Below are 517,424 nucleotides of genomic sequence, written 5' to 3' on the forward strand. Positions count from 1 at the left end.
ACCGCGGTGTGCGGCCGCACCGGGCTAAAATCTATTCGCCATGGGCGAGTAGATTGCTCTAATTGTTGAGCCCTGCTGATTTATGTCCACAGGTATCCATGTCACTGGATATAAATTTTGTATTTGTGCAGGGCCGTACATTTGTGTCAGAGTTATAGTCAAGTTTATAATTAGCTGTTCTAACATGTTATGATATGCAAGAGAAAAGAAGAGTAAAAGGGTGTGTCTAGACTACATGCCTCCGTCGACGGAGGCATGTAGATTAGACAGATCGGCAGAGGGAAATGAAGCCGCGATTAAAATAATCACGGCTTCATTTAAATTTAAATGGCTGCCCCGCTCTGCCGATCAGCTGTTTGTCGGCAGATCAGGGCAGTCTGGACGCGCTGCGTCGACAAAGAAGCCTTTCTTGATCGGCGCAGGTAAACCTGGTTTCACGAGGCATACCTGCACTGATCAAGAAAGGCTTCTTTGTCGACGCGGCGCATCCAGACTGCCCCAATCTGCCGACAAACAGCTGATCGGCAGAGCGGGGCAGCCATTTAAATTTAAATGAAGCCGTGATTATTTTAATCGCGGCTTCATTTCCCTCTGCCGATCTGTCTAATCTACATGCCTCCGTTGACGGAGGCATGTAGTTTAGACGTACCATAAATGTCTATTTAGGGAGATACAGACTATGTTTATATTTACTTGCATCCTTCTCCTTCACTCTACAGTGCAAAGTAAAAGCAGAGGGAGTTTGACTTGCCCTGAACGAGTATACACATGTAAGAACTTAAAGAAACCAACACAGAAACCTGATAGGCCCACCACTATGTGAAGCTACAAGACATGTTGTTTACTGTTGCTCAGCACACCCTGAAAACTCTAAAGCTATGTCTAGACGGCTGCTTTTTTTTGGAAAAAGGTTTGCAATTTGCATACCTTTTTTCGACTGTTTTTTCGGAAGAGGCTTTTCTGAGATTTGGCCCGTCTACATTGGGCCAAATTTTAGAAAAACCTCCTCTTTCGGAAGAGCCCTTCGGAGGGAGCACAGCTGTTCTTTCGCATAAAATGTCAGAAGAGCAGACACGTTCCCTGGCTGCCATGGGGTTTTTCCAGGATACCAGAGGTAGACATAGCCAAAGTGTGCGAACTCAGTTAGTAAAACTACCCTGTCCTGGGAGACCATCTTGGTTATGACAGTTTTGCAGCCCATTTACATGAGTGGCCTCCATCTCACTCACTCACTAGCCTAAGTTGCCCATTGCTGAACCGACACCTCTTCACATATCAGTTTATGTACTGAGGTGTTTTCTTCAGGTTCCTTTTTTTCTACCACATCTCTCCTCGAACCTGGAAAAGAAATATGGAGAAGGTGAAACTGCTGGCATGAGAAGCAGCAGCCAATAGTCTCTGTTTAGTTTGGGTGTACTTTGGAGAAAGGAGTCAGTTTGCTGTTGGAGTTCTGGGTTTGTCGCAAGTGAAACCGACAAAAATCCAATTAAAAATCATTACAAGATCAGGAAGAAAAAAAGCTATCCAACCACCACCTGCATTTTAGAATTTATCTTCAAACTTCTATCTGCTCTAACTTCCACAAACAATGACATTATTCTCATTGGCAGCACGTTATTTAACATCACAAAAAACACCCAGAGACCTGGTAGCAATAGGACAGTATCAGCAAGAAATATTAAGTTACTTTCATTGCTGCATCTATTATGCCTGTAACTCTGTAGCTCTGTAACATCTAGGCTGTGTCTAGACAGGCCAGTTTTTCCGCAAAATCACTTGATTTTGCAGAAAAACTTGCCAGCTGTCTACACTGGCTGCTTGAATTTCCGCAAGAACACTGATGATCTCATGTAAGATTGTCAGTGTTCTTGCAGAAATACTGCACTGCTCCCATTCGGGCAAAAGCCCTCTTGTGCAAATCATTTGCGCACGAGGGCCAGTGTAGACAGCATAGTATTGTTTTGCCCAAAAAAGCCCCGATAGTTAAAATGGCGATCGGAGCTTTTTTGCGCAAAAGCGCGTCTAGATCGGCACGGAAGCTTTTCCACAAAAAGTGCTTTTGCGGAAAAGCATCCGTGCCAATCTAGACACTCTTTTCCGCAAATGCTTTTAATGGAAAACTTTTCCGTTAAAAGCATTTCCGGAAAATCATGCCAGTCTAGACGTAGCCCTACAGAACCCATATTATTGGTGAAATCCTGTCTCCAATTAAGTCAATGGGAATTTGCCGTTGATTTCAATGGGGTCAGGTTTCCATCCTATGTAATTAAAAACTTATTTGTGAGAGATGAAGTGACTTAGAACTTCCAGTTTTTCACATCTCATCAGAACACAGATCTTCACTGGGCAGATATAACGGTGTCGCTGCCTTTCAATATCCTGAAAGCCCAATCCTGGAATTCTGATTTGAAATGCCTTTTGAAGTCCGTGGGAGTTGTGCATCAACAAGGACTTCAAGATTTGCCCTCCCCCCCCCCCCCCCGGTGTAATTGTAAGCCACAAAGCTCCTCTGTTCAACACTAGGCTAGTCTTGGAGGTGGCTGACATGGTAGATAGCGTAACTCTAGTCATAGGTCCATTGGAATTATTATTGAGGTTTAAGGGCAGTAAAAAGTTCTCCTACAGTTAAAAACAGGATCTCAGCCATTACCGTCTTTCTTTTCCTTTGCAAAGGGGTTCGGATCTTCCTTCCTGTTCTTTAGTGTGTTACTCCAGTAGGTTTTGTTCACTTCATTCACCCTGTTCATTTTAAGCAAACATATCAAGAGGAAGCTTACCAATCTGAAGTTTAGTTTCATTCATGTAAAAGTTGGGTTCACGGGGATGGCTTTCGCCTTAGTACCCAAGAGCTTTCCACAAAAAGTAAACACAAATCTCTCTGTGCTGGCCCTGATGGTGTGGATTGCTGCCCTTCTCTGTTTTCTTTGATAGAGGGATTAATTTCATCTCCACAGTCTCTGCAAGGCCCAGTGACCCCGGAAGGGTCTTCCGGCATGCATGTGTGATAAGCTCTATCAGGGAGCCACACAGAGCTCGGGCCCATCACATTTAAGCATAATAAAATAGTTTAAATCACACTTTTATTAAATGGTTAGTTCGATCTCTAGAGGTCTCACTGTACGTACCGTAAGCAAGTTCTTTGATCTTTCTTGCCATCAGGGGTATAGCCAACTAGCATATCGGGGTGAATTTTTTTTCTTTGGAGCCATTGTCTCCAGGACACTGGCAAACTTCTTTCCAGATCCAGTATTGTCATGGCTTTCTGTGTATAATCAACATGATGGCAAACAATGAATCATTCTGGGTATGTTCTTGCATATGGCTCTTACTGCATGCGACATGTTTCGCTGGTCTTTCTACCTGCCCAAGGTTTTCAAAGGATGCAGTTTTGAAAGTCTACAGAAGGTATGAGTGCTCTTGGAGTGGGATTTTCCTGTCCGTGCTCTTAACTCTGTGCACATTGAAGGTAATGGTAATATATCAGCTGAACGCTGTGTTCCTGGCCATATTACTTAATACCCTTGGATGGACCTATCCTCCATTAACTTATCTACAGTGTGGGCAGCATCAGGCCATTGTCTGAGAGCTTTTGAAAATCTCACATACAACTGTACAAATGCAACCAATGGTAAGTGTTTCCTGGTGTGACTTTCTACCATTTAAAAAAGCACTTCATGCTTGCACAGCTGCCTTCACATGGAGAAAGGTGACATCTAGTCACCACATAAGGACATTGCAGTTGAATGATTGCTATAGATACTCAGTGGGCACAGTAGTTTAGATTGTACATATTAAAGGGAAATACTCTGTATTCAGGTTGGATAATATGGACTCCAGGAATGTGTTGTGTCTCGCTAGTGTCATGCTGGAAAGCTTCCCTAGTGGAACAGTCCTGAGGCCTGACAACGATGCAGCCAATTCCAGGTATTGTTACCTGTAACTGCAGTGTGAAATAGATGTTTCATTTTTCTGATGTTCCTGGGAGGGTTAAGAAAAATGTAAGGGTATGTCTACACTACCCCGCTAGTTCAAACTAGCGGGGGTAAGGTAGTCATCCGCAATTGCAAATGAAGCCCGGGATTTGAATTTCCCGGGCTTCATTTGCATAAAGCCGGCCGGCGCCATTTTTAAATGCCGGCTAGTTCGAACCCCGTGCCGCGCGGCTACACGCGGCACAGAGTAGCTAGTTCGGATTAGGTTTCCTAATCTGAACTAGCTGTACTCCTCATTCCACGAGGAGTACAGCTAGTTCGGATTAGAAGCCTAATCCGAACTAGCTACTCCATGCTGCGTGTAGCCGCGCGGCACGGGGTTCGAACTAGCCGGCATTTAAAAATGGCGCCGGCCGGCTTTATGCAAATGAAGCCCGGGAAATTCAAATCCCGGGCTTCATTTGCAATTGCGGATGACTACCTTACCCCCGCTAGTTCGAACTAGCGGGGTAGTGTAGACATACCCTAAAAGAATTGACAGGTAGATGAGACACGTGTATGCCAACTATTGGGTATTTCTGATCACATTACAGTGTCTTGTCACTGGGTTTGAACTGCTAAAGGGATGAGCCTCACCTGGAGCTTCCAGATTTTCTCACTTTCTTGGGACACTGAATTGACCGTCTCCCCCATGAGTGCGATCAGCATGTTTAAGAGGAGCACAAAGGTGAGTATCACGTAGCAGATGAGCAGAAGCATGAAAACCTTCGGGTACTTGGAATCCTCATGCCCTGAGAGGTCCCCGAGCCCTAAGGTAAGCTTAAAGAGCTCAAACGCTGCAGAGTGAAAGCTGTGGAATCGGCTGCACTCTGTGTCCTGGGGGCAATCGTTCATCAGAGAAGCAAGACCTGCAGGGTAACAGAAAACCAGCATCAGACTTTAGGAAAAGGCCGGAACAATCACTGAACTGACAGAAGAAAATATTGAATTTCTATTGCCTGAGCTACTGGTACCAGGTACCATAGTCATTTCCTTGTACAAATTGAGATTTGATGTTGTCCAGATTGTTTTCTGATATTGCAAATGTAGTTACCACTTCGTTTGGCATGGGTTGGATATAACTGTGTAATGACTCTACTGTTCCAGGGCAAGGACCCCTATGAATGCCCAGGACTCGATCTGGCTAATCCTTTAATGTGACTTGTTGCCTTTTCCGCCACATATTTCCTGAGCTCTTACTGCATATTTAAAATGTAACGTCCCAACTGTTACTGCATAAGCTCACATTTATGTTTTCAGTGACATATGCTCCCCCCAAATTCACAGCCCATGAACAGAAAAGGTTTGAACAGTTCTAGATTTAGCTAAAATAGGGGCTGCCTAGGTAAGCAGCGGTAGTGATGCTGGATGCTTGCTGACTCCAAAAACATAGGATTGATTTAATTTCTTGTCCTTTTCATCTTTCCATATCATTAAAATCAAATTAATATTTACTCTAATTTAATATATTGATATGAAAAACTTCTTACCTGCTCCAAAACCTACCAGGAAAACCCCATAAACCAAAAGGAACCTGGAAACATTCACTAAAATCATCTGAAAAATCATGGAAAAAATAGAAATTTGTAGAAAATGACATGAAACCTCTTCAGTTTGCTAATATATCTATGTCTGGAGTTTGGCAATATATAATCTTACTGTGTACAGGTATAAAGACAATTTAAGGTCATAATCCAAATACTTTCAGATCTTTTAAATTTGCACACAATATAATACAGTAAATCTGTCACTTTGGGTACATCTAGACTACAGGCTTCTGTCGACAAAGAGTGTCTAGACTACAGTCAGTTCTGTCGACAAAGCAAGCTGCTTTGTCGACATGGTAGTGTAGACGCAAAGGACAGTTTACATGCAATAACACCTTCTGTCGACAGAACTCTGTCGACAGAAGGCGTTATGCCTCGTAAAATGAGGTTTACCAGCATCGACAAAACTGCTAAGTTCTGTCGACGTTATGTCGACAGACCTCAGCGGTAGTGTAGACGCAGGTATAGTTTTGTCGACAAAAGTCCACTTTTGTCAACACAACCCTGTAGTCTAGACACACCCATTGTGATAGCTCAGGGTTTGTATAAAGCATGGCTTAAGTAAAGCAAACCAACTTCAAGGCAAATTTAAGTGAACAGGAATAGTTTAGCATGTTTTTCTTCTGGTTGGTTGAAACATGCCTGAATGGAGCAAAGAGCGATGCTATGGTCAATATTTATATTCACAATCCAAACACAGGAACATATTTATGGGGAATACCTTAGCAATAGGTTCTTCCCAGCTTCTGGGGTTAAAATTCTCCACTCGCACATGAATTAGTTATGTTGTGTTTTCATACCTGTATTAACATGCTTTTAATATGTAAATATGTATCAGAGGTTTTGAACCTACCTTTTGAATCATTACAGTGTAAATGCCAGTGATTCTGAACCCTCTGAAATAGTACAAGATATTGAACCATCCCAAAACTAAGGCTGAGACCCTCATTATAACATAACTTTCCATTTGCATGAAGTACAACATATGTGCCCATATCACGAGCAGTGCTTGGATGAAACTGGGGGAAAAAAAAAACCATAGTCAAAACATAGAGATATTTCCCATCAGTTGTTACAGAAATATATATACAGGTTGAATGAACCCCTCTAGTCTGGCACCCTCAGGACCTGATCAATGCTGAAAATGAGAATTTGCTGAACCACGGGAGGTCAATATTGTCTAGCAGTGTTACCAATGCTTCCACTGCTTACTAGGCTCTTAAAAGACATTTTGGGGTAAATTTGAGCTAAATAGCAGCTCTGTACACAGAGAGCCAGGACTCTGAACAAACGTTACCACGGGGAAACTTGGCCATGTGCATTGTAAGTGGACATCTGGCTAACTAAAATTATGCCAGACCATGGATGTTGCCAGACCAGAGAGCACTGGACTAGAGACATTCAACCTGTATTTATTAAATACATGCAATGCACTTTCAAATAGCTAAAAAGTCTAGCCTGACTGGCTTACAGGAACACAAGACACTAGTTCCATTGGGACAGGGTGTAACACTATGTTGTATTCAGAAGCAACAAGAAGAGTAAAACTTACAAGAGAACGTAGAAATAGTTAATCTGAAGAACAGAGCGAAATGTGAAAGGCCACATCCGGAAGCTCTCTAAACCCTGAAACACAAACATGTGGATCAAATACAAGTCCTTCCACTTAACTTAGTTAACACTTAGAAGCTTAGTCAACACTTTTAAAAATGTGATTTTGAAATATGTTCCAGTTCATTAACTTTGCTACCTACAGTCGGTTGGACATAATCCCTCTATGACCCTCTGAAAGGACAGTAGTGTTTTGCACTGAAATTTCCTGGGAAACCATGCGCTTTGCTTAGCTCACTAGGGTTGAAATCCCCCTCTGTATAGAAGGTCAACACAAGGCCAATGTCTCCCCATATCTCACTAAATGTTAAGATCTAAGTGGTGCGTAAGTCTTGTGTTGGTTCTATGCAGGAAGTGAATGCTCCATAATGCCTGGCTGTGTCTAGACTGGCAAGATTTTGCACAAAAGCAGTTGCTTTTGCGCAAAATCTTGCCGCCTGTCTACACTGGCCGCGAGTATTTGCGCAAGAACACTGACTTTGTACTGTACAAAATCAAGTATCAGAGGGGTAGCCGTGTTAGTCTGAATCTGCAAAAGCGACGAGGAGTCCTGTGGCACCTTATAGACCAACCCATGCATCTGACGAAGTGGGTCTTTGCCCACAAAAGCTTATGCTCCCACACTTCAGTTGGTCTATAAGGTGCCACAGGACTCCTCGTCGCTTGTACAAAATCAGTGCTTCTTGCGCAAATACTCTGATGCTTCCGCTCAGGGATAAGCCCTCTTGCGCAAGTATTCTTGAGCAAGAGGCCAGTGTAGACAGGCAACGTTAATTTCTTGCCCAAGAAAGCCCGATGGCTAAAATGGCCATCGGAGCTTTCTTGTGCAAGAGAGTGTCTACACTGGGCACGGATGCTTTTGTGCAAAGGCACATGCCAGTATAGAGGCTCTCTTGCGCAAATACTTTTAATGGAAAAGTTTTTCCGTTAAAGGTATTTGCGCAAAATCATGCCAGTCTAGACGCAGCCCCAGTGTTTAACTTATCATAAGACATCACTATCAGGGTTACAGTTAAGGAGAAATATTGTGATGAGCTTTATTATTGTGGAGCAGTTAAGATTAAGAGTCTTTGATTGTGTGAAATCCATTAGTGTGAACACTTTTAACATAGCAAAAGAAAACATATATGTCTGTATTCTATTCTGTCTTTGTCAGCGAGCCCCCAGGGACTTCAATTGTATCATATTCCAGTGGCTAGACGTGTGGTTCTACTTACACTCTTAACCAAGAAGGAAATGGCTGCTATTAAAGTGTAAATTTGCGCCACAAGAAGCCATGGGTTTCTACCGTTTGCCTCATGGAGATCCTGCTGCAAAACATGTACAGTTGTGTTGGGTGCTGCCATCTGCTGAAAGGAACAGGGAAGAAAACAAGACAAAAATGTAGTCTGAGGCTATGCGTATACTTGCGGAAAGATCAGCGCTATGGCAATTGATCTTCCAGCATTCAATTTAGTGGGTCTAGTAAAGACCCACTAAATCGAATGCGGAAGGTGTTGACTGTGGTCCTCCTTGCTTCTCCCAAGCCCACAGTGCAATACCAGCCAAGACTCACGGCCAGGATTTTGCATTGCTGAGTATTATCTCTCGTACACATAAGAACAGCCACACTGGGTCAGATTAACAGTCCATCTAGTCCAGTATCCTGTCTTCTGACAGTGGCCAGCACCAGATTCTTCAAAGGGAATAAATAGAACAACCTCTGGGGGACAGAGACTGGCCAAAGGCTGCTCTTGAGTAATCCCCCTCACCTAGGGCAGGCGGATGGTCCAGGTCTCCCTGAGTTGCTCTTGCCACTGCCTGGCTCTGCCTTTCGGTCTGGCCACCAAGAGGGGCAGAGCCTCATGATCTTACCCCCAACTTCTACCAAGGTTCTCGCTCTCCTGCTCCCAGGATCTGGCAGCCGGAGGCTTAGGGACATCTTGGCGACTGATCCACGATCGACCTGTCCTCTATGAACTTCTCATTCTTTTAAACATCCGTTTCTACTTTTGGCCTTCACAACATCCCCTGCAGTGAGTTCCAAAGACTGACCATGCGATTTGTGAAGAAGTACTGCCTGGTGTTTGTTTTAAATCTGCAGACTGTTAATTTTATCGGGTGACCTCTGATTCATGTATTATACGAGGTGATCAATAACTTTTACTTACTCCACACCATTCATGATTCTGTAGACCTCTAGCATATTGGCTTTTTTCTAAACTAAGTTAACTCCAGCCTAGTTAATCTCTCATACGGAAACTGTTCCATACCTTTAATCATTTTTGTTGCCCTTCTCTGCACTGTTTCTAATACATCATTTTGGCAATGGGGAAACCAGAACTGCATGCGGCATTCAAGGTGTGAGCGTTCCATGGATTCATATGATTTTATGATTCTTACTATCGTATCTTTTCTTTCCCTAATGGTTCCTAATACCGTGCTAACTTTTTTGACTGCTGCTGTACAGTGAGCAGATGTTTTCAGAGAACTATCGACAATGACTCCAAGATCTGTCTCAAGTGGCTGAAGTTAATTGAGAGCCCACCATTTTGAATGTATTATTGTGTATATATCTACAGTTCATGGAGACGGAACAGCACACACATAACACTTCCTGATGCTGAAACGGTGGTGACCTGTGTGCATGAGGGACACCCACAGCAGGGCTTCTGGCAGAGTTCTAGTTCTGCTGTCCAGCTAGGGGTGGGATCTGGCAATGTACGTTAAATACTTTAAATAGCTCCATGCAGAAAGCTTGAATCTTTCCAGAAATCTTCACCTGGTTGATCTGGGGTTGGTATGCAGCCAACACAGTGAAAGTAGTTATGTACAGCAGATACAGGGCTGTGCTGATGCCAAACATCACTGCCGCAAAATGTCTCCATTTTATATCAATCAGCTCTTTCAGAGGCTCCACATCCAGCATGTCATAGTGTTTCTGCAAAGGGGAAGAACACTTGTTAACTTCTCTCATGGACAGAGAGAGAGAAAGAGAGAGAGAGAAAGTAAAGTGTTTAAAAGTGAGGACTGAATTCTTAAGATATTCATAACCTCCTCCCTCTCCCCCGGAATGGCACTCTGCATTAATTTCTTAGCTCCACAGTTTTCCTTTTTTGTTTAGCTCTGTTTGTAAAATGGAGAAAATCTCCTTTGGAAAGTGCTTTGAGACTCTTGGCTCTACTGATGAAAAGGCTTGTATAAGAGCTATGAACTATACTGCAAGAACATTATGGGACTTGAGTCTAAGGGAAAGGGGTTCCATATTGGAAAATAGGAAAATGGAGCCATGTGGCCACAGGGATCAACACTTAATGAGGCTGTTCTTAGCAAACTGTAGCTTTAAAAATTAAGTGACTGAGGTTATGATAAAGTAACTATTATTGCAAACACAGAAGAAGCAAACTAATCTTGGCACGTGTTGAGAAAATCCTTGCGGATTCTGAGGCTCCCATGCGGCATGGGGGACAGTAACAAATAAAGGGGAAAAGCAACCTTGATGGGTTGTACTGTGTATGGGCATCTGATTTTTTTATGGTGGGCTGGTCTTTATTAGCACTTCATAGCATTACAGGAGAGAGCGCCATTTCAGGAGAGCAGAGGGAGCAGTAGCTGGGTGTACCGGGACACGGCTCGTTTTGCTTCCCATTTCCCTGACGTATTGGGGAGCGAGAGAGGGGAAATTACAAAGCATGTATGCGTGCCTCTCGCTCCTGGCGGGTGAGGGGAGGGGCAGAGGAGTAATTCACAAAATCTGTGTGCTTTTCCCTCTCTTCCTGATCACCATGGCTGTGTCTAGACTGGCAAGTTTTTCCGCAAAATTATTTGATTTTGCGGAAAAACTTGCCAGCTGTCTACACTGGCCACTTGAATTTCCGGAAAAGCACTGACGATCTCCTGTAAAATCATCAGTGCTTTTCTGGAAATACTATGCTGCTCCCATTCGGGCAAAAGTCTTTTTCCGAAAGACTTTTGCACAAAAGGGCCAGTGTAGACAGCATAGTACTGTTTTCCGCAAAAAAGCCTGGATCGAGAAAATGGCGATCGGGGCTTTTTTGCGGAAAAGCACGTCTAGATTGGCCATGGACGCTTTTCTGCAAAAAGTGCTTTTGCGGAAAAGCATCCTGCCAATCTAGACGCGATTTTTCCGAAAATGCTTTTAACGGAAAACTTTTCCGTTAAAAACATTTCTGGAAAATCATGCCAGTGTAGACGTAGCCCTCAGGAACAGAAAGAAAAGCAAGCAGTGCTCTGGTACTCATGGCTGCTGCCTCCCCCTCCTCTTGAAATGGTGCCCTTGCTATGCATTCTATGGCTGTCAGCTGGTTGATGATCCAGGAATCATCCGTTGCAACGCACACACTTGAAGGAGAAACTCCATTAGCTGGCAACAGCAGGTCAGCTGCTGAAGGGACACGACTCACACTCCCTCCGTGTGTTCCCAAGGCAGTACAATCCTTTGTTTTTCATTGTTCCGGCTCTCCGGCACATACCTCATGGTTGGTGTTATACACCACAATCTTCAGGGCAGAATGGCTTTCTCCGGTATCTACTTCTGATAAATCATATAAGGAGCAGCAGACCGGGCCATACGCCCATTCCACAAACTTCCTCGAGAGATGAGCCATTGAGTGTTTGCCTTCACGTGGAAAGGATCTTCCTAAAATATGCTGGAAGATCTATTTAGGAGCAAAATAACCCAGAGGGAGAAAGAAAATCATTGCCGGGTTCTGGACTGTGACACTGCAGTTCTTATTTCTTCCCTGTTAGAACTTCTAAGACTGTTTGAGGGCCCTGAAAACTCCCCATTCACCACTTTTCTTGTCCTAACCTTTGACAAGGTTCTCCCCATGCCATGACACACTCCCCTTCACATGACAAACTCCCCTTCTTTTATTAGACAGCTGAGCCGACTGTACCTTGATCTTCCCATATGTCGCAGCTAACTGTAGGGGAGTGAGTCCTTCTTTGTTCAAGATCTTTTCCAGGTTCTTCTTTGACTCATTTCTAGTTTCAATGCATTTTTTTTCACTTGCCTTCAAAATCTGGTCATATATTTCTGTCACGAACGCTGTATTTTCCTCAGAGTCATCAGCTACCATTACCAGAGCGTGAAGGACTGTATTTCCCAGGGAATCTTGGGCATAAGGATTTGAAACTTTATCTAACAGGAACTCCACTAACTTTGGTTGGTTTGTGCAAGCAGCCTGCGAGAGTGGATATTCTCCTGTCAACAACATTAAAAGTTGCAAGTGAATCTCTATCGGAATGGCTGTAGCTTATTGCTCAACAGCACTTCCCTCTTGCCACAGTTTAAGTAGTATTTGAGTGAGAAAATATAGGTCACAACCCCGAAGTTATCCCTCATCCTCAACCACCAATCCACCTATTGCAGGCCTAGAAGGCGTTCAGGGAAGAGTGATGAGAATGATCAAGGGTCTGGAGAACCTCTAATATAGGAACAAACTACAAGATTTATCCAGGGTTGCTCTTTAACTCAGTTTTTGTTTTTCTTCATTTAAATCATGGCTCTGGGTTGGGGTGGGGTGGGGTTTAGGATGCAGGCAGCCCTGCGGAAAAGCGTCTTGCCAATCTAGACGTGCTTTTCTGAAAATGCTTTTAACGGAAAAGTTTTCCGTTAAAAGCATTTCCGGAAAATCATGCCAGTGTAGACGTAGCCAGGTTAATGTCACTCCAAATAAATCAACACTGTTTCAGGGCCAGATGTACCACAAGGATGAAATCTCGGCCCTACTGAAGTCAATGGGAGTTTTGCTGGGGACTTCATTAGGGCTTGAAAAGGACATTTTCACAATGTGCAGGAAGAAAATCAACCCCTCCCCTTCCACCATTGTGGAAAGGAACAAGCTCAGGACAAGTGGGTAATGGCTTTTGTTCAGTGGGAATGATCCATGAAGTAGAATTACCAAAATAGAAGCAGTCATCTCTGCATGTAAGTGGCTGGAAGAATGTTCCTTTTGCTTGGATATGAACGTCAGCTCCATTTTCAACTAGGAGCTTAACTATCCTGTCCAGCCTTTTCTCAATGGCAATGTGCAGTGCTGTCTGCCCTGCAGCGAAGAATGAGCAAAGACAGATGTTAACTTTGTGGGGGGAAGGGAAGATGAAAATGGTAAAAGAAAAAATAATTCTGAGCCCCAGAAACCGAAGTCTTGCTCTAAACCGGAATAATTTATTACCTTCATATTCTGTAGCAGTAAAAGATGCATCCAGCAGCTTCTTCAAACACCCAGAACCTTTTGCACAGTCTATGAGAGATGTAACGATCTCTTCAGTGGTCTCCGGGGAATTGTTCATTGGATTCAGCAAAGCTTTCATCAAACAGGTTTTTCCAGTTTCTTTTTCTGTAGAAATGAGCTTTCATTTTAATTCTCCCTCGAACAGGCCTGTCCCTAATATTATGGCACTTCTAAAATCAGAGCAAACAGATATGTGGAACTGGCTGCATTTCAAACAACTCAGACTACCATTAATAGTCTAGCACCGGGCTGGGGAACCTGAGGCCTGGATGCGGCTCCTGGGTTGCCAGGATCTGGACCCCGAAGCTTAGGGTCTTCCCTAACATTGGGGAGCCCACGGTGGAACTCCGGCCCCATATTTCAGAGTTCCTGCATTTACGACTTGTGAGCCTACCACCATCAAATTGATTGCAATGTTCGACACACTGCTGCATCAGGCAAATACCCAGGAAATCTAAGCAAACAGGAGCAAGCTATATTTACCGGCACACACCCAGAGTCTCATTCTTTAAACTGAGAGGCTGTCTCTACATTAGCGCGATCTTGTGCCAAAGCGGCCGCTTTTGCGCAAAAACTTGCTGCCTTTCTACACTGGCGGGGAGTTCTTGTGCAAGAACACTGACGTTCTAATGTGTGAAATCAGGGCTTCTTGCGCAAGAACTATGATGCTCCCGCTCAAGAATAAGCCCTCTTGCGCAACTGTTCTTGTGCAAGAGGCCAGTGTAGACAGGCAACATGAATTTCTTGTGCAAGAAACCCCGATGGTTAAAATGGCTATCGGAGCTTTCTTGCACAAGAGCGCGTCTACACTGGCACGGATACTCTTGCGCAAAAGCACATCTCTTGAGCAAAGGTACATGCCAGTGCAGACGCTCTCTTGCGCAAATACTTTAACGCAAGATCATAGCCAGTGTGTCTCCCTCTTTTGAGCCAGGTTAAGCACAATTTCAGCTGGTGGTAAATCTGCAGAGCTTCGCTGAAATCAGTGCGGTCAAGTTTTTAGCTAGTGTACGGAATTTTGCTGATTTACACCTCCTGGGGATCTCAGGCCTATAGTCCCTCCAAGGTGCACCCTGGGTGGCCACAAAGGAGGCTACCAAGAGCCATGCACTTATTTAGCAGAACCATGCAGCCATGCACATTGCACTCAGGGGCGTGGAAGTTGGCAGTGGAGTGACTGAGGAAGAGGAGGGAGGCAGTGGGGTGAGGTGGGGAATAGTGATGGAGGAACCTGGGGCATGCAGGGATGCAATGGGTCCCCCAGCCCTGTGGTTGTGGTAGAGAGGCACCTCTCTCTCACCCCAGCCCCAGCCTTGTTGCAGTGGGGAGAGGCACCTCTCCCCCAGTCTGGGTGCTGCTGCAGGAAAAGAGGTCTGGGGAGAGTTCTCTCTCTGCACTGTGGTCCCGGGCAGCCTGCACACAAAACTCCTTATCCTTAGTCCCACCCTAAAGCCTGCACCCCCAGCCACCTGCACCCCAACCTTCTGCTGTAGCCCTGAGTTCCCTCCCTTACTCTGGCCCCTCATCCCTGGCCCCATCCCAGAGCTGGCACCCCCAGCCACAGCCCTTAGCCCCCAGCACCACAACCCTCTGCCCCAGAACTGAGCCCGTCCCATTCTCCAAATCTTAAACCCCCAGAGGGAATTAGTGACTATACCTTTACCCTCCTGTATTTAATTAAGGCAATACCCTAGTAAAGTGCGTAAGTGTGTGAGTATCCCATTTACTTCAGTGGAACAACTCATGTACTTAGACTCCACTCTAGCAAAGCTCTTCAGTGCACCAGCAATAAGAGTTTGGCATCTCAGTCTTTCCTGAACTTTCCATCCCATTAGTTCCTTATTTCCTTCTAGATAGCTCCAATAATTACTAGTGTATTATTGGAGGAGTAATTTCAAGCTACTGCAGTGTAAAATAGATCAGAAGTCAGTGCAGTGGGATTCCTGTATGCTTGAATGGGAACTGACACACATTGTACCTCTGAGCTCATCCATTTGCCACTTATTCCGTTGGATTCTCGAGAGCCAGGATTTTATTTTTTTAAGATCTCCCTTAGCAACATCATCAAAAAAGTCTGATACGTCCCTGTTAAAGAGGAAACAAACAAACAGCCAGCATAATGAAACACTGATACAAAGATCCCCAGTGCACAGCTCATGGCCTAAGGCAGGGGTGGGTGGTAATTTTTGAAGGGGTGCACTTTTCCATGGAGAGTGTGCAAAGTCTGGGCGGAAGCTGTGTCCTGGGAGCAGGGGGTGCAGAGAGTTTGGTTGGTGACTTGGGGAAGGGAGTTGGAGTGTGGGAGGGGTGGGGTGACAGAGGTAGGCTCTGGCCAGGAGTTTATCTAGGCGGTTCCCAGCCAGCAGCCCTGCAGGATTCCAAGGCAGGTTCCATGTCTGCCGCAGACCCAGGCTGCTCAGAATGGCTGGCTGCTGCCTGTGGCTCTCTGCTCAGGAGGGTGGAGGTGAGGGGGAAGGGAAGGCTTTCCATGCAGCTCCCACTTCTAGCACAATTTCTCAGCTTCTATTTGCCAGTTTCCTTTTGGCTTAAAGTAGCGTGGGGCTGCTTTGTGTCTGACGGTCCCAGCAGCACGGCCCTCGGGATGGATCCAGAGGCTCAGCAGGTCAGACTTAGTCCAACGGCTGCATCTTGCCCACCCTGGCCTAAGGGGACTTATTAGGGTTAAGGATTGCAAGTTTTCATTTCTTCTTCTTGTGCTGTTTTAACCCTCCTGTGAAATCCTGGGTTTATTGCTGTTTCAGATCAATGAGTCAATGTATAATCACGCATCATGATATTTTCCCCTAAGATTAATGATTCTGAAGAAACAGGATTTGAACTCCTGTGGGTTTAATTATGAAGAAAAAAAGAACAAGCCAGATACAGAAATAACATTTATGGGAGAGAAATAAAATTTCTGGATTACTTAGGCCTGCAACACAGATGCATGCTCTCTAAACCTAGCAATTTTTCAGATTTGTGGCTGAATGAAGAAAATCCAATTTTTTTTCAAGTCAACTCAAAATTGATTTTTTTTTTGGTTTTCTCGGGGGAAAAAGCTGAAAAAATGGTCTCAAGGGTTTTTTTAAATTTCATTGCATTCCATTTTGTTTTTTAATGCTTTCTAGTCTTGTAAAAAGAGGAAGTTACTCCCCTTGGTGCAGTAACAACGGTTCTTCGAGATGTGTGTCCCTGTGTGTGCTCCACTGCAGGTGTCGGACTCATCCTGGCGCTACAGATTGGAAATGGGCTTGCGAACAGGAACAGCTAACAGGAGAGTTTGGAGAGGGAGTTCTCCAGGTAAAAGAGGAGTAAAACATCGGGACCCTTGTGGTAAGTGGCTGTCTGGAGTGTGTGTTTGTGTGGGGGGGAGTTATTTGCTGTGTGCTGAGCTTGTGTTTGGTTGGTTCGTTTGTTTGATTGTTTGTTTGTTTGAGGGAGCTTCTAAAAGGTTTGAAATCTAGAAGCCTCTGTTAATTGGCTGAGCCTCAGTCAGGGGGAGGGGCTACCAGAGATATATAAGCCTGTGACTCAGCGACCAGGAACAGCTAACAGGAGAGTTTGGAGAGGGAGTTTAGAGGGGGAGGTTAGAGGGCACTAGTGACTTCTGACCTTCTTTAAAACATAACTCTTACAATAATCTATATTACAGAGGTTTAAAAAGAATCCCAGTTTAGACTTAAACTTATTCATTAGAAAAATGGAGACAGAAGCCCAGCAGCAGAGTGGGGGCTATCCTGTTTATTGCGTCGAGTGTAACATGTATGATTACCTGCCCTGTGGGCGGGTGGCGTATGTGTGCACCTGTTGCAAGGAGCTCCTGACCCTCAGAGACCGAGTTCGGGCTTTGGAGGCCAGGGTGGCTGAACTGGAGGAGCTAAGGGAGGTAGAGAGCTATGTTGATGAGACTTTCCGGGACACTGTAGTACTGTCCCACCTCCAGGCTGAGAGCCCCAGTGCATTCAATGGGAGCAGAGGGAAATCATCCCGTAGTTGGGACCCTGCTCCCAGAGGATGTTGCGGTATCCTCTCGCACTGAGGATACCTCTGAGGGGGAGGGAATGCCAGTTGTTAGGAAGAGGCAGGTGTTAGTAGTGGGTGATTCGATCGTTAGAAACATAGATAGTTGGGTTTGTGATGACCAGGAGAACCGTATGGTCACTTGCCTGCCTGGTGCGAAGGTTGCGGATCTCTCGAGGCATCTAGATAGACTTATGTGTAGTGCTGGGGAGGAACTGGTGGTCGTGGTACATGTAGGTACCAATGACATAGGGAAGGGTAGGAGAGATGTCCTGGAGGCCAAATTTAGGCTGCTAGGAAAGAGACTGAAATCCAGGACCTCTATGGTGGCATTCTCAGAAATGCTTTCAGTTCCGCGCGCAGGGCCAGGTAGGCAGGCAGAGCTTCAGAGTCTCAATGCATGGATGAGACGATGGTGTAGGGAAGAGGGGTTTAGATTTATTAGGAACTGGGGACACTTTTGGGAGAGGGGGAGCCAGTACAGGAAGGATGGGCTCCACCTAAACCAGGGTGGAACCAGACTGCTGGCACTAAACATTAAAAAGGCCGTAGAGCAGTTTTTAAACTAAGAGATGAGGGAAAGCCGATTGGTGCGGAGATGCACGTAAATCGGATGGAGACTTCTCTTAGAGGAGAATCCATTGATAGAGATTCTTTAAGCTGTAGTCAGAAAGAGAGGAGGGGAGAGGGCAAACCATGGGCCAGAGCAGACAAACAACCGCATACAAAGGAATCCAATGCATCAAGGAAGGGCAGACAAATAAGCAGTGACAAATTTTTAAAGTGCTTGTACACAAATGCTAGGAGTCTGACTAATAAGATGGGTGAACTGGAGTACCTCGTATTAAATGAGGAGATTGACATAATAGGCATCACTGAAACCTGGCGGAATGAGGAAAATCTGTGGGACACAATCATACCGGGATATAAAATATATAGAAAGGATAGAGCAGGCCGGGTGGGTGGTGGAGTGGCACTGTATGTGAAAGATAATGTAGAATCAAATGAAATAAAAATATTAAGTGAATCAACATGTTCAATAGAATCGCTATGGATAGTAATTCCATGCACCAATAATAAGAAATTAGCAGTAGGGATATATTACCGACCACCTGACCAGGACAGCAATACTGACATTGAAATGCTGAGGGAGATTAGAGAGGCTACCAAAATAGAGAACTCTATAATAATGGGGGATTTTAATTACCCCTATATTGACTGGATACATGTCTCCTCAGGAAGAGAACCAGAGTTAAATTTCTCAATGGCTTAAATGACTGCTTCTTGGAGCAGCTGGTGCAGGAACCCACAAGGGGAGAGGCAATTCTCGATTTAGTCCTGAGTGGAGTGCAGGATCAGGTCCAGGATATAACCGTTACAGGACCGCTTGGGAATAGTGACCATAATATAACAACATTCAACATTCCTGTGGTGGGAAGAACACCTCAGCAGTCCAGCACCCTGGCATTTAATTTCAAAAAGGGGAATTACACAAAAACGAGGAGGTTAGTTAAACAAAAATTAAAAGGCACAGTGACTAGAGCCAAATCCCTGAAAGCTGCATGGAAACTTTTTAAAGACACCATAATAGAGGCCCAACTTAAATGTATACCCCAAATTAAAAAACATAGCAAGAGACCTAAAAAAGTGTCACCGTGGCTCAACCACCATGTAAAAGAAGCAGTGAGGGACAAAAAGGCATCTTTTAAGAAGTGGTAGTCCAATCCTAGTGAGATAAATAGAAAGGAACATAAACACTGTCAAATCAAGTGTAAAAATGTAATAAGAAAAGCAAAGAGAGATTTTGAGGAACAGCTAGCCAAAAACTCAAAAAGAAATAACAAAATGTTTTTTAAGTACATTAGAAGCAGGAAGCCTGCTAAAAAGCCTGTGGGTCCCCTAGATGATCGAGCTATAAAAGGAGCAATCAAGGATGATAAAGCCATTGCAGAGAAACTAAATGATTTCTTTGCTTCAGTCTTCACGGCTGAGGATGTTGGGGAGATTCCCGAATCTGCACCATCCTTTAAGGGAGATGAATCTGAGGAACTGTCCCGGATTGAAGTGTCATTGGAGGAGGTTTTGGAACAAATAGAGAAACTTAATGTTAACAAATCTCCGGGACCGGATGGCATTCATCCAAGGGTTCTAAAAGAACTCAAAAGGGAAATTGCTGAGCTATTATCTGTGGTTTGTAACCTATCCTTTAAATCGGCTTCCGTACCTAATGCCTGGAAGGTAGCCAACGTGACACCAATATTTAAAAAGGGCTCTAGAGGCGATCCTGGCAATTACAGACCGGTAAGTCTAACTTCAGTACCGGGCAAATTAGTCGAAACAATAGTAAAGAATAAAATTGTGAAGCATGTAGAAGAACATAATTTGTTGGACAAAAGTCAACATGGTTTCTGTAAAGGGAAATCCTGTCTTACTAATCTATTAGAGTTCTTTGAAGGTGTTAACAAACATGCGGACAAGGGGGAGCCAGTAGATATAGTATACTTGGATTTTCAGAAAGCCTTTGACAACGTCCCTCACCAAAGGCTCCTGTGTAAATTACATGGCCATGGGATAAGAGGGAAGGTCCTTCCTTGGATTGAGAACTGGTTAAAAGACAGGAAACAAAGGGTAGGAATAAATGGTAAATTTTCAGATTGGAGAGGGGTAACTAGTGGTGTCCCCCAAGAGTCAGTCCTGGGACCAATCCTCTTCAACTTATTCATAAATGATCTGGAGAAAGGGGTAAACAGTGAGGTGGTAAAGTTTGCAGATGATACCAAACTGTTTAGGATAGTCAAGACAGAAGCAGACTGTGAGGGACTCCAAGAAGATCTCACCAAACTGAGTGATTGGGCAACAAAATGGCAAATGAAATTTAATGTGGATAAGTGTAAAGTAATGCACATCGGGAAAAATAACCCCAACTATACGTACAGTATGATGGGGGCTAATTTGGCTACGACAGATCAGGAAAGAGATCTTGGAGTTATTGTGGACAGTTCTCTGAAAACTTGCACACAGTGTGCAGCGGCGGTCAAAAGGCAAATAGGATGCTAGGAATTATTAGGAAAGGGATAGAAAAGAAGACCCAGAATATCTTACTGCCCCTGTATAAAACTGGTATGCCCACATCTTGAATACTGTGTTCAGATGTGGTCTCCTCACCTCAAAACAGATATTTTGGCCTTGGAAAGGGTTCAGAAAAGGGCAACTAAAATGATGAGGGGTTTGGAACGGGTCCCATATGAGGAGAGGTCAAAGCGACTGGGACTTTTCAGTTTAGAAAAGAGGCGACTGAGGGGGGATATGATAGAGGTCTATAAAATCATGAGTGGTGTGGAGAGGGCCGATAAAAAAAGTTATTTATTAGGTCCCTAAATAGAAGAACTAGAGGACACCAAATGAAATTAATGGGGAGCAGGTTTAAAACTAATAAAAGAAAGTTCTTCTTCACACAGCGTGTAATCAACCTGTGGAACTCCTTGCCAGAGGAGGCTGTGAAGGCTAGGACTATAATAGAGTTTAAAGAGAAGCTAGATAATTTCATGGAGGTTAGGCCCATAAAAGGCGATTAGCCAGGGGATAAAAGGGTGTCCTTGGCCTCTGTTTATCAGAGGCTGGAGAGAGATGGCAGGAGACAAATCGCTTGATCATTGTCTTCGGTCCACCCTCTCTGGGGCACCTGGTGCTGGCCACTGTCAGCAGACAGAATACTGGGCTAGAAGGACCTTTGGTCTGACCCAGTATGGCCGTTCTTATGTTCTTATGAGATTTGTCAGCAGTCATCTACCGCACTGCGTGTGCACAATGGGTGCCTCATGCCGTTCACACCATTTCTTAGAACGTGCGGTCTGGCTCCTTCCAGTTCCTCATAAACAAGATGGCTGTGTCTACACTGGCAGGATTTTGCGCAAATACTTTTAATTGAAAAGTTTTTCCGTTAAAAGTATTTGCGCAAAAGAGCATCTACACTGGCACGGACGTCTTTTGCGCAAAAGCATCCGTGCCAGTGTAGATACTCTCTTGTGCAAGAAAGCTCCGATGGCCATTTTAGCCATCGGGCTTTCTTGCGCAAGAAATTAACATGGCTGTCTACACTGGCCCTCTTGCACAAGAGGGCTTATCCCTGAGCGGGAGTGTCACAGTATTTGCACAAGAACCACTGATTTTATACAGTACAAAGTCAGTGTTCTTGCGCAAATACTTGTGGCCAGTGTAGACAGGCGGCAAGTTTTTGCACAAAATCATGCCAGTCTAGATGCACCCAGTGTGTCCCTGTGGACAATCCGGCATTGTGCAGTCAGTGTGCGTCGCAGGGGTGTTAACTGACCTCCTGTGGTTTCTGTCGCCTTCTTTTGTTTCTCTGTTTGCTCTTACTGCTTTGTTATTTTCTCTTCCTCTTTTCTCTCTCTCTCTTTTTATAAACGAGGGAAGGAAGGTGGGGAGGGGGGGCGATATTCAATTGCTTGAGGAATCTGGCGCTGGAGCTGCCAGTGGCTCTGTTAGAAACTAACAAGAATTTTTTTTTTTAAGGAATGGAGAGACAAATCACAACCATAATAAATCTGAAGAAAAGGGATAAGGCTAACTAATTTTCTCCATGGGGAGAATGAAATGTTGAGGAGAATGAAGAGCTCCATGCACGACCGAGGGTGGTAGAAGAGGAACTAAAGGGGTGGATTGGGCCGTGCGCACAGGGCGCCAACGGGAGTGTGGTGCAAAGTGCTCTTCATGCACATGCAGCCCGCTGACTACTGTTCAAAAAGCTCCGCTCTGGACTGTGGGGCATCCCATCATGAGCAGTGGAGCATCCACAGGGACATCCCCCAAAGAAGAAAGACTAGAAGAAATTCTCATAAGTGAGTGCTGGGGAGAGTGGAAAAAGTAGATGTTTTAAGAGGTCCTTTCCAGTCCTCCCATCTACGGCTCTGTGATAACATAAATAATAAGTGATCCAACACTGTAAGCTGAAATTTTGGAAGACTAAAGCTGCTCAAATTTAGATGAAATTGAGCTGCCGGAAATGTAACAGAATTAGTCAAAACTGGAAAGTCGATCTTTTTACTAAAAGAAAAGTAATGTTTTCACTGAAGTGCTGCGAATGAAAAATCTTTACCTGCCATCCCATCCTGAAGCTTCTATGGCTGAACCTTCTTGGTCAGATCCTGTAGCCAATAGAAATTTTTTACGACGCTCTCTGGAAAAATCAACACAGATCATCAGAAAAATATTCTGTATCCAGTTGATAGTTTTTAAATATTGTAATGAATACCCTGGATGGTATTTACAGTCAGGGGTAGATTTGTTCTATGTATTTTTTTCTTTGCTGTTTCATCTGGCTGAATGCACGATTGTCTAGAAAAAACAAAAAAGGCGGAACTCCTTGATTTCAGAGGCCTGGACACATTTTGCTAATGCAATTGGTGCCTGCAAAAGTTGTCCCTACATTTTTGTGCCTGCAATTCATTCTGGTGCTAAAAGCAGCACTTAGACACATAAGCACGGGCAAGCCAACTTCTCAAGAGACTCCTTAAGGGAAGCAGTTTTTAAAGCAGGTGACGTTCTGTTCAGGAGTCTCTGTTTCGATGTTCACTGAGAACCCCATATGACCCTGAGCAAATCGTGAATTCAACTTCAACTTGACCCCCAGTCTGACAGTAAAAGGCAAATTAATCCTCGATCTTGCCAACGTTTATACATACGCTTAATTTTACAGAAATGAGTAATCCTATTGAAATCAATAGGCTGATTCATGTGTGCCAAATTATGCATTCACACAGTATTTGTAGAAGCTGGGCCTAAAAGAATGAACTATTCAGGCATTCTTATTTCAGTACAGAGAACACTGGGGAAAGAGAGTGGAGCTAGTTCACCACAGACTATTATCCTGCGGTATCTGTTAGATACCCCATCAAACCCCAAAGATCAATTTTCACATACATTTAGTGCCAAATTCTGTTTTCTGTGTCTCCCTAACTTGTGAAGATGCTGTAAAAGAATTACAACGGGAGCACATCCATGGAGATCACCAAAAGTCTTACATAGACTAAAATCACAATTCAGTGATTTTTTAAAAAATTTCATTCAAACCCTTAATTTCCTTGATATGTTAGTTGTAGGGATTCCTAGACTGTAAACTAAACATTACATCTTATTCATGGGTAACTTTTATGGCAAAATCACCATTTAGAACTAGATTAAAAAGAAAATTTCTTCCCTTGAGGTCTCTCACAAATTTGAATTCAGGTCTCCAGAGAGGAAAAGCTGTCCCCTAGAACAAAGCATTTTCCCTGCTCGGAGACTGGTATATATTAGATGTTCAATACATTCCACAACATGTATCATAGCAGTTATTCTTCTCTATCTCACTGATAAATGGTAAAGTTTAGTGGAAGATGTGAACCATTATTTTTAAGTTGCCACGATATAAAGCAATGCAATAGAAGATTTTCAACATACCACTCTCTCGATTGTAACAGTAGAACTCCAATAAATTATATCAGCTGTCTTCTCAGAACCAGAATTACTTATCTGGAAGCATCTTCTATTTTACTTGAGTGCTCGTTATTATCAGCTCAATTGGGGTGTGTCTAAACTACATGGCTCCATTGATGGAGCCATGTAGATTAGGCTAATCGGAAGAGGGAAATGAAGCCGCGATTTAAATAATCGCGGCTTCATTTAAATTTAAATGGCTGCCGCGCTGAGCCGACAAACAGCTGATCAGCTGTTTATCGGCTCAGTGTGCTAGTCTGGACGCTCCCGCGCCGACCTGAAAGCCCTTTATCGACCTCCCCGTTATGCCTCGTAGGATGAGGTTTACCAGGGAGGTCTATAAAGGGCTTTCATGTCGACAGGGGATCGTCCAGACTGCCCCGATCTGTCTCCAACCTTTTTACACCCAAGATCACTTTTTAAATGACAGACCAAGCCAAGATCTACCGCCCCGCCCCTTCCTTGAAGCCCCGCCCTCTCTATTCTCCTCCTTTCCATCACTTGCTATCCCCAATCCTTATACTACTACTTTAAAAAAAATCCCACCATTCCTCGCAGCTACTCACCTGGTGTTGTTGCTCGGCGAGTAGCTGCTCCTCAAATGAGGAAATCTAATGTAAATGTACTGCGCAGGCGCGCAGTTCAGAGAGGGCTCAAGAGCTACTCTTAGAGCCTCTGAGATCTACCGGTAGATCGCGATCTACTGGTTGGTGACCACGGGTCTAGACGTACCCTTTGTGTAGGATAGGGTAAAAGCACAAAAAATACCAGATTTCCAGGTTTGTGACATGTTTTTCAGGGCTGTGAATTTGGTAGGTCCCTACAAATAGTAATGCCCTTCTTTTGCTTGCCCCTTGTTCAGCATCTAGTTTTGAATTTGGAACAGGCCATTTCGGGTCTTTCACTTCAGCCTCCCTTATCGCAGGCATACCTTCCCAGTAAATACAACCACTCAGAATTTCTGTTTGGGGTCTGTTTTGAATTTAGCTGCATTTTTATCAGTTACTGGAATTCAGCATGGCTTTTTGTGCCAATGAATGCAAATACTGTTGACCCATCTTCCAACTCAGATCAAAACTTAGTACACTACATATTCCCTTTGAGTCTATTTTTAACTTGCTTTCTTGACATCATGACTTTGTACAGTAGTTGTGTTCTTATAAGACTTGGTTAAATGTTAACACTCTTTTAATTTAATACTGTTAGGCTGTGTCTAGACTGGCCAGTTTTTCTGGAAAATCAGCCGCTTTTCCGGAAAAACTTGCCAGCTGTCTACACTGGCCGCTTGAATTTCCGCAAAAGCACTGACTTCCTACTGTCTGAAATCAGTGCTTCTTGCGGAAATACTATGCTGCTCCCGTTCAGGCAAAAGTCCTTTTGCGCAAAAGGGCCAGTGTAGACAGCTCAGATTTGTTTTCTGCAAAAAAGCCCCGATCGTGAAAATGGCGATCGGGGCTTTTTTGCTGAAAAGCGCGTCTAGATTGGCACGGACGCTTTTCCGCAGAAAGTGCTTTTGCAGAAAAGCGTCCATGCCAATCTAGACGCTCTGTTCCGAAAATGCTTTTAACGGAAAACTTTTCCGTTAAAAGCATTTCTGGAAAATCATGCCAGTCTAGACGTAGTCTCAATGAATAGTTCACTGTGGGAGGCATGGGTGTCTGGTCAGTAAGGCAAAACAAGGCACAGCCTGCCCAAAGCTAAGCTGTGCTGGTCCAATCTCTCCCCTTTCCTCCCTCCCTCCAACTGCCAGGTGGGGTTACTGTCGAATATTTAGTGCTGTTCAGGCAGGTTCCAGAGCGACTGGGAAGGCAGAATAGCAGCCCGCCCCCGAACCTGCCTGGGGGCAAAATTGGCAAAGACTCCAGTTACATTCACCTGGTTCTCCCAGAGGTTTTGCAGCCTGTAATTCCATTCATCTCACTGGCTCCAGAAGGATTGCTAGCCCTGCTGTGCTGCTTTGTTCTCCTGCTCAGCCCCTCACCCATCCAGTCACTCCCTGCATCTGCAAAGTGGGGTTCCTCCTTGTTGCCCCCCTTCTCCTCCTTTCCACTCTCCATGCTGCATTGGCTCCCTCCGCTTGCTGCTGTGGAGCGTGGGGGTGGGTTTGGTTTCACTTTCCTAGCCTAGTTGCTACTGAACCTGCTGCTGGGAATTCTTCTCCCCTTCCCACTCCCCACACGCGTTCCCCATAGGCCCCTCCCCCGTGCTAGTGTGTGCAGTGGTGGGGGGTGTGGCCTAGCACAATGAGTACCACATAGATAGCTGCCTGGTTCCCGTCCCCTTATTGCCCTCTCTCCACAGGCTCCTTGTTTTCTGTGTTCTGCAGCGGAGTTGGGTGGGAGTGGGAATGAGGGAAATGGGGATTGAGGTGTGGGGGGAAGAGGCAGTGGGGAAGGAATAGGAGAATGAGGGAAGGGGGGTGAGCAGTTGGGAGAAGAGGAAGTGGGGAATTGTAGAATCATAGAACATTAGAACTGGAAGGAACCTCAAGAGGTCATCAGTTCCAGTCCACTGCCCTCACGGCAGGACCAAGCACCTTCTACCAGTGGTCCCCAACACGGTGCCTGTGGGCACCATGGAGCCTGCGGGGGCATTTGTGTGCGCCCAGCAAGTGCTCAGGGCTGGCCTGGCCCTGGGCACGTGGTGCATGCATGGTGCCGGAGCCAGCCCCGGATGCATGGCGCACAGTGAGCGCCGGCCCCGGGAGTGCTGCAGATTGGCCACCCATGCTCTGAGTGCATGGCGCTTGGAGGGGGGGGGAGTGCCGGCCCCGGGTGCGCGGCACTTGGGGGGGAGCTCCGGCCCCGGGTACGCAGCGCTTGGAGGGGGCGCTGGCGCCGGGCATGTGGCACTTGTGGAGGGGCGCTGGCCCCGGGCACGCAGCACTTGGGGGGGCGCCGGCGCGTGGCCCTTGGAGGAGGCCCCACCCCCAGGCACGTGACTATAGGGGGGCCCTGTCCCCGGGCGCGCAAGTGTCCCCGCCCTCTGGTGCCCGGCGGGCGAACAGCCATGCCCCCTGGCGCCTGGCAGCCTAACCTCCAAAGCACTTGCAACTCCTCCCAGCTTGGTATCTTCTGCAAACTTAATAAACACACTCTCTATGCCATCATCTAAATCATTGATGAAGATATTGAACAGAACCAGTCCCAAACGAGGCATAAAGGATCTGACGAGAAAGGAATCTGGGGTCGGCTGATCCCCGTCTAGACTACCACGCTGTGCTGATGATCAGCTGATCGGCACAGCGCGACGTCCATTTTGATGTAAATGAAGCGGCGATTATTTAAATTGCCGCTTCATTCCCCTTTGCCGATTACAGTCATCTACATGGCTCCTTTGATGGAGCCATGTAATGTAGACACACCCTGAGTGACTATGAAGCAGTGTGTCTGCTGGAGGTGGGTGCTTTGGTCTGCATCGTGTCTTTATGGACAGCTATCAGGGTGGAGGGGCTGAAAAGGGTTCCCCTCGAAGGGTATGTGTTGAGTGCATAGTGGATTGTGAAAATATAGATGGACGACCAGGTAGCTGACTTACAAATATCTGACAAGGGGATGCCCTGAATGTATGCGGTTGATGCAGCCGTGGCTCTTGTGGAGTGCGCACGAAGTTGTGGAGGCGGATCTTTGCCAAAGACTGAGTATGCCAGTCTTATACACTCCACTATCCATTTGGAAAGTCTCTGAGAGGAGATGGGAAGACCCAGAGATGGTTCTGTAGTCAAAACGAATAATCTGTTGGTTTGGCGGATTCGTGTGGTTCTATCTATGTAGAATACAATGGCCCTGCGGAGATCGAGGATATGAAGCATTGCCTGCATCACGTTGTCGTGAGGTTTGGGAAAGAAGACAAGTAAGTTGATAGGCTCATTGCAGGGGAACGCGGAGGAGAACTTTGGCAAGAATTTTAGGTGAGGTCTAAGTACCACCTTGTCTTTATGGAAGACCATAAAAGATGGGTCAGTCATGAGGGCTGCAATTTCTACCACCCGTCTAGTAGATGGTATAGCCACCAGGAAGGCCACCTTCATGGAGAGGTGGAGCAATGAGCATGTTGCTATTGGTTCGAAGGGCTTTCTCGTTAGGGTCCTAAGAATGAGATTGAGGTCCCAGGAGGGGACTGGTAGTTTGACGGGAGGGTAAGTGTTTCTCAGGCCTTTGAGAAACCTTTTAGTTGTGGGGTGTGTGAACACCAATGTATTGTCTATTGCAGGGCTACTCAACACGTGGCACATGGCCGGTTTGTTTGCAGTCCATGGTGCGGTTTGGGTTTACGCCGTGCTCAACATGCAGCCCACAGATGGGATCCTTTGAACATGGCCTCCACTGGGAACACGCTCCACGACGGCGAGGTGTCTCCCAGGCAGGGTGAGCACTGAAAGACGCAAGCAGATGGGCTGGCTGAAACAGATGGGTACAGGGTGTCGGCATTTCTAGTCGTCAGGGAGGAGGTGCTGGGAGTGCCAGGGCATTGTGGGAAGTGCTTTGTATTTATGCCCATCAGTGTGAAAGAAGCTGTTTGCATATATTTGCATGTATATGCAATCACACTTAAGTTGAGGCCCTCGGCATGTGCTGTATCATTGTGGCCCCTGGGGCTTTCTACGTTGAGAAGCCCTGAATTGGTTGGTGTAGAGCTGTGATTGCAACGAGATGGACTTTAAGGGAGCTCAGGGAGGGGCCCAAGTTCTTAAGTTCCATGATGTATTGCAGGATTGCAGGTAATAGAGCTGAGGCTGCATCGAGGTTGTTTCTTTGGGACCAAGCGGAGAAGCGTCACCATTTGTACAGGTAAGATTTTCGAATAGATGTTCGGTAGCTATTGAAAAGAATTTCTTTTCTATATTGTGTGCAATGCACCAAGTCCAGAGATGGACCGCTTCCTTGCAGAGGGGGTAAGATCTGGCCCCTCCCTGCCTGTTGATGTAAAACATTGCAGCTTGGTTGTCTGTACAGATCTGCACCGTGGAATTGTGAGACCACGTGGTCTCAGAAATGCCGGCAGGCGTAGAACACCACGCGGAGCTCGAGGATATTGACGTGCAGAGTGGTCTCTGCAGGTGACCACCAGGCTCGTGTAGTGCAGGTGCCAAGGTGGGCTCCCCAGCCTAAGTGGGACGCATCCGTGGTGATCGTGAAAGAGGGGGCTGGTTTGTGGAAGGGGACCCCAGCACACACATTTTGTGGATCCGACCACCATTGGCGTGATTCCTGATGGTGAGTGGCACTGAGACCAGCTTGAGGAGGCTGCTTCCTCGGTGTGCAGACTGTGCTGAGCCAGTGTTGTAGTGGACTCATGCAATCTGGCATGAGGGACCACAGTGGTGGCTGCTGCCATGTGGCCTAGGAGCTGGAGACATGCTCTGGCAGGTAGCTGGGGAGCTGTGCAGTGAAGTTCAATAAGTTCCCGCATAGCTAGGAACCTGTGGTGGGACAGAGATGCAGTGGCAGTGGTGCAATCTAATCAAGCCCCTATGAACTCCAGTGTGGGTGCGGGAATAAAGAGGGTCTCAGCGCTGGATCTGGCCTACAGGGAGCAGAAGGCAAGATCCAGGCATAAGATCCTGCCTTCATAATTCTCCACAGAAACTCAGCTCGGAAGCAAGACGACCCTTAGCTGCATGTGTAACAGGAAAGACAGCAATACAAGGATTGCCTCAGGAATAGCATCCTCTTGTAAATTAAGCCACAAAATTCCCTAATTTGGGGCCTTACCGTAAGTTAGGCCATCCAGTTACCCAATCTACTGCTAGTAAAATAAGGCTCCAAAAGGCACCATATAAGAAATCAGTAGGTAAGGTCCGGGCAAAGCTAGCCTCTCCATATTGGGAAGCAAAGAGGTCAGGTCCGGGAAGGGGCGATCCTCACCATATTAGGAAACAAAAGGATAATTCGGAAAAAAAGGGATAGGATGGGTACCAAGAGAAGGGTAGGGATAAAAGATGCTGTAACCATAATTCAGGGTTCACTTTGGTCGCAAGACGAGGGGAACGAGCAGTCTGGATGCTGTAACCGAATAAATCGCCTCTTACACTCCACCCGGATTCGTCCATCCTTCGGCCCTGCAACATCCAGCACCTGGACTGGTTGGAGCTGGCATTTGGAGAGGTGTATCTGGAGGTCTAGGGATCGAAAGAGATCCATGGTATGGACTGCATGAGGGCATCCTCCAGAGGAGAGGAGGACAGCTGAATCGGCGGGTGTAATGAATCATTTAAGTCGTCATCACCAAAGGGATGATCAGAGTCAGTTTGATCCCCAGATGCATCCAGGGAGGTCACGGAAGTGTGTCTTGCGTGAGTCTGACTAGCGTGCTGGTGTTGTTGCGCTGCTGGTGCAGTAGGGGTCCCAGTAGGGCCAAGCAGGAGGCATGGGCATGGAGGTGGTAGCCCCTGGCTGGGGTGCCACTGAGGCATCATTGGTTGTGGCAGAGGTGAGCTCCTCCTAGGGGAGCAGTGCCTGGGTGAGAGCATTTGAAAGAGGCACAGCTGCCTCCTCGCTATATGAAGGAGGCGCAGGAGCTGTTACATTTGCTGGAGAGAACCTGGCAAGTGTCGGAGAGGCATCAGTTCCGAAAGGTGGAGTTGTGGTTACTGAGGTAAACTTTAGCTGGTCCATAGATGCAGGAGTAGGTTTGAGGCATAGGCGGCAGGGGGTACTGTGGCTGTGAGCCTCTTGCCTTGCCAGGCTGCGGGATACGTGCGCACACTGATAAAGTTGAGCGTGGGGCTTTGGTAAACCCACAATTTTAATCAGTGGCAGAGTGTGAGGTCTGCGTAGGGGTTGCCATGGCTGGCTTGAGTTTTTGTGCCACAAGGGGCTCAGGCTTGCTAGGCTGTTTCAGCATTGTAGCCAGGTCCTGGGACCCTCGGGGTGCAATGGGTGATCGCAGCCCCAGAAAGCTCTTCTCCAGAGCCCCCACAGAGGACAGGACCGGCTTGGAATTGTGGGATTTCCCTTTCTTGGGTGAAGGGGATTCCCTGCTAGCCTCTGCGTTTATCCTCTTTGATTGATTAGAGGTTGCAGAGCTCGCAGCTGAGGCAGCTGCAGCCGCTTTGACTGACATCGCCGCTGAGAGATTGTAAGCAGGGATGCAGGAAAACCCCAGAGATTGCATCTGGGTCAGATCGCTGTCCAAGAAAAATAGCTCTCTCGCTGTAGTTGCTCTGGCAATCAGGGCTGTGTGAAGAAGGCCTTGAACTACTCCGTGTTCCCCCCTCAGGCAGCAGAGATAAGCGAACGCCCGTCTAGGCGGGAAATATACAAGCGGCAAATAGGTGGCATCTGATCACCGGCCGCTGCTGTGTATGCCTGTGGGGGGTGTGTGTGTGTCTGAGGAGGACGTTGTATTTGATCTCCTCAGGAGGATAAAAGATTTAAAGAATAAAAATGAGTAAAAACACGGAGGGGAGATCCCGCGCAGGGTGATCCCCATAAGGGGGAAGTGGTAGGCTGTGAGCCTCCGCTTATTTGTGGTTTCGCAGTTTGATGCAAAAAAAATCTTTTTTTTTCCTCTTCCGAGTGAAGGAGAATGGTTTGAGAAGGCTGAGTCTGACTAAATGCTATCTAGCTAATTGAGGAGCTCAGTGCACAGCACACTGCGGGTTCCAACCGGGACCGAAGGCGGCAGAGGGGATCAGGGCTCACGCGTGAGCATTAGCAGCCTGGCGCGTGAGGGTTACTGCCCATGTGCGAACAGGCTATCCACAAGCACTGCTATCGAAATCTTCCAGCCAGGTGCACTGAGGCGCCCAACACTAAGGTGGAGCACCCACAGGGACAGCCTCAGAGAAGAAGCTGGGGTTTCAGGCTGATCTCCCACTTCAATGCAGCCAGTGGCTTGTGCTTTCCTCTTCTAGGAATGTGAAGATGAGGGGTTTTCTTCATGGCCTTTCCGTCAGACTTCCAGTATGACATTGGACCCATCATTTAAGGTGTCAAAGAGAGCTTTTCCACTGATTTTTTTAAAAAACGAACAACAACAACAACAACAACAGAGGATAAGGAACTTAATTATCCCATGCCTCAGTTTCTTCATATGAAAAAAGGGATACTAGTAATACTCGCGTGCCTCACAGAAGTCTGTGTAAATTCATTGGTTTTAGTTCAGTGTTTGGGTGTCATCAGATGAAAAGTGCTGAGAAGTGCAATTCTGCAAAGTGTTTTTTGCAATGTCAAAATCTTTCTGCATTATTCATGCAGTAGCCACTGCTCCCGGATTATAGGAGAATTTCAGTTTGGGACTTTATGGGGTGACTCTTCCTCCCATTGTGTGATGCTGGAGCAATTTGCCCAAATTTAGTGCTGTTAATTAGGTACCTTCTGCATGTCTGGCACATCGTACAAAACATGTTCCATTTTGTTGAGAGAAATTGCAGAAAAGTGGAGGGTTTTTTCAAAAATAATTTGCTTGGGTTCAGGGATTTGCTGGAAGGGTACAAGCATGTAGTTAGCAGGGACACAGGATGTGCAGGGAAGAGAGGAGGGAGACAGGGAGAAGGAGGTGTGATCTGGGCAGGGAAAGGGGCAGAGCCTGGGCTGGGAAGCTACTGCCTCCCCAAGTTGAAACTTCACAAACCACCCACGATAGGAGACCTTGTCATTAAAGAGGGTCAAGAAAAGACTAGGTAAAATGCTGATGCATCAGAGGTGGGGAGACTAGAGTCCAGCTGTAGTGGAGGAAGTAGATATCTTAGGAAGTATCTCAATAAGGACAAATGCAAAGTGCTCCACTTAGGAAGGAACAATCAGTTTCACGCACACAGAATGGGAAGCGACGGTCTAGAAAGGAGTACGGCAGAAAGGGATCTAGGGGTCATAGTGGACGAGAAGCTGACTATGAGTCAGCAATGTGATGCTGTTGCAAAAAAAGCAAACCTAATTCTGGGATGCATTAACAGGTGTGTTGTGAGCAAGACACGAGAAGTCATTCTTCCGCTCTACTCTGGGCTTATTAGGCCTCAGTTGGAGTATTGGGTCCAGTTCTGGGCACCACATTTCAAGAAAGACGTGAAGAAATTGGAAAGGGTCCAGAAAAGAGCAACAAGAATGATGAAAGGTCTAGAGAACATGACCTATGAGGGGAAACTGAAAGAATTGGGCTTGCTTAGTTTGGAAAAGAGAAGATCGAGAGGGGACATATCTAAAAGGGTGTCACAAAGAGGAGGGAGAAAATTTGTTCTTCCTGGCCTCTGAGGATAGAACAAGAAGCAGTGGGCTTAAACTGCAGCAAGGAAGGTTTAGGTTGGACATTAGAAAAAAGTTCCTAACTGTCAGGGTGGTTAAACACTGGAATAAATTGCCCAGGGAGGTTGTGGAATCTCCATCTCCGGAGATATTTAAGAGTAGGTTAGATAAATGTCTATCAGGGATGGTCTAGACAGTACTGGGTCCTGCCATGAGGGTAGGGGACTGGACTCGATGACCTCTCGAGATCCCTTTGGGTATGTCTACACTTGCACCAACTTCGAGAGAGGGATGCAAATGCAGCTGAGCAAAATTGCAAATGAAGCACGGATTTGAATTTCCCGCACTTCATTTGCAAATTCGTGTTATGGTGCTATTTCGAAATACAGCTATTTTGAAAAAAGAAACGCTGTCAAGACGCAGTTATTTCGAAAGAAACCCCTTCTTCTGAAATAACCCTTATTCCTCTTACAACGAGGTTTACCAGTTATTTTGGAAGAAGGGTTTTCTTTTGAAATTACCGTGTCTAAACAATGTTTCTTTTTTCGAAATAGCGCTATTTCGAAATAGCGCCATAACGCGAATATGCAAATGAAGTGCAGGAAATTCAAATCTGCTCTTCAGTTGCAATTTTGCTCAGCTGCATTTGCATCCCTCTCTCGAAAGAGGGTGCACGTGTAGACATACCCTTCCAGTCCTTTCTAATTCTCCCGTTTCCGGTTCTGTGATAACACAAATAATAAGCAATATAACAGTGTAAACACAAATTTGGGGAAACTTAGCTGCTCAAATTGAGCTGCCAGAAATGTTACAGAATTGGCCAAAACTGGAAAGCAGATCTTTTTACTAAAAGAAAAGTAATGTTTTCACTGAAATGTTGCGAGTGAAAAATCTTTACCTCTCATCCCATCCTGGAGCTTCTATGGCTGAACCTTCTTGGTCAGATCCTGTAGCCAAAACAATCACTCTGGAAAAATCAACACAGATCATCAGAAAAATATTCTGTATCTAGTTGTTTGTTTTTAAATACTGTAATGAATACCCAGATAACTGCATTCCACTCCTGGATGGTATTTACAGTCAGGGGTAGATTTGTTCTATGTATTTTTTTTCTTTGCTCTTTCATCTGGCTGAATGTACATGATTGTCTAGGGAAAAAAAAGGCGAAACTCCTTGATTTCAGAGGCCTGGACACATTTTGCTAATGCAATTGGTGCCTGTAAAGGTTGTCCCTACATTGTTGTGCCTGCAATTCACTCTGGTGCTAAAAGCAGCAATTGGACACATAGGCACTGGCAAGCCAACTTCTCAAGAGACTCCTTAAGGGAAGCAGTGTTGGTATGTCTACACTACAGCATTATTTCAAATCATCTAATTTTGAAATAGTTATTTCAAAATATCTTTTTTCGAAATAACGCGTCTACACACAAAATGCATTTCGAAATACCTTTTGGCTATTTTGAAATAGCGGGTCCACATTGATAGGACGCTGAATCGCATTTAAGGCCAGCCGGAACTGGCTCTGGCAGGGCATCAGGTCAGAAGTTACTTTGTGGCCAGGGCAGCCAGCAGGGCACCCTGGGAAGGGCTGGAGGCCCCCTACTTCGAAATAAGTGTCCACAAAGTGCTTATTTTGAAATCGCAATTTCGAAATTGGCGCTATTCCTCATGGAATGAGGTTTTCCAATTTCGAAATAAGCCCCTCGTTATTTCGATTTAATTTCGAAATAGCAGTTGGCTTGTGTAGATGCTAGCAAAGTTATTTCAAAATAACGGCTGTTATTTCGAAATATCTTTGCTGTGTAGACATGCCCCAGAGACAGGAACCACAACAGGTAATCCTCATGCGATCCCTTTCCTATCAGGCATTTGCAGACAAACAGAGGCGGGGGCAGAGGATTCCTGCCCATACTGGCTAATAGCCATTGATGGACCTAACCTCCATGAATCTAACTAGGGTTTTTTTAACCCTATTAAAGTCCTAGTCTTCACCACATCCTCCAGAAAGAAGTTCCACAGGTTGGCTGTGCGCCGAGTGAAGAGAAACTTCATTTTGTTTGTTTTAAATCTGCTGCCTATTAATTTCACTTGGTAACCCCCTAGTTCTTATATTGCAGTAATAAGTAAAGAACTTTTCCTTATTCAGTTTTTCCACACCAGGATGATTCCTGTGTGCCAAATTATGCATACGTACAGTGTTTGTAGAAGCTGGGCCCAAAACAATGAAATATTAGTACATTCTTATTGCAGTACTAAGGACACTGGGGAAAGAGACTGGAGTTAGTTTACCAGAGACTCTTACCCTGAGGTATCTGTTAGATTTAAATGACAATTTCTATAGAAACACATCAAACTCCGAAGATGAATTTTCACAGAAATTTAGCGCCAAATTCTGCCCACAAGCTACATCTAATGGAATTATTTTGGGTTTATACTGTTGTCACTGAGAGCAGAGTTTGACCCTAAGCAGAGCTCCAGTTATGGAGCTTTTCACTCAACTAGTAAAAATTCTGTATGAAAATTACAATGGGACTACATCCATGGAGATCGCCAAAAGTCTTAGACAAACATAGACAAGAATTGCAATTCAGTGATTTTTTTTTCAAAAATTCATCCAAACTTTCAATTTCCTTGATATTTTTACCGTAGGTATTCCTTGCCCAGAAACGAGCCTTTGTGTCCAGTTTTACACTTTTATGGGTAACTTTTATGGATAAATCTCCATTTAGAACTAGATTAAAAGGAAAGCGACAGGAAGACTCCACGAAATTATATCAGCCATGGTCTAATAGCCACAGTTACTTCCCTGGAAGCATCTTCGCTTGCGTGAGTGCTAGCTGTTTTCATCTCAACCTCTAGGACAGCGGTCCTCAAGCTGTAGGTTGGGACCCCAAAGTGGGTCCTCAAGCTGTAGGTTGGGACCCCAAAGTGGGTTGTGGACCCATTTTAATGGAGTCACCGGGGCCAGCATTAGACTTGCTGGGACCTAGGGCTGTAGCTAAGCCTGAGCTCCACCTTCATGCAGTGCAGCAGGGTTTTGGCTGCAGCTCCTTCCTCCTCCTGTGTAGCAGGGCTCTGACCCCCATCCCCAAGTGTCCTGTATTCTCTTCATTGTCAGAAAGTGGGGTTGTGGTCAATGGGGACTGCTGGGGAGGGACCTGACTGCCCCCCAAGTGATGCTTCCCCGTGACACCCCTAGCTAGGGAGACGGCCTCACCTCTTCCTGCGCCCTTTGCACTTAGGCTCCATCTCTTCCTGCCTCATCCTCACTCCAACCCTTCATTCAAGCCCCTCCCATGAGTGACGGGGCCGAGGACTGGCAGGGAATCTAAGGCTGGCAGGGAGTCTAAGGGTTTGAGCCCCCTATGCTCACTGCCTATGGCAGGAAGCGGAGCAACCTGGTCCAAGCCTGTTTCACTCTCCCAGCTGGCTTGCCAAGTTTTTGAAAATCTATCAGTGACTAATTTCAGGATATATCAAAGAATTTGTGACTAATCTTTTTATTCCCAAAGTTAATGCGTTTAATTAGATCCCGTCTGCCTGACCCGTCCGCAGAATCTGACCTGCAGTGGGAAACATGCTCCGTTTTCTTTGGAGAGAAATCACAGAAGCGCCTTTTTTTTGTTTTCATGTCATTTGCTACATTTGGACTCAGGCATTTGGCTGGAAGGGGTGACCCGAGAGGGGGAGGGGCGAGACAAGGGAGATAGTGGGGCGCGAGAGCGGCATGGCACAGCAGGGGTGGAATATGGGCAGGCACACGGGCTAAGGAGCTGGCTCCCCAAGTAGCATCTTCACTCACTGTTCAATCCATATAAACACATCTCGGCAATTACAAGCTTTCCAATGATCAGTTCCATGCATTGGTTTGCATGAAGCGTCTTTGAGCTGTTCATATTCATAGGCACATTTATATAAAGTCTATGGGGCGCACTATCACACTGAAGTTTTAATTCAAAGAAAAAACCTGAAATTGGACCCATAGTTCATAAAGAAAGGAACATCAGTAAGTGGAAGGGCTGTAGTTGGGGACACATACTCAACAGGCAACTCTTCCATTTGAGTGTCATAGCTCAGGCTACTTGGTTCCGCTTTAGGTCTGCAAAGAAGAAAATATTTCATCCATCAAAATGACTTCCTCCATTGTCCAACAGTGCAGAATCACAGAGATAACGTTGCCAGTTGCAGGAGGAAAGCAGTACTCAGCGTTGTACGAAGAGGGCTTGAAACATAAGCCCACGCATCAGAGATCTGGGACCTGAGCTAATGCAGTCAAAGCTTTGCTGTTTTGAAGTAAAGTCAGGCTGTGAGCAAGAGACAGGCCCCGCTCAGTGAATTTGGCAAGCTCAGGGCTGATACTGCAGAAACACATATTCCTAAGAAAGGACAGGCCCAGAGCACTCGTGCAAGCACATTCCAGAAGGGTGGTACCAAAAAGCATATTCGAGTTAGATCATATTCATAGGCACATTTATGTAAAAGAATATGGGGTACATCACTCTAAAATAGTAAGGAAACACCTGAAATTTAATCCATAGTTCATAGGGAAGGGCAATAGCAATAAATGGAGGGGCTGTCTCTCGTGGTACATACCTATCATCAAAGAACATTTCCACTCCTGTATCACGGTTCAGGCTGGAGTCCACTAGGGGTTCATTCTCCAAACAAAAAGCTTCAAGTGATCTTAAAAGAAGAACATGGTCCATTCACAGTCCATTTTGGTCAATTTCATAGTCATAGGATTTAAAATACCATAGCTTTCATTATTTCAGCCATTTAAACTTCATGGTGACTAATTTTAGGGGTCCTGACCCATAGAGGAGTTGTGTGAGGATTGCAAAGTTATTCTAAGGTTCGGGTTAGGTTATCAGTTTGGAACAGGGCATTTAGGGTCTCTCACTTCAGCCTCCCTTTTTAGCAGCATAACTTCCATGTAAATACATCGACTCAGAATTTCTGTTTGGGGTTGTGTTTGACTTTATCTATATTGTTACCAATTACTGGATTTCAGCATGGCTTTCTGTACCACTGCGATGCAAGACTCATATTGTTGATCCATTTTCCAATTCAAATCAAAGCTTAATGCTAATATACCCTTTGGCTGTGTCTACATTGGCAAGATTTTGTGCAAAAGCAGTTGCTTTTGCACAAAATCTTGCCGCCTGTCCACACTGGCTGTGAATATTTGCGCAAGAACACTGACGTCGTAATGTACAAAATCAGTGCTTCTTGCGCAAATACTCTGACGCTCCCGCTCAGGGATAAGCCCTCTTGCGCAAGTATTCTTGCGCAAGAGGGCCAGTGTAGACACCAACGTTAATTTCTTGTGCAAGAAAGCCCGATGGCTAAAATGGCCATCGGAGCTTTCTTGTGCAAGAGAACGTCTACACTGGCACGAATGCTTTTGCGCTAAAGGTGTGGAATTGTACTTTTTTGTGTCTTGTTTCATCTAGTTGAATGCACATAATTGTCTAGAAAAAATAAAGATGGTGCTCCTTCAGGAAACTACAGACCGGTCAGTTTAACGTCTGTCCCAGGGAAGATAATGGAGCAGGTAATTAAGGAAATCATATGCAAACACTTGGAAGGTAATAAAGTGATAGGGAATAGCCAGCATGGGTTTGTGAAGAACAAGTCATGCCAAACTAATCTGATAGCTTTCTTTGATAAGATAACGAGCCTTGTGGATAAGGGAGAAGCGGTGGATGTCATATACCTAGACTTTAGTAAGGCATTTGATACGGTCTCGCATGATATTCTTATTGATAAACTAGGCAAATATAACTTAGATAGGGCCACGATAAGGTGGGTGCATAATTGGCTGGATAACCGTAGTCAGAGAGTTGTTGTTAACGGTTCTAAATCCTGCTGGAAATGGATAACAAGTGGAGTTCCTCAAGGGTCAGTTTTGGGACCCGTACTGTTCAATATCTTCATCAATGTCTTAGATATTGGGATAGAGAGTACACTTATTAAGTTTGCAGATGATACCAAACTGGGTGGGGTTGCAACTTCTTTGGAGGATAGGGACATAATTCAAAATGACCTTACCAAGTTAGAGAAATGGTCAGAGGTAAACAGGATGAGGTTTAATAAAGAGAAATGCAAAGTGCTCCACTTAGGAAGGAACAATCAGTTCCATACATACAAGATGGGAAGCGACTGTCTAGGAAGGAGCATGGCGGAAAGGGATCTAGGGGTCATTGTGGACCACAAGTTGAATATGAGTCAACAGTGTGATGCTGTTGCAAAAAAAGCAAATATGATTCTAGGTTGTATCAACAGGTGTGTTGTAAGCAAAACTCGTGAAGTCATTCTGCCGCTCTACTCTGCACTAGTTAGGCCTCAGCTGGAGTACTGTGTCCAGTTCTGGGCGCCACATTTCAAGAAAGATGTGGAGAAATTGGAAAGGGTACAGAGAAGAACGACAAGAATGATTAAAGGTCTAGAGAACATGACCTATGAAGCCAGGCTTCATGAACTGGGCTTGTTTAGTTTGGAAAAAAGAAGATTAAGGGGGGACATGATAGCGGTTTTCAAATATCTAAAAGGGTGTCACAAGGAGGAAGGAGAAAATTTGTTCCTCTTGGTTTCTGAGGACAGGACAAGGAGTAATGGGCTTAAAGTGCAGCAGGGGAGGTTTAGATTGGACATTAGGAAAAAATTCCTAACTGTCAGGGTGGTCAAATATTGTAATACATTGCCAAGGGAGGTGGTGGAATCTCCCTCTCTGGAGATATTTAAGAACAGGTTAGATAGACATCTGTCAGGGATGGTGTAGACGGAGCTTGGTCCTGCCTTGAGGGCGGGGGGCTGGACTCGATGACCTCTCGAGGTCCCTTGCAGTCCTATGAGTCTATGATTCCTTGATTTCAGAGAACTGGTCACCTTTTGCTAGTGCAATTCTCACGTGCAAAGGTTGTACCTACATTTTTGTGTCTGCAATTCATTCTGGTACTAAAAGCAGCATTTGGACACATAGTCATTGGCAAGCCAACTTCTCAAGAGACTCCTTAAGGGAACTTAATTATCCCATGCCTCAGTTTCTTCATATGAAAAAAGGGATACTAGTAATACTCGCGTGCCTCACAGAAGTCTGTGTAAATTCATTGGTTTTAGTTCAGTGTTTGGGTGTCATCAGATGGAAAGTGCTGAGAAGTGCAATTCTGCAAAGTGTTTTTTGCAATGTCAAAATCTTTCTGCATTATTCATGCAGTAGCCACTGCTCCCGGATTATAGGAGAATTTCAGTTTGGGACTTTATGGGGTGACTCTTCCTCCCATTGTGTGATGCTGGAGCAATTTGCCCAAATTTAGTGCTGTTAATTAGGTACCTTCTGCATGTCTGGCACATCGTACAAAACATGTTCCATTTTGTTGAGAGAAATTGCAGAAAAGTGGAGGGTTTTTTCAAAAATAATTTGCTTGGGTTCAGGGATTTGCTGGAAGGGTACAAGCATGTAGTTAGCAGGGACACAGGATGTGCAGGGAAGAGAGGAGGGAGACAGGGAGAAGGAGGTGTGATCTGGGCAGGGAAAGGGGCAGAGCCTGGGCTGGGAAGCTACTGCCTCCCCAAGTTGAAACTTCACAAACCACCCACGATAGGAGACCTTGTCATTAAAGAGGGTCAAGAAAAGACTAGGTAAAATGCTGATGCGTCAGAGGTGGGGAGACTAGAGTCCAGCTGTAGTGGAAGAAGTAGATATCTTAGGAAGTATCTCAATAAGGACAAATGCAAAGTGCTCCACTTAGGAAGGAACAATCAGTTTCACGCACACAGAATGGGAAGCGACGGTCTAGAAAGGAGTACGGCAGAAAGGGATCTAGGGGTCATAGTGGACCACAAGCTGACTATGAGTCAGCAATGTGATGCTGTTGCAAAAAAAGCAAACCTAATTCTGGGATGCATTAACAGGTGTGTTGTGAGCAAGACACGAGAAGTCATTCTTCCGCTCTACTCTGGGCTTATTAGGCCTCAGTTGGAGTGTTGGGTCCAGTTCTGGGCACCACATTTCAAGAAAGATGTGGAGAAATTGGAAAGGGTCCAGAAAAGAGCAACAAGAATGATGAAAGGTCTAGAGAACATGACCTATGAGGGGAAACTGAAAGAATTGGGCTTGCTTAGTTTGGAAAAGAGAAGATCGAGAGGGGACATATCTAAAAGGGTGTCACAAAGAGGAGGGAGAAAATTTGTTCTTCCTGGCCTCTGAGGATAGAACAAGAAGCAATGGGCTTAAACTGCAGCAAGGAAGGTTTAGGTTGGACATTAGGAAAAGGGATGGTGTAGACGGAGCTTGGGCCTGCCTTGAGGGCGGGGGGCTGGACTCGATGACCTCTCGAGGTCCCTTCCAGTCCTATGATTCTATGATTCCTTGATTTCAGAGAACTGGTCAGCTTTTGCTAGTGCAATTCTCACGTGCAAAGGTTGTACCTACATTTTTGTGCCTGCAATTCATTCTGGTGCTAAAAGCAGCAATTGGACACATAGGCACTGGCAAGCCAACTTCTCAAGAGACTCCTTAAGGGAAGCAGTGTTGGTATGTCTACACTACAGCATTATTTCAAATCGTCTAATTTCGAAATAGTTATTTCAAAATATCTTTTTTCGAAATAACGCGTCTACAAACAAAATGCATTTCGAAATACCTTTTGGCTATTTTGAAATAGCGGGTCCACATTGATAGGACGCTGAATCGCATTTAAGGCCAGCCGGAACTGGCTCTGGCAGGGCATCAGGTCAGAAGTTACTTTGTGGCCAGGGCGGCCAGCAGGGCACCCTGGGAAGGGCTGGAGGCCCCCTACTTCGAAATAAGTGTCCACACAGTGCTTATTTTGAAATAGCAATTTCGAAATTGGCGCTATTCCTCATGGAATGAGGTTTTCCAATTTCGAAATAAGCCCCTCGCTATTTCGATTTAATTTCGAAATAGCAGTTGGCTTGTGTAGATGCTAGCAAAGTTATTTCAAAATAACGGCTGTTATTTCGAAATAACTTTTCTGTGTAGACATGCCCTAGAGACAGGAACCACAACAGGTAATCCTCATGCGATCCCTTTCCTATCAGGCATTTGCAGACAAACAGAGGCGGGGGCAGAGGATTCCTGCCCATCCTGGCTAATAGCCATTGATGGACCTAACCTCCATGAATCTAACTAGGTTTTTTTTAACCCTATTAAAGTCCTAGTCTTCACCACATCCTCCGGAAAGAAATTCCACAGGTTGGCTGTGCGCCGAGTGAAGAGAAACTTCATTTTGTTTGTTTTAAATCTGCTGCCTATTAATTTCACTTGGTAACCCCCTAGTTCTTATATTGCAGTAATAAGTAAAGAACTTTTCCTTATTCACTTTTTCCACACCAGGATGATTCCTGTGTGCCAAATTATGCATACGTACAGTGTTTGTAGAAGCTGGGCCCAAAACAATGAAATATTAGTACATTCTTATTGCAGTACTAAGGACACTGGGGAAAGAGACTGGAGTTAGTTTACCAGAGACTCTTACCCTGAGGTATCTGTTAGATTTAAATGACAATTTCTATAGAAACACATCAAACTCCGAAGATGAATTTTCACAGAAATTTAGCGCCAAATTCTGCCCACAAGCTGCATCTAATGGAATTATTTTGGGTTTATACTGTTGTCACTGAGAGCAGAGTTTGACCCTAAGCAGAGCTCCAGTTATGGAGCTTTTCACTCAACTAGTAAAAATTCTGTATGAAAATTACAATGGGACTACATCCATGGAGATCGCCAAAAGTCTTAGACAAACATAGACAAGAATTGCAATTCAGTGATTTTTTTTTCAAAAATTCATCCAAACTTTCAATTTCCTTGATATTTTTACCGTAGGTATTCCTTGCCCAGAAACGAGCCTTTGTGTCCAGTTTTACACTTTTATGGGTAACTTTTATGGATAAATCTCCATTTAGAACTAGATTAAAAGGAAAGCAACAGGAAGACTCCAGGAAATTATATCAGCCATGGTCTAATAGCCACAGTTACTTCCCTGGAAGCATCTTCGCTTGCTAGCTGTTTTCATCTCAACCTCTAGGACAGCGGTCCTCAAGCTGTAGGTTGGGACCCCAAAGTGGGTCCTCAAGCTGTAGGTTGGGACCCCAAAGTGGGTTGTGGACCCATTTTAATGGAGTCACCGGGGCCAGCATTAGACTTGCTGGGACCTAGGGCTGTAGCTAAGCCTGAGCTCCACCTTCTTGCAGTGCAGTAGGGTTTTGGCTGCAGCTCCTTCCTCCTCCTGTGTAGCAGGGCTCTGACCCCCATCCCCAAGTGTCCTGTATTCTCTTCATTGTCAGAAAGTGGGGTTGTGGTCAATGGGGACTGCTGGGGAGGGACCTGACTGCCCCCCAAGTGATGCTTCCCCGTGACACCCCTAGCTAGGGAGACGGCCTCACCTCTTCCTGCGCCCTTTGCACTTAGGCTCCATCTCTTCCTGCCTCATCCTCACTCCAACCCTTCATTCAAGCCCCTCCCATGAGTGACGGGGCCGAGGACTGGCAGGGAATCTAAGGCTGGCAGGGAGTCTAAGGGTTTGAGCCCCCTATGCTCACTGCCTATGGCAGGAAGCGGAGCAACCTGGCCCAAGCCTGTTTCACTCTCCCAGCTGGCTTGCCAAGTTTTTGAAAATCTATCAGTGACTAATTTCAGGATATATCAAAAAATTTGTGACTAATCTTTTTATTCCCAAAGTTAATGCTTTTAATTAGATCCCGTCTGCCTGACCCGTCCGCAGAATCTGACCTGCAGTGGGAAACATGCTCCGTTTTCTTTGGAGAGAAATCACAGAAGCGCCTTTTTTTTGTTTTCATGTCATTTGCTACATTTGGATTCAGGCATTTGGCTGGAAGGGGTGACCCGAGAGGGGGAGGGGCGAGACAAGGGAGATAGTGGGGCGCGAGAGCGGCATGGCACAGCAGGGGTGGAATATGGGCAGGCACACGGGCTAAGGAGCTGGCTCCCCAAGTAGCATCTTCACTCACTGTTCAATCCATATAAACACATCTCGGCAATTACAAGCTGAAAAAACCTGAAATTGGACCCATAGTTCATAAAGAAAGGAACATCAGTAAGTGGAAGGGCTGTAGTTGGGGACACATACTCAACAGGCAACTTTTCCATTTGAGTGTCATAGCTCAGGCTACTTGGTTCCGCTTTAGGTCTGCAAAGAAGAAAATATTTCATCCATCAAAATGACTTCCTCCATTGTCCAACAGTGCAGAATCACAGAGATAACGTTGCCAGTTGCAGGAGGAAAGCAGTACTCAGCGTTGTACGAAGAGGGCTTGAAACATAAGCCCACGCATCAGAGATCTGGGACCTGAGCTAATGCAGTCAAAGCTTTGCTGTTTTGAAGTAAAGTCAGGCTGTGAGCAAGAGACAGGCCCCGCTCAGTGAATTTGGCAAGCTCAGGGCTGATACTGCAGAAACACATATTCCTAAGAAAGGACAGGCCCAGAGCACTCGTGCAAGCACATTCCAGAAGGGTGGTACCAAAAAGCATATTCGAGTTAGATCATATTCATAGGCACATTTATGTAAAAGAATATGGGGTACATCACTCTAAAATAGTAAGGAAACACCTGAAATTTAATCCATAGTTCATAGGGAAGGGCAATAGCAATAAATGGAGGGGCTGTCTCTCGTGGTACATACCTATCATCAAAGAACATTTCCACTCCTGTATCACGGTTCAGGCTGGAGTCCACTAGGGGTTCATTCTCCAAACAAAAAGCTTCAAGTGATCTTAAAAGAAGAACATGGTCCATTCACAGTCCATTTTGGTCAATTTCATAGTCATAGGATTTAAAATACCATAGCTTTCATTATTTCAGCCATTTAAACTTCATGGTGACTAATTTTAGGGGTCCTGACCCATAGAGGAGTTGTGTGAGGATTGCAAAGTTATTCTAAGGTTCGGGTTAGGTTATCAGTTTGGAACAGGGTATTTAGGGTCTCTCTCTTCAGCCTCCCTTTTTAGCAGCATAACTTCCGTGTAAATACATCGTCTCAGAATTTCTGTTTGGGGTTGTTTTTGACTTTATCTATATTGTTACCAATTACTGGATTTCAGCATGGCTTTCTGTACCACTGCGATGCAAGACACATATTGTTGATCCATTTTCCAATTCAAATCAAAGCTTAATGCTAATATACCCTTTGGCTGTGTCTACATTGGCAAGATTTTGTGCAAAAGCAGTTGCTTTTGCACAAAATCTTGCCGCCTGTCCACACTGGCTGTGAATATTTGCGCAAGAACACTGACGTCGTAATGTACAAAATCAGTGCTTCTTGCGCAAATACTCTGACGCTCCCGCTCAGGGATAAGCCCTCTTGCGCAAGTATTCTTGCGCAAGAGGGCCAGTGTAGACAGCCACGTTAATTTCTTGTGCAAGAAAACCCGATGGCTAAAATGGCCATCGGAGCTTTCTTGTGCAAGAGAGCGTCTACACTGGGCATGGATGCTTTTGTGTAAAAGGTGTGGAATTGTACTTTTTTGTGTCTTGTTTCATCTAGTTGAATGCACATAATTGTCTAGAAAAAATAAAGATGGTGCTCCTTGATTTCAGAGAACTGGTCACCTTTTGCTAGTGCAATTCTCACGTGCAAAGGTTGTACCTACATTTTTGTGTCTGCAATTCATTCTGGTGCTAAAAGCAGCATTTGGACACATAGTCATTGGCAAGCCAACTTCTCAAGAGACTCCTTAAGGGAAGCAGTTTTTAAAGCAGGTGTAGCTTTGTTCAGGAGTACCGGTAAGTTAGAGGCCCAAGTTAAATTATAGCCTTTATAAAAACATATAATAAAACCCAAAGATCGATTTAATGCCAAATTCTGATCTCTCTTTGTCTCTAAGGCTATGTCTAGACTACATGGCTCTGTCGACGGAACCATGGAAAATAGTTTATTCGGCATAGGCAAAGAAGCGGGGATTTAAATAATCCCCGCTTCATTAAAATAAAAATGGCCACCATGCTGTGCCAACGATCAGCTGATCCGGCACAGAGGGGCAGTCTAGATGTGCCGCGGTCGACAAGGGAAGCCTTTGTCGACCATTCCAGTATGCCTCGGTTTACTGGAGTGGTCAAAAAAGGTTTCCCTTGTTGACCGCGGTGCATCTAGACCGCCCCCTGTGCTGAATCAGCTGATCGTCAGCACAGCGCGGCAGCCATTTTTATTTTAATGAAGCAGGGATTATTTAAATCTCCGCTTCTTTGCCTCTGCCAAATAAACTATTTTACATGGCTCTGGTGACGGAGCCATGTAGTCTAGACAAAGCCTAAAGGAATTACTTTGGATTTATACTGTTGTCACTGAGGGCATAATCTGACCCTTACTTGGTATAGTCTTTCCTTCAACTTGTGAAGATGCTATAAGGAAATACAATGGGAGCACATCCATGGAGATCATCAAAAGTCTTACATGGACTAGAATTTCTGTTCAGTGATTTTTTTGAAAACTTCATCCAAATCCTTAATGTCCTTGACATTTTAGTTTTAGGTATTTCTTGTCTGGAAACTAACCATTGTGTCCAGTTTTGCACTTTTATGGCTAACTTTTTTTTTTATAAATCTTTATTTAGATCTAGACTAAAAGGAAAGTTCCTTCCTTTAAGGCCTTACCCAAATTTGAATTCTGGTCTCCAGAGATGAAACTGTTCCCTTTCCCTGCTTTGAGGCTGGTAAGATATGAGATGTTCAATACATTCCACGATGTGTATCATAACAGGCTTTTCTACTCTCGCTGCTAAATTATGACATTTAGTGAAGATCTAAATGCACAAATAGCACCATTATTTTTAAGATGCTATGATATCAAGCAATGCAATAGAAGATTTACACTACACCACTCTATTATAACTCTCAATAGGATTCCATGAAATGATATCAGTTGTTGTCTGAGAACCATAATTACTTACCTGGAAGAATCTTCTACTTGCATCCTGGTTATTATTAGCTCAATACATAGGACAGCGGTTCTCAAACTGTGGGGCTGTGTCTAGACTGGCACGTTTTTCCGCAAAATCAACTGATTTTGCGGAAAAACTTGCCAGCTGTCTACACTGGCTACTTGAATTTCTGCAAGAACACTGATGATCTCATGTAATATCATCAGTGTTCTTGCAGAAATACTGTGCTGCTCCTGTTTGGGCAAAAGCCCTGTTGCGCAAATCATTTGTGCAAGAGGGCTAGTGTAAACAGCACAGTACTGTTTTCCAAAAAAAAGCCCCGATCGTGAAAATGGCGATCGGGGCTTTTTTGTGGAAAACTGCGTCTAGATTGGCCACGGATGCTTTTCCGCAAAAAGTGCTTTTGCGGAAAAGCGTCCTGCCAATCTAGACGCTATTTTTCCGAAAATGCTTTTAACGGAAAAGTTTTCCGTTAAAAGCATTTTTGGAAAATCATGCCAGTGTAGACATAGCCTGGGGTTGTGGCTCCATTTAAATGGAGTCACCAGGCCAGCATTAGACTTAGGCTGTAGCTAAAGAAGTTACTCAGCAGGTGCAGTAATGATGATTCTTTGAGATGTGTGTTCCTGTGGGTGCTCCACTAAGGTCTCAGTGTGCCCTTGCACCAGGATTAACTGAGTCCACCACCAGAGAGTTTGGCTGGGGGTGAGCAAAGAGAAAGTCCATGTCCTTTGCAGTGACAAAATATTTTCTGTCTGCTCTGCGGTTTGTGGGCAGAACAGAGGCTGGATTTTTTCACAAAGCAGCTGAAGGTTCAAGGATAGTTTCACCAACAGGTAAAGCTCTCTATGAGGATGCTGTGGGTTGTAATATTATGAGTAATTTATATTGTTTATTCTGAACCTCTTGTAAAGTGATGTCTTGGGCTACCTGTTTAAATAATTCCTGAAATCGTTTCAGGTAATCTGCCAGTGGAGGAGGTGAGATCTGGAAAACTGCTTCATCCTGCCTGGACCTAAGTTTGTGTGAGGAACTCTCTGAATCTGAGTAAGGTAATTTGTTGTGCTCATTAGAACCTGCTTGAGAGATTACTGAGGGAGGGTGGGCAGGCGAGGAATGCGCAGAAATTGTGGGTGAGTGCATCAAAGTGTGCTGTTGTTGGGATGTAGAGGCTGTGTGCCACGAGTGGTAGGCATGGGAGGAATGTGGGCGGTACCTTGGCCAGGCATCCCAAGGGGCCCGTTGAGGCTGGAATTGATGTGGGGGATACATCCATGGTGGGTTAGACCGCATGGAATGCTGTTGATTTCTGTATGAATGCCAGGAAGACAGTGATAGAGAAGGAAAGGAGTGGCTCGACGAGAACCTGCTCCTATGCCCAGTGCCGTACTCGGATCTTGGGGATATTGGTGTAGGTGGCGGAGGGGCACTTTGTGGCATAATAGTGTATACCAGTGTTGTGGAGCGTGGCGAGCAAGCTACCGCTCTTGTCAGGCTGAGGAGATTTTTGTAAATGCCACATTTTGCGCCGTGCCTTATGCTGCAGTGCTGTGGGGTGATCAAAGTCACTCTGCCCCATTTGTTCAAGCACCAAGGGAGGACTCATAGGAGCTGATGGTAGAGGCATATGCGGTTTCCTGTCATAACGAGGAGAGCTGACCAGCACCTGGTGACTAAGGAATTAACTCTGTCCCTACCCAGGTATTTGGTCAGTCAATAGCAATGCAGGTAGGGACAAAGGCGAGAAAGGAATCTTTACCTTTCCCTCCTTTGACTCTCATACAAAGTGTTTTCTTCCAAGACTGAAGGAGATGGGAGGCCCGTTTCTCTCCAAGAAAAGACTTCTTATAATGTGTAAGTAGGGCAAGTGTCAGGATTATTGTTTTCCTGGTTTGGGAATCTGGAACTGATGTCTGAGCTGTTAAAGGTGTTTTTTAATCTTTTGTAACTAAAGTTCTGGCCCAGGGAGGGTCCCCCATAGTATCTAGATCAATTGGTGGCTCTTCCCACCTAGCCAATTTATTATGCTTGCAACTATAGTTTTATTTTGATAATAAAAGTTTGTTTCTTTTTCTAATTAACTGGTATTGGTTCATTTTTGTGTCCTGGAACGTCTGTCTGTCTGACTGACTGAGGGGTCAGCTATCACAGACTGCAGCTTGTTTTTCTCTTTTCTCAAGCTGTTTTGAGGAAAATGAGCTTGAGGTACCCCTGGGTTTTTAAGAAGGAAATTTCCCAAGTGATTTCTTCCCTGATTTTTCATGGAATTACTTTGGGGGGGTGCCAGCAGATTTTCTACAAAAACCGGGTAATAGGATTGGGGGTGGGAGGGAGTTTTTGTACCAAAGCCTGTAGAGACAAGGTTTGGGGGGCTCTTGCGGGCCCCCACTTCTGCATTTGTCATGCCAGAGTGAGGAACAACCTTGACAGGGTGATCAAGGTCACTCTGCCCTGTTTGTTCAGGCACCAAGGGAGAGCTCACAGGAGTTGATGGTGGAGGTATATGTGGCTTCCCTGGGGCTGCTGCCTCATTGCACCAGTTGGAGTGGCGAGTTTAGACTCTGTCTCAGCTCCCCTGCTGAGGCTGACTAACGTTTCTCCATGGTGCCAGAGACTGATGGCACCGGGCAACACTGATAAGGAGCATGCCGGGGAAGCCCTGGAAGCCCTTGCAGCTTGAGAGCCTTTATGGGGTGGCTGCCCTATCAGAGGGCTTTTGCTGTCCCCATGCCTCCTCTAGGAAAAGTTGAAGAGATTTTTCCTAGAGTAAAGTTTTAAGCTGCATTTAGCAGTCTTTTCTGACCCTAAGGCAGTGAGGACACTTATGTTCTGCATGAGACTCCTGGAGGCATTAGACGCAGGACACTGGACATCTGAGGTCAGTCGGCATCATGTCTCTGCAGGAATCACATTGTTTAAAGCCCAGGGAACCCAGAATACTGAAGAGAAAAAAAGCCGACACCACAGCAGCTGCCGCTTTTTTTTTTAAAGCATAGCAAACACTGAAACAAGCTGTAAGTGATTAAACTAATGTCATGCTAGGGGTCTACTACAGACCACCAACCAAGGCAGAAGAGGTGGATGAAGCTTTTTTTTAAAACAACTAACAAAATAATCCAAAGTGCAGGGTTTGGTGTTAATAGGGGACTTCAACTGTCCAGACATACTTTATGTTGGGAAACTAACACAGCAGGGCACAGATTATCCAACAACTTCTTGGACTGCGTTGGAGACAATTTTTTATTTCAGAAGGTTGAGAAAGCTATCGGGGGGAAGCTGTTCTAGATTTGATTTTAACAAATAAGGAGGAACTGGTTGAAAATTTGAAAGTGGAAGGCAGCTTGGGAGAAAGTAACCATGAAATCATAGAATTCATGATTCTAAGGAATGGTAAAAGGGAGAACAGTAAAATAGAAACAATGGATTTCAGGAAGGCAAATTTTAGTAAACTCAGAGAGCTGGTAGGTAAGGTCCCATGGGAAGCAAGACTAGGAGGAAAAACAACTGAAGAGAATTGGCAGTTTTTTAAAGGGACATTATTAAGGGTCCAAAAACAAACTATTCCACTGCATAGGAAAGATAAAAACTATGGCTGTGTCTAGACTCGCCAGTTTTTCCGGAAAATCAGCTGCTTTTCCGGAAAAACTTGCCAGCTGTCTACACTGTCCGCTTGAATTTCCGCAAAAGCACTGACTTCCTACTGTAAGAAATCAGTGCTTCTTGCGGAAATACTATGCTGCTCCCGTTTGGGCAAAAGCTGAGATTTGTTTTGCGCAAAAGCGCGTCTAGATTGGCCACGGTCGCTTTTCTGCAAAAAGTGTTTTTGCGGAAAAGCATCCGTGCCAATCTAGATGCTCTTTTCCGAAAATGCTTTTAACGGAAAACTTTTCCTTTAAAAGTATTTCCGGAAAATCATGCCAGTCTAGACGTAGCCTAAGGCAGGAGACCACCATGGATCAACCAGGAGATCTTACATGATCTAAAAATCAAAAAGGAGTCGTATAAAAAGTAGAAACTAGATCAAATTACGAAGGATGAATATAAACAAACAACACAGGTATGCACAGGCAAGATTAGTAAGGCACAGGCACAAAAAACCTAAATCTAGCTAGAGGCATATAGGGTTATAACTTATAACCCTTATAAGAAGATGATCTACAAGTATATTAGGAGCAAAAGGACCAAAGACAGGGTAGGCCCATTGCTCAAGGAGGAGGGAGAAACAATAACCGGAAACTAGGAAATGGCAGAGGTGCTTACTGACTTCTTGTGTAGCTTATTCCAAGTTTAAGTCGAAAGAGCTTATTTTGAAATTTGGCGCTGTGCAGACAGTGCCAAATTTCAAAATAAGGCACTATGCTGACAAATCCCTTAACCATCATTCCATGAGGGAATTGTGGGAGCATTTAAAGACCAAGTGTTGCTATTTTGGAATACTTTCGGTATCCCAAAATATCTCTGCAGTCTAGACGTACCCTAAGAGGCACGTTTTTGAGCCCTTAACAAAGGTTCTATGAAGCCTTTTGTGTCTAGGCACTTACCTGCTGGACTGCTCTGCATTGGTTGGGTTCTGGCTGCACATAATTTGCTTTCTAAGGAGAAAGAGAAAAAAACATAATAATTCCAAAATCATAGCTAGGGACCTGGAAATGAGATCAAAGGTTAGGAGGACCTCCTAGATTCAACTGAACATCTCCTTGGACAAAATAGGGGAGGGAACATAAATATTACATTCTATAAAATGACTCATTTGTCCAACAGTGCAGAATCACACCAATTGTGTTGCTAGGGGCATTCATCCCATCTTGAACCAGCAAGATCTGAACTGCTACCAGTTGAAGCTCAAGTTTCCTATGGTCCGCCGGGCTTTGGTCATCCCTGACCTGGATTGAGGGGACTGGCATGCTGCCCTCAAAGATGCATATGTTGTCATCATGATCGAGGAGTGTAGTTAGGAGGATTTACTGCCATGGTGTCCTCCCAGGTCTCTGGCTCCGTCGATGATGATAACCAGAAGGCTGCTTGCATGTGTGCTCAATGATGTGGGCCCAATGACCACAGCAGACCCTGTGAGGGCCCCCAAAGACCCCCAAACCAGGTACGGATCGAAAGTGCCAGGCCAGGTTTATTGTTAAGTGAAGTACAGTAGCAGTTGTCAGCAGACTCTACTCCCCCACTTGGTTTTTGGTATTAAAAATAATGAGAGTAGAAGCCGCAGTTTCTGAAATGGGGCAGTATCTCCTTCACCACTTTCATACAGAGTTTCTCCTCTACCTCCTGCTCAAGAAGTTTCTTGTAAAAGGGGACCCTGAAGATGGACAGGGGAGGGGGGGTAGATGATAGATGGAGGTATAGCCATGTTGTACCATGGCTAGGACCTTATGGTCCGTTGTGCTAGTTCTCCAGATTGGGAGGAAGGAGTGAAGGTGGGTCAAAATCAGACAGGGAGGGTCTAGTCCGGGCATTTGCTAGAGGACTTAGCATGGCTGGAGGGGGTTGAGAGACAGGGTTCATCCAGGGAAGAAGATGAGGAGAGGATTGGGGATTGGGTCAAATCATTGAACTCTGCACCGACAGGGTCTGGTGGCACTGGTAAAAGCTGTGCCACTGGAACCCCTGGTGCCACAACTAGTACTGGGGCTGAAAGGATCATCAGTGCTGGGGCTGAAAATGGCTTCGAAGTGGTCACTGGTGCCAGTGTAAAAATAAATGGTCAGTTTTCAGAGTGGAGACGGGTAACTAGTGGAGGCACCCAAGGGTCTGCCCTGGGACCCATCCTATTCAACTGGTTTATAAATGATCTAGAGAAAGGGGGAAACAGCGAGGTGACAAATCTGTCGAGGTGACCAGTGCCAGTGTTTGTACAGGCATTGAAGTTAGATCCTCAACTGGGTACCATGACCGATGCCTGGGCACAATGAAGGGCTGTGCCCATAGACATGGAGCGATCCCACAGCACCACAGAAGGTGCTGATATTGCCATCAGCATCCATAGTGACTGGGCAATTTGGAAAACCTCTGGTACGAAGCAATCAAGGCTGATCTGCTCAGAGACCTTGTGTTGGACGTTGGTCCTGGTGGAAAGCCCAAGGTGACCAGAAAGGACATTGCAGTGGGTTCCATGCGGGTGGCCACTGTCCTAAGGGGGATGGCAGTGGCACAGGGAACTTGACTTCCTACTGCTGGAGCTCCTTGATTATTTATTTATTTAAAATATTTTTTCCCCGTTTCTCTATTAAAAATACTCAACGCGGCTTACACAATGTTTAAAACACGATATATAAACAATTAAAATATGAGACCCCAGGGGGACATAAAACCTGCTAAGACATCTTGAGAGGAGGAACAAACACGCATACACACACACACACAGACTCAAACCCCAATAAAAGCATGAGTAAAAAGAGTGGCTTTAGCCTGACGCCGAAAAATGCCAGTATTGGTACCATGCAAATAGCCCAGGGGAGAGAATTCCACAGCCTGGGAGCGAAAGCTGAGAAGGCCCAGCTCTGCGTAGATGTTAATCTTATCTTCACAAGTGGAGGAACACGGAGCAGAGCCTCCCTAGCTGACCTAAATCCCTGGGCAGGTTCGTATAGGAGAAGACGATCCTTCAGATATCCCAGACGCAACCCATTTAGGGCTCTGTATAATGAGTATTAGTTAAAACTCAAGCGGCTGCATTCTGGACCAGTTGAAGTTTCTGAAGGCTCCTTGGAAACAGCCCCACATAAATGCATTACAGTACAGCCGATCCCCGACTTATGAACGCATCGACTTACAACCATCCGCACTTATGACCAACCTCCCATTAACCCCATTACAGCCAGTCCCCGACTTACGAAGGCACCATCCGCACTTACGAACAGCGCAGCTATATGTAAAAGCATGTATTGCTGACTTACAAACAAATTGAATTATGACCAGGCCTTTGGAACGTAACCCGTTTGTAAGTCGGGGACCGGCTGTAATCCATTTGGGATGTAACAAGAGCATGGATCACTGGGGCCAAGTTATGCTTGTTCAGGAAGGGTCACAGCTGGTGGATCAGCCAAAGCTGCCCAAAAGCGCTCCTGGCCACCGAAGAGATTTGGTTCTCAAATGTTAAAAAAGGGTCCAGGAGGACTCCCAAGCTGTGTACTTGTTCTTTTAGTACACAGAAACCCATCCAGAACAGGCACTATGCCACATTCCCAAACAGATGGCCTCCTGATTCACAGGACGTCAATCTTATCTAGATTCAGCTTGGCTACGTCTAGACGGGCATGATTTTCCGTAAATGCTTTTAACGGAAAAGTTTTCCGTTAAAAGCATTTGTGGAAAAGAGCATCTAGATTGGCATGGACATTTTTCCTCAAAAGCACTTTTTGCAGAAAAGCGTCCGTGCCAATCTAGACGCGCTTTTGCACAAAAAAGCCCCGATTGCCATTTTCGCAATCGGGGCTTTTTTGCGCAAAACAAATCTGAGCTGTCTACACTGTCCCTTTTTCCCGAACGGGAGCAACGTAGTATTTCCACAAGGAGCACTGATTTTTTACATGAGATCGTCAGTGTTCTTGCAGAAATTCAAGTGGCCAGTGTAGACAGCTGGCAAGTTTTTCCGCAAAAACAGCTGCTTTTGCAGAAAAACTTGCCAGTCTAGACACAGCCCTTCAGTTTATTTAATTTCATCCAGTTCATCACTGCCTCCAGACACTGGTTTAAATCAGTCGCTGCCACACTTGGTTCTGATGTCACAGGGAAACAGAGTTGGGTGTCATCTGCATATTGATGGCACCGTCCTCCAAAACTCCTTAGGACCTCTCCCAGAAGCTTTGTATAAATGTTAAACAGCAGAGGGAACAAGATGGAACCTTACGGGACCCCGTAGCACAATCGCCACAGCGTCGAGTAGCAGCCCCCTAGAGCTCCACCTTCTGAAAGCGTCCCGACAGGTAAGACCGGAACCACTGCAGAACAGCGCTTCCGGTACCCAGCTCCACCAGAGCACTCCAGAAGGATACCATTAGCAGGAGTCCAGAGCTGGCAGCATGTGTTTCTACTAATGGTGCACATAAAATGTATTCTGCCCATGGATGGAAACATTAGAAAGAACACTGCAGAGAACCCTGCGGTATTGAGTGGGGCCCAATGATTGGACACCAGCGATCTGTACAATGATGCACCTGCACTGAGGAAGTCTGCAATGGAGCTGGTAGGGGGAAGGGCTTGCCAAGAGATGGCACTGGCTGTCTAGCCAACACAGGTGCCTCTTCCCAGCTGTGGCGGCAAGGTCCATGCTGTGTAGCCACCACCTACAAAGTTGGCTGCAAAGACAGACAGATGCACAAACTCTCTCAAATATGTAGTGAGAGAAAATTAAGATCATTTGGCCTTGGAAAGGGTTCAGAAAAGGGCAACTAAAAAGTTTAGGAGTTTGGAACGGGTCCCATATGAAGAGAGGCAAAAGTGGCTGGGACTTTTCAGTTTAGAAAAGAGGAGACTGAGGGGGGATATGATAGAGGTCTATAAAATCATGAGTGGTGTGGAGAGGGCGAATAAAGAAAAGTTATTTATTAGTTCCCATAATAGAAGAACTAGAGGACACCAAATGAAATTAATGGGGAGCAGGTTTTAAACTAATAAAAGAAAGTTCTTCTTCACACAGTGCATAGTCAACCTGTGGAACTCCTTGCCAGAGAAGGCTGTGAAGACTAGGACTATAACAGAGTTTAAAGAGAAGCTAGATAATTTCACGGAAGTTAGGTCCATAAAAGACTATTAGCCAGGGGATAAAAGGGTGTCCTTGGCCTCTGTTTGTCAGAGGCTGGAGAGGGATGGCAGGAGACAAATCGCTTGATCGTTGTCTTTGGTCCACCCTCTCTGGGGCACCTGGTGCTGGCCACTGTCGGTAGACAGGATACTGGGCTACATGGACCTTTGGTCTGACCCAGGACGGCCGTTCTTATGTTCTTATGTTCACCTGCACCCTGGGGCTAGGAAGCGGGGCCATGCTGCCCAGCCATCAGCTGCTCTCCAGGGCTGAGGCGCTTGCCCTGTGATCATTCAGGAGCATACTGCCCCTGCTATCACAGTCCTCCCTTTCTGTTTGATGAGAAGCAATCACATTCCACACACATCCCATTGTCCTGGCACAACAAACCCTGCCCTTGCTTTAAATTATGATAAAAGGAAACAGCCTCCCAAATTTGGTGGTCTCACAGTTGGCTGCAAAGACAGAGAGATGCACAAACTCTCTCAAATATCTAGTGAGTGAAAAGTAAGATTTAAGTGACTGCAAGTGAAAAACAGACAAATCAAAGTAAGTTACTGTGCTAAACTAAACCAAACACGACAACTCGGCCTCCTACGCTAAGAGAGATTGTTACAAATGTATTTCTCACCCCTCTGCTTGTTCCAGATGAATTCCTTCTAGTCAGAGATGATCTTTTCTCTGGCTGGGTTCTAAGAGCTTCTTGAGTTTTCTCTTGGAGTGGACAGGCAGTTTTCAAAAACCAGCTGAAGACTATGTTGATTGCTTTTTATCCTGACTCTGAGACGTGAGTGGGGGTTGTTACCTTGTAAAACCTGATTTTGCCCTCCCACGTATGTGGCTGTTGTGTGCATGTCAAATTGATTGCAGGAGTTCCTTTTCCCCCCTTCCCCCCACAGTTTACTGTTTTTGGACATCATAGGTTATTGCATCAATTCTCGGTGTTAATCTGCTAAATTTCCATTTTTCACTTTGCCATTCTTTGCTCCTTGGTGATCAAGTTGTAGCTCCTGTTAATTGGTCCATTTTTTTCCTTCATCTGATTTCCCAATCCAGTGGAAGTATTGCTCACTACCTTTTCTTCTGTGATCTGACGTGTCCTGTTCTGACAGGCAGCAGTCTAGATCCTCGTTTACCTTTTACAGAGCCTGTCTTCTTTTGCAAGGAGGTGTTCATTCGGAAAGAACACTCATGTACGCATATAGTAGAAGGGTGGTACCAGCACCCTTCAATCACAGCACATCCCCTATAAATAACAGGAACACGCTGATCTATCCTAAAGATGGGGTCAGGATGACAACGTGAGGATTGGCAACGTTTTGATTGATCCAACAAGTATAAGGTAACAGATGGCCCTTTGGTACATCAACGGGTGATACCCTCATGTGTCTGAGGATGCCACCAGATACATCAGGAATGATGCATGTGTATACAGATGTATCTCAGAGGGGTTGTCTTTGTTTGACCCAAGAACAATGGAAAGTCCTGCCACTGACTCAGCTGGTCCATTTTCAAGTGGCCCATGTTCTTAGTGTTTCTGTAACCCTTGAGGCGAGACTATGCTTCCTTGGCAAAAACCTGATTGGGTGCTTTTGTCCCTTGTCTGATTTTGTGGTCATCGGGTGGTTTGCTCATGTTCTGCTTCTCTGGCTATCTGTGCAGAGCCAAGGAGGCACCTTGGCACACATGGACAGCAAAGTATCTATTGACATTTAACAGACCACATTGGCAATAATTATTGACACTACAATTGTCAACACCAAGCAATCACAGAAAAGTCACTTGCTGCCATACTGTTGCTGAACATGGCATCAAGCACTCATTCAAGTTAAAGGACATGCTGTGTGGGAGGAAAATGATATTTTCAAACTGGAAGCGAAAAGAAGCTCTGTCCAGAAATGGAAGTCCTTAAAGGACCATCATATATTAGTCTCACCAAGACTGGATTCACATGAGGGGATTGGATTTTTTTTTTAAGTGAATCCTTTTGCTTTCAACAATTAATATCCTTGTCATAAGCAGAGTGAAATCTAAAAGTTAATGTAATGTATAATAATAACATTTACAAAATATCACAATTAAAATAATCTAAAGAATTAGCTTTGCCCAACAAATAACATAGAATGGATTAATTTACTGTCTAGTTTTGAATATGAAGTAGACTGACAACAATTTTTTCAACGAATCATTGATTGTGAAAAAATACTTATTGCACAGAATCATAGAACTGGAAGGATGATGATAGAAATGTAGCTGCCCCTCTCATCCCCCTTCTGTTCTGAAATTTGATGTGTCCTTTTCATATGTGTTCATTTTTTTGATTGTATCCTTTGGTATATATGGTCATGCCAATTTTCTTCCACTATTTGATCTGAGGAAGTGGGTCTGGCCCATGAAAGCTCATTACCTAATAAACCATCTTGTTAGTCTTTAAAGTGCTACATAATACTGTTTTTTGTTAGAACTGGAAGGGTCCTCGAGTCCAGTCCCCTGCCCTCATGGAGGGACCAAGCACTGTCTAGACCATCCCTGACAGGAGTCTGTCCAACCTGCTCTTAAATATCTCCAGTGATGGAGATTCTACAACGCCCCCTCGGTAATTTACTCCAGTGTTTCACCACCCTGACAAGAAGTATTTCCTAATGTCCAACCTAAACCTCTCTTGCTACAATTTAAGCCCATTGCTTCTTATCCTATTATCAGAGGCCAAGGAGAACAATTTTTCTCTTTTCTCCTTATAACAGACTTTTAGATACTTGAAAACAGGGTTGGCCCTACCATGAGGTGAACTGAAGCGGCTGCCTCAGGTGCCAGACTGTGGGGGGGTGCCACTAGGACCCAGAGTGTAGAAAATTGTGTCTGTTGCTGGTGCATATGTAGGTAGCAGAGCAGTACCATGAAAGGAGTAGAACAGGAAGGAGGCAGAATTGAGACCTTTCAAAGTTTTGGCCCAAGCAAGAGGGCATTTGAGGTCCCTGTCTCAGGTGCCAAAATGTTATGGGCCGGCCCTGTTTGAAAACCGCTATCATGTCCCCTCTCAGTCCTTCAGGAATTCCAGAACTTTCCACTGATCACCGCCCGGCTTTGCATGTGTCTCCTACGCCGCATGGCTGCCTTCACTTATGTAGTGCAACACGCCAGGCTGCGCATGAGTCCGCTACAGATGTTGTTATCATGAGTCCACAACTCACTCGTCCATTCATGGGACAGGATGGTGACGGTCCCAAGCCCCATCCTTCTTGCACTGAACTGCTGGACCAACCAGGCAGAGGTCTCCACGGGGGAACCATTTTGTAGGCCGGTACCGTCCACCCGCCTTGTCACGGACACGTCGGACACCGGCTGGGGAGCCCACCTGGGAGACCTTCACACGCAAGGTATGTGGTCTGCAGACGAGCTCTCCCTGCATATCAACATCAGGGAGCTCCGGGCAGCCCGATTGGCTTGTGAGGTTTTCCTTCCCCAGCTCAGGGGCAAGTCTGTCCTCATCCTACCAGACAACACGATAGTGGTAGCGTATATAAACAAGCAGGGCGGGGCCCGTTCCCCTCGCCTGTGCTGGGAGGTGATTCACCTGTGGGAACTTTGCATCGGGGCGGATATCCACCTGATGGCCTCGTACCTCCCGGGCTCCCAAGTCGTCCTGGCGGATAAACTGAGCAGGTCCTTTGCAGGAAATGAATGGTCTCTGAGGCGGGATGTAGCCCAATCTATCTTCCGTGCATGGGGGTCTCCCCATCTGGACCTCTTCGCCACAGGGCAGAACAGGAAGTGCCCCCGATTCTGCTTCCTCATGAGACAGGGACAGGGCTCCCTGGGAGATGCTCTCCTTCTCCCCTGGCTGCAGGGCCTATGATATGCCTTCCTACCATTCCCGCTAATCCACAAAGTCTTACTCAGAGTGCGGGCGTTCAGGGCATCCCTGATTTAATCACCCCAGCTTGGCCCAGGCAGCGCAGGTTCTCAACTCTCCTCAACCTGTCATGCGAGAGACCCAGGACCTTCCCGCTGCTCCCGGACCTGATTACTCAGGACTCGGGCAGGCTCCGCCACCCGGACGTGCACTCGCTGCATTTGCCAGTGTGGAAGTTCTGTGGCTAATGGCCAAGAAATGGGTCCAGGAAGTCCTGCTGGGTAGCAGGAAGCCCTCCACTAGGACCACATACCTGGCTAAGTGGAAACGGTTCTGTACTTGGGTTGCCCAGAAGGGGATACACCCAAGGAAAGCTGCGATTCCCTTGATCCTGGATTACCTGTTAGACCTCAGGCTCCAGGACCTCTCTTCCTCCTCCATCAAGGTTCACTTGGCGGCCATTTTGGCCTTCCACTCGGGGGAAGGGGGGAAAGCTCTGTTTGCTAACCCAATGGTCAATAGGTTTCTGAAAGGGTTGGACAGGTTCTACCTACACGTCCGCCAGCCCGTCCCCCAGTGGAACCTAAATCTGGTCCTTTCCAAACTTATGGGACCCCCGTTCGAGCCTTTAGCAATGTGTTCCCTTCTATACCTGTCTTATAAGGTGTCTCTTCTAGTGGCACTCACATCTGCCAGGATTCCCCCTACACTGTGTTTTTCAAAGATAAGATTAGGCTCCACCCCCACCCAGCTTTTCTGCCCAAGATGGTATCTTCTTTCCACACCTCCCAGGATATTTTCATGCTGGTCTTTTACCCCAAGCCACACATGTCTGGGAAAGAACAGGCTTCACACATTCTAGATGTGCTCAGGGCGATAGCTTTTTACTTAGGACAAAACCATTCAGGAAGTCATCGCAACTTTTTGTGGCCATCGCCGAATGGGTGAGGGGTCAACCCGTATCCTCCCAGTGGCTCTCCTCCTGGATAACCGCTTGTATCAAGGAGTGCTATGCCCTAGTGGGGATACCAGCTCCTCTCCTTAGAGCGCACTCCCTGAGAGCTGTGGCAGACTCCACCACTTTCATGGCACAGGTTCCTACCCTGGACATCTGCAGAGCCGCAACATAGTCCTCTGCCCATACCTTCACCAATCACCATGCGCTAACACATGACACCAGGGAAGACGCCGCCCTGGGCAGGGTGGTCCTCCACGCCTCTGTAGCTTCAACATCCAGCCCTCTTCCATAGGTTCTGCTTTGGAGTCACCTAATTGGAATGCACATGAGCAAACACTCGAAGAAGAAAGAATGGTCCATTCCAAATCCCCACCTGCCGCCCTCTCTCCAGAGTATTCCAGTAAGAAGGAACTGAGTGGGTGAGGGGGCCAGCAGGGGTATATATGGGCTGATATACTGGCATCACTCCAGGGGGCTCCCCGCTGGCCCTACGGGTACTGCTGAGGGAAAAACTTCTGATGACACGTGCACGCTGTGTGCACACACCTAATTGGAATGGACGTGAGCAACACATCTCGAAGAATCACAGTTACTAGGTAAGTAACCGTTCTTTCCTTCCTAAGTGGATTACTTTGTATGTCCTTATTAAACTTCATATTAAACTTCATCCTGTTTGCCTCAGACCATTTCTCTAGTTTGTCCAGATCATTTTGAACTTTGACCCTATCCTCCAAAGCACTTGCAACCCCCTCCCAGTTTGATATCATCTGCAAACTTCATAAGCACACTCTCTATGTCAATATCTAAATCGTTGATGAAGATATTGAACAGAACTGGTCCCAAAACAGACCCCTGTGGAACCCCACTTGTTATGCCCTTCTAGCATGATTGTGAACCATTAATAACTTCTCTATGAGAATGGTTATCCAGCCAGTTATGCACCCACCTTATAGTAGCCCCATCTAGATTGTATTTCCCTACTTTATTGAGAAGGTCATGCAAGACTGTATCAAATGCCTTACTAAAGCCTAGGTATACCACGTCCACTGTTTCTCCCTTATCCACAAGACTTGTTATCCTACCAAAGAAAGCTATCAGATTGGTTTGAGATGATTTATTCTTTACAAATCCATACTGGCTGTTACCTATCACCTTATCTTTCAGATGGATTCCTTAATTACTTGCTCCATTATCTTTCCTGGCACAGAAGTTAAACCAAATGGTCTCTAGTTTCCTGGGTTGTTTTTATTTCCTTTTGTATAGAGGGGCACAATAGTTGCCTTTTCCAGTCTTCTGGAAACTCTCCCTACTTCCATGATTTTTCAAAGATCATAGCTAAAGGCTCATAGCCCTCCTCTGTCAGCTTCTTGAGGATTCTAGACATTCCATCAGGCCCTGGTGACTTGCAGACATCTGACTTTTCTAAGTAATTTTTAACTTGTTCTTTTATTTTAACTTCTAAGCCTATCCCATTTCCACTAGCATTCTCTGTTTTAAGCATCCCATCACCATCCATCTTCTTGACAAAAACCGAAACAAAGAAGTCATTAAGCACCTCTGCCATTTCCACGTTTCTTGTTATTGTTTCTCCCTCCTCATTGAGCAATGGGCCTACCCTGCCCTTGGTATAGAAATGGCGTCCCTGGCCTCTGTTTGTCAGAGACAGGAGAAGGATGGCAGGAGACAAATCGCTTGATCATTGACTTCCGTCCACCCTCTCTGGGACACCTGGTGCTGGCCACTGTCAACGGACAGGCTACTAGGCTAGATGGACCTTTGGTCTGAGCGAGTACAGCCATTCTTATGTTCTTATGTGCTTAAATAATATAATAACTCTAAGTCTTTCCTTGTGAGACATATTTTGACAGGTGCACTCTGCATTGTGATACTGCACCAATCAGAAGACCCTACTAGATAACTTCTTTTCATATTCCTCCCCTTTTTCTGTCCTATGAACTGTTCAATTGAATCTAAAAACTATCCTAATATTTCCTCCCATTTTAGGGACCCTAGCTATAATATAAATATGTTTTTTCTGTTTCCTTAGCAAGCAAATTATATTCAGCCAGAACTCAGTCACCCCTGTGCGGTAAGTAATCAGTATCTAGTCATGAAAAACTTCAAGCAACCGTTATCATGGGTTCAAAAACATGCCTCTAAAAGGATGATACTATTTAAAATCTAATCCAAGGCTCATGTAATTTCTTGTATGCTTTAGCTTCTTTTCCACTATTTGTACTAACTGATCATCTCCAAGCATGAAAAAAAAAAAAGAATTCACATGGGAAGGTATCAGGGTAATATGTGGTGCAAGCATGTCCATGGGTAAATTTTGCAGTGAGTTTCCGGATGGAGCTGTGTGGGAAATGGTTTCCCATCCCATTAATATTTTTGATTATTTGAGTTTTTCTTCCCGTCTCAAATCAGGATACAAAGTTGAAATCTCACAAACTAACAAAACTGAAAAGTTTTTCTTTTTGGATCAATTGAAGCTTTTTCTTTAGATAATTTCAGAACCTTTCATTTAGGTTTACATCCTTTTTAGATTAATTAGCTTAAATTTCGAAACAAAGTTGATTCACACTGGAAAAAATGCAATCAACATTTTTTAGGAAAATAACTAAAAAGTACAAAAGGAAATCAAGATTAAACTTGAGGATTTAAATTAAGAGTTTCTTCTTCCTATATTAAATTATGATTTCAGCAGATGATTTAAATGGCTGTCATTGAAAAATCAGCTTAGTTGTGCCCTCTGGCTTTCCACTGAATTTCATAATTTAGTAATGAGACAGAATAAAAGTTTTATTTTTTTGATATTATCCTGCATCGCTGAATGTAAAACAGGCAGCAATTATTGCATGAGTGGCAATAAAATAGTTTGATACATGCTGTAAAATATTGAAAACCTCATGTCTTACCAGTATGCATTGAGGGGAAGGTGTATTGAACTCAAAGGCAATTTTTCATCTCTGACACTGAGATACAAATTTTGGTGAGCTTAAAGGGGATGCCCCCTTCCTTTATGGCTAGTGCTAAGTAGAGTGTATTACCATAAAATGGGCACAATGTTTGTGCTAGTTTGGAATTAGAAATACCTACAACTAAACTAGCAGGGAAATAAAAGATCAGGATAATAACAAAAACTACCAGAATTATTCTTCCATAGTAGACATTCTAGGGACCACTGCGAAAGTTTCCATTGTAATTGTATGAAAATTTGGTCCTGAAATACTTTTCTGTACAGAATATTTCTTCCATACACAAGAAAGTAATTTCAATATTTTAAGCGTCACAGTAGTTGCCATCACCATTGACTTGTTCAACAAGTGAGTATCTGCGATGGCCATTAGGGGCTTGAGTCCCGGAAATAAACTGAGTGCTTTTGCCCACAAGAAGCTTTTCTTACCTCTCAGTGGAAAAACTACAAATGGCCTAGACCTTGAGGTTCTCAGTTGGATTTCACTGCTTGCTCCCCATCTGCTTGCTCCCCAGTTCCACATCGTAATAGACCCTTGGGAAACTTCTCAACTGCTGGAAGAAATGTCCTAGAGCAGCCTTCAGACCCTGGGGCTTGTGTGGGATAGACAGGGTCACCCCGACTAACACAGATACTCAGGCTGCAGTGAGCTTGATGTAAGTTTTCAGTCAACAGAATGTAGCTCTGATACAGAAATATGATTTTTATTGATAATGAGATTTTATCTTAATTGTTACCACACCCAGAATGGCAGCAATCGCCGTGTTGTTTTGGTTATTGGATAGAATCTATTATCAGTTCCCTGAGAACAGTTACCAAAAGTTAACATCCATTACGTCAGCACAGGTATAAAATATCAGAGGGAATGGTTAGGACAGCCCTGTGTGGATACAAAACGTATATCCGTGCATCTAAATCCATATCTGCATAGAACTCTGCACTGCTAGCTTCTCCAGTATGGCTACTGGGATGGCAACAGGCTCAGCGGCAGCTGTTCCTGTGGGAAGGCACTCCAAGGGGAGGGCCGGGGTCACCACAGCCCTACCAGAGGATTAGCTGGCTCCTGGGAGTGACCACCTGACAAGCAGCTGCTTTGGCCACTGTTGTTCCTGGTAGAGCCCTGCAGATCTGTGGATACTGATTTATGTCCACAGGTATCCACGTCACTGGATATAAATTTTGTATCTGTGCAGGGCTCTAAATTTGTGTAAGAGTGATAGTCAAGTTTATAATGAGCTGTTCTAACATGTTATATGATACGCAAGAGAAAAGAAGAGTATAAATGTCTATATCTATTGAGAGAGGAATAGACTATATTTAGTTACATCCTTCTGCTTCACTCAAAAGTAAAAGCAGAGGAACTCTGACTTGCCATGAAAGTATACGCACGCAAGAAGTTGAAGAAGCCAACACAGTGGAGGGCCACATGCGGATTCTACATGCAGCTGCAAGACATCTGGGCTACGCCTACATTGGAAAGTTTTTGCGCAAATACTCTTTAATGCAAGAGTTCTTGCGTTAGAGTATTTGCGCAAGAGAGCGTCTACACTGGCATGTGCCTTTGCGCAAAAGATGTGCTTTTGCACAAGAGCATCAATGCCAGTGTAGACCCTTTCTTGTGCAAGAAAGCTCCGATGGCCATTTTAACCATCGGGTTTTCTTGTGCAAGAAATTCATGTTCCCTGTCTACACTGGCCTCTTGCACAAGAACAGTTGTGCAAGAGGGCTTATTCCTGAACGAGAGCATCATAGTTCTTGTGCAAGAAGCCCTGATTTCACACGTTAGAACGTCAGTGTTCTTGTGCAAGAACTCCCCGCCAGTGTAGACAGGCAGCATGTTTTTGCGCAAAAGGGGGTGCTTTTGTGGAAAATCTTGCCAATGTAGACACAGCCCAAGATTCTATGTGCAGCCATAAGACATTGTGTTTACTGTTACACCCTGCAATTTCTAAGTATGCAAATGCCGATAGTAAAACTGCCCTATCCCAGGAGAACATTATGACAATCTTGCAGACCATTGACATGAAAGAGGCCACTCATGCAGCCTACCCACTAGCCTAGGTTACCCACTGCTGAACCAACACCTCTTCAGATATCAATTTTATGTACTGATGTGTTTCTTTCCTCAGGTTCCTTTTTTCATACCGCATCTCTCCTTGAACCTGGAAAAGAAATACGGAGAAGGTGAAACTGCTGGCATGAGAAGAACAAGCCAATCATCTCTGTTTAGTTTGGATGTACTTTGGAGAAAAGAGTCAGTTGCTGTTAGAAGTCTGGGTTTCTCTCAAGTGAAACTGACAGAAATCCAAACACTAGTAATTACAAGATCTGGAAGAAAAAAACCTATCCAACCACTACCTATGTTTGTAAATTAACTTATATTTTGGAATTTATCTTCAAAATTTTATCTGCTCTAACCATCACAAACAATGACATTATTCTCATTGGCAGCACTTTATTTAACATCACAAAAAACACCCAGAGACCTGGTAGCAATAGGTCAGTATCGGTAAGAAATGTTAAGTTACTTTCATTGCTGCATCTATTATATCTGTAGCTCTGTAACATCTACAGAACCCATAATATCAGTTAAATCCTGTCTCCATTTAAATCAATGGGAATTTGCTATTGACTTCAGTAGGGTCAGGTTTTCATCCAATGTAATTAAATGCTTTTTTGTAAGAAATGAAGTGACTTAGAACTATCAGTTTTCACATCTCATCAGAACACCGAGTTTCACTGGGCAGAAATAACTGTGTCGCTGCCGTTCAATAACAGTCCAGTCCTGAAATTCTGATTTGAAATTGCTTTTGAAGTTAGCGGGAGTCGTGCATCAACAAGGACTTCAAGGGGCCCCCGTGTAGTTCTAAGCTACAAAGCTCCTCTGTTCAACACTAGGCTAGTCTTGGAGGTGGCTGACATGGTAGATAGCGTAACTCTAGTGATAGTTCCATTGGAATGATTTTTGAGGTTTACGGGCAATAAAAAGTTCTCCTACAGTTAAAAACAGGATCTCAGCCATTACCGTCTTTCTTTTCCTTTGCAAGAGGGCCTGGATCTTCATTCATGTTCTTTAGTGTGTTACTCCAGTAGGTTTTGTTCACATCATTCACCCTGTTCATTATAAGCAAACATATCAAGAGGAAGCTTACCAATCTGAAGTATATTTATATTCGTATAAAAGCTGGGTTCAGCATGGCCAAGCCCCATATAACTTTAGGGATGGGGGGCATCAGAAGGTTCAGGCTTACGATGAGTAACTAAAGTATCTAACACCATGAATAATTCACCATCAATGTGACCTTCTGTTGTATGCAACCTCCCTCCAACTCTATGGCTGTGTCTAGACTGGCAAGTTTTTCCGCAAAAGCGGTTGCTTTTGTGGAAAATCTTGCCAGTTGTCTACACTGGCCGCTTGAATTTCTGCAAGAACACACTGACTTCCTACTGTCTGAAATCAGTGCTTCTTGCGGAAATGCTTTGCTGCTCCTGTTCAGGCAAAAGCCCTCTTGCGCAAATGCTTTTGCGCAAGAGGGCCAGTGTAGACAACGTGGTATTGTTTTGCGCAAAAAAAACCCAGATGGCAAAAATGGCGATCGGGGCTTTCTTGCGCAAAACCGCATCTAGATTGGCACGGACGCTTTTCCGTTAAAAGCATTTGTGGAAAATCATGCCAGTCTAGACGTAGCCTATCTGTTGTCACAGAGGGGCCTTTTTCCTCAGTATCCAAGAGCATTTCACAAAAAGTAAACACAAATTTTTCTCTCCTGGCCCTGATGGTGTGGATTGCTGCCCTTCTCTACTGTCTTTGGTAGAGGGATTACCTTCACCTCCACAGTCTCTGCAAGGCCCACAGACCCCTGAAAGGTCTTCTGGTGATAAGCTGTATCAGGGAGCCACACAGAGCTCGGGCCCATCACATTTAGACATAATAAAATAGTTTAAATCACACTTTTATTAAATGGTTAGTTCGATCTCTAGAGGTCTCACTGTACGTACCGTAAGCAAGTTCTCTGATCTTCCTTGCCATCAGGGGTGTAGCCAACTAGCATATCGGGGTGAATTTTTTTCCTTTGGAGCCATTTTCTCCAGGACACTGGCAAACTTCTTTCCAGATCCAGTATTGTCATGGCTTTCTGTGTATAATTAACACGATGGCAAACAATGAATCATTCTGGAGATGTTCTTGCATATGGCTCTTACTGCGTGTGGCATGTTTTCACTGTCTGCCGGTCTTTCTACCTGCCCTGAATTTTCAAAGGATGCACTTTTGAAAATCTGCAGAAGGTATGAGTGCTCTTGGAGTGGGATTTTCCTGTCTGTGCTCTTAACGCTGCACCCACTGACGTAGCAGCTGAACGTAAGGGCCATAGCATGAAAACCAATGGTCCATCTAGCCTAGTGTCCTTTCTTCCTGCCTTGGCCAGAGGCAGATGCTTTAGAGGAAATGAATAGGGCAGGGCGGTTTTGAGTGATCCATCTCCAATAATCCAATCCCAGGCTCTGAAAACTGGAGTTTAGGGACATCTGTCGAATGGGGCTGTATTTCTGACCAACTTACCCAATACGAGGAATGTTAAATATTAGTTAATTAAATGGTCAAGTATACTCATGAATTCTTATCAGTTAATAGACTAGTCTATAGTCCCCGGGGGCCGGCAGCCAGTGCACTCCAGCCTCACTCCTGAGGAGACCCCTGCCTCTATCTGAGGAAGCAGCGCTGGATGCCAAGCGGCAGCTGATCCATGAGGGGAGCCAATTTGAAAGCCACCTCTCTTGTGGTCCGGCTGCCTGGCGCAGTGTGTTGCAGCCTCTGATAAAGAGGTAGTAGCACGAGGTGGCAGCAGCCACTGTCTAAGGGGATCTGAGCTCCTGGACTTGGCATGAGCTGGAACTGAGCAGAGCTTCCTGCCCACCTGGTTCCTAATACACTTTAAGTGCAGAGCCTGGCATGAATTAGGACAGAGCCGGGCTGCCTGCCCACCCAGCTCCTAAAACACTTTTAATACAGAGCTGCAGCAGGGATGGGTCCTGGACATGTGGCAAGCCAGGACTGAGCCAGCCTGCTAAAAATTTATTGGCAGGCGGGGGAGAGGGAAATGTGTGTAGTCTATAGCATTAACCTATAAGCGTTTGCTTATTGGTTAATCGATTACACAATTACATCCCTACCCAATACCCATGGATGGACCTATCCTCTATGAACTTATCTACAGTGTGGGCAGCATCAGGCCATTGTCTGAGAGCTTTTGAAAATCTCACCTACAACTGTACAAATGCAACCAATGGTAAGTGTTTCCTGGTGTGACTTTCTACCATTTAAAAAAGCACTTCATGCTTGCACAGCCGCCTTCACATGGAGAAAGGTGACATCTAGTCACCACATAAGGACATTACAGTTGAATGATTGCTATAGATACTCAGTGGGCACAGTAGTTTAGATTTTGCCTATGAAAGGGAAATACTCTGTATTCAGGTTGGATAATATGGTCCCAATGAATGTGTTGTGTCTCGCTAGTGTCATGCTGGAAAGCTTCCCTAGTGGAACAGTCCTGAGGCCTGACAAGGATGCAGCCAATTCCAGGTATTGTTACCTGTAACTGCAGCGTGAAATACACGTTTCATTTTTCTGATGTTCCTGGGAGGGTTAAGAAAAATGTAAAAGAATTGACAGGTAGATGAGACATGTGTATGCCAACTATTGGGCATTTCTGATCACATTACAGTGTCTTGTCACTGGGTTTGAACTGCTAAAGGCAGGAGCCTCACCTGGAGCTTCCAGATTTTCTCACTTTCTTGGGACACTGAATTGACTGTCTCCCCCATGAGTGCGATCAGCATGTTTAAGAGGAGCACAAAGGTGAGTATCACGTAGCAGATGAGCAGAAGCATGAAAACCTTCGGGTACTTGGAATCCTCATGCCCTGAGAGGTCCCCGAGCCCTAAGGTAAGCTTAAAGAGCTCAAACACTGCAGAGTGAAAGCTGTGGAATCGGCTGCACTCTGTGTCCTGGGGGCAATCGTTCATCAGAGAAGCAAGACCTGCAGGGTAACAGAAAACCAGCATCAGACTTAGGAAAAGGACGGACCAATCACTGAACTGACAGAAGAAAATACTGAATTTCTATTGTCTGAGCTACTGGTAATAGGTACCATCGTCATTTCCTTGTACAAATTGAGATTTGATGTTGTCCAGATTGTTTTCTGATATTGCAAATGTAGTTACCACTTCGTTTGGCATGGGTTGGATATAACTGTGTAATGACTCTACTGTTCCTGGGCAAGGACCACTATGAATGCCCAGGACTCGATCTGGCTAATCCTTTATTGTTGCCCTTTCTGCTACATATTTCCTGAGCTCTTACTACATATTTGAAATGTAATGTCTCACCTTTTACTGCATAAGTTCACATTTATGTTCTCAGTGATGTATGGGAAATAAAAACAGGCTCACCCCAGAAGCACCACCCATGAATAGAAAAGGTTTGAACAGCTTTAGATTTAGCTAAAATGAGGGGCTGCCTAGGTGACCAGTGGTAGCGATGCTGGATGCCTGCAGAATCCCACAATCATATGACTGATTTAATTTCTTGCCTTCTTCATATTTCCATATAATTAAAATCAAATTAATATTTACTCTAATTTAATATATTGATATGAAAAACTTCTTACCTGCTCCAAAACCTACCAGGAAAACCCCATAAACCAAAAGGAACCTGGAAACATCCACTAAAATCATCTGAAAATGTATAGGAAACATAGAAAGAAGTGTATTACTGGAAATTTGCAGAAAATGACATGAAAGTGCTGTAATTCACTAATATATCTAGGTCTGGAGTCTGACAGTATATAATCTTAGGCTGAATCTAGACTGGCCAGTTTTTCCGGAAAATCAGCCGCTTTTCCAGAAAAACTTGCCAGCTGTCTACACTGGCCGCTTGAATTTCCACAAAAGTACTGACTTCCTACTGTAAGAAATCAGTGCTTCTTGTGGAAATACTATGCTGCTCCCGTTCGGGCAAAAGTCCCTTTTTCGCAAAGCTCTTGCGCAAAAGGGCTAGTGTAGACAGCTCAGATTTGTTTTCCGCAAAAAAGCCTCAATCGCGAAAATGGCGATTGGAGATTTTTTGCGGAAAAGCACGTCTAGATTGGCATGGACGCTTTTCCGCAAAAAGTGCTTTTGCGGAAAAGCATCTGTGCCAATCTAGACACTCTGTTCAAAAAATGCTTTTAACGGAAAAGTTTTTCGTTAAAAGCATTTCCGTAAAATCATGCCTATCTAGACGCAGCCTTATTATAGACATAAAGACTATTTAGGGGCATAGCAGCATATCCATATATTCCCAGATCTTTTAACGTTGCACTCAATATAATAAAGTAAATCTGTCACATTGTGATAGCTTAGGGTTTATATAAAACATGTCTTAAGTAAAGGAAACCAATTGCAAGGAAAATTTAAGCGAATAGGAATAATTTAGCTTTCGCATATTTTACTGCTGGTTGGTCAAAACATGCCTGAATGGAGCAAAGAGAAATGCTATGGTCAATATTTATATTCACAATCCAAACACAGGAAAATATTTATGTGGAATACCTTAGCAATAGGTTCTTTCCAACTTCTGGGAAAATTCTCCACTCTCTTATGAACCAGTTTTGTTGTGTTTTTATACCTATATTAACATGCTTTTAATATGTAAATACATGTTAAAGGTTTTGAACCTACCTTTTGAACCATTACAGTGTAAATGCCAGTGATTCGGAACCCTCTGAAATAGTACAAGATATTGAACCATCCCAAAACTAAGGCTGAGACCCTCACTATAACATAAACTTCCATCTGCATGAAGCACAACATATGTGCACATATCACGAGCAGTGCTTGAATGAAACTGGGAAAAAAAAGAAACTATAGTCACAACAGAGATATTTCCCATCAGTTGTTACTGAAATATATGTACGGGTTAAACCTCTCTAGTCTGGCACCCTCAGGATCTGATTGGTGCAGAACATAAGAATTTGCTGAACCACAGGTCAATATTGTCTAACAGCATTACCAACCCTTCCACTGCTTACAAGGCTCTTAAAAGACATTTGGGTGTAAATTTAAGCTAAATAGCAGCTGTGTACACAGACAGCCAGGACTCTGAACAAACGTTACCACGGGGAAACTTGGCCACATGCATAGTAAATGGACATCTGGCTAACTAAAATCATGCCAGACCATGGATGTTGCAGGACCAGAGATCCCTGGACTAGAAACATTCAACCTGTATTTATTAAATACATGCAATGCAATTTCAAATAGCTAAAAAAGTCTAGCCTGACTGGCTTACAGAAACACAAGACACTAGTTCCACTGGGACAAGGTTTAATACTATATTATATTCAGAGGGGACAAGAAGAGTAAAACTTACAAGAGAACGTAGAAATAGTTAATCTGAAGAATAGAGCGAAATGTGAAAGGCCACATCCAGAAGATCTCTAAACCCTGAAACACAAACATGTGGATCAAATACAAGTCCTTCCGCTTAAGTTAGTTAACACTTAGAAGCTTAGTCAACACTTTTAAAAATGTGATTTTGAAATATGTTCCAGTTCATTAACTTTGCTACCTACAGTCGGTTGGACATACGGTAATCCCTCTATGACCCTCTGAAAGGACATTAGTATTTAGCACTGAAGTTTCCTGGGAAACCATGTGCATTGCTTAGCTCACTAGGGGTGAAATTCTCCTCAGTATAGGTCAACACAAGGCCAATGCACCACATACATCTAACTTAATATGAAGACCTAAGTGGTGCATGTCTTGCGCTGCTCCTCTGTGGGAAGTGAACTGCTCCATAATGCCTGGCTGTGTCCAGACTGGCATGATTTTGTGCAAAAACTTGCTGCCTGTCTACGTTGGCCGAGAGTATTTGCGCAAGAACACTGACGTTGTAATGTACAAAATCAGTGGTTCTTGAGCAAATATTCCGACGCTCCTGCTCAGGGATAAGCCTTCTTGCCCAAGTATTCTTGCAATGTTAATTTCTTGCGCAAGAAAGCCCGATGGCTAAAATGGCCATCGGAGCTTTCTTGCTCAAGAGCGCGTTTACACTGGCACGGATGCTCTTGCGCAAAAGCAAATCTTTTGCGCAAAGGCACTGCCAATATAGAGGCTCTCTTGCACAAATACTTTTAACGGAAAAATGTTTCCGTTAAAAGTATTTGCCCAAAATCATGCCAGTCTAGATGCAGCTCATGTGTTTAACATATAATAGACATCACTAACAGGGCTATAGTTAAGCAGTAATATTGTGATGGTTTTATAATTGTGGAGTAGCAGCTCTGCTACAGTTAAGAGGCTTTGATTGTGCAAAATACATTAGTGTGTACACTTTTAACATAGCAAAAGAAAATGTGTATGTCTATATTCTATTCTGTCTCTGTCAGAGAAGCCTCATGGACGTCAATTGTATCATATTCCAGTGGCTAGACGTGTGGTTCTACTTACACTCTTAACCAAGAAGGAAATGGCTGCTATTAAAGTGTAAATTTGCGCCACAAGAAGCCATGGGTTTCCACCGTTTGCCTCATGGAGAACCTGCTGCAAAATATGTACAGTTGTGTTGGGAGCTGCCATCTGCTGAAAGGAACAGGGAAGGAAACAAGACAAAAAAAGTAGTCTGAGGCTATGCCTATACTTGTGGAAAGATCAACGCTATGTCGGTCAATCTTCCAGCATTCAATTTATTAGGTCGAGTAAAGACCCAGTAAATCGAACACTGAAGGTGTCAACCTTAGTACTACTCATGTCTCCCAAGCCCACAGTGTAATACCAGCCAAGACTCACGGCCAGGATTTTTAATTGCTGAATATTATCTGTCAAATGTAAGAACAGCCACACTGGGTCAGATTAATAGTCCATCTAGTCCAGTATCCTGTCTTCTGACAGTGGCCAGTACCAGATTCTTCAAAGGGAATAAATAGAACAACCTCTGGGGGATAGAGAATGGCCAAAGGCTGCTCTTGAGTAATCCCCCTCACCTAGGGCAGGTGGATGGTCCAGGTCTCCCTGAGTTGCTCTTGCCACTGCCTGGCTCTGCCTTCCGGTCTGGCCACCAAGAGGGGCAGAGCCTCATGATCCTCCCCCCAACTTCTACCAAGGTTCTCGCTCTCCTGCTCCTAGGATCTGGCAGCCAGAGGCTTAGGGACATCTTGGCGACTGATCCACGATCAACCTGTCCTCTATGAACTTCTCATTCTTTTTAAAATTCATTTCTACTTTTGACCTTCACAACATCCCCTGCAGTGAGTTCCAAAGGCTGACCATGCGATTTGTGAAGAAGTACTGCCTGGTGTTTGTTTTAAATCCACAGATTGTTAATTTTATCAGGTGACCCCAATTCATGGATCATGTGAGGTGATAAATAACTTTTACTTACACCACACCATTCATGATTCTGTAGACCTCTAGCATATCCTCCCTTGTCTCTTTTCTAAACTAAATAGTTTCAGCCTAGTTAAGCTCTCATATGCAAACTGTTCCATACCTTTAACCGTTTTTGTTGCCCTTCTCTGCACTGTTTCTAATACATCATTTTGGCAATGGGGAAACCAGAACTGCATGCAGCATTCAAGGTGTGAGCGTTCCATGGATTCATATGATTTATGACACTTACTATCTTGTCTTTCCTTTCCCTAATGGTTCCTAATACCGTACTAGCTTGTTTGACTGCTGCTGTACAGTGAGCAGATGTTTTCAGAGAACTATCGACAATGACTCCAAAAACTGTCTCGAGTGATTGCAGTTAATTTAGAGCCCATCATTTTGTATGCACTAGTGTGTATATTTCTACAGTTCATGGAGATGTAACTGCACACACACAAGACTTCCTGATGCTGAACGATGGTGACCTGCATGCATGAGGGACACCCACAGCAGGGCTTCTGGCAGAGTTCTAGTTCTGCTCTCTAGCCAGGTGTGGGATCTGCCAATATAAGTTAAATACATTAAATAGCTCCATGCAGCAAGCTTGAATCTCTCCAGAAATCTTCACCTGGTTGATCTGGGGCTGATATGCAGCCATCACAGTGAAAATGGTGATGTACAGCAGATACAGGGCTGTGCTGATGCCAAACATCACTGCCGCAAAATGTCTCCATTTTATACCAATCAGCTCTTTCAGAGGCTCCACATCCAGCATGTCATAGTGTTTCTGCAAAGGGGAAGAACACTTGTTAACTTCTCTCTCGTGGATAGAGAGAGAGAAAGTAAAGTGTCTAAAAGTGAGAACTGAATTCTTAAGATATTCATAGGCTATGTCTACACTACAAGAATCTATCGGAAAAATTTACGCAAAATGCGCTCCTCAATTTGTGCACCTTTTTCTGATATTTTTTCAGAAGAGGCTTTTCCAAAATTTGGCAAAATTTTGAAAAAAAAACCTTTTGGAAGATCCCTTCTTCCTCATGGGAGGAGGAAGACAGGGCTTCCAAAAGAGCAAGTCTGCTCTTCCGCAAAAAAAAGCGGAAGAGCAGACGGGTTCCCTGGATGCCGGTGGAGTTTTTCTGGAATATCTCTGGTGTCCCAGAAAAACCCTGTAGTGTAGACACAGCCATAACCTCAGCCATTTTTTGTACGGTGGGCTGCTGTTTATTAGCACCTCCCAGGACTCTAGGACAGGGCACCATTTCAGGAGGCAGAGGGAGCAGTAGCTATGTGTACCGGGACACTGCTCGCTTTTCTTCCCATTCCCCTATTGGGCAGTGAGCGGGGGGAAATTACAAAGTGTGTGTGCATGCGTCTCACTCCTGGCTGGTGAGGGGAGAGGGCAGAGGAGTAAATCACAAAACCTGTGTACTTTTTCCTCACTCCCTGGTCTTCAGGGGAACAGGAAGAAAAGCAAGAAGCATCCTGGTACTCATGGCTGCTGACCCTCCTTGCCCTTGCTATGACTGTCAGCTGGTTGATGATCCAGGAATCATCAGTTGCAACGCACACACTTTTACCACTTGAAGGAGAAACTCCATTAGCTGGCAACAGCAGGTCAGCTGCTGAAGGGACACGACTCACACTCCCTCCATGTGTTCCCAAGGCAGTACAATCCTTTGTTTTTCATTGTTCCGGTTCTCGGGCACATACCTCATGGTTGGTGTTATACACCACAATCTTCAGGGCAGAATGGCGCTCTCCAGTATCCACTTCTGATAAATCATATAAGGAGCAGCAGACCGGGCCATACGCCCATTCCACAAACTTCCTCGAGAGATGAGCCATTGAGTGTTTGCCTTCACATGGAAAGGATCTTCCTAAAATATGCTGGAAGATCTATTTAGGAGCAAAATAACCCAGAGGGAGAAAGAAAATCATTGCCGGGTTCTGGATCTGTGACACTGCAGTTCTTATTTCTTCCCTGTTAGAACTTCTAAGACTGTTTGAGGGCCCTGAAAACTCTCCATTCACCACTTTTCTTGTCCTAACCTTTGACAAGGTTCTCCCCATGCCATGACACACTCCCCTTCACATGACAAACTCCCCTTCTTTTATTAGACAGCTGAGGCGACTGTACCTTGATCTTCCCATATGTCGCAGCTAACTGTAGGGGAGTGAGTCCTTCTTTGTTCGAGATCTTTTCCAGGTTCTTCTTTGACTCATTTCTAGTTTCAATGCATTTTTTTTCACTCGCCTTCAAAATCTGGTCATATATTTCTGTCACAAACGCTGTATTTTCCTCAGAGTCATCAGCTACCATTACCAGCGCATGAAGGACTGTATTTCCCAGGGAATCTTGGGCATAAGGATTTGAAACTTTATCTAACAGGAACTCCACTAACTTTGGTTGGTTTGTGCAAGCAGCCTGCGAGAGTGGATATTCTCCTGTCAACAACATTAAAAGTTGCAAGTGAATCTCTATCGGAATGGCTGTAGCTTATTGCTCAACAGCACTTCCCTCTTGCCACAGTTTAAGTAGTATTTGAGTGAGAAAATATAGGTCACAACCCCGAAGTTATCCCTCATCCTCAACCACCAATCCACTTACTGGAAGGCGTTCAGGGAAGAGTGATGAGAATGATCAAGGGTCTGGAGAACCTCTAATATAGAAACAAACTACAAGATTTATCCAGCATTGCTCTTTAACTCAATTTTTGCTTTTCTTCATTTAAATCATGGCTCTGGGGTGGGGTGGGGGTGAAGGGTTCAGGATGCAGGCAGCCCTGGGGAAAGCGGTCTACCCCAGACCTCTCTCACCACAGCAGCTTGGGGCCAGGTGAGAAGCACCTCTCCATGGCCATTGTACCGCCAGCAGGCGCAGCCGGGGGAGGATACATGTTCCCCGGGTGGGGCAGGTCCAGGTTCAGCTGGCCCCTCTGCTCCCCTGCCAGGTTAAGGAATGCAGCAAACAGCGCACTTTCCCCTCACTCCCTGATGAAGGGGAACAGCCAGCAATGATCCCCTATGAATCAGGGGCAGAGGGGAGAGATTCAACTTCAGCCCACCTGTCCTCTCTAAAGGGCACCTGGATGACGGGAGGTAGACCTTTGGTCTGACCCAGTGTGGCCATTTTTATACAGATAACAAAATATCCCGAGTTCTCATAATTAGTATAATTTTGAAAGGACTATTAAACTGTCAGAGACTGGATATTTGGCCGGATGATACAATATGGTCATTCCCATGTTCTAAGGTTGAGTATCTTATCCACAGGACTACTGGTACCCTATAGAGCAGAAATGACAGAGAATAGATCTTATTGACATGAAATAGCCACTAGGTTACCAAGATGGCCTGTCCAGGTGTCATTTTCAAAGAGTGAAATTGACCCAGCTGTAGAGAGTCCACACAAGGCCCTGCCAAAACTCCTTTACTTCCCAAACATGGGTTAAGTTCACCTCCAAATAATTCAATATTGTTTCAGGGCCAGATGTACCACAAGGATGAAATCTGGGCCCTACTGGTCAATGGGAGTTTTGCTGGGGACTTCATTAGGGCTTGAAAAGGACATTTTCACAATGTGCAGGAAGAAAATCAACCCCTCCCCTTCCACCATTATGGAAAGGAACAAGCTCAGGACAAGTGGGTAATGGCTTTTGTTCAGTGGGAATGAGCCATGAAGTAGAATTACCAAAATAGAAGCAGTCATCTCTCCATGTAAGTGGCTGGAAGAATGTTCCTTTTGCTTGGATATGAACGTCAGCTCCATTTTCAACTAGGAGCTTAACTATCCTGTCCAGCCTTTTCTCAATGGCAATGTGCAGTGCTGTCTGCCCTGCAGCGAAGAATGAGCAAAGACAGATGTTAACTTTGTGGGGGGAAGGGAAGATGAAAATGGTAAAAGAAAAAATAATTCTGAGCCCCAGAAATCGAAGTCTTGCTCTAAACCAGAATAATTTATTACCTTCATATGCTTTAGCAGTAAAAGATGCATCCAGCAGCTTCTTCAAACACCCAGAACCTTTTGCACACTCTATCAGCGATGTAACGATCTCTTCAGTGGTCTCTGGGGAATTGTTCACTGGATTCAGCAAAGCTTTCATCAAACAGGTTTTTCCAGTTTCTTTTTCTGTAGAAATGAGCTTTCATTGTAATTCTCCCTCGAACAGGCCTGTCCCTAATATTATGGCACTTCTAAAATCAGAGCAAACAGATATGTGTAACTGGCTGCATTTCAAACAGCTCAGACTACAATTAATAGTCTAGCACTGGGGTGGGGAACCGAAGGCCTGGGGGGCAGATGCAGCTCCTGGGTTTCCTGGATCCGGCCCCCAAAGCTTAGGGCCTTCCCTAGCATTGGACAGCCCCATATTTCACAGATCCTGCGTTTAGTATTAAAATGACCAGGACGTTTTTTAAACTATATTTACCTGCACACACCCAGTGTTTCACTGAGAGTGTCTCCCTCTTTTGAGCCAGGTTAAGCACAATTTCAGCTGGTGGTAATTCTGCAGAGCTTTGCTGAAATCAGTGGGGTCACGTTTTTAGCTAGTGTACAGAATTTTGCTGATTTACACCTCCTGGGGATCTCAGGACTATAGTCCCTCCAAGGTGCACCCTGGGTGGCCACAAAGGAGGCTACCAAGAGTCATGCACTTATTTAGCAGAACCATGCAGCCATGCACATTGCACTCAGGGGCGTGGCTACAGGAGGACCTGGAAGTTGGCAGTGGAGTGATTCAGGAAGCGGAGGGAGGCAGTGGGGTGGGGTGGGGAATAGTGATGGGGGAGCCTGGGGCATGCAGGGATGCAATGGCTCCTCCAGCCCTGTGGTTGTGGTAGAGAAGCACCTCTCTCTCACCCCAGCCCCAGCCTTGTTGCAGTGGGGAGAGGCACCTCTCCCCCAGTCTGGGTGCTGCTGCAGGAAAAGAGGTCTGGGGAGAGTTCTCTCTCTGCGCTGTTGTCCCGGGCAGCCTGCACACAAAACTCCTTATCCTTAGTCCCACCCTAAAGCCTGCACCCCCAGCCACCTGCACCCCAACCCTCTGCTGTAGCCCTGAGTTCCCTCCCTTACTCTGGCCCCATCCCAGAGCTGGTACCCCCAGCCACAGCCCTTAGCCCCCAGCACCACAACCCTCTGCCCCAGAACTGAGCCCGTCCCATTCTCCAAATCTTAAACCCCCAGAGGGAATTAGTGACTATACCTTTACCCTCCTGTATTTAATTAAGGCAATACCCTAGTAAAGTGCGTAAGTGTGTGAGTATCCCATTTACTTCCGTGGAACAACTCATGTACTTAGACTCCACTCTAGCAAAGCTCTTCAGTGCACCAGCAATAAGAGTTTGGCATCTCAGTCTTTCCTAAACTCTCCATCCCATTAGTTCCTTATTTCCTTCTAAATAGCTCCAATATTTACTAGTGTATTATTGGAGTAGTAATTTCAAGCTACTGCAGTGTAAAATAGATCAGAAGTCGGTGCAGTGGGATTCCTGTATGCTTGAATGGGAACTGACACACATTGTACCTCTGAGCTCATCCATTTGCCACTTATTCCGTTGGATTCTCGAGAGCCAGGATTTTATTTTTTTAAGATCTCCCTTAGCAACATCATCAAAAAAGTCTGATACGTCCCTGTTAAAGAGGAAACAAACAAACAGCCAGCATAATGAAACACTGATACGAAGATCCCCAGTGTACAGCTCATGGCCTAAGGCAGGGGTGGGTGATAAGTTTTGATGGGGGCCATTTTGGTAAGTGGTCAAGGGGTGCACTTTTCCATGGAGAGTGTGCAAGGACTGGGAGGGAGTTATGACTTGGGATGGGGGAGGAAGGGTGCAGAGGGTTTGGTTGGTGACCTGAGGAAGGGAGTTGAGGTGTGTTTGTGTGTGTGTGTGGGGGGGGGGGGGGGTGTGACAGAGGCAGGCTCTGGCCAGGAGACATTTATCTAGGCGGTTCCCAGCCAGCAACCCTGCAGGATTCTGAGGCAAGTTCCATGTCTACCACAGACCCAGGCTGCTCAAAATGGCTAGCTGCTCCCTGTGGCTCTCTGCTCAGGGGGTGGAGGTGACGGGGAAGGGAAGGCTTTCCACACATGGCTCCTGCCCCCAACACAATTTCTAAGATGCTATTTGCCAGTTCCCTATTTGCTTAAAGGAGTGTGAAGCTGCTTTGTATCTGACAGTCCCAGCAGCACGGCCCTCGGGATGGATCCAGTAGCTCAGCAGGCCAGATTCAGTCCAAGACCTCATCTTGTCTGCCCCAGTCAAATGGGATATACTAGGGTTAAGGATTGCATTTTTTCATTTCTCCCTGTTGTGCTATTATGACCTTCCTGTGAAATCCTGGGTTTATTGCGGTTTCAGATCAATAAGTCAATGTATATCATGCATCATGATATTTCCCCCTAAGATTAGTGATTTTGAAGCAGGATTTGAACTCCTGTGGGTTGAATTATGAAGAAAAGAAAAAAAGAACAAGCCAGACACAGAAATAACATTTATAGGAGAGAAATATAACTTCTGGATTACTCAGGCCTGCAACATAGATGCTCCCTAAACTGAGCAATTTTTCAGATGTGTGTCTAAATGAAAAAATACAGCTGTTTTCAAGTTAATTCAAAATTGATTTCTTTTTGTTTTCTCAGGGAAAGCTGAAAAAATTGCCTTGAGGTTTTTAAAAATTTAATTTCTTTTAGTCTTTTAATGCTTTCTACCCTTCTAAAAAACTATGCCTAATTTATAAACAAAATGTTGTTTTGCAATTAAAATTCAAAGTTTTTTTAAAAATGTCAAAATGTAACTTTTCGATATTTTCCCCGTCTTTCCCTCCAGCCGAACAAGCTGAGTAGAATTCAACAAATGGTTTTTGTTCCTCCAAAATGGAATTTTTCACCCAATAAACTATTCATATGAAAAGTTTCACCCAGATCTACTCCCTGTCCCTTTAAATTTCTTTAAGCTTAGCCTGATCATGATCATGATACCAGGCTTCCACCATCTTCATGTTTTGTTAGTCTATCAAGTGCTACCAGACCATTGGTTGTTTTTTTCTACATGTTTTGTTCATCTCTAAGGTGCTGCAGGACTATTTGTTGATTTTTACATTTTTTTAGTTATAGACTAACACAGCTCCCCCTCTGAAACTTTTAAGTCTCAGGAAGACTTTACTGAGTTTTACTCAGAGGTGAAAGTAAAGGGGTGCGCCCCGGTGCACAGCTCCCACCATAGCTGGCTGAGCTGGGGCAAAAGATAGTAGGGGGGATATTTAAAGAATTAGCAGGAACCTATTTAAAGAGCTGACAGGGACTCTCTAGTTATTTAAAGAGGAGGGAGCTATTTAAAGAGCTGTTAATGGGCTATTTAAAGAGCAATTAAATATCTATTTACAGGGGAAAAAAACAACAAATGATCTGGTAGCACTTTATAAACTAACAAAACATGTAGATGGTATCATGAGCTTTCGTGGGCACAGCTGGCTTCTTGGTCATCTGAAGAAGTGGGCAGTGCCCACGAAAGCTCATGATCCCATCTACATGTTTTGTTAGTTTATAAAGTGCTACCAGATCATTTGTTTTTTTTCTGTAACAGACTAACTCGGCTACCCCCTGAAGCTCCTATTTACAGGGGGTGTCTCACACTGCTGCCAGTTTCCCTGCAGAAGTGCCCCCACACAGACATATCACAGCTCCCTTATGGACAGGTAAGGTTACCTGGCTCCAACTCCTTCCTCCTATGATTGCCCTGTCCCGCCCCCGCCAGGGGACACCAGATCAAGGGAGGATGTGAAGCTGACAAGTGCACCTGATTCAATTTTCCCCCCTTTCTGGCCCCATGTTTCCCTTCCCCAACCTGTGCCCACAACTATTCTCCCATCCCTTATCTCTCATCCCCATTTATCTCTCCCCTCCCTGCAGCCCCAATCCCTCCCCACATATTCCTCTGCTCCCTAATTCTCCCTTCCCCCCAGCAGGTTTCTGTATCTCTAATTAGTGTACTTTTAAAAAATCGTTTTAGGGCTTTCTGAATATTCTGCTCTACTCAGATTACATTTCCCCAAAATACAAAACCGTTTTAGCGGAGGCAGACTGTAAGAACATGCTTTTTCATTTCAGATTTCTACTTATAGTAAGATAGTGATAGAGATGCAGCCGTGTTAGTCATTATTGGATCTAACCATGCCAGTTACAAGATCAAGAATACATATTCCTGTTCATCCAGAAATATAATTTATGCCATCATGTGCCTAAAGTGACTGAATGCTATTATATCGGATGAACTTCTCAGACCTGAGGAAGTGGGTCTGGCCCACAAAAACTTATCACCTAATAAACCATCTTGTTAGTCTTTAAGGGTATGTCTACACTACCCCGCTAGTGCGAACTAGCGGGGTAATGTATGCATACCGAACGTGCAAATGAAGCCCGGGATTTGAATTTCCCGGGCTTTATTTGCATAAGCCGGCCGGCGCCATTTTTAAATGCCGGCTTGTTCGAACCCCGTTTCACGAGGCGTACAGATAGTTCGGAATAGCTTGCTAGTCCGAACTATCTAGCCCGTGCCGCGTGTAGCCAGAAGTAGATGTCTTAAGAGGTCCTTTCCAATCCTCTTATCTATGGTTCTGTGATAACACTAGTAATAAGCAATCCAACATTGTACATTCATATTTGGGAAGACGTCAGCTGCTCAAATGTAAAGGAAACCGACCTGCCAGAAATGTAACAAAATTGGTCAACACTGGAAATTAGATATTTGTAAAAAGAAAAGTAATGTTTTCACTGAACTGCTGCAAGCCAAACATCTCTACCTGTTATTCCATCCTGAAGTTTCTATTGATGAATCTACTTGGTCATAATGTCCGTTAGTCGATGGAAGGGAAGGCTCTCCGCAAGGTTCTGTTGTAAAATCAAAAGAGATCATTAGAAAAACATTTACTGTGTCTGGTTGATTGTTCTTTTTTTTTAAATATTGTCATTCAAACCCAGGTAACTGCATTCCACTCCCTGAGGGTATTTACAAGCAGAGGTAGAATTCTACTTTGTACTGTTGCTTTGTTGTTTCATCTGGCTGAAAACATATGATTGTCTAGGAAAAATAAAGGCAGCGTTCCTTGTTTAAAGAAGTCTGGCTACATTTTCCTAGTGCAATTGATATCCGCCAATGTTTTACCCACATTTTTGAGCCTGCAATTCTTTCTGGTGCAAAAAGCAGCACTTGGGCACACAGAAATTGGCAAGCCAACCTTCCAGAAGACTCCTTCAGAGAAACAGTTTTTAACAGCAGGTGTAGCTCTCCTCAGGAGAAGTCAGAGGCCCAGTTTTGACATTTACAGAGAACCCCATATGACCCCAAACAAATCCTGAATTGAACTTCTACCCGACACTAGTCTGACAGTAAAAGGTAATTTAAGAATCTCAGAACAACTCAGTATTAAATACGTAGTAGGTACTCTGTTGTGTTCTAAACTCCATAATTCTAATTTTTTAATTAAAAGAAAGTTCAGCATGCTACAGTGAATGTCAAAATTAATTGCTCTTAAATAGAATTTCTGCCCAAGCCCTTTAAATCCCCATTGGAACCCCAGGCAGAACACTCCAGGTGGTATTGAAGGTCTGGCTGGGGTCGGTGCCGCATGGTCTGAACGATGCCGAGGGCTGCCCCCAGCTCTGCCAACTCCACGCAGCATCATGGCCCCGCTAGGAGCGCATAGCCAGGCCCATGCCTCCCCCTGCCCCGCCCCCGCCCTGCCCAGGGTCAGTTGCAAATGACACTGTGGAGCCGAAGATGGCAAATGGAGGCAATATCCCCAGTTGTTCTGCAAAAGAATGGAACTATGCCCTTGTCGCTTCTCTATAGATGTCTTAGAAATGGACATTCCTGAGGGAGGAGACTGATCTTGTTGAGTACGTACAAACAGCACCTCGAGGGGTCACACTGAGAGCTTGGTAACATAGTCTGATCGTTTGGGAGCCACTGGAAAAGGCTTTGGGCTTTTATTGCCAAGCCTTCGGCTCTTTCTGCACTGGAGAGTTGACTTTGTCAGAAATTTTTCAGTGAATCATTCATTATTAAAAATCCCCATTTGTGGAAACCAGGAAATAGGGTCAGGTTCCATGATTTCTCCAGATCAAATTAAAGGGGAAAAAACCCTGAATTTGTCACACTTCTAGTGAACCTTTAAATCCTTCCTCCGCAATCAGCGCTGCTTCCAACACAAGCAGGTCCGATACCCCTTTCACTGACCGTGCAATCTAGGAGCAACTCCAGGGCTATAAGAGGGGAATCCAGCCCAGCGTTGCCATCTCCACGCAGCATAATTAAGTATCTCAGGACAGCTCAGTATTAAATTGCAGTTACAATATTTTGTACTAATCTAGATAGTTCTAATTTTTTAATCTGAATAAATATAAAAAGTAAAATACAATAGCAATACCTGAAAGAGCTACAGTAGGGCTACGTCTAGACTGGCATGATTTTCCGGAAATGCTTTTAACGGAAAACTTTTCCGTTAAAAGCATTTTCAGAACAGAGCGTCTAGATTGGCACGGACGCTTTTCTGCCAAAGCACCTTTTGCGGAAAAGCGTCCGTGGCCAATCTTGACGCGCTTTTGTGCAAAAAAGCCCCAATTGCCACTTTCGCGATCGAGGCTTTTTTGCACAAAACAAATCTGGGCTGTCTACACTGGCCCTTTTGTGCAAAAGTTTTGCGCAAAAGGGACTTTTGCCCAAACGGGAGCAGCATAGTATTTCCGCAAAAAGCACTGATTTCAGACAGTAGGAAGTCAGTGCTTTTGCGGAAATTCAAGCGGCCAGTGTAGACAGCTGGCAAGTTTTTCCGGAAAAGTGGCTGATTTTCTGGAAAAACTGGCCAGTCTAGACACAGCCACGATGACACGTACCTACCGCAAATAATGAAGTCGTCCATTTGAACTGGAAAGGATGAATCATCAGCCATTCTTGGTTGCTCTGAGGGCTCATCCCCTTCATGTCTGCAGAGGAGACGTTATTTCATTAAACAAAAGGACTCCATTGTGCAGAATCACACAGATTACACTGCTGGTTGCAGAAGAAAAGCAGCAAGAGGCGATCACAGAAAAGTAACCTACTGCCATTGTGTTGCTTTTCTATGGTTTAGTTATTTTCTAAATGAAAGTTGGATTCCCAATGGCTTGCACTAGTGAATAGGAAAGAAGAGCAAGGGGCCCTCCATTCTGTCTCATCAGAGGCTTTAGCACTGAGGGTTACAATTAAAGACCAATTCTTTGTTCTTTCTTTTCAATCTAATTTGTTCTGATATTTTAATTCTAAGGCAAAAAACTGAAATGTAACCCTTGGAGCAGGGGAGGGCAAAAGGTCCTCTGTGGGCTGGATCTGGCCCGCCAAGCGGGTTGATCTGGCCTGCAGAGGCCCTGTCACTCCCTTGCCCCCAGGCCAATTAGGGCCTTGGGGTGGGGGGAAATGCGCAAAGTTTCCTCTGCCTGCCAGGAGCATGCAGCACTTTGAAGGGTCATGTGCTCATGGCAGGGTGGGAGGAGGGACCTTGGCAAAAAATTATTTGCATGCCCCGCCCCCAAGCTCTGATTGGCCTAGGGGTGGGGGAGCATGGAAAATCTCCTCTTGTCTCCAAGGGCATGGGTGTTTAGGGTGAATTTGGGGGGCGTCAAAGGGGCACCTCCTCCCGTAAACCAATCCCCATCCCTTCTGTTTGAGGCTCCGTCACTTCTGGTGTGAAGTGGCCCCTGGCAAAAAGTTATTGCCCATAAATCCAACTGAATTTCAAAGAACATTCTTGGTTTTTCCTGTTCCCGTCTGCAGAAAAGAAGTTATTTCATCAAACAAAGGGACTCCATTGTCAGAATCACACAGATTACGTTGCTAGTTGTAGAAGGAAAGCAGCAACAGGCAATCATAGAAAGGCAACCTACTGCCACTGAGTTGCTAAATATTTTAGACTTCTCCTCAAGGACTCATTCAGGTCTATGGGCTTGCTGTGCTGGAAGAAAATGGTGTTTTCAGAATGGAAAAGAAAAGGAGATCTGTCGAAAAATAGTAATCTCTACATGATCGGTCTTATCTTATTTTCATCAGGACTGAATTTGCAGAAGCACGTGTGCAAAGTTTTTTAAGGGGACATCCTTTTGTTTTGAATAATTATTGTCCTAGTCATATGGAGAGCGAAATCTACTTCTTAATAGAAGTGGACATTTCTAGTCAGGTTCCACGATTTATCCAGTTCAAAATAAAGAAATTCCAGTTCAAAATAAAGACAATAATGTCGGCAACTTGAGAGATAAAAAATGTATACAAATATTAACGATTCATGTTAACTGCGAGGTAACATACACAAGAAAGATCATAGAATCATAGAATCATAGAATAATAGGACTGGAAGGGACCTCGAGAGGTCATCGAGTCCAGCCCCCCACCCTCAAGGCAGGACCAAGCTCCGTCTACACCATCCCTGACAGATGTCTATCTAACCTGTTCTTAAATATCTCCAGAGAGGGAGATTCCACCACCTCCATATCCTGACTGTACATGGAGAGTGGAATGCAACCGTGGGTACTGATGCATAGGCAGACTGATGAGTTTATTGTGGCCCTTTCTACAGCATGATACCCAATGAAAGAGGACTGAAACGTTTAGAGTTTGAAAGCTATGACACACTGGTTCTTGCAAACATACTGCAGAAGAGGGGCCTGCAGAAGAGGAGGGAGCATCTTTCTTGTTATTAGTATTTTGCTACAAGGGTCATCTTCCATTCTTCTTCTGCTCGTCATATTTAATGATAATCATCTAATCCCAATGTTCTGTAACTGGTGGTCTCTTTGCATTTCTTTTCTGAGTTAGTTTTTGGGAGACAGACTCACTGATGCAAAGAGATTTCTGGACACAGGGAAATTCTGCCACCCTTTGTTCTAGGAAGACAATAGCTTTGGGGCTGTTCCACATTTGCTATCAGAGGAGATATTCTTGCATAAAATATATATTTGTGCCTACTGGTTTTCTGAAGGTTGCAGAGCCTGAGATAATTTTGGCCTGTGACACAATGACGCCTGTGATATTAAAAAGCAGAAAGCCATTTAGAAATGCTATTTATGCAAAAAACATTTCAAAATTTGGTTTCTCAAGACATATAGAATGAGAGCTAAATTTAATCTCCTATAACTATCCCATCTTATATTTTATAACATTTATTGTACACAGCTGTGATAGGAGACATGTACAACAGAGTTGGGAGTGGTTTTTCAAAAAAATAATTTATTAAGATGTAGGCATATAAAAAATTAGAAGATTTAGACAAGCCACTATCCATATGGCAACTCGGAAGTATTCCAGCAAATAATATTAGCTGCCTTATCAGCACTATAATTATTTATGTGGCAGCATCTTCTACTTTATGTTACCTACTGCCAAAGTCTTACTAAACATTCTAGCCGTGAGCTTCAGGTTTCACTCAAGTCCGGACAGTCTGTGTTGTAGGAAAATGATATTTTCAAAATTGAATAGCAAAAGTGATCTGTCCACACATGGAAGCCTCTAAATGAACAACCATATTCCATTGTCACCCGGACTAGATTTGTATAAATAGACTTGGGAGGCTAGCGCACACATGCCGATTAGCCTTGTGCTGAGGCACGAATAGATACAGAACGGGGGCGAGCCAAATGGACACTGAAGTTCTCCCATCAGCAGTACAGTGGAGCATTCACAGGACACGACTCAAACAAGAAACCTTGTTTTAAATCATTGATTTTAATCTTGTTTTTCTTTTCCACGGTTTGCTACAGTGACTGGAAATAGACCCTTCAGTGGCCCTTTAGGACTCTCTCCTGTGGGGACTTAATAATAAAGGTTGCAATTGAAGACCAGTTCGCCTTGTTTTCAATCTACTTTTTCCTTTTCAAAGGAAAATTCTGAAATGGAACCAGTAGTTTATGGTAAAGGGCAACAGCAATAAATGTAAGGGCTGTAGTAAGGGACACGTACCTATGAACACAGAACGTCTCCATTTGAGTTTCATAGGAGTCTCTCAGATAGACTAGGGGTTCATCCTCTTCACGTCTGCAGAGGAGAAGTTATTTCATCAACCAAAAGGACTCCACCATCAGATTACATTGCTAGATGCAGTAGGAAAGTAGCAAGAAGCAACCACAGAAAGGTCACTCCGTGGTATAGTGTTGCTAAACATTCTAGCCATGAGCTTGGGAATTCATTCAGCTCTATGGATATTTTGTGCTGGAAGAAAATGATATACTCAAAGTGGAATTATAAAAGAGCTGTGTCCAGAAGCAAAAGTCTCTCAGTGGCCATGCAGGTTTATTGTCTCCAGGACTGGATTCGCATAAGCAGAAACGTGAAAGTGAAAAGGCACTAATACGGGGTAAGTGCAGCTATGCTGATTGGCCTTTGTGGAGTGACAGAAGTAGAGACAGCACAGTTGTGGGCCCAACAGACACTGCTCCCGAAGTTCTCCAATCAGCAGTAAAGGGATACCAGCACACCTACAGTGGATCACTCATAGGGACACTACTCAAACACGGAACCTTGTGTTAAATTATTGTTTTAATGTTTCTTTGCTTTTCTCTGGTTTGCAATAGTGAATGGGAATAAACCCTTCAGTGGCCCTTCAGTTCGGTCTCCTGAGGGGCCATAAAACTGAGGGTTGCAATTAAAGACCAGTTTCTTGTTCTTTGTTTTCAGTCTACTTTGTTTTACTTTGTGTTGCAAGGAAAAACCTGAAATCTAACCAATAGTTCATCGTGAAGGTCAATAGCAATAAGTGGAAGGGCTACAATAGGTGACACAGACCCATGAACAAGGAACATTTCCATTTGAGTTTCATAGGACCTTTGTTATCAGCACCATAATTACTTATGGGGAAGCATCTTCTACCTTAAGTCACCTACTCCCAAAGTCTTACTAAACGTTCTAGCTATGAGCTCAAGGAGTCATTCAAGTCTATGGGCATCCCCTGCTGGAGGAAACTGGTATTTTCAAAGTGGAAGAGAAAAAGAGATCTGTCCACAAAAGCAAGCATCTAAATGAACAAACATATTTCATTGTCACCAGGTCTAGGTTAGTATAAATGGGCTTGGGAGGCTAGCATGCATGTGCTGATTAGCCTTGTCCCAGTGCAGGGGTGGGCGAAATGGACACTGATCCTGAAGCTCTCTGATCAGCACTACACGCACGCCAGTATACCCAGAGTGGAGCATTCCTAGGGACACTCCTGGAATGAGGAACCTTGTTTTAAAGATTGGTTTAAACATGTTTCGCTTTTCTACGGTTGGCTACAGTAAATGGGAATAGACCCTTCAGCGGGCCTTCGGTCTTCTCATGGGCCTTAACACTTACAATTAGAGACCACTTCTCCTTTTGTTCTTTGTTTTCATTCTAACTTGTTCTAATTTTTTAAGTCAGGGGAAAAACCTGAAATGTAACCAATAGTTCAAAGGGAAAGGCAACAGCAATAAGTGGAAGGGAAGCAGTAGGTGGCACATGCCCACAACCAACGAATGTTTCCATTTGAGTTTCATAGGATGTTCTTGTTTGCATTAGGCATTCATCCTCTTCATGTCTGCAGAGAAGTTATTTCATGAAACAAAATGTCTCCATTGTCAGACAGTACAGAATCACACAGATTACGTTGCGAGTTGCAGAAGGAAAGCAGTAACAGGCAATGGGCATGCTGTGCTGAAGGAAAACAATATTTTCAAATGGAATAGAAAAAGACATCTCTTCTCAAGTGGAAGTCTCTAAGGGTATGTCTACACTAGCCCTCTAGTTCGAACTAGGGAGGCTAATGTAGGCATTCGAAGTTGCAAATGAAGCCCGGGATTTAAATATCCTGGGCTTTATTTGCATGTTCCCATCCAGTCGCCATTTTGAAATTCCACTAGCCTGAAGTAACTGCCTCTGGCTACACCCGGCAGAGAAACAGCAATTCAAACTACGTCCTCATTTCAGGTATACACATTCATAAGGTACCTGTAACCTTTGAGACAGGACTTAGGACTGTTTCAATAGGAAATAAATCTAGCCCAGTGCTGTCATCAATTATCTGATTTTGTGGCCACTGGTTAATTCACATGAGGTCTGCTTTGCAAGGAACTGAGGAGGTACAGAGAGGAAACACAAACAAACACACACAGAGCCAAACATCTATTAACGTCTAATAGAACACCACATTGCTAACAGACACTGTGCACTAAATAGCCAGGATGCTGTATGTGGGTTCCTGGTGCGGCATTGCTCCAGCGTAATGTCCAAAGTGCTCCATCTCCTCATTGTACTGTATAAACCTTTCAAGGAGCCCCAGAATGCATGGCCTTTGCCCTGCCTGAGAAACATCATTCTGATTCGACATAGGTCCAACACTCCAGGGCAGAATGAGCATGTGCAGTAAAAGATGAGTGATATGTTCCTAAATGATTCAGGGCTTGTCTACAGAAGGGCAACAGAGAGAGGCCCTGGGTTTGCAAAGGTTTGAGTGTCCATCCTGCCTATTGTCCGTACATTTAAAATGTCTGGATCTGACATTGTTGTGAGCAAAACACGAGACGTCATTCTTCCGTTCTACTCTGCGTTGATTAGGCCTCTCCTGCAGTATTGTGTCCAGTTCTGGGTACCACATTTCAAGAAACATGCAGAAATTGGAGAGGATCCAGAGAAGAGCAAAAACATGATTCAAGGTCTAGAAAACATGGCCTGTGAGGGAAGACTGAAAGAAATGGGTTTCTTTACTTTGGAAAAGAGAAGACTGAGAGGGGACATAATAGCAGTTTTCAATTACCTAAATGGATATTGCAAGGAGGAGAGAGAAAAATTGTTCCCTTTGTCCTCTGATGAAGAAGCAGTGATGAGCACATGCGGGGCGATACGGTGAGCCAGGAGTAGATGTAAACCTGGGGCAGAGCTGTGACAGTGAGGAGATGGGGCCAGCGTCATAGGGTTAATCACCGTGGGTCTTTTTCCTAAATTGTTCTCCTTGACCTCTCAGGATAGGACAAGAAGCAATGTGCTTAACCTGTAGCAAGGGAGGTTTAGGTTGGACATTAGGACACATTTCCTAAAGGTCCGGATGGTTAAACACTGGAATAAATTGCCTTGGGGGGTTGTGGAATCTCCATCACTGGAGATATTTAAGAGCAAGTTGGATAACCATCTATCAGGGATGACCTAGATGGTGCTTGGTCCTGCCGTGAGGGCAGGGAACTGGATTTGAGGACCTCTCGAGGGCCCTTCCAGTTCTAGTGTCCTATGACTCCATGAACTGTCGACACTGCAACAGTCAACAACAAGCAATTTCAGAAAAGTCACCTACTGCCATACTGTTGCTAAACACTCTGTCCATAATGTCAAGGACTCATTCAAGTCTATGGGTATGCCATGTGGGAGGAAAATAGTATTTTAAAAATGGAACAGATTTTAACAATTAAAATAGTCTAAAGGATTCGTTTTTTCCTTATAAATAGCATGGAATGGGATCATTTACTGTCTAGTCTGGAACATGAAATAAACCTGATCAGAAATTTTTCAATGAATTCTGAAAAAAAAATGCAGATTTGTTGAAACTAAAAGGGTCTGGGGAAAAGGATCAGGTTGCATGATGTAATAAAACGTTGTGTCAGTTTCAAAACTTTTCCCCCACGTTTTGTTCATGGATCCTCAGAAGAGAAAAATTGCCTTTGAGCGCAATATATCTTCCCCTCCATGCATACTGGTAAGACATGAATTTTTCAACATTTTACAACATGTATCAAGCTGTTTTATTGCCACCCATGCAATAATTGCTGCCTGTTTTACATTCAGCAGTGTTGGATAATATTAAAAAAATGAAACTTTTATTCTGTTTCATTACTAAATTATGAAATTCGGTGGAAGGCCAAAGGGCACAATTAGGCTGATTTGAAAATGACAGCCATTTAAATTACCAGCTGAAATCATAATTTAATTTAGGAAGAAGAAATTCTTAATTTAAATCTTCACATTTAGTTTTGATTTCCTTTTGTACTTTTTAGTTATTTACCTTAAAAAAAAGTCGGTTCCATTTTTTTCCAGTGTGAATCAACTTTTTGTTTTAAAATTCAAGCTAATTAAATCAGAAAAAAGGTATAACTCTAAATGAACGCTTCTGAAATTATTCAAACAAAAAGCTTCAATTGATCCAAAAAGAAAAACATTACAGTTTGTTAGTTTGTGAGATTTCCATGTTTTATCCTGATTTGAGATGGAGAGAAAACCTCAATCAATCAAAATTTTAGTGGGATGGGAAACCATTTCCCACACAGCTCTATCCAGAAACTCACTGCAAAGTTACCTCTGTATGTGCTTGAGTCACATATTACCCTGACACCATCCCAAGGCAAATTTTTTTTTCATGTTTGCAGATGATTAGTTAGTACAATTAATGGAAAAGATGCTAAAGCATACAAGAAATTACACGAGCCTTCAATCAGCTTTTAAATACTATCACCCTTTTAGACTTAGAGGCATGTTTCTGAGCCCATGACAAAGGTTACATGATGCCTTTCATGTCTAGGCACGGATTACTTACCCCACAGACTGCTCTGGGGTGGTTGGGTTCTGGCTGAACATAATTTGCCTTCTAAGGAGAAAGAGAGAAAACATTATACATTCCAAAATCATAGCGAGGGACCGTAAACTGGAAGGAAAGATTAGGAGAGTTGTCTAGGTTCAAATAGACACCTCATTTGGACAGAAGGAGGAGAGGAATAAGAGGAGAAGTTATCTACTAGGGTCTTCTGATTGGCACTATAGCACAATGCAGAGTGTGCCTACTTGTCAAAATATGTTTGACAATGAACGGCTTGGAATAATTATTACTCTTTCTGGTATGTATCAATAATGCCATGTACCCTTGCAATCTTTACACTAGTCTTAGATATTACTGTATGGGGGCAGGCAGATACTACATACATTCTTGGCATATAATACTCTAATTGCTTTTTATTAAATTGCAAAATGAACCTCATTCACTCCATATTTATACCCCAAATTATACTACGCCAGAGTCCATGGTCAGACGTTCCAACTGCCACTCGGGGTTCAGTCCAATCACAAGGCACAGAGAGTCCACAAACATCACACCATATCCAAAGAGGGCTTTGGATTACTGAAAGATGCTAAACTGCAAATGCATGAAGCTTAATTTATAGTTCACTTCATGACATCATTAGTCTTTTATCTCGGTTTCCTTTCACCCACACAATTCCACTTAAACAGTCCTGGGTGGAATGCTATGATCCAAGTTGTGCAATTTCCACCAATTCTTATATATGTTTATAGCTGTCCATTTGGTGTTCTTTCCCCATCTGCCGTTTCTTCTTATAGTTTCCTAGTCCATAACAAAGTTGTTTTGTACAAATACTTCTTGGCTGCTTGAAACTGAAAGTCCCTGCTTCAATTGCCAACACACCATGAACACGCTCATGTCCAAACACACTCTAGCTATACTAGATACTCATCTTACATAGCTATACGGATATCTATATATCCCAGCACAGAATGAATTTTCAAGTCAACCTCTTATTTCCTTTATGAGTTATCATCATTTTTAAATTCATCCCTACCAAACTTTGAAAAATGTATTTGAAGTTGAGAATGGTCTCCGAAGAGATGCCTCAACTGAACACTTCTGGCATGACGACAAGCTGAGAAATAAAACATTTTTTTCCAGTCTCAGAGGGGTAGCTGTGTTAGTCTGTAACTAAAAAAACAACAATGGAATTATAGCACTTTAGAGACAAAGAAAAATATAAATAGTATCATGAGTTTCATGGACACAACCCACTTCTTGTGCCCACGAAAGCTCACAATACTTTTTATCCAGTGTGGGCCATAGGCTAGCCAAGCAAGATGTTGAAAAATACTAACTTTTACAACTATTTTAAAGATTAATAAAACAGTTATGTATGCCGTATAAAATCAAAGTTTTATGATGATACAGTCCATGCTTAATCAAAGGGAGTTTGATCTAATTACTCATTTTTCACCCTCAGCCATGGATATCCAAAAGGCCTGACCTCTACCCACTGATGTGAGTGTGAGGTCTGTTTCCCTCAGAAGTACAGTAGCACTTGGAATGAAGGGTTGATATTTAGAGCCTGAACCAAGTTATAAGACTTGGGCTACCCCTATTCTGAGTAAATGAGCTTTTATTAATGGATTGGTAAATATGCCACCCTCAGTCTGTACACAATTGTGATGTGGAAATGTTTTTCAGGATCAGAGTTCGAGTAAAGGTGCTCCTTATCTTCATACATTATCGATTTTAAAATAAATTATTCAAAAAATCCTTTTCTAAAATACACATTTTAACAGTAATTACTATAGTACCAAAAAAAACTTGCTTCCAAAGTCTCTGTCCCTTCTGTCCATCCCTGCAGTAATCTCTCCCCCTTCCTTTCCCTGTTGAAGAGAGCCCTTAAAGGGACAATATCCCTTTTCTTTCAGATAGCTGGACAACTTAGTTTCCCTTTCTTTACTTCTGACTCTTTGTGAAGTAGTTTTAAGAAAGCCCTCCACCAAAATCAGTCACATAGTAAGATATAAAATCCTTTGTTATACCGAAAATCTTTGGAAACATTTTTAAACATAAATATCATAAACATGTCTATGTCAGCACACCAAGGGGTCCTCTGTGATCCAGCTTTATTGTCATTTCACAAAAAACGGAGCTTTGGGAAAAAATGGAAAAGTTTTCAGTGTAAATTAAGCAATGTTTGTGATAGGAAACCTCATGTTTATTTCCTGACAGCAGGGAAAGATCCCAGATGGTCACTGATGAGTGTTCATTCCTCTTGATCCCAACTGGGGAGGGGAGAGAGGAGTAAGCAATTCAAACTGCATGCATTCCTCTCACACCCTGCTAGTGAGGGAAAGGGGACAGGAGCAAGCAGCATCCTGGTACAAAACATAGGGGGGCTTTGGTGCCCTTGACCAAAATGTGTATCCTAGTGTTCAGAGATTAAAAGTTGCCCTCCAGCTCAGTATACATTTCCCTCAACGCAAATTTACAAGAGGCAAGATTTTCAACATTCTCTAGGGGATGCCATGCTGTTTTAATGTAACCCATTTGATAGCTGCTGCCTGTGTTATGTCAAGCACTTTTGGATAATATCAAAACACCAGATTACTATTTGTCTCACTGCTAAATTATAAAATTCAGTGGAAGGCCAAAGGGCACAACTAGGCTGATTTTAAACTGACAGCTCTTTAAATCATCAACTGTAATCATAATTTTAATTTAGGAAGAAGAAACTCTTGATTTAAATCCTCAAGTTTAATCGTGATTTCTTTTCCGCTTTTTCATTCTTTTCCTATAGAAAGTTTGAGTGCATTTTTTCCAGCATGAATCAACTTTTTTGTTTTGAAATGTAAGCTAATTAATCTGAGAAAAAGTATAAATCTAACTAAAAGGCTCTGCAATTATCTAGACAAATAGCTTCAATTGATCCTAAATGAAAAACATTTCATAGTGTGTGATTTGAACTTTTTCTCCTGATTTGTGGTGGGGAGAAAAAAATAAATGGAGCAAATATATTAATGGGACGGGAAAACCATTTCCCACACTGCTCCATCCAGAAGTTCACTGAGATCGATATGGACAAAATTACCCCTGTATGTGCGTGAGCCATATATTACCCTGGCAGCATCCCAAGTCAAAAAATTTTTTGTCATGCTTCCAGATTTCTTAGTGCAATTAATGGAAAAAAAGTAAAACACACAAGAAATTACAAGAAATTTAAACACCATCATCCTTTTGGAGGTATGTGATGTCAGTTTTCCACAGAAGTACAGTAGTGCTTGGAAATGAGCGGTTGATAATCAGAGCCTGAACCAGCTGATAATAGGGCTATGTCTAAACTACGAGCCTCTTCCGCAAGAGGAAATGCAAATGGAGCGCTCATTTGCATATGTCACGCTCATTTGCATTTTCTCCTCAGATCCCTTTTGCACAAGAGGTTTTTGTGTGAAAAAGCACTGTGTAGAAGAACGGCTCTTGCACAAAAAGGGTTTTTTGCGCAAAAAGGTGCCGTCTACACAGCTCTTTTTTGTGCAAAAACCTCTTGCGCAAAAGGGAGCCAAGAAGAAAATGCAAATGAGAACGTGGCATATGCAAATGAGAACTCCATTTGCATTTCCTCTTTCGGAAATGGCTCATAATTCTGACGTAGCCTAGCTGTGCAAACCCCATTTTGGAGTAAAAAGAGCTGTTTGTAAATAAATGGGTACATGTCCTGTCCCCGAGCTGTGAACAACAGTAATATGGAATTTTTCTTCAGAAATAAGAGTTCGGCAAGATCTTTCAGTCACGGAAAAATGTAGTTTGTGTCAACTGAAATTATTTGTGAATGTGGGTCAAATTCAGTTTATAGCGTCAGATGAACTATGGTTTTTTTGGTTTAATATTGATGTTTTGGAAACTAAATGTTGTTTTTACATTATGTTTCAATGTAATGGCCTTGAGCTTTGACCCCTTCCTCACCTGGGCTTCTGAGGCTCAGACTTTGACCCCTCCACTCATGGCACTCCCGTTTTCATCCCCACCCCCACTCCCGGGATTGTGCAGTATGTTTTGGTATCACAAGGGGATCATGGTGCAATGAATTTTGATTGCCCCTGCATTAAGCTAAAAAAACAGATATTCCTTTATGCCATATCAATTATGCTGCTAACCATACTGCACGGCTACGTCTACACTGGCATGATTTTCCGAAAATGCTTTTAATGGAAAAGTTTTCCGTTAAAAGCATTTTTAGAAAAGCGCGTCTAGATTGGCAGGGTGCTTTTCTAGAAAAGCACTTTTTGCGGAAAAGCGTCCGTGGCCAATCTAGACGCGGTTTTCGGCAAAAACGCCCCGATCGCCATTTTCGCGATCGGGGCTTTTTTGCGGAAAACAGTACTGTGCTGTCTACACTGGCCCTTTTGCACAAAAGTCTTTCAGAAAAAGACTTTTGCCCGAACGGGAGCAGCATAGTATTTCTGGAAAAGCACTGAAAATCTTACATGAGATCGTCAGTGCTTTTCCGGAAATTCAAGCGGCCAGTGTAGATAGCTGGCAAGTTTTTCCGGAAAAGCAGCTGATTTTCCAGAAAAACTTGCCAGTCTAGACACAGCCCACATGTACAGTCTAGATGGGTTAAAGTTATCTGAATGTTTGCATTTCCCAACTTTTGAATTTTTAGAACAGTAATCTCAATATCACATTAGTGAACGGTTTTGTATTTCAGTTTCTCTTTTGTGTAAAATGGCAGCAAAAATAGATTACCTGTTTGAAGTTCTGTTCGCAGAGCTTTCCTCTTTCTAAGTGCATAGCACGTCCAATTACTCGTATTACTTTCACAAGTGCCCAATCTGGTGTGGATCCATGGGGTGGAGCTTGTAGAGGCGAATGAACCTGAAATACAAAGGTTTTATTTACTGTAGATTTTGAGACTGTTTGCCTGTCTAGAGGAAGTTGCTGCAAAGAAAGGCACAAATGCACAGTTTTAAGCACATACCAGAAGTGAAAGTAAGTTGGTCCGGCAAAAGCTGGCTGAGCTATGGCAAAAGCCCAGAAAGGAGCTATTTAAAGAACTAGTAGAGACCTAGGCTATGTCTAGACTGCAAGCCTCTTTCGAAAGAGGCTCTTTCGAAAGATACTTTCGAAAGAGCCTCTTTCAAAAGAGAGCGTCTAGACTGCACATTGAACTTTCGAAAAAGCGGCTTGCTTTTTCGAAAGAAAGCATCCAGCGAGTCTGGATGCTCTCTTTCGAAGAAGCCCTATTTACATTGAAGAACGCCTTCTTTTGAAAGAGGAACTTTTGAAAGAAGGCGTTCTTCCTCGTGAAATGAGGTTTACCGCCATTGAAAGAAAAGCCGCGTTCTTTCGATTTAATTTCGAAAGAACGCGGCTTGAGTCTGGACGCAGGGGAAGTTTTTTCGGAAAAAGGCTACTTTTCCCGAAAAAACCCCTGAGTCTGGACACAGCCCTAGGTTGCAATAGGACAGGACCTATAAGAAATTTTAAGTTGGAGTAGGTGTGTGCTTAAGCTTTTTTCTGTGCTGGGGCCAGAGTGCTCAGAACCTTCCAGGACTGAGTTCAGACTCCTCAGCTAATGATCTATCAGAAGATTTTGATTAAGGAATAAAAATCATACACGTCATTGCACAGGTTGAAACTTTCTTAACTGGGAGTCTCTGATCCAGCAGATCACGGATGTTCCAGGACCAGAGAGTCCTGGTGGAGAGCTAGCACCAGGGAGCCTTGCAGGCTGGCAGGACAGTGAGAGCCCAACACACAGGAGCGGGGCTGTCCATTAGAACAACGGGCGCCCAGCATGTAGAGGCAGCAGGTCTACCCTGCGTGGCAGCACGAGGTGGGCGAGGCAGCGGGAGCCTGGTGCATGCAGAGGTGGTGGGGCTGCCAGCGAGAGGGGAAAGCTAGCCAAGAGGCCAGAGGTTGGGCCAGCGTTGGAGGGGAATGTTGGAAGGGGGGCCAGAAATGACTTCCCCTTGACGGCGTCCTCCCCCCCGTAACATCCATCTTGCTTGCCTGGAGCATACAGGGCACACACAGAGCAGTAAAATCAGCATAGTCTTTGAAGCCCTGACAGGAGGCCCAGATATGCTGGCTCACAGTGACCCTGGATAACTGTAAGCAGAGATATGAGGGTGATCGAGCTAATCGCTGACCAAGAGGCTGCAGAGGAGTGCCCTTGACTGAAACCCACATTGATATGAACACACAGTCATCCACAGGGGGAGGAATCTCCTGCCCAGTAAAGAATGTCCATTACTCCTAATTTAGTTCTCTCTCTCTTACAAGCGTAAATTACTTGAAACTCCCCTGTAAGAACTGGCATCACAAAGACGGACGAGCATAATTTGGCATCTTAGATAAGAAAGAGGGTACGGGCCCCTATGGGTATAAAGATGGGTCCAGCAGCACACTCACTCTGAATGTCAATCTACCATCTATCTGCTGGTCGGGTTAGGTGATTGGCCTCCCGAGATTCCACGGGGATGCCCACCTCATCTTCATCTTTCCTAGAAATTGAGGGACCAGCCCTGGCTTGACCCACTGGAGTCGAGAGGCACAGAAGGGGGTAAAAATTGTACCTGTATGTGTCTTTTGTTTAAGTATATATATACACACATAGAATTAGAGCTCTTTAAAGATTAAGCTGTCACTTGGTACCATTATTATTCTTATTTTCTATCTTTATTTTCTTTGTAACCACTTTTAAGATCTATATTTGCTAGCAGTTAAGAAATAGAGCAATAGCCATTGTAACCATATGATTCATAAGCTTCTTTAATAAACCTGTAATTGTTTAAGCTTTAACCTGACTCCTCCTGTTGCTGTAACAGAACCCAACACAATTAAAAACTCCAGCCAGTCATAGGGGCAGATGCAGTAAGAGCTGGGCGTTTGGATCGTGTCGCCTCCACAGGACAGATCCTTTGTGGCATCCGTCGGCCTTCCCTAGGCCGCCCGCTGCGAAGGGACCCCGGTCCTAGCAGTTGAAAACTCAGGTGTATAACACACACACGCGCTGCCCTGACCATCGACTGACAGGTAAACAGAACAAACAGAAAATTAAGCAGACTTTTGAAATACAATTTTCTGCAATAAGACCTACAATGTGGCTAAGTTTAGGAAGATGCTGTCATATTCCATTTTTAAAGGAAAGGAGTTTATATAGTTATTTTTATGTGTGTCTTTATTCTCTGCTGGAAAAAATATGTTCGATCCATTAAAGTACATATCTGGTTCCTCAGTTGGTGAAGATACAAATTCTCATCTCACATACTTCAGCATAATCCTCTCTCGCAACTTACAAAAGATATAATATCCACTTATTTCTGGTTATGAGACAAAGTATAAATGCCTAGAATTGTAGCATTAATTCATTATTGCTTATATCTTCCTACTCAACACTTAACAATCCTCTCTTTTAGTATTAATATTGAAAAATAAATTTTCTTATAGTTTATGGTTTTTTTTCTGCTAACTCATGTGGTCTCCACAAAGTCACATTGTGTTTAGATAGCTGCTATCAAATGCTCACCACCTAGAGGTTCCTGGTTTTCTTATGTCCTGTTCCTTCTTTCGATGTCTGAAACCCTGCAAGGTCCAGTGTCCCATCTATAGTTATTCTCCTCATGCTCTAGGAAACACACCTGCAATGCCATATTGGCTGTCCTCAACTTATGGGAATGGGTGGATGAAGCTGCTTAGCCTCATTGTCTAAAGGTCAGTCTACGTCTACACTGGCACGATCTTGCGCCAGAGCTATGCAAATGAGGCTAAGCTTGGAATATCGCCGAGCCTCATTTGCATACCTAATGAGCTGCCATTTTGCAGAAGAGGCTCTTGCGCAAGAAGGAGCTGTCTACAGTGCCCCTTCTTGCGCAAGAAAAACCCTCTTGCGCAATGCCGCTATGCTGATTATTTTCAGGAATAACGGCATTGCGCAAGAGGGTTTTTCTTGCGCAAGAAGGGGCCGTGTAGACAGCTCCTTCTTGTGCAATATCCTCTTCCACAAAATGGTGGCTCATTAGGTATGCAAATGAGGCTCAGCGATATTCCACGCTTAGCCTCATTTGCATCGCTCTAGCGCAAGATCGCGCCAGTGTAGACATAGACTGATTGCCTCAGTATACTTGGAAACATTCCGGGAAAACTAGACCAAAAATGGCCATCCCAGACCAATGTGGGTGCTCACTCTACAACATATTATATCCCAGAGAGAAAACTCCAGGTAATGATCTCCAATTTTTTTATTACGTCTGTTGTGACTCAGAAGCTGTAAGTCATCACCTCATCACCTGAAAATATTTTAGAGCCTTCTAAATAATTTGTTAGTTGAAAATTGTAACATTCACTAAACCTGAGCAAGCAAATATGAAGACAACTCTACACAAGTGTCCTTGTTTCTATTACCTGCTTTGCCTAGTCTATGATGCTGTAACAGTTCTTGATGTTGTCTGTGTAATGTGTTGTTCAATGCATATTGTGAGTTCTCCTCTTGTGTTTTATTCACAGCTCCCATCTGTAGGAATAAATCCTTTCACTTAAGTTGTAAGAGCTAAAGGATATCCATTCCCCGCCAAAGAAGGCACCGCAACCACAACCACCACAGTGACTAGGAAAAGTATGGCATCCATTCCTATGGCTTCCACCCATGCTTCTGCCATCTGCTTAGCTAGGCTGGGACATGGACCATGTCTAGAGCCCAATAAACTGTTCCTTCAATGCCATCCATCCATCTTCCATGTGAAGCCCCCAAGATGACATGGAGGACATAGTGGAGGTCACTGAGGGAAAGACCATGCCCCCCAACACACTTGTTGTCATCCTCTCCAGACAAGACAATCACGCCCCTATCCCCAATTACAAGGAACAATTTTAAATCTTTTCAAGATCTCTTCAACAGGGAGGCAGACTCACTGGATATTTCTCTACAGGTGTGTCTACACTGCAGGGTTTAACTTGAAAGAAGCTACACAAATTGAGCTACGTCAATTGCTCAGCTTATTTCAAAATAGCTTATTTCGAAATAGGGAGCATCTACACAGCACTTATTTCGAAACAGAGCACTCTTCCTCGAACTTCCCTTACTCCTTGTACAATGAGAGTTGGAGTAAGAAGTCCTCCAGATTGATGGTATTTTGACACTATTTCAAAATAACTGCCTGCTGCATAGATGTAGACTAAGGGTATGTCTACACTACCTAGTTCGAACTAGAGTGGTTAATGTAGTCATACGAACTTGCAAATGAAGCCCGGGATTTGAATTTCCCGGGCTTCATTTGCATGTTGCCGGGTGCTGCCATTTTTAAATGTCCGCTAGTTCGGACTCCGTTCCCGCGGCTACACGCGGCACGAACTAGGTAATTCGGAATAGGCCTCCTATTCCGAACTATCTGTACACCTCGTTCCACCACAAACATTCCCCGCAAGTACTAGTCCCCTTTGTGCTCCTCTTAAGCTTGTATTGATGTGAGAGACAGGACGGAGTCCCACGAAAAAAAGAAAATACAGAGGATAGAACTGAAGCTCTTTCCTTGATTAACTAGATTGTCCTAGTTAATATGAACACAGCAACACCAAGTTGCAACAATAGTAGCAAGGCCTACATCAGTGGCTGCAGGCCACATATGACCATCAGGTTAATCCACTTGCAAGCCACAAGACATTTCACTGACATTAACGATCTGCAGGATTTCCCCACCCCACAAGGTTCCACAGGATACATTTTGCTCTGCCCAGCCAATGAGAGCTATGGGAAGTGATGGCCAGCGCTGCAAACTGCTCCATTTCTCGCAGCTCCCATTGGCTGGGAACGGCAAATTGCAGCCAGTGGGAGCTGTAGGGAGCTATGCCTACAGACAGTTAACATCAGCAAAATGTCTCGTGCCCACCAGTGAATTACCTTGATGAGCCATGTGCTGGAGGAGCCCACCACTGACCTACACCCTAAAAAAGTATTTAGTTATCTAATGGTACGTCTGCACTACAAGGGTATCTCAAAATAAGTTATTTTGAATAATAACTCCCGAAATAACTATTTCGAAATAGCACATCCACAGGACAGGGAAGCCTCAAAATTAGTCTGAGGCAGGCTACCTTGATTTAGAGCCCCTGGAAGCACTGGGGAGCAATTACTTTGAATGGCGCCGGAGCGAGCTATTTTGAAATAGCAGAAGGGGAGCATCCACACTACCGCTATTTCAAAATACCAATTTCAAAATAAGCGTTATTCCTCACGAAATAAGGATTTATCATTTCAAAATAAGAAGCCCGTTATTTTGAAATAATTTTGAAATAACAGTTTTTCTGTCTGGACACTCACCTATTACAGTAAAACTCCAATAGTCCAGCATCCAATAGTCCGGCACTCCTGAAAGTCCGGCCTCAAAATGGCAAGAGCCTAGTGAGTGAGCTTCGGCAAAAAATGAGTCACAAGGTAACAGCAGCAGCAGCTGAACTGAGCAAAAAGGGTAAAAAAGGCTTAAAAAAACTAAAACATTACAGTACACTGTATACAGTATGTACACTAAAAAGGGTTGAGAACACTTTATATACAGTATATAATGTATACAGTATATATATAACCAGTTTATAGTATCTCCTGATAGTCCGGCATATCTGATAATCCGGCACCACCTAGGTCCCATAGGTTCCGGATTATCGGAAGTCTACTGAATATTGAAATAATGCTGTAGTGTAGACATGCTCTAGCTTCCAATGGTGTTTAGTTGAAATCTAGCCCATGTCACTAGGAAGAAGAAATTTTTACCACCCAGTACTGCCCATTAGCCTATAAAACACAGTTTGGGGATGGGGCAAATCTCTGTCCAGTTGCTAGGAGGCTGTTAAATCAGAAACCATCACTGCACCTAGTAATCTTATTCAGTGTCTCAGCAGAGTGCAAGCACCAAAACTATGATTCATAAAACTCTTCTGCACAATGAAGTGCCCTGCTGAGTTGAGATGGTCTTAAAAGACAAACTTTTGAATTCACCAAACTATTTGAAAAAATTCATTATTTGTTCCTTGCAGCTCTAAACAGATCTACTTGTGAATTGTTTTAAATTTGACGAAAGGCTTGAGTTTTACGAAATCATGTAGTTACTGTAAACAATGCACTTCTGGTAAATGGCCACTGGGTGATGCTACCTCACTGAAAAAAGCTAGTATAATGCTTTTATAGGACTGCTTCCAGATGCCAGATTTAGAGAGCATTTTCATCTGCATTTCCTTGCTTTTCTGTTGCATTTTTATAGGGGTACATCTAAACTACATGGCTCCGTCGACGGAGCCATGTAGATTTGTTTGTTTGGCAAAGGGAAATGAAGCTGCGATTTAAATAATTGTGGCTTCATTTAAATTTACATGGCTGCTGCGCTGAGCCGACAAACAGCTGCGCTAGTCTGGACGCTCCCCTGTCGACATGAAAGCCTTTTATCGACCTCCCTGGTAAACCTCATCCTACGAGGCATAACGGGGAGGTCGATAAAGGGCTTTCAGGTCGGTGTGGGAGCGTCCAGACTAGTGCACTGAGCCGACAAACAGCTGATCAGCTGTTTGTCGGCTCAGCGCAGCAGCCATGTAAATTTAAATGAAGCCGCAATTGTTAAATCGCGGCTTCATTTCCCTTTGCCGATCAGCCTAATCTACATGGCTCCATCGATGGAGCCATGTAGTTTAGACACACCCCTAGTATATTGACTTGTTTTTTCTCTCCGTGTGGCATTGTGGCAGTTATGTGAATATATGAGAGCAGTTTTTTTATTCCTAGAGAGCTGTGCTATATTGGATCTGGAAAGAAATCTGTCAAAGAATGGTTTCATAAAGGAAAGATTATACCCACTAGTTGCCTTTACATTGATGGGCAGAAAGAGTGAAGATGTTTAAGCTGGGCCTTTTGAGTTTCAGATCTTTACAAAGATTTATTACTACCTGGAAGTTACAACCAAGATAGGGACCTGATATGTTAGGAACTCATCACAGTACATATGAGTTTCAAGAAATACTTGAAAAAAAATGGCTGTGTGGCACCTTAGGCATGTCTACACAAAGGAGTTATTTTGAAATAACAAGCAGAGCACCCATGCTATCAAGCTCATTATTTCAAAATAAGGGTCTGGTTATTTCAAAATAATAACTCTTGCTTTCCTTGGGGAATAAACTTATTTCGAAATCGTTTTTTCAGGAGTTATTTCATCCCTACTCATGAGCACTCACACAAGCACACTCCAATATGTCATGCCAGGACATCCTAATATCAAACGTGGCACAAAAACATCCCCCAAGATAACAGGAATACACTGACCACTCCTAAAAATTAGATCAATATACCAGTTCATAGTACAAATGTTTTAATCAAATGAACATGTACAAGGTGATTAATAACTAGCCACGTCAGAAGACAGTAACTACAATAACTGTCAGAAAGACAGTACTAACTTGTTTGTATCAAGGTATAAAAATGTATTTCAAAGGGAGTATCTGTGTTTAATCTAAAATAACCTGAAAAAAGCAAAAAGCCTCACCATTCTCTGATCTGGCCCATTGTTATGGGCATCCATGTATTAGTAATCCAGTGGAGTCTGCAGGATAAACCTGGCCAAGTGTCTTTGTACCTTAATGGATCTGCTCGAGTTCTGCTATGCTAGCTGTCTGTGCAGGGCTGGGGAGGCATATGGCGGAACACACACACACAACCAAACATCTGTCAACATCTAAGAGCAAAAGGTGTGTCCCTCCTCTTTTAGTCTAGGGAAGGTAACTCGTCTGGAAGATGTACCAATCACCTACTTGTAGGGGAAAGGGCTGATCTACTATGCAGAAGGACACCTTACAGGAAAATGCATAGCAAGATAGTACATATCTACTATGAGAATAGGTATTCCCTCTGCATCCTGATGGTCACAACCAGCTAGTCTGAAATTCTAGCCAGCCTAGTCATAGGGAGAAGAATGAGAGAAGATTGGTTTGTTGCAAAATTTCTTCTCACTCTTTGGCTGTCCTTGGGAGGTACCATTAAACTTTGCTACAGTATTTTCTAAAGCCCATCACTGTTTTCTACTAACAGGATAATCACACACAGAATGCAGATGAATTCTGTTGTCTCGGGGAGCTTCTTTAATGTAAAATTGGATATTATCATCATTGAACAGGATCCTATGGCATTACCTTGTTATTGCTGAAACTACCATTATGAAATCTAGAACCCATTATCACCTGACAATTATATTTTTGTTATGTAGTTTCTTTACGAGGTGTTTCTCTCAGTGAAGGTGCACTTAATTGCACCTTATGTAGTCACCCCTTAAATATTTGGTTATCTGCACCCAGTTAAATCAATGCCAGCTAAAATAATCCCTTATTAAGTGGCTACAGGTAATATGACCTCACCACAACTTTCACCATGACTGGTGATAGCTGCCTACGAGTATTTGAAAAAAGAAACAAGGGGAAGAACTATTCTGAGATTAGATTAAGATATTGAAAATTAAGGCTGAAACATTATTAAAAACTTCCATTAGGTTGTAACAATCTCCCCAGGAGAAAGGTAGAAGCTCCATAAATCAAGACATTTTAAATTAGGCTGGAAAAAGCACAAGAAAATACCCTATGTTGCCTAAGGGATAGACTCAATGAATCAGTGGAACTTCTCTCGCTAATGTGTCTATGATTCAGGGAAAAACCACACCATTAGTAACACTCCCTAGCACTTATATAGCCCTTTACACCTACGCAGCCCTGTGAAAACATTAGCTAATTAATATCCAAGATGAGCTGAAAAATCCCAGGTTACACAATCATTGTGGAAGTGGGAGAGTACTCCCTCCATTGTGGCAACCCTTTCTGGGTTCTGCGCTTCTCCAGTGGAACGGGTCACGAAAGGATCTGAGTCCTTGTCCCCACGTCCTTTCCCCAGAGGCCTGCCTGACCTCAAGGAGTTCCTGCGTGACAGAGTCTCTGGAACCCTGACAAAGCCGGGCCCAGAATTCCTGAGGGGCTCACCCCTCCCCTTGTCATGGTCAGGACAAAGGCTGTCCCCAATTTCAGGATACTTTCTCTGCACCGGATGCGTCCCTGATCGTTTCCTAGCGTTCAAAGCAAATGCACGTGATTAAGCAGCACCCAGTTCAAAATAAGGAAGCAAGGGGAAATGTGAAAGGAAAACCCCAGCCTGGGGCACAAACAGCGACCTCTGGAGAGCAAGGGCAGTTCAGTCAGTTCCTCACACCTCTTGCCTAGGCCCAGGCTGTGCTGCAGGGATGCCACGGTCAGACACTCGCTCTAGTGACGGCCACCTGCCCTCAGGATCTAGGGGGGAGGGAGGCCCTTTTCCCCACGGTTGATCCTCCCATCAGGGCTGGTGGTATCCTCCTGCGCTAAGCCTTCTTCCCAGGGCTCCCCCCCCCCTTCCTTGGCTGCTCACTGCCCCTGCCTCCTGCCCCAGCTCCCCGGGCTGCCCCTCTGCCAGGCATGGCTCTGCCCCCTCAGCTCACACTCCAGCTCTTGCTTAACCTCAGCCCTACTCAGGCCCAGGCAGTGAGACTTCACACCGAGGACGGGACCTCCCCAACATTCTGACTCCTTCATTGGGCTGGCCTAGAACTCTGGCCTCTCCCCATTGGTGCTGAGGACTGTCCATCTCAGGGTTCTGGTTTCTCACCACCACCACCACCCTCCCTTTCTTCTGGCACTGGAGTGGCCAACTGACAAACCCCATTGACAGAGCCATGTAGATTAGGCAGGACGGCAAAGGGAAATGAAGCTGCAATTTAAATAATCGCCGTTTCATTTAAATCAAAATGGCCGCCACGCTGTGCCGATCAGCTGATTGTCGGCACAGCACAGCAGTCTAGATGGGGATCTGCCGACCCCAGAACCCTTCGTCGGCAGATCCTTTATGCCTCGTGAAACAATGGCTGATCGGCACAGCGCGACGGCCGTTTCCCTTTTTCGCATAAACTAACCTACATGGCTCTGTCGACAGAGCCATGTAGTTTAGACGTACCCTGAGAGTCAGTAAAGCTATGTCTAGGCTGCAGGCTTCTTTCGGAAGAAGCTTTTCCAGAAGAAATCTTCGGAAAAAAACTTCTTCTGAAAGAGAGCGTCCACACCGCCAAAGCACATCGAAAAAGCAATCTGCTTTTTTAAAAGATAATGTCCATTCAGTGTGGACGCTAGCTCGCATTTAAGCTGATTACTATGGCCGGAACGGCCATCGGGGCACCTGTGCTTTTTCCTCTTTCCTCTTCTTTCAAAAGAACGCCCTCTTCCCTGTCCACACACGTCTTTTCCAAAAGAGCTCTTTTGGAAAAAGATTTCTTCCTCGTAGAAAGAGGTTTACCAATGTTGGAAAAATCCCTCTGTTCTTTCAATTTTCTTTTGAAAGAACACAATTGCAGTGTGAAGTTTTTTTGGAAAAATGGCTGTTTTTCTGAAAAAAACTCTGTAGTGTAGACATACCCTCACAGACCAACAATCACCTTCCAATTGTATGTTTTAGAATGAAGATATAGCCCACCCTCACTATAAATTCAACACTCTGGGCATTTTTAGAATTACCAATACCCTAAAGCCGTGTTTCTCAAACTGTGGGTCCTGACCCCCGGGGTTCCATGAGCAACTTAGAGGGGGGTCGCAGTATCCTAAAGTTTGAGAATCCCTGCCCTAACGTGAACAGAAAACTCCTTTGCCACGCCATTCTCCTCACACGAAAATGCTTAAAACTGAAAACTTTTCCGTTATAAGCATTTTCGGACAAAGTGCATCTACATTGGCAGGATGCTTTTCCGGAAAAGCACTTTTTGCGGAAAAGCGTCCGTGCCAATGTAGACGCGCTTTTCCGCAAAAAAGCCACGATCGCCATTTTTGCGATCAGGGCTTTTTTGCGGAAAAGAAATCTGGGCTGCCTACACTGGCCCTTTTCCGGAACAGTTTTCCGGAAAAGGACTTTCGCCCGAACGGGAGCAGCATAGTTTTTCCAGAAAAACACTGACGATTTTACATTAGATCGTCAGTGCTTTTCTGGAAATTCAAGAGGCCAGAGTAGACAGCTGGCAAGTTATTCCGGAAAAGCGGCTGATTTTCCAGAATAAGTGGCCAGTGTAGACACAGCCATAAAGTAAAAGCATTATTCAACTGCCTGTCATTAGTAGGCAATTAGTCAGAGATGAAAAACCTGTAGGCTGTGTCTAGACTGGCCAGTTTTTCCAGAAAATCAGCCGCTTTTCCGGAAAAACTTGCCAGCTGTCCACACTGGCCACTTGAATTTCTGCAAAAGCACTGACTTCCTACTGGAAGAAATCAGTACTTCTTGCGGAAATACTATTCTGCTCCCATTCAGGCAAAAGTCCCTAAGATGCGCAAAGCTTTTGCGCAAAAGGGCCAGTGTAGACAGCTGAGATTTGTTTTCCGCAAAAAAGCCCCGATCACGAAAATGGCGATCGGGGCTTTTTTGCGGAAAAGCGCGTCTAGATTGACATGGACATTTTTCCACAAAAAGTGCTTTTGCGGAAAAGTGTCCGTGCCAATCTAGACGCTCTGTTCCAAAAAATGCTTTTAACGGAAAACTTTTCCGTTAAAAGCATTTCCGGAAAATCATGCCAATCTAAACACAGCCTTAGTGTATAAATGGGGTATAGGAAGGTCCTGAGAAGCCATATAATGATAAAGTAATTTTAGACTGTGCAGGACTAAAGGTAGAGGATCATTATATTTTTAGAGGGTGTTATTAGAATCTGGTCATTCTAGCAGAGTCAAGTGTGCAGTTTGTTATTAGAGACACAATGGGTGAGGCAATATCATCTATAGGAGAGAGACAAGTTTTCAAGCCACCCAGAGCTCTCAAAAGCTTGTCACTCTCATCAACAGAATTTGATCTAATACAAGATCTCATCTCACCCATCTTGTCTCTCTAATATCCTGGGTTGGACAATGCTACAACTACACCACATATAATTTTTGATCCTAACCAGAAGAATGACAGTCACTGCATTTAAGAATCTCAAAAATACTAATTAGGCAGGGATATCACCATTTTACATGTGAAATCAGATGAAACACCCCAAAATAAGTTAATGCCAGATTTTTAGCATGCATACAAGTTTTTCACCCCACCCTTCTCTATTTTTGTGGTTAAAAAAAAATGCCACATACTTCTGGATGTTTAACAGAGCCACAAATAGGAGGCTGATAAAGCTGAAACATTTGTGAGAAACTCAAGAGCAATTTAGAAGTCTTCTGTTCTCACAAATTTTGTTTATTTTCATTCCCCACATATTGTTTCTCTGTTCTCCCTAGTATGGCAGAATTGACAAAGTGTATGGACAGATTTACAAATTAACAAATCATTTCACACATCAAGCAACTGCAGACACTTCTCCACATGAAGGAACTCGCTATAAAGTTTAGGAAAGTTAAGCAAATTACATACTGATAACACAGTCTTTGCTCACTCTATGAAAAGGTGATCTCTTGGGCAGGAATATTACTTTTGTTTTAGAACAGTGTTACTGGTAATCCTGAAAAGGATTTAAGGGTGAGAGTGGAAAGCAAATTATACATACATTTGCAATATATTGTGGCATCGAAAAGGGCAATGTAATTTTGGGCTAGATATTCTGAGGTGTCATGTTGAAGAGCAAAGAGAGAATAGTCCCTTCTCACGACATCTCTGCTGGGATACTGTACTCAAAGGCAGGTTCCTCATTTCTAGAAAGATATTGAAAACTGAAGTGAGTTCAGGGAAAGGCAACAGAAATTTTGATGGGACTCTTGAGGGACCAATTTGTAAGGACAAAAAGAAAAGAGTTATTAATTATTTTGACCTACACCAAAAAGAAATAAGCCTTTAATTAGTAAGAAGGCGACATTTTAAATAAGCAAATGTAGCCTGTAACTATCATGTAATTCTGACGTGTATATTCAGAGAGCATGCTTCATTAGTATGTGGAATTAATTACCTTCAAAAATGGTGAAAACTCCATCTTTCAGCACATTTAATCAAATATTGTTACTATTGTCATCAAAGTTCCCTCCAATCTCTTCCATCCATGTGTGGATTTTTCCATCCACGTGCAGAATACATTTTGGCTACGTCTACACTGGCCCCTTTTCCGAAAGGGGCATGTTAATTTCACAGGTCGTAATAGGGAAATCCACGGGGGATTTAAATTTCCCCCGCGGCATTTAAATAAAAATGTCCGCCGCTTTTTTCCGGCTTTTAGAAAAGCCGGAAAAGAGCGTCTACACTGGCCCTGATCCTCCGGAAAAAGCGCCCTTTTCCGGAGGATCTTATTCCTACTTCAAAAGCACCCTTTTCCGGAGGATCTTATTCCTACTTCAAAGTAGGAATAAGATCCTCCGGAAAAGGGCGCTTTTTCCGGAGGATCGGGGCCAGTGTAGACGCTCTTTTCCGGCTTTTCTAAAAGCCAGAAAAAAGCGGCGGACATTTTTATTTAAATGCCGGGGGATATTTAAATCCCCCGCGGATTTCCCTATTACGACCTGTGAAATTAACATACCCCTTTCGGAAAAGGGGCCAGTGTAGACGTAGCCTTTGTGTGTCCCAAGACACAGGAATAAGCCCTCAGGAATAAGCCCTCTTGCGCAACTGTTCTTGCGCAAGAGGCCAGTGTAGACAGGCAACATGAATTTCTTGTGCAAGAAAGCCCGATGGCTAAAATGGCCATCAGAGCTTTCTTGCGCAAGAGAGCGTCTACACTGGCACGGATGCTTTTGCGCAAAAGCACATCTCTTGCACAAAAGCACATGCCAGTGCAGACGCTCTCTTGCACAAATACTTTAACACAAAAACTCTTGCGTTAAAAGTATTTGTGCAAAATCTTGCCAATGTAGCCATAGGGCGGCCTGACCCCTTTAGTCCTTAAAGCTCTCCACTCTTGGGAGCAGCCCGACCCCTTTTGTCCTGGGGTCCTTGTGGGGCAGTCCCTCACTCGGGGCTGGGTGACCCCTGGGGATCCTGTTTAGGGGTTCCACCCTCCCTGGGCCACTCCGGTCCTCACTAAGGGGGTCCCTTTGGGGCAAACCCCCGCTTGTGCCTAGGCATTCCCTAGGGACTTTGGGAGGCTCCTTCGTTACCTCCCTACAAAAATTACAGTGGCAGGGGCCTGGCCCATAAAATTCAGCCCTTGCCCACAGGTCCTCATACCAGTCACACCCCCATCAGGGCCTTCTGGTCCCTCCTTCACCCCCCCTTCCTTCAACCTGAATTGAGGGGTCAGAGATCTGCCCCCTTAGTGCAGTACCATTTGAGCTTCAGTTTCCCTCATCTCCCTGAGGTCAGCATCTCCTCCCCTGGGGGCTGCTCTGGGGAAAGATCCAGTTGTCCCCTCTCTCCTTGGGAGGGGCTAGGCCACCCATCTCCCCCAGACACACTTCCTATGTCTGTCCCCATGGGGTTAGGGCACTGCCCTGCTATGTGCCATAGTTCCCTACGCCCAGAGCATGAACAGCTACATTGACGGTTGGGGGGAACCTCTCACCTTTCCCTGAGACCTCTCTCTCTCTCTCTCTGTGGTAGGTCATGACTGGGATCGGCCCACCACCACCCGATACAGTAGCAGGTCAACTATCACAACCTGCTTCCATCAGAAGCTGCCCCTTACTTTCAGCAGCACCTGGGCTACCGGGCAGGACCTCTTGTCCCCAGGGATGCATTCTAGCATCACCTGTGCTCCGGGGACCATTCTGTGCAGCCTCACCAGCCCCTTCCACACTAGCGAGTGGGCTGACAAGCAGTCCATTATTTGGCAAGGGCATTTCTCCCCACCTGTGTCGGGACAGTGGGCAGACTCTGCCTCTTACCAGGTCCTCCCCTCCTGAGTCCACCCACATACCCACAGTCCATGCTGTCCGGGCAGTCCCGCTTCCTATGCCCTGCCCTTTCGCACTGCCAGCAGGATATTGTGCCAGCCTCACAAGTGCTCCTCAGGGTGCCTCCTTCCCCTCCAGGCCTTTCCCAGAAAGGGGCTCCTCCAGCTTCCTTCCTGGGTCCTTGTAGGGTTGGCCTTCTCTACGGGGAACCTTCACCTCGACGTACTCCTCCGCCAACCTGACTGCTGCATCCACTGTTGCAGTCTGGTGGCACCTGACTCACAAGCAAATAGTCTCCAGTAGGACTTGCAGCAACTGCTCGAGTACAAGCATGTCCTTTATTTCCTGCTGTCTGTGTCTCCGGCCTCAGCCAGCACGTTGCCCAGTTTGCTAACTTCAGAGCAAACGCCCGGGGCCTCACTGCTGCTGTCCATTGGGCTGACCGAAATTTCTGGAGATATTTTTCCAGAGACAGACCCACCTGGTCCAAAATGGCTGCCCTCACTACCTCATAGTTACAGGCTTGTTCATCCCCCAAGGCCATGTAGGCCGCTTGAGCCTCTCCTGCCAAATAAGGAGCCAGACATAGGGCCGAGGTAGCCCTCTCCCATCTAGCAGCCATGGCTACCTGCTCAAATGTCCCAAGAAATATCCAGGTCATCTGCTGGCCCCATTTTACAGAGTCCCAAGCATGGTGGCCGTGTACCATCCCCTTCCTTGGGACTCACCACCTGCTGCAGGAGTTACTGCTGTCTCTTGCTCTGCTCCTTGATAAAGTTCTGCAGGTTTTGCTGCTGCTCTGCCTGCCAGGTTAACGTGGTCTGCCTCTCCACCTGGTGGGACTACTAAAAACTTTGTAGGGCCTGCTGCACCTGCTCTTGCTGTTTGACCAGCCACTGCAGGGTCTCCTCCATCCCGGGGCCACCCACCATGTTTGCTAGCACTGAATCCCACCTCTATCACCTGGGCTATGTCTACACTGGCAGCTTCTTGTGCAAGAACTTGCCGGCTGTCTACACTGTATGTGTGTTCTTGCGCAAGCAAATTTACAGTATAGCGTTGTAAAACAGGGCTTTTTCCGAAAGTTAGTCCTCTCCCCATGAGGAATAAGCCCTCTTGTGCAAGAGCTCTTTCACAAGAGGGCAGTGTAGACAGGCAACATGAATTTCTTGTGCAAGAAGCCCCTATGGTTAAAACGCCCATCAGAGCTTTCTTGCACAAGAGAGCCTCCACACTGCCATGGATGCTCTTGTGAAAAGCACATCTCTTGCACACAAGCACATGGCAGTGTGGATGCACTCTTGTGGAAGATTTTTTTGCACAAGAACTCTTCCACAAAAGAGTTCTTGCGCAAAAAGCTGCCAGTGTAGACATACTAGGTGTGGCAAAGTCCTCGCCCAGGGACCCCTTCTTCAGCCACAAATCAACCCGAGACCCTCTGTTGCACAATCCCATGCCTTTTATTGTCTGTGCCAATTTTCCACCATCTTCTATTTACAGAGCTTTGGTTGTTCCTTCCTGCAGCTTTTGGTATCCGGGTTTGGTTCTTTAAAGGATTTGAAACCACAGAGAGGAATACTTCTTTTTAGGGTCAAACAAAGATTTTTTATTTTTTCTATTTACTTTATAATTAATTTTTCATTTAAATCAATTCACTATTTTTGATTCTTTTAAGACAATATAATATACAAAGAAAAAGTAGAAAAACAGTACAGTTAAAAAAACCCAAGAAATAACTTCTCCTACAGATATACCCTCTTGATTTACCTTTAAACAATTTATGGAGTTAACAAATATATAATACTCCTGTTAAGAAAGCTAGAAGCATTGCTTAGATTCAGGAGATATTCTTTTCATTATGTTTTTCCTTTTTTGAATTTTTCGTTGCAACTTACGACAGGTGTTGTTTCCCTGTCGGAGCTTGTGTGGGGCAGCGAGATTCAGCGCCGGGGAGGGAGCTCTGGTTGATCAGATTCGCAACCCATCCGCTCTTGGTCTGTTCCATCCAACCTTATATACCCTGTTTCAGTATTTTGGTACTTCTCCACTCGCCTGACAATTGCTGACGTTAGATTTTTGTTGTCTCATTCTGCCCTTACAAAAACTTTCGTCCGCTCCATTTGGGGTAATCAGCACTTTGTTGCATACTGCTGTCTGAGTTACTTACTTCCCTAAAAGCAAGGTTATTGTTGGTCATCCAATCAAATTTTGTTTTTATCTCCTGTATCTCACAATGTTGCCTTTCCTTTACACTTACAATTAAACTGGTGCTCATTTCACATATTCTGGGTAGGACTCAATACCTTCCTTTCACTCAGACAGCCTCTCCTACTGGCTGAGAGACACACTCAGCCACTCTCTGGCTCTTCCTCTTCAACTACCTCTCAGGCTGCCTTATCTAGCCCGTTGGCTAATGAGGCCCACAGCTGTTTCCCATTAGCCCTTCAGGCATGGGCTTGCTCAGCTGGCTTCAACTGCCCTTTTCAGCCAGGTTGTAGTGGCAGAGTTCTGTCTTAGCCAGAAGCCAGTCACAGTTTTGGTGAACCAAATTCAGTGGCATTTGTTTGAATTTGCTAATGTTCACCTGGAATTATTCATAGATTCCAAGGCCAGAAGGGACCATTTTGATCTTCTTCCTAACTCCTTCACCACAGGCCCAAGAACTTCTTCAAAATTATTTCTTAGATCAAATCTTTTAGACAAAAATCCAATCTTGATTTTAAAATTGTCTTGATCCACCATTGTAAGACTGTCTGTGGGAGAGATAGCTCAGTGGTTTGAGCATTGGCCTGCTAAACCCAGGGTTATGAGTTCAATTGTTGCGGAGGCCATTTGGGGCAAAAATGTGTCACGGATGGTACTTGGTCCTGTTGTGTAGGCAGGGGACTGGACTTGATGACCTTTCAAGGTCCCTTCCAATTCTAGGAGATAGGCAACCTCCATTAATTTATTTTATTTAGATAGCAGGGCCTTTTTTGGGAGGAGTTGGAAATGAGTGTACCAGGTATGACAAATTTGTGAAGATTTTTGCTTCCCGCTTGAAACCAGATACATTTTTCTTGGCTTCAGATTTCAACCAAAACGTTTTTTCAGCTCTAAACAACTTTTCACAATGGAAGGACCAAAGGTTGAGGGGGAAGATGTGTGTGTGCGTATGGGGGAGAGAAGGCAGCTACAAAAACAAGTTATTTTATTATCTCCAAAGCAACTGTGTTACCAGTTGAAACCCAGATTATCCTCATTTCTGATGCCTGCACCTATTTCTGGTAATCATCATCAAAAGGTGGCTTGAGTCAAATGGTAGTAGACACATTCTGGAGAAAAAAGCAGCAGTCAGCAAGGCGGGGCACATCCTGTTTGTGTGTGGCACAATCCCATGAGCAATGGATTATTGCTCAATTCTTGACTTTTGCCAAACGTACAAAAAAGTGAACCCCACAGTGAAGATTTACCAGGAGTATGGAGTCGTGTTGTCACAGCTGCGATTTGGTACATTGCATGTGAGATTTGGGATAGCCAAATATAGCGGATGCTTTGAAAGTCAGATTCTATTGCCTGTCTTAACCACAGCTGATAAACAGTTTTGGGGGAGTGGCTAAATATGTTTTCGGAAGCTAAGGAAAACAATGGGCTATATTAGTCAAAGTGATTTTTTAAAATTTTCCCCGAAACAAGCATCCAAAATCTTGAGGCCAAATTTTCAAAAGCATGCTTTCAGATTTAATGACATACCCTGGTGGGTTCTACCATAAACTATAGTTTCCATCTGCACAAGTTGGATGCATATAATAGTTTGTATGTTATTCGATGTGCATATGTTTAAATATTGGCCCTTGATGTCTGCAGAAGGGCACAACGTTTCTCCCAAAAATCAGGCAAAGGAAGCACACTATTTATTTACTCAGTAATGCCCCAAAAATGCTGTACAGACTTATTTGAAGACAGTCTCTGCTCTAAATACTATGAAATCTAAAAAAGAAGAAAAAAAACAAAGAAAAAAAACAAAGGAGAAAGAGAAACACCTGACAAGTAGCAGCTTTGTCAGGTACGAGTCTTGTTAATGCCATCGTTTATTATTTATTTATTATTATCCTTGGTTCATTCAGTTCCCAGGCAGTGCTTGATGGAGTAAAGGTTAAAAATAACTTCGAATCAAATTCTGGTGCCATAAATGTTAATGGAAATTTTTAGCATTGAATTCAATTGAGCACAGGATTGGTAATAGGCGCCTGGCCTCATTCCAGGGATGGCATTGGAGTTCAGCGATGGTGTGGGAATGGCTCTGGTCGCAGATTCGGATACTTGTTCCAACAGGAAGGAGAAACAATACAGGCTGAACCTCTCTAGTCTGGCACCCTCGGGACCTGACCGGTGCTGAACCAAAGAATTTGCTGAACCATGGGAGATCAATATTGTCTAGCAGCATTACCAACTTACCAACTTCCATTGCTTACTGGGCTTTTAAAAGAGAGTTAGGGGTAAATTAGAGCCAAATAACAGCACAGGCCACTGAGAGCCAGGATTGGTGGCTGTAAACAAACTTTATGGGACCGCGGGAAATTTGGCCATACCTATGACAAGGGGACATCCAGGTCACTAAAATCATGCTGGATCACGGAAGTTTCCAGATCAGAGAGTGCTGGACTAGAGGGCTGTGTCTAGACTGCATCCCTTTTTCGTAAAAGGGATGCAAATTAGACCTATCGCAATTGAAAATGAAGCGGGGATTTAAATCTCCCCTGCTTCATTAGCATAAAAATGGCTGCTGCTTTTTTCCGGCTCAGAGCTTTGCCGGAAAAAAGCGCCAGTCTAGATGCAGATCTTTCAGAAAATAAAGCCTTTTCTGAAAAAAACCCTTATCCTTTATTTTAAGAGGGATAAGAGATCTTTCGGAAAAGGCTTTATTTTCCAAAAGATCCGCTTCTAGACTGGCGCTTTTTTCCGGAAAAGCTCTGAGCCGGAAAAAAGCGGCAGCCATTTTTATGCTAATGAAGCAGGGGAGATTTAAATCCCCGCTTCATTTGCAATTGCGATAGGGATGCAGTCTAGACACAGCCATCAGGTTCAACCTGCATAAGAAGAGATAGAATGAAACACTTTTTTTTCTTTTAGAAACCCGGTTGATATAGGGAATGAATGGCACCTAAGATCCAGGACTAGATGTTTCCTTTTTTTCTCTTCTTTTTAGTATTTTGGCTGTGTGAACCCATTTTTTTTAGGCCAGGGGTGGGGAACCTTTTTTGGGTCAGGGGCCGCTGACCCACAGAAATATCAGTCCGGGGCTGCACACAAGTGAGAAGCAAAGAATGAGAAGTAGAAAGACACTCCCCACATTCCTCTTGCACACCAGAGCCTAGGGGGGCCCAGGCTAGTATATTTTGCCTGCACCAGCCCTGCCTGAAAGTAGGAATAAGAGATCCTCCGGAAAAGGGCTTTATTCCGGAGGATCGCGCCAGTCTAGACGCTTTTTTCCAGCTTTTCCCCAAGCCGGAAAAAAATCGGCGGACATGTTTATTTAAATCCCGCAGGGGATATTTAAATCCCCCACGGATTTCCCTATTCCAAAGTTTGAAATTAGCATGCCTCTTCCGGAGAAGGGGCCAGTGTAGACGTAGCCAAAAAGTGTAGCTGAGGGAAACACGGAGAGCAAGTAAGTGCTAGAAGCCTCGCTGAACATTCACCACTCCTTAGGGAATAGGGGTTTGTGGTTTTGTATCCATGGCAAAAAATTTTGAGAAACAAAACCTAAAGGTACAGGTGCTATAAGGCTGTGCGAACAATATTGGTAGGATTTCACAAAATAGCAGATATTATCCGACTTTAAGATTTCCCTAGAGTTTGTCTCTTACTCTATAAAACTTATACACACACAGTGTGAAAAGTAAAATGCTATTCTCTCTGCCCATCCACAGCAGAGAAACAGGGCCCTACGGAGGCGCCTTGTTACCTTAAACATTTTTCAGAATGGAACTTGTTCTCACAGCTCATATTCATAAACAGATTCCTCAGTATGTGCTAATATTATTCAGTTGGTAGGGGTGTAAAGCTTTTCAGATGTGTCTGGTGGTATCAAGATTTGATCGTATGAGAATGAAATTAATAATGTGGGGCTTATGAGAGTTTTGCAATAGGGAGAATGTTACTGAAGTTACATAGTTAATGCATAAGCAAGTCTAAGTTATTTTCATTCTTCTGGTTACAGTCACTGAATCTAAGAATGTATTAAGTGTTAGTTTGCTGGGGATTTCATGTAATATATATGTCAGAAAGTCTGAAGCACCCCAAAACAAGTTCAGTCCAGATTTTTAGTATTCCTCAAATTCCCTAGTTACTCTCCACCCTTTCAAACAAAAAGACACAAATAATTAGTGGGACTTTCAAAAGGGGGTAAACGGGGCAAAACTTGATGGAAATGAGTCAAGTACTACATAAATGTGTGAAATGAACTTTTCTTTTATTAGAGGATGTGTATATTATTGATGTGAGAAACTGACTGCCAAGTGTTTTGATAAGTCAAAAATATTATTTGCCAGGGAAAAGCGGAATGCATCTCAGCAGGTATCCAAAGGAATGCACACATTGCATGCTTGGAGTATTGAGAGACCGAACCACACACAGCAAAAATTCTTTACTCTGTTTCAAGCCAGATATATTCCTATTGGTTTGAATCATTCATTACACTGTTTTAAGGGGAAATGAGATGTTTAACAATGTTCATTTATATAATACCTCCTTTTCATTATATTTTTTTCCTTAAAAAGTGGGTGTAACATGCCATTTGAAGGAAAGTGTAGGGAGCAAGATAACTTTGACAGCATAGGATGGGATGACATATATCCTGCCACTACTGTATTTTCTGATGTCACAAAATAAAAGGTTCTTCTGTTATGGGAGACAGCTGGCTGCTTATACCACAGTTGTCTAGTGAAAAATCAACCACATGAATCCCCTCAGCATTACGGTGGGACGTGTCGCTAAGAAAATCTGAGTCCAAAGATCAAGAAAAGACTATTAACTTTTCTGTAGTAGCTGGTGTTCTTTGAGATGTGTTGTTCACGTCCATTCCAATCAGGTGTGCGTGCATCGCATGCACGAGCCTTGGAAACTTTTTCCACTAGCAGCTTCCTCCAGCTTAATTCCTTGGAAATTAATGGTTACTTAGTAATTAGGTAATTGTACTTTTAAAGTTACGATATGAAAGGAATTTTTTTCATAAGGGATGCCGGAATAATTATTATTCATGGCACTATGTCAGTTAGCTTATCATCACTTGTAAGTTGTAAAGAGAAAACAGATGGGCACAGGCAGGCAGATGGGAAAGAACAAAGAAAAAATGAGACAATATGGTCAGCAGGATAAGCTATGGTCTCTGCATATTACCAGTCTAAATGTTGTGAATTTTTCTGTGGGGACCTCAGCAGAGGAGAGTATTAATCATAGAATACTAGGACTGGAAGGGACCTCAAGCGGTCATCGAATCCAGTCCCCTGCCCTCATGGAAGGACCAAATACTGTCTAGACCATTTATCTAACCTACTCTTAAATTCTCCAGAGATGGAGATCCCACAACCTCCCTGGGCAATTTATTCCAGTGTTTAACTACCCTGACAGTTAGGAACTTTTTCCTAATGTCCAACCTAAACCTCCTTTGCTGCAGTTTAAACCCAATTCTCTCAGCCTTCCTTCATAGGTCATGTTCTGTAGACCTTTAATCATTCTTCTTGCTCTTCGCTGGACCCTCTCCAATTTCTCCACATCTTTCTTGAAATGCGGTACCCAGAACTGGACACAATACTCCAACTGAGGCCTAACCAGCGCAGGGTAGAGGGGAAGAATGACTTCTCGTGTCTTGCTCACAACACACTTTTAATGCATCCCAGAATCATGTTTGGTTTTTTTTGCAACAGCATCACACTGCTGACTCATATTCAGCTTATGGTCCACTGTAACCCTTAGTTCCCTTTCTGCCATACTCCTTCCTAAACAGTCGCTTTCCATTCTGTATGTATGAAACTGATTGTTCCTTCCTAAGTGGAGCACTTTGCATTTGTCTTTATTAAACTTCATCCTGTTTACGTCAGACCATTTCTCCAATTTGTCCAGATCATTTTGAATTATGACCCTATCCTCCAGAGCAGTTGCAACCCCTTCCAGTTTGGTATCATCCACAAACTTAATAAGAGTACTTTCTATGCCAATATCTAAATTGTTGATGAAGATATTGAAGAGAGCCGGTCCCAAAACAGACCCCTGCGGAGCCCCACTTGTTATACCTTTCCAGCAGGATTGTGAACCATTAATAACTAAGAAACGATTTGAAGGAGTATAATGAGTTGGTTTTGTAGAGGTTTATGGGGAGCTCCTTCCAAGCACAAGAGGAAGGATGAGAGAAAGGAGAAAGGTACTCTTTGAAAATGTAACAAGTGTGTGATAAAGGCTGGTACCATGGACCCATCTAGGTAGGAGCTGACATTTTGATAGGGAATGAAAGAGGGTGGGGATAGGCCAAGATAAAGAATCTTGAAAGTGAAGACAAGTATTTTATAAGAACATAAGAACATCCTGGGTCAGACCAAAGATCCATTTAGCTCAATACCTGTCTTCTGACAGGATACTTATGTCTGATGTGAAAGGGAAGGGGGAACCAGTGGAGGAATGTGAAATTTTTCTTCAGGCCACAAATGTCTAATTCCAGGAGTCAATTTCTTAAGCCATTCATAAGCTTCCATTTCCAAAACCTCTTCATATTTGCTTTTTGTTTGCTTTCCAAACTTCTTATGCCTTCCAGCTCCCTTTTATAACATGAGCTGTTGGTCCATTAGACTCACCTCGTTAAGTACATAACTCTCAAGATCCAATGGAGTTGTCACTTCAGTGAAGTTAATTGAGAGAATCTTAAGCATATCTTCGAGGCATGGTTACATATCTTATGCACACAAACTGTTCCCTGATAAAGGTAAAACCAAGGGAAGGAGAGGAAAACTTGAGGCTACACGGTGAGGCTTTGTCAATGCTGTGGGTGGGTTTTTTCGGAAAAAGATAAGCAAATTGCGAACCGCAACTTGCATATCATTTTATGCTTGTTTTAACAGAAGAGGCTTTTCCAACATTTGGCCTATCTACATGGAGCCAAATGTTGGAAAAACCTCTTCCTTCAGAACATCCCTTATTCCTCATAAAATGAGGAATACATGGATGCCGAAAGAATGCGCCCGTTTTTTCAGAAACTGTTCCAGAAAGGCGGATGCCTTCCCTGGACGCGGCAGAGTTTTTCTGGGATACCTCTGGTATCCCAGAACAACTCTGCAGTCTAGATATAGCTTTATAGGTGCCCGAAGGAAAGAAGTCCATTGTGTTAATTATTATTCCATTAGGAGATTTACCTGATGTTGCTCGGGTCCTTAACTCAATTAATTTTAATTTTTCTTCACTTGAAGCAGAGCTCTGGGGGAGCCTGGAAGTGAAGGGTTCAGGATGCAGACTGCCCTGAGGAGAGAGGAGAGAGGCAGAAATTTGGAGCCAGGTGAGAAGTGCCTCTCCATGGCTGCTGCAGCTCCAGCAGGCACAGCCAGGAGAGGGGTACCTGTCCCCCAGCTGGGAGAGGTCCAGGTTCCTCTCCCCCTGAGCTTCCTAGCCAAAGTGAGCAATGCAGCAAACTTTGCAATTTCCCTTTACTCCCTGATGAAGGGGAATAGCCAGCAATGTTCCCGTCTGAATCGAGAGAGCTTCAGCTTACCCCTCCTCCCAGCTCTCCCTAAATGGCACTTGGAAGCGAGAAATTTGAGGCTGGGGCAGTCCTGAACCGAGGAGGGCACACGCACAGCCAGCCCTTGTTACCCACCTGGTAATTCTGTATCTTTTCTGTATGGTTTGATGAGACACAATCCCATTCCAGGCACATCCTATTTTCCTGGCACAACCAGTTCCTTACCTTGATTTAAGTTACGATAAGACAAAGCCATATACCGAATTTGGTGGTCCTAGCTCTTACGGTTTAGGAGGAGTTCTTGAACAAACAGACAGACCCACAGACTCTCTCAACTATATAGCAAACTGTGAAAAACAAGCAAGGTTGCAAAATTCCATTCCCTTGGAATTGGCATTACACAATGCATTGAAATTAGTGTTGTTGATACAAAACATGCAAATTCATATCCTCATGAAGCCTAAAGATACATCTTTTGAATCCCTTTAAAGACAGGAAATGCTTTAAAACATCTGCTGTATCCTCACTATTTGGAAACGAATGGCTCTCTAAACTCTCTGGCTACATCTACACTGGCATGATTTTCCGGAAATGCTTTTAACGGAAAAGTTTTCCATTAAAAGCATTTTCGGAAAAGCGTGTCTAGATTGAAGCTTTTCCGGAAAAGCACTTTTTGCAGAAAAGCGTCCGTGGCCAATCTAGATGCGCTTTTCCGCAAAAAAGCCCTGATCGCCATTTTCGCGATCGGGGCTTTTTTGCCTAAAACAGTACTGTGCTCTTTACACTGGCCCTTTTGCGCAAAAGTCTTTCGGAAAAAGACTTTTGCCCGAACGGGAGCAGCATAGTATTTCTGGAAAATCACTGACGATCTTACATGAGATCGTCAGTGCTTTTCCGGAAATTCAAGTGGCCAGTGTAGACAGCTGGCAAGTTTTTCCGGAAAAGCGGCTGATTTTCCGGAAAAACTTGCCAGTCTAGACACAGCCCCAATGTGTTATGAAAGCAATTAACTATACATGTCTTTGCTTTCTTTGTCTCTTTTTGGAGTGCTCTCAATTGATCTTTTCACGTTTGTTTTGTGTTTTTTGAATAGGTAACATAGTTATATATTACACAGCTTGGACTAACTTGGTCCGGCACCCTCAGGACCTGATCAGTCCCGAACAAGGAGATTTGCCGCACCAGGGGTTTTCTCTTGCTAAAGACCTCCTAACCCTCTGCCCCTCCCTACCGCAGGCTGCTTCTGGCTATGCTTGGCCCTCAGGCCCCCGCCTCTCTGCCGCTGGCCCAGCTGGGGCTCTCTGGGGCTGGAGCTCCATGGCCCCTGGGTCAGGAGCTACCACTGGGGCTGGAGCTCCCCAGCCACCACCGGGCCCAGAGCTGCCCTGATGCTGCAAGAGCCAGAGCTCCCCATTGTGCCACGGGGCTCCCCAGCCAAGTCGCCTCCCTCCCCACCCACTGTACTCCTGCCCCGCTGCCAGACCTCTCTGTCCCTTGGCTCTGTGGTCTAGGAACTTCCACGGTCCTACTAGACCACAGATGTTGCTGGACCAGAGTGTCCCAGTTTAGGGAGGTACAACCTGTACAACAAATGAAGTATGACATAACACGATTTACAATATCAATGGATATATTCTTACTAATACGGAACACAGAAACTAAAAAGCTATGTATACCCTTGACTCAAATGTCATTGCCTCATCATTAAGTGACTCAGATTTATTAGCAACTATTTTAAATATATAATTATTGGCAGTGTTTTATCTCCCAATTTTGTGAGTAGTGCAGTGAAGGAATTGTTGTCTAGCAAGTCTGTCTGTCGCTTGCCCAATTTCAGGCGTAACCCTGAGGTGTTCCAGTTTTAAGTACTACAGTCAAATGGAAACTGCACCCAAACAAACTAGATGACACGGAAAGGGTGCCTCACATTTTTAGGATGCTTTTAACCTTTAAGAAACATTTTTTGTTTATTGTGCTCTTTCACCTTTTTGGATACAATAGCAGCATTGGTGACAACCGCTTTGGAGTTCCTTCTAACAACCATAAGCCACCTTTCCAATATACGAATGGGAGCTTCCTAACCAGGGTAAGTCATCTTAGAGCTCATCTGGATGCAGATTGCATTATGGTACGCATGTGGAGATTGAGGACTTTATGTGACTCTGCCATTCTTTAAAAGGCAAAGGATAAAAGAGTTCCTTATTTTTAAATGTAGTAAAGCTTTTTGTGATTTATTAAACCAGAGCTGTGTGACATGACAAATCTTAATTCCCTAAGTATGTAGAAGTGAAAACAGATAAAATGTTTTTATGTATACTTATCTGATCCATAGTGACCTTTTATCATTTATAATCTAGTAAATACAGCTGTTCACAATTCTGTTGGGGAAAAAACTAAATTTAAAAAACATTTCCATCTTTTTCTGAAGGACTCAGATGTTACATTCACTCCCAAAAGCAGAATGGTAGTCAGATCAGTTCCTTAGTGTTTCTATAATGCTAAGATCTATAAAGAAAAGAGTTCTGATCGATAAATCCTGTATTCCTTAGGGAAGAAATTATTTTTCACAGAGGATTCTGCCAATTTGTAAAAACAGTTTTTCATGGGAAAACTCATTTTTCTATTGGGAAAAATTAAGTTATAGTTTAGTGTCACATCCCCAAAATACACATTCCCCTCCCCCCAAAAGCATGAAAATATTAAGGGAAGAGGATAAACCAGATTCTTTGCTCTTTGGGGGTTGCTTTGCACATTTTTACAGTTTATGTCAGTCAGTCACATATTAGAGAGCTGCAACTTATTAAAGGAAGTGTGAATATTGTGCAACACCTAGCATACAGGACTTGTGGGTTTTATAGATACTCTGGTACGGGTTGAACTTCTCTAATCTGGCACTCTCTGGTTTGGCAACATCTGTGGTCTGGCATCATTTTAGCTAGCTGGATGTCCACTTATGAGGGGTGTAGTCAAGTTTCCTGCAGTACCATAACGTTTGTTTGACCTGGCAGTGAAAATGTTGGTAATGCTAGAAAATACTGACCTCCACGGTTTGGCAAATTCTCTAGTTCTTCCCTGGTCAGGTTCCAAGGGTGCTGGACTAGAGAGATTCAACCTGTAGTACAAATAATAAAAAGAGCTGAAGAACAGAAAGAACACCTTTATTGTAGAAGTGTTTTTTAAAAAAACATAGAATAGAAATCATTACAGGTAGTTATTTGGTTTTTGTTTGTTTGTTTGTTTTTGAGAATTAGGAAAAGAGAAGAGGATTCTACCATTCCATTCTGACCCACTTCACTGTTTTGGTTTTTTATTTGTTTGTTCTCTATGTCTTAACCAAGATGATTGCTGTTATATTATAATTGATGTATACATAAGGTTACTCAATAGGGGTATGTCTACACTACCCTCCTAGTTCGAACTAGGAGGGTAATGTAAGCATACCGCACTTGCAAATGAAGCCCAGGATTTGAATTTCCCGGGCTTCATTTGCATAAGCGGGGTGCCGCCATTTTTAAAACCCCGCTGGTTCGAACCCCGTGCAGCGCGGCTACACGGGGCATGAACTAGGTAGTTCGAACTAGGCTTCCTAGTTCGAACTACCGTTACTCCTCATTCCACGAGGAGTAACGGTAGTTCGAACTAGGAAGCCTAGTTCGAACTACCTAGTTCGTGCCCCTGCACGGGGTTCGAACCAGCGGGGTTTTAAAAATGGCGGCGCCCCGCTTATGCAAATGAAGCCCAGGAAATTCAAATCCCGGGCTTCATTTGCAAGTGCGGTATGCCTACATTACCCCGCTAGTTCGAACTAGTGGGGTAGTGTAGACATACCCTATGACTGCTTGCATCATGAAGTACTACTCACTGTAGGGATGGAATCATCTGATTTTGGTACAGTAAATTATGCCCTTACAGCATACCTAAAGTACAAGATATATCTACTATTCTCTAGATACATTCACTTTATACTTCATATTATTTCTTAATGCTAAGAACCAGCACAATATTTTATTGTCGCATTCAATTCTGCAAATAGGTAATGAAAAAACTGGCTGAAAAATAATGACAGAATAGCTGGTTGGAGTAAAAATAGAAATGTGCAGAGAATGCGGAGCACATCCCCTGTCAGATTATGACAATAAAGCAATCCAACTTTAGTTTGTATAGTGCTCATCATGTAAAATGTATCTCAAATCACTTTACAAGATCAGAATGATGTAAGATACTGGAGAGAGTCTGGTATAAATGACAGAAAACAGCAGAGCAGAAGAAGGGTATTGAATGATGAACAGATTATCATTCAGTCATTAGACCAATTACATAGAGAGGGAAAAATTAAGGATACACAGGCATCTCAGAATTAATGATACATACATTAAATGTCCACTGTCTTCAGTGAAAGTTGCATGGATATATCTAAGAAAAGAATTTAGTTCTATGGGGCATATTTTCAAAGTCCCAAACCTGGCCACTAATTTTTGTGCTTATTTTCAATTGATGCAATTAAATATGCACACTAATGATAAAATGTAAATCTTTCACAATCTACCGCTCGGGCAGTTAGATATTTCCATTCTACTATTTATGCTGCATTCAATTACTGGTGCAAAATTAGATCCGTCGTTTAAAAATGTGGCCTTATGGATGAGACTAACCATCCAGAACTCTCAAAGAGCTTTGACACTCCTCAGCTGAGATTTCTAGAAATTTTGTCTCCTCTTTCCTCCCAGATTCTTTCTTGTGTCTCTTTGCTTTAGCATCACTGAAAATGTCATTATCCTTCCCATCACCTAGATATACAACCTCAATATCATCTTTGAATCCTCACTGTCTTCTTCTCCATTTCCTTATATTTTGGCTCTTGCTAAAAACTAAAAATCACTTCTAAGGGTAAGTCTACACAGTCAACTGTCCTTTCCTCTCTAGGCCCCTGGCTGGTTAACTTCCACCTCACCAAGCGTACCTGCCTCCTTGTATCTTGCCTTTCATTTCTCCAATCCATACAGAAATCCATTAGTCATCTAGCTATTCTGACCTTTTAACATCATTCGCCCTCTGTTCCCACTCTTTCATGCCTCACGGGAACAAAACCAAAAACTTTCAGACATTTTTGTGAAACAAAATTGTGTTGAAATGGCTGGTTTTGGTTTGAAAACATAGCCTATTTTATTTTGGGTTTTTTGGGTTTCTCTCTCCTTTTGAAGTGATCTGAGAGTCTTTTCTGGACCTTGGAAACCTTCCTGGCTAAAACTTCATCCGAACGAATACATCTCGCTGAAACATTTTAGCTTTCAGAAATGTTTCAGCCAGCTATATGCTACAGCATTTTGCCTATACTCTTACTTCCTCCTTCTTAGCCTTGTTCCCAGGGCTGCTCTTTGAGTGCTTCTCCCACTATGTCTTTGTCGACAAGCAGTTCTCTTTTTACTTCCAGTTCCTCCTTAAAACTATTTCTTTTTTGAACCTTTCTAATGCTAATCTCCATGTTTGTCTTTTTACTAACTCGTGTTTGAGTTATTTATTCCATGTATCATATTAGTCTGCTCCTCTGGATAAGGATCACGTGTTTTATGCATTCATAAAGTACTCTGCATTCTTATGGCGCTCTGGAATAGATAAATATCAATATTATTTATGAACTAGACAAGACAGTAATCATTTGCTCTTGGCTGAGTTAAGATCAAAGTATCAGTTTAATAACTGATAAATAGTGTATCTGAGGTCTACAGAATATACTACATTTGCAAGGTGATGGACAATTTCCCCCCACAGCTACATTCTCTGAACACTCTGTTCTATTCCTATGCACCTTTAGTACAGGGAGGGAGACTGTGTTGTTTATATGATAGAAATACTAAATAAGTTGTTCGGCCATTGCTCTTTATGAATGAGTTCTATGCAGGTATGATTTGTATTTATGATACTTATCCAAATACTGGGGTTTTCTGAGCTGTGTTTGTTTGATTAAACATTTTTCCTATAAACATATATAACAGCAATATACAATACTATTTGATTTCTGTTTGAATGTTTTAAACCAACGCCAGCTGGGGCAGGGAGACTACTAAGCATTTCTGAGTTCTTTGACATGCCAGGTGAAGATAAAAGAAGCAGCAAAAAGAGTTCATTGACAGGCGTTAGCATTTGTTACTGCTCTGTTCCCTGCACATGCTGAATGATAATATTTCCACACACAAATGCAGCTCTACCACGTACACCTAGTCATGCATGCCGCATGCACACCCTTGTTTATCATTCCAGCCATCTTCAGTTATCATGCACTCTCTTCAATCTTATTTTACCATGTTGTTATTTCTATGTTAGAGGAATCACAACGCCGAAGGAATAGACTCAAAGGAATGTAAAATCCGTCTGTACTCCCATCTAGTCATGGAGGCTTTAAGTCAAAGGTTGTGTAGAAGAGATCTTCTATAGGTTCGTCAGCACCATGGAACTCTGAAATGAAACAAAGCCATTCTTTGTAACTCATGTTGTCCATCCCCTGCCAGTTTATTTTCCTTACAGTACATTCTTCTTGACTACCAAGGGTGCTTTCACCACTTTCCTGGAGAAGCTACTTGGTTACATCATTGAACTTTCTATTTCTATTTACAATAAAAGCATACCTTACAAGTTCCTAAAATTAACATCTTCATTAGAAATTATCCTTAATGATTGTAAAAGGTAACAATTTTTTAGGGCATTAACATTCTAAAAGTTGATGGGCAGATGCAAGTATCAAAGTCCTCATGCTATGTTGGGCGATGAACATTCTTCATATATAACAGGGTCATAACTTTTCTTCTTCTCTCTTGTACTAGTCTTATGGGAGTGGTACCAGATCTCAGGAGACCTTGGCTGTCCAGGTAAAAGACTTAATTTTTAGTTGAGTTCTGTCCATGATGTTAATATTGTCTACTCAGAGATTGCTTCTACTGATCCAGCACTTTGCAGAATTTCTGTTTTCATCTGCCTTCAGCACCTTTAGTGTCTGGCTCTAAGCTGTGTTTAATCTTTTGTAAGGAGGAACCTTGAAAAAATTAATTAAGATTTGTGTTTGTGTGTGTAAGGAGTAGAAATAGGCAATTTGATCATGTGGCATGTTCAAATAAAAAGGGGGTTAAACAACTCTGAATCTATCTATTACAGAAACAAGATTAAAGATAAAAAAGAAAATATTCCACTCATGGCCAAGAGAACAAATACATTAGGTCCTCCTCCTACCAACAACCAGGAGAAAAAGCCGGCTGAAAGCACCCCCACAAAGAAAAGGTAGAACATCATAGCTTCACAAGACCAGCCTTAGACAATTTATTAGAAATGGCAGATTTCTGCTATTTGTAAACCCTTTTATTATCTGTTATCCAGCAGATGCTAACATTGAAATAATTGATAACAGCACACATGCAATGTTTGAATAAGAAAGTGCTAATGAATGGAATGTATGTTGAAAAAGTAACTGATGAATCAATATGATATTGATTACAATACTAATATTGTGTTATTAATAACAAACATTTATATGCTTGTAGGCTTTATATGCTGTATAGATCTGAAAATGTATACCGTGCTTTAGGAAATATGCACAAAGACATATTGCTTGCTCTGAAGCGCTTGCACTCTCAGGCTCCCTACTAGGGATGTTAAATATCGGTTAACTGAATAGTCAATTAACCTCGTGAATTCTTATTGGTTACTTGTCTATTCTATAGTCCCAGAGCTGGGGCTCACAGCCAGTGCACTCCGGCCCCACTCCTGAGGAGTCTCTGCCACTCCTCGCTGCTGCCTCTATATCAGGTGACAGCTAGTCTGCAAGGGGAACCAGTTTAAAATCCAGCTACCCTCATGGACTAGTTGCCTGCCGCCTCACGCTTCTGCCTCTGATACAGAGGCAGCAGTGCAGGGTGGCAGCAGCTCCTGTCCAAGGGGAAGGCTGAGCTCCCAGACCTAGCATAAGCTAGAACTGAGCTAGGTTGCTGACAAGCCTTCTACAGATTTACTGGCAAAGGGGGAGGGAGAATGCATGTAATCTTTAGCATTAAGCTATAAGCTTTTGCTTATTGGTTAAATGATTACACTAATACATCCCTACCTGGGTAAGCCCATGCCTCATGTCAATGAGGGTCATTCTCTGTAGGCACTGGCGTCAGCAGGCTTGTATGAGCTTGCAGGATTGAGGCCCCACAAAGAACAACAGTTCAAATATGGGAAGGATTGTAATGAGACATTTAGGGAAAATATGAGGTTTAAAGAAGCATTTAAAGAAGAGTGCAAGGTTGGCAGAAAAGGAATGAGAGGTTCTCCCAAGAATAGGGTCATATGGATTGATACAAGACAGTGTGAAAAAAATGTGGAAGGACACAGGAAGAGTAGTAAGGGGTGTAGCATATGGGGTGAGAAGTATGTAGAAAAATGTTTGTACATAGAGATTTTTAGTAAAATGGTCAACTCACTATTTTTCATGCGTCCATCTCCCCATATATTTATGCATATTTTATATTAGTTCAATAATATTCTGATAAAGATTGTGTCTAGTATTAATGGAGAGAGATACTACAAGTGATAAGATTTGTCCTTGATGTAATGGCACTGAAATCACAGAATTTTAGAGATTAATTGGGCTTATAAACTTTAACTCTGCAACTGATTCTTTTTATTTTGTTAACTGCTGTGCAAACACAAAATATAGTCCAATCAGAAAGCCTTAGGCCTCAAGAGAATTTAATACTGGTTTAGTACCAAGGATAATTTTGTTAATTATTTGAGTGATCTCCTTACGCAGAAATGATGCAAGCAGGTGTCACAATCTGAAAACTCGGGGATTGACCTGACTACTCCCTCTGTCATTAAGTGCAGAAAGAAGTTGATGTTCTTGTTCCACTCCTCCTTCATTTGGCATTCTTGGTCCTCCAAAGTACAAGGGTGGTCCTATATACATCTAAATTGGAATCAAAGTGTTTGTAGTACAATGTGGGCAACAGGAAGGCTGTCTGAACTGGTCACAATATATACACCTAGGCTGCGTCTAGACTGGCAAGTTTCTCCGCAAAAGCAGCTGCTTTTACGGAAAAGCTTGCCAGCTGTCTACACTGGCTGCTTGAATTTCCGCAAGAACACTGACGATCTCTTGTAAGATTGTCAGTGTTCTTGCGGAAATGCTATGCTGCTCCCGTTTGGGCAAAAGCCCTCTTGCGCAAATGCTTTTGTGCAAGAGGGCCAGTGTAGACAACGCAGTATTGTTTTGCGCATAAAAGCCCCGATCACGAAAATGGCGATCGGGGCTTTCTTGTGCAAAACCGCGTCTAGATTGGCACGGGCGCTTTTCCGCAAAAAGTGCTTTTGCGGAAAAGCGTCCGTGCCAATCTAGACATTCTTTTCCGCAAATGCTTTTAATGGAAAACTTTTCCGTTAAAAGCATTTGCGGAAAATCATGCCAATCTAGACGTAGCCCTAGTGTTTCAAAATTGAAGCAAATTTGCAGAAGACTGACAAGTTACAGTATATACGTGTGGCCATTAATCATAAGTCACTTATGTTCATTTACCAGATTCAGGCTTTTTGCAGCTGTAGAAAAAAAGTACGATGGGAGGGCTGTACCATCTTACATTAGGAGCTAGGGTGCGTAAAAAACAAAAATCACATGCGTTTTAATTACAAACATTATCATATTCTATTTAATTACATGTTTCTGTATTGGTATACTTCTAATGCTTTTCAACATTTCATTCCCTGAATATATCATTATTGGCAAGCTGAGTGGTGATTTCATTCTGACCTAAAGAACATGTCTCATTCTCTTATACTTTATTTTGGCAACATATATTGTAAAAAGTACCATTTATTTCTACCTTCTTTAACTCAAGGGCATAGGCATTAACTAAAGGCACATAATTAAGTACAGGAAGAGTTAGAGGTGGCTTGGGAGGAGCGCAGCAATGAAGTTTGAGCATGACTAGGTTGTTTTCATGGTTAGTGTTCCCTGTAACGTGGTTTGAATATGTAAGCACATAAGTATTGGTTGGCAGTTACTCATTTTTTACTCATGGTACGTCCCAGAGAGGCCATTTCCCTGATAAAACAGAGAAAAGGCTTCGGGCATGCACGCTATGCCAACCTCCAAGATACGTGTGACCCAATTCATCACTGCCTTGTGGCTTGTTTGTGCTAGGCAGATTGCCATTGAGGATTTGTGAAGACAGCAGATCCTGTCCTGGGGAATGCCCCAAGCATAAGGCAGTTCTCTCCTGGTGTTGAGCTAACATAGTCTGCCCTAAAGGAACTCCAACTCCTCCCACCCAGTTCAGGGGCTGTGTCAAGGACAGGGCCAGAGCGCTATGTAGATTGGGCATTCCTGTCTGTCCTCCAGGTTCATTGGGGCCATACACAATTGGCTACCAGCCAGGGCAGTCCCAAGACATCCAAAGACAGGGGGCACAGAAGAGTGGCATAAAAGTCATCTTTCTTCCACCACCCCTTCTCAGCCTCTGTGCCAAGTTCAGACTTCCATGGAGTTACACTGATTCACACCAGCTGAGAATCCAGCTCATGGTGTGTACGTAATGGCAAAATAGGTTGGTACTTCCTGTGCTACCAACAACAGTTGTCCTCAATATGATTTCAGATACACATTCCTGTCAAATATAATGGATATTTTAATCTTTGTGTTAGTGGAATAACTCACATGCACATAGGAAATGTTAAAAGGTCATTTAAGTTTAAAATACCATGTGTAGCATATTAACACTTCCCTCCTTCAAAGATGGAAGCTATGTTAACCAGAGATGATATTACACCACACTATTTTTGGCATACGCCCCCAGGTTGCTAAGCAGCAGCATAGCAGCATGCTGTAAATTGATCCTAGGGTGCTTGTTTCAACTGCCCTGAACATTTTAAGAAGGGAAATTAGAAAAAAGAAAGGAGAAATAATTAGTACCCCACTGAGTATACCAGAATGTGAACCAGAATATTTTTCAAGGTGACTCTCAAAGCATTTTAGAGATTTAGAAAGCCAGTGTACAAACAAGAATAGAATGCCACATAGAATGTCATTTCATCCACCAATAAAACTGAGCCATCATGCGTGAAATGTGGCAGCTGTTTGAATGGTGCATAGTAACATCAACCATTCGCTTCTGCCTACCATCTCTCCTTGCTTTTAAAAACCTGGTCATCACAGTTCCTCATAAACCTGTATGCCAGGTTTTTCAGCGTTTCATTTATCTTTCTTACTCCTCTTTCTCTAAACAGCAATGCAGTAGCTGAACATAGAAAAGTTTCATTTTCGGAGGTGGGCACATTTCAGTCTTAGATGGTGGCAAGGCCCATGTTATTTAACTTGTGGTCTCTCAACTTTTGTGGTTCATTTAGGTGTTCATCAGTGTCAGTGGACTGAGGTGGGGTTCCTCCCCACTTCTTGGATGGAAGGATGACAGCTCCAATGCAAAGGCTGCAGAGAGCAGAGTAGAGTGTGGATGTGTAAATATTTTGTGTGTGTGTGTGTTCTTTGGAGTTACACTAACATTTTGTGGAGTGCACAAAATCTGGATACAAAGGTGTCTCCTGGTTGCAGTGGTGCCCCTGATAATGTCTGGATTTGATACCATATCTCCTAAAGACATCTCAGGATCTTTTCCCATGTCTGCCAACACAAAGAATTTAATGTTTGATTGGCAATGCATGTGAAGGTAGAGCTCTTCAGTGCCTAGAAAGGATACACCCTGTGTGACTCGGGGTGCCTGGGGCAGCTCTCACTGGAAATTCCAGACTGCAAAAGAGAGGAACTCCCAACCCTGGTGGTTAACACTGAAATTAGCTTCCGCAACCCGTCACAAACTGTGCGTCTCATGTCTCACACTGGTTATCAAGAAGCTGAAAAAGAAATCACACAGCCCCCTTTATTGCATTCCAGTCTCTGGCTCCCAGTCAGTACCTAGCTCCAGTACAGGAAGTTATTTTAAACCTCTGTTCACTTGTACAAAATGTTCTGATCCCACAGGGTCAGCCACATAGCCAGGTCAGTATAGGTTGGATCTTACCCAAAATACCAAGCCACCAGCCAGTCCCTTAGTATCTAAAACTAATGGTTTATTATACAGACAAAAAAGAAAGAACGAAAGGAAAGATGTTGAATGGTAAAGCAGTCAGATAGATACAAAGACTTCGAAGTTCGTATCCCAGCGGTACTGGTGAGTTTGCAGACTTGAAAGACCCTCTGGAATGCATCCACAGCTTGGATGGGTCATTCTGTCCTTTGTTCAGGGCTTTGTTTGTAGAAAGGTTACTCCAGAGGTAAGTAGCCAGGCTGAAGACAAAATGGAGAAGGTGCTCCTGCCTTTTATAGTCTTTTACAAAGTGTCTGGCATTTCCTTTATTCCAGACACAAGCTGTCCAGCCCCTACATGCCTTGCTGAGTCATGAGGCGTATCCCTGGCCTTTTCTCAGTGGGTCAGTTGAATAGCTGATAGGCTTTGGGTCATCAAGGAGGCTAGGCAGTGCATTACCAAACTGTCTGTGGGTGTCATCCAGAAGCAGAAACAAAATACAGGACTATATATAGTCCTGTATTTTGTTTCAGCTACACCAGACTAACACGGCTACATTTCTATCACTATCCAGAAGCAGAGCACACGTTCTGTAATACAGAGACATACATGCACATCCATAACCCGAAATACAAAGCTGATACAAACATCTCCATGAGGTTATAACATTTTTTGCAGATATCTTACATGGCATAATTCATTACCATTCTATAATATTTATATTCATAATATCCTAAAGTGTCCCCCCAAATTCCATACAACATCACATGCTGTTTTAGCCCCTCATCAGAAGTGATGCCATGCTGCATACCACCTCTACTAAAAGCTGGTCCTAGCTAGGCATCCACACAGTTTGTTTCTATTATGGTTATGTTATGTTTTTACTTCATTTCCCACTAACAAACCTTCAACATGATGTATTCAACAGTTCACAGTTTTTCTTAGAAATTGAAGGCTTTGAAAGCAATTCATCTCTGAGACAGACATCACCACCGGTGTTTTCAAAACCCATGGATTCAAATATTCGCCCATGGTATGTATAATATATGGTATATTCCTTAATCACATTGCACACATGGTTATGTTTGAACAAATGCTTGAAAGTTCTGCCTAGACGACAAGGAGGCTAAAATGTTAAAAGGGGCCTCTCATTTTGATTGCCTCAGGGTCAAACTCCTGTTGACTTCAGTCAGCCAGCCCTTCCCCTGCACTCATTGCCCTAAAGACAAACTTTCATACTTCTGTCATTATTTTAAAAGGATCACAGCTAAATAATTTAGGCCTATAAATTGACTGGTCTTAAAATTAATATAGTCCCCTGTAGCCTGAATGTTTTTTCCTTTTTAGTACCTTGTTTCTTATTAAGATTGGGAAAACCACACTATTTACTCGGCTGTGTTGGGCCTATGGTAACCTGAGATTTGCTGCAGAACCAGCAGAGGGAGCACAAATAAACAAAACTCCCTATTAGATCTATTCTGTCCTCATCGGTATTAAAGACAGCCCAAAAAATGTTTTAAACTCATGAGAGACATGACTGTTTGTGCTCAGGAAATTGAAAAAAACCACCATTTATGACAAATAGATAAGAAAAATAACAGGAGAAAGCCTCATTCTATTGTCAAGGTTTTCAATAGTTGTTTATACTAGCTGTAAATGGGACAAATTTAAAATTATGAAAAGGGAGGCTGGATGGCAACATATTAATCAAATCAAAGCAAGGTTAATAATGACCAATTGTTTTTCCAATGATTATTTGGTTGTTGATGTGGAATTAATTAGTTGAGAAGCTTGTTTTATTTCCTAAAGCCCAAATCACCAACAAAAAATAAATTAAAAAATCCATCATATATTCCTTGTATTTTTCAGCAGAGAGATCAGACTGAATGGGAATAGAATCTGAACAATCATCTTTATTTTAAGACTGTTCCTTCTAGATTAGGGCAGAAGAACATTGGTAGGGTAATGTGGGCCACTGTATTATTTATGTATCCATTTTGTAGATAAATAGCAGTTTTCAGTCTTCTGAGTTTTTAAGCTGAGATGTTCCATCAGCGTTCAATTTCTTACAAAAACAAGCTAAAAAGAAAATCCAATCTACTAAAAAGTAATTGACAGTGGTCCTTTATGTCAGACCAACACTAAGGAAAGCTGGAAAGTATATACAATAGCCATTGTTGCACACTATTGTGTGCATATGTAATATCTACACAATTTCACTTTCATATTTGTCACGTGGATGATATCACATTAATAATGAACACATGGAAAAGGAAGAGTGTAAGGCTACGACTAAACTGCAAGGCTTTTCCGCAAGAGGAAATGCAAATGGAGCACTCATTTTCATATATTGCCCTCACATTTGCATTTCCTCCTTGGATCCCTTTTGCGCAAGAGATTTTAGTGTAAAAAAGAGCTGTGTAGATGGCTCTTTTTTGCACAAAAGGGAGTTTTTGAGCAAAAAGGAGCTGCCTACACAGCTCTTTTTTGTGCAAAAACCTCTTGTGCAAAAGGGATCCAAAGAGGAAATGCAAGTGAGAGCACGACCTATGCAAATGAGCACTTCATTTGCATTTCCTCTGGCAGACGAGGATCATAATTTAGACTCAGCCTAAGTGTTACAATGTAGTATTAAGAGTGATGTGATTAAAACAGAGTGAAAAATGAAAAAATACAGTAGTAGGAGCCTGAGTGAAATAACATGGAAAAACACAAAGTAGGGTTTCAAATATGAAACTTGTTAACATGATAAAATCCCAAAAGTCTTTTTCAATTTTGGCCTATATTCTAAAACACAAAGTGAGTTAAATGATGGTATGAAAAATCACATTGTCAAATTAAATTAATTTCAGCCCTTTTGTTGATATTGCCCCCCATTAATCGAATGAGTCAGTGTAATTTGCAAAGATGTCCACCTACTTAAACACTCAACCTTTTCTGTATTTTCTACAGTGCCTCTAGAAATGGGGAAGATATGGATTCCCCACAATCTCTTCAAGATGATATTACTGAGTATGCCACAAATGTAGACAGTTATTGGTAAGTGGAGACATAATGTATTTCTGCAGTGTGTTGTCTATGGATTAAGTGTATGACAGAGTGGATTTACTGATTTTTCCTTGTCGTGGTTTAAAAATGAGCCCATAAGACTGCAGGAGATATTGATTTATACATTTGAGCCTCATCACCAATAAATAAATTCTTTAGAAAGTATATATCATGCATCCTCATATTAAATATCCAAGATCAGAGAAAGGCAAAGTCTATAAAATCACTAATTCCTAGTTCACTAAAGAAAACGTTGCACCTAAATTCTATATATATTGAGCAATAAGCAAGTCCAGTGCTCAAGCACCATTACTATTTGTTGGTAACTTAACCTTTTTCATTTTAGAGTCCATTTTTAAAAGAATGCTGCATTAAGATGTCACACACATAGAAAACTGATAGTTTGGGTGGAAGATATTGATGTGGACCCAGCAGTAAAAGGAGAGATATATGCATGGAGTTAAGCAGCAGGCTACAACTTTTATTAAACTTTTAATACGAGAGTCACTGCCCACCCATAACCATAGTCTCCTGTATCAGTCATTTAACTGGTCCCAGTTGGTCCAGGAGAGGGGAAAAAATTCCTTCCTGATCCCCTAAACAGGTGGGCTAGGCCCACAGCATCTTTCAGGCTAGATTCTCTTTTCTAATTCAGGTAGGGTGCCAAAATCCTGGAAGCTGGGGAATGCTGTCCAGTCAGCTCAGCTCCCCTTTCTCCCATGTGGCCAATGAGTGCCAGAGATTCCTATGAGAGAGAGGGAAGAGAGAAATGGACGGGAGGATGGAACAAACAAAACATATGATTTAAGTATTAAAGACTTTCTGCTTATAATTGCTGAGCTAATTTTGGAAAATGTCATTTGTAGGAATGGGCTTAGTCAGCAATGTAACAGGAAACCCAGTGGTGGGTGAAGTGATTCTTGTACATGTAGTTTGTAAAAAGCTTTGGGATCTTTCGGGATGAAAGACACTATATAAATGTAAGTTATTATTTTAAAACTAGCCAATTAGCCTGTCATAAGACAGGATTTTCAGGTCTCTCCTCCTCATCGGTCTTCTCTCCTGAGCCTCCAGAGTGTGTGTGTGTGTGTGTGTGTGTCTCTCTCTCTCTCTCTCTCTCTCCCCCTCCCTCCCTCCCTCCCGCCTCTTGCCTCTCTCCTTCTCTTCTCCTCCCCTTCCTGCCTCTCACTCGGGGGAGCGCGTTGGGTCGTTTGGGCCACTTGCTCCCCTGCGGCGGTCCGGCTGAGCGGTGCAGAAGTCAGCCAAGTACCACGGCGGGAGGCAAAGGGGGGCAGGGCGGTGACGTTCACAGCCGGGGGTGGGGCCTGAAGCCGCTGTCACGCCGCACATCACCGCCCCACCCTTCTTCCCCTCCCGCCGTGGTGCTCGGCTGACTTCTGTGCCGCTCAGCGGGGCCACCACGGTGGAGCAAGTGGCTGTTTGGGCCCCGCATTCCCCATGCAGCATGGGCCGCCCAGAGGGAACAACCAACATTTCAGCATTACAGACTCTCAGACATTGGGCTACTATATATATAGTTTAAAATGTGCACTAGATATTGAAAGAAATATTATGAGTTTCTTTTCACTTAAATTATGAAGTACAAGATTAATCAGTAAAAACAGGACTTCTGGGATTTTATGTACTGAATTTGGTACTATTTATTTATTTAAATATTTTTACCCCGCCTTTCTATTTAAAATATTCAACTATACTATATAATATATTCTTGAAGACAGCTTGGACAATCTTGGAACAGAGATCAGATAGATCTAATATTCTGCGAGGCCAAGTGGAAATGTATTTCTCATTGATATAAAATGTCATCCAACCATCCCAGTTTTGTAATAACATGTTCAGCAAACATTATGAAACCTGGTGAAATTTCCTTCCACCACCTCAATAGCAGAACAAATACTTGGTGTACAGTGGAGTGGCAGTGCGAGGAGGATTCTGCATTCACTTTACTGGAGATGTGTCAGAGAAGAGGCTATTGAATCTGTACTCATGTGGAGGCAGTAGGCCAACACTCCTGCATAGGGGTTGCAAAGAGGCAAGAGCCAATATATTCTACAGTTTACAGGGCAGTAGGATTTTAATTCCACTCTTTGTCTCTCCTGACTGCTCCCCAGAAAGCCAAATTACTTCAGCTTTGAGTGCAAAGGGCTGAATTCTTATTATACAAGAACAAAAGAAATCACTTGTGAAAGGTTAACGGTATCTTTCATTCAGTTAAAATTGCTTTAATACAAATAATTTATTTGGGGAGAAATGGCTAACTATTTTTGGAGGAACACACAAACACTCTTTTGTGATAATGACACATTACCCTGAGGTATGTAATAACATTTCTTTTTCTAAATAAACAAGAGGAGGTAGAAATGAAAATAAACACTTCGGTATGAGCTAAACTTAACCAAGAATTATGATTTTTGTTTGTTTGTTAATTCAGCACACACATGTTGCAAGGAGATCACCAGAACAATGCCCCAAAAAAGCTGAAGAAGTATATGTTCAGGGCAGTGTCTGAGGGGAACACAGAGGAATTACAACATCTGCTTATGGAAGTGAAAGAAAGGTCAAATAGGTGTAGAAATATGGCAGTGCAAGGTAAGCCATATAATGTATCAACATTCTAATTTTGTACCATCTAGGTGCTAGAGAATTGAGTAATGGTTTTATACATGAGCAGCTAAGCTCTGCACCCCAAACTGGTGTTAGGTGAAAATTGTGGATAGCATTAATATAGTAGCTTCAGGGGGTAGCCGAGTTAGTCTGTACAGGATAAACATTAAAAAACAACAAATAGTCTGGTAGCACTTTAAAGACTAATAAAACATGTAGATGGGATCATGAGCTTTCGAGGGCTATTTAGTGGAGATGTTTGTTCATGAATATATGTCCCTTCACTTAGTATGTATGGAATATAAAGATGAATTAATAGAGTGAATAGATGAAGTGTAGTTTGGAAAATAGTCTAGATGCATGTTTCCCAATAACATATGATTAGAATTTTTCCTATTCTCCTTTAGCCATAATAAAACCCACTGTAATTTAATTATAACATTCGCTTTTGTAGATTATCTGATGAAAAAATTAACAGATTCAGATACTGGTAAAACCTGTCTGATGAAAGCCCTTTTGAACATCAACCAGAACACGAATGAAATAGTGAAAATGCTACTCTCCTTTGGGGAAGAAAATAGTTTTTTGGAAAGGCTTATCAATGCAAAGTACACAGAAGAAGCATACAAAGGTATTTCCCTCTAGAAGTCATTTAGAGTATATGTTTGTATGTATTTTAATCCTCAACATACATTTAATGTTTTCTGGATACATTCTGAAGACAGTAACAATGGTTCTTTATTACTATTATTAATGCTGTTATATGCATCATAATTGAGTTTAGCACCGTACAAGATACAAAAATTGGACTTTAAACTCTAACATTTCATGTCTATTTTGTTCCAGGCCAGACAGCTCTAAATATTGCTATTGAAAGAAGACAATATGTTATTGCTCATACCCTCATAGAAAAAGGGGCAGATGTCAATGCCCATGCTCAGGGTGTGTTCTTTAACCCCAAACGCAAGCATGACGGATTTTATTTCGGTAAGTGAAATGTGATCACCATGGAAAAATTGAGTTGGGATGCTAGGGGTATGTCGAGGCTGCGGGGTTTTTCTGGGATACCAGCGATATTCCGGAAAAAAAAAAACAGCCGCATACAGGGAATGAGTTTGCTATTCCACCTTTTTTTGCGTAAGTGCAAATGCGCTTTTTTGGAAGCCCTGTCTTCCTCATTCCATGAGGAAGAAGGGATCTTCCAAAAGAGGGAGATTTTCCAAAATTTGGCCCAGTGTAGATGAGCCAAATTGTGGAAAAGCGTCTTTCAAAAAAAAGAAATTCAGAAAAAGCTGTAGTGTAGACCTAACCTAAGAAAATGAAACATTCAGTCAGTGCAGTAGCTTCAGAAATGCAGAAAATAGGTCTTTCAAACTCACACAAGACATAAAAATGTCCATGGGATTAATTATGTAGCTGGAGCTGAAGCATCTTAAATTGCATTTTGGTGCCATCCACATAGAGGAGCAGGACTACCAGCACCGATGGGAGTGCCTTCTCAGAATTAGCGGGACTTCATTAGACCTACTATTTCGAACCCTGGAAGGTCAACTACAGCAGCATCAATCTTATCTGTAGTTTAAACAAACTCCTACAGAATTATAGGAGGTCCCCCGAGATGCAACCACCCAAGTTCCGAACCTCACATTTACAACCACTTTTGTAAGTGAGGAAGGTGCTGGAAACCCCCAACTTACGACACTACCTACTGTACTTATGTGCCTACCGTAAACGCGGGTTCGAGTTATGATGCCCCCAACTTGTATCTTCTTTCGACCGTTCCCTATAGTCTAGATGAGCCCTCAGATTCCACAGTGATGCAGACAACATAAGCAGATAGGTTGATAGCAACCCAAACTACATCTGTTGTACATACAAAACTAGACCAAAAGCCCATTGAAGTCAATGAGAGTCTTCTCCATTAATTTCAATAGACTATGAAGCAGATGCACAGTTAATAGAAATATATGTCAAAGAGAAATTCCAGCAACCCTGCAATTCAGAATCCCGAAGACTAGTTACTCTTCATGCTTTCAGAATGAATATTTGCATGACAGGAGGGAATTTGATGAATTATTTACACAGAGTAGAGTTAGTGGGTATACATAGTGCAGGGCAGCTAAAATATTCTTCTCCATAATTCTATGCACATCACATAATGACATGAAAGTGTGTATGTTTATCTTGTTTAATTGAGCATTTAATGTAAGTGCTGAAATAACATATCAAATATTGGGAAATGTAACTTTCAGTAGCGACTATATTACAAATTACAACATAGTAAGTAGAAAGCAGTTTTCCACAATACATTAAATATACAGAAATAGTTGACAGACAATTGCTTGTAAAGACTGAAATTGTCAATAAAAATGTATTATTGTGCAACTGTAGCTATTCCAGTACATTTTGATACTCATAATAATTGTAAATTATTTTGAAAAGTGGAAGTAAGATCCTAGTGAGGAAAATAGAAAGGAGCATAAACACTGCCAAATTAAGTGTAAAAATGTAATAAGAAAAGCCAAAAAGGAGTTTGAAGAACAGCTAACCAAAAACTCAAAAGGTAATAAAATGTTTTTTAAGTACATCAGAAGCAGGAAGTCTGCTAAACAACCAGTGGGGCCCTGGACAATCGAGATACAAAAGGAGCACTTAAAGACGATAAAGTCATTGCGGAAAAACTAAATGAATTCTTTGCGTCAGTCTTCATGGCTGAGGATGTTAGGGAGATTCCCAAACCTGACCCGTCCTTTGTAGGTGACAAATCTGAGGACTTTTCACAGATTGAAGTGTCATTAAAGGAGGTTTTGGAATTAATTGATAAACTTAACAGTAACAAGTCACCAGTTCCAGATGGCATTCACCCAAGAGTTCTGAAAGAACTCAAATGTGAAATTGTGGAACTATTAACTATGGTTTGTAACCTATCCTTTAAATCAGCTTCTGTACCCAATGACTGGAAGATAGCTAATGTAATGCCAATATTTAAAAAGGGCTCTAGACGTGATCCCGGCAATTACAGCCCGGTAAGTCTAACGTCAGTACCGAGCAAATTAGTTGAAACAATAGTAAGGAATAAAATTGACAGACGCATAGAAGAACATAATTTGTTGGGCAAAAGTCAACATGGTTTCTGTAAAGGGAAATCATGTCTTACCAACTATTAGAGTTTTTGAAGGGATCAACAAACATGTGGACAAGGGGGATCCAGTAGATATAGTATACTTAGATTTCCAGAAAGCCTTTGACAAGGTCCCTCACCAAAGGCTCTTATGTAAATTAAATTGTAATGGGATAAGAGGAACTATCCTTTCATGGACTGACAATTGGTTAAAAGACTGGAAACAAAGGGAAGAAATAAACGGTAAATTTTCAGAATGGAGAGGGGTAATAAGTGGTGTTCCCCAAGGGTCAGTCCTAGGACCAATCCTATTAAACTTATTCATAAATGATCTGGAAAAAGGGGTAAACAGTGAGGTGGCAAAGTTTGCAGACAATACTAAACTTTTCAAGGTAGTTCAGACCAAAGCAGACTGTGAAGAACTTCAAAAAGATCTCACCAAACTAAGTGACTGGGCAACAAAATGGCAAAAGAAGTTTAATGTGGATAAATGCAAAGTAATGCACATTGGAAAAAAGAACTACCAACTATACATATAATATGATGGGGGCTAATTTAGCTACAACTGATCAGGAAAGAGATCTTGGAGTCATCGTGGATAATTCTCTGAAGACCTCCATGCAGTGTGCAGCAGCAGTCAAAAAAGCAAACAGGATGTTAGGAATCATTAAAAAAGATATAGAGAATAAGACGGAAAATATCTTATTACCCTTATATAAATCCATGGTACTCCCACATCTGGAATACTGAGTACAGATGTGGTCTCCTCATCTCAAAAAAGATATACTGGCATTAGAAATGATTCAGAGAAGGGCAACTAAAATGATTAGGGGTTTGGAACAGGTGCCACATGAGGAGAGGTTAAAATGACTGGGACTTTTCAGCTTGGAAAAGAGGAGACTAAGGGGGGACATGATAGAGGTATATAAAATAATGAGTGCTGTGGAGAGAGTGAATAAGGAAAAGCTATTTACTGGTTCCCATAATATAAGAATTAGGGGCACCAAATGAAACTAATGGGCAGCAGGTTTAAAACGAATAAAAGGAAGTTCTTCACACAGCGTATAGTCAATCTGTGGAAGTCCTTGCCAGAGGCAGTTCTGAAGGCTAGGACTATAACAGATTTTAAAAGAGAACTAGATAAATTCATGGAGGTTAAGTCCATTAATGGCTATTAGCCAGGATGGGTGAGGAATGGTGTCCCTAGCCTCTGTTTGTCAGAGGGTGGAGATGGATGGCAGAAGACAGATGGCTTGATCATTATCTGTTCAATTCAGTCCCTCTGCAACACCTGGCATTGGCCACTGTCGGCAGACAGGCTACTGGGCTGGATGGCCCTTTGGTCTGACCCACTATGGCCATTCTTATGTTCTTATGTTCTAAATTAATAGTTATTGTGCACTGTATTTTGTTAGGTGAAACTCCACTGGCATTAGCTGCATGTACCAATCAACCAGATATAGTTCAACTGCTGATGGACAATAGGAGGACGGACATTACCTCCCAAGATTCCCGAGGAAACAATATACTGCATGCATTGGTTACTGTAGCAGAGGATTTTAAAACACAAAATGACTTTGTAATCCGAATGTATGACATGATTCTATTGAAAAGTAAGAACAGAACTTTAGAGACAATGAAGAATAAAGATGGTTTAACTCCATTGCAACTAGCTGCAAAAAGTGGAAAATTAGAGGTAAGGCTCTATTCTAAAATCCAATGAAAGAAATTAAATAGAGAGACAGAGTCTAGGTCGCTATGTGTGCACTACAGGTGCACAAATTTGCAGTTCACCATGGTGATTGTCTTGTACTGTAAAAATAGAGTAATTTTTTTTCTGTAAACCACTCCTCCATTATTTCTATTGTTTCAGCTTCTCAGATTTTCACACCTTTTCCTCAATATCCCATTACTAAAAATACAAATGCTATTTAAAAACTCAATCTTACAAACCCTTGCTGATTGCATATCTTCTTAAGAAGCATAATTATCCAACAGGAGTCCAAGCTCATTTGGATCTGTTGAAGCATTCACAGGAAGACACAGATTCAATTTCTGGATGGTGGGATTGTGGAGTGGAGAGCCAGGGATTATTACAAATAAGGAACACTTGCAGAAAGATTGTGAATAGTTGGAAGTATAGCACACCTGATGATGTCATGACACTTCCAATAATAGAAATACTTTAATGATATAAAACCAAAACCGGTTTTGCTTGAATTTAAACTTTACCCTGCAGTATTTGCAATTCAAGCACTAGAGTTCTGCACATGATAGCCAAAAACTGGAACTAAAGAGTCTGTTGCTGCAATCTGAGCTGAAATACAAAAACTGAACCAATAACACAGCAGAAATAGTGATTGGAAATTTTTTAAATTTTGTAAATTCATTTCTTTTTAAAAATTTGATCTGTGTTATGAAGGGCTGAATTCTGTGATGTTCTCTCTTACACAGTTTTAACTCTAAGGAAATAAATGGAATCAGTCTGATTTATAGTAAAGAGTAGAATTTGGACCTCTGAAAGCAAAAGCTTGGAGTACCTGGTTAATGATTCACAATGGGTTAAATTAGAAAGTCATAGTTAAAGAAAAGTTATAGCAAAGTATGCAGTGGAATGCTTTCAATGGGAAAAAAAGTGCAGATCTAATAGAAAATTCAGGGCAATTAAAGAAAACTGTATTTGTTTTTCAGGGATGGGTTATCTGTAATGTCTTCCCTCAATTACCAAAAGGTTAATTGAATTACAAAGTAAATTTATTGTGACATTTTGGCATATGTCAGTAAAAAAAAAAAAGCACATTTTGGCAAGTGTGCACTCACCCTTGCTTCCATTTAGAAGACTTAATTAACTTACATATGATTCTGTTAATGTTTTAGATTCTGAAATACATTCTCAGTAGAGAAATAAGAGACAAACCAAACAGAAGCCTTTCCAGAAAATTCACAGATTGGGCGTATGGTCCCGTTCAATCTTCCCTTTATGACCTGACAGAACTAGATACGACTGCAGACAACTCATTACTGGAGATTATTGTTTATAACACAAATATTGGTGTAAGTTGCCTGTTATTAAAGTCAATATGTTTTCTAGCAATACATTGGCCTAGCTTTTTTAAACCTACAAATTATCTGGAGAACGTGATAAACTAGTAAAAATATAACTTTTAGATCTCAGTCTTTCAGCAGGTAACCACTAATATGAACCCCTGTGCTTATGCAAAGTCCCATTAGGATTATAGTGGGTCCAGATCCAAAAGAAGGATTGGAACTTTAGTTTGGCCAGCTTTGGGGACATTAGTTTGTTGTACTGGAGTAGTCTGGGACCTTTTCCTTTATTGGGCCTTCTTGGGACACCTAAAATAGTCTTAGACTAATGGTAGACACTTCATTTTAAGTCACACACACTTTAAGGGTATGTCTACACAGCAAAGTTATTTTGAAATACCAGCCGTTATTTATAAATAACTTTACTAGTGTCTACAGAGCCAAACCACTATTTCAAAATTAATTCGAAATAGAGGAGCGCTTATTTCAAAATTGGTAAACTTCATTCCATGAGGAATAATGCAAATTTCGAAACTGCCATTTCGAAATAAGTGATGTGTAGACACTTATTTCGAAATAGGGAGCCTCCAGCCTTCCCAGGGTGCCCTGGTGGCCACTCAGACCTCAACCAAGAACATTTGTCTCCCTCCCTCCATCCCCGGAGTCCTTAAAGGGGTAGACTCTGGTCACAGTGCCTGTGCCAGCTCCAAGCCTGCCAGCCCAGAGTCAGCAGTCACTGCCCCGGACCCAGTGGTCCCAAAACATGAGCCATCAAGCCACTGGCAGCCAGCCCTCCACTGCTCCCCAGATGCAGCCTGCTAGCTCCCAGGAGCCTGGCAGGGCCTGGAGAAGGTGGTCACCTTCCTGGTCCAGGGTGGAGATCATGGACCTTATTCAGGTTTGGGAGGGATACCCCCAATATCCATGATCTCCGCACTAGACGGAGGAACACGGTCGTCTATGGCAGGATACCTGCCAGCCTGGCCACCAAAGGCCACATGCAAACCCTGGAGCAGGTTCTCATGAAAATCAAGTTGGTCCAGTGAGACCCCCAACCCTGAGCTTCCCCTCCCCCTTTTTCCCTTTGCTTCCCCCTTCCAGCTCCCTCCTCCCAGGTTTCTCTGTCCCCTCTCTTCTCCCCTCTCCTGCCTCCTTTCCCCAGTCTCACCAGAGTTTCATTCCCCCCCTCTCAGTTTTGTTAAATAAAGAGAGTTTGTGTTCATGAAAATACATGTATTTATTTTACATCAGGAAGGGTGGTTAGGGTGGGGTAAGTGAAAGAACGTGAGGGAGGAATGAGGCACAAGCCCCCAATGGGGCAGACCAGGGAGGCTCTTCGTGCTCCTGAGGGTGGAAGCTCTCCTGCAGGGCCTCCTAGGTACTGACAGCCCCCCGATGGACCTCCCAGATGGCAGCCTGCAGAAAGTGCAGCCAGGCTCGCAGCAACGTGTCCAAGAGAAGCACCAGAGTGCTCAGGGGCAGCTCTGACTCCATGTTGCAGAGTGCTGTGGTGTCCCAAGTGAGGACAACCAGAGCACTCAGACAAAATGCTTTGCTGTCCCTCATCAAGGCAGGCAAGCAAGCAGGGAAACCTGAGAACTGGCTGTCCGGAGGGGGGGTGTCCCTTTAAGCACAGGCCTCAGACAGCAGCCACACAAAGTAACTCCTGACGTGATGACCTGGTTCCCGCCGGCCTTAAATGTGATTCAGCATCCACTCACTGTCGATGCGATATTTTGAAATAGCAAAAAGCTATTTCAAAATGCATTGTATATGTAGATGCGTTATTTCAAAATAAGCTATTTCAAAATAACTATTTCGAAATAACGCTGTAGTGTAGACATAGTTTATATCAAGTGTTTATCAAAGGGTATGTCTACACTACAGCGTTATTTCGAAATAAGCTATTTTGAAATAGCTTATTTCGAAATAACGCTGTAGTGTAGACATACCCTTTGATAAACACTTGATATAAACTATCTCCTTTATTAAAAGAAAATAGTATTAGGAAGCAAAGATACTATAATAAGCAGTAAACTTTAAATTTACTTTATACATAGGTGTTTTGTGCATAGAAGCAGTGTATTATCAAGGAATTTTCACTATTTAAAAGCAGAATTTGGCATATTGCTAACATTCAAATTATTGAAGTGACAATTCCTGAAAAAATAAAAGTTTGGTAGAAAATTGGTATAATATAATCATATTTTCAACAGAACAAGATACAATTAATTCGGCAGATAATCATCTCAGGCATTTTCTCATGCTGGGGACTGGTATATAACCATTGGATTCAGTAGAACTACGCCTACTGATACCAGCTAAAGAACTGGCCCAAGGGTCTTTGAGCAAAGTGGTATTTATAGACTGACAGCAAGAGAAATGAAATGTTTAAAATACGTAGTTGATATTTTTTATTTGCCCTACCTTCAGTTTTCTCACAAGTTACAAATTTGACTTTCTCTTTGTTTGTTTTTTTCCTATAGAACCGTCATGAAATGTTGGCTTTGGAGCCTCTTCATTCACTACTGCGAATGAAATGGAAAAAGTTTGCAAGACACATGTTCTTTATGTCATTTTGTTTTTATTTCATATATAACATACTGTTAACGTTGGTTTCCTATTACAGACCCTGGAGAGGTGAGGTATGTGCAGCAATTAAAAATCTCATCCAATTTTGTTTTCAAAATGCAGTAATATTCTCTAAATCAGATTTAACATGTTTAAATATAAATGGAGATTCTAGGATGAAGTATTGCCCCACTGAAGGAAATGAGAGTTTTATCGTTAACTTCAATAGGGCCAGAACTTCCCTCTATGGGTTTATCACGTGAAGGGATAGAGAACATTAAGGAAAGAAGAGAAATTCATTTGAGTTAGGAAACAAACAAAATACTGTTTATGCATACCAGTGTGTGGACCTGCCTGTGTTTTAAAAATTATATTTTTTAATAATAATTGGGAAAGAATAAGTATGTATTTTAATAGTAATAGAAATGTAGCCATGTTAGTCTGGTGTAGCTGAAGCAAAATACAGGACTATGTAGCACTTTAAAGACTAACAAGATGGTTTATTAGATGATGAGCTTTCGTGGGCCAGACCCACTTCCTCAGATCAAATAGTGGAAGAAAATAGTCACAACCATATATACCAAAGGATACAATTTAAAAAAATGAACATATGAAAAGGACAAATCAAATTTCAGAACAGAAGAGGGATGGGGGGGGGGGAAGTGAATGTCTGTGGGCTAATGATATTAGAGGTGATAATTGGGGAAGCTATCTTTGTAATGGGTAAGATAACTAGATCCTTTGTTTAGACTCAGATGTAGAGTGTCGAATTTTAGCATGAATGACAGTTCAGAGGATTCCCTTTCAAGTGCAGATTTAAAAGGTCTTTGTAGCAGGATGCAGGTAGTTAGGTTGTTGAGACAGTCTCCTTTCTGGCTGAAATGGCAAGAAACTGTTTTTTCTTTGTGATCATGTCTGATATCTGTTTTGTGGACACTGATCCTTTGGCGAAGTGTCTGAGATGTTTGTCCAATGTACATAGCAGACAGACACTTTCGGCGTATGATAGCATAAATTATATTTCTAGATGCGCAGGAATACCTGTTCTTGATCTTATAACTCACTTGGTTAGGTCCAATAATGGTATCAGCAGAGTGAATATGTGGACAAAGCTGGCTACGGGGTTTGTTGCAAGGGAAAGTTCCAGGGTTGGTATTAGTGTGGTATGTCCCGTGGCTGTTGGTAAGAATCATCTTGAGGTTAGGTGGTTGTCTATAGGAGACTATGGGTCTGTCTCCCAGAGCCTCTTGGGGTTTGGTATCCTGTTCCAGTATAGCCTGTAGTTTATTGATAATATGTGGGACAGGGTTAAGTTGGGGGTTGTAGATGATGACAAGTAGTGTTCTATTGTTGGTTTTCTTGGGTCTGTCTTGAAGTAGATGGTTTCTAGGTATTTGTTTGGCTCTTTCAATTTGCTTTTTTATTTCTCCGGATGGGTAGTTGAGGTTTATAAATGCTTGGTAGAGATCCTGAAGTTTCTGGTCTCTGTCAGTGGGATTAGAGCAGATGCGGTTGTATCGAAGGGCTTGGCTATAGATGATGGATCGTATGGTGTGTTCTGGATGGGAGCTGGAAGCACATAGGTAACTGTATGAGTTGGTGGGTTTTCTGTAGAGAGTGGTGTCTAATTTTCCATTGTTGATTTGTACTGTGGTGTCCAGGAAATGGACCTCCCGTGTAGAATGGTCCAGGCTGAGGTTGATGGTGGGCTGTAGGTTGTTGAAATCTCTGTGGAATGTCTCCAGTGTTTCTAGGCCATGATCACAAAGAAAAAACAGTTTCTTGCCATTTCAACCAGAAAGGACACTGTCTCAATGACCTAACTACCTGCATCTTGCTACAAAGACCTTTTAAATCTGCACTTGAAAGGGAATCCTCTGAACTGTCATTCATGCTAAAATTCGACACTCTATATCTGAGTCTAAACAAAGGATCTAGTTATCTTACCCATTACAAAGATAGCTTCCCCAATTATCACCTCTAATATCATTAGCCCACAAACATTCACCTCCCCCCCATCCCTCTTCTGTTCTGAAATTTGATTTGTCCTTTTCAAATGTTCATTTTTTTAAATTGTATCCTTTGGTATATATAGTTGTGACTATTTTCTTCCACAATTTGATCTGAAAAAGTGGGTCTGGCCCACGAAAGCTCATCATCTAATAAACCATCTTGTTAGTCTTTAAAGTGCTACATAGTCCTGTATATATTTTAAATAATCTTACTTTATTTTCAGTCTGATCCTGCAATTCCTCCACGTAGTGTGGAAAGTAAAATTAGAAGTGAAATATGAAGAAATAAGGAAGTTCTACATAACTGAATTCAATAGAATTTCTGTACACAGAGGGTTAGAAAGACTGGATTTTTTGTCTGGGACCTTTTCCTTTATTGTGCCATCAAATAGCTAGCTTTAAACTCCCACTATTCATTTCTAACCCTTTTTTCCAGGCTCCGCCCTATCCACTAGCTTTGACACACAACTTGGGATGGCTGCAATTGCTGGGACAAGTGCTTATTATAATAGAAGCAATATTTTTAGCCATAAAAGAGGTGAGACACTTTCATAATTCAAATAAAATAATTGTATGTATATAGGTGTTTTGTAGATTTGTAAACACTGACAATTTTGATAATAATTTTATAACTTTTAAGTAGTTATATGTTTTATAACTTATAACTTTCATAATGTCTCGCATTGTACAAATACAAGGAGAATGAATAATTGTGGATAAAGATGATAATCCTTCTTGATAGTCCTAAAGATATACTAAAATAATTGAAAGATATTATCTGAAATTGATGTTAGACCTTTCTCTTTGACAAACTGGGAATAAAATGTGATTTGAAGTATGGTGATCGTATTAAACTCTTACCCTTATCCAGCAACATACTTAAACAATGTACTTTAAAATCATGAAGTGAATAGGATTGTTCATGTGCTTAAAGTATTGTATTAAGTAAATTTTTAATAAGGATCTATATCATAAAGGACAAGCATAGATGACTTACTTTCCCTTAAGACATTTAAGGTTATTTATTAGTAACAGTAATTAGTAAAGTTAATAGTTATATTATTTTAAGTACAGCAAAAAATGCAGACATGTTTTAAAAAAAATCTGAAAAAGTGTTTGAGGCACAAAAAACTTAGAAAATTCTGAAATTTTAGATACTATAGCTGATTTTAGTGGACTACTTGATTTTGAATTTTCATTCACCTTTAATTTGATATTATTTTTAATCTGTTTACATATACCTGTCTACACAGAGTGTAGCCATCTTTCTGCTAAGACCTTCCGATCTTCAGTCAATTTTGTCAGATGCATGGTTCCACTTCGCATTGTAAGTCTGGTATATAAATTGTTGTTTCTGAAATAACATGCACTCTGTCAGTTATATTTCCTTGCTTCACAGAAAATGAATTTTTAAAAGTTATTCACTTGTTAATTTACACTGTCAGTTGTCTGAGGTAAGAACATAATTTTATATGTAGTTTTATATAGTAATAGTTTACTGGCCAGTAATTGTATTGTGGATTGGTACATATAAACTATTTTTATCTTCGCAAGTACTGCAAATTAGAGACTTTTATTTTGTTTATAAAAGAAACAAGTTAGCCAGATTTTGATAGCCATTACATCTTCTATGAGTTGCAATTTAATCAGCTGGTAGGGATGCCGCCAGCTGGTAGGGATGCCGCCAGTACCTCCTCCTGTTCCTAGCATAGAAGATATGACTGCAGAAAGAGGGTGTAGTCACAGTGATGCTATGTTTCTGTGATCCCTGACTCTGGAATGACCATTTGGGAGACATTGCACAAGAACAGTTCTAAAATTGCTCTACTTTACACTGGGGGCTAGCCTGGCCTTAGGCTGACCCCAAAACTGAGGAAAACAAAAGGTGACAGAGCAACCTTTATAGCTTTTCCAGCTACAACAAGCACAGTTTGGACGTAGTGTGGAAAGTAAAATTAGAAGTGAAATAGGAAGAAATAAGGAAGTTCTGCATAATATTTTCCACTATATTTTATACTCTTTGGGGGTTTTTTTTTCCCCAACAGTTTTATACAAGCAGTGCTTGTGATCTTCTCCGTCTTCCTGTATTTATTTTCCTACAAAGAACACCTGATGTGTCTTGTCTTAGCAATGGCACTAGGATGGGTAAATATGCTGTACTTTACCAGGGGTTTCCAATCCATGGGCATTTATAGTGTCATGATCCAAAAGGCATGTATACTTTTTTTTTCTCATATTATTCTATTTATCATTATCTAATTCATGTACATTCTAAAATTTAGATGTTGCTGATATTATAAGTAATCCACACTGAAATTTCCAGTTTCTTTTCTTTAAGATTTGTTTTATTGCAATAGAATGCAGTATGCATATGTAATTTTAAAAAGTAATAGTGAGCTTGATAATTTTAAATCTATAAATCATATTGTATTTTTCAGCTAATAGAGTTTTGATATTTAATTGAATCAAACAGTATAATGTTTACTAGCTTCAGAGTTATATTTGCCCCTCGATTAATGTATTTAGCACACATAAATGTATAAGACAAGGAGTCAAATCCTAGTGATTGACCAAATAATTTTTAAAAATGTCACACTTGCTAAAGTGTTCATTTTTTAAATGTAACCACTCTCATATAGACTGTGGTACATCTTCATCACTGCAAAATATGTAACTGTAAAGATAACTTTTTGCAACTCTACTAATCATAAATATTTTAACTTTTAGGTGATCTTACATGATGTGCTAAAATTTTTAGTTGTATACATTGTGTTTTTGCTGGGATTTAGCGTAGGTAAGTATAACGTATTGACTATTACTGCAGAAAAGCACTGATATATTGTCTGAGTAAAACTTTTTCACTCTTACAAATAAGAACAACATATTTGTAGTCAGAACATTACTTCTTCCAAGCTGATGTCATGTGCTAATAATGGATATAAAAAAAAATCCATAATTTTTGTAGGCAAGTTTACATCTAGTGTTCTGGCTACATACGGATGAATACTATTACATTCTGTCTGTCTGAACTGTCCATAAGTTTCAATTAAAAATGGTATTAACTTTTTCTGAAATTGTCATATTTTGTTGCTGTGTGTTGCTAGACAGTTGCTGCATTTACAGTTGCAGCATTTGATTCTTTGCTACAGAAGATGTTATATAACCGTGCAATATTATGATAACTAACATGGATTTTTCATTTGCTTCTTATATAGCTCTTGCTGCGTTGATTGAAGAATGTCCCAATGACAATAAATGTCATTCATACAGCAGTTTGGGTACTGTTCTTATGGAGCTTTTTAAACTCACCATTGGACTGGGAGATCTGGAGATGCAACAAAAATCAAAATATCCTGTCCTGTTTCTTCTTCTACTCATAACTTATGTATTATTGGCTTTTGTTCTCCTTCTGAACATGCTGATTGCATTAATGGGAGAAACAGTGGAAAATATTTCTAAAGAAAGTGAACACATTTGGAGACTCCAGGTTTGTTTGCAACATTAAACTATAGATGGGGGTAATCAACTACTTTTTTTCAGGGTCCAAATTTCTGAGTTAAGATATAGTGAAGATGCAGAGCCCAGAGAAAATATAATAATAATGATGATGTTCTGGTCCACTCAAAAGTATCTGGTGATTTGGATTTAGCCCATGGTCTGCCTATTGACTAATCTTACCATAGATCTTTGTACTCTTTGGCTTAGTCAAAACCCAGGCATTTTTACAAAGTTTCACTCTGAATTTAGAAACTATCATATCATGACGACTATATTTAAAGTTTAATTTGACAGGCATCTCACCAGCCACACAGTCTTGTTCTTACTTACAAAATAGATGCAGTAAGCCAGATTCGCCTCTAAGGTACACCAGCGTAAACTTGGAGTCCTGTCACTGAAGTCACGCCATTTAAGGTACATCTACACTACGCGGAAGATCAATGATCCAGAGGCTGATCTTCTAGCACTCGTTGTAGTGGTTCAAGTATGGAACTGTACATCGAACACTGAGGGCAGCTCTGGCTAGCATCCAGTATTCCTCCTTTTGTGAGGACCAAAGGAAGCTGACGGGAACATTTGCTTCCATCAGCCTCCCACTGTGGATGGCACAGAAACATAATTTAAGATATGTCAACTTCAGCTACGTAATTAACATAGCTGGAGTTGGGTATCTTATTTTGACCTTCTGCTGTAGTGTAGACCAGGCCTTAGAGACCACAGAGATAGATAACATATGGACAGGCTGGACAAAAATCATTGAAGTACTCAACATTTATGCTAGTTTAAATATTTAATAGTGTGAAATATTTAATTTGGCATAAGCAACTATGAACAAAAGTTTAATAGTAGTTTTATGGCACAGATTTTAATGCTGTAAATTCCCATTCAACTATTCATTTTAATTCTTGATATGCTAGCCATTAGGCTTTATCTGGTAACTATTATATAATGTATCCTCCCACCTTTATTTTAGAACATACATAATATACAGATTTACCTTGATTTCATGTATATTAGCTTAACCTCTAACTCAGAACCACCCATATCATTTTCAGTGTCCTAAAATACGTAAAAGGAGAATGACAGGGTTTGAATTTTTCTTCCCCAATACCAGTGTTGGGAGAGTTTAAAAGGGTCCAGTAGTACATTGCTTCCTCTCATTGTAGTCCTGCTACTAGCTAACATTCACACTGAAGGGATGTTGTACTGGTTCTTCAGTGCCTTATCTAGACTGCCGCTATTCTACGTACATCAATCCCCGATTGGGATGGCAGGACCTCCCTGAGAGTTGAAAAGATTAGTTATGAATGTGGTCAAGAACACTGCAATATTGTTACTATTTATTATTACTAGAGAGCCAAGACCATTTTGGAATTTGAAAAAATATTACCAAAATATCTGAAGAAAAAATTCCTATTGGGAGAAATGTGTAAAGTGGCTGAAAATGACACAAGAGTGTGTTTAAGGTAATACTACACGAGAACTATTTGGTGAGTCTTCTGTGAATGTACATTCAGGGTTGTCTGTTCATAACTGCCACTGCAAAATACTTTTCATTTAAATCTATAAAATCATTTTTTCTGCTTCTTGGATTTGGATTTTTGTAAGATAAAACAAAATTTGGCCAACTGTGGTAAACTGGTAACTGTGTAAAAATTCAGCTTGAGATATTCTGCAGTTCACAATTGCTAATAAGAGATAGTAATATATAGTTTTATAAAAACACAATTCAGCTTTTTGTAGGCAAAAAGGGGAATTTCCTCATATTCATATTTGATTTTAATACACAATAAGTATTTGCAGTAAATGTTAATTTGTTGTAATCTCTTATAAATGTTAATTTAAAATTAATATTTACAAATGGATTGTTCTTTAACATAATTAACATACTGCAAAATAGTATCAGAATATTTTGCTCAAAATGTATGTTTGTAATGAATGAAAATATAAAGTAGCTCAATAAGCAACATTCTTAGCTAAATACAATGAATAATACTGCAGAATACATAGATAATTTCCATACTGGTAAAATGTGTATTGATGGTGTATTATGACAATTCAAAAAAACTAATTAAGAAAAAAAAGAGGAAGTGTAGCTCCAAAATTGAAGATAATTCATGCTAATAATACAATTTATATACAATATAAACAGGATTAATGAAGTGAAATGGACTGAATGGAAAACACATGTTTCATTTATTAATGAAGATCCTGGGCCAACAGGTATTGTTCACTTAAACTATCTTATTTGGATTAATATGCTAGATGAATCAATAAAGTATTTTTGTTATTAGAACCTGAATATGTATTTTACGTCTTTAAACTTAAATGTTGCTAAAATGAAAATTCTATTAATACTGAGAGGAAAAATATATACGGTATAAGCAAACAAGACTTTAGTAAATAAGATGTATTGAAAACAGTATTTTGGACAGGTGAAATTCAAAGGAAAATTGCCTGTTCACAACAAAATACAGGATTAAGATCATAAATATGCAGGGGCCAAATTTTCAAAGGTATGTGGGTGCCTAAAAATGCAGATAGGTACCTAGAAGAATTTACAAAAACACCTTAAGTAAGTTAGGTGTCTTACTCCCATTGAAATGTAATTGCCTATGAAAATCTTCCTCTGGGCCTCTTGAAAACATTTGATGAACAGGACAGCTCATGCTTCAGAGGAAAAAGCCCACAATATCTTTAGTTACTTTAAATACATTTTCATAAAAGGTTAGAACATTTTGCAACAGGTAAAGACCAAAAGCAAATGAAGTATACAAGATTAGGTGGGCCTGTAGTCTGTTTCAGTATGGAAATTCCTAGCTGTGTTACTGTTGGCTCAACCTTCTAACCAGTTGGCCCCAGATTCAGTATGTGAGTACTTGAAAGTTAGAAATTAGGTCTGATGATTAATCATAGTTAACTCACATGATTATCTAAGTTACAGTTTTAAAAAATTAATCATTGATCAATGACACTGTTAAAATACTAGAACACCAAATGAAATGTATTAAAAATTTTGGATGCTTTCTTGCATTTTCACATATATTGATTTCTATTGCAACATAGAATACAAAGTGTACAGAGCTCACTTTATAATATTATTTTATTACAAATATTTGCACTGTAAAAACATAAATAGTATTTTTCAGTTCACCCCTGTAAGTCAGTTAGGCCTCTTAGGGCGATTCTTTTGCCTCTGGGTCAGTGGGCAGCCACTCCGCCCCACTGTACAGACACTTAAAATAAACACCCAAGTCAATAGTTCAATAACCCGGCCTTGTTCAGGTCAGGGCAAGAGGCACACTGTTCAGAGCCCGGCCCTGCTTCAGGGTGAGCAACAGGCAGTCAGTTCAGGAGCCCTAGCCCCGGTGCAGGGCGGGCAGCAAAAAAACCCCATCAGTATAGAAGCCTAGCCCTGGCTCAAGGCAGGCAGCAAGCACATTTATTCTATATACTCAGCCCTGGTTCAGGGTGGAGCAACAACCACATACAGTTAGTAGCGAGGCCCGGCCCTGGCTCAGGGCAGGCTGCAAACACAGTTACAAATAGGTCAAAGTGCCCTGGCCCTGGTTCAGGGCAGGCAACAGACAGTTGTTCATAAACCCAAGCCTTGGTTCAGGCAGGGTGACAGATAAACAAACACTGACAGTTTATTAGTTCAGGAGCCCAGGCCTTGTTTCAGGCAACACCAGTGAGTAAGGGGGCCCTAGCCCTGCTTCAGCGCGGGGCAAACAGGAGCAGTTTAAAGGCCTTAGCCATGGGTCAGGCAGGGCAGCCAACAAACAATCAGTTTTGTCTCCTGGTTCAGGAAGGGTAAAGGCAGCTCTGCTGCAGTGGTGGATAGGGTGACCTGCCACCCAGTTGGTGGATGGCTGGGGGGGCGCAGGCCCACCCACTCCACTGCACCCCAGGTCCAAGGCCCTAGAAGCAGTAGTGCAGGATCAACAGGGGCTCAAGCCTGATACATGCTGGCTTAAGGCCTTTAGCAGCTCTTGCTATTCCCCTGGGCCACTTCCCTTCTCCCCCTCAGCGGGTACCTAGATGTCCAGCAGGTCACTCGGAGAGTTAAGGGTGGTCACGTCCAGCTGGGGTCCAGGCCAGTCCTCAGCCACTTGAAGGTCCAGCGGCCCCAACCAGTGCTCTGGTAACAGCTGGAGGAGGTGTTCTGGCTGATCCTCTGGGTACAAGCTGGTGCAGGCATTCTAGCAGGTCTTACAAGTCAGATACAGTCGAAGGCCTCGGCCTCCCAGGCAGGGAGCACTGAGCAGGCCTCTGGTTCCTCCAGGAGCTGGGCCCAGACTGAGCTCTCAGGCTGGGTTCTTATAGTCCTGGCCACACCGCCTGGCTTCCAGTCAGGTGACTGGAAGAGGCAATGCTGTGCCCAAAATGGCTTCTGGGGCGGTTCCTCTGCCTCTGGGTCAGTGGGTGGCCACTCTGCCCAACTACAACCCCATACAAATAGTTTAGCACAATCTCTTTATTGTGAAAGTGTAACTTACAAATAAAGATTTTGAGTTACATAATTGCACTCAAAAATTAAAAATTAAAGTGTGCAAAACTTTAGAGCCTACAAGTCCACTCAGTCCCCTTTCTTGTTTAGCCAGTCGCTAAGACAAACAACTTTGATTATAATTGGCAGAAGATAATGTTGCCTGCTTCTTATTTACAATGTCACGATTTGCATGACACTTCCATAGCCAACATTGCAAGGAATTTATGTGCCAGATATGCTAAACATTTGTATGCCCCTTCTTGATCCAGTCACCATTCCAGAGGACATGCTTCCATGCTGATGATGCTTGTTGAAAAATAATGTGTTAATTAAATTTGGGACTGAATTCCTTGGAAGGGAATTGTATGCTTCCTGTTCTGTTTTACCTGCATTCTGACATATATTTCATGTTATAGCAGTCTCAGATGATGACCTAGCACATGTTCATTTTAAGAAGGTACCAATGTGAGATTTCTAAAAATGAGCACTGAGAGGGACAAAGTGTGAAGCATGCTTACAAAACACCTGTTTTCAGAATAAGAGTAACAGTCCGATATGGAAACTACTGAATCTGTATCACCCAAAAAGAAAATCAACCCTCTGCTGGTAGCATTTACCTCAGATGATGAAAATGAACATGCACCAGCCCACTCTGCTTTATATGGTTACCAAGCAGAAACCGTTATCAGCCTGGATGCATATCCTTTGGAATGGTGGTCGAAGCATGAAGGGACACATAAATCTTTAGTGCATCTGGCATGTAAATATTTTGCAATGCCAGTTAACACAGTGTCACGTGAATGCCTGCTTTCTCTTTCAGGTGAGATTGTAAACAAGAAGTTGGCAGCATTATCTCCTGCAAATTGTAACCAAACTTGTTTGCCCGAGTGATTGGAAGAACAAGAAGTAGAAATGAGCAGAGTTTAGGCTCTAAAGTTTTACATTGTTTTATTTTTGAATGCAGTTTTTTTGTATATAGTTCTACATTTGTAAGTTTAATTTTCATGATAAAGAGATTGCACTAGAGTACTTGTATTAGATGAACTGAAAAATACTAATTCTTTTGTTTTTCACAGTAATTTGTATTGAAAATAAATATAAAGTGTGGATTGTACACTATAGTCTGTGTTGTAATTGAAATAGAGATATTTAAAACATTAGAGAATATCGAAAAATATTTAGATAAATGGTATCCTATTATGTGTAACAGCAGGATTAGTCATGAGATTAATCATAATTAATTTTGTATTGCTTGAGAGCCCTATTAAAATATTTTTAATTACTAGGTGGGAAAAAAATCTCAATAATGGCCAAAGGGAGAAGCATAAAACAGTTTCATGAAATTATGTTATTAAACTATACTGTAATTATTAACAAATAAAATATTCAATTTTAAAATGTAAAAAGAATATATATAAAATTAGATTATTAAAAAAATTATGTAAATACAATTTCTGCTATAGAAAGTTTTTAAAATATTTTATTTTGTAGGTTACAACAGAATTCAAGATACCTCAAGAAGTAATAGCAAAAATACCCTGAATACATTTGATGAAATGGATTATTTGATAGAAACCACTGTTTAGTTGCACAGTACTCAATATTTATTTGATATTTATTGAAATCCTACCTTTATATATGGAACAGCTGCCAGAAGTCAGAGAACACACTTTGATTATATGACTTCAACCCACATATCAAGAGAGAGAAGCCAAAGGAAAAGAGAGTATTGCATTTAGCTCTGTTGTGAGCCTTTTGAACAAAACCCATGGGCTGTGTCTACATTGGCATGATTTTGTGCAAAAGTACCCACTTTTCTGTAAAAATATGCTGCCTGTCTATACTGGTGGGGAGTTCTTGCGCAAGAACACTGACGTTCTAATGTGTGAAATCAGTGCTTCTTGTGTAAGAACTATGATGCTCCCGCACAGGAATAAGCCCTCTTGCGCAACTATTCTTGCGCAAGAGGCCAGTGTAAACAGGCAACATGAATTTCTTGCGCAAGAAAGCCCGATGGCTAAAATGGCTATCGGAGCTTTCTTGCATAAGAGAGCGTCTACACTGGCACGGATGCTCTTGCACAAAAGCACATCTCTTGCGCAACGGCACACGCCAATGTAGACGTATTCTTGCACAAATACTTTAACTCAAGAACTCTTGCATTAAAGAGTATTTGCACAAGATCATGCCAATGTAGATGTAGCCATGGTGTCAACATTTATCTGGTGATGTTTAAATAAAGTTCTTTACTTTCTATTGGTTAAACAAGCAAAACCAAATGTAATATACAATATTTTCTCCTTTTGGAAAAATTATTCAGATCTCTTTGATGTCTGGTACTGTACTTTCTATACTGATCGCTCTAATGCATAAAAATCATTTTATGTACTTACAATAGTTAAGTTTTAAAAATATGAAAAAAGACATTTCAGGTTTGAATTAGAACCACAATGTAAAGTGTATAATTTAGAAAGTTCTGACTATAGTGGTGTTTTCATTTTGACTAAAAGTGTTATCATCATGGATCTCATTCTAAAAAGTGTAATCAACTTTCACTGAACCTGCAGGATCCGCTTTCTGATCTATAATGGCTAGGGTTTTTTTTTTTCATTTGTACATATGCATTCCCTTTTACAAGAACAATAGGTCACTAAAATTAATTCATTTAAGAAGGGTTGCTGTTTGGATTTCTTTAAATGACTGGGTCTCTGGCCTTTTGCTAGTACCATTTGAAAATCCACCTCTTGTCATGTTTTACTGCTTTAACAGAATAACTGTTACCTCCATGAGTGGTTTTGTTGTTGTCGTTGTTGTTGTTATTGTTTTAAATTAATGCCTAATACCTGCTACTTTGGGAAGATTAGCAGTAAATTTTTATCTGTGAAGAAATTATTTTTAAAAATCAGTTGAATGCAATGTAATTGTGAATTTTTAAACTCTTTCTCTCTATTGAGAGTATCACATGTTGCAGTTTCTGTAGCACTTCGTATTTAATCAGTCCTCAAGACATGTCATTTTGAATTATGTTTGGTTTTCTATTTTATGTACATGTGCATATATAAAAGAAATGTTTTTGCTTTACGTATGTTCAACATTTGTTATTGTATTCCTGCAGAATGTGCCTTAATCATCATGGATTCTGATCTAATATTTTCATAGTTACAGTCTATTTTAAGGAACCTATTCAAAAAAGTAGTAAGAGATGCATTAGATCCTAATAAATTGCATGAATTATCTTCACAGTGGATCAGCTGGTCTACAAGACTACTGTATTAAGGGAAAAGAACATAAAGAACCTATACAGCAAGGAGCAGGGTGCAGAGCTATTTGGGATGGTAAATGTTGTTAGTAATCAGATTTCTATAGATCCTGTATTGTCTGTCTCTTACTATGAACAGCCCCAGTACAGATGTCAAGTGAAACTGAAACAAACTCCTCAAAGTTGAAATCCTAAACAGCCAAGCTTACTTTTACTGGAGGACATTCCTGTGTGGTATCAATTTGATGACTGAATCATGTTTGATTATCCTAGTAGCACATGTGAGTAAGAGTATGTCTATACTAGTGTTATTTTGAAATAGCTTATTTTGAAATAACACGTCTACACAAAAAATACATTTTGAAATAGCATTTTGCTATTTCAAAATAGCACCTCCACGCTGAGTGGACTCTGAATTGCATTTAAGGCTGCCCAGAACCAATTCCAGCAGGGCTCTACGTCAAGACTTACTGCATGGAGCTGCTGCCTGAGGCTCGCCAGACCTACCTGATTTTCATTCGAACCTGCTCCTAGGTTCGCATGTGGCCTTTGGTGGCCAGGCAGGCAGCTATCCTGCCATAGACGACCGTGTTCCTCCGTCTAGTGCAGAGATCATGGACGTTGGGGGCATCTCCTCCTAACCTGAAAAAGGTCCATGAGCTCCATCCTGGACCAGAAAGGCACCCACATTCTCCAGGCACTGGCAGGTTCCTGGGAGCTGGCAGACTGCTCCTGGGGAGCGGTGGAGGGCTGGCTTGCTGGCTCATGTTTTGGGACCACTGGGTCAGGGGCAGTGACTGCTGGCTCTGTGCTGGCAGGCTTGGAGTTGGCACAGGCACTGTGACCAGAGTCTACCCCTTGAAGGGCTCCGGGGAGGGGGGAGGGAGAGAAGTGTTCTTGGTTGAGGCTGGAGTGGCCACCAGGGCACCCTAGGAAGGCTGTAGGCCCCCTATTTTTTAAATAAGTGTCTACACCGCACTTATTTCGAAATAGCTATTTCAAATTTGGTGTTATTCCTCGTAGAATGAGGTTTACCAAATTCAAAATAAGTGCTCCGCTATTTCGAATTAATTTTGAAATAGCGGTTTGGCTGTGTAGACGGTAGGAAAATTATTTTGAAATAAGGGCTGTTATTTCGAAATAGCTTTGCTGTGTAGACATACCCTAAGAGAGCAGAGTCTTGTGGGAATATTTCTTCAGTGCTAATAGTTTTTTTTTCTCTTTTTGAGGGTGGAAGTTATAAACTGTTAGCCAAGAATGTTGCAGTATGGCCATATGTTTGGCTTTTGGTTATTTCACCTATGCCTGTTAGGACATGTCTTAACTACATCCCTCTTTCAAAAGAGGGATGTAAATTAGGCAGATCAAAATTGCAAATTTGAATTTCCCGTGCTTCATTTGCATAATGACAGCTGCGTGTTCGTTCGAAAACAGGTATTTCAAAAGGGATACTGCCGTCTAGACGCAGTTCTTTCAAAATAACCTTTTTCTAAAGAATGCGCGGCTGCCATTATGCAAATGAAGCACGGGAAATTCAAATCTCAGCTTAACTTGCAATTTTTATCTGTCTAATTTACTTCCTTCTTTCGAAAGAGGGATGTAGTCTAGACATAGCCTTAGCTACCTGGGAGAACATTCCTCTTTATATAGAACTGAAAAGGCACAGCACATGCACAGAACCTTACTTTGGTCATCTTGCGTGATTGCTTCTAGTAGTTTTCCAGTCAGGATATACTTATGCCATTGTGGCCAAAGAGCCTAGCTAGAACATGCACTATCAGATGGTTTATATGCAGTAGGATTGCAAGGAATATGGCCACAATGATAATAGCTAGAGGAGGCCAAATTCTGTACTTTTCATATATTATTTATTTAAAATTAAAGAAATAAATCAGATAATTTAATAAACATATATTTCTCCTGCATTTATTATTGTCTTGACATTGCAATGGAAACACAAAGCAAGAATAAATAACATTGGCTGGGAGTGATGGAGAAAGAATATACCACTTGTCAAAGGAAAAGGATGGTGACATTTTGACTATGTCTACACTGCTGTTTTTTTCGGCAGAAGATGTGCAAATCATGCTCTCATTTGCATATCTTCTGCCAATCCTTTTTGCGGAAGAGATTTTGCCGCTAAAAAGCCCCGTGTAGACGGGGCCATTCGTTGGAAAAAACCCTTTTGTGAGATCTTGCTCAAAAGGTTTTTTCCCCCCCAACAAATGGCCCCTTCTACATGGGCTTTTTAGCGGCAAAACCTCTTCTGCAAAAAGGATTGGCAGAAGATATGCAAATGAGTGTGTGATTTGCATATCTTCTGCCGAAAAAAACAGCTGTGTAAACATAGCCTTTCTGGTCCATCATTCAAAATAATACCATGAAGTATAACTGTAGATGCATCAGGGTATTTTATAATGGCCTTATCATATAATTAATATTAATTTATGAGGGATAAAATCTAATTACAAATATAATATATTTTAAATTAAAACCTTCTAAGTAATCTGTCTCTTTACTGTATTATAGCTAGTACTCGAAATAGAAAAAAATTACAATATTCACCAATCCTCAGTTTTTTCAATATTCTCCTTCCTTTTTAAATTCAGCAGCTGTAATGTGTGAAAGAGAAAATATAATATCCAGCTATAATTTCTTTTTTCAGTTCAAACAGTGGTTGGACCTGTAAAAATGTAAGAAACTATTTTTGGCTAGCAAGTTATCAAGAATAAAATAAAAATCAAAGGAAAATTTAAATATGAGAATACTGAACAGCAAATTCCTTTTCCTTCTGCAGATTTTATTGTACAATGATATGTGCATCCTATTGATATCCTGTTGTGGTTTTTTTGTTCTTGCTATATTGATTTTTGAGGAAAGGCATTAATATCAGAACCTTTTGGTTTTTTGTAATTAACTGAATCTCCAACTTGTTACTGCACATGGTTTTTTTTCAGTAATACAGCTAATTACTTCAAATATAAAAAATAATGCATAAGGTTTTTAATGCTTTCTCTGCCCTGACTGGCATCAATATATCATAATAAATATTCAGAGAGTTAATTCGTGTCCCCCATTCTTTCCGTCCCTGTGATACTCAGACCTAGTTCCTAAAAATACAGAATAATTAAATTACATTTTCAGCATCCTGATAAACTCCACATGGAATCTTTTTTTTCATATATCTGATACAGAAGTTATGAATCATCCTCCATCAAAAAATTATGACAATTAGTTCACAATTAGGAAAAGGTTTGTGCAGTGAAAATTCTCTGACCTATATTTTTCAACAGGCTCCAGTGGAAGTTGGTTGATGATAGTTTAATTGACCTTATTAACAAATTACTTTACAACATGTTTCTAATTGTGAAGTTAATTATTTATCCAGATTGGATGTGGCAATTCTATAACATATTAACCTGATCTTGCATTCTTCGTATATATAAAACTCCTTTGAAATAACAGGAGTTCTGGAGTACAATAATTGCTTGATCGTACACTATGCCATGTAAATGTAATCCAAATTGCAAATGCAGAAAGTTTTATATTTTCCTTGATGCAGAAATTGTATCATATTTTCATCAAAATTCTTACACTTCCCACAAATGTTGACCATTAAGAGAAATATTGTACCAGTAAATATGCCACTAATTCAACAAAATCCATTTTTATTTGTCTTTAGAAATTTTACATTAATTAGAAAATCCTTTAAGTGTATTTTACTCAGAGTAACTTTCTTACTCAAATTTAAAGCATTTCCTAAAACAATGTGTATTTTTTCAGTAATGTAGACTTCAAGGTGCAAAATTCTGAAAAACATTTGGGAAAGACTTAACATTTGTGAAAAAAACTTTAGATAAGATTTTATAACATACTGATCAATAATTTGATATATTGTATAGACACAATTTTGCAGAATACATTCAATAATTAGTTATATAAAATAATAATATTTAATTTTAGTATCTGCAATAAACCATGAACATGGCTAAAAGTAATAATACTTGTAGTTCAAAAGTGCTTCTCATTTTCAAAGTCCTTAGCAAAATTAATTAATACGGAATTTTAAATTAAGGGTTAATTTCTGCATTGACTTATGTTCAATAAATCCCCACTGACTTCACCTAAATTACATGGAGCAGAAATCAGAAACTAATTTGGTCCTATATATAAAGTTTCACAATCTTTTACAAATGTCCTAGTTTTAAGGCAAAAGGGATCTAATACATTTTGCAGTAAGCTTTACTTTGACTGTTTTTACAAAAGCTTGTTTCTTTTCATAATATGCAGCCTCATTCACAAAAGTTGGGTATACTGTAGAATCCCCTTCATATGTAATAGTCTCACCATCCATAGTTAAAAATATAGGATCCCCATTATTCAGTGGCTGCCAATCTTGATCCTTATAGGAAATCAGATTATAGATTATGTTAGAAAATAGATATTTTCACTTTCATATGTTTTGAAAACTTTCATATAAGATTGTTAAGTTAATTATGTATAATTATACCACTTTGTATGGTTTATGGCCCAAACTTTCAAGGCATCATTGATTTGGTATGCGTGACTTTAAACATCCTGTGCCTGATTTTAGGAGTGCTAAACTTTTCTAGTTGAAATAAATAGGAACTATGAGTGTCCAGCAACTCTGAAAATCAGGAACAAGTTTTCTCAAAGGTCTGGCTCCCAAAATTGGAAGTACCTGTTGAGAATTAAAGTATACCATACCTTATTTACCTTGAGTTTTTGTTCAAAATTGAGTTTAGAACTTTCCAAATCAATTCCTGAAATACTGTAAACCATTAGTTATAAAACTTGTACGAGTGATCCTAAATCATTCAATCTCTCCATTTGTGGATTTGACATAATAATAATTATAAATATCTTATTCAATGTTATTCTACATACGATGCTATAAAGCAAACATCAAAGAAATACCTATAAAATGTTGCAAATAAATGCTCTGTACTTAAAATGGGGACAATTTTGACTGGGAAGGCAGCCGTGTTTTATAGCCATAAAGGGGAGAGGCAAATGAGGTCAGAGACCACTGCAAAAGGTGAATGATGGTAAGCTTTGCCTCACTGACTCACCCCCCAGAAATGTGATATCTGAAAGTCATAAAGGTGCAAGCTCTGTGTATGAGATTGGAAGGCATTTTTTCCGCACCACTCGATTGACTTTAGTGGAGTGAGGTTTTTTTCACCTTCCTTACAGCAGGTGTCAGAAAGGACCTTTAATAGTAAAATGAAAAGGGGCAGGCTGCATATCACAACTTATTCTATAAGTGTGGGATGGATGCTCAGTACAGGTGCTCCATAGGGAAGACATACAATGACCAGATAAATGGCCTGGTAAAGGACTTGAAAGGAGGTGGTGGATAAAGGAACAGAACAAAGGCTGGGGGCTGGAGACAGCCACATAGCTTCCTATTAAGCCCCACACAGGGGCTCAAGGCTGCAGGGGGAGAGATATCTCTCCCAAAGCCCTGAAGCTGCCATGGCCAGGGCAGAGGCACCTCTCCCCACAAGCACTAGCAAAGAACTGCTGCAGTGAGGGGAGAAAAGCTCTTCAATGGGCCCCAGAATGGTGCTGATCTGGCAGAGGAAGGAACCCATCCCACATCCCCAGCATGAACGCTGTGGTCAGAGAGGATGCACCCCTCCCCTGGTCTCAGCATGGAGCCCTTGTGGCAGGGCAGATGGCCCGCTCCTCTCCAGCCCCACCATGGAGACGCTGAAGATGAGATAGCTGTGTACGAGCCATTGGAGAAACAGCCAGCACAGCAGGAGGGTTTACAGGACTCTCAGTGCTAAGCACCTGTTCAGCACACCCATTGGCCAGTACCCCAGACAGGCAAGCACCAGGTAGCCTGCTTTAGCACCGCTGACCAGGAACCACCAAGGTAAGCCCGAGCCACAACCTCCTGCCCCACACTGAGCCCTCCCAAACATAGTCACTTACCACACCCCAAAGCCCATAACCCCAGTCCAGAGCCCATACCCCCTTTGTGCATCCGAAGTCCCAGCCCAGAGTCTGCACCTCCTCCTGCACCTAAATCCCCAGGCCTAAGCCTCTCCCCATACCTAGAGCCCCCTCTTGTACCCTAAACCCCTTATTTCAGAGCCCAAACCCCCAGCCAGAGCCCTCACCCCCTCCTGCATCCAAACTAGCTGAGCCTGGAACCAAACTAGCTCAGTCTCATTTAGAGCCAAACTCCCACTGAAAGCCCTTACCCCAATCCTTAGGCTCTACCTCCACCACACACTGTCCATATGCAGAATGACTTTTGTTATGTGATACATCATGTCCATATTGGTGCACATAATGAAAGTAATTCAGCATAGAGATATAACAATATAATGGGAACACTACTGGGTACTCCTACTATGGTACAGCAAGGAGCCAAACCCCACCCTCTCCTGTTTTCACAACCCACTTTAATCCATCTGCAAGGGGGGTGGATAATAAGGTACAAGCCATCATCTGGCTGAGGAGACCTGAATGGAAAATGAAGAGGTGTTGGTGCAAGCCCCAGGCAATGGTTTCAATAAACATGATTTTGCCTGCACTATATACTTTATCTGCTAGGAAATCTCAGACATCTATAATAAAGTTGTGGCCTGATTAAAATCCATATCAAGTGTTTCCTGTCCTTCTTTTGGTATACCCAGGCAACGAAGAAGAATGATAGACTTTTACCTGCAGGCAAGGATGAATAACAGCAGTAATTTCACCATTTTTATTCCTGGGATAATCTACTTTCTCAATTATTTTGTAAACTTCAATTGTACATGGTGGAAATTCCTTTCCTAAAAAGAATAAATATATTAGAGAATGATTTAAATATCCCCCGCGGCATTTGCATTTACATTCCTTTCAAGTAGGAATAAAAGATCCTCCGGAAAAGGGCTTATTTTCCGGAGAATCACGTCTAGACTGGCGCTTTTCTCCAGCTTATCCCCAAGCCAGAAAAAAGCAGCAGCCATGTAAATGCAAATGCCGTGGGGGATATTTAAATCCCCCGCGGATTTGCAATTGCGATGTGTCTCATTAGCATCCCTTTTCCGGAAAGGGATGCCAATGTAGACACAGCCTTAGTGTATACTTATTGTACAGTAAGTTGCGAACACAGTTGTGAACTACTTTCTATAAGTGACGTACCTTTTAAAATACATTTTTACTATAGTTCTAGATGCTCAAGATTCAATAAAAAGGGCAGAGGTCATTAGCAACAGAAATTCTTAAGGCTTACGTGCACTTCTCAATTCCAACATTCATATAAATTATTCATGCTGTAATTCAGAATAAGTAAAATAAATTGGAAATAAGATATTAAAGACTGTATGAATGAACTTACTATTAATGCTACAAAAATAATACAAAATATGAGCATCTTTTGTTGCATTGCAAAATGCTATAGCTTCATTTATTTTTTAAAAATCTACTCTTTTGCAATGAGTTAACTAGCAGAGAATAGTAGTGTTCATGCTTGCATAATTTACTATACCTTCATTAAAAATGTGCACAAAATCAAGGCCATGTTTGATAATTTTTCTCATTTTGTCCAGAATATCAGCTCTAACCACTCCTTGGGGCTGAGGCCCAACTTCCACACCTGTGTACAAATGAAGTAGATATTGACAAACATATTATATGTCACATGTTTAAAATGCACACTAAAAATATACATTCCTGTCTGTGTCTGTACTTAACATTTTAGAATGAAGTATTAATGTTTGAGTTAGTCTGTGTGACTCTTTCACTAACATAAGCAGGATTTGAACCTATGTAACTCACCAGTTAATATTATACGAACTGTTTTAAAGAAATCTCAGTAACATACTTTAATTAGAACTGTCATACTAAGCTAGGGTCTGTCTACATAGCATAGTTATTTTGAAATAACAGCCGTTATTTCGAAATAACTTTCCTAGCGTCCACACAACCAAATCGCTATTTCAAAATTAATTTGAAATAGTGGAGCGCTTATTTTGAATTTGGTAAACCTCATTCTACGAGGAATAACACCAAATTCGAAATAGCTATTTCGAAATAAGTGCGGTGTAGACACTTATTTCAAAAATAGGGGGCCTATAGCCTTCCCAGGGTGCCCTGGTGGCCACTCCAGCCTCAACCAAGAACACTTCTCTCCCTCCCCCCTTCCCCGGACCCTTTAAAGGGGTAGACTCTGGTCACAGTGCCTGTGTCAGCTCCAAGCCTGCCAGCCCAGAGCCAGCAGTTACTGCCCCTGACCCAGTGGCCCCAAAACATGAGCCAGCAAGCCACTGGCAGCCAGCCCTCCACCTCTCCCCAGGAGCAGTCTGCCAGCTCCCAGGACCTGCCAGGGCCCTGAAAACGTGGGTGCCTTCCTGGTCCAGGATGGAGATCATGGACCTTATTCAGGTTTTGGGGGGATGCCCCCAACATCCATGGTCTCCACACTAGACGGAGGAACACGGCAGTCTATGGCAGGATAGCTGCCAGCCTGGCCACCAAAAGCCACACGCGAACCCAGGAGCAGGTTCACATGAAAATCAAGTTGGTCTGGCGAGACCCCCCAACCCCGAGCCCTGAGCTTCCCCTCCCCCTTCTTACCCTTGCTTCCCCCTTCCAGCTCCCTCCTCTCAGGTTTCTCCGTCCCCTCTCTTCTCCTCTCTCCCGCCTCCTTTCCCCAGTCTCACCAGAGTTTCATTCTCCCCTCCCCCCCCAGTTTTGTTAAGTAAAGAGAGTTTGTGTTTATGAAAATACGTGTATTTTATTTTACGTCAGGAAGAGTGGTTAGAGAGGGGTAAGTGGAAGGATGTGAGGGAGGAATAAGGCACAAGCCCCCAGTGGGGCAGACCAGGGAGGCTTTTAGTGCTTCTCCGGGTGGAAGCTCTCCTGCAGGGCCTCCTGGATACTGACAGCCCTCCGATGGACTTCCCAGATGGCAGCCTGCAGAAAGTGCAGCCAGGCTCGCAGCAACACTTCCAAGAGAAGCACCAGAGTGCCTAGGGGCAGCTCTGGCTCCATGCTGCAGAGTGTTGTGGTGTCTCGAGTGAGGGCAACCAGAGGACGCAGAGACAAAATGCTTTTTTGTCCCTCATTGAGGTAGGCAAGCAAGCAGGGAAACCTGAGAACCGGCTGTCCGGGGGGGGGGGGGGCCTTTAAGCCCAGGCCTCAGATAGCCTCAGGTAGCAGCCACACAAAGTAACTCCTGACCTGATGCCCTGCCAGACCTGGTTCCAGCCGCCTTAAATGCAATTCAGCGTCCACTCAGTGTGGACGTGCTATTTTGAAATAGCAAAATGCTATTTGGAAATGCATTTTGTGTGTAGACGCATTATTTCGAAATAACTTATTTCGAATTAACTATTTCAAAATAAGATATTTCGAAATAACACTATAGTGTAGACATACCCCTAGAGTGAGGATCCAGAACTTATGTACATTCTTCTTAGTCTCTTCTCCTCATCTTTCGTTCTCTTTCAGAGAATTACCAGGTTAATTAACTTTGAAAGCAAAATAATGCAAAATTTCTCTTATGTTATACTGTTTATTGCAGTATAAATTAACAAGTTAGCCACTTCAGTTCAAACATTACTCTTCTTTCCTTTATCTCACCATACCTTTTCCCTTTTCTGGTTTATAACCAATACTGCATCCTAGTTTTATTTATGAAAAATAAATACCTCTTCTGAAGTAAACATCAGTATTGCTGATAATTAAACAACAGAATTTTCTTTGTATCCTAAAATGTTATAAATATCTCCCATAAAATAATATTCCTACAAAAAGTAGACTAATTATTAAAGAGGGGGAGGCACTTTATGAAGCAGGATGGATAATTTATTTACCAAATCAAGCCCATATGATTATGAAGCAGGTGGATGAAGCTCAGTATAGCAATTTAGAATCATAGAAACATAGAATACTAGAACTGGAAGGGACCTCGAGAGGTCATCGAGTCCAGTCCCCTGCCCTCATGGCAGGACCAAATACTGTCTAGACCATCCCTGATAGACATTTATCTAACCTACTCTTAAATATCTCCACAGATGGAGATTCCACAACCTCCCTGGGCAATTTATTCCAGTGTTTGACTACCCTGACAGGAACTTTTTCCTAATGTCCAACCTAAACCTCCCTTGCTGCAGTTTAAGCCCATTGCTTCTTGTCCTATCCTCAGAGGCCAAGATGAACAAGTTTTCTCCCTCCTTCTTAAGATACCTTTTAGGTACCTGAAAACTGCTATCATGTCCCCCCTCAAACTTCTCTTTTCTAAACTGAACAAACCCAATTTTTTCAGCCTTCCTTCATAGGTCATGTTCTCTAGACCTTTAATCATTCTTCTTGCTCTTCTCTGGATCCTCTCCAATTTCTCCACATCCTTCTTGAAATGCGGTGCCTGGAACTGGACACAATACTCCAACTAAGGCCTAACTAGCGCAGAGTAGAGCGGAAGAATGACTTCTCGTGTCTTGCTCACAACACACCTTTAATGCATCCCAGAATCATATTTGCTTTTTTTGCAACAGCATCACATTGCTGACTCATATTTAGCTTGCGGTCCACTATAACCCCTAGATTCCTGTCTGCCGTACACCTTCCAAGACAGTCGCTTCCCATTCTGTATGTGTGAAACTGATTGTTCCTTCCTAAGTGGAGCACTTTGCATTTGTCTTTATTAAACTTCATCCTGTTTACCTCAGATCATTTCTCCAATTTGTCCAGATCATTTTGAATTATGACCCTATCCTCCAGATTAGTTGCAACCCTTCCCAGCTTGGTATCATCTTCAAACTTAATAAGTGTACTTTCTATGCCAATATCTAAATCGTTGATGAAGATATTGAAGAGAGCCAGTCCCAAAACAGACCCCTGCTGAACCCCATTTGTTATACCTTTCCAGCAGGATTGTGAACCATTAATAACTACTCTCTGAGTACAGTTATCCAGCCAGTTATGCACTCACCTTACAGTAGCCCCATCTAAGTTGTATTTGCCTAGTTTATTGATAAGAATATCATGCGAGACTGTATCAAATGCCTTACTAAAGTCTAGGTATACCACATCCACCACTTCTCTCTTATCCACAAGACTCGTTATCCTACCAAAGAAAGCTATCAGATTGGTTTGACATGATTTATTCTTTACAAATGCATGCTGGTTGTTCCCTGTCACCTTGCCACCTTTCAAGTGTTTACAGATGATTTCCTTAATTACTTGCTCCATTATCTTCCCTGGCACAGAAGTTAAACTAACTGGTCTGTAGTTTCCTGGGTTGTTCTTATTTCCCTTTTTCATAAATGGGCACTATATTTGCCCTTTTCCAGTTTTCTGGAATCTCTCATGTCTCCCATCATTTTCCAAAGATGATAGCTAGAGGCTCAGATACCTCCTCTATCAGCTCCTTGAGTATTCTAGGATGCATTTCATCGTGCCTTGGTGACTTGCAGGCATCTAACTTTTCTAGGTGATTTTTAACTTGTTCTTTTTTTTATTTTATCTTCTAAACCTACCCCCTTCCCACTAGCATTCACTATGTTAGGCATTCCTTCAGACTTCTCAGTGAAGACCGAAACAAAGAAGTCATTAAGCATCTCTGCCATTTCCAAGTTTCCTGTTACTGTTTCTCCCTCCTCACTGACCATTGGGCCTACCCTGTCTTTGGTCTTCCTCTTGCTTCTAATGTAATTATAAAAAGTCTTCTTGTTTCCCTTTATTCCCGTAGCTAGTTTGAACTCATTTTGTGCCTTTGCCTTTCTAATCTTTCCCCTACATTCCTGTGCTGTTTGCCTATATTCATCCTTTGTAATTTGTCCTACTTTCCATTTTTTATATGACTCCTTTTTTATTTTTAGATCATGCAAGATCTCGTGGTTAAGCCAAGGCGGTCTTTTGCCATATTTTCTATCTTTCCGACACAGCAGAATAGCTTACTTTTGGGCCCTTAATAATGTCCCTTTGAAAAACTGCCAACTCTCCTCAGTTGTTTTTCCCCTCAGTCTGGATTCCCATGGGACCTTACCTATCAGCTTTCTGAGCTTACCAAAATCTGCCTTCCTGAAATCCATTGTCCCTATTTTGCTGTTTTCCCTTCTACTCTTCCTTAGAATTGTGAGGAATTTGTTTATCTTAAAGAAACACCTTAGAAACAAAAATGTCTGGAGACAAGCATCTATTTTAATAATGTCTGGAGACTGGAAAGTATTCTCAATATTCATATTTACCAACAGGGTGTTTTGCTATAGATCGAGTTGTTGCATATTTCAAGTTAGGATGTTCAATCAGGAAAACAGGACAGCATTCTGGGGCCAAAGCATTCTGTGAAGATTAGTAAAAAAAAAAGTCTTTGTTATGCAAATACTTTAAAAATGTGCTACAAAAGACTACTGATGCGGAAGTGATTTACACAAAATCTTTAATATGTTGCTTTTATTTCCTGGCCCTAAAATAAGTAGGACATCTTTAGAAAACATACAAAGCTGTATTTGTTGGTCTGCTTTCCCTTAGCTCATGTCAGGCATGCTCCACTGAACTTAGCTGAACAATAATATACATGAACACAGTTCCAGTCTTAATTTACCGAGAATCAAATTGCTTTAGGAGAGATTTCAAATATTTTTCTTCTTGCTAGGGTTAGAGTCTCTTATGAGACACATGCAGTGAGTTAGCCCAGTTTTTTTATATGTCTTGGCAGAACGCTTTTCTAGCCATTCCTTTCTAGATTACTGCCTCTCATTTCTATATTTTGATTAGCTATATGATAATCTTTATATACTCTTACTCATAAACTGACCACATCTTTGTGGGGGGACACGTGCGGGGACCAGAACTTGGTATCTGTCAGCAGAGTTATCAAGCCCTTGCTGAACCTGGCCGCCCACCTGACTGGTTTTCTCAGAAGCACTGTGCATCTCAAATGGATGGGACACGTGAAAGATTAAATATCATATGTCAAAGTATATGGAATATCTTATCTTGAAGTATATGAATTAAGGGAGGGAGATTTTCAAAATGTACCATATTAACCTTACTTTTGTCCCATTAAATACAATAGGATGATCACCATTAACTTCTTGAGATAACAGGCCAACATGGGTCACTCATGAAAACCCCACACAAAATACCAACAAAATTAAACATTTTCAACACTCATTAAAACTGTGGCGAATGTATATCAGGGCCTCCTTTGTCATAATCTTATTTCATTCATTTTTCTAGACTGCATTGTAAATAACTCGTGTCTTACAATATTTTGCATTCAGACGCTATTTTTTTCTTGCTTTATAGCAGACTAGATTAAAAGTAAATGCAATGATCTTTAAGGTTTTACTAATTTTGTTTTCTTTCTTATTTTTTGCTACTGGCCCCACATTTGTCTTAATAACAGATTAATTTTATTTACTAGTGCTGTCTATATGAAAGGTTGTAATCTGTACTAACCAGTATTAAACTGAATTTCATAATTATTTGTGATAATAAAAATACCATTTTGTAATTAATTTTAATATCTTTACCAAATATTTTAGAAAATTAAACAAAACAGCATACATGTATTGAAATAAAGGCACAAAGCTGATAAACAGTAATATGTTTCAAATACAAATCTGAATTTATTCTCATAGTTTATTAAAATTAATTTTACCTTAATATAATGAAACATCTGGATTGTAAAGTTATTCCTGGAGTTTTCAAGAATAAGAGTGCCACCCATGTTAGAAGTTGTGTTGTGAAGGTCAAAAATAAGGTCATAGGCATCATCACTATCTTTTGGACCAAATACATGATTGATTTCCTGAGCTCTTCTCACTTCATATGGAATATCTTCTGTCGTTTGCCTACTGTTAATATTATCACAAAGAAATTAATTAATTAATTCTATCACTTTGCTGTAAAAAATGAGAGTACCTTTTCATTTGATTTTTCCATAATTAACTAGAATTGATACATCATATACAACTACCTTATTAAACTGTTTGACCTGTAAGAGGTTGTGATAGAACTCAGCAAGTATTCATGCTAGTAGACAATATGTTTTCTTGCTGTCTCATTCAGTATTTTGCAAGACTTCTCACCTAATCTAAAATTGTGTTTTACATTATTTTTGCTGTACTTCTTTGCATTTACTTTCAGTTCACAAGGGCTGAAACTAAAGTTCTCCCTCTGTACATAAAGGCAGCACAAGATTTATTCCCCGTGTAAAGTCATTTCTAGGGCCCAATCCAACATTTGCTGAACACAGAAGTCTTTCAGTTAGTTCATGTCCTTAAACCTTGGTCCTCATCTATAATGTCTTTCATTGCTTGTTTCCTTTTTGATCTACTTCTTGTCATATTCTGAAGAGATTCTAAAATATTTGATTTAAGTGCTCTTGCTCCATAAAGTAAATGATACTTATGAATTCCATCTGGAATCCTTTTCCTCAATATATTAGTACGTTCCATCTCAATGTCTTTAAAACTAAATCAAACTGTTATTTTTAATATAGTTTATGGTTGTGAGATTTTACAGTTGAATGTACTGAACTTTATTAATTTAATTGTAAAATGGCATCTGATATGATGTCATATAAAATTATAGACTTCCTTTGTGCATTACTGTAATTGAAATGGAGAACTTCGTGGAATAAGGGAATGATCTAAGTACTCTGGGTAAAATCATGTCCTATTGTAGTCATTGAGAACTATACCATTGCCTTCAATGGGGCTGGGATTTCATACTTATTTTTGTAAAGCTATAGGTAATAGTATGTCTCCCACTTTGGGGGTGAGACTAGGGGGAATGATAATAATCTTCTAATGGTACTTTCTAATACTCAAGGGTTGGATTATCTGACGGGTTTTACTGAAAAAATATTAATAAAACTTGTTCAAAAAGTAGTTCAGAAGAAATACTTTAAATTAGATAACCAGAGAGTGCATTTAAGAAACCATTTCAATTTCAAAGCAGGTGAAATAATAAACAGAAAGACAAAGAAGTTATTCTAAATGCTTAAAATATCTATGCATAAACAGTTAAAAAGTTGATGCAGACCTCAGTCTCTTGCAAAGTCATATTTATCTTATAAGTGACACTACCAATAAAACAATTCTCTCTTAGATAAAATGCCAAATGAAAATGAATAGATGCATTGTAAAGACAATTACTTTTACACAATATGTATAATTCAAATAGTCTTTGCTCTTATCCACCTTTCTCATTAGGACCTTTGTGTTGTATAATTATCAAAGATATATCATAGCTAAAAATGCTTGGTTCACCTACCAAAGTCCACTTAAGCAGCTAACATCTCAAACATAGAGCTTACATAAAGTTTCACTTAAAATGTCATTTATCATTGTAAAATAGCTTCTTAAATCTGAATAGTTGCACTTTGTTTTAGATTCTTTCAATCAAGAAATAATCACAGTGTAATCACTTTACTGACAATTTTGGCTGTATAATTTTGCCATACTATTCACATTTCAAACTTGACTATTTTCACATTTCAGTCTACACTTTATGTGACTGAAATTTAAAATACTCTCACAATTTATAGAACATTTGTGTTCATTCTCAGAGACACTTAACATCACGTTTATCAATATTTAAGCTCTGTGTTTTAACAACTGATTATGTGGCTGCTAGTAAAGTGGCATTAGCAAAAGTCTCAAAATTAAATTGCTCATGGTGTTTATTTCAGGACATGTGAGAAATGACACACTCAGAGTAATAGCATTAGTTTAGCTTCACAAGAATACAGCAAATTCTATATTGATTTTAAATATAGTATAACTTCCTGTGGCAACCTGTCTCTTGTTGCACTAGCACTATATAAACAATGAATCAACTAAGTACAATCTCTTTGGTCTTTCTAGGTTAAGGGTCACTGAATCATGTGATTGTGGTGTTTATTCAAAAAAATTACCAAAAAAAATAATAAAAGAAGCTCCTGATAACATTTAAGGTAGAAAACTGAAAATACACAAGCACACAGTTATTCTTACCCAAGATTAGCAGTGTCAAAAACACGGTTCAGGTCACAGTCAATATATCTAGTACATTTCTTCACAGCTCTTGGATTGGTAATAAATGGTCTCACTTCCAGCCCTGTTCTTTGAATCTCAGCTCCATTCTCCTGCCAATGCTTGACCAAAAATACCCCTGATAATTCATTGCCATGAGTCCCTCCAAAGATAGCTACTCTTCGTACAGGAGCCTCATGAATGACAAAACAGGAAGTCATTCTAATAAGCTGCTTTAATGTTTGCTGCAATCAAAACAGAAAATAGCAAAGTAAAACATTTGTTCCTAAGAAAGGACAGAAAATGTTAAATTTTTTAAAATCTGTCTGGACTAGATTTTATCTGAAGCGTATTAACATTTCTCCTAACAAGTTTAAAGAGTTGTCTGTTGCAATACACCGGTGTTGGTAAACTGACACTCCTCCCTTCCAAGACCTGCCCTTTTTTTACCATATTTGGATAATAATATGTATAAATCAGCTAAAGATACAGTCACATAGCTCAATAACTAACTCCTGTACTCAGTCTGTAATGTGTGTAATCAAAAACTATGCTAATGAAAAACAGTATCATTTTTAAATTGTACTTTAAAGTAATGTTCACATTCTACACTGAAAATCCACAGAATGCTAGCACTTCAAATTTGATAGATCAAATTATTATTTTACATGTGTTTTATATCATTTAGGCAGCACAATATGCAATAAAAATGGCTTATAGTGAGCAAAAATACACAACAAAATATGAAGTTATGATTTCACATCTTAGGTACTGTAAGAGACAAAATGCTGAAAGCTCATTACTGACTACCAAAGAAGTCTGTATGCGAGTACAGATGGATTTTTTTTAATATATTTATTGTTCATGTGAGTTTGTAGGTGTGTGTGTATGACAGTTTTATCATAATTAGTGAACAGTGACTACAGGGGACTTAATTAAAAATAAAATTTAATATTCACAACTGAATGTAATATTCTTGATCTCAGTGTTGCAATAGGGTCTGCTAGCATGGACCTCTGTGGAAGTGCCTCTCAATATCTTCAGAGATCAAGAACTTGTTCTTTTCCAAATTCAGAATTTTCCCATGATTCCAATACATATGCCATACCTATTATATACAAAGGATATTCTCAAAAGCAAATTAAACTATGCAGCTGTCACATATGTTCAATGGCATCCTGGCAATATTTCATGAGCAGAATTATATCTGCAATCCCAATCCATTATATGGGGTATTCTAAAGTCTAGGCTAACCTATGTGTAAAAATTTCACTCATCCTTTCCTAAGGGCTTTTATCACATAATAATACTAGAAGACCTACCTCCATTACCCGGGTCCTTCAGCTCAGAGGGCAGATAGTTTGGCGGGGAGGAGAGGGGGTGCAGGATTTAGGGCAGGGCCTTGAAGATGGGGGACAGAGCAGGAAGCTGGGAGTGTGATTGGTGCAGGAATCAGTGGGGGCTGAGAAGGGACTTAGGCCAGGAGGCTGGGGATGTGAGGGGATGCAAAAGTGAGGATTGGAGGGTGAGGAGGGGCTCAGGAAGGGGGCTCCCATCCAGTGGGACTGTCTCTCCGACCCCACCCCCAGCTGGTAGGGAATTTCTCTACTCCCCCAGTGCCTCAGCCATTAGGGTCCTTTTCACTCCCCTTCCCCCCCAGTGCTCCTGGCCGGCAGGGTTTTTTTCTCTCCTTAAGCTTCATTGGTTACCAGGGGCCTTCCCCCACTTACAGCAGGGCTTTCTCCCTCTCCCCCTCCAGCGCTGCAGCCAAAGGTCGGGAGAGAAGGGTTTGGGGCACAGGGGCTATTTACTTGGTCTGGTGGCAGGCAAGATAGTCCCAGCCCCAGATGGCCACTCTCTTGGTGGTGTGGCTCCATTGAATGGTGACTACAGTATAGCTAAGCCTTGCACTTGCTGTCTCCCATGGTCACTCTCAGTATCGCATCCCTCCTCTCAACCTCCTCCCTTTCTATGTTATGAAAAACAGACTCATTTCAGAGACTTGCCATTTTCCTTGCACAACCAACCCTGACCTTGCTTTAAGTTAAGATAAGAGGAAGTTGCATACCAAATTTGGTGGTCCTACTTCTTATCATGTAGGAGGAGTTCTTGAACAAACAGACTCACAAACGGACAGACAAGATGCACACCCTGGAGAATAAAAGTTCCAACAAGAAAAGCCAGCTTTTTTTATAGGCAACAGTAATCTGTACTAATTGTATTTACAACTCTGTAATGACTCACAGTGCACCACAGAGATACAAGTAAATCTACATTTCAAAGGCATAAAATATAATTTTTTGTCAAAATTTACTTTATGTTAGGATTTGTATAAAATTTATATTTCAATCATACAGAAAAATATGTCACTACTATATGAAAAAGGTTTTAGAAGCAAGATTTGATATGTTAAAGGTATAAGATGAGAAAGCCGAACACAGGATTCAGACATCTTAACCAAATCGTCTGGCACTGAATTCACATAATAAAACTTACACTTTAAATTTCAGCCTATTCATGCTGATTTACCGAGTCTTGTAGTGAACTAATCTGGAGAGACTATGTTTATTCAGCCACCCAATGGTATTATTTCTTCACTTTAGTAACTTGTCACATAAAAGAAAATAAGTGTAGTAAATAATTGATTAAATAACCCAGGGTAGTTATATTTTACACCAAAAGACTGTTTTGTACCAACTTTTGACCCCATTGCTTTTGGTCATGGATACAAAGCAAAGTGACTGAACAACTGATTCACATTTTGAATCTCGTTTATAGAATTTAAACACTAAAACCCTTTCGAAAGTAAATTGTAAAATGTAATTACACAATGCTAGTAAATACAGTTTATATTTTATTGTTGAATGTGTGATAATGTTTATAATTCCTTACAAGAAGCTGAGTGAACCACGGTATTTGTTTATACACTTACCTTATTTAACATGCAAGAAGTTTGTCTCCTAAGAAGAACTTTAATAGAAAAGAAACAATGCATTTCCAAACATGAGTTTAGGACTAAAGCCACGGAAGCTTCTTTTATTCCCTTAAAGCAAATTAACTTCCAAAGAATCTTTAACTCCTGGTTTCCCAGTACTAACTCTAGTGGCTTTATGGCAATAAATGAAAAAAGAAACATTCAAAGAGTTTTCATTCTTCTGAGTTAAGATGCTGACAACAATATAATGCCTTATTACTGAAATATGTGCCAACATCTATATTTTGTATCCCTGGAAAATTAATCGGGAACATATTTTGGTTTCTTTAATATAATTTTAGAAATGTTTTGGTTTTACATTCCATAACTATTGCTCTGTGTGTGTGTGTGAGAGAGAGAGAGAGAGAGAGAGAGTCACTATTGCTCTGTGTGTGTGTGTGTGTGTGTGTGTGTGTGTGTGAGAGAGAGAGAGAGAGAGAGAGAGAGAGCGAGTGAGTCACAATACTAAAAGCCTTTAGAGCAGGGTTGAGAAGACTTGTACAATTATTACTAATGATAATAGAAACTGTTTAGGCTAAATCATTTTATAGAGGTTCCTCTGTGCATTCTTCCCCTCAGTGCTCTCTATTAGAGTGACTGGCTGTCCTAAAGATTGGGGAGAGCTGAACTTGGCTGCCTCCATCCCTCCTAATAAATAGTTATCCCTGAAAGCAAAATGCTAGGGCCAGTAAAATGTTCATTGTAACGCTACGTCTAGACAGCAGCGCTATTTTGGGATACCGGAAGTATCCTGAAATAGCTATTCCACGTCTTTAAACACACCCGTTATTTCAAAATAGATTTCGAAATAATGGGCATGCTATTCCAGCGTCCCTGTAACCCTCGTTCCACAAGGGTTAAGGGACTTGTCAGAAAGCGCTTTATTCTGAAATTATATCAAAATAAGATATGAAATTTGCGTAGCTCAAATTGTGTATCTTATTTCAACCTACGGGTGCAGTGGAGATCCACCCTAACTGTATAGGTCAGTGCAGTCTGGATGGAATGATATTTGCCAACTTGCTTATAGCATCATAATGCTAAGAGTGACCCTTGCAGCACTACTTTAAAAACAAGAAGCCAGTGGTGATGCACTAAAACAATAAGGGCTCCTTCCCTAGGGTAGGAGAGTGCACACAACTCGATTCAGACCAGGAGGAAGGGACAACCTCCAGTTTTTTAGCTAGTATATCCCATGTGTGAACAAGTAACTACTGCAGTAGTCTGCTGAATTGAACGTCTACACTGACATCAATTGATTACAATGAAGAAGATGACTAATAATATCTGATAGAAATGTAGCCGTGTTAGTCTGGGGTAGCTGAAGCAAAATGCAGGATAATGTAGCACTTTAAAGACTAACAAGATGGTTTATTAGATGATGAGCTTTCGTGGGCCAGACCCACTTCCTCAGATCAAATAGTGGAAGAAAGTAGTCACAACCATATATACCAAAGGATACAATTAAAAAAAAATGAACGAATATGAAAAGGACAAATCACATTGCAGAACAGGAGGGGGATGCGGGGGGGGGGGGGAGGAAGGAAGGTAAGTGTCTGTGAATTGATGATATTAGAGGTAGGGAGAGTGGGATGTTTGTGAGTTAATGGTATTAGAGGTGATAATTGGGGAAACTATCTTGGTAATGGGTGAGATAGTTCAAGTGTTTGTTGAGTCCTTTTTGGAAAGTGTCGAATTTTAACATGAATGACAGTTCAGAGGATTCCCTTTCAAGTGCAGATGTAAAGACCGTTTACATCTGCACTTGAAAGGGAATCCTCTGAACTGTCATTCATGTTAAAATTCGACACTTTCCCCAATTATCACCTCTAATATCATTAACTCACAAACATCCCACTCTCCCTACCTCTAATATCATCAATTCACAGACACTTACCTTCCTTCCTCTCCCCCCCCCCCCCCCCGCATCCCCCTCCTGTTCTGCAATGTTCTGCATCTTGTTAGTCTTTAAAGTGCTACATTGTCCTGCATTTTGTAACTGCAAAGACTAGGTAGGTTTTATTCTATCCTGACAACTGGAGCTTTTCACCCCAAAGATATGAAGCCTTTATTTATTATACTCACTTGATAGCCCTGTTAAGCATACTATTAATTTTAAAGTTTTTTTCATGAAATACCATTTGTGTATCTTGTAAAGGCACCAGAGCTTAGGGTAGGGGCGAGTCTAAAAACCAAACAGATCTCCATTCTTTTAGCTGGGAGTGCTTATTTTCATTGTGAGATTCCCAGGCGTTGTATTTTCATAATTTTTTTTCCTTGCAGAGGCAAAAGCTCGCCCAGAACTGAAGGAAAAAGCCACCCAGAGGATGAGCGAAAAGAAGCTCAGGCGAACCCCAGCACAGAGCTAAGAGCGGAGGGGAAAGCCTGCCACAGGCGGAGGAACGGGGATACGTGTAGGTAATTAGTGTTCAGGAGGATTGAGTGCAGGTTTCTGGCTGAGTTCTGGCGCCCCCTGGGCACTGTCCTGTGCAAGCAGAGAGGCAATAAAACACAAGAGTTTATTCGTTTCGTGCAATCTCCTTGTTTATGCTCCCCCCCCCCCCCCCCCACAGCCTCCGCGCGCACACGTTCAGGGAGGCTCCCTTATCTGTTGAGAGAAGGCGCGAGAACTATGGAACCGCGCGCCAGTCGGCGCTTTCCCGCCTCCGCCCCTCCCGCGCTGGAGTAACGGTTTTTTCCAGCCGTTGATTTTTGGCGGGCTCAATCCGCCTTCCCTCAGCTCCAGGCAGAGTTTGACCCCCCGGGCGCTTGAGTTTTCTTGCGTTTCCCCTCAGCCCCTTGTCCTGTCCCTGGCTTGGCCCTCCGTCCTCAGCAGTGGACACGTTTTAACATCAACGTCAAAAAGCAAAAGTCATTGTAAAAAAAATCACACCCCGCACAACAAGCTCTTCAAGGCATAACATTTAGTTGGAGGATTGCCTGTGCGTTTTATTTTGTTTCGTTTTGCAAATCTCACACATTCATTTTCATTGATGAGTTGGGGTACCACCAAAAAGTGTTTGACATATGAATGATTACAAACCTCAGGGCCACATTCTGCCCTAATGTATGCATGCACATTTATCCCTGATGTCCATGGCATAAATCAGCTAGACTCAGCAGCAGTTTTCAACCTTTTCCAGATGGGGACCCATTTTGACAATTCAGGAAGACTTGGTGACCCAGGGCAATTCAAAATATGTGAAAATGGCTTTTTAAGAGCCATCCTGGGAGACACCTGGTGACCCTTTTGAAATGTAATGGCACCCATATTTGGGTCCCGACCAATAGGTTGGGAAACCCTGAGCTAGAGAGTCTATCTTTTGTATTAGGTATTTGGGCTCTGATCCTACAAACATGAAAGGCAGAGATAGATAAACATGTACATAAGTATTTACATGCTAAGAATAGGGGCAACTAATTTATGTTTGTGACTTTTTATTTTTATTGTTAATTTTAGTAAATCATTTAGAGCTTCATTCTGCAAACAGATGATAATATTTTGCAAGATCAGTCTTATACAATACGGCCAATTCCAATTCTGCTATCTGTTCCGATTTTCCCTGTATCATCACTTTTTTGAGATAGCAGTCCTGGATAATCTCTGAGGGTACTTAGTAAACACTGCCAGTTGTCCAGATTTATGGGCTCAGTAAATGCTGCCAGCTATCCAGTTTGGTGGGTTGTCCAGTTTTAGGAAGTCCTATTTTTTCAGGTGTTTTGGGTTTTTGTTCCTCAGAAATGGCAACCAGAAAGTCAAACATTTAAAATAAATGTCAACCTCCTCCCCTCTCCCCATGAAAAGATTAGTTAAGAATCACAAGATTAAAACCAATACATTGGGAGTTCTTTTTATTTTCTTTACATTTCTGAGGCTCTACGGTATCATAGAATCATAGAATAATAGGACTGGAAGGGACCTCAAGAGGTCATCAAGTCCAGCCCCCCGCCCTCAAGGCAGGACCAAGCTCCACCTACACCATCCCTGACAGATGTCTATCTAACCTGTTCTTAAATATCTCCAGAGAGGGAGATTCCACCACCTCCCTTGGCAATTTATTCCAATATTTGACCACCCTGACAGTTAGGAATTTTTTCCTAATGTCCAATCTAAACCTCCCCTGCTGCACTTTAAGCCCATTACTCCTTGCCCTGTCCTCAGAAACCAAGAGGAACAAATTTTCTCCTTCCTCCTTGTGACACCCTTTTAGATATTTGAAAACCGCTATCATGTCCCCCCTTAATCTTCTTTTTTCCAAACTAAACAAGCCCAGTTCATGAAGCCTGGCTTCATAGGTCATGTTCTCTAAACCTTTAATCATTCTTGTCGCTCTTCTCTGTACCCTTTCCAATACATTACTTGTTTCATGTTTTCAAACTTTTCTCTGCAGCCGGGGTTAAAATCTATCTATTTAGCGATCAAGCTATCTATCTATCTAATGAATGCTATGATTATCATGTATTCTTTTGATTTCAGCAGGTGAGGCATCATAAAAACACCCAGTATCTCAAGACTCATAATAAATTGAAAAAAGTTGGCATCACTGCTCTAATACCACAATTACGTATCACTTTACAAAAGTTTCACAAAACTCATGTAAATACCACATCTAGAAATGCACAAAATTTAATCGCTCTGATTCTTCACTGCACCATAGGTCAAAATAAGATACTCAATTTGAGCTACACAACTTGTGTATGTTATTTCTATGTTATTTCAAAATAGCTTATGTCTACACCAGGGGCGTAGTGAGGGAGGGGGGGGCAGGTGTCCCTGAGTGCTAAGGCAAGCGTAGGGAGAACATCACGGGTGTGTCTGATGTGGCCATGGCTGCTGCGGTGGGGCCAGGCTGTCATAGACCTGCCCGCACCTTTTTCCCTGCTCTAGCCTTAGTATGGCGCCTGGGGGTAACTGCCCTCCTCGCTCTCCTCCTCCTCCCCACTATGTCCCTGGTCTACACAGCACTCATTTTGAAATAAATCTCTTCCAAAATATCCCTTACTTCTCATGGAATGAGGTTTACAGGGATATTGGAATAGCGAGCCCGTTATATTTCAAAATAATGGGCGTACTCAAAAGACATCAAATAGCGTGGCAGTGTAGATATAGCCTAATAGTGATTTTATGTGAATAAATACGTGACATGAGGTCAATGAGATGAAAGCCATTTAAACATTTAAAGTGAAATGAACTCACTGTTTCTGCTTATAATAATGTAATGGATTAATCAGAAAGGAAACGTGGCAAACAAAAATTCATGTATGTCAAATGTGAATGTATTTTAAAAGCTAACTTTTGTTAATTCTACCTACAGAATCTCCAGTTTATAATTATTCACTGATGGATTCTGGCCACATCTAATGTCTCCTGCAAAAGGGAAGTTTTTACAGGTTTTGGGCCTAAGCAAATTTATCTCTTTCATTATTTTCATATCCTATACAGTGACACTATTTTTCATGAAATGGTTAACTTTAGTTCTTATGCATAATCATAAGGCATTCCATTTTTATAATTAACTTTTTAGGATTTATTATAGCGCCACACTTATAACAAAGTTATGGTTAAGTCATCACTTTCTTTTTAATTTCCTATTCTCAGGGATTTAGATAAAATTACCCTTTGAATTGAAAGTTTTAATGATTTGTTTTCAGTTCAAAGGATTTTTAGGTTTAAGTTTATTAAAAATAAACTAGGACAGATATAAATGTAATTATGCAAATATATCCTTTTACTTAAAAAATGGGGGCCTGATCCTAGAAAGTCACACTCATGTGATGTAATTTTATGCACATTCATGGTACTCACAGGAAGTCATTGAGGGTACATCTACACAGCAGAGCTAAAACTGAAATAAACTACGCAACGTGAGCTACATCAAATGCACAGCTTAAGTTGAAATAGCTTATTTCAGCTTTTGGTGCTGTCTACACAGCAGGAAGACCAAGAAAGCGCACTCTTCATCTGACTTACCTTACTCCTCGTAAAATGAGGGTTACAGGAGTCAGAGTAAGAAGTCCTCCAGCTCAACAGTATTTTGGAATACTTGTAGTATTTTGGAATACCATCAGTTATTCTGAAATAACACTGCAGTGTAGATATATCCTGAGACTATTCACAAAATAAAGTTAAGAATATGCCTAAATTGGTACACACAACTGTTACACAAATAATGAAGTGAAGTTAATGAAAAGCTGCATGTACTTTAGCTATATTTAAAATGTGAATTAGAGGTTTTTCCCTACAGGTAGATTTAATTGAAATATAACTTTCATATGGTGAATTTGGAATAGTGAATAAATTATCACATATTTGGATATTGTGAAAGAAATGAAGAGAAATTTAAGTGACAGTTCAACTCGTAGCACAGCAGGTATCAATAACTTTTTATTACTGTACAATTTGAAAATCATTTTATCAATGTATTTACCCAATTTCTGCAAATATTTCCTGCTAAGCCAGATCCTAATGTTCAAACCGAGCTCCACTTAAATGTGTATGTTATTGAAACGTTGAGATCATAGTGGTAATGTTGCATGCAGTGGAACCTCCACAGAGTAAGGAGCTTAGCACATGTGCAAGTGTTTGCAGCCCAGGGATTTTACATTGTAAACGTTTCAGGGTAAGGGCTTTATCTTCTGTGTGATATATTACACTTTTAGGTGATATAAAATCTTTCTATATAAAAAAGCTTTTCCTGCCGGCTGACAGAATGATGTCATCACACTCATGCTCTCTGGCCACGAAAACAGCCAGAAACGAGAGTTGGCAAGCATAGACAGCACATGGCTTAGCCCTCTAGTAAACAATAAAGATAATAATCATGGATGGAAATGTTAATTAAATAATTATAATTTACCCATTTTCCAAATGCAAAATGTAGATTGTTTATCCCTTAGCCAGAAAGATTTGATGGCTTTCCAATGATATACAATACAGTTATTTTAATTTATATTTAGGTTGTCTACCTGTACCACTGTTCAATCAGAAAAAAAGAACCAGACAGCCACTCACATCAAATCCACTTAAAAATGAAGCAAGTACCAATTCTGTGACTCATAGTTATGACTTTTCTGCTAGAACAACAGGTAAATAAGCTTTTAAAAAAAACCAACAGTTTTAATGGAATTTTTATTTTTAACTTTATCATAACATTTTAAAAAGTAATCTTTATCTAGAGTTCATAAACATGCTCTAGGTTTTCTATAGAAAAATTCATTTTGTGAGAGAAAAATATTTCACTCTTTTCTGTCCTACAATAAGTTTCTTTCTACTCTGTATAATTAAGCCATTTTAATGTGTGCCTTCAGGGAAGTTGACTTTTTTCTGTTTTTACAGAATGAAGTAGCATGCTGGCATTTAAATGGACTCTCTTGAAATTGTGACCTTTTGTTTTTGGGTGGTTTCAATAGAAATTCAAGGTCCATGTTACAAGATGGAAAATGTATAGTGTGCTATTGTAGTCTTGTAAAAGAGAAATAATCTGTCCCCAATACTGAGGTTTTAAAAGGTTATGACCCAGCATTCTGTCATGATTATTTATTGTTAATAGTGTTATCCCTATTATTACTGCTTAAAATAAAAGTTTCTTTGTGCTAAATGCAGACAGTTCTAAAACTAATAGCTTAAGCATTAGTTAGAAAAAAAGTTAATTAAAATTCACTTTGAAAAAAGTTGTGTGATTATAAACATCAGTCAACCAGATTCCCCATTGATCTGGGCACAGAAATGAAATTAAGACAGACACATGGATGGATTTTAAAGTGGCAGGCTAAAACTTTTTATTCAACTTAAACATGGGAGGAATGCCACACACTCATCACCCATATTCTCATAAACCATGCATTTTAAGTGGTTTCAACATGGTGATTACAGGTGCCTACGAAATAACCCATCACTGGAGGTAAACTTTCCTCTGCCTTCCTCTCCCTCCCCTCAGATTCTTATCTTGCTCAGAATCCTACCAATCCCACTCCTTCACTAAAGGGACAGAGAATGCCGAAGGGTGGGAACCTCCATCCGTAGGTGCCACAAGGTTACAAGGAAGGTAAAAAAGCTCCCTATGCCTCTGGTAATTGAATCTCATGAGACAAAATCCTTCCTGACCTCAAATAGGGAATCAGTGACATTTGCCAGGCTGGATTCCTCCTTCTTAGTTGCCCAGTTGGAGGGGAGGGGGCACTGATTGCTCACATCCCCTAGCTCCAGGGATATAACAGGTAGGAAGGGGCCATTTGGAGTCTCTTTTGGTTCCATCCGTGAAGCTAGGGGATGTGAGCCAATCAGTGCCCCTCCCCTCCATCTGGACAACAGGTGCCAAAGTCTCCAGTAAAGTGTGGGAGGAGGTACTTGGTGTCCTTCAGCAAGTGTCTCTCCATCACTGCTGTAACTGTCCCTTTGCCCACCAGCTCTATCAAGTTCTCCCACTTGTTGTGGCAGGTGAATGGCATTTGATTACTTATGGCATATAAAGCACACACAATTATTTGCAGAAGAGGGCCTAAGCATATTTAATATATTTACATTCTGTATTTTCAATTTTTATCCATCTTTGTCTTTTAAGAATTAGGGTGGGAAGTTTCAAAGCCAGAGCTGGCTCAACTACAGAAAACAACAAACAGTGGGTATGTAAAAATAAACTTTTTTGCCTTCTGTGTTTATTTTAATGCCTTATACATTTAAATATTTCACAAAACACAATTCACGTGTTTAACCTATAAATCAGGCTGCTACTCTGTCATTCTAACATTTAAAATGTTACTTTGAAAGTCAAATAGAAACTTCTGTGGCTCCTTCCCTGTTGAAACAACAAAATGCATCAAAGCCTAATATATCACATACTGGAAAGAACCTGAATATTATGAGGTTGGTAAAATTTGGAATTTCTTCTTATCATTAAACAGAATAACACTTATTCTCAAGTGAAAGTACATCTGATATTTGTTATGTTTCCATATTCTTGAAACAGTCAAAAGAATCTTAGTTGGCAATGTTGCATATCTATTTTTTAACTAATAATTTCTTTCGAATGATATATTAACCTTTTTGGGAATAATTACCAGATATGTACACTGCAAAGTGTATTCTGTACACTTTCAAACCAAATTTGTCTTTTTATGTAAACAATTCCAATTCAGCAAAATATTGTCCATTTGTTGAATCAGCAATGCTTTCAGAATGAAAGGTGATAAATAGCAAGATGTTGGAATTTCTGGAATAATTAGGAAAAATTCCAGAGTCCATTTCTCCAATTTGTTACTTTTAATTTCAGATGTTATTTCAAAAAATAATTTTCAATTGCAAAATCTTTAAGCCACTACCCATGTACATTGATAAATGGTACAAACCCCTCACCCCCACAATTTATTGTTAAAATTCCAAAACATATATATTGCACACATGGAAGGGTCTGTTCTGCCTCCATGTCATAGATCATATTACGCTATGAATTTTCAAGCAGAATTATGTAGCTATGCTGAATTTTTCTTAAAATTTGGTGGCCTAATTTAGCCCCAGGTGCCATACACCTATTGACTAACTTGGGAGTCCTAGGGAATCCTAAATTGGTAGTTGAATCTTAACTGGAAAGTCACTATCAAGCCATATTACAATCCAGGTATGTGATTGCTTGGGGTTGTGATTTTTTGGAGGCTCCAATACCATGGAAACACTCCCAGTCACAGGATAGTTCTCGCTCTATAACCACTGTAAGACCAATGGGAGCGTAGATATCTTTCTGACAAGACCTTCCTAAACTCACCTCTATTGGCAAGACTGGAGATGAAAGCAGTTCATTGGCTTTCTTTATGAAGTGTACAGTTCTGAAATCATAAAGCCAAATTTACAACCTATTGTAGGAGGTATTTTTTGAGTGGTGACCATGGGGTATAGTTCACAAAGGTATTCTTTTCTATCAGTTGGAGAACTTACTTTTACTGTGCATTTAATTTGAGAAAATGATTTTAAGGCTCTGATTCTGGAAAGCATCCCTGTTGAAGGTATCAGTTGAAACGTTTAAAATCCATTGACGTTAATGAAAGTTAAGCACATGTGTAAAATTAACCACATGCTTAATCATGATGCTGAATAAGGATAAATTTAAGTACATATTTAAATGATTTATCTGGGCTTAAAGAATTACAGTGTATTTTTAAAAGGCCACAGAATAATCTATGGAATGCATTTATATACATTTTGAATATGCAGGTCAATATTTCAATAGGTATTGTGATACTGAACCATGTATAATGTTACACTACAGAGAAGAAGAAAAGAATAACAGTGCTCAAGTTTGGAACAGAAATGAGCATATGCCGCCAAGTAGCAGAACCAATTTAATATCTGATAGTGGAATCATTCAAAAGTTTGAGAATACCTCAAATAACCTGAGAACTGTTCTGCAGCCCAAACTACCTGACCATTATACGACATCACAGCATATTGAGACAACTGTAACAGGACAAAAATGTTCATCCAAAGGACAATGGCCAATTATACCCAGCACCATATCAAAAAGTCTACAGGATCATAGTCCAGCATATACATTTAAACATTATATTCAAGAAAATAAAGTTAATGGAAAACAATTTGATCATGTTCCAGAAGACAAAACAATTCAGGTAAAAATTTGGGGAGTAGGAAGGGGAAGAAATTACAGGCCTCAGGACATCTCCCAAGAAAACAATAAGGGAACAAATGCTTGTTGTGGGAGGAAACTATTTGGGTGAAGATGAATCTACCATGAATTATAGTTTTGGGAGGCCTTCATGAATTCAACTTTGGGAGGGCTCGGAATTACGAATTTCACTTTAAAATTACTTAATATTTCCAAACATTTGAAGACAATTATCCCTAGGTCCTGTGACCACACACTCACTCTGGTCAGCCTTCTGCTCAGAGTCCTGGGTTTTTCTTAGAACTATCACAGGAAATTTTGTGGAAATGTTGGAAGTTACATTTTGGATTTGTGTTAAAGAAGACATGCTCTTAATGTAATTTATTTAAATAATTTTTACTAGTGAAATAAAATTACGCTTCTTCAAGTCACATATTGTGATGGATACAATATAGAGGTAATTAATAGATCTTATTCTTCAACTGTTTGTTGAATGGTGAAGAGTTGCCCCGCTTGAAGAAATGCTGGCTTTGTCTCCTAGTTTCTGTAGTTGTCGTTATTTTCTGTATGGAGAACAAATATATCTCTTTATTAATTTACTCATGTATTTACAAAACCTTTTTCATATCTCTTTGCACGACATATCTCTTGTTAATGCAGGGAAATAGAAATTATGACTGATTTTAAAAGTTTAGTCTCTCCTTCAATTCGTTAAATCTCTACTTACTTTTGCTTCAGCCCTCAGTCTTACATTTTTCTTTTCTCTTTTGCTACATGCAATTTCTGTCAAAAATAGCACAAATTTAGACTAAACAATGTTTTCATTACTTATTTTTAAATAAAAATCCCATCCTACTTAAAGATACAATTTTCTTTTTCTTTGTTTGTACCCCCATGGTATGCTGTACATTCACAATTAATGATAATTATCTATTTGGTCAATGCTGATTTACATGGTAGTACAGTTAAAATAAAAAACAGAATAACTTTTCATTATTGATTAGATTTATGTGTATATGTGTAATGGGGGTAGAACTGCCTGCTGGTTGTCCTGGAAATTACCTCCTTAGGTGGTACCTCTGTACCATCACTCCTTCTCTTGGACCCATGTTTCTCCAAGGATTGCAGTGTCCTCTTCAGCAATGCAGCTCTCCTGCTATGCAACACACCATGCTTTCCCCCTTCCAAGGGATCTGCAGTCCACTGTTCAGCTGCTTCCCTTCAGTGGCCAACTGCTGTCCAGCGTCTAGCTACTTTCCTGAGTGGCCAACTGCAGTCCATTATTCTGGGGCTCCCATATAGCTCCAGCACCCTCTTTGCCCTTGTGTCAGGGTCTTAGCCTACAAACACCAGAGCCATCCAGGAGCTGTCTCCCACGTGGCCGGTTCCTGCTCACAGGACTGCTCTGCCCAGTGCGATGGAAGTTCTCTCAGCTCTCCAGAGACACAGTCCTTCCTCCCTGGGTTCTCTACCCAAAACTCCCTTCCGCTGCCCTGATGCTTCCTTTTCATATGGACCGGCTTGGCCCTCATTGGCTGCTCCCTTCAGCCTTTTTCTCATTGGCTGCTCTAGCACAGCCTCCCTAAGACTTTTTAAACCCCTTTTCTGCCAGTAAATGGGAGTCACTTTATCACGGTATTTTAGCCAACTGCTAATCATGAATTTGTCTCTATCTGCTACTTAGCATGAAATAGATGGTGCAAATTTGTGTGTTTCTGGCATGTTTACATTGTTTCTTTCATTGCCAGAAATTGTTTTTCACTTAGCTGGACTCATATCAGTTGTCTAGTGCCTATCTATGGGATCTTATCCTACTTAGTCTCTCCAACTAATGCAGATTTTGGGACTTGGGTTCTTAAGCCATTTAGAAATATTAGAAAGTCTAGTCCCTAAATAAAATCTTCATTTTTACCATCTGTATGGGTGTGAGTAGGAAAGGAGGGTTGCGTGACTATTGTTTTGAACAGGGGTACTTATTTGAACAGAAAGAGAATTCTGTGACTTTTGTGATATCATAAAACAAGTTATATTGAACACTTAATATATTGGTGCTTTTTAACCTAAATAAATTAAATAAAGTGTTTATTTTAAATACTGGATAATTAACATAAGAACAATGTCCAACTGCCTATCTGACTTTAAAGACTTTAAAGATCTCTATTTAACTTGAGGTTCTCATCTTCCCTTGAAAGAAAATTCCAGCATATCAATTAAAACTCAAAGAAAAAGACAATTCTCTGAGAATTATATGTGCAGTCATTGAAAGTATGAAACATTGGAGCCAGTATACTTATAAAATTGCACTCTTATTTGAAGTATTAGGTATGTATAGTAATGTATGCTGTAATTAAGAATACTGATACTTAAGTACCACAAGCACAATGTAGTTTTTACGGTTGTGTGACAACAGTATCAATATTTAAAGAACCAGTTCTCAGATTTTGATTAATCTTTGACTCATATCCCTTTTAATATTGACATGGGAATCCAATTAATTTCATATCCAAACATTTGTCCATACATCAAGGAGACCAAAATATGAGCGTAACACAATGAAATGTATCACTCTACAATACTTAAACTCTCCTATCATAATATTTCTACTGTTGTCTTGATTTCTGTAATAATAGTTCCTAGCATAAGTTCCAGGGCAATATAAAATTAACTGTGCTAATTTAATCAGTGGCTTAGGCTGATATAAAGAAGTGTGAATTTCCAGGGAATGAGAATGCTACTGGGGATTTGGTAGCACTGTGCAAAGCAGCCACAACTCCACATACAGTTGGGTGCAAAGGTAAAGGCATAGAGGATAGCACATCATCAAAAGTGGGCTGTCTGAAAAGGGTATGGACGTAGTAGCTAGAGCAGTGTTTCTCAACCATTTTTATAAAGTACCCCTTTTTAAAAAAAATTATAAGTACCCCCTTTTAAAAAAAGTATCCCCAGTACCTACAGTTTTCAGACACACAATTTTTTTGTCTACCATTGCAACACATTTGTTTAAAAAACTTAATCATAGCTGGGCAGGAGGTGAAATGTTTGGGTGTAAAAATTACAAAAATAATAAAGCACTGTAAAATGTAAAAGAAAAATTCAGTTTTCTTCATATTTCAGTTGTGTTGATGTATCCCCCAGACGTCTCTCCAGTACCCGAGGGTCCTCGTGCCACTAGTTGAGAAACACTGAGCTAGAGAGTCCGCTGAGACAGTTCTATGAAGAAGTTCTTTTTGGTAGAGTTCTCATTGGGATATGATACAAATTAAAACTGCCTCCTTAATGTCAGTTAATCTTTGTAGATCATGGGCTTTAATAGTGTTCTAATGGTTACATCCTGGTTTACTTATTGACATTGTTTAGGCACACTTGATTCTGCAGTAACGCCTGGGGCATATGGAGCAAAAAGTTTTGTCTTGAAAGATGGAAAGGAGAGTTTGCCATGTGTATTTTATGAAATTGTAAGTATTTTCTATATTTATTACAGAATGCACTATATGTGGTGCAGTTAGGAGATTAATAACATGTATTCTGTTAAAACTAATTTCTAATGTAGAAAAGAAAGCTAAAAGCTGGACTGTTCACTTTCCATACAAAGTGAACAAACTGCTTATTGGGTCTGTGGCAGTAAATACAGTTGCAGTTCAGGCAAGCCCAAGCCCGTTTTGCTAAAACATGTTGAGGAATGTTTGTACAAGTGTCTGGGGGCTACCTCAGAACAAATTAATTTTAATCAGAGTTTGTTTAGGTTGTGGAAAAAAGGGTTGGGATTTTGAAAGGAAACAACCATAAAGCAGAGGTTATGGGGTAATGTTCTTTCTTTTTCAAGGTGTGCACTGCATATTTTTATTCATACTTTACACACCACAACTCCATAGTGCTGCTGAGCTTTTGGAGCCCTATAGAAAATGAGTTCTTGTCTGGATTGTAAGAGCGTGCTTTCATAGCACTGACCATTCAGAAATGAGGCTATAAAAGGGCCATGCAGTTCTGGCAGATATTTGCTTTCTGTCTATGGTTAGATGCAGATGTAGGAAAACACTCCTTGTACCCAGAGGAGTTTTATGTATGTAATTGTGATAAAACTCAATTCTTCTCATAAAACATATATAGCAATAAGTTTTCTTTTACCTCAGTTTGTTGTTGGTTTTTGTTTGTTGTTGTTGTTTTTGTTAAGGTAATATGTGCATACCTCAAGATAGCCCTGGACAAAAGTTATTGTGGGTTTTTTGTCCGTGAGAACCCAGTATCTCCTCTTTCTGTTCACTAAGACATTTTTTATGTTGCTTCCTGATACTTAGAGCAACTTCCCTCAGAACATATATTCTGTAGCTCCCTTCTTCCAATAGAACTATTTTTCCTAAGCTCTAGAGGTACAGAGATAGACAAAGTCTTTCTGACAGCTCCTCTGAGACATGCTGCCAGAGAGTGGTCAAGAACTGCAACAGACAGTAGTGCTGATTGTAGTGCTGCACCCATTATTTAGCTTTGAGGAATCCCCTAATAACATTATTATTCTTCAGATATTTTGAAGAATGTAGTTCATGTCAGAAAAAGGAATTAATATTCAATTTGCAGATGATACTAAACTACTCAAGATAGTCAAGTCCAAACCAGACCGTTAAGAGCTTCAAAAGGATCTTTCAATACTAGGTGACTGCAAAAAATGGCTAATGAATTTTAATGTTGATCGATGCAAACTAATGCATATTGGAAAACATAATCCCTACTATACATATAAAATTATGGGGACAAAATTAGCTATTACTACTCGAGACAGTCATTGTGGATAGTTCTCTGAAACATGCACTCAATGTTCAGCAGCAGTCAAAGCAAACACAATGTTAGGAATCATAAAAGGGGTAGAGAATAAGATAGAGAATTTCTTAGTGCCGCTATATAAATACATGGTATGCCCACATCTTGAATACTGAAGACATTGGAAAAAGTTCAGAAAAGATCAACAAAAATCATTAGAGGTGTTGGAATGGCCTCCATGGGTATGTCTACACTACCCCCCTAGTTTGAACTGGGGGGGTAATGTAGTCATACGGAGTTGCAAATGAAGCCCGGGATTTGAATTTCCCGGGCTTCATTTGCATAAAGCCGGCCGGCACCATTTTTAAATGCCGGCTAGGTCGGACCCCTTGCCGTGCGGCTACACGCGGCACGGACTAGCTAGTTTGGATTAGCTTCCTAATCCGAACTAGCCAGTCCGTGCCACGTGTAGCCGCGCGGCACGGGGTCTGACCTAGCCGGCATTTAAAAATGGCGCCGGCTGGCTTTATGCAAATGAAGCCCGGGAAATTCAAATCCCGGGCTTCATTTGCAACTCCGTATGACTACATTACCCCCCCTAGTTCGAACTAGGGGGGTAGTGTAGACATACCCCATGTGAGGAGAGATTAATAAGACTGGGACTTTCATCTTAGAAAAGAGTAGTCTAAGGGGGAATATGATCGAGGACTATAAAATCATGAAGTGTTGAGAAAATAAATAAGGAAAAGTTGTTTACTTGTTCCCATAAAATAAGAACTCGAGATCACCAAATGAACCTAATAAGTAGCTTTAAAACCAACAAAAGGAAGCATTTCTTCATGCAACCCACAATCAACCTGTGAAACTCCTTGCCAGAGGACATTGTGAAGGCCAAGATTTAACAGAGTTTGAAAAAGAACTAGATAAATATATGGCACATAGGTCCATCAGTGGCTATTAGCCAGGATATGTAGGAATGGTGTCCTAAGTCTCTATTTGTCAGAAGCTGGGAATGGGCAACAGGGGATGGATCTCTTGGTGATTAGCTGTTCTGTTCATTCCCTCTGGGGCACCTATTGTTAGCCACTGTCAGAAGACAGGATACTGGGCTAGAGGGACCTTTGGTCTGACCCAGTATGGCCATTGTTATGTTCTTAATTTTTTTATTATTATCTCTTGAAATAGGATCGGGACCTTCCAAGATTAATTAGAGGTCATGTCCATAGGTGCATGGGAAACTATGACAAAAAAAGGAATGTCTTCAAGTGTGTGTCTGTAAGACCCACAACTGTTGTAGAACAAAGAACTTTCCAAGAATTTGTTAAAATTTCAGATATTGAGATGAGAGAATATGTGAAAACAATGAATGAGATTTAAAAGTAATGTTTATTTAAGCAGTAATTTAAAATTGAGGTCATGCTCCTATTGATCAGTAAGCATAAAGGCTCCACATCTTGAGAATTTGCAACGCTCATATTAAAATGTTCTTGTATTAAATGCTTGAAAACACAATGAAAGTATGTGTTATGTAAAAATTAAAATAAAATTGTTCCAATTTGTTATTACCACTATATTTGTTTGTTTACTGTGCTACATTTTTTTGTTGTGTGGTTTGTTAGATTTTATTGAAGGGATATGAATGAAAATATAGAATTTTGGTTATGCATACATGAATTCAAACAGAATTTCAACTTTTAGTTAAACTCATATACTCTGAATGTAAACAATCAGTGGATTTCACAGTGCTATCATGGAAAGGAGAGAACACCCCAGTCACAGCATAGTTTCCAATCCCTTTTATCTAACCTTATGATACAGCTATATGGCCCATAGAAGACTGAAATGGGAGATGTACATCCTCATAGGCAATCCACTGAAGTGTTCAGTAAGGAGGCCCCATGTTAGGAGGGCAGTGCAGCGGGGAGTTTTGGACCCAGTGGCCAGGTAGAAGCAGGGACGGCAGTGGCCCCAGCAGCAGCCAGGGAGCTTCAGCCCCAGCTGTGGAGCTCCGGCCCTGGTGGGGCCAGGGAGCTCTGGTCACAGGTGTGAAGCTCCTGATTTGGTGCTCCAGTGGCAGCCAGGGAGCTCCAGCCCCAGCAGCAGCAGAGCCAGTGGCAGCTATAGAGTTCTAGCCCAAGGATACCCAGCTGGGTAGGTGACAGGGTGCTAGGGCTGCAGCCAGGCAGAAGTGGGGCTAGAGCTCTATCCCAGGAACAAGGAAAGCAGCACAGTCCATGAGGGACGGGGCCTCCCCGGTCATTCGGGACTGGTCAGAACCCAAGGGTTTCAGACTAGGTTAGCTCCAGCTTGTAATGTAGTATCACTTAAATTTGCAAAAAAGGCATCTGCAGAAAAGTTGCAGCCAGCATTGAAACTGGACTACAAAAGTTTCCTTCCTTTTTGTAGAAGCCCATGTAGAAGTTTTTCTACAGAGTAGAGTAACAGGCACTGTCAAGATATTCTGGGATGGCACCTCTCTTTGGTATTTATCTGGTCCCCATTACTGACGTATCCAATTGCCCCAATCTTTAATATATCATCAACATCAATGTGAACTAGGAAAAAAATGGTTACTTACCTGTAATTGTTGTTCATCGAGATGTGTTGCTCATGTCCATTTGAAGTAGGTGCGCATGCGCCATTTGCATGGATTCCGGAGCTTTTCCCCCAGCGGTATCCATCGGGCCAGCAGGGAGCCCCCTAGAGTGGCGTCAACATAATGGTGAATAAATACCCCTGCTGGCCCCTCCCCTTCCTCAGTTCCGAATGGACATGAGCAACTCATCTCGAAAAACAACAGTTACAGGTAAGTAACCATTTTTTCTTCTTCGAGTGATTGCTCGTGTGCATTCAAATTAGGTGACTCCCTAGCCAACACCCTATGGAGATGGGGTCGGAGAACAACAGAAATTACTGTAATGCAGACTACAGCACTGCAGCCCACAGGGCTGCATCTGCGCTAGCTTGCTGAGTGATTGCATAATGTGCTGCAAATGTGTGCACCGACAATCATGTGGCTTCCCTACAGATGTCCACTATGGGGACCCTTGCTAGGTATGCTGTCGAAGAGGCCTGAGACCGTGTAGAATGCGCTGTGATTCTTGGTGGTATTCTGCCTCCTCATAGGTCATCTGCTCCAGTCCCCTAATAATTTTGGTTGCCCTCTACTGGACCCTCTCCAATGTGTCCCCATCCTTTCTATAGTGGGGGGGCCCAGAACTGGACACAGTATTCCAGATGTGGCCTCACCAGAGCCGAATAAAGGGGAATAATCACTTCTCTGGATCTGCTGGCAATGCTCCTCCTAATGCACCCTAATATGCCATTAGCCTTCTTGGCTACATGGGCACACTGTTGACTCATATCCAGCTTCTCATCCACTGTAATCCCCAGGTCCTTTTCTGCAGAACTGCTACTTAACCATTCAGTCCCCAGGCTGTAACAATGCTTGGGATTCTTCCGTCCCAAGTGCAGGACTCTAAACTTGTCCTTGCTGAACCTCATCAGATTTCTTTTGCCCCAATCCTCTAATCTGTCCAGGTCACTCTGGACCCTATCCCTGCCCTCCAACGTATCTACCTCTCCCCCTAGCTTAGTGTCATCTGCAAACTTGCTGAGGGTGCAATCCATCCCCTCATCCAGGTCATTAATAAAGATGTTGAACAAAACCAGTCCAAGAACCGATCCTTGGGGCACTCTGCTAGAAACCGACCGCCAACTTGACATCAAGTCGTTGATCACTACGCGTTGGGCCCGACAGTCTAGTCAGCTTTCTATCCATCTTACAATCCATGTATCCAATATATACTCCCTTAACTTGCTGGCAAGAATATTGTGGGAGACCATATCAAAAGCTTTGCTAAAGTCAAGGTATATCACATCCACCGACTTTCCCATATCCACAGAGTCAGTTACCTCATCATAGAAGCTAATCAGATTGGCCAGGCACAACTTCCCTTTGTGAATCCATGTTGACTATTCCTCATCACTTTCCCCTCTGCCAAGTTCTTCAAAATTGATTCCTTGAGGATCCCCTCCATGATTTTTCCAGGCACTGAGGTAAGGCTGACTGGTCTGTAGTTCCCTGGATTGTCCTTCTTCCCTTTTTAAAAGATGGGCACTACATTTGCCTTTTTCCAATCATCCAGGATCTCCATGAGTTTTCAAAGATAATGGCCAAAGGCTCCGCAATGACATTTGCCAACTCCCTCAGAACCCTCGGATGCATTAAATCTGGGCCCATGGATTTGTGTATGTCTAGCTTTTCTAAATAGTTCCTAACTTGTTCTTTCTCCACCAAGGGCTGTCCACCTCCTTCCCATAAATGCACTAGACAATGCAGTGTCTGGGAGCTGACCTTGTCCATGAAGACAGAGGCAAAGAAAGCATTGAGTACTTCAGCTTTTCCCACATCATCTGTCACTAGGTTACGTCCCTCATCCAATAAGGGCCCCACACCCTCTCTGATCACCCTCTTATTGCTAACATGCCTGTAGAAACATTTCTTGTTACCCTTCACACCCCTTGCCAGCTGCAATTCCAATTGTGCTTTTGCCTTCCTGATAACTCCCCTGCATTCTCAAGCAATATATTTATACTTATCCCTAATCATCTGTCCAAGTTTCCACTTCTTGTAAGCTCCTTTTTTGTGTTTAAGTTCATCATGGATGTCCCTGGTAAACCAATCTGGTAGCCTACCATATTTGCTTTTCTTGCTGCACATCGGGATGGTTTCTTCCTGCGCCTTTAATAAGGCTTCTTTAAAATACTGCCAGCTCTTCTGGACTCCTTTCCCTTTCATGTAAGCAACCCAGGGAATCCTGCCCATCAGTTCTCTGAAGGAGTCAAAGTCTGCTCTTCTGAAGTCCAGGGAGTGTATTTTGCTACTCTCCTTTTGGTCAGGATCCTGAAATTGACCATCTCATGATCACTGCTTCCCAGGTTGTCACCCACCTCTATTTCCCCTACTAGTTCCTCCCTGTTTGTGAGCAGCAGGTAAGGCTGTGCATGGCCCCAGGTCAGTTCCTTCAGCACTTGTACCAAAAAGTTATCCCCAATATTCTCCAAAAACTTCCTGGATTGTCTGTGTACTGGAGAACTCCCTCTCCAAACTCCCTGTTAACATCTTATTGTACAACCTCTGCCTAAAATCCCAGGTTCGCCGCCAAGCACCTTAATAGATCTTGGTGGGCTCTGGCATCCATTGGTGGCATAGGAGAAGCTGGGTCGGCCAAGGCCTCATCATACGACGACGAGTATTCCCTCACTGCTGGCTGCTCCTGGGATGGCCCTCACACTTGCACTGGGACCTGTGGCTTTGCTTACTTCTGAACCTCGGATGCCTCCCCTTGTGTTACTAGGCAAGGCAAATCCCTCTGAGGGCTGACCCTGTCCTTTAAGGCAGGTGCCCTAGACATGGGAGTCGCTGAGGGAGTGCCCCTGGACCTAGAACCTCCCAACCCCTGGGACGGTGGCAGTGGACCCTGGAACTGGTGATAGGCCCATGGTGGCCAGAAGGGCCATTGAGCTTGCCCCTGCAGTGGCCATGTTTGCTGCGGCTGGTACTCCCAGTGCCGGGATTGGTACAGCGAATGAGAGCGGTAATGGGAGGACCTCTGTGAGGAGGCTTCTGACCTCACAGACTCTGCCTCTGATTTGGATGAATCGTCTGACGCCGACCAAGGGGGGAAGGGGACTGTAGACAGCGCCTGAGAGTGGTGCCTAGTTCGGTGCCTGGCCATGGATTCTGGCTTCCCAAGATGCACAAGTGGGGGAGGGGGTCTCATCACTCCCGGGCGAGGTGGCGTCTCACTCTGTGCCTGCGCCGATAACAACATAGGTACCTGCAGTGCCACGAGCAGCAGCGCGGAGGTGCTCGCCAGTGCAGGCAACCCCACTGCGACCTGCATGGTCCCTGGTGCCGGCATGATTATAGGTGCTGATGCCATCACAGACACCAGTGCCGATGTGACCACTGGTGTCGGCATTACCATCAACGCCGACATGGCCACCAGTGCTGGCAGTGACATCGGTGTCAACATGGCCACCGGTGCCGGCATATAACCGGGTGCCACCGAGGATCCCGAGGCTGTTCCGGACCCTGGTACCGGGGTGGGCGCAGAAGCAAGCCACACACTGTGTGCTGGTGCAGTACTTTGTGCTATTGCTGAGTCTGGTGCTGCTGACATGTACGACCGGTCCATCGTGTCTGGTATCAGAGACGGGCTCAGCGAGGTGGTCATCTCTATCAAATCCCTCGCTGCGCTGAACACATCAGGGATCGATGGCCTGTGTACCTGCATTAGTCCTTGCTCGCAGTGGTGTGGGGAGACTCCAGCGGGTGTTTGGGGTCTGTGGTCCTGGGATCTTCCTCATGCCTGTTTCTTCCAATTCGTTGCAGGTGATTGGAACCTGTGCCTCAGTTCTGCCATCTACTTCTGCCCTGAGGTACGCCCCGGTGCAGGATTGCATATAGATGCTGGTGCGCTCTGCACTGCCAGAGCCCACTCTGGTACCAGCTGAAGTGCAGACTCCATGAGTAGCAGCTTCAGGCAGGAATCTCTTTCCCTCTTTGTGCGGGGTTTGAAAGCTTTACAAATTCTGCATGAATCAGTCAAGTGGCCCTCCCCCAGACACTTTAGGCAAGAGTCATGGGGGTCCCCGCAGGGCATAGACTTTGAACAAGCCACGCACGGTTGAAACCCTAGCAGGCCTGGCATCACCCTCCCCCGCAGGGAGGAGAGCGTTCTACAACTAAAACATACTTACCATCTAAAATTTACAATGCAAAACACTATCAAGAACTGGGTTTGTCAATAGACCAAGACAAAGACTGTTCCGGGCTACCGTCATGGGCAGTAAGAAAGAACTGAGGGAGGGAAGAGCCAGCAAGAGTATTTATTCACCATTATGACAGCGCCACTCTAGGGGGCTCCCAGCTGGCCCGATGTATACCGCTAGGGAAAAAGGCTCCAGAATCCGTGCACGCGGCACACATGCACCTAATTTGAATGCACATGAGCAATCTCTCGAAGAAGTATTAATATCCTTATTTTGTAGAGGGAGCTAAGGCAGAGCGACAGTGAGTGAGTTGTCCAAAGCCACACAAGAGGTGGGAGATAGAGTAGTTAAATGAACCTGGTTTTCCTAAGTCCCAGGAGAGCAGCCTACAAACTGGATCATTATTTGTCCAGGTCCAGGATCACAAACTATATATTTATGCCTATGCTCCTATATGCAGACAATTATATATGGATTATTCATATTATTGCCATTTCCTTATTCCCTAAGGATATGTCTACATTGCATTCGTCTTTCGAGAGAGGAATGCAAATGCAGACAAATGAAATGGCAAATTAAGCACAGATTTCAATTTCCTATGCTTCATTTGCATAATCACGTCCGGGTGCTATTTCAAAATACCCTATTTCGAAAAAAGAAGCGCTGTCTAGACACGGTTATTTCGAAAGAAAACCCTTCTTTTGAAATAACCCTTACTCCTTATAAAATGAGGTTTAAGGGTTATTTTGAAAGAAGGGTTTTCTTTCGAAATAACCGCGTCTGCACAGCATTTCTTTTTTCGAAATAGGGTATTTCGAAATAGCACCAGGACGCGATTATGCAAATGAAATGTGGGAAATTCAAATCTGCGCTTCATTTGCAATTTTGTTTGTCTGCTTTTGCATTCCTCTCTCGAAAGAGGAATGCAATGTAGACATACCCTAAGTCTCTTCTCTTAGGCTTCGCACTTCTACACTGCGAGTTTAGGAGGATCCGGAAGAGGCATAAGGATCTTGCACAACATGGGGTTTTTACGCAGAACGGAAGCAGCTACACTGCTTCTTTTTGTTCAAACCCCCTTGGGCAAAAAGAAAGGGCAGAAAATATGCTAATGATGTTGCAACTTACACTAATGATACCCTCATTAGCATATTTTCTGCCACAAAAACTTGCAATGTAGACAAGCCTTAAAGTAATTGCTCTGTATAATATGATTGCAACTGTAAAACAAAGCAAAGTCAAGAAAATTGTGAACAATGTGAATTATTTTATTATACAGTGTTGGCAATTGTAAATTTCACATTTAAAACAATTGAAATACTTTATTCAACAAGTCAAATACAGAAAACAGTTAATATTCTAAAAAGGAGGCAGCTAGTCAACGCAGAAACACAGTAATGGAAAATACAGCTTTTAGTTACACTTAAAAAATTATATATTTAGAATAAAACTTGAACCTGATCCAGTAATTTTTCTGTTTTTAACAAGAAAATTATTATACACAATATAACTCACAGACAATCCTTATTTAAAAAGTGATCTATTAGTGTTAGCAAATGTATTGGTAGTAATTCCCCATATTTGAGTTCCAGAGGACGTTCTGCAGTATATGCTTTGCTTATTCTGGTTTAAGTCAGTTACAGTATGATCTGTACCTGCAGTTATAAACTAGTTCTGAATGTACATCTTTTACATAGCAATTCTGTCTATCCCATTTTAGATGTTACTAGTCTCCATTAAATTTATTTCGTCAAATTTATTTCCTTTCAACATTTAAAATTATATAAAGGAAATTCAATATGGAAACATTAATTTCATGCTTTCTTAGAAAATGAAGAATATATAGAAAAAAATTGAATTTTTAATTTATTTGTTCAAAACACTAAAAATAAGTTTTCAAAATGTAGTTTGGTATAGTGATATTGTAAATTTTAAGATCCCTACTGAGAAAATAAGTGAAAGGTAAAAAGAAATTTCAAACTAGGGGTTCAATTTGGCAAACACTTAGGGTGTGTCTAGACTACTGAGTTTTGTCGACAAAAGTGGACTTTTGTCGACAAAACTATACCAGCGTCTACACTACCGCTGAGTTCTGTCGACATAACGTCGACAGAACTCAGCAGTTTTGTCAACGCTGGTATACCTCATTTTACGAGGCATAACACCTTCTGTCGACAGAGTTCTGTCGACAGAAGGTGTTATTGCCTGTAGGGTTGCGTCTAGACTACAGGGTTCTGTCGACAAAGCAGCTTGCTTTGTCGACAGAACTCAATGTGTCTGGACGCTCTTTGTCGACAGATACTGTCGACAAAACTTCTGTCGACAAAACCCGGTAGTCTAGACGTACCCTTACACATGTAAATATCTTTACTCATGTGGAATCCTATGGATTTCAGTGGGATTACTGATGAGCACAATTCTGCACATGGGTAAAACTATGTTTATAAGTGTACTGGATCTGGCCCTCTGTATCTACTATATTATGGGTATTAATAGAAATCTAAAATTTTTTAACTTTTGGTAAGCTATCAAATCTTTGCAAAAATGTTTTCTAATTTACACTAACAAATCACTTTTTCTAGTGAAACATTAAGTGAACAATGGTAAGCATTACACAAAACAGAGGAAAACCCACACAATACATTTTTACACATTGTATAACATTTTGAGTGGTTGATGAGAATTTTTTATATATTGATCCTGTCTTGTATAATTGTTCTGTTGTAAAGGCACAGGTTGGTTAGGAAAGAAAAGCCTGCATTTCTCTCTCTACTTTGTGATTATGGATTTATCATCTATTTATTGTCTCACTTTTTACCTTCTGAATTTTATAGGAAACTTTCCAATCTATTCCACAAATTTATGAAAACAAGAGATAAGACACTTCTAAAAATGCAATAAGCTACATACAGAGGAGACTGAAACCTATTCTGCCTACTTTAAAAGAGCAGAAGAAATTCCTTTAGCCTCATTTTTGTTAAATAGTTGGAAGATTTCACTCCTTACTTACCCTATGATCAAACTCTATGATCTCTATTTACTTTATTCAGCTTTGAAATATGCATTTTAAAACATTAATTATGTAACTCATTATATTAAAATGTGTGTGCATAATTTACCCTTTGGAGCTCATGATGATGTAACTGACTTTAGAAAATGAATGTTTAATTAATATGAATTTAGAAGGCTTCACTATGTAAACAAGACTGTATAATATTTTGATACATATTGGAATAAAGTAAAGTGATTGTTCTATCAGTTCTCATTTTCTTATACTTCCTCAACATTTCTCTGTCTCTTCATGCATATGTTTCACAAAAGAAGTAATTCAGAAATAACCATTAGTCAGGCTTCGATAAATAACCAAGAAAGAGAGAGCTATATGGGAGGTGAGGTAATATCTTTTGTTGGACCAGTTTCTGTTGGTGAGAGAGACAAGCTTTTGAACTTACATAGAGCTCTTCTTCAGTTCTTTTTCTAAAGCTCTGTGTAATCTTGAAAGCCTATTTTTCTTCCCAACAGAAGTTGGTTTAATTTAGACATTACCTCATCCACCTTTTCTCTCTAATATCCTGGGACCAAATGGCTACAACAACACTTCATACAACTCACAAAGATGATAGCTGCAATCAGTTGGTTCACAGGACAAAATTAAAAAACAGAAACTTAAGTTTCAGTATTAATATATCATTTAAGAGGTTCAGTTCTTTACTAGCAAATATTTAAAATAAATAACACCCTCATGCCCCTAAATATTGGATAGGAATTTTACTGTAATATTAAAAGAGAAATGTGGCAATGTAGTAATATTAGAACCTAATCATTCTTTTATTTAAGGCAAGTGGTGCATTTGTTTGAATCCTTAGTGGTAATGAAACAAACAAAAAAGCCATATTGCTGGAACTAAACTTCATACATTTTACACAAAAAATACCCATCAGATGTGACATTTTCTAAACATTACATTGGTTGATATGAAGGCAAAGTCTGCAATACATACTCACACTTAGGGTACGTCTAGACTACCGGGTTTTGTCGACAGAAGTTTTGTCAACAGTATCTGTCGACAAAACTTCCATCAACAAAGAGCGTCCAGACACATTGAGTTCTGTCGACAAAGCAAGCTGCTTTGTCGACAGAACCCCGTAGTCTAGACGCAACCCTACAGGCAATAACACCTTCTGTCAACAGAACTCTGTCGACAGAAGGTGTTATGCCTCGTAAAATGAGGTATACCAGCGTCGACAAAACTGCTGAGTTCTGTTGACGTTATGTCGACAGAACTCAGCGGTAGTGTAGACGCTGGTATAGTTTTGTCGACAAAAGTCCACTTTTGTCGACAAAACTCAGTAGTCTAGACACACCCACAGTAGAATTTTATTCCATAACAAATCACTTTCTCATGGAGCACGATACTATTCAGCATGAGAAAGGCCATCATACTCTGGCCTTCTCCACCTTGCATCACGATGAAATGTGCATAGGTAGCTTTGCCATCAGACATGTATGTTTTGTAAATGAAGCATTTACCTTACACAATTATAAACCCCTCTAAAGTAAAAATAATTGTATATAATTACATGAAAAACTATAATCTAAAAACTATGGTAAAACAAATGCACTTCTCCTCTTAACATATTTTCTCCTTTTTAAATGATTTTAATATTGGGCTTTTTGAAAAGGTTAGATCTCTTTAGAAAAGAGTTACGGTAGCTAAAATTTATAGCAATCACTATGAAGGCTGTTCTTCCCACATGTTAGGATAGCACTAAAAAGTGTGCCTATAAATTACAATATTCAGGCACACTTCTCACATGCATCGATAAAAAACAAACAAAAGCATTTGTTCTTGCATACAACTTTTTTCATAGATAAGTTTCATTTTAGGCCATGGTTACTAGCAGGCTTTTCCTCACTCATAAGAACTATAACAAAATAGCAAATTTTAAATTACAGGGTTCATAAAAGTTTTGACATTTAATAACATATAAAAGAGAATTGAGGCTTTTAACAGATTTACTGTTTTGAGACATAAAAGAAACTGTTTGGGAGGTAGACAGATGTTTTGAGGATAAACAGATATTTTAAATAAGGCATTACGCCATTATAAGTTTAGAGCAGCATAAAGGCTACTTATTAATCTTATTTCAATTCCAGAGTGTTAGAGTCTCATGCTTATGGAAGACTGTCAATGCACTTTTGGTCTTTGTGATTCTGACCCTCTCTTTCCCTCCTCTCTCTCTTTTTTTTTTAGCCATACAGCTAAAAGGAAGTGCTATATTACTTTCTGCCCATTGATTGACAGGAGTGTTCTGCTGTTAAATATTAATAAAATACTATAAAATAGCAGGTATTGGAGTTGGAGATATGTGCTCTTTTGGTGCATATTTTGCAAAAAATGGTAAAAAGACAGATAACATGACTCCAACAATTGCCAACATATACCCCCAACCAATCTGGCAGTCTCCTGCATAGTATATGCTTGAATTCTCACAGAATTTCTTCACTGTAGCAGAGCTCAGACCGAAAGGATAAACCAAAAGTCCAGAAGCCATGATGAATACTAGAAAAAAGAGAGAGAACAATTTTTAATAAATATTGGTTTCCCTTGAAAAAAATATTTCTTATGTTCAATGGGGAAATCTTGTTCAATTCAGGTCAATGGCAAAATTTCCACTGACTTCAAAGAGACTGATTTGTCTCAGATATTTTTTCTTTTTTCATCATCAATCTTTTTGGGATGCCTGGGGTTCTTAAGTTGAATCTGTATGTAAGTCAGAACTGGCGTCCAGATTCAGCCGCTGTTGAAACTGATCAGTTTCAGCAGCGGCTGAATCTGGACGCCAGTTCCGACTTACATACAGATTCAACTTAAGAACAAACCTACAGTCCCTATCTTGTACGTAACCTGGGGACTGCCTGTAGTCTCAATTAATGGCAGAAGCTTTTTACGGGGGGGAGGGAGGGGCAAGGGGAATCACTGGAATGTTAGATTTGAATCTGTTCTAACATCAAATAGGCTAAAGTTGTGCAGGGGTCTGTATCTCAGGCTTGTCTTAGAATGACCTCATTATACTCAGTTATATGAACCACACTCTGCCCTCCTTCTTAGAAAGGCTTAAAATACTGAATGGACTGTTATTATCTGCAGAAGCCAAGCTTTCAGACATGGTGCTAATGACTACTTAATAGCGCTGTCTATCAGCAGTGCAGTTAGCTGGAGGAATACACAAAGAAACAGTGGGGGTCCAGTTAGCTTCTTCATAGAACACTTATCCCGCTGCATGGTTTTAAAACAACAAACATCAATTTAAAATGTGCCAGAATTCAACAGTCAATATGTTATTATCTCATGTTTATCCACCCCCCCTCAAGTGTATCACATACAAAATCATCCGGAACTTAGAAAATATGCTTTAAGTCCTATTCCATAAGATGAAGCACACAGACTTTCTGAGAGTCTCGGTATGAAAAGAAACTATTTGACTTTACTTAGTATAGTTTTGACTGATCATTAGGGTTGCCAGATGGTTTCAACAAAAATACCGGACACGCTTGACATTGCATCACAATCTACATTACATCTTATTTAGAAAACACCGGACAGTTATATTTTCTCAATTTGTTTCCCAAACAGAAAGCTCAAATACTGGACTGTCTGGTTCAAAACTGGACACCTGGCAACCCTACTGATCATTTGCTTTATATTAGTAATTGAATTGATCTCTCATCAGATATAGAGTCCTTATTAAAACATTTGTTATTTTCTTGTAATATCCTTTTAATATATAATCTTTGTTACTTTTAAGAATTCCTCGCTTGGATTCTTACTTGTAACTTGGTCAATGTTGACTGCAAGATTATTTATAGTTGTGTGTCTGTACACCAATTCAACAAGAAAGGGTCACATTTTATTTCTCCTTTCTAACCTTCCACCTTCCCAAACACTTACAGTTTCTCCCCAATTCTCTCTGCTGCCCTCTCCTTAGATTATTGGTATCATTCATATACCTCATCCATATTGATAGTCTCCACTCTACAACCTTTTCTTAAAGGATTTATAACTTAGCCATAAACATTGTGGACATTTGGCATACAAGAAATCAGAAAAGGATTTTTTCTTAAATTAAAGCAACTTTCTGGGGTTTGAAGTTTCAAATTGAAGCACTAACATCACTTCAATATATTATTGTAATAATATAATGCCAGAAAGGAAGGCACGTCTACGTATGGAATTCAGTACATATTTGTGCAAAAAGTGAAAAGACTGTTACTGATTACAATCAGCATAAGGTAAATTACGAAAAATAGCACAATTTTCTGTCATTTCAAAATATATAATAAATAAAGGGAATAAAGTATAGTGCTCATCAGTATACTGGCTTTTCTATTGCATTAAACTCCTTAGTTAAGAAGTTCTGGAAATCCTGTTAACTAAGTTTGTTTCAGAAAACATGATATAGAATGTAACTTCTGTATTTATAGTCAGTGCTTTTTTTGTGACGGTACCGGCACCTCCAGACACAGTACCAGCACTTCCTGTCAGAGCTCAGCAACTTTTCCCCTGGAGTACCGGCACCTTTTTTTCTTTTCTTTTTTTTAAACAAAAAAGCACTGGTTATAGTCATCCAAAACAATTGAAGTGAAATATGTAATACTGGAAATCATAAAGAAATAATGAATTATGTAATTTCACAATTTTTATTTCATGTAAAAGAGATGTAAAGCTGCTGACTGAGCTGCAATGCTCTATACAGTACCTAGAGGGCACTCGTCTACAATTCTCCTAAGGCACTATACCCAACAAAGCCGTCTTTTATTTAATTGTATCCTTTGGTATATATGGTTGTAACAATTTTCTTTCAGTATTTGATCTGAGGAACTGGGTCTGGCCCACGAAAGCTCATCACCTAATAAACCATCTTGTTAGTCTTTAAAGTGCTACATAGTCCTGTTTTTTGTTTCAACAAAGCCATGGTTAGCCAGTCCAATTCTCCATTTCTTTCTATAAGGCTATCTGAGCCTCCTAAGGTCTGGGTCTATACTAGGAGTTTAGGTTAAACTTAACTGCATTAGGTCAATTTTCTAAAAAATTAGTCCATACCACCAAGCCCATTCCGTCGACTTTAAGGGCAGTTAAAGTTGATTTCGATACTCCTGCTTTTCACAAGAAGTAATGATAAATTCAACCTTGCATAATGGACCTTAAGGCAGTGCAGAGGCAGTGCTGTGAAAGTCGACATTCTTGGCCTCCAGAAAGTGTCCCACATGCTCAGATGTGACCACTCTGGCCAGGACTTTCAACTCTACTGCTCTCCAGGTGCACAGGAAAAACTTCAGGAAAATTTGAATTTCATTTCCTGTGTGGCCAGTGTGGTGAGCAGACCTCAAAGTAGACAGCACACCCTCAGCATCACATCTGACCATGAATGCCCAGGGACACAAACGAGCACCAGCACGAAGCATGCAGGAGATCCTGGAACTCGCTGCTATGTGAATAAGGACAAGAGAGGTAAATGGATGGTCTGGATCAGTGCTGCAAACATACCGCTTCTATGAGCTTGTGGGTGGAACCTGATCAGTTTCCAAAGCCAGTCCAGGGATTCCTCCCAATGCACTCCTCTGGCAGCCTGAAGCACCAGCATGGAAGGACCATGTGTATGAGGAAGAGGAGGAGGAAGAGAATGGTCAGCAGGAGAGCAGAGCATCCCATCTTACTGACAGCCAGGACCTTTCAGTAGCTTTGGAGACAATCTCCTCCTCTCAAGACATCTCGCTGCCAGGCCCTAATGGCGTGGAGGGCACTTCTGGTGAGTTCACATTTTTAATCATGCTACAAGTGGGCTAAGGTAATTGAGTGTGATCTGTGGTGGCCACCCTGCCTACACAGTGGGGGCTCCTTGGACCGGAACACTTTGTAAACGTGTCTGGAGATGAAGCAGGAATCCTCCCTGCATTTCTCCATACGGCTCTCAGAGGAACTCTTTCATCCTTCTCACAAGGTTTCTGGGGAGACCTGCCCTATTCCGTCCTCCATACTTTGCAGTAAGTGGCCTGGCAAAAGGTATTATAGTAAAAAAATGACCCTGGATAACCACATTCAATTCCACTCCATTTCACATATGAATATGCAAATGAAACAAAATAAATGTGAACTCAACTTCAGTAGGCTGCAAACATCACTTTGTGGTGTTATCAGTCTTTTATTGATTTCAAATTAAAACAACGTGCTTATTACAGTCAAAACACTGAAAACTAAGAATAAAATATAATGAATTCTTTAATCATTTTCCTGAAAGTTCCTACTGTAAAGAGCTTAGTTTGTTCTTGAATTTTTATTTGTCTACTGTAGAAGTATATTACACTCTTGATTCTTGTAACTAAGTTGGATTAGTTGGAAGACTGTAGGGAGACTCAATCATTAAAATTGGTGCTAGAAGGGATTCTTACAGCAGGCCCAGAAATCTGTTCTCCTACTGCTATTACAGATTGTCACTTACACCAGTGGTTCCCAAACTTTTTTATACTGGGGACCGGCAAACCCATTCACAAACTTTTGGTGGAGCGGTGACATTTTATTGGCATATCTGCATATATGTTACTGGGCCACCAAAAGTTTGTGAATGGGCCAGTGCCAGCTTTAATCCCTAGAGCCCCTTACACCTCCACTACCCCCCCAGCGCTAGCCACACTGACCCTAGAGTGCCCTGCACCCAACCCCCCTAGGCCAGCCCCCACCCTTTAGGGCCCCCCCCACCAGACTCCCCAGTGCCAATCTCCTGTTTCCAGAGCCCCACTGCACCCAACCCTCTCCCCCGAGTCCTCCCAGTGCCATCTCCCAGTCCCCAATATTAGACCTGTCCCGACGCATTATTTCGAGAGAAAACCCTTCTCTCGAAATAACATGTCTACACAGTGCGTTTTATTTCAAAATAGCGCTATTTCAAAATAGCGCCATAATGCAATTATGCAAATGAAGCGTGGGATATTTAAATTCCAGCTTCATTTGCAATTTCAAATGTCTTCATTTGCATCCCTATTTCAAAATAGGGTGCAAGTGCAGACATACCCTTAGTCTACTTCAAATAAAATTTTTGTTCTCAAATTTCTACACAGCTCTTGGGTCACTATTATTGAGTCACTTCCCTTTTCATTTTTTATTTAGTTAGAGGTAAATAATAAAGACACCTATATAATGCACTAAGCAACCTAACATCTAATTAGTAATACTACAAAAATCCCAGCAGCATTAAAATAATCATTAAAGCAGGAATTTAGCTAGCCCCACAAATCTTGTTCCTATCCCTTTAACTCTTCATTGTTATGGGAAGCACATCGTTTGCAGTGTCCAAAAACCCTATCAAGCAGATGTCTTTTGTAACACACGAGTAAGATTCAAGGATTTTCTGACTGAGAGGGGAAAACAAATGCCAGAGTCTCAATCCCAGCAACTTCAGCAAGAATGCTGTATCAGAATTCCCTTACTTTATTCGTAAGGGGAATCCGGTTGAGGCACATCTGTTGACCATACATGTCCATTCTTCAAACCCTCAGCATTATCCTTGCTTTCCTTGTTTATTTGATATCTTGTCTCAATACAAGTCCTTTTAAACATATCCAGAGGATTCTTATGAAGGACCACATCTAAAGCTTTGCTGCCATGTAAATAACTGACTTCATGCGTTCCCTCTCCTCTCCCTTTTCATAAATGCAGCAAAGACATTAAAGACAAGAATGAGTTGAGTTGTGACATGCCTGTTTTCTTTGTGTTTGTTCCCTGTACAGCACGAACTAAGTAGCAGAAGTCTTATTACAGGGTTTGGCTTTCTCCTGTGTAAGGTTGAAAAGGCCTGTGTTTCACATGTATGATATGAGCAAAAATTCAGGTGATTAACAAACCAGTGGATTTGATCAGAGTAGATTTCCTTTGGACTTACACTTTTCTTTGTCTGATTTTTTTAAAAGGCTAATATATAAAATAGAAAAAAAAACCCTGTCTTGTAGCCTCACAAGCAAATCGATATTTCTAAACCACCTGTTATAACATCTTTATTTTATGTGTGCCATTAAAAGCATGCAAAATTTAGACATTTGAAAACAAATTTTTGTTCAGAACTAAATAGCAAGTTTTAATAACATGACAGAGTATACAAGTTTAAACACACACACACACACACACACACACACACACACAAAGAAGAAACCGCTTTTAAAAATGGACATCTGAGGGGGTGTGTGTGTGTGTGTGTGTGTGTGTGTGTAAACAAAAGATATCCTTTTTTTGGAGTCCTCTCTCACAGACTACGTACACAATATCTATTTTTCAGTGTAAACCCTAAACATTACTATTTTGTAAGAAACTGGTTTTCTAAATAAATTAATAAATAAAGCAAACAGTTCACATTCTCTTTTACAGTTACAAAAGTCCCATTACTTAAAATTTACTATTTCTTCAGTTGTCATGCTGACAAAAATAATTTATACCCACAATTATGGGCTCACTCATCAGTGACACAAAGCCAAGGGCCAGGAGATGTCACCAGGAACGCAAGAGCCAGGGCAGATGCATTGCTTCTCTTTGTACGTGACATTGGCTGTCCACTAATCCCTTGGTTTGTAAGGGGCCTCATAGCTGGTTCCATGGGAAGACCCATTCTCTCCATTTCTAGAAGAATTAAATTCCACAAAGAGACCCTTAAGGAAATGTCCTCTCCCTCTATCTTCTCCTACAGCAGAATGGCCCAGTGAAAAGGACATGGGATTGTGTGTCAGTAAATGGATTCTGTTCCTGGCTCTTTCAATGACCTGCTGTGTGGCCTTTGAAAAATCACCTATTTGTGTGACTCAGTTTTCCCTTGTGTATAATGGAGATAATAATACTCAACCTCCAGTGCTTTGAGATCTACAGATGAAAAGTGCTAAATAAGAACTAAATAGAATTATGATTAGAAGAAGAAATGCTGTTGGCACCTTAGCATAACAACAGAAACAAGACTGAACTTCTGTGCTCAGTACAGCTATAATCAAATTATCTTCTGGCTCCTACAGAAAGGAATAAGTACTTTTCTCTTGATAGAAGCAGTCTGAAAACTACCACACAACACTTCAAACATCAATTAAATTTAAATGAACAAACCTAAAAAGTGACATAAATAAAACAAAATCCCATGATAGCATGAAAAATAAACTTTTGAGGACTGTGAAATCAAGGACCAATTATTCGAGGCACTTGTTCTACATGGAGCTACAAGCAGGGGCAAGTCACATACCCATAACACAAGCTCTGGTAAGTCACTCTACCAATTATTTCATCAAAGGGACATTGACTGAGATCAGGGAATGGAGACAATAATGCTTACATACGTGGTATCAAAACATAGCTAACTTATGTGGCTGAATAAAGAGCTAGCACTAGGAATAATGATATAGCCACTTTTACTGTGTTGCAATTTATCTAGTCTCCTTTTTTGTAAAGAATTATTTCATAGTTTTAATTTCAGTCATGCATGTGAAAATACTTAGAGTTTGTGCCAGTCTTGGCTTGTTGCCAAATACATTGAAGATTATGCCAATTTCTTATACAGCTCAACTAGATGGTGTTACTCACAAAGTAGCATTTAGCAGCTATAATACAAAAAAATGTGGTTACAAAGAAAGCTATTTAGCTTGTCAACACTCTTTGTTAGCACATTTTCTTTGCTAGCTTTATGTCTCCCAAATCTCTGTTAAACTAAATATTGAGGATCTGACTAAAGCTCACAAGCTTAGTTACTGCAGCAGATATAGTAATTGATACTGTATAGTTTTTATCTCAATGGTAATTTTATCTCAGTAACAAGTGCATGAAATAACCCAAAATATTTAATGTTTTCCTGTTTGCAGTCTCTTGCAATGGAGAAACTACCATCTTCATCCATCAAATCACTTGAGCATGTGCTTAACTTTAAGCACCTAAGCACAGGCGTGCGCACAGGGTGTGCTGGGTGTGGAAAGGCACACCTTAATGTCTCGGGCCGCCTAGCCCGAGCCATTTTTGTGCCCTGGGCCCCATTCGGCCCGGCAGCACCGCGCGGCCCAGCAGCACGACGTGGCACCCCTGAGGCGCCCGAGAGCGCCCCCGCCCGGCCCAGCAGCACAGTGTGGTACCCTGGGGGGCGCCCCCGCCCGGTCTGGTAGCACCGCATGGCGCCCGGCCCCGCGGCACTGCGCCGTGCCCCAGGGGCACCCCCGCCTGTCCCGGCAGCACCATACGGTGCCCTGGGGGTGCCCCTCCCCCGCCCTGAAGCTTGGGCTGGCTCTGACTCCAGCCCTGCAAGCTGTAAGGCAGAAGCTGAAGGTAAGGAGGAGGAATAAGAGGAAGGGGTAGGAGAGGAAGGAGCTTGTACAGAGGGAGAGGAGAGAGGGGGAAGAAAGGGGAAGGCACCAGAGGGACAGGGTAGAGGAGACACAAATGCTAGGGGGGAAGTGGCGACAATGAGAAAAAGGGCAGGAGGGGAGGTGTCAGTGGGAGGGGGGACAGGGTGATGCTGGAAGAGGAGAGGGTAAGGGCACTGGGGATTGGAGGGGGAGGTGCTGGGAAAAGGCTTGACAGAATGGGTAGGCATGAGGAAGGTGGGGTTGGAGCAAGTCATGTGTGAGGGCACAGGGGCATGAGGGAAATGGGGGCAGAGGGTGGTGAGGGGATGGGCATCAGGGAAAAAAGGGCAAAGGGGGCAGGGGCAGTGAGGGAAGGGCTAGACACCAGGAGGGTGCAGGTGCCAGGGGATTCTGGGGGTGAAGCAGAAGGGCAGACACCTGCAGGGGAGGGACCAGCACCAGAGGAGAGAGGCGAGGGAGGTGTTAGAAGAGGGGATGAGGAGGGGTAGCTCACATGATCAGAGTGGGGCTACTGGAGGAGTGGGCACAGGGGGGAGAGAAGGACTGATGGAGGGGGGCAGGTCTCAGGAGGGCTGAGGACAGTGAGAAGAGCAGGAGTCAGGACAGCAGAGGAGGGTGAGGAGTGGGGGGCAGCAGGCACCAGGGGAGTTGATGGAGCAAGGGGAGGAGACATGGCAGCAGAGGGGAAAGGTAGATATTTATTAATAACTTGAGTGCCACAATGGCACATCCAAACAAGCCATATGAAGTCAGTACTGGTGCACAACACAAAATTCATTCTGCTCATGGGAGGAAACTCTTAGAGGGAACACTTCCCCTCCAGCCTCTCCACCCCCGCATTAATGTCACACTCATTGGATTAATGCAATTGCAGGATAGTTGCATAGGGGGCGGTTGGGGTGGGGAGCAAACTAATCCCTATTGGTAGGAGGATGGTGGGAAAAGTCCTTGGGTCGGGGGTCACATAACACTTTTTATTTATGGTCATGTGCCCATCTTGCCCGGAGAGGGTACCTCCAGGGGCGTGGCTAATGGGGATCAGGGGAGTGGCTAACAGGGGTCAGAGGTGTGGCTAATGGGGGGGTCAAAGTGCATTTTAAAAAAATTCTTTGGGTGCACACCCTAATGAAATGTGCTGCGCACGCCTATGCACCTAAGTAATGATATTGAGGTCCATGGAATTTCTCATGTGCTTAAATACTTTGTTGAATCGCATCTTCAATGCATGAACAGAGTCATAGAAATGTCCCTTAATGCTGCTTTAACACTTATGTTTGTGCTTCCTTTTTACATGCGGAACCATCCCAATGTAATTGGGGCAGCTGCCTGAGGTCTTGTGCTTTTGAGGGCCCCACGGCAGCTACCCGAACCATCCTATGGATGGGAGGGACCAGGAGGTTATGGGGGCCTGGTGTGATGGTGGCAGCAGGTGTTGCCTCCCTCCCCCAACACTCACCGAAGTGGGTGGTAGAAGCCACAGAAACCCACCAGCCTGTTCCACTCCGCCATGCCATCCTCCCAGCTTGCAGTGTGTGGCTTCTCAGCGGCAGCAGGAAGCAGAGCCCCCCACCAGCTAGAATACGTAGCTGGAGTTGGCTTACCTTAAGCCAACTTGCCACGTCTAGCGCAGACCTGGTTTGGACTCTTCGAAAGCCTTGGCCCATCCTTTTCCCAGACTCATTCTAGGACTTGGTAGATTCAACAGGAGGACAGTCCTTGTGAGACAAGGGACTACCCCAATTCCTCCCACATACACAAAGGCTGCGTCTAGACTAGCAAGTTTTTCAAAACTTGCCAGCTGTCTACACTGGCCGCTTGAATTTCCACAAGAACACTGACGATCTCATGTAAGATTGTCAGTGTTCTTGCAGAAATACTATGCTGCTCCCATTCGAGCAAAATGCTTTTGTGCAAGAGGGCCAGTGTAGACAATGTGGTATTGTTTTGCGCAAAGAAGCCCCGATCGTGAAAATGGCGATCGGGGCTTTCTTGCACAAAACCGCATCTAGATTGGCACAGATGCTTTTCCGCAAAAAGTGCTTTTGTGGAAAAGCGTCCATGCCAATCTAGATGCTCTTTTCCGCAAAGGCTTTTAACAGAAAAATTTTTCCGTTAAAAGCATTTGCAGAAAATCATGCCAGTCTAGACGTAGCCAAGAAGAAGATGTTTGAGGAATCATCTACACCCATACTCCTGGCCAAACAATCTGCCCATATTTAGAAGCAGATCGTTTTAACTTATAGATTCAAGAAACACAACGCTGCACCGCTCTATTTTAACAAATGTATAACAGAAAACGTTGAAGATGTTGATTCTCTTCCTTTTTGCTTTAATACATTGGCTGCCTTAAATCTGAATATTAAACTCTTGATCCAATGTTAAATGTAATTCTGTAAATTCAAGCCATATGGAATTAAATAAACTTCTGCTGGTACCAGGGACTTTTAGTGCTAAAAGCATGAATTGGGAGCTGTAATACACTCACATACTCTATGGTCTGGGCACAGAGAGCTTATGTAACATGCACATTCTAGTGAGTTACTTTCCTTTCCTCCAAACCAATTTAAAGCAAATTTGCTAAAAGGTAAAAGCAGGCCGAGACATTATATTAAGTTGCATGTGAGGTTTAGTTTAATTCATTTATTTTCATTTATAATACACAAATAAATGTATTTGCCCTTTAAAAACAAAACCACTCAAAACTGATACTTTATAATAGAAATGCTGACAGAATATTAACTAAAGAAAAGCAAGTGCTATCATTATCCATCACTTCTAGAATCCCTGAATTTGTCAAACTAAAATTTCCAACAAAGATTTTGCTTGAAAGTTGAATATTAAGCAAACATTTATTATTTGCTGAAACCTTTTCAGGCCCTAAGAGCCAGATTCTGTGTTATTTATGTTGAGCTGTACAGTGCTTGCCGACATGAGAAATTTGCACCAGTATTTTTAAGGCATGAATTGAAGCTAATACTGCACAAAAGGCTGTGCAGGCAATCTTATTCATGCAATTAACTGGGCTAAGCAGCAGTTTAGCTACAACTTTAAAGGCTACAAAAAGCCAGTAACCTCTAAGGTTACAGTTCACTACATGAAAGCAAATGATGAAACTACACTATTTTACCGAACAAGCGGGTAACAATAGAAATTTATAAATATAATCTGGTTATCTATAGATCTAATCATATAGTTATAGAATTGCATGTCATATGCTCAAAAGGGTGAAATGATCTAGCATTGTGTGGTCTACTCTGAATCAGTGCATTTTATCATCAACAAGGTTACAAGGCAGACAGACTATTTAGCAGACTATAAAGGGATGAACAAAAGCCAGTTTGTCTCAAAATATCAAACTGAATCACCATATTGAATCTCTTGAAAATTCAGAGAGTTACAAAAGTCTAGTAAATTGGAGGCACTCTAATTTGTTTTAACCTTTACAACTTCATTTTTTAAATTATTTTCTTCAAATTATTATACATTTTCTATTTGACCTTTAAAACATATTATATTAACAGTATATGGTACATTGGCTTCCAAATAGTAAATTGATAGATTAATACGTTCCATTATAATAACGGGATATTTTGGTTTATGTTTCCTTTAAGTAGTATGTAACAGAGTATATACAGATTGTCTGTGGGTGTTTGTATTCTCAAATTTGTTGTTTTGTCTTTTTGGTTAAAATTAGAATGTGGCCTTAAGAAATATACATTCTACTGGTAATATTTTAATTACCTATAAATAAGGTACATTTTCACACCAGTGCATATGGGTTAACTGCTCAGTTCCCATTTATGCAAATGAAAATAAAGATTATAAATTCTTATGTATCTCTTTTGAAATGTATCCCAATCTTAATTTAATTAACTCCAGCTAGTTAAGAGTTTCTAATATACATCATGTTTTCCCAACTCACAATGTGGGAGAGAGTCAATTCCTCAAAATGAATTTTATATTTCTTCTTCTTAGGCTTTTTGGATAAGATCAAATGTGGTTCCAGTTTATTATCAGAAAACTATATAGTCATGATGCTAAAAAAGTAAATAGATCTCTCCCATTGTTTAGTATTATGACCCTAATTTAGTCCCTTTTCTTTGTTGACACTGCATAATACATTACAAGTTACAGGAAGATCTGGATTGCATTTTTGGAGGGTTTTTTTGGAGAGGAAGGGGTTTCTAAACTGATGGCACTATAGAACCATACAAATTCTAACCATTTAAGTTAAAAGATATAAATATTGATCAGTTGTAAGTTAACTAATTGCTACATATGAAAAGTTTCAGTATGGGACAACTAGGCTATGTCTCTAGACTGCAAGCTTCTTTTGGAAGAAGCTTTTCCAAAAGAGATCTTCCAGAAAAGCTTTTTCCAAAAGAGTGTCTACACAGCAAAAGCTCAATGAAAAACCGATGTACTTTTTCGAAAGATAGCGTCCACACTGACTGGATGCTATCTCGCATTTACATTGTGATTGGTATGGACAGAGTGTCCGCCAGGGCACCTGTGTTATTGCCTGGAGGCCTCTTCTTTCGAAAGAACTCCCTCTTCTGCGTCCACACACGTGCCTTTTTCAAAAAAACTTTTTTGGAAAAAGGCTTCTTCCTCATAGAAAGAGGTTTACCACTGTGGGAAACCCCCTCCGTTCTTTTGACTTTCTCTCAAAAGAACGCAATAGCAGTATGGACGTAAGTATAGTTTTTCCGGAAAAATGCTGCAGTGTAGACAAACCCCTAGATAAAATACCCTGTAAAACAAAACATGTGTACAGACCCAATTTTAGAGTGCAGCAGCCTCAGTTTTCAATCTGATATTGGGTAATAATTTGCTTTTTCACTGGAAAACAGTACCATCTTACTGTAAGTAAATATAATTAAAGGCAAATATCCTGATATAAAATTACTATAAGGAGGTTTGAAATGGGTTTATCATTTATAAGTGGGATTTTCCAATTAGTTTAAATTATTTTAAGAGTAGGTAATTTTGAAAATTCCACCTCATTTGTTGATTTTCAAGAACATTGGATATGACAAAATCTGACTATATTTCTTTTAGAGTCCAAGCTCCAATCCAATTGGCTGTAGATAAAATCATACTGAACTTACAGTAGTATGCTCATTTAGATGTATATACTCCAGCAATTTCCACAAAAAGAGATGATCCTTTTGGTCTGAATTTTTAAAAAGTACTGCTTTATGAAGAGGGATCTGAGTGAAGCAGTAGACCAGGGCTACTCAACTTTGGAAGTCCCAGGGGACACAATGATACTCACAGTACATGCAGAGGGCCGCAACTTAAATGTGGTTGCATATACATGCAAATACATATGCAAATATATGCAAATAGCTTCTTTCACACTGCCAGGCATTAATACAAAGATTAAGGCAAGACTAGACAACACGCAGGCCCCATTTAAGTCAGTTCTGCTGATATTAATAAAATGCAATATTTACCCAATTTCCACCAATATGACAGCACTTTTAATGAGCAATAACAGTCCAGGAATTTAACTACTAAAACGCATCTCAACAGAACACCATTATATTGACTACTCTTTTGTTTAGGCTCCCACCTGCAGGCCGTGTGTTGAGCCCCACATAAACCCAAAAAGCACCGCTGGCCATAAACAAACAGGCTGCAAATCACATGTGGCCCATGGGCCACGTGTTGAGTAGCCCTGCAGAAAACTAAACTGTAGTACAGTATTACTCCAAAGCAACAAATTAACATAGCATATGCACATTTTGCTCAACTTACAGTATTTCATGCCTTTTCCAAAAATTCTGATATCTGGATCCTACTCTAGTTGTCACATTAAGGTTTCTAAATAGCTATCTGGGGCAGAGCTTGGGGTTCAAAGGTCATTGAACATGGATGAAAGCTCTGTTATGCTTTTATATCACATGCACTTGATCCCCCACAAGGTCTGTTTAAATCAAGATATTTACTGTCTCCTGAGACTCACAAACCAAACAGACATCCATGCTAATAGAGTTATAATTAAGCTGGAGGCAATAAATTACTACCCTTACATGAGGGGTGATCTTAATGTAAAGGAATAGTACAGTAGATTTACACTGACTTTGAATATTCCATATTTTTTGTCTCTTACATCCCTGAAACACACATAATCTGGCAGCGAGTCAACAGTATAAAGGGAGGCTTAGTAACTAAGATGCCTATGTCACAGTTTGTTACAAGAGCGCTTCACATCCCAACAATCTCCAAGCCTCAGGGATCCTGTATCCATTATGTCTTTCTGAGGCATGGATTTTACAGAAATGGCTGAAGGTGATTAGACTCCCTGACAGAATACATTTTACTTGGAATGCTATCAGAAAAAATATATATATATGCCTAAAACAAAAAGGTATCACACAATCTATTCCTAACTAAAGTTAGGTCTAAAAACTGTTCATTTTTCCCAGAGCACAGGAATTACTAGCGAGAAACAAACTGTATGTTTTCATATTTGCTAATATAAACTCTTTGACAGGTTCAAAGTCAGAGGTATCTATTTATCAAATAGCCTACTCCTCTAAATGTCAACATTCAGGAGAAGTACACATAATGCCACCTGATCATAAAAAACAGTTCTGTAACAGCCCTCATTTCACGCTTCTGATTCTGACACATCATAAATCAGCAACTCTGGAAGTAATGTTGGAAATAATTGTCTGTTCCTTCTTTTTATGGCCCAGGTGGTATAAAGCCTAACCCATATAGCAGACTTCATGCTATCGAAGACAGTTACAGATGTAAGGAGAATGTTCCTCTAAAACTCTAACAATATTATCTGAATAAATGAAAGACTTCTAACACTGCTATTCTGCAAATTAAGAAAACCTGACTCCCTTTCTCTGTGTGTGTAGGTTTAGTTAGTGCTCAGCTCTGGTTTAAACCATGCACATTGCAAAAAGGAACTGTGCAGGCTTCTGGCAATGTACTTGAATCTTGACTGGTAACAATAGTCCTGTAGCTTTCACAAGTTTTTCACTGCATTTGAACACTGACCTGCACCACAGATTGTTAGTCCAGTCCAGGGACCATAGTTCAGTCATTGCATTTGATTCCTACTTGCTATTCCAGACATGTTTCTTTTTTTGACCAAGGGTTCGCAATCAACTGAATTATTCTGATTTATGTGATTATTTTCTTAAGTGTACAAATGAGGATGAAATCACAAAACACACTTTTGACAGAAACCAAGAATTTGAACCCATGTCTCCAAGAAAACTTTCACCCTTCATTCTCCATGTTACTCTTCTTAATCTTATATAGTGTTTTTTAGACTAAGAACTCATCTTTATTTAAACATATGGTCAGATTCTATTGGAATAAGATGAGACCAATGCCTAGCTAGATAGTTCACTCTTCATAATTGTCCTTTCCATTTATTCAATTTAACATATTATTTGAATTTTAAAAGATTTTATTCTTCCCATCTTCCTGATCTAGCTGCTGGTGTTCTGCCATAAAGTCCCAATGGTTTTATTTGAGTCACAACTTACCAAGTTATAACACAGGATCATGACTTCAATGCATAGTAAAAAGAGAATAAAAAGATGGGTTCTAAGACAAAACTGCCTAGTTCAGATATACATACTGGAAATACATAATGGCAACAGAAACTAGGATGTAAGTGACTAGCGAACTACCTGATAAGCATAGGCTTATCGAGTAGTCGAGTCGACTAGTCACTTCTCTCCCATCCTCACTTCCTCTGTAAGTGGGGGAATGGGAGCCAGCTTAAAAGCTGGTTCCCCCCAGCACTATCTCCACAGGGGCGGGTGGCAAGGGAGGCAGAGACACAGCAGGAAATGGTGCATACAGGGACTGAAGCAGTCCACACTCGCAGTGGTCTGACTGCTGTGCCTCTGCCTTTTAAATGTAGCAAGAGCCCCAAGGTGCATCTGGGATAGCTAGCGCCCTTCCCCCATTCCATGTTGATTAGTCAAGTAGTCAATGGAAATTCCATCGACTACTTAATTAGCTAATTAATCAAAATTTAACATCCCTAACAGAAATACCACAATTTACTGGCTAAATAAAACTGATTGACGGTATGTTCACTTTTTAATCAAGTTTTCCCCATTGTTCAAGTTCCTCTTTTCAGTCATTCTAAAAGGGTCATCCCTTTTCTCTTCGTTCATACATTTCAAGGATTTAATGAGTTACTTCACCAGGTTAATAGATCCCCACAATACTTCCATTACACTATGATACAGTTCTTCAAGTGGTGGAGTTAACAAATGAGCCTCATTTATATTTCTTCATGGACTAACTTCGCTAATATATTTTTACTGTAAAACACAGAACTCATAATTAAACTTCCAGGATAAGAGCATATCTTTGTGTGTTTTAGAGACATCTGCGTTACAAGTACAAACAAATTTGAAAACCATCTCTTCCATTAAGCTAACTCCATGCAGATATTAAACAAAAAAGCTACCCAGAGGTTTCATTTCAACTCATTTTTAAAGTGGACTAAGTGCCGAGGAAGGATGTAGATTAACTGTTTTGGAGACTAAAGTTCTCTATCAACAGGACAGATTCAAGCACCGGGAGCAATGGAGTAATTTGCCTCTACCTTACCTCTCCATTGTGCTTCAACTCTGACCAACAGAACCTACCTGTAGAGGGATATTTTAGTTTCCACCATTCATTCAGCTTTTAGCAGCTATGTTGGAAAAACTAGCCAGGCTGTCAATTAGTTCCAATTGTGATAGATTTTGGTGATATGGTGATACATCCCTAGAAATTAAACTGGAAGCACCAATACATTTTGCATAATGTAAAGTCACCCAACAGCTATCAAAAAGTAATGACAGAACGCTCTTTTTGAGCTGATCTGTTTCCCATTATTTTCTCAACACAAAAAAGGTTGCAAATGAAATCACCGGGTGCAAGCTATCTACAACATTCATAATTACTGTTACAGCTTTGCTTAATTACAGTCTATTTTCCTCAAGTACTAGAAAATGAGTTTTTAAGGAGATTTAAATATATGGAAGGTTTATAACAGTAATAGGAAACCTTTCTTGAGCTATCAGGAGAAAAAGAAACAGGCAAAAATAAAAAAAATACTATTTTTACTGATTTGTAAGCCAAAAATAATTTAACTTAAAGTATCCTTTGCTTTCAGAGGACATCTGCCAACTTTCAAGTCCAGTTACATGGGGTATGGCAGGAGAGCTAATATAAGGTGATGTTTTCACTAATGATATGAAATGAAAGATCGACACTATCATGATCCCTCTTCCAGAGTTCAATTAAGCAAGTCTAATTAAGACTCGCTAAACTGAACTCAGAGGGCATCCCCATTGGTGTCCAGTATTCCTATTTCTCCGAGGAGGAAAGGAAGCAGACAGGAGCATTTTCTCCCAACAGCTTCCTGCTGTGTGGAAAACAGGGAAACTCAAAACAAGGTATGTTGACTCAAGCTGTGTAATTAACACAGCAGGAGTCGATGTTTCCTTTTAGTGTAGACCTGTCTTAAGTCTTTACAATGAAAGGTATTTGTGACTACCTATTGGTAGGCAATTACCCTTCCAGAACATTGGGAATATTTCCCCCATCACTTAAATGGTGTACACAGCACTGGAATTAAATACTGCAGTTATTTAACAGCACATAGTAGTATCACTCAAAAGTTTAGAATGGGATATGAAGAAAAAATAGTCTCCTGCTGAAATAACAAGGATAATTTTAGGTAGGGAGAACATTAATTCCCAAGCTAGAATTTACCCAGAAAATTGGATTTAACTCTATTTTCTCCTAAAACTGTAAAAACCAAAGCAAATTGGACATTGGTTTTGTTTCATCCAAAGAACAGCACTCTCCAGCAGGACCCGAAGCCTCATGCATTATGTTGGGGGCACTGGTGCAGTATTGACTCATAGGAAAACGGGCCACCTCCTGAAATGGAAATTCCATTTCCTGCAGATAGACAGATATCCTCACATCCTTTACTAACTCGTTTCATTGTGAGACGCACAAGACTCCATCAGTTTAAAAATCCAGCTTCAGAAAAACGCTTCCATTTCTTGAGATTTGGCTTTCCTGCTAATTCTGACATGGTGCAGTAGCTCTCTAACAAAAGAATGTTCTGTTTTACAAACGGTTCTGGAATCAAATTAAATGAGTTGCCAGGATACTTATTTTTCATGGCAAATGACATCAACAGAATAGCCTTAAGGGCAGAGATGTTTTTGGCATCTTAACCTTCAAATGGCCAATATTATACTGTTTCCTATTACCAGAATAGTAATATTTATTGCAGGTAGACTACAAGAGTGGAGCCATACCATTTATTTATTTTCACTTGATAGCCACCTCTGGCAAGAACAAATTTTCAATTAATCACCACCTTATCTCTGCAAGAAGCAGTTGTTCTCAAGGACATCTGTATTATTTCCTTTGTTTTATTAATACAGGGAATAGTGCTGCTATGGATCTTCTGACATTGAAATTTATTTGTTTTCTATAGATTTTCTTTCTTGAAGGTGAACTGAAATGCTTATTTAAAATATAAATGGATTTTTTTAAAAAACACTTAAGGCTCCAAATCATGGAGCAAATGTATGCAGGCTTAAATTTCCAATACACACATTTTTAAATATAGCATTTGAAAATCTGTCCCATCTTTTTCTGCTGGTTCCGGAGTTTTGAGTTTCTCCTGGGAGGGACATTGCTAGCATATGAAGCAGTGCAAGTGCAAAGCCCTATAATATTTAGAGGTCGGACCAATTTCTAAGATCATGTCTTGGAATCGTAAAAAAAAAAGTGCCCTTTAAACTGTGTGTACTTATCATTTTGAATTCTATACATTATGTTGAAATCCAAGCAGATTTGTTTTATTTATTTTTAAAGTCTTGCATTATAACTGATCTTTAAACAAAGACGTAAAATATGCCCATAATGAGACCATATCAAAGGTCCAGCTTCTATTTTATGTGAGAAAAGTGCCAGGAGCAGAAAAATGCAGGAATGAAATTTGGGGCAGTTCCTTCTTAATGGGGTGCAGATTTGCTTCCTGTGTATTGGCAGGTGTTTCAGGTCCTCGCACCTGTAGATATACATAGATCTCTCAACATCTATGAAGGCCCAGGGCTTCCACACATCTTCCTAAGTTTTTCTGGCCCTCAGTAGCATGCCTACTGCAGCCCTATTACTAAAGGGCATGCTGTTACATTACCTACCTTAATGTTGCTGTTTCCTGAGTTTTCCACTCCCCTGACCAAGCAGCAAAGTAAACGGTGAGGTATGGACACATATCTAGAGGCATTCCACCACAGAACAGGGAATTAACAGTCATTATCTACACGACTTTGGCACAGCTGTACTAAGAGGAGTGTATTTAGTTCTGGGACCCTCATTGCCAGAAAACTATTGAAAATGTGAAGGGATTTAGAAAAGAGCAACCAAAGTTGCTAGGAGGCTACATGGATTGAATTACAAAGACAGACTGGAATAGCTTAATATATATAACTGGCCTAAACAAGGAAAGGAGAATTGGGAAAATGACAGTATAGCAGTGTACATCAATTTTAAGGACGCTAGCATCTTGTAATAAATAATCAAATTTACAAGAACATACAAATGTCTAATGCTTTCTCTTTGTTTGCAATAACATATATAAATCTTAGCAATAAGGAGAGGGATAAGTCCATGTTATTTATTTTTTATTGGCATGTTCGTTGCTATTTCCCATTTCCTTTCCATTTGGCCCAGACTCCACTATTTCTTGCACCCTGCACTAACAAAGCTCCAGAACATTGCAACGTTCACACATTTTGACTCTGGAATTTTGCTTTCTCATCTGATTCATGATAGGGTATAGCTCTTGGCTTAGGGAACCGGTTTCACACTCATCCACGTTAGCAAACATTAAATGAGGAAAAGCCAAAAGGTGCTTCCAGGAATAAGATACAGGTTGAACCTCTCTAGTCTGGGACTCTTCGGATCTGACCAGTGCTGGACCAGAGAATTTGCCAGACCACAGGAGGTCAATATTGTCTAGCAGCATTACCAACTCTTCCACGGCTTCCTGGGCTTTTAGAAGATATTTAGGGGTAAATTAGAGCTAAATAACAGCACAGAACACAGAGTCAGGACTGGTGGCTGTTCACAAACTTCGTGGGACTGTGGGAAACTTGGCCAAGTGGACATCCATCTAACAAACAACATGCCGGACCACTGATATTGCCAGATTAGAGAGCTTCAACCCGGAGTTGAATTTTTCATGATGTCCTCTGGCCTCGGATCAGAAGGCAGAACTCAGAAGAATTCATGGTCAGATGCGTGACTCGAAGGAGGAAGAGATTTTTTACCATTGACTAAGAGAGCAAATAATGGATCGCATTTTGAATCAAGAGATCCCGAGTGTGTCAGAATTATATAATTAAGTTAACAAAATGAGGAAGGATCCTATCAGATATTGCTGGCCATTTTAATTACATGAAAAGTATCTTGTAATATCCAGATATTTAGTTATATGGAAAATGCCATATAATCACTGGGTAAATGCATGGTTACTTCTGCCTCCTACATACAGTGTGGTTCAGACAACACTTACTTTTGGTTCTATTAAGTGTTATTCACTAGTAATCTGCTGGCACATGTAATTTCTCCATGAAGTTACTGTGTAACTGAAGAGCTTTTATGGGATATTTCAGAACTATATTGCAGATCATTACTTAATACTCTGCTTGAGTGTCCAAGTTCTTTTTTTTTAAACTTCCTTCTGGATAGAATTTTGCATCACTGCGCATGCATAGAATTCATGGCTCCCACAGATTTCTTCACTTGCCTGTGGAAAAATTACTTCTGATGTGGAAGTAAAGGGAAGCCACAGGGGTAGTCAAATGAGTCCCTCTTTAGCAGCGCAGACAGGTTGGTTTGAGTACTCAGAATAGCTAGCAGAAAAACAAAATCACTGCCTGAGTGGGAGGACTGGGCAGTCATGCTTGTGAGAGAGAGAGAGACATTCTGTGCTTATGCTCAGCATGGAGGGGTAGGGCTTTGAGGTATTTTGGAGGAGGTAGGTGTGGGGGAGGTTCTGCCCTTCAGGCACAGCAAAGGCAGCAGCCTGCTTGCTTAGTGAACTGTTCCCATTGTTCTTAGTGAATTCCATCAGGAGTATAAAACAGGTATAACAGTTGTAAGGCTCTTTTTCATTGCCAGAGTGTCATAAAGAAGCCTTATAGTAAAGCTTCAGAGGGGTAGCGGAGTTAGTCTGTAACAGGAAAAACTTAAAAAACCACAAATAGTCTTTAAATTGCTACCAGACTAACCAAACATGTATATGGTATCATGAGCTTTCGTGGGTACAACCCACTTCTTCAGATGACTGGAAGAAGTGGGTTGTACTCATGAAAGCTCATGATACCATCTACATGTTTTGTTAGTCTTTAAAGTGCTACCAGACTATTTGTTGTTTAAGTTTTTTCTTATGGTAAAGGACAGTCTGGCCTTATAATGCTTATGGTACTTCAGTGATTAGGACTAGTCTAATTTTTTGATTGAAAAAGTTTCCCATCAAAATGTGGTCCATGAACTGTTTGCTATTGATGTTTCCGGAGATAGTCAGCTGTCAATATACATAGTGAGTCTGAGTCCCCAGACCTTATTTGCTCTTCAGTTGCCGACAATGTAACACTGAGCACATGGCTATCTCTATTTGTTGACTACTACCTCAAAAGAAAGGGTCAATATACTACCTACATTACTGTTGGAGGAAATCCCCAAATCCCCTCTAATGCCCCTCAATCCCATTCCCCATTGACTGTACTGTAGTTTAAATAAATTATTAAAATAATTGAAACCAGCATGATGAAAATGTGCTATTTTAAGAAAAAAATATGCAGAATTTTAAAATATTATGAGCAGAATTTTTATTTTTTTGGTGTAGAATTCCCCCAGGAGTAGGTCATGCTGTAGAATATAGCTTTAAAAGTACTAAGACTTGATATTGTTTCATCTTGGTAGGGGCACTGAGTGTGGTCAGGAAAAAGGCACAGCGAGCCCCTTCTACCACGCACCTGCTCAGGAGGCAGGCAGAATGGTGATCGAATGCGCCACTAATTGCTAGATGAGGGGGATGAAGTGACATGTCCCCTACAAATGTGCTGTTCCCTACCCCCACATGCTTGCTGTTCCAAAGCCCTGGTCTATAATAGGAAGTAATTTCCAAATAAGCCCCCTTATTTCGAAATAAGCAGTGTGTCCACACTCTCAAGCCCATTATTTTGAAATAGCAGGTTCGAAATCTCTACTGCTGCTTTCCTCCGAGAATAAAGCTTATTTCAAAATAGTTATTTCTAAATAGCGTTAGTGTGGCCGCTCTGCTGCTGCTCTTTTGAAATAACTACTCCCCAAAGTAATTCAAAGTAATTACTCCCCAATGCTTCCTGGGGCTCTAAGTTGAGGTAATCCACAATAACAAAGTCTGCCTCGGACTAATTTTGAGGATTCCCCCTAGAGGGCACCTGCTATTTTGATTTTGTTATTTCAGGAGTTATTATTTCAAATGTAATTATTTCAAAATAATTTCCTAGTGTAGACATGCCCTTAGAAGCAAGTGAAGTGGATAGAATATACCTCTCCTGTTTTGGACCAGCTGTAAGGAACAACACCAAATCTGTTGCCCTAGAATGTGCTTTGTGTGCTTCTATTTGGCTACTGTAGCCCAGCACTCCCCATCATCCAGCACACCATCACCAATAAAAGCCTAGTCTTTTGAGGTAGTCTTTTACCTCAAAACAACAACTGAAAGATTTCCTGAGCCTCAGTCAACACCAAAAGATGCCCCAGTAAATAGTGTTTATTTGGTGTTAATGAGCAAGACATGCAGTGGTTTAATACTCCTTCAGTGATGACAAAAGAAGAACATCCTTCAGAATTTAGAAGACATCTGAGTTCATACCGAATTATTGGGCAGCACAGAAGAATTAACTTAATTACATCATTCATCACCTGAAGATATTGGATTACATTGTTAGTGGAAGAGATACAGAGAAATTTGTCAGATAAACACAGTACATTTTGCACAACTTACTTACCATTTGTCAATACACTGAAACCAGTTCAGTGTGTTGAGCCTATTAATGAAGGTAAAATGTTTGCAGAAAGAGCAATTCCCTAGTGAGAACTGATGAATCAAACAACACTAATTTGTCATTATTGTGAAGCAGTGTGCCTCCTGGCAGGAACCTCAGCTTGCATGCAAAGCCCTGCTGCAGTCAAGAGTTTCAACCTGTTTAGAGAACTCCCCTCTTTAAAATACATAATCAAATCTATGACTGGGATAGAAAGTCCCAACATAGAAGACAGGACATATGGCACTTGCTTTTCTTTGTTTCTGAAATAAAAAATCCAAAAAAGGCATATTTCACATCTGTCACTTAAGGAGGAGGTTAAAAAGTAAAATGATCATTGTTAATGAATGCTTTAATGTTTTAACAGCAATGGTCTCTCAGGGCCCTATCTAAGGAGAGTTACGTCTTAGAAGAGTGGTAGAACGTGACTGTCATATATCAGTAAAATGAAATAAGTTCATGAAGGAGACGTTCATAAATGGCTATTAGCCAAAATAGTCAGGTATATAAACCCATGTTCTGGGTATCCCTAAACCTCTGATTGCTAGAAGCTGGGACTGCATGACAGGAAACAGAGCCCTCAGTATATTTCCCTGTTCTGTTCACGTGGATGCAACTGGCAATAGCTATTGTAAGAAGATGGGATACTGGTCTAAATGGACCACTGGTCTGACCCAGTATGGTTGTTCTTATGTTCTATAGAGAATAAATTCAATTTGATAGCAAAATGAATAGCACAAGGGATACTATGACAGTGGAACTGCCTTGCACGGAGGAGAATGCAGTAAGAGGTTGAAGGTTTATTAGGGGAAGTGCCACGATTTTGAATGTCCTGCCCAATAGTTCAAGATTCCTTGTTTTTATGCTTTATATTATGGCAGTGCCTAAAAGCCCTAACACAGGTCAGGGCTCCAGTGTGCTAAGCTGCTGTGTAAATACAAATCCCAGCTGCATATTTTGATCTACCACATAAAATAGGAAATAAAGCCTTAGGGTATCTCAAAGTGGTTTCACGGAACACTTTCACGGAACACTTTCAGAAACACTGATCTAGACCAATCCCCCTGAGCTTTGTCAATCCTCGCCTTAAAAACCTCTAAGAATAGAGATTTCACCAACTCCCTGGGCAATCCACTCTGGTGCTTCAGCACATTCCTAGGGAAATAGATTTCCTAACGTCTAACCTAGATAGAGGAGCTATCTGAGCATTTACCTATCATCTTTGAAAAATCATGGAAGTTGGGAGAGATTCCAGAAGTCTGGAAAAGGACAAATCTACAAAGGGAAATAAGAACAACCCAGAAAACTACAGACCAGTCAGTTTAACTTCTGTTCTAGAGAAGATGGAGCAAGTAATTAAGGACTCCATCTGTAAACATCTGGAAGATAATAAGGTGATAGGTAACATCCAGTGTGGATTTGTAAAGAACAAATCGTGTCAAACCAATCTGATAGCTTTCTTTGATAAGATAACAAGTCTTGTGAATAAGAGAGAAGCAACGGACATGGTATACCTAGACTTTAGTAAGGCATTTGATATGCTCTCGCACGACATTCTTAACAATAAATTAGGGAAATACAACCTAGATGGGGCTTCTGTAAGGTAGGTGCATAACTGGCTGAATAACCACTCTCAGAGAGCAGTTATTAATGTTCAGGGTCATACTGGATGGGCATAACAAGTGGGGTTCTGCAGGGGTCTGTTTTGGGACTGGTTCTGTTCAATAACTTCATCAACGATTTAGATATTGGCATAAAGAGTATGCTTATTACATTTTTGGATGATACCAAGGGGGGAGGGGTTGCGAGTGCTTTGGAGGATAGGATCATAATTCAAAATGATCTGGACAAACTGGAGAAATGATCTGAGGTAAATAGGATGAAGTGTAATAAGGACAAATGCAAAGTGCTCAACTTAGGAAGGAACAATCGTTTTCACATATACAGAATGGGAAGCGAGTGTCTAGGGAGGAGCAGGGGCGGCCCATCCATATAGGCGAACTAGGCGGTTGCCTAGGGTGTTGAAGGGGGAAATCTCGCTCCCCTGGGGTACAGAGCCCCCAGAAGGGTTCGAGGCCGGAGGTCAAATCAGTGAGGCAGGAAAGAAACTTAGAAGAGAAAACTTTATGATGCATGCATGCAGGCTGTCACTTCCAAGAGTGAAGCAGCAGCCCTGACAGACAGATTCAGGTATCCTATATACAGAATGCTTAGACAGTTCAGTTGTGGATTGTTCTTCTTTAACATATCAAAGTCTCAGCAGAAGTACTCTGAGACTTCTGTTCACCCCAGGAGTGCTAGAAGTAAGTTTTTACAGTACACAAAGCCACATGAGAACTTGAGTGGAGGAGTCTACAAGGCAAACTGTGACAAAGATAAGGGTTTACATGACAAATTGTGACAGACTAGGAGTATCCATGAATTTGAGATAGTCATTTGTAAGGGTCTTTGATTAGAGCTAATTTGATTTCTCTCTGTTACAGGGAGAAAGGCCTGGAAAATTTTTTAACCCTTACAGCAGTTTTCTTTCAGAGAGTTTTGATTTCTGCACAGTCCCCCTTAGACACAATTGGAGTTATTTGATTTTCCCCACAATTCCCCCCTTTAATACTCCTATTGGAGTATTACTCAAAGTTTATTTTGGACATTCTTAGGTATTTTTTCTTTGCTAGGATGAAGTTTTATCTTAGAGGGAGGTTTTCTTTATCTGCTGGGTAAATGACCCACTGCCCATTCAACCCCAGATCTTTACCAGTGCCAATTTTGCTTTCAAAACACAATGGAAACCTAGTTCCTGATGGATGTAATGCTTGAGTAAGGGGAATCCCTGAGGCAATCAGCTTTTTATGCCAAATCTGCCGGTTCCCCCCCATGACTATGTACTTCTGGCACAGTGTTACCATTCTGGGCATCTACCCACTTCCGCTCTCCTGTAGAGTACTGACTACCAGTAGATCTGAATTTTAGGGGTCTGGTCCACAGGGAGGCAGGAGTTGGGATAAACTGTAATGGTAAAAGGCCTTCAGAGCCTATTATAAGCTGTTCACATATCCAACAGTCACTTGTATTGGTGAGCGACAAACCTTTTGCAGGGCTTCCCAATAAGGGTGAGGAAAGTTATATACTAAGGCTATTCTGACTACTAAAAGAAGGAAAACAATCCCCATCTTATAGTATCTTAAGTCTCTAAAGTAGAAGGATAATAATAATATAGTAATTATCTAGCACCTAGCAAAGCAGTCTCTTTAACTAAGCTTAATCAGTTAGTATTGTTTGGCTTGCCTCTGCAGGCACTTTTCGAGATTTCGTAGTCTCTTAGTTCACTCAGTACTGGAATGGATTCCCCTTTGAGAGCTACGGGGCGCCAGGCTCACCTGTAGGTCTTTGCTGGTACAGTCCTACCTCTCAGGTTGTACCTCGAAGCTCCTGGTGGAGGCCGGTTTGGTAACAGTCTGGTTTGAGAGTCTGCCGCCTCGGTCCGCTGAACCTCGTCCTCAGGTGATTCCTCCAGGGAGGGGTCCTGGGTGACGGGGTCAATCAGCTCTGTTGGATCTGCAGTTCGGCGTACATGACTTGCGTGGATCCACGAGGGGCCCTCCTTCACTTTTACTGCTGTGTGGGTGATGAACAGCACTTGGAACGGTTCTTTCCACCGGGCTGTCAGGGAATTTTTTCTGCGATGTTCCTTCACGAACACGTAGTCGCCTGGTTGGATGTTGTGGCATGGCACATCCGTAGGTGCTGGGAGGGCTTCCTTTACCTGCAGGTGCAAGCTCTCCTAACCGTTATTTTATGTCTAGGTTTCTTCTTTCTGTGTGGCTGCTAGCCTGCAGTCTCCGTATGGAGGCGTGGGTTCGAATCCCACTTCTGACACCAAATTGAAGGGGGAAATCTCGCTCCCCTGGGGTACAGAGCCCCCAGAAGGGTTCGAGGCCGGAGGTCAAATCAGTGAGGCAGGAAAGAAACTTAGAAGAGAAAACTTTATGATGCATGCATGCAGGCTGTCACTTCCAAGAGTGAAGCAGCAGCCCTGACAGACAGATTCAGGTATCCTATATACAGAATGCTTAGACAGTTCAGTTGTGGATTGTTCTTCTTTAACATATCAAAGTCTCAGCAGAAGTACTCTGAGACTTCTGTTCACCCCAGGAGTGCTAGAAGTAAGTTTTTACAGTACACAAAGCCACATGAGAACTTGAGTGGAGGAGTCTACAAGGCAAACTGTGACAAAGATAAGGGTTTACATGACAAATTGTGACAGACTAGGAGTATCCATGAATTTGAGATAGTCATTTGTAAGGGTCTTTGATTAGAGCTAATTTGATTTCTCTCTGTTACAGGGAGAAAGGCCTGGAAAATTTTTTAACCCTTACAGCAGTTTTCTTTCAGAGAGTTTTGATTTCTGCACAGTCCCCCTTAGACACAATTGGAGTTATTTGATTTTCCCCACAGTGTCAAGTTAAATGGGGCACCAAATGGTGGCGCAATATCATTGAGGGGTTTGGAGGTGAGGGCGCCGATTGCATGGTTCGAGTAGGGTGCCAGCTGCTGGTAGCTAGTCTAGGGCCGCCCCTGGGAAGGCATACTGCCGAAAGAGACCTAGAAGTCATAGTGGACCACAAGTTAAATATGAGTCAGCAGTGTGACACTGTTGCAAAAAAAGCAAACACGATTCTGGATGCATTAACAGGAATGTTGTGAGCAAGACGCAAGAAGCAATTCTTCCACTCTACTGTAGGCTGATTAGGCCTCAGTTGGAGTATTGTGTCCAGTTTTGGGCACCACATTTCAAGCAAGATGTGGAGAAATTGGAGAAGGTCCAGAGAAGAGCAACAGAAATTATTTAAGGTCTAGAAAACGAGCTATGAGGGAAGACTGAAAGAATTGGTCTTGTTTAGTTTAGAAAAGAGAAGTCGGAGAGGGGACATGGTAGTGGTTGTCAAGTATCTAGAAAGGTGTTACAAGGAGGAGAGGGAAAAATTGTTCTTCTTGGCCTCTGAGGACAGGACAAGAAGCAATGGGCTTAAATTGCAGCAAGGGAGCTTTAGGATGGACATTAGGAAAAACTTCCTAACTATCAGGTTGGTTAAACACTGGAATAAATTGCCTAGGGAGGTTGTGGAATCTCCATCACTGGAGATATTGAAGAGCAGGTTAAACAGACACCTGTCAGGGATGATCTAGTAGGTGCTTGGTCCTGCCGTGAGGGCAGAGGACTTGACTCGATGACCTCTCGAGCTCCCTTCCAGTTCTAGTGTTCTGTGATTCTAGATCTCCCGACTCCAACTTGAGACGATTGCTCCTTATTCTCTCATCTGCTATCATTGAGAATAGCCTCCACTCCCTTTGGAACATCCCCCCACCCCCTTCAGGTAAATGAAGGCTGTTATCAAATCCCCCACTCCAACTCTTCTCTTCTGAAGACTAAATAAGCCCAAATACCTCAGCCTCGGCAAAGGGTTATAAAGTAGGGTAAAAAGAGGGATCATCTGAGCACTCTGTTAGCACAAAACTGAGACACTGAGGACACAATGAAGCAAAGAACCAAAGGAAACGAAGAGAAGACATTCCTGAATTACCTATATACCAATGCTAGGAGCTAAAGTAACAAATAAGAGGAATTGTACTTGCTCATTTATAAGCATAAATTTGATCTAGTTGGCATTACAGAAACCTGATGAGACAATTTGCATGACTGGAATTTTAAAATCAATGGTTATAACCTATTTAGGAAGGACTGAATAGGCAAAAGAGGAAGGGGAGTGGCACTATTATCTATTTCCATGTCACTCAGAAGAAAATGGCCTCGTGTGCTTATTGATCAATGTCCTAATAGAGAAAACACAAAATGGGATATTAGTGGGTGCCTTTTACAGACCACTAAATTAGGCTTAGGAACAGGATGATTGCCTTGCTGTACACCTGTGTAAAAGAAAAGCTGCATAATCACAAGCAACTTCAATTTGAGTGTCACATTTCTAGCTCCAACAGTGTTGCAGTCAACATGTGAGAATTCTTTATTAGACCTTGTTCTAACAGACACAGAGGAATAGTCTGCCATGAAGCCAGTTACCCTGAGATGAAGGAAAACGCATGCTGTACAAAAGCAGTAGCTCTGTCCTGATACCTATCACATCCACAGCAGCAGGCATAGGAAATGACTGAGATAAGACAGAATGTCACATCTTAGACTTAACGTGGCCCAGGATAAAAATGCAGCACCTGAGAAGTCAGGCAGGGGGGCTGTTAGAACTGCATGCAAACATGGCATATTTTACCTTACAGGATGGGAGACTGCATCCTGGGAAGTAGTGACTAAAAAAAGATTTGGGGGCATGATGGATATGAGATCCCAGGGCAACGTGGTGGCCAAGGGTGCTAATGCGATCCTGGGATGCATAAATGAAAAAATCTCAAGCAGAGAGGTACCTCTGTATTTGGCACTGGTGTGACTGCTGCAGGAATGCTGCATCTAGTTCTGGTGCCCACAGTTTATGAAAGACGTTGATAAATTGGAAAGGCTTCAGAGAAGAGCCATGAGAATGATTAAAGGATTAACAAACATGTCTTCTAGAGAGTCCCAGGGCATGTTTACACTGCAATAAAGAACCCGTGGCTGGCCTGTGTCAGCTGACTCTGGCTCAAGCTGTGGGGCTATAAATCAGAGTCTCAACTTTTTTTTTATAAAGTACCCCTTCCCTTTTAAAAAAAAAAATTAGAAGTACCCCCACTACCTACAGTTTTCACACACACAGGTTTTTTTTCTACCATTGCAACACATTTGTTTAAACAATCGTAGCGGGGCGATTTTTGAGTGTAAAAAGTACAAAAATAATAAAGCGCTGTCAAACTTAAAACAAAAATTCAGTTTTCTCCAAATGTCAGTTGTGTTGATGTACCCGCCAGGCTTCTCTCGAGTACCCCTAAGGAGACTTGAAAGAAACACTGTTATACATTTCAACGGAGTCTTTCAGGCACTGGGGCCCAGTGCAGGGAAGAGTCCCAGAGCCCAGTCTATGTCATTGTTGCACATGCAGATATGCAGATAAGTGGCAGAACGGCTCCTGCACAAGAGGGGTTTTTTGCAAGAAGGAGCAGTGCAGACAACTCCTTCTTGTGCAAAAGCCCCTTCCGCAAAATGGTGGCTCATTAGATATGCAAATGAGGTGCAGCGATATTCATTGCTGCACCTCATTTGCATATCTTCTTGCACAACAATGCGCAGTGTAGATGTAGCCCTAGGCTCTATCCAGAACCCTACACTGCAATTTTATAACCCTGCAGCCCAAGCCACAGGATCATGAGTCACCTGACGTGGACCAGCCACAAGTGTTCTACTGCAGTGTAGACATTCCCAAAACGCTCAAGGTTAACTTAACAAAGGGTATGTCTACACTACCCTCCTAATTCGAACTAGGAGGGTAATGTAGGCATACCGCACTTGCAAATGAAGCCCGGGATTTGAATTTCCCGGGCTTCATTTGCATAAAGCCGGCTGGCGCCATTTTTAAATGCCGGCAGTTCGAACCCCGTGCCGCACGGCTATACGCGGCACAGAGTAGCTAGTCCGGATTAGACTTCCTAATCTGAACTAGCTGTACTCCTTGTGGAATGAGGAGTACAGCTAGTTCGGATTAGGAAGCCTAATCCGAACTAGCTACTCCGTGCCGCGTGTAGCAAATGAAGATACCTTTATGCAAATGAAGCCCGGGAAATTCAAATCCCGGGCTTCATTTGCAAGTGCGGTATGCCTACATTACCCTCCTAGTTCGAATTAGGAGGGTAGTGTAGACATACCCAAAGAGGTTAAGGGGTGACTTAATTTCAATCTATAGGTATCTACATGGAGAAAAAACTACTACGTATTTGAGAGAGTCTGTCTTTCTGTCTGTCTGTTTGTTCAAGAACTCCTCCTAAACTTTAAGAACTAGGACCATCAAGTTAGGTGTACAGCTTCCTCTTATTGTAACTTGCAGCAAGGTCAGTTTGGTTGTGCCAGAAAAATGGGATGTGCCTGGAATGGGATTGTTTCTCATAAAAACAAACAGAAACGGACAAAACGGACATCACATTTTTAGAGGAAGCTCTTATTTCTGAGCACATTTTCTACAATACACTAATTAAGTTGATAGCTGCAATAACTATACACAAAGTACAGACTCCTAACATTAAACCCCTGCATATCTCACAGACATCCCAAAATTCCCAGATGGAATTGGGGGACTAGGGAAAGAGAAAAAAAGAAAAATGTAAGCCAATGGTTTAATGTTAGGAGATTGTACTTTGTATTTCGTTTGATTCCACCCATTAGAAACATTAGAAAACATCCCTTGCAGAAAAAAAAATGAAATTGAAGAATTATGATGAAATCTTTCCTCTAATAAATCATCCACTGGGGCCAGAATTCACCTCCAATATCTATACAGAACTGCTTCAGAATACCATTGAAATCTGATGAATGTTACAATTTCAAAAATAGCATATATTTTTGGAATTGCAGAGGCAAACTGGATATTTTATTTTTCCCTGAATAATTCTTTTTTTGTTTTGTTGGTTGGAAAAACTTGGTTTAACAAGCTTGATTTTTAATGTATGTATGTTGATCTATATTCATTCTTTAGAAATCTCCACCTAATGTTGGCTGTTCCTAAGTAACATAGGCACCTTTAACAATCTGACACTATATTCCTACTTCACTTAACATGTTCTAATTTCCACCGAAGTATTTGCTTACCTATTAGTAACTTGATGGCCTGATATATAATTAACATTGCGCTTACATACAATTCCATGAAGGAATGTGTTTCTTTAACCCTGTCCTTCAAAAAAACCATAAGCATTTGCTGTACATCTCTGGCTTGCCATATGCTTTCATAAGAAACATTTTACCTCTGCCACAATTATACAGGATAAATGCTTCAGAAGAAAAAATAATTAATTTACACATAGTCTTAGGTGGTCTATTACCTTTGCATAAAAACAAGAATATGTAGTTACCAAATCCAGAGAGTGAATTAAATCTGATTAACTGCACAAAGTGAATGAGAGTGAACAAGAAAAAACTAATGTTTTTAAAGTTACAGACTATCATGGCTATCCCGCCCAAAAAAACCCCTAGTAAGCATAAGCAACAAAACCTAGAGCATCGCACATGTCTGCAATCTAGGGACATGTCCACACAATAGCTGTAACCAAGTGTCTGAATGATTGGCTCTAAACATGTTCATGCCCGTATACAACATGGTCAAAACTCTATTAGTAATTGTGCTTGTTCACCAATGTTTTGCTCCTGCCAAAGGTCTAGCGTGACAAATGGATTTTTTTCCTGTAACTAGTTCATACTGGGCTGCGTTTTTCTTCAGTGTCAAGAGGGCATCCTTAATTATATTTGAGTTATTGGCTTGGCCAGTCATCCTTTCTTCTAAGTCTTGGGACATTGCAGGGTACATTGGTGCCACTGTCTGTGTATCCTTAGGGCACCCTATCCTCTACTGATAGCTTCCCAAATTTTCCCAATACATGAGGTATGTCTAGACTACATGGCTCTGTCGACAGAGACATGTAAACTAGCTTACCCAACATAGTCAATGAAGCGGGGATTTAAATAATCCCCGCTTCATTAAAATAAAAATGGCCACTGTTCTGTGCCGACAATCAGCTGATCCTCCACATGTACAGCGCGGGAGTCTACATGCGGATCGGTCAACAAGGGAAGCCTTTGTTGACCAGTCCTGTAAACCTCATTTCATGAGGCATAAGGGAGCAGTCAACAAAGGCTTCCCTTGTCGACCGATCCGCATCTAGACTCCTGTTGCTGTGCCAGATCAGCTGATTGTCGGCACAGCGCAGTGGCCATTTTTATTTTAAGGAAGTGGGGATTATTTAAATCCCTGCTTCATTAACTATGTCGGGTAGGCTAGTTTACATGGCTCTGTCGACAGAGCCATGTAGTCTAGACATACCCATGCTGACACAAATGTGGTGAGACAATATGATAGCTGTGGTCACATAAATGTGCCTGTGATGGTAGAGAAGCTGCTATGTGGACCCAAATTGGTTAAGATGACCATGGTTAAGGTTAAGGTGACCATGCCTCTAACTAGTTATAAAATCATGGCTCGAAGTTATTGTATGGTCAAAGTCTAACCGAAATAAATAAATTTCCTTTTTTGGGTACGAGGCCACATAGGTTAATGGCAAATATTTTGCCAATGCCCCTGACAACCTGGAAAGCTTGGATGTATCTGTCCCAGCTTCTCTCTACTGTTTGATTTATTAGTCTGTTTGAGCAACTGCATCGCAGTGCTTTTAATAAGAAAATGTCATAAAGGTACATGGCTGTCTGGTTCAACAGCTTTGGCTTTGACAGTTCAAATTTACAGGTTTAATTCAGTGGACTGGGAGTCTGGTATTTCTGTATATACTTAGTAAAATGCTAAAGGTACACTATTTCACAAAGTGACATAACCGTAACCAATGATCCATTGAGGATCAAAATCTTAGCCAATGTGAAATGGTTCACCAACAAATTCATAACTTAGGTTTTCTATAGGCAAATTAGCTCTCAGTTAAAATCCTGACTGTCATGCCATTCAAAGAATAACCTGTATCATTTTTTTTTTAAATTTCTGTGTACTAAATAGTTTGAACTTTCAGCAGCATTACTGGGAGCTAAACTTGTTTGAGTCACCACATTTGGTTTTGTTTTATAGCTACTAGGGATGTAAAAGTATAACCTGGGCTTATCAGTTACTGTTAACAGTTACACACAAGCTCCCAACCCACTCCAGGGGAGCCGGCTGCCACCCTACACTGCTGCCTCTCACCACCCATGGTGTGCACCAGCTCCCAGGGAGCTGGCTGATGCCCCTTGCTGCTGCCTCTGATACAGAGGCAGCAGCCCAGTGCAGAAGCCAGCTCCCTGGGAGCGGGGCCAGCAGGTGGGAGCTGGTATGTGCTGATAGCCAGCTTAAAAGGCTCTCACAATGTGGAGATAAACAACACAGGAATTACCACCTGGGAAGGCTCAGAATGAAACCTTTGCTCAAGGCCCCTGATTGGCTCAGGTGCCCTGTTTAAGCGCATGAGGACTTCCAGAGAGATCTGTGCAAAAAGTTTCACTTCCCTCCTAAATTATAGTGAAGCACCTGCCGCTTGGCTTGTTCTTGAACTCCTGACCTTGGGCTGTGACTCCTGTTCCTGACAGCAGCCCTGACTATCAGTGTTGTTCTTGGTTGGAAATTGCCACTGCTCCAACGGTTAGGCCTGATCACCCAAGACCTGGTCCTGAAATGGACAAAGTAAACATCTGATAATATTCACAGTAGGATCTAGGGATGTGAAAGGTTAATAGGTTAACCGGTTGCAGTTAATAAGTGGGGGCTGGAACAGTCCCCCCCACCTGCCTCCATTTAATTGGTTAACCAGTTAAACATAAATATAGGGCTGTATCCTAAGGCACTGAGATATCACAATTCTAAAGAGAACAGAGGCAACAAGGCTATTTGAGTTGTTTTTAAGTATAACAAGAGGGCATGAACTGAAGCTAAGAAAAGGCCGTTCACACTGGAATTGAGTTCAATCTCTTTTGACTGAAAGTAGTTAAAAGGGGCAGTGCTCCAAGGGCAATTGCAAGAGGAGTTGATGTATATTATTTGCAAAAAGGCGCTGGACACGCATGGGGAAGTAAAGAATTATTTATGGTGAAACTGCGAAGTCAAAAGAAGGATGTGCCTCGTGTCCTTGCTGACTCCTCCTTTCCGTAATAGTTTCTTTGTATATTTGCAATTTTCTTGAGGGTGGAGGTGTGCACGCGCAAATGTGTGTTTGCATGTCATCCACATTTCCTTTGAAAACAGTTTTGCAGCCAATAGCCCTTTATCTATGTTCCTTATATACAAGCTTGATGCGAATAACACCCCAACAATGAGAGCTGTAGTCGGGAGCAAATCCTTAATATTCACCTGGCATTCAGTCTCCTAAAAACTAAAGGCCTTTTCTACCAACCCTGTACTGTCCCATCCATACTAACAAAAGAATAATTTTGTAAAAGCCTTGTATTAATAAGCACTTCCCACACTGCCACGGGACCCTTGCCCATGGTGAGAACGGCTTCATGTGTATAACTGCCACACACGACAACATCATCATGCCCAACACAACAGAACCTTGTGAGCTGAATGTCAATGAACTGAGCTGCAATGAACTGAGACAGCACCCTAGTCAGCTCCCAGACTGCACCTAAGTGCAAGGTAGGGGGGAGAACAGAGGAGAGAGGCTCTGAACATATTTCCACCTCCTTTGCTACCTCAGGATAAGGCCTGCATCTTTACGTCACCTGGATTCTCCCAGGAGTCACATTCAGAGCGGTTATAAAATGCAGGCATGCGAGTATTTCAGTACTGTACCAGTCTGTGCAGTATATACAGCTGTTTAATGAGGCTTACTGACATTAGAGCAAAACATATCAAGGACTTTCTATAGAGAGCCTCTTGTTTATATCCTAGAACACCGTAATGCATTTTTACTGTAAATTGCTTTGAAATACTATGCAAGCACCCAAGAGAGTGCTGAAATCGTGTGAATGTAAACAATTCTAACAAGGGCAGGGCAAACACGGGAGACACCAAAAGGACACTTTTCAAATGCACTTTCAGCAAAGGAGAAATATATTTCTAAAAAGCACATGCTACTGGTGTGGAGTTTAGCAGCAGACAATAAAGTCTTGCTAACGGTTAAATATGGGCAGGAATTTTACTCCACTACTAAAAACCTGTTTCATAGGGATAGATAATTATTTAGCACTAACCATCTGGAGGACAAAACTAATTTTTCCAAACAGCGTCCCTGCTGGAAATCTATGAAACAACCTTCAACCTGAATGTCAAAAAGCCTTTGTTAATATCCAGTCACCTTCAGACTGCCCATACCCTGTCCCCACCTGCTAACGTAATTTTTGTCTCTCCCCCTTCTTGCTGCCATCCACGTTTCACACCTTATTGCCTCGTATGCCTGTTTTGTACACTCTCAGCACAGCGCCTTTTTCTACACCGCTGCTTGTCTCTGAAATAGCCTTTTTATATTAACCTCCTGATTTATCAAATTCCCTCCATCTTCTCCATCATGAACCTATTACATTCTCCCCTCTTTTGTAAAGTAATCAAGGTCCAACTGCCGCATCTTGCTCTGTTTCATCTTATGAGCATTTATTTTGGCTTGGGCCTCAGACTGGAAGCTATTCAGGGTAGGGATTTATAACCTGTTTGGCATTGCCCTCCTATGATACATCACTATCCTATAAATATTAACAACAACACCTGCCCCTTCACAAAGAGCTATAACTAGATGTCCCTGTTTGAACAAGAAAAATATTTGCATTACAGATCTCTGCTGACAAGAAGATGAAGTAAAGGAGAGTAATCCAGCCTGATGCACAAGTTAAACCTGGCCATGTCTGCCTTTTCATACAAAGAGTAATTATAGGGTGGAATCTTCAACAGGATCTTATTAATCAAAAGAGGATTTGCTGCCACTGACCTTCCCAGCAAAGTGCAAATCACAGCAAAGAAAACAAATAGCATATTAGACATAGTCTAGTTCCCCTCAATCTTTTTCTTGAGGTATTAGTATCTAATTGCCTTATATATTATTATTTTAAATATATTTTTATTATCATACACTGAGGATGTTAATAAGAAAACAAATATTTGCCTACTTAGAGTGCAGAGACTGAAGGTTTTATATCTTCCGAACAAAATTCTATCCTACCTCACCAAAGATGTACAGGGGAAGCCAACATAAAATTTGATTAGAGGGTTTAGAAGACTCTCACAGAGGTGAGCAAGACAAATCCTAAAGCCAGGTTTACACTTAGGGAGCCAGTCGACTTAAAATACACAACTCCCAGATACAAGAATAGCGTAGTTTGAGTCAATGTACCATAAGTCGAATTTCTGCAGAGTCCCCATTGTGGAAGGTTTCTGGAAGGAACTCTCCCATTGACTTCCCTTATGTCTTGCAAGCCCGTGGAGTACTCGGGTTGACAGGGGTGTCATCAATGTTCGATTTAGCAGGTCTTCACTAGACCTGCTAAATCAAACCCCAGAAGATCGATCTCCAGAGCATCAATGTCCGGATAAGTATAGACAAGGCCTAAGTCGTGCACTTCACAAAGCTGCTTACGGAAAGGAGCAATGTATCCTTCCCATTACTAAAGGCAGCATCAAAGCTGGGTGCCTAAGCAAGTCCCCAGACAGACTACCCACAGTCCCTTTGGTCCATGGAGCATGGGTGGCCAGGTCATTCGCTCCTCAAAGAGCATACTAGACAGGAGTCCTGTTCAGCAGTTTCATAGGTACACTGGGAAGCCAAGAAAATAGTGTTCCCTCTGCCTTTTTCAGTCTTCCGCCACCACACTGCCACAACTCAAAACAGGATTGTACCCTCATTCTAGTCTACTGTAGTTGCTAGATTCTTACACCACAGTCACACCATAGCATCAGAACACCTACCTGTTCAGCATCTCTAATGCAGAGAATTTCAGGTGTGTCACAAGGGAGTGTACTACCATCTACAGGTCATGCGTGTATGTGAATAAGTACAGAAACGTTCACATTTTCCTCGCTGCTACCGCACTTTGGGCCTGACTCTGATTTTTCTTACACCTGTGTAAATTGGGAGTAACTGAAGTCAATTGGCATTCTGCAAGTGCAAATCTACTCTGAGCTCAGAATCAGACCCTTTATCAACAGCACCTAATTCCTCGACCACAACATCCATGGGACTGTAGTCTCGGTATTTTCACTCCGGTACCTCTGGACAGCTCTCAGAACGCTTTCCTGGGCAGCATGATGAGGTGGGTGCATTGTTTGAACTGAAGAACTTGCCACCATGACACAGCTCTGGGGAGAGCCTTTTTCCAATTACATCTCATGAAAACTTGTTGAGATTTTTCCACAATAAACAAAGTTGCGTTGTTAAGTTGGAAACTCCATGTTTTTATTGGCTATCAATGTCTAGCTCCCCTCTCTGCTTTAGTCCTTTGATGAGGGTCCCAGTGGGAAGGTGGAATTTTCAAGCAAGAGGTTTATTTTAATTGGAAAAGATGCAAAAGACACAAATGCACTTTTAATGCATCTTTACTCTCAACTGGCTAAGTATGACATCGCATCCTAGCAAGTTATGTGTAAATAATCTTTTAAATTAACTTCTCTATTGTCTAGCTTCTGTCTTGTAAAGAGACCCACATACAGCTGTGGAGTATTACATAAATGATTTCCTCCTCTCTGTTTTCTTTCTACTGCAAAAGAATATTACTTACACTGAATGCTGATGAATTGTTTCCCTATGAAATTATCTAAATGGAGCAGGAAGAGTGGGGGTTTATTTTTGAATCCCATAATGAACTGACACACGGAAAAGAGATTCTTGCAGGAATTCCAAACCCTCCTGCATCCCGGGGCTCAAGGCACCAGCATCTAAAATCTCACGTCAGCCCATTTGATCACAAAGATTCTAATTTAGCACAGGTTAATTGAGAAGTCAGATTTCACACTGTTGCTTATGAAGAGGTGGGTGAGGAGGGTACCCACTGACACTCTGTCAAAGATCTGGGGCCGTCATTTAACGAGAGAGCATTAGGTTCCAGTGGGGAGGATTAGTAGAAATCACACTTCTGCCAGAAAAGAATATGCAGTGGGTAATAAAGATAGAAGGCACAGAGCTGGATGAACAGACACGAGATTTGATGCCAAATATTACAGGTCAAGTCAAAGCTATCTGTCAAGCTGGGGCTCCTTATTAACAATGCATGATCATTGTTATGCACCTGCAGTCAGGTCATTTGCCATTATCAAGTCAACAGCTCCTTCCACCCGGTCGCATTTTAATTAAAATCTGTACATTTATTATCTCTTTAAAGCACTAATCATTGCATTACACCAAGAAGTAGCTTTTCTTTTCCCCCAGGCATCCACCAAGAGATCTCAGCTACAGTTCTGCTTCTTGGATATAATTCACAAAGTCCATTTTCACTTTGCGGTGAAAGTCTTATTTATCCCTTTTCTTTTCTGTAGCATGCCTCACGTGCACCCCAAAGCGCCCGTTTTGCTGAAAAAGACAAGACAAGAACTCAAAAGGATGCCGGGGAGGTTCATCAGTATACGCCCCAATATCCACTCCTAACCAGGCATTTACTTTTTGATTCTGCGGACTGAAGAGTGAGAAACTATTAATACTGCCGGTGTAGACAGGTAAGGAAAAGACTTGCTGTATATAGTCACCCAGCCTAATTCACAGGGAGAGGAAATACTGCAAAACTTGGTAAAATGTGTCTGTTTAGCTTGTCTGATTTCTAAATCCCCTTGTTTTTAACCAATACATACAAATATCAGAACAGTGCTCTTCCTTGTCTGGGGAGAGACTTGCAGCACATAGTGAACTCTTTGATAATTCATATAATTAATACATGTTGAACCTCTGTAGTCCAGGGCGCTTTGGTCCAGCAACATCCGTGGTCCAGAAGGACAACAGATGTTGTGAGACTAGAGAATCCCAGAGGCAGAGGTTGCTGGTGGCTTGGAGCCTGCAGCTGGCAGGGCAGAGGAGCGGGAGCGGGGAGCCAGAGCCCTCAGCCATCTGGGCCACCAGGAGCTGCAGGGGGCCGGTGGGGTTGCCGTGAGGCTGGCGGGAGCGCCGGTGGGTTGGTGGGGATGCCGCAAAGCCAGCAGGGTGGCAGGGCTGACGGGGCTGACGGGAGCTCCAGGGGTGGCAGGGCTGTCATGAAGTTGGCAGGGCCACCAGGAGCTCTAGCGAGGCTGCTGCAGCTTGCGGAAACAAGAGGCTGGGGAGCAGAGGTTGCGAGAGGAGCCCAGCAGGGAGACTGGTGCCGCCCTTCCCAGACTTCCTCTGGTCCGGCAAACTCCCTTGTCCAGGACTGGTCAGGTCCCAAGGGTGCCGGACCAGGGAGGTCCAACCTGTACACACATTATCCCTTGCAAAAGATAATTTTGGAGGGAACTTTGTTAGTACATCCGTTTCATGATCATATTAATTACTCTGCCATGGGATGACTGCCCTTGCTTATTGAATGTCCCCTGAATAGTGTCCAACGTTGGTGGCTCCGTTCAAAGTTGGAGGCAACTCAGTATAGGGCCAGGTGATAAACAGGAAGGAAGGGGCTTTCCTACCAAGGTAGGATGACTGAACTGGGATGATTTAGACTTCACAGAAGATGAATAAGGGATGTGATCCTGAGAAGACACTAGACTCGTGTGCCCTTAGCATAAGACACATCACAGGCGTTCGGCACCATCCCTTACAAGACGACCTGCATGAACTACTTACAAAGGGGCTATTGAAAGGTCATAATTAATCGAGATTATTGGCGAGATCAGAACAAGTGGACATTGGTTAAAGCAAAAAAGGACCTTATGTTACAATAATTTAAGGAGGTATTATTTTGCAGACACACACACACACACACACACACACACACACACACACACACACACACACACACACACACACACACACACACACACACACACACACACACACACACACACACAGCATTTCACCTGGGGCTGTTTCTGTTATTCTAGCAAAGAATAAACTTTATATAGTGTTAGTGTGTGGCAATTACAGCAAAGCTTGCACTGGAAAGATTGCTAAGGAGCCAGGTTGCAGATGGAGACAGTGAAAAGAGTAATACCTTGTTTTTAACCTTCCTGTAATAAGCTAACAGCAGGACTGGTCAAAATCCTCTGCATTTAAGATAAAAAATTAGATCCCAAACAATAAATGTGAGTCAGAAGTAAAGCGTTCTAGTCTGTGTCACTGGCAGACGTGGACATATCTTGACTACAACGTTTTACTAAATCTTGTTGATTAATGTTTGCAAAAGTCTTCAGAGACTAAAGCACTGGGTTAGTGCTAAGTATTATTGTTAGCTAAAAGGTCAACCCCCTAGAAAGGTGGCTGGTTTATTCCTTCCTTTGCTTGTGCATAGATAGCATGATGACTAAACCTTACTATGGATATAAGTGAATTTCAGATTCTCATGGATGAACTATTCTTTCAGGGGAGCTGATGAACTTTAAACTGCAGCACTCACCATATGGCCGCTTCCAGTCGTGTGACTCTCTATTTATGTCTCACATCTCCAGGCGCTGAGCCTCTGAATCTTTAAATAAAGCTCCTATGCGTGATAAAAGAGGCACTATGTTTTCCTCAGTGGGAATAAACTAGCAGAGAAAATACACATAATTCTAGACAGCCGCGAGTCCATAGATAGGATTGCAGTGTTACACTGGGTTGCATTCATGTTTCCATTGCTGGTTTCGCCGCAAGAATGGGGATGGGAGTGGTTAAAAATGGAGTGTTTTGAGCTGGTTCTTGCATTTATAATATTCCTCCTACCCAGCTGGGAAAAAAAATCATTGCAGAGGAAAGTCTGGAAAGCTGCTGATCGCTTTTTCTTTTCTGTGCCTTTTCATTTTCATCGTTCAAATTAGTCTAAAAACAAAATTTCCTGCAAAAGTCTAGAAATGAGTCCTTTTACTAAAGCAGCCTCGTAAGCTTTTCACAGCAAAGGCCTGGCCCACTATGGTTGTTCCTTTGTGGTTGCTATGGCATTACCACACATTTTTCCCTGTGGGAAAGGAAAGCCCAGGGAGACCCGCTAATAACGAGTGGCATTTCCAGGGCTCTGTGTCCATCTCGTCTCTTGACCTATTTGACACGCGCATTCACCAAACCTACATTCACTGCATCCAAATAAACATCCAGCCATCAAGGGAAACATTAGAAAAGGATTTGCTAGTTGTCAGGATTGATGAAACAGACACTGTGAAGCCTGCATTTTAATTAAGTTTGGAGTCATGCCTTTAAAGGTGGTGTTGTTTAAATGTATCTGGGCTGTCAGGTGATGAAGTTTCTTTCCCCAGCAAGTACATTTAAAAGTCAAGTTAACCAAACCAAAATGGTTTTTATATTACGGCCAGTAACAATTCAGTCAAGTCTCTCACACTCTGTGTGACCTCCACAATGTAATAAGCAGACTCGTCAGTTAACTAATGAGGTAGCCTGGAATTTCTGTAAGTCGATGGATCATCATTCTATCATGACCATATGTCATGATGTAATAATGCTGCATCAAGACATCATAATTTAATGGTACCGCTCTGCTTTGAGTAAGGATCTCAGCTTAGATTTTCTCACCTTCTTCTCGACAGCCTTAGGAAAATGATTGCCCATTACACTAAGCATATTTCTGGTGCTGCAATAAATCTGAGAACTTGAGAAATTTGAAATTTTTTGACTGAAAAAAAATGGGGCACTCATTCAGTGTGTCAGTCAAAAATATAACATATAGCCATCAGCTCTGCTCACATGCACAAAATATATGCCATTTTACTTAATTGTTAGGTAAAAATTAAAGAATAGAGCTATATCTCTTGCATTATATAGGGTCCTGAAATTAGACACAGAATTTTGACAGACCAAGGCATTATAATTTAATGAAAGAATTTAATACACTATTCCCTGAAAACATGATAGCCAATAGAAGAACTAGAAAATACCATCATTAAAAGAGAAACAAAGGAAGGTTACAAGTGAAGAATTTAAGAATAACCTTCAGTAATGACGGATGTCTTGTTGCAGTGGACCAGTGTGTAAAATATTCTTAAAATATTAAATACACAGTGGGTGCCTCTCTTCCCTGTGACTTAGTTCTGAACAAATGGCCCAGGATGGAGCTTTAGTGCAAGAGGTGTCATCTTGGGAATGAGATGTCAAGCCAAGATCTGGAAATTTGTGGTATTCAAAGATGTGACAGCACTTCCTGCAAGACTGTCCATAAGATCCAGGCCCAAGCTGAGGAAAATATGCCTACTAAGGTGTTTTACAGAATTATGATTCTAGTTTGCAAGATCAGCCTTGATGTCCCAGCTTAATTCCATTCTGGATTATGATGTTCCCTTTACCCCCAAAAATTCCCCTCAAGCCTCCAGTAAATTGTCATAAAGCATTGTGAGGTATTGTTGTGCTTGTGTTTCACCCTAGAAAAGGGTGCTTTTCAGTGCTAGGTGAAGGGATCCATATTATATCTGGAAAGCATAGTTTACATATCAATTTAAATAGGTAAAATACTTTGGGATCTTAATGATTAATTCAGCCTAATAAGTTTGGCAGTGTATGGTTTATGGCAATCTAAATTATTTAAAAATATTGAATATTTCCACCCGCTAGATTGGAATGATATTTGTAAAGTTGGATTTTTTTTTTTTTTTTTTTTTTGCTTTTCAATATGAGGTTACTTTTGTCATTTTACCATTAAATATATCCAGTTGTAATGCACACAGTGTTGACGGAGCCAGTTATTAGAGAGGAATTTATAGTTCCCAAGCAGACAAACAGCAAATGTTCCAGATGGAAAAGGGTTCTCTTGTAAAATGGCAAATTACCTATTGGGTCAATCTACTTGACCTTCACTTGAAAATTCTTTAACTTTTGTGCAACCTATTTGAAAGATACCAACCAATAAACTAGGCATATTCAATGTGGTTTTTATTTGCTCTCCCCTTTCAAATCAGTACATGCTATACAAAGCAGGAAAGTAAACCACAGCTCTATAGTTTTAATAGACTTTAATGGATTTAAGGGACTTCTACAACAACAGTCAAAATGGGGAATCCAAAAAAAGAAGAAACACCCATCATGCAAAGATTCCTTGGCTAAAGAAGATCTGCAGAGCATGCCCTTCCATCTGAAAGGTTTCATGCCATCAAAGGGAGAATTCAAGCTCCTGGGACAAAGTCTGCTGTTCTCAGTCAGTGACATTGCACTTTCATTAGTTAAAACCTAAGGCCATGTCTACACTAAACGGAAGATCACCGCTCCCATGATCAATATTCCGGAGTTTGATTTAGTGAGACTAGTTAAGATCTGCTAAATCAAACTCAGAGAGTGCCCTCACTAGCTGGCAGTACTTCTGCTTGTGAGAGAAGCCGGCGGGAATATTTGTTCCCATCGGCCTCCCACTGTGGGGCTAGTGGGGAAACATGAAAAAAGATACATTGACTCCAGTTATGTTAATTACATAGCTGGAGATTCCAGCTATGTAATTAACATAACTGGAGTCGATGTATCTTTATTCAGTGTTGCCAATGAGTGTAGACCTGGCCTAACTCAATGGCTGCAAAAGTGATGGCAAGAAGCAGAGGCTGAGGTTGGAAGTCTCTTGAAATACAATTGGCTACCTGGCTAACTGCCAGGCCTGGAGTGGGACGTTGCTCTGAATTTTGGCAGGTTCCGCTTTGTAATATAACTGGAGTGAAGATCAGATATTACTTGCCTGTTATCAATGGCAAGGCAAAGTCTAAAATTCTCTTTGTTTAAAACCAGAAAGGCAACAGCAACAGGCTGTGTTCATTCTATATTCATTTAGCCTTGACTCTGTCATTTGTATTGTCTTTTAATGAAGTGAGACATATGCTGGTTTACAAATTGAATCTTACACCATAATTGTTCCCTGCTAAGCTATTGCTAAAACTGTCACTTTCAATATCAGCCTTTCAAGCTTGTTTGTAATCAGTTTTTCTTGGCATTTTGTTTTATTTAGTAGATGGATTTTGAGGCTGGATTTTTATATGTCCTACAAATAACTGGAGTGCAACTATGTTTCTTAGATGTAATCAACACAAAAGCTTTCTTTGAGTAAAACACACAGGCTAAGTCTAGACTGGCCACAAATTCCGGAAAAGGGATGCAAATCAGGTAAGTCAGCAAAGGGAAATCCACGGGGGATTTAAATATCCCCCGCGGATTTAAATAAACATGTCCGCTGCTTTTTTTCCGGCTTGGGGAAAAGCCGGAAAAAAAGCGTCTAGACTGGCACGATCCTCCGGAATAAAGCCCTTTTCCGGAGGATCTCTTATTCCTTCTTTCAAGGAAGCGTGAAAAAAAGCGGCGGACATGTTTATTTAAATCCGCGGGGGATATTTAAATCCCCCGCGGATTTCCCTATGCTGACTTACCTGATTTGCATCCCTTTTCCGGAATTTGTGGCCAGTCTAGACGTAGCCACAGGGTCTGGATTCTGGTCTCAGTATAAACTGAAATTCATCTACTGAAGTCAAAAGCAGTTTCACCATATATACAGCAGTGTGACAAGCTGTGCCAGCTTGTAATCTACTCGCCACGGATGAGTAGATTACATTAACTGTCGAGCCCTATTCATAGGTGTAGTCAGGCTGGTGAACCCAGATTTCTTCCAGTCAGATAATGAGCCGGGTACTACTTGCTGCAAATAAAAATTGGTTGGCTTAAGGCTGCTTGGGAAGAAGACCAGGAGTCAGCACGCAGTTTGTACAGCTTGTTTTTAACTCCAATTTACTTTGAGACTTTCGGACACATGTGGACATTTGCAACCAACCATCTTTTAGCTGGACCTACGTTCTTTGTGGCCAGTTAAATCTAATGGAGACTCAGTGGGCCCACCCATGAAGAAGAATGTTAATGCTCTGCTTTGGGAAGCTCACTACCAACCACACACACAAGCAGCAGTTAAACCATCTTTAGATGCCAACAGCCTTACTAATTACTCCTGGAGTCTGCAGTTCTCCTCAATCCCTCGCTGTCCGAGTTCATGCCTGGGTATAATACAGAGAATGTATAAAACCAAGACATCTGCTCAAAAGGATACAATATCCTCTCTCACCACAGGTTGAACCTCTCCAGCTCGGCTCTCTCTGATCCCTACTTACCATAGGGGTGGCCATGTTTCCCATGGTCCCATCAAGTTTGTTTCCAGCCACCTGTCCTGGCTCTCAGTGCTCTATGCTGATATTTAGCCCTAATTTACCCCTAAATGTCTTCTCAAAGCCCAGTAAGCAGTGGAAGTGTTGGAAATGCTGCTAGACTACACTGACCTCCCATGGTTCAGCAAATTCTCTGATTTGGCACCTGAAGGTGCTGGATTAGAGAGGTTAGACTTGTACATAACATAAGAACAGCTGTACTGGATCAGACCAAAGGTCCATCTAGCCCAGTGTCCTGTCTGCCGACAGTGGCCAGCACCAGGTGCCCCAGAGGGGGTGGACGAAAGACAACGATCAAGCGATTTGTCTCCTGCCATCCCTCTCCAGCCTCTGACAAACAGAGGCCAAGGACACCATTTTATCCCCTGGCTAATTGCCTTTTATGGACCTAACCTCCATGAAATTATCTAGCTTCTCTTTAAACTCTATTATAGTCCTAGCTTTCACAGCCTCCTCTGGCAAGGAGTTCCACAGGTTGACTACACGCTGTGTGAAGAACTTTCTTTTATTAGTTTTAAACCTGCTACCCATTAATTTCACTGTTTCCACATTTGAAATAATAATTCATTGTTTGCAGTGATATATTTACTGATAAACCAGATGTACCAGAGAATGAGGCAGCTATAGGAGTGAATTCAAGCAGTCAAAAGAGAGAGAAATTAGTTTTAATTAAAAACATTTCTGATTCAATTTGATGTGCTCTGATGCTATGCTGGGCGTCACCGGATGCTTTGCTAAGTACTTGAACCCCATGTTCAATGCATTCCTGTCTGTACTTTGGTGGTTGTTTTTTTTTTTTTTCCTGTTGGCTGAACGTGATGCCAGGACACTAGCCAGCTTGCGGGAAATGAAGGCAAGGTTGTTATTTTCTGCTTTTAAGCACAGCAGGACACATTTTTCTTCCCAGCCAAGAGAAACAGGTACCGTTAATTCATCACTGATTGTCTGCGACAGTTGGGGGCCGTGAAGATGACTGAGGTCACTTCTAAAAAATGCATGCATGCTGTGCCTGCCAAATACACACCATTGTGTGCATGTGAGTCATGCAATTACAGGTATAGGTTAATTTTCAGATGTGCAGTTGTTTCAGTGATATGCAGAATGCATGTTCAGAAAGTTCTGGCTCCCTTCTTTGGTCAATCATGTCCCTCCTCAGTTATATGTAACTTTACATGCTTGTGTTATCGCACACTAGTCACAATAGCACTGTTCACACACACTATAAGACCTCACAGGACACCCCTCCTCCCAATTTCATGAGCCTGCCCTCTTTTAAAGCACTTCCTTACAGTTTGCATTGCAGAGAACAATATTACTTCGGCGTCAGGGACGGAAGGAGGGGAGAGAGCAGAATATACCCTGTATAAAGCTTTCAAGAATGATTTATTCTAATTTCTAAAATGATATAACGCTAATGGTCCACAGACTAGGCATGCTACAGTTTAAATATTCTTCACGGGTTAAAAAAATGTGACCTTAATTAACTTGCCTTTGTAGGCCTCGTTCGACAGGAACAGCTCATTGCATTTTCAATTTAATTTAATTTGAATGATAATTTAAAAATTGTTTGATGCAAATGTGACCATCTGCATCCTAACAGCTGATACTTTTTTTTTTAAATGAGTTTGTTAGGGGGATTAGCTTGACTGGGAAAACAACTGCAAGGTCCCAAGAAACTGCCAAAAGGCATGATGCTACATCTACTATATATCTGATTCAGTCTGTCTGTCTGTCCAAGAACTTCTCCTGAATGGTAAGAACTAGGAACACCAAATTTGCTATACAGCTTCCTCGTATCATCACTTGAAGCAACAGAAGGATTTGGTTGTGTCAGAGCAATGGGAATGCTTCTCATAAAACAAAACAAAAAAAGAGCAGGCAGGTGAAAGGGTCTGACTGGGGCAACTCTCCCTCCCCCATCCAGGACTGCCCTAGCCTCAAGCCTTCCACCCCCTGGTATCCCTTTCAGGTAGAAGGGGTTGAAGTCTCTACCCCAATTTGTACAGAAACGCAGCTGGCTGCCCCGGCTGGCAGACACACACCCCTCCCCTGGCTGTGCCAGCTGCAGCAGCCAGGGAGACGTGCTTCTCACCTGGCCCCAAGCTGTTACGGTGACAGAGAGCTCCGAGCGGCAGCCTGCATGCTGAATCTTCCTCCAAATGCAGCAGGGACATTTTCATTTTACTTTCCAAAAAACAAAAATTAATTGAGTTAAGGATCTGAGCAACGCCAGGGAAATCTTCTAGCATTACCTATTTAGAGGGTACCTAGATGTAGATCAATATCAATGTTTTACCTGGAAATATGTTCATTTTAACAGTGTTTTTTTAATCAGCACACGGCTGGGACCTGGCCTTCGGAAAAAGGAGAGGGAGTGCAGAACCCTTTGGCGATCTAGCCAGGCCTCAGTGCAGTTCTGTTGGACGGGGCATAGAAGTTCTTCTCAAACTGCAGCCCTCAGAACTCTTCCTGCTGATCCACAGCATGAAACATTTTGAGAGGCGAATAGAGAGTTGCTGAGAAACTAAGGAGGGAAGGGCGGAAAAAAGAAAAGGTGGAGAAATAAAACATTCCAGTCTGGAGAAAGTTTGTTAGTAATTCTGGGTGTGATTCTCCACTGCTTTGACTTCTGCCTGCTCATTTTTCCTTGTAAAGAGGACATAGGACTCTGCCGCGCTGCCCTGGGGGGCCCCTCACTCCATTGTACAAAAGGAGTCCATGTCTCTTCCGTGGGGGATCTCCAAGACCAAGGAAAAGAGTGGGGTAGGCATGATTCACCCATCATTGTCCCACACACAAGGGGAGAACACCATCTACAGGGGCTACTGAGCACCTCTGCTGCCGTTCACCAGCCCAGGGAGGGTGGGTCTCCCACCGCCCTCCCAGACATCACCACACTGTTCACATTCATGGGCTGGGCAGATCTTTTTAAATGGAGGATGTCACATAAAACGGACAGGCTGAGTTGTGGCCTCTTTAAAATATTGTTGGTTCCTGGCAGCTCTGAAATACACCGCGCTACTCTGACCAAATATGCTTAGGCCAGGTCTACACGAGAAGGTTGGGTTAAGGTACGCAACTCCAGCTGGAGTTGGTTTACCTTTAGCCGAGCTTGGCGCCATCTTCACAGCAGGAGGCTGTTGGGAGTAAATGCTCCTATCGGCTTCCCTTATACCTCATGACTGCAAGGAATATCGGCACTGATCGGCGCCACTCTCAGTGTTCGATTTTGCAGGTCTTAACTAGACCCACTAAATCGAACATCAGAAGAATGATTAACAGCGTGCCAAGTGGAGACATGGCCTTTGTTACCAAGCAGTGCCGAAGATAGAAAGATTTTATGCTTAAGACGACATCACCTTAGAAATACTTCAACTCTCCAGAGAAACCTGCTTTGCTCTTTCAAGAAACACAATTTCTTTGCTCATGATTGGAAGCTGTTGTAACAAATCTGTTCTCAGAATTATTTTAGGGCAGCTCTCTGGCCTTTTGTTATACAGCAGGTCAGGCTAGTTGATCACATGGTTCCTTCTGGCCTTAAAATTTATGATGCATCTAATTCAGACACACATGGGCTCAATGAAGGAAACAGATGCCATTCAGACAAGTGTAGTGTGGAGTAAAGTGATAAAAAGAAAAAGCACTCAGCTCGTAATTTCTGGTAGCAGACAGCTAGTCCACGGTTGCTAAGCATTTTACCCAATGGCACATTTTAACTGTGGGAATAATCTTATCCAAATGCAAGTGGAGTAAAAGATTACTAGTAAGTTATAAAGTAGTGTCAAACACAATCAATCCATTAGGTTTTTGATCCATGCTAATGCCCACTTTAGTTTCCCCACATACCAAATGCTTCCTAAAATTGAGAGATCACATTTTTATGGCCAAGTTTGCGATGAATTTGAAAAGAGAGGGAGGTACAAAAATTGTTTTGTCCTTGTCATGTCTCAATCTAGCCTGCAAGCTCTCTGGGACAGGCATTGTGTCTGTACTTTTTCTTGGGAGGCACCCAGCACGTTCTTGAGCATTCAGAAATAATAAATAACAACAATGCTAATAATAACCTTTTGTCAGAGTCATCAGTCAGCTGTCAGACTCTGGATAAGTTGATAAAATTAAAACATTGAACGCTGCATTCGCTTTCCTAGCACCTGGGGTTGAACTGATTACCAAGCTATTTTGGAAGTAATATGATCAAATGGGCTCCTGCCTCTGAAACAAGCTCTTGAAATGATGCCAGGAGAACCATTTTGCCAATAACATTTCATTGTTGAGTGATAAATTTTCCTTAGCAGGGGATGCACGTTTCTCTGTACTCTGGATATTCAAGAGACAGAACGGCCCACCCCTTGCCCTGCAGCTAAGCCCCCTTCCCCACTCCACGCAGGGGAACTGTTTGAACACTGCAAATATGGCTGCCACAAAACCAGGTATGAACACTGACAGGGCCAACGAAAAGGAGGGAAATGGCATTAATTTAAAAAAAAAAAACCTGCTTGCCATCTCCGGCTTCTGGAATTTAGAAAACGTGCAGTGGGGTTTTCTGTGTGTGTTTGCTTTATGGTTCTGAAAGAGGGTTTTTCCTTTCCACGCAGAATCTATAATGTACCCTCACAGCTGAGTTAGTTGGAATGTAGGAGACACCTTATACTTACTAGTGATCGAAATGTAGCCGTGTTAGTCTGGTGTAGCTGAAACAAAAAACAGGACTATGTAGCACTTTAAAGACTAACAAGATGGTTTATTAGGTGATGAGCTTAGGAAGTGGGTCTGGCCCACGAAAGCTCATCACCTAATAAACCATCTTATTAGTCTTTAAAGTGCTGCATAGTCCTGTTTTTTGTTTCACCTTATACTTAAATTTGCCAACACTTCCCCCTTGCAAGTACAGCTCGTGTGTAAACAAATGGAAGAGGGGTGAGAGTCGAATGGTCCATGATGTGCTCACATGGAGAAGCAACCTGGCTTGACTGGAACCCAAGAGAGCTGGGATCAATTCCCAGCACAACCGCTGATTTCCTGGGTGACTCTACTTGTTTACCACAGGGCAGGTCGTGAGATTAAAATTCATGAATGGCAATGAGGTGCTCAGATACTAACGGGCTGATGGCCCTTTAACCACCTGGATAGACTGACGCCAGGAGCCAGGATTTCCCCCCTCAGAGTGTTTTAACACCGGGGTTTTCAAATGACGGGTCGTGAGCTGGAACTGGGTGGTGGAATGTCGGGCACTGGGACTCGGTGCAGCAGGGGGATCAGGTGATCAGCGCTAAGGCAGCTCCCTGACTGGCCTGGCACCGCAGCCAGCAGCAGGTCTGGCTCCTAGGGGTGAGGGGAGAGCGCACAGGGCTCGGTACAGTGCCACTGCCCCCAGCACTAGCTCCGCATCCCCATTGGCTAGGAACCTGCTGCTGGCTGCTTCTGAGGTCCAGAATGGTCTACGGGGCCAGGAGAGGCGGGAAGCTGCCTTTGCAACCACCCTGCACTGCTGACAGAGTCACTCAAGGTCAGCCCCTCCTGCTCCAGCCCTGAACCCCCCCCCCACACCCCAAAGCTCCCAACCTCAGCCCCTCTTCCCCCCCAGAACCCACACACTAGTCAAATGTTGGGTCACGGCATCAACTATTTTCTTCAACTAGGTCATGAGAAAAAAAAGTTTGAAAACCTTTTTTGGTGGGGAAGCCCTGGGCTGGGTTCCCTAGGGAGGGGGTGGAATCTCCATCCCGAGAGGTTTTTAAGCCCTGGGCTGATTGAGTTGGGTTGGTCCTGCTTCGGGCAGGGGGCTGGACTCGATGACTCCTGAGGTCTCTTCCAGCCCTGGGATTCTAGGATTCTAACCACAGTTCTGCCATAGGCCCATGGACCCGGCCTGCACACAACAGCCCCAGGACTGGGTACCACCCAGATGAGCCTTGTCCCACACTTGCACACATGACCAGGGATCTGGCCCTACATCTTCAGCCTTTCAGACTTGAAGTACGTTATCTTTATACAGAAACAATTCCCAAGAGCAAACAACTGGGAAACGTGTGCAGCTGGTGGTCTCAACAATGTGCAGTTTAGAAGTCTCTGTCCCAATCTGTGTCAGTAGCTGTAATCCCAACACAGAGAGAAACCTTCTCCTCACCTCCCAGTTGGTCTGTGCATGCACAAGTCCAGCTTCACGTCCTCAGGGAACAACCAACCAGACAGGTTTGTTTTCATTTTATGGCGAAATTATTTTGAAATTAAGTGCGAGGGGAAATCACACACAGGCGCATTTTCTAGCGAAAGCCATGCCAGTGAGACAGGGTTTGAACTACTCTTATTGCCATTGGGAGACTAACTGTAGCCATCCCTGCTCTATTTTTGGAAAGGCACTGTGTGCAGATGGGTAATTTCATAAAGCTGGGCACCCAATATGGGCTGCTAATTGTTTGCCATTTAATCCTGACTTATTTACCGAGAATACTTGTCCACTGAATGAAAGACTGGAGTGTAATTAGGCAAAGCACAATACGGCTGTGTATATACAACAGAGTAAGGGCCAGTCCAAATCTGAAAATCAGTTTATTTGACTCTGATACAATGAGCAAGCCTGATGGGTTATATTACCTACTTAGCACCTGGATACTGCCTTTCATTCAAGGATCTCTAAAGCTCCTTACTAAAGAGGGAACAAGGAAGCTTTATAAGGGGGCAAGAGACTGGCTTTTTGAGCACCCTTGAACCTTAGGATATCTGTCTGTCTGAGCTCCCAGAGCCGACAGTCAGCATAGAACTCTGAGTCCACAGAACAAATTCTACTCAAATTTACACTCGCCTTTTTTGAGCCAAGACAGTCATGCCACTGTACACGTGTGGGATATTAAGGAAAACTGGCTGGTTTCCCGGCACAAGCTGGATCTGAGTTGTTGGATCTTAATTTTCAGGTAATAAATTGCTACCACCCTTCACTTTGCCAGATTCACCCATCCAGACAAAGCATGTGCTAATTCAGTCCATCAAGGGTTCCCAAAGCATTATTATGGAAGCCACAAGCCCCTTGTTAAAGAGTGTGTGTAAGTTCTGGAATTTTAGTATCTCAGACAGAGGTGGGAAAGACATTACAGAAGATTTGTACCACAGATATTTAACCGCAAACGCATTTATGTCCCATATTTCATGCCTCTCGTCAACAATGTGTTTTCCATAGATTCCAGGGTGCATCTTAAATGGGGACATGAAAAAAAAATCACTGTAGCTTTGAGAGACAGTACCACTGCCTACAACTCACCATAATGTACAGTTGTCTTGCTATCTCCTGCTTCAAATGCCAATGCTAATTAAAGACGTTAACTCTCCTTTGAGAACACCAGAGCCCGGCAATATTTTGCATTTTCCTCTTTTAGATAAGGAAAGCTAAAAGTGAAGTTATCAAATGAAAACTTACCAAACAAGCACAAACCAAACAAGCACAAACCTGTCCTTACTCCTTACTGTCTACCAGGCAGTTGAAAACTAAATGTACCATTTATAAGTGTCTTACCTGCAGGCCTTGCACCACAAACTGTACTGATATTGGCATTTTACACATGATACTTTAAAAGAAAGAGATATCTTCCTATAATGAAGTCCTAGGGAAGACTTGAAGGAGTCTCTTGCGTTTCAGAAGAGAACTCACTGTGTTAACTCAGGGACAGCAGTGGGGGGGCTGAGAAGCTGGATGTGGCATGGAGTCTTAAGGTTGTGACTCTCATTTCTGATCTTATGTACACTAGTGGGCTATTGGTGTAAATCCCTTACACCAATGTAAGATCTAATTCAGGCTAGGGATGCAAAATCCTATTTAATTGGCAAATCTACTATTAACATACTGTTAAAGCAGTTAACTGATTAAGGGGGGGCTGAGCAGGGGCCCACTGGGAACAGAGGGTGCACCGACCAGGTCACCAGATCAGCCCCCACCTACACCAGGGGGGGAACTACGCCAGCCCATACCAGTTAATCTTAACTGGTAAACCTCACCCGTTAAGATTAAACCTTCACATTAGGGATGTGAATGAGCAGTCAACTAGTCGACTAACGGATTAACCACCAGCCTAGGCTTATCTAGTCTACTTAAAAGCCAGTTCTCCCCAGCACAAGCTCTTCCGTGCTGCCTCCCCCTCCCCTAAGCTGCTGCTTCTATCGTAGGCAGCAGCACAGGCGCAGGGGCGGCTCTTCCACATCCCAGCACTGCCGTGGAGAAAGGCTGCTTTGTGGCAGCAACCCCATCCGCAGGGGCTCCCTCTCTCTCCCCCTCCCCCTCAGCAGCCTCTGTCTGCGGGGAGCTCAGACCCACTGCAGCCGAAGACTGCTGCCATCCGCACGCTGCTGCTTCTGTATCAGAGGCAGCAGCGCGAGGCAGTAGGCAGCAGGTCTGCACAGGGAGCTGGTTTTTAAACCGGCTCCCCTCATGGCCTGGCTCCTTGCTAGAGAAGCAATAGGGAGATCCTTAGCCCTCCAGCAGCGATGTGGAGAGAGACCATCCATCAGAAAAAAAAAGCCCTTATAAGTTATTAGATTCAAGTTGTGGCTCAAAACTCTCATTTCTCAATAATGGAATTTGGCTGGAACACGGGGAGTGAATTACTAAATCGGACGCCACTCTTACAGGAATACATTTGTTTTAACTCTTCAGAGGGGTAGCTGAGTTAGTCTAACAGGAAAAACTCAAAAAACCACAAATAGTCTTTAAAGTGCTACTAGACTAACAAAACATGTAGCTTTCATGGCCACAACCCACTTCTTCAGATGACAGGAGTGTTGGAAGTCCAGATCCAAGAATAAATGGGGGGGGGGGGGGGAGAGGAGAAGGAAAAAAAATTGAGGAGGAGGAAGAAAAAAAAGACAGTGAGTAGATAAGCTTCAGAGGGATGGCAGAGTGAGTCTGTAACAGGGAAAACTTAAACAACAAATAGTCTAGTTAGCATTTAAAGACTAAATAGTTACAAAAGGCTGATAAGAAGCATTAGTTTGCACTAGGAAAGGAAGATGATCAACACCAGATTCTAAACAGACATCAAGAACCATTAGCACCTTCATTGTGCAACTAGTTAGTGTTGCTATCTCTCCAAACCACCCCTCTCTAACCACTACCAAGTAACCAGTTACCACTACCAGACTGAAGACTACCAGTTTGAGCTATAATCAGATCATCAAGCATTTGGATCTTCTCTCTCCAAGAGTGCCCAAAGCTGCATATTTTATGTATATTGGCCACATGTACACAACTCATTATTTGCAATTGTGTTTTCTTGACATTTTACACCAGCCTATTCTCACACTAGAAAATGGCATCTGGCATTTTGGTGTCTGACCATTGCACATCACTCTGAAAGATAAGCACCGCGGCTATTTTCCCTGGACGCTGAGGGTATGTCTAGACTGCACCCCTCTGCTAGCTGAGGGATGCAGATTAGGCTGGGCAAAATTGCTAATGAAGTGGGGACTTAACTATCCCGCGCTTCATCAGCATAAAAATGGCTGCCACTTTTTTCCGACACAGAGCTTTGTCGGAGAAAAGCAGCAGTCTAGAGGCTGATCTATCGCGAATGAAAGCCTTTTCCGATAGATCTCTTAGGCCTCGTACACCTGCTCTGTAGTCTCCCAATCCTGCCCACTTTTGCTGCTATCAACCGTGTCTTTGTGAAGAACAATGCAATGTAGCTCCTAAGGGGGCAAGTCTTCTTGAACTGGCCTGATAGAAGGGCTGCGTAGATTAGATTTAGTCTGTCATTGAAAATCCTTCCTCACTTCCATCATAAAAGTACAAACACCAAACGGTGGTATCAGCCAGGAGTCTTCTGCTGGCTTGCAAAATGCTTTAAATGGGACATTTCGGACACATTATTCTCTCATCTTTATAGCAGATTCAGCCTTGCTGATTCATCCTTGCTTCAAAACCTCCGAACTACACACATTGCTGTCAGCCGCTGCACAGTAATTCCTCATTGAACACGGCAGCTACGTTTCAGAAAATGATCGTGCTAAGTGAAAACGTGTTACACGGGGTCAATTTTCCCATTGAAAATAATGGAAAAGGCGGGGGTTGCGTTTCAAGCCCACATGCGCTCGCGGCTCCAGCCTGCACTTGTTAGCAGCTGGGACCGGGACATACGGTTGGGGGAGAAAGGGGACGGGGTTATAGCAGAGAGGGGAGGGGTTTGGCTCTGGAGAAGAGAAGGGAAGGACAGGGGAGGGGGCTTCCAGCTGGCAGCTGGGTTTCCCCAGCTGGCCGGTCACCGGCAGCTGCGTAGGGCTTCCTCTGCCTCCTTACAAAGCGGCAAACCTCTGCCGCTTTGCAGGGAGGCAGGGGAAGCCTCGCGCAGCTGCTGGGCCACCGGCCGGCCCTAGGGGAAATCATGTTATTGCGGGGACAGGATTGTGTTGTTTGAAAAATGTTCCCTAAACAAAAATATCGTGCTATCGCGAAAACGTGTTAAGTGGGCACGTGTTAAGTGAGGAATTACTGTATACCCAAAAAGACTGAGGAATGCATCTTATTTCCCCCCGGAAGGCTAAGCGCCCGCAGTTCCCTCTGAATGAACCTGAGGCCATGCAGTGTAAATGAATGGCATTTCCTATCAGCTGTTTTGCCACATCCAGTGGGCATGCTGTGTCTGGCATGCCACTGAGTTCTGCCAACAGCTAGATCTGCTAGTGGTCTGGGGCTTTTAATAGCTCTGCTCTAGGGAGAACCACTTTTGCGCTGTACCGGGGAAATCAAAAAATCGCCAATAGCTTGATATCTGAGCCTTTTCCCCATTGTGTCCTAATAAATTAAACATAAGTCCCACCACCCGCTCTTGTAGTCAGCCATCTTCTAATAAATCATGTAAATAGAGTCTTGGAGACTCGCTGCCCTTTGTTTCACTAGCCTAGTGTAACTCGGCTGTTAATTGGATCGGAGATAAAAATCTATTTTACCGCATGTTGCTTCAACAAGGTTCTGCAAAGTCTTTCCCGCTCTAATAAACTGTGTCATGGGCACAGACGCAGACACACAATCTGAAACGCAGAGACCCTCTCCAGCAAAGCAGGCAGCCAAAGTCTTCCTCTTAATGGCTCTTCAGGGCCATTTTTATTTGTCTCTCTTCTTCAAGCCTTTGGCATTTAGATGAAGATTCACGCTGAGCCTATTTCATTGGAAGAGGCAGTGTGGCTTATCCTGGCTCAGGGTTTAGGCAGGGCCAATTCCCCAATGAGTTGCTTCAAAAAGGCTTGACAAAACATAGACACTTCTGAGCAATTACACCAATCTGTTGGGGGGATTTAACCAGGCTGAGGATATTTATATCCCGTTGGATATGCCTTCTTTTATGGAAAGGGACTGGAAAATTCTGGTGTTTTCATTTGTTCGCTACTCGGGGATTGCACGAGTTTTCAATTTGCAATTACTCTCCTCCCACCCAGATCCTCAGATTATAGGTGCTACATATGAACTAATGCAGAATGCACTTATAATTATGAGAGCAGCACTCGACAGAGTGAATATGGATTTATTATGTAGATGTAACTTCAGAACTTCCTCTCTGAAATTCTAAAACCAGCATTTTTGGCTTTCGGAACAAGGAGCCACATAGGGGCACAAGTTACATAAGGCACTCAGAGGTAAATTTTCTGTCTCATTAAAATGTAGCTGTCCTCGTTAATGCCCTCTGGCTAGCTGCCTATGATGTAAAAGCCACACCAAAGCAGAATTTCAGGCCTCCGGCTTCCTTCCTATGCATGCATTTTAGAGATGTTAATCAAGTCTTTAGAGAAGAGAAATTTCTGTTCGCATCTTCTCTCAGAAGTGAAATCCTAAAATTGCAACTTAGCTAGGAAGAAGACATACATTGTGGTGTTTCATCTCTTACTCTATGCTGGATTCTACCATCATGGTCTTTGACAGGTAAGCCAATCCCTTCCATATATAACAATTTACCTGCCAAATACCATGCACACACAGTATATTACTGGAAAACTTGGATTAGAATGAGTTGAAACATCCAGGGCTCGATATTATAGTCAGTTACATAGCTATACCCCTAGAGACCTTAACTGGATAACATAAGTGTTAAACCATGTCTCCACTTGCTGGAGTATTGATGCTCTGGTGATCAATCCTCCAGGGTTCCATTTAGTGGGTCTAGTAAAGACCTGCTAAATCAAATGCTGAGGGCACCCCTGTCAGCACTGGTACTCCTCGCTCCCGCAAGGAGTAAGGGAAGTCAATGGGAGCATTTCTCCCATCGAACCCCCGATGTAGGACATGTTTACATGTAGAGTCTTTTTTTTTTTTTTTTTTTTTAAAGAGGACCATGTGTTTATTGAAAGATCTAACTTGATTACTTTACCTTCATAGTCCTATTTAATGTTCAAGCATCATGGGGAAACTGCAAGAAAATTAGCGTGGTGGCTTATTTGGACTTGCTACAGACCAAAGTAGCTTTGCTTTCACAACATGCAAAATCAGCAATTAGCCTCTTGTTAAAAGGCAAGCCGAGGGAGCTTTAATCTAATTGCCTCCTGAAACTGCAGCAGTATTGCCGGTCTCTTGATTTCATTTTAAATTCAGTGCCATATTCCAGAGACGTAAAAATAAGTGATGGAGTCTCCAACCTCAGAACTGCCCAGTTGAGAGCAGAGAGAAAGTTGTTAACATATATTGATTATTTGGTGCTCTTGGCCTGTGTAATATACGTGGGTGGGGATCTCGGCCTAATGGACAGGTGACACTAGCAGAAAAACAACCTAGCCCATTGGTAGTCTCAGTAGAGTGATCAGATTGGCCGTTAAATAAAGTTCTCATTCCCAGAGGTCCCTCCAGGTTAGCACGGGGGGGAGCAGGAGCATTGGATCCACGGAGTCGCCTGCCCCCCAACGCCTGCTCTGCTGCTTCTCATAGAGAGGCAGCAGCGCAGCGGATGAGAGGGGCAGGAGGGAGCTGACACAGGCGGGAAGCCGGCTCTCTGCACGTATCACAAGACGCTTGCCCCTGCCCCATGCTGCTGACTCTCTATTAGAGGCAGTAGCGGGGGGAGGCTGCCCGCAGACAGAGGCTGCTGCCACGCTGCGCTGCTGCCTCTGTATCAGAGGTTTTTTAATTGGCTCCCCTCGCAGACCGGCTCCCACCTGTTTACAGAGGCGGCGGCACAGAGTGGCAGGGGACTGCCAGGGGCCGGGAACACACTGGATGCCGGCTCCACCCCCAGCGATTATCGAAGTCGTGTAACGGAGAATATTTTGTGCGGTTACATGACTATTAATTAATCGCTATCTATGATGTACTACCCATCTAGTGGCACCGAGCCCACTTACAGAGAGAAGGATGAGTGCTCTACAGCCTTAGCTGAGCACCAGCTACCTTTTGGCTCATGCACTAAGCTCCAGAGGTCCCAGGTTCAAATCCATCTGCCAGCGTTACATATGCACAGAATATGAAAAGTGAACTGTGTAAAAATCTGCTTTGATTTTTAAAGCCTTCTTTGCAACCCCAAACTGGGAAGTTTCCTTAAATACAAAGTTCTCCCCTACTAAGATTAACAGAAGCAGGAGGTGAGGTTTACTATATCCAGTGGGTAGCGCTCAAGATTAAATGTAATGTATTTTAGTTGCTCAAGAGCATTGGCCATGAGTCACAGAGAGTTGTAAAAGTGCATTCCATCCAGTAAGGCATCTCTCAAGCACCTACACTCTCAAGCAGCAGTTTCCACTAGCTCTTCTCTAGAAAACAATTCTTACAAAATTATGTTTGGATTCCTTTTGTTATTTTCCGTCCCTGAGAAGAGTTAATGGTCTTGCACGAGATTCCAATTTGCTAAATGTACTCCACATCTTCTGGAAAAGTCAGACTCATTTTCTTAATTGACTGCTCCTTCGAGTTAGCTTTCTAGCTTACAATACCGAAAGCATAATCAACATGAAAGGAGTTATTTCCTGAAGTAGTTTTAATTTTTAAAAGTGTAACATGGGGATGGGTAGAGCCCCGCAAATCCCCACCCGTGGATATCCCCACACCCGTGGATATGGCTGCGGATATCCACAGCTTGTTTTTGTGGATACAGATGCGGATACAAATTTTGTATCTGCACAGGGCTCTAGAGAAAGGGGGAAGGGAGCATTCCTATAAGTAAGTCCTTTACGGACTCACATTTCTTACCAATTTAATAAAGGCTGTGTGTCTAATAGGATGGACTCAACACTGAAAGATACTTTTTTCCCTCCTTTCACCACAACCCAAAATAGTGCCAACTCTGGTGGGTAAAGAAACTTCACGGGGTCAATTCCGGATGTTACTTATTAATGAATTCTTTTTTAAATCTGTAGCGTTGAATGCTCTTGAAAGGAGACTTTTCACCGGAATGAAAGGTGATTTCACCGCCTTTGTGTTTCTGCTGCAAATCCATGTCCTCAGTACAGGCAAAGAAGCAGAAGCCCCATCGCTTGAGGCTGGACTGGACAAATGAAAAGTACGGTGAAGGATGCTATACTGCATTGGCCGGGGATGGGACAGAAAGCTTCCCAGTATTTTCCATCTTTAACTTCTATGATGTGACAACTTATACTAAGCCACCCTTGAGGCACATTTTTAAAATGCCTCCCGAGCAGGGAAGGAGGGAGAAAAAGACTTGAGAAACAGAAATCTCCATTTGTACACTTTGATAAATGTATGAGACACTTGGCTACCTCCACAGTGATGGTTTAAGAGCCAAGGCAAGATAAATAGACAGCCAGTCTCCTGGAAGCACTTTTCCTGCCTCCAGCGACAAGTATGATGAATCTGCTCTCTCTCTTTTTTCCCCTCCTCTTACAGATGACCATCGAAGGCAGAGAGGAGAGAAACCAGACCGTTAGTCATGAAGTTCCTCTCCGTGATGAACTCGGCTGATTCCACTGGGAAAAGAAAGTAAAATTGTCTCCCAGAAGAATTTCACTGCTATGTTAAAGCATTTATTTTCCCTTCCCACTTCCACTCACTGCTGCCCCATGCGGATGCCGAATAAAAGCAGAAGTTAATTTCACTTGGAGACATGCTACAGAATAACCAAGGGGCCAGAGAGCAATGACCTGTTTGGAGGTTGCAGATGGAGGTCAGTTGAGGGGTGTCCAGGGTTCTCCACAAAAACCAAGAGGTCTGTGAAATGTGTCAGACTTACCGTACAGGCCTGTATGCAGGCTCACCACAAGCCCTGCCGTAAACGATACCCTTGCCCCAGAGTCTGATATGGCAACTACACTTTGGAGCCGTTTCAAACGGACAGATATGAGTTTGCTTTGCTGTGTGCCCAATGAATTTCCGACACGTGTATCGAGATCATCTATGGCACAGATGGGCAATCAGTGGCCTGCAGGCCGGATGCGGCTTGCCAGGGTTAGCTCCTGGTGGGCCACAGGCAATTTATTTACCTGCGCGTCTGCTGGCAACTCCCCTTGGCCATGGATCCTCATTCCCAGCCAATGGGAGCTCTGGGAAGTTCTCTCTCAGTCCACACCACTTCCCACAGCTTTCATGGGCCGGGAATAACAATCCACAGCCAACAGGATCACCGTACCTGTGATCATGCAGGTAAATTAAATACCAATTGCCCACCAAGGGCTAAGCTTGGCAAGTGGCTTCCGGCTTATTGTGCACCTCTGATCTATCTAGGGATGGTCTAGGCGGTACTGGGTCCTGCCACGAGGGCAGGGGACTGGACTCGATGACCTCTCGAGGTCCCTTTCAGTCCTAGTGTTCTATGATTCTATATACCATTTAGACATATATAGTTATCTATATGGCTCTTAGGTTACCAAAGCACTGGAAGGCATCACAATCTTTTATTCCCATTACAACTCTAGGAAGTAGGGAGGTGAGGCACAGAGAGAATAAGTGAGTTGCCCACTGTCACACAGGATGTTAGTGGCGGAGAAGAGAAATAACTCTGGGTCTCGCTCCCAATCCAAGCCTGGTTCCCGAATTCCTAGACAATCCTCTTACGATCTAAAGTGTTACCAAGAAATTCTGCCTGCCTGCTCAGCATTCCAACACTGGAAAAAGCAATGGCATGCTGAAAGGGCCACAGAATTCAGTGTATAAAATGATTCTGGTGTCTTAAAACAAGCCAGACGTTGGTTAAAGCTCTGGTGAGAAAGGAATAGTCACCAAAACATGCCTCCCATATCTACTCAAAGCCTTTTTGTAAGGGCTGATTTTGAGAGGGGCTGTGTTGTGTGTACTTCCAAAAAACCAAATGTGCTCGCATCCGCCAGATTGTGGATATAGTTGCACTGTTGTGTGAAACTGAGCTACAAAGCTGTTAAAAATTTCTGGAAGGAAGTAACGCAGGGAAGACAGCATTGGAAAAAACACTTTGAAACTCCCAGAAGAGGGGAAAAAGCATTGGCTGGCGGAATCATCCATTCCGATGCCAACAAACATTTTAGCCGCTGGCCCATAGGGCTGTGTGCGCGCACGCACGTACGTGTACAAAATACGAAGGCTTTTTAATTACAGAATGTCTTGTATTGACGTTGTCATAAATATGTATAAAAAGAAAGGCAGGGAGCAAGTCAGGGGTCTGCCTCATGTCTAAATGGATTAGGAGGAGTTAATTTGGATTTATTCAAGACAGGATGATGCCTCTTGCATACTAATAGCGAATTGACTCGACAGTGGGGTGAGTTTTGGCTGGGCTCTCAAACAGATTTGGAACAAATGCTTGTTGTCTGCTTTGATTGGACTAGGATAATAATTTCCAGTACCCCAGGACCTGACCAATGCCAAACCAAACTGAATCACGGGAGGTCAATATGGTCAGCATTACTGACACTACCACTGCTTGTTGGGCTTTTAGAAGACATTTTGGGGTAAATTAGAGCCGAGTAACAGCACAGAACACCAAGCGCCAGGACTGGTGGCTGGAAACAAACTTTATGGGACCACGGGAAACTTGGCCACGCCCATGAGACGTGGACATCCGGCTAACTCAAATCATGCCAGATCACAGATGTTGCTGGACCAGCGAGTACAAGACTAGAGAGGATCAGCACGTACTACAGCCCTGCTGTATCACTATATCCAACGGTATTTTATACTTTTTTTATGAAATATTGCAGGATCTGCAGAGCATCCCACTTTTCCGACGGCTTTTCGGAACAACGCAGCCTATCACCAAGCTGTTATAGCTCTCCAGCAGTGTTTCTCAAACTGTGCTCCGTGGAACCCCAGGGCTCCATGAAACATCTCCAGGGGCTCCGCGAGGTTGACAAACTGGAAACATCGAGAGGTTAAACACATACAATCAGTGGACCGCTGGGGCGTCGCATAAATTTTTACGCATGTAAAGGGCTCCAGAGCCCAAAAAGCTTGAGAACCGCTGCTCTACAGAGCCATCAGCATGCCCACCCTGCCTGGCCTGTGCATACGTCCTCCTCTCTCCTTTGGCTGCCTGCTAATCATCTGCTTTCTGCTTTGCAGTCAGCTGTGAGTTTATTGAGCAAACAGGCGCAGAGGTGTATTACAAATGGCCTTCCATTAAGGAGATGAATTCAATAACAGCTTTACCCTCAATGTGATTTTGTTGAGAAAGCATCCAAGCATCCTTTCTTTCTTCTGAAAGCCTGGTACTCGAAGCTGGAGGGTCGGGATCTTTACTGCGTATTTCGGTAAGGATTTGCTCAAGCCAGCACCTTCCAGAGACACAGGGAAACAACAATGATTTTCTGCTAGAATCTGTTTTCTGGAATTAAAATGCAGGCTGGACTCCTCTGGCCCGGTATCCTCGGGACCTGACCAGTCCCATACGAAGATTTTGCCGAACCACAGGAGGTCATTTCTGCCCTACCCCCCAACCCTGGCCTGGCCACAGGCCTCCAGGATGGCTCCCCATCTGCCACCAGCCCCACTGCCCTGCTGGCCCTACCAGGCAGCCCGGCTGCCATGCGCCAAGTTCCTGGCCCCTCTACCCTGCCGGCCCTCAGGCCTCCCAGACATCAGCCTGCCACTGGGACATTGTGGGCTTGGCACATCCATGGTCCTGCTGGACCAGTGATGTTGCCGGACCAGAGAGTCCTGGTTCAGAGAAGGGCAACCTGTAGTTAAGAATAACAAATTATGCCGCATCGTTCAGCTGCCTCCCTTAACTATGTGAACACACGGTCGTATATGATTTATATCCCCATTTGTAGTTTTTAAGAGGGAGAACTAGGAAAACAAAGAGCCTCAGAGTCGGGGGCTGCTGACCCACAGAAAGATCAGTCGGGGGAAGGGGTGCACAAAAGTGAGACACTAAAACTGTACACACACATTCTCCTTGCACACCAGAGCTTGGGGGGCCCAGACTAGTTGATTTTGTGGGGGGCCCCTAGTCTCTGGCAAAAAAGAAGGGGTTTGGTGTGTGGGAGGGAACTGCTGGGAAGCAGGTTTGGCGTGTGGGGTCAGGGCAGGAGGACAAGAGAAGTGACAGAGTGGGGGTGCGGGGTCTGAGTGGGAGGGGGGCCACAGGGCTGGAGCACCAGCTCGCCAGTGTTGGAGGGGGGCTCCTCAAGCCTCAGGGACCAGATCTAGGCAAGCCGGGGGGCAGATCTGGCCCCTGGGCCGTAGAGTCCCCACCCCTGCTCTAGGCCTGTGTGTGACATTTCCAAATGTAAAGAAATCAGGAGAAACTTTCACACGAGGGACTTTCTTCGGTAGCCACCCAAGCTCTCGGTGCGCGAGTGCAGCGTAATTGGTCTTCTCCGCCTGAATGTGGCCTGAATTTAACATTCTGGCGGTTCCCGGAGTCTCAGCTCTGCTTGCTTTCCCCTCCTTTCATTTTAACTTTCGGTTTCATTTCTGCGGATTTCTCTAGTCTCCAGGGACAAACGGATTAATTCTTTTTTCCACCTCATGGTCCCATACGCCCCTTGTTCAATCTTTCCTGCCTCAGTGAGATCTTAATAAATGCTGCTTCTGGGAGAACCAGGATTGGATAGCCGAACTGTAATTAATTCTTTTACTTCCTCTGTTGCTTCAAAACGCTATTTACAGTCTTCAGGCCTTGGAGGACCAGAAGTTTGCAGGCTGACTTAAGATTTCTGTTTTTGATTAATACTTTGCCTCCACCTCTGTTTCTCCTTCCTTCTTGGTCTGTGTTTTTTTAAATCCGTTCCACTCTTAACACATGAAAACACGGACTGATTTTCAATGCAAAATTGAAGCCTGGAGGAAACAATAAGGCAGTATTTGGTCTTTCCTCGCACTGTGTTATTTGAAAGCTTCTTAGTCTAAGCCAGCTCCTTCTGACAATATGTCCATTTCCATACCGAGTAACAACGACCTACTGTGTCTGTAATCTTCTCAATTGCCTTCTATTCTCTCTCTCATATCAGCTCTCGAGAGTTTAACACCAGAGCACTGATTGCGAGCCAAATGGATGCAGAGGACACTCAGACAAGAGCAGAAAGATGCTGGCAGTTTGGAGGGGGCTCGGAGAGGAGGGACAGAAATGATGAGAGGGCTGAGAAGGAGAAACCGCAAAAGAAAGATGTCAAGCATTTGCAGCTGCTAAGAGATTTTCAAAGGGGGCCACGACGAGGAATTGAAAGATGCGATTGCTGAATAGCAATCATGTAGGGAGAGACAACAGGATACAAACAGGAACTTGACAAAATTAATCAAATGAAAATACAGGCAGAAGATCAGGAAAAGCCTCCTGAGAAAAAGAGACTTCCCCCTCCTTCCCCTTCCATCAAGCTGGCCCTTTCAGATTACACTCAAAAGCTTCTGCCTCGTTACTGGGGCGATTAGTGCACCAGTAATAGGCTAGACGGCTGGATTCCATATGCCAGGAAGCTGAACGTGGCCTGTGAAGAAGTGTCCATTCCCCGCCTTGCCTCTGTTCTGGATGAGACTCATCCCACCTCTGTGCACACAGACTCGTCACGGCCATCACAGCGGGGGAGGAAGCTACAGGTTGAACCTCTCTAGTTCAGCACTCTTGGGACCTGACCTATTCCGAAGGAGAGAAGCTTCCAGACCACAGACGCTCAATATTGTCTAGCAGTATTCTGGGCTTGTAGAATGACATGTAGGGCCAATTAGAGCTAAGTAACAGCACAGAACACGAAGAGCAGGACTGGGGGCTGGAAACAAACTTTATGGGACTGCAGGAAACTTGGCCACGTTCATGAAAAGTGGACACCCAGCTCGCTAAAATCATTCTGGACAACGGGTATTTCTGGACCAGAGAATTCTGGACTAGAGCGATTCAACCTGTATAACTAGGAAACAGGCAACATAGATCCATCTCCCTCCCTCCTCTGCCACGTTCCTTGGTACACATCCATCCGTTATCCGTGACTGGCATTAATTCTCCCAAGGAAGGGCAGGAGGACAGGGCAAATACAACCCCATCTCTGGAATAAAGCAAACCCTGTACCACTGTATAAGGCAACCCTAATGCTCCCCAAAAGACACCCAAAGCCCCGCACAGACATTCATGATCCAGGTGTGGCACAAATGACAGAGTTTCACTTTCAACAAGAACTCTGTTTGTCGATCTGATTTCCTCCTCTCCTCCTTCGGCTTGGATTTTTCATTTTCACGCCCCACCCCCCAATCCAATGAGTTTGAGCGGAGCTGTCAAGCCTGCCTGGCCAGATGGGTTTATTACAGAGGAAATCACTGAGCCATGCCGTTCCAGCTCACTAGGCTGCTAGGAGAATCAGCACAACAAAATTTGCTCAGTGGGATTCTTCAAATGCACATGAAGCACACGCCGGAGGAGAGCAGGTTGGCAGCGCTGCGAATTCTACATTGCAGGAGGTGCCGTTCCTCCAGAGCCACCCCTCGTCCCCTCTCCAATAGTTGGGAGGGGGGAGGAATCCGTCATGGAAGCTTTTGGGCTTATGTAAAAGGTGATAGGGCTCAACAAGGACAAGTGGAGACGGAAGAATCCCAAGTCCTGCTACAGGCTGGGGACCGACTGGCAAAGCAGCAGTTTGGCAGAAAAGGACCCAGGGATTACAGTGGATGAGAAGCAAGATATGAGTCCCTTGTAGCCAAAAGGCTAATGGCATATTGGGCTGCATTAGTAGGAGCTTTGCCGGCAGATCTAGAAAAGCGATTATTCCCCTTCATTCGGCGCTGGGGAGGCCACATTTGGCATATTGTGTCCAGTTCTGGACCCCCCGTTACAGAAAGGATGTGGACTGTAAGGCTGTGTCTACATTGCACGCTTCTTCTGCAAGAACAGCCATTCTTGCGCAAAAACTTGCCGGCTATCTACACTGCACGCATGTTCTTGTGCAAGTAAATGTACAGTACAGCGTTGGAAAACAGGGCTTCTTCCGGAAGAGTTATTCCTCTCCCCACGAGGAATAAGCCCTCTTGCGCAAGAGCTCTTCCACAAGAAGGCAGTGTAGACAGGCAACATGAATTTCTTGCGTAAGAAGCCCCTATGGTTAAAATGGCCATCAGAGCTGTCTTGCAGAAGAGAGCGTCCACACTGCCACAGATGCTCTTGCACAAAAACACACGGCAGTGTGGACACGCTCTTGTGGAAGATTTTTTGCACAAGAACTCTTCCGCAAAATAGTTATTGTGCAAGAAGCCTGCAGTGTAGCCACAGCCTAAGAGTTCCCACTCAGGCCTGAGCCCCTGCCCAGAGCTCAGGCCTGTACTACCTAGCCTGGAGGCCCCTTTAAGACCAGGGGCCTGAAAGCAGGCCAGCAAACAAACAGCTTTCACAGCACAAGTGGGGAGGGGGAGACTGCCACCCAGTATCGGGGTAACAGGGGGGACGCAGGCCCTCCCTACTCCAGTGTGTCCCGGCCCAGGGCCCTAGCAGTGGCCACCATGGCGGCCACTGGGGTCAGCAGGAATCCGTGCCGAAGCACGCTGACCCACCGTAAAGGGTGATCAGGTCCGTCTGACCATCCCCCACATCCCCTGGCCCGCTTCCAGACCCACCCCCCTCAATTTTTACCTGGCTCCCAGGCAGGGACGGGTTGACAGGGTCTGTCTGGTCCAAGTTTAGGTGTCGGGAGAAAAGGGTCTTCTCCTCAAGGCCTAGGCCAGTTGTCTGCCTCGGCCAGCTCCTGAGCACAGGCCTCTGCCCCCTCCGCCAGCTGTCCCCCTACTGAGCTTCTGGGCCTAGCTTTTATAGTCCTGCCCCTCCCCCAGGCCTCCGTGGACTTAAAGGGGCAGGTCCGTCTCATCCCACCCAGGCTCAGGGCGGGTTCTTCCTCCTCGGGGTCAGTGAGCGGCCAGTCCTGCTCACTACATGGACGCACTGGAGAGAGTCCAGCAGAAGGCAACGAAAATTCTTAGGGGGCTGCATCACGGGACTTATGAAGAGCAGCTCATGGATTTGGGCGTGTTTACTCAACCGAAGAGAAGAGGGAGGGGGGATTTGCTAGCAGCCTCCAGCTACCTGAAGGGGGGTTCCCCAAAGAGGATGGAGCGAGGCTGGAGTGGTGGCAGGTGGCAAGTTGCAGTGGGGGAGGTCCAGGTTGGATATTAGGAAAAACGATTTCCCTGGGGCGGGGAGCACTGGGATGGATTCCCTAGGGAGGGGGTGGAATCTCCGTCCCTAGAGGTGTTTCTGTCCTGGCTTGACCAAGCCCTGGCTGGGCTGATTGAGTTGGGGTTGGGCCTGCTGGGGGCAGGGGGTTGGATTCGATGACTCCGGAGGCTCACCCGGCCCTAGGATTGCAGGATTGTCAGTGAAAGAGGAGCCAGGAAGGAGCACCCGGGAACATAGCCCAGGGCAGCACGGCGGCCTTCGCCCGTGAACTCACAGTGGGGCCAGCCAGGGAAGTGCCGAGTGCCTAATGTGACTCATTGCACAGTCTGATGGAAACCGTAAGAGCAGCAGCTCATGCAGTATTTACAGGGCCCCAGGAAAGCAGCTCGAGGCATGTGCCCCTGGCAGCCATTATCTTTGCTCTGGTAACGTGCTTTTTCCATGCACCCCCACCGCGCACACCCCCCACGTCGAGGCAGCCACCCGCCAGCGTCACCTCCTCCTGCTCTCACAGCACCAGCGTGGGATGGGCTTCAGCCTCTTCCCTGAGCTGCCGTTTCTCGCGTGGCTTCCTACCCCTCTCCTCTCCCCCACCAGGACCACACACCTCAGGCCTGGGCCCAACAGGGCTGGGCACACGCGCCGTGATGCGGCCATGAACGGACAAAAGCTGCCCACAATCCAGAGGAACGTACTGAGCTAAGCCACTTCCTCCTCTCCAAGATCTGTTTGTCACCGGAGCAGCCAGCTCCTCGCCTGCCAGTGGAACCCAGCACTCGGCCTGGTCCACGGAACGGCCACAAGGTGCACGGCAAGGGCTCGCCCAGCCCCGAGCGGAGGAGACCGTGCGAGTGAACGCCATGGGACCCACAGCAGGGATCTCCGGCCCTCTGTGAAAAAGGCCTGAACACTCAGCAGGGGAAGCGCCAACCCTGCCGAGCAGTTAACACACTGAAGAAACCCAGCAAACCGGTGCAATGGCTTCATGGGCTCCACTCCAACCTCCTGGAGGACTTCTCTATGGTCCTTTTGGCTTGGGGCCTGGCCCCGTTACAGCTCCTTACTACTCTAATTCAACATGCTGTGTGCCTTGCTTAGAACAAGACACTTAAGGCATCGCTGTGCCTCAGTTTCCCTTCTATGAAGTGGGGATAATAACCCAAACCGGCTTATAATCAAACTCGATTAACAGGATGCTTGCAAGGTGCTTTGCCATCCTCAATCATTTTATAATGCTTTACTCTATGCCCTAGGCACCTCCTTGCTGTTTACAGCAAATCCTTCCTCATAGGCACCCGCTGGGCAGGTTTGCAGAAACAGAAAACCCGTTAACATGGGGGAAGAAATACAGCACAGAGCTGCGATATGAGGGATGCCGGACAGGTGTCTCCATTTCCAGATGATGAACTGGAGCTTTCTCCGCCCCATGCTCCCATCATCTGAGGTCAGCAAGGCCTCTTGCCAGTCCCTGATGTTCTCGGATCTCTAGGGCTGTAAGGGCGGTCGTGAGGTTTGCGCACAGCCTTGCGAGGAGGCCGGAGCAAAGCTGCTCATCCCAGGCTGAGCTCCTGGGCGGGTTTTCACTCCGAAAGGCAGAAGCCCCCTTCCCAGATAGCTCATTGCACAAGGGACTGGCCGTCTCACCGTGGGCTGGTGTGGACTGGGATAAACCCACGGCCCTGCCTTCTCCCCTCCCCCATGTGTCACATGAGCACAGGAAGTGCAAATGCAACAGGCCCTAAAGAGCCGAGGCTCCGTACACTCCCCTCCCCTGCACACCTGGTTGACAGCCCATCTCTCACCAGTCCTAGGTGGTTGGGTTTTTTGTCTGCCCTGGTGTTCCTAGAGTAGGGTTGCCAGGTGTCCGGGATTGACCCGGACAGTCCAGTACTTTTGCCTCCTGTCTGGTAAAAAAAATTCAAAAAATACCGGACACCTGGCAACACTATAACACACTCAGCAACCAGGCTCAGCCCCCAGTCCCCACGCCAAGCTCCCCCGGATGCTCCCCCCACACCCTCGCTTACCTGGTTCCGCAGGGGCTTGTCTTGTGGCTGTAACAGAAAAAATAAAATGGCCACCAGCAAAAAAGCCTCTTCTTAAAGGGGCCATGCTGATTTTTTTTTTATTTTTTTTTTGCTTAACTGCTGTCCAGGTCTCCCCCCCCCCCGCTCTCCCCCCCCCCAAACAACTTTGGTCTCTTCCTTTATTTTCTCAACAGAATTTTTTTCCCGTTTTTTTGTGGGGGAGCTTGATGTTCAGTATTTTTGGTTAAACCATCTGGCAACCCTATTCTAGAGAAATCACCATGTGCTTATAGACAGAGCATATACACGATATGTTCCGCCGAGCACTGCTCTGCAGAGAGTAATCAGAGCCTGCCGAGAGAGTCTTCCCCAGGCTTTTCTGACCAGAGCCGTGTTGCTGGGTTGCCCACACACTTGGGCTTCCTTTGCCTCAGAAGAACAGATGGCAAAATCTCAGCCTGCCAGACCCGCTTTTCATTGTCACGTGGCTGCTCTGGGAGACCCCAGGAAGCGGCGGTGAAGTGGGCTCACGTTCTGCTGGCTGCCAGGTGGGGAACCACATAGGAAGAAACCAGCCAATTAGGGGCCAGGAGAAACTATATAAGAAGTTGCAGGAGTAGCAGCAGCTCGGTTGCAGCCTAGAGACATAATAGTAGTCGATAAACCGATCAGCAAAAGCTGATTGGTTAATGCTATCGACTAAAAGCATTTCCCCCTTCAGCTGACGGTGCAGTCAGAAGAGAATTGTCCAGCCCCCTGCACTCTTAAGCACATGTGGTCTGAACGCTCTAGAATGCAGTGATCTAGAATAGACAAAAGCCAAACCCGCTCCATTTCAACTCTCTCACATCCTCCCATTTCTGTCCCGCTCAGGATTTACACTCTAGGAAAGTCTTTACCTTCACTGTCCATTTACATGCTGCCAATTATTAAATTATGCAACGTGCAGCAGAAACGTAGTTAGATGTGATCCAAGTGGTATCGCTATAATTATGGTAATTATCTGAACACTAGCCAATTACTTTCTTAATCTTCATGCCAGTTGGTGCCGAGAGAGCAGCTGTTTCGAAGCAAATTTGTTACCGCGTTATTGTACATTTGTTAAAGGTCGCGGTTGTAGAGTCTAGTCTTGTTTTAAATATTAAAAATGCCACGAAGCCGTGTTGTTTGTAACTTATTTGATTTTTTTTTTAAATTTGGGGAGGGAAAAGTTCTTTTTGATGCCAAGAGAATGTTTGGAAAGGGATTCACTAACGAGGCTGGGCCAGGAATTTGTATCTCATACCTAAGCATTTCTCAGAGCTACCAAGTCACTCTTGTTTGCTCGTTTCGTTTCATCCACATTCGTGCAATGGGAACCTCCCAGAGGTGTTCTGGTTTGTTGCTTGTTTGCAGTTCCACTGTAGTGTAATCGTTCAGATGCATACATTTACACTGGAATGACTGTTAATTCAGCCTTCCCACAATCCACCTCTTCGTCACCTCCTCTCCTGAATCAATACACAAAATCCATTTCTCTCCCTCCTCAGAAACATGTAAAATCTCTCCCCATTAGTCCATTCCTGTTCCCACTTGAGCCAGTGGGAGTTTAGCCATTAACTTATATGGACCCAGGGTCGAGGCATTCCTTTGCAATGTCTTTTGTGCATTTGCCTCTCCTCTGAACACCTCGTCTCTCTTGCATTTCTGACACTGTTCGAGGACCCGAGGACTTTATATCCTTGTTTCCAGAGAGTAGACAGTAAATATTTCTCCCACTCTTCCCCCGCCATCTGGAACAACCTCTCTGCCACTCGACACCAGTATTCCCCGTAAGCTGCGCACTTGTGCAGCTGGTCAGAGATTCAAATGCTACCTAGCGGATTAACAGAGTGCCCACAGCCGGCAGTATGTGTTTCCGCTAAGGATGTAAAAATGCAGGTAATTGGGTAACTGTGTCACTGCTGTTACACGCACCTACAGTGTGTACTAGTTCCTGCCTGCTGGCCCCGCTCCTTGCAAGCCACCCTGCCACCCTCTTGGTACATACCAGCTCCCAGCTCCCGCCTTGCTCCCAGGGAGCCAGCTGCCTCCCCATACTGCAAGCTCTGATACAGCACCAGCAGCACAGGGTGGCAGTTGGCATCAGTTCACGGTAACTGATAAGCCCAGACTTACAGTTCATTGTAAAAAACGTTATCTTATTACATCCCTACTTTCTACTTGCAATGCACTTCTGCACATGCTTCGGTGCACATAACAAAACTTATTCCGCACATGGACGGAAACGATTAGCAGGAGCATTGCTCTCCATCCAATTACATCTCATAAAATCCAGTCTCTAAATTCCTTGACCTAACCGACATGCCAATAGAACGATTACGTCACATTCCATACGCCTCCCAGTTCCCAAAGCTCAGCCATTTGCTTCCAGACCTGGTTTCCATAACCTTCTGGGCCTTCCACCTCTCATACGGACAGGTGCTACCTGTGCGTTGTGTTGTACCCGTCGCAGGCATGGACTGGCACTGGGCTCGTACCTCAGACGGCTCCGGAATGAAGAACCGAAGCCCGGAAGAGGTAGCGGAAGTGGATTCTGAGCCGGTTTCAGGACTGGAGTGCAAGCGGGAGCGCTGGGACAATTTGTGCAGTGGGAGGGTGGCCAGAGCTGAGAGTCACTGAACCACACTGCAAATCCCGGACACGATGGAAACCGCTTCGAGCCAAGGCGGAGGAGGTGAACTGCCACATTCGGCATGAGCTGGGCCCGTGCTCGGCTTTCCCTTCAGCCTTCTAGTTCAGAGCATCCTGCACATCACAGGAGAATCCCCCCCCCCCCCCAGCCTCTCACAGGATTGGGGCCTCACGTTAATTTCATTTCCCGCTCTGCATGCAAAGGATCAGCTCGTTTGTCTCCCATCATCCCAGGGCGAGAGTCCCGTGGCCTGGGGCTGAGCGGTCAGTGCCGGCAGATGCAAACTGGCCAGGCACGCTGCACGGGGGTCTGAGGAGAGGCGGTTTGCACGCCTGGTGGGACGCGGTAGCGAGGCAGGAACAGACACAAGGAAACAGCCTCCCAGGGACAGGACAGGGAGGGGGCAGACAAGGACCCGTGGGCAGCTCTGGACAGGCCTGACGGCGAGGTGAGAGTGGCTGGGGGCAGACAACGGGACACAAGTGGCAAGTGGGGGGAGGCTGGTGATGGGGTGGCCCCCTCTGAACAGGGGAGATGGGGGGGGGTAAGATCTGTGTGTGCTGCTGCCTTTAGTTGCTTGTGTCTGAACACAGGCCCTGAGACTCCTGACCATGCGTGCTCTCTTAAAGAGACAGCGCACTCCTATGCTCAGACACGCACACTCCCTCTCCCCCCCCCCCGCAAAGCACAGCACCAGGGCGCCCTACACTCAGGTCACGTCCTCACCTGGGCTGGGCTGCCCTCCCGGTCCTTGTGCAGCTTGGGGCGAAGGACCAGCAGTCGGGTGGGGAGCGAGCAGCAAGGACGGCTGCTTTGTGCATCCCGGCAGGCCAGTTTCCCCACATGGGCACAGGAGGGGGGCAGAGGGGTAGGAGCGAGGGGGGCCTAGTGCAGGGTTAGGGGCACAGGGAGGAGGTGCAGGCAGTAGTGGCAAGGGAGGCATGGGGAAGGGATGGGGCACCGAAGAGAGCTTCAGGGGGGAGACAAGAAGGGGGCTGGGCACAGGAGAATTCAGCAGCGGTGGCCAGAGCCCCGGGCCCCTTAGAATCACCGGGACCTGGGGCAATTGCCCCCTTTTGCCCCTCCTCCCCCACTAGTGGGCCTCTGGTAGCCTGTGGAGGGAGTCTCTTTGGCAGGCAGCAGTGACCTCAAGCAGTATCATTCTGAGGCAGAGCTCCCTGCCCTGCCTAGCTCTCGCCTTACGAGCGCTGCCAGCGCTTCTGAGGGGTACGGGCTTCTCCCAGGCATAGGACCCAGGAAAAGCGTCCATTAGAGACCGGCCTGGCATCTCGACACGTGTCGTGTTTCTCGACACCAGGAGAGCTGGCGTGAGGACGGTTGTTTGAACAGGGTCATAACGTGGGGTGCGGGCAGGTCGGATAAGAAGAGATCTAAGGGAAAAAAAATTAAGTTCGGGGTTATGGGTAGGTGCAGGGAATAACTGGTTTTAAAGTTGTGTTTTCATTTTCAGGATGAAGGATTCCGTTTGCGGCCCAGGACGGGCAAACAGAACAGAGGGGACTGCGTCGTGCAGGAAAAATTGCCCAGCGCCGGCACAAGGATGCACCAACACCTAGAGCGGAGCAGCTACGGGAACAGCCCTCGAGCGAAAGGGTACGGACGCTACCCCATTACCAGCCTCCATCTGCAGCTGAACACCCGAGTTGCTGCTCTGGTGAGTTTGCTTTCCACAAAGCACGTTTCACATGTTACACATTAAAGCAGGCGCCTTCTGGGCTCTCCCTGGTAAGTGGCCACAACAGATTCTTCCACAGGGATGAGGCAACAGAGCCGGAGAAACCATTTGAAAAGCCAGGCCCCACCCTGGCCGCCTGCGCAACGCTACCGTTCGTCGTGGACAGGTCCGTAAACAAGTGTTTATCATTCCGTACTGCTCTCTGCGGCACACAAATCCCTCGCCGCTCAGCAAAATCCAATTTCCGCTCTGTTCCAGGAGGAAACTGTTTTCAGAAATACAGCAATAAAAACCTCCAAGGCCTCCGTCCTTATTACGCTGACATTCATGTGAGAAATGGCATTTGGGTCTGGGGCCAAGAGTGACATTTACTTTTGTTGTTTTCATTAGATTTAGTTCGGTTTTGTCACGGAATCATTTCTCATCGTTTTCTCTCCACTTCTGTGAATGGACCCATAAAGCTGTTGATACCCCGCATCCCACAGCACACGCTGGGGAACTGCATGATTGCATGTGCCAGTTATGTAAGATGTATGTTCCCATATGCTCCCCTGCAAAAAGGAATGATCTGACATACAGGGAGGTGTCACACAGGAAAGCCGGTCACTGTTTGGCAGGGTATGCTAACACACCCCAGTCGTTAGGAACCATTTCTAAACCTACCAACATGGGGGGTTGAGTTAGGGGCTTGAACCATATGAATATTTGTTTCTCTACAGAGGATTGGAGTCTTACGGGGTTTGGAACAGCTGCCATATGAAGAGATATTAAAAAGACTGGGACTTTCAGCTTAGAAAAGAGGACACTAAGAAGGGACATGATAGAGGTCGATAAAATCATGACTGGTGTGGAGAAAGTGAATAAAGAAGAGTTATTTAGTCCTTCCCATAACACGAGAACAAAGGGCCACCAAATTAATAGGTAGCAGGTTTAAAACAAACAATAGCAAGTATTTCTTTAGGCAGCACATAGTCAACCTGTGGAACTCCTCGCCAGAGGATGTTGTAAAGACCAGAACTTTAACAGGGTTCAAAAAAGAACTAGATAAATACATGGAGGGTAGATCCATCGATGGCTATTAGCCAGGACTCTGTTTGTCTGAGTCTGGAAATGGATGACAGAAGAGGGATCACGTGAGGATTCTCTGTTCTGTTCACTTCCTCTCAGGCACCTGGCATTGGCCCCTGTTGGAAAACAAGATACTGGACTAGATGGACCTTTCATCTGACCCAGTGGGGCTGTTCTTATGATCCCCAGGAGAAACCAGGCACTCAATCCTTACTGACCCCAGTGGGAACTAGAGGACACCAAATGAAATTAATGGGGAGCAGGTTTAAAACTAATAAAAGAAAGTTCTTCTTCACACAGCGTGTTGTCAACCTGTGGAACTCCTTGCCAGAGGAGGCTGTGAAGGCTAGGACTATAATAGAGTTTAAAGAGAAGCTGGATAAATTCATGGAGGTTAGGTCCATAAAAGGCAATTAGCCAGGGGATAAAATGGTGTCCTTGGCCTCTGTTTGTCAGAGGCTGGAGAGGGATGGCAGGAGACAAATCGCTTGATCATTGTCTTCGGTCCACTCTCTCTGGGGTACCTGGTGCTGGCCACTGTCGGCAGACAGGATACTGGGCTAGATGGACCTTTGGTCTGACCCAGTACGGCCGTTCTTCTGTTCTTATGATACTTAGCCCCTAGAATGGCCACCAGGGCGCTGTGCAGCCTTGTTGTGAAAGCAAAGCTCTGCAAAGCTTGGCCTCTGTGCTCTGGGCTGGGGGAGGATTCCTGCCTCAGGTGGAAGCCAGACACACCCAGCCTGAGCGACGCATTCTCACCGCGGTGACCTGCGAAAAATCAAACTGCAAAGGGAAATCATGCCTCACCCCACTACACTCGCCTGCATTATTTATTTCCAGACTGAGAAGTCCCCCCCCGCCTCCGCTCTTGACTGACCACCCGAAATGACTGTGCCCCGAAGCTCCCTGCTTCAGGAAAAACACAAACCGCGTGCGGTTGACACAGTCACACAGGCAGTTTCTTGATCATCTCCTGCTTCGTATTTCACTCTCAGAACAGGATTCGCGCTGCCTGGTGACTCTCCTCCTTCCTGCTTAATTAATTTCCACCATCAGCAAAGACGGTCTCCAGTGGAGAGCAGAAATTAAAGTCGGCGGCTCCGTGACTTTGCTTGCTGTAAACAGTTATTTGCAATTCCCGTTCATATATACACACACACACACACACTATGACAAAAAGACCACAGCAGCAGAAAATGAATCCCCGTCACGAAAGACTCCAGAAGAACACTGGCTTCCGAGACACAAAGCAGCAGCAAGAGTTGCATTTCATGGAACACGCAGAATCATCGCTAAGTTAGGATGCAGTTAAAACACCAGAACCGCTCCTCTCCCAAAGTCAAATACAAAACATTAAACATGAAAAAGAGCCTTTGATTTAGAGCAGATCATAAAAGCCGCTGATAACAATCTCCCCATCCCCTAATGATGAGTGTCTGATTCAATAATCACCATAAACCCAGTGCTGCTGTGAGTTGCTGGCTTCATAAAATGCAGGGTGGATGGACTGTTTAACGTATTGAACCCACATCCACGGCTGATACCATGACACAATGCCAATCGTCTGCTTGATTTCATTGACACATTCAAGATGTACATATCCATTGGGTCAAGTATCAGAGGGGTAGCCGTGTTAATCTGAATCTGCAAAAGCGACGAGGAGTCCTGTGGCACCTTATAGACTAACTGAAGTGTAGGAGCATAAGCTTTCGTGGGCAAAGACCCACTTCGTCAGATGCATGTAGTGGAAATTTCCAGAGGCAGGAATAAATATGCAGGCCAGGATCAGGCTGGAGATGACCAGGTGGATCCAATCAAGGAGGATGAGGCCCACTTCTAGCAGCTGATCTGGAGGTGTGAATTCCAAGAGAGCAGAAGCTGCTTTTGTAGTTAGCAAACCATTCACAGTCTTTGTTTAATCCAGAGTTTGACACAATCAACTCTGGATTAAACAAAGACTGTGAATGGTTTGCTAACTACAAAAGCAGCTTCTGCTCTCTTGGAATTCACACCTCCAGATCAGCTGCTAGAAGTGGGCCTCATCCTCCTTGATTGGATCCACCTGGTCATCTCCAGCCTGATCCTGGCCTGCATATTTATTCCTGCCTCTGGAAATTTCCACTACATGCATCTGACGAAGTGGGTCTTTGCCCACGAAAGCTTATGCTCCTACACTTCAGTTAGTCTATAAGGTGCCACAGGACTCCTCGTCGCTTTTGCATATCCATTGGGGAGGCGGAAGGGAAGAGCAGGCAGCCAGGGAGAAATGGCATGGATGCTCTTCATTCAAGACAATGTCATGGAAACATCTGTCTTCGTTTGTTCTCTTGTCACTGCTCTGTCCCCTGTTCTCCAGATTGCTGGATTTGGGAGAAGTGGAGGCTTTGATGCTATGGCCTTGTCTTCACTCCGCTGAAGATCGCTGCTGCTGTGATCGAGCTTCCAGAGTTCGATTTAGCAAGTCTAGCTAAGACTCACTAAATCAAACTCAGAGAACTTTTAAACTGCCCCCAGCAGGCCTTAATAGGCTGCAGGAGCCCTGATTAGCCTGCTGCTTCAGGCAAGCTCTTAATTGGCCCCAGGTGCCTGCCTGTCTTATGTGGCAGCAGTGAACAGAAAACTATTTACCTGCACATTGTTTAGTATTTACCTGAAACGACTGTATACTAGTTTCCTGTATATTTGCCCTCCACCAAACTACTGTAGCCAGCTGCCCTGGGTCTGTTACAGGGTGTTGCTGATGCATTTATATTGTCTTTTTTGCAGGTGAGTTCCACGGTGTGCTGTGTTCTTTCCGCATCACGGAATTCTTTCTTTGCCCCGTTTTCCTCCCTAGTTCTGCAGAAAGTGCCCCCTCCCGCATGAAGCACTTGGGTGTCTACCCTGGTTTTCCAGCCTTCCCTCCCGAACAGCACTTTGCTTCACACTCAGCATTCAGCCGTGCGGCCCGGCTGCAAAAGCCCCTTCGCCGAACAATCGCCCTCTGTACCACAGCCAGTCTCCATAGCAGACATGCCTCATGAATTCGTTTCTGCAAAACATCTTGCTGCATCCCCCAACTCTTCATTCCACATGAATGTGCCGTTGTGTCATGGCACAAGCAAGCAGAAGGGCAGGAGTAATATGTTCCAGTCGGGCTCATTTCAAACGCATCCACCTTCCTCTCTCCACAGCCATAATTCAGGCTGTTAAATGCCTGACCAGCGCTAGCCATCTGCTTCCAGTCTTCTAGGAATACCACTGCATCATTTAATCAAACAAGAGAAGGTCCCTGTTTCATTGAATCATAAGTCACTGTTGAAGTAATTATAGTTTTATGCCCCCTACCAGAAGGCAACAGGGACGCTTCATTTTATTGGCTTCCACATTCCGCGCAATGGCGTTGCCAAGGTCACCCATGTGAGAAAAACGCACGTTAACGTTGCCTCAGCCACAAACAGGAGTGGATTCCTCTCTCTTCCCGTACTCAGCCTCCCTGAGCCACTGGAACTCAGCGAGGGACCAGTCTGGCCATGAGTTATCAGCTTGCTTCACGTTAATGCACATGTGCAAAATTAAGTGCAGGCATAAATCTTGGCAGGCTTATACAACAGCAAATTGGAAACTGAAATGGCGCTCATGGTGGTCCGTGGTCCAGCATGTTTTTAGCGAGCCGGGTGTCCACTTATCATGGGTATGGCCAAGTTTCCCGCTGTCCCATAAAGATTGTTTACAGCCACCAGCCCTGGCTCTGGGATCTGCACTGTTATTTAGCTCTAATTTACCCCAAATGTCTTCCAAGAGCCCAGTGAGCAGTGGAAGTGTTGATAATGCTGCTAGACAATAATGACCTCTACGGTCTGGCAAATTCTCTGGTTCAGCACCAGGGAGGTCCTGAGCGCTGGACTAGAGAGGTTCAACCTTTAGTGACTTGCCAGAAGACTCCACAGAGATCTTGCGCCTTCCCCTTCTCTCAAGGTACCATTTGGGGCTCACTGTGTCACCCTGCTCTGAAATGTGCAGTAGTGGCCAGTGGGCAGTTTGCTGTCGTTGGCAGGTTGGAAGGGACAGCTTTTGTCACTGTGCCACAACACACCCAGCTTAATAAACTGACTTTTCCTAATTATGCTGCCTGCAGATACCCATCGTAAGAGCATCAGAGATCACACCGGGCCCATAAATAGACTCACAGACTTTAAGGTCAGAAGGGACCATTATGATCATCTAGTCTGACCCCCTGCACAGTGCAGGCCACAGAATCTCACCCACCCCTCCTAGAATAATCCTCTCACCTATAGCTCAGCTATTGAAGCCTTCAAATACTTTGAAGACCCCAAGATGCAGAGAATCCTCCAGCTGTGATCTGTGCCCCACGCTACAGAGGAAGGCGAAAAACCTCCAGGGCCTCTGCCAATCTACCCTGGAGGAAAATTCCTTCCCGACCCCAAATACTTACATCTGACATCAAGGCAGGACACCATTCCCCATCTGAAAATCTCCCACTGACACACGGGCAGGCAAAATATGGCCCATGGCTGAATGTGCCCTGCCAAACATTCGGATCCAGCCTGCCATGATACTCTGGGCTGCCAATGTCCTGCCACCCACAGGGACTCTTGCTATCTGGCCAAGAGGAGATGCCTGGGCTATGCTCGCGGACACGTGCAGCAAGCAGAGACACCCCTTCGAGGGGCATGCAGTGCAGACACACACACGCTGGGCCCAGCCGCTGGCTGCTTCGAGGGTCCCACTGGGCTGCTGGCCGGGAACCGCCTAGTGTAAGTGCCTCCCAGCCAGAGCCTGTACCTGGCCCTTCCCGACCCTAACTCCCTGCTCCAAACCTCTGGTCACAACTCCCTCCCACACCCTGCACCTCCTCCTACACCCTTCTCCCTGGTCAGAATCCTCTCCCGCACCCAAACCCCCTCCCAGACCCTGCACCCCAAACCCTTAGCCAGAGTTCCCTCTTGTTCCCAGTCTCCGTCCCAGACCCCACACCTCCACATTAATATCATAGAAAAGTGTGGCCCTCGCTCACTTCCCAAATTCTTGGAGTGCCCCCTGTCATGTTATTGGATTTTAAAGATTATTGCTGCACCCATGGGGAGGGAGTTTGCCCCCAAAGTATGTACAAAGGGGGCCATGTGAGGTGTCAAAGGAAAGCTTGTGTTTTCCTGATTCTGTAGATGCTATTCATGTACTTGTATGATATCTGTATGTGGAGGTATAAATATGTAATCTGTCTGAGACAGAGCAAGGGGCAAAGAATGTTCAGCCAGTGACTATGCTAATTAGCAAGGCTCCAGGGACAATGCTAATTCAGCCAGTGACTATGCTAATTAGCAAGGCTCTTTAGGTGCCTGAGGAATGTGTGTGGAAATCTGGATACCTGCAAACCAGCCAGTATCTGATGGCCGCTGACATGGGACACAGGGATAGGTCACTGGGCCATGTGAGCTGCTCTGGCCAGGAAGATGCCAGGAGAGGTATATAAATGCCATGTGGCAATCTCCATCTGGTCTGCAATTCTGCTGCTGATCCCAGATGCAGCCTTGTGAGGGACAGAGAGCCAAGAAGAATTGTGGGCCCATCCTGACATAAGATGTACACCAGAGACTTTTAAGGTAGCAGTTTGTAACATCTCTGCTAAGAGCCTGTATTGAGAACTTGGTGATTCGGTGCATGTAATGTATTCTCCTTAACAAGCTTACTCTCGTGCTTTTCTTTCTTTTATTAATAAACCTTTAGATTTTAGATTCTAAAGGATTGGCCCAGTGTGATCTTGTGGGTAAGATCCAGAGTGTAAATTGACCGGGGATTTGTGGCTGGTTCTTTGGGACTGGGAAGACCCGTTCGGGGTAGGTGAGATTGGGTTCTAGAATCCCTCACCTGTGTGTTAGGCCTGGCGCTGATTGTGGCACAGGGATAGCTGGGGTATCTGCGGGGTTTTGCTCCATGTAATCAGTTTGTGACCTGTTTGGGAAGGTCTCCGGTCTGGGGCTGTAAAGAGCCCCTGTTTTGAGCAATTCACCCTGAGCGGATGCCCTCAGCGGTGCCCAGACCCGGCCTGGTCCGTCACCCCCTCCCCCAACAAAAACGATTGCCCACCCCGAGCTAACATCTGATGGGCAACAGACTTCCTGACCCGCCGAAGGATCACACCCCTTCCTGCCAAACAGCCATCCCAGAGAGAGAGCAACAGCGTCAGGAAGGGCAGTAACAAAAGCCAGTGACCACGAACGCCCCTCTCTTGGGCAGACACAGCTCATCACTAGCCTTGCAACACTGAGCTCTCTGCTAGCGGCAGCCAGAGCTGGGGGGTTTCCTCCTGGAGCCAGGATGAGCTCAGCCCTGAGAAATGAGCCAATCCCCATGATACAAACTCTACCCAAGTGCTCCAGGAGGCATGAAATGCAGCTTCAGCGCCACACTCCGCTTAGCTTCAGAAGACACTCCGATGCCCCAAGGGATTTACAACAGGGGGAGCAGATCCAGCTTCATGGGCACAGCAAATATAATGGTGAATGAAACCATGGGAAAGATGGGAGAAAAACAAAGCCAGCAGCTCAGGCAGACATCCACGTGAACAGGCAGTACGATACCAGCAGAAGGGGAGACGTGCGCCCTATGTCTTTACAAAGGTGTGGGGTACAGGGCTGGGGGGCTTAACAACAAACAGCAGTATCGTGGGGAGGAGTATGGTTTGATCCACCCACCTGCTCTGGGATTTACACAGCACAGAGCCACGCGATGAGAGGTTGGAGACAGGTTAGCATCCGGAGGTGAAATGTACCTGATTAAAAATACATGCCACCTGGTGCCTCCTTCTGCGCTCTGAATCTCATTTATAAGACATGCTTTGTGCTAGAGGTACCGGGAAAACTGTACTGAGTTTAGACTTCAAAACTATCTTGATGCTGTAATAAGACACATGAATAATACTTGTCTACCACTTTAATGAAGCAGCAAGGGGTCATGGCCACTGTTCTCTCTATTTTTTCCCCACCCATATGCAGAATAAATTTTGTTCTGTGCACCAATGCATGTGTGGGTGTGCACCACCAGTAAAAACACATGCTGCCAGCTGTGGGTGCTCTGCTAATCAGCTGGGCAGGATCTGAATCTCTCCTGGGTGGCTGCCCAAGTGCTCAGCTTACAGGGAACACTGGTCATGGCCATTTCAACCTGCTCTGGGGTGTAGGAGCATGGCTGACGACTAACCTCATCCTGTCGGGTGATGTCACAGCACCACAGTGACCGGCAGACCCACCTGCTGCTTTCATTGGCTGCTTCCAGTGTCAGGATTGGCTAGAAGACAGTAATGGGTGGAAACAGCCTTTTCCTTGTGCCATGAACCTGTGCCTGTAGCATGGCCCACGTGCACTTTGCAGCTCTGGTCAGCCACTACTGCACCAGGTAGCTCTCCGGCCTCTCTCCAGCCACCTGCAGCCCTCGCTCAGCATCACACAAAGCAGGAGGGACCCTTAAGTGCAAGGGGTTCCCCAGCTACACAATTAGCAAGGCAGGTGCATGGCAAAGCCCAGCAAGCCTGAACGGTAACCCACACCGATCATTCCCAATGAAACCCAACGAGAGGCAGCAGACTGGAAAGGGAACGGGGCACAGCGACACCCCAGGCAGCCAACACATGGACCCTGGGTCTGTTACAAACCCCTGGAGAAGAAGAGGCTTGCAGCAGTAGAAGGAAACAAATCACGTGGAAGCCAAATAAAGGGCTTAAGGCAAACCCAGCCTGGTTCCTTCTAACCTGGACCGGCCTTTCCCCCGGAGTCCTACAGACCCATGTTCCTGCAGTACCTCCTCCCTCTCCCAGGGGGTTTCCGACCACGCCCAGTCCGTAAAGTGCAGCAGGTGCAAAGGAACCTACCCCGCCACCCTCCCACCAGCCCAGAATCAAGTGCCAGGTCTGTCGGCATCTGGGCACACTGAGATTTACCTCCCCGTTCGGAACAAAAAGGGTGTGGCTGCCAGGCTGGGTGTCCAGGGAGGTTTGCATCCAACACAGAGCCCGGTTTGCCCACAGCATTAACCAGGAGAGCCCCGCTGCTGGTTAGAATAAGCGCTTTATATATTCAGATCTCAAATGCGTCTACACAGCACCCTAAACTCGAAAGACGCTTATTTCAATTCGATTTCAAAATAGCTTATTTTGAAAGGTGGCGCGTCTACACTGCACCAGGTTTCAAAATAAGACACTATTTCAAGACATCCCTTAATCCTCGTGGAACGAGAGTTACAGGGATGCCGAAATAGCACGCCCATTGTTTTGAAAAATATTTAGAAATAATGGGTGGCTTGTTAAGACCTGGGGTAGCTATTTCGGGATACCTCTGGAATCTCGAAATAGCCGCACTCTGTAGACGTACCCTAAGAGAGTGAAATAGAAGTGCGTCTGCCTTGTAATAATAAGAAAAGAGTTCAAGGGAATAGAACTCAGATTGTTACAAATGAAACAATTCCTCCCTCTGCTAGAAAACCTCTTTCTTTCCATGGTCTCAAGGGCCGGGTATTTCATTTCCATCCCTTTCCCTCTCATGGAAACCAATGAAAGAACCTGCCTGGCTCAGAAGCTAAGTGAGATTACTGAGAAATATCGAAGGATATTGGCCCACGCAATGTGTCACTGGCTGTGCCCGTCTGATTATGCAGAAAGGATGTAAAATCCCAGTTCATTAGTTAACTGGTTAAAGCGGGATCCAGGCTGGGGACCGCTCTACTCCAGCTGGAGAAGCCCCCAACCTCCTTCCCTCGGCCCAGTGCTGGGACCACCACCAACTCCTGTCTCCTAGCCCACACCGGAGCAGCCCTTTTTCCCAGCATGTCCTCTGCCCATGGCAGGCAGGGAGCTACTCCAGCACCCGGGATTACCGATTAACCAGAACCAGTAGGTATCCCTGTTTAGTACCATGCTAACCGGTTCACCAGTTAACCTTCCATATCCCTATTGTGCAGAGAGGCAAAATGTCCCCCAGCAATTAATCTTGCTTCTCAGATTTACTCCTCTCAGGCGTTTTAGCTACATTTTCCCAACCTCTCCATCTGTTCTTTTCAAGTCAGAGCGTGAACCATTTCTCCTCCGCAGAGCAAGCACGAACCTTTCATGCTGATGCCAAGAGAAGGCAGCCTCCAGTCAGAGGGCATCACAGCAAGGCAGCGTGCGCCACGCTCTCTACAAACGACCGTTTGATCACTCGTTGCCTTACACGTTCTGCCCTCTGACGCCACTGCTCACCTGAGAGATGCCTAGGGCCAGATGCTTAGCTGGTGTCAATCGGTGCAACTCCGCCGACGGGCCAGATGCTTAGCTGGTGTCAATCGGTGCAACTCCACCGACGGGCCAGATGCTTAGCTGGTGTCAATCGGTGCAACTCCGCCGACGGGCCAGATGCTTAGCTGGTGTCAATCGGTGCAACTCCATTGACGGGCCAGATGGTTAGCTGGTGTCAATCGGTACAACTCCGCCGACGGGCCAGATGGTTAGCTGGTGTCAATCGGTACAACTCCATTGACGGGCCAGATGGTTAGCTGGTGTCAATCGGTACAACTCCGCCGACGGGCCAGATGCTTAGCTGGTGTCAATCGGTGCAACTCCGCTGACGGGCCAGATGATTAGCTGGTGTCAATCAGTGTAACTCTGCCGACGGGCCAGATGCTTAGCTGGTGTCAATCGGTGTAACTCCGCCGACGAGCCAGATGCTTAGCTGGTGTCAATCGGTGTAACTCCGCTGATGGGCCAGATGGTTAGCTGGTGTCAATCGGTACAACTCCGCCGACGGGCCAGATGCTTAGCTGGTGCCAATAGGTGCAACTCCGCTGACGGGCCAGATGCTTGGCTGGCGTCAATCGGTGTAACTTCACTTAAGCCCATGGAACTTGGCCAACTCACAGCTGCCAAAGATTTGGCGCCTAATCCTTTGGCGTCTTTTTCACTCCTGAGTGCACCTTGTGCAAGAGGAGCACAAATGCTACCGAAGGCTAATTTCCACTTAACCTATGGCAAGCAGCCTGGCCATTAGCCCCTCTTCCTTTTCCTGTTAACGTTAATGGGCTGGCTGCTTGCCGATGATTTTCAGTTGCACAAATACAGCTGCAGACTGGCACTCACACAAATACGATCTGTCACTCTAATGGATCCGCCAAAGTGAACTTTGAGGAATTACTGTTTCAGCAGAAGTCAAACTTCCCCCGAGTGAAAGGCTAACGTCCAGCAAACGTTTAGAGAGTCACTTCCACAAGGCTCCAGTTCATGGCTCTTACAAGCCGCTTTTGTCCTTCCAGGCCAGTAGTTTTCAAACTTTTTTCTCATGGCCCAGTTGAAGAAAATGGTTGATGCCACGACCCAACATAATGTGTCTTGAGTGCAGGCTAGGGCCGAGGATGGGAGCTTTGGATCTAGGAGGAGGCTCCGGCTTTGAAGGGTCAGGGCTGGGGCAGAAGGGGCTTATCTTGAGCGGCTCCCAGTCACCGGAGCAGTGGGGGTGCTAAGGCAGCTCCCTGCTTCTCCTGGCACCGTAGACCATGCTGGGCTCGGAAGCAGTTGGTTCCCAGCCACTGGGCGTGCGGAGCTACTGCTCAGGGCAGGGGCAGTGCATGGAACCATGGGTGTGCTCTGCCCCACACCTTGGAGCTGGGCCTGCTGCCGGCTGCTTCTGGGGCATAGCACAGTCTGTGGGACCAGGACAGCTAGGGTGTGTCTACACTTCATTCCTCTTGAGAGAGAGGAATGTAAATGCAGACACCCGAAATTGCAAAGGAAGTGGGGATTTAAATATCCTGCGCTTCATTTGCAAAATCGCATGATGGTGCTATTTCACAATAGCGCTATTTCAAGAAAAAAACGGGGTTATTTCAAGATGAAACCCTTCCCTTGAAATAACCCTTAAACCTCATTTTTTGAGGAGTAAGGGTTATTTCGAGGGAAAGGCTTTATCTTGAAATAACCCCATTTTTTCTCTCAAAATAGCGCCGGATCCGGCCCACCAAGCCATCAGATCCAGCCCACAGACACAGCGGGGAGCTCAAGACAGGCTCCCCTGCTTGCCCCACAGCCCCGCATGCCGCTCAGAAATGGCCATTTCTCTTTTCAAAACTGTGATCCCGGATGGATGGGGGGAAGGCTTCAGACACTGCCCCCACCCCCAGAACAATCCCATTGGCCAGTTTCTGGCCAATGAGAGCTTCCTGTTTGAACAACGGGCAGCCAAGAAGCACCACGCCCCCGCCCCTCCGCTCAGTTACTCACACAAGCACACGGCCCAGCAGGCAAGTTGGCTGGCTGGGAAATGTTCTAAGCTTGGCAGGCAGGCAGGCTGGCTTAGCTGCTGGCTGGTAAGCCTCCTGGCCAGAGCCTGCCTCTGGCACCTCAGCCCCTTCCTTCCCCAACCCTCTGCCCCCGCCCCACATACCCACACCTCTGCAAGCCTTCGGGGCATAAGCAGCACCGAAATGGAGCACAGACCCTTGCGGGCCTTGGCCCGGGGGTGAATTTCCCCCACAGGAACACAAAGCTGCTCTTAGGAAGCTCGCCAGAGCTCCAGCACCTTTAAGCAAGCAGAAAGTCCATCACCCAGACCCAACCACAGAGGAAGCTGAGGCGTCTCTATTCAGTGAAGGAGGATTTTGTTTCCAGACTGCCTGAGGCACACGCACACACACCGAAGAGACAGGAGCGCAGGGCCGGACAGAGGCATGGGCGAGCCGGGCAGCTGCCCAGGGCGCCAACCCACGGCTGCCATCAGGAGCCGCGCACCGGACACGGCCCGGCACGTACACTAGCAGCGCTGGCCAGGCCGGGCAGCGCATGTGCATGTGCCCCATGGGCAGGCCTGCACATGCGCCCTGCGCCCAGGGGTGGCACCGCGTGCCCGGACCCAGGGCGCCAAAAGGGCTCGGGCCAGGCCTGCAGGAGCATATTCCCAGCTTGTGACAGGAAACAACCGGGAGAGAGCAGGACAATGCCCCAAATCGCAGAGAAACCCCACAAGGCTACAGCGAGATGTGGGTGTTGCTTGTGTTGGACACGCGGCAGCGCCTGCTTCAGGAAGGAGAGGAGCTGCCGGAGCCTCAGTGACAAACACAAGGCTTTATTTCTAAATCCAGTTACTTTAATCAAACAAACTCCTGGAAGGAAGCCCAGCGCCGCCACCCACCCCACCCCCAGGAGAAACTGCTTTTCCAAAGTCCAGGGCTGCTTCCTGACCTACAATCTCTGTGTCAACAGGATGAGAGCTCGTAATCTCTGGTGTCTGAAGGCGGGAGGAGGTGGCAGGTGAGCCCGAAGCCAGCACAGGTGCAGCCTGCTGGTGTCTGCGGTTGCCAAGTGACTCTGGCCTAGTGGCAGGAGCCAGGCCTGGAACGGGCTCAGCTCAGCAGAACTCCGCTTTGACCATCAGACCCCAAATCCTTCCTAGGGTTGCCAGGTGTCCGGTATTTTCACCTCCTGTCCGGTAAAAAAATTCTGAAAATACTGGACACCTAAAATAGCCAGTGTTTTCTGATTTTTTCCCGGCCAGGAGGCAAAAATATCGGATGTTTACCTGGTTCTGCGGGGAACATGTCTTGCCTGGAGCAGGAAGACAAGATGGCAGCTTGTTAGGGCCAAAAGCATTTTTTAAAGGGGCCATGATTTTTTTTTTTTTTGGCTCAACAACTTTGGTCTCCCCTTTTTCCTCAACAGAATTTTTCCCCCAGTGGCTTTTGTTGTTGGTTTTTTTTTTTTGGCAGGGGGTGTGTTCGGTATTTTTAGTTAAACCATTTGGCAAACCTAACCCTTCCTCCCCAGCTTTGTCCAGCTACATGATCCACTGAGAGCTGACCCACCCAGGTGTGTCTCACAGGGCCGGACTTCTTTCCTCATAGCCTGTCAACGTGCAGCGACTATCTCCCCCCACGGCTGATGGGGTAGGCTGCAGGAAATTATTTACTGTCTCCAATGAGAACCCGTCCCACGATCCTTCTGGATGCAACAGAAGTGCCCAGCCTATTAGAGATCTCAGGTAGCAGCTTTCGCCACCAGCCTGTTAAGACAGTTAGAGTTTGCAGTGTCAGCTTCCCCTCCATCCCAATCAACTCTTTCTTTCTTTCTTTCTTTCTTTCTTTCTTTCTTTCTTTCTTTCTTTCTTTCTTTCTTTCTTTCTTTCTTTCTTTCTTTCTTTCTTTCTTTCTTTCTTTCTTTCTTTCTTTCTTTCTTTCTTTCTTTCTTTCTTTCCCGGGAGGTGATGAAGGGGAATTGTGACTTTAAAGACAAGCTTCTCAGCCAGGCCCAGTTAACAGAGTTCTACTGACTTCCATAAAGCTTCAGCGGGCTTGCCAGGTTAGTCGAGATCTGCAAAAACAAGGAGTCCTGTGGCACCTTAGAGACTAAACCCTGGTCTATACTAGGGAGTTGCTTTGAAATAACCCCCCTTACTTTGAAATAATAAAGCAGAGCGTCCACACTCCCAAGCCCGTTCTTTTGAAATCTGTACACCCGCTTTCCTCGGGGAATAACGCTTATTTCGAAATCGCGGTAACGTGGCCGCTCCACAGCTGCTATTTCAAACGAATTACTCCCCAGTCCTTCCTGGGGCGCTAAGTCAAGATAGCACATCCACAATAACGGAGCCTGCCTTGGAGTCGTTTCGAGGCTCCCTTATAGAGGAGAACCGCTATTTAGATTATTTTGGGAGTTATTTCGAATGGAGTTATTTCAAAATAATTTCCTAGTGTAGACCTATCCTAACTGATCATTTAGGGCAGGGGTCTCCAAACTTTTCAGCCCGAGGGCCGCATTAACTATCAAACAGCAGTTTGGGGGCCGACTACACACTTGAGGTCCAAATAAAAAACAATCAAAACATGGATGTTGTTTTTAATTATTTATTTAATATTATTTTATTCAGTTATTATTTAATAACACATTGATACACTACACATGAACACCTGTATTAGTGTGAATGGTGAAATTGTTTCCTGGATGCCAAAATAGCAGACATTTCTGGCTTTAGATTTGTTGTCCCTAACATCAACAGTGACCTGAGATTATCATCGGACAAGTTTGTTCTCAAATTGTTCTTCACGTATTTCATTCTTGAAAATGTTTGTTCACACAGGTATGTTGTTCCAAAGATTGAAGGTACCTTGATGCAAAAGTTTTGACATTAGGAAAGTCTTCCTTGGGCAAAAACTGGTAAAAACCCACCAGTCCTGTTTTGAACTTGTCCCTAAGGAGGTCATTTGCTTGCAACTCAATGACTTCCAGCTGCAGTTCATCTGGGCAACTGGCCACATCTGCTTCAAATGGGTTTTGAAACAATCTCACTTCTTCTGCCTTTGAATCCAAAAAGGTCTCCACGGGCCGGATGAGAGGGCCTCGCGGGCCGCATCCGGCCCCCGGGCCGTAGTTTGGAGACCCCTGATTTAGGGCATGAGCTTGCGGGGGTAAAACCCATTTCCATACAGCTGCACTAATTTACACCAGCACTGAGTGTGGCCCTGAAAGAGCAGCCTCAAAGAAACTGATGCTTTCCTTTTCTGGAGCCACAGCAAAGGGCGACTTCCCCTCCGCTTTGTCGGTGAAAGAGACTGTGAGGCCGGGGCCCACGAATTACCTCTCTCTCTGCCGGATCTTGCCACTCTCCCGTCCTTCGGCGCAGCGAGCACTGCACTTTGTCGCCCGTTTCACAAGGCGAGCTTGGTGAAGTTCAGCAAAAGCCAGAGCTGGCTTAGCCTGCAAGGGCTGCTGGGCCCTTTCTAATGTGTTTGTACAGCGCCTAGCGCAGATGGGCATCTGTCAAAGAGCAATAAAGCCGCAGGTGACACGCCTACATATACAGCTCTCTATGGCCCCTGGGTGGAGTGTTTTATAGGCATGTATTTCATGTCCATATGGATGTACATTCTTATACACAGGCATTTTTCCCTGGTCCATCATTTTAAGCATCAGTTCCATGTGCTGCTCCATCGCATGCCAGATCCCGGTGGCCTGGTCCATAGATTCAAACACTATTAAGTGACTCCCTCTGCTCCTCTTCCCTCTGCAGCACATGGATTCGCTCCATAATTCCTTAAATGCTGCTGCTTGTGAGCGATGTTCCCTCTACTCTTTTTCATCCCTGTGTGGAATTTTTCCATCCCAGTGTAGAATCAATTTTATGTGCACCAAGGCAGGTGCAAATGTGCACCACGCGCAGAAACGCAAACCCAGCTGTGGGCACTCTGCTGATCAGCTGGAATCTCTCCTGAGCGGCCACACAAGCGACCAGCTGACAGGGAACACTATTCACAAGATCAGCACCCCGAGAGGAGCATTCCCCGGGGTTACTTACTATCTCCAACAGCGTGTCAGACAATTACCAAGCCAGTTCCTTCTATGCCCAGGGCAGCTGCCCCTCCTTTATGTATTTAACTAGCTGGAGCTGACAAGAGCTTAGACTCCGGTCACTTCTTGGATTCCAGCCCTAGGACTCTCCCGTTGCTTTCCCCCCCAGTAACTAATTACACGTTGCCTATATGTCACTGAGCTGATCAATAGGAGTCAGAGGGATCGATAGGCGCACTGGAGAACTTACTGCTTGCCATGCAGGGGCTGTGCTCGCTGGAGACAAGAGGACTCTACTGACAGACTGGCGACAAAGGGGGGCCGGGGGGGCGAATAGTCTGGGAGAGGTGAACACTCTTTCTACTACAGGTTGGACATCCCGGGTCCGGCACCCTCAGGACCTGACCGGTCCTGGATGGAGGATTTTGCTGGACCAGGGGAGGTCATTTCTGCTGCTCCCCTCCCGCCCCCACCAGCACCCACAGCCTCCTGGCCTGCTCCCTACCCTGCCACCAGCCCCACTGCCCTGCCAGCCCCGCCGGGCTCCTGCAGCCCACTGCTCTGCCGGCCTGCGGTGCTCGTGGCCACCAGCCCTCCACCAGCCAGGCTGTTCCAGGACCAGAGAGTCCCGTTTCAGAGAGGTTCAACCTGTAGTCTCTTCGCCCCTCCTTGGCCCTTTGCGGATGGCTGGATTTCCCCCCAAGGCAACTGCAAAGGCCCCTGCAGAAAGACACACAAGCCACGAGGAAGAGCTTGTAGAGAACACTTCAGCCCTGCGCCAGGTGCCCTGCAGCTGCCTCAGGAGAGGGGTGAATGGTGAGGGGTCAGGAACACACTGGTCACGCTGTACGAGCTAACCCTCGGGTTCTTCAGGAGCCGACGGTCGAGGGAAGACGGGCTCGTTCACCAGGGCTGCTCGCCTGAGCGGCAGGACGAGCCGTGCAGCGCGTGCGAGGTGGCGGACAATGCTTGTGTTTAGATTGAGCTGGGTGAAACCCCAGAGGCTTCCTCTATACCTGCACGCCTGGTTCCCACCGTCCTGCTGAGTCCGTCTCCCCGGGGGCAGAGCCAGCTATGGAAAGAGGTGAAAGTCCGTGCCCTCCACAAAGATCAGGCACGGCCCTAGCCCCAGCCGGACCCTCCAAGCCAGGTGGACACGTATCCAGAACCTAGTACTAACCTTACAAACCTTCCCACTCCAGCTTTGCACCTCCCTAGGCGCTCACTGGCGAATGCCACGGGCTATTTTTAATCTGGGCTTTTTAAGGCTGTGGGCCGCCGAGAGATTTAAGAGAAAAATTCCAGTCGAAAAAGGCGAGATTCTCTCTGTGCTGCCCATGCTGATAAATAATCACAGAGCGGCAGGCTGCGTGAGAGAGCAGACTGTCGCCTTTCTCTCGCTAAACTACTCTCCTGGCCTTGCAGAATGCAACCCGAGCCGACCTCCGTAATGCCCACAGAGACGCCCTTACTGTCCCGTGACCCTTGGCCCTGAAATGCAATCAGGCTGTAGGGAAAGCTGGCCCTGTGAGTACTGAACAAGCCCTGCCAAGCCTTAATCAAGTTTCCAAACCAGGGATTTCAGTGAGGCAATATAAGGAGTCTGCATCGCTCTCTCCTTTTTTTTCCCCCCCTCTGCAGCAGCGCTTGGCAATATTCTGTGTCTCTGCCGGAGCTGCTGGAAAGCGACATGTTTGAGGTTGCAGTGGGGAGGGGTCTAGGTTGGATATTGGGAAAAACTCAGGTGATGAAGCACTGGGACAGGTTCCCGACTTGACAAAGCCCAGGCTGGGATGAATGACTTGGGGTTGCTTCTGCTTAGGGTTGCCAGATGGTTTAACCAAAAATACCAAACCCCCCCTACCAAAAAAAAAAACAGAGGGGAAAAAATTCTGTTGAGAAAAAAAAGGGGGGGAGGCCCAAGTTGTTGAGGGAAAAAAAAGACCCCGAGAGTTGTTAAGCTAAAAAAACGAGTGTGGCCCCTTTAAGAAACACCTTTGAGAGACAAGGTTCATGAAGATAGTAGAGGCTTTTTTACCCTAACATGCTGCTGGCGGCTGTCCGCCATCGTGTCTCCCTGCTCCGGGCCGGACAGCTCCCCTGTGGAACCAGGTAAACACCCGGGATTTTCGCCTCTTGGCTGGGGAAAAAAAATCAGAAAATACCTGACATTTTAGGTGTCCGGTATTTTCTGAATTTTTTTTACCGGACAGGAGGCAAAAATACTGGACTGTCTGGGTCAATACCGGACCTCTGGTAACCCTAGTTCTGCTTTGAGCAGGGGGTTGGACTCTATGGGTGTGTCTAAACTACATGGCTCCATCGATGGAGCCATGTAGATTAGGCTGATCAGCAAAGGGAAATGAAGCCGCGATTTAAATAATCATGGCTTCATTTAAATTTACATGGCTGCTGCACTGAGCCAACAAACAGCTGATCAGCTGTTTGTTGGCTAAGCGTGCTAGTCTGGACGCTCCTGCGCCGACCTGAAAGCCCTTTATTGACCTCCCCGTTATGCCTCGTAGGATGAGGTTTACCGGGGAGGTCGATAAAGGGCTTTCATGTCGGCAGGGGAGCGTCCAGACTAGCGCGCTGAGCTGACAAACAGCCGATCAGCTGTTTATCAGCTCAGCACGGCAGCCATGTAAATTTAAATGAAGCCGCGATTATTTAAATTGTGGCTTCATTTCCCTTTGCCAAACAAACAAATCTACATGGTTCCGTCAACGGAGCCATGTAGTTTAGACGTACCCTATGACTCCTGAGGTCTCTGCTAGCACTTGGATTCTAGGATACATTTTATCAGCTGTCTCTCGGGACGCAGACAGTTCTGGGACAGCCCCAACGCTTTATCCAGCTGTCTCAAGAGGCATTAGCTCTTTTAGCTCCTTGGCCTGGTTTCTAGCGTTAGCAGGGCCTCTCTCTTCCACGCCTTCCCCCTTCCCGAAGCTGTTTCTTTCTTCCAGTCCAGCCTGCACACCCATGAGCCTTGTTCAGGAAAGCAAGGCCCTTTCAGCGGCAAGGGCTGAGGCTTTGCAGAGAACTGTTTACACAGACCTGCCCGCTGCCTTTACAGAAGAATTCAGAGCGCTCATCTCCTTTGTGAGGGGGCTTGCAAGAGAGCCAGGGCAAAGCCACGCCTGGCTCGTGTGCCAAGTCATCTCCAGCCACAAACAAAAGATGATAAAATGAGAGTTTTTTAAAAAAGAAGCTTTGTGCAGATCTTTTATCCCTGCCAAGAACTGCAGAGCCGTTCCCCCCAGCAGCCTAAGGGCGACGGGAAGAATGTGTGGAGGATTCTCCCATGATTTAAATGAAAAATCAAACTCCAAATTGACAAACTTTCTCTGGCGCCAGTGCTCTAGGCGGCTGCGGATAGGAAATGGGCAAAATCAATTTAGGAACGTTTCACAGCCAGAGAAACTGTAAGGGGAACAAAAGGGAACAAACTCTGCTCTGCTTCAGAATGCCAGTGCCTGGCCAGCTGGCGGATACTGAATAGATGTATTCAGAAACTCAGTGTTGGGCTAGGGAAGCAGGGTCACACTCCCGTTAGCCTTGTCACGGCTGCGTTTGCACAGGCACCACCTGGCTCTGTTTCGCCTGCTGCTGGCGACACAGAATAGCTTTATCTTGTGGCGCATTCCGGACCCTCTTGTCCACCTACAGAGCTTCGTGCAATTTCTTAGGCAATTGCTTAGTCCTGAGCGTCCTAGCAAGTGGCCTTTCTTCGCTGGCTTTATTCAGCCTCTGCTCCGGTCTCCGATTCCACCCGCTAGCTGAGTTCTCCTGCCGCTCAAGCCACTAGGGTTCACGGAAAACGTCCCACTTGCAAGCCCGTGGGCACAGGGGGTGCGATGAACACAAACCCGCTTAGCTCTGCAGCCATCGGTCATGCCGATGAAAAAAGGCATCGCTGGCTTTTTCCATCTGGGCCCATCGGCAAGATTTACAAACGCAAGCGTGGGGCCCGCCGAACGTTCCAATGCGTCACACCGTCCAATCAAAGGCGTTTGTGATGCTAATCGGCCCTCCCCTCAGAATCCGACTGAGTGATTCTTTTCTGCCTAGCATGCAGTATCCAGACAGGGGAGCAAGACGGTGAGTTGAGGTTTCTGGCATCTATGTTGAGACTGGCTGTACGAGCTGATCCATCAACAAGAGGATAACAACACGCCCCTACTTCCCAGGGGGGCTGGGAGGTTTCATTCACCAGATTTACAGAGTCTATAAAGTTTGCAACGATCCCTGGATGAAGGGCACCTCAGCTGTGCAAAGCATTACACCATTGCCCCGACTGCATGTCGCACAACAGGGTGTGTATGTTCCTTACGGGGGCATGGCCAGTCCTGTTCTGATCCCAGAACCCCACCGTCAGCTAGATCAGGATGGGCAATCATTTTCACAGGGGGGATACTTAATGAATTTTGGTATGCGGTAATAGGCCGGCTCCACCCCCTGAAAGGGTGGGGCCTGGGCAGAAGGGGTGGGGCCTATCTCCCTCCAGAGTTGTCTGGGGTCGGAGGCTTTGAATTAAAAATACCACAAAGAGCTCGCGGCTCCGGGCCCTGCCCCTATCGCGTTGCCTGGCAACCGCCCCGGTTGCTGCAGCTATTTAAAGGGCTCGCAGCTCCAGCCCCTGCCAGGTAGCGCCGCGACCATGAGCGGTGAACCATTTAAACAGGAACTGGCTGCCTGAGCCACCGCCTGGAAATTGGGTGGCTGGGCAGCAGGATATAAATAGAAAGTGGCCAGATGTGGTCTGTGGGCTGTTTGAAAGTGGTAGGTGGCCCGGATCTGTCCCCCGGGCTGCATCTTGCCCAGCCATAAACTAGATGAAGGCCAGTTACGATGACCCCAGATGGAGGAGATTTCAGTTTGGGCTACCGTGAATCAGCAAAAACAATAAGGAGTCTGATGGCACTTGAAAGACTAACACATTGATGAGGGCATGGCCCACCCAGGCTCTGGGGGGGAGGGGACTGCCCCCCACCGGGTCGAAGGCGGCCACTCCACCCGACTACCATAGGGTATCAGGGCTTAAGCTTTCCTGAGCGGCAACTCGGGAAATGAATCAGCCAGAACACTCAGTAAAATGACATGCCGAGGCACGTGAGAGAGAAACAATGCAGAGGGGAGCGCCGCTTCGTACCCGACCTGGAGGTATAAAGTGTGTCTGCTCTAGGCACAGTCAGGCGAGTGCCTTTGCCCGGCGCTGTATGTGTCTGAAATGAATAGAAAAAATCTGTGAAAAAAAGGAACTAGACATGGCTTTGGATGGCAGCCGCTGGATGCTCGTTCGGTCGTGAGGTTCAGGCCCAGGGTCGTGACTTAGGGTGAACGCTCGGCCGTGTTCTCAAGACAGAGCGGTCCCATTTGCTCCTGTTGGCTGCCTTCCCTGCTGCACCAGCCGTCCAACGGCTCCTCAAAGACTCATCGCCACATCGGCCTAGAAACACGATGCCCGTGTGCTCCAGCCCAGTGCCTGAGAGACGGAATCTGAACATCAGCTGTTCTTCGAAAGAGAGAAACACAGAGCTGAGCGTGGCTGTAAGACTCCATGGCCGTTAGCCAATGTCCTTCCTTTGGAATGGACTAGCGCCCGGCCACAAAGGACTTCTCCCTCATCCATTTTCTTTATTACGTACTAAGGTTTACCCGGGTCCTTAACTCAATTAACGTTGGGGTTTTGGAAAATAAAATGAAAGTGTCCCTGCTGCTGGGGATGAGGATTCAAGATGCAGGCTGCCCCATGCAGAGACGGCCACCCCAGCTCTCTCACTGCAGCAGCTTGGGCCCGGTGATAAGCACCTCTCCATAGCTGTTACAGCTCCCGCAGGTACAGCCGGGAGAGGGGTGCGTGTCCACCAGCTGGAGTAGACCCAGGTCCGACTGCCATCTGCGCTCCCCAGCCAGAGTGCGGAATGCCGCACACGGTGCACTTTCCCCTTGCTCCCTGATGAAGGCGAACAGCCGGCACCATTCCTGTGTCAATCGGGGGGGGGCTTCATTCCACAGCCCCCCCGAATGGGTGCTGAGGGGTGAGAGGCTTGGAGCTGGGGCAGCCCTGGAGAGGGAGCCCCTCAGCCAGCCCCTTTCACCTGCCTGATGATTCTGTCTCTTTTCTGGTCAGTTTTATGAGAAACAAAACCCATTCCAGGCACATCCCATTGTCCTGGCACAACCACCCCCTGACCTTGCTGTAAGTTGGGATAAGAGGAAGCTGCACACTGAGTTCGGGGGTCCTAGCTCTTACCGTTTAGGAGGAGTTCTAGAGCCAACAGACTCACAGGGACAGACAGGCAGACAGACATTTCTAAAATATCTAGATCACGGATAAGGATAAGGATGAACAAATTCTAAATAAAGGAAGCTTGAACTATACAGGACTCATCTCCACCTGAGGAAAGAAGATCAAAGCCAGGGGAAGAACTCTGGGTCTCGGCAGGCCGAAAGCCGTTTCCTGTCTCCATGAAGAGGAGTGCATTTTGTTGCCACGGATGCAATTTGTCATTGATGGAAGGCTTAGAGATATTATCTGTCCGTGGTACTACTGGGCTCGGGGATTTGCACCTGCTTACGCCAGAGTGGAATTTGCCCCTTTATCGCCAGGGTATGCCAACCTGATGGCCTCGTTTTTCAAAAGTGACTAGCAATTTTGAGGGACCCCCAACCCAAAGCATCTCCACCTGGCCACCCAGAATCATTGTTTAGAAAAGGCAGACTGGTGCCTCTCACTCTGGCCCCACTAGGTTCCTGGGGCTCAGGGAAACGTCTCTCTTTTATTCCTGCATCAACAGCTACCCAGGCAAGCGTGCTTTCCCTTCAGGTGCGGTGCCTGCCTGAACAGGCTTGGTGATCCCTCTGTCCTTCTCGGTTCCTGGGGGCCATGTGACAGGACATGTCGCATCACACCCATATGCATCAGCCCAGGCGACAGCATGTCAAAAAATCCAGCCTCATTGGCATTCCAGACGCCCTTCAATAGAGACCAGCCTGTCTGGTGTGGGTGTGTGAGGGCAGGCATGCGCCACCCACCCTGCCCCTTTGCAGGGTCTGACATGGCAAGATCTGGAATGTAAATAGTGAATCCCTCCCCGTTTCCGCTCCCTGCTCGGGGAGGTCCGTGCCAAAGTGGCTGCCTACGGGGGCATTGGGCAAGCGCTGGGGAACTCAAGAAAGGGTGAAATCAGAAGCAAGGACACACAGCTGTATGAAAGGTCCGTTCTCTCCCCTCCCAGCCGGTTCTGTCCGGTGGAGTTGTTCTGAACAGGTCTGCTACAGTGATCAGACCCGTGAGCCGCCGTAAGGGAACAGAAACACCGCAGAGATAGGGCCACGGTTCTGTTCCCCCCGACGCCGACCATGTGCCGAAACCTCATTTTACTCAACAGATCAGCACCTAGGCTGCATTCACAGTCCAGACTGCGGCAGACTCTAGGGGCAGAAATATTTCCACACTTCTTTGTGCTGCCGTCAGCCATGCAGAGCCTCCCCCCCCCACCGCACCCCCCCGCGGGCTATGACTTGCCTTCTCTCCTGGCTCACGGAGCGTGAACTAGGGCCGGATGACAGGGCTGATTTCTGCCCTCGGTTCCACCTGTGTAACCCCCTTGACGACAAGTAGAAATGAGGGCAGTATCTGGCCTGCAGAACCTTTCCGGCTGGCACGATGCGGCACGAGCCAGAAGGAGCCCAGCTTGGTTGTCGGATCCCAGAGCAAACAGGGATTGGGAGCAGGGCCGGCCCACAACAGTTTGGCACCTGAGGCGGGGAGCTCAAATGGCCCCCATTCCCCCTCGCTTGGGCCAAAACTTTGATTTTTCTACACTCTGGGTCCTATTGGCGCCCCCCCAGCCTGGCACCAGAGGCGGCCGCCTCAGTTCACCTCATGGCAAGGCCAGCCCTGGTTAGGAGGGAGTGGAAACTTCGTAGCCTGGGAAAACTGAGAAAATTCAAGATGGCGTCTGAGGCAACACACACCTCAGGCGTTGACTCTGCTTGCAAGGGGCAGTCATTCTGTAGATGCCCCCCCACCATTCCCCTCCCTCCCACGTTCTCTTTTATAACAAGGACGCTTTTATCATGGATGAATCTGTGGGTGTGCTGCCAAGGGTCAGGAGCCAGGTATTCGCTCCCGGAAGCACTCGCCAGAGCACCCAAACGTTGCCAGACCCACCCACCTTGTCAGGGGCGGCCCATCCCTGTAGGCGAACTAGGCGGTCACCTAGGGTGCCGAGTTAAATGGGGCCCCAAATGGTGGCTCAATATCATTGAGGGGTTTGGAGGTGGGGATGCCAATTGCATGGTTCACCTAGGGCGCCAGTTGCTGGCAGCTAGTCTAGGGCGCCCCTGCGTGACCTTGTCATTCGCATTCTGCTTGATCTGCCCAAAGCTTTCCTTGTGGCATCTGGAGGCAGGACTGCAGGATTCAGCTGCTTAAAAATAGCAGCTAAGAGCCAATCGCAGCAGCCCGGGCTGAGCACACCCCCACCCCCTTCCGCTCTGCTCTCTAGGGTGCTGCCCTGGAAAACAGGGCCCCCAACCTGCCTCACCTGGTTGAGTTTAGATTCCGCATCTGAATTTAGGGGAATGAAAGTCAAAGCCCCATGTGCCCATTTGATCAGCGACAGAGCTGAAAGGACGGATCATCAGATACGGTCTCACGACTTTTGCTGGCTGTCCTGCTCGGATCCGTTACAGGAGCTTCCATTGCCCATGGCTGATGATGCCCGGCCCTTTATCTTGAAGCTGGAGATCTGGATCCACCTTTTTATGACACCGAACTCATTGTGTTCGTGTCAGCAGAGTTCTGCTAAGTTCCGCCAGTGCCACTAGTGGGGCGGGAGGACCGGGCTGAAGAGAAATAGGAAACACGTTTTAATTCCAAGAGATGAAGTTCAGGGTAGGCAGGGGGCAGCACAAATCAAGAGAAGAAAAACGAATTGATTGCTGGAGCCACCTTTGTGACAACATCCCTGCGTGTCCCAGTCACCCCTCAAGGAGCCATTTGCAAAGTTTCCTGAGCTCTGATACCAAAGGAGGAAAAGAGGCAGCCCAGAAAGCCGTCCAACGAGCAAGGATACGTGTCAAATCTGCATTTAGAACAGAGCCGGCAGGCACGGCCAAAGGCTGATTCAATATTTGCTCTTGTTTATATTCTGACAAGAGGAACAAATGGGTTTGGTGATCCGCTCCCTTCCCCCGGGGAACCTCGGAGAGGCGGTAACCACAACCACAAGGAAGATGAATCTGAAATGCTAACCTAGGGTTACTGTATTTATTATTCAGCAACATAGGTGTGCACAACACCACAGCTGCCTATTACCTTAAGCAAAATGCAGGACAATGTAGCACTTTAAAGACTAACAAGATGGTTTATTAGATGATGAGCTTTCGTGGGCCAGACCCACTTCCTCAGATCAAATAGTGGAAGAAAATAGTCACACCCATATATACCAAAGGATACAATTAAAAAAATGAACACATATGAAAAGGACAAATCACATTTCAGAACAGGAGAGGGATGCGGGGGGGGGGGGGAAGGAAGGAAGGTAAGTGTCTGTGAATTGATGATATTAGAGGAGGGGAGAGTGGGATGTTTGTGAGCTAATGGTATTAGAGGTGATAATTGGGGAAGCTATCTTGGTAATGGGTAAGATAGTTTGAGTGTTTGTTCATTCCTTCTCGGAGAATGTCGAATTTTAACATGAATGACAGTTCAGAGGATTCCCTTTCAAGTGCAGATGTGAAAGGTCTTTGTTGCAGAATGCAGGTGGTTAAGTCGTTGAGACAGTGTCCTTTCTGGTTAAAATGGCAAGAAACTGTGTTTTCTTTGTGATCTTGTCTGATATCTGTTTTGTGGGCATTAATCCTTTGGCGAAGTGTCTGAGACGTTTGTCCAATGTACATAGCAGACGGACACTTTCGGCACATGATAGCATAAATTACATTTCTGGATGCGCAGGAATATGTGTTCTTGATCTTATAACTCACTTGGTTAGGTCCAATAATGGTATCAGCAGAATGAATATGTGGACATTACCTTGGCCACCTAGAAGTGCACAGAATTAACACACAGCTCTATTCGACACAACACAACAGAGAAAGGCAGGGAGGAAACAATCTATTAATTCCCCTCCTCACCCTTCGCTAGCCCTCGACCCTGCCATGTGTTGCTCCGCCACTGTCTTGGGAACAGCTGGCATGAGGTATTTAAAGCGAAAATTTAAACTTCGCAGACAAGTTCAAATGTGGTTTTAACAACGTGTTACTCTTGTGGATTTACAAGGCCTGAGCTCTCACTAATGTATCATACCCCAAGTAAAGAGAAGTAACTGTATTTGGTGTGTGATACATGAGATAATACATGCCTGCCTTTTTACAGATGCATACAAGCGTGTCTATAACTATACATGCACGTAGAGTGTATAGTTTTTTTTTTAACCAATGTCATTCATTTGTTAGGAGAAACCATATAGGGTGAAATTTTGGGCCTCTTAAACTCATGGAGAATTTTGCTACCAACTTCAATTCACTCAGCTTCCATTTGTGACTAGCTAATAAACTGAAAGCTTGGGAACAGGTAGCTGTTGCCAAGCTATCATGGTGGCATTTTTATTTCTTTATATTATGGCTCCAAGCCAGATTAGGACCGCATGGTGCTAGATACTGTGTGTACACAGAGTAAAATATTGTTCCTACCCCCACAAAGAGCTTACAATCAAAACAGAGAAAGGAAGGATTAAGTATCTCCACTTTACAGATGTGGAAGTAAGGAGTGACGAAGGAAGTTAAGTGATGTGACTCAAGTTACACAGTGAATCTGTGGCAGAGACAGATTTATACTCTGCATCACTTGACTCTCAGCCCAGCACCCTAACCACAAGCCATTCTTCCTCTGTATGCACTGTATTTCCTAGGATCTCAAATGAAGTTTTATATCAAGTACTCCCAGCTTTGCCAGTGACGGAATCAGTCTTATGTTGGTCCATAGCAAGGCCAGAATTTTCCCGTGCAATTGTCATGGCCTTCACACACTGTATCTACACAGTACAGCCACAATCCATCCACCTGAAATACACACCCTGGTGCCACACAGTAATTATCTTCGGAGCGAGGTTCTCTCCTTGCTGCTCAGATTTCCACTTGGGAGCCAGAGAAAGCAACGGTGAAGGAAAGGACAAAACACAGCAGTGCCTCGTGTCCGTGCGACTTAATTCTGGTGATTCAGGGTCACCTCATTGTGAATAAGAATTAAGCCACCGGGAAACGATAGTAAAATGCACAATATAAAGTGCTTCCTGAAGCACAGTGAGGGCTTATGCAGCCCATTAGCTTGACCAAATGTGCCTAGTAAATTTTAATTTGTCAATGCTGCTCAGAGGCTACGGTTTACATCCCGCCAGGTCAGGATCAGTAGAACACTCAGAAATCCTCATTTTTATTTCACTGTCCCCGGGCACTTGGCCTCCCTCCCACCTTTTTTTGTCTGTCTCTAGCACCTGGGCTCAACACAAACTCTACTGGAATCAAATGCACAATCCCAAGCACAAGGGCTGTGTCTCCATTGGCGCGATCTTGTGCCAAAGCGGCTGCTTTTGCGCAAAAACATGCTGCCTGTCTACACTGGCGGGGAGTTCTTGCGCAAGAACAGTGACGTTCTAATGTGTGAAATCAGTGCTTCTTGCACAAGAACTATGATGCTCCCGCTCAGGAATAAGCCCTCTTGTGGCTGTGTGCAGGGGGTGGGCTCTGTGTGTGCGAGAGAGACAGAGAAAAATTGTCACTTAGTATTTTCTCTGTTGTATGAGTATTAACTTTATATGTTGTATTAAATGTATATGTTGTATAAGTATTAACCCAGACTGCTGGAAAATCCTCAGCATGTGAATACTGCTGGGTAATAATGAACCAGCCGGCCCAGCTATTCCAGCAACCATAGATCCGTTTCTCTTGCTGAACGGAGGCTTACAGAACTCCTTCATTAACAGCCCTAATGTTCTTTTTTATCTTCCCCATTTCGTGGGGGGGGGGAATTCAATGGACTATCTCCTCCTGACCTGTAACTAACCACGTTCTATGGATTAATGATTGAACATCCCAGAAGGGTGTGAATTTCATTGGCTGCCCTAGCAACCTAGCCTGAGAAAGTCATGCTTTATTAGCAAATCCATTACCTGCCGTGTTCAAATGAGTCCATAAAGCAGTTTCACTGGCGTAGCCCTGATCACAAGCAAGAGAGAATTCCGGGGGGAAGGGACATCTGTTTCTAGACTCTGTGCTACACTGTGCACTCTTTGCTCAACAAATAAATAAATAATAATAAATAAGATCATATATCACACTTTCCACCCACAGATCTCCAAGTGCTTTATAAAGAAGGGGAAGTATCTCCATCCTCTTTTTGGAGAGTTAAGTCAGGTCTACACTGAGGGAGAAATTCAATTTAAGATACTCAACCCCAACTACAAGAATTGCATAGCTGAGTCGATGTACCCGGAACTGAATTTCTGGTGTGGCCCTACTGCAGGCGGCCTATGGGAGAAACTCCCCCCATCGACATCCCTTTCTCCTCATGACCCCGTGGAGTGGGGCTGATAGGGGCACCTTCAGCGTTTGATTTAGCAGGTCTGTTCTAGACCCACTAAATCAGAACCCCGAAAGATCAATTTCCAGAGTGTCGATCTCCATGTAAGTCTAGACAAGGCCTTAGTTACCTTTAGAACTTAGCAGACTCCATTACTGTAATGTCAGAATATCTCACATCTCTCACCTGTTTATCTGTGCAGAGCTGACCAAATGGTTCCCCAGGTGACAAGCCTCTATGGCACCCCACCCTCCATTTGTTACACTTTTGAATATCTTATTTTTTCATTGTATTTGTGGCCCATTCACAACTGTGGTGCACAATTTATCCCTGTCACAAGTACACTTTCACAATGACACAATAAAATGAGGTTCACAATGTCACAGCTGGGCTCTCACCAACTGACTGGTGACAACGCGACTCTATGCATATGGCAGAGTGACAATATTCTAGGAGGTTCCAGGAAAATGTAGGTTCTGGAAGGTTCCACAAGATTCTACAAAGATCCAGAACATTCTAGGAGGCTAGTAAAAAAATGAAACCGCCTGGGGAATACCTGAAGCTTTTGACGTCAAACTTCTATTTTCCCTTTTGTTGCTAACAGTAAATACAGCAGACCAAACTCAGAGCCCGCCCCAAACCTGCCACCCAAGGAGTCCCTATACGTACAACATCCCTGTGAATATGGGAAGTACTAGGGTGTAGGTAAGAAAATGGATCACACACAGAACTAGGAGTCAGGATTCGCCCTTCTAGGAAAAGGCAATAAAGCTTTGTCCCAGTTTACTGGGTGTCTTTGTTCGGTTGGCACAACTGGTTATGACTGGGACTGCTAGTTGTTATAGCAATTACAAGTAATAATAATATTGGTCCCCTCTTTCTCTTCCACCCAATGGGCGATGTTTTATTTTAATTAATTTTTAATTCCTATTACAAGAATCAATACGGTAATTCCCATAAAAGATACAGTAGCTGAAGTGAAGCGTCGTCTACCAGCTAATATTTACTTACCTCACAGGGCTGTGGTGGGAATTAGTGTTTGCAAACTGTGGGTAGCTGCTGAGAAGAAAGTGCCAATTATCCTCACTTATTAGAGAAGCCACAGACATTCCCTAACGAGAAACAAGGGCTAGCTCCTGCCATGTCCAGGGGAAATTCAATTGTGGTACACCTGGCTCAGCGGGCATCTCAACCAGAAAGGTGGCCGTTCTGCCCTCTGGTACAGAGACAGAACTGGCAGATGGCAGAGTCTCACCCAGTGGTATATTCACACACAATCTACACCCAGCTCAAACTCGAAAGCTGCTTCCAGGTCACAGGCCAGTAGATCTAAAGAAACGAGGCATGTCTGAGCTCACGGGATAATCTAACTCCATCTCATCATTGGAGTATGGAGCACAGCTTGCTGGACCTCCCCTCCCCCCAGAAGATCTGAACATTTCTCACAGCGGTCAGGCATGAACCAAGCTTTGTGTAGGGCTGCCTTTATCAAATGGATCTCACCTAGCTTACCAGACTGTCCCCAGACATAGCATTGTCTTCTCTGCTAGAGGAAAGCTACAGCTGGGTAGAGAATGAACAATCAGAATAATAATAAAAGGAAGCCAGTGAGTGGAGACATTCCTAACCAGCTGGGTGGAATAAACGCAATTAACAACGGGAGCAGCGAGTTTCCTGGTGATGTAAGTCACTTCCACGTCATCACACAAGGGTCTGGTTAAGACTCGCGACACACGCTGTTGTAGGAAAGACCCTGTCATCCTGAAGATCTTCTGCATTTCACTTGGGCCTTAGTTTTATATTCACATGGATAAGCATTTCCGTGGATGGGAGGTGACTGGTTTCCTGCCTCCCTTTGAAACACTGGCCACCACGAGGTGGAGGAAGGCCGAGCTGATGGTCCGATTTGGTGTTGCAAGACACCTAGCCAAAATCTACAGATTGGAGTGCCCAATGGAAGACCCCAAAAATCTGTAGTCAGGCACCTAACCAAGTGGCCTCATTTTCGGAGGCACAGTGCTGCCACGGACCCATTGGCTTCCGCTTTGGCCAGAGCTCCCGAGCGGTGGATAGTCCTGTGAAATAACAACGCCACGTTAACCACTGCGGGCACGAGAGGACACTTACCCGCTGCCGTCTGCATGTAGCCAGCCAGGGTGCACACTCGTCTCTCGCAGAGCCCAGCGGGCAGGAAGAGGGCGGTGATCGCCAGCAGGCAGCTGATGGCCAGCAGGGCACAGCCTCCAGAGCACAGCACGGCACTCGTCTGAAAGGACACGCGCGCACGAGAGGCGTTAACGGGACAATGCGCACGAAACCGGGCGGCCCCGCAGACCCGCGCTGCTCACCCACCAGCCCGCTTGCCTCACTCAGAAATCCAGCTGATTTTGGGGAGCGGTGGCATCGCTTATCACTGCCTGGCTGTTCCACAGGCATACGCTGCCCTGGGTCACAAGCACGTTCTAGACAATTACAGAAGCCCTGACTTACCACAGCCTTTCCCGGGAGGGGACTGACGGCTCTGGGGGACTCTATCATGTAAGACTCAGCCCGCCCCGCTGTACCTTTGCAGGCCTCTACCCGGGAATTTCTGGGGGGGGGCTGTGGGAGGGGCTTGTGGCTGCCCTTCCCCCCACAGCCCAGCCCCACCCCCAGCCTCACTCCTGGGTGAGGAAGTGGGGAAATCAACCCCAGCCTGCCGGAGAACAGGAGAAGGAGGCTGGGGCAATGTGCCGGCCCCTGCCTTCCCTAGGTTGGCCGGAATCAGCCCCATGGCAGACCATGAAGGACTGCGGGAGAGGGGGGCGTTCACACCCTTTGCACTCCCCCTGCGTACAGGCCTCCTTTGGAATCTTAGCTGCCCTCCAAATATTTTTGCATGGAATTAGGAGCCCCGGTGATCACTAATAAAATGCGTTTTCTGTTCATCCAACAGCCTGTCTCTGCTCGCCCCACTGAGCCTGGAACATTTTTTCTGCTCCGAACATTAGGAACAGAACAGTGTCACACTCGACTGCCCCCAGCCTTCCCCTCCCTGCCACAGTGCTTAAGCTCATGGTTAAATCTTCAACCCATGGTTCCCCTGTCACTGCGTCCCTGGGGTTATCGGTATCCAGGCTAGAGTGACAATAGCAAACGTATTACATGCACGACAGGATTATGTAACAGATACACGAGCCAGCCGATGCCCCTGATGCATTTCAGCACCTCTGCGGATAGGGCACATACAGCCAGCTACCACGGCCCTGCCGGAAAGTTCTCTCGTTAATCCCGGCTTCTCCGCAGCCGCTCTGCCTTGTGAAGGGGGACCTGCTCCTACGCTAATTCCATTGCCGCATTCACCTAGCGACATGCCAGTCTTCGTATTCTGGAACTTTTCCATTAAGCCCATGGTTTCTTGTGCACCTTTTGTCTGTAATAGCCAGTATCAGCTTTCATGAGTCTCGCTCTTGCCGGGCTGCAGCGGAACTGGTAATTTATTACGACCAAATCTGAGCTCACGCTGCGCATTATTGCTAAACATTTACATTAGGGCAGCCGCCCCAGGCCAGCCAGGCGAGGGTCCCCTTTTACTAGGGCCTGCACAAGCATAGGGTAAGTGACAGTCCCCCTGTGTGTTCATGGCAGACAAACAAGCAGAGAAGTTAGAGTATCAGAGGGGTCGCCGTGTTCATCTGAATCGGCAAAAGCGGCGAGGAGTCCTGTGGCACCTTATAGACTAACCGAAGTGTAGGAGCATAAGCTTTCGTGGGCAAAGACCCACTTTGTCAGATGCACGTAGTGGAAATTTCCAGAGGCAGGTATAAATATGCAGGCCAGGATCAGGCTGGAGATGACGAGGTGGATCCAATCAGGGAGGATGAGGCCCACTTCTAGTAGCTGATCTGGAGGTGTGAATTCCAAGAGAGGAGAAGCTGCTTTTGTAGTTAGCGAGCCATTCACAGTCTTTGTTTAATCCAGAGTTGATTGTGTCAAACTTGGAGATGAACTGTAGCTCAGCAGTTTCTCTAAGTACAAAAATCTAAGATCAGCTACTAGAAGTGGGCCTCATCCTCCCTGATTGGATCCACCTCGTCATCTCCAGCCTGACTCTGGCCTGCATATTTATACCTGCCTCCGGAAATTCCTACTACATGCATCTGACGAAGTGGGTCTTTGCCCACAAAAGCTTATGCTCCCACACGTCGGTTAATCTATAAGGTGCCACAGGACTCCTCGCCGCTTTTAGAGAAGTTAGAGAAACCATAAGATACTTTTGCTGGAAGAATGCAAAGTAACAACTCGATTCCTTAAAATCCAGAACTTTAACACATGAGAACGCACCGGAGAGACAATAGGCTGCCCTGTACCGCAGAGAGATCCCTCCCACCTTGCTCCAGGCTGGCTCATTGCCGACTGACAGCTGAAAGACCAAGATTGCACCCTTCCCTACAATGCGCCTCCCACAGCCAGCCTCTCACTGTAACTCCCATACTGTGCCCCGGGGTAGTCAATGGACAGAGTGCAGGCCAAAGCCAGAGCATCACAGGGCTCTGAATGCACTCAGGACCTGCATATTTATTAGCATTCTTCTTGTATTTTTTCTGGCATCTGGACCTTGTGACGTAGTGGGGGTACCTGGCTGGTTTCTATGCTGCTGGCTCTGGGGTAACCCCCACTGGCTGCCGTGGGTACCACGACCCAGCAAAACAGGATGAGTCACTCACTATGCAAAGGGATCTCTCAACCAGTATGGCCAGACACCCCCCCATGGAGAGGAACAAAGGAAGGGGGATGCTGCCCTGGCTGGGGGGCAGGGCTGGAAGAGTGTTGGTTAGTTGCTAGCTGGGAGCATGGAGGAGACAGCCTAGGGAAAGGGGCTGGAGTTTAGGGGCCCAGTCTCCCCCATCTCAAGGGGGCCTGAGGCATCCTAGCCCAGCTCTGTGACCAGATTACATCTATGCTGTGCTGTATCCTGGAGAGGCAATAAACTTCCTCTATTCCACCGGCTGGTGCAGTCTGTTTGTGCCATTTCGGGGTGCAGGAGGCGGGGGACCCCAACATGCCGTCACAGACCTTGACTGTACATAGGCCAGGAAATTTGGACCTTTCCAGAAGAATTGACTATCCCTGCTGTACCCAGCTGTAGAGGGGCTCACGCTCTTGTGAGCGAGGGTGTGTCCACAAGCTCCTCCACTCAGACTGGCTCTGGGAGTAGAAGTGTCCCAAATGTCTTTTCTGCTCAGACACCTGGAACCAGGCATCTTCTCTCCTTTTCGTAGCTGCTAGGGGGACCCAAGTCTGCCCTCAACTCTGGGTCCCGGCCCATGGACCCTGTAAGTCCCTGCTACCTCACTCCCTGTGCCGCTTCCCCAAGAAGCTGCTCCGTCCTTGCCCCCTCTCTCAGGGCTTTAAGGTCAAGTTTTCACAGTCCCCTGTCCAGGGTTCTGCAATTTACCATAGTCCACCACCGCCCGGCTTCAGCCAGACCTGCAATCCAGCTCTCACACGGAGCTGTCCAAGGTGCCACTTTCTTCCTGCTCAGCCCCTGGGCGTGACTGGGTGGAGCTCCAGCAAGGAACCGCCAGGCCCTGGTCAAGCAGCGTCTTTATACCGTCATGCTGGGCCCTGATTGGCTGCAGCAGAAGCAGCCACTCTAGCTTGCCTGGAGGACCTCTCTTCTGCTCTTTTCCCAGGGATGGGATGTGGCAAGGCCACCAGTTTCCAGCAGGGGGCTTCGGGCCTAGTCCACCCCGTCACACCAACACACCCTAAAAAGCATGGGCACAGGAAGTAGGGGTACGGGAGGATGCTCTTGCCAATGGCTTCCTTATCCTAGAGCCAAACAGCTTACAGCCCTGCTCTCTGCTGCCTCTCACGCAGGGCTGGGAAAGACAGGGCCCGGAAGCCGGATTTGGCCCACCTAACGCTTTGCTCCGGCCTGTGGATGGCATCTGGCCGCGTTCTATTTATATCCTGCTGCCTGTGCCACTGAACTTCCAGGTGGTAGCTCAGGCAGCAGCTTCCTGTTTAAATGGCTCCCGTCTCCCGGTCACGGTGCTGCCCTGGCAGGGGCTGGAGCCGCGAGCCCTTTAAATAGCTGCAGCCACCCCAGGCGGCTGCCAGGCAACACCGCAAGCCCTTAGCTGTGTTTTTCATTCAAAGCCTCCAGCGCCAGACAACTCCGGGGGGCGGCTAGTCTCCGACCCCACCCCTTTCGCCCGAGGCTCTGCCCCTTTCCCCCAGGCCCCGCCCCTTCTGCAGGGGAGCCAGCCCATGACCACGTACCAAAATTCATGAAGTTGTTCCCCTGCAAAAATTATTCCCGCTGGTCTAACACCACAGAACCCCCTGACATCGTTGCCGGGTGTTTCACTTGTCCTCTGGTTCATTAGACTGTGAACAAATTTCACAGCCAGCAGCTGGCACATGTCAGAGGCACAGGCAGCCTCTCGGGAAGTTGGAAGGAAGGAGCTTCGTCACCCACCTTCCTAGACACGGAACCTTTCAGGGGAGACATCAACTCCGGAGCTTCTTAAAGGTTTCCCAGGCTTTCCCTGCAGGTGGGCGTTAACCCCCTTGGCCTGTCCAAACTTCCCTTTGGGTAGAGACATCCTGCCCGCCTGTCAGCCCCATGTGGTGTGTCCGCGCTCTGAGGCAGGGATGGTAACTGACCACCAGCGTGTTTGCCCAGCCCCAGGCATGCTGGGGCTCTCGTGGCTTCATGTTACATGACCACCATGCAGTGCTCATGTTATGTGTCATTTAGCAGCCAGTGCCCTGTGGAACAGAGACACAAGGGCCTGCTCCTTTGAGTCCAGAGGGCAGCCCTGGCTAGCACATCAGCTCTGCCATTGGTCACTGAGGTGGTGTCAGGTGACACACAGGCACAGGAGGTACAGGAGCAAAGCACGGGCCGGGATCAGGAACGACTCTGGAAGAGCGCTGGACTGGGCCCGCGGATCTCTCCTTTGTTCCGAGCCAGGCTGTGAGACTCGGCACCGCTGGTCTTTCATTGCTGTGAGGACATACCCTAACTAACAATGCCCCAGGAGTGGAGCCACCTGGAGCCCTGGGTTCTAAGCCTGGCTCTTGGGGCAAGGCACTTCTCCCCACCCCCTCGGTGCCTCTGTTTCCCTGTCTGTACAACAGCGATAGTGGCTGGGGCTTCCAGGAGCCTAGGGGAGGGTGCCTAACTCTCTTAGGCCCCCAGTGACAATCCCAGCCAGTGATGCTCTCTGTCCTCTGTACAGTGCTTTGAGATCCACAGATGAAAAGCTGCTGGGTCAGAGCCAGGTGTGGTTATTAAAGTGGAGACCGGTGCCGCTGGAAGCAGCAGGCAGAAATCAGGGGACTGCAGCTCTCACCTGGCCAGAACACAGTCAGGCCAACGGAGAAGAGGAAACCTCAATGCATCACATGGCCACCCCAGGAAAGCGGGGTGGGAATAAATCAAGCTGACAGGCTGTTGCCTGTGACTGGCCAGCACCTCGATCAGAAGCCAAGGCATGCGTCTGCATTCCAGACAAGCTCCTGAAATCCACCCCGGGCAGCACAGGGTAAGAACAGAGCAACGATTTTCACTCAGGAGTGTGAACCCAGCATGCGACAAAAAACCAACAGGTGATGGGCTCCCTCCAGACAAGCAGCAGCTGCATGGCAGACAAGAGAACTGACGTGCCCATTTTATGCCCCTAAGGGGCTGGAAGCTGCAACGCAAAGGCCACGGAAGAGGGAAAGCAAGAGCTGATTTTGCACAGATCCTGAGACCGCTGGCACCGAGTGACAGGCGGTGGCACAACAGGCGCAGAGCAGGGTTATGCTGGGAAAGCTGACACACCTTGGCAAAGGCAGCGACTGCCACAGCTCTCAGCCTACGGCGAGCACTGACCTAACAAGAACCAAGACCCACAACAGCGGAGAGAGAGAGACGGAGAGAACAGTTCAGTACTTGCGAAATGTGGGTTCGCTTCTGTACAGTGCACACAGCTCTCACTAGCCAAAAGGGACCAGCCTCAATGCTTGTGTGTCCCTAGATGGGGCTTGGTCCTGCCATGAGGGCAGGGGACTAGACTCGATCACCTCTCGAGGTCCCTTCCAGCTCTAGTATCTGATGATTCTAAGATTCCAGTAATGAACACTGACTGCAAACAGCTCCAATAATCCAGCGGCATTGCAGCTCTACCTTTGGTAGAGACATAGAAATATAAGAACATCAGAACGGCCAGACGGGGTCAGACCAAAGGTCCATCTAGCCCAGTGTCCTGTCTGCCGACAGTGGCCAGCGCCAGGTGCCCCAGAGGGAGTGAACAGAGCAGGTAACCATCAAGTGATCCCTGTCGCTCATTTCCATTCTGACAAACAGAGTAGAGACACCGTTCCTACCCAGCCTGGCTAATAGCCATTGATGGACCTAACCTCCATGAATCTATCTAGTTCTTTTTTGAACCCTGCTGAAGTTCTGGTCTTCACAACATCCTCTGGCGAGGAGTTCCCCAGGTTGACCATGCATTGCGTGAAAAAATAAAAAGAAACGTGGCCTTTTCCCCCACCGTGTCTCTTCACTTCCACACTGGGCTGTGTTGAAAGCATCCAAGTCTCGGCTACTGGTGCTCTCTCCTTGTGAGAACCAGTGACAGGGCCATCCCGGTGATGAATTCCACATCCGGAATTCACCAGCCTCAGTGCAACCTGGGAGATAGCAGCAAATCTATGGGGAGTGCCGGTCTTTGTGATGAGAAGTGGCTCCGAAATAATGATGGCACAAGATGGGGTTGCTGGTGCATAGAGTATAAAACATCAGCTCTGAGCCATCCCGTCCTGATGACACTGCTAGTTAAAAATGCACCGTTTTCTTTTCACGTCCCAACTTCTGAGCAACCATGGTTCCCATAGAAACAAAACCAATAAAACCCTGCCTTTCCTCCCCCTCTCCCCAGGTTATAAATCAGGATCCAGAACTAAATAGTCTGTTAAGTGCCTGTTAAGATGCAGGCCTCACAATCAAGCCGCTGCCGGGAAAACAGCTGGGGGGTTTGTTCGAGAAATTTTGGGGGGCTGCCCAACGAGCCCCATAAAAATTCCCTTCCCCTCCAGGAACAGATTTGACTGAAAAACCGTGTTGCTGCCTTAGCGCTATCACGACATTTGCAACTGTGATGGCGCACTCCCTTGCTTCTTACGCCATCTGTGCCACCGCCAAGAACAGGTCGCCTCCGCCCTGCTGGTAGAACAACCCGTGGCTGCCACGTGGTGTTAACTAACTGCAGGAGAGCAGACGTGGATCTTCTCCTCTCCCAAAGGATACACGTGAGGGTCAGCTTCAGCTGAGCGGAGGGATGGGGGAATAGTCAAAAAACTACCCACAGCTCTTCTTGTCCCTTTGCGATCCACACAAGACAGTGATCTGATTCCCCCTCTGAGGTTCAAGTGTATGACGTAACACCTTCCTCCGCCCGATCATTTCTATTTGCCTCTCTGCAATCCACTTCGGACTCTTTTCTCCCCCCTCCACCTTCTGAAAGTTCCTGACGCTGGCTGCCTGGCATCCCCCCCGGCCGGGGTTCCCCTGTTCGCGGGCACAGCGCCACCTTGGTAATAAGGCTAGGTCCTGAAGGGTTAACAAAACAGCATAACCCCGCTTTGTTCACACGTGCCACGGCGCACAATGATTCCCACACGAGACTAGGGCTGTGCGGCTGGCGTGGCTGGTGTGCTCATTTCACTGCATGTTGGCTTCCAAGAGCAAACTGGTTTTCATAGACATGGAACCGGACCAAACAAGACTGTAGCTCTGCCATTTTTCCGCTCAGCTTCTCCCCTTCTATTTTGGTATTTTAAGAAACAGTCACCGAAAAAGCGTTTCACATTTGGGGCGCAGTGACGGGGTGGGTTAGGCCCGAAACCCCCGGCTAGAGGCTGGAGGCCTTGCCATGCCCCGGGCAGAAGAGCAGAAGAGAGGTCCTCCAAGCAGACTAGAGTGGCTGCTTCTGCTGCAGCCAATCAGGGCCCAGCAAGCGGATATAAAAGAAGCTGCTGGGCCAGGACCTAGTAGTTGCTCAATGGAGCGAGACCCAGGCCCACCTAGAGATTGATTGGGAGGACAGCGGCACCTTTGACAGCTCCGAATGTGAGCTGGACTTGCGGCCTGGTGGAAACCCAGGTCCAGTGGCAGAAGACTAGCCATAAGAGACTACAACAATCTGCAGAACCCTGGACAGGGTGCAGTGAAAACTGGACCTCAAAGTCCTGGGAGAGAGGGCTGGATGGAGCCGCTTCTTGGGAAGTGGCTCACGGAGAAAGATACCAGCAGACTGCAGTGATACGTAGCAAGCAACTGCTACTTACAGGGTCCCTGGGCCGGGACCTAGAGGTGTGGGTGGGCCTGTGTCTCCTCCAGCTGCTACAGAAAGGGGGTTAAGAAGAAGCCTGGTCCCAGGCGACTGACCAGGAAAGCCAGCTGGGACACCTCTACTCCTGGAACCAGTCAGGCGGAGAACTCGCAGACATGCCCTCGGCCACAGCGGGGCGCTCGTGAGGGGGTGAGCCCCTTCGTGGGCAGGCAATGACCTTTCCCGGCAGCGAGCGGGCGTGTGCGACGAACACGTGGTGAACCGGTCCCAAAACACTGGCAACCCAGAACGGGGAGTGGGCTGCATGAGGGGTCTCCTGCACCTCAGTGGGCCGCAGCAGCCTGCACCCACAGGGATTCCACTTGTGCCCCCGGGTCTACCCCCCTCCCCACACCTCTCACGCCCTGTGCGTCCTACTCCTCCCCCTCCCTCCCAGCACTTCCAGGGTGCTGCCAATCTGCTGATTCATGCACTGACCCTATTCCCCTCCCTCCCAGAGCTTGAGCAACGGTGACCAGCTGATTTGCCGCGCTCCAGCTGTGGGAGGGGGAGGGAGGAGCAGGGATGGAGCGCAAATCAGAGGAGTCATGGCCTGACGGTGCTGGCAGGGAGGGGGAGCAGAAGGAAGTGCGGGGCTCCGGTGCCCAGTGCGCGAGAGGCATGTAGGGGAGGGAAGCCGCCGGGGGGCTACAGGTGGAGCCCCCGTGGGCCACATGCAGCCCGTGGGCCGTAGGTTGCCCACTTCCGACGTATGCCCCGGATTCCCAGATGCTAGTTCCACACCCATTATGAATAATAAATATAACCTCCCTGAATGCGATGCTCACGTACACGCAGCCAGCCTCCCCAGGCTGCAATTGCTGATGCCTCCTGCTGTTTGCTTAGCTCCATGCAATTCTACCCCAAGCTGTGTATAAATGGGAACCTGAACTGGCTCGACGGCCTATTTCAAGTGTTCCATTATCATGGAATTCTTTTCCTAGTCACAGTCAGGCCACCAGCCGGCCATAACGAATTCATTTGCTATTCTTGCCCGTGTCACCCACGCGTGGTTTCCCATTGGTATCCAGGCCATGACAATTTAACACTAGATAAGCTCCCGTTATTGGACACTGGAAATGTTGCCGACGGGGTGCCCTCGTTTTCCTGGGGCCAGCTGTAAAACACGCACTTGTCCCGGTATCCTCCAGCAATCATACAAGGGTTTTCTTCCCCCCCTGCGCTTTCAGCATGTCAGCCTGTGGCAGCTCGAACGTGGGATGTTTCCTGCCGGAGGACGGGTCCTTTGATCATGCACGCACACGACTTTGCTATTGTTTTGTTGCTGTCAGTTTGCTTCCAGTCCCGGGGCTGAGATGGCTGGCTACAAATGTCGCTTCTCCCACACCTTGAGCGGCAGGCGGTGGGTTAGTAGCATAAATTCCTGAGCGCAGAACTGCACTTACTGGTTTGTTATTGTAGGGTTGCGTTGGAACAGTGGTGTGTTGCTGTAGGGACGATCATGGGCGCTACGCATTGGGGTCATTTTCAGGGAGGAAGGCCTCACAAAGAAACTGATAATGGCACGAACTCTACAACCTCTCCTGAATTGAACCATGTGTTGGTGCCCCCGCTCTGCTTTGGCTTTGGAGCATCAACCCAGAATAGCTCTACACCCCACCTCACCAGGGGCCCCTCCACAGCCAGGCTGGCTCGGGCAGAATGGAGGCTGAACGAGTCCAGAGGCAGGGCACATGGAGGAATTTCCTCCAGATGCCCGAAACACTGCTCTGAGGGGGAGTTTTAGAGCACAAGGGAAGAACCAGGCAGCACCCACGTTCCCTTAGGACACTGTGGGTGTGTCTAGACTACAGGGTTTTGTCAACAAAAGTGGACTTTTGTCAACAAAACTATACCTGTTCTGCCGGGGAGGGGAGGCTGGTTTTAGCCTCGGCAGCTCAGTCAGCATCACTCGCCTGGGGGAGCAATGGAACGGGAGCAGCACTGGCTCCCCAAGGCTCTCTTCTCCCCTGGCTGCTGCCCTCCCTCCTTGCCTCCACCCCACCCACAAGGGCCTGCCCCAGAACCCCAGTCGGGCATTTTCGCGTGTCTGGCTGGGAGTTCCCAGGAGCCACCGCTAAGTCCGGGCCGCCAGTGCACTGCCCGGAGCGAGCTGCCCGGCCTAACCCTGCCCTGCCGGCGGGTGTTTCTAGCTCAGTGGCTCCCAAGCTTCTCAGCATCACGCCCCCTTTTTGATTTCTGAGAAACCCTCGCGCCCCCCCCCCGCAAAACAAATAGTAGCAAAACTTATTGAGAAAAAACAAACAAACCGAGATTGCCCTTTTAAGAGCCGAGCAAGCATTGCCCTTTTAAGATGGTCATTTTGCAGTCTGCCCAGCCAGTCGGAGAGGCTGCAGGGCAGCTCCCTGGCCAGGGCTGGTTACCAGCCCTGCATCGCACGAGGGGAGGGGGGTCGGTTACCAGCCCTGCATCGCACGAGGGGAGGGGGGTCGGTTACCAGCCCTGCATCGCACGAGGGGAGGGGGTTGGTTACCAGCCCTGCATCGCACGAGGGGAGGGGGGTCGGTTACCAGCCCTGCATCGCACGAGGGGAGGGGGGTCGGTTACCAGCCCTGCATCGCACGAGGGGAGGGGGTTGGTTACCAGCCCTGCATCGCACGAGGGGAGGGGGGTCGGTTACCAGCCCTGCATCGCACGGGGGGAGGGGGGTCGGTTACCAGCCCTGCATCGCACGAGGGGAGGGGGGTCGGTTACCAGCCCTGCATCGCACGAGGGGAGGGGGGTTGGTTACCAGCCCCTGTATTGCACGGGGGGAGGGGGGTTGGTTACCAGCCCTGCATCGCACGAGGGGAGGGGGGTTGGTTACCAGCCCTGTATTGCACGGGGGAAGGGGGGTTGGTTACCAGCCCTGCATTGCACGGGGGGAGGGGAGTTGGTTACCAGCCCTGTATTGCACGGGGGGAGGGGGGTTGGTTACCAGCCCTGTATTGCACGGGGGGAGGGGGGTTGGTTACCAGCCCTGCATTGCACGGGGGGAGGGGAGTTGGTTACCAGCCCTGCATTGCACGGGGGGAGGGGAGTTGGTTACCAGCCCTGCATTGCACGGGGGGAGGGGGGTTGGTTACCAGCCCTGCATTGCACGGGGGGAGGGGAGTTGGTTACCAGCCCTGCATTGCACGGGGGGAGGGGGGTCGGTTACCAGCCCTGCATCGCACGAGGGGAGGGGGGTCGGTTACCAGCCCTGCATTGCACGAGGGGAGGGGGGTCGGTTACCAGCCCTGCATCGCACGAGGGGAGGGGGTTGGTTACCAGCCCTGCATCGCACGAGGGGAGGGGGGTCGGTTACCAGCCCTGCATCGCACGAGGGGAGGGGGGTCGGTTACCAGCCCTGCATCGCACGAGGGGAGGGGGGTCGGTTACCAGCCCTGCATCGCACGAGGGGAGGGGGGTCGGTTACCAGCCCTGCATCGCACGAGGGGAGGGGGGTCGGTTACCAGCCCTGCATCGCACGAGGGGAGGGGGGTTGGTTACCAGCCCCTGTATTGCACGGGGGGAGGGGGGTTGGTTACCAGCCCTGCATCGCACGAGGGGAGGGGGGTTGGTTACCAGCCCTGCATTGCACGGGGGGAGGGGGGTTGGTTACCAGCCCTGCATCGCACGAGGGGAGGGGGGTTGGTTACCAGCCCTGCATTGCACGGGGGGAGGGGAGTTGGTTACCAGCCCTGCATTGCACGGGGGGAGGGGAGTTGGTTACCAGCCCTGCATTGCACGGGGGGAGGGGAGTTGGTTACCAGCCCTGCATCGCACGGGGGGAGGGGGGTTGGTTACCAGCCCTGCATCGCACGAGGGGAGGGGGGTCGGTTACCAGCCCTGCATCGCACGAGGGGAGGGGGGTCGGTTACCAGCCCTGCATCGCACGAGGGGAGGGGGGTCGGTTACCAGCCCTGCATCGCACGAGGGGAGGGGGGTCGGTTACCAGCCCTGCATCGCACGAGGGGAGGGGGGTCGGTTACCAGCCCTGCATCGCACGAGGGGAGGGGGGTCGGTTACCAGCCCTGCATCGCACGAGGGGAGGGGGTTGGTTACCAGCCCTGCATCGCACGAGGGGAGGGGGGTCGGTTACCAGCCCTGCATCGCACGAGGGGAGGGGGGTCGGTTACCAGCCCTGCATCGCACGAGGGGAGGGGGGTTGGTTACCAGCCCTGCATTGCACGGGGGGAGGGGAGTTGGTTACCAGCCCTGCATTGCACGGGGGGAGGGGAGTTGGTTACCAGCCCTGCATTGCACGGGGGGAGGGGGGTCGGTTACCAGCCCTGTATTGCACGGGGGGAGGGGGGTTGGTTACCAGCCCTGCATTGCACGGGGGGAGGGGGGTTGGTTACCAGCCCTGCATTGGACGGGGGGAGGGGGGTTGGTTACCAGCCCTGCATTGCACGGGGGGAGGGGGGTTGGTTACCAGCCCTGCATTGCACGGGGGGAGGGGGGTTGGTTACCAGCCCTGCATTGCACGGGGGGAGGGGGGTTGGTTACCAGCCCTGCATTGCACGGGGGGAGGGGGGTCGGTTACCAGCCCCTGCATTGCACGGGGGGAGGAGGGTCGGTTACCAGCCCCTGCATTGCACGGGGGGAGGAGGGTTGGTTACCAGCCCTGCATTGCACGGGGAGAGGGGGGTTGGTTACCAGCCCCTGTATTGCACGGGGGGAGGGGGGTTGGTTACCAACCCTGCATTGCACGGGGGGAGGGGGGTTGGTTACCAGCCCCTGTATTGCACGGGGGGAGGGGGGTTGGTTACCAACCCTGCATTGCACGGGGGGAGGGGGGTTGGTTACCAGCCCTGCATTGCACGGGGGGAGGGGGGTTGGTTACCAGCCCTGCATTGCACGAGGGGAGGGGGGTTGGTTACCAGCCCTGTATTGCACGAGGGGAGGGGGGTTGGTTACCAGCCCTGCATTGCACGGGGGGAGGGGGGTTGGTTACCAGCCCTGCATTGCACGGGGGGAGGGGGGTTGGTTACCAGCCCTGCATTGCACGAGGGGAGGGGGGTTGGTTACCAGCCCTGCATTGCACGAGGGGAGGGGGGTTGGTTACCAGCCCTGCATTGCACGGGGGGAGGGGGGTTGGTTACCAGCCCTGCATTGCACGGGGGGAGGGGGGTTGGTTACCAGCCCTGCATTGCACGGGGGGAGGGGGGTTGGTTACCAGCCCTGCATTGCACGGGGGGAGGGGGGTTGGTTACCAGCCCTGCATTGCACGAGGGGAGGGGGGTTGGTTACCAGCCCTGCATTGCACGAGGGGAGGGGGGTTGGTTACCAGCCCTGCATTGCACGGGGGGAGGGGGGTTGGTTACCAGCCCTGCATTGCACGGGGGGAGGGGGGTTGGTTACCAGCCCTGCATCGCACGAGAGGAGGGGGGTTGGTTACCAGCCCTGCATTGCACGGGGGGAGGGGGGTTGGTTACCAGCCCCTGCATTGCACGGGGGGAGGGGGGTTGGTTACCAGCCCTGCATTGGACGGGGGGAGGGGGGTTGGTTACCAGCCCTGCATTGCACGGGGGGAGGGGGGTTGGTTACCAGCCCTGCATTGCACGGGGGGAGGGGGGTTGGTTACCAGCCCTGCATTGCACGGGGGGAGGGGGGTTGTTACCAGCCCTGCATTGCACGGGGGGAGGGGGGTTGGTTACCAGCCCTGCATTGCACGGGGGGAGGAGGGTTGGTTACCAGCCCTGCATTGCACGGGGGGAGGGGGGTTGGTTACCAGCCCTGTATTGCACGGGGGGAGGGGGGTTGGTTACCAGCCCTGCATTGCACGCTGCACCCACACGATGACTCAGCCCCCACTGACGATGGGCTGGCTGGGACCCCGGGAGTTCAGACCGTGCTTTGGGCAGCCTCGTGTCTCTCTGAGCCCCGGGGAACAGCGCACACGACCCACGGCCCCTCGACAAACACGAGCCAGTCGAGCGGCGATCGCTGCTGCACTCCCATGTCTCTGACGCTGCTCCGATCCGAAGAGACTCGCGCTGCTCCAGGCAGAGCAGAATCCGGGTCAGGACGCATCCACGCAGCAGGAGGCATTAGCTGCTCCCGCCCGCTGCCCGCCCTCCACTGGGCTGACAGGGGCTGCAAATGCAGACAGCCTGGCGTGCCTCCGGTGCGGGTGTGCATCCCACAGGCTCTCAGCCACACGCGGGACGGGGGGTGCACCACAATCCACAGGGAGCCGTCCGACAGCTGCTCTCTGAGCCTGTGCTGGGAGCTTCCTGTTCAGGAGATGCTCCTCTCTGATCTTCCACCTCTCCAGCCAATGCTCCCCCACTCCAAGTCTCTAGCGACTCCCCGGCACGGACGCCACCCACATGCGCAACCTCGTACCACGTCCACCGGGCTTCATCCGGCTGCTCATTGCATCCATCTGCCGGTTGGTGCACAGAGCCGGTGGATTTGGTGAAAAGCCGCCTCTCAGCACAGATGGAGACGGGGCCGCATTGTGGTCACCTTCCTGACCAGAGGAATCGCAAGAGCCCAGGTCTGCCCCGACCTGTTGTATGAAGCTGAACAAGACCCTTCCCTGCTCTGTGCCTCAGTCTCCCCCTACCCTTTGTCCGCCTGGTGCACAGATGATCTCCATGAGTTTGTACAGCACTGGGCCTTGATTCTCAGCTGCAGCCTTGATTCTAGGCTGGGGGTGGGCAATCATTTGGGGGGGGGGCACAATGAATTTTGGTCTGTGGTCGTGAGCCGGCTCCACCCCTAGAAAGGGTGGGGCCTAAGTGGAAGGGGCGGGGCTGGGGAGTTGTCTGGGGCTGGAGGCTTTGAATTAAAAACACAGCCAAGGGCGCGCAGCTCCTAGTCCCGCTGCTACCACGTTACCTGGCAGCCTCCTGGAGTGGCGATGGCTAGTTAAAGGGCTTGTAGCTCCAAACCCTGCCAGGGTAGCACCGTGACTGGGAGCCAGGAGCCATTTAAATAGGATTCTGCTGCCTGAGCCATCCCCTGGGAATTCTGCGGCAGAGGCAGCAGGATATAAATAGAAAGAGGCCAGATGCTGTCCACAGGCCGGATCGAAGTGATAGATGGGCCGGATCTGGCTCCCAGCCACATCTGGCCCAGCTCCGGTCTCAGCAGTGTGGCAAGGCAAATAATAGCCAAGGCAGGTGGCTTGAAGCCAAGGAGGCAGAGAGGTTGCTTTAGAAATAGCATCTTTCCTTTTTTCTCCCCCTCGGCCCCCTGGTAAGCAGGCTCTGCTGGGCATTTTGCTTTGTACGTTTCATCCACTGATGTAAAAAAAAACCTTCCTCCCCCATTCACCCTCTTTCCTCAGAACTGGCACCAAGATTCGTGAGCATCCTGCCGAGCCCAGGCTGCCACGCCCTCCCCCAGGAAACATGTAGGAGGATGAATATTTCCTACCACCACGAGGTCTCCGGAAAGCACGTCCCTCCTCGCTTCGGCCAGGCACATTCGTCTGAATGACCTGGGCTTCCCCTTCACTCTCACAGCTGCTCCTGGGAATGATCCAGCAGCCCCTCCGGGCTTCCACCCCAAAGGCCGAGGTGTGAGCCGTGGGGCTGGGGGCGGAGGGTTTGGCCGGGTGCAAACAGGGCCAGTTTATCAGTGAGCCAGTCGAGATCATGACATAAGGGCCTCGGATCCAAGTGCTTCGTGAGTGCGAGGTGGGGTGGGCGTTACAGGAGGTAAGAAGAGCCCGTGAACATGAGATGACACGTGTCTTCAGACGTGCCTGTTGTTTGCAGCTGGACAGCGCCTAGCGGTGGGCAACCCGCGGCCCATCAGGGTTGCATGTGCAGCCCAGACAGGGATTTCCCTACACCCCACCATGGGGGTGTATACCCCCTCTGAATTTCCCCAACACTCCCCCAGTTTTGTGAACTGTGGTGCCATACAACCCACCTTCACCCTCACGGTTTCAGCCCTCATCGGCCCTGACACCCCCCCGTAAATTCAAACACCCCCCCCAATTTCAATTCCTGGGGAGGCTACTGCAGCCCACGCACCCCCTCTGCACCCCTTCCCCCCACACCTCTCGCCCCTCACTTACCTACTCCTGCCCCACCCGCCCAGCACTTCCGAAGCGGCTGAGTTGCGGCGTGCAAGCTCCGAGAGGGAAGGGGAGGTGCAGGGCCGGGACACGCTGGGGCGCGGAGGCGGGGAAGAGGCCGGGCAGGGAGCTGACGCTGTAAAGTAAGGGCAAGTGTGTCTGGATTCGACGCTGCTGCCTGTTCTGTTCGTGCACGAATGAATAAAGGGTCTCGACGCGGGTGGAAACGGTCGGCATGGCGCCTCCGGCTGTCTTTGATGGTCTTCTTGAGGTCATGGTTCAGGCACATGCCCGATTTCAACCTTGCGGCCCCCTGAGACGAAGGGGGGCCTCTCATGCGGCTCGCTCGCTGCCGGGAGCAGCCACCGCCAGCTTCCCCAGGGCTGGAGCTGGCATCGGCTGAAGGTAGGGAGGCGGGCTGGGTCCCAGTGGCCTAATGGATGAGGCCTTTGGAGCCTAGCGCATCGCTGGCCTAGCACAACAGCGTCCCGTCCGTGACTCTGAGGCGCGATCACGTACTAACCACGCACAACGTCCTTACGCGGCGTGACTCTGGCCTGCACGCTAGGCGGTGTGGGGGGAATGGCAGCCGCTCGTTCCTGGGCCAACAGACCCTCCCCTGGACACGGGCCTAGAACCTCCTGGATCTCTCCCCAGGGCCACGGGCAGCGCAGGCCGGAGGGTGCCCCAGAAAGACTCTCCGGTCCTCACGCCCGCCACGGCCCAGGCCCACGTCAGGACCCTGGTGAGGCGGGAAAGCTGCGCTGTTGCTTCCCAGGAGGATGAAGAGCATCCGTTTGCCGTCGGCTCCCTGTTCAGTGGGGGATCCCTCCCAGAGGAAGTCAGGGGGGCGTTCAGGCCTAGCCCGCACACACGCAGCTGCTCTCCCTCCAAAACACTCAGAACACCCGAGGGAGGAGGGGACTGTAGGAACAGAGAGAGACGGGCCTTGTCCAATGTCCCCTAGCAAGGGAGCGGCAGGGCAGGACTAGAGAACCCAAGCGTCCTGCCTCTTTCTTCTGTACTCTGGCCCATTCCCGCCCAACACCGCACTGTCTGTCCCTCTTAGCAGACGCAGTGTCCAGCAGGAGTGTGCAGCCTCTCAGCCATACAGCTCAAGTGACTGGAAACGCAGAGATTTGCTGCTCCTGGATCCTGGGGGTCGGGAGTCGTAAGTGTCGGGGGGAAGGACAAGTCCCCGTTTCCCAGAACGCTGCGTCACTCCTAGAAGAGGATTTCGGGGTGTTCTTCCCATCCAGCTTTGGAGTTAGAAAAGAACAAGTGACCCCGAGGTGGATGGAGTAAACGGGCTTCTTTACCGCAGACACTCGTTCCGCCTCGGCCCCCAAAACCCTTGTCCGAGCGAGCAACAAATTAATCCCTGGCGTACGCTCTTTTATCTTAGTTAGTATGGAGACACACATCTCTATTACGACTCCCCTTACGCCCTTGTTTAGTAATGTGAACACCCACATCATGAATAGCAAGAATCATGTGATGAATAGCATAAGAACTAGGGGTCGCCAAATGAAATGAATAGGTAGCGGGTTTAAAACAAACAAAAAGGAGTATTTCTCCACACAACGCACGGTCAACCTGTGGAACTCCTCGCAGGGATGTTGCGAAGACCAGGACTTCAATGGAGTTCAAAAAAGAACTAGATACATTCATGGAGGTTGGGTCCATCAATGGCTATTAGCCAGACTGGCAGGAATGGTCCCTAGCCTCTGTTTGTCAGAGGCTGGGAATGGATAACGGGAGGGATCACGTGATGATTCCCTGTTCTTTTCATTCCCTTTGGGGCATCTGGCATTGGCCACTGTGGGCAGACAGGACACTGAGCTAGATAGACCTTTGGTCTGACCCAGCACTGCTGTTCTTAATCATACCCACCCTTGCTTACAGCACTTTTTGCTGAAGCATGCAGTTCTCACGGCATAAAGTCCCTTAATCAGCAATTTACGGGGGGGTCGGGAGGGAGAAGGAGCCATGACCCTACTTTTACACACAGAGCATTCGTTAAAAAGTTACACCCCTAGTACAACTGCCCACAGGCAGGGAAAGGGGAGCAAACTTTTATCTATCAAGCAGAAGAAATAGCACTGCCTTTACCCTCTTCCCGTTATTCAGGGTGGTACGTAACCCTCACATCCCCCAACATTTGGGCAGCTCCTTGTCTGAAAGCGCCGCAGTATTCCACCGCAGCGCTCCCGCCACGGGCCGGATTACCAACCCCGCGAGGCATTGCCGTTTGCTCGGCACGCCAGAGTCTATTCCAGGGGGGCTGGTGCCTTCGGAATAAAGGAAACAACAGAGAAGGGAGAAGGCCCCCGAGCAAGCTGCCTGCAGAGTTCTAGAGACAGAGTCCATCAATAATTAATGCCCAGGCAACGACATGAGAAGATGGACGCGTCCCAACTTCGCGGTCAGCTGGAGGCTGCCTGCCTTTCATGCTTGCGCCTGCGAGGAGCTGCATCTCGCTGAGGACGTGAGTTTTTAGCACGTGAGTTTTTGAGTTTCCAACATTCTCCATGTGCTGACAATCTAGCTTTAAACAAGTGTGCTGGAAATCAGCAGTCCCTTAAACAATATCGTGTTTGGGAGAATCATAAGGACACAGAACTTGGAGTATCTTTCACATTAAGCCAGACATCCTCCCCGGTCTCTGCTGTGATAGAAAGGCAAAGTTCTATTACCCATATCAAGTAGATTTTATAATATACAGCGGTGTTCCCAGTAAGCTATACACCTGTAAAAAGATTCAAATGCCACCCAGCTGATTAGCCACCCACCCAAAGCTAGATTTTTTTTTATTTCTACTGGTGGTGCACATTTGCACATAATGTGGTGCACATAAAATTATTCCGCACATGGATAAATAAGATTAGTGGAATCGCTGACACACAGTTTCCACTTTTGGGATCAAAACACAGATAATAAAAGGATAACCAAACCAAAATGAGTCATTCAAATCATACCAAATACAGGTTATGAATAAGATTTGTTAATACTTGCCTGGAAAGGTTATGTACATTCATGACAAAAAAAAAACACAATAGATCTACAAAACACCCTACATGGCAGGCATTACCCATACAATCTATTGAGGAAGAGCACAAAACATTGCAGTACATCTCCCCTCTTCTCCCCGCCCCCCCCCCCCCCCCCCACACACACACACACACATGCACTCTCTATGAAGGCTATTAAAGAAAGTTCGTTACATGCAGGATAAAGAGATTTCAAGACGACCTTGCTGCAGCCAAACAATTAAGCTGTTAAATCAGAGAGGAAAGGTGGGTATGAGCAGCATTACATGGAAATTGGCTCATTTCACCCACAGCCTTTTAGTTAAAAGACTAAGCAACAGCTGGCTGCAAGCAGCAGCCCCTGGAACGCTTGAGAAGTCAGCCAGGCAGGGCCCCGATTAAATGGAACTACAGCTCCCTTGGGGAGCACTGAAGCAGAGTAGTTGTGCTTTGGGGGGAAAAAAGAATAATTTTCTCCCTTCTTGCCAGTAAATAATACATCAATGTGGCAGATCAGAGATGAAATTATCATTGGAAATGCCGGGACACGTGCGGGGCCAGCTATTAATCACATGTCTGCCCGGCACCTCTGTCCACTTGATTAATTATGTATCGAGGAGAAGGTGAACCACCGCCTGGCTTCGGGGTTTATTTGGTGCAAATTAGTGTGTAATTGGGCGCGGAAATTCGCTCTGATCTGTGCGGGACGCGGTATAATTAAATAGCTGGAAAGGCACCTTCCCCGGTGTCGGAAGGAACGGGGATTCAAGATGGCTCTCCACAATGCACGGGACTGCAAGGTCACATGGCAGGGTGGTGCAGACGACCCTTGTCCGTGGCGGGACGAGAGGGTTCCCGGTGGCTGAGCTGCAATTGGCCTCCCTTGCTTGAATCGCAGCATCATAGAGCTGGAAGAGAGCTCAGGAGGTCATCCGGGAAGGAGCCAAATCAGGGGCCTTGCTGAAGTGGTCTCACCTGGAAGTCGCCTCCATCTAGTTCAGGAGTGGGGAACCTAAGGTCCAGGGGACGGATCCAGCCCCCAGCTTGCCTGGTCCGACCCCTGAGGCTTGGGACTCCCCCTGCAGCCAGTGCTGGTGCTCTAGCCCTGAAGCCTCCTTGCCCCCCGACCCCAGCCAGCTCCAGCACCCCCCAAATCCACCAACCCACCCTCTCTCCTGCCCAGACCCCACACCCTAACCCTGCTTCCCGGCAGCCCCCTCCCATACACTGAACCCCTTATTTTTGACCCCAACCCAGAGCCGGGGGGGGGGGGAACAAAATCTACTAGCCTGGGGAATGTAGGAAGCGTCTTTTTGCTTCTCACTTTTGTGTGGCCCCTGAGTAATTTTTCTGTGGGTCAGTGGCCCCTGACCCGATAAAGGTTGCCCACCCCTGGTCTTGTTAACAGCAGGGAGCAATCCACAGAGGAGTAACCTGGAGCATCATTGCTCGAGGGCCAGAATCTGCCTGTTTCAACATGAGTCTCTTCCGGGCCATCTTTGGGCGCACACAAATCAGAAGCGGGTTTGGGAGCAAGGACAAAAGGCTGAGAACAAGGGATGGCCGCGGAGGGAGGATGTAGGCCGGGGGTAGGAAAGGCAGCTCTTGGGTGTGCAGTAGGCATCTGTGATTTGCTTCTGACCTGATTTCTTTCCAATCAGAGACTGCACAGCCAAATGCCTTCACTCCCTAAAATGCATTCCGATCGTTAAACTGGCCAATCGCTTCCCAGGTACTAACGTCGGGAGTTTTACATAAAATCATTTCCATTTGATAAATTAATAGAGATTGCCTATCTCCTAGAACTGGAAGGGACCTTGAAAGGTCATTGAGTCCAGTCTGCTGCCTTCACTGTAGGACCAAGTACCATCCCTGACGCATTTTTTCCCCAACTCCCTAAATGGCCTCCACAAGGATTGAACTCATAACCCTGGGATTAGCAGGCCAATGCTCAAACCACTGAGCTATCCCTCCCCCTGTGGGGAGCTGAGCCGTGCCATAATCTCCTGCTCTGACGCACCGATAAACAGCTCTCCCTGAGGTGATCAGACTCCAGTCGGCCTCATCAACTCCGCAACACACCCGCCCTCTGCGTTGTGGCCTTCTGCTTCAACACCGTGCGATGGCGGGGAGGCCAGCTAGGAAGCCAGGGCAGCACCATAGGGTGGCAAAACTTTGTGGGTGCTTATATTTGCCCTTCAACCTTTTTTTGCGCCAATGATGGCACCCAAAGGTGGGATCTGGAGATCTGTCCACTGGGAGGTTGTTTCAAAAACCGGACGCTGGTCGTATTGGATGGTTCTCGGTGACAGAACAACAGGCCCACCTCCCTACTCCGGTGTCCTCCACAATCTCACAGTTACGCATGCAGCAACCTAAAGACCAAGCAGAGGGTCACACTTTCTGCCTCAGGAAAACACCTGTGACTGAGGCAAATGATCAACGCCTAGAGGCCAGCGTCGGTTGACGTAGCTCTCCACAGGCCGCCCGAAGAGTCACATGAAGAAGGCCAGTAGGATCAGCCCCCGTAAGCATCCAGCACCTTACAACAAGAAACCTTTGACACACACGTTGGGCCAAAGCCATTCCTGCGCAGGGACATTGAGAAGGAAGGGAGTTTTGTTTCCATGAACACCTCCCCTCCCCCATGCAGTTACACTTGAGGTAGGTTTACTCCGCCATGATGAAACAAGGGTCTCTGACAAGTATTCATCCCCTGTGTTCCTCGCCCTTCGTGGCTAAGGATTTGGCATGCAAGCGGGATCTCGCTCAGAATCCGTCTGCTCCTGCTGCCCATTCCCCCACCAGAAGGCCTCCTAATCTTGTGGCCTCAGGTGCTGAGGAAGCAATAGGAGCAGAGCGCCGTAACCATGCAGCTCCTGTTAGTGTAACGCCGACAGGTGCAACCAAGCCTGCGACCTCTGGAGCCTCTACAGCTTGAGCTAAAAGCCAGCTGGCTCTCAGTTAAGGCCGCAGAGCAAACTCATTCTCTCTCTGTAAGTGGTGACAGGCCACGTCTACACTAAATGGGAAGGTCAAATTAAGATACGCAACTCCAGCTATGATAATTATGTAGCTGGAGTCGACATACCTTGATTCGAGTTTTACCACTGTCCCCACAGAGGGAGGCTGATGGGAGCAAATGCTCTTGTTGGCTTCTCTTACTCCTCACAGGAGCAGGAGTACTGGCCGATGGGGCGCCCTCTGAGTTTGATGTAGCTGTTCTTAACTAGACCCACTAAATCAAACTCTGGAAGATTGATTGTGGCAGCTTCCATCTTCCGCTGAGTGAACACATGGTCCACGTGCCATTCCATGGGACACTACTCCACACCCAGCAGGTGTGTGCGTTACATTAGCATGCCAAAGCCTGGAAAGAGAAGACGAAAAGACCCAGCAGGAAAGGAGCTGAATTGCTTCTAGACGCACAGCTTCTCCCAAGCTGCTCTTCAAGAGCAGGATCCTATCACTAAAGCTATAACTGAAATCAATGGGCATCCCACAGACCACCGTGGGCATGGCACTGCCCCATACACACCTGACCTATGCGTCAGAACACTGAGAAGAAACCCTTGTGGCTTGCACAGGTCACATTTCTTGCAGCTACACAACCCCTGGAGATCCCTGGCATCCAAAGACAGCCTGAACTGTGACAGTCTGTCTTCAAGTTCTCAACCAATGCTTAATAATAGTTAGCCCTTGAAAAGGGATATATTCATCACACGGTAGTTATTAAATGCTGAGTGGAGATGACAGGCGGGGGCAGCAAGATGTATCGGCTTTAGACACAGTTATTGTATTAGCCTGATGATAGATATCGACTTTCCCGCAATGGGGGGGGGGGGATATTGCTTCATCACGGAAAGATGAATAGGCCACAGCCCGATGAAGCCAGAGGTAGTAGAACCAGCATAAATGTGCAATTGAGCCTTCTCGGCACCCAGGGAGAGTAATGGGGCGTGTAGTCGGCCCAACGCACTGCGGCCCCATATCAGCCGTGCAAAGCAGAAGCCATGGGAGTCTTCCCCGCCCCTCCCCCCCCCCCCGGTGCTTTTATTTCGGCATCACCCCACAGCAGAACTTCGGCACCCCATAGGGGAGGAAGCTCCCGTGGCATGGAAATCTAGTTCTGGCAGCTGAATTCCATCCTGGCCCAAGTGACCTCTCAGAGCAAAGCCCATGACAGAAGCAAGCAACTGGACCTTTCTCATGAAGCAGTCTGAGTAAGAAAATCAAGGGTTTGTGCCACAAGGCACCGGCTTCCCGTTAAGGATACTCGGGTTGTGTCTGCACTGGAGAGGAACTGAAAACGACTCAAACCGGTTTTTCGGCTCTTCGTTGTGGACGTTTCATGGCCACATTGCTAACTCCCCTGTCAACAGATAAAGCACAGCATTGTGGGTAAGCATCCCACAGGGCAGTGTGGTGGGAAGTGCAGTGTTGTGTGCTTCTTGGGATTCTCTGGTAACTCTGGGAGTTCTCTGTGCTGAGGAATGTCAAAGCAGCACAGCAGCCTCTCCAGCCTTCCCCCTGAAGCAGCAGCCTGCCCATCGCTGTGTCCCTAGCAGGGCAGAATAGAAGCACCATGATGATTTGTTCTTTGTTCCCCCAAAGGGAGCAGCTCGCTCAGCTGTCAGATACTTCCTGGAGCTTTGAAAGTGGAGGGGGCACATGGCTGCAGGGCAGCAGAGATCACAAGAGACGGAGTACAGCCAGCAGGGCAGGCACGGTGGGACACTGGCAGAAGCCAGTTCTCTTGACAAACAAACATTCCACACTGGCTGTTTGGTGCACAATAAAGGGATGGGAAAATACAAACGTCTCTTGAGGGAAGTAGAAGTTTTTTGTCACCAAAATTGGGTGCTTTTCCTGACAAAAGCTGCATTGCAGTGTAAACGCTCTCAGTTGGGTCACCAAAAGGCAGGCTTAGCAACAAAACCTGCCAGTTTAGACAAGGCCTTAGTGTTATGCACCTTTCTGCAGTCCTCTCTGCTTTGGGACCTGAGGAGACACCTGGAAACGTTCTGGCGTGGCGCGTCACAATGCAGCCAGTCACGTGACAGCAAAACCACCCACAGGCCCAGCACCCTGCCCCTTTGCTAAGTGGAACCTGCGAGGGACTGAAAGAACAAGCTACCCTGAGACGCTTTACCTTGCCTTCTGCATTCAGCCCAGACCTGCGATGAACAAGGGGGGCTCAGCCCCTTGGCCTAAGGAGGAAGGAAAGCAAAGGCTCTTTCCAGAGCCTTGGGTCAGAGCTGCTTTAAGCACCTGTTACTCACCTAAGGACGATGCTAAAACTTCCCTCAGCATCTCAAGCAAAGAAATCCCACCCTCTACAGAGAGGAACCCATAAAACTCTGCATGCATGTACACCCACACGCCGGGGCTGCACGGATGCTCCGCTTTGCTATACACTTTTACACCTACGTGAACAAAAGTGAAAAAATCATCGTGCTACTGGACGGGACAAACTGGAGAAATGGTCCGAGGTCAATAGGATGAAGTTCAATAAGGACAAAGGCAAAGTCCTCCACTTTGGAAGGAACAATCGGTTTCACACGTACAGGATGGGAAGTGACTAGCTAGGAAGGAGTCCTGCAGAGAGGGATCTAGGGGTCACAGCGGACCACAAGCTAAATGAGAGTCAGCAGTGCGGCACTATTGCAAAATTAGCAAACACCATTGTGGATGTATAACCGGAGTGTGGTGAGCAAGACACGAGAAGCAATTCTTCCATCCTACTCCATACTGATTGGGCCACAACTGGCGTGTCCACTTCTGGGCCCCACATTTCAGGAAAGATGTGAAGAAACTGGAGAAGGTCCAGAGAAGAGCAACAAAAATGATGAAAGGTCTAGAGAACATGAGCTTTGAGGGAAGACTGAAAGAATTAGGTTTGTTTAGTCTGGAGAAGAGAAGACTGAGAGGGGACACGAGAGCAGCTTTCAAGTACCTAAAAGGGTGTTACAAGGAGGAGGGAGACAAATTATTCTCCTTAACCTCTGAGGATAGGACAAGAAGCAATGGGCTTAAATTGCAGCAAGGGAGGCTTAGGTCAGATATTAGGAAAAAATTCCTGTCAGGGTGGCTAAACACGGGAATAAATTGCCTAAGGGATGTTGTAGAATCTCCATCGTTGGAGATTTTTAAGAGCAGGCTAGATAAACATCAATCAGGGATGACCTAGATGGTGCTTGGTGCTGACATGAGGGCAGGGGACTGGACTTGATGACCTCTCGAGGTCCCTTCCAGTTCTAGTGTTCTGTGTTGTGAGAAGTAGCTACTACTATGAAAATAACTAGTAACAAGACTACAAGGGAGAGACTCCAAAAGGCAGCTTTCTGTCCTGGATCCCCAGTGGAGATCCTCTCTTCTGATTTGTTTCCATGTTTTCAAACTTCCACTGATTAGCTTGGTCGGGATTTAGATTCAGTTGGGCATGAAACAAATGAATCAATTACTACCCTGTGTATTGTACAACAGACCCGATGAGGAGAACAAGAAGTTAACTCACTGCACAGGTTCACCAAAGGCTTAGATTTGAAGGGGGAGCGCAGGAACATAGCATCTGCTGCTCTCATTCAGATCCATCCAGTCCAATATCCTGTATCTAACAGTGGCCATGCAGGAAAAGAACCCTGTATCAATCAGCACTTGTCGGATCATCTGACCCACTTGCTAGATCTCATCCTGGGCTCCTCTCGCTAGCAATTGGCTTATGCCTGAAGCATAAGGCTTAATATCCCTTCTCAACTGCATTAGTGTTAACTATCACAATGCTGACATGCTTGCTGGGAAGATAAAGGTTCCATTATATTCCTGGCCTTTGCGTAGGCCAGTCCAGCATTTCAACCCGAGACATCACACGGCCTATCCCAGAACTGCACCACTTGCCCAACAAACCACACACACACACAAAAAAATCAGAAAGCAGAGGGGGAAAAACCAAAAAGGAAAGAGATTAAATACTATCAGCGAGAAAGCACTTCCTTCCTTCAGGGGAGATCTGGCCTCTCTTTCCGTTTGCGGCTGTATCGTCCTCGGTCGGCGCCCAAGGAAACAATTCAGGAAACAGTCCAAGGGCTGGTACAAAAATAGACCACGGGAAAACAAACGTGATCCATCAGGGCTGTTTGTGAAAACCCAGCTCGGTGAATTTCAGGAAAAGGGCCATTAATCACATGATAAAGTGCAGCCACCATCGGAAAAATGACTAGGTAGAAATGGCGCCCGGCTACGCCCCAGATCTGCTCCCAGCACGTATTCCAGTCACATCGGCTCATTTTACTGACACATGCAGATTTTTCTTTTGGCTTGCGATAGCCCTGCAGGAGCACAGGCAGCTGGCTTCTGTTCTGCCTTCCACATCATGCTGAGAGTCAGCCCCGCTCCAGCTGGACGACAGGGGCAGACAGGCAGTTTGAAAAGTAAGACATTAGCCTTCTATCAATGGCACCCGTTTGATATGGGCTCGACAGGACAGAAAAAACAGGGGACCACCCAAATCACAGGCAGAGTCGCCTTTCTAACTCTCGGTGGCTCTTTGGAGCAAAGGGGCCCCCGTTTTCAATGCCCAGTGTCCTAAAGATAAACAACTAAATTTTAAAAAGTTCTGTGCAGCCCCGATCACATTGATGGGTCCTGCCTGGAATCCTTCAGGTGCTTTCAACACCCCCTCGGTCAATTTTTCCTTTTTTTAAAAAAAGATGCGTTAGTTTTTCAAAGCAGACGTGGCAGTGCTCTGCCCCTGCATGGAACGGATCGGTAATGAGCGAGAGACCCTGCCCCAAATAGCTGACAGCCTACATGGACAAAGGAGACAAAGGATAGACAGCAAAACAGATGCACACAGAGAAGTGACTTGACCAAGGTCACAAAGCATGTCAGTGGCAGAGCTAGGAACAGACGGGAAGTGAACCAATTCCCAGTCCAGTGCCCTCTTTGCTGGGCCATGCTGGCCTTTAATCCTACAGTTTAATTCTGCCTTCCCCAGCTGCACCGTTCAGCCATTACAAGGATTAAAATGGATCCCAGGCTGCTTTAGATTAAGGCCCAACACTATGTTGTGTTCATACAGCTACTCTCCAAAGCAGAGCCATCTAATCCCTCAAGGTCCTGAAGCAACAGGCTTTTTCCCCACCATGCTCTGGGACAAGGCTGTGCCCGGTTCTTTATCTCCTGCTCGTTTATTACGCAGAGGGTGAGATCTGCAGCTACGGAGCCGGGCCAGGGAGCAGCCCTTCCTCCCTGCTACCCAATATTGATCTCTCAGATCCTGCACCCAGCAGCTTTTTGAGTTATTTGTCTGCCACCATTAAAAGACATAAAAACAAGTCGTATTTTCTGTGTCCGCTCCTAGAGAGATTAATTGTTTATCCCCAAACAAATTAATAGCCCCTCTGTGGAGCTGTAAATATGCTTTTATGTAGCAAAATAGATTCTGATTAACAACGATCCTCTCTCAATTATTTGATTACCTTTGGGGTCTGACCTGCGGGCTGCAGCCACTTTGGTCATTAAACCATAAATCTGCTGCAGGCTCCAGTTCAGCTAGACTACGCCCCCCCAAAGTTTTTAAATCATTTACGGAACATTCATCCCCGGGGGAAAAGACTTAATATTCCTACATTTCAAAAAGAAAATCCATTAACCTGTCCACAGACTTACAGCACCCAGGGCTGGGTCATCGAAGGGCAAAAGAGGAAGAGAGGAAGGAAAGAAAACGGATACATTAGGCTCCAGCAATTGCGCAATGCCGTTATCCTGAAGAGAATCGGCGTAGCGGCATTGCGCAAGAGGGGTTTTTCTTGCGCAGGAAGGGGCAGTGTAGACAGCTCCTTCTGGTGCAAGAGCCTCTTCTGCAAAAATGGCGGGTCATTAGGTATGCAAATGAGGCTCAGCGATATGCCACACTCAGCCTCATTTGCATATTTCTCGCGCAAGAAGCCGCAAATGTAGACATAGCCAAGGAGTTCCCCTGGCCCAGCTGGTAGAGCAGGCCCCACCCCCAAGACCCTCCTGGGCATGCTCAAGAGGGAGGTTGGGGATAAAAGCCCAGGCCGTCAGTCAGAGCTGACCATGGGAGGGGAAGGAGCTCAGGCAGGAGCCGTAGCAGCCCCAGCCCAGGTCAGGGAGGCCGTCGGCCTGGGCCCGAGCTCCGGAGCAGCACGCAGAGGACGGCGCGGTGCATCGGTGGGGGTGGGAAGCAGCCTAGGGCGGAGAATTGTCCCGCGGGAGCTCGGTGTGTTCCGGCCGCATCCCCGCCGAGCAGGCAGCGGAAGCATTCACTGCCAACAGGGCCCCGGGCTGGGACCAGTGGAGCGGGAGGGCCCGGGTCCCCCTACCTCCCCGCCCCACCATAACCCAGCTCCCTAGATTTGGGGGAAGCTCCCTTGTGAACTAGGCCGGAAGGCTGCCTACACCCTGGGAGAGGGGAGTGTGTTGGTGACGAGCCCAGAGGGCCGTATATAACCCTGCAGAGGGACCTGCACTCTGGGATTGGGCCGATAAGGCCGTATATATCCCTGTAGGGGGAACAACACTCTGGGGACTAGGTCTATAAGACCGTATACACCCTAAAAGAGGGACATTGGTGAGAAACTGAGGGCGACCCTGCCCAAAGGGAGCCCTTGCCCAGCGGTTGGGGATGTCTGGACCGTCGAGGTGTGGGCGACCGCTCGACATGCTGTCTTCGTGTCCCTCTCCTAGTAGTACAGTGCTGAGCAGGCCTGCGGACAGGCGGGGGCAAAAAGGCGGGGAGCTTCCGCAGCAGCAACAGTGGTTGGAGCCCTGGGCTCTTTAAATTGCTGCCGGAGCACTGCACCACGTGCTCCCGGCAGCTGTAAGACTGGGGAGTGGTGTGGCCTGCGCCGAGAGGCACAGAGGGCTGGCTGCCCTGGTCCCGCCCTCTCTGCTGAGGCCCCGCCCCTTCCAGGAGCATAGCACTGCCCTCTCCTCCCCACCGCCTTGCCCAGGGGCCCATAGTGGCTGTTGGCGCCCCGGTGCTGAGTACCGTACAACAGTGCACAAAGTGGACAACAGGACCGGAGGATGATGGGACAAAAAATGGACAGCACTGAGCAGAAAGTTGTGGCTTCTCCCTTGCCTAATCACAGCCCAGTGCATGTGGCTGGCACTGCAGAAGGCTTGAAGGAGGGCTGGGAAAGATGGCAGCTCTCCCAGTGCTGTTGGAGAATTATTTCCCCGTGTCTAGGGATACAGGGGAGGGTGCTTGAGGGAGAAGTGGATGCACTAGGCCGGGGCGGGGAATCTTTTTTGGGTCAGGGTCCGCTGTCCTACAGAAAAATCAGTTGTGATGTACACAAATGAGAAGCAAACCCCCCGCCCCAAAAACCTAAACCTCACTGACGTGGCCCCTGGCTCAGAAGGAGAAAGACACTCTCCATGTTCCCCTCACACACCAGAGATTAGGGGAGCCCAGGCTAGTAGATTCTGTGTGCTCCTGCTCTGTGGGGGGGGGGAACCCCTGAGCCTCGGGCCAGATCCAGGCAAGCCAGGGGCCACACCGGGCCCCCAGGCCTCAAATTCCCCACCCCTGCTCTAAGCTGATGTCACTGGCTGAGTGAATACAGGAGTCAACGGTTTCATTAACTAGTCTATATAGCAGATAGGGTGGGGCTGGCAGTGAAGGGCTACGGAAGGTTAAATGCTGAATTTAAGTCGACACACACATGTGCCTCCTTTAATTTTTGCCATCAACTCCAGCGAGTGGACGCACCAGCTAGGGACTTCCAACCTAGACTTTCCTATTGGAGAAGGGGGGTTTCATCCTGCCCCAATTGAATGGCAGATTCCCAGCTGTCTGTTCTATTGTTAACGAGAGGAAACGAGAGATGGACACAAACCCAGCCCTTCCCTTCTAGGAGAGCTTTGGCTCATGGCTTCGCCTGTTGCTTTGTCAGGGTCTGACTGAAGCAGATGTGATAGGATATTCCCCAGGCCCTGTACTGTAGCCTGAGAATGAACTTCGTTCTCTCAGTGGCCTGAAACGAAAAGACACGGGAGAAAGTGAGAACTACAGACTAGGGATGTTAAATATCAGTTAATTGAATAGTCGAGTATCCTCAAGAATTCCTATTGGTTAGTCGACTATTCTATAGTCCCCGGGGGTGGGGCCAGCAGCCAGTGCACTCCAGCCTCACTTCTGAGAAGCCCCTGACACTCCGCGCTGCTGCCTCTGTATCAGAGGCAGCAGCGCAGGGTGCCAGGCGGGAGCTGGTCCATGAGGGGAGCCAGTTTAAAAACCAGCTCCCCTCATGGATCGGCTGCCTGTCACCCTGTGCTGCTGCCTCTGATAAAGAGGCAGCAGCGCAGGATGGCAGCAGCCCGTCCACGGTGGGTCTGAGCTCCCGGACCCAGTGTGACCCAGAACTGAGCTGGGCTGCCTGCCTGCCTGACTCCTAATACACTTCAAATGCAGAGCCGCAGCAGGGGTAGGTCCTGGACCTGTTTCAAGTCAGAACTGAGCCGGACTGCTAGCCAGCCTGTTAAAAAATGTACTGGCAAGTAGGAGAGAGAAGGCATGTAGTCTGTAGCGTTAATCTATAAGCTTTTGCTTATCGGTTAATCGACTGCACTATTACATCCCTACTACAGGCCAACCGGCCAGCTCTACGTCCCACCACCTTACAGCCCCTGGAGAGACGCACACACACTTCAGGGTCCGGGTGTCACAAAACTGCCTAACAGAATTCTTTCCAGGGAGGGGAGCATGGAGGGTCTCCCAAAGGCTGTGGAGGTGCAGCACCCAAATATTATTCAGCCTTGGTCCCAGCTGCAGAAGTAGACCGATGAAGCAGGACGCCGCTTTGGAATGTGCAGAGGGGAATGTCGGGGCAGAAACTGCAAGGCAGCGAAGAACGGTTCTGAAAACTACCCTGTGCTTTTCAGCCCTGGAAATGGGGATGAAGGTACTTCTTGTGGAACCTCCCTCGGGTCTCCCATCCCTCAGCCAAGCCCCTGCGTGGTCAAAAACAAATGTGCAGGAGAAAAAATCAACCTAAAAAAAACCTTCACCCAGTGCAGGCAGAACACCTAGCAGGCAAAGAGGCCAGGCCAAGAACTGATGCCAGGGAAAGAATCCAGATGTCAACATCTGGGTGCTGCCGAGCCCAATCTCGTTAGTGTGACTTCGTTTAGAGCTGGGCTCACTGCCAGACACCTGACAGAGAAAGAATAATCCTCACTCCCAGCAGCCGGGGTGGAGGGGTGTTAATTGAATGTTGAAAGTAAAGGGTTTATAGCAGGATGGATAAAAATAGATGATTTTTTTGGCCAGAATTTAAAAAAGTGGATTTTTTTTATTTTGTTGTTAAAATGGGGACACGTTTTTCTTTTTTTAAAAAGCAGCTTAAATAAAACTGTTTAAAATAAAATCTCAGTTTTTAAATGCAATACAGGCAGTCCCCGGGTTACATGGATCCGACTTACATCGGATCCCTACTTACAAACAGGGTGAGGCAACCCCGCACTAGCTGCTTCCCCCCAGCAGACCAGGGAGACGCGGAGCTAGCGCCCCCCGCAGCAGACCAGGGAGACGCGGAGCGGCTTTTCTCAGCAGTACACCTCAGCTTGAGAATAAAGGACTGAGGAGAGTGAGGTGTGGGAGAATAAAACTGAGCTCTGGAGAAATGTTTGGCTAGAGTTTCCCCTACAATATGTACCAGTTCCGACTTACATACAAATTCAACTTAAGAACAAACCTACAGTCCCTATCTTGTACGTAACCCGGGGACTGCCTGTATATGTTCAGACCTACGCTTCTCATACATCTCGTAAACCATTTAAAAACTGGAGTCATGAGCCTCTATCGAAAACTTTGCGTTAAAGGCTGTTTTCCTACATAAATAAAAATGTGGGGTGGAAACATCTCATGATTGAAGCCAAGCTTTATAATATGGCACAAGAGGGAGTGTACTTTACTAAGGGCTTGACCCTGAGAGTGACCAAGGGGCTGGGTTACTGAGGGCAAGAGACTGGCAAAGTCGATAAAGGCATTCGGACCCGCTCTCTGCTTCCAGGAGACACCATCATATGACTGATTGGAATCATCCATGGAACCCACCTGTGCGGGGGGGGGGGAGGTGTCTCCTATTTTATATCTTCCTCCCTGAGCTGTGATTGGCTCAGTTCTCAAATTTCAAACAGTTTGGATGTCACCCACCATGCAAACAATGGTTGTATCAACCAATAAGGATGCCCCTTCTATTAGAAAATCACTGAAGGACAAATGGAAGAGCTGATTAGAATGGACGACTTACAGCAGAGCTTTCTAGTTGCTGATTTAAAATCACCTTGATTAGACATTGGCCCAGGAAAAGATCTGACCTCACCCTCCTTGTCTGTCTAATATCCTGGATATGACACAGTTACAACATGGCTGCATGGAACAGAAATTGGTCCAGGAAAGGTCTGACCTCACCCACCTTATGGGCCTTGAGTTAAATCAGTCCCCTCCAAAAGCTTCCACACACTTGTAGGCAAAGAGGGTGGGAAACGATCAGCTCTGTGCATCTAGGTAGGACGACAAAGGGATCAAAATCCCAGGGCCACGTGCTACAGGATTTTCACTGCCCCGGAATTGGACAGCCCCACTCCAGCTGCATGGCTATGCTGTAAATAGAGTAGTAACAAGAACCTGTCTTCTGGCCAGGTGCAGAAGGTATCATCATGTCTCCACCTCCCATCCTGAGCAGAGAGTCGTTACCAGGTAATGGGACACTGGTGTCAAAATGTGCAAACTCCACCCCCAGCCTCCTCAGCACAGAAGTCTGGCAGAGCCCCACGCTTTATGAAAATCGGCTTATGAATATGTACAATTCAGAGATGCTTTATGCAAAGAACATCATGTGACATCATTGTAAAAGTCGTCATCTGGTGAATTGATACGTCCTATTTTTGTGCATGTAGCATTCTTGTATGGGAAGTTTTAAATATTAAGCGTGAGCCTTTATCATTCTAACTGTGCTAATGAGGGCCATGAGTAATACTCCGGAAACATAATGGCCCAGTGCTCAAGACAATGATCTGTAACTAGGATTGTTTTTCCTGTAAGCCCAAACTGTGATTGGTCCTACAAAGACACATGGCTGGATCACCTGATGCTGGAACCCATTTTGAATATTGAACTTTTCCACGCAAGGTGAGGAAAGTCTGAACTGAGCACAAAGAATTTGCATCTTGGGCAAAAGGGATAGAAGGGAAACCAAACAATAGGGAGCAGTGGCCAGATGCCAAGCAACCCCCACTTACCACCAAAGATGCCTGCTGGAAACAAGACTGACTAGAGGGAAGGCTTAGGCCCAAGGTAGGAGGCTGCCTTGTGAAAGAGATAATTAGAACAAGTGTTAGAGTAAGAATTGGCATGTAACAAGTTTCAGTGGATTAGCTGATGTGTTTTATTTATTTTCACTTGCAGTCACTTAAATCTTACTTTCTATATTTGCTAAAAAACACTTGTGTTTCTTATCAAGCCCAGTGTAAATAATTGTTACCTGGGGGGAGCAACCACTGTGCATCTCTCTCTTTCATTCATAAAGGCGGCAGACCCGCTGGGCTTTTTCTGTGTAAAACTTTTGCACAGGGTGAGACGGATTTCTTTGGGGTTTTGGTTCTCTTGGGGTCTGTGCTCCTGGGTGCTGTCAACAGCCTTATTGCTGAGCCCTCCCAGAGCTGAGCTGGTTCAGCATCTATGTTGATCTGCAGGGGGAGCGAAGCTGTTACCCCATCTCTGGCCTTGGCTAGGGGAGAGCAGAGCTTCCAACCCAGCTGGCCAGGTTAGTGGGGTGCCCCGGAAGGCAGGTGTGTGGGCTCACTGGTATGATCAGCCCAGCGGGTAACTGTCCCAAGGAGACCCCTGTGCTCCAACCCATCATACCTCTTGTGAGTTTTGGGGTGGGGACAGTTTGGGGGAGGAGCAATATGCAGGGACTGGGCAGTCAGATTAAGAGGCAACACCCTACAGCCTGTTGGCTGGCAGCATGGTTTGCATAGCAGGGAAACAGTCACAGCATCACACTAAAACAACTGTGACCAGTTTCAAAAGTCGCTCTTTCTGTACCCTAGTGCTACGGACATCACCTCCTGTGTATCTGCCAGGGTCCTGTGGCAGCAGAATCCCAGCCACCCAGGTAACAAGGGGCAGTGACCTTGTGGCAGGGTGGCCTTGTGGTTAAAGCTCTTGCAGAAGATTCAGGACACCACGTTCAGCTCCAAGCTAATCACCAGGCTTTCTGCATAATCCTGAGCCAGTCACTTACATTCTTGGGGCTTCTAAACAGGGAGGAAGGGGCAGTGCAGACAACAATCGGGAGGAGCCTATTGTGGATCACAGACTAAATGAGTCAAAAATGTATCACCGTTTGGGGAAAAAAATAGCAGGCGCATTCTGGGGTGCATTTGCAGAATGCTGTCGACAAGACAAGAGCGGTAATTCTTCCACACACTCCTCTGCATGGATAAGGCTTCCGCTGGTGTATTGTGTCCAGGCTTGGGCACCCCACTTTGGGAAAAATGTGGCAAACTGGAGCCCATCTAAAGGAGAGCAACAAAACCGGAACAGGTCCTGCCAAGAAAGTCTGTAACAACTGGGTTTTGTTTAGTCTGGAGAAGACTCAGCCTTCCCGTACTTTTGGGATTATGACAGGGAGGAGAGTGATGAATTGTTCTCCTTAACCGCGGAGGGTAGGACAAGCGGCAATGGGCTGAAATTCCAGCCAGGGAGACTTGGGTTAGACACGAGGAAAAGCTTCTGTCAGGGTAGATAAGCACTGGAACAAACAACTCTCGGTTGCCAGTGACGGGGAGAGAGATGCATTGCAGGGGGGGGAGGGATACGCGAGAGAACACCGAGTCCTGCCTCCGTACAGAGGACTGGACTAGATGAGCGATCAAGGTCCCTTCCAGTCAAGGCATGGGAGGACTCACGGCCTGCGAACGGCCCGCTCTTGAAACAGTCGCTTGCATGTACAAGATTAAACACTCAAAATCCATCTCTCTCAGCTTGGCCAGCCCTGACACCTCTGCATGCCCCTCCGCCCACGGCAGGCCACCCGCTACACCTGTAACTACCTCCCCCCGCCCAACACACCCAAGTCCTGCACCCGCCCTTCCCCTACCTGTCACACTCTGCTCCCTCCTCCCAAAGCAGTGTGTCCCTCCCCCCACCCCGGCCTGCCGTGGCTTGTCTCTGTCATCCTCATTTACCTCACGTGTCTCGTCTCAGCTGCCCCTACCACGACGCGCAAGCCCATCCCGTTGCCAGACCGGCTGCCCTCGTTCTCCTTAATCGCGGAACAGATTCCTTCTGGTAACGGGGAAAGCGCCTGTTCATTATTCAACAGCAGCTCAGCTGATGGCCTCTGGGTGAATTTATCGAGGGTGTTGTTGGATAATGAGGCCGGGTCGGCTTTGAAAAGCCGTGGACGGCATCCGGTATTGTCTCCATCGCTGCCATAGCGCCCTGCTCCTCCCCGCCCCAAGCAAACTCTCCCTTCCCCCCGCTGCTCACCTGGGGGACGTAATGGGACTCAGGCCTGTTGCAACCACCTCAGTGGTGCTCACGGCTGCTTCACAGAGAAGAGGGAAGGGGCCAGAAGCTGGGGGAGGAGGAGAAAAAGGCCAGTCACCTTCTCCTCCTCCCATCGCTGTGGGAAGTACAGCCCAGAGATAAGTGCCTGAGAGACAGGAGTGGATTTGGAAATCTAATCAGTGGATGAATTTCCACGGTGCACTGAAGTGCTGGACCATGGATGTTGCTAGGCCAGTGTCTGAGAGTGGCTGGGAGCGGAGACAGTCTGGTCGGCGGCAGCCTGCAGGGCCAGTGACCTGGGGGCCCCCAAGAGCTGCTGCCACCCCGCACGGGGCTGGTGGAAGGGAGCAGAGCCCCGGGAGTGGGCTGGGGGCAGCAGAGCCAGGCAGGTGGGCCGGAGGACGTGATGCCTCTGGGTTCTCCCAGGGCAGCAGCCAGGAGGGGAGCCATGGGAGAACCCGGACACCTGACCTCCCCTGGTCAGGCAAATTCCTTTGTTCGGGACCACTGCGGTGCCGGACCAGGGAGGTTGACCCTGTACATGGACCCAAGGGCTCGGGAGCTAGGTCAGAGGAGCTACAGAGCCCTTTCCCTCTAGTCGCCTCGTCCGGTCCACTTGAGGACGCTGAAGTCCCTACAGCCCAGCCCGCTGCTTGGTGGATCACTAACACCGCCGCTGTCATTGGCATGCGCCAGTCACCCCCACAGGCTGGCAGCTCCAACACAGAGGCCAGGAACACGAAGGGCAGGGCTGAGCGAGTCATCTCACCCCAAGCCGCAGGTCCTCCTGGAGACGAGGCAAAGCCATTGCGGCTTGCGTGGCTGGATCGGCCTTGCCCCACTGTTACTGCTCCAACAAACGCGGAGGGACAGTCTGGGAGGACAAGTGGCACATGGAAAGGGGGCGCTACCCCTGCCAGCGGAACCGAGCGCAGCGCTCTGGAAGGGGGGGGGCATGCAGCCGACGGGAGAACAGCTCGGCTGTGACAGCCAGATTCAGGATCTGGACTGGGATTGCTGCCAAACCAGGCGCAAAGGGGGATGCTGTGCATAGGGGGGTGGGCGGATAAACCCAACAGCTTATTTATATCCCCCCCATATGTCCCAGCGCCTGCTTCAGGAGCAAGCCCCCACCATCTGGCCAGCATTCGCGGCACTCGGAGGAAGAGGCGCTCATCCTGTCTTGGATCCTGAAGGCAATTTCCTTCCCTTTGGAGTCATCTGGGAGGATTCCTCTCCCTGCTTTACCTTCCCCCTCCCAAACAGCTGAAAGGAAAAGCAACTGTCTGCTGGTCGCTTTCCATCAGTGCTCCGGGAGCGAGCAATGTTATCCCCACCTCATGGCACCTGGCAAGAGCCGCTCTAGACGGGGCCAATCATTCCCCAAGCGGAATCCGGCACATCCCCATGTAGGGACACAGCTGGTTCATAGTTAAATGCTGCAACCGCAGGAGTTCGGGGTGCAGAGGGGAGTGTGATAAGACTGTGGGGGGGAAGCCTCAGCTTGACTCGAGAGCAAAACTCGGGCCATGAGGTGACAGCTTAAGCAAAGCCATTTCTCTCCAGGAGATAGTGCTGGGGACGGACGCCATTTCCTTCTGTGCCTGATTCAGGCACTACGCTCGAGATGCTGCCCGCCCTGGGGTGTGTCTAGATTACACGGCTCCATCGACAGAGCCATGTAAACTAGTTTACCTGACACAGTCAATGAAGCGGGGATTTAAATAATCCCCGTTTCATTAAAATAAAAATGGCCGCCGCGCTGTGCCGACAATCAGCTGATCCAGCACAGCACGGCAGTCTAGACACAGATGGGTGGACAAACGCTCCCTTATGCCTCATGAAACGAGGTTGACCGGAGCGGTCAACTAAGGCTTCCCTTGTCGACCGATCCGTGTCTAGATTGCCGCGTTGTGCCGAATCAGCTGATTGTCAGCACAGCACGGCGGCCATTTTTATTTTAATGAAGCAGGGATTATTTAAATCCCCGCTTCATTGACTATGTTGGGTAAACTACTTTACATGGCTCCGTTGATGGAGCCATGTGGTCTAGACACACCCCAGTAGCGAGCAATGGCAGGGGGCAGAAGGATGCACCGTTCCGGATTTCTTTTATGATGCAGGCTTTTGTCTGGGGCCCAATCAGGAGAGATACCAACCTCCCACAGCTCCCAACGGAGTCGTTAGCTCCCAGGATCAGGCCCTGCCGGTGTGCTCTGAGGGCGCCATATTCAAGGTGAGGTTTGCTCCAGGAGCACATGGCAAGAGACGAGTGGAGGACTTGAACATGGCTGATCCATACTGTTGTGCGCACCAGGTAGGGTGGCTCTGAGGGCACGTCTACGCAGCCGAGCTAAACTTGAAATAAGCTACGCAACTCGAGCTACACTAATTGCGTAGCTTAACTCGACTTTTGGCGCTGACTACACGGCCGCTGCTTCGAGACAGAGCTCTCTTCCCCCGACTTCCCTTACTCCTCATACAACCAGGTTTACAGCAGTCGGAATCAGAAGCCCGTTATTTCGAAATAACGGGCGTGTTGTGTAGACACGTGCTGACGATATTCCGAAATAACGCTGCTGTGCAGACCTAGCCTTAGAGACTCTCCAAGCTTTCTCCTAAATCTTCACTCCCTGTTAGCTCTTAGTCCATATTTCAAGATTTTCAAAACTGACTAAATGACTTTTGGATGCCCCCACGTCAGACGCCTCTGAGGCCTGGTTTTTCCAAAAATGCCCAGCACCAGCCCTCATGCTCGAAACCCAAAATCGCCGGCACTTTTGAAAGACTTTGCTTTAAAAAAAAAAAATCTGGCTCTGTTTGATCGAGCCAAGAGACCCTGTTGCTCTTGGGGGAGTAGAAGTCTCTGAGGAAAGCACGCTCTATTCTTCCCGAGATCGTGCTTTCTAAACCCCACGGCTATGTCTACACTCGCAGCTTCTTGCGCGAGTAATATGCAAATGAGGCTAATTGCCAAGCCTCATTTGCATACCAAATGAGCCACCATTTTTTTAGAAGAGGCTCTTGCACAAGAAGGAGAGTCTACACTGCCCCTTCTTGCACCAGAAAAACCTTCTTGCGCAATGCTGTTACACCTATCACTTTTCAAGAAGAACGGCATTGCACAAGAGGGTGTTTCTGGTGCAAGAAGGGGCAGTGTAGACACTCCTTCTTGCACAAGAGCCTCTTCTGAAAAAAAAATGGTGGCTCATTAGGTATGCAGATGAGGCTCGGCGATATTCTACGCTTAGCCTCATTTGCATATTACTCATGCAAGAAGCCGCGAGTGTAGACATAGCCCACGTCTTACCCCCCTGCTGTTCCCGGGGATGTTCCACTCAGCCATGCATTTTCAAGTCTTCGGGCACCGTTGGCGCATCAAGACATGGATTTCCCTCCGACAGCGACATTTCCCATGTAACCCCAGAGCACCAAATTCAACAACTAGCTGCTTACACCGGCAGTTAAGCTTTTCCCTTTAAACAAAGTTACACCGCGTACAACCTCCGCATTGGAACAACTCCCCCGCTCTCAAGCGCAAACGAGAGAGAGGTTAAAGCCAAACCCGATCTGAGCCACGGCAAAACAAAACGCATTTTTATTAGGGAATAAGCAAGAGACAGATAAGACATCTCATCAGTTCTGGCTGCTTTTTTCCCAGGCCCATAGTGTCTGGGGACAGGGGACAGCAGATAAAACAGCACCATTTGTAACTAACAGGATGATGGATGATGGTGGAAGAGAAAGGAAGGGGCATTAGCACATCAATGGTGGGCCTGTGACCCTCCCTCAAGAGATGCAAACCGACTTAATGAAATTTTAATTAGACAGCATGCAGCGCACTGTCACTGGGCCCCCGCTCAGACCTTTCCACCAGCAGGCTGCCACTGGGATGAGGCCTCTCCTCCCTCATGGGAGTGGCAGAGCGGAGCTAATCATTCCAGGCCGGGAGAACTCACTGCCGCTCACAAACACGCCGGTCTGCTTCTTCGGGCAAAGGCTCTTCGGCGAGGGCCCTGACTGGAAGGGGACAGCAGCCAACTGTCTTCTTCGTGTCCTGTAAGCAGCTCCGTCCTGTCTGGGAGCCTGGGGGAATACACGGTGGCCCTGAAGAGTCACCCCTGTGGTTTAGCAAAACTCACACTGGGCTCTCCTAGGAGTGGCCACAGAACATGGGAGAGACACTGACGCAGCAGAAACTTGAGTCCTTAGAAAGGTGACACCGGAGGAGGTAGGTCACGTCCCACTGTTTATTTTACTCCGGCCATTCCTGTCATGAGCGTCCAACAGGCGCCATTTTCTGTGGACCTTTTCGAAAGTAAAAGCATCGCCCTCTGAGGGCTGTAGCCAGCGCTCGACCTCTCATTGAAACAAAGGGTTCCATTCCACGTTTACCTGAACTTATCAAAAATAATCCTGACGTGAGCCAATCGGGAGTTCCGATGCTCACCTCCCATCAACATCCAACCCGCTTACAAACAATGCAGCCACCATGCCCCTGGGAGATGCTGTTTGCCCCATTTTAAGCAAAAGCTTATCAGTTAATGCTTTCGACTACATACATTTCCAGCCCCACCTCCCCGCAAATACATTTTTAGCAGGCTGGCCAGCAGGCCTGGCTCCCGCTGGGCCTGGGACCTACTCCTGCTGCAGCTCTGCATTTAAAGTGTATTAGTAGCTGAGTTCTGGCTTGCACCGGGTCTCGGAGCTCAGCTCTCCCTCATTCCATCCCTCCCTCCCCAGGACAGGGGCTGCTGCCTCTGTAGCAGAGGCAGCAGCGCAAGACAACAGACAACTGGTCCACGAAGGGATCTGGTTTTTAAACTGGCTCCCCTCACAGACCAGCTCCCACCTGGCACTCTACTAGCTGCCAGCCCCACCACCGGGGACTACAGAACAGGAGAATAACCGATAAGAATTCATGAGATTAATCAACTATTCAATTAACCTACTCAAAACTGAAGCTGCTTTTTGGACTTCTGATCCCTTGTCCTAGCTGCAAGCCCTCGCTTCCTCTCTGAAGCTCATTTTCTCTGTTCCATAGCATGCCATAGTGTCCAGTCCAAGCACAAGGCTCAATTCTCCAACATGAAGGTTTCATGAATAAAACAAAAAGCAGGTAATAGAAGCCTAATACAATTTTGCTCCTTGTGAGAGAAATAAGGAAGGAACCATGCACAATGCAGAAGAGTCACATCATGTGATGCACCCTGAGAGCAGCCCCAATACCATGGTGATGGGTGTAGTCCAAGAACCTGAAGAGCATAATCTGATTCCTGATAGAGTCACTTCTGCAGTCTGTTTCAATGAGAAGTAATGGCAAATGAATATTTTCAACTTTTCTTCACAACCTTTGACACAAGATGGACCCTAGTTATTGTTTGCTGATTAATGAAACGACTAAAAGGGGTAAACCAGATGAACATCGTGCTCTTGACTGAAACCTTCCATGATGCTCAAGCTCTAAGCACGCAGATGGATGGAAATAAGCCATCTGTGGAACTCACTGCCACAAGGTATTACTGAGGCAAAGAGTTCTTAATACAATTAACTAGAGGTAGGATGAACAATAAAAGTATCAACGACAGTTGCATTAGGTAGGAAAGAAGTTAAAAAAGGGCAAGCCAACCACTCAGTACCTAGATGAAAAAAAAAAGTTTCCCACAGTGCTGTTGTAGAATGGTCCATGATGGCGGTTTTACATCATCCGGGTCTGGCTGCTATTGGAGACAGGGCTAAGTGAGCCCCTGAGGACTTCACAGCAGGGATGGCTCACATGTTCCAAGCTCAGCACAGGTTTAAGCACTTTGCTGAGGGGAAACCTGGTCCAATTCAGAAATTCTGCATTCCCATGGTCAGGGATCTGTTCCATTCAGTGGCGATAGGTCACAGAACTCAGGATGCCTATTGAAACACCATAAACATCCTCAGCTAAGCAATACACCGGGTTCAGAAATGCCACCATGCCCCTCCAGCCAATGCTGTCTGAGCATAATTGGGAATCCAAGTCACTGACAGCAGCTGCTCCAGTGTGAGGGTTCTCGTACTGGGGACTCAACCCATTTGTTTGTTAATTAATGGAGATTGCCTGTCTCCTAGAACTGGAAGGAACCTTGAAAGGTCATTGAGTCCAGTCTGCTGCCTTCACTGTAGGACCAAGTATACATTTTTGCCCCAAATCCCTAAATGGCCTCCACAAGGATTGAACTCACAACCCTAGGTTTAGCAGGCCAATGCTCAAACAACTGAGCTATCCCTCCCCCAAATGTTGACCATTCCTGCCAAATCAAAGTCCTGATCCGGCAAGCTGCCGTTCACGAGTTCCCCCTGCATCAATGTACGGGAGTCAGAGTCTTATTATTTTTGTGCCAGGCGCTGTATAAATGCAGGACAAGACAACCCCAGCCCCAAAGAACTTGCAAGCTAAATAGGAACATCTATTGGGATTTTTCAGTGGGAGTCAGACAGATGGGCGCTTTGACAATAACATGGGGCACTTACCTGCAACATCAGAACCTACACACCTTTAAACCCCTGGCCCAGGGTCACCAGCTAAGATCACAAAGGGAATCAGCCAAAGTATTACAAGAGAAGCTACACAACAAGAGTGGATTAGTTCCAGGCCAGGGCTGGCCCTACCATGAGGCAAACTGAGGCAGCTGCCTCATGTGCCAGACTGGGGGGAAGGGAGATGAGCGCCACTAGGAACCAGAGTGTAGAAAATTGTGTCTGCTGCTGGTGCATATGTAGGTAGCAGAGCAGGACCCTGAGAGAGGTAGAACAGGGAGAAGGCAGAACTGAGACCTTTCAAAGTTTTGGCCCAAGCGAGGGGACATGGGGGCGTCATTTGAGCTCCCCGCCTCAGGTGCCAAAATGTTCTGGGCTGGCCCTATTCCAGGCCAACCCCAAAAGGGTCCAAGAAAGAATCCCCCCTCCCACCCACACACACACACACACACACCTTCCCTAGCATGGCTGTTTTCATGCCATGCCCATCCTCTTGGTATCTGATCCACTGGCTAGGCACATTATGAGGTTTGCTTGGACTTCTGCTGCAGCCTGAGCATTGAATCCTGCTCAAGACAAGACCCCAGACTTCATCAGACCAGGGCTCTCCCTGGGGTAGGCAAATCCCCCATTCTCCGCCTGAATTCCCGTACTTTGTACTCACAGAGTGTTCAGCCTCGTCTAGATTCTTCAGAGGCAAACAGCCTCTGATTATTTTCAGGCTTTGGAACGCCCCTGATGGCCAATGTATTTCCAGGTGAACTATCTACCTGGGAGGTGGGGGAAACAGCCATTTGAAAGCAGTAAGGATTCGCTTCCAAACTGCAGCGCCTGACATGAGACATACCAACCTCATCTCTCCATATGTAAAGTAGAAGATTTACCCAGTGTTGCCCGGGTCCTTGACTCAATTAACTTTTGGCGTTTGGAAGATAAAATGAAAGTGTCCCGGCTGCATGTGAATCTCTGCTCTGAGGTGGGGGGGGGGGGGCGGAGGGGTTCAGGATGCAGGCTGCCCTGTGGAGACAGGACTGTCCCAGCCCTCTCTCACCACAGCAGCTTAGAGCCAAGGGAGAAGGGCCTCTCCATGGCAGCTGCAGCTCCACCAGGCACAGCCTGGGGAAGGGTGCATGTCCCCCGGCTGGAGCAGGTGCAGGTCTGTCTGCCCCCTGCGCTCCCCAGCCAGAGTGAGAATGCAGCAAATTGGGCATTTTCCCCTCACCCCCAGATGAAGGAGAACAGCCAGCGATGCTCCTATATAAATTGGGGGGGGGCTTCAGCTTCACCCTCCCTAAAGGACACCTGGGGGGTGATAATCTAGGGGCTGGCGTAGTCTTTGACGGGTGGGAACACCCCCAGCCAGCTGCTTTTACCTGCCTGCTGAGTCTGTCTCTTTTCTGCATGGTTCTATGAGAAGGAACATGCACCGCTCTAAGGCTGGATACGTAAACCTGAACAGGTGGGGAAGGCCGCACTTCCTAGGGGGCTGATGGAGTTAAATTAAAAGGTACCCTAGATATTGCAGAGCTGCAAAAGTAATTATAGAGAAGGCAAAAAAAGCGAGCAATTCCACGCAGACCAAAAGGCCCTCTTAAGAGAAGAAAGGCATGGTAATTAACCTCTAGGCATGATTCAAAGCAGCATTTGTAGGATGATTAACATAATCCCCCAAGTGCAAACACCCGCATTAACGATCATTTGCCGCGCTGAATGCTCCCCCTGCTCCCTTGCAAAATCAGCACATTTGAACAGGGAAATGTTTGAAATGCAGTATCTGCTTTGTTTGGGCTTACATCTCGGCAAGCGGGAGGAGAGGGCACGGGCCACATTAGCAGTGGATTTTTCACAGGCCACATACGCAGCAGAGGGTAGGAAGTATTATTATCCCCCATGTGCACATAAGGCACAGAAATATTAAGTGACTTGCCCAGGGTCACAAGCCTGTGGCAGAGAGGAACATGGAACACAGATCTCACAGCCTACACAGTGCTTTGACCACTGAATCATCCTTCCTCTATTGGCCAGGCAGCCAACGCTGGCGATTTAAACCAGAGATTCTCAAGATTATTTTTTTCTTTAAAGATCCAGTTCTCAGAGTCAAGTGGAAATGAGAATCTCAGCCTTCATGCAAAAAATTTTTTTAAAAAAAATCTAGCTCTCCAGATTCAGGGAAAAGTTTAAGCACATGACCTGAGTGAATTCTGAAGGTTCAAAAAGCAGAAAGAAAAGAAAAAACCCACAGTGGCTTGAGATCAGGATACATTTTTTTTAAATAACCAATCTCATAGCTAGTTAAACCCTGACTCATGTTTGGGTTTTGGACCAGTTCTTGTGGGTTTATACAGCCCAGACTGCTCCCTACAGTGGATTGCACAGGAAAGTCAAAGCAACCCTGTTTTTGTGCAGAAGCTGCAGGGGGTAGCCCAGTTAGTCTGTTACAGAAAAAAAACAGCAAGCAAATGGTCTGGTAGCACTTTATAGACTAACAAAACATGGAGATGGGAACAAAAGCTTTCGTGGGCACAGCCCACTTCTTCAGATGACCGGAGTTATGACTAGGGGATAAGAAAACTCGAAATAAATAGGAGAAGGGAAGGGGGGGGGACAAAGATACTCTGTCTGCTCTGTCTTTCTCTTCCCCCCGCTTTCCCTCTCCTATTTATTTCAAGTTTTCTTATCCCCTACTCATAACTCCGGGCATCTGAAGAAGTGGGCTGTGCCCACGAAAGCTCATGCTCCCATCTCCATGTTTTGTTAGTCTATGAAGTGCTACCAGACCATTTGCTTGCTGTGTTTGTCTGTTTCTTGTGAAGATCGCAGTGCTTCCCTTCTACCTGCTCGTACAAACCAGTACAAAAGGCATCTGTGTCATGACTCCAAGCCATCCGGAGGAAGTTCCTTTCCATTCCACCGAAGCAAACCGCATTGTGTGCGCGCTGTTCTTTATTAACCCCTCCGAAATATTGAATTGAGGGGACGGAAATGTAACCAAGACCTTGTGCACGCTGTGTCTCACCCTACCGTATCCAAAAATGTGTTCCAAGCACAGATCCATTCAGGAAGCTCTGCGCCTTTGTAGTCTGTATTTCTTAAAAGGATATTACAGCCCAAAGCTCATAGCGGCATCGTGTTGGAACGAATCACTATTGTGCTTCATTCTGCTCTTTAAAGATACCGTATGGCCTGGAAGTGTCCGTCTGAATAAACGTCCCTTTTAAAAACAGAATGACTTTTAAAGAACTACTTTACTGCACAACCACGAAGCATTACCGGTAGCCTGCTCTACCCTGCAGCAGGCAAATTGTGTACGTGTTATTAATGACACTAGCGACCGCTGACTGGTCAAACACACAATAGCCTGTGCAACTTGCTTCCTTAAAGTGAGAACTGTTTGCTTCCATGACAGCCTGAGAAATTCAGCCACTAAATGCCCCATTGTGTCAAGCCCAAGGCGTGACCTTCCCTCGATTCATCCCTGGTGTGGGATTCCAGCGACCGAGCAATGCTGGGCAGGATTGGAAACGTAGCAAAATGATAACCAGAGCCTCCACCATTACAAGCCAGGAATAAGCGGAAAGGAAGCAAGACTGGGAATTAAGGAGGGGAATAAGCCACCAGTTTGGCGCTTAAACCCTTATTCTGGAAGCATTTCAAAGGGTGCATCTAGCGTACAAAGGCAGCAGAATAATCCCAGCTCCGCCAGCCAGACAGGCCTGTCCTGAATTCTAAGCAGAACTAGCCAAAGAACCCCCAGGCCAGGTAACTTTTTGTTTGGCAACAGCAAGAGACCGCCAAAAAGGGCAGAAGGAGCAAAGAGGCACGAACATCCCAGGACAGGGATAGATTTTCAGAGTCACAAGGGACAGATTTTCAGTGGCACATGGATTGACCGCTCCCACCCAAATCAACGCTTGCAAAAGACAAGTTTACCCTGCCACAGTTGGCCAAACCCTTGGGTGCTGGGGCTGGTAAGACACAAAAGATGCTGGTACCACCTGCCGTCTCCCCTGCGCAGGTACCGTGGGAAGAACAACAGTTTCAAGTGCACAAAACCTGTTCCGTTTCTTTCCCCCGTTTTCTCTCCCATTCGTAGGGCTACATTCGCCTGCAGCGTCTATATCTTATCCCCACTGATATCCGGGTACCAGTGAGGTTCCCACCCGGGGATGTAGGACTCAGAAGTTGAATCCTAAAGTTCTTGCAAAGAGATGGGCACCTCCGTTCGCTCCGTGCGGGGCAGCGGGCCGAGCAGCACAACCCAGATCATCGCCTGAGGCTTGGGGGGAAAGCAGATTCGTGCGTCCTGGTGACCTGGCAGTAACCTGCCTCATCCCCCCTGCTCACGGGAGCCATCACCGGGGAGAAGGCAACTGCCTTCAGGCTGGAGAGATACCCTGTGTAGGTACGTCCAGTGCCCCCGGGCCGGCCCCACCAGGATCTGCTCCTGAAATAGACACGTGTGGGGAAGCTAATGCGAATACTCGCACCGCCAGCCGGCCTAATTGGATTGAGATGTTCAGTGCAGCCCGGCTAATGGGCGCCGCGCTCTGCTGGGCTGGATCCTGACATCGGACTGACACTCTCAGCACCGGCTAACCCTGCTCTGGGGACGTGCCCTGGGCTCGGAGCCAGTCCGGTCCTCGCTGACACCCGTCCTGGCTCCCCCGGGGACATTCCCGATTGCCACGGGGGAGCAGGGAGGAGGGCGAAATCAGAGTCTGGACCAGCCCGGCTCACCCTTGGCAGACTTCAGCTCCTCTGTCCCTTGTGTGCATGTGCTGGGCTAGGTATCCCCTGGGTGCAGCAGGACTGCTCCTAAACCCCCTCCACGGCCCAGCCCAGCCAGGCTATACCTCCAGGGTGTAGGGCTGTGCCTAAATCCTCTCCACGGCACAGCCCAGCCAGACTATATCTCCAGGGTGTAGGGCTGTGCCTAAATCCTCTCCACGGCACAGCCCAGCCAGACTATATCTCCAGGGTGTAGGGCTATGCCTAAACCCTCTCTCCTGCACAGCCCTGCCTCCAAGATGCTGCAGGGCTGCTCCTAAACCCCCTCTGCAGCACAACACAGCCCCAAGGTGCAGCAGGGCTGCTCCTAAACCCCCTCTGCAGCACAACACAGCCCCACGGTGCAGCAGGGCTGCTCCTAAACCCCCTCTGCCGCACAGCCCAGCCCCAAGATGCTGCAGGGCTGCTCCTAACCCCCCTCTGCCGCACAGCCCAGCCCCAAGGTGCAGCGGGGCTGCTCCTAAACCCCCTCTGCCGCACAGCCCAGCCCCACGGTGCAGCGGGGCTGCTCCTAACCCCCTCTGCCGCACAGCCCAGCCCCACGGTGCAGCGGGGCTGCTCCTAACCCCCTCTGCCGCACAGCCCAGCCCCACGGTGCAGCGGGGCTGCTCCTAAACCCCCTCTGCCGCACAGCCCAGCCCCACGGTGCAGCGGGGCTGCTCCTAACCCCCTCTGCCGCACAGCCCAGCCCCACGGTGCAGCGGGGCTGCTCCTAAACCCCCTCTGCCGCACAGCCCAGCCCCACGGTGCAGCGGGGCTGCTCCTAACCCCCCTCTGCCGCACAGCCCAGCCCCAAGGTGCAGCAGGGCTGCTCCTAAACCCCCTCTGCCGCACAGCCCAGCCCCACGGCGCAGCGGGGCTGCTCCTAAACCCCCTCTGCCGCACAGCCCAGCCCCAAGGTGCAGCAGGGCTGCTCCTAAACCCCCTCTGCCGCACAGCCCAGCCCCACGGTGCAGCGGGGCTGCTCCTGAACCCCCTCTGCCGCTCAGCCCAGCCCCACGGCGCAGCGGGGCTGCTCCTAACCCCCCTCTGCCGCTCAGCCCAGCCCCACGGCGCAGCGGGGCTGCTCCTAACCCCCCTCTGCCGCTCAGCCCAGCCCCACGGTGCAGCGGGGCTGCTCCTGTCAGACCCCCAGCACGTGGGGGGAGGGCGCACTCCGAACCGGCCCCAAAGCCCCGGTGAGGAGGGGGCGAAGCCCAGGCAGCAGCCGCCCCCCCGCGCCGCTCACCTGCCAGGCGCCGGAGGGGATCTGGCGGAACTCGCCCAGGCCCCCGAGGGCGGCGCAGCGGGCCCGGCGCCCCGGCGCCTCGGGGCAGGGCCACAGCAAGCCGAAGCTGAGCTCGTCGTGGGCCGGGTGCAGGCGCGGCCCCTTGACGATCCAGGCCGGCGAGAGGAAGCCGAAGCCGCAGGCGGCCACCAGGCAGGCGGCCAGCAGGGCCCAGAAGCCGCCCACGCAGCTGAACATCCTCCGAGGCCGGGGCCGGGCCCCCGCCGGCCGCTTTCTCCCGCCGCTCCGGCAGCGCCTGCACGGGGCGGGGCGCGGCTCCGGGCCCCCCCGGGGCAGCCTCAGGGCCGCATCCGAGCGGCGCGCGCGGGCCCCCGGGATCCGGCCGCCCACGTGGAGCCGCGCGGGGCAGGGAGCGAGCGCGGTGCCGGCTGCGGGCAGGTGTCCCGCTCCCCGGCCGCCTCCCCCGCGGTGGGCGGCTCCTCGCGCCCGGCCCCGTCACGTGGCGGCGGTGGGAGAAGGGGCTGGGGGCGCGGAGCCTCCCCCCCCAGCGCAGGGAGCTGCCCGGGGTCCCTCCCGGGGCGGGGCGGGCTGGCCCGGCTCCCTGTCCCCCGCGGGGCCCGGGCTCCCAGCAAGGGGGGAGCCGCCTCGCCCGACGGGAGGGGAGCCCCCCGTTGCGAACTGCGCCCCTGGATGCAGACGAGGGGGCGCGGGCGGGGAAGGCGGTTCTGCGCCCGGGCTGCGCTTCGCCTTGTAAGCCCCAGCCGCCGGCTGCGGTAGCGCCCGGAGCCCTAGGCGTGCCGGGCTTGGAAGGGGGGGATGTACCGGGGCCTTTTCCCTGCCCGCCCTTATGCAGAGCCCCACCACCCCAGAGCCCCCCAGGGCTGCGGGATCCGTCTGAACCGGGGGCGCACTGTGCCCCCCACTTCCCTGCGCCCCCCAGCACTTTCAAAGCGAGCTAATCGCCCGGTTCTGCTCCATCCCCTCCCCGCACCCGTGGGCCAAACCCTAACCCCTCTATATAAAGGGAACCACTTCTAGCCGGCTGTGTGCACCCAACTCCTCATCACCATCAACCTGTAGGTTCAAACCTGAGAGATAAATTGGCCTCCCCCCAGCTGGGGTGCTGGACGTCAGCCCACCCCATGCTAGGTAGGACAGGTGACATTCTAGCTAAGGACAGCCAGGAGAAGCCCTTCTCTAATTGACATGGGCCAGGGGGTCTTTAGTGGCTTCTCAGAATCTCAGTCTCCTCCAAAAGATGGTCCCATGAGCCACATAACAGTCCCCTCCGCCCAGTCAATGGTGCTGTGATTTACCCTTGTGATTCCCGGCTTTTCCTGCCTGATGCTCAGGCCAATGGCATCCCCTGCTCCATAGGAAAGGCTTGTTGGCTCCTGCTGCTTTGCCCTGTTCTTCCTTAGTGATAATTGCAGAGTGTTTAATTAATGAAGCACCTTGCATGCTCTATGGCACCGTGCTGTGTTCTTAGTTAGCCTGGAATTTCTGGAAAACAGCTGATCTGAAACGTTACCCTCAGGTTTGCCAGACCTCCGGGAATCACTTGACCGGCTGTCCATGTGTTTTCTAAAGTAAAGAAAAATCCCTTTGTTGTGTTGCCCAGGGGAATTGAGGGCTACCCGAGGCTGCAGGGTGTTTTGCCCTTGCCCATCAACGCGGGATGACCGGCTTCTCAAGTGGGCTCCCCGTCTGAGTGACCTGGACTAAGCAAAGCTATAGGCAGATCTTTAACAACGCCTGATGTTAAATTTGCCTTGTGCAGCTTTGTCACAGAGTTAGTACATTCACCCTCGCCTAGGGGCAGGCCAGACTTCAACAGGGGTGAGCAGCTCTCAGGTTCTATTTGCAGTTCCCCTGCTGACTTCTGGGGCACGAGAGCCCCACAATTATATGCCCCCAGCACTTTTGGAACAAGTAAATCACCTGAGTCACATTCCAGCTCCACTCCTACCCCTGCAAACAGCTGATTCCCGCTGCAAACAGCTGATTCCCAGCATTCCAGCTCTGGGAGGAAGGGGCAGGAATGGGAACAGCACAGATCAGGGGACTTCCTCCCAGCACTTTCAGACTGAGCGAGTGGGGAGGAGCAGGTAAGTGCAGAGCTTCCCAGGGCTCAAGAGGCACATGGAAGAAGGGGGCAGAATGGGGGGAGGAGGCACAAGTGGAACCCCAGCAGACTACAGACTGCTGCAGCCCACTGAGATGAAGGGTCACTCACACAACCCTCCCACTATTCGCGGTTGCCCATCCCTCTCTATAATTCCACACTTGGGGTCATCACCCAAGTCCCCAGGCTGTCAGCATCAGTAGCAACACCCCCATTCTCCCAGAGGGCAGTGCAGCTAGCAGCCAGAGTCAGTGACAGCGGGGGTACAGGTCCACCACCTCGGAAGGTGATGGTGGTCAGAATAAAGGGACCCGGCCCCACCCTCTTCATCAGGTCCCAACCCAGCGGCAGGGAGCCCCCCAAACCAAACCGTTCCAATAAAGGCTGCCATTCCCCACAACATTCCTCTGGGTTCCTACCCAGCTCTCTCTGTTTCCCTTCCCAGCAGCATCCCGGACTGGGGCATCCCCACCACTGTCCTGCTGCCTGACATCAGTCTGACAGCTCCTTCTCCACCAGCAGTCCACCCAGACTGAGCTGCCCTACAGACCTTTATACCTGGCCTCTAGCTGCAGCATGCCCAGAAGAGCTAAGGGGGCAGAGCCTCTCAGCTAAGAGAACAGGATTAACTCTTGCAGTCCCAGTGCGGGGCTGGTACATGCCATCACAGGGTTCCACATATCACTCATGGTAATGAACATGGGGGCCTTGCCCATTCAGTGTCAATGTAATATTTAGGGCCCTGTCCTATAAACCTAACTTCAGTGGGACGACACCCAGGAGTCAAGGGAACCATGCTGAGTAAGGCTTTGTCGGACTGGGTCCTTGCATTTGGGGCAGCGACCTTCAAACATCAGTTGCACAGCTGGGGCATTATAGCTACAAGTGCATAATCGTTATAATTGATGGCTTTGCCCAAGTAGTGCTTTGTATGTGGCGGATAACTGAATTTCTAAACACATGGGCTTTCTTAAAAGTAATATTAACACTATGTGGACAATCTGAAGCGTCTGCTCCTATTACCCCACAGGTAATTTCACTCGTGTGAGTACTTCCATTATCTTACATGGCGCTACTCCTGTAAGTAAAGTTACACGTGCATGTAAAGTGCTGGCAGGGTCAGGCCCCAGGGAACTGTCAGGCTTTATATACTTTGGGAGATGAAGTGCCTTGTCCCTGACATTAGGGGGAAGATTTTCTGTGAAGAGAAAACCCCACAAGTGAATGAGTTTTCCTGACAACTGTCATAGAATCATAGAACACTAGGACTGGAAGGGACCTCGAGAGTCATCGAGTCCAGTCCCCTGCCCTCATGGCAGGACCAAATACTGCCTAGACCATCCCTGATAGACATTTATCTAACCTACTCTTCAATATCTCCAGAGATGGAGATTCCACAACCTCCCTGGGCAATTTATTCCAGTGTCTGACTACCCTGACAGTTAGGAACTTTTCCCTAAACCTCCCTTGCTGCAGTTTAAGCCCATTGCTTCTTGTTCTATCCTCAGAGGCCAAAATGAACAAGTTTTCTCCCTCCTCCTTATGACACCCTTTTAGATACCTGAAAACTGCTATCATGTCCCCCCTCAATCTTCTCTTTTCTAAACTAAACAAACCCAATTCTTTCAGCCTTCCTTCATAGGTCATACCCTTTAAATCGGCTTCCGTACCTAATGACTGGAAGGTAGCTAACATGACACCAATATTTAAAAAGGGCTCTAGAGGTGATCCTGGCAAGTACAGACCGGTAAGTCTAACTTCAGTACCAGGCAAATGAGTCGAAACAATAGTAAAGAATAAAATTGTCAGGCATGTAGAAGAACATAATTTGTTGGACAAAAGTCAACATGGTTTCTGTAAAGGGAAATCCTGTCTTACTAATCTATTAGAGTTCTTTGAAGGGGTTAACAAACATGCGGACAAGGGGGAGCCAGTAGATATAGTATACTTAGATTTTCAGAAAGCCTTTGACAAGGTCCCTCACCAAAGGCTCTTGTGTAAATTACATTGTCATGGGATAAGAGGGAAGGTCCTTTCATGGATTGAGAACTGGTTAAAAGACAGGAAACAAAGGGTAGCAATAAATGGTACATTTTCAAAATGGAGAGGGGTAACTAGTGGTGTCCCCTAAGGGTCAGTCCTGGGACCAATCCTGTTCAACTTATTCATAAATGATCTGGAGAAAGGGGTAAGCAGTGAGGTGGTAAAGTTTGCCAGCTGTCTACACTGGCCGCTTGAATTTGCACAAGAACACTGACGATCTAATGTAAGATTGTCAGTGTTCTTGCACAAATACTATGATGCTCCCACTCAGGGATAAGCCCTCTTGTGCAAATGTATTTGCGCAAGAGAGCCAGTGTAGACAAGGGAGGACTGTTTTGTGCAAAAAAGCCCCAATAGTGAAAATGGTGATCGGGGCTTTCTTGCGCAAAACCACATCTAGATTGGCACGGATGCTTTTCCACAAAAAGTGCTTTTGCGCAAAAGCATCCGTGCCAATCTAGATGCTCTTTTCCGCAAATGCTTTTAACGGAAAAACTTTCCTGTTAAAAGCATTTGCAGAAAATCATGCCAGTCTAGACGCAGCCTGTGACTTGCTATCCAGATGTACACACATATCTGGATATCAGTTCCATACTGGGCCTGTCTTTCTCCTATGTCCCACCGCCCCTTAGCAGTCCACACCCGTCCCTACTTTTGGTAATAGATATTACACTCCCTTGTTTAGCAAAAAGTTCTGACCATAGTTGACTCTGGATCATTCTGACTTAAATATAAAGGATTTCTTCACCTGCCTTTAGATGATTTTTTAACAACACAACAAACTAAACTGATATGTGTTTAAAAAGAGTGATAAATAAACACTGATCTTTCTTGCCATGTTCGACCTGAGAGAAAAGCTGCAAAGCTGTGCCGCCTGGTCTCAGAATTAATGGGAAACATCAAACATCACATCAGTGTACTTGTAGTGTCATTTAAAGCCGCAACGCTGCAGTTGGAGTCAAGCAGGCATCCTCTTTTTCCCATGATGAATCCCGTTGAAATCGAGAGCACACGGGCCCAGCTGCACAGATTCAGTTGTAGAAAGGGGGCCTTAGACAGGGTGTCTACCCCACACCAGCCCTACAAGAGTTCAAACCAAGCTAGAGAGGTTGAAGGGTAGGCCACCCTAGGTGTGGGCACAGATAACTAGGGTACAGCTGACCCTGATAAAAGGGGAGCAGGGAGGAAGTCCGCTGTAAGGCGCCTGAGGGGGAAGACTGGTTTCTGAGAGGGCTAGCACTAGGAATGGCCTTGCTATGTCTCGTAGGCTTGAGGCCCTGGGCAGAGGGAGCCAAAGTTGCGAGAGCTGTGGCCCAGGGAAGCAGGTGGTGGTAAAGTTAGAGGTGTAGCAGGAAGAGACTGATGCTAACGGGTCCCTGGGTTGGGGCTTAGGGTAGGGGGTGGGCCTGCCCCCTCTTTACCCCCTACACTTGCCAGTGATGAAGATCAGGGCTGCCCTGACCCATATGCAGTTGCATGAGGCACCTGAAAATTTGGGGCACCACTGGGTCTTAATGTCCACCCATCCACTTCTTCCTATCCCTGTTCTGGGGCTCTGCTTCCTCTGGAGAGGACCTAGTTAACCATGACAAAGCCTGCCAGAGCTGTTTGCACACAGTGAACCCGTGATGAGCCATTCAGGTGGTAATGAAGCCATTTAACAGACGTGCCAACCCCACGTCTATCCCGTCAGTTTCTTAATTGACTCTATTAGTCGACAGGACCCCTCTATTAAAATTTGCGTTAAAAATATTTTATCGGCGTGTTGCTGAAGATTGTAAAATCGCAGCTCTAAACAATCACACACCCCGGCTGGAATGGGGCAGAGGGGTGCCACTTTAACAGGACTGCATAGGGACCCCATAAATCCAAAACACTTTGCTTCTGGAGCGAGAGGTGAGACTGAGAACAGCTGTGGGCCCCAAGGGGTGTGGCAAGATGTGGGTTGCTGCTCCCCCCACGGGGCAATAGCGCTGGGGCTCAAAGCAGACGCCGTGGATCGAGACCGACACAGGCCCGGCCAGGAAGCAGAACAAAAGTGATGGTGGTGAGGCATCGCTAGCAGAGGGAGTCCTGGGGGGTTGAGAGAGCTAATTCCCAGAACAACCAGCAGGAGGTGGTGTGGAGACCCCTGTGATAGGGCCACAGAGACTTACGGACGGTTACCAACATAAAGAGATTTTTAAAAGCCTAAATGATTTAGAGGCAGACATGCTACTGCATTTCATTTGGCTTCATGCCCCTAAATCACGTGAGCATTTGTGAAAATTGCCACCTCGCAGTTTCTATTGGATGTTACTGGGAGATGGTCATTTACCTTCCCTCTGTGCCTGTGAAAACTGCCTGCTTCCCACATGATAACTTCCTACATGAACATGCAAGCAGGGTAGAACTCAAAGTGATTGGGTTGGGGGGGAGAGAGTTGATTTTTCAGAAAATAAAAGCTGGCCACCTCTGCATTTTTCCTCTGCAGAGTCATTCCGCACGTACCATTTTGTGAAGAACATTCAAACTCCTAATGAAGTTTCCGAAGTCCAAGATAGACTGAGCTTGGCCTAAACTTTCAGGCCACTCCTGCCTGGTCCCTTCATTTCAGTAACACGTAGCATTGCTTTCCATGAACTACAGGAGACACTTGACCTTCCCCTTTGGAATCATGCCAGGCAAAAGCCCAGCTGAGTGGCATGGGTTGTTTAAAATGAATGGTTATCTCAGGCTGCTCCACTCAGGGCACAGGAAGCAGGGTCAGCCAGCGAGTAGGGCTGGAAACAACAAATGAACCAGATCATGGCAAGAAACAGATGTCTTGTTATGCCACAGTGCCCCTGGAGCGGATTTCAGGTCAGAGCTGCCTTAGGAAATTATAATCACTTGCCCAGGGAGAAATACTTCCCAAAGGCTTCAGTTTGCAGGGATGCCTTGTCCGATGACCTTTGCTCCCAGGATGTGGCTCTAATTATATGGGTTTACAGGTTAGCATCTTCTTAATTTAAGCCCTTGGAGAATGAGGAAGGATTGCTCAGAAGGTCCTGGTGCAGGTTTTCTCCAGACACATGCACAATCGCTACCCAGCCCTGCTGCAGAAGGCTGGCCCAGACTGCAAAGATAGTTTAGCAGCTCTCAGATAAGGTGAGTAGCCCCCTCTGGTGGTCTGTAGTGAGGTTTCCTGGGCAGCTGAAAACCAGCCCCCTAGGTGTTCAGAAAGGGTGAGTTCCCCAGACGTGGAGAGTTGCCCCCCACCCTCAGAGCTGAGGTCACTAACCGCATCTGGGTCACAAGCCAGCAATATGCACGAGTCCCGTGTTGGAGTTTAGAATATCTGTGATTTTCTTGCATAATTTTCACTTTGCTTTTTTACTGACTGAAGAATTAGTTGAGGAGCCAAAATAACACAAGGCCACCTGCCTTCCTGCTGGATTGGGGAAATACCCCAGTGTGAAGGGGCTCACCCTCTCCTGGGTGACCCTTGTGTCCAAGGGCACATCTACAACATCTCTGGCTCTGCGAGTGGAGGTGTCCCAGATGGCTTTTCTGGTCAGTCACTTGGGACAGGCCTCTTCTTATCCCCCTTTTTGTAGCTGTCAAAGGTTTGGGGGATCCAGCCCCATTCATTCCTCTGGGTCCTGGCCCAGGGACCCTGTAAGGAGCAGCTGCCCACTAACTATGTCTGCTACCTCATTCCATGGGCCATTTCCCTAAGAAGCTGCTCCATCCAGCCCTCTTTCTCAGGGCTTTAAGGTCAAGTTCTCACGGCACCCTGTCCAGGGTTCTGCAATTTGTTGTCGTCTATTACAGCTAGTCCCTGGGTTTCCACCAGGTCTGAAGTCCTGCTCACACTCAGAGCTGTCCAAGGTGCTGCTGTCCTCCTAGTCAATCTCTAGGTCTGACTGCCTCAAGCTTCAGTAAGGAACTGCCAGGAGCCAGCCCAACAGCATCTTTTATATCAGCTTGCTGGGCCCTGACTGGCTGCAGCAGAAGCAGCCATTCTAGTTTGCCTGGAGGACCTATTTTCTGCTCTTCTCCCTGGGGCGGGGTGCGGCAAGGCCTCCAGCCTCTAGCAGGGGGCTTTGGACGTAATCCATTCCATCACACCTGGGAATGCCACATCTTGCGTTATTTCTAACAGTCTCCCTGTTGCATTAAAAAAAAAAGATCTTTGAAAGAAACAGAAACACAAGGTGCCAGGATATTGGCTTTAAACTGAACGTCCCTGTGTAGGGATTGAATTAGCTATTGATGGCATCAAAATGCACAGTCCTGAGAGTAGCATTATGGTTCTGACAAAAGGATCCACACAAGATGGGAGGAATACAGAACATGGATGATATCTTGGAAACATAGATTTCAAGGGCAAGTGGTGTCTCATTTGTTATGAGGAGCAATCTTCACTGAAGGGTAGGGGGCTGGGGAAAACATGTAAGCAGATCTAATAGACCCTTCCTATCTTTTATTTCAGGTATTCTCACTTCATCACTGTTGGAGATGAGCCACATCCACTCTGATTTGATTAGCAGTGATGTCACACTCCCATCTCTGTATCCCTGCCTCTTCTGGTTTCTTTTCAGCATCCGAGGAAGTGAGCTGTGTCTTACAAATGCTTATGCCCTAACACTCTAATAAATGTGTTTGTTTTTTTGTTGTACTTAAAAGAAGTACTCGGGATCTTTTTCAGAGGGATAAGGCAACATGCCACATTTATTGATCACTCATAGAATAATCAATACTTATCATATGCATATGATATATCACACTCATGCACTCTCACACACACACAAGCACACTCCATCTTGTTGTTACCAAAAGTTGCTCCCCCTAACTGCACTGGCCAGGTGAGTTAGATGGGGGAGGGGGTAGAGCCGGGCTTCTGCCAATCCGGATGGATGCTCCCATGTTGACAAGACAAAAACCCGGGGTCCCTCTGCAAGATGCCTTCTATTTATCCCTCTCATGCAGCCAATTAGTCATCAACTGGCCTTTCTTAATGCTGCTTCAAAGAGAGTTCTTCCAAGGGCAGGCACTTGCTGCTTGACTCCTAAGGTGTCTGTATGTCCAGTCTTCTTAACGAGCTCACTTTGCAGGTGTTGTCTTGGGTCTGGCTCCCAGACCTTCTCCACCCTTGCAACTGCTGCTGGAGGTGCTCCCCTTTCATTCTCCATTCACACCTCATTCATTTCAACAGGGCAATCAAGGAAAGGGGAGAGCTCAAAAGACATTTTTTCTTACAAGATTTATATATCTTAATACAAAGTTCTAGGAGAAATGTTACAGAGATTCTATAAGAACACAACAAAAATATATCTAAAAGGACAAGATCTTAATACAAAGCATAATATCACAGGGATTTCTCCACATTTTAAAGTGCCACCTTGTTGTTTTTGCTGAAACAGAGTAACATGGGCTACCCCTCTGAAACCTCACAGGGGGAGCCGTGTTAGTCCGTAATTTTAAAAGCAACAAGTAGTCCTGTGGCACCTTAGAGACTAACAAAAAATATATCTAGTATCATGAGCTTTTGTGGGTAAGACCCACTTCATCAGATGAATTGCAATGGAAATATCAGAATCCAATGTATAGATATGACAGCAAAAGAAGTACCTGTCAGTTGTAGGACTTGTGTTAATGAATCTAATTAAATAAGCTGGATACATCTCATTCATAGCTTTTGATATGAAAATGCAGATTTCAATGGCAGGGGAAATTGGCCTTGTAGTGAGTTATCTGGTTAATGTCTTTATTAAAGCCCAGGGTAACAGTGTCAAACTTGTAGATGAATTCCAGTTCTGCAGTCTCTCTCTGTCATTGGCTGGTGAAATGCCTTTGTAGAAGAATGGCTACTTTTAAATCCATGATTGGGTGACCAGGTAGGTTCAAATGTTCCCCTATAGGAAACCTGAAACCCTCATCTTAGTCCTGTGCTTCTGTTCTTTCTAAGGCCTCTGGTTTCTCAGAATTCAGAGGCTCAGATTCCTGCGTCCCTCTTTATTGCTGTGAATGGTGAGTGTGTTTCACCATTTCACTCTATATTTCACATTTCCGCTGCAATGTTTCACGCACCCAGACATTGCAAACCAACTGGAAAACCCAGCACCTTCTAGCATCACTCACCACCTAGCGGCAGAAGCAAAGCTTGCACTCAATAGAACAAGACACTGAGACTTCCTGGGCTACGGCTACATTGCGCTCTCTAGTAAAAGAACATATGCAAATGAGGTGTGGCGATGAATATCGCCGTGCCTCATTTGCATACTTACTGAGCTGCCATTTTTGTGCAAGGGGCTTTTGCGCAAGAAGGAGCAGTCTACACTGCTCTTTCTTGCACAAAAACCCCCTCTTGCGCAAGAGCCGTTCTGCCTGAAAATAAGCAGCAGAATGGCTCTTGCACAAGAGGGAATTTTTGCGCAAGAAGGAGCAGTGTAAACTGCTCCTTCTTGCGCAAAAGCCCCTTGTGCAAAATGGTGGCTCATTATGTATGTAAATGAGGCATGGCAATATTCATCGCCACACCTCATTTGCATATGTTCTTGCACAAGAGAGCACAATGTAGCCGTAGCACTAATGTTTTAACTGAGGCTCAGCATCATCCTTTATTAAGTCAACTCATTTTTGCCTGGCTGGAATATGGAATAATTCCCTTCTTTGAAAGCCTCCATCCAACATAGCAAGCAGCATAAACTCTCTCACTCCCATTAATACTAATGGACTGAGGTCATCCACATGTGACATTTTAAATTAATTTTGTATGTGGGTAGCCACCTGTTTTCCTGTAAATAACAATTCTAATCGAAGCCATTTTGATTTCACCCTGAAAACACCGCATACGCCAATGGCATCAGTCACCTCTTGTTAATCATTCAGCTTCCCGGGCATCCTGCTGTACAGAATGAGGTATATTCTATTTTTTTCTGACATATTCTCTTTCAGCGGTATCCTGGATTCTCCGTTGTTCACGTTGTCATGGCCTTATTTTTCTCAACTCAGTTTGTTTTAAAAATCGTTTCTCTTCCAAGTTGGAAACACAACTACAAGGCATTCTGCTAGCGCTGGGACATGAAATTGACTATACATGGAAAATGCACTGCTCAGTCCAGTGTCAGTGTCCCAAGCTGAGTGAAATGAAAAAAAATAAAGCCAGCAACGTGCCTGACCAAACACATGTAAGGTGTTTAAAAATGCTTGCTGATTTCATGAATAGTCAACAATATTATTAACACGGGTAAAGAAAATATTTGGAATCTATGATTTTTAAACTGATTAAAAAACCCTTTATCAATACCTCCCCTCTTGAGCCTTATATATTTTGAGCTACTACAGCTCTGATATTGCAAGCTGATCTATTCTGTTAGATCTTTATGAAGTCCCAGTTGAAATAATGGGGTGCCACAGGCTTGGTGGTCATCAGGTCACAGAATAGGGGCTCATAGACCAAAACGGTGGCTATGTCTAGACTGTCCCTTCTTGCACAAAAAAATGCAAATGAGGCGAAGCATGGAAAATTGCCACACCTTATTTGCATAATTAATGAGGCTCCGTTTTTGTGCAAAAACTTCCTCTTGCACAAGAGACGTTCTTCCTGAAAAAAAAAGGAAAAACGCCTCTTGCGCAAAAATGGAGCCTCATTAATTATGCAAATGAGGCATGGCGATATTCCACGCTGCGCCTCGTTTGCATATTTTTTGTGCAAGAGGTGGCAGTCTAGACATAGCCCATTTTTATAAAACCTCGTGATTTTGTGCGAGCTGATTTTAGGCCCAAGTGTCTGCATCTTCACTCCTGTGAATAACTCATAAGAACAGAAGAAAGGCCATACTAGGTCAGACTAAAGGTCCATCTAGCCCAGTATCCTGTCTGCCAACAGTGGCCAATGCCAAATGCCCCAAAGGGAGTGAACAGAGCAGGTAACCATCAAGTGATCCCTCTCCTGTCACCCATTTCCAGCCCCTGACAAACAGATTCTAGGGACACCATTCCTACCCATCCTGGCTGATAAGTATTGAAAACTCTATTGAAATCAGCAACATTACTCTCATGAGTAAGATCCACAGGAGCTAGCCAATAGCATGCAGTGTTTCAGTGTAACAGAATTTACCTGGTTCATTGTCTGACTTATGCTACACACTGGAAATGAAAGCTGATACTAGAAAAAATCTATAACCAGTATTCATTCTTTTTTTCTCATCACAGTAATTCGACAGAGCAGCTCAGCTTGGTTAATTTTCTGAGTATGAGCTATTTAGTGATCAACAATTTCTAGTTCCACATGATTAACTATGTCCAACCAGTACACCCCATTTAGATCCTATTAAAAATTAAAATTTATTTATCTCAATATGGAGAGGAGGCAAATTCACCACTCAGCTAGGAGTGAAAGAGAGTTTATTTTCCTTTGAATACTAAGCAGACATGTTCCCCGCACGCCAGCCTCTCTGACATTGGCTGAAGTCAACTTGCTGAAGTCAACTTTCAGCTGATTGTTCAATGAAGTTAACTGTCACATTTTCTGAAAGCACCAAAACCTTTTATGCTTCCAGGTTAGAGCTCCAGGGCCAAAGGCTGATGGCTTTCCTGTGGAGCAGAGCTTTTACTCTTCTGCAGCTTCACAAGAAGGGTGGGGGGGATTTCAATCATAGAAATGCCATAGAATTGCCATTATACAGGCCAAATACACTCAGGATCTCATTAGTCCTCTACAACCTCATCCAATCTCCCTCAGAGCCAATGAGAGACGTCCTATTGGATCCGTCCCTTAGACTACAGTGGCTACTATTGCCGCTGGCATATGACTTGAAGTTTTTACATTCAATATGATGTAAATATTGCAATACGCATAAAGTTTGCAGGCCCAAATGTCCATTTTGGACATGGGAAAATCCTTAAGTAGAGGCTTGGAGGGTGGACCTTAGAAAAACACAAACATCTGTTCAACCCGTTTTGAGAGTTTTATAATTATTTATAATTAGCTCGAAAGTCCTTATAGAAAAAAGTATATTATAGTGTAGATGACAAGCACAATTAATGGGAAGTAGAATAATAATAAAATAGTGATACTTTGTATTCCAAGAGTGCTTAGAAGAGTTTACGGCTCTTTACCAAACATTAACAAATGCAACCCCATGTGAGAGGTTGGTGTTCTTATTGCAAGTTCTACAGATGGAGAAACTGAGGCACAGAGCAAGAAACTGTCTTACTCAAAATCCTGCAAGGTTAAAGAGTTCCCTGAATCAAACCTTATATAAAAACCACACTTCAGACCAGTTCAGTGCTATGCATTTCAGTAACCCAGAACAAGGAATAAACCACATGCATTAATGGCAGAAATCATCTCTAGAAACAAGTGAGGACAAGTATTAGCTGTGAGTTTTCCAGTATACAGATCTCAAGGCTGATTTTTTTGTAAGACTCTTTATGCTACAGTGCAACTGTCAGATTTTTCCAGGATCACACCGGGGAGAATCGGCACTTTGGCAGCTCAGCTTATAGGACGTTAAAAGCATCCTGATCTGTAAAACCATTATCGTGTTGTAAAGATGCATCACAGTGGGAGGAACCTATGATATTTGGTGATGTCACTGCATCATGATGTGCCAACATCATGAGCAAGAAACTACTCCACAATGTAACTATCCTGGAATGCTGACACTGCAGAAGTTATATCTCCATCTCTGGAGATATTTCAGAGCAGGTTAGATAGACTATCAGGGATGGTCTAGATCAGGAGTGGGCAATAATTTTTGGTGGAGGGGGCCACTCCAAGATTTTGGTAAGTGGTCAAGGGCCACACTTTTCTGTGGAGGGGGTGCAGGGTCTAGGGTGGAATTTGGGTGCAGAAGGATGCACGGAGTAAGGGACTGGGGTGCAGGAGATGGCGTGAGGTCTCATAGGGTGTTTGGGTGGAGGAGGGGGTTGTGACCTCAGCCAGGGGATTGGGGTATAGGATCAGGGAGGGAGTGTGGGTGCAGGAGAGGATTCTGGCCTTGGGGAGGAGTGTAGGAAGAGGTATAGGGTCTGGAAGGGTGGTGTCATCTGGGGCAGGGGGTGCAGAGGGTTTGGATGCTGATCTGGGGGAGGAAGTTGGGGTGCAGGAGGGGTTGGGGTGCCAGAGGCAGGCACTGGCTGGGAGGAGTTTACCTAAGTGTCTCTTGGCTGGCAGCACCAGCCCACTTGAAAATGCTCTTTGGTCCAGCACCATCCATGGTCTGACATGATTTTAGTTAGCCAGATGTCCTTAGCCCAGTTATGGTGCGTGTGGCCAAATTTCCTTCAATCTCATAAAGTTTGTTTACAGGCTCTCAGTGTTCTGTGCTGTTATTTAGCTCTAATTTACCCCTACATGTCTTCTAAGAGCCCAGGAAGCAGTGGAAGTGTTGATGATGCTGCTAGACAATATTGACTTCCTATGGTCTAGTAAATTCTCTGGTTTGATTAATTTCTGTGGTCAGGCCCTGAGGGTGCTGGATTAGAGAGGTTTAACTTGTACCATGAATACTGCCACACTGTGCCTAGTTAAAAGCCAGGTACGTTTATGAGAAAGTGCATTCATTTCTTTGGATGCCTTTGATTTTATCTATGTGATTAAAGCATGGTGCTGAGAGTCAAGGTTTCTTGGTTGAAATCTCCTCCTGCCTCACGTCAATGGCAAAACTCCCATTGACTTCAGTGGCGCGAGGACGTCACTCGAGTTCTATGGCTGATCAAACTCTCTGATTTTCACTGCATTCATTAAATGGGCCCATAATTCACCACAGGCGCAGCTCCATGGAAGGTAGTGTAGCCCACATACTTAGTGGGTACGGTGCGCTGTCCCACCTAGTGGCCCCTATACCACATACAGAGGGAATAATGAGTCCGCTTTACAGGCTTAGCTGAGAGCCAGCTGGCTTATGACTCGTGGTGGAGGCTCACGCACTGAACTCCAGAGGTCCCAGCTTTGGTGCCACCTGTTGGCATTATAATAGCTATGATGGAAGCTTTTCCACCATGTTGTTCAACAGGTGTAGCTATGGCTGTCTACTTGGATCAAGGGGTCCATTCCATGAAAAACAGGGGTGGCTGAAATAAACATGGTATCACACTCAGATACCTGCCAGGCTGCTAATGTGGTCTCTTGAGTGGATAAAGTTTGGGCATCATCTTGTGTCAGCAGGAAAGCAACCATCAGGGTTTGTAACAATGTAAGACTTTAGGCCCCATGTGACGGCTCGCATGGGTGCGAACACCCCCTCCCGGCGGGGCAGGGGGGTTTGGCGGACCCACCGTCTAGGGTTCCCCGTGTGAGGACCCGCGGTTCGAGTGCGATCACCCGGTCAAGAGTCCGGCCCGGGGATTAGCGGACTCGTTGTCCCGACTCCCCTCTGGCAGCCCCGGGGTCCTAGTCTGCCTGGGCACTATGGGCGAGGAGATGGGGTCGCACCCGGCGGCCTGTCCGGAGGCAAGGTCCTCGCCAGGGCGGAAGAAAGGGGGGGGGCTTTGGCTGCTTAGGGTCTTATGGCCCAGTTTCTGTCGTCTACTGTCCCTTGGGTTGCTCACCCCTCTGACGGGGGATACGTAGGTTGGGGTTTTGTGGTAGGGAGTGGGGCGTGGGGGACCCGGGCCCACCCTCTCCACCGGGTCCCAGCCCGGGGCCCTAAGTGGGGGAACAACGGGGACGTTCCCCCCACGACAGGTGGGGTCTATCCCCGTAACGCACCTGTCCACAGGCGCCAGAAGGACCCCGCCCCGGGCTCCTACCACTCCCCGCTCCCCTCAGCCCTGTCGGTGTGTCCGCCGAGGTCGCTTACCCCGCCCGAAGCGTCGGCCCCATCCAGCTGCCGTCGTGCGGGTTTGGGGGTGGTCCTTCCTCTCCTCCAATGGGGAGGGGAGTCTCCCTCTGGTAGCTGGGTCGGCGGCGGCTCTTTCGAGTGCCGCCTTTGGCTGTTCTGCCCGGCCGCTTTTCAAGCGGCCCAGGCGAGGACGCCGGGGACGTCAGCTCCGCCCCCCGGGCGTCCCGACGCACCCTGCCATCAAGGCCGGGACGTGCTGCCCTGCCGCTGGCCCTGCGTGGCTCAGTTTGAGCGGCGCGCCGTTCGGGCTCCCCGCCCACCTGCTGCGGCCGCTCCCGGCCCCTCCTTCCCCGGCGCGGGGCCGGCCGCTCCTTCCCGGGTTGGGTCACCCCCCGGGTCAGGTCTCCCCCGTCCCCTGGGCTGCCTGCCGGCCCACCCGGCGTCCTTGGGGGGGCTCCCTGCCCCGGGGCAAGTGCGGACCCGCCTGGGTCCGTCACACCCCAATCCTACAAACACATAAACAGCGCTTAACTCTATGCACTGCAAATAGTCTCATAGTCTACTCATAGGGTACATCTACACTAGCCCCCTAGTTCGAACTAGGGAGGCTAATGAGGGCGACCGAAATTGCAAATGAAGCGCGGGATTCAAATATCCTGTGCTTCATTAGCATGTTCCCGGGTGGTCGCCATTTTGGAAACTGACTAGCCCGGAATAACTGCCCGTGTCTACACGCAGCAGTGAAACGGGAGTTCGAAGTAAACCCCTTAACTCGAATTAGCTGTTAAACCTAATTCCACGAGGAGTAACAGCTAATTCGAGTTAAGGGGTTTACTTCGAACTCCCGTTTCACTGCCGCGTGTAGACGCGGGCAGTTATTCCGGGCTAGTCAGTTTCCAAAATGGCGACCGCCCAGGAACATGCTAATGAAGCGCGGGATATTTAAATCCCGCAGTTCATTTGCAATTTCGGTCACCTTCATTAGCCTCCCTAGTTCGAACTAGGGGGCTAGTGTAGACATACCGATAGTGTGTTAATCATATCACATATGTCTTTGCATTATGGGTGTTTTGCAAGGTTAGAATAGCAATCTTGGTGACAGATATTAGCTATGACTGAATTCAGAAACTACTTTTTACACCTATAGTTGGGGTTTGGCAGAATCTTACCCCAGAGGCAGGCTGTTTTAGTTTGTATTATTGGGCTTTACACTTTCCTCTGAAGTAACTGATCCAAGCCACTGTTGGAAAGAGTTTATTGGGCTAAATGGGCAATGGATTTGATAGAGAATGGCAGTTTTTATGTTCCCGTGTTGTCAGAATTAGATTCTATTCTTCTCAGGGCAGAGAATTTCATTTTGTTTTCCCAACTGTTTGTAAAGGACTTGGTACATGTACAGCTCTTTAGAAGTAATCATGGCAATGTTGTGTTCTTTGTGGTAGAGAAATAATAATAGAATCATAGAATCATAGGACTGGAAGGGACCTCAAGAGGTCATCGAGTCCAGCCCCCCGCCCTCAAGGCAGGACCAAGCTCCACCTACACCATCCCTGACAGATGTCTAAATGTTTGATTGTCTGAAAGCAAAGAGGATTTTCTATTGAGGGTCCAGGAGACAGACCAACCCTTACAGTCGCCGTCTGTGCAGCCCCACCATCACAAGTCAAAGTATCGCTAAGTCCCGGCTATGTCTAGGTAGGGTGGGATCTTTGATATTACTTCAGTGTGATGGTATCATGTGGCGAGAATAAGGATTTGCTCTGTTGTGATGTCACATGACAGTAGAATTGTCAACCCCAGGCAGAAGTGACCTATACGGGGGGAGGGGGCATGATGGGTCATGTGACCCTCCCCTAGATTTTTTTCCTTGTACTAACATGCTGTGTAACATTGCTGAAGCTAGCTGCCCTCACTATGCCCCACCCGCGGCAGAGTTCACTCCTCCCTGTAGGATTGTCCTGGAGTCTTAGGCTATACAGATTATGTCATGTGATAGGAATAAGTCCAACCACAACTGGCAACCCTACATGGCTGTGAAGGTGTGTTGACATGGTGCCATGTGAGTCATGTTTCAGTACCCTATGATGCAACTGTAACCACCACCTGGTGGATTTGAAGTGGGACCTCTGGAGCTTAATGTAGGAGTCTCTACAGCGTGAGCTAAAAGCCAGCTGATTCTTAGCTTAGGCTGTAGGGCTCCTGGTTCTGATCTCTGGCTGTCAGTGGTCTAAGTGCACAGTGGGCTACACAGTGATAAGCCACCATGATGACATCACATCTCAGCATTATGACGTTTGGGCATGACATCATGGGGTCCTGATGCAGCCTGTTGGTACATTGATGACGCCACAGCACAGCCAATACTGCATCATAAGGGCTGAGTTTGCCCCATTGGCCAAACTGACATTTTCCTTCCCGCCCCCAGCCTTTAACATGGGGATTAAACCCCCCTTCCTCATGTCTGCGGCTTCTTGCCCTTATCCAACATGGCTGACCGGGCCTCACTCTCTCAGGAGTTTTCCGCCCTTACCCAAAATGGCTGCTAGGTTCCCCCTTTGCCGGGGCATTTTGCCATTATCCAAGATGGCTACTGGCTCTGGGTCCCTTTGTCTCTCCCGTACTTAGCATGGCGGCCCGACGCCCGGGTAGCCATCTTGGGAGAGGGCACGAGGCCTCGGGCATGGCCGTCCCGCGGTTTCCCGTGATGCTTCACGAGCTCCGCCTCCCTCCCGCTCCTCTCCTCCGTTCCCCCGGAAGAGGGAGCCTGGCGGTGGCGGTTGTTGACAATATGGCGGCCGCTGGCGGCACCGCGGGAGGGAGAGGCGGCGGGAGAGGCGGCGGCAGGAGGAGGAAGGAGTCTCATTCATAGGAGCCCGGCCCGCTGCCCCCTCCCCCGGCACCATGTCCTTCTTCAGGCGGAAAGGTGAGGGCAGGGCCCGGCCGGCAGCCTGGCGGGGCCGGGGGGCGGGAGGCCTGAGGAGGAAGAACATGGGGGTAAAGCTGGCGGGAGGGAACATTGCCTGGAGGCTGGGGGAAGGGACGAGACTGGCGTGGGGGTGGGAAGGGAATATTCGGGCGGGAGACCTGAGGAGGGGGGAAGAGGGAGGGATATTGGGGGGGCAGGAGGCCTGAAGAGGGAGGGATATTGGGGGCCAGGAGGCCTGAAGAGGGAGGGACATGGGGGGGGCAGGAGGCCTGAAGAGGGGGGGAAGAGGGAGGGACATTGGGGGGGCAGGAGGCCTGAAGAGGGGGGGAAGAGGGAGGGACATGGGGGGGGCAGGAGGCCTGAAGAGGGGGGGAAGAGGGAGGGACATTGGGGGGGGCAGGAGGCCTGAAGAGGGGGGGAAGAGGGAGGGACATTGGGGGGGCAGGAGGCCTGAAGAGGGGGGGAAGAGGGAGGGACATTGGGGGGGGCAGGAGGCCTGAAGAGGGGGGGAAGAGGGAGGGACATTGGGGGGGGCAGGAGGCCTGAAGAGGGGGGGAAGAGGGAGGGACATTGGGGGGGGCAGGAGGCCTGAAGAGGGGGGGAAGAGGGAGGGACATTGGGGGGGGCAGGAGGCCTGAAGAGGGGGGGAAGAGGGAGGGACATTGGGGGGGGCAGGAGGCCTGAAGAGGGGGGGAAGAGGGAGGGACATTGGGGGGGCAGGAGGCCTGAAGAGGGGGGGAAGAGGGAGGGACATTGGGGGGGGGCAGGAGGCCTGAAGAGGGGGGGAAGAGGGAGGGACATGGGGGGGGCAGGAGGCCTGAAGAGGGGGGGAAGAGGGAGGGACATTGGGGGGGGGCAGGAGGCCTGAAGAGGGGGGGAAGAGGGAGGGACATGGGGGGGCAGGAGGCCTGAAGAGGGGGGGAAGAGGGAGGGACATGGGGGGGGCAGGAGGCCTGGGGAGGGAGGAAGAGGAAGGGGCATTGTGGGGGGCAGGAGGCCTGAAGGGGGGGAAGAGGGAGGGATATGGAGGCAGGAGGCCTGAAGAGGGAGGGACATTTGGGGCCAGGAGGCCTGAGGAGGGGGAATAAAGGTGTGGACACTGCGGGGGACAGGAGGCCTGAGGATATGGGTGGCTTAGGTACCAGGGAAGAAGCTGCTCTTTCTTGGGGGCATGTAGATATGTGGACCCAAGCCTTTTTGCCCTTTGGGGTGGAAAGGAGGAAGCAGGACCTTGGACAGGGGCTTGTGGAGTTGGGCCCCATTTCTTCCATACAGCCAGGTTGCCAGTGGTCTGCACATTCTGTCCTCTCTGGACACCCATTTCTTCTCCAAATTCATGTAACCAGGGCCAGTATATGATATAGTCTTTTAAGAAGACTTCAAAACTATTAAGCTTCTTATTAAGTATTTTTTGAAGCTTGTAATGCAAACAACCATCAAATAAGAGAATAAAAAACACCACCACCTGCCTGACATCACTGATTCTAGCTCCAAATGAGGAGGACCTGTCAGCTCTGCTTTCAGTAAATACCCCTAAAACCCCAAGCACAATGAGCGTCCATTGTGTTAAATGTACACAAAAGCACAAATGGTCAGTCTTTGTCCCAAAGAGCTTATTTGTTGTTATAAAGAAGTTACATAGCATAACTCAGATATTAATATTTTAAAAATCCTAGTTTCCTAATTCCTCACTTAGTGCAATGAGTACAAGTAATCATTGAGTTAATGGTTGAGATTTTGTTGGTGAATTGGTTTTAAGTCACTTGAAACATGAAGGGTGAGGTTTGTGTTTTTTTAAACATGGATGCTAAATTCCTCAGTTCATAATCACTCTAGAGAAGTTACATCACCCAGGAAATGTCACTAACCCTTGCTGTGTTAAGAAAAATGAGGTAAAGAAACTAAGTATTATTTTTCAGTACTTGAACTAAATGTCATTCTGAGTTTTACAATATGAGCCATTCTATATAATTTCATTTACAAAAGATGAATCACTTTAAGACAAAGGATAAAACCTTACTTTTACCTGGACTAACTATGTTGCATTTTTCAGTTCAAAATATACAATCAGAGATGCTTATATTTTGACTGGGTAAAAATATTTTCATCATGCTATTAGTATTTGGGGACTAATGTCTGATGCTGAATGGTGCCAAGAACTCAGCTCCTATGGGAGCTCATTATGTACTTCCTAGAATTCCTTGAGTTCAGTAGCTTTCTATAACAGGCTATTTTTCAATCTGCAGTGTCTTCAATGTTTAACTGTTTTTCCAATTAGTCAGTAAATGTGTCCAGTACCTGACCCAAAAATGCAGGTATAAGAATGATGATTGAAAATGGCTAATAGACAAAATAGGTTGGCCAGCTCTCCCAATCTGACAGACCAGATGCCCTTTATGGCAATGGCATTTAGTCAAGGATAGTTGGCAACACTAAACCAGAAGTTAACAAAGACAATTAGAAATTACATGATTTAAAATACAGGATTTTAAAAGCAGAATATGTTTTACTTTTTACAAGTCAATTTTATAGTATTACCATTTCCTTGTTCTTTGAAAATAAAATAATCCTGTTGCCATTAGTGGTCTGAATCATTATAAAATGAATGTTATTTAACACTACTAATTTTCACAGGCTAGATTTTTTTTTAATGGAAATAACTTTCAAATGTGGAAGTGAATGCAGATGTTTTAGTTTGTGTTAGACAGTCTATGTGAAAATAAGTCTTGCCAGCCTTGTGATAATACTGTAGTTCAAGTAGCAATACTATCATTCCTTCAAGAGCTTCTACAACAGTTCAGGGGCTGATATGAGTCTCTTGTAAAGTGTCTTATTATGGAAAAATGGAGACACACTGCATTTTTTTGTTTTGTTTTGGGAGAGTGAGAAGATAGCAGCATTAATTGGCCGGATTCATATTTTTCACCTAAAACTGAAAGTACTTGACACTTTTTATAAGATTTCAAGGCTAAAATAGCAGCACTAATTCCCTCATTGAGGATTAATGTGGCATTCCTGGAAAAATAGTTTTAACCCCTACTTTTCATGGGAGAAGTTCCAGAGATGCTATGCAGTCAGTCCACTGTGGACTTTGCTGTGGCATCAGTTATTACAGAGAAGGTGCTCAAATACCATAGTTATGGACAACAGCATGAAATCCTAATATAGATCAGCTATGAGCTACTGGTCAGATACAAAATGTTCTCAACTCTGCACATTGAAATATTTTTGTATGCAGTTATTTTTATTTAGGTTCTTGTATGAAATAACAATAAAGGGAATTGTGAACAGGTACTCTGACTTGATAAATGGCTATGGAAACAAGTTAAATCCAGCAAAGATATTCTTACAGGAAGAATACTCAAATGTAAAATAGAGGGATACTAGTTTTGATAGTTCTATGACTCAAGGGATCTGAGATTATTGATTATACTTAGGGATGTAAACAGTTAACTGGTTACCTGGTAAGCATCACCGTTACTAGGTAATGCTTATCAGGTACAGTACCTGGTAACTGCTACCCCAGCAATAGCCCCCTGCCAGTTCTCATTGGTTAACCATGTACATGGTTACACTTTCACATCCCTAATGTCCACTTAACATGGGTGTGGCTATGTTTCCAGTGGTCCCACAAAGTTTGTTTACAGCCACAGGCCTGGCTCTGTTTTGTTCTGTTAGTTAGCTCTAATTTATCCCAAAGGTTTTCTAAGAGCCCAGTAAGCAGTGGAAATGCTGCGGTAATGCTGCTACACAATATTACCTCCTGTGGTTAGGCAAATTCCCTGATTTGACACGGGTCGGTCCCGAGGGTGCTGGAGTAGAGAGGTTCAATATCTACTAGAATACTTAGGCATCCCGAGTCACCACTTAAAAGTTGACAATTTGAACTACAAGTTGTATTACAGAATAGTTAGGTAAGAACACACAGTACACATGATCTTAGCCTTCAAGAGGATTAAAGAATAACAGCTTACCTTTACAGAGAAGTTGGCATGGAAGAACAATGACCAGTTTTTAGTTAAAGCAATTAGACAACAGAAGACAAGGGAAACTGTTGCTAGAAATAGCTGAGACTGGACTTGGTGGAGCAAGTATTGGGAATGTTTTAGGGAGAATGAGAATTATGGTACTTTGATGCAGTGTAACAAATTACAAGTTAAATATTACTGAGGTAGAAGAGATATGTATTGATTTGCCAGACAATTTTTATCTGGATAATAATGTTCAATAATCTATGTAAAATTTAGTTATTTTAAATATTTTAATATCTGCAACCATGTATAAATAGAGGGTCTACATAAAAAGTGGAAAACAAAAATTTAAAGTTGTTTAATCAAGGTTTGAATTACTCTGTTCCAAAATGAAAGTGCCGAACACTTTCATAAATATAAAATGCTGAGTTGCCAATTCATGGGTCTGTTATTTATACTTTCCATTCTAATGGCTGTCAGACTTATAATGCTGCATTGACTGTTGTGCAAAACAATTATATAACTGGAGTTTGAAATGCCCGTTTAAAGTATTTCAATATGGAGAAAGAGCTGTTTAAAAATGTGTTCATATTTTCAATCTAAATACTTGATTCTGGTAGTTATAATTTTTATAGATTGTACTTGGAAGATTTTCAAGGCCAGTGTTCCATGAGTGAACTATTTGTGTGTATTTTTTTCAGCCTGTAAAGGCCAAATAAGATTTCACTGTAAATTTTATCTTGTGAATAATTATTTAAATATTTAATTGGACAGAACTAGAAGTTATAAGCATGTTTTCAAAATCCTGACTCCTTTTTAATTTTGAGTCTTAATTATTTTGGTTACAGGAAGCCCTCCACATTTGTGGGGGATATGTTCTAGAGATAATTGCAAATGCCAAAATCCGTGAATACGGAGTGGGATGGGGTGGGGGTTTTCGCAACAAAAAACAAACTTATTGTCCAAAATGAGTGTTTTATTGCCTGCTGTTTCACAGTCAACAAACAATTTTAACTTCACAGCAGTAGGTTTCCAGCCAAACTCAAACACAAAGATAATATTGTATGGTCATCAAACAACTTCAGCTTCAAAGGTAATCACTCACAACAGTTCTTTGAACTCGCTTCCTGCAAATTTTACTGTTCCTCTAGGATGGGAAGATTAATGGAGTGGGTTTGCAAAGGAACATTGTGATGGGAAACTGCAAGGGATAATCCTGTGTTGCTTTATGGTCTGCTAACACAGATTCCCCTGTTAACTTCACATTATGTAAACTTTACCTCTTTAAATTTGTCAAACCACCCCTTGCTTGTGGTGAATGACACTGCACTATCACGATGTTCCCTCCTCACCATCTGATGCTTGTGCAAAATGCTTCCAGAAGCAAAAAAACCTTTTCTCAAATTACAGCACCATTCACAGGTGCTCATTTCTGTGTCATGTCTTTAATCCATATGCTTATTGCCTTTTCCATTTTTTTTTCAATTTTGGGGTCACAACTCACATATGACACCTTCGCATAAGCTGGTGCACTTGCAGAAACACTGTCCCTTATATTTTTGTCCTTTTAAAAAATATAACACACATTAGAGTCGTTAATGCCGTACATTCTCACTAGTGATGCCGCGCTACAGCCTCTTGCAAGCTTATCCAATAATTCAACTTTCTGCCTAAAAGTAATCAACTTTTTTCCTCCTTTTAGCTTCTTGATCACTGTCTGCATCACTTGCTTTCCTTTTTGGTGCCATAATTAAGGTTAGGTGTTACTTGAGGTGTTTGTGATCCCAAAGAGCATATAACCTAAATGTTCACCATAAATGCCAAAGGATGTTTTAAATTATATGAAACATAAGTTAAATGAGATTTAAACCATTTTTTTTTCTTGCTAACCACACCAGTTACATCTGAACTTGGTGTAAATGATTCCTAACTTGACAGAAAGAAGCTGTGAAATCTTACATCCACGACAATCAAAGTCAAATCTCCTAACTATTTTAGTAAGTCAGCGCTGTAATAAGGCTGCAGATGATGGACGTGCAAATATCCAAATATTAAATTTAGATAATACCATCTGTGAATTGTTAGAATATGGGGTGAAGGAGAAATGATTGAGGTACTCTTTGAGATCTCTGAATTCCCACAAATTTGCCATATACTTTAACTAAGAGTACGATGTTGGAAGAAACTTAATATTCTTTTGGGCAGTAATGCAAACTGCAGGAAAGAAATCGGTGAAGAAATTACTTGACTAGATGAGGAAGCTTTTCTTGCATGTGCTCTACGTGAAACAGCATGCAGGTTCCTTTTCTTCTTCTACGGTTTTTGTATTCTGTAGAATAGGGATCACCAATCCTAGGATAATCAGCTTGTCCCATGCATGAATGCAGGGGTCAAATTAAAGTTGGTGATGGTACCTTAAATGAAGATGCACTAAGTTTCTAGTATTTGGGGTTTTTTTAAATCACCATTTTGGGGAGGGTGGTAAATTATTAATTCCCTCTAAATAAAATCCCTCTAAATAAACTCAAACCAGTGCTTACTATATCTCGGTTAAGCTTAAAAAATGAAAAGGCAGTGGTGAACTCTGTCTGTACATCAGTGGCAGGATATGGCCCCCCAAATAAATGGATGTTTAAATATAATCAAAGAGCTCCAACAGTACCTTAGCAAATGCACAGGTCCTTACAGTAGTATAAAAGGCAGGTTTTTCTGTCTTTGTCAATGAGAGACTTTCATTTCCGTTAAGACTGGCTCAACGTCTGCAAGCAGATTGACTTCTTTTGCTTTGCCACAGAGATCAAATAAGCCTTAGTCACCAAATAATTTTGTTATTAAGTTTATTAGATTTTTGAACAGAAGTCATATTCCTGGGATTGTCCCTCAGTGGAATGTTTCTTGTTCCTCAGCAGCGAGAAGGGAGATTGAGGTTTGCCATTCTTAATTGGTGGCATTCCTGTTTGAATAGAGCCACAAGAACTGAAGAATGGAAATCTTCCATGCACTTGTTGTACACCATAACTAACTTTGAGATAACTTTTATGTAAGAGCTTGTGACTTATACTATGCTGTGTGAAATGTGCACCATGCAGTGTTTATGCATGGAATGCACACACAAAGCATCATTGATTACTAGTGTTTTTTGCAGTGGTGCAAAGTGCATGATCTTGTGAATGCTGGAAGTCTGGATGGCACCCTTAGCTTAGTAAAGAAGGTGCTACCTTCTGATCAGAGACTGTTTTGAGGACAGGCATAAAAGCTTCTGTGCAGTGAATGCAATTAGTCTAAAGTTCCCAAACTGGTCCACAAAGTGGTGGTTGCTCCTGGAAAGCTGGTTTGTCACAAGGTGCTGACTTCTATTCATTTCCTCTGCAACACTGACAATATTTAATGTGTATTAATGCCATATAAGCAACTGATGTAGCTACTGTGAGGTAAGATTGGATGATTGAAAAATGAGTTCACTATGGGCATGTGTCTACATGAAGACATTCAGGAAAACTAATGTGAATCAGCTAGAGAAGTATGAAATTAAACCATGTTTAAATCCCCATGTAGATGCTCTGAGGAGGAAGATTCAGTTAGTGAACTATAGCAGCTCTACTCCCGATTGAGTGTATTCACATGAGGGCATAACATGCTTTAATTTGCATGCATAATTTCACATTGTTGGTTCACCTTAAGTTTCCTGAGTGAAGAGCTCTGTGTAGCTCAAAACTTATCAGTCTCACTAGCAGAAGTTGATCCAATAATGAATGTTTTATAGTTCCTGATTTAACAGCCTTCATGGTTACATGCAAGCTCCCATTAAGCCAATGTGCCAGCTCCCAGGAAGCCGTCCTCCTCCCTCCAGCCACACTTCTTTCTCTGTATCAGAGGCAGCAGCACAGAGGGACAGGTGAGAGTTTAAAAGCTGGGTCCTTGTGTGCACCGGCTTCTGGGGAACCGCCTGCGCACCCCGTCCCCTCCCACTGGTTACTTGGTTATTTAAACACATCTTAACATCCGTAGAATCCATACTGTGTATTAGAGGGCTAAAATGACAATTCCAAGAAAACTAAGTAGTGAAGGCATTCTATTTTGAGTTTTGTTTACCATACCTTTGAAGATAGAATATTTCTAAGTTTTTAAACCTGGTGAGTAATTTTTTTTATTCTAAAAATTTCACATACTTTCTTGAAAACAGCAAATATAATATTAAAATAAAAAGCTTATTTACTACTTTTATTACCAACAAATCCCTGAGTTTGAGATTTTATAACTTTTAACTCCTTCCTTTTATATATTACAGTGAAAGGCAAAGAACAAGAGAAGACCACAGATGTGAAAGCAATTAAAAGTAAGCTCAAGATTTAGTGAACTTTATGGAAAGACAATACAATCCACAACACTGCCATATTTTTGTACCCATTTGCTCATTTCCTTATCACTAAAGAGGAATATACCTTGTACTTTTTTTTTTAAGGCTAATTTGTCTCCAGGTGGCCTATAGTAATTTGAAAACTAATCTTTCCTGATAATGACCATCTTACCTGGTGTGGAAGCATGGAGTTATTTAATTGTTTTTTGGGGTTTTATTTCAAAGTGATCATAAAACTCAATACATATCCAATCACCTTGCAAATGGCAATTATTCCTTATCGGCGGGAGATTGCTCTCTGAGGTATTTTGGGTGCTTTTTCTGGTATTTTATTTTGCTGTTTTGATAATGTGACAGCTTTGCATTGCCTAATGCACAGATCAGGAGGCCAGGGTTCTGATCTCTCTTTTACTAGTGTAAATTGAATTACAGAATTACTCCATATTTAAATCTGGAGTGACTTCACATTTACACCAGTGGAGTGGAGATCCAAATCTTGTTTAGAAAGAGCAGACCCTAACAGTACACTAAATAGTATAGAAATTTTGGACATGACTCAATATAGAAAATTTTCCTTGATTTGTTGACAGCACTTTGTATAGCCTATTAATCATGGAAAAACAACAATGTATTTTTTCAGTTTAAACATGTTCACTTTTTAGTTATCGCTACTATAATTTAGCTGCTTTTATGTGCCTTAAATATAACTTTATTTCAGTACTTTGTAAAGTGTTATCTGGGTTTTAAGAAAAATATACAAGCATTCGATTTATTTTTGAAGCAAAATCATCATAATCAAGTTAACAGGATGCCCTACAATTATTAGTCATGACTACTTATTAGTTCAAGCAGATTGCTCAACACAGGCTATGGCATGACCACTGTGAAAATTAAAATAAAACTTCAAATGTAATACAGTTTATTACATAACAAGAACGTCCAATGTTGAGCAAAATGGGAGCAGCTTCCTTGTTTGGCAGAGCACTATTCAGTAACCTGCATCATATGAGGTTAGAGATTTAACGCTGTCTAGAAATTCTAGAATAGGTATTTCATCCTTAGAGTTCATTAATCTTCAGTTCTGCTTATTATAAAGCTAGGAGCCTTAAATCTAAATCAGAAAGATTAAATCATTATAAAATGGATCTCTCTTTCTGTACATTGTTATCCAGCAAATAGTCTTCCATTGCTGTGGTCAGCCAAACAACTGGCTTCTTTCCACAAGGTTGGAAGAGCATATTTCCTGTTCCTGTCTGCAATTCATACCAAAAGCTTCTTGAAGAATAACAAGCAGCATTTTAGTCCCAACTATTTCAATTCCAGGACAACCTCCATGTATCTTACAAATTATCTCCGATGACTGCTTGCCAGAAACAAGTCCTGTGTTCAGGTTTATTCAGTTATGCACATTCAAACAAGTAGAAAGGGAGACTAGATTTACCCAAAGTTATAGATTAGACCAGGGCTATTCAACTTTGGAAGCCCCAGGGGCCAGAATGATACAGCACATGCCGAGGGCTGCAACTTAAGTGTGGTTGCATATGCATGCAAATATATGTAAATAGCTTCTTTCACACTGACGGGCAAGACTGTACAACGCACAGACCCCATTTAGGTTAGTTCTGCTATTAATAAAATGCAATATTTACCCAATTTCCAACTACCTGACAGCAGTTTTAATGAGCAATGACAGTCCAGGAATTTAACTGCTAAAAGGCATATCAAGAGAAGGCCATTATATTGACTTGCTGTTGTGGAGTGTGTTCACATTGGAGGTCATATTCAAAGGATTCCACCCGCAGGCTGCATGTTGAGCCCCGCGTAAACCCAACTTGCACCGTGGGCCACTTTCAAATGGGCTGGGGGCCGCATGTTGAGTACTCTGGATTAGACTGTAGTGTCTATGTATCTCATTTAGCTAAACAGAACCATGCAGCCATAGATTAAAAGTATAGGAAATAAACTGCAAATTCTCAATGGGTAATTGATAATTAAGTGAACAAGAAAAAAATCTAACCTCTAGTATTCTTGCATCTAAAAAAAGGGCCATCAAAACAAAACAGGATGTCCTATTTAGGTTAGGAGATCAGCTCACGGTACCATTGAGTCTAAGGCTACTGTTGCTGTGGCATTTAAGTTTAATTCCCAGTCTGTATGTGTCATTAGATATTGCAAATATAAAAGACGTAAAGAATTAAAGCAATTGAAACAAGTTTTCTTGACACATCAGTAAAAGCCACTGTTATGTAATAAGGGAGGTGGATCTCTTTGCACAGCATCCTAGTCAAATTTTGTATCCATGAAATCTCCAGAATGAATCTTGGCACATTGTTGCCTCCTGTTTTCTGTTTACACTTAAGCAGCAGAAGATTTTTATTGTTATGACAAACATTTTTTTCTTCTGAGGAAACTATCCTCTGTCTCATTTCTCTTCAAATTCAAGCAGCCAGTATAATCCTTATCAGAATACTGCTGCAACAGATTTATACATTAATACTTAGTCACAGCTTCAGATGAGCTTCTCATTGTTTCCTTTGCTCATGGGAGTAACATTTGTTGTGTAAATTTAAACATAGAGTCCTTATCTATTGAACAAATGTAATATAAATGGGTACCGCTGCAATTGGGCTTAAATGATCTTATAATTGGTGTTAAGAACCCACTTATTTCTAGTATCCCTGCATTGGTCAGACTATTAAGCAGAGACTGACATGTACACTACACATGGCATGTTTGTAATAAGAATGTAGTTGAGCTAACAGTATAACTCAGCTCATAGTACTTAGCATGGGATACTATATAGAAAAGTTTGCACATTTTTTTCCTTTTAATCATTGTTTTGGTTCCAGCTGCAATACCACCGCCTTCCCCTCAAAGAAGCACTAGAAATCATGCCTTGCTGGAGGCTGCAGGACCAAGCCATGTGGCAATTAATGCCATCTCCGCCAACATGGACTCTTTTTCTCGCAGTCGAACAGCTGCTCTTAAGAAACAGCCAAGTCACATGGAGGCTGCACATTTTGGAGATCTAGGTAAGACACAAGACTAGTATCTAAGTTACATTACATAGGTCAAAATAACATGGGCTAGCCAGTCAGTATAAAGCGTACTGGTTACCTGTTGGGATCAAAGGGAAATGTGTCCTGTTCAATAGTTATTTGCAGTTAAGTTTATTGTGAAAGTCTTGCACCTTCCTGTAAAAACCTATTGATGGCTCTGTCAAAGAGGTTAACCCACTAGATGGGGTATGGTCTGTTCCAGTAGGACCCCTCCTAAATTCCTCCATTGTAGGTTCCTTCTGTGAGTAGGTTACCTCCATGTGTATTGTTAATTTATCTCTAGGCTTAATACATGTGTAAATATTAAATTCCAATTCGCTCACTTTTGTTTTTCTGTTTAGAGCTCTTTTCATCACCAGTGGGCTCTCTGGACATGGATTTTTAGGTTGGCTGTGGTGACTGCAGATTATACTTCAAAGAAAAGTTATAAACAGTCCTTTTCCTGCAGACTAAACATTGTGGCAGTTTGTGCTGCAAGCACTACCTTTGTACTAGACTTGTAAAACTACTCTGACAGTGTCAGGTTTTTTTATTAAGGCATTGGAAAACTTCATTGGACCAGACCCAGAGGGGAGACAAGCTTAGATACCTAGGTTCTTAAATTGTATTAACCTTCACAGAGGCTTAAATTTGCCATTCTCTCTGAGCTAGGGCCGTAGAGCATCACTATTGATGGCTGCCAGCCTGTAACTGTAGGGGGCAGAATCAAAACATTGAAAGGCTGATAAGAGACTAATCCCTAGCTTCCAGAGACCACTTCATTTTTGCTGTGCTTCTTATAGCTGCTGGCAGGGTAGAATCCAGCACCTACTGCAAGAAAGAGCTTAAAGAAAAACACTTAAAAACCCAGGTGGCTTGCCTCCTACATAGAATTACAACAGCAGCCCCTGCCAATGGATCTGGTAACAGGTTATCAGGATAGTAGAGTAAGGTCTAAACGGGACCAAAGCTGTGTTCTTCCTGCTCTGTATCCCTGCCAGAAAATGCAGAAGAACAGGTGTGTGTCTTGTGCGTTCCAGCTACCTCATCCTCTGGGTCAGAAAGGACAACCAGGTTTGTTGAAAGGTACAAGGCAGCCACTATAAAAGTCTTATTGTGTTTGTTTTAATCTAAACAAGCCAAGGTAACTAATGTAAATCTTGCAGAGTTCTCACAGCTGATTTCTCTGAATCAAACAGGCTGCTTCTATGGAGCAGGCAAAATGCCATTTAGATTGACTCCACAAGCCAATAGACTTTTTTGTGGGTCAAGCTTTTTAGAAAGTGAAGTAGTAAACATTACTGAAAAAGGAGATTTTTATGTTGAACTGCCTCTTTTTGTCAGATGCTCAACGAACATGCTGCTCTAGAGCCCTTTTGGCACTGCTCGCTGTACCATCCGCTGCCTGTTACAGACTGATTTTACTGATGGATGATGACTCAGCTTGTGAGCAGAGGAAGGCTTAAGTGTTCAGAGTTGCTAAAGTGTTATCAGTGTATTCTCCTGGCCTATCTTCAGAGTATTTTAAATGTGCATTGGTTCGGGGAAAGTTCAGGCAGTAGTTATGACTTCATGGATTTTTACTGTGTGAAAATATAGAACATAGGTAGCAGAAGGTGGAGCAAGCAACTGTGTGAGGAGGTTGGTCTTCACCTGCTCCCATCTCATATGATCTAGGCATGCATTAGCAAATGGCTGTAAAGATTAGTTGCTGAAGACCTCTTTGTGCCCATGTATTTGATACATTGGCTGAATAATCATTTTTTTCCCGTCTAACAATAGGATGAGAACTTTAGTGGACTGATCAGATATAAATATTTTTTGAATGGCAGACAGTTCCACTTTCCAATTGCTTTCTGGGTAGGAAATGCATTTTACATCAAATGTATATGGGTACTTCAGAATCTTCTCTCTATCAGTTGCATTTTGGCACATTGTGTATCAGTTGCCAAACTGGTTATAATGGAATATTGTGTAAATTCTTGGATGCTTTTTCTTTAGGCCGATCATGTCTGAATTTTCAGGCTCAAGAGACCAAATCAAGCCTTTCAAAGACTCTTGAACAAGTCCTGCAGGACAGTGTTGCCCTCCCTTATTTTATCCAGTTTATGGAACTGCGTAGAATGGAACATTTGGTTAAATTCTGGTTAGAGGCTGAAAGCTTTCACTCCACAACATGGTCCCGCATAAGAGCACACAGCCTGAACACAGTTAAACAGAGTTCATTGGCAGAGCCAGTGTCTCCCTCAATAAAACAGCATGAAACCACAGTATCTTCTCCAACTGGATTGCTTGACGAGAGGTTGGAGGATTCCAGCACAGTCCATCTGCTCATGACCAAGACAGTACCAACAGACCTGAATGACAGAACTGGCAACATTCAGAACTACTTGCTGTCAAGCCACGATAGCAATAATGCCAGGGTACTTCGTCTTGGGAAGTCTGAGGCAGGGACCCATTCTGTTCCAGCTGAACAGCAAGAATCTTCCAGGCTAACAGTATCAAACAGAAACAGCCCCTCTTCTGCACTAAAGGACTTGTCAGGAAAACTAATGAAAAGTAAGTGGAGGGGCGTGGGAGGGTAAATAAATGCCTTTAAACAAATTTACTCCTAATGTATGGGGTGAACCTGACTAATGTATATTTGTAACTTTTTTAAAAAAAAAAAATTGCTAATTTATCACTAGCATTATAGCTCAGGATAATAGTTGGTAATGGTGATATATAATCCTTAATTAAATCTTAGGATTCTTAAAGTAGACTGATTAAATCAGATTTTTTTTTAAAAATGTAGTTGGATTTTCCTACAGGAGAGGGAGAGCATAAATGGAGAGACAAAGAATCATGATGTTACGAGGACTGATTGTACTAAATTCATGACTGATTCTGACAATATATACCTCAAGCCGCTTCTTGTGTCTTGGAAAACTCTTCTGAATCTGCAGTTGCTTTGTATCTTAACATATTGTCTATAAAATGGAAATTGATAACTATTGATAGTTTAATGGATGCATTCCCCTAAGGAGAAACAAAAGATGTGGGCTTATCACAATTGGAAAGGGTTATAGTGTTTAATTCTGGTCATGTAGGAGGCAACCAGTTTGGGAGAATCTCCCCACAGTGTGCTCACAATTCTGTCATTAATAAAAATGGGTAGGGCTTGAGAAATCCATGTATCTACTCGCCCATAGCGAGTAGATTTCAGCCGTTCACCCCGTTCACCGGCGGTGGGTGCATGCACAGTGTGGGGCTGACGAGTGGATTTTGCTGTGGTTTGTCGAGCCCTGATAATGGGGACTGTGAAGGGGACCTCCAAAAGGGTTATGGGCTAAAAAACCATGAAATGTTCTGTTAATGCTGACAGTTCCTTTAGTCACTTAGTTGATACCTTGACAAACTGACCTGCTGAGACCACAAAGCCATAATGGAGTTCTAACCTTAGAACTATCCCATGTAACTTTCTTTAAAATCAATAAAAAATCAGACTGCTACTGCTGCTGAGAATGATGCCCTTGTTGGGTTTGCTTTGAATTCTTCATTATGGATGTACACTCTTGCGTTTTTTTTCTGTATATCTAGCAAGTTCTCTTAGCAACAGCCTGGGATGAAAAAAGGAAGAATTGAATTACAAAAGCAGGAACTGTCAGGATACTGTGTAGGCCAATGTTCAGGCCGAACTCTTTTGTAACATTGAAATGAATCTCTTGAAAGATTTGTGTTAAATATTATGCTGTCAAACAGACTTCAGAATCATTACATTTTCTGGCATTAATTTTAATTGTACCTGTACCTACATGAGTAAGCTTGCAAAATCAAGGCACTCTTTCTAATGGTTTTTCTATTTTAAATGTAGCAAAGCTTGAATGCCAATGAGGGGTGGTAGTTGCCTTTGTCTGGAAGCTGCATATGTCGTATATTGTAAAATAACCATGATGAATCTTCTCGAGAATGCGTATGGAATATGTTTTTGCTCTTGGATTTATTTGATCAAGCTTTTCATAATCGATTTGTTCTAATTTCTTCTTTAGACACTTACTGCGGGGAGTAGTGCCTATTGCCATGAGCAGAAGCACAGACATTTGATTATATATGGTAGTAAGTAGGGATGTAAATACCCATTTAAAAAGTTAACCAGTTAAATGATAGAATTGTAATTGTTTAACCAGTTAACTGTGGAGGGCTGGTTCAGAGTGGCTGGGACTCAGGTTCCACAGCCATGGCTTTTCTAGGCAGGAGCCCCTGTGGCCAGGGTCCTTCTGAGCAGCCTGCGGTGGGTAGGAGGCTCCTCCAGATCGGCCATGCCATGGGTGAGGGGCTGTTCTGGACAGCCCTGCTGTACCGCAAGTGGGCCTGGCCCTTCGGTTAACCAGTTACTGGGTAAGCATGCAAGATTGTAAAGCAGAGGGGGGCAGACTATGGCCCACAGGCCATATTTGTCCCACCAGCAATTTTAAACCAGCCCTCGAGTTCTCACTGGGGAGCAGGGTGTGGGGCTTGCTCTGCTCCATGCGGCTCCCAGAAGCAACAGCGTGTCTCTCTTCTGGCTGGCTCCTATGCATATGGGCAGCCAGAGGACACCGCTCCCATTTGCTGGGAAATGCAAGCAATGAGAGCTGCAAAAGTGGTGCCTGTGGACGGGGCGGGGAGAGAGGGCAGCACATAGAGCTACCTGGCTGTGCCTTCGTGTAGGAGCCAAAGGGAGCAGAAGGGAACTTCTCTGCTTAAGGAGGCAAGTGGAGCCTGAGCCCCCTCCTGCCCTCCGAACAGCTCAGGCCCAGCCCAGAACACTCTCCTGTGCCTCCAACCCCTCCATCCCACCCCAGAGCTCGCAGCCAGAGACTCTCAGCCTTCCCCCTGCACTCCAACCCCTTGCCCCAGCCTAGAGCCCCGTCTCTCCGCTGAACCCCTCGGTCCCAGTCAGGGCCCCCTCCTGCACTGCAACCCTTCATTTCTGAGCCCACACCCCCAGCTGGAGCCCTCACCCACTTCCGCACCCCAGCCCCAGTTCTGTGATCAATCATGGCACTCTGTGTAATTTCTATACCCAGTTGTGGCATTTGGGCCAAAAAGTTTGCCCGCCCCATTGTAAGCTCATTGTAAGCTCATGACCATTTCTCATGTACAGCATCTAGCACGATGAAACCACAGTTCTATCTGGGGCTACTGCAATTAAAAAAAGATGATTGCAGGAACTGGGTCCCCCTTTAAAAATAAGAGTCTGAAGGGTTTGGTGCATAAATGTCTAAAATACTGGATATTTTTCTTAAATTTATTGCAGTGTGTCAAATGTTTGGGAGTCCTTGTATTTTTGTTAAAAGGAAATTAAACTTAGTTAATGGCAGTTTATTTATATTCACATTTGAACATAAAGATATTTAATTCTGTTGTTGATTGGATGTTCTTGTGTATGAGGAGAGGAGCCTTTGCTACTTGTAATGTATGCCCACTGTGTAGTGCAGAGTGTCCCCGCTATATGTCCAAGATACATTCCAAAAAACGTGGTCGTACAGCGAAACGACATAAAGCGGGGAATTTTTTTCCCCACGGCTGACTTCTCTTTGCATGAATTGGTCCCTTTTTTTTTCTTCAACTTAAGAGGAGGGAATGGGAGGACTTATAATGCAACAGTTCCCACAAGCATCAATGATGTTAGTGCAGAACCGATGTTTACCAGGGCGATGTATAGTGGGATGCCCTGTACAGATTGAACCTCTCTAGTCCGACACTCTCTGGTCCGGCAACATCCGTTGTCCAGCATGATGTTAGTGAGCAGAATGTTCATTTAGCATGAGTGTGGCCAAGTTTCCCGTGGTCCCATAAAGTTTGTTTACAGCCACCAGTCCTGGCTCTCAGTGTTCTGTGCTGTTATTTAGCTCTATTTTTAATCTCAAATGTCTCTAAAAGCCCAGTAACCAGTGGAAGTGTTGGTAATGCTGCTAGACAATATTGACCTCCCATGGTCCGGCAAATTCTCAGGTTCAGCACTAATCAGGTCCTGAGGGTGCTGAACTAGAGATGCTCAACCTCTATCTGACTGAGAATAGTCCATGTATAATCCTCTTTCTTTCCCTAGTCATCTATATTAACTATTTCCTGTTGCCAAATTCAAGCTTCTCATGAGAGCATAAATTAAGTTTTGTATATTGAAAAAATTAATATGACTTGAAGAAACTGAACTCATAACTGAATTTCCAGAAGTAAAGTGAAAGTATTATCCGCTAAGGGTTTACCATAAAATTAGTTTTCCAACAATGCATGTCAACGAAATAGAATGTAATTAAATGGAATTTTATAGTAAGTAATATTTAGGTTGAGTTATTCAAATTGTTTCTAGTTTCCATCTATTACATTTGTGGACTTGGTTACTTGAAAGTGGATGTAATAGAAACAACCCTTTAAGCAAGCTTTGTCTTTGAGGCTAAAAGCAAAGGCTGTTCACATATGTAATAATGCTAGGCTAACGATACCTGATGTTGCAAAGCCTGGTAGTGCAACTTATTTTTCCACTGACTGATTATTTCACACAGTTATACTTGTAACACTTTCTGTATTTAAGGATGGGGTCTGTCAGTAAAAGTTAAGACAACAACAGAAACAGATGAATAACAGAAAGTAATGTGTGGGGCCTTGTACTCCTGAGACCTCAGTTTAAAAAAATGCCAGAATTCCCCTATAAAGAGGGCCAGAGTTTGCGAGCTTTCTTTAGAAGTCTTGCTTTACTGAGGTATGAATGCACCTTGGAGATAATATAATTAGTCCATGTGGTGGAGGGGCGGAATTGGAGAGCTGTACCCTTCTTCTGACCTGTTGGCTGGTGCATGGTGTTTTCAGTAGCTGGGTATGCTGTGACCAGCCTACAGCCAGCTGTCATGGTAGGAATTGCTGTCTGGAGAATAGAACAGGAAGTTAAAAGGTTGTAGGAAAGGACTGCCATTTTTGAGTAGATGCTTCCTCTTCCTAAGTGACAATGCATATCATTTACTCACCTTGTAGATCTACATCAATGGATGTAAAGTTCAATGTGTGTTTTTCTTCTTCCAGGTATAGAGCGGGATGCAGTTAATACTTTTACCAAATATATTTCTCCAGATGCTGCTAAACCAATACCTATTACAGAGACAATGAGGAATGATATAGTGGGTAAGAACAAGCTGTATTTGATAACATTGACTTGACCCATTACATCCCCCCCAAAACAAATAAAATTGATATGCAGCAGAATGAATTCGTCTTTCTCATAACAATACAGTTGCTTTTACTTTTTGAGTTTATAACCACAACAGGTAAATAGATTATAAAATATACACCTAATTTCACGAATCTCCAACTATTTATTAGACTTTTCTGTGGTGTCTATTTGTATAGAATCTGAGCACCTCACATGCATTAAGGTAGTGGTTCTCAGCTGGGGTACATGTACTCTTGGGAGGAGACACAGAGGTCTTCCGGTGGTACATCAACTCATCTAGATATCTACTAGTGTATTTTATGTAGCCTGTTGAAAAACTATGCAGAGTCAGTACAATTTAAAATTTCATCCAGACAGTGACTTGTTTATACTTCTCTGTGTACTCCACACTGAAAGGACAGTAAAAATCAATTTATAACAATGCAGTAAAAATGAGAAAGTGAGCGATTTTTCAGTAGCGTGCTGTGGCACTTTTCTATTTTTGTATTGTGCGCTGTGGCACTGATTTTTCTAAACAAGTAGTTTTAAGGGAGGTGAAACTTGGGGGTACACAAGACCAATCAGGCTCCTGAAAAGGAAAAAATAGTCTGGAAAGGTTGAGACCATTAAGGGATTTACCTTCTCAAAAAACCCCTTTTAGTATGGAGGTTATGTAATCCATATAAAGCAGATTGGAAACAGAAGTACAGGATGAACCTCTCTAAACCAGGACTCTCTGGTCCAGCTGAAACATGGATGCTCCAGAAGCAGAGTGTCCTGGTGGAGGGCTGGTGTCTGGGACCTTGTGGGCTGGCAGCTGGGCTGCCCAGTGAGGGTGGGAAGCCCTAGCCAGGACTGGGAAGGCCAGGGGAGAGCAGAAATAGAATCTAGATCCTCTTGAGTCCCAGTTCAGGGTTTAAACTGTGAAAATGCTCTTGTCCTCTTACAGACAACATTTGAAGTAACAAACTTGTTATGAGAAGTCAGATCTGCTTAATCCCACTTGGCTTGAATTGTTGTTTGTTTCCATTAGACGTATTGCCAGTGATTTCTTTTAGCTAAGTAAATCCAACTGCTCATTATAATTGGTCTGGTCTTTCTTACAGCAAAGATTTGTGGGGAGGATGGACAGGTGGACCCTAACTGCTTCGTTACTGCACAGTCAATAGTGTTTAATGCAATGGAACAAGAGTAAGTTGATTCCGTGGTTTGGCTTTGTCATGTTGTGTGTTTTCAAAAACAGTTTAATAGACCGAAGAATCAACATATTCATTCGGTTAAGTAACACTTAGCAACACTGCTAAGTCACTCTGCTACCCCTTATACCTAGATTAGTCTGCCTCCATGCTCCAAACCCCCTCCTTTTACCCCTCCCAATCTGTTATGATTGCTTCCCTGAAGTCATTCATAAATGCTGCTGCTAGATAATTACACCACTTCCAGTTCACACAGACTTACCCCACACACTATTGTTTCTTATCTGTTTTGCCTTTATCTGACTAGATTTTTTTTTTAAGCATCCTGGAGCAGGCACTCGGTTTTATTTGTAAAATGCCACATTTGCTGTTGGCACTTGATAACTAATAATATTTAGTATCACTTTGTCTATGTGCAGGCACTTTAGTGAATTTTTGCGAAGTCACCATTTCTGTAAATACCAGATTGAGGTGCTGACCAGTGGGACTGTTTACCTGGCTGATATACTCTTCTGTGAATCAGCACTGTTCTATTTTTCTGAGGTAGGTCCCTCCCACCACCACCCCACAGTGTAGTATAAAAAAACCATGTATGCCATAAAAGCTTTATTTTAGGATCCCAGTAATTTATAACTTGAAAATAGCAGATACACATAATGCTAGGGGAAAAATGCATTCAGCTATTTTTCCTTTTTTTGTAGAATCATTCCAAATGTTCTAATTTCTTTGTTTTATTTTAGGCTGAGCTTTCACACATCCCTTCTCCTGTGAAGAGCTCCATCATAGCATTGTCTTTTTGCTCTGTACCAGGATATTGTAACAATTCATTTACCTACCCCTCATGGGGCTACTAGAAGGTTTAATGTCTGTAAAGCTTTTTGAGAAGCATGAAAAGCCCTGGAAAAGTACCAGGAATTGTAGCAAAATGATAGGCACAACAACTTAATCTCTTGGGGTATGTCTACACTGCCACGCTAGTTCGAGCTAGGGTGGCTAATGTAGTCATTCGAACTTGCAAATGAAGCCCGGGATTAAAATATCCCGGGCTTTATTTGCATGTTCCCAGGCGCCGCCATTTTTAAATGCCCGGTAGTTCGAACTCCCTGCCCGTGGCTACGCGCGACACGGGCTAGGTAGTTCGAATTAAAGCTCCTAATTCGAACTACCATTACTCCTCATTGCAGGAGCTTTAATTCGAACTACCTAGCCCATGTCGCACGTAGCCACGGGCAGGGAGTTCGAAGTACCGGGCATTTAAAAATGGCGGTGCCCGGGAACATGCAAATAAAGCCCGGGATATTTTAATCCCGGGCTTCATTTGTAAGTTCGAATGACTACATTAGCCACCCTAGTTCGAACTAGCGTGGCTAGTGTAGACATACCCCTGCAGAGTAAGCTGCTAGCAGGTAGAATTTTTTAATCTTGCCTTGGCTTTTAGCTATTTGATAATCTTGCCAAAAGAAGCATTGACAAGAAATACTGGGCAAGATTCTGATCTGGGTCATGTTGATATAATGCATGACTTCAGACCAGCACATGGCATAATGAATGTTTGAATTTGAAATAGCTTCACAATAGCAGTGCTCTCTGTTTGGAGAATTGGGCTTGTTGGCAGGACAGAACTGTTTTAATAGCCTAACTACAGTATTCCAAACTACAGTGGCCTGTATATCTTGAAACAGCAGGTTAAGAAGCCCAAACACCCACACTGGTTTAGTGTTGCATTAAGATAACATCCATACAGTGTGAAAATTATTTTTCTGTGTTCCTATGTGTTTTCATTTGGTACGGGTATGTGCAATTACCCAGGCATCATGTGTGACTGAAATATTGGCGTTTTTTATTACTAGTTTTTTATGGTATTTGTGAGTGAAGCCCTCTTTGTAAACAATGCATCTGACCACCCAGAAAACCCATGTGGTTTCTGCCCAGATAACTTGTGTATTGATGTGTGAATCAGGTTTTTTGGCCAAAAAAAAAAATTTGAAAAGGGACCAGGTCTGCCTATGTTCCCCTTCCACTTCTTAGTAAAAACTTGTTTGCTCTTCTTTGAAAGGTTATATTTAATATTCTTAATTTCCCTTCCAGTACATGGAAAAGGAAGATGCAGTTAATATACTACAGTTCTGGTTGGCAGCAGATAACTTCCAGTCTCAGCTTGCTGCCAAAAAGGGCCAATATGATGGGCAGGAGGCACAGAATGATGCCATGATTTTATATGATAGGTGAGTTGTTCTAACAATCATTTGCCTCCACAGCTCCAGTTAGAAAAATCTGGTACTTGTATATGTGGCATTGCACACAGGGATAGTTTTATTTTTTCAGTAAACCTTTTGCATTCTTGGCTTTCTAGATATTTGGTATATGGGACTGTGGGGCGTGGGCGTGTTTTATTAAAGGTGACCTCCAATGTAAGTGTGTGGAAAATGGACCTTTTTAAGTTCCTTGTATACAAAGACGTCTAAAATCTTTGGAAATCATTTTTCATGATCTTTCATGAGAAATATTGATTCTCATCTATCCTGTGTATGCTGGAGGACTCCATGGGTAACTAATGACTATTGTCATCACAATCCAGAGCAGTAGGGAGGGGAACAGTTTGTTGGTCACTGTTTACAACTATTGATTTGGAGTTAAATAGATTGTAATTCAAACTCCTGATGTATAATTGAGAGAGACTCTCGCTCTTGAATAGCCAGACAATCTCATGCCTTCCATAGAAGACTGAGACAGCTTCTCAGTTTAGTTCTCTAGTCAGGAAAAATGGGTAAGAAAAAACTTGTTTCTAATATTTAGGATTTTTTTTTTAATTACCAGCTTTAGATAATTAAAACCCTTCAGCTTTCATAAAGTAATAAGAAAGGGTATCAATAATGTCACGTCCACTTCTACCTTTGGAGGTTGCCTTAAACCATTTTAAATCAACAATGGTTTCCTAAACTACTTCTCAAAAACATGTTCTAAAGCTGAAGTGTGAGTGACCGGGGCAACAAGCTGTGTTGAATTCATTTATTGTTCTGCTAGGGTCTGGTGTCCCTGACCTATTTCAAACTAAGCAGCTCACTCAGTTCCCTAAAATCAGTTGTTTAATAGTTCAGTTAAAAGGAAATGAACCTGCTGTGGGTTCTTGGTGCTTCCTGCTTGCTTGCTCTACAATATAGTATTAAGTGCACAACTCTGCCCATAAGCAGTCACATAATGTACTTTATTCCATTTACTCTGATCTCATTTGAAGAGATATTTGTTTCCTCAGTTCAGGGATTTTTTCCTTAATCTTTGGCTATCAGTTGTACATTGGTTTTTGAGGCTAATGCCACCTAGTGACCACAATATAGCTAACTGTTTGGTGTGAAAAAGCTATTTTGCCCACCCAATGAACGTTTTGAAGCTTGTCTTACGTATACTTTTCTTCCACTATCCTGTTCTGCAGATACTTCTCCCTCCAAGCCACACATCCTCTTGGATTTGATGACTTTGTGCGATTAGAAATTGAATCCAATATCTGCAGGGAGGGAGGTCCACTCCCTAACTGTTTTACTACTCCATTACGGCAGGCCTGGACCACCATGGAGAAGGTGAGAGAGTGCTTTTTGAAAACAGTCTTGGAAACTAGTAGAGAGAAAAGATGATCAATAATAGATTTTTTTTCTCCCATCTCTAATGTTATCAGTTCTTAGTGTTTTATCTTCTTGCTGCAGAGGTGATGTAGAATTGTTCCCTGTGTGGTTTGTCCAATCTGTTTTTAAATCTTCCAAGAAAAGACTTTTGTGTTAATTGTTTTTGTAAAATGATCCTTTTGGAGGCTATTCCATAACAATATCTCCACTCTCTTCTGAGGTCATCCACCAGCCTCAGCTGATTTTAGGCTGTCATTACCTTTTTGCTCAGCCACATCCTTGCAGAAAAAACATTCTTAAAGTCTAGTTTAGAAAATGAGTTTGGATTAAGGTAGGGCATGAATTTAGAGCCTGATACCTGTTCCTGAATAACTCCATATATGGACATTCTAGCTCCATTAAGGATAAATGAGCCCTTAATTTCTGCGTATGGTCAGATACCCCTTCGCTGTCCTATGTGTGCCACTGTAATATTCATTCATTCAGATTGTATCCTCTGCCTTTTTATCAACACAACCACTTCCTCTGTTTCCTAGGTTTTTTTACCTGGCTTTTTGTCCAGCAACCTTTACTACAAATACTTGAATGATCTCATCCATTCAGTACGAGGAGATGAATTTGCAGGGGGGAATATTGCACTGACTCTTCAAGGCCCCAGTAGCTCTCCTGACAATGAGCCTCATACAACTGGTTCTGATGGCTCTGCCTCCCAGGTAAAAATTTCCTGTTTTACTTCCATCCTAATAGCAGCTGTGATCATTCCATAATGATATCCTCAAACCTGTGAAGAATTGCATGCCAAGCAGCTTGGTTCAGGGAACATTTTCATGTAATTTAAGTCTCATGTTTAGCTTCCCCGTTAAATTCTACATTAGAGTAGAAAATCTTTATTCTGCCTTAAATCAATAAAAGTAATTCATATGGAAAAATACAATGCAATAATTAGTTTATCGCCTATTCCTAATCCAAGTTATAATACTGTGCAGATACTGCTACAATTTGCATTTTTGGACAGTGGTTACCATTAGAAATGACAGCAGTGTTATACAGTGGAATCTGAAATACTGTAGGCGTTCCCTTAAAAACAAACAAAACACAAATATCTATGATACTGTGTTTTTACTGTTGGAAAATGTTGACTTTTTAGTTTTGACAACTGAATAAATTCTGGTATAGTTAAATTATAAACAATGTAAGTTATGGATCTTAGTGTTTATTTACAATAGCATGGTACTTAACAGCAATCTAGTTCCTGTAAAAGTCAGATATAGGAGCAGAGCATTTCTTTTTCAGATAAAATAGAGCCAGCTACTAGTGTAGAGAGGAATAGCAGTTAATATCTAGTGTCTCGAAGTTTCTGTGAAAGCAGAAAGGACCCAGCAGATTCTGTTGTGCTTTATTCATCAAGTATTCAGCTGACCTACAGGGTGGCAGTTAGGGATGTCAGCATATAGTCGACTATACGATTAACCAAAAAACCTAGGCTTATTGGTTAATCTTGTTGACTGCATGCGTATTCTCTCTCCCCCTTCCCCCCCCCTTGCTGCCTCTATCAGAGGCAACAAGGCAGGGGAGCGGGAGCTGGTGCCAGTGAGGAGCTAGCTTAAAAGCCAGCTTTCCATTAGCACCAGATCTGCTTGCCCCCACCTCCGCCCTGCTGCCTCTGATAGAGTGGCAGAGGGAGGGTGAGGGGAATGAATGTAGTGCATGCATGATAGAGGCAGCAGCGCAGAGGGTGAGGGGAGCAGGCTAGAGCCGATACACGCAGGGAGCTAGCTTGAAAGCTAACTCCCAGTTCCCCATGTGTATCGGCTCCAGGTACCTGCCTACAGAGGTGTGGGGGGGACAGGCAGGAGCTGGTGTCGCCTGTCCCCCCCAATCACGGGGAGGGGCAGGAGAGGCTGCCATGAAGCAGCCCCTGTCCTTAGGGGGTCTGAGCTCCCTGTGAACAGAGGCTGCTCTGCATCCCACGTAGCAGCCTCTGTCTATGGGGAGCTTGGATCCCCCATGGACAGGGGCTGCCGCCATCCCACGCTGCTGCCTCTTTCTCAGCACAATGGCTGCCGGCCCCACTCTTGAGGACCATGGAATAGTTGTGTAACTGCTAAGATTGCATATGGTTCCACAACTACTCAATTACACAATAGTTAACATCTCTAGTGGCGATATCTGAGTTTGTGCTCCTGTTTACGTATGGTGCACTTGAAGATGATTACATTGTGAACAAAGACTTAAGAGATCTGTTGCTGGGGAAGCCAGAGAGTTTTTTTAATAAAACACTAAATAAGACCACGGGTTGAACCTTTCTAGTCCAGCACCCTCAGGACCTGACCAGTGCCAAACCAGAGAATTTGCTGAGCCATGGGAGGTCATTATTTCTAGCAGCATTACCAACACTACCACTGCTTGCTGGGCTCTTTGAAGACATTTTGGGGTAAATTAGAGCTAAATAGCAGCACAGAACACTGATATCCAGGACTGGTGGCTGTCGTCAAACTTTATGGCACTGCAGGAAACTTGGCCAAGCTCATAAGTGGACATCCGACTAACTCAAATCATGCCGGACTAGAGAGGTCCAACATGTACTTTAACTCGTCTGTGAATCACATGGAAGTGAGACTACAACTGGCTTCCTTTGATGCTCACTTGCTTTCTAACTTCATTGACAAAAGATTAGATTGTTTACTTTTGTTCAGTGACTTGGTGAAAGTCCAGTTCTGTTTAATCTCAACTTCAGGTTTTCTGTGTTTCATTAATGGCCTCTCTGGTTCCTCACTCTTTTCTCCCCCCACCCACCCTAGAATGCAGCTTTCTCAAGAGTGTACCACTTGCATTTATAAGTGGGTTCAGCCTGGGAAATGGTCAACAGAGCAAGGCACATCTAGGAGATTTTCTTGGCTAATGGCAAACACATTTTTAGAATGGAAGTGTCTGTCCCACGTGAAAATGAAACTGTAGTTTTGTTCACATTCCATTCAGATGTGGAACTGGGGCACCGCATAGCAGTAGGTTCCGGGTTACCAGCGACTTAATTTACTTCACACATTGAGCTTGACTTCGGGGCAGAACAGTTCCAGAAATCCTGCAAATGCATTCCCTGTCAGCCTAAACAAAATAATAGCAGTAATCTCAACTGCAAAGAGAGAGAATAAGATCTGAACTCCCTGTCTGAGTGTAGCCCGCCAGATCCAGAAAAGCTGTGCTGTTGAACAAACTAAATAGGAATGTTGCTGATATAAATGGCAGAGTGTTTTTCAAAAATAGAACATGGTGTTTTGTGGTGTCCGCAGTTATGCCATTGAAAGGAGAGAGTATTCTCTTGTGTGTGCTTCCACTGCCTACCTGCCTCAGTAGTCTGAAGCAGCTGCCATGAAGGTTTCCATTTGAATACAGTGTGTTAGTGAGTTACTGTGTATGTACACTCACTCACTCACACCTTTCTTTGTTTTCTTCAAGAGGAATTAAGCAACTAGCCCAGGAAATGCACGTTTTGTTCTATGTAGGGGAAAACATGCAACATTTCCTAGGAACCGTGTATTTCCATTGAGGATTAACCATGCATTTACCAAGTAGATGGCAGGAACTGGGGGGACTTTTTTAATAGCTGCAGCTTTTGAGAGAGCTCCCTCTTTTTTTTTTTTTTTTTTTTTTTTTTTAAATTCAGAAGCAAATATGTGCATGCGCACACACAACCACTCTTGAAATCGGGGTAGGGAACCTCAGTCCCAGGGGCCAGATATGGCTCAGCATTGGGGAGCCCACGCTAGCACTCCAACCCCCCTGCTACCCACCCACAGGGCTGGAGCATACAAAATCTACGAACCTGGGCCCCTGAGACTCTGGTGTGCAAGGGGAATGTGAGAAGTGACTTTCTCCTTCTCAGTCAGGGGCTTGTCATTTGTGTGTGGCCCCCGATTGATTTTTCTGTGGCTCAGTGGCCCCCAACCCAAAAAAGGTTCCTCACCCCTGCTTTAACTAGACATATTCTGACTTGTGTATTACATGTTTTGATTTTTTTATGCTTTGTTCATGTAACTGTACATTATCACTGTGTTTAAAAATAATGTCACTTATTCTGAAATTCATATTTTGTGGGGTAGAGGCTGTAAAATATTTTTCAGTCTACTTAAAAATTGTGAACTATTTTATAGTGTACAAGAAAACTGAACTATCTCTTGACCTGGTGTGCTAAGTGGCTACTAGTTCTTTGCATTTGGCACTAATATTTAGACTTTCTGTTGTAGTCCAGTGTCAAAAAGGCTAATGTTAAAATCCTGAAAAATTTTGATGAAGCAATAATTGTAGATGCTGCAAGTCTGGATCCAGAATCTCTATATCAACGAACTTATGCAGGGTAAGGTTTATTCAGTGTCTATCGTTCTTTCATGTCTGCTTCACCTTTTGTTTTGTTCTTGTTGTGTCTCTTTGTATTAATACTGTAGGTAGGTACAAGCTGTAGCCAGAGGGCTATTATAGTTGTTAGTTTGTTGGATGAAAGGTGTTTTATCTCTTCAGGTAGCTGTATTGGCTTGTCTCCCTTCTGAAGAAAGCAAGCTTGTAACTCAGTGGTATTTGGTCTGCTTCAAACTCCTAGTCTCATAGTTATCGGAGCACTACTGAATTGGGAATTGAACAGTAGTATCAACCAGAACCCAGTTCAGAGATAATGTGTGTCAGCCCCAAGGCCTGAAATGTCAGTACTGGCTAAGGATTTAAATTGCGGTTAATTGACTAGTCGAGTAGTCAATGGAATTTCCATCGACTGCTCGACTAGTTGATAGGCACTTCTGCATTCCTCCTTTGAAATGTACAAGAACCTCCCCACCACCACCACTGATATGCCGGGGATTAGCCGTGCAGAGGTTGCCTCTTTGAAATGATGCCTTGGTGTTTCAAAGGGGCAGCAACATGGAGCCCGGGGTCAGCTGGGGAGTCGCCAACTGATCCCCAGCTCAGCTGTGCAGCTGCTGCCCTTTTGAAGCACCATCTTGGGGAAATGCCGCTCGGAACCCGGGGTTGGCTGAGGAGCCTCCAGCTGACCCTGGGCTCCACAGCGCTTCGGTGTTTTAAAAGGGCAGCGCCACACAGCTGAGCTGCAGATCAGCTGTGCAGCGACTGCCTCTTTGAAATGCCACCTTGGAGTTTCAAAGAGGCAGTGCCACACAGCTGCTTTGAAGTACCCCTTCTCCACCCCCCCCCCCTTTGCTGCCTCTATCTGATAGAGGCAGCAAGGGGGGGGGGGGGAGAATTGACTGGTCGACTGACTATCCAATAAGCATTTGCTGATCAGATAGTTACTAGTCCTTAACATCCTTAGTATTGGCATGTATGCTGGACTTGCAACCCTTGAATTAGAAGCCCTGTGTGTTAAATCTCATCAAATAGTAATTCTGTGAGGAGCCCCTCAGCACCTTCAGCAGGTTAGAATATTGACTCTCTCCAGCTCGCAACATTGATGGAATCTTTCCACTTTCCGTGCCTCGCCCCTAAGGGCAGGTTCAGTCCTGATACCTTGATACACATTTGTGGCTCTCTGACCAAAAAAATCCACCAGTTGATAGTTTGAACACTAATCATAAAAGCCATTACTTTAAAAATTATTTTTAAACTTCTCTATGTTGGTTCTAAGATGTTTCCTCTGCCCCAGTCCCGGAAATCAATTTAGTGTTTCCTCATCTCTCATTGATGGGTATTGGGTTAGAACCATGGTGTCCCACACGCTAGCCACTAGCCGCAAGGGGCTATTTGACCGGTTGAGTGTGGGTAGTTGGCTATAGCAGTAGCTACTATATTTATGTTTTCAGAATAATGTGGCTAGTTAAGCTATTATTAAGCTTCAGAACTGGTTGGACACCACGGGGTTAGAAGGCAGCAAGCCCAGAAGATCTAAGCAGTGTGCACCCTTAATTGTCTTCCTCCCTCTCACCACCTAGAGAAGATACTTTTGTTTTCTATAAACCCAATTCATTGTGCTTTTCTTCTGGCTCTTAAGTCGTTTCCTGTTGTGGTAGTCATCAAAGTATTGGATGCTTTTGGTTTTGTGCCTTTTTGCCATGTCTCTCAAATAGAAGATGCTTCTTCTGTGGCTTATATTATAAAAAAACTGATTCCTTAAAATAAGGATTCAGATGGATGGAAATTGCTCTATGCAGCTATAACAGAAAAAGATAGCACTTTTTTTAGTTTGGGTTTGTCCCTTTTTTGCCATTTTATAATGTTATAAGGAGGTCATGAAACATGGTGTCCTGGAAATTTAATTATTTCTGCTCATTTCTCCTGACTTTAGAAATATCAGGAATATCAACTGTGGTCATCCCTGGTGTTGCCAAAGGGCTCTCTGATTGTAGGCAATATTAGGGAATGCATGTCATTAGAGCTTCAGTTAATTGAAGGGACAGAAATGTCAAATCTTTTAAAAGGGTTTCTTTTTTCCCAAATGTTAACTAGCTATGGAAATTATATAGGTACCGGGAGAAAGTTTAAAACACCCAACTAAATCTCGCCCAATCTCAACTACTTAACTTTCACTGTCCTGCTTCTTTTTGCATCATCAGTGTCTTACAGACTAGACAGGATTTATCTTTGTAATGTGAAGAATTGTGGAGGATGGGGCAACTGAGTCATAAAAAGCACAAGCCAGATTTATTTCATGTTCAGGTGTCCTTTAACTTGAGTCAGCTGTTCCCGATGTATTTTGATGGCACTTATTGCTGCAGATGTTTGTGGTATAATCTAATCATTTTGAGGTTTGTACCTCTCTCTGCTAGGTTCCTAGAAATGCCATTCTATCGAATAAACTTCAGGTTTAAATGAAAGAGGGAAAATATCCGGATGGTAAAATGCCAGCCCCGTCTTTTGGGTGCAAGCATTTCTCAGCCATTATAGAGAGCTTTGCTCTGATTCTACTGAGCAGTTTTTCACATTGCGCCCCTGGCTAACCTGCGTCGCTTTGTCTGCTGCCTCTTGCTGCAGGAAGATGACATTTGGAAGAGTCAGTGACCTGGGACAGTTTATCAGAGAATCTGAACCAGAACCTGATGTAAAGAAATCAAAAGGTTTGCTTTCCCGTTCCTTCTCTGCGTCTGTAAATGTTTAGTATCAGCTGCTCTCTTCATTGTCCCGGCCAAGGAGCGCTGGATTCTGCTGCCTTTGGAGTCATTCCATGTATTTTTGTCAAGCAGAGGCGAGTGCTTGTGGGTCTGTCCTGTACATTCACCCCTTGCTCATTCCCCTGCCAGACCTTGTGTTCCTGCTCCTTCAGGACTCAGTTGTGCTGTGGGCAACCTCTGGGGTTTGAACTATTGACCAAGCCCGACAGGGACTGGGAAGCGACTAAAAGCTGAGCTGATAAAAACCTCTTCAGTGTTTGAACTTAAAGAGCTTCAGTGGCTCAGCTCTCAGCTGGCTCTCCAGCCTGCTTTACCCTCACTCCAGTCCTGTTCCTCAGTGTGCTTCCAGGGAGCTGAGGCAGAGAAATGAACCTGACTCAGTGCAGTAGCTCCCCTTAAATCCCTATCTCCCACCCGTGCCGCATGACCTCTGCCCAGCAGCAGCAACAGAATGTCCCTGTCTGGGGCCTCGTTGGGCAGGGAGGCTTTTCCAGAGCAGGGCACGGAGTACTTGGCTGAGTTGATGAAGATTTGCCTTGAATCCTTTTTCTGTTTTTCTCAACAACAAGGGTCCATGTTTTCACAAGCGATGAAGAAATGGGTGCAAGGAAACACGGATGAGGTACGGCCTGTTTTCAAGCTGCATTTTTGGGGTGTAAAAATCTGGATTCATCATTTGGATGAAGGGTCTCAGAATCCTGACCATTGTCTTTGTCTGACGTTCCTCCAGCTTGTTAACAGACAGAATGTTCCAAAATGACCTCCCTGCATTTGGGAGACCAGTTTGACCTTTGGCATTGCCAGCTGATTGGCTTAACTAATGTAACTGGTAGCTATAGGCTTGTGGATTGGGATTTTCTGTTGTCTCTGGGGGCTCATCTAGACTACATCCCTCTTTTGAGAGAGGAATGTAAATGAGCCCGATCAAAAGCGCAAATGAAATGCAGATTTAAATATCCCACATTTCATTTGCATATTCGCGTCGATCGCTGTTTTGGAAAAGAATATTTCAAAAGTGAAACGGCTGTCTAGACTTGATTCTTTCAGAAAAAAAACCCTTTTGAAAAGATCTTACTCCTTATTATTTTCAAGAGTATGGGATCTTTCGAAAAAGGGATTTTTTCCCCGAAAGAACTGCGTCTAGACTGCAGTTTCATTTTCGAAATACCCTTTTTTGAAACAGCGATCGGACGTGAATATGCAAATGAAGTACGGGATATTTAAATCCGCGCTTCATTTGCAGTTTTGATTGGGCTCATTTACATCGCTCTTTCAAAAGAGGGATGTAGTCTAGACATAGCCTGAAAGGAGACAAACGGCAAACGAAAGGGATTGGGATTTCCAGATAACCAAGCAGCATTCATTTCTTCTTCAAGTGCTAGTCCCCGGGTGTATTCTGTGGGCACCACTCACCTGGTCTGGCATTATTTTTGGGTCCATTACCCTGCACATGGGCCATAGCCCTTTTCATGCTCTAATTTCAGAGCCTAAAGGATGATCCAGGCCAACGTCTCCCAGTTCTTTCTTACTGCTACATGCTCTGAGTCCAAAGGGGCCGTAGAATTGCCAGGCTCCGGCGGGGGCAGCTCTGCATTACCAGAAGGGACAGCACTTTGGGGAGGGGCTGAGGCAACCAGCCCTTAGCACTTGCCCAGACCGTGCATGGTCCTCCACCCCCAGCCAGCCCTTAGTGCTGCCCAGACCACATCATGCCCTTCTTCCCCCGTGACTCCAGCCAGCCTTTAGTGCCACCCGGGACTCTGGTGGCAATTTAAAGCACCTGGGGCCCCACACCGATGGCAGGCCTTCCTGAGTCAGTCATGTGGGGCACGTGCCACCCAGATTTGCAATACAGATAGGGGACTACACACCTCAAAGAGCCTCCAGTACAGGTAAGTAACCATTTTGCACAGGGAGTGCTAATTGTTCTGTGGTGATGCTGTAACATGACCACTGCATCTAGGTTGAGGGCTGTTCAGGACTGAGCATCTCCCCATAAAGTAAATCTGAGGTTCCTCCTGCCACTAAATGGGAAGATTTGCCATTAGGAAAGCATCTGTAACTGCTCCTGTTCTGCACGTTTAAAATGTGACTGTAGGAAGAGCACTTTTGGACCTATGACTCAAAGAATTAACAGTTTCAAATGACTTAGTTTCCTTTGTTTTAGGCCCAAGAAGAGATGGCTTGGAGGATAGCAAAGATGATTGTCAATGATGTTATGCAGCAGGCACAAAATGGGCAGCCTTTGGAAAAAGTTACAAAGGTAAATACAGAAACCTCAACCATCTTCTTCTTTTCCAGACTGACTTAGGTAAAACGTTGGGAAGAATGGAGCTTTTGCACACTTTTCAGTGCGAGTTTGAGAATGTCTGTCTCAGGATTTCTTGAGAGTTCTCATTAGTATGATATCAGAAGAATGTCTGAGACAGCAAGATAATTGGTGCTTTATAGATAGCTTTGACAGAAAATATCTCTCCATAGTTGCACAGCTGTACAAGTCGTCTCATCTCATGTTCACTGTTGTTCTCTGGGGGAATCGTTGTAAGCAATCTTAATTAAAGAGATTGCCTTCTTACCAGGGGTGGTCAATACTGGAATGCCTTAGTTAAGTTCACACTTGTTAATTCAAATTAATTGAGTACTAACATACTGCTTAATAGATCAATAAAACATTTAAAAGCTTGAAAGCTGTTGCGTACTGGTCACACCAGCTCTGTCAGTGTGCTACATTTATGGTGCGAAGATAGATTTGGCTTTGATTTAGCATCATGTTTATGCGTTTAATAACTCTAAATGTTTTCGTGTTTCTGGTTTTCTGCAGTCGCACAAGATACCAGGTTACCAAACAACCTCTAATGCAATAGGTTTATTATGAAACAGTTTAGTTACTTGCTGTATTCCTCTTCACTAATCTCCTGATATTGGTAATCAAACTGTCTGATGGCCAAGGAGAAACTATGAAATTTGTCTGCATCTCTGTACCATCATCACCTAGGAGTTAAATGTCTACTTAAAATATAGATTTATACCTCTAGTTTGACTGTCGTCCTGTTTCTGCAGGAGCGATATGAGTAGTGTCTTAAACTTTAGTTTAAATTGTATAACGGTTAATCAAATCAGTAGATCAGTGTGAGTAGATGAAAAGGTCACATGGAATATATTAACATTTTAAAAACAGGAGCCTTTAAAAATCAGTGGTTGCAGATGGTTGGGATTCAAATTAAGCAAGTCCAGTTGCAGTAATTGGAAGTTTCTTATCAAAAATTCTTTCTAGCCAACTTGGTGCAAACCTTTGCCCCTGCAAATGCCTGTCCCTGCACTAGATGGTTGAGCTGTGCAGTTTTCAGGCACTTTGTCTAGAAATAATTTTAATACATGTTTTGTTTCCCAGCTATGATTTCTGAAATGCCAGAGCAAGGAAATCTGGTTTTCTGCTTTTGAAGATAAGTGAACTTTTTCTCTCTTGGTGGAGTCTTCTCTAACACAGCCAATGAAAACAAAGCACTGTTACTCCAGACAGCTGATATTCTCTCATCCATAAGGGAGGAGGAAAAGGAGCAATGTTGGATCTCCTCCACAAAGTACAAAGCAATGTTTTTTTTCTACTGCACGTGGCATTCACAATAATGAAGGTTTTAAAGAGATGAAGAAGCAATTCATGAACATGTCACTGGGAAACTGTGGTCAGCTTCACAAATGCTTTACCCCATCTCTGTAGGACTGTTCATCACAATGTCTGCAATGGGACATGGGCCACACCAGGGAGGGGAAAGGTTTTGTTGTGGTTTCTAGTTCTTGTACTTGTCATTTTTAAACACACAACTGTAAAGGCCACAGGGCAGCTTCCTGACCTTACCCATTGGCGAGATCAGCCTGAGATGAGGAATACATTGGCAGCGAGTGATCGAAAGAGCTATAACCGGTATATTTTTCCTTACTTGAACTAGATGAGTATTCAACTGTAAGATAGATAAATACATTTTACTTCCTGCGTAACTGCATTAATTTTGAAAGAAGCATAAAGTGGCCAGGAGTGAAGACCGGACAATGTAACTTTCTGCCCTTAGTCAAGCTGTTACACTTGCATATACGCTTCCATTCCTTGCTTCTATGCAGAAGATTTACAAACCAGTCTCTGGCCTGTGCAGCCCTCAATCTCTGATTCATGGCTCTGAGTCCAGCCCACTGTGCAGAGCAGACTGTACCCAGTGGGCTTTGCTCCATTTTCTTAATTCTCCATGCAGGTATAAAAGAACTGCCCTTATGAGTTACTATCATTCTCCATAATGTGCTATCGTCAAACTGAGATCTATTCTCAGATCTTTGTTTTTAAGGAAAAAGATCATTCCGTTTTAGTGCTTTTTGCCTTTATTTCCTTTTGTTATTTTCAGCATTTGCAACTTATATAGCCTTTGGTCTAAACAAAAAGTGAGAGCTTCTAACCACACTTTCGTCTCCAGACTAGTAAGATGATTCTGCAGAGCATCTGAAGCACTCACGCTGTCATTCCAATCGATTATTGCTGTATTTTTATTGTGAAACATTTCTGGTTTGGGTTTATTTTATTTATGATTGCTTTGTTTTCTCAAGATTGTGCAAAAAAAATCACTTTATATAAATTCTCAATCATCTCCAATGTTCAGAAAGTCTTGATCAACTAGCAAATATTATTCTGTTGCAATATTTGACTGTAGAGAGGCACACTGTGTATTGTCTAAGAAGAAGCAAAAAGGCTGTGTATAAGGTTTTTGGTACTATGTACCACCTCTTATTTCTCTCATGCCCAAGTATTCATGTACTTAAAACATATTATATTTAATTGTGTTTTGATTTAAAATATATAAATATTAAAAATTGTGTCAATTTTCTGTTTTGATGGCATTTGATTTTTCCTACATGCCTTTTGTGCACAGATCTCCACTTTCATGATGGAGGGGGGGAATCCTGAAATGCCTCTTTGGCTGGTTATTTATGGTTGGCCATACTTAGTGTCCTTAATGGAAATGCTCATATATTGGCAAGATTAATTTGTTTTCTGATGGAAATTATGCATAGAAGCTCAGCAAGATGAAGTTTTGAAATGATAAACTTGGGGCCTCAAAAGAAAACGAAGCATCAGTTTAGAAGAACGTGGAGTACGAGCGTACGTTGTAACTCAGTCACACAGTGACTGAGTTACACAGGTACCTTATCCACTGCACCACTGGAGGAGGCCCCCAACCTCCCTATATTCTGGGCCTCCTATTATCTATCCTATGTCCCAAGAGTGCCAGGTGCATCCATCGCCAAGCTTGTGTTGGGTGACGCCACGTTGGATGGGGGGCTCGAACCCTCGAGCTCTGACTCTGGAAAAACTGACACCCTGGGGCTTTCCCGGAATAGTACCCTCCTCTCGCTATCCATGCAGTGGTCCAGGGTGGGGCACCAATAACTGTTACAATATCCTGGATACAGTATGAAAATAGAGCACAGCTCCTAACAGTGCGGGCTTATGAAGCGTCTGTACTCTCGCCTTCGAATGCAGTGCTTCTGACTGAAGCAAGAAGGTTTCTGCTAAACCATGACTGCTGGATACAATACAGCTGCGCTCAGACACTGTCAAATACGTACTAACTGCATATGCATTGACTTAAAAAAAATCAGGCAATTGATCCTGTATGCTCCGGTGATACAAGATTTGACGGCAAACCGGTGGCCACCTTATGCCTATGTCTTTTGTGATTTTGCAAACGTATGGCTTTGTTGGGGGTAGAGTCTTCAGAGTCTCCATTTTACTGTTATAGTGGCAAAGCATCTTTGATGCATGTTACATCCTCCTGATAAGTTTCTGTGGAAACCCCTGATAGTATATGACATTCATAGTTACACTGAGGTGGTAGAAACTTGTTACAGTGAGTGAGTGGAACCAGGGCTGCCTTGAGCCATTCCTGCACCCCAGGCAGTGGGCGTGCAATGCATGCGTGGCTGCGCACCTTACAGCTGCAATCGGGCATGCGGCACCTGATGGCAGCCTCTAAGGGGCGCCGCACGGCCGGGTACATGGCGCCCCTTACAGTTGCCATCAGGCGCCCCCCCCAATAGGTTGGCGCCCCCCCCATAGGTTGGTGCCCCAGGCAGCTGCCCAGCTAGCCCTCCCCCCCCTTAATCCAGTTCCCTCAGTGGAACACACCAAAGAATATTTTCTTGGGACACAGCAGAAAGTTCCTGAAAACTGAGATATTTATGCCAGCATGCAGATGACAGAAAGCTAGCAGCGAGGAGTATTGTCTTTATTATTGGAATTCCCTGTTTAAACAAATTTTCCTTCCCAGCTTCTGAGGGGATCTGTACTTAAATCTTAGCAGCTTGTCGTAAGCACAAGATTTTGACTGCTGCAGGATCATGGAAGTTGCCAGGGAAGAAGAAAAGACGGTTTCAAAATAATGGCAGGCAGGGCCTTGGAAGAGAGACAGCGACGCTGTTCTGCACCTGGTTCACGTAGCTGCATCAGAATCTAACCTCTGCTGGGAAAGCCAGGACTTCTCTCTGAATCCACTCCGCTCTCTCCAGCCACAGCTGTTCAGCTAGAGCGGGAAGAAATTAAACTGAGCGGGCTCAGCTACATGCCGCAAGGAAGAATAGTTCAGAAGCAAAGGCTCTGACCTACCCACACAAATGGCCTCATGTCTAATCAACCAGGCTTCTGGAGCAAAACTAAAGCTCTGAGAAGTTAACCCTTAGGGCTGTCCTTAGGATTTATGGGCCCCTATCAAGGCTATTAAACCGCTGCTCCTATGCCCGATGCACCCCCCTGGCTGCCAGTTTGTTAGAGAAGCAATGTTATGATTTTCAGGCACACACTAATGAAATGTTTTTAAAGCAAATTTTAAACGAGGCTCCTGTTGGCTAACACCGTAAAGTCAGAAACTGACCAGATGTACCTAGGCTTAGTATGTGCCTGTTAAATGGCTTCACTTTGAATACTGTGTACAGATGTGGTCTCCTCACCTCAAAAATGATATTTTGGCCTTGGAAAGGGTTCAGAAAAGGGCAACTAAAATGATTAGGGGTTTGGAACAGGTCCCATCTGAGGAGAGGTTAAAGCGACTGGGACTTTTCAGTTTAGAAAAGAGGAGACTGGGGGGATATGATAGAGGTCTATAAAATCATGAGTGGTGTGGAGAGAGTGAATAAAGAAAAGTTATTTATTAGTTCCCTAAGTAGAAGAACTAGAGGACACCAAATGAAATTAATGGGGAGCAGGTTTAAAATTAATAAAAGAAAGTTCTTCTTCACAGCGTGTAGTCAACCTGTGGAACTCCTTGCCAGAGCAGGCTGTGAAGGCTAGGACTATAACAGAGTTTAAAGAGAAGCTAGATAATTTCATGGAGGTTAGGTCCATAAAAGGCTATTAGCCAGGGGATAAAATGGTGTCCTTGGCCTCTGTTTGTCAGAGGCTGGAGAGGGATGGCAGGAGACAAATCGCTTGATCATTGTCTTCGGTCCACCCCCTCTGGGGCACGTGGTGTTGGCCACTGTCGGTAGACAGGCTACTGGGCTAGATGGACCTTTGGTCTGACCCAGTACGGCCGTTCTTATGTTCACTACTGTATGAGTGGCTCTTTCACAGGTTCGGTGTGCCCCTAATAGATCTGGTCTTTTAAGTTAACTAGACAATCCGGAGGAAGCAGAACCATAGAACAGGGATAGGAAGAGATTGGTGGGTGGTGCCTATGTTGTCAGGTGCCATACACAAGTGCGCATTCTGTATATGTGTAAGGACAGCCCTGGCCTTAGTCCAGTGCTATTGGCTAGAGACTGCCAGTTAAATTAATGCTTACAGGAAATATTACTATTCCCCTCAAAGCTACTTGCAGCAGTTGGCCAACACTGAGCACTGTCCAAGAACTAGGCTGTTCTCAGCTAGCAGGGGAGCAACGGCGGATGTTGCCTCATTCTGGGGGTATGTACATTCATCCTTTTTCTCTCTCTAAAGCACTTGGAACTTTTGGTACCCATGGGCTTGTAAAGTTTCAGGATGAGCCTCTGTTCCGGCAGGTGTATGGCAGTTGGGCCGAGCTGGAAGGGAACGGTCTTGTCATCCAGCCTGTTTTGTTCCTTATGGTGAATGTCAGTGAACCACAGGTCCATTAAATCTCCCTACAGCTCATTGTGACTGGCTTGTTTAACCAGTGGCTGTAGCAAAAACAAGACGCAAGGAGATGCTTTAGAAAAATGTACTGGACCTTGTCTTTGTTACAAATTTTAGAAAACTGCCAGCTTTAAACTCTGACAAAACAAACTGAATCATTCTTCTTCCTGGGTACTGACATCTAGAGCCTCTTCGGTTGGTTAATGCTCCCCACAATCTTCCCTGTGCATCACAAGTCAAAGTCAAGTTTTGTTTTTCAGCCATCAAGCTGATACCGCATGGAGCGTAGCAAGGTGTGGCAACCTCCCCTCCAATTTTCTAATTATGCCGTCCACCCGCGCATGCTGGACATGGAAGACAATTACTGCCTCCTCGTGGCATAACACGGCACCAGCGTAGGCAAAATGAAAAACACCGGCTGTAAATGTCCATGTGTATTGATCCGATAGATTATTAAGCTTTCGACTCGTGGCCTTAGTCCTTAAGGTGCCCCTAGACTCCTTGAAGCAAAATGCAGGACAATGTAGCACTTTAAAGACTAACAAGATGGTTTATTAGATGATGAGCTTTCGTGGGCCAGACCCACTTCCCTAGACTCCTTGTTCTCTCTCTCTCTGCCCCAGCTGTGCACTTGCCTCCCAGCTGCGGTTCCCTTTGTCCAGGAGCCGTGGCTGTGCCCGCGTTCTCCAGCAGGGGGCAGCGGGGCTCCCTGGCCCAGCCGCTGCCGGGCGCACAGAGATGACCTCACCGCTTCCGCTCCACGTGGGCCGGGCTGCAGTCAACACGTGGCTGGCGCTGCCCAGGTGAGTGAGGGGCTGGCTGGGGAGGGGGGCCTGGCAGCGGGGCTGGCTGGGGAGGGGGGGGCCTGGCAGCTCAGAGCAGCCCCTGCAGGGAGCTGGGGGCCCTGCCCCATCCCCCCTTTGGGGAGCCCTGGCTGCCGCTGGGCAGAAGGGGGCGCCCTCCCCTTGTAAAGCCGGACATGGGGGGGGGGGGCTGGAAATTCGCCCCCGCTGCCGGGAGAGGCTGAGCAAGGGGGCTGCGGGCCCCGCTGCAGCAGGGGTGCCCCGGCTGGGCGGGGCGCTCTAGCAAGGGGCTGCTCCAAGGGACCCGAGCTTTCTGGAACCTCCCCCCAGCTCCAGGGACTGAGTTTGGGGGGGACTCCAGTGGGAGGTGCTGGCTGAGCAAAGGGGGCCAAGGCAGCGTGCCCGAGGAACACCCCGGGATGGTCCCTGGCGCTGCCTGTGGCCTGGGGGAAGAGCCTGGGGCACCGTGTGCAGAGCGGAATCGGGCAGGCTGCCAAGGGGCAGGGATGTTCATGGGTAACTGGTAAACCTCTCCCTGAATGGATGAGGCTTACCAGTTACTGATAGGGGCTGGAGCAGCCTCTCATCCACCCCGGACAGCTGCCCTCCGCAGGGGGAAGGAAAGTGCCAGCCCTTCCCCCCTCTGCTCGCCCCTGTTTAATTGGTTAACATTAGTTAAACTTAGTTAACATTAACATAACTTAATGTTTAACTGGTTCACTAATTACATGGGATTTTACATCCCTAACGAGGGGCTCTCACCAAGTAGATGACAGGGGCTGGGAGTCAGGCTTACCCGGTTCTGTACTAAGGATGTCAACGGTTAACCAGTTATTGGTGAGCATCACCTGGTGAGGGTAACGGTTAACTGGCTGCAGGCAGGGGAGGCTGCTCCGGCGGCCTGCACTCACAACGTGACACAGCGGGCTGGTTAACCGGTTAAACATCTAGTTTAACCAGTTCACATTTTAAACAGGATTTTACATCCCTATTCTGTACCTGCCTCTGCTGGGTGACCCGGGGCCTGGGTGCCCATTTCCCAATCTGTAAAATGGAGATAATGGGAGGGAGGGCAGGAAAGCACTTTGAGATCCTCCGATGCCAGGCACGTGGAGAGCACCCGGTCAGAGGGGCCGATGGAGCAGCGGTGGCACCCTCAACAGCGGGTGGGTTTGGCTGTTGTCAGTCTCTGTCCAAGCCCCCCGTGGAGCAGCGGGTTTGATTTGGAGTCAGGCCGAGCTGCCCTGAGGCAGAAATGCGCTTGCAGGTCGCCATGATGCAAGGGGACGTGGAAAGGCTGTTGATCCAGTTCAAAGATGAGGCTGGCGAGATCCTGGGGTCGCCCTTTGACGTGCCCGTCGATATCACGCCGGAGAAGCTTCAGCTGGTCTGCAACGCTCTCCTCCAGAAGGTACTTCCCGCCAGCAACGCCCCCGCGGCCTGCTGCTCTCATGGGGGGGCTGCAAACGGCTGGCATGTGGGGGGCTCCTGCCAGCCGCCTGGGGGGGTGGGCACAGAGCAATGGGGCTTTTCTCGGCAGTGCTGGGCGTGACGTGTGGAACTGTCTGGGCTACAGGGCTGCTCACCCAGCAGAATCCAGCCGGGTGGTCTGGGCTCCCTGTCGGACTGTAGCGAGAAGGCAAGAGATTAGCTATGGGATCTCGTATAAAGGCCATTCGTAGCACGGCCTGGGCCTGCCGCACCAGGGACTCCAGCCCTTTGGCCCCCAGTTACCCAGGGATAGGCACAAAGAGGGGCTCTGTACGGGGAGGGTCTTTCCGATCTACCCCGGGCAGATTTGTCAGCTGTTGCCTTGATGCTGAGTGAGTGCATCTCCCCAGCCTAGTGCTGCCCTGGGGAGGGAGGAACGGGAAGTGCATGGGGCCCCAAACTGTTTTCCTGTCGGGGTGGAGGTAAACCGGGGCCATATGAGCCTCAATTTGCCCCCAGCTAGTGCCTCTGCCTCTTGCCTTCCAGGAAGAGCCGCTGCCCTTGGCCTTCTACGTCCACGATGCTGAGATTGTCACGTCGTTGGAGAAGACGCTGGTGGGGCAGGCGGTGGAGACGGAGAGAGTCCTTGACATCGTCTACCAGCCCCAGGCCGTGTTCCGAGTGCGGGCGGTGACGCGCTGCACCAGCTCCCTGGAGGGCCACACCGAGGCTGTCATCTCCGTCGCCTTCAGCCCCACTGGAAAGTAAGGAGGGGGGGTGGATGGCCGGAGAAGGGGGCTGCCAAAGGCGAGATCCCCGGTTACAGGGAGACAGGCTGTGTTGAGGGGAGGGGGGAGCGGACCTGCCACCCTGAGCCCAGGCAGCCTGTTCCTCACCATCTCAGGTACCTGGCCAGCGGCTCCGGCGACACCACCGTGCGCTTCTGGGACCTCAGCACGGAGACGCCGCACTTCACAGCCAAAGGTGGGTGCAGCGGGGGAGGGGGAGGCCCGGTGGGGTGTTCTGACTCGCTGGGCGGCAGCGGGTGACCCCCGGCTCCCTGAGCTCGTGCTGCACGCGCCGGGGAACCGAGACAGGCAGGAGGGTCTCGCCACGCGCCCAGCTCGGGGGCCTTTTCGGCGAGGCCTGAGGGGCAGTGGCTGGGGCGACCCCCGTGTCTGCTGGGGCAGAGCGACCGGACCCACAGCACGTTGCAGGCGGGGCCAGGGCGTGAGGGGCCCGTTGCACAGCGAGCACCACGTGTGCTGCCCAGCCATTCCCCGGCCTGTGGGGAGGCATCTCTGGAAGTGCCTGGGGGGCGCCTGGGCCGCCGCGTGGCAAGAAGGGCAGCTCCCTGTGGCTGGGGGGGGACCAGTCGGACAGGCTGGGACAAGCGCAGGGGAGTCCTGCCCCACCCCCAGCCTCAGCTGCCCCTCGGGGGCAGGGACACCCCACAGTGGAGGGCTGTCCTCACTAGGGCAAATGCGCTTATCCTTGTGAGCGTGTAAGGGGCGGATTTTTCCCCGGGGCGGGGGAGGCGACAGGTGACTCCGGAGGATCCGGTGCTCGCGGGAAGCTGGCTTTTAAGCGCTGCCTCCTGAGCCCAGGCAGCTTGTTCCTTGAAGCCAGCTCCCTGCATGTACCGGATCCCACCTGCCCCCACCCCCTGCGCCGCTGCTGCTGCCTCTGTGATTGGCAGCGGGGGGGTGGGATGACTCCATGGGAGCCGGCTTAAAAGCTGGCTCCCCATGCGCACCGGCTCCCGCCTCCCCCTCTGCTGCCTCTGATGAGAGGCAGCAGCACGAGGGGGCAGGTAACTGAGGGTAATCGATGAGCCCAAGCCCACGTTCACCCCCCTAGTCCTCACCCCTGGTCTCTCCCCCGTCGCCAGGTCACAGGCACTGGGTCCTCAGCATCGCCTGGTCCCCCGATGGCAGGAAGCTGGCTTCAGGGTGCAAAAACAATCAGGTACGTTGCGGCAGAGGCACAGAACGGCCTGGGCTGGGCCTTTTGGGGGGAGCTCTTGATTGGGGGGCTGGTGTCTTGTGGGAACAGGCCTTGGGAGGTAGTTCCTCACCGAGAACAGCAGTGGGACACACCTGGGCCCCTGGCTAGACATCCCTCCTCCACCCTGCCTGGGGCGCGTGGGTCTAGAGGATGTTGCCACTCCTGAGAGGTTGGCTTGTTTCGGAGCCTCAGGCTGAGCTGTCCCTGCTGGACACGGGGGTTCAGGGCCTGCCAGTCCCCCCGTAAGGAGCGTCTCTCCTGGCTGCTGCCCGTGTGTGGTAGCTGTTCTGAGCAGCTGGGCGGAGATGTGGGCTCTGCCCTCCTGCATCCTCCCTGTGTGTCCTTGGGCAGGTTCCTTCCTCTCGCTGGACCTCAGTTTCCCATCTGTAAAATGGGGAGAAGGATCCTTCTTTCCCTTCTCAGGTCTCTTGCTGAGTGCGCTCACAGCGCCTAGTGCATCCATGCCCCAGTCTCAGCGGGCAGCTCTCGGCCTGGCTGGAGCGCTACTCACTACCCTGACTCATAACCCAGCCACTGGCATGCATGGGACAGCAACAGCCTCTGTGCTGAGTGTGGGGGGGTGGAGCACCTGCTAAGAGAGGGACTGACCGCCCCTGGGTTCTGTGTGGGGAAAGGAGACTAGGGGAGCGGGGGCTGCCTGGCTTCCCCTCCGCCCGCAGATGGCCCATTTACACTATTAACTCCTTGTCAGCTGGATGCCGGGCGTCTGCAGTAAGAGAGCACCCCGGAGGGGAGGCAAAGCTCTGGGTTAAACTCACCCCATGAGCTGTTCTGCTCTGGTCTCTGGCTTCTCCACGAGCAGATGATGAATGTCTCTGCTCCTTGGACGAGCATTTATCGGAAGAACCACTGTGTACTGGGGAGCCGGCTGCCACCCTGTGCTGCAGGCTGTGCATCCGAGCCCATAGTGCGGGCCGGCAGCCGGCTCTCTGGGAGCAGGGCTGGGAGCTGGCTTAAAAACCGGCTTCTGGTGTGCACCAGCTCCTAGGGAGCCGGCTGCTGCCCCGCACTCCAGGCTCTGCCCTATAGAGCTTGTACTGCAGAGCCCACAGCCTGTAACAGCTGAGATTTTCAGTTCTGCCGTTACCAAAGCAACGGCTTTTTAATGTCCCTACCTGGCACCAGGTGTAGCAGCTGGCGCTGGCTTTCGGAAGGAGCTGGCTGTTGGCTGGTTGTTTTGCAGCAAGGTGAGCTAAGGGGGCGAAGAGAAAGCTCTCCTCAAGGTGTCACCTGGGTGCAGCAAAGGCCAGGCAAGGAATCCACCCGTCCTCACTTCATCCCCTGCCCGTGCCTAGAGTAGCTGAACCGGAAGGGCAGACCCACCTTTTCCAAAGGAGCGTGACTTTCCTTGGGACACGGGAGTGCGGGGTCTGTGGTCTAGCCTGCTCGCTGGCTCTGTTGTACAGATATTTCTCTGGGACCCGGAGACGGGGAATCAGATGGGCAGGGTGCTCGCCGGACACTCCAAATGGATCACATGGCTGTGCTGGGAACCGCTCCACCTGTAAGTGACTCTCTGGCCCCTTCCCCCCCGCCTTGGCGATGGCCCTGCCTGCTGTGGCCAGGCTCCCCTTGCAATGGACGACATGAGGCTGAGAAGCAGCCAGTAGGTGTCAGTGAATTGGGCAGCCCGAGATGCAGGTTCTAATCCCACCGCAGCCACCAGCCTACAAGGCAGCCCGGGTCTTGGCACTGTTCTGTTGGGCCTCAGCTTCTGCTGTTGTATAATGGGGATAATGGTGCCAGTCCCAATGGATATAAGGCTGGGTATGTATCCATAGTCATTGTGTTAGGTTTTCAAAGCCCTGTGCTGATTTTCTCTGTGCCCTGCTGCTGGGAGGCGAGTCTGGTGCTGCCTCCATCTTACAGGGTAGAGCAGGTGAAGCTGGAATGGGCTAACCCAGTGCTGCCCAGAGAGGAGGAGTTAGAGCTGGGATTAGCTCCCGATCCCTAGCGCGCCCGATCTCCAAAGCAGAGTCCCCCAGCGAAAGAGGGGCCTAGGGAAAGGTGGCGGGGGGTGACCAAGACTGCTAGTGTCTCCCTGTGCCGGCTGCCGAGAGTGTAACGTGCAGCCCGACATGCTCCTCCCCAGCTCACCTAAGCCAGGGGGAAGCTGCGGTTCACAGGGCGTTCGTTCCTCATGCAGCCCTGCCCGGGATGACTGCTCTGCCCGTGCCCCCTGCCTCCGCCATCTGGTGTCTTTGCCCTGCAGGCTGCTTCACTGCACAGGCTCTGTAGCCCCATCGGGCTCGACAGGAGGGGGGTGGAGATGATGATCGCAGAGGTTCTAAGAATTAAAACTAGTCCCTATGAAGCAGAGCCCGGCCCATTGAATTCCCTGGTCGGAAATTCCGGTTTGGAAACAATTAATTGGAAAAGAGGAGCAGGGGACGAGCTGGCCACTCCTGCCCGTGCTCTGGGGAACTCAGGATCAGCGTTCCCTGTAAGCTGAGCATTTGGGCGGGCACCCAGGAGAGAGTCAAATGCCGCCCCGCAGATTAGCAGAGCTCCCATAGCAAGCAGCCTGTGTTTCTACCGGTGGTGCACATCCACACATGCCTTGGTGCACAGAACAAAATTTATTCTGCACATGGGTGGAAAAAAAATCGCACACCACTTAGGATCTGTCTCTCCAGCTGGCCAGGCTCCTCACGCCATGCCTGCAGAAAGGGGAGCTGCATTGAACTGCCCTGCCCCGCAGCCTCTGCCTTTCCTCCCCTTGACCAGTGCGAGCTGCGAGCATGTGGCAGGCTTGGTGCCATCTCTTAACTGGCCCTCAGGCAGGGTTGGGCCAAGGGGTAACTCTTCCCTTTAGAGCCTGGGGGATGTTCCTCCCTCTGACCCCCAGTTTTCTGTCACCTGCGTGCCTGGCCACGCCTCCCGCCACCCCCGGCAAATCGGTGCAATATCCAGCTGCCAGGGGGATTTCACTGGGCAGAGCCCCGGGGGGAGGGGCGAGTATTTGGCCTTGGATGGTGGTCGCCAGGGGCTGATGCAAGTGCTGGGAAACCTGTGGGGGATGCCCAGCGTCCAGCTGGGTTCCATTGCCAGGAATTTACGTTTCCTCTGCAAAGGGGCCCCGAGCATCTCGCCAGGCTGAGAACTGCTGGGGGGGGCGCAGTGCGCCCCCTCCATGCTCGCTGTCCCATCCAAGCTTGAGTGGCAGGTGAAGGCCCAACCCCTCCCCTTCTGGCTGAGGCCCCACCCCTGGAGCCAAGCCCCGCCCACCCCCAGCCTGATCCTTTCTGGCCACCTGGTTGCCTATGTGACTGGCTGCCCACGTGTCCAAGAACTGGCCCAGCCTGACCCTTTGGCTCATGAGCCTAAGGAAGCCCTGGCCTCTCTCTGGCTGCCGGGCTGATGCAGACGGGTCGCTGCCGGAAGAGGAGCTGGCTTTGCCGTCCTCTGCCTTCACGGGTTCCAGTTTTCCTTCCTTCCGTCCAGAAACCCCGAGTGCCGCTATTTGGCCAGCGCCTCCAAGGACGGCAGCATCCGCATCTGGGACACCGTGGCAGGCCGGTGCGACAAGATCCTCACCGGGCACACGCAGTCGGTCACGTGTGTCAAGTGGGGGGGAGACGGGCTGCTGTACTCCTCCTCCCAGGACAGAACCATCAAGGTCTGGAGAGGCCAGGATGTAAGTGCGACCGCCCGGGCGGGGGCGGGGCTTCAGGAAAACGACGCATCCGGCCTGAATTGGTGTTGCCCGGCCTGGCCCCGCATTGGCGCATGCGTTAGCCGCCTGCGGCTCGGCTGCACCCCCTACTGGCGGATTTTAGGAACTGGAGGGATTGTTTTCCTTGGGAAGCTGCTCTGCTCCTCGGCCAAGGGAATTTGTTGGTCGTGCAGGGTGTGGAACCTGGGAACTGCTCAGGATAGGTGGCAGCCCGGCAGAAATGGGTCTGGTGCTGCTTGCTGGTGGTCGGAGGGACTGTGTGTGCCCCGGGGGCTGTGGCGCTTGCTCACGGAAGCTGGACCCACCAGCCAGGGGAATACGGCGCTGGCCCGGCCGTGAGCCAGGAGTTCCTGTCCTCCGAACTCGGTACTGCCCGTAGCTGATGGATGGTGAGGCTGGGACATCCCCTGGCCTGACTCAAAGTGGAGCTGGGAGCGGGACTGTCCCACCGGGGGACCCTCGCGCTGCCTGGAACTGCATGGAGGGGGGGGAAGGCCCATGTCCTGCCCTCGGCGTTGCCCACAGCCCGGGAGGCCCTAGCTCTACTCCTTGCACTGCCCCTTCTAAGCAGGCGGGTTTTTTGCTCGTAGGGAATCCTCTGCCGCACCCTGCAGGGCCACGCACACTGGGTGAACACCATGGCCCTGAGCACAGACTACGTTCTCCGCACGGGGGCCTTCGAGCCTGCCGAGGCCTCCGTCAACCCGCAGGACGTGAACGGCGCCCGTAAGAGCCTTACGTCCATTGCGGAACGGGGAGGGGAGCGGAGGGGAGGCAGCATGGCCAGTGGGTGGGGCCCAGCGCTAGGAGTAAGAAGACCCAGTTTCTCTTCCTAGCTCCCGGGGGGAGAGGGGAGGGAGCAGGGTCCCCTCCAGCAGCCCCGTTCCTCTGGGTAGAAAACAGCCCCCCCCCCGTAGCCGCAGATGGTGGCTGCCGTGCAAAGCGCTGCGTGTTCTCGGTCAGCGTGTGACTCTTTCCAAACCCCTCCCCACGGCCCTGCAACACGCTTCCTGAGTCACAGCCCTGGGGGGGCGCCTCCGCACAAGTGGCCTTTCGCCTCCCGGGGGCTAATCTCCCTTCTCTCCGGCTCGCAGTGGCAGAACTGAAACGCAAGGCTCAGCTCCGGTACGACCAAGTCAGGGTGAGTCTCCGGGGAGAAATTCCCCCCGCCCTGCTCTTAGCACGGCCGCTGCCAGGCCAGGAGTCCGTCAACCCACCTGCTTGGCTCAGGATGCGCTCCGGGGTGCAGCCTTGAGTCTGTGCGAGCCGAGGCTCCCTGCCGACTGTGTGTGTGTCGCAGGGCCAGGGCCCGGAACGGCTGGTGTCCGGGTCGGACGACTTCACGCTGTTTCTGTGGGTCCCAGCAGAGGACAAGAAGGCGCTGGAGAGAATGACGGGCCACCAAGCGCTGATCAACCACGTGCTCTTCTCCCCGGACACCCGGATAATCGCCAGCGCCTCCTTCGACAAGTCCATCAAGCTCTGGGATGGCAGGACGGGAAAGTAGGTTCTCCTGGGCTGTTAGACGCGACGTTTGCAGGTCAGCCCGTGCAGAAATTCGCTCACTGCCTTGCCATGTCTGAGGCAGAACCCTTTTACTCACAGAGCGTGTGGACTCTCACTCGTGCGTGCGTGCATGTGGACTCACACTCGTGTACTCGCACTCATGCACGTGCACTCGTACCCTTCTGCTTTTGAGCTAGCGCACCTAGTAGCTAGGGCAAGGCACTTGGACTCTGCACCCTGCCACTGACTAGCTGTAACCTTGGGCATGTCCCTTTATCTCTCAGAGCATGTTCATGTTTCAAACAGCCCCACCTCACCCCTTTCTCTCTCTCAGGTACCTCACCTCCCTGAGAGGGCACGTCGCTGCTGTTTACCAGATCGCCTGGTCGGCTGACAGCCGCCTGCTGGTGAGCGGGAGCAGTGACAGCACACTGAAGGTCTGGGACACCAAGACGAGGAAGCTGGCCATTGATCTCCCCGGCCACGCCGATGAGGTAGGAGGCCATTCACCCCGGGGCTCGCGCTCACCCACCCCGCAAGCGCTGTGGCCACCACCACTGTCCGAAAAGCTGAAGTTCTTCCCTGCCAGCGGTGCGAAGGAGAGCCCACCCCCACCCCTGTGACAGGAGTGTCTCTCTCTTTGGTGGCAGGTGTTTGCAGTGGATTGGAGCCCCGACGGACAGCGAGTGGCGAGCGGAGGGAAAGATAAGTGTTTAAGGATGTAAGTATCCCCAGAGCCTGTCCCCAGTAGCAGAGCGCGGCCCATGTGGGTCGTGTGCGGATATTAACACAGCCTGCAAAGGGACGCACTGAGGGCCTTGTTCTATATACTGAATCACTAGGCCCACACCCGACCGACCAGCTGGCCTTTGGTTGTTAGGAGTCTTGTGATAGCACCAGGAGCCCACGGAGTTTGGGGCACAATCCTGCGAAGCACGTTCGGTTTCTTGGAGGTGCCTCTGGAATTTTCCTTGCAAAGCAAAGACGCTGAGTAACTGATCCCCCCCCAAAAATCTTGTCTCCTCTAAAGCCCAGTGTTCCATTAAAAGTCAGCTGTGGCGAAATGGCTTTGAGCAGCCCTGCCAGAAGGCGCGGGAAGGAAAAGGATAGCAGGGCGTCACGGTTGCACAGGAAGGCGATAGACAGTAAGCCCCTGCCCCGAAGAGGTTACAATCTGTAGCAGTGGTGGGCAATTAGGTGGCCCACACGGGCTCCCCCCGCCGCACTGCCGTCTGCTCCCCTCACACACCCAGCTCTCGAGCACTGGGGCACCAGCACCCCGCCCGCCCTGCTCCCCCTCCCTCCCAGCACTTTTGCAGGGCTACGAACCTGCTGATTTGCATTCCCTCCCCGAGCTGGAATGCCGCCAATCAGCTGTTCGCCGTGTTCCAGCTCTGGGTGGGAAGGAAGCGCAGGGCTCCGGTGCCCCAGCGTGTGAGCGATGCGTGGGGGAGAGGGGCAGACGGGGGGGGGGGGGGGGCGGCAGGTGGAGCCCCAGTGGCCATGGGCTGCTGAGACCCACTGAGGTGGAGGAGCAGCCCACTCCCTCTTGGTTGCCCATCGCCGGGCTATAGTCAAGTCTTCAGATGAGCAGGCTTTTCCGCTGAGTGAAGCCATTTGGTTCTCCGTGTCACAAAGCCAGAGGATCCAGCCTGGACTGCAGCATGTGCCCAGAGTAAGTGACCGAAATGATCCCTCACGGGCTTGGAATCCGAGTCCAGTCTGCTAGTCCCGTACCTGCATCTTGGCCCCTGAGTCACCTCCACAGGACGCCTCTCAGACGTGCAGGGGCTGCTGTTTTCCTAAAGCCTCCCAACAGCCTGAACTCCCTGCTGTAGCTGCCTCCTGCTCGGCTGGCGCTGCCTTTCTCCCTGCTCATGTTGCAGTGAGTACTGGGCCCTTCGCTCACCCTGGCCTCCTGCCCCGGGCTGAACCTCCCCGGCACGAGGGCAGAGCGGATCTGAGCCGAGCACCAAGAACCCCCATCCCTTTCCAGCCTTGTTCTCCTTGTGCCTCCAGAGATCCCCCGGGATCCAGTGACCAGTTCGCCTCCTTCCGCTTCAGAGTCTAGTGCATGGGGCCTTGTGGGGCCGCTTGCGTGCAGCTGGCCATCAGAAAGCTGGAGCCAGTGCTGTGCCCAACGCACGCTCTCCCTTTCATTCGCAGATGGAGGCGATAGGAGCAGTGAAGAGGAGCCTGCTGGTTCTAGCTGGCCCTGGCAGCGCCGTCAGGCCTGGACTACGCAGTTCTGCCTCTTCCCTGCTGCCCTAGCTTTCCCCGGCGAGCTGCTGAGAAGGGAGAATGTCATTCCGACGGAAGGCGAGCCCACGAACGTGCCACTAGATCTGGATGACTTTGTCTGCAGCCTTGCGCACGCTTGGACCTCCGCTAGCTCCCGTTCAGCCTGGTTTCTAGTGACACGACAGCGGCGGGGAGCATGCTGGGGGAGGGCGTCTGGTCATGCTTTTGGATTCCCCTGCAAATGGAGCCCACAGGAGCCAAAGCTGAGCGGGGGCAGAAAAGTCTCCTCTCCTGACCTCTGGGGAGAGAGAACGGGGGAAACTGTCACCCTGGTGCCTCGCAAAATGCTGCTCGCCTGTTTCGCCAGAGGCAGGGGGCTGTGTAACAACCCTCGGCCGCCTTCACTAGCGGCAGGAGGGGAGCGAGGGGCTTTGTGCCCATGCTGGAGAACTTTCCCCGACGTGTTGCTCACACTGGTGCCAATAGCCCAGTTCGCCGTACTCTAAGGAACCAACCTCTGGCTGGCTCTTGGTTCTGACCCAGGAGGCTGTGTCGAGTTTCCAGGTCTCGGTGGGTCTCTGAATTGCGGAACGGTGGGCGAGTGTGTCCGTGACCTGTCCTTGTTCCAGGCCGATCGCCTGGCTGGGAAGGACGGTGCATGAGGCTGCTCTTACATCCTGTGTGGAGTTGGCTCTTGGGCTGCTCCTGAGACTTGGGAAGCGATGGAGGAAACTCCCCTTGAGTTCCATGGTGCAGAGTTGGCCCCTCCCGAGTGGATCTGTCAGCTGGTGTCCGGGGAGCTGTCCCTTGTCCTGTTCCAATCCCAGTGTGTTAACATTGGTACCGTGGCTTCTGACCGACGTGGGGGAGTTAAGTTAACCCAGCCCAGCAGTCTGGCTGGGAGGCAGCTCAACCTGGCTTTCACTTTCACCCCCAGTGAAGTTTAAGAAGAGCACTGATCCAAATCTGATTGATAAGGAATGGATAGAATAATGTGGAGTTCTCTGTCACCGTTGCAGAACGTTTACATTAAAGACAGGCATTCTCTCTCTCTCTCTGGGGCTGCTGTGTTGTGGTTTGTGGTGGATGTTCAGAAAAAAAATTTTTTTTTTTTCATTCTCGATGGTCGATCTGAGAGTTGTTCATTGATCCTGGTTTTGGGGTTGCGGTACAAACAACCTGGTGTAAAGAACGCCAACCCCAGGCTGGGAAAGGGAGAGAGAGATGGCCCAGTGATGAGCCAAAGACTTGGGAGATGTAAGTTAAGTCCTGGCTCTGCCACAGACTTTCCTTCTGGGCCCATCATTTAGTCTCGCTCCTTGGGGACAATAGTACGGAGTGTTGTGAGGATAAATAACGGTAACGTTTGTGCCGAGAGCTGGGCACGCACTGGGCTGCTTGGTTCTCGGGCAATTTGGAGGAGGGGGGCAAGTTGTGTTAAACTGAAAACAAAAAGTAAAACACACACCTTTCAGGGGTTGGATCCTGAACTAGATTATCAATAGTGCCGAGTGAGGGCCTGCACTGTGCAGTGTACTGTAGGACATCAGAGATAACCTCACTGTCTGAAGAGACCAGGCGAGTAAAGGGTGGGACATCACATTGCTGTTAAAAGTAACCAGCAACCTGCCTTATTGTGGTTGTGAATCTGATTTGAAGTGCTTTCTAGCAAGGGGCAAGATTTTTAGAAAGTGTAAGGCCACAAAAAGTAATTGTTCATGAAATCCTCTGGACTTAGCTGTTCATGTGCATAAGAATTGGAGGTCCTGTGGGAAGAGGTGCTATGTAAATAATTGTTTAAAATTGGAGGCGATGTATTCGTATTATGTATTTACTCTAGAGAACTTTTCCTGGGTGTCTGGCTGGTGAGTCTTGCCCAAATGCTCAGGGTTCAGCTGATCGCCATATTTGGGGTCGGGAAGGAATTTTCCTCCAGGGTAGATTGGCAGAGGTCCTGGAGGTTTTTCGCCTTCCTCTGTAGCATGGGGCACAGATCACAGCTGGAGGATTCTCTGCATCTTGGGGTCTTTAAACCATTTGAGGACTTCAGTATCAGAGAGATCTAGGTGAGAGGATTATTCCGGGAGTGGGTGGGTGAGATTCTGTGGCCTGCGTTGTGCAGGGGGTCGGACTAGATGATCATAATGGTCCCTTCTGACCTTAAAGTCTATGAGTATCACTTAGGAGCCTGCTTTTTGTGGACCCAGATTTCATTGTGGCCCTGTAGAAGGCATCCCGAAAGACGGTCCCTCCTGCAAAGAGAGTCTGATTGGGGTTGTCGTTCTTCAGTCCCAGAACCTCATCACCTCCTGAGGTTGCTCCTTTCATTCCTCCAGGTGTGACCTTGGCATGGACGGACGGTAATGTAGACGAGGGAAAGGCATAGCCTTCCCAAAACTGCCTGCGCACCCGACTGCTGAGGACTGGAGCTGTGGCATGGCAGCCCAGGTTCCCCGGCTGCTGGGGAGGGTCAGGCCAGAACTGAAGCACAGCAGCCCCAGCCCTCCATGTGACCAGGGAGGATGGGGCTAGGGATGAGCGGGGCTTGGTTCCAGGGCTAGGCCTCAGGTGGAAGGGGCGGGGCTGGGGCTTGCCTTCCCCTGCTGGACTTTCACCCACCACCCGTGGATCTTGGTGTATCTTGTCTGCCATGATAACGCTGGGAATGTTGGACCTGCTCAGCCGTGGGTCACAGATACCAGAGAGCAGGGTAAAGTTTGTGTCAGCCGACGGTCAGGGGTGTGTGTTTGTGTGTTTTGTTTGTTTGTTTTTCTGAGAAAAGGTTTAACGTCCGTGTCTTTACTGCTAGGACCGGGGTCCCATCGCAGAGGGTAGCCAGCAGGCCAACAGATGCCCCTTTATAGGAAGAGCTTATTACACCTCAGATTTTAGCTGCTAGAATGCAAGATTCCTTCGCAGTGGGCAGCCTTAGGGAAAGACTGAAAGGTGCCCCAACGGACCAGTCACCTGGGAGTGACACAGATCCAAACGCCCAAGCTCTTCCTATACCTGTTCCTTATGACCGGCTGAAGTTCTTTTAAATTGTGCTTGGTTCTGTTACAGCAACTGAAGGAGTCAGGTTAAAACTTAAACAGTTACAGGTTTATTAAAAAGACTTATAAAAGCATATGGTTACAATGGCTATTGCTCTCTTTCTTAACTGTTAGCAAATACAGATTTTTAAAAATCGTTACAAAGAAAATAAAGATAGAAAATAGAAATAATGGTACCAAGTGACAGCTTAATCTTTAAAGAGCTCTAAGTCTATGTGTACACTTAAGACAAAGGACCACATCCAGGTACAATTTTTACCCCTTTCTGTGCCTCTCGACTCCAGCGTGTCAGGCCAGGGCCGGTCTCTCAGTTCCTAGGAAAGACCAATACGAGGTGGGCGTCCCCTCTGGAACCTCGGGAGGTCAAACACCTAACCCGACCAGCAGATAGATGGTAGATTGACACTCAGAGTAAATGTGCTGCTGGACCCATCTTTATACCCCTGGGGGCCCGTATCCTCTTTCTTATCTTAAGATACCAAATTGTCCTGGTCCGTTTTGTGGTGCCAGTTCTTACAAGCAAGTTTCAACTTAATTTACACTTGCAAGAGAGAGAACTAAATTGTGAGCACTAGACATTTTTTTGCTGGGCGAGAGATTCCTCCCCCCGCGGACGGCTGTGTGTTTGTATCAATATGGGTTAAGTCAAGGGCACTCCTTGGCAGCCTCTTGGTCAGCAATTGGCGTATCTCTGTTTACAGCCATTCACGGTCACACAGCCTGGGCCTTCTGCTCTGTGTGCCCTGCATGCTCCAGGCAAGCAAAAATTGATGTTACAGGGGAGTGGAGGGGGTTCCTGTCTGGCTACAGTTTGTGAAAGTCAAAGCCCTGTAGGATGGTCAGAACCACCTCAGCAGATGAGCCCTGCACTTCTAGCTGTCCATCTCTAATGCTCCACTGCCTTAGCGCTTGTGTGGCCAGGCACGCCTGAGCTTTGAGGGAGATTTATGGGTCTGCCAGGACACTTTTGGCTGCTGGTTCCCAAGCAAATGGCTTTGCCCACAGCCCACATCTGAACCTCAGTAGCGCAGCTCCCAGTTGTCTCCATCTCGTCTGCTCCTCTTCTCCATTCTGGCTTCAGCATTTGATACTGAATAGAGGAAGGATGTTAAACTGCGGTTACCTAGCTAATCGTATAGTCGATACAATTTGTATCCACTGTACGATTAGCTGATAGGACCACTGTGCAGAGCCGCAGCTGGGGTAGCGCCAGGCGCCTGCTCGAGCTCGGTTCGTGTCAGCTCCGGGAGGCACCCACGCTGCAGCTCTGCACTTTACAGGTAGTAAGAGCTGCCGGACTCTTACTAGCGTCTCCGATCTGTGGCCAGCCCTGGCTGCTAATAACTTTCTTAAGGTCTAATCACCCTTTAATATTTTTGCCATTTACAACCCATGGTCCTTCCTATTTGTGCTCATTTAAAGAGCCCATGAGGCTTTTTATAAGAATATGGTGGTAGGCTAAGTATCTTGATCAAACTTCAGCTTAAGTGTCCTGCTGCCAAGCTAAGCCCTTCTCCCTGGAGCTTGGTGTGGCTACAACATTTCTCACTTCCTATCTCAAACTCTTGTAGGGCTGTTGTGCACTGTTAAACGGCTGCTGCATTCCACCCCAGAGGTGGCTGCCATTTTGATGGTTGATCAAGTAAGCACGATCTCTCAATTGCCTTCTTCCAGGTGGAGCCAGGAGCATTCACTAGTCAATGATTATTGAAATATTTAGAAAATGTGGGTAAAAAGAGCCTATAAATATGCAAAGTATTGCTACTTGTAATAAAATCAAAATATGTGAGGAGAATCTCATTGTTCATTGATGTGATTTTTCTTTATACTCAAATGTCTCTTTCTATCATAGCTAGTGTTTGTCCGTGGAAAGAATTTATACGGCCTTTCTTGACTGGCTAGCAACTCTGCTGGCAACCTTACAAAAATGCATGTACCGCAATGTTTAGGTTTTCAAGAGCCAGCACTGGGTGTAAATATCCGTCTGCGTTCCCATGTTTTCAGTCCAATTTCAGCTGAATTATTCATGAAACGTGCCACAGAGCTTTGCCTATTGCACAGGTATTAGCGTTCCTTGTCGAACACAGGAATTGTCAGTGTATCCAGCTAACGCAGCCCTGCTCTTACAAGGATCTCTCCACACTGCCATTTAATTCCTTCTTGCTGCCTCACTAATGCAGCACCTCTTAGTGAATCTGGTTCCCGAGGCCTTTGCCATGGGATTGAGGGGTAGCTCTGCTCCCAGGAGGAAAGTTTTGGGACTGCGAGTGAAAAGTCAGGAGTAATTTAAAAAGTGGGAAGTGGCGAGGGCAGTCACTTTTCCCAGCCATGACTCAAACACGCCTGCACTGCAGAGGTTCCCAAACCAGCGGTGTGATGACGTCATGATCGTATTTAAATGAGTCCCCGCTGACATACACTGTCAATGCTCTGGCCTCTTCCCACTAACTCAGAAGGCTCATTTAGTGGCTTATCCATCATCTTTGCAAAATGGCAGAATCGTTTGAGCCTTCAAACCCCAGCAGACTCAGCTCATCGCTTGGTTTTTCCCAAGTCGATCACTTGACTCCCACTGGTCTTCCTGGCAGGGGCAAGGTAGACGTCTTTCAGTGAAGACATTAAAAGCCTAGCACCTTGCCTGCTGTGTGTGGAAGTTAATGGGTGTAAGGTGCTTTTTGGAACACAATTTGGGGGTCCTTGGCCAAAATTTCCTCTCCCTCTGCTGTTTGAATGGGGTATTGTATGCAGGTTGCTGGGGTCTACACCATAGAGGTGACTGAGTTTCAGTGACACTACAGGGACGTATTTGTAAAACTCTCAGGTGTTCTTAACATCTTCATTCCAGGCGGATGGAAGCAGGACTCAACCGTGTCACGTAAATGCCAAAGAGTTCTGAAATCCATCCCCTCCTTGGAAGGTTCTGGAATGATTAAATCTCGTATTCCAGAGCAGAGAGAAGAACTAACTTGCCCAGGGACACGTAGTATGTCGGTGGCAGAGCCAAGAATAAAACGGGTCTCCTGACTCCGTTGCCTTCTTAAACCCATTTAGATCACACTCCTTGACACTCCTTGCATCACTTCAACACTCGGGGGATTTCAAAGGGTGCTGTATGTTTCTGGCGTAGTGCTGGTTAGGATATGTGGCTCTGTCCTGTGGACACAATCCTTCCCTATGCCCTTGTCCTGGCCTATGCCATCTGACCCATAACTGCTACCCTGGGTGTGAAAGGAGTGGGCTCTTTTATTTATACATTTTGTTTGCTGCTTGTCCTCTGTCTTGGGCTATGAATGGAGCTCTGGAGACTGTTGTGCATGCTGGTTAGGGACATTAGATTTTGCTCTTTTCTTAAGACCTGTTTTTAAAATGTCACCAGTACAAAATGCCATGTAGGGCTAGAGAGTGGAGCCTTTTATCTCCAGCATGGGGTGAGCATGGGCAGTAACAGCAGTATAAACTGTTCTCCTAGGAGTGTGTCTAGCCCCTGTGATCTGCAGGGACAACCTCCTAAGGTGAGAGGGGGAACAGTGTTCACTTTCATGCTTTGGTCTCTCTCTGCTGAGAGTACAAACAAAGGTGACACGTGGGGATGCCTGGTACTGGACTAACAAGCAGAAACTCATCTCAGCCAAGATCCCAGTTCAAACTAGCAGCTGAGGCCAGATCCTCAAAAGATATTTAGGCTCCAGATTTCAATGGAAGTTAGGAATGTGAATCCCTTTGAGAGATTTGAACCGGAGAGCCAAACTCCACAGCCCTTTCATGTTGAGCAGAATTTCCACTGATGTTCTGACTTTGCCACTAGAGTTCACATCCTTTGTAGCTGGCTACAGATCCTTATGTGATGAGCAGGAAAATATTGTTGTGCTGATCAAATTTCCCAGTTCCTCCCTGTCACTGTTTCATTCTGGACCACCAACTGTCCTGTACAGCCTCGTTCTTGCTCTCTGCTGAAATTAACCTATTCCAAGGCCGGCAGACAAATCGCTAATAACGCTGTATAATCACTTGGCGCTGTCAAGAGAAATGCATGTATTATTTTTGATCTATATGGGATCATTTCTGGCTTAGAAATTCTTGAAATGATTATATGACTTATGGGCTCTTTGCGTTGTCTTTCTTCAAAGCATGCTCTGTGAAGGAGAGTTTTGGGGCGTAGGGCATATGCCAGCAGAGAGAGAGAAGCTCATGGCTGAATGTGAGAATGCAGTCATTTTTCATGAAAATGTGTTTCTGCATCTGAAAGTCTCGCTTATTCAGATTGGTTTTGATTTTCTCCTGGTTTGCTATTTGTCAGTGCTGTCGATTTATATATTAAAACCCGAAGCCTTCGGGTTACTAACAGCACCTTAATTATGATTGAATGTCTCTCTTTTTAGCATTGATCTGGAGGGGGGGGGGAGTTGTTTTTTACTTTTTGCCTTTATTCTGCTGACTTGCTGAATTTAGTGTGTTGTTTCAGCCTGGTTCTCATTTGTTAGCTCAGGGTGGAGGTGGTATGATACAGGGGAAAAAAAGATTTTAAATTTTTTAAAAATTCCTTTTGTCCTAGCTAAACAAAAAAAATTCATATTGGTGTTCTGTAATCCACCCACACACTTAATTATTTGGAAAGCCTAAAGTTGTCCTGTATTAAGGCCAACGGGGGCCCTTGAAGTAGTATTTATTGCAGCACATCTTTTGTCTGCTTGGCTCTTTGAAGAAGATTCTAATTACAATGGTTTGGGCAGGGATAAAAAGGTAGAAAGTATGGTGCAGTACGGTTACATTGAGCAGTGGGAAAAAAAACAACCACCAACCCATGCCAATCAAAATAGGGAGGTTAAGTCATACTTCCCTGAATGTCTTGGGGATACATATGCCAGCATATAATACTGTTCACTCACTGTTTGCACATGCCAAAGTGGGGATAGAGCCATGTATCACATGAGAACATGCCCTGATCTGTGTAGGACTCAGGACACTGACCTAACTGAGAGCATCACAGCTGTTTGCTACGTGTGCCTCGTGATGTTTATAACTGAGTGCTGCCAGAAAAGCAAAACGCAGGTGGTGTCTCCCATTCCAGGTATGTCAGCAGTTTGCTGGAAGGTGCGGCAGTGAGAGGGTTAATCATTCATAGCTGCTGATAGTGGCCAAGGAAGGACAGATTTCAGGAGGGGAGGGATTTGAGCGAAAGGGAAAGTACTTGGTGCAGGGGTGTGGGGATGCTAACCCAAGCACAAGGGGCAGGTGGAAAGATGAAGGAGCAAAAAGAAGAGAGAGAAAACAGAGGTGGGATCAAGATTATGTAACGCCCTGGAGGGGAAAGTTAAAGGCTTCATGTGACTGGCAGGTGTTTCCTGATGTTTGGATGTGTTGAAGTAACAGGCCTAAGGCTGATCTACAGAGGTCCAGGACTCAAGCTGGAAGTGAAAAGGGCCCCCACTTGTAGCATTTGGTCATAGATAATTTAAAACTATTGTCCCTGGTTATTACATTTATATATATGAGCTGTGTTTGTGTGTTTTTCCCCCATTGCTGGTCCATGCCTTAAGTCCTCTGCTAGGTTTGTGCTGCGGTATGTGTTTACTAATAGAGCACCAAGTACATTTCCTAGCACAGAAAATCCTAAAGAGTTGATAACAGGAATGTTAAAAACGATTGTGCAATGCAGCCCCGTTTATCCACAGGGTGTTGAGTGACAATGAAAAATATAGGTGGTTGTGTGTGGCAGAAGAAACAGAATTCAGATGGGAGCTAGGAGATAGAAAATGGGGTAAAAGTGCATTTTGGATGAAGTGCAATCAGGAAGTCTGGGCTATGGAGAGCAAGTGGGGTTAACAAGGGATTTGGTGAGAGAGGGATGTGACCTTGACAGAGGACTGCTTTGGATTGAAAAGGTTGCATAAGGGCTCTGTATAGGGATGGGACGGTGTAGATCAGGGCTAGGCAACCTGTGGCCTATCGGGATTCTGTGTGTAGTCTGAGACATTTTCTTTACCAATGCCCACGTGCAGGGTTGCCACATTCTGCTGGCTTCCATCCATGTCGTTTTTTCCCCTACCACTATTTTTCAAGAGACATGCGCATAAAGCAAGGGCATGTGAGGTGAGGTGCATGCTGATTGCACACTACAGTGTGAGCGCCGTGCTCCCTCTGCATCCAACCAAAGGGCTGCTACGGTTCTGTCAGCACACCCAGTAAAGTCTCTGCTACGGTTCTGTCAGCACACCCAGTAAAGTCTCCGTACGGAAGTGCAATTGGCAAAACTACTGTCACCAACTTGGTTCCGACAGTCTTGCGGCCTACAGAGATGGAGGGCCACTCCCTAGCTTAAGTTGCCCATGGCTGAAGTAGATCAGGTAATTACAGCAGCAGTTTTCAAACTATGAGTCAGGACCCAGTGGGTGGTGGAATGTCAGGTCCTGGGTCTCACTGCAGGGGTATCAGGTGACCCATGGAGGTGCTAAGGCAGAGCTCCCTGCCTGGCCTGGCATCCCAGACCGTGCTGTGCCCTAGAAGTGGTCGGCAGCAGGCCCGTGAGCGCATAGGGCTCTGCGCACTGCCTCTGCCTCGAGCGCCGCACCCCCATTGTCTGGGAACCTGCTGCTGGGGTGCAGCCTGCTCTGCGGTGCCAGGAGAGGCAGGAAGCTGCCTTAGTGCCCCCGCTGCACCACTAACTGGAAGCTGCTCATGGTAAGCCCCCCCCCAATCCTGAACCCCCCCCCCACGTCCTGAAGCCCCCCCCCACACACACAGCCAGAGCCGCCTCCTCCACCCCAAAGCTGTCACCCATGGGAGGCTGGGTGGCTTTGCCTTCCCAAATCACCAGCCTGGCCCCACTTGTTCTCTGCCCCAGTCCGCCTGCAGTAGGGTTGTGGGGGTGGAGTCTTGCTGCCCCGGGCACCCTCCTTGTGCTGTGGGGCTGGGGGGCAGGGCGGGGTCCTGGCTCGGGGGGGGGCTAGGGGGCTGCAGGCTCAGGCTGGGGGGGGCAGGGCAGGGTCCTGGCTCGGGGGGGGGGCTAGGGGGCTGCAGGCTCAGGCTGGGGGGGGCAGGGCGGGGTCCTGGTTGGGGGGGGCTAGGGGGCTGCAGGCTCAGGCTGGGGGGGGCAGGGCGGGGTCCTGGCTCGGGGGGGGGCTAGGGGGCTGCAGGCTCAGGCTGGGGGGGGCAGGGCGGGGTCCTGGCTCGGGGGGGGGCTAGGGGGCTGCAGGCTCAGGCTGGGGGGGGCAGGGCGGGGTCCTGGCTCGGGGGGGGGCTTAGGGGGCTGCAGGCTCAGGCTGGGGGGGGGCAGCTGATGCCTGGCGGGTCCCACAGCGGCCCGGGGCTGAAGGATGCGCAAGGGCGACCTCATTACGCGGGGGGGGGGGGGGGCTAAGCTGGATCCTGTGGGGCGGGCTGCTGCCCCTGGCGGGGGGGGGCTGGATGGACACTGGGGGGGCGGAGAGACTCCCCCGTGGGGGGGCGGGGGCCCGCGTTGGCCCCGCGGAGGGGCCGGACTCCTTGGCGGGCGGCGGAGGGAGCCGCGCGCTCGGGCGGGCGCGCTGCGGCCTATAAGTGGCGCGGCGGCCCCGCTCGCCCAGTCGGAGCCGGGGCTGGCGGCGCGCGGGGCCTGCAGCGGGAGGCGGCCTGAGCCCAACCCCCCCCCCTCCCGCAGCCGGTGCGAGCGGGCATGAGGAGCGGCGGGGACCCCTGAGGGGGCTGCACCCCCCCCCCCGCTGAAGGAGGCGGGGCCCCTCCCTTACCCGAAATCCTCCCCATGACAGACAGCGCCCGTCGCCTTGGAGACGCCCGCCCGCCGCCCCCCGCCCGCCAGGCCCGGGGGGGTCCGCGCCGCCCCTAGCAGCATGCCCGCCGCGGCCCCCGCCCCCGGGGGCGGCCAGCACAGAGGCCGCCGGGGGCTGCCGTGAGCCGGGCCCCCGCGGCAGGATGGAGGCGGTGGGGGACTTCGAGTACAGCAAGAAGGACCTGGTCGGGCACGGCGCCTTCGCCGTCGTGTTCAAGGGCCGCCACCGCAAGGTAAGCGAGCCCCCCCCCCGAGCGCTGCCCCCCCCCGCCGGGACTGGCCCCGAGCGCCGCCCCCCCCCCGCCGGGATTGGCCCCGAGCGCTGCCCCCCCCCCCCCCCCGCGCCGGGACTGGCCCCGAGCGCTGCCCCCCCCCCCCGCGCCGGGACTGGCGGGATCGGGTCCCTTTCGGGGGCCCTGTCCGGGGGGGTCCGGCTCGTGGCGCAGACGGACGCGCTGAGGATGGGGGGGGCCGCCTTTGTGTGAATGTCGGTAGCTGCCGCGGCTTTCATAACCTCGGTGCGCCGGGCCGGGCCCTACCTGTTAGCGGGCAGCGCTCCCTCTGCTGGCGGGTGCCTGGGAGACGGGCCGGACTCCTGCACCACTGCGGTGCTAACCCCCCCCCCCCCAAAAAAAACCCACAACACAATTGGAAAGGGGTCGGCCTCCCCCCACAAGCTGGCAAGATCTGCCCGAGTCGCTGCACTGCCAGGAGCCCCTGCCCCGTCAGGCCGAAAGAGTGCTTTGGGAGCTTTCTACCCACCAGCGCTCATGCCCAAATCAATCGTTTCTCTTTCAGGGGCCACAGGCCAGGATCGTGCCAGCGTTAGGTGGTTTGCCCCCACCCCTTATTATAGTGCTGTTTGTAGCTCCCAAATGAAGGTGCTGCTTTGGGGGGGGGGTTAATCTGTGTAGGAGACTGGTTTCTTTGTTTTTGCAGCAGTCACCTTTGTTTATCTGGCTTGATAACTGGAGACCTAATGGAAAATTGGCTCCCTTTTGGATTGGCCAGAGACTTCTTAAGTGGGAAGGTGTCTCCTTTCCCAGACTGGTTTTCCCGGCTACTTCAGATAGTATTAGTTGCATTGCAACTTTGCACTTTTTATAATATTTTTTTAAGCCTGTGTGTGTGTCGGGTAAGAGGCCCAGAGAGAACTGTGTCAGTTCTGATTTGTAAAGAAGCCTGTGCTGTCAAGTAACACTTCAATCAGTTTTATTCCTCATGGATATTAGAGGTGTACTCTCAACTCACAGTGGGCCCAGAATTTTTTTCTCTCAAAACAAGTTCTTGCAAAATCTAAAGACTATAGAAATGCTTCCTCATAAATATGCATAATTTATTTTTAAGCAAACATTCCCCCCAGGTTGTGTGCAATGCAGACATTGCAGCATTAAGAGCCTGAAGGTGAAAGTGTATAAACAACAGTGAAACTGACACTAGTGAGGTTAGCTGTCAAAGAAAAAAAAGAAGCAAACAAACAATAATGATAGGGAAAAAGCAAATTGGACTTGCACAGTACTTTCCATTTACAAAAATCTAAGATGTTAATGTGTGGTGTATTTTTTAAACTGGTATTTTGTCTGTCTTGAAACAGTTCACATTGTTGCAGCTTATACTGGTTTTGGTAGATGTGTGAAGTGTTATTGAAAAATAACACTAGAGATTTTGGTGGCCTTATTTGAAATTCACACAGATAATAACAAAAGGGACAGATTAGAGATCCTTTTATTGTTTCATTGGGATAATTTTAGCCTTTCGCTTTTGAGGAAAGTAAGCATCTTTCTGTTTTTTAAAAAGACTTTTTCCTTTGCAGAAAACTGATTGGGAAGTAGCCATAAAAAGCATCAACAAAAAGAATTTGTCAAAGTCACAGATCCTGCTTGGGAAAGAAATAAAAATCTTAAAGGTATGTTAATTTGCAGTGATTTTAAAAGCCTTGTCACTGCTTTATTTGAAAGGAAATGGGAATTTCAGTCCAGTTGTTCCAAGATGGGTGGCCATATAATTACCTAGTCCTAGTTTTCATGCCCTCGCTACTTTAAACAGAGGTCAAGAAATGAATGGGCCAAGACAAGAGTCTGAATTTTCCTTTTATGTCCAGAAAAGGTCCCAGAACAGGTTTAAGGCATATAATGTGCTGGTGGAGGATGCTTCTGTTCTGTACCTGCTGTATGGCTAGAAGATTTTATATGGTGGGGCTATTAATCTGGTAGCTTTCACTAGTACTTCATTTACTGCAAATAATGGGGGAGAGGAGAATGTCATCAGTTTGTTGTGGGATTTTTTTTGGGGGGGGTAAAATTATTTTAATTCTTCGCCTTCTATTCTCAATGGCAGGATGGTTACTTGAACATTAGAGTTTTCATGTTGGGATTTGAGTCTACCTCCACAGCATATGTTCAATGGAGGAAATTTAATAAAAATCTCATTTATTTTGCCAATACTGAATTAGGTGAAAACCCTCCATAAGGTCGTAGATTGTGCCCTTAGTGATCTTGCACCTCAACGCTGCAAGCTTCGCTGTCATCTCTCCTGATGTTGAAAATTCATTATCTTTATTGCTTTATTCTGATATTTTCAAAGATGTCAGACCCATTGCTATCTGGAAACTCCAGTGTTGTGAATATTAACGTGGTCTGTTTATTTAGTTACTGTTGCATCCTCTTTAAAATAAGCTACAAATGAAGCTTAGCCTCTTGAGCCGTCCTGGAATTTTTGTTTATCATTTTAACTTGTCTTCCAATTACTATAAAAAGGGGAAATTGTTATGTTAAGAATAATCAATTTATTTTCCCCTAAGCAAGATGTTGTGGGAGAATATAAAGTAAATTCATTCAGGTTTTGGTATAAATTAAAGGTGTATTATGATGTTTTACTTAAAACAAAACATGGCAAATTCTGGAAAAAAACACGCTTAAAGAAATTTACCTATCTCATGAATTCTTCCTAGCAGAGTAAACCATTCATTAGCTGTTCATTATGTTAGCCTGTATTTTCATGGTGTAATTTTGTTTTATAGGAACTTCAGCATGAGAATATTGTGGCACTCTATGATGTCCAGGTAAACAATCTCCTTTTCTGCTGTAAAATCTGTATTACAATTTAGCATATAGGTCTGTTGAAATTGATTTTTGTGGTTTTCAATGCTCAGCTCATTCTGGTGAAAGATTTACTCACTCCTAAAGGGGTGTGCGCTGGTAAATAGGTAACATGTTTAAAATATGTGAAGAGCTGTAGAGCACAAAATACAAAGCTTGTATGGAGCACAGTGTGTTGTAGGCTGTTGGGCTCCAAGAGCAAGTGGAAGCCTATGAATCTCTGCAGAGGCAGTTTGTGTAATCTGGCCCAGAGGGAGAGCATCAGCTGGCACTGATAGGTAACTGGCTGAAATTACATTAGTGGTAACGTCTATTTTCCTTCCCTAATTAAAAAATGGGGCCAAGGAAAATGTTGCTAACTAGAAGGCAGCTGGCAGAGAATGGATGTGTTCACCACTTAGGACATTTTTCTAACAGTTGTTGATTTGAAAGAACGATTTTCAGTTAGTGAGGTAGGTGGTATGAAAGAATTAACATACTTTAGAATCTTAACTGTAGAAGAGGGTCAGCAACTTTGAGGTCCCTGTACTGTGGAAATATGCTGTTTAATCCTGTATCAGTGGGGCAAAACCAAAAACAGTTGAAGACCTAGTGATGTGACATTTGTGTTGCTGATGTAGCTAATGGAATAGATACACAATGACATGTTTAACGCGTGTGACTGGGCTTCTTGGAATATGAAAACAGTGTGTCACACCGCTTTCATCTTGTTTTTCCCATTTCTTGTATGTCCAGGAATTTGCCTGTAAAGGTTAAAATGGTTTAGTCCAGCACATTATGGGGAGTTCATGTCCATAAGAATTCTCTTTAGAGAGAGATGCAGTATCCTGAGGCTTGCAAGTGTTGGGTAAAGCTATTCATGAAATTATGTAGGTTATTCAGTTATTCTTTCTACTTGAATAGGAACTATAGGTTTATCTCTTGGGTTTAGTTCTAATCTTAAATACAGAGGCATATTTGTGAATAAAATTACTGTAAAGAATCCTTAGGGCACTGCACAAATAAAATGAAATTAGACCAGCATAAAATATATCTTTCTGCATATTTCATGGTTGTGAACAACTGTGCCAAAAATAAACTGTAATTTTGGGTACGAGGTGGTGGTATGGGGACTAGGAATGTCAAAGTGTAGTTGACTATATGATTAACTGATAAGTCTAGCCTTATCGGTTAATCTTCTTGACTACACATATTTCCATTCCCTCCCCCCCCTTTGTTGCTTCTGTAGCAGAGGCAGCAGGGGGTGGAGAGCAGAAGTCAAAGCCGGTTCCCCCAGCACAGGCTCTAGGGTGCCACCTGTGGTCCTCTTCCTCCCCCCCCCGCCCCCATCCCCTGCTGCTGCATCTAGGAATGGGGCTGGGAGCAGACAATGCTTGCCTCTCCCCCAGGGACTATCGAATAGTCATATAACTGCAAAGATTTCATGTGGTTACATGACTGTTCAATAACCCGATATCTAACATCTCTAGTGGGGACACCCCTTTTCCATCCCCTTCTAAATTATACACTGGGATGTGTGGACTCAGTCCTTTTTTCACTCTTTCTTATATTCAGGATTGTGGATTACTCTTAGAGTAGTTAACATCAAGACCACCTTAGAGTACCAATCACTTTTCTATATTCTCTGCCCTGCTTCTTGAGGTGTTTAGGGCCTCATGCTGAGGGTTGTTGAGTAGGAATAACAGGTTCTCAGCACCTGGATTTGAATAATGATGATCCTCAACCATTGCAAGAGGAATTCTGAATCCCAGTGTTGGATCCTGGGAAGTGAAAGGAGCTGACTTTCCAATCCATTGCATAAAACATATAACAGTAGAACTTTTAAGTCTACACATGTTCTGGTAATATATTACCTATAAGCTCACCAGCGTTTACTTAGGGGGCGGGGGAAGAGCAGCTTTGCAGTTCACCTTTAAGGTACATTGTCTTGGTTTTCCATGTTTTGGTGATCTAATTTTTGTGTATCTTTACATTAAATACTCCAAGGGGTCAATTCTCTTCCTGATTGATGCACAGAAATCCCACAAATGTGCAGTGAAGGGGAGACCAATACCCTACATTTCTTTTTGGCAGCCTATTTCTTTATGTAAATTTTATTTGGAAATGTGGGGGTCTGACTTTCTGGTCTTTTGGAGTTGGAAAGATGCCAATATAGTAAATGCTAGTTAAGAGACTTCTTGTACCCTCAGGCCTGTTTGCTCAGTTTGAGTTGGGAATGGTTCTGCTTGTCATTCAACTTTGCACTTAATTAAAAGGCACAGCTATAAGTAGGTGAAGGGAAAACTGCACGTCAGATCGTGGATGTATTTCAGACACATGCATAGTAAAATGTAGAACTTGGCGTGCTGAGGTTGCTTTTTTTTGATGAAATATGTGCTACAGAATATGAGAGTCTCAAGACTTTCAGTTTCTGCATAGTGCTATGTTTGTAATCTATTATACATCATTAATTTATGAGATTACATTAGTTTATAGCCCAGAAAGAAAAGATGCTATGCTTTCACACATCTGTCAGCAATTGTACCTACTCCTTTGCTTTAGTGTGTGACGTTCTAGCATGTATTATACTTTTTATTTTCCATAACATCAAACATCTTGGGAAGTCTGCATCACAGCCCAGTGGTGACTGGGAGTCGGGTTGGTTTTTTGTAGATCTGTCAGTCTGTAGCTTTTGTTACTCTTAGACATTTTGGAGCAGAAAATGCTCATGTTTTAAACAACACTGTTTGACAGACCAGTTTGCTAAATAATCAAAGAATTGACTTAGTTTTCACTCATATGACCTAGTAAAACTATGTGGGGGAAAATATAAATATATTTTAATGCAGAATAAATATTTTCAATACCATTTTGTGGTAAGTGACCTATTTACACAATGCAGTTACAGCTGTATGTTTATTTACATTCTATTCTGGAATATATCAAGTCTATGAATTAAAGGGATACTAGATACTTTAAAATGAAACTGAATTTCTGCTTTATTTTGGAATAATTCTCATGTTTGATGCATTTCAGGTAAAGTAGTTTCGGTTGATTCCTTCTCCCCTTATCTCTGTTCAGATCCACTTTTGTTGGCATTGCATTGCCTATTGGCTGCCCCCCAGTTGATACTGTGAAGCAAACCCTGCTAAAGCTTTTCATTAAATTTAAAGCCAGAGCAATGTATGATGCTTTAGCTCTCTCTGAATTCAGAGGTTTGCTGTAGCACTTAGCATGTGTAGCCTTCACTCCATTACAATACTAAAAATGCCCATTCATCTGGAAGCATTCTCAAGTGAATTGGTGAGCCATTAATATGTATGTATTACTTGGCATTAATATTGTGTTGTATTGATGCCAGCACAATAATTACCATTGATTTCCATAAGGTGGCTACATGCAGCATTGGCAGATACGAGTTGTAGTTAAGCATCACATATAAGCAGAGACATACTTGCTATTTATGCTGTCTTGGAAGCCGAAGTAACTGTATCAAGCCATAGTATACAGGATAGTTATTAGTGAAGCTGGTATCTAGAACAGATCAGTAGCATGGACAGTAGTTTCTCAGAATTGTATTGGAATGCTACATATATTTAAAACTGATAAGGCCACAGATACCTTTCCCTGTATCAGTCCATTAAGGACCAACCAGTAGGGAAGGTAAAATATCCAAAGCATTGTTTAAGCCGGTGCTTCTTATTTTATTGCTGAAATTTTTAAAACTATTTATCTTTATGTGAGCAAAGGATGAGTAGTTACCCAGTTGGAAGAATGAATTTGAGGTTCCAGGAAGGCTAATTTAATGGTGATCTGACAACTTTAAAAATAAAAACAGAACTCTATAATATCCTAAACCACTAATGAAACAGATGGGTAGTCTTTAATATTTGAAGATGTGTGTTTTAAAAGAAAATATTTAAAAATAACTTCTCGTATTTACTTTGTAGAGCATGAGTCCAGCATTCTTTATCTTGACAGGTTAGCTTAAAAAAGAAAACCTCCCTCCCCTAACATTTTAACCCACCTTTTGTAAAATGCATTAAGTTTCTTGGATAAAAGTCACTACTTAGATGGCTAAGTGAAAATATTAGTTTCCATGACATTTTTGTGTAAAGATATTTAGAATGAGCTATATTTAGGCTTGAGAATTTTATGCTTTTTTAAAGTTGATGATCCCAAACGTGTATATTGAATGGAGATTATCCTTTACGCGGAGCCAGACTGCTCCTGTTTTAGCAAATAATTTATCATTCAAAAGTTATTTTAAAATATCCGACATCTGAATAAAAGTAGGAACATACATCTTGGAAGTAATGATATAATGGAGTGTATGAATGTCTTCATCATATTGAGACTGGAGTTTGCTGCTTGAAGGGAAGATGAGAGATCACTGTTATTAGAGAAGTAATCTCTCTTTAAAGATAATACCTGTGCAGGATTTTCTTTTCTGGGGCTTAGTTTACAGGTAGGCAGAATATACTTAGCACTTCCTGTTGTCCATGAGGGCAATGGTAGCAAGGTAGAGCACAAGACAGACAACCTGTTGACCATTATGCATCACTCTCTGCTTAAATATAATTATTAACATTTGAACATTTCAATCCATTTGTTCTTAGACCATAGTTAGGGAAGGCAGTTCTTGTTGAAGGCAGTTCTCATTTCTGCCATCATTAGTTGTGTATTCTAATTAGATTTACCTCAACATTCCAGTCAGTCTGGCATGACTACCTACATATTTTTGCGGTGGTTGCTTCAGTCACTCTGACATGTTCTTGTTCTTCGCTTGTTCTGGGGCGTTGATGAATTACACCAAAATAGGTGCTGTAGATCTGCCGTTGTCTTTTTATTTGGCACTTTAGCATGTGCTGTAGTGCCTGCCTGGTGCTTTCAGTGCTGCATGTTTCTTGGAGCACCAACATGTAAGGTGAGATGCTTCAGTGCCATATTTTTCTCGAGTTCTTGTTCAAGGCCTCTAAACTCAGCAACGTCTATTCCTGATCTGTAGTCCCAGCAGAGCCATTCTAAACAGCCCCTTAAACACTGAAAACTGGTTTTGAGCTGGTTCACAAATCACTCTCAAAGTCCATTTATTCTCTGGTATCACAAATAAACTTACACTTTATATTAGTTTCTCAACAAATGAGTTATTTTTGCTCCTGCATGCTACACACTAACCTCAATGAACAACTGAATAATCTGTCGTTCCTCGCCCACGTCTCTTCACTCTCTTGTTCTGTGGCATATTGTCATGTCCACTATTAATTGGTAAGCTTCTTGGGATAAAGAACTTTTCTATGCTAGGAGATGTAGTGTGTGCTTTTAGGCACTGTCTAAATAGTTAATTTCTTGCTTTTTTTAATAAAACCAGTAGGTCCCAAAATATTCTGTTTCCTTGTCTTCTTGACTTCCTTGGCTATTGTTGGGAATGCATCTCTGTGCTGGAAAATACAATCAGCTTCTGAAATGAATGCTGCGGAAATCCAAAAATCATGTATCTTTTTAAAAAGAAAGATTGAAAGAAAATTCACTCCAGAATTTGAATATTTAAATCACGTAGCACATCGTAGACGGTGGAAGATTGGCTGCCACAATTTTGGCCTTTCAAGAATGAGATTGAATAGATGTCTAAAATTGGTGGGTTATGAAAAGGAATTGAAACTTTCAAAAGTTTTTTTTGTTTGTTTGTTTTAACCCTGTTGGAAGCAAGGCTCACAGTTGTCCTTAACTTTCCCTGCTGTGTCTGGTTATTACAGTTTGTGTGTCATGGCCCTATTTCAAGCACTTACAAATGCAAAGGTGCAACAGATATAATTGGTGAAAGGCAGACGTTTAGTGTGACAGTAACATAATTTTGTCTTTATTTTGTATTAAGTAGCAGGCCATGCTAAGAGTGACTATTCAGTTTAATTCCTATCATAGCTGTTAGTTAAATACAGCATTTCACATACCAGAAAGTGACTGGTATTGCTATTGTAGTACATTTCACATGGCTGATTGCCCTTTTATATGAATAATTGGCAGCATGTATGCTATTTGATCCTAGAGTCAGATGTCAACTGACATTTTGTCTGAGACTTAACGTTTAGGCAGGACTAAACAAATGTTCGGTCCTATGTGGAGGATTGTTGTAGTGGTGTACACACGGGGGAAAAACTTAACCCGTGACAGCAATTTTTCACTGTGCTGCAAAAAATTATGTTGAGCAAACTCCTGTTAACTAAATCTTTAGGGCTTTTGCCAAAAACCTCTGTGTGTCAGATGTGGGAAGCATGCTTGGTCTAGAAAATATAACTAATATATGGCAAGTTAATTTTCGGGTTGGTTAATCAGAAGATAGGTATACAAGCTGTCCTGCAGATGTGCATATACTGGGGATTCAGGTCATGAATGTGTGTTTAAATGGAACTAATAAAACAAGAGAATGTCCATTTGATTTCCTGCCATTTTTAGAAGGCGGGGGAGTGTTAACAGCATCCTTATTGAAATTATTCTTCCGGGGTGTTAAAATAATTGCCAACCCCTTCAGACTATTCTCTGCAGATCATTTCAGCGAACACTCTTATAAATCAAAAGAAATCTAGAATATATAACTAGAGCTACAGATTATTAATGCCCACAACTGTTATTTTTGTACATCTGACTTGCACTTTGCTTTTTAACAAATGAATGTGTTCTAAATGGAAATATTTTGTTCTGTGCCATGCCCTTGGTCTGGGCTGAGAGTTCCTCCACATCCTCAGACACCTCCTTAATATCAGGGGTTAAAAGACAGCAAGTTTCGATGGACTTATTGCCTAGTATGTGTTTAGCTTTCTGAAGCTCTGGAATGTTTTGTTAGTATTTTCTATCTTCCACTTGTCCTTGCTGGGGAAACCCTGAATCAGTTGATTCAGAAGCATTGCTGGCAGAAAAGAGGGACTAGAGACAGTGAAGCAAGGCATGCAAAGAAAAACTGTTTGAATAGATGTTCATGTGACTCTAGGAGAATATAAATTTGTTTTGCGTGTTATTCGTCTAAAGGGAGTAGACGCATAGGCTGGGACATAGGCAGCTGTAATGATTTTGTGGTCTGCGCTTAAAAATTTGAAATCTTTTACACGTTTTGAAAAGGAAGTTTTCAAAAACATCTTTATTAGGTCTGTTACAAAATATGGTTGATTACTAGATACATACAAGAGAAATGTTGTGTGAATTTAGATGGTAATGTGAGCCAGTTCAACTCTGTTAGAGAGCGCCTATTGGTGGAATAGTGAAAGGTTTGTTTTGTTTGTTTGACGTAAACTCAAGTACTCTATTATGGTTGGTCAACTAATGAGTGAACTGTGTAAAGTTTTGCTCATAGAATGTGAATTAGATTTGACTTTTGACCAGGTGGGAAAAGTCTCCTTGTGAAACATTTAATCTATTCATTTGATTGGTGGGAAAGATTCATCTGTTCTAAATTAACATTAAATTAATTTTATTAATCATAGGTGGATAAAGTAATAATTCTTACTAGAGGTTGAACCTCTCTTAACCAGGACTCTGGTCCAGCAACATCCCTGGTCCAGAAGGACCAGAGATGTTCCAGGACCAGAGAGTCCCATGGGGTCTGTCTACACTACAAAGTTAATTTGAACTAACGGACGTTAGTTCGAATTAACTTTGATAGGCGCTACACTAGCGCTCCGCTAGTTCGAACTTAATTCAAACTAGCGGAGCGCTTAGTTCGAACTAGGTAAACCTCATTGTACGAGGACTAAGCCTAGTTCGAACTTACTAGTTCGAATTAAGGGGTGTGTAGCCCCTTAATTCGAACTAGTGGGAGGCTAGCCCTCCCCAGCTTTCCCTGGTGGCCACTCTGGCCAACACCAGGGAAACTCTATTGCCCCCCTCCCGGCCCCGGACCCCTTAAAGGGGCACGGGCTGGCTACGGTGCCCATGCCAGATGCAAGCCTGCCAGCACCCAGCTAGCAGACCCTGCACCTGGCACGGCTTGAGCCAGCCACCCGATGCCCCCCAGCCCTCCCCCTCTTCCCGGGACCAGGCTGGTGGCTCCCGGGAGCTTGCCCGGGACCGCAAGAGGCGGGCACCCACCTGGTCTAGTGCGGACATCGTGGACCTCGTCCACGACCTCCGCACTAGGCACAGGAAAGTGGCCGTCTAGGGCAGGAGAGCTGCCAGCCTGGCCACCCAGGAGCAGGTGTGCATGAAAATCAAGGTGGTCCTCTGAGACCCCCGACCCTGAGCCCTGAGCTTACAATGGCCGTACTGGGTCAGACCAAAGGTCCATCTAGCCCAGTAGCCTGTCTGCCGACAGCGGCCAACCCTAGGGACCCTGGAGGGGATGGACCGAAGACAGTGATCAAGCCATTTGTCTCGTGCCATCCCTCTCCAGCCTTCCACAAACTTTGGGCAGGGACACCACTCCTACCCCCTGGCTAATACCACTCCATGGACCCAACCTCCATCACTTTATCTCACTTCTCTTTAAACTCTGTTCTAGATCTAGCCTTCACAGCCTCCTGCAGCAAGGAGTTCCACAGGTTGACTCTGCTTTGTGAAGAACAACTTTCTGTTACTAGTTTGAAGCCTGCTACCCATTCCTTTCCTTTGGTGTCCTCTAGTCCTTCTATTATGGGAACTAATGAAGAACTTTTCTTGATGCATCCTTTCCACCCCACTCATGCTTTTATAGACCTCTCTCCTATCCCCCCTCAGTCTCCTCTTTTCTAAACTGAAAAGTCCCAGTCTCTTTAGCCTCTCTTCATATGGGACCTGTTCTAAACCTCTGATCATTTTAGTTGCCTTCCCCTCTCCCACCCTCTCTCTTCCCCTCTCCCACCTCCTTTTCCCAGTCTCCCCGAGTTTTGTTCAATAAAGAGAGATTCTATTTTTGACCACACGTTTTCTTTATTTTGTACATCAGGAAGGGGGGCTAGGGAAGGCTAAGTGGAAGGAGGTGAGGGAGGAATGGGGTATGAGCCCCCGATGGGGAGGACTGGGCTGGCTCTGCGGGGTTCTGGGGGTGGAAGCTCTCCTGCAGCCCCCCAATTGCTCCCTCTCTCCAGATGGCAGCCTGCGGCAAGTGCAGCCGGGCTGATGGCCGAGTGCTGTGATGTGCCCAGTGAGGGCACTCTAAGCCAGGACTGCTTTGCAAGCGGGGCACCCCTGAGAACTGTCTGTCCGGGGTGGGGGTCGGGTCCCTTTAAGCACAGCCCTCGGCTAGCCTGAGGCAGCAGCTCCATGCTCTAAGTCCTCATCTGATGCCCTGCCGGCACTGCTTCCGGCCATCCTTAACCCCGGTTTAGGGTCCACTTAATGTGGACATGCTAGTTCGAATTAGCAAAACGCTAATTCAAACTAGTTTTTTAGTCTGGATCCGTTAGTTCGAATTAGCTTAGTTCGCATTAACTAATTTGAACTAAGTTAGTTCGAATTAGCGCTGTAGTGTAGACATATCCTGGAGGGGTGGTAGCTGGGAGCCCTGCAGGAGGGCTAGAGTCTAGTAGAGGGGCTGCCCTGCAGCAGCAAAACCGGGATCCCAAAAGCAGGGCTGCTGCCCAGTGGCAACAATCCTGGGCAGAGCAGGGGAGCTGAAAGGCAGCAGGTGAGACTAGGAGGCAGTGGGGTTGTCCGGTGGTGGGGCCGGGAGCTTGACAGTGGGGCCACCCAGCAGCACAACCAGGAGCCTGACCTCTGGGCTTGCCTGGCAGTGGTGCAAGGAATGGGGCAGTGGTGCTGCCTAGTGGCACAGCAAAGAGCCCAACAGCCCTGCTGCCACCCGATGGAGCTGCCGATTGAGGCCGGGAGGCAGTAGGGCTGCTCTGTGAGGCTGAAGCCCAAGTGGGGCTGCTGCCTTCTGGCAAACTGGACCCCAGCCGGGGGAGGGGGACCCTGCCCTACAGGGCTGGGAGCCTGACCGCAGGGCTCTGCTTGAGGCAGTGGGTGGGCCGGGAGCCCTGCACTGAGGGGCCAGTGGCAGGCTGTGAGGCTGGCAGCTAGCCATGGCTGAGGGGCGCAGGGGCAAAGGTGGGCCAGAAATGACCTTCCCTGGTCCAGCAAAATCCCTCATCAGGATCGGTCAGGTCCTGACAGTGCTGGACCAAGGAGGTCCAACCTGTAGCTATTTTATTTGGCTGCCAAAAAATATTGAAGACCCTTTTCTAGGAATGGTGGTTATGGAAAAGCTACATAAAAAAATGGAGCTTTCTCCAGGCAGTTAACTTTGCTTAAACACCCATAGGAAACAATATAGCTACACCTGCAAATCTTGATGCATTTTTTCCATCTGAAATCTTATTGTTGTGCTCTAGCATCTCATTCAGATTTGTACCTACAGTAGGGATACAAGTTATGAAGAAACTTGGAAGGTAGCGCACGTCACCAGTGTGAGCAAAAGGTTGTGACATATGAAAGATTAGAGCCCTACTGTGGCATACAACAAACAGCAGTGTGTAGGGCAAAATCCAAGTATTAGATTATGCTGAAATGGTTAGCATTTAAAGAGAACTCTTGATTGTGCTGTATTAATAAACAGTATTGCCATACAGAGATTGCATGTAAAAATAATACTGGTGGAGTCCGAACCCTTTAGTCCGAACTGGTGGAGTGCACCGTGTACCATAGCTTTCTTTCATCAGGTCGGACGTTCTCACTGCCACAACTTGCTGTTGTCATAATTTGTCTAAAAGGTGTTATACAGGATTAATGTGCATATTGGTAACATGCTACTCATTATTAGGTGATATATGTATGATATATAAAGAACTACGTATATGTGCTGGGAATACGTTCCTAATATGTGTTTGGTAGATCGTTCTAACCCCAGTCTGCCCTAGACAAAAGAAGGTAGTTTTGCTGCCTGACTATCTCCAAAGACAGTGAAAGCATGCTTACAGATAAGATAAAGAAAGCCATCAGGAAAGCAAGTGGGGGACTATGACCACTGATTTAAATAATACGGTTCCCTCCAAATAAATTACCTGAACTCTAGAGCATAGGCAGACAAATTAAAATTTTGTTTCAGACTACCATTTCAGATAGTTTTAAAACTTTAAACATTGTGAGAATTGATATTAAGGGATGAACTTAGACAAAACTTGAAAATTCAGCTAGGTGTTTAAACTTTTGAACAGGTGTTCTATGGGGTGAGGGGCTTGAGTTAAGGTTAACAGGGTTGGTGGAGGGGAGGGGATTGGAAATAACTGATCTTAAATTTTAATCCATTGCCACTTGCCCCTGTCTCCCAGATACAAGCAAATGAAATCCTTATGTGCTGTCTTAGTAGCCACAAGGGACACATGGGCTGCTTTCAGAGTGGGCAGCTAGCAAAAGAAAAAAGAGTGGTTGCAAACTGCAAAAACAGCCCCGTTTTCTCACATTCCCATGTACAAAAAATGTGTCTTGTGATCCAAAGTTGTCTGGCATCAGCCACTTCCCCATCTCCCTGACGGGAGTGTCCAAATATTTGTGGCATTGCAGTGTTTACTTTGATTTTTAAGCGATATTAAACTAACCACTTCTTAGAATCTCCTTGCTTATTTGGAGAAGGAAGAGTCACTGTCATGGGACAACTAAGGGGAGGCTTATTTCTGAAGGGAGCAGTTTCTGTTGAAAACATACAGCAGCTTCCTAGGGAATTCTGAAAAACGTTCACTTTAGTTCTGTGGTGCAAGGAATAACTAGCATTAACTGATTCTTGGATCTTGTCACGAGTTGCCATTTTTGTACAAAGAAACCTGGATAAATTGACTTGCTAATTCTGTGTAATCTTCTGTTCTGATAGTTCATATGTTTTTCTCTATGGGTGGAATATGATGCAGCAACTGTTCTATTTGCCAGTGGGGAGTAGATTTTGCAACTTGAAAAAACTTGCTGTGTAACAGGGTAAAACAATTTAAATAGAATTGCGAGAGTTGAAGAGCAATATGAGCTAATGAGAGGCTTCTTGGTTGCCTAAACTCTCAAGTTGATGACTTATGTACAAATAAATGTGTTAGTCTTTAAGCTTTCATGGGCTGGAAGCCACAGGACTCGGGGGGAAGCTAAGTATGAGGGGTTTGGGGCATAGAAAGGTCTCAGGGCCAGTGCAGGGAGTTGAAGCAAAGAGGGGGTGTGGCCTCTGAGAGGGAATTTGGGCATGGGAGGAGGTTCAGGGCCTGGGCTGTAGGCACTGAGAGGAGTTTAGGGTACAGGTGGGAGTTCTGACATGGGGCAGGGGATTGGGGTGAGGAAGGGGATTTGGGATGCAGGCTCTGACCAGGTGGCGCTCAGTTGATGGTGCAGCAGGGCTAAGGCAGGCTCTCTGCCTGTCCTGGCTCTCTGTGGCCCCTGGAAGCAGTGGCATGTCCCCTCTCCAGCTCCTGGGGTAAGAGGGGCCAGATGGCTCTGTGCACTGCCCATGCTTACAAGTGTGGCTGCTGCAGCTCCCACTGACTATGGTTCTCAGTTAAAGGGAGCTGCTGAGTCAGTGCTTGGGGCTGGGACAGTATGTGGAACCCCTGTAGCTACCTCTGTGCTTAGGAGCTGGATAGGCCGGATGCTGTCAGAAGCCACATGGAACTAGGGTAGGCAGGGAATCTGCCTTAGCCCAGCTGCTCCACCAACTGGACTTTTAGCGGCCCACTTGCAAGTACTGACCAGAGCTGCGAATCCCTTTTTGACTGTGCATTTCAGTTGAAAACCAGATACCTGCAACCCTACTGTGTGTTTTTATCTGGCTTTCTATGTTGCCTTCCTGGAAAAAAATTGTGGTTTGTAGAAGAGACAGATTTTCCAAGACGACAAAATAAATGGAGACTTCCTGTAATTTGACCTCCTGCAGTTTCAGTATTGGTTCTTTATTGGTGAGAGTTAGCCCTTAGTTCCAACAGACTTGGTTAACTTTCCAAGAAACTTGCAAACCAGTCTGCAATGCTTTCAGTGTTTTGAGTTGGAGAAAGAGCAGCTTATGCATAGCTAAAAAGGGTGGCTAATGTGAACACTTCCAAGAGGTTAATTGGCTTAACTCTGAGTGGAACAAACATTAAAATATCTTGTTCATTTTAAATGCAACTTGTTCATGCAAGGGAATAGAAATTAGGGACCTTTTTAAAAACAAATTCCAGGAATTAGAATGCTATTACAGGTTGAACATCTCTAGTTCAGCACCCTTGGGACCTGACTGGTGCCGAACCAGAGAATTTGCCAAACCACAGGAGGTCAATATTGTAGTGAGCGTGTCTCTTTATTTGCCTTGATGAAATAAAAATGAAACAGAGCTTGCAATGATGCTTAATAATGTATGACTGTACCGATAGACCCTATATAAAAGCCTACGCCTAGCCAAGACTTATCAGCTCTTTTCATAACAAAGTGTTAGTGTTGTTACCCAATTTTTCTATATTGGCACAAGGAAATCATATTATATATTTTAGAAATGTGCATCTGTCTGAGAGTCCATTTATACAAGATGGTAAGAGTCTTAAACGGTAAGAGCCAGGACCACCACATTTGGTCTGCAGCTTCCTCTCATCATAACTCAAAGCAAAGTAAGGGGTTGGTTGTGCCAGGACAATGGGATCAACCTAGAATTTGAGTGTTTCTGATAAGATGGAAGGGAGGGGTCTGGTAGGAGGGATAGTTATGCTGCAGAATGAACATGGGGGTAGCAAGGGGCCAGAGATGGGGACCAGGACAACAGAAAAAGAAAACTTGAGTTAAGGACCAGAGCAACGCTGGGTAAACCTTCTAAGAAGTAGATAAGCGTAAGTATGTGTTTTATGCTTTAGCAGCATTATCAGCATTTCCACTACTTGCTGGTCTCTAAGGGTGTGTCTAGACTACATGGCTCCATCACTGGAGCCATGTAAAGTAGTTTACTCACCATAATCAATGAAGTGGGGATTTAAATAATCCGCGCTTCATTAAAATAAAAATGGCCGCCACACTGTGACGACAATCAGCTGATCCGGCACAGCGTGGCAGTCTAGATGCAGCGCAGTCGACAAAGGCTTCTCTTGTCGACCACGCCACGTCTAGATTGCCGTACTGTGCCAGATCAGCTGATTGTCGGCACAGGGAGGTAGCTATTTTTATTTTAATGAAGCGGGGATTATTTAAATCCCCTGCTTCATTGACTATGTCGAGTAAACTACTTTACATGGCTCCGTCGACAGAGCCATGTAATCTAGACAAACCCTTAGACATTTATGGGTGATTTAGAGCTAAATAACAGCACAGAACACTGAGAGCCAGGACTGGTGGCTGTAAAACTTTATAGGATTGGGGGAAAGTTGGCCACACCCACAATAAGCAGACAATTGACGAACTAAAATCATGCTAGACCACAGATATTGCCAAACCAGAGTGTGCCAGACTAGAGAGGTTTAACCTGTACCACTTGACAGAAATTTGATGTTTAACATTCTCATGTAACCTTTCATCTTCCAGTCTTGTAGTTTGATACCAGCTGAAATATCTGGGGTCTTTGAGGAAAAGCTTAATTTCGTTCTCAAACACAGGAATACAAATTTTTGGTACTAAGCAGTCCTCCCAAAACTTGGCTTCGCTTGGCTTGGCTAAATGTGGTGTGGTTAGTAGTTACCAGTTTCAAGCCAGCAATTGTAAATTATCATAATTAAAACCCATAAATAGTTGAGTATCTTAATTTTTTCTGATTTGTGTAATGATTGTAGAACTTAGACATCGGAATCTGTAAGAGATTATCTATTATGCTTTTTGATTGTCTGCTTAGAGCAAGGGACCTGACTTGTTCTGGGTCTGATCCAGTGCTCATTGAAGTCATTGGGAAGGCTCTTACTGACTGCATTGAGTTTTGGATCCGGCTCTGACATTGCACATCAGAGCCCAGTTTCAATGCTTTTTCTTGCCGAGAGTTCCGTGTACAATGAAGTGTTTACCAGTTGTCAGTGAATACCTGGAAAACCACTTCATAGTTTCAAAGACGTTCTTAAAAGTATGCTCATTCAAAATTTGTTAAGATTTTAATATAAGCGTTGAAAAGAATGACTAATTTCACAGCTGCTGTTTTGCTGTGTAGTGCCCCTTCTGACTCCTTTTGGCACTAGCATACATACAGGCAAACTGTATAATTCTACTTCCAAATGTGGCATGTCTTTTATCCTGTATGGTAAGCTGCCTCCCTCTTCTTCTAATAGTGCTCCCTCTCACTCCTCCTGCATTCTGTCTCCTGTTACCCAGTTAAAATACAAACTCTGAGACAAGGCCTAGGTTTTGACTGTATACAAATGCTATGGAACACCTGTGGAGCTATAGACACATGTTAGAAAATTGAAAATGAATCCATATAGACACCTAAGCACTGCAGCACACTGTTACCAACACATACACATTGTGTTGGCTGTTGGTCGGATGAGCAGACTTTATCTTGGGCAAAAAAGGTGCATGTTCCTGTTTCCACACTTGAGAACAGGAAAGGTTGCATTCAAACTCGCAAAGTGAGCACACAGCTTATAGTTGGGGGTTAGCTAATCAGAATAACTCTTACCCAGTTACCAGTTCCTAATGAGTTGGAAGAGGTCAGAACTTTGGAAAATCTCAGTAGGGCTACCATATCTTATTTCAGTCTTGTGATTAAATACTTAAATCCATGTCTGGAGCATGCCTCAGCCAATGAGTCATTTGGGAGATAATTTCTAAAAGTATGCAAGGAGCCTGGATGAAGTACCCTTCAAGCCTGGTAGTATATTTAGGTATCCATTTTATTCCAGGTATTTGGCAAACTGATTCTTGAGTGACTTTCAGCTTTTCAAGTGGCAGGACCAATACTTGTTTGGCCAAGAAGCAGGGAACCTTATTTTGAAATCCTCCTTAGAGTGTACAGGCAGTCCCCGGGTTACGTACAAGATAGGGACTATAGGTTTGTTCTTAAGTTGAATTTGTATGTAAGTCGGAACTGGCTCCAGATTCAGCCGCTGCTGCTGAAACTGACCAGGGGCTGACTACAGGAAGCTGGAGGCAGAATTGCTCTTCCCCCAGCTTCCTGGAATCAGCCACTGATCAGTTTCAACAGCGGCTGAATCTCGAGCCTGGGACAGAACAGCTGGGCTGCCAGGTAGGTCCCTGCAGGACCAACCCGGCAGCACCCCAGCTGCTCTACCCCAGGGTCCACAACAAAAGCCTGGACTGCTGTGGGGGGGGGGCACACTAGCTGCGCCTCCCCCCCACCCCCAGCAGACCAGGGACACGGGACCAGGGACCTCTCCGCCTCCCCGGCTTTGCTCCAGGTGTCCCTGGTCTGCTGGAGATGGTCCCCAGCAGACCAGGGGTACCTGGAGCAGCTTTTCTCGCCCCGGAGGTCGAGGTGGGGGGACCGCTGTGCTCTGGGCGGTCCCACTGCCTGCGAGCTCCGGGGCGAGAGAGCCCCGTTCGTAAGTGCGGATCCGACATAAGTCGGGGACTGCCTGTACTGGAAAGAGTGGGGCTCTTGTACCTTTCAAAGACTCAGGCGCCATTGGGAGTGCAGAACCAGAAGAGTCCTCTCCCCTGGTCCCACGCTCCCTCCAGGGCTTCCGCTTTTGAACTGTAGCAAGAGCCCTAGTAGGGCTCTTGCTACAGTTCAAAAGCGGAGGCAACCTTATAGACTAATTAAATAGTCACCGGAAATCCCATCAACTATTCGATTACAGCCGGTCCCCGAGTTGCGAACGGTCGACTTACGACCATTCACATTTACAACCAAAGCTGTTGTAAATGCTAGACCCCGAGTTACGAACATGATCCGCACTTACGAACACTGCGGTCGCGTGTAACTCAATGGGGTCCGACTTACGAATGAACCGAGTTATGACCAATTGCTCGGTTCATAAATCGGAGAGAGGCTGTAGTTAATTAATCTAAATTTAACATGGGTATGAAGGCTAAAGGGACAATAAGCAAATGATGCACACGCTGTTGCTCTCTTTGCTATGCATTTTGTATGGATAGATTCAGTCTTCAGTGATTCGTCTGGCAGTCTTCATGAGAAGTAATAAGCACTTTTTAAAAGCAGAATCACCAGTGAGTGTTGTGTGAAGACTTAGGAACATCATTTGTTACATTAAAAATTTTTTGAATAAGATAATTTGTTAATTGAAAATCTAATACATCATTTGGTAAGTCGAGGGCTTGTTTGTATGTTTTGGTAGGTTGGATTTGTTTTGAAAGCCCTAATTTGTCATCTGCCTAAATGATTTTTATTGTGCTTTTCTTTCAGGAAATGCCCAACTCTGTCTTCTTGGTAATGGAGGTATGTGTTTGTATGCGTTTCTGTGTAACTAGATTTGAATTAGTCTTCGTTTATAGAAGTGTTATAAAAATAGATTGACTAAGTAGATGTAGCTGCGGTATAACCTTGACCATCTGAAATTTATACATCTCAAAGCTGGATCACTAATTTCATAATTACTGTTAAAGATACCAATAGTTGTATATGTGTTCCATATGTTATGCACTGTTTCTCTTCACAATATCATAATTCTTAATGGAATGTTTCCATTATACACCAGAATTAATAACTATGAGTAATTGACAAAAATACATTTTAAAGTCAACAGCTGGAAAAGATTTTCTAGGTTTTTATTAGGGAAAGCATATAAAAATGAAAATTAACATCTAATGAATAGATTGAACATTTAGACATCTACATTCTGAATACAAGCTTTGTCTGTCTTTTCAACAGTATTGCAATGGTGGAGACTTGGCAGATTACTTACAAGGTATTTGATTACCATGTTTCTCTCTTAATACATTGTCATGCTAAACATTATATTCTGCTAAACATTGTATTTGTAAAATTCATCAGTGTTTCTTTGTGTGTGTGTTTGTGTATGAAATTACATAACAGTCTAGGGATGTAAAATCCCTGTTAATCAGTTAATAGGTTAAACGTTAGGTTAACCTGACTTTTAATGGGCTAACTGAGTAATGCGATCTCACCACTCTAGCCCCTCAGCCTGTGGGACTCGTGTTGCCAGCCCCTCCCCACTGTGACTGGGGCAGCTGTTGGGTCCCCATGGCTGGAAACAGTGAACCACAGCCAATGGGAACTGCGAGGCTCTGTGGCTACAGACACTTAAATAAACAGTGTTGCGGGTCTGTCAGCAGATTACCTGGGAGGACTCGTGACCCATCTTTGAAAAACCACTGATCTAGAGTAACCATCCCTCACAATTGTTTCTCTCACCTGCTCTTAAAAAATCTCCAATGATGGAAATTCCGCAACCTCCCTCGGCAATTTATTCCACTGTTTAACTACCTTGACAGGAAGTTTTTCCTAATGTCTGACTTAAACCTCCCTTGCTGCAATTTTAGCCCATTGCTCCTTGTTGTATCCTCAGAGGTTAAGGAGAGTAATTTATCTCCCTCCATATAACACTTTTTTAGGTATTATGTCCACTCTGTCTTCCTTTTTCTAGATGAAACAAACCCAGTTCTTTCAATCTTCTCCTATCTGTCATGTTTTCTAGTCCTTTAATCATTTTTGTTGCCTTCTCTGGACTTTCTCTAGTTTGTCCATATCTTTCCTGAACTGTGACACCCAGAACTAAGGATATAAAAGAGCTAGGGATTTAAAAAGTTAACTGTAGGATTTGACTGGGCCTGCCACACCATAGGCCGGGGGCTGCTCCAGTCCAACGGGGCCTCTGGTTAACCACTTACCCAATTAGGATCACCAGTAACTAGTTAACCCTTTGCATCAGCAGCCAGAACTACTCCAGTTGAGGTCTAATCAGCGCAGAGTAGCGGGGAAGAATTCCTTCTTGTATCTTGCTCATAACACTTCTGTTTATATATCCCAGAATGATATTTGCCTTTTTTGCAACAGTCTCACTCTGTTGACTCTGTAGTAGTCAGGATTTACTGGTGTGGTGTCCTCACAGGTCTTCTGCTCCATCCAGGATGATAACCAGTCGGCTGTGTGTGTGTGCTCAATGATGTGTGCCACGTTGATTTGTGCAATTAGTCAACACAGCAGACTCCAAGAGAGCCCCAAAAGACCACAAATCAGATAAGGATCAAAGGCGCCTGGCCAGGTGTATTGTTAAACAAAGTAGAGTAATAGTTGTCAGTAGACTCTACCAAATGCTATGCATTTGTACCCTGTAACAATGGACTCAGCTCAGTCAGTGGGAGATCCCACTGCCCCGCCAAGACACCACTTTATATACAGTTACAAACAAACTTAAAGAAACAACAAATAGTCTGGTAGCACTTTAAAGACTAACAAAACATGTAGATGGTATCATGGGCTTTTGTGGGCGCATAGGGTTGCCAGATACTTTCACAAAAAATCCTGAACGTAACAGGGGAAAAAAGTTGGTTGAGCAAAAAAAGGGGAGGGCGGGGAACCAGGTTACCAAACTTGAACCAGGAAAAAAAAAGTCGCAGTGCCTTTAAATTCCCCCACTCTCCCCACCAAACGCAGCAGGGGAAGAATGTCCCCACCAGCCTTCCATCCAAGAAAAACAGAAAATGCTGGACATTTTACATGTCTGGTATTTTCTGTTGGGTTTTTTACCAGACAGAAGACATAATTACCGGACTGTCTGGGCGAAAACAGGACATCTGGCAACCCTATGGGCACAGCCCACTTCTTCAGATAACCAGAGTGGTGTATGTCCAGGACCAAAATAAATAGCGGGGTGAGGTGAGGAAAAAATGGGAGGGATGGGGGAGGGACAAGAAGAGGCAGTGGGGTAAAAAATATATCAAGGGGAAAGCCGAGCAGAAATGTAATAGGAAAAACAAATAGTTTCTAAGTATCTAAAGGCTGGATAGTCAAGAGGCAGATAAGAACCATTAATTAGCAAACAGCAAATGGTCAGGTAGCACTTAAAGACTGACACATCCCTCCTGACTTGTCAGGTTGCCACACTCTGATACTACTTAGATATCACCCTGCACCCCATGATTCAATTAGAACATCTCTATCCATCATGCTGTCATTTTGACCCTTTGCTGGGTCGGTATCTGTAGGGAGTGTGGGTACCATCCTTTTCAAATGTCCTTTCAATTTATAACTAGTACCAATTACTGTTCTATACCTAGACCTTGGAGCAATTAGTGTTTGGCACACTCAGCCCTGTACATGCCAAGTTCTATGAGCAGGGGCCTGCCTCCTCTTCACTGCTTGGCTTTGCTTTATATTAGCCAAGTTTTAACCATTGTTAGCTAGGCCTGAAACCTCAAACCAGATCTGTGCTACATGGGCTTTTGTTTCAGGCCCTCTTCTTACTACAGACTTGTATGTAGCTTATGATGTACTATGACCCCTAGATCTCTATCTACAGTACTCCTTCCTGGACAGTCATCCAATTGTGTATGTGTGAAACTGATTATTTCTTCCTAAGAGGAGTACTTTACACTTGTCCTTACTGAATTTAATCCTATTGACCATCAGACCATTTCTCTAGTTTGTCCAGGTTATTTTGAATTTTAATCCTATCCTTCAAAGCATATTCAACCCCTTCCAACTTGGTATCATGCCCACACTTTAAGTGTATTTTCTATCTCATTATCTAAATGATTGATGAAAATATTGAACAAAACTGATCCCTGCAGAACCCCACTTGTTATGCCCTTCCAGTATGACTGAACCATTGATAACTACTCTCTGGGAATGGTTATCCAACTAGTTGTGCATCTGCCTTATAGTAGCCCCATCTAGGTTGTATTTCCCTACTGTCTTTATAAGAAAGTCATGTGAGACTGTATCAAATGCTTTAGTTAAAGTCTAGGTATACCACATCTACCACTTACCCCTTAGCCACAAAGCTTTTTTGATAGCTTTTTTCCTATCAGGTTGGCTTGACATGATGTGTGTTTTTCAGATCCATGCTGACTATTACTTATCGCCTTGTTATCTTCCAAATGTTTTGCAAACTAATTCCTTAACTATTTGCTCCATTATCTTTCTTGGCACAGAAGTTAAGCGGGCTGGTTTAAGTTTCCTGGGCTGTTCTTATTTTCTTTTTTATAGATGGGCACTATATTTGCCCTTCTCCAGTCTTCTGGAATCTCTCCCAACTTCCATGATTTTTCAAAGATGATAGCAAATGGCTCACATATCTCCTCAATCAGCTTCTCGAGTATTCTATGATATATTTGATCAGGCCCTGGTAACTCTTTTCAAAGTCATCTTTAACTTGTTCTTTTCCAATTTTAACTTCTCAACCTACCTCATTTTCTCCAGCATTTGCTATTCTAGGTTTCCAATCACCACAAAACTTCTTGGTGAAATCATTAACTACCGCTGCCATTTCCACATTTTCTGTTGTTGTTTTTCCCTCTTCACTGAGTAATGAGTCTGCCCTGTCCTGGGTCTTCCTCTTCCTTCTAATATATTTGTAGAATATTTTCTTGTTACCCTTTATGTCTCTATCGAGGTGAGTTCATTTGTGCCTTTGCCTTTCTATTTTGCCTGTACATATTTGTGGTGTTTGTTTATATTCCTTCTTTGTGATTTGACCTAATTTCCACTTTTTGTAAGACTCCTTTTTGATTTTTAGGTCATTCAAGATCTCCTGGTTAAGCTAGGATGGTCTCTTCTTCACACAACGCACAATTAACCTATGAAACTTATTGCCAAAAGATGTTGTGATGGCCAAAACTATAACAGGGCTCAAAAACAAAATAAGTTCATGGAGGATAAGTCAGACAATGGCTGTTAGCCATGATGGTCAAGTGTCCCTAGTCTCTAATTGCCAGGAGCTGGGAGTGGACTACGGGACAGGCCACTTGATAATTGCCTGTTCTTTCCATCCCTCTGAAGTATCTGGCATTGGCCATTATTAGAAAACTGAATACTGGGCTACATGGACCATTGGTCTTGTCCCAGTGTGGCTCTATTTTAATGCAGTAACTTCTTAAATGGAATGGAAGATGTATTCCAATTACTGTTCTATCTTTATTGTGTTATAACATGCCATTCCCAAGAATTTATGTCTTTTAGCCATGGTAAATGTTTCTTGTAAGGCTCACTATCGAAGGGGAATAAAATGAGAGTTTGCTTTAAGGATTTTGTCCGCACACAGCTGGTCAAAGTCATACCTCTGTCCTTACCCTGAAACAGTTGAATTTAAAACATTTCATTATTTGTATAGCTGAAAGAAGAGAAATTCTACTCTAACACTTGAGTACCATGGTGCAGATTTTTTTACCAATTCTTTTCTAAATCTGAGTCTGTTGACCTTGTTTTGATTCTTCCCTCTCCCTTTTCTAGGAATTGCTTCAGAAATTTGCTGAATTACTTAATGAGGCTTTGTGAAAAAAGGCACTTTTGTGTCTCATTAGGGAGATTTTACGCTCCTGCATGCCTCTGCCCAGTGTGATGATGCCAGTTTCAGAATCATGACATGAATTCATTTTTAAAAAACTTCTTTAAAAAGCCTTCTCTTTGGGCAGTAATAAATCATTTTCTCTAGAAAGTTACATTTTTTTTTTTATCCTTATCACATTTGTGTGGGGGAGGAGGATGGATTTTTGTTTACTAACAGCTGCTGTTACTACATCTGGACTGTATTAAAGGCTTGATCTAGCTTCCGTTGAAAACATTGGAAAGTATCCAGCTGACTTCACAGAGAGTTGGATCAGACCATAAGTTTAGTGGGATTTTTTTTAAACTACATATTTTCTCATACGGCATGGTATGACGCTACACAAGTCATCTAGCATCTAAGAGCCACGCACAAGCTTCATTTTCTTTGAAGCACAGCTGCCATATATGTAAATAATTTAGCTACTTGACTGGAATAAACTTAATTGAGAGCGCATTGATTTAGGGTTTAATATTGATAGTATGGTCTTGCACACCCTTTATACTTGTGCAGTTCTAACGTTTAATCAGCTGTTTTCCTGTTGCCTCCTGTAGTTCTATAATTTTTATATGGCTCAGAACAGCATTCTTCAGTGATGACAAACTTTACCATCAAAATGACACACAGCTAAATAGACCACAGTAAATACAGATAACTCAAAAATACCACTAGTGCTAAAGCTGTGGAAATGCATATTGAATGTGTAATTGCGGGTTATGCATTTATAGAAAAACTTTAAAATATCATGGTTAAGAATTGAATGCAAGAATGTGACTTGCTTGGCTTTCTTTCAGACTTTCAGGGCTGCTCAGTATGTTTGTTCCATTTTGCTCAAGATGAATACAGGTGGTATTTACTTTCTCATGTGTTTGTGTTTTTAAATATATGTGTTTTTCAGCTAAAGGAACGCTTAGTGAAGACACCATCCGAGTTTTCCTCCAGCAGATTGCAGCTGCTATGCGTATCCTACATAGTAAGGGAATAATTCATAGGGATCTTAAACCACAGAACATCTTGTTGTCTTATGCAAGTCGTAGGAAGTCAAGCGTCAGCGGCATACGAATCAAAATAGGTAAATTCTTTTTTTTCCCTTAAAAGATAAACTTCAAATACAGTGAAATCTACTCAGTTGTGACTTGAAAGGTTCTGCCTTAGGATTCATTACATTGTTGCAAATCTGGAGGATAGAAATCTATACTAGCTGATAGGTCCTTCGGTATTAAGAAAATCAAATTATAATGAACTTTTTGATTAAATTTGATCCTAGAGGAATCCTGAAGAAACAGTTATAAAATCAGGCTGATGAATGGTTTCAATATTAAATTAGTTTAATTGGGAGAACATGAATTTTCAGTTTGCTATAGTTTTAAAAACTTGCTTAACTTTTAGCTCATTTCAGAATGTGTGAGAATCATCAACTTGAACATTATTCAATGTTTGTTTTTGGCAGTATGATCCTAAGACTTCTTTTAAAGAGATTCTAGATGTAGTTGAGTCTATTTTTGGCAGAAAGGGGTATGGGATTGTAATTGACGTGGGATGTGAACTGTTCTTTATAATACTAACCTCACTCTGACTGAATTTATGAAAATGTTCTACCTCAATGAAATTAGGGCATTGAGTTTCCATTGAAACAGGCATTTAGTTCTTGTTTCTTTGATGCATTCTCTTGTTGAAAATCTGTTTAGGCTATGACCCACTCCAGCAAATTCATTTTTATTGTCTGATCGGTACAGAAACGGTAAAATTTCTTCCCTTGCTGCCCGATTTGATGATTCTCAAGCTGCCTTATTTGTGCAGAAAAGTTCAGACATCTGAAATTTAAATTTCTAAACTTTTACCTGATGTGATTTTAATTAAGCAGACTGTGTATTCATCATTTTTAATGAAGTATTTATATTTAGCTCCTGGCTTTAATCCTTTCCTGCTGACGCCAAACAGTGTATTCTGCAGCTGGAGAGTTGGCTGAGTAACAGTTTGTAGAATTGATGCTGTTGCTATTTCTTGGCTTGCTGTTAGAGAGATGGTGCATTGTTCCTGTTTGCTTCTCTTCCAGTTTATATGACAGCCTTCTGCTACTCCACTAAGCTGGCCTTTTATGATAATACTGCACTTAATTTTCACTCTAACTGGTGATTCCAGCAGATGACAAAAGGCAAATCCATTACAGAATGTATAGGTTTAAACATTATTTTTCTTTTCAGTGACTCATGTGTTTCTTTAAACAGCTGATTTTGGTTTTGCTCGTTACCTGCATAGTAACATGATGGCTGCCACTTTGTGTGGGTCCCCTATGTATATGGTGAGTGCCAGTATTTTAAGCTACATCCTGCATTTGATACACATTGCTATCAAAGAAATAGGGTTTGCCATGTGGGGACAGGCAAGTGCATGCGGTTTAATGAGGATGATGTTAAGGGGAACATACGGTTTACGTTTCCACTATCCCTGCTGTTTTTAGATCTAGAGGTCATGATTGTTAAAATGAGGGGGAAATGGAGTATTTCCTTAGTGCAGTAAAGAAATATTCTGGTAAATTAAAATAAGCAGTGATATCTGTGTTGATATTGTGGATCAGGAGACATGTTGATTCTTGCATACTTCTTGAGGCACTTTAATCTTGATGCCGTAAGCATGCATACTAGTTGTTTTTGTATTTCCTGGCAATGCCTTCTGAAGTAGGATATTACTGGATTCTCAGTTTCTGTGAAATAAGAAGAGTCATGGAGTGGGGAAAATGGCTAGAATGCAATATTGGAAGAAGTCTTGGTGTAAACAAGCAGTTATTTCAGTAGCTGGAATGGAAATGGCATTTACGTCTTCTCCTTTCATGCTCATAACTCCAGGTAGCAGTTCACTATAATTGCCTTTTGTCTTTCTGAGGCAGTGTTGCCTTGTGGATAAAATACTGGATTGACACTCAGGAGACCTGAGTTCTATGTTCAGCTCTCCTACTAGCCTGTGGAGTAACCTTAGACAAGTCATTTCACCTATATGTACCTCAGTTTCCCCATCTGTACAATGGTGGTGATGATACTTATTGCTTTTTTGTAAAGCACTTGAGATTTTTTGTTCAAGCACTGTACAAGACTGGCATTAATCAGTTGGCATGCCACCATGGATATAAATTGCCTCCTTTTCCTAGATTAATGCCACCAAGATTTACTTTTTTCTCTCCTACAAGCGCAGGTGTTCAGAATTTAAAAGGTAAATAGTCTGATGCCTGAAGTTAGACAGTGGAACAGACTAAAACGTTAAATTTTATCTTATCAAAATATTGACCTTGTTTTAGTAAATTGGACATTCTATTGCTGCAGTTTATTTTGTGGGCTGATCCTGCTGCAGTGAGATAAATATTAACTATTTACTTTGTACCATTGTGGCTGCCCGTTTTTCATAGTCCTTTCTGTAACTTTTCTGTGTTCCAGGCTCCTGAGGTTATTATGTCACAACACTATGATGCCAAGGCAGACCTGTGGAGCATAGGAACTGTGATTTATCAGTGTCTTGTTGGGAAGCCACCTTTTCAGGTTAGTCTTGTTTTCCCCTTCTCTCATTTGATTGGTCATTTTCATCTTGACAGAAGCAGCTATGGCATTGCCAGCCAGGATGATGCATAAAGCCATCTTAGTCTGCTGTTGATATAGCTTCAAGCACCAGATGGCTGTGGAGACTCCAGAGAGAAGGGTGGTTCACATTCAATCCTTCTGAGAGCAGAATTTGTAGACAGGGATGCCTGAGCCTAAAGGTTCTCATTAAAACCAGTTCTGAGCTCATCTCTGCCTTACTGTACTATAACCCTCCTTCCTCATATCTACGTAATTGGTCAAGCCTCTCTGCCGTGTGTGTGTGTGTGTGTGTGTGTGTGTGTGTGTGTGTGTGTGTGTGTGTGTGTGTGTGTGTGTACACGTGAATAAATCTCACTGCTGAGTTATTTCAACAAATTCACATTTTTATTTGACAGGCCAATAGTCCTCAAGACTTGAGAATGTTTTATGAAAAAAACAGGAATCTGATTCCTAGGTACGTATATTTTGTGATTGTAATTTCATGTCTCTGGAAATCAAGTAGCTTGGGTGGCTACATCTTTTAAAATACAATTATGATTTCACACAATGACTTTATAAAGATGGAACCATTTCAGCCAACAAATCTGCCGTATGTGCCTGTCAGATCATATCTACTGACTTGAGAGAGAGATATGTTTTTTACTACTCCAGTTAGTTCTACAGAGCCAATGCAGCTGTGGGTGAGCAAGTTAGATTCGTCTCTGCATAGTCTTTCAAAAGATTGTTAATTAAGTTCCATTTGCAGAGTCTTACTGAGGAACAAACCAGAAAGAGCACCCAGCTTGAGTCTCAAGTCTCAGCTTCAGTTTGCAGGGCTGAGGGGAAAACATTTGGGTTTTTCTGTTGGTTTTTTAAAGCAGGTTTGCTATATACATCATGCAGACACGCACATGGACTACATGTGGATTTGAGAATCGTTTCAGAGCATAACACTTTGTGAAGTTCTTCATCTTGGCTTTATTTTGTTTTTCATTTGTTTTTGTACTCTGCGCTGTGGCAACAAAATTCCAAATCAAAGGGGTTTCACCACTTCTACTAACCTAATAAGTAAGGCGCTTATTAGCTACTGGTGTATTTTTAACACCCTTCCAGAGATCAAGATAAAGAGTTTCTAAAGTAACTAGACTAGTGATTTTTTTTTGAGTGCCTCAGTTCTCGGTTGCCCAACTTGAAGACATATTAAAGGGACTTGTTTTTCTTGAAGTTTGGAGCATTGCTCCCTTTTCAAATGCCACAAGTTGGGATCTCAAGATGAGATGCCCTAAATCATTAGTCTTTTCTGAAAAACATGGCCCAACTGTTCTCATTCAAAGATCTTGAAAAGCGGAACCGTTTCCAAATCTGTATATGCAGGGGGTGTCACTTCACCCATCTGGTTGTGGAGCTGAAAAAACTGCTCAGAACTGTGAATAATCAGAAAAATAGTGGGTTGGAGGATTGAGTTTACCTTTATTAAATTGAAATTAGAAGTCTTAGTTGCTTATTCCAAGCTTTTCAAGTTTGAATTCCCCTTGTGCCTGACTTTAATTGCAGACTAGCTGAGTCGTTAAAACCTTTGTTCTGGGACCATTGTTTTCCTCTTGACAGTTGTATGGCTTAGCCACCCTAATTTCCTTTCCCGTCCCTACTATGGTCCAGGTAATGTTGCTGTGTTGACTTGGGAGTAATGTAATGCCTTTGGGGAGTATTGTACAATCCTTTCACTGCTCCCGCTGAGTCCAAATGTGTTTCCTTGGTAATTAGAGATGTTTAAAATGGCGATTATTTCCCTAATCGAATAGTCGCTAGATTTTCTGTTGACTATTCGATTAGTTAACAAGGGAAGGCAGTTGCGACGCTCAGTCTGGCTCACGCCAATTCACAGCGTAGCTGCCACTCTGCATTAAACAGCCCTGGGAAACCACACACGAAGACGCTAGCTCTGTCCCTGCTCCGTACGTCTTTTTTATTTATCAGACCGCACACACGCTGCTCTGCTTTAAACAGCCCAGAGAAGCCAAGCGTGAAGGCACTAGCTCGGCATTTGCTCCACTGGTGTGTGTTCAGTCTGAAAATGAAAATTCTGGTCTGATGAATAAAGAGACTCGCGGAGCAGGGACCGAGCTAGCGCCTTCGTGCGCGGCTTCCCTGGACTGTTCAATGCAGAGCGGAAGAGTGAGTGAGTGTGTGTGTGAAGTCTGCTGAATGAAAAGAGACTCACAGAGCAGAGACTGACTGAACGTGTTCACACACCGGCTTCCCTGGCTTCACAACACAGAGCAGCTGCTGGAGAGGGAAAGCAACTAGTCGATAGTACTAATGGATAAGCTCCTGCTTATCAATTAGTCGACTAGATGCTAACATCCCTATCTGTAATGCTGCCAAACATTTGTTGAAAGGTGCAGTATTGTGCCAGGGTGTTGGTTTCTGGGGTAGGAATGTAATATTAATAGAAATGATGCATATTTGTTTTTCTCTTTGTATACAGTATTCCTAGGGAAACATCAGCGTATCTGGCTGACCTGCTGTTGGGTTTACTTCAGAGAAACCAAAAAGATAGAATGGATTTTGGTATGTAACTTTTTTCTAAACATTTGCTGGGGGCTCTTTACTCTCTCTGTTAAACCTGATTCAGAATAATATTCCAGTAACCTGATTTAATTGAGTTAGACACAGATTAAATCTTTTTTCTTTCACTCATCTCAGAGGACACAGGATACTTATACACAAATCATAGACAATTAATATCAGTCACATAGCAGGAATGTCGTCATGTCTGTCTGAAAACAAATCAAACAGATCTACATCTATGACTTTGAGTGGGGTTTTTTTTAGGACCAGTTATTAAATGTAGTTTGGTGTTTTGCTGATGACTGTCAATTATGCTCTTTTTCTCCAGTGTTAATTTGTCACAATCAAGGGGAAAATGGCAGTAGCTAGAAAACAAATGTGAGAGTGGGCAACTTCTGTTTTTAAATTGCTTGTTGCTCCTTCAGGATTGGATATGTGCCCAAGAACAGTTGGTGTGGAGCAGCCAGTCATATTTTATTTGATGGTAAACAACCTCTGATACTCTGCTTACGTAATCCTTGATAATTTCTTAGAACCGGAATTTCATAAATAATCATTCTAAACATGAGTAAACCTTACACAACCTGCAAGCATTTAAATGGTAGTGATTACAAAAGAAAAGAGGCATTGAAATAGTAGACTGGTGCACTATTTATAGCATTTCTTTTCTAGTGTCTAGTTGTCATCTATAATTGTTGGGGAATGTTTCCAACTACACCCTTGTTCTGCCAAGCCAGATTTGTATCTCTCACTGACCAGCTGACACATTGGAGCTGTGTGCGGAGGAGGAGCTGTGCTTTTCTGTTTGGTTTGGGTTGCACGCTGTTTTCAAATGGATACAGCTGCCTTCATTGTGAGAGACCTTAAATTTCATGTTACTGTGATTTATAATTTGATTTTAAAGTGTTCTTTTGTCTTTAGATTTTCTGAACACATTTTCCATACCACTTTGATTAGAATAATACAGTTTCCAAAAATTGGATTCTCCTTTGCTTTCCCATGTAAAGCACGTGCCTGATGCTGTGTGTCAACACCTCTTTTAACATGTATATAGATCGTCTGGTTTGAGCTCAATCCTGTATTTGTGTACATGTACAAGAGTTGTTAAGGACCAATACAACATTAGATCTGTTCATATTTCACAGAGAATGGGTTCCCAAGAATCTATGATGCCTGGGATGATTTTTGTACCGATTTTTTTTTTTTTTTTTTTTTTTTTTTAAGATCACAATTAGTCCTAGTAGAGAGATACCAATGACTCTTTTAAGTGTAGGAGGAGCAGTAAATAATCCAGTCAGTGATGTAAAATAGACATAACTTGTAACATCTGAAAGCTTTACGCGATGCTTGCACCCTATATGATAAATACAAGTTCATGGATTCTGCTTTTTAAAACTGCCATCACAACTTAACTGCATACAGAAGCCTACTCTTAATGTATCATTTAAGAAATATAGAAGTTGAATCACAGTTTGGCCTCTGTCATTCCTGTGTATGTGTAAGAAGGAGGCTGTGGCGGAGAAATTCACAATAGGCTTTTGAACTCTTCGCTCGATTCCTAAGGCTTTCCTCATATTAAGAATATTTTTAATTCTTGCTGTGTTCTGCTATCAAAGTTCTGGGAGGATGCCTCAAACCAAAAAGCATTTTACCTAATTCAGACAAAAAAAATCAATAACAGAATAGTTAAGTGCCTGATTCTGCAGTATCAGCGACTTCCAACTGCCTGACCTATGACTCCCCTCTCCCACCACGTTTACGGCCGCCTTGCTCCAGGAGCCGCAGGGCTGCCTACCGCCCGACCCAGCCCTTGGTTGGCCGACTCATGGCGCCATTTGCGCCTCACCGTGGGACTGCCAACTGCCAGGCCCAGCCCCCGGCTGGCCAGCTCATGGCTGTGTTTGTGCCGCTCCACGGGGCCACCTACCGGCCAGCGCAGCCCCCGATTAGTTAAGGGCACTGTTCACGCAGGGCTGCCTACTGCTCAGCAGATCCTTCTGGCTCCAGGAGACTCCAACTCCCAGGAGGCAAAGCAGGTCAGGAACGGAACCCCCATTCATAACATTGCCCCTGTGGGCAATAAGGGTTCGAGTTACGACAACCCGACTTACGACCGTTCTCCAGGAACCAAGTAAGTCGTAAGTGCGGGGGTCGCCTGTATTTTACCATCGGGATTAGCCTTGTTGAAATCAGGGATGATATTCATAGGAAGTGCTGCACCTAATAGTAAGTTTTGCACAATCAGACCATTAGCAAACTTATGAATTTGGAAAAAATACCATGTACTATATTGACTTCAGAAGACAAGGAAGGAGAGGTAGGACATGCTCCAGCCCCTGCAGAGGGTGTTGCACCATGCTCACAGCCCTGACCTGCCAACTGTAAGGCCGTTCCTGAGTCCTCAGACTTGGCATCTCCAGGATTCCTGGTTTTGTAGCTCAAGGCATTGTCAGAGGACACTGCACCTGTGAGGGCTGACAGACAGGGAGGATTTGTAAATGTACATGGATTGAGAGACATCCACACATCACAAGTACTGATTTTTATAATGCTAATGCATAAGCAGACCTAACTAGTCCGCAGCACAGAGTTATAAATCGTCTTCCCAATCAGAGACTCTGATATAGATGACTTATTGAACTGATTACTGAAATGCAGACAGTACCAGCCGAAGTGAACAGATAATTTGGCTGTCACCGAACTCCTTACTTTGGATTTGGGGGGGCCTCTGCTATCAGCAAGGGAAGCTCTGTTGTAGTGAGTGCTTCACTTAGCTTTTCAGCACTGCCCTTGGGAAGAGTTGCTGGCAGTGGCTGTGAAAACTTATTTGTGGGGACCTGTAATCCTGAGCTGTTCCCCTGGTGCTGTTGGTGGTGAGAGCTGTCTCCCTTTGCTGCAGGGGCGGGGTCGTCCTCAGCTCACTGGCAGCCAAGAAAACACTTGACAGTAGTGTGGCAGGAATGACTAGTAAATGAACGACAAGTGATCATTTGAATCACTCGGGCGTTGCTAAAATATAAATAGCATTTGAGATCTTGCCTATCAGAACAGAACAGATTGGAACAGCAGGTGTTGTACCCAACCTCAGGAACACCTCACCCTCAGCTAAAGTTAATCATTAGGCTCCGTGGCGAGGCTCACTTCCTTGTGTCATGTTTTGGAAAAAAGTGCTGTTGCAGAAAGAGAGGCTCGAGAGCTCTGAGAATCCTGATGGGTTTGTCACTTGCTTAAGTCTAGTGAACGGCATTGTTGTTTTTTTCCTTCTTCATTGGCATAAGGAAATTGCAAGCTCACAAAGATTTAGGACTGTCTTGCATAGTTGTTTGATGTTTTTCCTGTCTAATTAGCTGACCATTTCTTCTGGAAGCATAAAATAAAGTATACAAAGGGCTATCAAACTGGTTGTGCCAAAGCAACTAAACATGTCTCCGTGTACCCAGTTTCTAATGACAAATACAAATATTTCTGTTATTGAAGCAATAATCAGTGGCTTGCTCCGAGTTCATTAAACAAATTGAGGAAAAAATAAACCAGCTACAGAGCAATATGGAAGGGAGAATGCCTCATGCTGCTGTGGAGGACCATTGGTAGGATCAAAAGTAGTTTGATTCAGTCATTGCGGCTTGTAGCAGAGGAAGTACTTAGTGGTGCAGAAGTTTAAGGGAGCCTCAGATTCTGATGAGCAACACAAAACTGAATTACCATAGGGGCACTAAATATAAAAAGCCTCATTTGTCAGCGGCTGTGCTAACATTGCCCGTTTTGTACAAATCAGTTATTTACAACCCTGAAATTGAATCAAAATGTTGCTTAAACATCCAGTCTGATTCTCAGTACAAATTGTTTCTTTAAAGCTATTGACTATTTCCGTTCCAAGTGTAATAACCACCCCTAACCTGGAAGACTTTAATCTTTTATAAGCTCTTCAAGCTCTGGATGGGAAGTATCGATCCTGTGGAAGGCAACCACTTATTGCCGTGTACGGTGTAATTCAGATTCTAATATGGTTTGTAATTTGATACACATTTGTGGTCACTTTTTTGTTTTGCAGAAACGTTCTTCAACCACCCTTTCCTTGATCAGGTTTCAACTGTCAAAAAATGTAAGTACTGTAGTAGCATTTTTCTATTTACCTCATAAATGAGGCGTTAGAAAGAATGACACTATTGAGTAGCAAATTCCTTCTGAAACAGCTTCCAGAGATCTCCAGTCGCGCTCCACTCTTAGTTTAAAAATACTGTGAAATCTTGGAGTATTGCGTTTTGTTTGAATTTTGGACCGGAAATTGCCATTGTCACATTTCTTAGGCATTTTGTCTGGTCTTAAGTAGCATGGTGTGAGTGTATTTTCCAAGGACGTGCAGTGTACTGGGGGCGTTTCTCCATTAAAACAAGTAGTGAGGAAATCAATCATTGCATTGTATCAGTTGTATTTGTTGGAAAAGCAATTGACCAGATCTCAACCCTCTGACTCCTCCAGCTTGTCCTGTGCCAGTGCCCATGTATGCAGGCTCAGTCTCTGGCAGCTCCTGTGGCAGTTCTCCTGGTCGTTTTGCTTCTCCTCCCGTAAGTTCTCTGTGTTCCTTTCAGAGTAACCCCTGTCGAGCCTCTGTCCCTCCCTTTGCGGTTGTGTGCACGTAGAAATTGTCCGTCTTCTCGAACGTGATGTTAATTTCAGCTTGTTGATAGTTTAAACAGTTACCTTTCAAGAAAGCAAAGCAAGCAGTACGGTCCCTTTTGTAAAGAGTTTTCATCCTTTCCCGCTCCTTGTGGCTTTTCCATAAGACTGCACTGGATCAGGGTTTTCAAACTTCATTGCACCACACCCCCCTTTTGATGACAAACGACTGCGTGGCTCCAGGAAGGGGGATTGCAGCACTGCCATCTGGGGAGACTGGCTGGCAGGGGCTGTAACCTGTGCCCCATTACTCAGGGCAGAAGCCCTTGGGTGTCAGGGCTTGGACTTTGGCTTCAGCCCCAGGACCCAGCAAGTTTAGCTCCAGCCATGGCCACCCCGTTTCCATGTTCCCACTCATTTTTCCCCACCCCTGAGCAGAATGAATTTTGTTACATGCATCGTTGTGGAGGTGGTGTGTGACATACCAGCCTCATATTGGGGGACACAAGAACATTCATGGGGCCAAGAGGTTCTGTGGGAGGGGCTCAGGTCTGGGGCAGAGGGTTGGGATGCAGGAGGGTGGGGGCTCGGGTTCTGAGGTTGAGGGGCAAAGGGCTGGGACAGGTCTGTGGTAGAAGGACTCTGGCTAGAGTTTCAGGCTGCGGGGTAGGGCTGAGGATAAGGGCTAGGCTTGGGACTGGGGTTGCCAACTCAGTTGAACCTGATGGACCAGATCCCGTTGTGCAGACGATTCCAGTCCATCGGGGTTGGGATGCAAGGATTCTGGCTGGGGGTGCAAGCTTTGGGGTGGGCCTGGGGCAGGGGATGGGGTACAGAGGTTTGAGGAGGGGTTTGGGACTGGGGAGCACCGGGTCCTGGCCACCCAGCAGTCCTAGTCTGTGGTGGGGGAGTCTAGGTGGAGGGGTCCAGGGCCAGACTGCAGCAGGTGGGGGGGGGTCTGAGGCCAGGTTCCAGCTACTGCAGAGTTGGGCTGGAGCCAGGCCATCCACACTGCCCCAGCCATGGCAGAGTCGGGCCGGGCCACCCTGGCTGCAGCAGAGTTGGGCCAAGGCCAGGTGGCCCTTGACTGTCTGTGGCAAGCTGGGGGTGGGGAGTCCAGGCCGTCCCCAGCTGCTGCAGGTTCCCACTTTGTGTGGCCTGCCAGATGGCCTCCATGGCGCTAAATAGATAGCTGCACGGCTATGCAGCTTACAAGGAAGTTAGGACTTGAAAGTGGGTTGTGGCCTGACCCGCAGTTTGAGAACCGTGCACTAGATCATGAGCTCTGCTGGTATGAATTCCAGTGACCAGAACAAGCTTCCCAGGGAATCCTTTTATAGCCTCTTTTTGTACTGGGTCCCTATGCTGGCAGAGACTGATGGCCATCAGTTCTCTAGCCCTTTTTGTATAAGGGCCACTGTCTCTTCTTGGGTCTGTGAAGAGTGATGATTTTGAATGAATAATTTCAGTCATTACCCATTGCTTATCTGAACACCTGAACCAGCTTCAATATAGCTTTCAAACAAAGTTCTCTTCACTTGCGTTATAAGGTTCCTTGCCATCTGAACAGGCTTTCCCAAGTCCAATTAAAATTAGTATTTTAAAATGACTTTGGAGAATGTTTGCAATTTAAATGCATCTATTTTTTATCTTTACTTTTGCTCCCTATATTCTTTCCAGCTAGCTACGGGCAGGGTAGCACTCACCTTATTGTATTGGGAGCCTGTTCACTAAATGGAGATCCTGCATTGTGAACCATTTGGGCTTACGATTTTCACTTTTTCTTCAGTCCCTGCCGGACATGCAGCATATTCAAGAAGACAACTTATCTTCCCCACCATTGGGTCCCCCTAACTATCTTCAGGTGTCCAAAGATTCCGCCAGCACCAGTAGCAAGAACTCTTCTTGTGACACAGACGATTTTGTGCTGGTTCCACACAACATCTCTTCAGATCACTCATGTAAGAATCTTCTTTATTTGGATCTGTACAAACACGTCCCACACTCTTTTTATTAAAAACATATTTTATAGCCTATTAGGCTTGGAGAATATATCTTAATTTATATTGGAAACTTGTTTCTTGATATTGTATTGTGATTTCCTTCCAAAGAATACCCTTCTGGGTTTTGAAGGGTGTATTTCATCCTTTGTAAAAATGAGAGGATTGGGGTATAGAAAAGTGAGTTTCTGTGCACAACATATGCCAGCATCCTAGCTTTTATTCTTTGCGGGTTATCAGAGTGCCTAATGGCACCAATGACGTAGTTGAAATCAGGGTCCTTTAATTCACAGAGAATTCTGATTTATTAACACTGAAAAAACAAACCTATCCTGAATAAGGTGTGCAGAGAGTCATGGGGTCCTAGCATTTGAAGGGGGCATGTTGTACCATGTGACTTGCAGAGCAGTAAAATATTGTGATCCGGCTTGTGAGGTTCAGTTTCTTTCCTTTCTTCCATCTACGTCAACTTTACTGTCTTAAGCTAAAAAAAAACCGGTGAAAGACTAGACCTCACAACCATACAGCTTTACATGGGGCTTATACTGTATATTGTGGCTAAATTTGTCATAATGGTAACATAAGCCGCCATGGGTGCTTACTGTTTTGTTTTACTCACCTGCTTTCCCCAGATCACTGCAAATGCTTGTTTAAAATGTTGTGCAGTATCCTAGGCTCAATTATGTTTTGTGTTCCAATGAGTTTTTGCAGATCAATAATATAGGCTTTGCAGGCCTGATTTACTATATTTAGGGCCCTACCAATTTCATGGGCATGAAAAATGCCTCATGAACAATGAAGTAAGTCCTTCTCCGTGAAATCTGGGTGGTCCCCTTGTTCCTAGGAGTGCCCCAGCAAAGGGGTCTCCTGGATGTGGTGGCTGGGCTGGAAAGGGACAGGACTTGTCCATCACCTACACAACTGCCCTGGAGGGGAGGGAGTCCAGACCTACCTCCAGATGTCTCCCCCTACTGCAGGATGCTCTGGGACTGGGAAGCAGCCCCAGAGGTTCCTGTAGCTGGAGGAGACTTGAGGAGTTGGATCCAATTTTTCCAGTGCTGCTGGGAGCACTGCAAGCTGCTAGTCCAGGCAGGACTTGCTCTTTCCCTGCAGGGCTGCTCTTAGGTCTCTCTCCAGACATCAGATAGCTTTGCATCCCCTGCTTCCCGCTCGGAGGGCAGCACACAAGTGAGGGTGGCAATCCAGCACCCCCCCACCTATTACAGGTTTGCAATCCTTCATCCCCCTTTTCGACTGGTACCTGCACAGTTAGAACACCACATTTCAGATTTAAACCTCTGAAAAACATGAACATTTACCTAATGGATTGTAAAGTTGGTAGGGCCCTAACCATACTGTAACTAGTTATACTTTTCCTTAAATGGTAAGGTAATTTGGGAACATAATCTTTCTGATAGCACTTCGAAAATTGTCTGTTACAGAATCACTTTCTCTGCAATAACTTACGTTTGGGTTAGATTTGAAATATCTTCTGTCAAATTTTCTGTGAAGCAGTTCATTTTATTTCTTGCTGCTAATATGGCCATAAAGTTTCTTCGCTTGCATGTATGTAAAGTGTAATAGACATTAAAAGTATTTCAGGTAGGCAAGAATATTGAAGATGCATCTTCAGGACTTGACTAAATTATGTTGGTTTCAATTTGTTCTCTGCCTTTTTCTGTAGATGATATGCCATTGGGAACAGCTGGCAGACGGGCTTCGAGCGATTTCATGGTGTGTGGAGGGTATGTCTGCTGGGTTTTATTGAACTCAGTTTTATATTCTGAAACTGATACTGGAGCACAAGAATTGGATAATTTTAGCAGTGACTGTTTGAATTTTACATTGCTGAGTGAGGGCTGTCTACTGGAAGATGAATATACCCAGTAGAACACAATCTGAATATTTAAAGAGTTCCAGATCAGCAAGGTGCCACAGGACTCCTCACCGCTTTTCCAGATCAGCAAGTTTCAGAGGGAACTAAATGTGTTTTTTCTTTTTACAGATAGTTCTTCATATTCTGTGACCTTGTTCATTGCATCTTGTTTTAACAGGCAGTCACCATTGACCATTTCTGGAAGCTCAGGAACTTTACAGAAACCATCCTCGAGCTCCTCCCGAAGTAGTCCTTCTGGTTCAGCTAACAGGTATGTGATTGAGTTGCTCTTCCATCTTTTTGATGATTTCTCTGTTGCTGTAGGGTGTTTTTAAAACTACTGTTGCCTACTAGAAACTCATTGAGGATAGTGTTACTACCCCGGATCTTTCTTCACAATTTTCCAGTAGCTATGTTTTAGCGGTAGAAGGTTACTCTCTTAACTCCTGGTTCAGATGCACCCAATAAAGCTCTTTGAGGAAAGAGAGAATTTGTTTGGCTTTTTGATTAATTCTGGATTTCTCCAGCAGCACTGGGTGTCCAGCACAGGGCGCAGAGAAGGATTAGAGTTCTTTAATACACCACACTGGCCTCCAGTTAGGGATTCAGGACATTAAAAGCAGCAATTGAGCTATAAAAAAGGAGGCTGTTGATCAACTGGTACACTGATGTTTGCAGTGTTGGTCCCAGGATGAGACACACTCAAGGTTGGTGAGGTAATATCTTTTATTGGCTCAACTTCTGATGGGGAAAGGGACACGCTTTCAAGCTACACATGAGAGGAAGACCTCTCTGTAACTTGAAAAGGTGTTACCTCACCCACCTTGTGTCTCTGGCCCGCTGCTGGCACGTTTCAGACATACTAGCGAATATCAACGTTCTTCAGTACCTTTGAAATCTGTGTGCTGATTACTTCTCTGCACAGAGACAATGGTTTATAATCCCTTTTTCTGTATGTGGAATTTCGCTTTGCACTGTACCTGATTTAAATATTCAAAACACTTTCCTCTGACTAACTGAGCACAGAGTTCTGGATAGAGCTCATCAGATGACGATGTTGACAAATGGCAGTTCTTTTTTTTTTTTTTTTTTTTTAAACCTAGTGACATTTGGAAAATGGCATGTGTGCCTATGCTGCTATTAGTACTGCAACAGAATAATTTAATTTGTCATTTTTTGGATGATTATCCAAAGAGTGACTGCAGATATTGACTGTTTCCTTTCTTATGCTGATGTTACAGGAAGATGATACTGCATTTTTTTGTTTGTTTAGAAATGTTTGTCCTAAAAAGAGAAGTGTATTGCTTTGTGCTGAGCATAGTGTTTTGCAAGTCTGCTGACTTATGGACTGTTAACTAGAAAAGATGGAGCTTATACCAGTTAACCAGAATAGCTGATTATTGAAGGACTTTTAAATCTGAGTTGCTTTGTATGCAAAATACTGTAAATAGATTCTAAAAGTCTCTTTATTATCAATGTTAATTGACGTTATTAAATTTCCACATTGGTATTGTGTCTCAGCCATTTATTTGTGCTGGCTAGAAACAGGTGTTTGGTATCCCAGCAACAGATTTTTTAATTACTGCTTGATCAAATTTTGAATGACTAGGTTTGATTACTGTAGCTGACCTGGTATCAGGTGACTGAAGAATATTGAGGTGCTTTGGATAGAGTTTGTTGAAAGGGGGGGGGGAGAGATTACTGATGGTTAAGATATTTTGGTTTTATACAGTTCAAACTACAAGACAATGTTGTTTTTCAAGCTGAGAAATAATCATTTAAAGTTAATTACAATTAAGCTGCATGGAGAAATATTTTTTTCTGATTAACAGATTAATTTTTCTAAATGGCATAACTATCTGAATCAAACCAAGGGTTGGACTTTGGGTTGAGGCTTTCACAGCTCTTCAAGAATAGCTTTTGTTTCTTCAATAAAATGACAGCCAGGGAAATAGGTCACAATGTTGACTTTAAATGACTTTGTAGTTAACACTCAGGAGATGAAAAAGAGGCAACTCACTTTTTGTTAGGGCTAAATGAAGAACTTGCTGTGCAAAGGCCAAGTAAATAAACTTTTCCCAGAGAGCGAGGTTGGGTGGGGAGAGAACTTCACTTAACGCAGCACCATGACCTGAAGTGTCTGCATAGCCGTCCCCTGCTACTGCTTCAACTATAGCAGCTGCTGCTTAGAATTTAGACATGGGACATCTGCTTCTTGGCGGTGCCCCACCATGCCACTCGATGCCTTTGTGCAGATTCTGTCTGTTCAGCCTGCCCTGTGCGCACAGAAACGTTAGGCCCTTTCATTCAGCATGTGGCCCTTAAAACTGTGGTTTCATTAGTGTCTTTGGCAGATTCACCACTGCATCAGTCGAGGTCCAGAATACTGTAATTGTTGCAAATTCCACAAACTTTTTAAAATATGAGCTGATGTTCTGCAGCCTGATGAGGCTGCCAGAAAAGTGTTGACGGAGTATTATCTGCTCAAATGTGCTCCGAACAACTCCTGGATTAATAACAGCATCTAGTTACTAAATAGCAGCAAGAAGATTCACTTTTCTCTGTCATTAAGGAAGCACCATCCCCAGGGAAGTTGCAGACCATGTTATGTAGGAGGTATTTTCACAACAGTTTTATCCATTTGTTTTGCCTTGTGGTGTTAGAGTAACGCAAGTCATGAAATCCATAAAAGGTATAGTCAATGGGAAATTAGTGCTATATAAGGAAGCAGTATTTCATATAATGGAGTGGCAAAGTAATGAATGTGGCTGTTCCAAAATAATATCAAGAATCCAGATTTCAGTAGAACCAAAGCCAAGCAGTGTCTGTGGTGACACTGCATTTCCTCCAGCTTCAGCAAAGTGGGTAGGGAAAAACTGCTTTTTTGTCAACTTCTGTCTGCCACTTCCTTTCTCTGAGAGGGTGAATTTTTGTGAATAATTAATAACTTGGCACTTGTGCTTTCAGCTTTCTGTTATACTGACTGCTCCTTCACTCCATCACTGAATCTTTCTTCCCATGATTTGCTATAGCTCTTTGGAGGAGCTTCTCATTAGACTGGAACATGGGTGGTGGAATAGCTCAAATCAAACTATGGAGGGAGAGAACAGAAGATTCAGCTGGAATAGAAAAATAGCTCTGAGTTCTTTTGAAATTGACTAGTTAGGGTGGACCCTTGCTCTCTCGAGTTAGTTTCCACACAGGAGTGCACAGATGTGCTTTCCTCCTCCAGTTATCTTTGATTCTGTTCCTCTATGTGTTACTTCCCCTTTCCTGTCCCCTTTCCTGTTGCTGCTTGCTGTTGCATTCTTTCTCTTCTCTCTCCATTCTGTAAAATTCATTTGTGGGCCCTACCCCACATATGCCCCTATCGCTCCTGCTGCAGCTCATAGGCTAAATTCCCGGCAAGGATGAGAGAGGCTGACTTCTGCTCACATGATCATGAAAGTACCCATTCAGTTAAGGACACAGGTTTTTTTGTGATTACACTGAGGTGGTCGTGTCTCCTATTCTACTTGAGTGTATTTTGTCATCCGGTTGTCTATAGCTGGCTTCTAGAAAGAAATGTTATGAGCTGAATGGGACGCAGGCTAGTACCAGTACGTGAAATAATCTGCTGGATTTTCATTTTCTTGGTATGTAAAACTCGCTTAAGAATTTCACTTTATAAAAGTTGAGAAACCAAGATGGAAAAGAATGGGAGTATTGCTTTGGCAACAGAGTTAGCCAAAGGAAATACATTCTAGAATATTGTGTCCTTTGGCATATATGTATCAATTTCCTCAATAGGGGCACGTCTAGACTACGCACGGCTTCCAAAAGAAGATAAGCAAATTTGACTCGAATTTGCATATCATCTTCCTTTCCCCCCCCCCCCCTCCTGGGAAGAGGTTTTTCCGATGTTTGGCCCGTCTATACGGGGCCAAATGTTGGGGAAAAAACCTCTTTCGAAAGCTCCCTGTAAACCTCCTTGTAGGAGGAATAAGAGGGCTTTCAAAAGAGGGGGGTTTTCTGACACATTTGGCCCTGTGTAGTTGGGCCAAATATCAGAAAAGTCTCTTCTTGGGGGAGGGAGGGGAATGGAAGAGGTTATGCAAATTTGGCTCAATTTGCATATCTTCTTTTGGAAGCGGCATGTAGTCTAGATGTACCCTAGCTGAATAACCCTTTGTTTTTCTCTTGTACTGTGGTTAGTAAAATTCAGTCAAGTGTGAGATTTGTTAGTCTAGAACTCCAGGTCTTGCTTCCTCAGCGTGAAAGCATTGGACTTCTGGGAATGGAGGACATCATTGTTCCCTGTAAGCTGTGTGCTTGTGGAGCCACTTGGGAGAGATTCAGATGCCGCCCCACTGATTAGCAGAGCGCCCACAGCTAGGTTTTGTGCTTCTGTTGGTGGTGCACATAAAATATTCCGCACACGGATGGGAAAAGTCTGCACGTGGATGGAAAGATATGGGGGAACACTGGAGGTCATTCTTCAAAATGCTATACAAAATTTGGTGCATTTAAGTAGTTTGTCAGCTGAAACAGAATATCTAATACATGCTGGCATGTTTTACACCAGCAGTGGGCAATAATTTTTGATAGTGGGGGGCAGGGAGAAACACTCCAAGATTTTGGAAAGTGGTCGAGAGCTGCACTCTTCCATGATATTAATGGAGGAGGTGCAGGGTCTGGAATGGTGATTGGGTGCAGAAGGGAGCTCGGGGTGTAGGAGGGCCTGTGAAGTCTGAGAGGGAGTTTGAGTGAAAGAGATAGTTGTGACCTGGAGCACAGGATTGAGGTGCAGGGGTTTCGGTTGTGACCTTTGGCAGAGGATTACAGTGCAGGGGTTTCAGTTCTGATCTAGGGCAGGGGATGAGGTGCAGGGTCTGGGATGGGGGTATGGGCTTCGGAAGGGGGCAGAGGGTTTGGCTTTTGTGGGGTGGGGAGGGCAGGGGGCTGGGTGCCAGACGCAGGATCTGGCCAGGAGACTTACCTGTGAGACTCCCAGCCAGCAGCCCAACACGTTTCTCAGGCAGGAGCCTGCCATGCCCTGCCCCCGCACAGGCTGCAGAGCCTGTGGGGAGGGGTACTTCGTGCACTGCCCGTCCTTGAAACAGATGGACCTCATTGGCCAGAAACTGACCAATGGGATTGTGCTGGGAAAGCAGCAGTAATGAAGCATCACTCCCCTTTCCCCCTGATCAGTGTCTGAAACACAAAGGGCAGCACAGCAGCTGCTTTTCTGAGCAGTGCGCGGGGGCGGGGCAACGAGGGGACTCTACCTGAGGCTCCCTGCTGTGTCCGCAGGTTGGATCTGGTGGCTTGGCGGGCCGGATGCAGCCCACAGAAGGGCTATGTCTTCACTCGCGGCTTCTTGCGAGAGTAATATGCAAATGAGGCTAAGCGTGGAATATCGCCAAGCCTCATTTGCATACCTAATGAGCCACCATTTTTTTTCAGAAGACACTCTTGCGCAAGGAGCATCTACACTGTCCCTTATTGTGCAAGAAAAACCCTCTTGTGCAATGCCGTTCTTCTTGAAAAGTAATAGGTGTAACGGCATTGTGCAAGAGGGTTTTTATTGCGCAAGGGGCAGTATAGACGCTCCTTCTTGCGCAAGAGCCTCTTCTGAAAAAAATGGTGGCTCATTAGTTATGCAAATGAGGCTTGGCTATATTCCACCCTTAGCCTCATTTGCATATTACACTCGCAAGAAGCCGCGAGTGTAGACATAGCCAAGGTGTTTTGCTCAGGCCTATTTTAAACAACAGTTACCCAAAGAGAAGCATGAGAGAGCCAAGGGAGACCGCATTTAAGAAGAAAGGAAGACCTTAAAGAGGAGACACAGATCTCACTGGGTTTAATTTAAAAAAAAAAAGCAGCTTTTAATAGGTTTAATATTGGGTATTTGTAAGTTAGCTTTTCTACTATCCAGTACAAGATATCAATCAATTTTTAATATAAACAAATACATTGATATTAAATATCAATCCTGTTCTAATATATAATCACATAGTGCTTATAAAAATGATTTGATTGCAATCCTTCTGGGTTTTTTCCTGCCTGAGATTAGTAGTGTGTATGAGGGATCAGCTAGAAAACCTTGGTATTCCTCAGAGGAGTCTTATAATTTGAATTGTGCTTAAGTTATGTTTTTATTTAAAAGTGGTAGTAGCTGGTTAAATTCTTCTCCTAGAGAAAGTTGATCCACTTATCGAAACAAATTTTGAGAGAGAGTCAAGTCGCTGACACTTGTTAGCTGAAGAACATACAGCTCATCTGTAGCTTTATTAAATGCTTTACTGTTCAGGTAGTCAAGTATCAGAGGGGTAGCTGTGTTAGTCTGAATCTGCAAAAGCAGCGAGGAGTCCTGTGGCACCTTATAGACTAACTGAAGTCTATAAGGTGCCACAGGACTCCTCATCTGTTCAGGTAGTGTTTTGGTCGTTATCTGCACATAGGAGTTGGTTATGTAACTTGTTTTCTTTTTGTGAATTCACAATATCTCTTGGGAAATCTCTGATTGTGCCTTAGTAGCTTTTGTAAACATTCCAGTCAGTTTTGCACTTGAACTTCCTGTTCTTTACACAGGGGGTTTTCCTAGAACCACGTTGTTTTGAAAGATAGTGAACAGAGGCATCTGATTGGGAGGAATGGAGTTCTGCTGATCTGTAGACTTTGTGTTGCAAGATTGATTCTTTCGGTCAGCGTTGCAGTTCTCTGCACTCTGTAAGAAAAGCTTATTAGTGGCAAACTGGCCTTGAGCTTGCTTTGTAAGCAGTTGAGCCAAACTTGGATAAACTGCAGACTCAGTTGCCTACATGCTCTGAAAAACGGGAGTGTATTTGCCTATTCCTGAGATTTTTCTCTAAATACGGACAATGGTACAAATTAGTGAGAGACCCACTTACCAGCGGTCATTTCCTCTCTCAATACCTTCCAACTTCAGACCGTGTCAGCCTCCAGTGTCCCCACGCAGTGAAACGGCTCCTATTCCGGTTCCCACTCAGTTACGGAATTATCAGCGTATAGAGCAAAATCTCACCTCTACAGCCAGCCCCAGCTCAAACCCCCATGGATCACCGAGGTGAGTTGTTCCTCTTTTTTCTCCTGGCCTTCATTTGAATTTATACGCTATAAACATGTCCTGCTTTCTTGCATAGTAAATTACTGCCAGAGTTATTACTAAGCTGAATTATACAATGCGTTAAGTGTTTTGCACAGGAGTATTCAAAACAGCCTGTAGAATGAGTACAATGTATGTATTCACCACAATGTGCAGTTAGACGGCTGGCTGTGGTGAGTTTTTCAATAAAGCAGAAGTAAAAAAACCCTAGAATATCTTGGTTTATCCATTCTAAAATGTTTCCAAAGGAAGGGAAGGGATGGATTTTTGCTCGCTTGGCCTTCTTTGTATATTCCATAGCATGATGTCATCCACTGAAATGTCAGTAATAAAACCAGGCAGAACTTATTTCACAAGTTAATGATAGGGTGAATGCAGGCATTGTATTACAACATCAAGGGAAAGATGATGGTATGTGTATGTATTGGTGCTTCATAATAATAAAAAGCTCTTCTTGCAAATTAGACTTGCTGCTTCCTGGCCCACTCCCAGATTTTCAGTCTTTGTCCTGTATTCTACCACGCCTTGGGCGTGGAACAGAAACTGCCCCCTTTCACAAGCTTTGGTTTGAATAAGGGAAATGCAGCTATCACAGATAGGTCCCTGGCTTTTCCTTCTCAGCTTCTTCCTTTCTGGTCCTCTAACAATGGATTGTTCTGCTTGTTTGCTGATTAACCCTGCCACATACTTAAGGACTATTGCAGTGTGTGCGTGGGATCTCCAGTCTGTACAGCCCATTAATTTTATTTGTGTCCTCTGGAGCCAGAACCTTAGGTTCAAGAGGCAGATTACTTGAAACTTAATTGATTTAGTTTTTGTTCTTAAAACTAAAACCATCTGGACTTTTCACAAGTTCTGATTGTGAGGCTATACTGCTGCAGTTTGGCAAGGGCCTTCCTTTGTTTTTAATAACTTGTTCCCAACAGCTGAGCCACATACCAGGCCCAGTCCTTCAAACTCTCTGATGGGTATATTCTAAACTCCCTTTCCCTGCCTTAATGATCAGCATTGCTGCTGTTGCCTGCTTTCCCACTCAACTGTGCATTCAGTGATGGGAGTTCATAGGGGTTGTGGGCTGGCTTACTTACTATTCCAGCTAGTGTCTGAACTGGTAAAACAAGTTGTCTAAAGGTAGGGAACATTTGCCCTAAATAACGTCTAATTTGTAAGAGATTATGGCAGTGTCGAGTTATAATTCCACTTTATGACCAAAGGATATAAAATGCTGTTTATTTTTGGTATGGAGGGTTCCATTTAAGGCTCATTAAAATCACATTTGGATAAGCTTCTATTTCATATGTTTCCCTAAAACGTCAAGTGCTTGTTTTGGGTTTGATCTCTTTAGATCTGCAGTGGTAAGACGGTCTAATACCAGCCCCATGGGCTTTCTGAAAATGGGCTCCTGTTCTCCGGTACCAGCAGACACTGCACAAGCGGTTGGACGGCGGCTGTCCACGGGGTCTTCGAGACCGTATTCTCCTTCACCATTAGGTAACCCCACCCATCAGTAGATAATGAGGGGAGGTTTATGAGGAGGCAAAGCTTTGACATGAGCGTATCTGGTAAAGTCAAATCTAGTCCATTTAGATTTCATTTGCAGAAGTGGCTCGATGAAGTGATGGTTTGAAGAGAGCATGTTTAAAAGAAGGCTGCCATCTCTCGTTCTCATACAGTTTTCCTTCCTTCACAAGTAAGGTAGAAATGCAAACTTACATTCTTGCATTTAATTTGCATAGTGGGAACCATACCTGAGCAGCTTGGGCACTGTTGCTGTGGTCAACCTCAAGGGCATGAATCCAGGAGTCGAAACGCCTCAGGTGAGTGGCGTTAGGCTAAGTTTCTATTCACCATAGATCTGAAAGCACTAGACACAAAGGGTTTTATCCCCACTCCCTGGATGTGCCTCCATAACCTCAAGTAAGTCCTATTTGGAAAAGGTTCCTAGATCACCATTCTCCATCCCCCCAGAAACTGGGTTATCTCTGTAGTTCACAATATTAAAGAACAGCCCTTAATTTTGGTTTCCTACAGGTTACTGACCAAGAATGGAAATGAATTTGGAATAAAATCAGCACTAACCCACTTCTCAAAATGTGGTTGTGATTAATCTACATGTCATGAGAAATGGCAGCAAGAAATTTCAGTGGCTGTGTTCAACATTCCTAACTTCATTCCCTCAGGGAACTGACCAGCATCTCACATCAGTGTTGCTAGGCATTCAATAAACTTACTGTCTCATAAATCATTAGGGCATACAGGCAGCAAACAGAGAGAGGAGCAGATAGGGCTTTGTGATGGTTTATTTGATACCATTTAAGATGGATCCTTCCAATAACTTCAAAGGAGATACAGAAGGACTGCTCAAAACACACTGCACCCTTTCTGTCTGAGATTTTAACAGTGACTTAGTGACTTGCAAGCAGTGTTGTTCATTTCTCTCCTCCGCAAGGGGCACGTGTGTCTCAACTATCTAAAACGTTGGGTATCTTACTTTGAATTGAAACCATAGGGTTAGAATAGGGATGTTAAAGACTAGTCGACTCCGGAAATGCTTATTGACACCAACTAGTTGACTTCGGCAAATGCTTATCGATAGTCTCTTGACTAGTTGATATTCTCTCTTCTCCCCCACCCGTCCCCCGCTGCCTCTGACAGACAGCAAAGGGGTGGAAGGTAAACCCCAAGGTGGCTGCTGCACAGCTGATACGCGGATCAGCTGTGCCCCTTTAAAACACCGCCTCCGCGCATTTCAAAGTGGCAGCTGCCGTGGAACCTTGGGTTGGCTGGGGACTCCCCAACTGACCCTGGGCTCTTAGGGTACGTCTAAATTACATGCCTCTGTCGGCAGAGGCATGTAGTCTAGACGTACCCTTAGTGGCATGCAGTGTAGCATGGAGCCCAGGGTCAGCGGGGGACTATGAGTCCCTTGCTGACCCCAGGCTCCATGACTTTGAAATGCACAAGAGCCCCCACTGGGGACTCTTGTGTGTTTCAAAGCAGGCATGCCACATGCAGCCTGGAGTCAGCAGGACTTCCCACTGGCTTCGGGCTGTACGGGGAGTTCCGCAGTCCTCCTCGCAGGGGCTCTTGTACATTTCAAAGGAGGAATGCGGAAGTGCCTATCGACTAGTTGACTAGTCAGTTAACTGTATTTTAACATCCTTAAATTAGAAGGGACCACAAGGGTCATCTAGTCTTAATCTCTAGCCAAGATGCAGGATTCAGTGTGTCTAGATCATCCAAGACAAATGGCTGTCTAGCATCTTTTAACACTTCCAACACAGGAGCATCCACAACCTCCCTAGGCAATCTGCTGCATTGTCCTACTGTTCTTAAAGTTAGGAAGTTTTTCCTGAGATTAAATCTGGGTGTAGTTAAACTCTTTAAATGTTCAGTTGTTCTGTTGAAAATGTTTTGTTTACTTGAAACTTGGTTTCCCAAAATTGCCCAACTTGTAGGACAAAGGTAGCAGTCTGTGTGAAATGAGTTCCATGTCCACTGTGGTTCCATATCACAAAAATAACCAGTATTCATATTAGCAGTCTTCACAGAGGTCAGGGAATGTGATGAGGTTTCCAGACTGAAATAGACTCTTGCTTCAAAAGATGATCCTTCCTGTAGATGATTAAGCCACTTTATAATGAAGCTTACGCTTTGGTTGTACATGTCTGTTCTTGACTTAAATAGGGGTTTATAGGGTTGTTAATTTAATGCCAGGGACAAATTCACTTAAACATGTACCCTGCTGCATCTCAGTTCTTCTCTTTTTATAGCTTCTTGAGTGTTTAAATCTTTTATCTCTTATTAATGTCTGGTTAAGTCCTTTTTCATATTTGACTAGTATCATTTCTTAGCATTGAAAGTTTATGGTATTTTTGATGGTAAAATACCATGAAATGCAATTTTCTGTCTTAAGCATTTAAATGAGTATTCAAATTCAAAAGCCATGGAAATAATGGCTGCACAGAGATGAAGCAAAATACCGCTGCTTCTATTTCTGAAGAATTAAAAATGCTCTCCTGAATGTAGAGCAAGTATTAATTACGAAAGACGGAGAGCAATTTACAAAAGCATTTAAAAACTATGAGCTCAGAAACCTCAGCCAACGGCTCTTGGAGTCTTGGATTTTTGAAGTGACAGATGATGCGTTTCTAAGCTGTGCAGCAGAAGAGCGAATTGACGTCAAACAAAACTGCTGGCTAAGAATTCAGAGGGAGAAACTGACATGAGCCCTCTGGAATTGTGCACAGGCAGGTTATTTCCGAAACAGTCATTGCTTAATGGAATGGAATCAAACTAAGGAAAGGTAGGTCACATTCATTTTAACTGTAGCTAATGTTGGCCTCATTAGGTAAGTAAAAGACTTGGCTAAATAATTACAGCCACTTCACTGCACGAAGTTGGCAGAAGGTTTAAGATGAGTGGTTTTGGAAGGACTGGTTTAAGAAAGAACCAGAGTTCTGTTGCTTTGCTTGCCTTCTAAGAAAAGATTGCCATTTTACTACACAGTGTAGCATGAAAACCCACCAGAGATTAACCACTATAGCGTATTTTGGAAGTTCTGCAACTTGACTTAAAAACGAGTGAAATTGTCAGCACTTCACGTCAGAGGTGTTTAAGATCATGAAGAGGTGTATGTTATTGGAAAGGCTGTGACCATAAGACTTCAGCATTAGGTACTGACGTTTGGTGCATTATTTCATCTGAAGGATAAGATTTGGTGCATTATTTCATCTGAAGGATAAGAAAATGCCATCAGCTGTCAAGCTGTGTAACCAATGGAGTTGATAACTGGCCATTTTGAGTTTGAAGCATGATATTAAAAACTAGTTGTGTGGGTGAATAAAAAAAAGTTATTTACTTGTTCCCATAATAGAAGAACTAGAGGACACCAAATGAAATTAATGGGTAGCAGGTTTAAAATTAATAAAATAAAGTTATTTTCATACGGTGCACAGTCAGCCTGTGGAACTCCTTGCCAGAGGAGGCTGTGAAGGCTAGGACTATAACAGAGTTTTAAAAAGAGCTAGATACATTCATAGAGGTTAGGTCCATAAAAGGCTATTAGCCAGGGGATAAGGAATGGTGCCCCTGGCTTCTGTTTGTCAAAGGCTGGAGAAGGATGGCAGGAGACAAATTCCTTGATCATTGTCTTTCGTCCACCCCCTCTGGGGCACCTGGCATTGGCCACTGTCGGCAGACAGGATACTGGGCTAGATGGACCTTTGGCCTGACCCGGTACGGCCGTTCTTATGTTCCCATCAGGAACACTTAGAATTTACAGCATCGCATTTTAATGATCCATCTGGTGCTTCAGCTGCCCGGACAGAAAAGAACTCCTTTATGAAGGGACAGGGCACCTGTTTGGGTGAAACTTTGAGAGAATACTCCCTACTCAAAGCTCCTTATTTAATCAAATGGGTCCGATACTCCTTGGTCTGGGTTTGACAAGAGAAACCTGACATTCGTGCCAAGGAGTAGACTTGTTTTGGGCAAGGATGGTTTTTAAGAAATATTCCTTTGGTGGAGGGTAGAAAACAAATCCAAATAATAACCTTTTGCATTACTAACAGAACAGGGTATCTGCATTCTATGAGAAACTATGAGATGAGTTGCCCTTTATGACTGGAAACTGTTTAATCAAACTTAAAAAAAAAAATAGGAAAAAATACTTTAAATTACCTCTGTGACTTATGATAAAAAATTATCCAAATAGGAAAGTCAGAGGGATGGGTCCCTTCCCCACTTCCTCTACATTTTTTTTTTTTAACTAAGCCATTTCCACGTTTAGTAATGTTAGGTTTGAAAGGCTTTCCTTTGGTAACTACTGTCATTGTTTAAAGTAACTTCTCAGTTATACTGTCCTAAAAACTGTTTCCTATATGCAGTAGTGTAATTCATTGCTCTTTCTTTAACCTGGGCTGCTGGCTGCTGTAATTGAGCGTTAATCACATGTGATGCTGTACCTGCCAGAGTTGACCATTTTGTTTATTATATGGCTCAACCCCACAGAGGTACAGAAGCAGTCAGTAGAGCTGTAATCTTGAAATCCTGTCCCTTCGGGCATTTGACCACATTGTGTACCACTCCTCAGAGTGCATCGAGCCGTTAGTCCAGACGCTGGAATTCTGAAGCCATTCCTCTTGCCTGCTGATGAACAAACCTATCTCACAACAAGATAAAACTCTCAGATAAATTTCAGAGTGGCTTCATGATGGATTTTTTCCCAGGGCTATTTTGAAGCCACTGCTAGCAGAATCACGCTTTCTTGGTGCCTCTCCCCAGGTTCTCCAGTACCACAGTCTCCGTCGCCACAGCCTCTTTTGATGGGAGCCAGGATGCAGAGTGCTCCAACTCTGACCGATATCTACCAGAACAAACAGAAGCTTCGAAAGCAACATTCAGACCCTGTATGCCCATCCTATGCCGGCTATGGGTATAGCTGCTCTCCCCAGCCAAGCAGGCCAGTCAGCCTGGGAACATCACCTACAAAACACATGGGATCATCACCTCGGAGCTCAGACTGGCTGTTTAAAACGCCATTGCCAACAATTATTGGCTCTCCCACCAAGGTGTGGTAAACTGAATTCTATCTGAAAACCATTGTTAAGATCTAGTGCTTACCTACAGCTGTTTCAGCATCTGAGAGTCCTCTCTTGCATGCTAACCAGAGTCGATGCTTATTTAGGCAACTGCTCCTTTCAAGATACCGAAGACTCAAGCATCCTCAAACTTGCTGGCCTTGGTTAGTCGTCAGGGCTCGGCGGATGTCCCGTTGCAGTCTAAAGACATGGCTGACCCAAGGAACTTCACTCACTTCCATTCAACACAAGGAAATGAAAAACAGGCAGTAGAACAGCACAGCAAGGCTCCATTTGGCAGGTAGAAATCATATCTGTTTACAAACTGCAGACATTGTATAGGCATATCATTGTATTATTGAACTTCCACGCTGTTAGGAGACTAATTTCCTGTAGCATGCAATTTATAGCCTGTGGTTTGTTTTGTGATCTCTTGCTGTGCAGACATTGAAGGTTAGTATATACCACAGAAACCTCACGTGCAGTGTAAAAAAATAGTGTTGACTTCCTGGACCTGTATAAGTTCCCTTTTATTTGTTTTGGTGATCTAATTTGGAGTTCTAGTCCTCACCATTAGCCTCTCGGTTTTAATTTCAGAATTCTGATAAACTTAACATGGCTAATCTTGATGTACCCTCTTAACCTCTGGGTTCTTTGCACCGTTTTTATTGTTCAGTTTTATTTCAGTAAGTCCATTTGCAGTAAAACTTCTGTAGTGTTGTTATGCGTCTGATGTCAGGAATTATCCGTGACATCGTCTATCACAAAGCCCGCCTCAGCTATGAGGGACAGAAGAGGCTGCACTGAGAATTTTTCCCATTGTCATTTGCTTTGCTGTATAGATCTGTCAGTACTGGGAAGTTGTCAGATCAGCAAGTGAAGACTGCCCTTGGAGGCCAGTTATATCAAGGCAGCACAGACAGCCTCAATACTGAGCGACCAATGGATACAGGTACAGAACAGATTAAGTCAGATATGATTGTAGTTTAGAGCCTACAGCAAAATCAGAATTTATCTTTACAGCCAAATGATCATTCCATCAGTGATAGGTATCTTTTTGGACGTGCTCACTGGTTAGAGTGGCTGCTGCTTTACCAGCACTGATGTTGGTTTTGATAATACTTTGCCCCACATGTAAACTCGTCAAAAGATTTCTGCATGTGTGTGTTGAATGTCTCTATAAAGCACCATAGGTGGGGCACTGTCTGCAAATAGCAGCATCACTGAACTGCCCTAATGATAAAAATATCGGAACTGTGTATGATCATTAGGTTTGGGTTTTTTTCCATTACTTCTATTGTAACTGCATTGTCTTATTCCAGCTTGTTTTCCCATGGAGGTTAGCTTGTCTTCTAAGGATAGTGACCATGCCTTTCCATAAAGCTGCCAACTAAGGACTAGTCACCAAGGGTTTTTGTAAACGAGGGGGCTATCTATGGAGGGGGGTGGGTGTGTGTGTGTGTGTGTGTGTCCTGCCTTGTTGCCTGTTTTTATTTTCTGTAGCATCTATTGCCATAGGGTGCGAGCACAGTCTCCAGTTCTCTTCCCTTGGGAGAAGAGTGTAGTGCAAAAAGCAATTTTAGTTTCAAATGGAACATGGAAGGAATGCAAAAGCTAAGGGTGCTGTTTGTGTTCAGCCAGATGGGCCAGCATTGTTGTGGCATTAGTTGCTGTCACACTTCAAAGAGATGCTCCTTTTTCCCCAGCCTAGCCCAAAATCCGACTGTTTCAGAGTGCTGTGCATTATTTCATAAGGATGAATATATCCTGTAACCCTTTTATTCCAGCTCCAGCAGGGGCCTGCGGAATTGCTATGGCACCTGCTTCCATGGGAACCGGAGCAAGTTCTAGGGCAGTAATGTTTACTGTGGGTTCCCTTCCAAATAGTGCTACCCCTCCTACATGCACCCATATGGTCCTCAGAACGAGAACAACTTCAGGTAAGACACTCCAGAAAACAATGTATTGTTGGCTAATATGTAAGCTCTTTGGAAATGGGACCAGATTATTTGCCTGTGTTTGTAAGGTGCATCGCACAATCGGGCCTCAGGACAGTCCTGTAGCAAATGTTAAACAATAATCAAGACTAGAGAGAAATGTCAGTCGGAGGCCACATCTACACTACCGCAGGAGGTTGCCTTGAGGTATGCAACTTCAGCTGTGTGAAGAACATAGCTGGAGCCACTGTACCTTAGGTACTTATGTACCTTATGACTACTTATGGTGTCTGCACTGCACAGAGTCAATGGGAGACACTCCCATCAATTACCTTACTTTTGTCTGGGGTAGCATACCAGGGTAGACTGGACTGCACTGAATTTGGCGGGTCTTCATTAGACCTGGCAAATTGATCCACCAGTGCATTGATAGATCCTGGTTGTAGTGTAGATGTAGACTAAATCTTCTAACTTCTCTCTACTTAACACAGGGGTGGGGCTGCTCCTTCAGCATTCTACAGTGTATATTTGTTGCTCTGTCCTTGTTTCAGACGTCACGTGTGATTGGTTGTTCCAAGATATACAAAATAGATTTTTAAACCTGTTTACCTTTCGGCGATGTACAGTGTGCAAGGAATAATGCACGAGGTTCGTAAGCATACTGGATTCCAGCATGCCTTAGGTGTGCCGTGAAAAATAGATGACAACAGGCTGAATGCCTTTCTCCACTTAAAATGGAGGTGTCCAGTAGATCTGCAGAAGGGTGTTTTTGTGAACTTCACCCTGCCTGTTGAATTTGACCAAGTACCTGTAGGCAGAATCCTGGTCAGCCAATCACTTTTCCTTCTCTCCATGCCCATTTTATAAATCTTCAGTAAGAAATGCTGCGTAGATGCTGGACAGACAATATAAAGCAAAGTGAGAAACTTCCCCTGATGAATTTGTGGTGACTTCTGCTTTATCCTTTGCCATCAACTCTAGCCCAGAGCTGTCAGATGGACCCACTTGTTGGACTGAATGTGTGTTGTTTTTCCTGTAGTTGGATCAAACAGTTCTGGAGGGTCTCTTTGCTCTACTAGCGGCCGTGTATATATGGGCTCCCCTCCCGGCATTTATATGGGCTCGCCGCCTCCGGGAGCAGAAGCAGCTCCAAGTCTGAAGTACATGCCTTATGGTACTTCACCTCCCAGCTTAGAAGGTTTTATCACTTTTGAAGCTCCTGAACTGCCTGAGGAAACATTAATGGAGGTACAGAAAAATAATGTTATGTTCTGTCATGTTTAAAGCTAATAATTACTTGGAGAAACTGTCAAGGCAGAGCCTCGCCCTGTTTTTAATAGTTACCTCTTCACTAGACAATATCCCCTTTTAAAGCTTGAAAAATATCGGCTTGTCCTTTTCTAGCCGATGGATGGCTCTTCTTTGGCTCTCCTGTATTTGTTAGTTGACACAGTGAGAGTCTCTGATTTGGTTTAACAAAGCTTTTAACCTACAGGACACTATTTCAGTGTCAAATCAATGTACGTATGAGCTGATGTAAGCCACGCCCCTTCTGGATGTGGTGGACTGTCCCATCACGTGGCACCAAACGTACGTCTAGACTGCAGAGTTTTTCCAGGATACCGGAGATCTCCCAGAAAAGTTCTGCCGCGTCCAAGGAGTGCGTCTGCTTTTACAAGTCTATATACATGTACGATTTTGAACTTAGAAAGGACTGTAATGATTTCTGGCCCAGAGGTAGGGTAGAACTACAGTATATTGTTTCTGCAAAGATTTTACAACATCACTTCTAAGTTGTGATTTGCGCATTTTGGAACCTACTATTTTTCAGGTGGATTTTAGTGGGGCAATTTCTCAGCCAAGTAATGGGTCAGCAGTAGGGGAGGGTTTGGAATACAAATTTGTATGCCCAAATAGGAATAGCTGATTTTCAGTTGTAAATTATGCCAGTTCTTTAATGAACCTACTGATTCTAGAGCTGCATTTAAAAGCAGATGTTAAGCACTAAAGCTTTAGATCAACTCTTATTTCAAACCCCATATATGTTATATAATAACTGAACACTTCTTTTGGCTTTTCCTACAAGTGCCTAGCATACCTGTAGCTGCTGATAAAACACTAATAAATAGATTATTAAAATATTTAATTAAAAAAAGGCCTTGAGTTCTTTGGTCACACTACAGATTAGTTTCACCAAACTTAGAGCCCAGCACCCTGACTGCTTTGGGCCTAGGTTGCAAGGTTTTAGAATACATCTGCAGCATGTTTAGATTTGTTTTAAAAGCGAGATAATTCCTCTTGATTCCCTTTGACCTAGTGGGTTCTTGTGTTCCTCTGTTGGCATTAATACTGTGTGTTGTATAACGTTGGCAAGATGCTAACTCATCCCCAGATTGGTGATATGTATTTGCCACATGGCCTATTGCAATTCTATTGTGTTCTCCTTTCCGGCTGACAGCGAGAACATACAGATACGCTGCGGCATCTGAACATGATGCTGACGTTTACAGAATGCGTACTGGACCTAACTGCAGTACGGGGCGGAAACCCAGACCTGTGCACCTCTGCAGTGTCGCTGTATCAGATTCAGGAGAGCGTGGTTGTTGATCAAATAAGCCAGCTAAGCAAAGAATGGGGGTAGGTATTTGGCTAAATAGTTGCTAGAATTACTGAATTTCAGATACACAGATAATTTGACTCAATCAATTAATTTATGACAATCCTTGTTATGAAGTGACCTTTATGGAACGATTGGTGGCAATGTGAACAGTTGTCAACTGAAAAGCAAAAAGGCCAGTAAACTAGGGACATGAAAGGTTAACCGATAAGCATCACCCTTAACAGGTGATGTTAACCGGGGGGGTGGGGGGCTGGAGCTGCCCACTGCCTGGGGTCAGAGGGCTACTCCAGCCATGCGGGGCCTGCTGCAGACAGGGGTGCTCCTGCCTGTCCACAGCAGGAGGGAGGCACTCTAGCCCAGCAGGGCTGAAGCACCTCCTGCCAGTCCCCCTTCAGCCGGTTAACCAATTAAATGGAATGTCATATCCCTTCACTGCAGAAGGCAGAGGAAATACAGAAATGAGCTGGCAGGTGAATAAGTAGGACACCTGAAAGAGGAAAAGTGGGGGCGGCGTTCCCTCAAATCTTTTCATGCACATATGGATTTTTTCCATCCGTTGGTGGAATAATTTTGGTGTACACCAAGGCAGGTGCAAATTTGCAGCACCAGTGGATACAAAAACCTCAGTTGGGCGGCATTTGAATCTCCTGAGCAGCCGCACAAGCACCCAGTTTACCGGAAACGCTAATGAGGGTGGGATTTTTTTTTCCCCCCCTCAACAGTCAGACAAAAGGAGGGCAAGGTTGGTGTCTGCCTGCTGGGAGCAGTGTTGTGCTTTGTCATGTGTAGGAACTGAGCCCCAGGCTATTACCCCCCTCCCCCCCCCAGCTAAAGGGGAAAGGGAGCTCTTTCCATGACTCCGTCAGCACCATCTCTGCCTGACCAGGAGCAGTGGTACAGAGCTCCAGAGAGAGTCCCATCTCACCCTGCCAGAGAAGCAGCTCAGTCTCAATATGAAACCTTTAGAAATGAGGTGACCATGCTGGTGGGGGGAGTGGAAATCTGTCATTTCTCCTTTCCTGCAAAAAACCCCAATTAATGTGTGTGCTGGTCCCACCTGTTGGAATTATGAAAGTAACTCCTGGGGGGGTGTAGTGATTCTCAAGGGAAAAGACCAGCATCTGGAAGGACATTGGCCTGATGAAATTAACCTACAAACAATACATTGGGATTCTCCGATTTAGTACATGAAAGCACTGTTCATAAGTGGGCTCTCTCCTTCTGGCCAGAGAGATGAGTTCTCTCAACCATTGCTGCAGAGCACCAGGGTTACTTTTTAATTTTGGTACACCTGTTTCCTCGCTCGCCAGCAGTTACTTCCTGCCTGCCCAGAGCGTGGGGAGCAGTGTGTGTCCGATCAGGATCGCAGTGTCTATCTGTATTCAAAAAAGAAGAAAATCTTTCAAAATCAGCAATGCTAATTCTTTTTCTAGGCAAGTGGAGCAGCTGGTGTTGTATATGAAAGCAGCACAGCTACTGGCATCTTCTCTGCACCTAGCCAAAGCACAGATCAAAGCGGGGAAACTGAACCCATCCAGTGCTGTTAAGCAAGGTATATGCAGCCATCGCTTGTAAGACACAGATAATTTCATTTCCTTTGCTTTTGAAATATTGACATTTAATTGGCCCATCACTGAAAAGACTTACATTGAGACATTCATCTCACTGTGGCCTGCACTAAGGAAACTCTGACTAAATCATCTGGGAAGAGAAATCTGCATTTTCCCAAAGTGGCTGTGTTTATTGTACTTCTAGAAAAAGAGAACTGCAGGCATAGAATTGCTTAACGACTATGACAAAAAGATGTTGACAGTTAGGGAATGGGTTGTTATTAACACAGGTTGAACCTCTCTGGTCTGGCAACCTCCGTGGTCCAGCATGATTTTAGTTAGCCGGATGTCCTTTTATCGTGGGTGTGGTCAAGTTTCTAACTGTCTCGTACAGTTTGTTTACAGCCACTAGTCCTGGCTCTGTGTTCTATGTTGTTGTTCAGCTCTAGTTTTACCCCTACATGTCTTCTAAGAGCCCAGTAAGCAGTGGAAGAGGGTTGGTAATGCTGCTAGTCAATATTGACTTCCCATGGTTCAGCAACAGCCAGGTCCTGAGAGTGCCGGACTAGCGATGTTCAACCTATATGAAGTGAAAATGATTCGAGATTCTGACAGCAAACATAACACAGCAGATGGTAAAATAAAACTATAAACAGACTGACTTGATTAGAAAGCAAACATCTAAAGTTGAATTTAAATGTTTAACCTTCTTAACACTTTCTCCAGTTGTCAAAAGTCTGAATGAGCGATACAAATTCTGCATCGCCATGTGCAAGAAGCTGACAGAAAAGCTGAATCATTTCTTCTCTGACAAGCAAAGATTTGTAGATGAAATCAACAGTGTAACCGCAGAGAAGCTCATCTACAACTGTGCTGTGGAAATGGTAAATCGATCCTTTCACCTAAGCAGTCAAACTGGGTGATGTGGCCTCTCACATTCCTCTCTAACCTGATACCGCTATATGTGTGTCCTTAATTCCCTTTGTGCCAGGGTTGATGTAATCTTCCCCCAGATCATTTTTAAAGTTCTAGCTGACACAGTTGCTCTGAGGTTTTCCCACACATCAGCAGGTTTTGTATATAGACACTACAAAATTCACTGCTAAGCTACACAATCCATGCTGGGACTCTGTCTGCTGGAGTTTCACATTATAAAGCTTACTGATGCATACAAACAGAACACAAATAGCTTTCTAATCAATTGATTTTAGTTTAAAAAGTTTTCATGTTTGGGGGCTCATGTGTTGGAGAAGTGTTGACAGGTTTATTACAAAATAAAAATGTTAATAAAGAAACACCAGGAAGAGGGGTCTGTGTATCTAACAAGTTTTGAGTACACAAATATCTGTATACATGAGTAGTTAGTATTTGAAATGTAGGTGTATTCGGTACCACACTTAAGAGTAAAGAATCATAAAGCATTTCACAGTCTGTATATGCAGGACTCATTTCACCTAATGTCCCATAACTTCTCCATACAATTATGAATGATAAAAACCAGACCAGTTTATTTAAGGTGCAGATGCCCGGTTAAATTAACATACACAGAGTGACGCTCATTTATCAGTGAGGTCTGAGACAACTTTTTATAACCGTATTTAGAACAGTTCATATAGCAGATGCTAATAAATGCTTCCAGGTTCAGTCAGCAGCACTAGACGAGATGTTTCAGCAGACTGAAGATATAACATATCGATACCACAAAGCAGCCATGCTGCTGGAAGGACTGACTAAGATACTACAGGACCCTGCGGATATCGAAAATGTTCACAAATGTAAGTTATTTTGGTGAACGTATTTTGTGTATCTTGTAGTGACTGAAAATTTTAGAGAGAGCTGCTGATGGTTAAACCTTGATCCTCTCAGAATGCAGGAGGTGTGTCTTTACTATGGAAACGGCAACATCTGGCAGTAGAGACCAGAATAAAAAGGCCTGATATCTTGGGCAAAATCCTGGTCCATGGGAGCTTTGTCCTTCACTTCCGTAGAGCTAGGATTTCACTTCCAGTGTTGTTTGCCAATCCAGGGCAGTGCATAAAAAGCCTCTTCGCCAGGCAGGTGCTGCTGCGTCTCAAGGCACAAAGCCCTTTGCAGTCGCAGAAGCTAAGGATACGATGAGGCTGGTAATTGGGTCAGTAAGTCAATACAATTTGTATTGACTACACGATTTGTCGGTAAGGGAAGGCGCAACCCCCACTGCGGCTCTCCCCCCTTGCTCCAGCTGGGAGCGCTCCACAGCAGGGCGGCTCCCTCCCTTCCCCTGCCCCCCAGCCCACAGAGTTTTGGAAGGGGAAAGTGGATCCGGGCCCACTCCTAAAAGCAAAGCCGCTAACACAGCAGGATGGCCAGGATCGGGCCACGAGCGGGGCACAGGCCCAGCACACCTGAACGCCGGGCGAGCCTGCAGTGCGAGCGTCAGCTGCCCCAGGCATGGGGTGGGGAAGGTAAGGTAGGGGAGCCCCCGCAGACCTGCCAACCGGAGCTCCTGCCTAGCCCTGGAAAAAGGGAAAGCAAGGCCATTGTGGTGTGAAGCGTCCCTGGAGCCCCTTGTCGTCACGTGACGGGCGGCACCGTCGGATAAAACAATGTCGGATAAGTGAAGGTCGGAAAATCGAGACTCTACTGTAGTAAGAGCCGGGTGTGCAGGCAGCCCAGCTCCTCCTACATTTAAACTGCAGAGCTGCAGTGGGGGTAGCTCCTGGACCTGGCACGGACTAGGACTGGGCCAGGCTTGCTCAGTCCTGGCTTGCGTGGGATCTAGTAGCCCCTATCCACAGGGGGGTCCCAGCTGGGAACTGGGACATCCCCTTCCCCCCACAGACGGGCTGCTGGAGCAGCTTCCTCTGCCTTTCTCCTCCCGCACTACTGCTGCCTCTAAGATGCAGCAGCAAGGGAGAGGCAAGCAGCACCAGGGAGAAGCTGCTGGGGCGAACTGCCTTTTAAGCAGGCTCCTCCCAGCACCAGCTCCTGCTCTCCCCTCCCTCCCCCTTGCTGCCTCTGATATATAGGCAGTGGGGGGAGGGAATGCAAATGGACATCTGAACTACTCTGGTCTATCCCTAGCAGAAGATATTGCTGATGGCAGACACAAGACCTTAAAACATAAGAAATCGGAGGAACAAATCTACGTTCCCAAAGTGGAACACTGGGGAAACGAAGGACAAAAGTAGATTTGTAACAAAGTAAATGTAAATAGTAAATCCAAAGGATAAATGCTGGACTTCTGAAACAAGACTAAGACTAACAGTGGGTAAAAACCCTGTCCTGAGTGTAGTGTGTAACTTTCTTAATAAAATCCTCTGAATGCAGATGAACTTTCTTTGGCTGCTATGTATTACCTACCTTACGTATTTAACTCATGGGATAGATATCTAGAGTGCAAGATGAGCACTTGTATTTAAAATATACCCTAATATATGTAAATGTGTGTGTTCATTATTAGGCAGAGCCTTTAAAAGCAACAAGCACTAGGGAGCTGGCTGCTTGGATGGCTTTCAAATGCTCATCCTTAAGCTGATGTTGCTACGTAACCATAGACGGCATGTCTGTTTTCATGCAATGATTTTATTCTTTCTGCATTGACTTGAACGTGTGCTTGACGTGTTCACAACTTGACTGTACTTTATCTTATGTCTTGTTCTCAGATAAATCTAGTATTGAGCGACGTCTCTCAGCACTTTGCTATAGCACAGTGGCTGTGTATGAACAGTAGCAGTACCCCCAGGACCATGTGGTGTGAACACAAGGGACCATTCATGTACTTCTGTTTTTTGCTGCAGCTTAATTGTTGTCATTTTCCCACTACCCTGTGGAAGACAGTTTTAAAAGTTCTGTGGTGACTACCAAAGAAACAGCGGTAAATTCAAAGAGGAAAAACTCCAAAAGTGTACAACCTTTATAGAAAACCTGCCTTACTGATAAAGTCGCTTGTCCTTTGTTCCTCCTAACAGCAGAATTTAAAAGAAATTGGTCTTCACGTTTCTTACTCAACTTTGTACACATACTTTTAACTACAGTGATCAATTTTATTTTCCTTATTAAGGACTATTCAGAATGGATCCTTTTCCACAATGTATACAAAGCTGTGTTTCCATAGGGAGATTCCACTCACAGGTTGTGGAAGACTGTTTTCTAATTGCCAGTATCAGACTGTTGAATGAAGGTACAAAATTCCAAATGCATAAACCTGCAGTTTGAATCTTTTGTGGCTTAGCTTGCTTGCATTCGAGCTCACATCTTTTAAAGACAGCTCATCAATTAATAGGGGAAGCGCAGGAAGTAAGCATCTTTTAAAGAAGAGGAGGAAGAGATCAGTGGAAGAAATTTTTCTCCATCTCTTCAAAATCCTTAGTTTTTATCAGTTGATGTGGCTACAACTTGATGCACTTCTTCCAAAACTTTTTGTATTGCACTAATTTACTAAAGCAACTGTACATTCATATTTGAAGAACTATTAATTTAAAAAGAGAGAGAAAAGGCACAATGGACTTTGCTGAACATTTTATTTCAGTGTATATAAATCCTTTTCAGAATTTCAAATGTAGCTTCTAGAAGACTTTCAGAAAAACTGTAAAAACTTGTATTCATGTGAACCTTTCCATTTTACACCTATTTGTCCAATACTTGAGTAACTACTGCTACAGGTTTTCTCAGTAATAGAAATGTTTTGAGTTGCTGGTCGTTTGCTTTCTATATAGGTTTGGTTGCATCTTTTTTTTGTGCATGCAGAATGTGCATTATTGCTTGTAATCTCTGTGAGTATAACACCACCTCTCTATATTCTGTTTGTTGGACAGTATTAAAACAAATACTGTAAACTGAGAGGCTCTGTTAGGAGCCGCGAGAGAATAGAAATAAGGTTGGCAATTGGGATGCTGATTTATTGATGTGGGATTTCTACATACAGTGTGTGAAAAATCAAGGTATTTGTGTGTGCATTTTTAGGGAGAGATGAGAAGCTTCCCAAAGCATCCTAGGCACTTACCATTTCAAGCCTCCCTTCAGAGCATCAGGACAGCAATTCACAAAGTATTTAGGCAGATCAACTTCTCTGGAAATGGTTCCTATGTTTTACTTTTGGAATTTTTCTTTTTGGTTACTCAACTGCTTTGAATACTTGAATAAACCATTCTCCAGGACAAAAATCCCACTTTAATCCTCTTTCAGATGCTGTGGTCTGAACTGTTTGACGAAGTTGTACAGTTGTCATGCATCAATATTGTTTTAGTGTACTGATAACCATGTGTTTCCTTTACTTTGACAAAGTAATGTACTTTTACCCTTATTTATCTGTATGAAATTCCAGCAGTTAATTTGAAAGTGTTTTATTTATATAATGTTTGTATTTTTAGGTCTTTAATACAGTGTTTCTACCTCTCCTTTGTAACTGCATGCATTATTCTTGAAACTAGGTAATAACTCACTGAACTGTTGCATAATAGCCTTTTTATTATGGCCTGTATAAATGTATATTCAGGTAAAATAAAGACTGACACCAGATGTGTTTCTATGGTACAATCTTAGTTTGTATCTTGCACTAGAATTGGGAGCGGCTGTAGTCAAAAACTCTGCAGTATTGGCTAGGGTTTCAGTCAAGGATGTACAAGCCCTGGCGTCTGAACTTGTGGCAGAGGCATGTTGGCAGAGCAGTGTGAGGGATCTTGCATTGCTGCTTGCGTTCAGCTGCTTTGGTGACAGTGGTCTCCAAGAGGAACTGTGCTGAAGTGAACTTTCCTTAAAACTGCTCATCCTGATTTTTTTTTAAATGCCAGGATACGAAAACCAAGATGCTAATCAGATTTCTGCACAAGTGCTGGAAATACTTCAGTGAGATGCCCGTTAATTGCCTCCAGCAAGGAGACTGTGTTGGGAGTTGCTAGAAGCAGCTGATGGACGGGCTAGTTCGAAATGACACTTCTTCCAGCGCAAGTTAGACCTTTCCAGTGTGCCGCTGAAGCGCCTTCCCCACTTGGGTGTGGAGGAGTAGCTGGGGAAGGGCTGTTTTGTTTTTGTTTCTTTTTTTTTTGCTCTCAAGATGTTCCAGCATTTGCCAGAAAAACACAAAAAGCTGTTCGCAACTGGACCCTAGTTGGAAAAGAAAATTGTGCCCCTCCTTTTCAATGTGCTGCTGGAATAATGATCGTGCCTCTGGCCCTGATACAAAGGTGTTTTGGAGATTGTCGGCTTTTCCCAAGAACTCGTTGTTTTTGACAGAATTCAGCCTCGCCCCAGCAACAGTTTACAGCTGCACAAACAGGAGGGAGAAGAAAGAGCCCATTCCTGTTCACCGTTGTGTTGAATGTGGCCTGCCTTTCTGTGTACACTTCCGACACTGATCCTGAAGTTGTCTTCTGCCTCCAGTTCTCTGTATTGAACAGCAAGTGTCTGCTTCTACCAGAGGCTTTTCTTACCATTCAGAAGAACAGAAATTGAGGGGAAACATTTTGCCCCTGCAGTAACCGTGTTCTAATTCAGGTGCAATGGATTTTATCTTCCCTTAAGAAGACCATGCTCAGTACAATCTACGTTTTTCTTCTTTCCATAGTGCACCATGGCCACTGAGTATCTTGAAAACCCATTTACATTCTGACTTGGCTATGTTTTACAATGGGCAAGCTGAATTCCCATATTTTCCTCTGGTGCAGACAATGAATTCTGGGTAAATTCACTGTTTAGATCCCATCAGAACAGATTGCTTTAACTCGCCAGTAAGCTCTCAAAACATTCTCGTTTCTGGTATTTTACCTCCTGTACTCTATTTTAAGTTAGGTCGAATCTGAGGCACTAATTATGGAGTCAGTTGATACTAGGGATGTTAAAGGTTGGTTAAATAGGTAACTGCTGAGATTTTTCAGTTGTTGCACTCTACAGCTTTTATAAGCTTTATGTTGCAGAGACTCCCCAGGAACTGAGCTGCCAACCCCTGCTAGCCCAGCTCCTGGGGCGGCACTTCCCTGCTGCAGTGAAGCCACCTCCTCAGGAGCCTGAGTGCAACCGACACTATTAATGGATACGCATCCGTTTTATAGGTTAACCGTTTAGTCAGTTACACTCTAACATCCCTAATTGATACTTTTTCTAAATATCTTCCATTTCAGAGAGGAGAGGAGATTGGGGAAGAGTCAAATTCCATTTGCCCAGCAGGACAGAACTAAGTGGGGCACGTTTTCTCTTCTCCTAGAGGAAGGAAAGATGGATATCCTTGTTTTCCCCTCTGAGACTGGTTTTTGGAGCCTGTTGATGCTTTCAGCATTGGACAGCCAGGCTACTATGAGACTTCATTCCTTTGTAGCCCTTTCTCCCCTTTTCCCTCCTTCACTCTTCACTTCCTTGCTTTGAAATCTGCTTGACACTATCCTCTCCAATGGCCAACACTTCCTTGGCTGTTTTTAAAGTCTCCTTTTATCTCCTTTCATCCCTTCTCTAATGCCTGAGCAGTTAGCTGCATTAATAAACGCACAGGGGGTATGTTTAGCTGCCTCTTGCCCCGGGGCAGCATGGCATACGAGTACCCCATTTTCTAATCTCTCTTATTCAGTAGGAGCCCCGTCTAGCTAAACTTCGGCACTGCCTGACCTTACAAACATGTTTTCAATAGGCAGCAGACTATCCCCATCTTCAGAGGAAAGCAAATGGAATGTAACTTTAACTACTGAGTTCAAGTCTTTGTGCCAATCACTTTTTTGTTTTCCTTGCTTTCACATTTTCCATCACTCCAGCTGTGTCTACAGTGCAGCCTACAGATCATTGCTTTGTATGACTCTCTTGCTCTTATAAACATGCGATCAGCCACTGCCCTCAAAACAAGTGACACCCTAAAATGAACTAAGCTGCATTTATTCATTTAGCCTCTTTAAAGCCTCTTTCTTTTGAACAACAATTTCAGAAGATATTTTTTACTCTCCTTTACCCACATGGATAGGCTGTCCAGCTTCCTGGATTTGTAGCTTCTTAACTAGCACTCTTCCATCTTGTTTTGTGCCTCTGGCCTCATTTTATGATTCTCTTAATGAGCTCAGACAAACAGATGCTTAGGGCAGATTTCTGCAGCAAAAGCTAAGCACGGATGAGCCAGCCCAAACTAGCTTGAATCCAGATGCGGGTAAAAAGGGTAGTGAAGACAGAGTGGTCTTCAGCACAAACCTGGTACAGTCCTGGGCACAGACCTGTCTTCACAGTACTGTCTTCTCTCTGTTCTTGCCCATGCTAGCTTGATACAAGCTAGCCTAGCTAGGCAGCCCACATGCAGTTCTTGCAGGGTGTCTGCACTTGAGATGCAAATTGAGGATCACTCTCCAGGAATAGAAGATTGCTCGTGTGACAAGGGTCCACACCCTGTCAGCTTTTATAGATTGAGTTTGGGTTGTATCCAGAAACACACGGGAAGCCAGTGCAGATCATGGTGCATAGGTGTGAGGAGATCCATATAGGGCCGATTCTCTCATGTAATAGAGGATTTATTGTTGTGGTTACGCATAATCAAGTGTGATAGATTTGAGTAGGATAGGAGTACATGCCTGATAAGCATTAATGAGTGATGAATGTGCATAAAGTATATCAGCAAAGTAAAGCTGTAATGCCAGACTTACATACTGCATCCTGTAAGCTTTCAGCTTGGCCCTCCCAGCCCACTGGCCTAAGGAGGGCTGATATAAATAGATGACCCAAGAATAACCCTGAACTTGAGTAAAAATGTTTTTATGCTATTTATTTACTAAGTATTGACAGGTTTGCAAATCCTTGCCATGTAACTATCAGGAAAAAACCCAACATTGTTACAACACTGAGGTTTTGTTTAGAGAGACAGCACAGAGTCATCAGCCCGGTGCTTAATGGAGTGCGACTGTATTCTGGAGTAAGTGACATTCCAACAGCTATGGCCTGTCGTTTTGCGTGAGCTTTATTAACCCTAGGAGAACGCTCTTGGAGTTGAGTGATCTCACACTGTCGCCTCAATGCTCAGGCTGTTGCCACAGGCAACATGGAACTCTGGAGTGAGGTCCTGTCTCCGAAAGGAAATAGTTAGGCCCCTCATAGGTAAGTTTTGGTACCACAGGTACCTGGGAGTACATGCTTGATGGACCCAAGGAATTACCACTTTTCACACAAGCGAGGCAAGAGCTGGCAGTCGAGTGCCTCCAGCTTAGCTTTAGGAGTTGCTGGACATGAGTCAAGTGTAGTTTTTAAGATACCCCAGCAGAGTTCAATGTATCCATCCAGTACCTGCTATCAACAAGTATTCTCCAACAAATCATCTCAAACCTCGGTTTTTAAACACCATAAGCAGAAAGCTATAGACAGATGCTAGTGCATATAGTAGCATGAAGCCATAATGAAATGCATCTACTCGGGGGGTATGTCTACACTGCAGCATTTTTCTGGAAAAAACAGCTGATTTTCTGGAAAAACTACACTTATGGCCACATTGCCGTTGAGTTCTTTCGACGGAAAGTCAAAAGAACGGAGGGTTTTTTCCGACAGTGGTAAACCTCTTTCTTTGAGGAAGAAGCCTTTTTCCAAAAAAGCTTTTTTGGAAAAAGGCGCGTGTGGACACAGAAGAGGGAGTTCTTTCAAAAGAGGAGGCCTCCAGGAAATAACACAGGTGCCCTAGTAGCCACTCCGTCCAAACTAATCACAACATAAATGCGAGATAGCGTCCAATCAAGGTGTATGCTATCTTTCGAAAAAGCACACTGCTTTTTTGCTGTGTAGACACACTCCTTTGAAATAAGCTTTTCCAGAAAAGATCTTCCGGAGAAGCTGCTTCCGAAAGAAGTTTGCAGTCTAGACATAGCCTTGGTGTAATAAACCCTGGGGCTAGAGCGGTGGCTATAGAATTGGCTGGGACCAAAAATAACTCGTGAATGTGACACAACTGAGCCTGCTGGTAGTGAATTCACTAGTCAAACCCAAAGCCCTGTTAGAAAGGGACTTCCTTTATTTATTTATTTTCCACTTTGGGGAAGCAGGTTGGAGTGTAACCCACAGGAAGACCCTGTATCTTTTTTCACTCCGAAAAGGCCTTGCCCATCTCTCATGCTAATGATGCACAGTGAGAAAATACCAGTGAATTAGCATCTTATTTGCAAGGGCCAAAGTTCAAGTTGAGTCCAGACCTGGCTAAGCAACTGGAGCTGCGGGGAGAATCGAGGCGCATACCAAGCTGATATGCAACGGACACTCGCTTTCCCCAAGAGAAGGGGAAAGTTCCATGAGAAGCTGCTTCAGTTCTGTGTTGAGGCAGATGCAGGCACAAAGCGTTGCCTGTCTAACAGCAGCACTCCAGGGACGGCCTGAGCCATTCTGGCGCCCCGGGGAAGGCGGCCCCACCTCCGGGTGCACGGTGCATGGGCTGCCCAGTCGGCCCGGCCACTGCCGATGGCGCGCAGCCCGGGGCGGGCTGTGCCTGGCTGTGCAGGGCCCTGCGGCCGCGGGGGGAAGGACGCTGCTGGCGGGTGCTGCAGGGGTTAATATGGCCCCTGCCCCGTGTGGCCGCTGCAGCCCGCTGGGAGCTGAGCGCCCCCTGTAGGTTGGCGTTCTGGGCAGCTGCCTGGCTAGCCCACCCCTTAGTCCGGCTCTGAGCAGCAGAAGTGTGGTCCAGCAAGAGGAGCTGAAAGGAGGCAAACCTCCCTTTTCAGAACCATATTAGGAACGCTGGGAAAAACTGTAAAAACCCAGCACAGTGGCGCTGGCCTTGGCCCCGTCCTTTGTGAACAGAATCCCTTTCTTGGTGGATCCCTGTGGGGAGGGGGTAGTTGGAGTCATTTCGAGCAGAGCATGAGCCCTGATTTGTGTCTGACCCAAGTGGTGTTTCTCCCTTGAAGATTTCCCACTGTAAACAAATTCATCTCTTGTTCTGCTACGGTGTCGACCACCCAACGGGATCTGCTTATTTATATCCCGGTGCTAGGTGCGGCCTGTCTTTCCGGCAAATCCCCACCCTTTCTCTGCTACTTGACTTCCTGCCTGTAGCTGTGCTGCGGTTTTGGCTTAACCCTTTAAGAGCCTTTCCCAGGATGCTTTGCTTCTGGCTCTCTGAAGTCTGCGACATGGCTCGCTGCAGTTGTACTTTGTTTGGCTTTTATTCCACTGCTACTGGTTGCAGATCTCTGCCTGCCCCATGCTCCTTTCCTCCCCGAAGAAGCCAAACCCCCTGTTCTCTGGCTTTGGTAGTGTCCAAGAAGATGCTCAGAACTCCACCTCCCTGCAAACCAAGGGGCAAGGAGAACCAATGGAAGGCGGCTTTGTATCATGCTCCTGAGTCACCCACACCTTTGCCAGGCCACCTGCAGCAGCGTCTGGGAGGAGGGGGAGGGAGAACAAGGCAGATGGGTTTGTTCTCCAAACCGTGCCTGCGGGTAATTTATGGGCACGGGAGAAAAACTTTGCTAATTGGCCCAAGGGGAGAAGATGCTAGAACACAGGCTGGTGGGAGAGAAGGCTTCGATCAAGTTCAGTCGCTCAATAACGTGGTCATCTCCTGCCATAATTACAACCCTGGAAACTAGTGGCACCCCAGTCCTGCCGACCTTACCATTCCTCTGGAGTTCAATTACCTGCCCATAAACACCCCTTCTGCTTCCTTACAGGAGGAGTAAAAAACCAGCTATTCCCCCAGCTGCTGAGAGTGAGAATCTACCATGAGCGAGCCCTCAAAAAACCAGCACGTGTTCTCATCATGTTCTGCCTCAAGGGCTTCTCCCACGCCCCTCCTATCACACCTCTGTCTCACCAGCCTGCCACCAGGGAGGGCTACCTGGGTCTCTAGAGAGGCTGGCTGCTTTCTAAATCCACATCCTGCTTAAGCTGCAGCTCCTGGGGGCAGTGGAGAGGGACACACGGCCCTTCTCCTTCCCCAAGCACTCAGCACGCTGCCTATGTGGCGTTTCAGCAGCCCGGCTGTCCCTCGCGGCATGGCAGAGAGCCGAGGGGCTGTCTAGGGGACAGGGCCTTCTTGGTTCTGCCGCTGCGCTGCAGAGTCACTTCACCTTCCTGTGTCTCGTCCCGCTATAGGAATATGTTGCTCATCTCTACGGTGCTACAGGATCACTGAGTCGCAGACTAACACGGCTACCGCTGTGAGCCTGCCTGGGCAGTGTGTGTCTCGCCCCACACGCAGGACTGAGCCCAGGCCCCTCGAGGCACTGCAGTAATGTTAATAGTATCTGGGCTATTGGGGGGGCAGGGGGAGGCAGCTTTCAACACTGCCCAGTGTGTGGTACGTCCTCCCCCTCAGAGCCGGCCAGAGCGTGCCACGTACCGCGCCAGCCACGCTTCCAAGGGCCCGAGGCTCCGGGCGCCACAGCTATGGCTGGGAGCCCAGGGCCCTTTGGAATCACCGGGCCCAGGGGCACTGCCCCGTGCTGCACCGCCGTCAGCGGGGCTGGTTCCCTTCCAAGGAACAGACTCGCTCATTGAATTCAAGGCCCCCCAGGGAAAACCGAGAAGTAACACGCTCCCTCTGCCGCTGCACCAGCCCCTGTGCCAAGCTGGCGGCGAAGGGGCACGTTCCAGAGCCCAGAATAATCGTCAGCTCAGCATGGGAAAGGCTCTTGCTCTGCCTGCAGCAGAATTAGTTCCTTGTGTAATTAATACTCCTCCAGTCTGTTCCAAGTGAGGTGCCCGACTTGGCAGGGAAGTTTGTGAGGGTGCTCTGGGGAGTTACTACCACCGTCCTCATGCAGGTAATACTGCCATGGAAGATACCGGCTCAGCTACCCCCATCTTCCCTCTGAAGTCCTGGAGGAGGTTCTTTAACAGCCAGCCTGGCCTTAGCTCAATGACCCATCCCCTGAATGCAAATCGCAGCCTGTAGCAGTTTCCTTTGCATGGTCTCCATGCTGGCAATTGCTCCCATCAGTCTTTCCCATGGCAAGCTGTTTGCCGCTGGGATTTACACACATCTCGGGCAAACAGCCCGGGATGTTGCCGGACGCGTGAGCTGAGCCTGCTGACTAGGTGGAGGCAAAGACTCCCCTTGGGTTGGCAAGAAGCAACTGAGCTGGGCCCCTTGGGAAGCTCCCTGAGCCGTGTGTGGCATGGAGTGGGACTGAGCCGTGATCCCTTTGCCCCACGTAACGTGGGAAGGAAACGGGCCCGGCCCTGTCTCAGTGGAGAGCTGGAAGGAGGGAGCTGCTCAGGCAAAGGAGTTCCTGGGAGCTGTAGTTTTCCTGTGGCTGCAGGTGGTGTTCAGTGCACTCGCTTCAACAAAAGCCACACACCCCTCCAACCCTTGCTGCCCAACAACCATCAAACCATCTGAGGAGACTTTAGGCTCCTCTTTGCAGGGTGGAGGGACTGGGTCGGCCAGGGGAGCCAAAAGCCAGGGTGGGGTAAGGAAGTGTTGGCAGGGGTCAGGCTGCTCCCTGGAGTAGGGCCAGTAGTTAGCTCAGTGGTGACCAGGCAGTAGTTCAGGACAGGGGCAGATGACCTGGGCAGATGACCCAGGGCAGCACCATTTCGCGGGGCCCCCCTTTGCCACGGCGCATGCGCGGGACTTCTTGAAGCGCGGGGCCCGGGGTGGCCGCCCCGCTCGCCCTGCCCTAAATCCGCCCCGGTTCAGGATCTACCAGTAGATCTTGGAGCCTGATGGGATCCTGACTGGTTTGGCCGGGAAGCTGTCAAGTGCTGGCACTTCAGTTCCCCTCCCGCCGTCATGCTGCTCCTGCCCTCTGCCTTGGAGTTGCCCCGCTGGGAGCTTCCTGCTTGTTGTGCAGGGTGTGGGAGGCAGCAGAGGTGGGTGCTGATGTCAGGGTGTCCCTCCCTCCCCTCCCACCCTGTTTCCACACGGAGAGAAGGGGAGGGAGGGCGCTTGGCAATGCAAATCTGTCTCTCACACACTGTGTCTCTGCCAGTCTCACACTCACACTGTCCTTCCCCCTCATCGCCCGACCCCACACACACGGGGGGGGGGGGGAGGTTGTTACTTCTGCTACTGCTTAGAGGGGGTTGTTTGGTTTTTGACTGCTCTGTGCATTTCATCGCTTTCATTTCTCTCTTACGCTTACATTTAACCCGTGGAGTAGTGAGTTCTAAAATGCCTAACCTGGTATGGCCGGAGTTGTTATTCCCCTGCGCTCCTGGAAGTGGCGGGCGTGTCCCTCCAGCCCCTGAGTGAGACAGAGCGGGGGTCCCCACATGCTGTCCTTGCCTGCAGCTCCCGTTGATCAGTAATGGGGATCCGTGGCCAGTAGAAGCTGTGGGCTCAGTGCCTGTAGACGACGGGCAGCACATGGTGCCATGGAGCCACTGCTGTATGTGCCAGCTGCTTTCAAGTACATGTCCCGCCTTAACTCCACTGCTCCACCACCCGGAAGCTTTCTGAGTTAAACAGTGCCCAGCCAGAACCTGCTTCCTAAACCCCATCCTAGCCCTGAAACTCCTCTTACACCCAATCTTCTGCCCCAGACGTGAGTCCCCTTGCACCCAAACTCCTTCCCGGAGCTTGCACCCTGAAACCCCTCCTGGACCCCAACCCTCCCGTACTCCAAACTCCTTGGCCCAAGACCCCAGCCTGCACCCCAACCCCCTACCCCAGCCTGGTGAAAGTGAGTGAGGCTAGAAGAGGAAGGGGGATGGAGTGAGCAGGGTGAGGCCTCAGAGAAGGGGTGGTGCAGGGGCAGGGCCGCAGGGAGGAAGGGGAAGGAAGTGGGGCAGGGTATCGGAGGTTGGGGTAGATCTTACATTGCATTTACACTGAATAAGTGATCTCGTGGTTCAAAAGGTTGGAGAGCCCTGAGTGAGAGCAGTGGGAGAACCGGTAGCACTCTGCTACCACCTAGTGGGCAAGACTAAACCACTTCCATGGCCCAACATGTTAGCTTTGGTTTGGGGTTGATCTACCTGGCATGTTGGCAACAAGTATCTCTGTCCCTGAAGCCCCATTTGAGACACTCAGGGGTTGTCCACGCAGAAGCAGCAGCAATAGCTGGGCACTGTCATGCAGACGCTTGCTCTGTCAATGGAGGTAATCCACCTCCCTGGCATTAGCTAGATCTACCTCTAGACTGTGGGTTAGGTTGACCTAACCATGCCATGCAGGGCACAGACGTTTTCACAGCCCTGCGTGATGCAGGTAGGGCCATCCAATTTGTAGGTGTAGACCAGGTCTAAGGCCCTTGCCCACAAAGTTATATAGGGTCCTTACTGGATCTCCTCTCCTTAGCCTAGGAGTTCCCACGCACAATATGTAATAGCTGTGATAGCTGATGCTTTGGAGAAAATTTCAAGTA

General features: G+C 45.2%; 10 protein-coding genes across 20 annotated transcripts; 5 read left to right on the top strand and 5 right to left on the bottom strand.

Annotated features, from left to right (window-relative positions):
- Window positions 1–1,237: 1,237 nt before the first annotated feature.
- LOC142819297 (transient receptor potential cation channel subfamily V member 3-like) lies at window positions 1,238–11,740 on the bottom strand. Its single transcript, XM_075905114.1, has 10 exons — window positions 11,602–11,740; window positions 9,891–10,049; window positions 8,347–8,475; window positions 7,071–7,144; window positions 6,372–6,537; window positions 5,462–5,528; window positions 4,569–4,840; window positions 3,126–3,262; window positions 2,651–2,739; window positions 1,238–1,338 (listed from the first exon to the last, which is right to left on the bottom strand). The coding sequence occupies exons 1-10, from the start codon at window positions 11,734–11,736 to the stop codon at window positions 1,238–1,240; spliced, it is 1,329 nt and encodes a 442-aa protein (XP_075761229.1). The 5' UTR covers window positions 11,737–11,740.
- Window positions 11,741–11,934: 194 nt separating this feature from the next.
- On the bottom strand, window positions 11,935–56,478 carry LOC142819298 (transient receptor potential cation channel subfamily V member 1-like). Its single transcript, XM_075905115.1, has 12 exons — window positions 56,371–56,478; window positions 51,529–51,579; window positions 44,734–44,823; window positions 44,180–44,239; window positions 37,662–37,751; window positions 37,108–37,167; window positions 33,967–34,035; window positions 22,505–22,585; window positions 15,347–15,453; window positions 13,309–13,473; window positions 13,036–13,179; window positions 11,935–12,335 (listed from the first exon to the last, which is right to left on the bottom strand). The coding sequence occupies exons 2-12, from the start codon at window positions 51,567–51,569 to the stop codon at window positions 11,935–11,937; spliced, it is 1,308 nt and encodes a 435-aa protein (XP_075761230.1). The 5' UTR covers window positions 51,570–51,579; window positions 56,371–56,478.
- A 7,737-nt stretch (window positions 56,479–64,215) lies between these two features.
- On the bottom strand, window positions 64,216–159,334 carry LOC102459211 (transient receptor potential cation channel subfamily V member 3-like). Of its 8 annotated transcripts, none has more exons than XM_075904636.1 (23): window positions 158,019–159,334; window positions 128,320–128,473; window positions 125,061–125,132; window positions 121,698–122,367; window positions 97,234–97,362; window positions 92,497–92,547; window positions 87,927–88,001; window positions 84,840–84,925; window positions 82,744–82,831; window positions 79,466–79,572; window positions 77,905–78,069; window positions 77,632–77,775; window positions 76,078–76,385; window positions 75,651–75,836; window positions 74,566–74,724; window positions 73,020–73,151; window positions 71,941–72,014; window positions 71,250–71,415; window positions 70,199–70,265; window positions 69,297–69,568; window positions 67,527–67,663; window positions 66,553–66,641; window positions 64,216–65,689 (listed from the first exon to the last, which is right to left on the bottom strand). In XM_075904636.1, the coding sequence occupies exons 6-23, from the start codon at window positions 92,535–92,537 to the stop codon at window positions 65,667–65,669; spliced, it is 2,319 nt and encodes a 772-aa protein (XP_075760751.1). In that variant the 5' UTR covers window positions 92,538–92,547; window positions 97,234–97,362; window positions 121,698–122,367; window positions 125,061–125,132; window positions 128,320–128,473; window positions 158,019–159,334; the 3' UTR covers window positions 64,216–65,666. The 8 variants fall into 8 exon arrangements, with proteins under 8 accessions (XP_075760751.1, XP_075760753.1, XP_075760752.1 ...); XM_075904638.1 differs by lacking the exons at window positions 121,698–122,367; window positions 125,061–125,132; window positions 128,320–128,473; window positions 158,019–159,334 and adding exons at window positions 100,894–101,002; window positions 102,806–102,940; window positions 110,046–110,190; window positions 114,210–114,510; XM_075904637.1 differs by lacking the exons at window positions 121,698–122,367; window positions 125,061–125,132; window positions 128,320–128,473; window positions 158,019–159,334 and adding exons at window positions 100,894–101,002; window positions 102,806–102,940; window positions 114,210–114,510.
- LOC102458973 (transient receptor potential cation channel subfamily V member 3) lies at window positions 123,968–160,238 on the top strand. The gene is made up of 19 exons (XM_014581349.3): window positions 123,968–124,106; window positions 128,839–128,883; window positions 129,167–129,289; window positions 134,990–135,094; window positions 137,014–137,100; window positions 139,562–139,719; window positions 140,189–140,365; window positions 140,581–140,721; window positions 144,271–144,551; window positions 145,733–145,909; window positions 148,387–148,545; window positions 150,920–151,021; window positions 151,737–151,810; window positions 152,529–152,694; window positions 153,211–153,277; window positions 153,699–153,970; window positions 155,335–155,447; window positions 156,134–156,204; window positions 159,965–160,238. The coding sequence occupies exons 2-19, from the start codon at window positions 128,843–128,845 to the stop codon at window positions 160,057–160,059; spliced, it is 2,409 nt and encodes an 802-aa protein (XP_014436835.3). The 5' UTR covers window positions 123,968–124,106; window positions 128,839–128,842; the 3' UTR covers window positions 160,060–160,238.
- A 5,145-nt stretch (window positions 160,239–165,383) lies between these two features.
- Window positions 165,384–180,951, bottom strand: ASPA (aspartoacylase). Its single transcript, XM_006138681.4, is given in 8 exon segments — window positions 165,384–166,134; window positions 168,435–168,544; window positions 169,243–169,350; window positions 173,948–174,041; window positions 175,366–175,561; window positions 177,707–177,969; window positions 180,657–180,851; window positions 180,853–180,951. Coding segments are annotated over 8 exon segments (1,248 nt in total). The 5' UTR covers window positions 180,937–180,951; the 3' UTR covers window positions 165,384–165,936.
- Window positions 180,952–183,272: 2,321 nt separating this feature from the next.
- Window positions 183,273–197,628, top strand: SPATA22 (spermatogenesis associated 22). Its single transcript, XM_075904643.1, has 10 exons — window positions 183,273–183,640; window positions 186,014–186,079; window positions 186,948–187,069; window positions 187,656–187,784; window positions 189,260–189,320; window positions 189,466–189,561; window positions 190,958–191,315; window positions 193,504–193,633; window positions 194,669–194,766; window positions 197,249–197,628. The coding sequence occupies exons 3-10, from the start codon at window positions 187,027–187,029 to the stop codon at window positions 197,438–197,440; spliced, it is 1,107 nt and encodes a 368-aa protein (XP_075760758.1). The 5' UTR covers window positions 183,273–183,640; window positions 186,014–186,079; window positions 186,948–187,026; the 3' UTR covers window positions 197,441–197,628.
- Window positions 197,629–204,090: 6,462 nt separating this feature from the next.
- Window positions 204,091–362,851, bottom strand: LHFPL7 (LHFPL tetraspan subfamily member 7). Its single transcript, XM_075904644.1, has 3 exons — window positions 362,466–362,851; window positions 314,099–314,237; window positions 204,091–208,406 (listed from the first exon to the last, which is right to left on the bottom strand). Exons 1-3 carry the CDS (start codon window positions 362,700–362,702, stop codon window positions 208,180–208,182), a joined length of 603 nt encoding a protein of 200 aa, XP_075760759.1. The 5' UTR covers window positions 362,703–362,851; the 3' UTR covers window positions 204,091–208,179.
- An 18,101-nt stretch (window positions 362,852–380,952) lies between these two features.
- On the top strand, window positions 380,953–416,639 carry AKAP10 (A-kinase anchoring protein 10). Of its 2 annotated transcripts, XM_006138680.4 has the most exons (15): window positions 380,953–381,312; window positions 389,575–389,622; window positions 392,493–392,675; window positions 394,683–395,240; window positions 399,723–399,821; window positions 400,956–401,040; window positions 401,465–401,588; window positions 403,134–403,270; window positions 404,476–404,620; window positions 405,199–405,375; window positions 408,907–409,016; window positions 411,635–411,717; window positions 412,341–412,393; window positions 413,939–414,034; window positions 415,163–416,639. In XM_006138680.4, the coding sequence occupies exons 1-15, from the start codon at window positions 381,291–381,293 to the stop codon at window positions 415,166–415,168; spliced, it is 1,926 nt and encodes a 641-aa protein (XP_006138742.1). In that variant the 5' UTR covers window positions 380,953–381,290; the 3' UTR covers window positions 415,169–416,639. The 2 variants fall into 2 exon arrangements, with proteins under 2 accessions (XP_006138742.1, XP_075760760.1); XM_075904645.1 differs by lacking the exons at window positions 380,953–381,312; window positions 389,575–389,622 and adding an exon at window positions 393,044–393,767 and having other exon boundaries at window positions 392,538–392,675.
- Window positions 416,640–419,630: 2,991 nt separating this feature from the next.
- On the top strand, window positions 419,631–432,640 carry NLE1 (notchless homolog 1). 2 transcript variants are annotated; one of them, XM_075904647.1, is made up of 14 exons: window positions 419,631–419,713; window positions 420,526–420,705; window positions 421,973–422,116; window positions 422,683–422,900; window positions 423,041–423,120; window positions 424,028–424,104; window positions 425,571–425,668; window positions 427,609–427,801; window positions 428,431–428,566; window positions 428,935–428,981; window positions 429,141–429,343; window positions 429,681–429,840; window positions 429,997–430,067; window positions 431,513–432,640. In XM_075904647.1, the coding sequence occupies exons 3-14, from the start codon at window positions 421,979–421,981 to the stop codon at window positions 431,523–431,525; spliced, it is 1,434 nt and encodes a 477-aa protein (XP_075760762.1). In that variant the 5' UTR covers window positions 419,631–419,713; window positions 420,526–420,705; window positions 421,973–421,978; the 3' UTR covers window positions 431,526–432,640. The 2 variants fall into 2 exon arrangements, with proteins under 2 accessions (XP_075760762.1, XP_075760761.1); XM_075904646.1 differs by lacking the exons at window positions 419,631–419,713; window positions 420,526–420,705 and adding an exon at window positions 420,754–421,871.
- Window positions 432,641–442,197: 9,557 nt separating this feature from the next.
- On the top strand, window positions 442,198–507,693 carry ULK2 (unc-51 like autophagy activating kinase 2). 2 transcript variants are annotated; one of them, XM_075904648.1, is made up of 28 exons: window positions 442,199–442,638; window positions 444,219–444,311; window positions 445,425–445,466; window positions 462,683–462,715; window positions 463,148–463,184; window positions 468,682–468,855; window positions 470,012–470,085; window positions 471,212–471,313; window positions 471,748–471,806; window positions 473,820–473,902; window positions 477,954–478,004; window positions 478,382–478,467; window positions 480,309–480,480; window positions 482,204–482,264; window positions 482,574–482,666; window positions 489,330–489,467; window positions 490,852–490,997; window positions 491,243–491,323; window positions 495,792–496,078; window positions 496,195–496,388; window positions 496,930–497,039; window positions 497,875–498,027; window positions 499,064–499,272; window positions 500,483–500,661; window positions 502,078–502,196; window positions 502,921–503,078; window positions 503,834–503,969; window positions 505,839–507,693. In XM_075904648.1, exons 1-28 carry the CDS (start codon window positions 442,549–442,551, stop codon window positions 505,904–505,906), a joined length of 3,228 nt encoding a protein of 1,075 aa, XP_075760763.1. In that variant the 5' UTR covers window positions 442,199–442,548; the 3' UTR covers window positions 505,907–507,693. The 2 variants fall into 2 exon arrangements, with proteins under 2 accessions (XP_075760764.1, XP_075760763.1); XM_075904649.1 differs by lacking the exon at window positions 489,330–489,467 and having other exon boundaries at window positions 442,198–442,638.
- Window positions 507,694–517,424: the final 9,731 nt, after the last annotated feature.

This window comes from Pelodiscus sinensis, chromosome 21 (assembly GCF_049634645.1).
Source record: "Pelodiscus sinensis isolate JC-2024 chromosome 21, ASM4963464v1, whole genome shotgun sequence".
In the NCBI taxonomy this organism is placed as follows: Eukaryota; Metazoa; Chordata; order Testudines; family Trionychidae; genus Pelodiscus; species Pelodiscus sinensis.

Coding starts and splice junctions, on each gene's coding strand:
- LOC102459211 (XM_075904636.1), bottom strand. CDS start 92,537: ATGTTCAGCCAGAACCCAACCACCCCAGAGCAGTCTGTGGG. Junction 88,002..92,496: donor ACCCCAGAGCAGTCTGTGGG/GTAAGTAATCCG, acceptor TCTCCTCTGCAG/ACGTGAAGAGGATGAACCCC. Junction 84,926..87,926: donor GAGACGTTCTGTGTTCATAG/GTACGTGTCCCT, acceptor TCTCCTCTGCAG/ACATGAAGGGGATGAGCCCT.
- NLE1 (XM_075904646.1), top strand. CDS start 421,842: ATGGAGCAGCGGTGGCACCCTCAACAGCGG. Junction 428,982..429,140: donor TCCGGTACGACCAAGTCAGG/GTGAGTCTCCGG, acceptor TGTGTGTCGCAG/GGCCAGGGCCCGGAACGGCT. Junction 429,841..429,996: donor TCCCCGGCCACGCCGATGAG/GTAGGAGGCCAT, acceptor CTTTGGTGGCAG/GTGTTTGCAGTGGATTGGAG.
- AKAP10 (XM_006138680.4), top strand. CDS start 381,291: ATGTCCTTCTTCAGGCGGAAAG. Junction 381,313..389,574: donor GTCCTTCTTCAGGCGGAAAG/GTGAGGGCAGGG, acceptor TATATATTACAG/TGAAAGGCAAAGAACAAGAG. Junction 412,394..413,938: donor TGCAAGGAAACACGGATGAG/GTACGGCCTGTT, acceptor CCTTTGTTTTAG/GCCCAAGAAGAGATGGCTTG.
- ULK2 (XM_075904648.1), top strand. CDS start 442,549: ATGGAGGCGGTGGGGGACTTCGAGTACAGCAAGAAGGACCTGGTCGGG. Junction 482,265..482,573: donor GATTTCATGGTGTGTGGAGG/GTATGTCTGCTG, acceptor TTGTTTTAACAG/GCAGTCACCATTGACCATTT. Junction 500,662..502,077: donor CAGCTAAGCAAAGAATGGGG/GTAGGTATTTGG, acceptor TTCTTTTTCTAG/GCAAGTGGAGCAGCTGGTGT.
- LHFPL7 (XM_075904644.1), bottom strand. CDS start 362,702: ATGTTCAGCTGCGTGGGCGGCTTCTGGGCCCTGCTGGCCGCCTGCCTG. Junction 314,238..362,465: donor TCCCCTCCGGCGCCTGGCAG/GTGAGCGGCGCG, acceptor GTGTCCTTTCAG/ACGAGTGCCGTGCTGTGCTC. Junction 208,407..314,098: donor CTACATGCAGACGGCAGCGG/GTAAGTGTCCTC, acceptor TCTTTTTTCTAG/TATTCATCATGGCTTCTGGA.
- LOC102458973 (XM_014581349.3), top strand. CDS start 128,843: ATGGGAGTGGTACCAGATCTCAGGAGACCTTGGCTGTCCAG. Junction 144,552..145,732: donor CAAAAAGTGGAAAATTAGAG/GTAAGGCTCTAT, acceptor TTAATGTTTTAG/ATTCTGAAATACATTCTCAG. Junction 151,022..151,736: donor TATTTTTAGCCATAAAAGAG/GTGAGACACTTT, acceptor CTGTCTACACAG/AGTGTAGCCATCTTTCTGCT.
- LOC142819298 (XM_075905115.1), bottom strand. CDS start 51,569: ATGTGCAGCCAGAACCCAACCAATGCAGAGCAGTCCAGCAG. Junction 44,240..44,733: donor GAAATGTTCTTTGATGATAG/GTATGTACCACG, acceptor TCTTCTTTGCAG/ACCTAAAGCGGAACCAAGTA. Junction 37,752..44,179: donor ATGGAAAAGTTGCCTGTTGA/GTATGTGTCCCC, acceptor TCTTCTTTTAAG/ATCACTTGAAGCTTTTTGTT.
- SPATA22 (XM_075904643.1), top strand. CDS start 187,027: ATGAAGAGAAATTTAAGTGACAGTTCAACTCGTAGCACAGCAG. Junction 193,634..194,668: donor ACTCTTATTTGAAGTATTAG/GTATGTATAGTA, acceptor GACATTGTTTAG/GCACACTTGATTCTGCAGTA. Junction 194,767..197,248: donor CATGTGTATTTTATGAAATT/GTAAGTATTTTC, acceptor CTCTTGAAATAG/GATCGGGACCTTCCAAGATT.
- LOC142819297 (XM_075905114.1), bottom strand. CDS start 11,736: ATGGCTCATCTCTCGAGGAAGTTTGTGGAATGGGCGTATGGCCCGGTC. Junction 4,841..5,461: donor CCTGGTAGGTTTTGGAGCAG/GTAAGAAGTTTT, acceptor GTTACCCTGCAG/GTCTTGCTTCTCTGATGAAC. Junction 1,339..2,650: donor TGCAAAGGAAAAGAAAGACG/GTAATGGCTGAG, acceptor TTTCTTTTCCAG/GTTCGAGGAGAGATGTGGTA.